The sequence below is a fragment of the Schistocerca cancellata genome, chromosome 1 (assembly GCF_023864275.1).
Source record: "Schistocerca cancellata isolate TAMUIC-IGC-003103 chromosome 1, iqSchCanc2.1, whole genome shotgun sequence".
Taxonomy (NCBI): Eukaryota; Metazoa; Arthropoda; class Insecta; order Orthoptera; family Acrididae; genus Schistocerca; species Schistocerca cancellata.
The window spans coordinates 162421530-162998245 of NC_064626.1; the positions used below are offsets into that span (position 1 = coordinate 162421530).

Consider the following 576716-nt stretch of genomic DNA (forward strand, 5'->3'; position numbering starts at 1 on the left):
TGTCACACTCAAAATAGGGTCAGTTGAATCTAATGCATTTGTACCAATGTTTCATCCACTGATGGGAACATATTTTAAAGTTTTATGAAGCATTGTTGAATACTGTCTCCAGCAATTTTTTTCCACTTCTTCTGTGTCATGAAAAGTCTTGTTTTGTGTCCCTTTTCATTCTACGAAACAGGAGAAACCACAGGCAGGAGTGGGAAGGGGGGTAATACACTCAGCAAGGTGGGTGTGAAACTGTTGTAATTTTTACATGTTGGTCTGTTTTAAGAAATTTCAGGTTATGTCTTCATGCACATAACTTAAAGCAATTTATGTTTTACTATGTGCATTGTGCCTCAGTTTATTGAAGCATCTTCAGTGACAGCTTGTGCTGATGTTAAACAACATGTGCCATTGCTTATACACTCCTGGAAATTGAAATAAGAACACCGTGAATTCATTGTCCCAGGAAGGGGAAACTTTATTGACACATTCCTGGGGTCAGATACATCACATGATCACACTGACAGAACCACAGGCACATAGACACAGGCAACAGAGCATGCACAATGTCGGCACTAGTACAGTGTATATCCACCTTTCGCAGCAATGCAGGCTGCTATTCTCCCATGGAGACGATCGTAGAGATGCTGGATGTAGTCCTGTGGAACGGCTTGCCATGCCATTTCCACCTGGCGCCTCAGTTGGACCAGCGTTCGTGCTGGACGTGCAGACCGCGTGAGACGACGCTTCATCCAGTCCCAAACATGCTCAATGGGGGACAGATCCGGAGATCTTGCTGGCCAGGGTAGTTGACTTACACCTTCTAGAGCACGTTGGGTGGCACGGGATACATGCGGACGTGCATTGTCCTGTTGGAACAGCAAGTTCCCTTGCCGGTCTAGGAATGGTAGAACGATGGGTTCGATGACGGTTTGGATGTACCGTGCACTATTCAGTGTCCCCTCGACGATCACCAGTGGTGTACGGCCAGTGTAGGAGATCGCTCCCCACACCATGATGCCGGGTGTTGGCCCTATGTGCCTCGGTCGTATGCAGTCCTGATTGTGGCGCTCACCTGCACGGCGCCAAACACGCATACGACCATCATTGGCACCAAGGCAGAAGCGACTCTCATCGCTGAAGACAACACGTCTCCATTCGTCCCTCCATTCACGCCTGTCACGACACCACTGGAGGCGGGCTGCACGATGTTGGGGCGTGAGCGGAAGACGGCCTAACGGTGTGCGGGACCGTAGCCCAGCTTCATGGAGACGGTTGCGAATGGTCCTCGCCGATACCCCAGGAGCAACAGTGTCCCTAATTTGCTGGGAAGTGGCGGTGCGGTCCCCTACGGCACTGCGTAGGATCCTACAGTCTTGACGTGCATCCGTGCGTCGCTGCGGTCCGGTCCCAGGTCGACGGGCACGTGCACCTTCCGCCGACCACTGGCGACAACATCGATGTACTGTGGAGACCTCACGCCCCACGTGTTGAGCAATTCGGCGGTACGTCCACCCAGCCTCCTGCATGCCCACTATACGCCCTCGCTCAAAGTCCGTCAACTGCACATACGGTTCACGTCCACGCTGTCGCGGCATGCTACCAGTGTTAAAGACTGCGTTGGAGCTCCGTATGCCACGGCAAACTGGCTGACACTGACGGCGGCGGAGCAAAAATGCTGCGCAGCTAGAGCCATTCGACGGCCAACACCGCGGTTCCTGGTGTGTCCGCTGTGCCGTGCGTGTGATCATTGCTTGTACAGCCCTCTCGCAGTGTCCGGAGCAAGTATGGTGGGTCTGACACACCGGTGTCAATGTGTTCTTTTTTCCATTTCCAGGAGTGTATGCTAGAGAAGCTGTTCTTTTGTCTACAAAATTTTAAATACTTGGCACTGCAGCACATTCACTTTTTTTCCATATTATTATTATTATTATCAATTTATATTGCTTATTTAGCTGCAGAAAGACATAGTGTAAAAATCGTAAGTATAACACTATAATTTTGATTTTGCTTGGAAACATACTCTCAGCCCTGTGAGACTGAAATTATTGTCGTGGTGGTAGAGACAAACATATGAGCATCTCAATGCAGGCAGTTTCCTTTTCTGTGCTGTGATTCACACAATAGTGTTAGCAGTGGAAAGTTATAATGTTGGTTAACTGTGGTACCTGACGGAACAAAATCGTGATAGCCGATCCACTTTATGCCAAAGAATTTCACATTGCTTGTCACCTATTTCAGTTTCCTGCTGAAATAAATTGACTGAAATGGAGTAAAACAAGGTGAAATCTGTGAAGACCCACTGGCATGAACTGATACCAGTGAAAAGTGAAAAATGTCGTGACAAGCTGAACTTTGAATGTATTTAATATGATGTGACAGCTGAAGCTCTGATGACTCAAACCTGCTCAGTACCTCAGCTTTTACTCATTCCATTGCTTTTAATGCACATTTTGTGATTTCTGATTATGCACAAGTATTCTCCCACTTTAACAATTATTTTTCTGTTGTTGGAGTTTAAGGTGCTTGATATTTTGTTCTTCAATGCCCAACAGTGATTCTATTGTCTCTTCAACATTGTCAGAGGTTCCTTGGGAGAGCCTCAATGTGTCACTGTGTTCATCCCACCTACAACCGACACAGTGGAATATTAACTCAAAACATTGAATCACCACTCCCAGGCTGACTAAACTATAGCATCATCCACATTTAACATACATTTCATTAATTTTCTTCAGAAATTCATGATACACATTTTATGTTTAAATTTCAGTTCTTCTGTGATGCCCAGAAAAATTAATACTATGCAGAGTAATACCCTGGTAACCTAACTGTAATGCGCAAATTACTTTTATGATTTACATACCTGTAGGAGGGTGTAAAGCAACTAATGATTGAGAATAACTTTTGAACAGTCTCTTTTCACTTTTAGGCTAGCAGAAAGATCAAACAAATGGATCACAAATATGTAGGTCTTAGCAAATGATAAGAGCAATATAAACATATAATTTATGATATTTTTGTCTGTAGAATGTCTGCATTGTAATAAAGGTCATTACTTATTTACACAATTATTTCCGTATGTTCTCACAATCATTCAATATTTTTCCGCACAGATGTCTCACTTAATTGCAAGCATGAGAGAACAAGCTGTTATTATCACTCTGAAAATGAAGAGGTTGGAATATCTCGAAGGCCTAATAAAATCCATATGGTTGTGAAATATTAATAATGCAACACCCGATAATATAAAAAGTTGGTTTATTGATCAGTTTGTGCTTCTTGAAAATATTCTCATTTCACAAAATAATGCCAGAGATCATTATATGCATTACGTAAAAATCTTGTACTAAAAGTTGTGCCTGACATATAATTCAAAACTGCTCATAAAAATTCATGGCATGAGATATCTGAACAATGTAAATACAGTGTGCATATATCACCAACTGAAAGACCACTAAATTAAGTATTTTTGCCATTTTGTGTTATATATTTGTATAACACAATGAGTGCTTTGTGTACAGCGTCCATCAGTGCATATAATTCACAAATTTTCATGTCTTTCATTTCTCGGTCTCCTTGGTCTCCAAAAGGACATCACCATTAATGTCTTGTTTATCATCAGTTACCCTAGAGGAGAAGAAGAAGAAAAAGATGTATCCATAAATTCATTCACATAAAAAAGAAAGAAATAAAACAGTAAAACAAATAAAAATGTAACATAGCTACAGGAAATGTACCAGTATATAGTGGAACTGTTAAATCCCTGCTGAAGATGTAACAAATGATGAAATGGCTGATATGCAAAGTAATGAAAGGAAGAAGTTGTATTTTGTTAAATATTACAATTTTTTTAGGATATATTACAGCTGCACATAGGTTTTTTCCTAAATTACACTATTCTTCACATTTCACTCATATAAGTGCCTCTCTCTCTAATACTGATACATTACTACATTCTTGTTACTAATTACTTAAGCTGGTTTACAAAATGATGAAAGTGTACTTTTACTAGCTGATACAGACCACGGTAGTGTTTCAAAATGCAGAACTATATATATGAGGAAATTTTTAATGTTTTTTGACCACCGGCAATAAATGACATATTGACAGTAGTATTTTATAGATTAACACAAATATTGCTTGTAACCACTTAATTTTTCCAGAATGAGATTTTCACTCTGCACGGAGTGTGCGCCGATATGAAACTCCCTGGCAGATTAAAACTGTGTGCCGGACTGAGACTCGAACTCGGGACCTTTGCCTTTCGCGAGCAAGTGCTCTACCAACTGAGCTACCCAAGCATGACTCACGCCCCGTCCTCACAGCTTTACTTCTACCAGTACCTCGTCTCCTACCTTTCAAACTTTACAGAAGCTCTCCTGCGAACCTAGCACCCCTGAAAGAAAGGATATTGCGGACACATGGCTTAGCCACAGCCTGGGGAATATGCTTTCTTTCAGGAGTGCTAGTTCTGCAAGGTTCGCAGGAGAGCTTCTGTAAAGTTTGGAAGGTAGGAGACGAGGTACTGACAGAAGTAAAGCTGTGAGGACGGGGCGTGAGTCGTGCCTGGGTAACTCAGTTGGTAGAGCACTTGCCCACTAAAGGCAGAGGTCCCGAGTTCGAGTCTCGGTCCGCCACACAGTTTTAATCTGCCAGGAAGTTTCACTTAATTCTTCATTACAATTTTTGAAATGTACCAGTATTTTACAAATTTGTTATTTAAGGCTGTATAATCTTTTATGTAAAAAGGAACTTTGTCATTATTCTCATATTACTATTGAAGATCCCTGTTTGATAGTAAAAACCTCTCTGTGAAAGCTGCAACAAGGACTAATTCAGAATAAATAGAATATGGTAAAAAGTACAAAACGTATCAATTTTGTGAACACAACAAATAGGAAACATCAAATGAGGAAAAAGGAAATGAATAATTACCGTAAACTAATTTTTATGAATGCAATAAATGATTATCACAAAAATGGTCTTTACAAAATAACATAAAATATCGCTTCTCAAATATAACATAGACCTAAAATAAGAATTTATGCATCAAAAACCATTTAAATGACTGTTGAAAGTTTCTTCCAGAAAACCACACACAATATTAGCCTCCAAAACATTTAAAAAAATCATGTTTCAAGCACATTAAGCTCGTGGTGAAGCATCCAAAGCCTTCTAAATGACTATAATTTGATGCAACATGAAAGTATAAATGATGGCAAATTAAAGTAATGAAAAATCTCAAGTCTTGCATTTTCTCCTTTGCCACAAAAAAAGGAAGAAACAGGACAGAAAATCTAAAAGCTTTACTTTTATTGTTGTTTATGATGTTCTAGTCAGCCACATTACCATGTAATTCTATGTGGAAGTATCTGAAACTAAAATTATGTCCAGCACATGGGAGAGAGCAGGAAATATTTGCACTGACAATATGATTCTAGAGAATGTCAATGAGTGTACCTATCTTTACAAGCTCATAAATATAAAGCATAATGTAAGACATGAAATTTTATGTCATATCAAACAAGGATGGCAAGTTTTTTGGGAACATTCAATGGCCTTCAGATCAAAGAAGTAAATAAATATGTAGATAACAGTTTACATATGCTGACCTAGAGGTCTGAGACTTAGACAATAAATGAATTCACAAAGTAGACCTCTCAACGGTTGAAAAACAAGGCTTTAAAAAATGGGCAAGTGGCATATGACCTGTTACTGACAAGGGACTGGTCAGATTCATCATGTACAAATTTGTTCGACTTTTTTGTAACTCACAGTTAACCTCAGTTAAAATCGGCAAATTTCAGCTGTCAACATGAACTGTAAATTACTTTAAAAATATAATGAAATGTGAATTTTCTTGCTTAGCACTTGCAATTAAGAGAATGACACCCCTGCATGTCATTATCTGTTATTATGGAGAGCATTGTGTGCATGACTGGGGGAGTGCAGCCATCTTGTTACCACAGCAACATCAGTGATGAGGAATACTGCTTCAAGATTTTGTTAAAAAGAAAAAAATATATATATTACTTTCAATTTCTGATAAGTATTTGGAAACACACATTTTTATCCTAGTTCAACGAAGCCATCAAAAGAAAACAAACAAAAAGGTTATGTGATGTCAAAATGGTTCTTGAACTCTTAGAAGAACATCTCAATACTTACAAAGTAGGCCAAGGTCATACAGGCTGGGAAGAACTGTTGAAAGTGTACCTCAGCATGTGACTTGTAGAGTGCCTCAATTTATAACAGAAATGGTTACAGGGATAACATTCAGGCAAAATAAAGGGACTGTAATATGTAAAGAAATTCACAAATTTTGCATATCAATCACTTATAGGCACATTAAAACTGGATCAATTGTTCTTACTTTCCAAAATTTTCTCCTTCTGCTATAGTGTCTGGTAATTTCTGATTCATTGTTTCTGGAAGTAAAAGTGCAGTAACTCCTGCTGCCAAAGATAGAGCACCAAATATCAGCAAAGGTAGTGGCTGCCAGTATTCAGCCTGCAAAAAAAGTGGAATTTATCATGTGTATTTTTGTACAGTACAAAATCAAACAACGGGAAATCTGGAATGGAATAACAATATTATGAAAAAGACAGATTGCTACTGCCACATAGAGGAGGCACTGAATGGCAGAGAGGCACAGTGAGAAAAAAAAACTGCTAGATATTATTAGCTATTGGATGAAGTCCTTTATTAGAAATGGACAAAACAAAACACACTAGAAATGGACAAAACAAAACACACACACACACACACACACACACACAGTCACTATCATCTCCAGGTACTAAGGCCCAATGGCAACTGCATCCAAGGTGAGCAGTGACCTTTGCTGGGGTTGGTACTAGGGATACAGAGGAGGCATGGGGTGGAGAGGATGGGTAGGGGTAGAAGAATCCTAGTGCTGCCTGTGTGAGCATGCAAGGATATGGTGAGGACAAGACAGCAGGTTGCTAGATGCAGCATTGGGAGGTTGTGCTGGTAGTATGGGGGCAAAAGGAAGAGGAGATAAATCGAGAATGGAAAATAATTATGCAGGTGCACTGCCAGGATGGAAGGCATGTGTGTAGGGATATAGGGAAGAGGTTAGGTAGGTGGAGCACAGGGACTAGCAATGGTCAAAGTCAGGGGCTTACAGGAATGAAGCATATGTTGCAGAGAGAGTTACCATATGTGTAGTTCAAAAGAACTGGAGTTGATTGGTAGAATCCACATGGCACATGCTGTGAAACAGTTGTTGAAGTAAAGCGTATTGAGTTGGGTGGCATGTTAAGCAACTGAGTGTTCCAGCTATCTCTTGACCACAGTCTGGCAGTGGCCATTCATATGGACACACAGGTCATGACCACTTAGAACGAGGCACAGTGGTTGCAGCTTGGTTGGTAGCTTGCTTGGCTTCTTTCACAGGTGGCTCTGCCTCTGATGGCGTAGGGGATGGCTGTGACAGGATTGGCACCAGTTATAGTGGAATGATATATATGACAGGACTTTCATCTAGGTCTGTCACAGGGATATGAGCCTTGGGGCAAAGGGTTGGGTGGAATAGGGATGGACAAGGATACTGTGTAGGTTGGGTAGGCAGCGGAATACCACTGCGGGAGGGGTGGTAAAGGTAGAGGAGAGGATATTTCTTATTTTAGAGCATGACAAGAGATAGCTGAAACCCCAGCAGAGAACATCTGAACAATATGTTGGGAATGGCAAGTGACCAGGAAGACAAGTCATGACAGACCTTTTTCTGGACATGGTAGGGAGGTTAACTTCAGTCTGTGAAGGCCTCAGTGAGACCCTTGGCATAATTGGAGAGTGACTGCTCATCACTATATACAATGAGCAAGGGTGGCTAGGCTGTTTGGAAGAGCATTCTTGGTGTGAAATGAGTGGGAGCTGTCAAAAAGGAGGTACTGTTGATGGTTTGTAGCTTTCATGGGGATGGAGATACTGGTGTAGCCATCCTTGAGATAGCGGTCAACATCAAGGAAGTTGGGTTAAGAAAGGCCAGATGAAGCAGCTACTTCTAGATGACTACTCTGCAATTCACACTGAAGTGCTTGGCAGGGAGTTCATAAAATGACTTTGTCACTACTACTCTACTGTTCCTCTCAAACAGCACATGGGAAAAGCTAACACTTAAATCTCCCATGCAAGTTCTGGTTTCTCTTACTTTATTATGATGAACATTTCTCCCTGTGTAGGTGGGTATAAACAGAATATTTTCGCATTCAGAGGAGAAAGTTGATGATTGAAATTTTGTGGAAAAATCTCATCCCAATGAAAAAACACCTTTGTTATAATGATTGCCAACCCAGTGTAGCATATCTGTGAGGTTCCCTCCACTATTTCATTATAGTACCAAATGAGTTTCCTTTCTTTGAACTCTTTTGATGTCCTGTATTAACCCTGTCTGATAAGGATCCTATACTGCTTAGCAATACTCTAGCAGGGGACAGACAAGTGTATTGTAGACAGTCTCTTTAGTGAACTACTTGTATCTTCTTAGTGTTCCATCAATAAACACTGTCTTTGGTTCAACTTCCCCACAACATTATAGACATGACCATTCCAATTTAAGTTGTTGATTATTCTAATCCCTACATATTTAGTTAAATGGACAGCAAATGGGGAAGTAGGTGTTGAGGTTCTGGCAGAATGTGGAAAGCACATCCTCACTCTCTGTCCATATCATGAAGATGTCTTCAGTGAATTTGAACCAGATCAAGAGTTTGGATTCTGAGTGATTAGGAAGGATTCCTCTAGATGGTACATGAATAGATTGATACAGAATTGTGACATGAGAGTGCTGACAGCTAATAGGTAATATTACGACAGCTAATAATACCTAGCATAATTTTTCACCTTGCCTGTCTGCCACTCGGTACTTCCACTCTTTTCACAGCAAAAATTAGTACAAAAACATAGCAAGAAGAATTCTTTTTTTGCTACATAATATCAGTTTCACCTTTGCTAAGCCCTGCATGTCTAAAAAACATAATTTTTACCATGGCATAAATTCCTTGTCAATCAGAAATTTGCACCATATATGGCAAAATACATCTTAATACTTCAAGAAGAAGGCAAGAGCATTTCACCTACAATAAGATGCAGAGAAAGAAAAAGAATATCTGTTAAAAGTAGTCTTTGTGTTGATGACTGCTTTACTTTTTATTAATGGAGTGTGGATACATTTTCTTAGTGACTTGAATATTTTTGTAGTATAGTACTGATGAATATCTTTTAGGATGTGAAAAGAATAAAACTTTTCTCTGCCACTTACTCTTCATCTTTAGCAGAAGCAAGAATTTCTCATGAACTTAAGTACATAAGTTCTCAGTGCATTCCACACTCTCAGAAGATTTACTTGGATGGTACCCTAACAAATAGATTTTATTAAAATCTATATCCATATAAACGGTTTAACACTTTTGGTGTAGTATCCTGCACAATGTCTTCTTGAACAAACAAACAAACAGCTATACTGTGAGTTTTTGTATTCCGACAAAGTAAATGAAAAGGTTGCATTTCTATGAAACATAAAGCAATTGCGTGATTCTATACAGGCCAGCAGGGCTCTGAAATTTGCATAAACCAAGACAGGGGCTACTATACAGTAACTAAATGACTCTGAAATCGATCTCCACTAAAGGTGGATGAAACAGACATGACCATCAAAAATAGTGGTCAGAAATGGACAACAAAAAACCAATGTAAATGCCTAACTATATCAGAAGAGCAACACAGGAAATGTTGCTATGTAACCAGCACATGCAGGTGGCAATAACAGATAAAGATTTTTCAGGATTTATCAAGGTACACAGAGCATTTTCATTATTGGCCCTTTTTACTGACTATGAAATATACGACAAAAAGACATAAGAATCAATCCCAGGGAGGCTGGGGTTATATCTATAGAACTAAAACTATGCCATCATAATTTTACTTACTGTATGCTGGACAAGTGTAAAAATATACAGTCAGTTCCACTAGAAAATGCACACCATAATTTTAAATGTAACGTCCGCAGCAACATCTCTGGTAATGGTCTCGAATTTGTAATCAATGCGCTTTTGCACAGTGTACAGATAAACAGTATGAGAGTTGAATGTTTTGTTTTGTTAGTTGCAGTTTAAAATGAGTGCAAAATACCTGAAGCATCATGAGACCGTGTTCCTTGTGAATCATCCAAAGGGACAAAAGCTTTCATATGGAGCTGCTGCTAAAATTCTTAGACAGTCAAGGACATTCATTGTGAAGTGGGTCAAATGATATTTAGAGGCTGGAAACATGGGTGATTTACTGGACAGAGGACTAAGGTGCTATAATCGATAATGACGGCAATTCGATTAACTATTAGGTAATTGTGCAATTAGTAATAACATGTATTTTCGTGTGAACATGTATTTATAATAGTGTCTTTTATTTCATACAAATAATGGCATAGACTTTCTTGTGGAACTAACTGTACTTAAGTTTGAAAGGTTTAACTTGTTCAGTTGAAAAATAGTGCTGTAAACAAAATTATTGTATCGACATACTGAAAACTGACTTAACAACTATAACAATAGATTTTTTTAGTTCTTTCTTACTGGTTACTAATGAGAAATTTATCAGTTTACTTACCAAAAGGTTAACATATGGTGCAAGTATGCCTCCCACTCTAGCACATGTTGAGCTAGCACCAAGAGCAACATTACGAATAACAGTTGGAAACTGTTCTGCTGAGAATATGTACAATGTACCATATGCTGCTGTTATACCAAGCTTTCCAATCATGGCAAATGTGATTATCAGCCATGTCATATCTAAAAGTGAAAAGATGCAGTTAGTCAGGATACACACACACACACACACACACACACACACACACACACACAAAAAAAAAAAAAAAAAAAATACACATGTGATTCTTCAGTTTCTTGCTAAACATTTGATGATCGAATGAACACGCATGGACTGTTCAATCACAGTAAACATGATTTATTTTGCAGTTCTCCATTTTAATTTCCATGACCAGACATAAAAATTTATATTTAAAGCTTGTGTTATTATATTTATATACACTTAGAAAGAATTAACAACCAAATACATAAAAATGTGTTCATTTTATTTGGATGTGAAAGCTGATATAAGAGAAAGGTCATATAGACGACGGCGAGAAAAAAAGGTACACCATGGTGAAGATTTCATATGAAACTGTTTGTCTCCTCCATTCTAAAACTCACTCCCACATTCCAAATGTTTGAATCTTCTTTCCAAGTGTCTTAACCATGTTATTATTACTGATTCAAGTTTCACAATGAATGCATTCCACCCATCATTTATTACATAATCTCAACCTTTTTTATCAAAACATATTTTTAATTCCATTTTTCTGGATGTATTTACCTTATGACTGTGGTACAACCCCGTTTAACTGAACTAAATGGGGGGAAGTCATTTCAGATAACAATTTTTTTGTTTAAGCCATGAACATCTAATACATACTGCAGTATTTTGTACTGTACATATTTATGAGAGCTTTCAAGATCGAATGAATTGAAAAATCTCTTTGTAGGCAATGCTTATGTTCTTCATTATGATTAAAACTACAGTTACAGGATTACAGTACATTAATATACAGTATATTGTACTTCATAGTTTGCAGCATAGCACAAAATAAAACTTGCAACAGAAGAGAAATAATCACTCAAATGTACTATTGTTGGTAGTGTAGGTTTGTTTAGACCAGTGAGTCAGTGGGTAAGTAACCCAAGGGCAGGTGTTCACCTCTCCCTGCCAACCACAGCCAGCACTCTCTTGTCTCAATTTTTTTCTGTCAGTACAATATTTTTTTTTTCCAATTGGTGATTTTTGGAGTTGTTTCAGATAACCCATGTTTCGGTTGACCTGAGTTCGGTTAACTGGGCCTTATCGTACATCTGTGCACATCAGGTCTGGCAATACAGAAAATGTGTGTGTAACCTTGGTCTTCATGGGAACTATTGTACTCTGATATGTACTCAGCCAGTAAATGTTTGAGTACTAACAATATTCTGGATTTATTTCCATTCATGTGTGCAACACTCTGTGACCACTGCAGCTCAACCCTAAGGCCACGAGACACCAAAGAAATAAGTGTTTTGATGATTAAATTGGCTTTGGTAGTGTATATGCATTGTATTGTTGATTGTGACAATTTAAAGTGACTTTTACAGCAGAAAATAAATGCTTTGCATTCTGTATTTATTTATATGTCCAAGTAGCCATATTTATTTATTAATCCATCATAACAGAAGTAACAAGAAAATCTCTACACACACACACACACACACACACACACACACACACACACACACACATACATACACCAGTGATGAAAACATGATAAATATTATAGGAACAAAATTAAAAAACATACAGAAAAATACGTACTATAAGGCACAAAAAGTGTTAAAAGGAGAGCAGCACCAGCTAGAAGCATTGTTCCACACATCAATGTTTTACGACCCCATCTATTCAGGGTACACAGTAAAATTATATTTGCTGGAAATTCTACTGCTCCTGCTATGAAAAAATTGAGATAATCATTTCCTCCAAGATTTGATGTGTTCCATGACAAACCATAATATGTGCCACTTATGACAAACCTGTAAAAAAAAAGTATGCATGAACATATATACCAGACATCAGTTGAATTTGAACAATAAGATAGTGTAATTATGTTGGTATTCTCTCTTCATTAATCCTACACATTGGTAACATGAACTTCTGGCTGCAAGTAAAAATGTTTGTCAGTGTTGCCAATATTTAACATTCCAAAATACAATTCATTTGTGTAACTCATGCACTTCACATTCAATTTTAGCGAATTTAGTTAAGGCAGCTGAGAATGCAAACACAGATGCAAGCATTGTGTAAATATTGAATCAATGTGGACACAGAGTTATTAACCTCTATCTGACAGTTCACCTCACCAATAATTAAACTACACTGTATTTACAATTTGTACTTTGTTATGATTAAGGCTCTATTAATTTTGGTGGAGATATTGTGTATTCTACTACATCGTGAAAAACCTTTTCTCATCTAGTGACAAACCTAGGCACAAACTTGCCAAACTCCAACTAAAATGAGTGTAATAAAAATGGAAGAATGCATGAAAATGAACTATCTGAATTCCAGCAGCACACTGGGTTCCCAGTGTTCTTTAGACATGTTTGCAAGGAGCCAAACAAACAGTTGGACAAGCATATTCAACATGCAAAAAAATTGTCATTATTTACAGAAAATTGTCATTATTTACAGAAAATAAATATCTGACTTAATGTGACTGCTGACAGAAAATACATATAGCCTAGCAAGTGATACAGCAAAACAAGAGTCTAAATCCCACAGCATCATTTGATAATAGACTTACCAGTGAGACAAGAATGCTCATCAGAACTTCCCTCAGGTAACAGATAAATGACAACAGAGGCTGCTTGTCACTGAAAATGATTTGAATCAGAAAATATCTGTCTGTCCAGTATCAAACATCAAGGGAATAGTCGGTATCATCCAGCCCTCAGCCAGAAAGAGAGCTGGGTGCCACTAATGGAAAACCAAATACTTCAGAAATATATATTGAAAATAATAGCTACTGACATGATTCAATCATGTTCACATTTAATTCTGATGAGAAAGAATGACTACAGTGTGGAGTTCTTTGTGGACTATTTTGCATCAGTTAGATAATTAATCTCTCCTCTCCCACTGACAAGATCTTGTGTTGTTTCAGGGGAGGAGGCAAATATTTCTTATCAGTATCTACTAGTATATTGAAGATACTGCTGATCAGAAATTCTGCCTTTCATGTCTTATGCTGGCAGCCCAATACAGTGCCATTGGGAATGTGTAATGTACCAACCAACTCCAAAAGGATTGTTTTTTCTATTTTTCAGGACTACAAGACTCATTAATTCTAAATGTCTGTCAGTTTAGCTGTTTTTGCTGTCAGTTTCAAGAAAGTAAGTAGATGTTTTATCTGTATTTGTTTGATGTAAGCAGAGGTTTAGACCGTTTTGTTCAACACAATAATTATAACAGCTTTAACTGATCTATTAAAATTACATTTTTTAATAAGTGTGAGAGAAAAACTTATAACTGCCAAAAAAGTATAAAATTCACAGTTTTTAATTCATATATCCAAACTTGAAATTAGAATCTCAATCAGATGAAATTATGGGTAGTTTAATTATTGCCAAACAGCTCTTCTTTACTTCTGTAAATAGGTGCATGGAACAGGTCTTAGCACTTGCACCTTCAAACTCGTAATGTTGTTACACATGACCTATTGGAATGAGAACAGGAGTCAAATAATAATGGGCTGGGAAATATTACTGACTGGTAAGCCTCTTTGAGGAACACAGCAAGAATCCATGGAAGGATATTTGCAACAAAGTGCAGACGTACAGTTTGTGGTACATGTGATCAGATTGTTTATATCTGGGATTTTGTCAAGCCACATGAGTGATGCTTCCTCCAGCTTTTCAGAGTTGTTGTTGTTGAAGGATGGTCCATTGAACAGAAGCCAGCAACTGTTGTGTTATTGTTGCAGTGTTGGCCTAGTAATGTCATGAGAGAGCAGCACATTTCTGATCATGTCACTCCATGTTTTTGACCAGCAGGAATCCTGAAGTTGATAATGAAGATTGCAGGATTAATGGTCAAACATTTCTGGAGGAAATCAACCACTAGACAACCATGTCTTGACTTTCATCTGTACCCTCTACCTGATCCTTCATTATTCTACACTGATCATGTTCTTTCAGTGCTGTTATGCTGGGTCTAAGTTTCATTAAATATGATGATTTTTACCAAAAGTATTTCATTTTATTATTTGTCCTTTATATGAGAGGCAGAAGAAATTTCAATTACAGCATATTTTTGATCTTCACTCAAAATCATAACATAATAACCTGTGTCTCCACACATTGCCAACCCCTTCCAAATGACTGACTGCCACCACTGCAACTTAAGTGTGACAGAGATTATGAGTACAATTAAGTGTTGATTGCCTTCATCAAGTTCATAGATAGTCCTAATGTTCTGTGCTGTAGTGCCAGTGGGTGGTGTAACTGACTTGCTCTTGTTCTTTCTTCATTATACCAGTACCTCGCTGAGGGTTATGGAAAGTTTCTTTCCCCAAAATGAGGGAATAAATAGCAAAATAAATGTCAAAATTAACACTCAAACAAACGATACTCCAAGTTGGAACATCAACAATATAAGGAAAAGGTGGATTGCTTCTTACCAAAAAAAAAAAAAAAAAATTATGACATGCTAAGTTGTAGACAAGAGCAATGAAAAGACAATCACTCACTAGCTTTCAGCCAACGACTTCATCAGAAAACGATATGCACACACAATCATTTTCACATGCAAGCACCCTCACACACATGACTGCCATCTCTGGCAACTCAAATCAGATGTGTGCATGAGATGTGCTTTCTTGTGTGAATGAATGTGTATGTGTTTCCTATTCTCAAGAAGATTTTGGCTGAAAGCTAATGTGTAAGTCACAAAGAAACTACAGACATTGGCTATGAGTAGGCTTTGATTTATGTCAAAGAGAAAACTAGAAAATTTGTACTCGACCGAGATTCTAACCCAGGTCTCCTGCATCATCCAGACACAGTGGTCATTGCAACTGCATAGACCACTCTAGCAACTTATTCACATGTTAATAATGTTCCAGGTGCAGAAGTATGAAACAAGAATTTGGTTGCAATAATTAAACATCTGTTGTTTGAAACTGATAAACAATATTTTATTCAAAATAATCTACATTGCTATTTACACATTTCTCCCACCTCTCCGGCACACTATGAATGCCACACCTAAAACAACAGTTCTTCTTTTGAAGCGAACCAGTCAGCGAGCCATTTTCATACATTTTCATATGGATTGAAGCATTGTTCAGTGAGAGCTTGTCCCAATGATACAAAAAGATGATAATTGGATGGAACCACATCTGGAGAATAAGCTGCATACCCTAGTATTTCCCAACTCAACGCCTCAATTGTTTCCCTGACCTGTTTTGTTGTGTGTGATGGGGCATTATCATGGAGCAATATGACTTTGTGTTGCCTTTTTCCATATTCCAGTCATTTTTCATGTTATACTCAATTTAAATCATCATTTGCTGTTGGTAGTGATCAGTGTTAAAGTTTCACCAGCTTCTTCTGATCCCACCAAACACAGAGCATTGTCTTCTTTCCAAAGTGATTTGGTCTTGAGTGGATGTTGATGGTTTGCCTGGATTCACCCGTGATTTATGATGCTTGGGATTCTCAAAATATATCCATTTTTCATCACCTGTCGCTATTTGATGGAGAAATGACTTTTTTCGTATCTGGCGAGCAGTATTTCACAAGTGGTCTTTTGATTTGCTTGTTGTTTTTCATTCAGTTCATGCGGAACACATTTTTCCACTTTCTGCACATTTCCCATAGCTTTCAATTGAAGAGAAACAGCTTTCTACATCACATTCAATTGTTCCATGAGTTCCTGTTGAATTTGACTGTCATCTTCATCCAATAATGCCTGCAATTCATTGTCTTCAAAGGTGTTCAGTGATTTCCCGCACTCGTCATTTTTCATGTCAAAATCACCACTTTAAAATTTTTTTAATCACTCAAAACACTGTTTCCCAAAGAGAATGTTTGCCAGAAGCATCGACAAGCATTCGATGTGATTCTGCAGCAGTGTTCTTCAAATGATAACAGAAAACCAATGCTGCCCGCAAATCGTACTTCATAGGCACAAAACTCAACATGCTTACAGGTTTGAAACAGATACCAATGTATGGAACTTGGGTTACTGTTTGTTGATGTTTATCGTCAGCCATTATAGGAAGCAAATGACGCTGCAGATGTGGTCTCACAGGTCCTACACAGACGGCTAACACCATCTATAGGGAAATTCCAGTTTAATACTTCTACACTTGGTAGTGTTCCTTGCTCATTACTCGCAGCATTTAGCCAATTTCCATAAGAGTTCAAGCCTGGTGTGCACCTGCACTGAACAGATCATTGGCCATCCTCATCTTAATTATATATATCAGGTGATCAAAAAGTCAGTATAAATTTGAAAACTGAATAAATCACGGAATAATGTAGATAGAGAGGTACAAATTGACACACATGCTTGGAATGACATGAGGTTTTATTAGAACCAAAAAAATACAAAAGTTCAAAAAATGTCAGACAGATGTTGCTTCATCTGATCAGAATAGCAATAGATAGCATAACAAAGTAAGACAAAGCAAAGATGATGTTCTTTACAGGAAATGCTCAATATGTCCACCATCATTCCTCAACAATAGATGTAGTCGAGGAATAATGTTGTGAACAGCACTGTAAAGCACGTCCGGAGTTATGGTGAGGCATTGGCGTTGGATATTGTTTTTCAGCATCCCTAGAGATGTCGGTCAATCACGATACACTTGCGACTTCAGGTAACCCCAAAGCCAATAATCGCACGGACTGAGGTCTGGGGACCTGGGAGTCAGGCATGACGAAAGTGACAGCTAAGCACACGATCATCACCAAACGACACGCGCAAGAGATCTTTCATGCGTCTAGCAATATGGGGTGGAGTGCCATCCTGCATAAACATCGTACGTTCCAGCAGGTGTTTATCAGCCAGGCTGGGGATGATGCGATCCTGTAACATATCGGCGTACCTCTCACCTGTCACGTCTCTCTCATTACAGCTCCTCTTATACACGATTGTCATGCGCCTTCTGTAGGACATTTTGTGAACTTTGTTTTTTTTTTTTCCCCCTAATAAAACCCCATGTCATTCCAAGCATATGTGTCAATTTGTACCTCTCTATCTATATTATTCCATGGTTTATTAAGTTTTCAAATTTATACTGAGTTTTTGATCACCCGGTATGTGATGTCTGTTCTTTCAGACATGTCCAAAAGAAAAGACACCACATATATATAACGTGTAACTGTCTTTTTGTTGTGACTGTCTGCAACTTAAAGTGTCATCTTTATGTTAAGTAACAATCTATCTTTTCCTTATATTGTTACAATTAACATTCACTTTCATGATTAATTTTATTGTGACACATTTTGCAGCTACATGATGCACCTCTTTTTTTGTTTGTTGTGGCATTAACTGAACACGGAGAGAACGAGGCATCTTGGGAGCAGACTTCCAACCAAAAATCCTTCCTCACGTACCTGAAAGGCTTGAAACTCTTAGTGTGTTCAGTGGTCACTCAATTCAAAGATCATTTATATTCGATTCATCCTTATAATATGACTCAAATGTACTTCAGCAAACTTCTCATTCACATTTTTTGACACAACTGAAGGACAAACCAACATCTAATAACTCCATCACACTTGTTATTTAAAAACATCAACTAAAAGTTGTTAATTGTGAGAGTTCAGCATTTGGTGCTTTATTTTGGTACTATACCTGTCTAGATCCATCAAATCAAATTTAACTAAGATATGCATAAATTTTTAATTTTTTCAGTTCTTTTTTTAGAACTTGTAATGAAAAGGATTTGTTAGCCAGTAAATTAACTTAAGGATTTGACACAAATAACAGAAATATTTGTTAATTAAAGTTATTCTCATACACACTGAAGTCCTTATCACAGTTTATACGTACTTATACTCTAAGAAGACTCCCAGAGAGGTGGCTGATGGGAGTGACTGAACTGACACAAAATGAATAATGTGGACCAATACTGACTGCTTTTTGCTGCACCAACTTATGCCAGCAGAAAACATTGTCTTTAATGCATCTAACATGTTAATATGTTCAATGGTTTCAAACACAGTTACATATGAGATTTCAGCAACTGTTAATGACCTGTGCCACTTCAGCTTTCATAAACGCAGATACATTAAAAACACTGTTGCCTGCTAAGTACTGCAATATCAACACCAAAATTAATTAAATTTTTATCTATGTCCAGAGACACATTTTCAGAGATAGAGGACAGTTAGACAGTTTTTATGTAATTACTGATGGAATTCTGTGCTTCACTTTTTTAACTGATGTTCAGCTTTCTCTGTCTGCTTCCTTCTGCATCAGAGTGAACTGCACAATTCTGTCATTGCACTGTATGGCTATTTTATTGTATGTGAATTTTGGACTAAGGCTATACATATCAGGAGCGCAGATACTGACGTAAGTACATTGTATAGTGCACCCTACCAGAGACACTATTAAAAAATAAGGTACATTATATTTTTTGTAAATCATTTATAGGTACTCCATATCTGAATGCCCTCACAATTCCTGTTTTAAATTTTAGGAGAAAATTCTACATATTTATATGTGGCTTCTGCCTATAAATAATGCTATGGGAGTAAGACATCTCAGCATGTAACAATGTCAAATATTCATTTCAACCAAGACACATTTTATTATTGAGAGAGCCATTTTAGCAATCTTTGCAAGACTCAAAATTGTTATATTTATGTAGCTCCAAGAATATTTAAAGAATTCATTTCAGTAACATCTCTTCAAATAATTATTTCAGGAATCATATCTTTCAAGTAATTATTATTAAAATTGTATTTATTGCTTTCATTTTTTATTTACATAGACACCACATTTGGTAACTGTGACAGCACTTGATTATTGTCTACTAATCCACGCATTGTTTTCATTTTCATGCATAAAATCTTGATTCAAACCATACCAAGTGGATGGAAAGATGCCAGGACAGAAGGAAACAAATCCTAACAGGCTACATGACAGATTCTGTACGGCTGTTTTGTGATGATAAGTATTGAGAATGTGTACCCGTTTTCTAACTAGATACTCAAATGTACACTGTAGAGTACACCACTTACTTCATTCTGAGTTACAATGCGTAACATCTACATTTTGTCTGCATGACAAACAATTTTATATGAATACAATAATTCATTGTGAAGTAACTTTTGCTGTTTCAATTCATTAAACAAGAGTTACTAGCATTGTATAGGGAACTCAATGTATTGTGTTTATGTTGAAGTTTTACATGAATAAAAATGTGATTCTTGTAGTCCTTAGAGGCATTGTAATATCAACACACACAAAAAAATTAATTAAACTTGTATATATGTCCAGAGATACATTTTCAGAGATAGAGGACAGAAACAGTTTTTATGCAGTCACTGATGGAATTATATTCTACAATTTTCTTGATCAATTTTCAGCTTTTTCTCTCTGCTTCCTTCTTCTTCTGGCATACACATCAGAACAAACTGCACAATATCCACCACTGCTTTATACAGCTGTTTTATTATGGATAATATTAGATTAAGGCTATAGTGTTAGGCCAGGAGCACAGGTACTGATGCAAACACATTGTATGGCGCACTATACCTGACAAGCTAATAAAAAGAAGTTGAGTTGTATTAAAATTGAAAAATGTGCAGCAATCAGTCACTAATAATCTGTTTACTGCATAAACGTAATAAACAGATTATTGGCAAGTGACTGCTTTGTGCTTCTCAATTTTAATAAACACAGTCACCGTGCGCGCCTGTTCCATATAGAATCAAACCAGGTAAATTTTATTTTCTGATTAATTCATTTATAGTCACTTCATATCTGAGTGCACTCATTATTCCTGTCTTTTAAATGTTTAAGGGCAAAGTCTACATATTTACAATTGTGTGGCTGTCCACACATAAATACCAATGTGGAGACAGTCATCTAAACAGGTAATACTGTATTGTCAATTATTCATCTCCATAAAGTCACATCTTATTGTCGAGAGAGCCATTTTAGCAATCTTTGGTGAGACTGGGAAATGTTATGTTTATTATCTTCAAGGATATTCAAAGAATTTATTCAAATAATGTCTCTTTAAATAATTACATCAACAAGCAAGCCTTTCAATTAATTATTATTGTATTTACCTATTTTTTTACTAACAGAGATGATACAATATGCTGGCAGTGACAAGAAAGCAGTCAATAATTGGTGATAGCGTTTGATTGGTACTGATACAGCTACTCCATCAGTGACCTCTTCTTGCAGTCCTCGTATAGTACAAGACACCACTGATAAGCAGTTACATTCATCATCTTACTTGAAAATGATCTGCCAGAATTATATAGAACTTACCACTGGAAAAATATATTTAATGATTTCTTCCTTAAATTGCTGTTCCTCATTAGATCCAGCAGAGATGGCTTTTGAACAGCGGCTGCAGTCCGTGCCTGAATTCTCTCTTCTTCTAGTAGTTTGTCCAGCACATCATCTGGAACATCTGCTTTATTTTCCTTGGCTACCTTGAGGATCAAGTGCTTGGCTTCATCAGTTTTGCCTTTTGTGAGTAACCATCTTACTGATTCTGGTATGAACCTTAAAAATTAATTTATAAATATAAAGTACCTAATTTCTGAAACATTATAAAAATGGAAATTTTTAATTGCTATCCTTCAAAAATTTATCAATATTTTGACAAAATTTTTAAATATTGAGTAACAGAAGAATGGTAGCAGGATAGTATAACCAGAAAATTATGTTTATTTTTAATAGTCATTTTTTCCCTAGTTATTAAGTTACTAATTGGTATGTATACAAGTCAGTAAATGGTATACAAGCAGAACAAAAGTGGCCTGTCATTAATCACAGTTAAGTTGCCAGTATACATTACAGAAGCAGTTTTATACTGGCTGTGTCCCTGCAGTGTACTTTCACTACTTCAACATCTTCAAGAGTTCCTTCTCATGATGCAGTCTATAGGGATAACATGTTAAGTGAATGAGAAAAATAATGTTTTAAATATGCTCCTCCATTATTTCTGTCTCATTCTGTGGCTTTATTTTAATGTGCAATTCACTCATGAACACACGCTCATGTGCATGTGTACACACACCTATGTCCCTACATTGTGCCGGTTGGACAAACAATGCCAGTGCTGCAGTTTCGCAGGTGGATTAGGTTGTGGTGGGTATTGTGTCGGGTAGGGTGGATAGAGGTGAGAGGCGAGGAGAGGGATTCGGGGTGGGTGGCTGTGGCTCAGAGGGAGACAGCGAGTTTGCTGGCTAAGAATGCAGTTGAGAGGGGTGGCAAGTACCTGGGCTAAGCTTGTGATGCATAGTTGTCAGAGCTGGTAGAGAGTGATACATATTGAAGGTAATGTGGGGGCAGGAATTGGGAGGGAATGTCAGGGTGGACGAAGAGGAGAGGATGAGGGAACAGTGGTTTACCAGAGATTTGAGGCCGGACATTTACAGAAGCGAAAGGATAGTTCCCATCTGCGGAGTACAGGGAAGGATCCACATGGTCCAGGTTGCGAATCAGCCATTGACATGTTGTGCCACCCAGTGGCACAACATACTTCTGAGCACATCACACCTCCCAGTGGCACAACATGCGGCTGAGCCAAAATGCTCAATTTCAACAGCTGCTTCACAACATGGGCCATACGGATCCTTTCCTCCATCACCAGCTTCTCTGAACTACACAGATGTAAGTTATCCTTGAGGCACACACTAGCACACACCAGTGTGCAGCATGTGTGTGTGTGTGTGTGTGTGTGTGTGTGTGTGTGTGTGTTTTCTTTACCTCAAAAAAGAATTACTCTGAAAGTTAACAGGTTTTCTTCTTTTTGGTTGTGCCTGCTGATGACTCAACATTTCTGCTTTTCAGTGAGTGGTCCCCTTTAAATCAAACATATTCACTTTTTTACGAGTGTCATTCTGTAAGTCATGGCAACTATGGTATATTCTGAAGTACAGCAACAACATGAGGATTCCAAGATGTGCACTGAACCAGTACGGCAGTGTGTATCTGAATGCCAACATAAAACAGGGTTCCTGTGCTGTAGGTTGTGGTAAAAGGTTGAAATGATACACATGCTTTGGAACTCTATGTAAATTTATTATGTATGAGTTCAAATGGATCATAAATGAATCAACACCAACTACTGTGCTTCAAAATAGTCCCCTAGTGCATACAAACATTTCCAAAAATGGGGAAAGCACTAAATGCCACTGCCATTGCCATTAATGTGAGCCACCTGTCACCGAGATGCCCTGAGGACATTCCCCTGTTTGCAAAGCCCCTCCCATGCAGTGGTTTCCTCTGTTGTGGAATGTGGTCAGAATCACATGGACAGGAGTCCAGTGAAAAGGGTAGGTGGGGGAGGATCCATCTGGTAGCATTGCCAGCCTCACATTGAATGTTTCTGGCACTGGTACTGAGCCATCCTCACATGTGGTTGCAAACTGTTAACCAACAGGTCTGCCATGGTCTTTTGAATGTATTTACAGCAATTATAGCAACGACATGTTTACCCGATACACCATAATCATCACGATTTGTGGAATGACCCTCATATTTTTACCTTTACTGTGTTTTCGTCTTAACTCCTCTCAAAAAAACACCATGGTCCCCTCTGAAAGATACAGAGCTAATATACTTTTTTTGTATGTCAAACAAACTTTGACATTTGGCACCATTAAGAGGGTTAATATTTAAAATCATTATAGGTATGATTATTATTAATCATCACAGGAGTTTGATGAGCAATATGTGCACAACCTTTATACAGCTTTTGGATATAATCATTTTCACTTACAGGAATATTACTGGCTGCAATTCAAATTTTCACTGATTATCATAATCAAGAATCAAATTCTTAGGAGGCAGTATCATAATCTTTCTTTCATGGAGGGCCACACTCATACAGAATTTTTTGAAAAAAATTTTTGTCATTTGACTGTTAATTGACATGATTTTGGCTTTGTATCCATTCTCAACTCCATGCTGAAATGTTAAAAATGTCTGACCTGTCTGTGACATGTTGTTGTTGTTGTGGTCTTCAGTCCTGAGACTGGTTTGATGCAGCTCTCCATGCTACTCTATCCTGTGCAAGCTTCTTCATCTCCCAGTATCTACTGCAACCTACATCCTTCTGAATCTGCTTAGTGTATTCATCTCTTGGTCTCCCTCTACGATTTTTACCCTCCACACTGCCCTCCAATGCTAAATTTGTGATCCCTTGATGCCTCAAAACATGTCCTACCAACCGATCCCTTCTTCTAGTCAAGTTGTGCCACAAACTTCTCTTCTCCCCAATCCTATTCAATACCTCCTCATTAGTTACGTGATCTACCCACCTTATCTTCAGCATTCTTCTGTAGCACCACATTTCAAAAGCTTCTATTCTCTTCTTGTCCAAACTAGTTATCGTCCATGTTTCACTTCCATACATGGCTACACTCCATACAAATACTTTCAGAAACGACTTCCTGACACTTAAATCTATACTCGATGTTAACAAATTCCTCTTCTTGAGAAACGCTTTCCTTGCCATTGCCAGTCTACATTTTATATCCTCTCTACTTCGACCATCATCGGTTATTTTACTCCCTAAATAGCAAAACTCCTTTACTACTTTAAGTGTCTCATTTCCTAATCTAATTCCCTCAGCATCACCCGACTTAATTTGACTACATTCCATTATCCTCGTTTTGCTTTTGTTGATGTTCATCTTATATCCTCCTTTCAAGACACTGTCCATTCCGTTCAACTGCTCTTCCAAGTCCTTTGCTGTCTCTGACAGAATTACAATGTCATCGGCGAACCTCAAAGTTTTTACTTCTTCTCCATGAATTTTAATACCTACTCCGAATTTTTCTTTTGTTTCCTTTACTGCTTGCTCAATATACAGATTGAATAACATCGGGGAGAGGCTACAACCCTGTCTTACTCCTTTCCCAACCACTGCTTCCCTTTCATGCCCCTCGACTCTTATAACTGCCATCTGGTTTCTGTACAAACTGTAAATAGCCTTTCGCTCCCTGTATTTTACCCCTGCCACCTTCAGAATTTGAAAGAGAGTATTCCAGTTAACATTGTCAAAAGCTTTCTCTAAGTCTACAATTGCTAGAAACGTAGGTTTGCCTTTTCTTAATCTTTCTTCTAAGATAAGTGGTAAGGTCAGTATTGCCTCACGTGTTCGAACATTTCTACGGAATCCAAACTGATCCTCCCCGAGGTCGGCTTCTACCAGTTTTTCCATTCGTCTGTAAAGAATTCGCGTTAGTATTTTGCAGCTGTGACTTATTAAACTGATAGTTCGGTAATTTTCACATCTGTCGACACCTGCTTTCTTTGGGATTGGAATTATTATATTCTTCTTGAAGTCTGAGGGTATTTCGCCTGTCTCATACATCGTGCTCACCAGATGGTAGAGTTTTGTCATGACTGGCTCTCCCGAGGCCATCAGTAGTTCAAATGGAATGTTGTCTACTCCCGGGGCCTTGTTTCGACTCAGGTCTTTCAGTGCTCTGTCAAACTCTTCACGCAGTATCTTATCTCCCATTTCGTCTTCATCTACATCCTCTTCCATTTCCATAATATTGTTAAATTTTCTAACCTACCTGCTCGATTAAGGGATCTGACATTCCACGCTCCGATCCGTAGAACGCCAGTTTTCTTTCTCCTGATAACGACGTCCTCCTGAGTAGTCCCCGCCCGGAGATCCGAGTGGGGGACTATTTTACCTCCGGAATATTTTACCCAAGAGGACGCCATCATCATTTAATCATACAGTAGAGCTGCATGTCCTCGGGAAAAATTACGGCTGTAGTTTCCCCTTGCTTTCAGCCGTTCGCAGTACCAGCACAGCAAGGCCATTTTGGTTAATGTTACAAGGCCAGATCAGTCAATCATCCAGACTGTTGCCCCTGCAACTACTGAAAAGGCTGCTGCCCCTCTTCAGGAACCACATGTTTGTCTGGCCTCTCAACAGATACCCCTCCGTTGTGGTTGCACCTACGGTACGGCCATCTGTATCGCTGAGGCACGCAAGCCTCCCCACCAGAGGCAAGGTTCATGGTTCATGGGGGTTCATGGGGTCTGTGACATATCAACATCAAAGAAACATATTTCTGTTCTTACAGACCAGTTGTATTACAGGATACGAGTACATATCAAAGATACATAATATTGCTGTCATTGTATAAAATGAGAAACATTAACATACAGTATGGCATATTTAATAGCTAATATATTCTTGTGACCAGCATTCATCACTTTTGTTCACGGACAGAAGAGATGAATGCAGGTCACAGGAATATAGTAGCTGTTAAATACATCAAACTCTCTGTTAATGTTTCTCATTATGCACAATGAAACAATGGAAACTCCAGGTAGGAACATCAACAATGTAGGAAAAGACAGATTGTTACTAACCATAAAGAGGACACTCAAGTTGCAGACAGGAACAATTAAAAGACACGTACATAAAGCTTTCGGCCACAGCCTTTATCAGTAAAAGAGAGACACACACACACACACCATTCAAACACACAAGCAAACACACCTCATGCACGCACAACCACCAACTCCAGCACCTCAGTCCGAAAGCCCAAGGGGCTGGAGTTGGCGGTCTTGTGTGTGTGTGTGAGTGTGTGTGTGTGTGTGTGTGTGTGAGGTGTGCTTGCTTGTGTGTTTGAATGGTGTGTGTGTGTGTGTCTCTCTTTTACTGATAAAGGCTGTGGCCGAAAGCTTTATGTACGTGTCTTTTAATTGTTCCTGTCTGCAACTTGAGTGTCCTCTTTATGGTAAGTAACAATCTGTCTTTTCCTACATTGTTGATGTTCCTACCTGGAGTTTCCATTGTTTCATTGTGCATAATGAGAAACATTAACAGAGAGTTTGATGTATTTAACAGCTACTATATTCCTGTGACCTGCATTTTGTAGCAAATCTGTCTTTTCCTACATTGTGATATTCATTGTGCACAATGTCAGCAACATTATGTATCTTTGATATGTACTCATATCCAATGATACAACAATTACTGTATGGCAACTAGTCTACAAGGCCAGAAATTTGTTTTTTTGATTATGACATGTCCCAGGCAGGTCAGACATTTTTACCATTTCAACATGCACTTGGTAATGGCTACAAATCTGAAATCATAGTTGTGTAAAATAAATAGACAATTAACAGTCAAATGGTGGAAATTTCTTTAAAAAGAATACTAGTATCATAAGTTTCAAGAAAAATCTAAATACTGAGTAAGTAGTACTTGCACATGACACACACCACAACATATGCTGGCAATGGTAAAAGTGAACAAAATGGGCCAAATACCAATCAATAGTGCCCAAAGTCAAAATACAGATCACAAGAAAGAGAGAGGAAGAGAGCATGTTTGTTAGAAATGTTTTACATGTAGCACAAGCACAGTTGTTATCACATGAGAAATATCTGATGCTGATGCAGTTGTTAATCAATCATCCAAAACCAAGTTAATAATCACTGATCCTATCTGACCCTGTTGTAATAGTTTCACGCATAATCTGTGATCTCCTCGAGAATTTTTGTTGACATGAGACAGTTGTTGTGCTGGCTCTAATAATTGGGAGCTCCACTTCCTCCTTTAGATATTTTCTCAATTTTTATACAATGCATTACCATGAGGGAACTTCAAAAAGTAAGTTACACATTATTTTGGCAGGCCAAGTAATTTTTATTGAATGCTGCAGTACATTTCAAAGTGACATAGATACATGATACTATTTTTCAACATAGTTATCAAGTGTCTGTAAACAATGGCCACTATGTTTTACCAATCTTTTAATTTCTCAGTGTTAGAAATTTGCTCCTTAGTCACAGAGCCATTTGAGAACTGCAGTGTCAAAAACCTCATTATTGAAAAATTTGTGACTGCTGCAAATCAGTTCCTCAATTGCCTGGACAGCCATCTATGGTCGATGGCCTTCCCTGCTGAGCAGCATCACCCACTTCTATGTAGCTTCAGTTAGAACATTGTCTTATACTTTGGAATACATTTTCCAGTTGTTGTGCCACTGCACTGCACACTATGATGCACTTGTCATCCATACCACAAGAGAACTGTCTGCAGGAGACGTAGAGCACATCTTTTCTTCTGACATTGTACCATTCTTGTTGTGCTGTGGCCTTAGTGTGCGACATGTGTAACTTATTTTTTAAAGTGCCCTTGTAACGTGAAAAAATTTTTGTGTTACATTTCCTCTATCTGTTTTGCACCAGTAGATTCATAACATTAAACTCACAGGAAATTTTCTTCTAGCTGAAACAGTTACTGACCAATTTACGGTATATAACTATGTTACATAGTACAATTTTTCAAATTAAAAGTGACAAACAAATTTAATACATCACAGACAGTGCATAAAAATACTGTAATTACTGACTGTATGTTTTGCTTAAAAATCATTGGTAGTGATATTGCTGTGGCAAGAATAGAATATCGCTTCAAGGCATATAACATTATTCCCCAAAGAAAATGTTTTAAGCAAGACTCTTTTCAGTTTATTGAGACATATTTCAAGTCTGACCTATATAGCAACTAGGGCTTTAAGTTTTTTTTTTATTTTTTTATTTAACAGAAGAACTTTCTGAGCTTCCCTATCTATGACATCAATGATCACAGAAAGCTTCTATGTAGAAGCATTACATCAAATTATGGTTGATAGAATTGGAACTTTCATACTGTAATATTACACAAGATGTTATTATCAAATGAGAATTAAAATGAATAAAAGTCCAAATGACTACATTAGCTGTTTATTGTAGCCCATTCAAAGGCACAAGACAGGTTTTGTGCACTTTAACAAATGTTTTGTAAAGTTTATTTAACACGACAGCATTTGACAACACCTATACAGAATAGCATTTGTGGTGCAGGTTTTTTAAGTTCTTTTTTAAAAGAAACCATTCATGATTTTTATTATACTAAGATTGTAATTCTTTTATACAGAAATGCATCTAAGTATTCACCTATAAGATGCGAAACAGGTCCTACGTCTTTGAATGGACTATAACAAACAGCTGATGTGGTCATATGGACATTCATTCATTTTAGTACTAATCTGAAAATAACACCTTGTGTAGTGTTATGGTACGAAATCTCCGATTTCATCAATCATGTATTATTTTAGCACTGGTTGCATCACCTACAGAGCATTCTGTCAATGGGCTCTATTTGGTCAAAATCACTGAGGAGTATAAAACATAACACTGTATTTATTTCCTTACCACCAGTAGGATAGGAAAAGCACTCCAGGAACAGAAAATGCTATCTGCAAAATTCTCCATTCTTTTATAAAGTATGCAAAGAATGCAGTCAGCAAGTAACCAATTGTACCAAATACTTGGCACAACACACCAGCAACCATTCTTTTGCTTGGACCAACCATTTCCATTGCTGAAAAATGAGGTAACTGCATTGATTTCAGTAACATGAATTTAAAAAAAAAAGTTATTCAAAATCTTCCATAAGTCAAGTAATATAATAGCTCCCATTATTTAGTATAATACAACAATATTAAGACTATATGGTATACTGGAAATAGATAATGTACAGCAAATGGGGGTTTAAATATATCTAAGAAAAATGATATTAAAAGTTAACTTCAGTTAGAGAAAAATAGAAAAGGTCGATACTTCCCAACTGGTAACATACGAAGGTATAATTGTACTCACTCAACCTTTCCACCTATTGTTTCAAATCAAGGATTCTTGGTTCTATTAAACTATCTTTTTGGTCTATATCTGAGTGTGTGGTACCATTTGATATGTGAAATTTGTGTGAAATATTCTTGTAGTTTAGCTGACTAACACTTATGCTTACCTATAACATAGGCTACTAAAAACACTCCAGAAGTAGTAGCACCAATCAACATTCTAGCTGCAACAAACGATGAATAATTTGGCAGAACTGCTGCTCCTATTCCACCAATTACCTGGAGGACGAGGGAGAGGAAGAAAATTGGTCTCCGCCCTAATCTGCAATGTTCATTAAAAAAAATAAATAAAATAAAAATTTTAAAAAATCCTTTTGAAGTGGTCATTTTGTGACACAAGTAATAAAATTATCAAAACTGTAATTTTTTGTGTTGGGCATGTTCTGTGGTTGCTTATATTTCTTAAAATGTGTGTGTGTGTGTGTGTGTGTGTGTGTGTGTGTCTGTGTGTGTGTGTGTGTGTGTGTGTGTTGGAAGAACATGCACAGTTCTGACAACAACGGGGGAAAGGAATATAACATAGCACTTCATTAGGTACTATTCGCATATTTACCTGGAGCTATCTTACACAACAATGAAGAACTCAGATTCCTGAACCAGTCCTGCCAGTTACAAATTTAACATTTAAAATTCATATCATGCTAGTTGTCCAACCTATACATAGCAGAAACATGTTCTTTGACTTGTTCCACATCCCTGAACGTTCTCTATGACGTGAAAATGTACAGGTCATGATCATTGAATAAATGAAAGTGGAATAGGCAGTTTTCTGCAGTCTTTTAAACCAGGCACAAACTATTTTTTTAAGTTAACACTGTTTGCCTGTTGACACAATGTTTATCAGTAATGGTACACTGTCAATTTCAATAAGACAAAATTAAGATAAGAGTCTTCAGTCTTATTAAAGAAAACATCCTGTTTTTCACTTCGATCACTTGATAACCTCTCTCAGCACATTCAAATTGTGTGCATTAAGGGTCACAGATTATAACTGATATTGTTTAAACAAATATAACACAGACTTCAGCTTCCTTCACATTTGTTTTGTTTTACAGTTTTTGCACAGTTATCACTTACATTAACAACAAGAGTAGTTGGTAATATAGTATATCATTTCAGTCATTTTATTAGAATGGAAGAATATCTCCTCTACATCACACCAAGTAATACTAATGTTACAATGAAGATAGTCAATTTTTGACAATATAATATAATTGGATACACAAAAACTCTATTCACCAAGTGGCAGCAGGAGAACATGCATATAAAAAAAGGTTATACTTACACAAGCTTTTGGAGACAGTGGCTCCTTCTTCCAGCAGAAGGGTTGAAGGGGACGGAAGAAAGGTGAAGGGAAAGGAACTGGAGATGTTTAGGAACAGGATCAGAGTTCACAAAAGTCACCGATAACCTCAAATCCAGGGAGACTTACCAGACAGGATGAGAAGAAAAGAGTTCCTTTCTCTTCAACCCTCTTCCTTCCCCTTCAACCCTTCTGCAGAAAGAAGGCACCACTGGCTCGGAAAGCTTGCATAAGTAAAAACTTTTTATACACATGTTCTCCTGGTGCCGCTTGGTGAGTAGGATTTTTACCCATTCAATTAAATTATATTGTCAAATAATAATAACGTTGTGCACTTAATTATTATATTCCCAGAGACCTTTCACAGCTTCATTAATTTACCTGTCTGACAAGTCACCAAATATTATAGAGCCAAGAAGAACTCCAACCATGAACAGCGCATCAGCAGTTGCACTTAACCATGCATGTTCACAGACCAGGTTAAACTGAAAGAAAAGTCAAAGCTTATTAAGTTAATCAATAGCAATCATATACAGATTACAATGAGGGAGAAGGCCATCACTTACCACAGGCAGCTGTGCTGACTGCACCAACATTTTCTGAGTCACTAATGAGTGGACAATGTGCTCATATTATATCACTCTTACACAAATGCCAAAAAAGCTGGTGCAGCACCTCTTCTGCTTCTAAAATCTGTGGACCATGTTGGTTTCCCTCACAGCAGAATGTACAGCCTACAGAATGTACAGTCAAGAAGGCTGTACATTCTCTTACGAAGACATAAGTTACACTGACCAACCTCCATTACTGCACTGCTCTTGTAAGTCGTCGTGTCATATATCCAACTGTCACAATCCACAGTGTTATTTGTTGGTATTCCAGCATCAAAATATTCTTGGGTGAAATTTGCATCTAACCGCTGACAAGATGACCACGTCTTTGCTGCAGTATCCCATGGAATTGTCATATTAATTACTTCAGGTGCCATAACATACGTACTATTATCCATTTCATAAGGAAGGCGGCACCTGCATGGATGTAAAAAATTGTTAACTACTATTTTCTGTGCAGAATATAGCAACCACAATCTGACAACTGACTCATAACATTAAATATGATAAATAAAATAAACATGACAGATATTTCATTTTTTGTGTTGTATACTTGTTTGATGTAAAAAATTACTTTACATACACAGTCAGTCTATGTCCCTTTGCTTGTGGACATACTAAATTGTTCAATTTTTGTACCAATTGTGAAGTACTTTCCCTCACTTTCTTTGATTCTTTTTCGCTTCTGATAACAGCTTTGTGACATTAAAGACACCTTTCACAACTAATATTGTTAACAAGACATTAACAATACAGTAAAAATCACAATTTTAAGTGGAAAATAAATAAGTCAAAAGTAAATGTTTTCACAGTTTTTGAGCAGAGGTTTCCTTTTTGGAAGGTAAACATAAAACAACAGCTCATACAGGGGAATTTACAAGTTATTCTTAATCTTGATATAAAGAGAGAATAGTTTTTATTCAAGTTTGAGTTCTATTGTTTATTATACCTTGGATTTCTTGTATGTTTAATGTGAATCATCTCACACTTAATACAAACTTTTTAAAGAAAGAAGTTGTTGTGCATGAACAAATCTAATGAACTAGGCAGAAAAAATGGATAAGTTCTTAAAAAATAAGACATTTGAAATACTGGCTAAAAATCAAACTCATACCTCTCATACATTAGCAAACTTTGTGGGTCTAAGTGAAATACATTTCATAGTCTTTATGGAACACCCATATCAGATATGGTAATCTTAACACCTTATCAGCAGAAAATGCCTCAACACTCCACCAATACAATAAATGGCACAGTATACCAACAAGACACGAGCAACAAAAACTTTCTTTCATTACATTACATTATAGATCATATTTCAACATAATATATGTATGACTGTATTGCAATGAAATATTTCAGAATATTTGTAGTTTTATTATCACAGTAAGTAATATAAGTAAAAAAATAAGATGTGGAATGCTGATAACAGCATTCATACTGTTCATATTACTTATGCCCTTCCACTCAGTACCAGAAAATGTACATGCTGACCTTTTTTATGATACATATATAGGAATAAAAAGTTGTGTCAGTCCCCTTAGTGTGAATGCAGCTAGTGAAATACTTAGAAACACTGACAGATAGATCAAGGCAAATGGATCATCATAGACTTTCGACAAAACTCAGTAAATACAGTTCAGTAGATCTTATACAATTATACACAACATAAGAATGGACTCCTCAACTAATGAAATACAATAAGTAGACAGTGTTAAGATTTTGGGACCACAGATAGCTCACAACTTTAATGGGAAAATCCACCGCCTCGAATTAAGGAAGAACCTTAGTTTAACTATGTTTGCAGCATGCAAGACTATTGCAGTAGGTGATTCAGAAAGGAAGAAACAAGTTTATTCTGGACACTGCCATTCACCAATGACTTACGAACCAGTTTTAGGGAAAAACAATGTATAGGGAAAGTATTTTCAGAATACAGGAGTGAGAAATGTGTTATATGGATTATATCTGGTGTTAGCCCAAGAACATCCTGCATATATTTCTTCACAAAACTTGGTATTTCACCAGGAGTTTCACAATACTCTCTTTATCATTACCAATATTTCTCTACTTTGAAAAAGTAGTGAAGACAGGAAAAACAATAGAGCCAAAAATAACCTCTACAACGACTTCAAGCAGTTAGGATTTGTACACAATGGTGACATAATCATAGGTAAATAAGTATGAGAGTACTCACCTATGTTTTGTTTTAGCTTGTAAGAAAACATTTGCTAGTTTGTGTGTAACACAAAATATTGCAGGCAAACAGAGGAAGAAATAAATACGCTTTTGGTAACGTCCAAACTCTCCCAAGTACTTCAAAATATCATCATAAGCCATTTTTTCAGTATATTAATCCTGAAATAAAAAAGTATGAATAATTAGAACTCATTTGATTTTAATGATATTCAGTCACATCACTTTCGTCTCCAGGGCACTCCAGACTGTTGCTTTTAATATGAACATTTGGATTCACATACATGAATATTAATACTTCATTATACACAGTCTCTCATTTACTTTGACCATCCCGCATAATTTGTTGTCCTGAAGCAAAATAAGAAAAGTATGAACTAAATGTTTTTTATCTATTAGATGGACATCAACCAGCAAGATTGCCTTCTTATAACTTTGTTCGTTACATCTTTTTTAAATATCACACTATATTTTTTTAGTTAGTAATCCACTTTACCTCCTCAAGCACCTTCAAAAACATATCACAGTGTACTAGTCAAATAAACATGACATTAATGAAAATGTAACACAAAATGTAAATTGCAACAACACACAGTGCAGGTATCCAGGGTTACTGTTGTAACTACCAAACTTATGTGTGCACCATTTCGTAGTTCACATATGAAGGTCGTGCTTGACTTGGTCACTGGAGGCCACCCAGCTTCATAGCATGACAGCAATTGTGTAAGCAGCCTTCCACCTGTGCCCCCTGTTAAAACTAATAGCAATACAGGCCAGAGCACACGGCTCTGCCTGCCACTTGTTTGATGTCTGTACTTCATCTCTCATGCAATAAACTTATAATGTTCTTGGGTTAGAACACTTTAGGGACGAATACGGTATTTGATTCGGCATATTGCACTTCAATCATTGGTCGTTTAAGGTTAATTTCCATGGAGGTGGTGCTTGAATCTCTTCTTGAGCAACAGCAGGTGCTGACAGTTGTTATTTCCAGTTTTGTTGACCTCATCTTGTGTGTCTCAGTTGTTGTGTCAGCTCACCGCCTTAAGGGGGGTAGGATGTCAAACTGGCCAACTTGGAGCAGGAGAGACGCCACAGGACATTTAAATTCCACTGTCTATACTTTTACAAATAAATTCATAAAACTTTGTCAGCATGACCAGGAAGGATTCCGGATTCACACTCATAGCAGTAAAAGCTCAAAAACGTAAGGAAATAAATTTTTTTTACATGTGAAATTTCATAATTTTTTCACTTACTATTGGCTTTATTTGTTGCTATAGGTACACTTTTCTTCATAAGTAAGAGAGATTCTTACATGAATTTTGCACTGCTTGTTAAACACAAACTCCTTAATGCAAAACTCTAGAATTTTCCAACTCTATTAAAATCTGAGGTAAAAGCTGAGATAAATAATTATAAAATTTGAATTTCTTCTAAACATGAAGTTTAAAATTTAACACCTCATTCATTTTTCCATAAATTAAATAAATTCTAGAGTTTCATACACCTGTAAGTATGGTTTGTATGCTGTGCAAAATTCATCGAAGTGTACCTATAGCAACAAATGCAGCCAATAGTAAGTGAAAAAATTATGAAATTTCACTTTTAAAAAAAATTATTTGGTTATGTTTTTGAACTTTCATTGCTATGAATGTGAATCTTGAATCCTTCCTGGTCATGCTGACAAAGTTGTAAGAATTTATCTGTGAAAGTATACACAGCGGAAATTAAAATGCTCCTGCTCCAAGTAGACCCGTTTGACGTCCTGCCCCCCCTTAAAAGAACCTTCAAGTCTTCCTTTTGATGAGATGTGGGAGTTGTTTTCTACCTATCACTGTAAATGTACTCATATTATTGCTGCTGACGTGGAGTTTTACCGTTGCCAAACCAGTTAAGCAGGGGCATGGGCAGCAGAACTACGTGGACATAGTCATCATAATATTGTGACAAATATTCATAAGGAATTGTATGCAGATCAAGTGGTTCAAGAAGCAATCGTACTTATTGCTCCCGATACTGAAGTTTGAGAGTGAGCTCTACAGTTGAAAATCCTATGCTTACAAAAGTATTAAACATAGCTTAGTCATTTGACATTTCATGGACTGCAGGTAGTCAGATAGAAGCCTGATCTTAAGTTTTAGAAATCAGTTCCTCTCACCCCTCCCAGCCCTCATTCAGTTCACAAGGGAACAGAGAAGCTATTGCAGCAGTCCATCAGAAATCTCAATGTCATATAGATAATCATCATTCACGACATCAATAATGTGCATCATAACAGCAACAGCATCATGCTCCACTGCCTTCATGCCCATACTGTTTCATGCAACACGAATGGACTGTGTGTCCCAAGGCTGGGCAACATGTAACAGGTGCCATAGAAAGGGACACATTGATTCTGTGTGTAACTGTCTTCTGAACCTCAGTTAGGATGACACGAACATGGACGTGAACAGTGTGTCAGCAGTGACGGTGTCTCCAAGGAAGCTATAAACTGAAGTGTGTATGCTAACAAACCTCTGAGAATGCAAGTGGGCATAGGTGCAGTAGAAATGTTGGTGAATTCTCAGGCTTATGTGGCTTTAGTGTCACAAAGGCTGATGAGTTATAATAAACAACAGATTCCTGTTACTTACAAGGTGGTGGTTGGTTCAATAACATTCTTAATTGTGTACAAATTCTTACGCTAAAAATGTGTTTGGTTTGGATGCTTTTAAACTTTCTGGATTCTCCATCGATGACGAAGTGCATTTGGTTTCTGATCAAGTTCCGTCAACAGTTAGGTGCTCACTGTGCTGGATTTTCCTCTTTATTTCCTCAAGGACTGGGTTGTGCAATACAATGTCAGGTTCATATTATGATGCAATGGTCTGCCAGAACTTGTTTTTTCTGGGCCCGCCCAGTACTTGTAACTTTACAAGATCAAGTAAAAGCAGAATTAGACAAAATTGCATACTACCACAAATTCCTACTAGATGCTGCTACTGTGGCAGAACCACTCCATGCATTATTATGAAAAGATGTTCCTTTCCAATGGTTCCCGGCTTATGACCAGACATTTAAGTTGTTGAAATCTAGGCTGCTGCCAGCCCCGGTTCGGTCACTTTTCAGCCAGGCTAACACCTTGTATTAGCCACAGACGCATCTCAGATTGGCCTTAGTACCATCCTTGCTCATAAATATGCAGACAGATCAGGATGTCATATCGCATATGCCTCTAAAAACTTAAATTCACTGCAACAGTGTTATTCTCAGACAGAGAAAGAAGCTTTAGCAATCATATATGCTCTACAAAAAATTCATGTTTTTCTATACAGGTCTCAGTTTCACCATAAACCAGACATCACTGGTGTGTCTTTGTAACCCTTCAACATCCTTGCCAGACAAAGCTGCACATCATTTACAAGGCTGGGATCTTTTTCTGTCATAATTCAATTATGAGATACATTTTCGACCTACAGTGCACATGAAAATGCTGATGCCTTATTGTGTTTCCCAATTGGTCCAGATCCAGAGTTTTATAAAGAATTGTTTGCTTTCATTTAGACTGTGGAAGCTCAAGGTGTAATTAATGGTTCTCCTATTACTAGCACTAAAATTGCAGGAACAGTAGCCACTGATCCTGTTTTAAGTAAAGTTGTTTGTTTTGTGCAACACAGCTGTCAGGACAAACCTCGAGGCTGTGCTTCTCATCCTTTAAGAAATTATTTTGCATTACATAATCATCTGCCTGTTTGGGACAGAGTTCTGCTGTCAACTACGGAGGTGAAGGTTGTGTGTTTAATACATGTGGCCCACTGGGATGTGTCACGTACAAGAGCGTTAGCACGCATACACGGTTTTTGGTCAGGAATAGATGGGGAAATAGTGCAAGTTGATGCAGCCTGCCTACTGTGTGCCACCCATTAGGCAGCCTCTCGTGCATCTTTGTTGCAGTGGCCAGCTCCACAGCAGCCTTGGGAACAAATTCATGTAAATTTTGCAGAACCTTTTTTGAAATAATTGTGCACAATTCGCACTTGGCGGTAACATCCGATGGGAGCTCCATTCTCAGCAGCTGCCAAGCCAAGACTGAGTGCCTCAGCGTGCCGTGCACATGTTTACAAACAGCGTGTGAAGGACGCTTCATAACAGTGTGACCAACTGCCACACAAACAGAGTTCTGTACTTATAAAAAAATAGGGGACCTTACTTTTGGGATTAACCTCATAAGACAATGGCACCCTCTTCAAATGTCAGGAATCCGAAGATATTCGTAAAAAATGTGTTTGTCATGTCACAACTCCTCCTTTCCACAAATGGAAAAGCAGAACAAGTAATATGAACATTTAAGACTCAGATGAAAATATGTATTTCAGATGTGTAACCGGAAGTGTCTCTTTACCATTTACTCAGTCCTTATAGGTTTACCCCTGTTGGAGATAAAGAATCTGGCAGAATTGCTGCACAGCCATCAGCCCAGGCGCGACAATGCATCTGGCCTGGCACAGCTGTTTGTGTTTGCCGTTTTGGTTGCTGACTGCAATCGGTGCCAGCACTCATCGAGAGTCACTGTGACCAATGTCTCTACATTGTATGCACTGCTGAGGGGAGGGCATTGTGACACTTTAACCAGCTATGACTCCGCATGAGTGGCTGAGAAGCGGAAGCACCTCCGCTCCCCTCGCATCCTCCATCTGCCCGGCTGTCTCCTACATCGCGGTGTGCCTTCACCTTCTCCACCACCACTGTCAACACCTTCACAACTCTCTCCTCTAGCGTGGGTGCCCCCTTCAGCTGTTGGGGGCCAAGACAGGACCCTGACATCTGCAATATCACAGCTGCCACCTCCACCGCTGCCTCCTCTATCACAGCCTGTGCCACCAGTTCAGCTGCCTTCACCGCAGCCTCCTTCACCAGGGTTGGACTCAGACATGGGAATGGAAGCCACGCCAGCTTCTCCTATTCTAGCATAGGGCGGCAGGCACCACACCTGTCTGTGCACCCTTCCAGCCCTATGCATCAGTGGCAGCATGTGGCATGACTCAACAACCAACATCTACAATGGAAGAAATGGATGGGAGCACAGTACTCACTTCTTTACAAAGGATAAGGAGTACTGTAACAATCAAATTTGTGTGTGCACTGGTTCATAGTTAGTGTGTGAAGTTTGTGCTTGATTCTGCCACTGGAGGCCACAGAGCGTGCCAATATGATAGCAGTTGCACGTGCAACCTGCTGGCTGTGCCTGCTGTTACAACTAAAGACTACAGAGGCCAGAGAGCAAGGCTCCGCTGGTTGCTTGTGCGTTGTCTGTTGTATGTACTTTGTCTCTCAAGTGTTTATGTCTTTCATGTAATAAAGTTACACTGATCTTGGGTTAGAACAGTTACGTAACTTGCCCACTTGCTGCAGTTGACAGTAAACAAAAGAAAACACATGACAAATGCACACTAGAAATTCAGTCAGGCATCTTCAGTTGTAGGCTTGTGTGAGTATTACGTACTCCAATGAAAAGAATGTGGAAATGTTATTCATCTGTGGAGAACATCAATTAACGGAACAAAGAATTAAATAAGAAGCTCAGGATTAGATTTTCAGCTCTTCTCATTACTGTTTTGACACTACAATGTATCCTGATTTCTTTTAATCGAGCAACAGACTCTTTCTGTCGGTCCCAACTGATATTTCAAATTGAAGACTTGCGAAGTTTTTCTAGTATATTTAGAAGTCTTGGTCGTTATGAGATAATTCTTACCTAAGAGTTACTGCAGCTTTGATAAGATCTGAGGTGATCACCAGTGAGCACTTGCTATGAATAATGAAGCTGCCACATCCAGCACTATTTTCCCTCTTCTTCTTTACCTGTAAAAATTCACAATCTTGATAAATAACTAATGAAGAAAAACCTTAAAGAACAAAAGGAAGCCATTTCTTGGCATACAAACAGTCAAAAGCAATTTACAGTTCATGAGGTACTGAGTTATCATGGAAACATGATACCAGTATACAAATAAATTATGAGACCGGATTGTTGGTCAGTCGTTATCTTCAGGAAGCAAATGTGTAGTACTTCCAATAGACACATTTAATAGTAAAAGTGACACATTTTCTAACTTTCTACCTCAGAGTGGGATAGGCTGGGGAAGGTTAAAAAGGAAGGGCAGCAGACCACAGAGACCTCAGTGTGAGAGGGACCCAGCTGTAATGTGGACAAGGACAGACATAGATGATGCCTCCTCCTTCCCCTTTACTATATACTCTCATCAATGCTCAGTTAAATAAATACAATCTCTCCTCTCTAAGATGCTGCTCGAGGAAACAGAAGACAGAAGAAACTTCACAGATGGATAAGCCCCTACCACTGAGATCATTGGCAATGATGTGGTACCTTAGACAAGGACTAGAATCAGAGCATGACTTGTGTTAGGAACAATACTGGTATTCATTTGCAATGATTTAATGCAATCCCATAAAAATAAACTCAGGATGACATGTGCCCTGCTCCTCCCACATGGTTAGTTAGTTAAATAGGTAGTTTCAGGCACCATGGATCATTTTGCAAAATACATTGCAATGATGAAGAATGAATCATTTTACTTTCACATCACAAATTGATTTGTAGATGTGTCTACATGCTATACATTTGTAAGAAATTTTTTTGAAAAGGTAACAACCACACATGAGAGTAAGTAATTCCTACCCACCACCTTTTGCACATTACAACAATGGAAATTATTCCACAGAATAGAACAAGTTGTCAAGGAGAAACTTTAACAATTTGATTTCAAATTTTACTCCGCTGTCTGTCACACATTTTATGTCACTGGGTAAGTTACAAAAAAATTTAGTTGTAGCAGTGTGCACCCCTTTTCTGCTAAAGATAATCTTAATGTAGAGTAATGACTGCCATGTTGTATCTTTTTAAAACTGAGGGTGAGACCATGCACAGAAAACCAGTCGATGATACTTTTAAGGACATTGTTTGCCATTTCTTCTGTTTCTGTATGTATGCTTGGACTGATTACAATACTAGTGTCACATGCAAAAAGAACCAATTCTCTTGTTATGTAATAGATGGGAAATCATTTCATATATGAGGAGCAACAGTGTGGGGAATCCCATACACAATTTCTCCCCATCAGAATTTTGCACCTGGACTGCACTGGTTGCATTACTAGGTACAATTTCCTGCACTCTTTTGGTTAGATATGACATTATCCATTGGTTGGTTAAACCATCAATACCATAAAACTTCATTTTATCTAGGAGAATACTGTGATGCACACAATCAAATGCCTTATATAGATCACAGAAAAAACAAACCAGTGCTATTTTATTCTTTAATGCTTGTAAAATTTTGTGAGTCAATATGTAAATGGCATTCTCAGTAGAGCAATATTTCTGAACTCTAAATTGTGATTTGCAGAAGAAATTATTGTTGCTAAGGTGAGGTACTATTCTAGAATACATCACGTTCTCCAAAATTTTGGAAAATGATGTCAGCACTGAAACAGGTTGGTAATTATTGACACCTCTTTACCACCTTTCTTAAATAGGGGTTTGACAATGTCATATTTCAGCCCCTCCAGAAAAATGCCTTGAATTACTGATTAATTACACATTTTAGTTAAGACCAGGCTTATTATAGGGGAACAAATCATTAGTACTGTATTAGAAACACCATTAAAACCAGATGAGCTTTTATCTTTGAGAGAATGTATAAGTTTCTTAATTTTAGAAGGAGAAGTTAGCGATACATTCATATGACTGTATTTTATGAGATATACTTTTTCAACATACTGCTGTGATTTTTCTCTTGACCTATTTATCCCTATTCTTTCTACTATATGAGTCCAATATCTTTTAGCAACTTCATCACTTTGTTCTGTCACACATTTCATCATCATGTAGGTATAAGCAGTGGAGAGGGAGTGGAGCAGAATGATAAGTGGTTTAAATTTTTTGAGACAAAAATGCGACTTGCAGGAAACAATTATCATTTGAATTGTGGAAACCATGCTTATTCTTAAACTCTGACAGATCATTCCATACAAACATCACAGGCAATTTCAATCCTCATTGGACAATGTTGATTGAAGTTACAGCTATATGAAGTTCAGTCGGATGAAATATTTCATTTTTGGCACACAATATTCTAATATCTTCCCAACTATAGTCACTTTTGTCAAATACTCTCATCCCACATGATGAAGATGAGGAGGGTTCTTGTCAAAACACTGTGTGTATACATTATGAAACATTTAAATCAGCTACGAACTAAAATATCTGACTGTTTCCAGAGAGTACAATGTAAAAAGATATACACTGGATTTTTTTCCCTACATTGGAAACTTAACAGGTTATGTCCAAAAATAACTTTCGCTGTAACAGACAGGAACTCTGGGATCCTTTCACCTAAATTTGTTTTTGATGCACATTGATCTTGAAATGATCATCATTACATGAAAGTATATAGTGATTCAGTAACATGGTGAAATACTATTCACATATTATTTTTACAAAATGTCTGCCCCATGGCTACATTTTTAGATAATGCTGGCTCTCTATCTTTATTTTTCTTCTGAAATATTTTTGTGTTTACATGATTATTTTGCAGTTTCAATCTGTCATCTCATATCTTTTCCCCTCTATTTTCATTTTTCTTTTCACCATTTCTTATAGTTCACAAGCTAATAAGCATTCTCTGCTTAGATAGTATCTTAGCCAAATCCCCTTTCTTCTATGGTATATGGCCATTTTCATCAATCCTGGTTAGCAGGCCTTGTTATTAACTCTTCTGTCTCACATATATTTTCCATCATCCTCCTCGTCCTCATTCCAAAGAACTCTAATCTCATTTCATTTTCCATTATCATCCATGTCTCCGCTCCATATTAAACTTCACCACAGGTTCGGTTGACACATATTTCTGTTAAACACATGATTCCCAGCTGCAAGTCTAGTTTTTCTTTCTTGACTGTGTGTCTTGCTCTCGTTGACTAGGATATGTTGGTATTTGTTTTATTTGCTTAATTTTCTCCTGGACATTATAGTATTTAACTACCTTTGCTTTGTCACAAAGATAATATTCTGGGTTTTCTTATTATTAATTTTCATTCCAGCTATCATGGTGTTCATTATCCTACTTTCAGCTAAAACCACCATAGTGTCATCAAACTTAATGCATTAAAACCTTTTACCAATGACAGATACTCTTGTTTCCGTAAAAACATTTTTACAGCCTCCTTTGCTTATATTAAACAGAGTTTGAAATAAATAACACACATGTCTGATTCCTCACCCCAGCAGGCTTTCATTTGTCCTCATATCTCCTATCTGTACCTTCACTTTTTGCTCCATTTTCTTCATCAATATTCTTTCCTTCCAAATCAGGTCATCTCTCAAAATTAATACGATCTTATCCCACTATATCCTAAAAATTCATTTTTAAGTAAATTGTTGCTTCTTATTCCTTATTATCTATTACGTAACTCGAACATTCTTTCTATGTTCTGTATGTTTGATACTCAGACGTTTATACCATATGCAGTAATCGCGAAAACATATGCATAATAAGTCACTCATCAAAAATCTGCATTAGTTTTACATCTTAACAAGTCAATGTTTAAATATAATACAGTTATTATTTTTGTTTGTATAGAAATTCATACTGTTGGTCTTCGTTATGTTAATAGTCACTCTATTCTCCTCTGACCATGTGTTTACATCTTTTAGTATGTCATCAGTTGCACTCAGCAGTAACTCTGGAGTCTTATCTATGATTATTATATTGTTGTTTTCGGTTAACAGAATTTTATCTCCCAACATGATACTTTCTGGGAGGTCATTAACATACCTGTAGATGAAAAATAGAATTGGTCCAATATAACCCCTTGTGGACTCCTATTTTGACATGTTAAATATCAAAAATGGCTCTGAGCACTATGGGACTTAACAGCTATGGTCATCAGTCCCCTAGAACTTAGAACTACTTAAACCTAACTAACCTAAGGACAGCACACAACACCCAGCCATCACGAGGCAGAGAAAATCCCTGACCCCGCCGGGAATCGAACCCGGGAACCCGGGCGTGGGAAGCGAGAACGCTACCGCACGACCACGAGATGCGGGCTGTTAAATATCATCTGACAGATTGTTTCTTGACACAATTGAGATTTCTATGACTGGTACCATCTCTTTGCTACTCGGCTAATGTCTCCGGTTTATGGTCTACTGTACTGAACACCGTGGACAAATCTTTAAAAAAAAAGTCCTGTTAGACAGTCATCACTACCCAGGACCTCAGCTATACTGCTATTGCTGCTTCTGTATTACTGCCCTGTCTGTGTTCACACTGTGATTTCATTAGCAAGTTATATTTTTAAGGAATTCCATAAGTCCACCTTTCTTTCTACCATCTCTGAAAATGAAGATAACAGAGATATTGGCCCATAGTTTTCTGTTTCAGTATCATTTTCTTTGTGTACTCATAAAACTCTGGTTAGCTTTTAGTATTCAGTACAGGTACCTATGCGGAATGATTCTTTTATAATATCTGGTAAGACTTCTTTTTACTATCTATGCACTCCTTGAGAATACACACGGAATTTTTTGGATCTGCACACTACATTTCTGACTTCCTGCTCTACTGCAGGTAACACAGCACTGAGTCTGCTGTGAAGCTTCTAGAATGCTTCTAGAATGCATGATTCTACAAAGCTTTGTAATACTCTTGTTCCAATGCTGCTGAAGTAATTATTATGATATTGCTCAGTTTCCTCATGTAACAAATTAACATTCCTCTATCTGTTATTTGGAATTTATGTTTAAAGCAAGTTGCCAGTCTTTTCACCACTTTCAAACTGTATCAAGCTCTGATTGAATACTTGTGATTTTATCAAGTAGTAATTCATTATACACAGCTGCATCATATGCAAGAAATCTGAGGTTACTATTATTATTATTTGGCATGTCATTAAGATCCAATGCAAACAGTAAGAGACCCGACAAACTTGCCTGGGGTATGACTGCAATTATTTCTACATCTGTTGATGACTCTCCATCTCAGATCAGTACAGAGGTAATCCCCCCCCCCCCCTTCCTCTCCCACAGGCAGAACTGCCAAAGAGAAGCTGCCCCATTTCTGTAGAACTATAATTTTGAAAGTAGGTTTAATAAATGCGAATCACTACTGAAAAATATTAATTGAATGAAAAACTTTGCACACAACACATTAAATGTGTCAATGTATGAGAGTAATCCAATAAGTAAGTTTCCCTGTTTTTTATAGGGCAAGCTGAACTGATAAGTGTTGACAATGCTCATACCAGTTTATTATGCTTACCACACAATCTTCCCAGTACACTGCCAGTTAGCGTGGAGTGACCACTAAAACGTTTGCCCAGTTGTGGGCTGCCCTCTTATTTTCGCACAGCAAGACAACTGACCACTGTCAATACACATCAGGAGTTAACCTGAGTCTACAGAACAGGCTGTAAGAACATTCAAGTGGGGATGAGGCCTAGTCCATCATTTGACTCCGAGACAAAACGCCAGAGTATACGGAAGAAATGTGGCGAAAGTGCCGAAAAAAAAAAGGGCAAGGTTCATACATTTGGCAGGAATGGTCAGGAGGTATTACCCATTCTTCTATCTGCCTCAAAACACCACAATGAACGCAGAGGGGTACTGTAATGTCCTGCAAGCTGCCATCAAAATAAATTGTCCCAGACTTTTGTCTCGCTCAGTTGCCTCGTTTATGACAATGCTTGGCCTCATGCAGCTCGAATGACCCAGGGGAAAATACAACTGGGAAAGTTCCTGCATCTTCCATACCCACTGAATATTGCTCCAAGTGATTTTCACATCCACTAACACCAACGTTATCTTGGAGGTAAGTACTTCAACACTGATGAAGCCACATCTACAGTGAACAGCTGGTTACGCGCACAGGGCCCGACCTAGTACAATACTGGTTTGGAAAAATATGTGTCGTGTTACCAAACATGCTTGGAAAAACATGGTGGCCATGTAGAAAACTAATGGAAGAACTGTACAATGTCAATAAAATTATTTCAACGTGATAAATTATGTGTAGTGTTTTTATAAGGGAAACTTAATTATTATATGCCCCTTGTAATAAACTGTATAAACTTTCTAAAAATGGAGGCTACTGTACATTAGTACAATGTATAATAAACGACAGATTCTGTTGTTCCCCGTAAATTACAGATTCAGTTGTTCCCCGTAAATTCTTAAATGTGAGTGAATTACAGGTGACAAATAAACGAAAATGAGCTATAATGAAGAGTTGAGGAAATGTCCCTCTTACGTGTGTTTATAAGTGGGTCCAACTTATGTGAACGGAGTATAGCTGTCTACATGAACACCGACAAACAATTCGACTGTGATATTAACAATCAGTCGTCACAGAAGGCTTACTCTTCAATTCTTGGTTATTTACATACCAGATCGCACCAACCAAAACTTGGGAGCCACAGAAGAAGTGACAGGAGTGGCAAATGTATTACACATCGGCTCCACTTTCTTTGCTTACGTCTCCCACTATCGCATCTACCTCCAGTCTTCAGTCAGCAAAAAAATCGGAGGCTTTCGGGCAAATAGCACATCTGCTGCAGCAACTGCTTACCAATCTTAGTGATCCTACAACGTCGTAGCGAAGTAGCAGCAAGAATTCCCCCGTTGAATTACAGGGTGTGCTGCACAGGCGGCAACTGTTTGTACCTGGCGCATTGTTGCCACATAAGCCACGTTAGCGATAGACGTCTATTCGCTAGTAGTCATTCCTTTATGATGTTGTTTGGATGAAATGACACCTTGACAACAGCTTGGGTCACCGTCACGGGCTGATGAACATAATCTTTCTTGTAGGAAGGAGATAGGGGCACGATGATCACGAGAAGTCATGTTAGTTTTTGCGTCCCTGCGTGCTTCGTTGGGGCCTATCTCGCCAACCTCCCGGTATGTCCCAGCTGCATCTATAACATGCCGCATCCTCCATACCCAAATCAGTCAAATTTCGTTCGATGCCCAACATGCCATTAATGTGCGCTGGTACGCTACTGAGTCAAATGCTTTTTGGAAGCACAGTCTTATCCTCCACAAATGAATATCAAAGGTTGCAGATGAGTATGAAAGGAAGTGGGTCTACATCTACATTTACATGTACATTTATACTCCACAAGCCACCCAACGGTGTGTGGCGGAGGGCACTTTACGTGGCACTGTCATTACCTCCCTTTCCTGTTCCAGTCGCGTATGGTTCGCGGGAAGAACGACTGTCTGAAAGCCTCTGTGCGCGCTCTAATCTCTCTAATTTTACATTCGTGATCTCCTCGGGACGTATAAGTAGGGGGAAGCAATACATTCGATACCTCATCCAGAAACGCACCCTCTCGAAACCTGGCGAGCAAGCTACACCGCGATGCAGAGCGCCTCTCTTGCAGAGTCTGCCACTTGAGTTTGTCAAACATCTCCGTAACGCTATCACGGTTACCAAATAACCCTGTGACGAAACGTGCCGCTCTTCTTTGGATCTTCTCTATCTCCTCCGTCAACCCGATCTGGTACGGATCCCACACTGATGAGCAATCTTCAAGTATAGGTCGAACGAGTGTTTTGTAAGCCACCTCCTTTGTTGATGGACTACATTTTCTAAGGACTCTCCCAATGAATCTCAACCTGGTACCCGCCTTACCAACAATTAATTTTATATGATCATTCCACTTCAAATCGTTCCGCACGCATACTCCCAGATATTTTACAGAAGTAACTGCTACCAGTGTTTGTTCCGCTATCATATAATCATACAATAAAGGATCCTTCTATGTATTCGCAATACATTACATTTGTCTATGTTAAGGGTCAGTTGCCACTCCCTGCACCAAGTGCCTATCCGCTGCAGATCTTCCTGCATTTCGCTACAATTTTCTAATGCTGCAACTTCTCTGTATACTACAGCATCATCCGCGAAAAGCCGCATGGAACTTCCGACACTATCTACTAGGTCATTTATATATATTGTGAAAAGCAATGGTCCCATAACACTCCCCTGTGGCACGCCAGAGGTTACTAATGTCGTGAATAATGGCACAGTTTGACGCTCGTATCGGCGGAAACGTACACGATAAACTTGCCGTCTCAGTCACACCGCAAGTGTTGGTCGAATTTAGCGCCCGTACGTAGAATGCGTGCGCTGGCGCTGGACCTGTTAGCAGGGCGTTTGTCACAACACAGCGTGTTGTTCACCAACTTGTTTATATTTTAGCAAGTCGAAGTCAACTCATACAACCAATTAGTCACATGTTAGCATTTGTGGAGTTCTTAATTCCGCCTGCAGTGCTGACGAGATGGCAAGCTACGCTAACACTCGAGGCGCCAACCGCCACATCAGTGTTTACAAACACGCTGATAACCATAACTGAGCTAAGCACGATGCATCAAGAGCAGCGGCGTAGCTACCACCGAATCAATGATATAGGCGCCCCGGGCTACAGGAGCCCAGACATATGTTACCACAAACTCGTAAAATGTTTTCCACAATCTCCTTCAGGGTGAACGCTTAAGTCTTAGGCTGTACCCTAAACCGGGCGCCCAAATGTTGGCAACACTGATCGTCTCAGATTTCATGCGGCGCTCGTCAGCAGACAAAACTGATTACAGTATGCCTCCTTTCCAATTGAATGAGAACATTTTATACGCATTTATTTCAACCCGTGCACGCGGTTCATGAAGTTCAGACGTTGCAAATCTAGTGATTCTTACTTTCGCTTGTGCCTGTTTCCTGCAGTTTGGCGGGGTCAGCATGGTTAATCGGATTTGGCAATGTTAGTGGAAGGGGTGGCCGGATGCCCTTCCTGCCGCCACCCCGTACCCCCCAGGACGGAATTAGTGTACCCCAACTGTCTGCGACTAGTGTAATCCATGTAATCCATAGTGCGAAAGTGTTCAAATGTCTGCGAGCCGTGTAACTGAGGCGGGATGTGAGGACCAGCCCGGTATTCACCTAGGGGGATGTGGAAAACCGCCTAAAAACCACATCCAGGCTGGCCGGCACACCGACCGTCATCGTTAATCCGCCGCGCGGATTCGAACCGGGGTCGGCGCGCCTACCCGAGTCCAAGAAGTAGTGCATTAGCGCTCTCGGCTAATCTAGTGATTATTTGTTCGTTAATAAGTTTAACTGTGAAAGAAAGAGAGATAATCCCAATGGAGTTAATGAAAAGAAGAAAGAAGGAGGAAGTTATAAAGAAATTGCCCAAAAGTCTTCATTTTTTCAACAGTCAGATTCTGTGAGTGATTTACTTTGTAATGACACTAAAAACTTATCTACCTCCACGGAAAAAAGTACTTCTTGTTTATAATTTAAGTCCCGTTATGTAGCGTTCTACGCTGTAAGTATCATTACACGTCGCCGGGGAAATGTACAACATAAATAATTTTATTTGAATTATGGTAACAAACCGTGGGGTTTGATGAAGGGAGCGCATGCGATGCATGTCAAGTGAGAGTAGCAGCGTGTGAAAAGTTGCATCTAGGTGTATCGTCTAGGCGAATAAATTGCACGAGGTAAATACATCCGAGCAGTGCGTTCGCTAGATTTTACACAAGCAGTACGTACCTTTACAAGCAAATACAATCCATAATTTTATATTCACAAGTTTTTCCACATCAGGTGTACGTATATGAATGTTTAAATTTACGCGCTTCAAGAAGAGTATATTAATGAAATTAAGTTTTTTATAGTACAAAAGTAACAAGATAGTGATACAATTAATTTGTTTACAATAATGAGCTTATATCAGGAAGATATCCCTCCCAGCCAACACATTTGGTGTGGAAACGACTATGAAAAATAAAATCAGTCAAAGTTAATTTCATTAAGTACACATTTAATAAAATAAAATTTGAATCAGTAAAGTACGGCATTACTGTTAAACGTCGTTAGCGCGAAATCGCTCAAGACGATCTCATGATTAACGTGCAACAAATTTGGTCCAGACAGTAATACATTACTTCCGATTGCAAATTTTTATGGTTAACACGAATTTCGGTTAAGACGAACTCTTTTTCAGTCCAAAGCGTAATTTAAATTTCATTTTAACACAAACTTTCAACGTTATAGTATTTTTTTCCTAAATGAATCAAGAAATGTAACTACAGAGCTAACTACCCACTGTTGACTCGTTTCTAACGTATTGAAGGTCTGGAGCCGCAATTATCAACGTGTATGGTACATTTAACCAAAGGTTATAAAATTATGTTTTACAGATATTTGCGCTTTGTCACGCGTAATGAAAACAAAATAAGAGCTGATACCTTCAATAGCAAAAAAATAGTTACCTGGGAGAACTGGCCAAATGGAAAATTCGATAATCGAATTTTTCTAGTAAGATTGATGAATTTGTAGATTATAGGTTAGACGAAAACGTCTGAATCCGCGATATAAATTCCAGGATGGTATGTTCGATGAGTTGACTTTGCTGGTTACATATTCCCCAACACCATTAATTTCGTCTTAAAGCTGCTACAAACATTTATTTCTAATTTTGATGCGCCTTGGAAAACATCATAGATCAATATGCTTGCATAGTATTTATTACGACGTTCATTTGCCACGAATGAAGAGAATGAAAAGCGGCGCGGACTGAGGCGCCTTGTCACGGTCCGCGGCCTCCCCGTCGGAGGTTCGAGACCTCCTTCGGGCATGGGTGTGTGTCCTGTCCTTAGCGAAAGTTAGTTTAAGTTATTTTGTTTTCTTAGAGTAAGTATTCATATATTTGAAGGCGTAGTGTAGCCGTGTACGGTAACTGCAATTTATTTAAGTTTCTCTAATGGATAGATACGTTATTTTAATATTATTTGAATATGGAAATATTTTAAATTCTTTTGATCATTTTATCTGCATTTATTGTATTAGCTGTGATGTGGAGAATTGTGTAAATCGTAGACATAAAAGCGCAGAGAGCGATATCGATAAAGTAACAACTGTCAAGCAGCAATACGCAATGAGGAAAAGTCGGTGTGTGTGTGTGTGTATTTATGTGTGAGTGTGTGTGTGTGTGTGTGTGTGAGAGAGAGAGAGAGAGAGAGAGAGAGAGAGAGAGAGGGAGAGAGAGTGGTGGGACGCCGACGATTGAGATTACAGTCGCAGTGTGTAATGAAAGTTGAAGAGATCATTACGAACAGAAAGATCGTATGGTTTGACTCTTACTAAATGGACTGCTATTGACAATGCTTTCGCGAGTAGACATTACAGTTATTTGCTACTGAATGAGAGAAATTGTTTTTACATTTAATTGCATCGCGGGAGCCAAGGTTTCATAAAACTGCGTATTGTATTTGTCTTTTTAATGAACTTCCGAGTGTTTAAAACTGTAACTGTCGTGAGGAACATAATTAAAACTGTGGATCAAGTGCAAGAACGGTTTTACTGACTGATTTCGCGATCACGGTAGCCATACGCAAACGTGACTAGCAGTTATATCGCGGTGGGAAATTATCACGAACAGTGTATAAAGTTCTGAAACGGCAACTACGTGTTTATCGAGTAATAAACGTGTACATGCTAAGCCTTAATTATCACCAACGATTACGTCTTCAGCCAGTTGCCTGTTAAACACCATTGCAGATGACTGTGCAGCATAACCGAGAAGAAACTTCATCAGCATTCTTCACTGTCGAACTAAGACGAATGGTGATGCCATAGTAACTTTACCTGCAACACACAACCCGTCATCTCAACACGCCGCCACGCCTCTCCCTTAACCGTTGGCTACGTAAATAACACAACTATTAATTTTCTATGTAGCTTTGTTAACCCACCGTTAATCATTATATTCCTCGTTTACATAAACTATCTCTCTTTCAAATTAATACTGTTGCAGTTACATGTATTTTGTATGTCTTTACAGGATATGTGTTGCAAATGTGACTGCACTGTTATTTTCAAAATGAGTTTGGTGCGCTCGCGCGCGTAAATCGCGACGTCCGACATTAGTTTCTGGGCGCGGACCAATAGAATTAAAGCTACCTGTTTGCTATTGGTGTAAGCTTCGCAGCGAGGATAAATTGAATGTGACATCTGTCAAACCACGCAGCCTTTGTTTACATCGTACTTAAAGTCATGCTACAACACTTTGACGGACAGTAACTTGGTTGTTGACGATTACATGGATAAGTGAACGGATATATACGGGATTAGTAACAGAACTGTATTTCATTTACATAATTTAGTGACACATTCTCCACATCCACACTGTTCGGAAATAAAACTAGCTCTGGGGCGAAATAATCAGACATCAAATCAGTTACGTTATTTCTAACAAAACCTCGTGCAAATACATGGTCTATAATCTCGCAAAGTACGCCCTGGGAGCCGTTTTCTCCACAACGTGGCAAACAACTGTTTCAAAACTTGTACAATCTGTTAACGGTGAACTTGAGTTGCGACAAAGTCCTTGGCGCGTTAATGTATGGTGCGGCATTATGGGAGGAAGGATAATTGGCCCCCATTTAATCGATGGCAATCTAAATGGTGCAATCTATGCTGACTTCCTACGTATTGTTCTACCGATGTTACAACAAGATGTTTCACTGCATGACAGAATGGCGATGTACTTCCAACATGGTGGATGTCCGGCACATAGCTCGAGTGCGGTTGAAGCGGCATTGAATGGCATATTTCATGACAGGTGGATTGGTCGTCGAAGCACCATACCATGGCCCGCACGTTCACCGGATCTGACGTTCCCGGTTCTTTCTGTGGGGAAAGTTGAAGTATATTTGCTATCGTGATCCACCGACAACGCCTGACAGCATGCATCAGCGCATTGTCAATGCATGTGCGACCATTACGGAAGGCGAACTACTGTTGAGAGGAATGTTGTTCCACGTAATGCCAAATGCATTGAGGTTGACGGACATCATTTTGAGCATTCTTGCATTAATGTGGTATTTACAGGTAATCACGCTGTAACGGCATTCGTTCTGAGAAATGATAAGTTCAGGAAGGTACATGAATCACATTGGAACAACCGAAATAAAATGTTCAAACGTACCTACGTTCAGTATTTTAATTTAAAAAACCTACCTGTTAACAACTGTTCGCCTGAAATTGTGAACCATATGTTTGTGACTATTACAGCGCCATCTGTCACGAAGCGAAAAAAGTGGTCCAACTAAAACATTCATATTTCTTTACGTACTAGACGAATATGTAATAAAAAATGGGCGTTCCTATTTAAAAAAAAACAGTTGATATCCGTCTGACCTATGGCAGCGCCATCTAGCGGGCCAACCATAGCGCCATCTGGTTTCCCCCTTCAAGCTAGACAAGTTTCGTTATTTGAAGTTTTTTCGTTTGACGCTTATTTCGTGAGATATTTGGCCCGGTCACGATCAATGGACCACCCAGTACACCGCGCAATGATCACGATGAAAAAATACAGAAATTCGAGCTAATGCAGAGGCTTGCCGACAATCATTCTTCGCACGCCCCATTCGCGAGTGGAACAAGGAAGAGGGGCACCAGTTAAGTAGCTTTGGCCACACAGCGTCAGGTGGCTTGCGAAGTATTGATGTAGATAGTGTAGCTGTGGAGAAATGTTCACAGTTAATATTTGCTTACAGAGATTGTGGCGTAAGTTTATCGCTCACTTGTATTTTTCCTGGATTCTGCGCGAGACATTTATGTATTTACGCAAGTTTCCACTAGGGGGGGCAAGAGGGGGGTCTTTCTCTTTTCTGGAATCCGGATACAGACTTTTTATTCATTACAGAATTCTCACCCATTGTGAGGTTACAAGGGATACTGTAATAGTATAACTAATTTGCTGGATGTGGTAATCTTTACTGTGGAAGAACAGTTGGGGTGTAGCAAGCACAAGTCAATATATTTATGGAGTCACCTTCTTGATAAAGAGAGGCGGCAGCATATAACAGTTTCACATTGAATTACTTAGCTCCATAATTGCCTATGTCTCAGTGCGTAACTTGGTACATATGTTAATAATGTGAGGTGTGCTTGTCTTGCTAATCATTGGATTTACTAGGTATCTGATCACTGAAGTAGGCGTACTCCATAAACATAAGAGCTCTTCAAAATAGTTCAAAATTCAAATTTAAAGCATAGTAGCAGGGATAATATTTTTGATATTAAAGAACATGTTTTATATAAAAATTAAGTTGTAAGGATGTTTGAGAACCTCTGCATAATAAGTTATTGTCTTTTATTGTGAAGGTACTGGTCAGTTTTCGATCTATGTAGAGCAAAATGAGTATTTCGTATGCCACACCTGTTAGGCAAAGACGTGATTAAACAAAAGAAGATGGGTGAAACTGCCAAAAAGTGGAGTGCCCTTAAATACGTAAATAATCTGATGATTATCTACAAAATAATATAAGGTATTTACTTTTTCGTATTTTAATATTGTAACATTGCAAATGCATGATGGCCATGTTTAGAAATAATGTATTTGACTAATGTAGTGTCACGTGACCGGACACAGGACAGAGGATAGGGGACAAAGGTCGTGGTCTTTTGATCGTGGTGCGTCGGTGCGGTAAGGGCGGTGCGGCTAAGAGCCGCCGACATAGTATCACGTGGTCATCAGTTAGTTTTGTGGATGTGGTTTAGTAAAATAAAAACGTTTTCATTCTAAACTGTTGTCGGTGTAAATCATTTGTGAACGGTCGTGATTTAGACAAATACTTGAATTCATTCACTGCTGTACTTATGCTGGATATTTACTCAACACAGGGCGCGAATGCAACTATGCACAATAGAACTCCTTTTGCAGACGAGTAATGATAAAAGGTTGTATACAAGCCCGAATAATTTCAATTGAAACGATCACATAAATAATGTTATGGGTAAAACAAACCAAAGACTGCCATTTATTGGCAAAACACTTAGAAAATAAAACAGATAGACTAGAGCGACTGTGTACACCACGCTTGTCCGCCCTCTTCTGGAGAATTTCTGTGCAGAGTGGGATCTGCATCAAACGGGACTGACGGCCGACATCGAGAAAGTTCTAAGAAAGGAAGTTCGTTTTGTATTATTGCGAAATAGGGGAGAGAGTGCAACGGACATGATGCGTGAGTTATGGTGGCAGTCACTAAAACAAAAGTGTTCTTCATTGCGGCAGAATCTTCTCGTCACATTTCAGTCACCAACTGAAAGCGAAAGCGAAAATATTCTGTTGGTTCCCATGTACGCACCGAGAAACGATCAGCATGATAAATTAAGAGAAATCAGAGCTCGTACGGAAAGTGCTCGTTTTTCTCGCGCGCTGTAAGAGAGTGAAACCGCAGGGAAATAACGTGAAGGTGGTTCGATGAACCTTCTGCCACGAACTTAATTGTCAATTACAGAGTAATCATGTAGACGTAGATAAGTGGCATACGTTGAATGAGTATTTTTAAAGTTTTGTTGTAGAATAGTATCGCTGTTTCTTGAAGTTCTTCACTGGCGACACCAGAAGTCATGCCGCCTGAGTCAGCGACCGATAAACTGCCAGCTGAGAGGAAGTGCCCAGCAGCCAAGGCGAACACGGAAGCGATTGCGACACCCGGAACTGGCCGAGCACCCCAGTCCACAAGTGAAGCACAGTGACAACATTGCAACGGGCAGACATCGTCATATCTATCTACCTATCTACATCCATACTCCGCAAACCACCTGACGGTGTTTGGCGGAGGGTACCTTCAGTACCTCTATCGGTTCTCCCTTCTATTCCAGTCTCGTATCGTTCGTGGAAAGAAGGATTGTCGGTATGCCTCTGTGTGGGCTCTAATCTCTCTGATTTTATCCTCATGGTCTCTTCGCGAGATATACGTAGGAGGGAGCAATATACTGCTTGACTCTTCGGTGAAGGTATGTTCTCGAAACTTTGACAAAAGCCCGTACCGAGCTACTGAGCGTCTCTCCTGCAGAGTCTTCCACTGGAGTTTATCTATCATCTCCGTAACGCTTTCGCGATTACTAAATGATCCTGTAACGAAGCGCGCTGCTCTCCGTTGGATCTTCTCTATCTCTTCTATCAACCCTATCTGGTACGGATCCCACACTGCTGAGCAGTATTCAAGCAGTGGGCGAACAAGCGTACTGTAACCTACTTCCTTTGTTTTCAGATTGCATTTCCTTAGGATTCTTCCAATGAATCTCAGTCTGGCATCTGCTTTACCGACGATCAACATTATATGATCATTCCATTTTAAATCACTCCTAATGCGTACTCCCAGATAATTTATGGTATTAACTGCTTCCAGTTGCTGACCTGCTATTTTGTAGCTAAATGATAAAGGATCTATCTTTCTGTGTATTCGCAGCACATTACATTTGTCTACATTGAGATTCAATTGCCATTCCCTGCACCATGCGTCAATTCGCTGCAGATCCTCCTGTATTTCAGTACAATTTTCCATTGTTACAACCTCTCGATACACCACAGCATCATCTGCAAAAAGCCTCAGTGAACTTCCGATGTCATCCACCAGGTCATTTATGTATATTGTGAATAGCAACGGTCCCATGACACTCCCCTGCGGCACACCCGAAATCACTCTCACTTCGGAAGACTTCTCTCCATTGAGAATAACATGCTGCGTCGTGTTACCTAGGAACTCCTCAATCCAATCACACAATTGGTCCGACAGTCCATATGCTCTTACTTTATTCATTGAACGACTGTGGGGAACTGTATCGAAAGCCTTGCGGAAGTCAAGAAACACGGCATCTACCTGTGAACCCGTGTCTATGGCCCTCTGAGTCTCGTGGACGAATAGCGCGAGCTGGGTTTCACATGACCGTCTTTTTCGAAACCCATGCTGATTCCTACAGAGTAGATTCCTAGTCTCCAGAAAAGTCATTATACTCGAACACAATACGTGTTCCAAAATTCTACAACTAATCGACGTTAGAGATATAGGTCTATAGTTCTGCACATCTGTTCGACGTCCCTTCTTGAAAACGGGGATGACCTGTGCCCTTTCCCAATCCTTTGGAACGCTACGCTCGTCTAGAGACCTACGGTACACCGCTGCTAGAAGGGGGGCAAGTTCCTTCGCGTACTCTGTGTAAAATTGAACTGGTATCCCATCAGGTCCAGAGGCCTTTCCTCTTTTGAGCGATTTTAATTGTTTCTCTATCCCTCTGTCGTCTATTTCGATATCTACCATTTTGTCATCTGTGCGACAATCTAGAGAAGGAACTACAGTGCAATCTTCGTCTGTGAAATAACTTTGGAAAAAGACATTTAGTATTTCGGCATTTAGTCTGTCAGCCTCTGTTTCCGTACCATTTTGGTCACAGAGTGTCTGGACATTTTGTTTTGATCCACCTACCGCTTTGACATAAGACCAAAATTTCTTAGGATTTTCTGCCAAGTCAGTACATAGAACTTTACTTTCGAATTCATTGAACGCCTCTCGCATAGCCCTCCTCACACTACATTTCGCTTCGCGTAATTTTTGTTCGTCTGCAAGGCTTTGGCTATGTTTATGTTTGCTGTGAAGTTCCCTTTGCTTCCGCAGCAGTTTTCTAACTCGGTTGTTGTACCACGGGGCTCTTTTCCATCTCTTACTATTTTGCTTGGCACATACTCATCTAACGCAAAATGTACGACGGTTTTGAACTTCGTCCACTGATCCTCAACACTATCTGTACTTGAGACAAAACTTTTGTGTTGAGCCAACAGGTACTTGCGACAGAGCAGAGAATCGCAAGCAGCCCAGTTTTAACTCAACAGTAACTATTCAGCCAATGAGCGAGGTGGCGCAGTGATTAGCACACTGGATTCGCACTCGGGAGGAGGACGATTCAAACCTGTGTCCGGCCATGCTGATTTAAGTTTTCTGTGATTTCCCTAAATCGCTTCAGGCAAATGCTGGCAAGGTTCCTTTGAAAGGGCACAGCCGATTTCCTTCCACATCCTCCCCTAATCCGAGCTTGTGCTTCGTCTCTAATGACCTAATTGTCGACTGGATATTACGAGGGTGAGTCAAATGAAAACCTTAAATTTGTATTACAAATCGAAATTTCGCGCCGTTATCCTGTAAGTTGGTAAGCGTGCCACAAACAGCCTGCAGAATGGCATATAGGTGGCAGCATAGTGCAAATGCACAAATACCGTCGCAGTATCAGTATGAAGATGGCCGCCCCACTTGCGACAGAACAGCGTTCTGTTATTCGGTTTTTGCGTAGTGAAGGTGTGAAACCTATTGAAATTCATCGACGAATGAAGGTTCAGCACGGTGATGCATTTTTTTCACAGCAGCCAGTCTACGAATGGAGTAGGAAGTTCGCAAATGGTGTGACTTCAGTGGAAGATGCTCCTCTCCAGGTCAGGCACAACGAGTTGTGACTCCACAGAACATTGCAGCAGTTGAAGCCATAGTGAAGGAAAACCGCCGAGTGACAATGAATGACATTGCAGCATGTTTACAGATTCAAATGGTTCAAATGGCTCTGAGCACTATGCGACTTAACTTCTGAGGTCATCAGTCGCCTAGAACTTAGAACTAATTAAACCTACCTAACCTAAGGACATCACACACATCCATGCCCGAGGCAGGATTCGAACCTGCGACCGCAACGGTCGCTCGGTTCCTGTTTACAGATTAGTCATGGGTCAGCACACCACATTGTGCAAGATGTGCACCAGTTTCACAAAGTGTCTGCGAGATGGGTGCCACGGCAGTTGACTCCTGAAATGAGAGAACGACGTGTTGATGCTTGTGAAGAACTTCTTCGGCGCTTTGAACGAGAAGGTGATGGCTTCCTTGCAAGAATCGTTACTGGGAACGAAACCTGGGTTCACTTCCACCAACTGGAAGCGAAGAGAGCGAGCAAGGAATGGCGCAATTCCTCATCACCAAAACCACAGAAGTTTCGAACAGAACCGTCAGCAGGGAAGGTTATGCTGACTCTCTTTTGGGACGAAAAAGGCGTCATTTTGGAGCATTACATGCCTAGAGGGACCACTATCACCAGTGCATCATACACAGATCTCCTAAAAAATCATCTGTGGCCTGCAAACAAATCAAAGCGACATGGGTTGTTGTCAGCAGGTGTCCTTTTGAACATGACAATGCAAGAGGCCCCACACTGCCCGTACAACAACTGCAACAATCACAGACCTGCATTTTGAGTGTCTTCCCTCATCCACCATACTCAACGAGACTTTGTCCCAAGTGATTTCCATATGTTTGGACCACTCAAAGACGCAATGGGAGGAAAGAAGTTGCGTTCTAATGAAGAGGTACACCACGCGGTGCATGAGTGGTTGCGCGGACTACCAAAAGAATTTTTTTCTAAAGGAATTTATGCACTTCGTAAGCGCTGGAGGACTTGCATTGAGCGTGGGGTAATTATGTTGAAAAGTGATACAGCTTTGTACCACTTCTACACAACAAATAATTTTAAAAAAATTGAGGTTTTCATTTGACTAACCCTAGTACATCTAATCTCCTGCTCCACTAGGCAGCCACTGATTCAGCAGAAAAGAGCTTCTGACAGACGAAGTTACTAAAGTCTGAAGCCACTAGGAGAGCTGACCACAGGATAAAACTATTACACACGATGTCACTGCTGCTTGCACTGCTGGAGAGCGCCAGCATATATACTGCGCCTTTCTTAATATCACTTTAGTTGCGGCAGACTCGTGGTACACGGGAGGCTACGTCAGTCGAAACTCTGGTCGCCTCATCGACCACGGCAAGCTACAATGCCAGATTCGAAGTCATCGTTGATGTTGTGCAGAGACCACCATCAGTCTGCTGGCCTACTGGAGGCTTGATCGGCAGGGTCAGCAAGTTGTACGCCGTCCGCCATCTTGAGGGGGAGCCCCATTTCCTGCAGCCGACACTGATGCTGCCAGCGTCTAAGGCCAGTATTACACTATCAAATTTCTTTGTCAAATATCTTTGTCAAAGATATTTGATGGTGTAATAGAGAACTTTGTCAAATTTCGTCCAATATTTTATCAAATCTAGGGCCTCACTGTAAATTTGATCAAAGAAGTCGCTTGTTTTCTGTTCACTGCAATGTGACATGTTACCACATGGAGCGCTAGCATCGCTGCAGCATTCTGTCGTCTGTAGTGTTTTTATAAACATTGCCGGTAAATACAATTGGTGTGTGCCGACAACTACAAAATTAATAGAGATGTATGAAGCTGATGAGGCGCTTTACAACGTGAGTCACCCTGAATACAAAAACAGATTAAGAAAATTGGAGACCTGACCTCGCCTAACCTAACCTAACATAACCCTCTCCTGTAGCAAGGAATCGGAGTGTTACAGTGAGCTTGACTTCTGAAGATGTAGCAGTTCTTAAGTGAATATTGTGCTTTGTGATATGAGGATACACTTCACTGAGCACATACAGAAATGTATGCTCATCCATTCTGAAGTAATTGATGTACGACTTGACGTCTTCCACCGTAAGCTCACGTAAGAAGTTTTGTTGAATGCTTTTATCGTGTCGTCGTAAAACCCACGGCTTCACCCAGATTAGATTAGTTTTTCGTTCCATAGATCCGTGTTGAGGAGATCCTTGTGGATGTGGAACATGTCAATTTTTTTAAGCTGAAATAACAATATTAATAGTATGAATATATACAATACATCATTTGTTTCTATTAAAAATTTCGGCAATGGAGTAGAAGGAGTTGGCCACTAATAAGTCTTTCAGGCTCCTTTTAGACTGATCTTTATTTGTAACTAAATTTTTTATGTTTGCTGGCAAATTATTGAAGATGAGAGTTCCTGAGTAGTGGACCCCTTTTTGAACTAAAGTAAGTGCTTTTAAGTCCTTGTGCAGATCATTTTTGTTCCTGGTATTGTATGCATGAACTGAGTTGTTTGTTGGAGAAAGAGATATATTACTTAGAACAAATTTCATTAAGAAGTAAATATACTGAGAGGCAGCAGTTAGTATACGCAGTTCTTTGAAGAGGTTTCTGCAGGACGTCCGTGAATTTACTCCACAAATAATACGTATTACACGCTTTGGACACTGAAAACTTTTGTTTGACTTGAAGATTTACCATAAAATATTATACCATATGACATTATGGAATGAAAGTAGGCAAGTTTTTTCATGTTTATGTCGCCTATGTCTGCTAACACTCGAAATGCAAATACAGATTTGTTAAGGCGTTTCTGCAGTTCTGTGGTGTGCTCCTCGCAATTGAATTTATTATCAAGTTGAAATCCAAGGAATTTAAGACTGTCAACCTCGTATGTATGGTTCCTTTTTCACCCCACTTCTCTTCCGCATATGCGCACACAATGCAATTGCGGTACGTGCAACTGCTGCGGTTAATAACAAGTTGTTGTTGTCAGACATCTTGAACTTTGACGAAAAATTTGATGACAGTGTAATACCCCTTCTAGCGCTACGTCAAAGATCTTTGTCAAATATATTTGACGGAATATTTGATCACATCTTTGATCAAATCTTTGACACAGAAATTTGATAGTGTAATACCGGCCTAACTGGTGTCTGCAGGTCGGACTCTACACGACGACGAGTACTTCAGGCTGGGCTGGAGGCCGAGTCTACTGGGCGCACGTCCTCAACGAGAGCGCTTCGGAGATTGGTCCGCAGAGGCTACAGTCCATCGCTGTGTAGCGAGGAGCACGAGTGCTGACGTCTGGGGCCACCGACCGGGCTGTGACGTAACGTTTGCCAAACGAGCCTTCCGTGACGCATCAGAGCTGCCGGCGACACGCACTCGCTTCAGCCGGCTGGATCTGCACTCCCTTCTTATTAATTAATGTTTTGTTGTGAATAAAGTTTTCTTGACGCTCTCAAGCACACTGCACCCTGATCGGTTCAGTCCTAATAACCGTAGAGGTCTGGGTCTGGATCACCATATTTTCTTTCCTGTTTCTTCACTTTGAGGAGTATTAATCAGTGGCGCTGCGGTTGGTTATTTTTGTGGATAATCAGCAGAAATTACTCTAGCTTTCCGATAAGAAAAGAGGCTATTTTAGAATCTTGTCCCCTCTCGCATACATCCCTGCAGTTGCTGATGGTACTGCATGTGCTGTAAAGTGTAAAAAGAAAAGAAAAACGCACTTCGCTGTATGTACACGTTACAATTTTGGAATAACTTCAGGCAAAAAAATACGATGCCTACTTGCAACTTTCCAGTCTGCTGTAGAAATCTCTCAGTTGCTCCAAATGTGTCGTGCAGTATTTAGGTTTGAAACCTTTGTCTATGCAACACTGCAGCAGTTATGCCGCTGCCATCAACTTTGCCTTATGCAAACAGCAAAATTTAAGCATTTTCAATAATTAGTGAAATTAATCATAGAGGAAATAGAAAATTTTAAAAGTGTTAAGTGAAAAGGAGAAACACCCCAAACCCTTAAACCATGATGCTACATTTGTTAATAATCTGCACTACCATCGCACGAGGTAGCTTACAGGCATTCCTTAATCCTACCCACTGGGAAACACCAGGTATATTATTCGGGAATCCCTTGCTGTGGAATTCTATATTCTACCATTACTTCCGTCTGGGTGATTCTCCGACTCCTGGGGAAAGCATGCCAATGGGATCTGATGGATTCACCACAACAAATCCTGCAGCTTGTTTTTGCTGGGCACTCGCATAAATCACCTATAAGATGCCATTCATTCCGCCTGTTCTCCCACAGCTGCCACAATGTTGGTAGCATAGCCACTACTTCTGTATAGATATTAAATATGGCATCATTGAATTCATAGTGATATTCATTCATTCGCTCATAGTATTCACTTCAGCATTATCACTTACATCTAGGTTTCTCTTAGATTAATTATATTCTATATCCTGTCCCAGATATCTTACTTGCCATTTCGTTCACCACATGCTATTTGTCTTTGTTTCTGCCATCTCGTTCACCACATGCTATTTGTCTTTCTTTCTAACTCATTCATTTAGTGTAACGGTGCCAGTCATCTGAGTCTGCAAATCTTCGTAGGTTGAACATTCTACTACAATACTGTCTGGTGTACCAATGTCGTCACATGCACACAGATGTGTCGGCCGTTTCTTTGTCATATATAAAGATTCAGGGTATGGTCAATGGGCCTTTCAAACAATGAATCATGCCTTTAGATGGATTTACATGGCTCGTAAGTATCCTGTCCTTGATATACAGGGTGGTCCATTGATTGTGACCGGGCCAAATAACTCACGAAATAAGCGTCAAACGAAAAAACTACAAAGAACGAAACTTGTCTAACTTGAAGGGGGAAACCAGATGGCGCTATGGTTGGCCCGCTAGATGGCGCTGCCATAGGTCAAACGGAATCAACTGCGTTTTTTAAAATAGGAACCTCCATTTTTTATTACATATTCGTGTAATATGCAAGGAAATATTAATGTTTTAGTTGGACCACTTTTATCGCTTTGTGATAGATGGCGCTGTAATAGTCACAAACATATGGCTCACAATTTTAGACGAACAGTTGGTAACAGGTAGGTTTTTAAATTAAAATACTGAACGTAGGTACGTTTGAAATTTTATTTCGGTTGTTCCAATGTGATTCATGTACCTTCGTGAACTTATCATTTCTGAGAACGCATGCTGTTACAGCGTGATTACCTGTAAATACCACATTAATGCAAGAATGCTCAGAATGATGTCCGTCAACCTCAGTGCATTTGGCAATACGTGTAACGATATTCCTCTCAACAGCGAGTAGTTCGCCTTCCGTAGTGTTCGCACATGCATTGACAATCCCCACAGAGAGAGATCCGGGTACGTCAGATCTGGTGAACGTGTGGGCCATGGTATGGTGCTTCGACGACCAATCCACCTGTCATGAAATATGCTGTTCACTACCGCTTCAACCGCACGCGAGCTATGTGCCGGAAATCCATCATGATGGAAGTACATCGCCATTCTGTCATGCAGTGAAACATCTTGTAGTAACATCGGTAGAACATTACGTAGGAAATCAGCATACATCGCACCATTTAGATTACCATCGATAAAGTGGGGAACAATTATCCTTCCTCCCATAATGCCGCATTAACCCACCAAGGTTGCTGATGTTCCACTTGTCGCAACCATCGTGGATTTTCCGTTGTCCAATAGTGCATATTATGCCGGTTTACGTTACTGCTGTTGGTGAATGACGCTTCGTCGCTCAATAGAACGCGTGTAAAAAATCTGTCATCGTCCCGTAATTTCTCTTGTGCCCAGTGGCAGAACTGTACTCGACGTTCAAAGTCGTCGCCATGCAATTTCTGGTGCATAGAAATATGGTACGGGTGCAATCGATGTTGATGTAGCATTCTCAACACAGACGTTTTTGAGATTCCCGATTCTCACGCAATTTGTCTGCTACTGATGTGCGGATTAGCCGCGACAGCAGCTCAAACACCTACCTGGGCATCATCATTTGTTGCAGGTCGTGGTTGACGTTACACATGTGGCTGAACACTCCCTGTTTCCTTAAATAACGTAACTATCCGCGAACGGTCCGGACACTTGGAGTATGTCTTCCAGGATACCGAGCAGCATACATAGCACACGCCCGTTGTGCATTTTGATCATAATAGCCACACATCAACGCGATCCCGACCTTTTCGGCATTTGGTAAATGGTCGATTTTAACCCGGGTAATGTATCACGAAGCAAATGCCGTTCGCACAGGCGGAATGTTACGTGATACAACGTACTTATACGTTTGTGACTATTACAGCGCCATCTATCACAAATCGAAAAAAGTGGTCCAACTACAACATTTATATTTCTTTACGTACTACACGAATATGTAATAAAAAATGGGGGTTCCTATTTGAAAACGCAGTTAATATCCGTTTGACCTATGGCAGCGCTACCTAGCGGGCCAGCCATAGCGCCATCTGGTTTCCCCCTTCAAGCTAGACGAGTTTCATTCTTTGTAGTTTTTTTCGTTTGATGCTTATTTCGTGAGATATTTGACCCGGTCACTATCAATGGACCACCCTGTATACCTGCGACCTGTTGTGATAGGTCCCAGTGGCGTCGCCACTCACGCGTTTTCCACAATTTTAATTCCTGTTATTTCTTTCACATTGAGAAGATTCCCTATGCAAACCCAGTAGGGAGACCCCAAGTATCCGATTGTAATATCTACTGGGCACACGCCTAATGTTGTGTCTAGGAATCCTGAATACTTAGTTCGCATGACAAACAAACAACTCGTATTAATAAATTTTATTACAACATGAGAAGAACTTTGATCTGAGAGTTCTTGTAGTCCTTTATACATAATCATCCACAAGTGCAATTACGCATTGTGTCGCAAGCAAACGGCGACATAAAAAATAATCAGTCTTCTTCAGAATAGACACAACACCCAATATGTCTGTGACTCCACTAGCTCGTATGAGCCTTAGCAGCACACTCCTCTGTGTGCGCCTTACAATTGACGTGTAACGATGGGATTGCAGTTTGCGTGTCCCGAAGCTGGAAGCAAACCCTATGATGGCTCTGAGGATTGCGTCATAATAGAGTCTAAGCTGCCACAGAGGGATCCACAGTGTCCAGTCTTGCCAACTTGTGCATAACCTTGGTAGCTTTCTGACGTATCTGAGATATATATGTGTGAAAGTTACGCTTCTCGTTCTAAGTGTATGCCAAAGCACCGCAGTGAAGTATCACTGCGTCACACGACGGTTGTCCCCATTCCAGAGCAAAATTACGCTTGAGGTTGAGGCTGAGCAGCGGGTAGGTAGTCTTATTTGCCGAGATTTCAATTTCATCATATGAGCACCACTTTTGGATTTTAGCACGTACATCACACGTTTAACTTTCCAGTCTGGTCCATGAGTTCTCTGTCACCACAACCAATATACGGGGCTATTACAAATGATTGAAGCGATTTCATAAATTCACTGTAGCTCCATTCATTGACATATGGTCACGACACACTACAGATACGTACAAAAACTCATAAAGTTTTGTTCGGCTGAAGTCGCACTTCAGGTTTCTGCCGTAAGAGCGCTCGAGAGCGCAGTGAGACAAAATGGCGACAGGAGCCGAGAAAGCGTATGTCGTGCTTGAAATGCACTCACATCAGTCAGTCATAACAGTGCAACGACACTTCCGGACGAAGTTCAACAAAAATCCACCAACTGCTAACTCCATTCGGCGATGGTACGCGCAGTTTAAAGCTTCTGGATGCCTCTGTAAGGGGAAATCAACGGGTCGGCCTGCAGTGAGCGAAGAAATGATTGAACGCGTGCGGGCAAGTTTCACGCGTAGCCCGCTCAAAATTGGTTCATGCCAGAACTGGAGACCGACAGCGCCGACTTCATCTTTCAACAGGATGGTGCTCCACCGCACCTCTATCATGATGTTCGGCATTTCTTAAACAGGAGATTGGAAAACCGATGGATCGGTCGTGGTGGAGATCATGATCAGCAATTCATGTCATGGCCTCCACGCTCTCCCGACTTAACCCCATGCGATTTCTTTCTGTGGGGTTATGTGAAAGATTCAGTGTTTAAACCTTCTCTACCAAGAAACGTGCCAGAACTGCGAGCTCGCATCAACGATGCTTTCGAACTCATTGATGGGGACATGCTGCGCCGAGTGTGGGAGGAACTTGATTATCGGCTTGATGTCTGCCGAATCACTAAAGGGGCACATATCGAACATTTGTGAATGCCTAAAAAAACTTTTTGAGTTTTTGTATGTGTGTGCAAAGCATTGTCAAAATATCTCAAATAATAAAGTTATTATAGAGCTGTGAAATCGCTTTAATCATTTGTAATAACCCTGTATAACCGGCATAGGATGTTACTCCCGACATTTAAGCGTTTTAATTCAGATTTGTTACCAATGACTCAAGGATAATACCCGAGAAAATTGGCCCACTGAAAGATCCATGGAGCAGCTCTTAGTAATTCGCCTCGCTACTTTAGTGAATGTTGTGCACCATTTCACAGTGTACCCCTCACAGCCTTGTGCTGTATCTGCTAAAATATCGGATAGCTCAGATGACAAACGCACGTTAAAGAGTAAGGGGTTAAAAAACTAGCATTGAGTAAAATCACCGCTTGTCAGTGATTCGTTACAGTGGGAGCGAGGTGGTAGTTACACTACTGGCCACTAAAATTGCTTCACCACAAAGATGACGTGCTACAGACGCGAAATTTAACTCACAGGAAGAAGATGCTGTGATATGCAAATGATTAGCTTTTCAGAGCATTCACACAAGGTTGGCGCCGGTGGCGACACCTACAACGTGCTGACATGAGCAAAGTTTCCAGCCGATTTCTCATACACAAACGGCATTTGACCGGCGTTGCCTGGTGAAACGTTGTTGTGATGCCTCGTGTAAGGAGTAGAAATGCGTACCATCACGTTCACGACTTTGATAAAGGTCGGATTGTAGCCTATCGCGATTGCAGTTTATCGTATCGCGACATTGCTGCTCGCGTTGGTCGAGATCCAGTGACTGTTAACAGAATATGAAACCGGTGGGTTCAGGAGGGTAAAACGGAACGCCGTGCTGGATCCCAGCGGCCTCGTATCACTAGCACTGGAGATGACAGGCATCTTATCGGCATGGCTGTAACGGGCAGCCACGTCTCGATCCCTGAGTCTACAGATGGGGACGTTTGCAAGACAACAACCATCTGCACGAACAGTTCAACACGTTTGCAGCAGCATGGACTATCAGCTCGGAGACCATGGCTGCTGTTACCTTTGACGCTGCATCACAGACAGGAGCGCCTGCGATGGTGTTCTCAATGACGAACCTGGGTGCACGAATGGCAAAATGTCATTTTTTCGGATGAATCCTGGTTCTGTTTACAGCATCATCATGGTCGCATCCGTGTTTGGTGACATCGCGGTGAACGCACATTGGAAGCGTGTATTCGTCATCGCCATACTGGCGTTACCACCCGGCGTGAGGGTATGGGGTGCCATTGGTTACACGTCTCGGTCACCTATTGTTCGCATTGACGGCACTTTGAACGGTGGACGTTACATTTCAGATGTGTTACGACCCGTGGCTCTACCCTTCATCCGATCCCTGCGAAACCCTGGATTTCAGTAGGTAATGCACGACCGCATGCTGCAGGTCCTTACGGGCCTTTCTGGATACAGAAATGTTCGACTGCTGCCCTGGCCAGCACATTCTCTCACCAATTGAAAACGTCTGGTCAATGTTGGCCGAGCAACTGGGTCGTCACAATACGCCAGTCACTACTGTTGATGAACTGTGGTATCGTGTTGAAGCTGCATGGGCAGCTTTACCTGCACACGCCATCCAAGCTCTGTTTGACTCAATGCCCAGGCGTATCAAGACCGTTATTACGACCAGAGGTGGTTGTTCTGGGTACTGATTTCTCAGGATCTATGCACCCAAATTGCGTGAAAATGGCCGGCCGAAGTGGCCGTGCGGTTAAAGGCGCTGCAGTCTGGAACCGCAAGACCGCTACGGTCGCAGGTTCGAATCCTGCCTCGGGCATGGATGTTTGTGATGTCCTTAGGTTAGTTAGGTTTAACTAGTTCTAAGTTCTAGGGGACTAATGACCTCAGCAGTTGAGTCCCATAGTGCTCAGAGCCATTTTGCGTGAAAATGTATAATATATTTGTCCAATGAATACCCGTTTATCATCTGCATTTCTTCTTGGTGTAGTAATTTTAATGGCCCGTAGTGTATATCAGTGCTTATGATAGCGAACTTAACCAACACTATAACTAAACAATATGTTGGTTGACCTGTATACACTGTGATTACATTTAAAGATAATATGATTCTGCTGTACCTGTGTTGTTAAGAAGAACTACGCAGTATTCCTTTGGACATGCGAGAATGCAATTAAAAAGTCCTGCCCTGTACAGGAATTACATAATGTGTGCACGAGTAAAGGTTGTGACGCAGGAACGACGACATATGCAAATTTGGGTCTGGCCTTGAGTCGTACACGCTTAGCCACAGCAGTTAAGGCGACCGCTTGCATAAAGCGGGAAATCCGGGCTCGTCATCCACATGACGAGCCGTGTTAAAAATCAAAGAAACGATTGGTGGACGACAGCGACAAGTAATATCGGACCAGGTCCGATAATATGCTTTACGTTGGCGTAAATGTGTGATGTCTGCTCTTTCGGACATGTCCGGTCCACCTTCTTCCGTGCAGATGCTCAAATATGTCCGACTTCTGTGGGAATCTCAGAATAACGAGCCTGGGGGAAATGGACAGGAACTGCAAACAGATGGCGCTCGATGGGGATGTTGGTAGGTCGTGAGGCGTGCTGAGATGGTCCGCCAGAAGCGATAAGGCTGTGTCCTGGATGGTGCAGTGCGCACCTGCTTAGTAAGCAGCAGATCCCGGGTTCGAATCCCTGTCCGATTTTCACTCGTCGCCGCCGATTTCGCGCAATGTCCCGATGCAGTTGACGGCATTGATACCCACTTTTCTTTGCTTTCTCTTCCTGTCCACCTTCAATTTACGTATGTGTTGCGGATTCTGCATGGCGATACAATCAGTATCCGGACATCCCCAAAAACATACGTTTTTCATATTAGGTGCATCGTGCTGCCACCTACTTGCAGGAAGTTCATACCAGCGACCTCAGTGGCCATTACACATCGTGAGAGAGCGGAATGGGGCGCTCCGCGGAACTCACGATCTGGAACATAGGTGACTGGGTGTCACTTGTCTCATACATCTGTACACGAGATTTCCACACTCCTGAAAATTCCTAGGTCCGCTGTTTCCGGTGTGATAGTGAAGTGAAAACGTGAAGGGACACGTACAGCACAAAAGTGTACAGGCCGACCTCGTCTATTCACTAACAGAGACCACCGACAGTTGAAGAGGGTCGTAATGTGTAATAGGCAGACATCTGGCCAGACCATCACACAGGAATTCAGAACTGCATCAGGATCCACTGAAAGTACTATGACAGTTAGGCGGGATGTGAGAAAAATTGGATTTCATGGTCGAGCGGCTGCTCATAACCCACACATCACGACGGTAAATGCCAAACGATGCCTCGCTTGGTGTAAGAATCGTAAACACTGTACGATTGAACAGTGGAAAAACGCTGTGTGGAATGACGAATCACGGTACACAATGTGGCGATCCGATGGCAGGGTGTGGGTATGGCGAATGCTCGGTGAACGTCATCTGCCAGCGTGTGTAGTGCCAACAGTAAAATTTGGAGGCGGTGGTGTTATGTTGTGGTCGTGTTTTTCCTGGAGGGGGCTTGCACACCTTGTTGTTTTGCGTGGCACTATCACAGCACCTTCTTGCTTCCCACTGTTGAAGTGCAATTCGGGGATGGTGACTGCATCTTTCAACACGATCGAGTACCTGTTCATAATGCACAGCCTGTGACGGAGTGGTTACACGACAATAACATCCCTGTAATGGACTGGCCTGCACAGACTTCTGACCTGAATCCTATTAAACACCTTTGGGATGTTTTGGAACGCCGACTTCGTGCCAGGCCACACCGACCGGCATCGATATCTCTCCTCAGTGCAGCACTCCGTGAAGAATGGGCTGCCATTCCCCAAGAAACCTTCAAGCACCCGAGTGAACGTATGCCTGCGAGAGTGGAAGCTGTCATCAAGGCTAATTTTCGGTCAACAGCATATTGAATTCCAGCATTACCGATGGAGGGCGCCAGGAACTTGTAAGCCATTTTCAGCCAGGTATTCGGATACTTTTGATCACATGGTGTATATCCGAGAGAAGAGACACCACGCATTCTATATAGAGCAAATATCGCCACAGAAACTGCAAAACTAAGAGAGAGAGAGAGAGAGAGAGAGAGAGAGAGAGAGAGAGAGAAACGGAAAGCTAGGTCTGTAACTCATCAAAAATTGCGGCAGTGGACGACAAAAACAACTAAGATAGTGTAGCTGCAGGGAAACATCAGGATCATTTGATAACTGCTTTCCTACCACTGGCCGCAGCTCATGCCATCAGCGGAAGTCCCAACCTCCGAGCCAACAATTTTCCCGCTTCTGCCCGCGACCAGTAAGCCTTTATATCGTTCGGGAAACACGTTGTCTCCGGACTTCAAGGCGTTACTGCTGAGCACGCCTACTTGCCCTCATTCACCTTCTCAATCAACCGGCAATCAAATCTGATTCATACCAGGCAGCAAGCTAACACTGCGTTGGCCAACCGTTACTACACGGCACAGTGGTTACCAACTGTAACTGCACCATTGTTCACAACTCGCATCTAATCCTTCCACAGATCCAGCAAATCGTTCAGCCGAGCAACACCAAAGAGTATCTGGTAAACAGAACGTCAGGTATTATAACTTCAGTTCTGAGAAGTATTTGAAGAACATTATATTAACGACGGTATACCTAATATAACCTGACGCGGACATTCGTAAAATATGAAGTCAGTTTTAACGGTTGCCGGCCGCTGTGGCCGAGCCGTTCCAGGCGCTTTAGTCTGGAACCGCGCGACTGCTACGGTCGCAGGTTCGAATCCTGCCTCGGGCATGGATGTGTGTGATGTCCTTAGGTTAGTTAGGTTTAAGCAGTTCTAAATCTAGGGGACTGATGACCTTAGATGTTAAGTCTCATAGTGTTTAGAGCCATTTGAACCATTTTTTAAACTGTTACAGGTAAATAAACAGTAAAGTACAGAATTACATTCCAATTCGTAGTCTACCATAATTAAAGGCGAGGACTGTCACAAATGAAAGCAGACCATAACAGAAGCAAAAACGTTCCAGTAAACATTGGCCAACAAACGAGTTGTTTACGAGTTAATTATGAATTTGTAGTTATAACAGCCATTGACTTGTATCGAGGTTGATATAACAATATACAAAACACACACACCCGCAAATATATACACTGACGGAAAAAATGGTAACACAAGGAAGGAGTTGTGCGACATCAACGAAAGTTCGTAGGCGTGTTTCTCCATGCGAAAAATGATTCAAATTTCGCGACTGTTGTATACACATAAAAAAAAGTTTTGGATCACCTCGGTTCTGAGAGTTCCGGAACCTGTACAGGAAATTGGAATAGAGATCAACATAAACATCATTTCCGCCCTTTTTATTGCTCACGAAAACCACATATTGCATGTTATTCCACCATGCAGTGAGATCTTCAGCTGGAATAGAGATCAACATAAACATCATTTCCGCCCTTTATATTGCTCACGAAAACCACATATTGCATGTTATTCCACCATACAGTGAGATCTTCAGAGGTGGTGGTCCAGACTGCTGTACACACCGGTACCTCTAATACCCAGTAGCACGTCCTCTTGCATTGATGCATGCCTGTATTCGTCGTGGCGTACTATCCACAAGTTCATCAAGGCACTGTTGGTCCAGATTGTCCCATTCCTCAAAGGCGATTCGGCGTAGATCCCTCACAGTGGTTCGTGGGTCACAGCCCTTTTCAAGCTACCCCAGGCATGTTCGAAAGGGTTCATGTCCGGAGAACATGCTGGCCACTTTAGTCAAGCGACGTCGTTATCCTGAAGGAAGTCATTCACAAGATGAACACGATGGAGGCGCGAATTGTCGTCCATGAAGACGAATGCCTCGCCAATACACTGCCGACATGGTTGCACTATCGGTCGGAGGATAGCATTCACGCATCGTACAGTCGTTACAGCGCCTTCCATGGCCACCAGCGGCGTACGTCGGCCCCCACATAATGCCACCCCAAAACACCGTGCTGCACTAACTGGACAGTGTGTCTAAGACGTTCAGCCTGACCGGGTTGCTTCCAATCTCCGATGATTGTCTGGTGGAAGGCATATGCGACAGTCATCGGTGAAGAGAACGTGATGCCTGTCCTGAGCGGTCCATTCGGCATGTTGTTGGGCCCATCTGTACTGCGCTGCATCATGGTGTCGTGGTTGCAAAGATGGACCTCGCCATGGACGTAAGGAGTGAATTGCGCATCATGCAGCCTATTGCGCACATTTTGACTCGTAACACAACGTCCTGTGGCTGCACGAAAAGCATTATTCAACATCGTGGCGTTGCTGTCAGGGTTTTTCTGAGCCATAATCAATAGGTAGTGGTCATCCACTGAAGTAGGAGCCCTTGGGCGGCCTGAATGAAGCATGTCATCGACTGTTTCCTCCATGTCCGAACAACATCGCTTTGGTTCACTCCGAGAAGCCTGTATACTTCCCTTGTTGAGAGCCCTTCCTGGCACAAAGTAACAATGCGGACGCGATCGAACCGCGCTATTGACCATCTAGACAACACGAGCGGTGTACCTCCTTCCTGGTGAAATGATTGGAACTGCTCGGTTGTCGTACCCCCTCCGTCTAATAGGCGCTGCCCATGCATGGTTGGCCGGCCGGGGTAGCCGTGCGGTTCTAGGCGCTACAGTCTGGAACCGCGCGACCGCTACGGTCGCAGGTTCGAATCCTGCCTCGGGCATGGGTGTGTGTGATGTCCTTAGGTTAGTTAGGTTTAAGTAGTTCTAATTCTAGGGGACTGATGACCTCAGAAGTTAAGTCCCATAGTGCTCAGAGCCATTTGAACCAATTGAACCATGCATGTGTGGTGTCACAAGGCTTAGGCCTGTCCCACCCCTCATTAAATCGACCAAGACTTATGCGAAAAATTGTAAGAACAGTTGGTATTATTATGTTCTTTAAGTTTGTTTTTTGGGTTTACAGAAATAATGTGGGAAGAAAGTTTATTTGTGTTGCAGATAACGTGGAAGACGTTGCCCAACGATCACCACGAAAGTTCGACGTAGCGGCAAGTGGGCAAGGAATAAAACGAATGCTGCAAACTACCGCGAGCCATGGAAGAGCCTGGGCCGCGAGGGCGTCGAGCTTCCTAGTTCGTTGGACAACGTCAAAGGAAGAGATTGTGGTGTGCGTACTGTAAGACCTTCGGTACACACACCATCAGATTATTTGACTTGTCGCTCTAACGAAGTAGGCGAGTGTCAGCAATATCTCTCGTGGTCTTATCGTGGCGTGTTTATCTTCTGCTGTTAGGTCAGACGATAGAAATGCCACTTGCACGCTTAGAGTAGCAGATTGACGGTGACCAACTTTAAACAGAGCTTGATTAATTTTCACACATATTTATTAAAATAATAACAAGCATAGAAATTACGTAACTTGATTCTGGATGCTGTTTACAATTGACAATCTCAAGTTCCTTTGGTCTTGGTACGTTAATCTTATTCTCACATATCTGATACTTGAACAAGTGTCTATACATTTCTCTTCATACACTCCTGGAAATGGAAAAAAGAACACATTGACACCGGTGTGTCAGACCCACCATACTTGCTCCGGACACTGCGAGAGGGCTGTACAAGCAATGATCACACGCACGGCACAGCGGACACACCAGGAACCGCGGTGTTGGCCGTCGAATGGCGCTAGCTGCGCAGCATTTGTGCACCGCCGCCGTCAGTGTCAGCCAGTTTGCCGTGGCATACGGAGCTCCATCGCAGTCTTTAACACTGGTAGCATGGTGGCAGTGTGGACGTGAACCGTATGTGCAGTTGACGGACTTTGAGCGAGGGCGTATAGTGGGCATGCGGGAGGCCGGGTGGACGTACCGCCGAATTGCTCAACACGTGGGGCGTGAGGTCTCCACAGTACATCGATGTTGTCGCCAGTGGTCGGCGGAAGGTGCACGTGCCCGTCGACCTGGGACCGGACCGCAGCGACGCACGGATGCACGCCAAGACCGTAGGATCCTACGCAGTGCCGTAGGGGCCGCACCGCCACTTCCCAGCAAATTAGGGACACTGTTGCTCCTGGGGTATCGGCGAGGACCATTCGCAACCGTCTCCATGAAGCTGGGCTACGGTCCCGCACACCGTTAGGCCGTCTTCCGCTCACGCCCCAACATCGTGCAGCCCGCCTCCAGTGGTGTCGCGACAGGCGTGAATGGAGGGACGAATGGAGACGTGTCGTCTTCAGCGATGAGAGTCGCTTCTGCCTTGGTGCCAATGATGGTCGTATGCGTGTTTGGCGCCGTGCAGGTGAGCGCCACAATCAGGACTGCATACGACCGAGGCACACAGGGCCAACACCCGGCATCATGGTGTGGGGAGCGATCTCCTACACTGGCCGTACACCACTGGTGATCGTCGAGGGGACACTGAATAGTGCACGGTACATCCAAACCGTCATCGAACCCATCGTTCTACCATTCCTAGACCGGCAAGGGAACTTGCTGTTCCAACAGGACAATGCACGTCCGCATGTATCCCGTGCCACCCAACGTGCTCTAGAAGGTGTAAGTCAACTACCCTGGCCAGCAAGATCTCCGGATCTGTCCCCCATTGAGCATGTTTGGGACTGGATGAAGCGTCGTCTCACGCGGTCTGCACGTCCAGCACGAACGCTGGTCCAACTGAGGCGCCAGGTGGAAATGGCATGGCAAGCCGTTCCACAGGACTACATCCAGCATCTCTGCGATCGTCTCCATGGGAGAATAGCAGCCTGCATTGCTGCGAAAAGTGGATATACACTGTACTAGTGCCGACATTGTGCATGCTCTCTTGCCTGTGTCTATGTGCCTGTGGTTCTGTCAGTGTGATCATGTGATGTATCTGACCCCAGGAATGTGTCAATAAAGTTTCCCCTTCCTGGGACAATGAATTCACGGTGTTCTTATTTCAATTTCCAGGAGTGTAGCTATGTACAGGAATATGATAATCTTATTAGGGGCAGACTGAAACTTGACTATAGACTGGTACAGACAAATGCAGACAAATGCAGACTGACTAATCGGAGGTCTGTACACTCGTTATAATACCTCGAGCGTTCAGGTATCACTGCGCGAGTGTGATCCGCGAGGAGAAAAGGTTCTACGTTAGCAGCAATCTCATTGGCTGCGTTACATATCGGCGGAAGCAGAATTTGGTCAGTCTCTAAGACAGCGCCATCTCGAGATAAAAAGTAGTAAAGATATAGGAAAGGAAGAGTTGCGGCGTCAGAACGAAAAGTGATACATCGCTCAGCAACGAAGAAGGACGTAAACCGCGGGCGTTACGTGGTAAAAACAAATCAACAGATGAAAACAGTAAGTCTGTAATTAAGCATAAAGCCACATAACACTGCACATGGTTGTTCACATCTTTGGGCGGGTTTAGTGACATCTCTGAACAGTCAAAGGGACTGTGTCTGTGATACAATATCCACAGTCAACGTCCATCTTCAGGAGTTCTGGGAACTGTGGTGATGCAAAACTTTTTTTGATCAGTGTATGTGGCGCTAGTAGCGCTAGTATAAGGATGCAAATCAGGTTTGCTTTAAATACACGCTGTAACGGTCGGGCACGTACTTTTCTTTATTTTTCTTTAAAATCTACCTTTGAGATTCGATGTAGTGAGTTGATGTTAGTCAACAATGGCTTTAAGGCAACAATGACGCTGTTATCAACCGGGCTCAGGACGGCCACATGGGACTATCGACAAGGCGTATAGTTTTGGCGCTTTGTACTCCATGCCTAGCAGCAATATAAGCAGCAGCTGCCACCACAGTGACACAACGAACTGTTAGAAATCGGTTGCTTCAAGGACAGCTCCCAGTTAGAGCCCTTTAGCGTGCATTAGGCTCACCCCAAACCACCGCCATTTGCGACTTCAGTGGTGCCAAGAAAGAGCTCATTGGAGGGTAGGATGGCAGTCTGTTATGTTTTCTGATGAAAGCTGGTTTTGTCTCGGTGCCAGTGATGGCCGTGTGTTGATTAAGAGGCCAGCTAAGGGCCTGCAACCAACCTGTTTGCATGCTAGACACAAGGGACCTACGCCTGGAGTGTGATTTCGTATGACAGCTTGGTTATCCCAAGCACCCTGACTGCAAATTTGTACGTCAATCTGGTGATTCGACCTGTTGAGCTGCCATTCATGAACAACATTCCAGAGGGTGTTTTCCAGCAGGATATCGCTCGCCCAAATGCAGCTCTTGTAACCCAATATGCTCTACAGATTGTCGATATGTTGACACGGCCATTTCGGTTACCCGATTTGTCTCCAATAGAGCATATAAGGGACATCATCAGACGACAACACCAGCATCATCCACAAACAGCATTAACCATTCCTGCATTGACCGACCAAGTGCCAAAGGCGTGGACCACCATCCCAGAAACTGACATCAGACACCTTTACAACACAATGCGTGCACGTTTGCGATTTACGTTTAACATTCTGGCGGTTAACCGGCTATTGGTGTACCAGGATTTCACATTCGCACTTACATTAACCTGTGATCTTCCGATGTTAATCGCTTAAATATGTTACGAAGACAAATGTATTCCCAAAATTTCATTACGCTAGTTACACTACTGGCCATTAAAATTGCTACACTACGAAGATGACGTGCTACAGACGCGAAATTTAACCGACAGGAAGATGATGATGTGATATGGAAATGATTAGATTTTCAGAGCATTCACACAAGGTTGACGCCGGTGGCGACACCTACAATGTGCTGGCATGAGGAAAGTTTCAAACATATTTCTCATACACAAACAGCATTTTACCGGCGTAGCCTGGTGAAACGTTTTTGTGATGCCTCGTGTAAGGAGGAGAAATACGTACCATCACGTTTCTGACTTTGATAAAGGTCGGATTGTAGCCTATCGTGATTGCAGTTTATCGTATCGCGACATTGCTGCTCGCGATGGTCGCGATCCAATGACTGTTAGCAGAATATGGAATCGGTGGGTTCAGGAGGGTAATACGGAACGCCGTGCTGGATCCCAACGGCTTCGTATCACTAGCAGTGGAGATGACAGGCATCTTATCCGCATGGCTGTAACAGATCGTGCAGCCACGTCTCGATCCCTGAGTCAACAGATGGGGACGTTTGCAACACAACAACCATCTGCACGAACAGTACGACGAAGTTTGCAGCAGCATGGACTATCAGCTCGCAGACCATGGCTGCGATTACCCTTGACGCTGCGTCACAGACAGGAGCGCCTGCGATGGTGTTCTCAACGACGAACCTGGATGCACGAATGGCAAAACGTCATTTTTTCGGATGAATCCAGGTTCTGTTTACAGCATCATGATGGTCGCACCCGTTTTTGGCGACGTCGCGATGAACGCACATTGGAAGCGTGTATTCGTCAACGTCATACTGTCGTATCACCCGGCGTGATGCTATGGGATGCCATTGGTTACACGTCTCGGTCACCACTTGTTCGCATTGACGGCTCTTTGAACAATGGACGTTACATTTCAGATGTGTTACGACCCGTGGCTCTACCCTTCATCCGATCCCTGCGAAACCCTACATTTTAGCAGGATAATGCACGACCGCATGCTGCAGGTCCTGTACGGGCCTTTCTGGATACAGAAAATGTTCGACTGCTGCCCTGGCCAGCACATTCTCCAGATCTCTAACCAATTGAAAACGTCTGGTCAATGGTGGCCGAGCAACTGGCTCGTCACAATACGCCAATCACTACTCTTGATGAACTGTGGTACCGTGTTGAAGCTGCATGGGCAGCTGTACCTGTACACGCCATCCAAGCTCTGTTTGACTTAATGCCCAGGGGTATCAAGGTCGTTCTTACGGCCAGAGGTGGTTGTTCTGGGTACTGATTTCTCAGGATCTATGCACCCAAATTGCGTGAGAATGTAATCACATGTCAGTTCTAGTATAATAGATTTGTCCAATGAATACCCGTTTATCATCTGCATTTCTTCTTGGTGTAGCAATTTTAATGGCCAGTAGTGTATTTTTTGGTGTTGCGATATTTGCTGTTAGTGTATAACCAGAGTGATTTTGCTAAGCAGAGTATAACTGTAAGAAACGATTCCTTAAAGGATAAGGAGCGATGAAGGTCACACGGAAAATGGCCAGATATGCATTAAAGCGGAGGTACACTCACTTGATGGCGGAGTAAAAGATTTGTGGCAGTGTGGTTTTCAGTGAGTGAATGTACGTACGAGAGTAGACCAGGCAAATGAGAATGTTCTGCCTGTACTTGTGTTTATATTCCAGAGTGCGTAATGTCTATGCCAGAAGGTTACTGCGGAAACAAGTCCATAGGTAATATTCCGTGCACGTGTTGAACAAGTGATAAGGGAAGTGGTGGCCGTTGTGGCCGTTACTGTCCTCTTACATGTAGAGCTAGAACGCAAGTACAATAGAACATTCCCATTTGCCTGGTGTGTTCTCATGTGTGTATACATCCACTGGAATGAAAGTGCTTTTATTCTCCGCCGACAAATGGGTGTACTTCGCTTGAAACGCATTACCGGTCATATGTCCGTAAGTCCCTTTTCACTCCTGATCCTTTCAGAAGTCGTTTTCAGCAGTTTCTCCCAACCTATACATCACATTATATAGGGTTATTCAGAAAGAAGGAACAGATTTAAAACATTTATTGCTTCCAAACTACAAAAGATAGAAACACAATTACAACGTTCCTAGAAAGAGAAACGTCCAAAATTATATGCATTCAGTGTAAGCGTCATGTGTTACACGATAAACATCAAAATGGTGGCTCATCTCCTGCCACACACGAAGCAGCTGGTCTCTCATTATCGAATTCACAGCTTCAGCAATGCGGTGTCGCAGACTTTCAAGAGTGTCAGGCATAGAGATGATAAAAAAGCGGTCTTTAACATAGCCCTCTGCTCCTCCTCTTCCTGGAATGGAGTCATTCACATGACGTCGGACGTGCTGAGGGAAATGCGACGTTGCATTGTTGAATCTGTGAATGCGGTAACGAGAGACTAGCTGCTTCGGACGAGGCAGGGAATGAGCCACCGTTTTGAAGTATGTTGTGTAACACATGGTGCTCACAATAAATGCGTAAAACTTTGAACTTTTCTCTTTCCAGGAGCCTTGGAACTGTATCTCTATCTTTTGTAGTTTGGAAGCAATAAATGTCTGAAATCTGTTCCTTCTTTTTGAATATCTCTGTATGTACAGGTATAAAGTGAACATTAATAAAACCGAAAAATTGCGGGGATATATTCCTGACTGGAAGTGAAGGAGAAAAGTTCCTACGAATATGTGTCTGGAAATTCATCGTTGCCACGGTAGATGGCGCTGAGGAATAACAGTTCCTCTGACCACGAGCAGTGTGTTCCTTGCGTATTGCAGCCCGTGTAAACGATGCAGCGTACTGAAAGCAGCAGAATGGTCCGGTATTCATGTCAGGAGCAAGCCGAGATGATGTTTGTGTACGGCCAACCAGATGAAACAGTCGAGAGGCAGCACAACCAAACCAAAACAAGTAGCATCGCAGACACCAACCACATCATACAACATTTCAAGCCCTTTTTGGGCGTTTGTATGGTCTTGGGACCTTTGAAACAGATGAACGTGCAGGGAGGCGCGGACTGTGCATACACCAGATCTGGAGGACCAGGTTCTACAGGATATTGAGACAAACCCTAGTTTAGGCTCGAAGCAAGTCGATCGCCAAGCCAAAGTATGAGTATGTGTATCCTGCATGACATTGCATCCCATGGGGGCCACTTAGAACATGTGAGGTGGATGTGAGGCAGCTCAGTACTGAGTTACGAGACTATTTATTGTCGTTGCACGCACACCGTCCACTCCCAGACACATGTACATAGTACTTGAATCTTGTCAGTTCTATTTATGGTCAGTATATACACGAAAGAGCCAAAAAACTGGCACACCTTCCTAATATTGTGTAGGGCCCCTGCGAGCACACAGAAGTGCCGCAGCACGACGTGGCATGACGGACTCCATTAATGTGCTGGAGGGAATTGACACCGTGAATCCTGCAGTGTACTCCGTAAATCCGTAAGAGTACAAGAGGGTGGACAACAGTGCGCTTGCTAGGCATCCCAGATATGCTCAATTATGTTCATGTGTAGGGAGTTTGGTGGCCAGCGGAAAACTCAGAAGTGTGTTTCTGGAGCCACTCTGTAGCAATTCTGGACTTGTGGGATGTGCTGGAACGGCCCAAATCTGTCAGAATGCACAATGGACATGAATGGATGCAGGTGATCACGCAGGGTGCCAACGTATATGTCACCTGTCAAGAGTCGTATGTAGACGTATCAGAGATCTCATATCACTCCAACTGCACATGTCCCACTCCATTACAGAGCCTCCACCAGCTTGAACAGTCCCCTGATGACATGCATGGTCGATGGATTCATGAGGTTGTGTCCATACCTGTACATATCCATCCGCTCGATACAATTTGAAACAAGACTCGTCCGACCAGGCAACATGTTTCCAGTCATCAACACTCCAGTGTCGGTGTTGACGGGCCCAGCCAAGGCTTTGTGTCGTGCAGTCATCAAGGGTACTCGAGTGGGCCTTCGGCTCCTAAAGCCCATATCGACGATGTTTCGTTGAATGGTTCGCACGCTGACACTTGTTGATGGCCCAGCACTGAAATGTGCAGCAATTTGCGGAAGGCTTGCACTTCTGTCACTGAATGATTCTCTTCATTCGACATTGGTCCCGTTCTTGCAAGATCTTCTTCCAACCGCAGCGATGTCGAAGATTTCATGTTTCACTGGATTCCTGATATTCACAGTACACTCGTGAAGTGGTCGTACGGGAAAATCCCCACTTCATCTCTACCTCGGAGATTCTGTATCCCATCGCTCGTGCGCTGGCTATAACACCACGTTCAAACTCACTTAAATCTTGATGACCTGCCATTGTGGCAGCAGTAACCGATCTAACAACTGTGTCAGACACTTGTTGTCTTATATGGAAGTTGCCGACCGCAGCGCCCTAGTCTGCTTGTTTACATATCTCTGTATTTGATACACGCATGCCTATACCAGTTTCTTTGGCGTTTCAGAGTTTCGCAAGACCAAAAAAGACAACATATTTAAGTGACTAACATTACCAGATCACAAGTTAATATAAGCGCAAATGTCTGATGTCAGTTTGTGGGACGGAGTTCCATGCCTGTGACACTTCGGCGATCGATGCAGGAACGGTGAGTGCTGCTTGTGGATAATGCTGGAGTTTCCGTGCGATGATGTCCAATATGTGCCCGACTGGTTACACACCTGGTGGTCGAGCAGGCGCAGGCAACATGTCGACACTCTGTAGAGCAAGCTGGGTTACGACAGCAGTTTGTGGGCGAGCCTTATCTTGTTGGAAAACACTCTCTGGAATGCTGTTCATGAACGGGAGCACAACAGGTCGAATCACCAGACTGACACATAAATTTGCTGTCGGAATGCTTGGGGTAATAGTGAGAGTGCTCCTGTTGTCATACAAAATCGCGCCCCAGACCGTAACTCCAAGTTTAGGCCTTCAGCTGACCTTCCCCTAACCAACACACGGCCATCACTGGCACTGAAGCAACATCAGCAACAGGAAACACAACAGACCTCCACTCTGCCCTCCAATGAGCTCTCGCTTGACACCACTGAAGTCACAAATGGCGGTGGTTGGGGTCAGTGGAATGCGCGCTGCAGGGTGTATGGCTGGGAACTGTCTTTAATCTATTTGTAACAGTTCATTGTGTGACTGTAGTGCCAACTGCTGCTCAAAGTGCTGCTGCAGACGCAGTACGGTGCGTTATATGGAAATTGAAGTTGGAGAGGGGGAAGCTGCTGTCTGCTGCATCGGGACATTAGGCGGAATCAGCGGCGACGAGTGAAAATGTGTATTGGACCAGGATTCGAACCCCGGATCTCCTGCTTACAAGGGAACCTCCCCATCGCACCAACCTCAGATTTAGTTATAAGTTGGCACAGTGGATAGGCCTAGAAAAACTGAACACAGATCAATCGAGAAAACAGGAAGAAGTTGTGCGGAACTATGAAAAAAATAAACAAAATATACAAACTGAGGAGTCCATGCGCAAGATAGGCAACATCAAGGGCAATGTGAGGTCAGGAGCGCCGTGATTAGCGTGAGCAGCTGCGGAACGAGAGGTCCTTTGTTAAAGTCTTCCCTCGAGTGAGAAGATTAATTTTTTATTTTCAGACAATTATTATCTGACCGTCCGTCCGATGCGAGGTATCTGCGCCGTAGTATGGGGACGCTACACCTAAACAGAAAAATTTGAAAACGTTAAAAACATGTTTTGACAGAGCACAGGGAAAACTGTGCGACTGTGGAACTGTTGCATTCATTTGTTGCAGTTCATGATTTCATCATTTTTTTGGGAGTGATTATCACATCCACAAGAAAACCTAAATCGGGCAAGGTAGAAGAATCTGTTTACCCATTCGCCAAGTGTACAAGTTAGATGGGTCGACAACACATTCCTGTCATGTGACGCATATGCTGTCACCAATGTCGTATAGAATATATCAGACGTGTTTTCCTGTGGAGGAATCGGTTGACCTATGACCTTACGATCAAATGTTTTCGGTTCCCATTGGAGAGGCACGTCCTTTCGGCTACTAATCGCACGGTTTTGCGGTGCGGTCGCAAAACAGTCATTAAACTTATTACAGTGAACAGAGACGTCAATGAACGAACGGTCAGATCACAACTTTGCGAAAATAAAAAAAAGTAAACTTTTTATTACAGGGAAGACTTGAACCAAGGACATCTCGTTCCGCAGCTGCTCACGCTAACTACGGAACCACGGCGCTCCTGAGCTCAAATTACCCTTGATGTTGCCTATCTTGCGCATGGACTACTCAGTTTGAGTTTGCTTATTTTTTTCATAGTTCCACACAACTTCTTCCTGTTTTCTCGATTGATCTGTGTTCAGTTTTTCTAGGCCTATCCACTGTGCCAACTTATAACTAAATCTGAGGGGGGTGCGATGGGGAGGTTCCCTTGTTAGTAGGCAAGTGCGTTAACCACTGCGCCATCCGGGACGCAGCGTGATTGTAACTGCGCGGACTATATCGGCACGCCTCACGGCTGTTTCCCTTTCCCATCGAGACCACCCATCCACAGTCTCTGTCCCTTTTCTCCATGTTCGCTCTCTGAGATTTCCACAGGAGGTAGGACGAATTTGTGCATCCGAACTAAATGAAGTGGAACCATTGTCCAGCTAGGCCAGTCGGATTATATGCATGCGTGGTATCTGCCCCTTAGGACTTACAAGATTCCGCATAACATCCCGATGCAGCTGACAGCAACGACCCCTCCTTTCCTTTCCTTTCTTCTCCTCTCCACCTTCCGAAACAACAGCCACCAAACATTCATATAAGCAGTACGATGCGCCAGAGACATACGCCGAACACGATGTCTTCGCTCTCGGTAGTGCCACGTGGCCGCCCGCAGTCCGATCTTCTTGCGACCGTACATTCCCGCAACAACCGCTGCCAGCAATCATGTGTAGTGGCTACATTCCTGCCAAGTCTGCCTGCAATATCGCAGAAGGAACACCCATCTTCTCATAGCCCTATTACACGACCTCGTTCAAACTCAGTGAGCTGTTGCTAATGGAGTCTTTGTTCGCCTTAAAGGTATTCTTGACTGACATCAGGTTACCTCGTCCGGTCTCAAATGTAACTAACGCACAAGACCGTTACAGCGTGTATGTAAAGCAAACTTTCGTTAACAAATATGTCGCACAATTCCTTCTTGGTGGTGTGATTTTTTTCGGGTGTTAGGAATATACACTCCTGGAAATGGAAAAAAGAACACATTGACACCGCTGTGTCAGACCCACCATACTTGCTCCGGACACTGCGAGAGGGCTGTACAAGCAATGATCACACGCACGGCACAGCGGACACACCAGGAACCGCGGTGTTGGCCGTCGAATGGCGCTAGCTGCGCAGCATTTGTGCACCGCCGCCCTCAGTGTCAGCCAGTTTGCCGTGGCATACGGAGCTCCATCGCAGTCTTTAACACTGGTAGCATGCCGCGACAGCGTGGACGTGAACCGTATGTGCAGCTGACGGACTTTAAGCGAGGGCGTATAGTGGGCATGCAGGAGGCCGGGTGGACGTACCGCCGAATTGCTCAACACGTGGGGCGTGAGGTCTCCACAGTACATCGATGTTGTCGCCAGTGGTCGGCGGAAGGTGCACGTGCCCGTCGACCTGGGACCGGACCGCAGCGACGCACGGATGCACGCCAAGACCGTAGGATCCTACGCAGTGCCGTAGGGGACCGCACCGCCACTTCCCAGCAAATTAGGGACACTGTTGCTCCTGGGGTATCGGCGAGGACCATTCGCAACCGTCTCCATGAAGCTGGGCTACGGTCCCGCACACCGTTAGGCCGTCTTCCGCTCACGCCCCAACATCGTGCAGCCCGCCTCCAGTGGCGTCGCGACAGGCGTGAATGGAGGGACGAATGGAGACGTGTCGTCTTCAGCGATGAGAGTCGCTTCTGCCTTGGTGCCAATGATGGTCGTATGCGTGTTTGGCGCCGTGCAGGTGAGCGCCACAATCAGGACTGCATACGACCGAGGCACACAGCGCCAACACCCGGCATCATGGTGTGGGGAGTGATCTCCTACACTGGCCGTACACCACTGGTGATCGTCGAGGGGACACTGAATAGTGCACGGTACATCCAAACCGTCATCGAACCCATCGTTCTATCATTCCTAGACCGGCAAGGGAACTTGCTGTTCCAACAGGACAATGCACGTCCGCTTGTATCCCGTGCCACCCAACGTGCTCTAGAAGGTGTAAGTCAACTACCCTGGCCAGCAAGATCTCCGGATCTGTCCCCCATTGAGCATGTTTGGGACTGGATGAAGCGTCGTCTCACGCGGTCTGCACGTCCAGCACGAACGCTGGTCCAACTGAGGCGCCAGGTGGAAATGGCATGGCAAGCCGTTCCACAGGACTACATCCAGCATCTCTACGATCATCTCCATGGGAGAATAGCAGCCTGCATTGCTGCGAAAAGTGGATATACACTGTACTAGTGCCGACATTGTGCATGCTCTGTTGCCTGTGTCTATGTGCCTGTGGTTCTGTCAGTGTGATCATGTGATGTATCTGACCCCAGGAATGTGTCAATAAAGTTTCCCCTTCCTGGGACAATGAATTCACGTTGTTCTTATTTCAATTTCCAGGAGTGTAAGTGCGGATATTGTATTATTGATACCTTAATGTCTACCCACTTCAGTACGTTAGATGTTTTTTTCTGTACTGCATCTAATAGACTTCCTGCAGACACGTCACGTAATTTACTACCTACGTTTTCTGTACGGTCGTAACTTCACCACTAACAAGGGAAGATTCCCATGTGTAAATAAAGGATGTTGATGAAATCTGGAGGATGTGGATACGGGGAAAATAACGCAGTATCTGTTTTTTGTTTGTGCCCAATTTCACTTTTGGGGGGTAAAACACACCCAGAAATATAATTTGGTATATTAGATTTACAGGGAATATCTCTTGAATGATGATATATAAAATTTGTTTCATATAAAAGTTTCTATTAACTCCACATTAATGTCCTTCAAAATTGTATAATGAACTTTTGTAACAAAAATTTGAAACTTTGTAAAATGCCCATCCATCATTGATTAATTCTGAAAAAAGAAAACATTTTACAGCAAAAATTAAAGAAGCTTTCAAACCGCGTACCTCCACATGTAATTTCTGAAATACCGTTTTTGGAAAATAAGCTGTACACAATGTGCTCTATGAATACTTCCAACAGACCTAATTAAATCATATGAACAGTCACTATTATTACAATTATTTATTTTATTTATATTTGATTTGCGTTTTATATTGTTATTTTAAACTTTACATTCATGTTTTTTTGTTCTGTTAATTTACCATTTCACATATGTGTATTTTGTTAATTGAAATAATAAGTAACTTATTATTATGATACAAAATCATTACAATAAGGATAATCTGTAAGGAAATGATTAAATCATATCATTTTTTACACCTTGCACATAAAATGAACGATATTTCTTCACATAATATACACGACGGAGAACACAGTAATAAAGAAAATTCAGCAAGATTTCAAATTGTCATGGGTGGTCCTCTAAATATCCTGATTTGTATTTGTCACGTTTCAGTACATTTGTAAGCATTGGCGAAGAGGACTGATTAAGTACTAGTGACTGCAGCTTGATTATATTGTTAATCTGACAATATTCTCACAAATATCTTTCAACATCGCAAGCCATATACGTCCCACGGCCGTAACTGTGCCGTCGATCCCTTTGGGATCATCAGATGGACGAGCTCCTTATCCTCACCCAAGATGCTCTAAACACGACTCCTTTACACTGACCACCCCAAGAATCTAACAATAATACAGATTTTTCTCGCGCACTGGAAAAGAAAACATCCTTCAAATATCTGACTTAGTCAGACGTTTGTTTACCAGATTTCAATGCTGTCAAAAAGGCATTTGCGCTTCAAAAAGAGATTCTCGAATTCTCGGTCTAAACTCTGCATTATTTCTTTTAAGACTATGAAAAGGCGGGTGGTCAGTGTGAAAATACCGTTTTGAACATCGTACCCGGGAACAAGAAACGTATTCATCTGGTGATACCAAAGGGGTCGATGCAAAGGTACAGCCCTAGGACCTACGAGTATACGGATTGAAAAGAAGACTGCGACGGGGAATTTGATGCCTAAACACTGGGGAATGACTTCTCGTCCAACTAAAGCGCCAACAAAAAACGACACTCTACCGAAGATCGATGGACTTAACTGGGTCTTCTTCGTGTAACAATCACTAGTGAGTTAACTTTAAAGCGGGAAAGTGGGATTGGTGTCTATGGACTAGTCGATGTCAGTAGACACGTAAAACAATGTCACATTGGACAAGGATGGAGGAGATATTCGTCTATGGACTCGTCTAAGGAAGCAACACTAAAGTCATCTGATGTGATTTAGAGAAAATGTAAGAGACCTCAGTCCGCATGTCAGGCTCATTGTTATCACTTCGTTCAGTTCCACACACGATAACTGACTGTCTGCTATGCTCGTCTGTTTGCTTGAAGTGAAACATTTTCAGTTTTGGATTTTTAACGCTTCCTTAGAGCATCGTAATCAGGTGAGTTGATCATGGATATATGAGGTGCGACAATAAAGTAATGAGACTAATTTTCTTTGCAAGATGTGGCAACCCTGCAGGCTTGCGTAGGCACAATATCTTTGACGTTGGTCTATAAGCTGCTTCTAGTCCAAGCGGCACATCGATGCAACTGATGAGTCGGGAGTTGTGCTGTAATAAGTTAGTTAACATGTGTTTGTATCTCTCGTCACGGAAAGGTTCAAATGGTTCAAATGGCTCTGAGCACTATGGGACTTAACATCTATGGTCATCAGTCCCCTAGAACTTAGAACTACTTAAACCTAACTAACTTAAGGACATCATACAACACCCAGTCATCACGAGGCAGAGAAAATCCCTGACCCCGCCGGGAATCGAACCCGGGAACCCGGGCGCGGGAAGCGAGAACACTACCGCACGACCACGAGATGCGGACCGTCACGGAAAGGGAACCGCATAATATTGCGCAACGGTATGCCATTTCTTTTTTGCGTTAAATTGGGTGAAAACGTGACGAAAACTTACGGTAAGCTTCAGAAGGCTTTTGGAGAGGAGTTTATGTCAAGAGCTCAAGTTTTTCGTTGGCATAAAATGATTAGTGAATGCAGAATGAATGTTGAAGACTGCAGTGTACAACCATGCATGCTTGTGTGCATCTTTGATTCCATAGGAATTGTTCATAAAGAGTGGGTGCCTCCTGGACGAACAGTTAACCAATATTACTACAAAGAAATTTTAGAAAGACTTCGTAAAAGAGTTCTTCGTGTCTGTGCCAACATTGCTGATAATTGGATTCTACATCATGATAATGTGCCATCCCATACTGCTCTGTCAGTACAGCAATTTTTAACCTCAAAACAAATTTCAGTACTACCACAGTCACCTTATTCACCATTTATCGCTCCGTGCGACGTTTTCTATTTCCAAGAGTCAAAACGGCGGTCAAGGAACACCATTTTCAAACAACACAAAATGTCCAAAAAGCTGTGACGAGGGTCTTGGAAGATATTACTGAAGATGAGTTCCAGAAATGTTACCATCAATGGCAGAAGCGCTGGAAAAAATGTGTGCAATCAGAAGGGAACTACTCTGAAGGAGACAACACTAAACTCGACTAAAACGGTAAGCAACATTTTTTTTCACATCAGTCTCATTACTTTATTGTCGCACCTCGTATGTCTACTTTAGCTGCCAACTGCCGGAAATACTGTGTCATGAACAGAAGATACGTGGGAAAAACTGTACCAATGCTGACAGCTCTTATGCTCAATTTCACTTCGTTTAACAGGAACATGGTTGCACCCTCTTCACCATCAAGTACGCAGCAATATTCGTCACAGTAGCAGTGTTAAGCGAGTAATATCTGTAAGTATCAAATAAGAGGGATGAAAAAGCTCGATGTGGAATGATCTTCGTCATACAAGCACTTCACCTCTCGTTTCAAAGAATGTAGCTGTAATGCTTTATTGATTGCAGGGCAAGGAGAGAACTGAATATTTAATAATAATATTATAAATAGGCCTCGATCTTATGTAGTGAGTCTTATTACAATGTTATTCCAGTGACTTGTGCAACGTTCTCTCTATCCCTACTACAATTTAGTTTCTGAAATTCTGATCTCTTAAGTACAGTTAAGAGCAGTTGCCAAAACAACATCACGGTGTCATTAACGCCATGATCCGAACCATTAAACAGGGTAGAAGGAAGGATACAATTCAACGTCTCGTCAACCGAGATAGTTAAGGGTGGAGCACTATCTCAATTCATCAATGATGCCAGTCTGAGCAAAACAGCCCGGCATTTATATATATTAAAAAATATAAGCTCGGGATTGAAAGACTACGATCTGTCCAAATATAATTCGAGGATCTTAACTAGACAGTATCTAGCTTGGTACCCACTGGGTATATGACACCAGGCAGGCTGAAGCGACAAACAGTTAACCTCAAATCTATGCATTTCCAATCGTTTATCTCTGCCCAATTGTCCTCTTTCTGTGTGATTGCCCTTCATATATTAATGCCAGCCATACCCAGTTCCACATCTTCCAACAGCAGCTGTGCCCCAAGAATCCGTCCTAACCCCACTATTAAAGTCTTTTTCAAAGCTGCCTATTCCACAAATTCAGCTACTGCCCTCTTTACATTCCCACTGTCCAGTATATCCAAATATCCCTTCAACTCCATTTTAACAATTTTACGTTCTGGTGTAATCTTGGTCACTAACAATAAATCCTGCCAGAACCCAATAATCATAGGATGGACCACATGCTGATTTCATCTCCTCAGTTTCAACCTGACGATATACTCGTATAACGGTCCTGTTTTACCTAGTAATACAACTAAAACATCTTAATTATTTAGACATGGGAATGTTCACTTGTCAGTTAAGAAGATACAAACACAATGAACCTTGTGAGCTGAGAAGTAGTACATAGGGAGAAATACATTAGTTCTCTCCGGAGTATAACTTGCGCTGATATATTCTGCAGCAGAATATTACACACCAGCTGACATTTATTTAAATGTAGCTATGGAAATCACTTGTGGCCAGCCAGATCTAAACCTACATGCTTGCTACAAATTCTATCGAAAGGCGGCTTTCTACAACCTTTGCCAGCAAGTTTCTAAAAATGAATCAATGGCTCTTCACGAAGATTTACTCTCGCTGTCCAGCAAACGCTTCAAATCCCGAAGACCAATATGTGAAGGAGTCTATCAAACGTTCTTCACTGCGTTCAGTTGGGAGGCTGAATGGTGAGTGGTAAGCCACGAAAACCCAAAATCACGAACTTATTGACAACCCAACAGCTGAAGGCAGGGCTTGTGGGCACAGTTGAACAGATTTCGTGGAGGAGAAGATATGAACAAACACAACATGCACAAGTGGAGTTTCGCAGTACGTGTGGTTGTGGTGGTAGTTAGACAAACCACAGTGTACACGAATGCCCGGACAGGCGTTCCTATCTACAGCATCCGACGAGGCACTTGGTCGAACTCAGTCTTCAGACATTTCTGTTTAGTCAGAGCCCTAGTATGTTTATCAAGGGTAAATAGTTGCACATGTGTAAAAGAATTTTGTTGTTGTAATTGATGCATAAGATAACGTTAATAATAATAATAATAATAATAATAATAATAATAATAATAATAATAACCCATTACAGGAGGTAGCGTTTTTAATAAGATACGCCAATATTTGCGTTGTTTTGTAAGCGACGGAGAGTCATTGATCTCCACGGATGTGCTCTGGTTTAGTTAGCAAAATGAGAGCAGATCTGGCAGAAGGCAAAACCAAAATCATATAACAGACATCCGTGAAAGCAATACGGGCACTGTAGGTGTGTAGGCGAATAAAACTGCGTGGAACTCTAAAGGCGCCGGTCTGTAGGGATGACGTTTCGTGAACGTCCCACGTCGATGGAACATGCTATGATAACACTCGGTCTCACAGGGCTCGCCCTGGAATACACTATTCTTCACACAGAGTAGTCAGATAGAGCTCCCGCACTGAATCCCGTAGAGATAAAAGAAAAAATTAAAAAAAAATGGTATTCGTTTACTGTGGTGCTCACAGATATCATTAAGCGCATTACACATCGCTGTATGTATCACTGTATTGTTGTTTGATTTAACTACACTTCGTATAGCTGATATATCGAATTAATACAGTCATTTTACATATTTATCTGTGGCACGTCTGAAGTCCAAGCATAATTGTTAAGACTGGTGTTGTTGTCCCTTTATATTTCATACTATCTCGTGTGTTGCTTACTTGGCTGCATTTAATTGAAGTACACACATAAATTTATTTATGAAATTATTGCCATTGTTTATGGGAACCTGTGTACGTTACACATATTAAGTTTATTAAAATATGTAGCCTTCATCTGTAACAAAGTTTACATTCTAAATTTTGGTTTCCAATTTTCCTTTACCATTTCTGTTTAATTTTCATGATTTTCCTAATGCTTTATACATTCCTTCATTGTTCACTTTTGTGTCTTACTTTTTAATATTACATTTTCAAAATTTCGGACTTTTCCAGTTACGATGGCAATAATTTTACTTCATCTTTGATTTCCGAAAGCTCATATTGAGGCACTTCTGGCAGACTAATCCTTAATGGCGTATTATTACAGTTTACAGATTACTGTATTTTCCGTACAACTGTTTGTTTCTTGATTGTTTCCAAAGTTTATTTCATATACCACGTATTCTTGATAGATTTATATGTTTTGATCAGCTTGATTTAATGCCGTTACTTGCTTCGTCTTCTGTTATTTCCTTCTGTTGACGCACACTAGTATTAAGAAGTGTTTAAATTAAATATTCCGTGGCACAAAACTGTTAGGAAATCTACACACGTCTGGAAATTTTATACTACTACAGGAACTACATCGGCCAGTTTGCGATAGACAGCGCTAGCGTCACCTAAGTAAAAACAAAACACTATTGGGAAAAGCGCCGCTGAGCGGGCAGCTAGCTACGTTTACGCTGCAAATAGTGCACAACGAGCGGACACACACTACAAGCTATCAGGAGTACTGGATTTCGCAGCAAGTGTAAGAAATCGTTGTCAGAGTTCTGTCCTTACCGTGCGCGGTGGAAGTGGTCTCGTGAAACCGGTGGCGCACGGCTACACGTGTCCGTGGAGCAGCGACGGACACGTGACGTCGTCGCAGCTGGCGTGGAAGGACTGGGGCAGAAATAGCGCACGGAACAGACTGCTCTGTGTGTGTGTGTGTGTGTGTGTGTGTGTGCCCCCTCCTGTCTGCAGCGATTCAGGCGCCTATTTCCCCTCCACCCATTCCACCAGCTGGGAGGGAGAAACTTTGCCGCCTAGCCGCACTCCGGAACTACAACAGTGACCTCCTTCGCGATGTCTGCGTAAATAACATGCACCCATCTTGCAGTTCTTTGTTTGTTACAAATCCTATTGCAGGTAAATTACTGCACGTCCTTCGACCATTCTGCATTGAAACTTGCAGGACATCAACCCGCGAGTTAAAACCGAAGAGTCTTTGGTACCGCTGGAATATTAGCCCACTCCTCTAAACGGAAAAATAAGCCTCACGCCCGTATATTCCTGGAGAGTTTGTGACAAAAGTTTACTGGGACCTGTAACTTCTCGTTTCATCACGCAAAGCAGGACTTCCAACGGTTTAATCATCTTTCGATTTGCAATAAAACAGACGCATCTGATACATCTTGCGGAACCTATATAGGATTACTCGTCCATGGATTACATTTTCAAGAATATTAGACATATCATGGTATTACAGTTTGAGACTGAAAAAAAGAATCATAATTCACATTTACAGGGATTTACACAGTTACGAGTGTGGAGTTCTAGTAGGAAACATCGCGGCAATTTGCCTGGAATAATTGAGGGACACCACGGAAATCATAAATCAGGATGGTCGGATGAATACTGTAGCCTCCATGTTCCAAAATACGTCAGTCTGTTTAAAATGCGCGACATCATTACCGCTCTCGTTCTGCAAAGAACTTAGTTAATAATATAAATAGCTACATTATATTGTTGATTCATTTCTCACTACCGGTCACCGCACACGTTATACACACTATACACATATTATTTCATAATGTAATACTACACAACCCTATCTGCCGAGATCAGCACCATTGGAAGATGTTTGATTTCTATTTTGCGTAATTTCAATTTGTTTATCTGAAAAATTGAGTCCTCATCTCTCCATGATGAGTGAAATATTGAGGTCAGTATGATTATCCATTGCAGAAGTTTGGGAGTAAGGTTTCCCAGAAAACAGAAAAATCATTTGAATGAAACATGTTGTGTGAAATGATAGGTTTTATTATTATTTTTGTTATTATTGTTTACTACTATAACGTTTTTGCCAAATCCCTATACTTTGTTATCTAAGAAATTCCTCACTACATAGAATGTATTTTTCTCGTTTTCGTAATCTCTGTCATCTCCTTCGGTAAGTTATTGAATGATCTTAGTCCTTGCTGAAAAATGCTGTTTTGAGTTTCATGTTCCTACTTCCTTGATAATTGTAAGTTCAGTCTATATTTTGTTCCATTGTTATGGACAGAATTGTGCAGTAATCATCAAGATTATTTTTGAGACGTATATCTGGACAGGAAACCAGAACTTTTTTCTATGGAAAGAGAGAGTACGATACCTTATGGACGTCAATAAACTCTCAAGGAATAGAAAGTAGAGACTTCAAAAAGAGATGTTCAAAAATCTTATCCACGCCAATTAATTCGTGCGGATCGGTTTTACTACACCCACCTACAAGACGAGCATTGTAGAAAGAAGTGCCAATTGATCACAGCTGGAACATATTGTATTTCAACATTTTGGAGATTTTGGATGTCTACAAAACTTTCATATCAGCAAAGGTACGTATCTATCGCTGCGTGCAGATTTAACGAATATTTTGTCACCAGCCAAGGTTGTGTACCAGAGTTTTTGCCTCTGAAAGAGTGATTGGGTATAGTTACTACAAAATAGGCAACTGTTCAAGATACAGAGTGTACATACTCAGATTTCACCATCTACTATGAAATACACAAAGGTTCACGTTAATCTCTGTGCATTCTTTTCGAAGGCGGAGATAATACCAGAGAAGTGGTTCTAGTTCACCGTGAAAGCAATAAGACACTTTTTTATTAGCTGATCCGAAATTTTCAGATATTCGCAGTTACAATAATGCATACGAAACCTTGGGCTTACTTAACGTTGCTGTAAGAGAATAAATATATTTAAAGGCAAGAATACAGTCGCAATATTGCTATGAACCAAGGAAAATAAAAATATTAAGGTAACTGGAAACGTTATTCTGAGTCTTTTGTATTTTAATAGCACAAAAGAATTTTCTGTTCCTAGAACCATAATCACAGAGGACCATCTAAGTCTTATTATCATGCCATTCCAAGTCGTAAGTCAGTGAGACCATTGTACATAAAAATATAATATGTATGAGACAAATAAAATAAAAAATATTTCGAACGTTCATAATAGGCATATGACAGCAAAAGAAAAAGGGAGAAAGGATGGTATACCATGCGAGTTTTTACCAAGGGGTTCCATTTTTCTGATTCAGCAAATATGTCAGGATGTGTGTATCCAGTTATAGCTAATAAAGATAACATACGCTTCTCTTCAGTTAAATAAGGCAAATTAATAAGTTACTGATCAGTCCAGAACCGTCCACATTACTCAACATTTTAGAAAGCAAGCAGGAATATGAAAACCCAAGCACGGCTCAAATACAGTAGGCTACAGCGTTTATATGGAGCGAATATCGATTGTGGGAACTAAAATCACGTTAACATGACTAACCGGCACCGGTACTGGGAAATCGATTAACGGAAACCCAGATTTGTAAACATGTGAACGTAGAAAGCTAAACGTACCACAAGGGAATAAACTTAACGTTAGTCGCCATTTTTGTACGCTGGAGAAGTCAGCGGCAGACACGTGGGGCGATTCCAGTCTAGGAGCAGCCTATAAAAAGCGGTCACTATTTCAGGGTGGCGTGTCTCATATAGACGGAACACTGGCAGAAATACCGACTTCGCGACATTAGCGCAAAAATAACTCGCTGTATGCTGTACAACTTTTTGAAGATGACAGTATAAGAGTGTTATATGACTTTATCTTCGGTTATTCAGCCATTTATGGAATATTATCTGGCATAACGAAATTAAGGTGAATAATATTCTGTAAAAAATCCCATATTTTTCTGTTAAGCTGACATGTGGAAAAAAAATCTTGCATAATACTTCGATTCCCCCTCCCTCCATCCCCCCCCCCCCCCCCCCGTCCGCTGTTTTTCTGCATCCTTCCTTCTGTCCACTCACTTGTCAGTAACTTCTCGAGGACGCTTTCTCGGAAAATTGTGTGATCGTTAATTACAGTCGGAAGTTGTATTCTGTCTTGAAAGATATATTCATGTATGCCATTGCCGATTTATTTTACCTCTTCGTGAATTTCTGTTAGCCATTATTTCGGCTGTTCGTGGATAAAGCAAAGTTCATAATTTTCTTTCTGAGATTGTCGCTGTACCTCCTGCGTAAATTAACATAAAATTGCACTCGCCCTTTCCTAATTGCATTTGTAATTACCTAATACTATTTCTATAAAATGAATTTGACAGATCTACTTTGATTTTCCTGAAATTAGTATTACGTGAAATACACCATATTTGGATGGTTTGGAAACACAGAACTCGGTTATGGATGAGTTTTCCTCTTTCAGTTGTACCTTCATGTACCGCTAGACTGGCGACAATGACATTTAATGTGAACTGCATCATCAGATGAACTTTGAAATACTGTAGATGATCTTTCTATTACGTTTCAGTCGTGTTCACCGTAGCATTTTATTCAGTTCTCGGGTAGCTCTCTTTCCATGTTAACTGCTTCCATATTTCTCCTTTTGCATCATTTACCAGCCCCGGTATAATATAATTGTGTTTAGAAATATAATAATCGCGGTTGGGGCATATACATATGTTTTCAATTTGATTCTAAATTACTAAACCTTCGTAAATTTACGATTGCAGTTCGTACCAGTTCACGGTTCCCGCCAATCGGGTATTGTCAGTATAACGTGTAAAACAGGGCATTTTGTACTTAGTTGTGTGCGATATACCATTTGAAACCTTATAATTGTAATTGACTAGTGCATAAACTGTAAATTATGATTTCCTTTGAATAAAACATGAAGTAGTAAAATTGTAAGATTGTTTAGTAACGTACAACACCTTCCCCCCTTTAATGTTCTGGGGTTAATAACCCCATGTATGCATATAAACATACAGTGTGATACCGTGTCGCTGTTACAAACTTTCCCGATGATGGTAAGAGTAAATGTATCAGTTTGAGGTCAGGGATCGTGGTCTGGAAACGTATTTGTAACCGAAAGTCGTTCTGGTACCTCTGATATGGACTTCTTCTAGTGTAAGTTCTTTACTTTCCATATTTTGAGAAGTGGTAACATTGACCAAAACTAGAAAAAAAACTGTCCAGTAAACATGAACGTAAAGTGCATACCTTAAGGGAACCGCACAAGTACTCATAGCCCTTAAGGTACGAACTTTTAAGTTCATGTCTACTGGACAGCTTTTATTGTTTTGGTCCGCACTACCTTCCAGCCTTGTTCTCACTCACGTCTCAATACGAGCTTGATATCGCGGTGTGAGACACAAAACATAGATCCACATTTAAAATCTCGCTCTGCAGAAAATTTAAGCCATCAATTGTTCGCAAAAAAAGTGTAGCATCGAAGGATGAATGTGTAGAGAGGGACTAATAATTAGAAACTTTCACGGTCGCAGCTCGATTTCTTTCGAAGTGAAAATTGAACTTTGTGGCTAGGCCTCGTATTTGATAACATTGGAATCGATATCTTAGCTCTTAAAATGCAACTATTCAGTTTCTCATGCAGTACACTCACATGGTTCGACAGCTATCTGAGAAACGACTATAAGCGAGTCGTCTGTGGAACGAAGAAGTAATGGGGGCATGTGGTGCGAGGAATCTGTAACACCGAAAATGCGGATAAAATATCTTCTGCACAATCCAAAATTCTTCGTCGTCCGCGCAGCAACAACATCGCAAGACCGTTAAAAGACAGAGTACAACTAATATTGTACAGGCATTATCCAGTGGCATTTATTCCACAAACTTGACTTACTTCCTTGAACAAATAACCTGCAATAGTTAAAACTTGTAGGGCAGCTGTGTTACCATTGCCCTCATACATTATTACCAAGCAGAGTCCCTGTCCTTTCTATGCAATCACCAACTGTCGTAAAAATATGAACATTGATTAACTATTTACTGCCAGTTTTGTTTGTTTGCTAATGACCAGCTTCAATCCAAATTTTGCTGCCTCAGTAACTTCGTTCTTGTGTTGCGTAGCAGAGGCTTAACAGATTTGCAAAAAGTAACGTAATATTTCCCTGGCAAAACGTATAACTAGAGATACATCACAAATTAAGAATGCGCAATTTCATTTGTTCTGTATTTAGCTTTGGAAGTGACTTCTCCTGGGTTGGTATGTATTTTATTGTTGTTATTTTAAAAGTAAAATCAGTTGCTCATTTGCTTAAGGTAAATTCGCTTCAGTCTTTCAATAATGAAAAGTAAATTTCTTGCCTTTTTATAAATTTTGCACTACGTTACATTGAGGTTCCTTAAAGTTATTTTTTTATGTAACAAAGTTTAAACGAAGCCAGTATTTATTTAACCAGTAATTCCCGTTAACTTTACTTTCAAAATTTAGTATTTCAGATTAAGTTAATGCAATAGTGTTTCAGATTAAGTAACTGCAAACTCAGTGCTTTCTAATTCATTTATTTTCCCGCGAACTGTTGTGTTGTAGAAAAGCCTAACAACCTTCTGTTGCCAAGCTAGTGATTATCTGCTTAATTTTCTTTACCATTAACTTTCTTAGGATTTTGGATATTCATTGCCCTAGTGGGCTGGCGACCGTTTAACTTTTTTGCTAATTAGCATTTTTTGTATTAAATATTACGTTGTACCCTTTTCCCCCCTGTGTGATTCGTAAGCGATTGCACTACATTCCACCATTGCAAAATTATCGGTATTTAGATTAGATTTAGAATAGCTTCTTCCTTCACAACGGTCTACTGCACATTTTCCTCCTACTAACTTGGTAAACTCATCTTAATCAAAAAGCCTCAGTTAAAATGAGAGGAAAAAGTACAAACTGGAGCGGACTAGGAAAAGGAGTAAGACAAGGATGCTGTCTATCACCTACCGTTTTCAACCTCTACTTGGAAACTGCTCATTAGGTGGCAAAGGAGTAGATATTGGAGGAAGAAGCGTAGGATGTTTGAGTTTGCTGATGACATGGTCCTCCTAGCCACAGAGGAAAAAGAATTAAAGGATTTGGTGGACACAATTACCGCTAACGGAAAAAATTATGGAATGAAAATTAACACAAATAAAACAAAAGTATTCGCACTAGGAGTAAATAAAGAAATAAAAATTATACTGAATGGAGAAATATTGGAACAGGTTCAAAATTTTAAGTATCTTGGAAGCAGGATAGACACCGACTGGAAGTGCACTACAGAAATTTAAACAAGCCGGCCGCTGTGGCCGAGCGGTTCTAGGCGCTTCAGTCTGGAACCGCGCTGCTGCTACTGTCGCAGGTTCGAATCCTGCCTCGGGCATGGATGTGTGTGATGTCCTTAGGTTAGTTAGCTTTAGGTAGTTCTAAGTCTAGGGGATTGATGACCTCAGATGTTAAGTCCCATAGTGTTTAGAGCCATTTGAACCATTTTGAAATTAAAACAAGGATAGCAATGGCAAAACAGGCATTTTATAAGGAAAGGAGTTTTTTCTGCGGCGGTCTGGACAGAGAACTCAGGAAGAGACTCATAAAATGCCTTGTATGGGGTGTTCAGTTGTGTGGCGCTGAAACATAGAGTTTGAAGAAGAAAGACAGAGAAAGGCTGGAGGATTTTGAGATGTGGACATGGTGGATGATGGAAAGAATAAGTTGGATGGACAGAGTAAAAAATGAAGTACTGAGAAGAGTGGGAGAGAAAAGACAGTTACTAGATGTAATAAAAAGAAGAAAAAGAAATTGGATTGGGCATATTTTAAGAAAGAATGACGGACTGATAAAAACAGTTTTAGAAGGTTATGTAGAAGGGAAAAGGAAGCGAGGAAGGAAGAGATTTCAGAATCTGGATGACATGATGGACGGTACAACATACAGCAGAAAACTGTTGATGATGAACCAGTATTATATTCCTTCGTCAACGATAGCCTTACTCACTAAAATTTCACTAGGCATATGCTATTCCGGTTAATTATACAACAACCCAGAAGACCGATTTGGAAGGGTAAGATTACAAGTCCTCTTTGACTCTGTCCTTGGTCTGCTGCTTTTTTCGCAATATATCAGTGCTCGTTCAGCTGAGTTACATTCTTGCAAATATCGCAAACCAATGATATCCAGGTGTTTTTATGTCAGCCATCTTAGGCATCTTCGTTCGGTATCTCGATGTGCGAATCGTGGATCTCAAACAGAACAGTGAGAAATCACAGGTGATCCTTGTATCAAAGTGAAAGCTTATCAGTGAACATTTCCTCGAAAGAGATCCCCCTCACAGTTCTTGATAACAGTCCGTTATCCCCCAAAAAACAAATAACCGCAGCATAAATTGCAGTAAGTATCTAAACTGGAAGACCAGGTGTCGCAGCATTCAGGGAACCTTTTTCTTTCCTACAGGCTGCTACGTTACTGTCACAAATCGCTATGCGCTGTTGATTCATTTTACGCCTTTACTTCGTGGTTGTTTTAGTGAGAGTATTGGAGCTGTGTGCTTGCAGAGGCAGCCTTGCGTCCCCCGTGCTGGGGCGCTGGAAATGAGACTTTATAGCGGTCGGCACACGTTCCCTGCTGTCGAACGGCAACGTTGAGCGTGCCAAGTTCGTTCAACATGCTGCTGAACGCTCAGAAATGACTCGACTTGAGCACATGGTAGGTGTTCTCAACGTGGTATAGGCGATCGCAGCCCGAGCGAGGTGGCGCAGTGGTTAGCACACTGGACTCGCATTCGGGAGGACGACGGTTCAATCCCGTCTCCGGCCATTCTGATTTAGGTTTTCCGTGATTTCCCTAAGTCGTTTCAGGCAAATGCTGGGATGGTTCCTTTGAAAGGGCACGGCCGATTTCCTTCCCAATCCTTCCCTAGCCCGAGCTTGCGCTCCGTCTCTAATGACCTCGTTGTCGACGGGACGTTAAACACTGACCACCACCACCACCGCGATCGCAGCGGGCTCCACCGGCGCTCTGGCTGTTCAATGATCATACTTTGTATTTTACCGTCTACAAAAAGGTTTAATCGTAGATATGTTATTAACAGAGATTTAATTGTAACAAACTGTATCAGGAACATTGCATTTTTATGAGTCCGCAGTGTGCCTTTGCCTTGAAACAGCATTCTTCTATAACACACAAGTTTCAATAATTCTTTAACCACCAATATGACAGTTTTCGTCATTTCATTACAACAAATCATACAATTAACGACGGGTTTTCGAGAGGCCTTCAATTTTCTGACGCTTAGAAACGGCATCCATACACCTGGGCTTCAACTGGAAGGCAATCTGACGGCTTTCGAATCTGTGCTGAAAAGAGACGGCGTGCATGTGACGTAGGTGGTGTTCTTCCATCTCATTGTTCAATGTTAAAACGCACGTTCAGAATATCTCCAATGTTAAGATATTGCTTTGCACGTTCGCAAAGACTCCTCAACGTACTTTTTCCACGCTGTGAGATGGCCGGAGTGGTCGAGCGGTTCTAGGCGCTACAGTCTGGAACCGCGCGACTGCTACGTCGCAGGTTCGAATCCTGCCTCCAGCATGGATGTGTGTGATGTCCTCACGTTTAAGTAGTTCTAAGTTCTAGGGGACTGATGACCGTAGCAGTTAAGTCCCATAGTGCTCAGAGCCATTTGAACCACGCTGTGACTTCAGAAACGCGGCACGCTCAACGTTCGAATGCACGATCGTTGTGCCGACGGTTTAATATGGCCCGTTTTGTTGGCAGAACGCAGTCTGTGAATCGCGTTAGGTAAAGAGTGCCTCCTTTGGGGACAGGGGCAGTTTCCGCAGAAGTCGGGCAGCGACCTGCTCCGTGGATTTTGAAAGCCGGGCTGTTTCCTGTACTCTCTACAGTTGGTGAATGCTGCAGCTGCCGTACATTACCAGAGAATAATTGAGCACATTTTCGCCCTTCTGTGCGGAAATCGAATAGCTAGACACCACGGCATCATATGGCCAGCGTGGGAGAGCATTCGCTCTAAAAATTTGGTTCAGCCAGTGTCTTTCTAGACAGTGCTCTTAGCGCATAAGGCTGACCAATCGGGAAGACCACTGCTTCAGCATAGTACCAGCTTCGTGTTTAAAAATGTGCGCCTCACATGCAAAATGAGGGAAGTTGCATGTGCTTTCCTCTGCTTTTTCATGAATTTAGCAACAATTCTCGACCGTCACATTGGCAACAGCATAGAGTCATTCTGGACAATTTGAGTGAATTATTTGGCCACCAGATGACCCAACATGAATCCCATAGAACATTCACGGGACATAATCGAGAGGTAGTTTGTGCACAACGTCCTGCACAGGCAACACTTTCGCAATTATGGACGGTCATAGAAACAGCATGGCTCTGTTTCTGCAGTGGATTTACAAGGACCTGTTGAGTCAATGACGCACCAGGTTGTGGCACTGCATCATGCAAAAGCAGGTCCAACACAGTATTAGCAGGTATCCCATGACTTCTGTCATCTCAGTGTAAGGGGAAGAATGAGCCCTTTGTCCCAGAACCCGTCCTGCACTACTACTGAAGGACAATATGTGGTCTTCTGTTATCTTGTTAAAAGATAACTTCATGGAGACCTTGAGCACAGTGCAAAGCCACCGGTCGAAAATGTAATGCCTGCTGTCAAAATTAGTGGCTATTTGAACCAGAGGTGACTATCGTGTACACAGTGGCACCTAGTATCATCACATTATGAGCTAGACCCCTGTGACTTTGACAAATTCTATCAGTTATCCTCAGGATTTCCTTACATGGACACGTCCATCATGATGCTGTGTGCAGAATTGTAACTCTGAAAAGATAATGTGATGCCACTGCTGTGTGCACACCACTGTCAGCACACTTGCCACTGCTGCCGCATCAACGGAAAGTGCTGCTCCAGACATCATACTATTAATGTGAATGCTAGTCTTGCTACAAAAAAATCATTTCCCTGGCTCAAGGTTTGCGACATGGTTGTACGATGCTGCAGTTCCGAACAAACGGTATCTGCTCTCTCAGACGCTAGTCTTTCGGCCCGTGTAACGTTGAGTATGACCGTCCTGAGCTCATCGATTCCATATTCACATGACAGTAGCGAGATCCAGACAATCGCAAGCAGGAATATTAGGGATAGATAAACTGGAGTCTCGATAAGCAATGTTGCTGACCAATCACACCCTAGATACGTTAATTGCCGATGTGTCACATGAATAAACAGGGCTGTAAATTAAGGGTATTCGTCACTCTTACAAGAGCTTGTACAGTTCTCCCCACTTCATATGGGACATTGTCTTCCTAAAATATGTGACATCCTTGAAGGAGAGGCATTGACTCGTTATCTACAAACTTTCTAATGTAGTAATTCCAGTTCAGATTGTCCTCAATACGTAGAGATATGTTGAGATCATGTGTCGCGTCTATTGACGCCTCAATCAAAACTTGCATAGTATAAAATATAGTAGCTGCAATCCTGTACCCCACAGGGGTTGACCGCAGCATTAGAAATAGCGCAAGATCGTAAATCTGCGAATAAAAGGCAACATTCTAAATGTATAAATGTTTATATTAGTAAGAACCTGAAATAGGGGTCACATGTTACAACTCTTCTTAAACGTTCAAGTTCTGCAATTTTTCGCATGTGTTATAGATGATATCCGATTTTCGAGCAAAAAATGTCGGAAAGTTGGCTTCTTATTTTCATTCACCACTGTCGTATGGCAGCCGGCCGCAGTGACCGAGCGGTTCTAGGCGCTTCAGTCTGGAACCGCGCGACCGCTACCGTCGCAGGTTCGAATCCTGCCTTGGGCATGGATGTGTGTGTGATGTCCTTAGGTTAGTTCGATTTAAGTAGTTCTAAGTTCTAGGGGACTGATGACCTCAGATGTCCCATAGTGCTCAGAGCCATTTTTGTCGTATGGCATCATATTATGGGACATCTCTTCATCGACAAAGTGTTTGTTGCACATAAGCATGTAACAATGATAATATGCGGGTCCAATTTAGGAAATCAGATATTTAAATATTTATTTCCATATGAATTTGTTCTGTCGCAGATCACAGACAACAAGAACATTCATAAACATAATATCAGAAGAAATGGGAATGGCTTTCAGTGTCCCCACTCGATCTTAGTGTGGCGCAGTGAGGAGTGAGATGTTGGGTTATAAAAGTATTTAATAGCTACCCCATGTCATCAAGAATTTAATCAATAATACAGGGTGAGTTAAAAAGTTCTTTACAACTTCGGAATGATACGAAAATTGATTGAGATAACTTACAGATCGGTAGATGTGTCATTTTGTAGCAAACAACCGGAAGTTTGATTCATGTAATGCATCAGTATCCCATTCTGCCATCAGGAGCGCCAGAATAGGGCACAGTTAAAATGACTACTGTGACATGATAAACCACCAGGTGCCCGGATGTTGTTGATGATGTCGAACAGGTTAAAAAAATGGTTCAAATGGCTCTGAGCACTATGGGACTTAACAGCTGTGGTCATCAATCCCATAGAACTTAGAACTACTTAAACCTAACTAACCTAAGGACATCACACACATCCATGCCCGAGGCAGGATTCGAACCTGCGACCGCAGCAGTCGCACGGTTCCGGACTGCGCGCCTCGAACAGGTTAAGGAGAGCTTTGCCCGCACTCCACAAAAGTCAACGTGACGTCCGTCTCACGAGACTGGCATTTCATAAGACTGTTTGGCGAATACTACATAGACGTCTATGCGTGAAACCATGCAGATTCACAATGGCACAGCACATTAGTGAGGCAGATAAGATTTCTCGTGGAGAATTATGTGCGGAAATGTTGCATCGGATTGAGGACGACGAGACATTCCTGAACACAATAATCTTCAGCGATAAGTCAATATTTCATATCAGTGTCATGGTGAACACACACAACTGCTGAATACCCGGCAGCTAAAATACACATTCAGCCCTGGAACATGTTCGTGCAGCCTCAAACGTATTGTATTTTGTGCCCTTAGCAAACTGAAAATCTACGACGCGTTCTTCTTCAGGGAGAAAACTTTCACTGGTATTGTGTGTCTGGATATGCTTGAAAACTTTTTAGATCCACAAATCGATGAAGATGACCGAGATGGGATGGTTTACTACCAGTAAGACTGCACCACCTCATTTACTCACGGAAGTTCGAAGTTTCCTCGATAATCGCTTCCCAGGTGATGGATTGTTCGTGGAGGGCCAATCCCATAACCACCTCGCACCCCAGACTTGACACCATTGGATTTCTTTCTCTGGGTTATCATTAAAGACCGTGTGTATGTTCTTCCTTACCAAACAATTTAGTCGACCTGAAAAATCGAATATAGGCTGCCGTTGCACAAGATACGGTCGATTTGCTGCAACGAGTGTGGAAAGAAACTGATTATCGGTGAAATGTTTGCCGCATCACAGATGGTAGCCATATTGAACCAAAATGACACTTGACGCTTTTATGTAGAACATGAGGTTTTTTTTCTACAAAATGAAACATCTACCGATTCTATAAGTTATATCAATACATTTCTATATCATTCCACATTTGTGAAGTCCTTTTTGACGCACCCTGCACAATTACCTTGAAACCTAAACGGAGGTCATACCTATTTGACATTCCCTCTACTGCATAGAAGGATTTTTTACTGTGTTGCCAGTGTTATGTGTGTGTGTACGAGTGGAACAGTGTGTGAATGAACGCAGTTGAAATTAGTGCACACTGAGAAAAATGTAATAGACAGTCATGTAAAGGTCATATTTCAGTATTTTTTCACGGAGAAGGTGTGTTATAACAGGGAACTGTTCGAGTGCTGAAGTATAAAATACAAATACACTCCTGGAAATGGAAAAAAGAACACATTGACACCGGTGTGTCAGACCCACCATACTTGCTCCGGACACTGCGAGAGGGCTGTACAAGCAATGATCACACGCACGGCACAGCGGACACACCAGGAACCGCGGTGTTGGCCGTCGAATGGCGCTAGCTGCGCAGCATTTGTGCACCGCCGCCGTCAGTGTCAGCCAGTTTGCCGTGGCATACGGAGCTCCATCGCAGTCTTTAACACTGGTAGCATGCCGCGACAGCGTGGACGTGAACCGTATGTGCAGTTGACGGACTTTGAGCGAGGGCGTATAGTGGGCATGCGGGAGGCCGGGTGGACGTACCGCCGAATTGCTCAACACGTGGGGCGTGAGGTCTCCACAGTACATCGATGTTGTCGCCAGTGGTCGGCGGAAGGTACACGTGCCCGTCGACCTGGGACCGGACCGCAGCGACGCACGGATGCACGCCAAGACCGTAGGATCCTACGCAGTGCCGTAGGGGACCGCACCGCCACTTCCCAGCAAATTAGGGACACTGTTGCTCCTGGGGTATCGGCGAGGACCATTCGCAACCGTCTCCATGAAGCTGGGCTACGGTCCCGCACACCGTTAGGCCGTCTTCCGCTCACGCCCCAACATCGTGCAGCCCGCCTCCAGTGGTGTCGCGACAGGCGTGAATGGAGGGACGAATGGAGACGTGTCGTCTTCAGCGATGAGAGTCGCTTCTGCCTTGGTGCCAATGATGGTCGTATGCGTGTTTGGCGCCGTGCAGGTGAGCGCCACAATCAGGACTGCATACGACCGAGGCACACAGCGCCAACACCCGGCATCATGGTGTGGGGAGCGATCTCCTACACTGGCCGTACACCACTGGTGATCGTCGAGGGGACACTGAATAGTGCACGGTACATCCAAACCGTCATCGAACCCATCGTTCTACCATTCCTAGACCGGCAAGGGAACTTGCTGTTCCAACAGGACAATGCACGTCCGCATGTATCCCGTGCCACCCAACGTGCTCTAGAAGGTGTAAGTCAACTACCCTGGCCAGCAAGATCTCCGGATCTGTCCCCCATTGAGCATGTTTGGGACTGGATGAAGTGTCGTCTCACGCGGTCTGCACGTCCAGCACGAACGCTGGTCCAATTGAGGCGCCAGGTGGTAATGGCATGGCAAGCCGTTCCACAGGACTACATCCAGCATCTCTACGAACGTCTCCATGGGAGAATAGCAGCCTGCATTGCTGCGAAAGGTGGATATACACTGTACTAGTGCCGACATTGTGCATGCTCTGTTGCCTGTGTCTATGTGCCTGTGGTTCTGTCAGTGTGATCATGTGATGTATCTGACCCCAGGAATGTGTCAATAAAGTTTCCCCTTCCTGGGACAATGAATTCACGGTGTTCTTATTTCAATTTCCAGGAGTGTAGTTCTAGACGGTTCTGGGCCCTACAGTCTGGAACCTCGCGACCGTCACGGTCTCAGGTTCTAGGGGCTGATGAGCTCAGAAGTTAAGTCCCATAGAGCTCAGAGCCATTTGAACCATTTGAACAAATGGTTCAAATGGCTCTAAGCACTATGGGACTTAACATCTGAGGCCATCATTCCTCTAGACTTAGAACTACTTGAACCTAACTAACCTAAGAACATCACACACATCCACGCCCGAGGCAGGATTCGAACCTGCGACCGTAGCAGCAGCGCCGTTCCAGACTGAAGCGCCTAGAACAGATCGGCCATATCGGCCGGCTATAAAATACAAGTCAGTATGATAGTTACTGCGTAGAATAGGAGAGTAGCTAGTAACTTGTGCCCACATGGGCATGAAAGAGTGACATTTGCTGAAGAGTAAGCCACAAATCAGGGGCGAAATGCGGGACTGGACAAATATATGGGAACACCAAAAACACAGCTCATTACCACGCCGAATACAATGTGGGAAGCCCGTTGACACTCAAAACATCTTCCAGTAGTCTCGGAAAGGATAAGTGCAGGTTCTGTACGGTTTTTAAGGGAATCTTATATCATTAACCTGCAAAATAATGGCAAGGTCAGGTAACACACACATCTCTTCAAAGTAGACCACAAATGCTCAATAATTTGAGATCTGGTGCCTGTGGTGACGAGCGGAGAGGCGACAATTCATCCTCGTGCTCACAAAAACAGTTCTAGGCCACGTGACGTTTGAACAAGGGTTGTCGTCTTGGAACACTGCCACCATTGGGGAACAATGGGGACGTAAAATCGGCCACATGTTGGAAACAGTGTGGAATAAGACTCATCCGACCAGATAACTTTCTTCCATTGCTACATATTTCAGGGTTTATGGCTTCAGCACCACGTTTTCTTGTTACGTGTACTTGCATCACTGATGGAAATGGAAATGTCGTGTGGCTAGGGCCTCCCGTCGGGTAGACCGTTTGCCTGGTGCAGGTCTTTCAATTTGACGCCACTTCGGCGACCTGCGCGTCGATGGGGATGAAATGATGATGATTAGGACAACACAACACCCAGTCCCTGAGCGGAGAAAATTTCCGGGAATCGAACCCGGGCCCTTAGGATTGACAGTCTGTCACGCTGACCACTCAGCTACCGGGGCGGAATGAGGAGTTGGAATTGCCATTTGCCTTGCTATTCCCCGCTTGTGGAGCTCCATTCGTGTCGTTTTGATGCCGACAGTATTCGTGAGTGTGACATTCAATTCTGAAGTGACATTTGGAGCTGTCGCCCTCTTGTTTTTCCTCACAATCTTCTTCAATGGCCGTCTGTCACGACCACACTTTCGCCTGCTTTGTGACTTAGTGGATGATATGTTTCTGCTTCCCCTCTACACTGTATCAATCTTCGATACGGTGCCTCTTGAAACACCAATCACATTGGATATCCTGGTTACGTAGGCACCCAACATACGACCAGTAACAATTTGCCCACGGTCGAATATCCTTAGCTGCGACGTCCCCCCCCCCCTCCCCCCCTCCCCCACCCCCTCCGCCCACCGGTAGCTGAGTGGGCCGGTAGCTCAGCGTGTTCGGTCAGAGGGTTAGCTGTCCTCTGTAATAAAAAACTGTGCCAACGCTTCAACACTGAACTTGAGCGGGTGTCATGGGACATCCGCACCGAACAAATGCAACGAAGAAGATCGAACAAAATGATAACAATTAAAAAAAAAAAGAGTGGTCAGCGCGACAGAATGTCAATCCTAAGGGCCCGGGTTCGATTGCCGGCTGGGTCGGAGATTATCTCCGCTCAGAGACTGGGTGTTGTGTTATCCTTATCATCATCATTTCATCTCCATCGACGCGCAAGTCGCCAAAGTGGCGTCAAATTGAAAGACTTGCACCCGGCGAACGGTCTACCCGACGGGAGGCCGTAGTCACACGACTTTTTATTTTAGCTCCGATAGAAAGCACTCACAACTACACAATGTTCTGATCATAATTGACACTTTCAACGTATTGAGGGCATTGCACAGATGCTATTGGTGGTCATATACAACAGCGCAGTCTACAGGCTTGGGTAACATCTGCACTTACGTTCAAATGCACATTTATCACGATGTTTCCTTATCTTTGTCCAGCACCTGCACATCCACACCACGCCGGTGTTTCGTTAGCGACGCGACTGCAAAACCCGATCATATTCCTAACAGATCAAACTGTGTGAAGTTACGTAAAGTAATGACAGCGCCTAAGTTTTTCTGATTCTGTGAATGTGGCACATTGTGGTCAATTCTTCATGGCATATGGCGTTCACGGTGGATAATGCCTTGAGTAGACTATCAGCTGACATGTAGGTTGTTAGCAAACATAGGAGCGCTGTTTTTCTCGGGGAACGCTGGGGGATGTGTACCCCTAAACTTTATCGTCGACAAAGTAATTTTCTTACGATGTTGAGGACTTCATTGTACGATACCATTTGCTTTTATCGTTCAGGGGTTGATGGGAATCGCATGCTTCATTTGAGGTGATGTAAACTGAAGTGTTCAATACCACATTCTCTTGTATGTTTGGGTGTTTCTCGGTATCGCCTGCTTCATTTGAGGTAAGTCAACTGAAGAGTCCGATACTTTTTTTTTTGTTCGACATCTTGATGACGTCATGGCTGAAAGCAGACGGGTGGTATCCCATGCTTCTGTTATAAGTAATTTTCGCTGCTTTACTTCCAATGTTGGAGTATCCGCAAACTTTTTTTTAGAAAAAAAGCACTGGTAATACATACGCTGCTCCTGGTACAAAAGAAATAAATTATATGAAATTATGTGCTGTATGTCATTGAGAATTACACAATGAAATGAAATGATCGTATGGCATTGTTGGCCGGGAGGCCCCATGCGGGGAAGTTCGGCCGCCGTATTGCAAGTCCAAGTTGACGCCACTTCGGTGACTTGCGTGTCAATGATGACGATGAAGAACACACAGCACCCAGTCATCACGAGACAGAGAAAATCGCTGACCCCACCGGAAATCGAACACGGGACCCCGTGCGCTGGAAGCGAGAACGCTAGCGCAAGCCCACGAACTACGGACAGAACTACACAAATAATAGCGTACCAACAAGTGCAAGAGTTTCCTGCCAGGGCGGGCACGTGTAGGACTGCGCAGTCAACGTCACGGCTACGCAAGCAGTGACGTAGTACGTGACCCGACAGGCTCAAGGCTCAGCTCAGCTGCAGCTGACTTCGCAGCTAAAAGTAGTGACAGCGCAGTTAACAGGTAAACAGACGTGGCACAGGATTCAGAACAGCCGGAAGCGAAACAGTCAGCGCACTGACGAGATGTCGCAGAAAATAATAGTAGATATCGAAAAAGCGCAAAGGATGGCACTTCTCGAACGGATGAATCCTAGATACGATTGTATGGAGTAACTGATTTGAAAAAGCTGAGAAGCAAAACTAGACGCGGAGAAATTGTCACCACAAAGCAGTAGGTGCCTAAAGCTGCGAAACAGGATCACAGGTTTACAGGAACACCAAACAGAAATTCAAAGTACTACTGAAGACAGGAAGGAAGAAATATTAGAGTACTTTGCTAGAGAACAACGTTTGGTGGATGGCATTTAAACGGCTGACGGGAAAAATTGTTTTCAATAGTGTTCGCCGCCACGGGAAGAGGAGATGGTACAAGATTTATCAGTTAAGTTTATTTTGTATCATTCAGGATGCGTTCGAGAACATTTTTTAAAAGACTTTGCTCAAGCCTTTGTTAATATTCCCGACAGTTTCTTTCTCTACAGTGAGAAATTCAATGAAGGTACGTTGCTTGTAACGTGCATCACCTACAGACGCCATTTTGAAACTGTCCTTTAGCTGAGCCATCTGTCAGAAGTGACAGAAACTTGGCGCGCTTACTCAGACTTCAAATAATACATACGTGCATAACGTTTCGCATTCCTAGCATTATTTTCGGCTGAGAAAAAAAATGCGGTACAGTACTTTCCGGGCAACCCTCGTAGTTTTAAAAATGTATTAGAATTTTACTTGCCATAAAATTCTGTAATTGATGAATTTACAGGCCTTCCAAATAGCTTCAATTTATTGTACAGCACTTAAACGTGTAGAGCTCAAAATACAAAACACGACCTCATGTTTCACAACAACAAAAACAGTAGATAATCCGAGAAACTGCTTACAGCGATGTCTAGTGCGTAGTCCTTCATATGAATTAAAATCGATCAACACTCTCCACTACCAAGAGTGGGGTGGAGCTGGAGGTGATAAGAACATTGGTAGACCCTAATACTGATGAAGATAGTTCCACCATAAAAATTTTGCTCCAAAATGTTCAGTATGTGTCAAGTAAATTAGATGAAATAGAAATTTAATTGAATGGACACCACATGTTTTTTATATCAAAGCATGGTCTGTGAGAGAATGAAATAATTGTTTCCAGTCTAAAGAACTATAACAGATGAAACATTTCTGTGGTTAAGTGTACATAGGCCAACAAGATGTTGTCAGACCTCACAATCATTGATAGATCATGTAATTACTAACATCCCTTAGAGTACGCTAGCAGTACAATTAATAAATATCGCAATCACAGATCATTATATAAAAGTCGGTTAAATATGAGGAAAGAATGTTTGCTGTGAAAAAATAGCGGTTATCATTTGGCGCCAACCTCCCCCCTTTTACCTCTAACACTTTCGCCTGTGTCAGTTTTTGCTACTAATTGTGATATGCATTGTGTACAAATATTACACTTATGTTCCCCTGACAGCCATCTCAGCTGGGCGCCCCCAGCGACAGCTCAACACCCCGAGCGGTGACTTGTATTGCTTGGGCCGTAAACCGACCCTGTGTATCATTCAGCTATGTTCCAATTAAGTTTTTCTGCAGCAGTTAGGAAGCAAATGTTTCTTTTCTGCATGAAATGTACGAAAGGTGTTCAGTAAGCAATACAACACATTCTTTTCTTGGCCATTTCTTGAAAAAATACTTAATTTATTGTGGGATATCGGCCCCTACAGTCCATCCCCCCAAATTCTATAAGTCCCTCCAGATCCTCGAGTGCCCTCGCCTTCCGTATAAGCCTCCTGTCCCTCATGCAGATCTTCTACGACCTGATTCCTTTCCCCCATCTGCTCCTATTCCTCAGACATATCTGCGTACTCTACACCTCCCGCCGCCTTGATCCCCCTCACCCCCTGGTTGCTCCTCTCCTCTCTCATCCCTGCCCTCTGCCACTGTTGCGTTCCCCCTACCCTCCATCTCTACACCCTTCATCTCCTTTCCCAAGGTGGCTTCCATCAACTCCCCCTCCCGGATGATGCCCTCTCTCCCTCCATTTATCCCTCCTATCAACTCTGATCCTCATCTCCCCCTCCTTTCCTCTATCCGCTCTCCGGGCTCCCTCTTCCCCCCCTTCCACCATGTTTTTTCCCCACCTAACCTCTCTCTGCCTCGCTTCCTCCCCTCCCCCCCAAGTCCATTTGCATTCCCCTCCTCTGCCATTCCCCACTCCCTCTTGCATCTGCCCAGCCGCCCCCCCCCCCCTCTCTTATGGGTCCTCGTCCTCCGTTGGCTCGTTCCCCCCTCCCTCACCCACTTCGATTTTCTTCTCCTTCCCCCCTCTTCTTTCCCATCATCTGTCCAGGTTCCCCCCGTCTGCCCTCTGCTGTGGTACTGTATGTCATATTTGTGACAACCTTTTAGTGCAGTGTTCAAATGAGTGTTCTTTGTTCTGTGTCTTTCCAAAGTGTTGCGAACAGAAATCATGCTGTCGCTGAATGTGATTCTTATATTTCTTGCAAACAGAAACCAGACTGTCGCCGTGTTTTTCAATTGTCTGTCTATTATTTTACCTTTCTGTTTCCTGTGTATTTTATTAGCATCATCAACCCTTTGTTTTATGTTTTAAGATCCACGATTTTCCGCCATTTTACCATTTAAGTCACTGATATTATCGCCTGCTTTTATTATTTATTATCTTCAGTTTTTATCACAAATTCTGTAGGCTGAAGAGTGGCGTAGTAAGCTGCTGTCAGCCCGCCCCCTTCGGGGGGGAATCGAAACTCAATAAAGTACAAAAAAAAAAAAAAAATCCCCTACAGTATCATGAAGCTCCAATAGATGACAGCACTATACGTAGCTTTCAATGTGGCGTCTCTAACGGAGTTTCTTTTAGCGGAAAACCAGAGCATTGTAGGTGTTCATAGGCACTTACAGAATGTCTACGGGGGCCTGGAAGTGAACAAAACCACGGTGAACCGTTGGGCAAGGTGTTTGCAATCATCGCACCAAGTTAGAGCAAACCTGCCTGGTGTCCCGCATGCCACTCAGCCGTACACAGCTGCGATTCATGTAATTTTGGAACGTGCGGACACCCTCATTCGAGCTGATCGATGAATCACAATCAAACATCTCACTGCTGAACTGGACGTCTCTACTGGCAGTGAGACACACTCGTCCACCAGCTGGTGTATTCAAAGGTTCGTGCTTACTGGGTTTCGCGCCGCCTAACAGAAGTCCATAAAGAACTGCCATCTTTTCAGCCCAATGGAGAATGCACTCCGCTGGAAGCAGTACGTGGATGATGGGGAGGCTATTGCAGCAAGACGTTGGCTCCGACGTCAATCAGTAGAGTGGTACCGTGTGGGCATGATGGAATAAGGTCGTCGCATTGATGTTGCCAAAAGAGGTGTGAGTAATGTGGTATATTGGAATCCTGAATAAAACCAACTAGCTTTCAGAAAAAGGTGTGTTGCCTTACTTACTCAACGTCCCTTGTACTTACTTCCCCGTTAGCTGAGTGGTCAGCGCGACAGAATGTCAGTCCTAAGTGCCCGAGTTCGATTCCTGGCTGGGTCTGAGATTTTCTCCGCTCAGGGACCGGGTGTTGTGTTGTCCCAATCATCATCAATTCATCCCCATCGATGCGCAAGTCGCCGAAGTGGCGTCAAATCGAAAGACTTGCACCCAGCGAACAGTCTACCCAATGGGAGGCCCTAGTCACACGACGACTTATGAAATGTTGTGCAAAGGAAAATTCTTTGATGAACTGATGACTTTTTAACTGCGCTCATCTAACACAATGTGCATTTTTCACCCACAGATGTTTGTAACTACATGTATGTTAGCTTATTTGCGTTCACAAACAAGTAGTTTTCACTGAAATATTTATAAGCGTCCCTCAAATGTGCTAAGGCTCTAGATTTTAGTTCTTCTACAGACTTGCTTTTTACTGTAAGTGAAGCGTCATCTGCAAACATTATGACGTTGTACCTACCGCTGATGTCATATCGTTTACATCAGAATGAAAAGGGAAAAGTCCAAGAACTGATCCCTGAGGTACACCAAACTTACTGAAAATTAGAGCGTACATTTACAGCAGCGTTACTGGCTTTTATGCTTTACGTCTACACACTGCTCTGTTTTCAACAAATAATTTTATGATGCTAGCTGCCTTGCCCCTGACACGATCGTAGTTTAGATTGTGTTTTGTCACACATACAATCAAATGCCTTTGGAAGGTCAAGAAAAACACAAACTCTTCTTTGCGCATCCAGATCCCAATAGCATCAGCTACAAAGTTAGCTGTGGCTATGGTGATAGAAACAGATTTTCTAAAACAATACTGTGTCTAATTGCGTATGTTATTCATATCCATAACATTTTATATTCTAAGTTTCCAGACAGTTTCCACAATTTTAGAAAAAATATACGATAGTAATTACCTTATAGTTTGCAGGATTTTTCTTATCACCACCCTTTTAACGGGCACAACTTATTCCTTTTCAGGTATTTAAAAACAGTCAGATATTTCACTAACCAATAAACACAGAGCATTACTAGAGAAGTTGGTATTCCATTAATACCTTCTGTGTTTTTGGGTTTTGGAGTATGTATTAATATGATACCTCTGCTTTATCTGCTGGGAGCTTAAAAATACATTCTGTACTACTGGGGATACCATTCACATTTGTTAATTTTTGAGAGCTATTGGTATCTTTTATGAGTTTTTCGACTGCTGAGACGCAATGTTGATAGAAAATACTGCTCACTGCATTTGTATCTCTACATTCCTTCCTGTCTATCTTTAAAATAATATTACTGGTATTTTACCTATTCGTTTTCCAATTCCTTTTCCTATTCGTTTTCCAATTCCCATTTATGTGGGACCAAAAAGTCCTAGAAATGTTTTTGAAATATGCAATTCCATTTTATCAGAAATTTGGATTTTATTAGCCTGCTGTGGGCTCTCTTTTTGTCCTTACGTCAATGCTGGCCGTATTTTTGTTTGTCATGCAATTTTCATATGTCATTTTTAGTTCATCAGTATTTTCATAGTATCTAACGTTGAGCAAAACTACTTCCATCTCTATTGTTATTTGTTGACCGTATTTCCTTCCATCCCTTACTTTGGTAGTATTTGTAGTCTGCTTAAATTTTCATGCTTCAGTGGTCAAAATTCTAATGCTATTTTTTCATAGCAAACATTGATTCCTCATATTTAGCCGACTTTTATATAATGATCTGTGATTGCAGTATTTGTTAATTGCACCGTTGGCCGGAGTGGCCGTGCGGTTCTAGGCGCTACAGTCTGGAACCGAGCGACCGCTACGGTCGCAGGTTCGAATCCTGCTTCGGGCATGGATGTGTGTGATGTCCTTAGGTTAGTTAGGTTTAATTAGTTCTAAGTTCTAGGCGACTGATGACCTCAGAAGTTAAGTCGAATAGTGCTCAGAGCCAGCCAATTGCACTGTTAGCGTACCCTGGGGGATGTTAGTAATTACATGATTTATCAATGATTGTGAAGTCTGACAACATCTTGGTGGGCTATGTAAACCTAACTACAGAAATAGTTTCATCTGCTATAGTTCTTTAGACTGGAAACAATTATTTCATTCTCTCACACATTGCTATGGAAAAACATGTGGTGTCTCCATCCAATTAAATTTCTGTTTCATGTGATTTACTTGATACATACTGAACATTTTGGTGCATAATTTTTATGGTGGAACTATGTTCTTTTCACCTCTGTGCTTCACCCCACTGTTTGTAGTGGAGAGAGTTAATCGATTTTAGAATCGTATGAAGGACTACACACTAGACATCGCCATAAGCAGTTTCTCGGATTGTCGACTGTTTTTGATGTTGTGAGACATGAGGTTGTGTTTTGTGTAGCATTTGTAAAGATTTTGAGCTCTACACGTTTAAGTGCTGTATAATAATTAAAGCTCTTTGGAAGGCCTGTAAATTCATCAATTACAGAATTTTATGGCAAGTAAAATTCTAATATATTTTTAAAACTACTAGGGTTGCCCAGAAAGAAAGCATCGCATTTTTTTTCTCGGTCGAGAACAATGCTACGAATACGAAACGTTACGTATGTATTATTTGAAGTCTCCTGAGTTAGTGCGTAAAGTTTCCGTCACTTCTGACAGATAGCGTAGCTGCAGGACAGTTTTAGAGTGGCGTCTGTAGGTGATGTACGTTACAAGCAACGTGCCGTCATTAAATTTCTCTCTGTAGAGAAAGAAACTGTGGTGAATGTTAACAAACGCTTCTGCAAAGTCTATGGAGCATCTGCTGTCGACAGAAGTACAGTTCGTCTCCGGGCACGGAGGGTGAGGTCATCAGAAGGCGGTTCAGCGCAGCTCCACGATTTGCAGCTGTCGGGGAGGCCATCCACGCCTGTCACACCTGACATGTTGCAGCGAGCTGACATTGTCATTCGCGAGGACAGTCGCATTACGACTCTGCAGTTGGCGCTGTCAGTCTGCAAAGGAAGTTCACACAGCGAAGCACTGGCTCGGACACCAGGGCAATGATTAGTACCGACAGGGCATACACGCCCTTGTTTCGTGCTATGGAAGACTATGGAACGGGATGGAATTTACGTGGAAAAGTAGGGTGTGTGGATAAAACATCGGACAGGTTTGCCCTAACTTGTTGCGATGATGACAAACACCTTGCCCAACGGTTCACCGTGGTTTTGTTCACTGCCAGGCCCCCGTAGACATTCTGCAAGTGCCTATGAACACCTACAATGCTTTGGTTTTCCGCCAAAAGAAGTGTGTGTAATTCTCATTACGTTCAGTAAAGAAATTTTGAAGAAAAAATTATTTTACCATGAAACATTTGATGTTAGCAAGTGAACCGAGTTTCTTTAATCTCTTAACAGTTTTACCTGCGTTTAAAATCAAAATCTGTGCTCATATCCCATAGCTTCTATTTAAAAATGCATTTAACTTTTAACGTTTTCTTTAATAATATTTCAACATGATTTTGTGTCGCCTACTGATTCTTGGTACGTAGATGAGAATAACGGAGCAGAATGAGATTTTCACTCTGCAGCGGAGTGTGCGCTGATATGAAACTTCCTGGCAGGTTAAAACTGTGTGCCGGACCAAGACTCGAACTTGGGACCCTTACCTTTCGCGGGCAAGTGCTCTACCATCTTTTTTTTAAAAAAAATGAGCGGACAGTTCACAATGTAGTGAGAAAAATATAAATAAATATAATAAGCATGAGAGAGCTTGGAACGCGGTTCCTCCGCTTTATGGTCCAACAACGCGACCACTATCTTTTTTTTTTTTGTGGAACAGGAAGGCAGGGCAAACAAACAATCTTTATTCGTACAATTGTGCTGTCCTAGGGATAAGAAAAGTATCGAGACAGCAAAAACAATTTGGAAACCATAAAATCAACCTAAAGGCCGCGCGGTGTCGCATCATAAATCTGGCATCCAGCCATATAATCTTCACCATTTCTGCCATTGTGGGCGGTATGTATTTCTCCTGCGTCGACCATTCGAAGGACCGTTATCTGAGGCGGTTTCGGTGTTTACCATCGTCTTTTTTTTCACGTTAACATAATCCAGTCATAACTGGCGCCAACATGTGGGGGCCAGTTGTCTTCTCCGTGTGCAATATGCCAATATACGTATTTGAACTGCGCAGTACTGTCTCTAGTCGTTCTGCTGCAGGAGTCTTCTCATTTCTGGGACACCCCATCTGTAGGGTGGGTTGTGAAAAACAGTTCCTAAAAAATTGCGAAAGTAAGTCCTGTATTTCGTATGACTCCGTATGAGCTCGTGTTCTTCTTGTAAATACATCCAGTAATCCACCATGGACTTAATATCGAACGAATACAAATATTTCGTCGCATGTCCAGCGATCCAGTTGACCGCATACGTCTTTTGTTTGGGAGAAAAGGTCTTGTCCGGTAGAAAAAGTACATCCGATGTGATTTCTGTGTAGTTAGTGCGCCGAAGAAAGGCCAGTATTCGACGCCTCAGCATCCAGACGTCCCTCGCTGCGCCACACATTAAACCATGTTCTTCCGTTGCTAACAGTCCACAGTTTGTGAAAAGAGGAGAATCGACCACATGAATTGTATGTAATCGACTCCTGGTCACAACTTTGCGGTTTATAAGAATATACCACATCGATCTCGCCGCTGTCGACAGTAATGCACTGCACACAAATGTGGTTCCAAATTCTCGTTGGGTATTTGAATTCCATTATGTTGCGGCCATAGTGATCCATCAAGCACCTATAGATCTCCCGAGTCGTGGGTATTCTCATCGAAGGTACTTCCAGACGAACATAACTATAATCAACAAGAAATGAGGCAATGTGTGCAAGAGAAGGCGAAATATTGCCCACCGCTATCGGGGGTTCGTACGAAGGCGGAACAAGTACTTCTACAGAGCTGATGTTATGGTATGCTTTCGTTGTTACCAATTTCGTATCATCGGTCGCATGTAAAGCGCCAAAGCTTTGTTTCGCACGTTTTTTGTGGTTGAGGCCACCGTTCCGGAACTGTAGGGTTAACGTGTCATATTTGATCTTAAATAACATACCAGTACTAACATAATAACCAAAGGCAGCCATGAGGCAGTCTGCAGTACCCTTCGGTATTGGTAGGATCTGCGCTAAATGGGGCAGTCGTGACGCTGTGTGAACGTTGGTGTATGCCACACGTTGGATCATGTCAAAGGCTCTCAGTGAGTTGTTGCGTATCGTCAGACGAACATTGTGCAGAAGCCGCCGAGAACTCGCCGCCGCTGACCGCCGTAGTGAACGGGTAAATGTGATCCCCAGACATCTCAGCGATTCCACCGTCTGAAACGGTCCCGGTATGTCTTCCAGACCCCGTCCAATGTGCATAATTTTGGATTTCGGCATGTTAACGACACTGCCTGCCGCCGTCCCGTAAGAGTCTAGATGTTCAACAGCCTGACGCACTTCATGTCCTGATCTAACAAGAAGGATGAGATCGTCCGCATATGCGCGACAAACGAAAGAGTTCTCATTAAGCCCTATCCCAGTAAGTGAGCGCCTCTTAACACACATCAGCGGCTCAAGTGCTATCGCAAACAGCATCTGGAGAGTGGGCACCCTTGTCGGACTGAGCAGTTAATGGGAATTGAGCCCGCTTCCCGACCGTTTACAATCACCTTCGATGTAGCCCCCCCATATTAGCCGCATGACGATGGAGATGAAAACAGGTGGAACCACCATTCGGCTCATGACTGACGCCAAGGTGTAATAATAATCAAGAGTGTCTTCTGCCATCTCGTCTTATCCCGACCATACTGTATTAGAGCTCTTCTTATTGCCGGCTTAGAGCACTCGAGCCACCAATGAAGCACGGAGGCATATGTTGGTCGACGGCGTTGACATGTGGCCCATACCTCCTCGACTCTCTGACGACATTCGAGGTCCGCCAAAAGTGACAAATTCAGCTTCCATGTCCCGTTGCTTCTCCACACACTTTTCCGAGGGAGTGATATATTACAAATGTAAGCCAGATGATCATTAAATGCCGCAGGCCATCTTTCCGTGTCTACCACCTTATCCTGTAAGACAACCGAAACATATATTCGATCAAGTCTGCTCGCCGAGTATAACCCTCACGGTAAAAAAAGTATAACCCTCACGGTTCCTATGAATCCTGTCCCAGGTGTCGCATAACTCCAGGTCCCGGCATAGCACAAGCAATTCACGACAGGTATTGTAATGTGGAATCTGATCTTTTTGGGCTAAAACACAACTGAAGTCACCACCTATAATGAAATAATCGAATCTCCCGGTATACAAGGACACAATCTCTTCCGAATAATATCTCACACGCGCCCGTCTGTTGTCTGTGCCGGAAGGGGCATAAACATTGAATTTACGAATTCCATTAACAGTTATCGCCAGTCACCGTGCCGAAGGCAGATAAGCCAGGTCGCGAACCGGAATCCCGTCGCGGACCAATATCGCCGTTCCACTGTCGTTGTTAGAGTGAGGTGAGGTGTAGCAGATGTATCCATGTACTTCCTGGAACTCGGGACTGTAAATTTCCTGCACCATCAGTATATCCACATCCGATGCGTATATCATGTCCCTAAACAACTGCTGTTTCACGGGCGATCTAATGGTATTTACGTTCACTGCCCCTGTTCCGTATGCCAGGGTTCGAGTAGCTGTCATCTCCGCATGATGTTAAAATGATGAAAGTTCACCGTATCAATAGTCCCTTTGCACATCCGCAGAGGGTCGCCCGACGGACGTGTCCCTGCGGCATTAGCTTTCTTGAGATGCGGACGGATGCGAGTCCTCACCAATAGAAGGGTCCGCATCGGTGATTTCGGCGTCCTGCTCATCCCAGCTGATATTATTGGGGTGCTCCAAATTTCCCTGTGCGGCATTGATGTGTGGTATCTGTGTATCATTCACAGCTTTAGACTCCGTCGCAGAAGGGGTATCGGGCCCCTGAGCGGATGCGTCTGAACGACATGACATCTTTTCACTGTCCGAATTCATATGGTCAGCGACGTCCGAAGCTTGTGGTTCCGGGTCAGACAGGTCCGTAGTGTTAGACTCATCTGGGCTCCCAGGAAGAGAAGGGAGCGAGTTTAGTCGGCGCTTCTTGCGTCGCTTTGGCGAGCGTTGTTTGCGGGCCCTAACCTCCGCCTCTGGTGTTAGCGAATCTTGTATCTCCTGCTGTCTCTCCACCGCCCTGGGGCCGTTCCACTTCAGCTTCCATGCCTAGCGTGATGCTGTCATCCTCTTTCTGCACCACCTGTAGTGTTTAGGATTGGAGGTTGGTCGGAGCCATTCCTTCTTCGGTTGGGCCCGAAGGCGCCTCAACCAACGGTGCTGTTGGTTCGATAGTGCGCTCCGACCTCGGCGTCACCTCCCCGCGAAGCGCCGTCACGTAAGTCAGCGGCAGTGACGTTGGTGTAGTCGGATTCTGGAAGTCTCCGCTGGGGAGTTGCACGAGTCTCCTCTACATACACGCAGATCGAAGATGTCCTTCACCACCACACCCGGAGCATGTCTGGGGCTGTCCATCATAGATGACAATAGCTCTGCTGCCGCCGATGTTTAAGTACGATGGAACATGTTTCGTAAGGGCAATTCGCACCTGTCCGACATCATTGAGCACTGGATACGTGCTAAAACTTGCACAACGTTCGGCCGAATGACTAATAACTCTGCTGCAAGGCTGGAGTGATTCAGTGACCAACGATTCGAGTACCTCGAAAGGCAGCTCGAAGACTCGAATCTTACGCACGCCCAGGCCCGAATGAGCTACTAAAACTTCGCCAATATGACCATCGGAGTGTCGGAACCGGAATCTTCGTTTGGGGTCTTCAGTGATTCTATCGCATGCTGCGTCGTCAATCATCTTTAGGTAAAGAGTGCTGCTCATGATTGATAAGTGAATTCCAATAATCTTCGTGTAATTAAGATGCACTTCGTCCTTCAACAAACGTTTGATTTCGAAAGCCTTCGGTCTTGCATACTCGTTACAGAACGTGAACTGCATCGTGGTTTTTCGGAAATTGTGTGCCACTGCGTTCGATTCAAACAGTAACACACGCGAGTAACGGCGGTGTAAACACCGCTTCTTCCGCGAACGTTCACAGCCGGGACGTAAACAAGTACGAGCTGCTCCGCGGCCAAAGGCGGACTGAGCCCGTAGGAGACGAGGTACTGGCGGAAGTAAAGTTGTGACAGGCCCCCACAACCGCACGAGTGGTCGACTGTGAAGAGCGGACAAATTAAATAGCTGGCCGGCGGCCATTAGAGTGGTAAACTGACGCGCGGATTTCGAATGTTTATACATCGCTTTTGGTTGTAAAATGCCTTCCCTAGAGTTAGGTCACAAACATAATGCCTCATTTAAATACGTTACTACAATATAGTTTTTAATTTATGAACAAACAGCAACTAGTCACTGTTTATGAATTTATGTTACGTAGTACATGGAATCTGCCGTAGCTAAAAGTTATGCACTGGACCCCTAGCATTTTTCGTAGTTCATTTACGACTGATGTACGCAAAAAGCATCAAAATACTCGAAGATTTGCCCACTATGTTAATAGATATTTTCTGACTCTACCTTGCTTTAGATTTTATGATGAAAAGTGCGTTATATATGGCGTAGTGCTTTGGCAACTCACGACCAAATTAGCAAGGTTCAACCTAACCTAGACCATGAAAACACTACCGATCAGCCAGCTACAACAAACAAGACTTCAGGCAGGCATCCAGTATCGCATTAGTCACAATATTTACTTTCGAAGATGTACACTTAAGTTTATATGAGTGGTTTTCTCATATAATAAATAAACCTCAACAACTGTTCCATCGAGAGAAGTTGTGAAATCAGATTACAATTACACACATTCAGTTGCATTTTATAACGATAAAAAGCCTGCTAACTCAAATTTCGTGTTGCTTGCAACTCAACTTTTATAGTTAAAATAAAATGTGGTTCACAAAGAAAAATTTATCTTCTGCTGTATATGGTCTGGAAATCGAAAGATGGATGGAACAGCATCATCTTTCAGCTTTCTGCGATTTACGTAATTTTCAAGGAAACAACTTTCTTCAAAATGATCGGAACATATAAAATGGTATTCTGTCGGTCGGAAATCTTGCCTTCTGACAGCGTGTAACCATTTTTGTAACAGCTGTGGTTTTGAGAAAGGAAACCTGCAAATAGATGCACAGACATTATGCTAATACCGTGTTACAAAAACATTTACTAAGCAAGTGCACTGACATACAAAACAACTTAAATCGCTGCAGAACTCTTCACCATTGTACTTCTTTTGATTGGAACGTACAGACAGTAGAATTACGAGTAACAAATACTGTATGTACGCCCCAACAAATATACAACGTTGAATCAGGGTCTTCATAAACAACAGTACTACGCAACACATCAGACTACCACCACTATAATGGCGTCCAGCCGAAGGTTCAAATTATCCCGCGACTGCAGCGCCATCAGTGAGTCTAGTTATTTTTTACAAGGTCTTTGAGTTGTGAGGACGGGGCTACAAGATGGCTGCTTAGAGCCAATCAGCTGTTTCTATAAAACGGCGCCCCTAAACTGTAGAGTACTGCAGCTGGAGAGTAGGGCAACAAAATTAGGTTTACTAAGCAAAATAAACGAAAAGGATTGCTGTGCATGAAATTTACAAAGGGAGGAATCTCCATCGAGAATTCCATAAATTTCAACTACGAATACCACCAGACAAAATTCTTCGATTACACTTGGATGAGCAGAGCAGCATTCGACTATCTCGTCAATAAATTAAATACGAATTTTTTTTTATATGATTAAGAACTTTTAATAGCCAATGAATACGGAAGAATGACTGACTACGTGACTAACTACCCTAAACACACAAATACATACATAATTGATAACCATACCAATGTGTAGCTGTAGTGTAGTGGTAGCGTTATAGTTCGTAAATGCGTTCCTGAGTTTGATTCCGGTTCTTATTAAATTTTAACTGACTCAGTTACAAATCGGAAAAATCCTGAGTTCGATTCCGGCTTCTTATTATATTTTAACTGACTCAGTTACAATTCTGTAGAGTAATTTTTATGTATACTGTATACACTGCATCGCTAAGTACATTTTTAAGGTTTTGCCAAAGAACTTGATCTATAAGAGTATGCACACCTATCCCAGTTTTATCACGCACATTAAATTCCTAATACATTACAATGAACCATGAAATTTTACAGATATTTCATGTTGCGGACGTAATTCATCAGCAGTCAGTTTTAAGGCCAAGCGTTTCAATTAATCTAAATAGTCTGTAAACGTAAAGCATACAAATGTTTTAAAAAGAAAGTCAGACGTTTTGTGTAATGATTCGTCTAAAAGTATGAAATAAAAAATATTAGGGTAACGTTTGGTGCCCCTCACTTTCTGTCCATGATTTCGAGCATCATTCAAAGGCATGTAGAACGTTTCTCCGATCTACTTATTTCTTTTACACAAATAATTTCATAAAATATTTGACTGATTTCTTTCATTTTTATTTTCAAGTTTTTTCTCCCTGCTCACGCGTTTACAAATACTTATGGACTGTAATCGTACGATAAAATAGTCCTTTCTGCGTGCTGTCATTTCCAGAAATCGTCGTTTACTGACTCCTCGTTTGCCGGCCGGAGTGGCCGAGCGGTTCTTGGCGCTAAAGTCTGGAGCCGCGCGACCGCTACGGTCGCAGGTTCGAATCCTGCCTCGGGCATGGATGTGTGTGATGTCCTTAGGTCAGTTAGGTTTAAGTAGTTCTAAGTTCTAGGGGACTGATGACCTGAGCAGTTAAGTCCCATAGTGCTCAGAGCCATTTGAACCATTTTTGACTCCTCGTTTGCCTTCCTAACGTACGTGATTCGAAGGAAGCCTTTTTGACATTTAAATGCCGCACCTATGTATCTTTTTATGTGCAAAATAGCTAGGCCTTTAACAGATGAAATTTTTGACACTTCATTTACGTAGCTTGGCAGATTTTCGTGAAATATTTCAATTTTTCCTCAACTCATTAATTAAGTTTTCATTAATTACCCTGATTACTTTCAAGCAGTTAAGTATTTTCACCAGACCTCATGCTGGTCATTTTGACACCCCATTTACCTGTTTCTCTCTCTTTCTTTCGCTATGAAAATTCGGACAAAACCTCCTGGTGTAATTTGTAGGGAGTCTTGTTTTCTCCCTGCTCACGCGTGAACAAAACTTATCGAGTATAATCATACGATAATATAGTTCTTTCTGCGTGCTGTCATTTCCAAAAATCGTCGTTTCGATTGCTTGAACCATTTATGAGACACGACTATTTTTACGACCACTTGATTCCCGAAGCGCAGGAAAGGTTCGGACGCGCCGCGAACAACCCGTCCGCGGATGTAACAACAAATATCGCAAGAATGAAAAGAGATATCATTCCGGTCTCAATTTTAAATACAATTTAGATACATTGATTACATTTCATACGCAATAATGTATGGCCTTAAATGAACTGTATGGATAGTCTAAGCAATGTGATTTTACCTCTGCAAATCCTTCAAAATTTCGTAGACCAATGTACTTAGTTTCGTGCAACACAATAACTATGACGAATAACGAAAATAAATTCAGACCTTTATCGAGCAAAGATATCAAGCCATAACATGCGAAGGAATCAAATTTTACACCGAATGCTTGTCATAAAATCGGATAATAAGTATTTCATAGCTCCACCGCTTTCCCGAGAAGACATGTCGCTGTCGCTCTCTGTCGCGCTTGCTGCAACGAAAAGATTCAAACTCATTTGTATTCCAACGTCGCCAGTTGCAGCGGAAGATAGGCAGCGGCACAGATGTCACTCACGTAGGACACGTCCGTGACTATACCTGCGGTTTTGTTTTTTTCGCCTGAAGCTGTCGCACTCTTTCGGTCGCTTACGTAAGATACGGCCTAAGGACAACACACACGCATGCCCGAGGGAGACTCGAACCTCCGTCGGACCGTGACAAGGCGCCTAAGACCGCGCGGCTACCCCGCGCGGCAGCACTCAAGAACAGGTCGCATTAGTGTCCTATATGCGGTCTCCTTTGCAGATGAACCAGTTTCCCAAAATTCTCCCAATAAACCAAAGTCAACCATTTGCCGTCCCTACCATAATCCTTACATGCTCCAACCATTTCATTCCTCTTTGCAGCATTACGCCTAGATATTTAACCGATGTGACTGTACCATGCAGCACAGTACTAACGCTGTATTCGAACATTAGGGATTGTTTTTCCTACTCATCTGCATTAACTCACATTTTTCTACGTTTAAAGCAAGCTGCTGTTAGTCACAGAAACTTGAAATTTTCTATGTCATCTTGTATCCTCCTACAGTCATTCAACTGCTGTACAGCAGCGCATCATCAGGTAACAGCCGCAGATTGCTGCCCACGCTGTTCGTCAGATCATTTCTACATCTACATCTACATCTATACTCCGCGGAGGGTACTTATTGTACCACTATCTGATCCCCCCTTCCCTGTTCCATTCACGAATTGTGCGTGGGAAGAACGACTGCTTGTAAGTCTCCGTATTTGCTCTAATTTCTCGGATCTTTTCGTTGTGATCATTACGCGAGATATATGTGGGCGGTAGTAATATGTTGCCCATCTCTTCCCGGAATGTGCTCTCTCGTAATTTCGATAATAAACCTCTCCGTATTGCGTAACGCCTTTCTTGAAGTGTCCGCCACTGGAGCTTGTTCAGCATCTCCGTAACGCTCTCGCGCTGACTAAATGTCCCCATGACGAATCGCGCTGCTTTTCGCTGGATCATGTCTATCTCTTCTATTAATCCAACCTGGTAAGGGTCCCATACTGATGAGCAATACTCAAGAATCGGACGGACAAGCGTTTTGTAAGCTACTTCTTTCGTCGATGAGTCACATTTTCTTAGAATTCTTCCTATGAATCTCAACCTGGCGCCTGCTTTTCCCACTATTTGTTTTATGTGATCATTCCACTTCAGATCGCTCCGGATAGTAACTCCTAAGTATTTTACGGTCGTTACCGCTTCCAATGATTTACCACCTATGGCATAATCGTACTGGAATGGATTTCTGCCCCTATGTATGCGCATTATATTACATTTATCTACGTTTAGGGAAAGCTGCCAGCTGTCGCACCATGCATTAATCCTCTGCAGGTCTTCCTGGAGTACGTACGAGTCTTCTGATGTTGCTACTTTCTTGTAGACAACCGTGTCATCTGCAAATAGCCTCACGGAGCTACCGATGTTGTCAACTAAGTCATTTATGTATATTGTAAACAATAAAGGTCCTATCACGCTTCCTTGCGGTACTCCCGAAATTACCTCTACATCTGCAGATTTTGAACCGTTAAGAATGACATGTTGTGTTCTTTCTTCTAGGAAATCCTGAATCCAATCACAAACCTGGTCCGATATTCCGTAAGCTCGTATTTTTTTCACTAAACGTAAGTGCGGAACCGTATCAAATGCCTTCCTGAAGTCCAGGAATACGGCATCAATCTGCCTATATAGAGGATAACAGCAGCCGTATCACACTTCCCAGGATCACTCCTGACGATACCTTTGGCTCTGATGAACACACGCCGTCGAGGATAGCGTACTGGATTCTCTTAGTGAAGAAGTCTTCGTGTTACTCACATATCTAGGAACCTATTTTGTAGACAGAAGCTTTCCCGTCTCAAGGAAATTTACTCTATTCGAACTGAAAAAAATGGTTCAAATGGCTCTGAGCACTATGGTACTCAACTTCTGAGGTCATCAGCCCCCTAGAAATTAGAACTACTTAAACCTAACTAACCTAAGGACATCACACACATCCATGCCCGAGGCAGGATTCGAACCTGCGACCGTAGCGGTCTCGCGGTTCCAGACTGTAGCGCCTAGATCCGCACGGCCACTCCGGCCGGCTTATTCGAACTGAGAATACGTTCAAGGATGCTGCATCGAACCGATTTGAGGACACTGATCTGTAATTTTGCGGTCCGGTCAAATAATGGTAATTCGAATCTTATGAGTGAATGATTTTTTAAACGCGAAATTTAAAATCTGGGCTTCCTTTTTATCTTCTACTGCAACTCTAGATCAGACTCGTCAATGAGAGACCAGGTTCTCACACTCAGCAACATCTTTCGCTAAGGTGTGACCGTGGAAATTGTTATAAGCTTCGCGCATCGATCTTTTCGTAGACGCAAAAATTTGTAAGAATTTTTACCCGTCAACATTTCGGCGTTCTTTTTTTGAATCGAGAGTGCAAAGCATTTTCGAAATTTTGTTATTAAACTACGGTTGGTCTTTTCCGCCCCTAATTCATTTCTTCAGCACATACTTCTCCATAGCGTGATTTACAGTTTAAATTTTTCCCCTAATTTCTCTGCGTGCATCGTATTAGAACTGAGAAACGTGCATACGTTGTCTAAATAGGATGCTAACAACTGCTTATGTGTTCTTTCTAGCATAAAAGCTATCCCAGCCTTCTTGTGTTTACTTATTTTTGTAACCATCGTCGCTATAATGATATCGCGACCTGTATTGAAAATGTGGATAAAGTCTGGCCTGTTTATGCTACAAAGCCTAAAATATTTCCACTGCGTGTGGGTTTTCGAGCTAGCTGCTCAAGACAAGTTTTCGAAAAACGTGTTCAGAACTAATTCACAAGACAGTCTGTCCCTAGATAACAGAGTGGGCGCAATTACCTGCCAGATAAGCCTCGCACGAAGAGAAACATGAGCGGGGCTATGTCAAGCGACTTGTGCCGATCCAGAGTTAGGCAGCCCTCGTTCAGGACGTGAACAAATAGTAAAACTGCCACATAAAAGTGTCCCCACCAATCAACGATGTGTTTTGCAAGTACCGTGCTGAGAAGAGCTTATCAGGAAAATCTTTTTTCGGCAAGTGTTGTATAACCGTTACAGTGATGTTGTTCCAGAATGCAAGTTACGTTTTGAATAATTGTCTTGCAATGTTTCATAGCGAAGCTGTTCATTAACGCATGATGCAAGATGGGTGTGTATCTGGGATTTATTTTGTGCAGAAATAAGTCTCTGGTGGTATGTATATTCATAATGTTGGTGCTTGGATGCTTAATTGCTTTGATACCAATCACGCCGGTTAAACTGACAATTTACCGTGTTTGTTGCTCAGTGACTAGTGACGTAAGATGTTTGATGACTGTCTGGATAAAAAATTAAGTGGTTTAAATGAACGTAAAATCAAAGAAAAGGCGTACCAAAAAGAGTACGACGAAGGTAAACATAAACTAGCTGTACTCGTTCCTTTTAGGGACCGGTTTGACGAACTTTTGGAATTTGTCCCCCATATGCACAAGTTTTTGAAAAAGCAGAATGTAAATCATCATATATTTGTTTTAAATCAGGTAAATTTTATTTCTTCAGCTTCATAATAGGGTTGCAAGTTTGTTCCTGTGACAAGATAATTTTGTTTTAAAGATCGACAGTTACCGATTCAACCGTGCAGCGTTAATCAACGTTGGATTCCGAGAAGTGTGCCCGCAGTGTGACTACATCGCAATGCATGATGTTGATCTTCTCCCCCTTAATCCACAACTATCATACGGCTATCCAGAGAAAGGCCCATTTCATGTTGCGTCGCCACAGCTGCATCCTCGCTGTAACTACTCAACATTTGCTGGAGGAATACTGCTAATTAAGAGGTAAGAATATACTCGCTATAACTGCCTTGTTAAACATTCCCATGAAATTTAGCTGTTAGTTGCTGTTAGCATTCTGTTAGGTGATTTTTGTGCTTACATGACTGACTTGCTGACAAAGATGAGTATATATTAAAATTTGTCATAAGAATGGGAGTAAGAAGTATTACTGCTTACCGTGATTTTTCAACCGTTTTCCTAATGGGCTAATTGATTTATAAGGAAGACTTGGTGTTATCCTGAAGGATGGTTTGACTACCACAGCACTGTAGTAGGAATGGTATTTTGGAGATAATAAGCGCGTGAATATTTTATCTTTGAACTGACTTACCCTCCAGTCATAGAGGGACCTACAGTGTAATACGGGCTACACATCCTCATGCAACTTGTCATTTTATAACTCCTCAAATAATATTAACAAAGTTGTAGTATGAGGTGGCTATTTGCCTCAAGAACTGCGGATAGAATACATATTCGTTTGTAAACTCACATTTAAAGGTACTCCCCTCACTTGATGTTCATTTGGAAATTATTTTATTTGTAGTATTTATAGCAGCGGTGCAGTGATAGTTCTGTTATCGAACGAATGATAACGAAAGAGACAACGTAGCCCTTATTAGCAGGGAATGTGATGTGTAGTCATATCTTAGCATTGTATTTAAGGGCATTATCGTCTCCGGTTCACAATAACCCAAATTATTTAAAAATTGGTTTTCAGAGAAGATTTCCAAAAAGTTAATGGAATGAGCAATAAATATTGGGGCTGGGGTTTAGAGGATGATGAATTCTATATTCGCCTAAAAGAAGCAAAGCTGCAAATATCTCGTCCACTAAATGTAACTACGGAAAAAACCAATACATTTAGGTAAGAAAAGAACTGGAGCCTCGTTAATCTGTATTTTTTTTACAAACTTTCAAACTCATAATGTATGAACGATGTGTGTGTGTGTGTGTGTGTGTGTGTGTGACACACATTAACGTAAGTAGCATTTTAATGTTGGTAGTTTAGTTTTAGCACACATGAAAATTTTCAAATTTTAAAAGTTATTTTTTGTGGTTCATCTCTGTGTGTTGCTCTTCTGAAGAGTGTGTCCACAACTTATTAAAGAGATGTATTCCTATGTAAGTATGTTTATTTTGCATCATTTCAGTCCTCATACCAACAATGTCGATCATTTGCCTCTCAAACGTTGTAGTTATGTATAGGCTGTCACCGTGCATTGTTTATTTTGGCATTGACCAAATAAATGAATGTAAACAGGAATGTGACTTACAGTATTTTATTACTTCTTTCTACAAAAATATCCCAGGAGATTCATGGTTTCTTATTTCAAAGACACACTTAACTAACTTATTTCAACTAAAAATTGTTTTTGCGCCAGTGAGGTTGCTTTCATAGCTACTGCATACATTAGGTGGCTGTGGAAAAATGTGTGGTTATAAGATGATTTTTAAAAGACTAAGTAGAGGCAGCATATTTTCCCTGCACTGAAGGGAACATTGACATTTATCTGATGGACTGATTAGTAACAATGGGTACACCACATACTGTAAATTGTAACGTTGTTCACTTTGCTACTTTATTGTATCCAAGATCCTACCACTTAAAATTAATTTAAATTTTTTTTGATAACTAAAGTCACCTCTTTCGGAATCACCAAGGATTCTGCAAACAGCCATCTTGCTAAGTTCGGCTCTCTCACTGTTCAGCCAACAGATACAGAGATCAGTAGTATAAACAGGCTGCCGTCTGTTCCTTTACTTCCAGAGAGAATTGACAACCTTGGGCGAAATTCAAAAACTAGTTCACAAGAAATAGCTGTCTGCTTCAGACATGATGAAGTGCACAAATATGCAGTACTCTAAATCCAAAACAAAGACCATTCAGATTCAATGAAACACCTGCAACCACTGTACATTATTAAAAAGGGAAAGAAGAAGGCTTAAGAAAGCCTTAAAAATATATGTACACAATCGTACCCAAATAGATAAAATAATAAATAAAGCAGTCCGCTTCTGTAACAGAAATAGTAATTTATTTACGAATTTTTAAGACCTTATAACGCAAACATAAATCCACACCAGTTTTAATGCATTCTTCTCACAAATGTTTGTTTTTAAGATACCGTGAAAAAGTGGGAAAAAAAGAGATGTAAGTCACACTGTCAAATATCTCTCCTTTGATAGCTAAGCTCAGAAGTACACGTATCTTTGGAGCAAAAACATTAACAGGGTCATCTGAAAATTGTGGACATGTAAGAGCAGAAATGTTTGCCACATAAGTCTATGAAAACAGTGCAAGTGATTACAAAAAATCAGTTCTTCTACAGTTCGCTGCCACAAGTCCTTACAACACTAGTCGCTGCTTCCTCACTAACTGTGTGGACTGCATTTTTACTTATGTCGTTTGTAGGCATTGCTGTAAAACATTACAATATCATCATTTTAAATTTGTAGCATCTGTTGAAGTTATCCATCCGCAGAAAAACGACAGATAGCATTAGTCTGCTGCAGTTTTGTACTGTATAAACATGTCTTGTATTAGACTTGAGCATAATACGGCACCAGACGATAGATGAACTTCTGCAATGCGTAATGCCATGCTCACATAAGAAATGAAAGCATACAATTAATAATTTTATGTGTCTTCTGGTCGCAGCCATAAACATTAAGCTATAAAATAATTTTAACTTTGGAAAAGTGGCTGAGTGTGAGCTGCTATTATTACGTAATTGAGTCGGAAGTAGCTGATACGATCTAATTGGTAGACATATTTCAGATAATTTTGGTGGTTTTTTTAATCATTTCATGATGCTTCAGCTATCGTTCTCTTTATTTGACGTACGAATGCACAATTTCGGACCTTAGGCCAATTTCAAGTATCTAAAACGGAAGCATTATACAATGACTTAGCAAATGTCATGGGATACTGGGGCATAGATGGCGCAGGTGTGTTGTATGCGCTCCACACGTCCCCTGTGTCAGCCGCGGTTGTATAGAACACCCGAGGAGTGGTTGTGCAAGTGGTTTATGTAACATGGAAAAGTCGTCGTGTGCTGACGCCGCTCGAACGGGGTATGGTGGACGGTATCCGACGGATGGGAATCTCGATTTCGGATTCACACGCCAGCCGTGTCCAGGATGTATCGTGACTGGTTGAATGAGGGTGTCATAATCCACAACAAACGAAATACCGGCCGCCTAGCCACCCTCGATGACAGTGACCGGCGACGTCTGAGACGTACAGTCAACAGTGACAGAAGGGCAACAATGCAACAAATCACGATTCAGTTAAATACAGGACGTGCTAGACACGTCTGCCGGTGGACAATCCATAGGAACATGGATTCCATGGGAGCCGGTGCAGCACACGGGTGCCACTATTAATGCAACGTCATCGGGCACAAGGCTTGCATTTGTCGCCAATCACCAAGGATGAAGACTGGAACTATTGCGTGACGTAGTCGTAGTCGGACGAATCAGCTGCACTATGACGATGGGAGGAACTGTGTGTGTCGCGCAGACCACATGGATCAACCAAGAAGGCCCATGGTGTCTCTGTTACGGTCTGGGGCCCATCTTCCTGGTGATGAATGGGGCCCCTAGTTGTTCTGGAAGGGACGTTGAATGCTCCACGGTATGTTGAGCTGCTCGGGGGACATCGCTCCCACGTCGCCCGAGAATGGTTGCAGGAACATGCAGGGGAGGTCCAAAGACTGAAATGACCACCCCGGAGCACAGATTTGAACCACACTGAGCATACAGGGGGTGTCATGGAACGCTGGCTCCGAGACACGGCTCCTGCACCCACGAACAGACCGGAGTCTGTTGCCGCTCTGCAAACGATTTGATGTCAGCTGCTTCCAGATGAGGATAACTTATTCAGCGCAGGAACAGGTCATATCCCAAGATATACTAGACGGACTATAACCTATTTTATGGATGATTATTTAATGGGTTATTACGCCATGTACGTCCTTGCTCCCATGACTGCCTGTAAATGAAATTTAGAAAAAGGTTTTCGCTATTTTAGAAGCACGATACTTTTGAGCAGTTGTTGCAAAGTCGTGTATATTATGTCAATGTTTTAACGTACTATAATTGTTTTACAAAAATTTGTTAATTAAACTATATAAGTCTTTGTTCTCAATTACATTTAATTTTTCTTCATCACTGGTGTGAATATGACCGTATGTAATTTCTTTAAAACAACTTGTAAACATTTGTTTTGTTATTATGGAAGCACATCTTTTTTGAACAGTTGTTACAAAGCTCTTAACTTAAAGTCCAGTAAAACCTTTCATACCTTCTTTATGGGTGCGAGATCTTTCGCATCACAGTCATATTTCTTAATAAGTACAGCGATAATTATAAGTTGAATGGTTCTCTATTACTTCGTCGTAGCACTGGTAGAAAGTTGTCTAGGCATTTTCCGTTTCGCAGGTCTTTTTGTTCATTTAAAACTGTCTGGATGGTGTTGTCTTTTAGATGAATATCAATTTCATATTCTTCCTTTACATCCATGATTTTTTTAAATTGTAACTCATGTAATATTTGTAGTGATTTATCTGTATTACCAATTTTTTAATTGGTGTCTTTCAAATGTGCAGCCTTCGTGTCCGTCCAATAAATTTTGAGCATTCTTCACAGTTAATTTTGTAGATTCCTGATTGCAAAAAAGGCTCTGATTTCCGTGGTATGTGTTTCAATAACAGTTGTACATTATTTACTCCTGTAGCTAGTGTATAAACTTTTGTTCTTGAAACTTCGAGTAATTTTGGCGGAAACAATAGCTAGATATGACCATACGAAAATTCTATTTTTCTGTTGAGCATTTGGGTCTCTGATTAAAGTTACTTCATCTATGACACTGGCTTGTTTGATTGATCTTCTTTTTGTATAATACGTCCACTAAGTTTTTAGTATAACTTAGAAATAGAACAACTTCAAACAGCTAATATCGCTATTGTACATCATTTATTGTGGACATATTTCGGCAAGCTACGCTGGCATCATCAGATCTGTAAAGCATAGATCAACAGATTCAAGCACAAATGCGCATTATGTTGCGTCATATCACAGACCCATATTTCATAAACATGAGAACAATAATATATCTGAAAGTAGGTATTACATAAGACAACGTACATTTTTCACTGATATACAAACTCATATTCGTACATTAGCAAGAAGACTTGCTGATATACTTTTGTTCTCATGTTCATGAAATATCGTTCTATGATATGTCACGATATAATATGCATTTCATAAAAATTCAGTGAAATGTACTGCAGGAAGTATGTTATATTCCATGGTACAGTCCATGTTTATGTGAAATTGAGTTACACCCCTTTACATCTGATCCCAGTATGCTTGAATGTGTTGATATATACTTCACAGAACTGATGATGGCAAGGTGATTTGTCGAAACCGATCATCACAATAACTGCTGTACAATAGCGATGTTGGCTGTTTGAAGTTGTACTTCTGTTTCTACATTAATCTTGATCGCCTCCTAACTTGATAATATCAAGCATATATTTTTGGATAGCCGTAATTTATAGCCACGTTTTGGAGAAGATTCAGTTGTTTTTAAGATTTTTTTTTCTTTTTCCACTGGTAAGTTGATCAGTCTGTGTATCACAGAATGAAAATATGAGCTTGGGTGCTCTCGGTGGCATGACTGGTTGCATACAACCGTACATCAAATAAAGATGGCAGTTGAAGGCATCTCTAAATTATTCAGGAGTTTCGTCGCAGCTGCGCAGACCTAATCGCATTTTAGTTGTATATGCCAAAATTAGATAACAATCAACAAATGAGAAAATGTCCTGATAACAGTATAGAAATTCACTTTGTCTGAGTATTTCAAGAAGAGACTCTCACCTACGACCCACCAATTTCCTGTAGGTGGTATTTTGTACTGTAGAAACTGAATCTTTCCTGTAAACGAATTCACACACCATTCCTAATTTTTGTATGACATAGGGTATGACAGAGTTTGCAGAGATTACTCACTCTGTTCAATATTCCTTTTGATTTCCCTTTCCTTTTCGTAAAAGGTGCGTAAGTCAGAGGCTCAACAGTTAAATTCTCGATGGGTCACTCAGCTCTGTTCCAGTTATTTTTGCTGCAGCAGTTAGGAAGTAAATGCTTCTTTTCTCTCGGAAATAGTGGACATACGCATCATGTATTTGCTTATGGAATATTGTGCAAAATAAAATTCTTTGATGAATCGATAACGTTATTCACTACGCTCCTTGAAGACAATGTGTGTTTTTCACTCTCAGATTAATGAAATCGATTGAAGATGTCCACTAGCTGATAGACGCTACCTAGACTTCGAACAAAAATTCTGTTCTAAATTGATGGTGAACAGCAACCAGCCATAAATCGCTTTTAGGCTACTTTCCTGTGTAACTCACAGGAAACCAATGTGTAACTTGTTTGGATGACAACATGAAAAAACCATCTGATGATGAATTGTGAAAACTTCCAAACAGGTAAGGGTAGTTTTTAAATAAAGCAACCTAAAAGCAATCTGGGTTGGTTGCTGTACGCCATCAACAATTTATTTCATGTAACAGCCACGGTATCCAACCATGTTTTATTTGACAAAACTGCAGTAATTCTGTTGATTTGAAGCACTAACACATATGAAATATTTTCGTTTGTTTTTGAAATACTTTAGAGAGTAAACTTGGATATGTTATAACCCTTTTTCTATTTTGTAAGTATTTATTTCTACTTGCGCTTCACAGTTAGCCATCATAATTTAACCAACTATTCTGTTGGTTGTTGTTATATACTCATATTGCTTCATTCTTTGCTAACATTCGCCTTCTGTTCCAACAAATACTAGTATTTAACTTAAGCTGTTCTCAATTCGAAGGTTCGTTTAAGTGTCACAGTACTTACTAGGTTTGATTCTGTTGCACAGTGGCACACCCATACCTTTCCACGAGCGCTGAACTGACTTACGCATTTTGTTATTGATTAAATGTGAACTACAAACCACGGGGTGAATTGGCAATTTTCACATATGGAAATCACTCCCAGAGACGAAAAACATCCAAGCACTAACTGAGGAATGAACTCTGACCCTGTGGATTTGTAGTCAGACACTCACCTGTTGAACCACGTAAGTTTTATTTGGTTCGCAGAACTAGAGATGACGAAATTTGGAAGCATTCAAAAGTTACGTCCCAATCAGCGTAAAATGTCAAATCTGTAATCAGAGAATACCCAGCTGTAAGTTACGAGCAACAAGACAGCAAACAACAAGACAGCAACTTAAATAAGCATACAGTCCAAAATTTGTTTCTCTGGGAGCAATGGACAGATGTGAGAGTGAAAAGGAGACCTAGATAAGAGAACAAAATAGTTGAGGAAGCTATAGCATCTATTTTAGAGCTTAGGCTTGCTACATATTTAGTCAGACTGAAATCTGATGAGCTAAAGAATTTTTTTATGAATTTTCCATAATAAGATGGATGTTCACATTTAGAATAAGGTGTTCGTATCCTAACCTGAAATTTCGTCTTGAGAACGTAGTCTTTCGTGGCAGCAGTTGTAAAAAACATTACTGCGTCAGTCCAAAGTAAAAACCCTCTACCTCTCTGCGTTGCTCCTGACGAAGTCGATGGAGACAATGAGACAATCGTCGAAAGCTCGAGTTTCACCCTGAACTGACGCGGCAATTAGTCCTAGAATGTTTTATACAATTTAATTTTCTTGCATATATTTTTGTATTGCTTTGCCCTACTTCTGATTTAAAAATCTCATGTGCTACAAAAGTGAACTTGCTGTAAGTGACATTATTTGAGTTATCTACTGCAGTATTTCACAGTAAAAGAAAACTCTTCTGCTTTTTTAAATTCTGTTTCTGTAGCTGTAGAATAGCCTAATAGTTTACACTGAAAATTCAGATACTGCTTTTTTTTCTTTTCTTTATGACCAGGCACATGCAGCATGATAGTGTAAGACGGAAACGTGATAAGACCAGATGCTTCAACCAAATACAGTTGACAGATGATCGTGTTTTGGAGACTGGTTTGAACACAGTGTCTTATAATCTTACAGAAATTAGAGAGATGAGCATTGATGGTGATCGAGCTACAGTTCTAAACGTGAAGCTCCACTGTGATAAGCTACTGACTCCGTGGTGTGAATGTAACTCTAGCAATCAGTCAGCACATTAAATCTGGGTAGGTAGCAAGCTGAAAAAATTTAGACTGTAAAATAGTAAAGTGCCAATGTGTTGACATTGTTTTCAGTATTTATAACATTTTTTTGATATTGAGTGGATACGAGTTATTAGTGTTAAAGTTGGAAACTGCTTAATGTGAAGGCGTTTTGTATTGTTTGTATTGTTTGTTTTGTAGTGTTTATGGCTTAGAACTTTGCAACTTTATATTATGTACCACATGTTTACTCACTATTAATTTACCAAATACAGCTTTATAAACCTAATGTTGTCTTTGCACACAAAAATAATTTGCATGAGAGGTCTTAAACATAATCTACACTGTATTTGTCGATACTTTGCATCTGCCTTTTTTATTTTGACTGTATCCAATTAAAAACTGTACCGTGCTCACACAGCGATATGTTTTTCAGACATATGCGCAGTAGTCGCTTTTTGATCTGACACCGTTTTCACACCAGCCTAATGAAATATGACATTAAATAATTATTACGAAAAGGTAATAAAAACTGGGGGTTAAATTAATTAAATGTGGTCTTTGGCTGCAGAATATTTTGGAGAGTAGACTGGAAAATGTAGTTTGGTGGATTAAAATACCGTGTGTTGCAATCGGGCCTGAATGTTCTCCAGCAGCAGTGAGCAATTTAATCAGATGTAGCTGCCGTGTTGTAAAGTGTTCTCTTGTTGACGGACTAGTTCAGTTTGCCACGTGAGTGTTTTCAGGCCTTGCACTGGTCGTTTATATGACATTCAAGTGGACGATAGGCGAGATGGACGATATTATTGCATATTAGCAGATCCCTACTACCTACTTCACAACAGATGGCACGACGAGGCCATATGCTGCGAGCAGCAGTCAGTATACGCGCATTGTGCTCTGTTCTCTGTGCGCCAGACTGTCGGCACTCTTGATATACGAGGTGCATTCAAGTTCTAAGGCCTCTGATTTTTTTTCTCCGTACTGGAAAAAGATAGAAACATGCCCATTGTTTTAAAATGGGGCCGCGTTCATTGTCAATACGTCCCAGAGATGGCAGCACCGTACAGCAGATGGAATTTTACCGCCAGCGGCGAGAATGAGAACTGTTTTAAATACTTAAAATGGCGACGTTTTCCTTACTTGAACAGCGTGCAATCATTCGTTTTCTGAATTTGCGTGGTGTGAAACCAATTGAAATTCATCGACAGTTGAAGGAGACATGTGGTGATGGAGTTATGGATGAGTCGAAAGTGCATTCGTGGGTGCGACAGTTTAATGAAGGCAGAACATCGTGTGACAACAAACCGAAACAACCTCGGGCTCGCACAAGCCGGTCTGGCGGCATGATTGAGAAAGTGGAGAGAATTGTTTTGGGGGATCGTCGAATGACTGTTGAACAGATCGCCTCCAGAGTTGGCATTTCTGTGGGTTCTGTGCACACAATCCTGCATGACGAGCTGATAATGCGAAAACTGTCATCCAGGTGGGTGCCACGAATGCTGACGGACGACCACACGGCTGCCCGTGTGGCATGTTGCCAAGCAATGTTGACGCGCAACGACAGCATGAATGGGACTTTCTTTTCGTCGGTTGTGACAATGCATGAGACGTGGATGCCATTTTTCAATCCAGAAACAAAGCGCCAGTCAGCTCAATGGAAGCACACAGATTCACCGCCACCAAAAAAATTTCGGGTAACCGCCAGTGCTGAAAAAATGATGGTGCCCATGTTCTGGGACAGCGAGGGCGTAATCCTTACCCATTGCGTTCCAAAGGGCACTACGGTAACAGGTGCATCCTACGAAAATGTTTTGATGAACAAATTCCTTCCTGCACTGCAACAAAAACGTCCGCACGTGTGCTGTTTCACCAAGACAACGCACCCGCACATCGAGCTAACGTTACGCAACAGTTTCTTCGTGATAACAACTTTGAAGTGATTCCTCATGCTCCCTACTCACCTGACCTGGCTCCTAGTGACTTTTGGCTTTATCCAACACTGAAAGACACTCTCCGTGGCCGCACATTCACCAGCCGTGCTGCTATTGCCTCAGCGATTTTCCAGTGGTCAAAACAGACTCCTAAAGAAGCCTTCGCCGCTGCCATGGAATCATTGCGTTAGCGTTGTGAAAAATGTGTACGTCTACAGGGCGATTACGTCGAGAAGTAACGCCAGTTTCATCGATTTCGGGTGAGTAGTTAATTAGAAAAAAAAATCGGAGGCCTTAGAACTTGAATGCACCTCGTACCTCGGCCCCTTTACTGCGCGAGGACTTTCGAGGAAGTTTTCCCGCCCTTATTTGCGACATTACTGCCAATTCAAATAGTGAGCTGCCGATGTCGCAATTCATGGGATGAAAGTAGGAGTGTGGGATGGGTTAGTCAGGTGACTACCAGGTCTGGCTATCCACACTTATTATGCTTAATTGGCTGGTTAAATACTGGTACTGCGAGGATAAGCCATTTTTAACTAATAATTTCCCATGAACGTATTCGCTATATACCGCCTATTCACTTCTCGAGTTGGCAGTATCCTCTTCATTTTTATATTTACGCTGTCTCTTTTTAAAAGAGAGGGCGGCAGCCGTTGTCTCTCACGCCCGCTTTGCAATTGAGTGCTGCAAAGTGTTACACCATGAATCACGAATATAGTATTTATCTAAGTTTGTGTAGATGTTCACCACGTAACGGGTATTGACGCTCGGGCAGGGTGACAGGTATTGTGCTGCGGTGGCAATTTACAATGCTTATGATTTTTTTTAATGAATTGGTTATAACTACCTATTCGTGCCTCCAACTGGCAATACCCATTTAATTTTTATATTTACGTTACGTCCTATAAAAGAGAAAACCACAGCTGCAGTCCTAAGCACCCGTTTTAGTAATGAAGTGCTACAACTCGAACAGTGGGAAAGAACTGTTCACACTAGCGTTATGTAAGCCATAACCTCTAAAAGTGCGATATATTTTCCCAGAACCCTCGTAATAAACAGTAGTTGGTCGTTTGCCTTCCCTACAACTGGCCTTCAGTGCTCGTTCCACTTCATGCCGTTCCGCAACGTTTCGCCTACATATTTAACAGACGTGACCGAATCAAGCAACACACTAGTAACATTGTTTTCGAACTTCAGAGGAAACTTTCCTTTATGTATTCACATTACCATATTTAAACAAACCATTTCTCGCATCATTTAAAAATTGTCAGTCATCCTCACTCAAAAACGACGCTTCTCCTTACACTTGAGCACAACCAGCAAACAGCAGAGATTGCTGCTCATCATGTAGATAGTTTATGCAGATGGCATCTCATCACAGATCAGCAAACAATTCAGATTGCTACCCATCTTATCGATTGATTGTTTATACAGATAGAGAACAGGAACAGTGTTATCACAGTTCACTGGGTCACTGCTGACGTTACTTTAATCTCTAATTGACACTCGTCGTCCAGGACAGTGTAATGGATTCTACTGGTCAAAAAGTCTTCAAGACATTTCGTATTTGAGAACCTATTCCTATTGCTCGGACCTTTCTTGCCGGTATACATTGTAGTACATTGTTGAGCAATATACGGGAAGACGGGCTGAACCAGAACTCCAACAACAAACTTTCAGAGGTTGTTGAAGGACACCTTCTGAGTATTTTCGTATGAGGTTCAAAAATGGCTCTGAGCACTATGGGACTTAACATCTATGGTCATCAGTCCCCTAGAACTTAGAACTACTTAAACCTAACTAACCTAAGGACAGCACACACCACCCAGCCATCACGAGGCAGAGAAAATCCCTGACCCCGCCGGGAATCGAACCCGGGAACCCGGGTGTGGGAAGCGAGAACGCTACCGCACGACCACGAGATGCGGGCTTTTCGTATGAGGGAGCCACGGTCTCCAGCGGCTGCATGTCATTTGGTTTCTATAAATGTGTTGCATTGAAAATAGTGCACAACAGTGCGACCGTCGATGGTGTATGCTTTGTGTCTTGTTTGGAAATAAATTTGTTCCGTTAACCCACGGTACTTCCCGTTGACGACACAGTGTTATGCTGCGTTCATCAAAGAATAACCTTGATGAAAAAAATTACACTATGTGTTCTCCCACGTTCGCCGGAATCTCACTGGATTTCGTTTCACACACAGCAGAAGCCGAGCTGTGTCGAATACAACCGAGTTCGATAATAAAGATACGTTTTACGCTACTCGTTAAGCGCACATCGACTAGGCGATAACAAGGGACAACAGCTTTACCGGCGCGTTTAACTGGACAGCACTGGCTAGCCATCTGATTCAACTAACCAGTAGTAATGTAAACAGTTGCAGTTGAAACGTAAAAATCGTCGACCAGAGAAAAAAAAAATTATTATAGCTTCGAACGTCATGTAATTTTCAAAGAGAATGGAATAACAACGCATATCAAAACTCTGGCAATAAGATTCCTAGGGGCCAGATAGAAAACATACAGGAGTCCAAAAAGTATTCGTCTAGTAGTAATTGAAAAAAAAAACTTAGTATAAGTCACGTGAAAGGAACATAAAATCATAAAATGTGAACATCCAGTCATATACAACGAATCTTAGTAAGTCATTTTTGTTGATGAACAACGGAATAAATACATCCATAGCGATAACACATTTGACAAAATGGAGAATTTATTCAAGGGCTACTTCAAAAAGTATTTGTCCACTCATTTTTTTTAATTTACAATCTGAAAATATGATTTCAGTTACAAAAACTGATATTTAGTGGGTTTTCCCTTTGTAGCGATTACTGCTTGTAGTCTTCTGGGCATCGACTTGACCAAGTTTGCCGTCAGAGAGGCTGGAATTTTGTCCCATTCGTCTTGAAGTGCTTCTCTTAGGTCTCTCTTGTTAGAAATGTGTCTTCTCCTGATGCTTTCCAATACTTTCCAAAGGTGTTCAATAGGATTAATGTCTGGGCTCTGAGGAGGAGTGTTAAGTTGTTTTGGGGTATTGTACAGGAGCCACAGCCTTGTATTAAGAGTCGTATGCTTTGGGTCGTTATCTTGTTGAAAAATGTAATTTCCTTGCATACCTAATTTTTCGGCGCTAGGATCCAGATTGTCCTTTAAAATGTTGGTATACATATTGTGATCCATTGTACCTTCTATGAAATGTAATTTTCCAACACTTGCAGCACTCATACAGCCCCACACCATTAGGGTGTTGGCACAAGATTGCGTGGCAGCATCTCCGCATTCTTCTTACGCCACACCATTCGCTTGCCATCCGACCCGAATACGTTGTATTTACTCACATCAGAAAATATTACTCTATTTCAGAAGTTTTCCTTTTTGAATCTATGTTCCATCGCAAAATGAAGACGTTTCTTTCGATTCTGCTCACTGATCCAAAATTTCTTGCGCGCTACCCGGCCATGATACCCATACGTTCTGGAGGTATTTCTGGGGGCTCATACCTTCTTTCCGCTAGACTAACTCCCCAGCCAACTTAGGAGCGCTGATTTTAGGTTTCTTCTTCATTTTCCTCATGATAAATCTCACGTCTGCATCAGTCAAAGTGTGAGGGCGTCCGGTACGTGGTTGGTTTCTTAATCATTTTTTTGCGCAAAATTGATCTATCATCGACTGAACTGTCGATGTAGGTCCACAGACTACTTTAGCATCTCGTAAGAAGATTTGCACTCATTATGTAAGCGCAGAATAAGTTTCCTTTCGATCAGCATAGCCTCACTACGCTTACGGTCCGTGGCGCTAATTGCACTGTGCCCGCATCTCGTGGTCGTGCGGTAGCGTTCTCGCTTCCCACGCCCGGGTTCCCGGGTTCGATTCCCGGCGGGGTCAGGGATTTTCTCTGCCTCGTGATGGCTGGGTGTTGTGTGCTGTCCTTAGGTTAGTTAGGTTTAAGTAGTTCTAAGTTCTAGGGGACTGATGACCATAGATGTTGAGTCCCATAGTGCTCAGAGCCATTTGAACCAACTAATTGCACTGTGTCGGCGCCGTCCAGAACCACAGCAGGCGATAGAGTGGGGCCGCGCACGGTTGACTCTGGTGTGTGCCGGCGGTCAGCGTTTTAGTTTAATCACTCCGCGTAGAATATCGGCATGTTCAGATGGTGGAAGAATACTTTATGAACTTGCTCTTGTATTACATTTTCTATTTTGTTGACCTTGTTGTCGATTTGGATGTATTTCTTTCCTTGCTGTCCAACAAAAATGACTTACCGAGGTACTTCTTACATGACTGGCTCTTTATATTTTGTATACATTTCTTTTCATGTTACAGAGATGGACACAGAAGAGGGCGAAGGAGGAAAGAGAGGTGGAAGAAGAAGATGGCCTAACAGAACGAATACAAGTAAATACATAGCTGGGCAATTACGAGTACTTAGCTATAATAAGAATATAAAAGCTGCCTTTCGGCGTGCATTCGTGGTTTGAAGAATATCACATGCGAAAAGGGGCGAACTGTGCAGGTTTTTTTTTTCAAAACATTCACCTGATTTACAGGTGAATATAGAAACTTGGGGTGAATTTTAGCTTACATATCGAAACTGAAAATATAGCTTGGCTCTATGTTGTAAACTGCCGCTTCATATGGCCGGTGGTATCGCTTTCTCTAGCCAGCTAGCTCGCTCGCTTGTTGATAACCCAATGTGCGTAGAGCGATGTCGATAACACGGCACAAAAGACTTTACCCGCTCTCCATTTCAACACGTATAAGTTGGTTACAAATGAGCGGCGCGATTTTCGTCGAGAATAAAGCAGTGCAGTTCATACATCTCAAACCATTCGACGATGGCGTCAGCAGTTTCAACACATTGGCTGTTACAAATGGGAAATCTAGGATTCGTCCCATTGTACATGCTCAACGCGAAGAGCGTGTTCAACACTTCTTTAGACGTAGTCTGCAGAACTCTACTCGTCCTACCTGCCGATAGCTGGCCATACCTCGCGTGTCTGACTAGTGGGTTTTGCCACAACATTTGTGTTTCAAGTCATACAGGATCTTCTCCATGATTGAAGATAATAACTTGGTCTGAACTTTAATTTACGCATAGGATTACAAAGTTTTTAGTTTGAAAAGAACTATCCGATTTTGAGAGTGTATATCGATATTTTTGGTAAATGGCTTCACCGGTCGTAAATATTAAAATCCTTTATCTACAGATATATTTCGGTCACTCTGTGACCATCTTGAGTGAAAAGTATTCGAACCTTGTAGGCCCCTGTCATAATAACACAACATTTTCTATGAGGTGTAATATGTACTGTGATGATTACTTCTTCACTTTTACTGCATGCAATAATTTTTCAATTTACAATTTGCAACCTTAGCAATTTCAGTGAGCTTCAGCGCTGTACGTTGGATCGGCAGCTGCTGAGGTTACGATAGGCTCTTCTGTAAATTAAAAACATTTTATACGTTTGTTTGCGTTTGCAGTCAGCTCAAGACGGATAACCTATAGTAACAGATAAAAAAATGTTGTATGCAGTAAAAGTGAAGATATTTGGTGGAAGTAATCATTGAAGTACATGTTACACCTTGTAGAAAATGTTGTGCTAGTACGATACGGCCCTACAAGGTTCGAATAATTTGCACTGAAGATGGTCACATAGTGATCGAAATCGACTTGTAAATAAGGGATTTCAATGTTTACGACCGATGCTGCCATTTATCCAAAATATATCGTCAAATATTTAACACATTAACTCATTTGTAATCAGACGTTTGAAGCTGTTTTATACATGAATGTTCGATTCTTTAAAGAGTTGGGAGTTTGTTGGCGCAGGATTAACGTGCATTTTTCGTTTTATTTTCGTTTGCTTTTTTTTCAGCCTCTTGGGACTTTGCGCTGTTCGACAAATTCATGTCAGCAGCGAGCTAATAAAAATTTGACTTGTGAAGAGGCACAAAATTTTATATTACATACGTAAAAGGGGATCAGGGTTAAACGCCTTGTCGACGATGAGGCCATCAGAGACAGAGCAAGAGCTCGGATTGTGTGAGAAAGACGGTAATGCTGTTTTCTAGGGCACCATTCCGGCATTCGCAGTACGCGATTTAGATAAATTGCGGAAAACCTGTATCCGTATATCTAAACCACTCTTCCCGAGTATGACTTCCCAGGATCACTATGCCATCTCGCTCGCTACCGAGCGAGGATAATGGCAATTAGGTCAGAACTGTAAGCTGGTGACTTAAATGAGACTCAAAACTGACGGTATGGACATTAAAAAATTGTGAAGATTTTTGTGGTTACTCTGCGGGTAAGGAACAGGAGTCAGGTAATTATTGACATAGATGGCAGAGTGAACATCAAGTTCGTACATTTACGACACGCTTCCCCCGGATTGCAGTGTTCACCATGCGAACACAGGAAGCCGAGTTGTACCCCACACCGCTACTGCTAGCGTTTTGCAGCAGGTGAAAGCTACTATCCGGTAGTGGTAATGTTGGAACCGCAGGCGTGACCTCAAGATAACAGCTGAGCTAACGCACATTTTTATCCAGGGTAGCGAGACCGTGAACCGAAACGAGAGCTTCCCGGATGTGAGTTCAGAGCCTCACTGACACAACGGAGCACTGGATCCCCGAATTTAGAGAACAAATTCTCCCGCTGTTGCTTCCCATCGTTACGTAAACAGACTTTCTGAGACCTGTTACCTGGCATTGTTTACGCAGGAGGGCTTAAACGTACACACAGGGTATTTGCAGAATGGTTGGATAAGGCGGTGGAAACACAGCAGATCTTGCAAAAGCAAAGCTGTAACCTTTGTAAATATGAAGTTACTGAGCAACAGAGCACATTCATTTCGTTTTCTTCTGTCATTCGACTAATATTCCCAGAGTATCAAATGTGTTATTAGCTTGGATCTTATGTTAAAGAGCACCTTCTAAAAATCCAAGAAAGCTAAAAACAGTGTTGCCAAGAATCGAATTAGGGTCCCGTTACAATTTAAAAATTCGTAGCAGCAGCACTTAGCGGAGTACTCATATTTGAGAAATATAGTAAGTTCGAAAATAGGAAATCAGCGTCGGGAATAACACGTTGTATCAACTGAACGAATCGGAAGGCAGTTACCAGCGATAATTTTCGGCGCATCAGCAATGGCCGTCCATTACTCCGTCGCCGTACACGCTGGCCTAGTAAAGCGCATTTCACCTCCTCTCAAATACGTGGACATGCTTTAGAGCTGCAGCAAACATGCTCTATCATTTCGCGAAAAATGAGTCACACGTCGTCCCAAGAAGCTGCGAACAAGAAGTGGGCAATGTTGACGCTGAATCGCCACACGCAGCCAGCTCAGAGTCTGAAGTACAAGGACAGCTTCTTAGTAATCAAAGAAGAAGTGTTTGTTGCACAAGAAGACGAAGTCTCCTAAGCAATAGACAGCACCATTCATGCAGCAGTATTTCTCGGCCATTGCCTGCAGACATTGCGTTGACGGTATGTAACAGTGTGCCAGACCAGAATTAAAATCCTGGTTCCTCCGCCTCCTCCGCATCCCTCCCATTTAGGCGCAGTGCACTATCAATTGTGCAGTTTGTAGCGGTCTGGTGGCAACAGCTGAGAATGTAGTTGGCAACAGCTGAGAATGTAGTTCGAAACCTGATCAGCACAGAATTTTAACTAGTCATATGTAGTCAACATGTTAATCTTTTTATATCAGTGGTGCCTCCCTCTCCCTCCTCCCCCTCCCACGCACATACCCACAAACACGACTTCTCCCGTGACAAGCTCTGTATGTCAGGACAGCATTTGTACTTAACGTCCTCAATTATTTGTTGAATACATTCGAGCCTCTGTTTTCATCTACAATCGTTGCCTCCTTTGATTCTCTCAAGTGCCACGGAAATTATTCCTTGATGTCCTAACACGAACCGTATCATCCCGTTCCTTCTTCTACATAACGTTATCCACATATTCTATGCTCAACGATTCTGCGAAGGACGGTCTCATTTCTTATCTTGGATTGTCTGCTCAATGTTCAGCATCTTTCTGTAAAATCCCAGCCCGCATCTCGTGATCGTGCGGTAGCGTTCTCGCTTCCCACGCCCGGGTTCGATTCCCGGCGGGGTGAGGGATTTTCTCTACCTCGTGATGGCTGGGTGTTGTGTGCTGTCCTTAGGTTAGTTAGGTTTAAGTAGTTCTAGGTTCTAGGGGACTGATGACCATAGATGTTAAGTCCCATAGTGCTCAGAGCCATTTTTTTTTTTTGTAAAATCCCATCTCATAATTTTTTCCGGTTTTCCCACAGTGCATGATTCACTTCTGTATCATAAGGCTTTTGATACCAGCAGACGTCTTTTTGCAAGGAATACCCTCTTTCGCTTTGCTTATCTGGTTGTTAACAGGTGTACAACTTTCCTTCCGCCGTTTGCCGGTAGGTGGCAACAACGGTAAGCAGCGGTCGAAAGAAACAGATCGCAGACGTCAGGCAGTTAGCTTGGACCTCGGTCAACATAACCTCATTCAAATATTAATCGATTTGTGTCTGCATCATAAAGCTGTTCTTGATTGAAAAGTCAGTTTACGAGTCTAATTCTCTTCATTTTCGGGAGGTGTCACTGTTTTGTTTCATTATGAAGAAAACAGCGGCTGAGCCTCATCGTATGCTCTCAAGTACGTATGGTAAGAACGCTGTCAGTGAAACAACGTGTCGTGAGTGGTTTCAACGCTTCAAGAACGGCGATTTTAACGTCGTAGACCGGCATAGTGGTGGAAGAGAGATGCAGAATTGGAGCATTGCTGAGTGAAGGATCGCTTCAAACCCAAGAAGAATTGGCACGATTAGTGGGAGTGACCCAGGAAGCCATTTCAAGACATCTCAAGGCTATGGGCATGATTCAGAAAGAAGGAACTCGGGTCCCGTGTGAGCTGAAACCAAGAGACTTTGAACGGCGTTTGCGTGTTTGTGAACAGTTGCTTCAGAGGCAAAAAGGAAGGGATTTCTGCATTGCATTGCGACCGGGGACGAAAAATGGGTTCATTACTATAACCCTAAACGCAAAAAATCATGGGGATATCCTGGCCATGCTTCCACGTCGACAGCCAAACCGAATATTCACGGCTTCAAGATCATGCTCTGCATCTGGTGGGACCAGCTCGGCGTCGTGTACTATGAGGTGTTAAAACTAAGTGAAACAATCACAGGTGCTCGTTATCGAACGTAATTAATGCGTTTGAGCACGCATTAAAAGACAAACGGCCGCAATACAGCGAGAGGCACGATAAAGTGATTTTGCAGCACAACGCTCGACGCCACGTTGCAAAAGAAGTCAAAACGTACTTGGAAATGTTAAAATGGGAAGTTCTACCCCACCCGCCGTATTCTCCAGACATCAATGTTTAGATCAATGGCGCATGGCCTGGCTGACCAACACTTCCGATCACATTAAGAAGTCACAAATTGGATCGATTCGTGGATCGCTTCAAAGGATGAACATTTTTTTCGACGCGGGATTTGTACACTGCCCGAAAGATGGGAGAAATTAGTGGCCAGCGATGGAAAACACTTTGACTGATACATGTGTAACCAGTTTGTTTCATTAAAGCCTCAAATGTTGGGGAAAAAACGGCGGGAGCACAGTTGTACACCTTGTATCTTTCTTGCTTCAACCGTCATGCATTTTTTCCTTCCAAGGTAGCAGAATTCTTGCACTTCGTCTATTACGAGGTTCCCAGTTATTATGTTAACTCTGTCGCTAATCTCATTGGTTTACTCTTCATTCCTTTCGTCTTCCTTTAGTTTATTCTGGGTCTATACTGCGCACTCAGTAGGACTACACTGCTCATCACATTCAACAGGTCCTGTAGCTCTTCCTCACATTCACTGAGGGTAGCAATGTCATTAGTGAATCTTATCATTAATATATTTTCGCACTGAAAGTCAATCGCACATTTGAAACTTTCTTTCATTCCCGTCATTGTTTCTTCGATGTAGGAGCGAAAGACTACATCTCTGCTTTATGCCCTTTTTAATTCGAGCACTTTTTGTTATGGCTCCCTGTCGGAGGTTCGACTCCTCACTCGGACATGGGTGTGTGTGTTGTCCTTAGCGTACGTTAGTTTAAAGTTAGATTAAGTACAGGGCTATTACAAATGATTGAAGCGATTTCATAAATTCACTGTAGCTCCATTCATTGACATATGGTCACGACACACTACAGATACGTAGAAAAACTCATAAAGTTTTGTTCGGCTGAAGCCGCACTTCGGGTTTCTGCCGCCAGAGCGCTCGAGAGCGCAGTGAGGCAAAATGGCGACAGGAGCCGAGAAAGCGTATGTCGTGCTTGAAATGCACTCACATCAGTCAGTCATAACAGTGCAACGACACTTCAGGACGAAGTTCAACAAAGATCCACCAACTGCTAACTCCATTCGGCGATGGTATGCGCAGTTTGAAGCTTCTGGATGCCTCTGTAAGGGGAAATCAACGGGTCGGCCTGCAGTGAGCGAAGAAACGGTTGAACGCGTGCGGGCAAGTTTCACGCGTAGCCCGCGGAAGTCGACGAATAAAGCAAGCAGGGAGCTAAACGTACCACAGCCGACGGTTTGGAAAATCTTACGGAAAAGGCTAAAGCAGAAGCCTTACCGTTTACAATTGCTACAAGCCCTGACACCCGATGACAAAGTCAAACGCTTTGAATTTTCGGCGCGGTTGCAACGGCTCGTGGAAGAGGATGCGTTCAGTGCGAAACATGTTTTCAGTGATGAAGCAACATTTTTTCTTAATGGTGAAGTGAACAGACACAATGTGCGAATCTGGGCGGTAGAGAATCCCCACGCATTCGTGCAGCAAATTCGCAATTCACCAAAAGTTAACGTGTTTTATGCAATCTCACGGTTTAAAGTTTACGGCCCCTTTTTCTTCTGCCGAAAAAAACGTTACAGGACACGTGTATCTGGACATGCTGGAAAATTGGCTCATGCCACAACTGGAGACCGACAGCGCCGACTTCATCTTTCAACAGGATGGTGCTCCACCGCACTTCCATCATGATGTTCAGCATTTCTTAAACAGGAGATTGAAAAACCGATGGGTCGGTCGTGGTGGAGATCATGATCAGCAATTCATGTCATGGCCTCCACGTTCTCCCGACTTAACCCCAAGCGATTTCTTTCTGTGGGGTTATGTGAAAGATTCAATGTTTAAACCTCCTCTACCAAGAAACGTGCCAGAACTGCGAGCTCGCATCAACGATGCTTTCGAACTCATTGATGGGGACATGCTGCGCCGAGTGTGGGAGGAACTTGATTATCGGCTTGATGTCTGCCGAATCACTAAAGGGGCACATATCGAACATTTGTGAATGCTTAAAAAAACTTTTTGAGTTTTTGTATGTGTGTGCAAAGCATTGTGAAAATATCTCAAATAATAAAGTTATTGTAGAGCTGTGAAATCGCTTCAATCATTTGTAATAACCCTGTAGTGTGTAAGCCTAGGGATCGATGACCTCAGCAGTTTGGTCCCATAGGAACTTACCACATGTTTTTTTTTTCTTGTTATCTCCTCCTTATTGTTCCCGCTTGGTTCTTGCACTCGATATACGAGTACTTCACCCATCTATCCTTATGTCTTATACCAATTTTTCTCAGAATTTCAAATATCCTGCACAATTTCACGTTGTTTGACGTTTTTTCTGGTTCGCTAAATCCTGTGAACATGCCTTGATTATCGTTTATGTCAACCACATGTCAGATCTGCCTCTCTGACACCTTTACCTTTCTTAACAAACTCATCGTTTGATAGTGGTTTTAGATAATTTCACGAGCATGTCTCCAGTATTTGGAAGTTATGAACGCGTAAGCGCCTTTGTACTGTTTGAAATTACAAACTCGCCGTGTCATACGAGATGCTGTGTCGCCTGGAGGCTTGCTTGGACTATCTCTGATTTACAAGATGCGCTGGAGACGTTGCGCACTGTTAATCGTGAGGTGCCGAGACTCAGCTGCCGGTAGCATAGGCCGAGTGGTGCGGTTGCGGTTATATTCTGAGGAAGTGGAACACGTTGATTTACTGATTAATTATTTAAGATGAAGAAAGAGATTGAAGCATTTTGAGAAGAACATTTCATTATTATTATTTTGATGAGTAATAGTAATTTAACTAATTTCAGATTTTGTACTTTTTTTGCGGCAGTTTGTAGTTGCACATTCTTGGTTCAAACATCTAAAGACCTGAGTATACGGAAACATAAACAGCCATGCATAATTTTCGATTTGAATTTGGTAGGAGGTATAATTACTGAATATTTAATGTGATTTCTACGAGTTGCATTTTCGAAAAGTTCTCATTTGATGTTAGACACTACATATTTTTTTTCCACTCGATAACTGTTATTTTTCGTGTGTATTGATGTTTGTGAAGCTAAGAAAGATAATTTTTCAATATAGAACCTTTCTGTTCAGAAACCTAATTACATTTGATGTTATAATTTATCCCAAGTCATTGTCCCCATTCAAAGTCCATGCCAAAATATGAGTTATCATTTTTACTTATTCAGATTCATTATGAACAAAAAAAAAAAAAGAGCGAATTGCACCAGGCGCATCTCAGTGCTCAGCAAATGCGACGCGATTTTAAGACAGGAACTAGACAGGCACTTTCAAGTTACTTGCCTGCAGCCAGATTTTTCAACACATTCTCGCAGTCGAATTCCCATGTTCAAAGTTGATGAATTCCTATACACTGCCAACAAGCAGAGCTGTTAGTAAGTACCGACAAACCGCGACAATAATAGAATACGCTATTTTGTCGAAAGTCGACATGTTGAGAAACGCAGCTGTTGTACCAAGGTTAATAATTTATAAAAAAACAGCTACCAGCCACATGTATGGTTTAAAAAGGTTTATTATCTTCAGACCATGACCGGTTTCGGATTTTTCTTTACAAATCCATCTTCAGATGGCAGTTACAAGCATTCTAAGTTGGACCTAGTTTTGTTTTTGTTATTCGTTTGCTGGAGAACTATGTAGTTCTGCCTGACGAAATATTCGTGCGTTTATGTTTTCGAGCGCAAGCTTAATACACTTTTCAATATGCACTATGTGAGTGCTATTCCAGTCAATGGACGTCACTTTCAACCTCATCATCTTAATAACACACGCAGCACACACGAATAACGTTTACAAAACGTGGCCCAGCTTCATATTACAAACGAGAACAATACTCAACATAACATGACACTCCCCTGTTACTGGCCAGTCATGCACCATTGTCCCACCGACGCCGCAGCCTCAAGATATCGAGGCAGCGGCGGCGGAAGCGGCCCAGAAAACCACTACACAGACCCCTGGCAGGTGGAGGGCCCTAAACGCAAACCCAGAAAAACATCAACACAGACAAGCTGAAAGGGTACAGTACCGCCCGACATTGAAAATAGGTACAACATACTTCATTATTTTTGTCAGAACAACACATTTTTTTTGTAAAATAACTCAATTTCAATTAATACAGCGAAGCCGGATACCAGTGTGGGAAAGAATGACAATTTATTTATTTAATTGATCACATGTGCACTCCCACAAAGTAAATCCCTACATCCAGTTTGGTGAGATCAGTGAAATGAATGAATGTATGGTCGTCTGCTAACCACAGATAGTGAATGTGAATATATGATCATCTTTGAGTCGATCCTTTGGCCACCTTTGGTGGGACCAAAGACATGAAATTTACCAGAGCTTTGAGCGCCTGAAATGTGGCTGACCAATAAGGTAGCAAGGTGCTTCTCCCACTTCGACAGAGGTGCGAGAGAACCTGATTACGGCCATGTGTCAGCACTCTGCCGCTGGATCCTGTGCTGTTAACACCTGTTTTAGTTGCGCTCCGTGATGACGAAAGAGTGGAGTCATGGTATGCATGTGGAATATTTAAGAGTAGTTTGAAATAATAATTTCTCTATTTCAGGAACTTTTGTGGGGAGAATTAAAGGTCAGGCAGGTAATATTAATGGGATTGTAGTAATCTTCGGAAGTGACCAACGGTCACAAAGAAACCACGTGTAGCAATAAGTTGAAATACTTCCGTGTGCTTAAGCTAAGCTGAATTACTAGCGTGTGTACAATAAGTTGAAATATTTAAGAAATAGCGTGTGTACCATAAGTAGAAATATTTAAGAAATGGCGTGTGCAGGACTTGAAATTAGAGACGAGTACTTCCACGTGGTGAGTACTGTGTGAGTCTCAATCTGTGTATGAGACAAAGGATAAAGAGAAGTACTCGTCCATGGTATCAGTTGAGGACTCGCGTGTGTGATGAATACATTAATATTACTTTGCGTGTGACGCTAGATTCAAACTCTGGGAGATAAGCAAGGTGAGTCAGCCGCCTATCCAGCAACGCCACATGGCTTGCATTGCACAGGAAGACGTGCATTTATCTCCAGAGTTCACAGTAGGAAAGTAGAATTACAAAGTGGGGCAGTGTCGTGTGAAACTGGGATCAATATTAATTGAAGTGGGAAAGCTGAAAGTGATAATGTTGTAACCATTCTCTGTGTAGTATTTCATATTGTTGTGTGGTGTATGTCATGTAATTTGGGTATGTGTGGTTTCCATGGGTGTGTAGCGAAGTAGTTTCAAAAGATTAGTGGGTTATGCTTGTTCCTTCTGTACCGCTCGGTCTGGAGGAAAGTTTCGTGATGATGATTGTGAGAGTCGAAGTGTGAGGTATAATAAAAGATCCACCAACCTATCCAGAAAGTGCACTGTAGCGTTAAATAAATTACGAGACCATAATATAGAGATTCACTAATGTAAAGCCATGCCCACTGGACGGAATTTCTCATATGTTATTGTTGTAGGTTACAGAATTTGTGTGTTTAGGTTAGGGAATTTATCGGAATAAATCAGATAGTGAAAAGGAAGAGATTGGTTGACTATTCCTTCAAATTGTATGTTGTCATAATGTCCCGAATTTATAATGTGTGCGCCATTCATATTCAGTGGGATGGCCAAGTGTTAATAAAAGCCGTCAAATAAAAGACAAAAAGAAAATGTGGTACTGCCAGTGCGTAGTGTACAGTCAGAGTTCTGTAAATCACTGATAGTCAGATATGCGTTTCCGTTGCGTAGTAATCATATAGGAGGATAACTTGTAACTTAAGTGAGAGTACTAGAGCTAATATTACTCGATAACTAAGAATAAATCCACTCGCTTGGCAGACCACTCATCTTGCAGGCCTGACTGCTTGATGCCACAGTATGAGCAAGGCATGTGGGTGCCTCTCAAAGCGAGCAACCAAACTCGCAACCTAGGCAACCGAAAGGCGCTGTTGCCTACACCTACTAGCTCATCTCAGGCTAGCAACAATAATAACACGAAACACAACGCAAACACGGCTGTGGTGAACAACAACAAAGGACACAAAGCCGCAGCAGTGCTCACACAACACAAGACTGGTTTACCCCCAGTCGTTATACAAAACTATGGGGAACTTAGTGCCCTTAACACTGCATTCGCGGAAAGGCACATGAACAGTACACTACACGCAAAGTACTCGGGGTCTAGGGCCTCACTGTACGTTGCCACAGACAACGAATATAAAGATCTGACCTACCTCAAAGATCGGAAGATCTAACACGTACAGAACGCTGGACGAGAGAACCCAGCAGTACGTGATCAAGGGAGTGGATCCAAGTACCCCAAACGAGGCAGTACAGGCGGCGCTCTGTTATCTGGGATTCGACTGTAAACGTGCCTCCCGCACACGCACCGCTACCACCCTACATGGTTGAGTTAGCCGACACGGCTGATTCCCGCGCCATCCTGCAGATAAAGAGGTTTCTGCGGATGGACGTACGCGTAGAACATTTCGAACCACCCAACGTCCCCCAACAATGTAACAACTGCCAGCGATTGGGCCACTCGGCCCTCCGCTGTGGCCTGGAAACTTGTTGCCGCGGATGTGCTGGCAATCACAGATCCAACACCTGCACACAAACACAGACAAACCAGAGACGCTGTGCCAACCGCAGTGGGCCCCATGCGGCCAATTTCAGGCAGTGCAGTGCATACAAACAGGCGCTGAAGCGTAAACAAGACAAGAACAGGGTGCAGTAGGACATTCCACGCCCAAGGCCAGCGCCGAACCCAGTAAGGAACGGCGTAACGTTTGCCACGGTTGCACGCCCTGGCGGAACGGCACAGGCCGCGGAACCTCGGCGCCCTTGACACGCACGCGGAACAACCGCAGCAATAGCTACACAACAGCCACAGACAACACCTGAAAACCAACAAGCATCGGTACCAACACCTATGCCCCCAAACAACACGATCCCACTCCCGGAAGTCACGTGCTGCGAAGAAACGCACGCTATACAGGAAAACACACCCACACGAGAACCCCCAGAACCCCAAGCCCAGAGAAGGAATAGAAGCTCACGTAAAAACAATGGGCGGGGAACACCAAATCACCACAACAGGCCACCCAGGAACAACAGACCAATAACACAAAGGAAAACAGTCAACAAGACATCGAGACTGTAACCCACACTCCTATCCCCCTCAGCACAGAAGTAACACAGGCGCCAAAACCTCTGTCACGAAACATAAACACAAACGCCACTCCTAACAACACACCAATACCCGCACAAGCGGCCGCTAACTCTACAACAGCACCTCAGGCTGCCACACCCAACACCAACACATCACCTGGGGGAATACTGGAAACACTATTCCCTCGACACACGACCGTTCAAATCCTTACCAAGGTGCTGACGGCCGTTACTACACTCATCACCCAGCTCATGAGCGCCGAACCCGGACAATACTGGGCTGTCATACACACTGCCATCACAACACTCTTTCACATTCTTATATGAATAACATACCACATCCGGCCCGTAACGCAAACCCGCGCACACTATCACAGATCCTGTTCTGGAATGCAGACTCGAGCCACAACAAAAGGGCACAATTTGCCGCGTTCATGGAGCGCAAGGGAATCCTTGTCGTGCTACTGAGCGAGACTAAGCTTAAACCGCACAAACAATTAAACTTTCCTGGCTACTGCGTCTATCGTACCGAACGACCGGGCGACGCCTTGGCAGGTGGAACTGCAGTCGTCATACACAAAGACATTGAGTACACAAACATAGAGCTCCCTGAACTGGAAAAAATCGAGGCTACGGCCGTCAGAGTCAAGCTCAACGGATCCTACACAACACTGATATCGGTATACAACAGCCCTGTAGGCATTTCAACACGCGATATCAGCACACTACTCAACATCTCACCGCGAGTAATAGCCGCTGGAGATCTGAACGCAAAACACCCAGAATGGAATTCACGCATACGAAATCCCAACGGCAAAAAACTGTATGAACATTCACTAGGCAGAAACTACATTATACTAGCGCTGACTGAACCGACGCACATTCCGTATCAGAGGGGACACAGGCCAGACGTGTTAGACATGGCCCTCATCAAGGGCATTACATCGACACTCAACGTTGTCGTTGAAAACGATCTGCCCTCAAACCACCAACCTGTAATACTATACATTGGGGAAACACTGCAGCACATGAAACAACGCAAGATGTTGGACTACGGGCATGCGAATTGGACATTGTTCAAGGAAACGCTCGATAGCCACATCCCACCCATACACGAAATTAACGAAACAGCACAAATTGACGAGGCAGTAGAAACCCTAACTAACGCCGTCCAGGACGCAATGGCGGGCACCATACCTGATCGCACCTCACAACAACACAGTGCATCCCTGCCCCAGGAAATCCTCGGCCTAATCTCAATGATGAATCGCCTCAGGAGACAATGGCAGCGCACCAGGCGTCAGTACTTCAAAAGGCACATTAACAGGCTACAGGGCATCATACACGATAAAATATAAACACATAGAACACAACAGTGGAACCAAAAACTCGAAGGGCTGGACACCACGCGATCTGGCGACAGGCAACTAGCCCAACACTTCACCAGGAAGAAAATATAAACCCCAACGCTTCCAGGGCCTGGCGAACCTGCATACTCAGCGGAAGAGAAAGCAGAACTAATGGCCCGCACATTCGCAGCGTCCTCACACCGAACCTGGTACCATCAGACCCAGTGTTCACACTTGCTACTGACCAGGAGGTTACACGCATTCTAGCCCAACCATCGCGCGACGACATTCGACATGCTGGCACAGCCGAAGTCTCCTGGGCTATAATGCATTCTGCTGCTAGGAAAGCCGCTGGTCATGATGGCATTCAAAACCGTGTCCTCCAGGAGTTCACAGATAAAGCTACTGAGTACCTAACACACATAACGAATGCCATACTAAAACACCAACACTTCCCCGCCTGATGTTCAGGAAGCCGGGGAAAGACCACAGCCTCCCACAAAATTACCGACCCATCAGCCTTCTGAGCTCGCTCAGTAAGATTGTTGAGAAGGTGATTCTCAAACGCATCACTAGGCACTGCATAACAAATGACATCCTGAGACCGGAGCAATTCGGCTTCAGGAATCACCACTCCACAACACAACAACTCTTGCGGGTCGTTGAACATATAACACATGGCTTCAACATAAACAAAGCTACAATGGCGGTGTTCCTGGACATCGAAAAGGCTTTCGACCGTCTATGGCACAACGGCTTCATCCGCAAACTCAGCGACGCGGGATTCCCCGACGGGCTGCTGCGTCTAATACACTCATACCTCACAGACAGGAGCTTCAACACTGACGTGCAGGGAAAACAATCAATACGACACGGTATACACGCGGGAGTACCCCAGGGAAGCATCCTAGGGCCCCTACTGTTCAACCTCTACATAAACGATCTCTCAGCCACACACAACACAACGATGGCAATCTACGCGGATGACACAGCCATTCTCGCGCAAGATTGGAAACCATCAAACATTACGTCACGCTTACAGACTGCACTCAGAGTGGCTGAGCCTTAGTTGGAGAAATGGCGTGTTAGAGTAAACGTCGACAAGTGCGAAGCCGTTCTGTTCACTAGAAGACCGAAGCAACTGCGCAAACACCGCTACTGCAGACCAATAACTCTACATGCACGCCCAATACGTTTCCGTGAGAAAGTCAAATACCGCAGTGTCTGGCTGGACCGGAAATTACTCTGGGGGGACCACATACAACACATGACCAACCGAACTAGCGCGAGGCTCAAACAGCTTTACCCTATGCTCAACAGGCGTAGCACACTGAACAGAAGTGTGTCGAGGTCCATGTACATGACACTTATTCGACCCCTGATGACGTACGCAGCTCCTGTCAGGGGATACGCTGCGCCTACATGCCTGCGCCGTCTGCAGCTCATACAAAACAAAGTACTCAAAATCATAAGCAATGCTCCATGATACACACTCATCGCGGACCTTCACCGGGAATACCGACTTGAGACTCTCACGGAGGTAATCCACAAACTCACCACAGAAACTCCAGACATTCGCAGAACCCGTTTATTCTGAATCTGGGGAACTATGACCACAACATAAAAGACCAAAAGACATACTTGTAAGGACCTAACATCTATGGCCAAGCACATGCAGACACAACGGTACAGGTGAGCCCCTGTTAATCAGACGCCATTATTGGATATCCAGCTGGAATACACTGCCGAATAACTGGCACCACGCAGGGAAGCCGTACCGTACACTGCATGTAGACAAGCTCCACACATCCCCCACACAGTGAGATGATCTATGGCCGATCTTCCACTACTATATAACGATCTTGATTGTTCCAGGAATATAGCGGCTGCAGCAACTGGAATACATCGCCATCGCTTGCCACGATAATGATGCATGATACACGTACTAACAAATCCAACCTTGCATGAACTATCGCAGCTAGTAAGCCACTACTGCTCTTACTATCCATCCCACTGTCGCAGAGGTTTTTTCCCACGGCACGAGCCTTGGCACTTTCCCTCTGCTCTTCAAATCGCTACCCTCACTCGCGTTTTGTCCACTATCTATCACCTGATGGACCGTGTTAATGCGTCTTACCCAGACACATGGATAACATCACAGCCCAGCATCCTGTGATCCACTTACTAGATAATTAACATGTTGACGGAGTTGACAGTAGAACTCTTGGTTTGGTCACCACGTTGGTGCGGGCGTGGAGAGGCCCCATCTCTATTTTAAAAAAAGGAGCTTTTTTTTTTATAGAAATTCAGCCTGCTCTTCGTCATTACGAAATTGTGATCTGTGCCTGTATCTGCTCGCGGGTAGTCCTACAATGAAGTAACTGATTTGGGGGATGACTTTTCCACTATGATGTAATCTAGCTGCTGTCGTTCCGTGTTTCCATCCTTTTCCAAGTTAACCTCCTTCTTTTTGAAAAGCGCATTTGGCATAAATAGCTAAAATGTATCGCGTAACTCTTTCTCCTCTTTCATTCCTACTACCGAGCTCGTATTCTCCCCTAACTGTGTCTTTTATTCCCCAATACAAACCACTGTGCAGCGCATGTCGGAGTTACATTGTACTATAGCTAGTTATTTCATTTCCTATTTCATCCGCAAATGCAGCAACGGAAAAATGATTGTCTGCATGTCTCTGTACGAGCCATAGTCTCCCTTAATTTGCCATTAAGCGCGATGTTAATAATAAATAATGACGTCGTAATAAATAATAATGTCGTGCGATGTTGGAGATTATATGTCCTGATAAGGGAGGAACGAGAAGGTTCTCCGCAGAATCGGCGATGAAAGGAATATATGGAAAACACTGACAAGAAGGTGGGACAGGTTTGAAGGTCATCTGTTAAGACATCACGGAGTAACTTCCATGGCAATGCAGGGAGCTGTAGAGGAAGACAGAGACTGGAATAAATCCAGCAAGTAACTGAGGACTTAGGTTGCAAGTGCTACTCTGAGATAAAGAGGTCGGCACAGTAGAGGAATTCGTGACGGGCCACTCAAACCAGGCAGAAGACATTACTAAAAAAAAAAAAAAAAAATTCTGGTACTAATCGGATCGAAAGTGTTAAATTCGGCGAGAACTGGTGCATCCTGCGTGGCAAGGCCCTTGACCTTAGGCGAGGTGAATGTTGGAGTAGTGTTTTCATTCTGCAGTCGGTGGCAAATCCTAGTTCTCTAATCATCCTCTGTAGTGTCTGCTATTAAGATAAGTCTTTTGTTGGTAATTCCCAAGAATGATTGCCTATCGAAGTCGTGGGGCCCAAACGATACATATAGCATGTACGATCCTAAATGGATCACACTACTCTGGTGGCGGGCGTTTGTTTACGGTGGTCACTACAGCAATGACAAAAGAAAACCGTTACAAAAATACTTGTAATTACAAAGGGGATGTCTTACCTTACTCGTCGTCGATGTTGTCCTCATGTGAAAGTCCAAGTGATGTGTACGCTACGCGAACAATTCCCTTTTTTCCATTAATTCCCAGAAGTGTGTAACTTATTGCAACTAAGGGAACGACGGAAAACGGATAAAAACGACGATCACAAATAATTGATCATAACGGCTGCCACCAGAGCCGCATGATCGATATGTATCGTATGGACCCCGCGACTTCGATAGGCAATCATTCTTGGAAAATACCCTTTTGTTTTGCAAGGATTCCCTTCTAAGCTCGAGGCTCTTTCCCGTAATACACTCGTACTGATCGAAACGACAGGTAACAAATGTAAAGGTACGTTTGTGAATTTTTTTGATGTCTTCCTTTAATCCGTATTGATGGTGGACGCAGACACTCGAGGAGAACTCAAGACTGAGTTGCACAACTGTTCTGTACGCGAGCTGTAGGTCTTTTTTTTTAAAAATCAATTGTAAATGGGCTCCTTCTTTGCTGGCAGCGCTGTGTAGCGCTTTGCGTTGGATCTCAGACTGGGCTTTCTTTGTAAGAGACTCTGTGGCTGGTTGGACTCGTTGTTGGAAGTTATTCGCCAGTAGTGTTGGGCAGTTGGAAGTTAGTCGCCAGCAGTGATGGAAGTACTGTTGGGCAGTTGGAAGTGAAAAGCCAGCAGTGACGGATGTTAGATGTGAAAAGTTAGCATTGATGGAGGGTAGAGGTCTGAAGTGTTAGCGTAGGCTAACGATCTGTACATGCTCGACTTGGAGATTGAATATTATTCATGACTATATACCTTTGTACTAGATGTCAATGACGATTCATATTCGTGTCTGAACTGGATGTCACATTATTAAGGTAGAAAATACATTATTTGGTTTGCAACAAAATCTTTCCTTTGCTAACCATATTCCTATTAGTAGTTAGTGGCTTTAGTAGTTAGAATCTTTTATTTAGCTGGCAATATTGACGCTCGCTGTATTGCAGCAGTTCGCGTAATGAAGATTTTTGTGAGGTAAGTGCTTAATGAAATGTATAGGTTATTGTTAGGATTTCTTTTTAGTCAAGGCCATTCTTTTGAATTAATTATTTGAAGCCAGGTTGTAATTTTTTTGAGCAGTCAGATGGCGTTGCGCTAGAATACAAGTATTGTGGGATCAGTGTTGACATGATCAGAAAAATTAAAGAGAAAGTAGGCTCTGTACATTCAGTTTTACTCAGCTGTTTCAGAATCAAATAACGTAGAAGTTTCATCTTCTCCGTCATTCGGCAATTTAAGTACAGACACACACATTTAAATAAAGAAGTTTCACAATAAATAAACAAAGACAAAGCACTACCTTAAATTAAAATTTCAGTATGACTGAAATCAGAGTCGTCAATATAAAATCTGTGCCACACGAACAAACTGAAGGCTGAACATGTAACGTGTGATACATCTCGAGTCTCAACTAGCTTCATACTGCCTTCTCCCGCTGAGCCATCTTCTTTTGATCTTTGGTTTGTGTCGTCATTTTTCGAATTTTCGGCGAGCTGTACGTCATAATAATTACATGACTCTAACCGCAATTAGTAGCCAATAAATTGTTAGTGTAGGCTGCAGCCCAATCTGTTGTATGCTTCAGTGGTTCATAATACGAAAGGGAATCATTTACAGAATGCCGTTTCTTTATATATGCAAATTATGTCTAGAAGATATTGATTGAACAGGGTGGACATGAAAGTGGCATTGCTAGGAAGGAAATAAAAGAAAAATTGCTGTAATATCACCATGAAATACTATCGTCATACATATCAAATCATAGCATTTGACCTATGGAATATGAACCTGGAATTATGTTTTATCTTGGCTACGTATTTATATGAAGACTGGTCTGTGTTTTTGAGTATAGGGAACTAGGAGTATGAACCCAAGCGTTACGACCTCACGCTTCGGCGTAGGCAACCCCTTAACTTCAAAGAGATATTTCTAAATAGTGTCTAAAACCAAGTCTTAGCTTTGGTGTGACTAGCTCACGAAATCTATTCTTCTCAAAACCTATTACTTTATTGCACTTTAAAGACAGGGCTATAAATAAATTTTGGCAATGATAGGCATAATTTATAGAAACAAAACACAATCACAACCAACTAACAGGTGAAAATTTTGGTTCGACACGATACTATCCGAAAATATTTTTAGTCAGAAGCAATCGAAAAATATCGATCGCATGTTTGATGCCGGTGTATGACGGTAAACAGCCGTGAGTCAGTGAAGGACTATATCCCACGTCTTCAGGTGATGTGCAAAGTGAATCTGAAGATGCTAATTAGAATGGCTTGTGGACGCCATTTTACCTGAACGTTGGCACTATTTTACACCCGATTAATCAGAAACGGTTCAATTCTTGATGATTATGAAGTACAGCTTTGTATATTGCCAGGAAACATACCGAATACCGCCGTCCTGTTACCTCGATAAAGCAGTATCTCGAATCTACGTGCCATAACGAGGTGGCGCTGAGGTTAACACACTGGAGTGGTCCTGATTTACGTTTTCAGTGATTTCCCTAAATCACATGCAAATTCCAGGCTGAAAGGGCCCGGCTGATTTCCTTCCTCTTCCTGTCCGAATGCGATCTTGTAATCCGTCTCTAGTGACATCGCCGTCGACGGACGTTAAACCATGATCTTCACTTCTCTCGAAATTACATAACATTCAGTGATTCGCAATAAATACCTTCCAGTAACTTAATTTCTAAGAGAAATAATAACAACAACGCAATCCCAGTAAACAGTAAAGAGCTGGTTTCTGTCTTACAAAAGCAGTGTGGCATCTCGTGTGTCGTGTAACTCATGAACGATGGTCAGTGTCTTCAGGATGATCTCTGTTCATGACTAAACCCTTCTTCCACCCAGATTACGGCACAGCTTAGTCCATCTCCATCACATGGAGGTGAAAGACGCAACAAATACGAAAACGGCGAACGCAAGACTGCGTAGATGCTGTAAGGTCAGTGTCGCCTAACCTCGATATATCGTTACGACATTTACTTTTCTATATTTATGTCAGTTATCTTCCAATACGAGATAAAAACTGGGAAGAAAGCGTCATAAAAGTGACGTAGTTGTGATAAGAGCTGCGGTCAATAACTGTCGCTAATTCTTTAAAAGGTCTCGCGCGTTTCGAGTGCTGTGTTTCATCTTCAGGTGGCAAGTCGTGATTGTGATCAGCACTGAGAAACTTTGCCTTCCGTATTTCTATCAGAAGCGTTTCATTTCTTCAAGTCAGACGGCGAGAATTTTCTTAAATTATATAAGTCACAAAATCTTGTAATAACTGCAAGATCGACACCGCCGATTACAAACCAATCTTTCAATCTTTGGGTCTGTTTCAAGGAAAAACTGTAAAAGTATATACAATAATTTTCCTGTATCACTCTCTGAAACGATTAAGTGGACGTTCTAGGAGCTTGCTACTGCATTGACACGAAACCAAACGTCGGCTATTACTGCTATGATCTCCAAAGTTTTCTTTCTTCAGTAGTGTCCGAGTGGTGTGCAAATACAGAGCAACAAGAATTTTATTGCAAATACGTGTTATGTCGCGCCTTATCTGCGAAATTTTGAAATGCAGTTATGCATATGACAGATTTCTCACTCACATGTTAACAACATCGAATCCTCGACTATCGGTTAAGTATAATCACGCCTTCTTTAAGGTTCTCAAAAGTGTTTGTGTAACGACGTTTGGCCATTGCATTCCACTATTACTATCTACATCTGCATCAACTTTCATAGTCTCACATAGTGTACGGCAAGGGACACTATCCACTGTACCATCTAGTAGTGTTTTCTCAAGTTCCATTAGCGCGTGGAAGGAGTGACGAGTCACAATTTAAATGCCTCTGTGACTGCTGTTGTAGTTAGTCTAATCTTGTATTCGTGGTACCTACGGTAGTGATAGGTAGGGTGTTCTATCATACCCCTACATTCTCCACTTAATACTGGTCCTTTGCTCCTTGGAACTTCGTAAGAAGGCTTTCGCGGTATGGTTGACACCTATCTTTCGATACTAATATCATGATGCAGAATCTCAACAACCATAGGTAAAAAAATGGTAAATAAGCGAGTACCTGAGGCATCTGATTTAGCTAACAGCTAATTTATACAGCTTTTCATCGATGTCAATTAAAGAATCATGCACAAACACAAACATGTGAGTATACAATTGTGCTTAAAATAAAGCTTCGCACAAATAGTATATTATTTATAAGTTTTCGACATATGAATCGATCAAGCAAGCATAAAAGAGCTGATAAAACACACACACACACACACACACACACACACACACACCTCTGTTTGATAACATGGTTCACGCCAAGTGCATAGAAGCCCTGCATATTACCTCGTAGCAAAAGCCGCGTGGCCGAAGCTGTCACAGAATGCGGATAAAAATACGCCCTGCCAGTTAAAAAACTGTTACAACATGTATGTCTGCCGCCCTAATTACACATAACACTTTGTTAAAAGCAGTTTGGCAAGCCTACTTACCAATGTTGTACAAAAAGATATTCCGCCGCGTCAACGCCGCCAGTTTCGACTGCAGCCGGATGATGTGGAAAGGCGAACCGCGACAGCGGTGCAGTGCTGCCAACACTGCGCAAAGAAAGCAGCTTCCAGTGGGCGCTGATACTCCACGGAGAAACAATCTTATGTTACCATAGTACATTGTTATAAAATACATGTAAGTGCTTGTTCATTTCAAAATTTTCGTATGCCAGACTTTGAAAAGTTAGAAACGGTTTTCCTAAAACTGAATAAAAATTTAAGATAGAGCTGCGGGTATTTGTAGTATGTCTGCCATGACGAACACAAGAGCATCATGGCTGTGAAGAATGGAGGGAAAAAGGAAAGTAGGAATTTGACATGACATGTGTTGTAGCTGTACGATTAGACATCGTGCAATTTTTCCATACAGCAGGCGACCAACGAAGTACCGAATTCTACGATACTTGGTTCATTATTGGTTTAAAAGTGTTTTAAGCGCGACACGAAGCGATTGTTTGACTGCCAGAACAACTGTTTTCAGACTTGCAAACTGCTATACTTTCAAGGTCGTTGGAGCAAAATAAAAGTTCCTTTACTTATCTACTCCGTTACTGATGTTTACTAGTTTACTAATATCGACGATAAATATGATGAAACCTACTTTTTTTGCGATTGCGATCAGTTGTTATACATTTCACGAAGTGCATCACACGCAGTTGTCTATATTGATTTTAATGCTACGAGGGTTGAATGAAAAGTAATGCCTCCACCTTCGTTAGTTGGGTTTGGATGGCAAAATTTTAATAAAGCAAACGCAGAAATAATCCTTAGAATGTGATCTTTAATTACCAATATTCACTTTTCCACATAATCACCAGCCAATAGGATACATTTCTGCCAACGATGAGCAAGTTTTCTGAATCCGTCACGGAAGAAGTCGACACTCTTGTTTCCGCAACCACAGTCTCACAGTTCTCTCAACGTCTTCATCAGAAGCATAATGATGTCCCCACAGATCGCCTTTCATTATCGGGAACAGATGGGGGCCAGACGGGGCTAAATCTAGACTGTATGGAGGATGCCGTACGGTGATGAGATTCAGTCTCTGAAGTTCTGCTGTGGTGGCACGTGAGGTGTGTGGTTTGGCATTGTCATGCTTCAAGAAAACGTTTCCCTTTTCCTTTCGGACCCTTGTTAGCCGTCGTTTCAGAGTTCGCAGCGTTGTGATGTAGCGCTCTGAATTTATTGTTGTTCCACGATCAAAAAAATCAACATGGATAGCACCATCTGAATCCCAGAACACTGTGGCCATGATTTTTCCAGCTGAGGGGTGCGTCTTGAATTTCTTTTTCTGGGGCCAGTCCTTGTGTCGATATTCCATAGACTGACTTTTCGTCTCCGGGTAGTAATGGTGTACCCACGTTTCGTCTCCTGTCACAATTGAATGGAGAAAGGCGTCACCTTCATCCTCGTAATGCGAGGAGTTCCTGGCAAATTTCAAGTCTGTGCGCTTTCATTTCAGGAGTTAGCATCCGGGGTACCCATCGTGCTCAAATCTTTCGATAGCCAAGCAAAATAATAATCTGACCCACACGGTCTTGTGAAATGTCAATTGTGCTTGCAATTTCTTTCTGAGTGATCTGAACCTGTCTGAATCTGTCAATATTTTGCTTGTGAAACTCGGTTGTTGCTGTCACAGGACGCAGGTCAGAGGTCTGCGTCTCAACATCTTTAAACTTACTCGCCCAACGACGCACAGTACTCACATCAACACAATCACCGTAAACTACTTTCATTCTCTGATGAATCTCCTTTGGGGTGACAAAAAGGGTTCAAATGGCTCTGAGCACTATGGGACTTAACATCTGAGGTCATCAGTCCCCTAGAAATAGAACTACTTAAACCTAACTAACCTAAGGACATCACACACATACATGCCCGAGGCAGGATTCGAACCTGCTACCGTAGCGGTCGCGCGGTTCCAGACTGAAGCGCCTAGAACCGCTCGGCCACACTGACCGGCTTGGGGTGACACCTTGTGCTGTCAAGAATTCAATGCTGCACGTTGCTTAAATCGCATTGACCAACCGTCTGCGCAGGGTTCCATACTTTACAATGTAACAACACAACCGTTCAATGCGAAGGCTTCCCGCCAACTGAAGCTGTAGAGAAGAGGCTACAAGACAAGCCAATATCTGCCGCATACCAATGCTGCCAACTGTGGAAAAGTTACGAAGGAGGAGGCGTTACTTTTCAGTCAACTCTCGTGCAATCGCTTTCGATAGATCTGGAGCGAAGTCCATTTCAGGAATGTTATTGTCCATAAAACACTGACTCAGATATGCTGTTTTATGACAGGCTGCATTATCATGCAGATGCAAACAATCATCGTCTCCGAGCTCTCCCCCTAGTGTACACTGTACACTAGCCTATAAAACACACTACACGACGTCGGCTGGAGTGGCCGAGCGGTTCTAGGCGCTACAGTCTGGAAACGCGCGACCGCTACGGTCGCAGGTTCTAATTCTGTCTCGGGCATGGATGTGTGTGGTGTCTTTAGGTTAGTTGGGTTTAAGTAGTTCTAGGTTCCAGGGGACTGATGACCTCAGAAGTTAAGTCCCATAGTGCTCAGAGCCATTTGAACCACTACACGAATCTGTTGGTAAGTATAGTAAACAGGGGACATGCCGATATCAGGGCACAATGTCCTTGCGAATTTCATTCCGTGTACTCAGCTGAACAGTAACTATGCTTCCCAGACAGGCGTTTGAACAATATACGCAGATGTCATCAGTAGAGAGTGGACGTGTAGCTGAGCTCAGTGAATCCAGTTGGAAAAAACAGTGAATCCCTCGACATTTCGATAGGAGCGATGCCACTCTTTGATGATGTTGGCAGGAATTGTGAACTACGATCGAACGAACACATCTTCAATAAGCAAGCGGTTGACTTAGAGAGACGACAGAATGACAGGACGGAGCAATCGTCGGAGACGGTCTCAGAGCCCCGAATTCGTCGTTATCAACGATCCGACGTGCAACTGGTGCTCCAGTGACCCCAAGGACCACTGATAGGCGGCTCACAGAATGGCGGTTGAGCTCAGGGCGCCCCATGCGCTATCATTCACCGCTGTCCACCAACAAGTCCATCTGCGGTTGTGTCGGGCACTTTCGGCCTGGCATTTCATTGACTGAAGTAGAAGTGTCTTCAGTGATTAGTCCCCCTTCGAACTGAGCCCCGATGACCACCGAAGACGTCCAGATACCAACCTGACTGTTGCCTGCCATACGACCCAATAATCAGGCGTGATGACCTGAGGCGCCATTTCATTTGCCCTTTGGCAACACCCGCGGCAGCCTTACAGCACAGCGGTACTTCGACGATACTCTACGCCCTGTTCTGTTGCCCCTCATGGCAAGCCATCCTGGGCTTACGTTTCAGCAAGATAATGGCCGCCCGCGCCCAGCGAGAGTTCGTACTACTTGTCTCCGTGTTGCCAACGACTACCTTGGCCAGTAAGGCAGCCAGATCTCTCCCCAATTGAGAACGGCTGGAGCATTATAGGTAGGGCCCGCCTACAACTCGGGATTTTGACAATCTAATACGCCAGTTGGACAGAATTTGGCACGATATCCCTCAGAACAACATCCAGCAACTTTGTCAATCAATGCCGAGACGAATAACTACTTACATAATGGTTGGAGGTGAACCAACGCGCTACTGACTGGCTCAATTTGTGAAGTTTTTTCCCCTGAATAAATCGTCCATTTTTTCTGAAATTGTTGTCGTTTATGTGTCTGTACAGCACGTCTACGTAGACCACGTGTACGCAAAGCACGAAAATGTGTACTTATCTATTTATTTACTGTAAATAACATCAAATCTAAATAACTTATGTAAATTAATTTTGTGAAATGTAATTATCATTTCATAAATAATATTTTAAAAGTGTAGCGGCAGTCAAGACTGTGGCTGATTGTGATCGATTGTAATAATTTTTTTAAAGTAAGTAAGTAGTAGATGAGTTTTACTATTTGGGGAGCAAAATAATTGATGATGGTCGAAGTAGAGAGGATATAAAATGTAGACTGGCAATGGCAAGAAAAGCATTTCTGAAGAAGAGAAATTTGTTAACATCGAATATAGTTTTAAATGTCAGGAAGTCGTTTGTGTGGAGTGTAGCCATGAATGGAAGTGAAACATGGACGATAAATAGTTTAGACAAGAAGAGAATAAAAGCTTTCGAAATGTGGTGCTACAGAAGCATGCTGAAGATTAGATGGGTAGACCACTTAACTAGTGAGGAGGTATTGAATAGAATTGGGGAGAAGAGAAACTTGTGGCACAACTTGCCTAGAAGAAGGGATCGGTTAGTAGGACATTTTGTGAGGCATCAAGGGATCACCAGTTTAGTATTGGAAGGCAGCGTGGAGGGTAAAAATCATAGGGGGAGACCAAGAGTGAATACACTAAGCAGATTCAGAGGGATGTAGGTTGCAGTAGGTACTGGGAGATGAAGAAACTTGCACAGGATAGAGTAGCATGGAGAGTTGCGTCAAACCAGTCTCTGGAATGAAGAGCACAACAACAACAACAAGCGAAGAACGTTCCTGGTCGGATCTCTCTCCCTTGCCTGTTAGCCTTTGTACTGATTGGGTGCACTGCAGCTGCGTTTCTTGAGTATCATTAATTAATCTTCCTAATGCGTAGACAAATGTGGTGTAAGTGTCATGTATTATCTTTAGAACCATTTCCAATTAAACTAATGCTGACTAGTCAAGTCTCATTTTAACTGTGCTCTTGATGGGCATATGATAAATGAAATGTTTTAATGCTTTATTGTTACAGTCAACGATCAATTCGAGCTTAACGGATCGTGGCGTGGAGACACAATGGCCGAATATAATTAGTATTCTGCCGTTTATTCATTTGCTGCTTGGTACAACGTCGTTGAGATAAATTCCCGTTCATCACGAACCGTTTTGCAAACTTGAGTGCAAGTGCAGAACCTTAAATGATCTGGCCACAGTCTCCAAGCTGTGATTGCGTTTCCCTCATAAATAATAGATATCTGCCCCGCCAAAGTGGTATAGAAAGGTGTAATTTTTTCCAAATCTTGTAGCATTTTTCTAGAAGTCAATTTGACCACTAACAAAGATGCTCCACCATCAACTATGCTCTACAAGGGGCGTTTGAAAAGTCAGTGCAAAAATAAAAACTACTTACATGTTTGGGGTAAACCTTTTTTATTTTTCTACATAGCCTCCTTTTAGACTTATACACTTCGTCCAATGCTGTTCTAATTTGTTGAGCCCTTGCGAATAATAGGAATTGTCCAAGACTACAAAATAGCTATTAGTTGCTGAATAAAATCTTTATCCCACCAGCCAGTTCTTCAAATTGGGGAACAAATAGTAGTCCGAAGGAGCCAAGTCTGGACAATGGGGGAGATGTGAAACGATTTGGAATCCTATTTCTATTAATTTTGCGACCACAAGTGCTGAGGTGTGTGCTGGTGCATTGTCGTGATGGAAAAGGACTTTTTGCGGTCCAATCGCCTGCGTTTTTCTTGCAGCTCGGTTTTCAAATGGTCCAGTAACGATGAATAATATGCACCTGTAATAGTTTTACCCTTTTCCAGATAGTCGATGAGGATTATCCCTTGCGAATCATAAAAGGCGGTCGCCATAACCTTTCTGGCAGACGGAATGATCTTCGCCTTTTTTGGTGCAGATTCTCCCTTGGTAACCCATTGTTTAGATCGTTCTTTGGTCTCAGAAGTATAGTAATGTATCCATGTTTCATCCACAGTGACGAAACGACGCTTAAAGTCCTGCGGATTCTTCCTGAACAACTGGAAACCATCCTTGCAACACTTCACACGATTCTGTTTTTGGTCAAGCGTGAGCAATCGCGGAATCCATCTTGCGGATAGCTTTCTCAAGTGCAAATGTTTATCCAAAATATAATGTACCCGTGCAGTCGAGATGCCCACAGCACTAGCAATCTCACGCACATTCATTCTCTGTCATCCATCACCATACCATGGATTTTATCAATGATTTCTGAAGTCATAACCCCCACAGGGCGCCCAGAACGTTCAGCATCACTTGTGCCCATATGGCCACTCCGAAAATTTTGAAACTACTTATAAACTGTTCTAATCGAAGGTGCAGAGTCACCGTAATGTTTATCAAGCTTCTCTTTAGTCTCCTGAGGCGTTTTGTCTTTCATAAAGTAATGTTTAATCACAACACGAAATTCTTTTTCCTCGAGTTTTTGACAATCAATCGACTTCCTTGATTCACACGAATGCCAAACACAAATAAATAGACCAATATGGCTGAAACTTTTTATATATGAAGTCTCCACGGGTTGTCAGCCGAGTAGCATCGTCGTCTCGTAGCAACATTTCGATGGAATGCGTCTCCATCATCTTCAGGCAAAGATGATGGAGACACATTCCATCGACACGTTGCTACGAGACGACGATGCTACTCGGCTGACAACCCGTGAAGACTTCATATATGAAATTCGCCGAGAAAGCCTGCACTCTCATATGGCTGAAACGTGGTGTGAGTTCTTTCCAAAGATGCTGCTAACTAAACATGACCTCGATACGCGCCGGTGCTGCCATCTCTCGTACTTTGCACGAACTTTTCAAACGCCCCTCGTAGTTAATTTTAACAGTTTTCTTTCCAGTCATTAGTTTCAGTTTCTATTTAAAGTCAAATTATCAATCGTGTTAGCGTCTTGTGTGAGCATACGCGTCAGCCTTTAGCGCTTTCTTAAGCACAATAAGGAACCCACGCCTCAACCACGAAAAACATCCCTGTACCGTAGCACCAACTTCTTCGTACTTCACTTTGCATTACACGTGATGACAACATTTGCCAAACACAGCCAAACACAGACCCTTCCATTGGATCGCCATAGTATGTAGCACTATTCATCACTACACCACTCGTTGCTCGTCATCCATCGTCCAGTGACGTCGGATTTCGTACCACCTTTTTTTTTTTTTTTTTTTTTTTTTTACATTTGATGCGGCCCGCCACGAATTTCTTTCCTGTGCTAACCTCTTCATCTCAGAGTAGCACTTGCAACCTACGTCCTCAATTATTTGCTTGACGTGTTCCAATCTCTGTCTTCCTCTACAGCTTTTGCCCTCTACAGCTCCCTCTAGTACCATGGAAGTCATTCCCTCATGTCTTAGCAGATGTCCTATCATCCTGTCCCTTCTCCTTATCAGTGTTTTCCACATATTCCTTTCCTCTCCGATTCTGCGTAGAACCTCCTCATTCCTTACCTTATCAGTCCACCTAATTTTCAACATTCGTCTATAGCACCACATCTCAAATGCTTCGATTCCCTTCTGTTCCGGTTTTTCCACAGTCCATGTTTCACTACCATACAATGCTGTACTCCAGACGTACATCCTCAGAAATTTCTTCCTCAAATTAAGGCCGGTATTTGATATTAGTAGACTTCTCTTGGCCAGAAATGCCTTTTTTGCCATAGCGAGTCTGCTTTTGATGTCCTCCTTGCTTCGTCCGTCATTGGTTATTTTACTGCCTAGGTAGCAGAATTCCTTAACTTCATTGACTTTTGTTCTCATTTCTACTACTTCTCATTACCTTCGTCTTTCTCCGATTTACTCTCAAACCATACTGGTACTCATTAGACTGTTCATTCCGTTCAGCAGGTCATTTAATTCTTCTTCACTTTCACTCAGGATAGCAATGTCATCAGCGAATCGTATCATTGATATCCTTTCACCTTGTATTTTAATTCCACTCCTGAACCTTTCTTTTATTTCCATCAGTGCTTCCTCGATGTACAGATTGAAGAGGGGGCGAAAGGCTACAGCCTTGTCTTACACCCTTCTTAATACGAGCATTTCGTTCTTGATCGTCCACTCTTATTATTCCCTCTTGGTTGTTGTACATATTGTATATGACCCGTCTCTCCCTATAGCTTACCCCTACTTTTTTCAGAATCTCGAACAGCTTGCACCATTTTATATTGTCGAACGCTTTTTCCAGGTCGACAAATCCTATGAAAGTGTCTTGATTTTTCTTTAGCCTTGCTTCCATTATTAGCCGTAACGTCAGAATTGCCTCTCTCGTCCCTTTACTTTTCCTAAAGCCAAACTGATCATCACCTAGCGCATTCTCAATTTTCTTTTCCATTCTTCTGTATATTATTCTTGTAAGCAGCATGAGCTGTTAAGCTGATTGTGCGATAATTCTCGCACTTGTCAGCTCTTGCCGTCTTCGGAATTGTGCGGATGATGCTTTTCCGAAAGTCAGATGGTATATCGCCAGACTCATATTCTACACACCAACGTGAATAGTCGTTTTGTTGCCACTTCCCCCAATGATTTTAGAAATTCTGATGGAATGTTATCTATCCCTTCTGCCTTATTTGACCGTAAGTCCTCCAAAGCTCTTTTAAATTCCGATTCTAATACTGGATCCCCTATCTCTTCTAAATCGACTCTTGTTTTTTCTTCTATCACATCAGACAAATCTTCACCCTCATAGAGGCTTTCAATGTATTCTTTCCACCTATCTGCTCTCTCCTCTGCATTTAGCAGTGGAATTCCCGTTGCACTCTTAATGTTACCACTGTTGCTTTTAATGTCACCAAAGGTTGTTTTGACTTTCCTGTATGCTGAGTCTGTCCTTCCGACAATCATATCTTTTTCGATGTCTTCACATTTTTCCTGCAGCCATTTCGTCTTAGCTTCCCTGCACTTCCTATTTATTTCATTCCTCAGCGACTTGTATTTCTGTATTCCTGATTTTCCCGGAACATGTTTGTACTTCCTCCTTTCATCAATCAACTGAAGTATTTCTTCTGTTACCCATGGTTTCTTCGCAGCTACCTTCTTTGTACCTATGTTTTCCTTCCCAACTTCTGTGATGGCCCTTTTTAGAGATCTCCATTCTTCTTCAACTGTACTGCCCACTGCGCTATTCCTTATTGCTGTATCTATAGCGTTAGAGAACTTCAAACGTATCTCATCATTCTTTAGTACTTCCGTATCCCACTTCTTTGCGTATTGGTTCTTCCTGACTAATGTCTTGAACTTCAGCCTACTCTTCATCACTACTATATTGTGATCTGAGTCTATACCTGCTCCTGGGTACGCCTTACAATCCAGTATCTGATTTCGGAATCTCTGTCTGACTATGATGTAATCTAATTGAACTCTTCCCCTATCTCCCCGCCTTTTCCAAGTATACCTCCTCCTCTTGTGATTCTTGAACAGGGTATTCGCTATTACTAGCTGAAACTTGTTACAGAACTCAATTAGTCTTTCTCCTCTTTCATTCCTTGTCCCAAGCCCATATTCTCCTGTAACCCTTTCTTCTACTCCTTCCCCTACAACTGCATTCCAGTCGCCCATGACTATTAGATTTTCGTCCCCCTTTACATACTGCATTACCCTTTCAATATCCTCATACACTTTCTCTATCTGTTCATCTTCAGCTTGCGACGTCAGCATGTATACCTGAACTATCGTTGTCGGTGTTGGTGTGCTGTCGATTCTGATTAGAACAACCCGGTCACTGAACTGTTCACAGTAACACACCCTCTGCCCTACCTTCCTATTCATAACGAATCCTACACCTGTTATACCATTTTCTGCTGCTGTTGATATTACCCGATACTCATCTGACCAGAAATCCTTGTTTTCCTTCCACTGACCCCTACCATATCTAGATTGAGCCTTTGCATTTTCCTTTTCAGATTTTCTAGTTTCCCTACCACGTTCAAGCTTCTGACATTCCACGCCCCGACTCGTAGAACGTTATCCTTTCGTTGATTATTCAGTCTTTTTCTCATGGTAACCTCCCCCTTGACAGTCCCCTCCCGGAGATCCGAATGGGGGACTACTCCGGAATCTTTTACCAATGGAGAGATCATCATGACACTTCTTCAATTACAGGCCACATGTCCTGTGGATAGACGTTACGTGTCTTTAATGCAGTGGTTTCCATTGCCTTCTGCATCTTCATGTCGTTGATCATTGCTGATTCTTCCGCCTTTAGGGGCAGTTTCCCACCCCTAGGACAAGAGAGTGCCCTGAACCTCTATCCGCACCTCCGCCCTCTTTGACAAGGCCGTTGGCAGAATGAGGCTGACTTCTTATGCCGGAAGTCTTCGGCCGTCAATGCTGATTATTTATCAAAATTTAGGCAGTGGCGGGGATCGAACCCGGGACCGAAGACATTTTGATTATGAATCAAAGACGCTACCCGTTGACCACGGGTACCACCTTAAGGGTGGCTTAACATTAACTACAAAACGTGTGGTTTATGAGGAGCTATTGGGCAACTGTGCTCCATTCCTTTTCATGCCCTATGCACTGTCACTGCGCCAACTGAACTGCTGATAGCACCTTGAAACTCACGAGGGATTTCTTCCGCTGATTTCATGCCATTTTTTACAACTTCCCTCCGCATTGTTCGACGCTCCTTGTCCGTCTGTGCATGAGATCTGGCTGGTCTTGGTTTAACAGTAGCTCTTCGTTCGTGTTCCCAACTCACAGTCTCATCACCAAATGTCGGCTTGGAGAGGTTCAGAAGGGCTAAAATGTCCTGATGGATCTGTTAATCCGGCGACATCCAGTGACTGGCCTGTGTTCGAAGTCGCTGACCTCTCCTGACCGATGCATTCTACTGTTACTGCTTCTTTACTAACAACACAATACTCCCCATCTCCTATTACACAGGAGGGTCCGCCTGTCGTGACATCTACTTGTCAGTTTCGTATTACGAGGGCTATTCAGGAAGTAGGGAACGTTTAGGCATTAAAAAAAGATAAGTACAAGAAATACGTTTTATTACACTACTGGCCATTAAAATTGCTACACCACGAAGATGACGTGCTACAGACGCGAAATTTAACCGACAGGAAGAAGATGCTGTGATATGCAAATAATTAGCTTTTCAGAGCATTCACACAAGGTTGGCGACGGTGGCGACTCCTACAACGTGCTGACTCGAGGGTTCCAACCGATTTCTCATACACGAACAGCAGTTGACCGGCGTTGCCTCGTGAAACGTTGTTGTGATGCCTCGTGTAAGGAGGAGAAACGCGTACCATCACGTTTCCGACTTTGATAAAGGTCGGATTGTAGCCTATCGCGATTGCAGTTTATAGTATCGCGGCATTGCTGCTCGCGTTGGTCGTTGTCCAATGACTGTTAGCAGGATATGGAGTCGGTGGGTTCAGGAGGGTAATACGGAACGCCGTGCTGGATCCCAACGACCTCGTATCACTAGCAGTCGAGATGACAGGCATCTTATCCGCATGGCTGTAAGGGATCGTGCAGCCACGTCTCGATCCGTGAGTCATCAGGTGAGGACGTTTGCAAGACAACAACCATCTGCACGAACAGTTCGATGACGTTTGCAGCAGCATGGACTGTCAGCTCGGAGACCATGGCTGCTGTTACCCTCGACGCTGCATCACAGACAGGAGAGCCTGCGATGGTGTACTCAACGACGAACCTGAACGCACGAATGGCAAAACGTATTTTTTTTTCGGATGAATCCAGGTTCTGTTTACAGCATCATGATGGTCGCATCCGTGTTTGGCGACATCGCGGTGAACGCACATTGGAAGCGTGTATTCGTCATCGCCATACCGGCGTATCACCCGGCGTGATGGTAAGGGGTGCCACTGGTTACCCGTCTCGGTCACCTCTTGTTCGCATTGACGGCACTTTGAACAGTGGACGTTACATTTCAGATGTGTTACGACCTGTGGCTCTACCCTTCATTCGATCCCTGCGAAACCCTACATTTCAACAGGATAATGCACGACCGCATGTTGCAGGTGCTCTACAGGCCTTTCTGGATACAGGTAATGTTCGACTGCTGCCCTGGCCATCACATTCTCCAGATCTCTCACCAATTGAAAATGTCTGGTCAATGGTGGCCGAGCAACTGGCTCCTCACAATAAGCCTGTCACTATTTTTGATGAACTGTGGTATTGTGTTGAAGCTGCATGGGCAGCTGTACGTGTACACGCCATCCAAGCTCTGTTTGACTCAATGCCCAGGCGGATCAAGGCCGTTATTACTGCCAGAGGTGGTTGTTCTGGGTACCGATTTCTCAGGATCTATGCACCCAAATTACGTGTAATGTAATTACATGTCAGTTCTAGTATAATATATTTGTCCAATGAATACCCGTTTATCATCTGCATTTCTTCTTGGTGTAGCTGTTTTCGTGGCCAGTCATGTATATACGTCTGAAAGAGCGACTGACATACTGCTTTTCCACATAGTCACCATAGGCATTGAGGCACTTACCACAGCGGTGAACAAGATTTGAAATACCTTCGTCGTAAAGTTCTGCCGCCTGAGACATCAGCCAATGAGTCACGCCCGCCTGAAGTTCCGCGTCGTTATCAAAGCGCTGCATTGCAAGCCAGTTCCTCATCTTGGGAAACAAGTGGAAGTGGCTTGGTGCAAGATCGGGGCTGTAGGGCGGATGAGAAAAGATTTCCCATTTGAATGAATTAAGGAGTTCTTTAGTGCGGTTTGCCGTGTGAGATCGGGCATTGTCGTGCAAAAACAAAATTTTGGACGTCAGCTTTCCTCGGCGTTTGTTTTGAACTGCTCTTCTACGGCTGTGGTCAAAGTTTGAGAGTACTGGGCAGAATTTATGGTTGCTCCACCTTCGAGAAAATCAATAAGAACCACCCCTTGCCTATCCCAATACACTGTCGCCAACAACTTCCTTCCTGACAAGGTTTGCAAACATTTTCTTGTTTTTGGGGGGGTACCTTGTCTGCACCCACTCCATGGACTGTAATTTTGTCTCGGAATTGACGTTTTTCACTCAAGTCTCGTCACCGGTTACGATTCGATCCAGTAATGAATCACCATGTTTGTGCTAGGCCTCCAGAAATGTCAACGTTGCTCCCATTCGCTGTTCTTTATGGTGTTCTGTAAGCATTTTGGGCACCCACCGTGCACAAAATTTGTGGTAGCCTAGCTTTTGAGTGACAATTTCAAACAAGAAAGTCTGTGAAACTTGTGGAAAAGAAAGCGAAAGCTCCATTATTGTGAAGCGACGGTTTTCACAAATGGTTTCATCAACTTTAGCGACAAGATCGTCAGTAACAATGGTGAGGCGTCCACTCTTCTCTTCATCATGAACGTTGGTTCGGCCATTTTGAAACCGAATGCACCATTTCCGGACGGAACATTCACTCATTATGTTGTTTACGTACACTTCGCACAGTTCACGGTAAATTCTATAGGTTTTAGGTTTTTTGCCAACAAAAAACGTATCAGAGACGGCATCTCACAAATGGCGGGATTTTTGATTGCAGTGCACATTTCAAATTCGAATAACGAACAAACCTGACGCTCAGACACGTTCCCGCTGTCACGGATGGATGCCGACTGAGCTGCGGAGCACGTACATACCAAAATATACGCGATCGGCGCGCGCCTAGCGGCGTCAGACGGAAACGTTCCCTACTTTCTGAATAACCCTCGTATATAGGGGTCCCCAGGTCCTTCTAAAAGGATAGTGTGTGATACCTTTCCAGTATAACTTGGAAGTTATATCGTACGTTGCCTTTGAGTTTGACTTACTGTAAGTTATCTTTACACACATTGCAGCCGTTCGGCTTGTTACGCATGTCAGGGAGGTGTGTTGGCCAGAAAAATTCTTTTCGCAGGAAACAGGGAACCTGATATGAAATTGGTTGGAAGTAAGTTTCGGTTTATCGTCCCGGCGACGATGAGTTCATTATACATGAAGGATAGGTTTCCGTTAAGGCGCGTACACTGGGCCAACGAACGATGGACGCTGGATTCGGCTGAACGCGGGTCACCAATGCGTTGGTGTTCAGCTTCTCATGCTCAGTAAACGAATGATTTAATTCCAAGGGTTCAGATGGTTCAAATGGCTCTAAGCACTATCGGACTTAATATCTGAGGTCATCAGTCCCCTAGACTTAGAAACTACTTAAACCTAACTAACCTAAGGACATCACACACATCCACGACCGAGGCAGGATTCGTACCTGCGATCGTAGCAGGCGCGCGGTTCCGGACTGAAGCGCCTAGAAGCGCTCGACCACAGCGGCCAGCAAGGCCGAGGGATTCCGCCACGTGGAATCGCATTTGGCTCTGATAACTACTGTTGTTGCTCTAGTTTTGTTATTGCTGTAAAGTAGCCTATTTCACTGCAATAAGCTGATCAGACAAAGAATAAAGGGCATTGGTGGACAGTCTCTCTTTTAAAAAGTAGAGAGGAGTGTGGTGGGCAAAATTAATGTCTACCTTAAAGCTGAATTTGAATATGGTATATTTTATAATTTTTTCCGAATGAAAGCTACAAACTTCGAATTGTTATTGAATTGTATAGGCCCTAAATTTCCAAAGATGACACTTTTCATGACAGATGTACTTACAGCAGAAGTATTAATGCTCACTTCCAGCTTTGTTTGCTTCTCTTTGTCGTTCAGGCGAAAAGGTGTCAATAAAGCAGTGAACACATGGTGTGTCGTTGGGCGATCACTCTGTTTACAAAATGACTGAAAAGCCGCGATCGCTTCAATGTCGTTTACTAGATGACCGGTTTCAGCACTCTGAAGATGCCATCATCGGATCTGTGAAGGTATAACATAACAGGTTTGAGGGAGGGCTTACATGTGTTAACTACACTCATGGAAATTGAAATAAGAACACCGTGAATTCATTGTCCCAGGAAGGGGAAACTTTATTGACACATTCCTGGGGTCAGATACATCACATGATCACACTGACAGAACCACAGGCACATAGACCATGCACAATGTCGGCACTAGTACAGTGTATATCCACCTTTCGCAGCAATGCAGGCTGCTATTCTCCCATGGAGACGATCGTAGAGATGCTGGATGTAGTCCTGTGGAACGGCTTGCCATGCCATTTCCACCTGGCGCCTCAGTTGGACCAGCGTTCGTGCTGGACGTGCAGACCGCGTGAGACGACGCTTCATCCAGTCCCAAACATGCTCAATGGGGGACAGATCCGGAGATCTTGCTGGCCAGGGTAGTTGACTTACACCTTCTAGAGCACGTTGGGTGGCACGGGATACATGCGGGCGTGCATTGTCCTGTTGGAACAGCAAGTTCCCTTGCCGGTCTAGGAATGGTAGAACGATGGGTTCGATGACGGTTTGGATGTACCGTGCACTATTCAGTGTCCCCTCGACGATCACCAGTGGTGTACGGCCAGTGTAGGAGATCGCTCCCCACACCATGATGCCGGGTGTTGGCCCTGTGTGCCTCGGTCGTATGCAGTCCTGATTGTGGTGCTCACCTGCACGGCGCCAAACACGCATACGACCATCATTGGCACCAAGGCAGAAGCGACTCTCATCGCTGAAGACGACACGTCTCCATTCGTCCCTCCATTCACGCCTGTCGCGACACCACTGGAGGCGGGCTGCACGATGTTGGGGCGTGAGCGGAAGACGGCCTAACGGTGTGCGGGACCGTAGCCCAGCTTCATGGAGACAGTTGCGAATGGTCCTCGCCGATACCCCACGAGCAACAGTGTCCCTAATTTGCTGGGAAGTGGCGGTGCGGTCCCCTACGGCACTGCGTAGGATCCTACGGTCTTGGCGTGCATCCGTGCGTCGCTGCGGTCCGGTCCCAGGTCGACGGGCACGTGCACCTTCCGCCGACCACTGGCGACAACATCGATGTACTGTGGAGACCTCACGCCCCACGTGTTGAGCAATTCGGCGGTACGTCCACCCGGCCTTCCGCATGCCCACTATACGCCCTCGCTCAAAGTCCGTCAACTGCACATACGGTTCACGTCCACGCTGTCGCGGCATGCTACCAGTGTTAAAGACTGCGATGGAGCTCCGTATGCCACGGCAAACTGGCTGACACTGACGGCGGCGGTGCACAAATGCTGCGCAGCTAGCGCCATTCGACGGCCAACACCGCGGTTCCTGGTGTGTCCGCTGTGCCGTGCGTGTGATCATTGCTTGTACAGCCCTCTCGCAGTGTCCGGAGCAAGTATGGTGGGTCTGACACACCGGTGTCAATGTGTTCTTTTTTCCATTTCCAGGAGTGTATATACATTACAATTTTACGGAACCACATACCTGAAACGTGAATTAATAAAACTTTGGTGTCACCGCCAGACACCACACTTGCTAGGTGGTAGCCTTTAAATCGGCCGCGGTCCGTTAGTATACGTCGGACCCGCGTGTCGCCACTATCAGTGATTGCAGACCGAGCGCCGCCACACGGCAGCTCTAGAGAGACTTCCTAGCACTCGCCCCAGTTGTACAACCGACTTTGCTAGCGATGTTTCACTGACAAATTACGCTCTCATTTGCCGAGACGATAGTTAGCATAGCCATTTGCTACGACCTAGCAAGGCGCCATTACCAGTTACTATTGATAGTGTAAAACATGTACCGTCAAGAGCGACGTTCACCATTTATGGATTAAAGTTAAGTATTCCACAGCTACGTCCTTTTTTGCTAAAGTCTAATTCCCTTTTCCTGTTCCAGACCTCACGCCAGCCTGCGTGAGCTAAAACGCGTGCCTTTCGGCTTCCTCTCATACCGTTGTTGGCTCTCCTGCCAACCCACAACAAAAACCATATGGGACATGAGGCAGACAATCTGATAAACATCATTGTCACAACCAATAAAAAATAATACAATACCTAAGACCATAGCGCCTAGACAGGTAAAGCCCAGCATACAGATTTTAATCGCTCGTCACATTGTACCTAAGTCGTGTTGTGAACAGCTTTCTGTGTGCATGTTCCTGACGTCCTTATATGAATAAAGGTAAATTATAATACGTAGTTCTGTAAGGCGCTAATGATGTCTGTGCCTCAGATGCTTTTACTTTGTAATTGACGTACTTTATAGTGATTATAATATGTGCAGGAAATGTATGCGCAAATGTGGGCTTTGCATGGGTATGTGACAAGCAGTTACAGTAAAGTTTTGTTTTAGTAGTAATGAGTGGTTATACTGTGGGACTGTGTGTGCGCTGCTTGGACAGCGCTATCTGGTGGCTGGTTGTGAGCCGCTGGAATCACAGCAGGTAAGCCTGCGCGGAATAGGGCAGTGATGATGCCGACCGGTGTTAGGCGAGCAGTGGTGGTTTCATCTGGTGACTTCAGTTTTATATTTTGTGGAAAGAACGACCATGAGAGCAGTTTTTTATTATTTTTTATTGATTGTGACAATGATGTTTATCAGATGGTGTGCCTCATGTGCCATGATGTCCATATTGTTTTATAAATGTTAATTCACGTTTCAGGTACGTGGTTCTGTAATAATTGTATATATAGTTAACTCATGTAAGCCCTCCCTCAAACCTGTTATGTTATACCTTCACAGATCCAATGATGGCTCCTTGAGAGTGCTGAAATCGGTCATCTAGTAAACGATATTGAAGCGATCGTGGCTTTTCAACTATTTTATATCAATAAAGATTCCAATTTCTTTTTCACATCGTGCGCATTTCTTTTAACGGCTCACTTATTTCCTTTCAAGAGTCTAATGTTTTCAATTTGTTCTTATAATCGCAATCCGCAGGATTTCATAAACGTGTCCCTTCACGAAAAACTATGAGATATAATGCTCTCTCCATATTCCACTTTACACGCCCGGAGCGGGAGTAGGTATTGCCGCCAGAGGAAACGGCGGCTGTTGAAATTACAGTTTTTCAGGGCAGCCACAAGTCTTAATATCTTTTATTGACTCCCTCTCTTTTATTTAACAGCCAACTGCTGTGCTTTAAACTGTGAATTCCAGAGTTGCTTATGATGCTCTTGTTAAATTACAGAGCGAAACCGGTCAATAAAACATACTTAGTGCGATTTATGGCTGTCCTGAAAAGCTTAAACATAAACCGTTCTAGAGACACTAGCAAATACGGAAACAACGAACATTCGTTACAGCGTCCACACCATGAGAGGATTCCTAGGGCCAACAACAGCCAACGCTTTGATGTTACCGCCAGCAGACCGAACCGCAACCTAGTCCAACCGCTTCCTCGGCTCCGGTTTGCCGCCCGTACACACTTCGCAAAAACAGTCGACAAAGCGGTTGACTATCGCTCGTTGGACTTATATTTGTCTTCAGTATGTTAGCGAAACACTACTGCTTCGAAATGCAAGACCGGTGCTTTAACCACTTCTATTCAGTTGGCGCTACAACGACGTCCATGTTTCGCAAACCACTCTATGGCGCGTGGCGGAGATTACTTGTGGTACTACTATCATTTACTCCTTTCCTGTTCCATTTGCGGATTGTGCTTGGGAAGAATGAATATTGATCGTCCCCTGTAGGAGCTAGAATTTCTCTTTTCACGTCGTGACCTTTTCGTAGGACGGATGTGGGAAAGAGTAATATGTTGCCAGAAATCAGCTGGGTACTCAGGTTCTCGGAATTTTAACAACAACCCTCTTCACGACTGTCTTGTACCTTCTACCACTGGAGTCTGGTGAGCATCTTCTTTACGCTCTCGGTCTACATCTACATCTACATCTACATCCATACTCCGCAAGCCACCTGACGGTGTGTGGCGGAGGGTACCTTCAGTACCTCTATCGGTTCTCCCTTCTATTCCAGTCTCGTATTGTTCGTGGAAAGAAGGACTGTCGGTATGCCTCTGTGTGGGCTCTAATCTCTCTGATTTTATCCTCATGGTCTCTTCGCGAGATATACGTAGGAGGGAGCAATATACTGCTTGACTCTTCGGTGAAGGTATGTTCTCGAAACTTTGACAAAAGCCCGTACCGAGCTACTGAGCGTCTCTCCTGCAGAGTCTTCCACTGGAGTTTATCTATCATCTCCGTAACGCTTTCGCGATTACTAAATGATCCTGTAACGAAGCGTGCTGCTCTCCGTTGGATCTTCTCTATGTCTTGTATCAACCCTATTTGGTACGGATCCCACACTGCTGAGCAGTATTCAAGCAGTGAGCGAACAAGCGTACTGTAACCTACTTCCTTTGTTTTCGGATTGCATTTCCTTAGGATTCTTCCAATGAATCTCAGTCTGGCATCTGCTTTACCGACGATCAACTTTATATGATCATTTCATTTGAAATCACTCCTAATGCGTACTCCCAGATAATTTATGGTATTAACTGCTTCCAGCTGCTGACCTGCTATTTTGTAGCTAAATGATAAAGGATCTATCTTTCTGTGTATTCGCAGCACATTACACTTGTCTACATTCAGATTCAATTGCCATTCCCTGCACCATGCGTCAATTCGCTGCAGATTCTCCTGCATTTCAGTACAATTTTCCATTGTTACAACCTCTCGATACACCACAGCATCATCTGCAAAAAGCCTCAGTGAACTTCCGATGTCATCCACCAGGTCATTTATGTATATTGTGAATAGCAATTGGAACTACACTCAGTTAATACTCCCTGTTGAGGGTCCAAGACTGACGAACAGCGCTCCCCTCACAAGTATACAAGGACTGTGCAAAAAGTACTGAAGCTGATTTTATTCCTGGCGTATAAGTGACGTCAGCGCAGTAACTACAGGGGCACCTTGAACTGACAACTGCAAACAAGAGATGCTTGTTCGACTAGTCAGTTGTGAGCAGTCGGTGGGAAGTACCAGACATGTGGCCGTAGCGTGTCAACGTTGGTGTGTCACAAATCGCAGCGGAGCAAAATCTCTAAATCAAGTGTCAAAGACATTCTCTAGTATATTCTGAAGAAGATAAAAGTGTGTGCAAAATTTTGCCCCACACGTCTTGACTCCCGAACGGAAACAACGACGTGCGGACGGCTGCCGCGACTCGAAACGCAAAACGCGGACAATTCTTTTCTGGCAAAAATTGTCACGGATGACGAGACTTAGTGTTGTCAGAACGAACCTTTCACAAAACGGCGTAGCGCAGAAATTCAGCCGGCCGCAGTGACCGAGCGGTTCTAGGCGCTAGTCTGGAACCGCGCGACCGCTACGGTCGCTGTTTCGAATCCTGCCTCGGGCATGGACGTGTGTGATGTCCTTAGGTTAGTTGGGTTTAAGTAGTTCTAAGTTCTAGGGAACTGATGGCCTCAGAAGTCAAGTTCCATTGTTCTCAGAGCCATTGAACCATTTTTTGCAGAAATTCACACAAAGGGTCAACGCTTTGACGGCACAACTGACATTCGAGCCTATTTCACGCGGGCATTGAACAACATCCCGACGAAAAATTTTTCTGACAGTTTCACGTGTCCATGTTAACTTTTCTCTATGTTTTATTAATCCACTTTCGATATTTTTTGACTTACGGGATGCGTAATAATTTCCGTAAATCACAGAATGATCATAAAGAATACCACTAGAGGGAATGGTAGGACTGGTTTGAGCTGTGAGTGGTTCTTGCCCCTGCTAAAATTATTTTTATTCTATTTAAACGAGCTCTCAACATTTGTTTGTTCATATATACAGTACAATTTTAAGCATATTTTAAGACAGTTTCATCTTCCAAAAGAAGAACGAGTACAACATGAAATAACGAGTTAGCTGTGTAGCAGGTGAATAGAAAAAAAAATTACAAAAACAACAAGATGCCTAAGAAATAGTGTAAAGACCACTTGCATTGAAAAAAAAAACCATACGTGAAACACTAGTGCAGCTTTGCAATTAAAATCAGCTGAAATTAAATTCACTGTAAAGAATTAATTCATTTCACCCAATTACTCATTAATTTGCTTATAACCTGTCAGTAATTTTTATCAGACACTAAAGCCGTAATACAAATGGGCAAATTCTACTTCATACCTTAAAAGGAAATACACACTAAATAAGGAGTGGGTTGCTTGCAGAAACATAAATAAAGCTCAGATGACGTCAAAATGAAAGTGGCCAACCAAACAGGCATCCGACAAGTTTAGGAATATATATGTTCTTAATTTATCTTATTGTTAGTAACGTCAGGTCCACGTTAAAGAGGGCGCTAAAACTCGATCAATTTTCATGGCATTTTTGTCATTTATATACCCCTAAGAGAGAGAGAGAGAGAGAGAGAGAGAGAGGGTAGTGGTAATACAGTGTGTGCTGATCAGGTTGAATTACATACACACAGTACATACAGCAATACAGCAGCCCACACTAACTTGTAAACTTTGCAGACATCCAACCAGCAGAGAACAGCCCCGTCTTACAACACACTCACAGAGGAAAACTCGCTGTCTCCAGGTTCTGCTTCGGAAACAACTAGCCACCTAGCTGTAAAGTGCGCCCAGCCTCAACGTACCGCAGTATGTCAAGTGTCCGTCCGGCCAGCGCACTCTTTGTTGTTGCCGCTGCCCCACCACGGCAACCAAGGCATGCAGTCAAGTCAAGCGTGCGTTTCCTCTCTTGGTGTCTGCCCACTGCTTGTTCCCGGCTCGCTTTCCAAACCAAGACTCCACCTGCGTTTCTCCTTCTCCAGAACGCCCTCGCGGTGGCGCCTCTATCGCCAACGACCATCCAAACCGCACGGTGGCGCAGGTTTGATTGGCCGCGGCTGCGTGACGTCTTGCGATGGCACAAAAGTTGTCAAGGCGCCTAGAGTAAGTGACCCCTCTCAGAACTGTTACGAACCTTGGGAGCTCAATTATGAGAAAACAGTTCCATCTACTATGCAGGATATACAAGGGTGAGTCAAATGAAAACCTTAAATTTGTAATAACAAATCGAAATATCCTGTAAGTTGGTAAGCGTCCTACAAACAGCCTGCAGAATGGCCTGTAGGTGGCAGCATAGTGCAGATGCACACTGTAATGGTCGCCTGGTCGTAGATATTGCTAATTGCTATAATCGCACTATTTCACTCCCATTTACGGAGCTTGTTAGCACTTCATGTTAGGTTGGCGCCATTAAAATGCATTGTGTTGTGGTAATCGCTGCTACTTGCTGGATAGCTGTTGTGTCTCGATGCTGATGCTGGCTCTAAATCTGGTTGTCTAGGGTTAAAAACATGAGGTCCCATGTTTTTTATGTGCTTTTGATGATAAAGAACGAGCGAAACCAACAAATATGTAAACTTCAAATATTTATTACTCTGGTGGCCATCTTAATTCCACTGTCCACCACAGACCATGACACAACACAAAGTAGTACTTCCTTTACATGTTCTTTGCTTTGTTTATCCACCTCAAACAATAACACACAAACACACTTTACCAAAGTGACATTCCGACTGCCTCCCGACCCTTCTTGCTGCTTGCATTTATAACATTGTCAAAGAACTACTAAAAAGAGATATAGTTTATAAGTCACATGTACATCTGTTATCATAATTTGTGCAGAAAAGTTATTAATTTGCATCGAGTGACATAATTTAACATGTTATTAAAATGACAGACAGATTTGTTGACTTGACAGAATAATTCTTTGTTACAAAAAGGCCGTTTTTTAGAAGTTTGTCAATTGACTTCTCTAATTTGCATAAATAAGTAAATAACATGAATTATTAAGAATTCCATTGGTTTTCATCTAAAATAGGATTGATTTCGTGAATACTAAGTGAAACCGCTCCTAGTGAACAAATAGGTTTCACTGCGTGATTTTTATTTAAGGAGATCCAAAATTCCTAAGTTGGCCACTATTTTTCGTACTTCATATTAATTATTTAAGATGAACTTAGTGTTTTTACGTGATGACATTTGCTGTATCAGTGATCAAGTGATATAAACTTTCGTGTGGGTCAGTTATTCAGTATAATTTAACGGATTGACTGTTTATGGAGACATGTTATGCAATCATTGTTAACATACACAATAACTTTTCTATAATCATAAATACTCGTTAAACTGGTTGAATTTGGAGGGTATCGCATACTTCGGTAAAGTAAAGCCTTTAATATGTTCCGTTACAACACATACCGTCGCAGTATCAGTACAAATATGGCCGCCCCACTTGCGACTTGCACCAGGGAAGAACAGCGTTCTGTTATTCGGTTTTTTGCGTAGTGAAGGTGTGAAACCTACTGAAATTCATCGGCCAATGAAGGTTCAGTACGGTAATGCATGTTTGCCACAGCAGCAAGTCTACGAATGGAGTAGGAAATTCGCAAATGGTGTGACTTCAGTGGAAGATGCTCCACGTCCAGGTCAGGCACAACGAGTTGTGACTCCACAGAACATTGCAGCAGTTGAAGCCATAGTGAAGGAAAACCGCCGAGTGACACTGAATGACACTACAGCATGTTTACAGATTAGTCATGGGTCAGCACACCACATTGTGCATGATGTGCTCCAGTTTCACAAAGTATCTGCAAGATGCGTGCCACGGCAGCTGACTCCTGAAATGAGAGAACGTCGTGTTGATGCTTGTGAAGAACTTCTTCGGCGCTTTGAACGAGAAGGTGATGGCTTCCTTGCAAGAATCGTTACTGGGAACGAAACCTGGGTTCACTTCCACCAACCGGAAACGAAGAGAGCGAGCAAGGAATGGCGTCACTCCTCATCACCAAAACCAATGGAGTTTCGAACTGAACCATCAGCAGGGAAGGTTATGCTGACTCCATTTTGGGGCGAAAAAGGCTTCATTTTGGAGCATTACATGCCTAGAGGGACGACTGCCACCAGTGCATCATACACAGATCTCCTAAAAAAATCATCTGAGGCCTGCAATCAAATCAAAGCGACGTGGATTGTTGTCAGCAGGTGTCCTTTTGCAACATAACAATCAAAGGCCCCACACTGCCCGTACAACAGTTGCAACAATCACAGACCTACATTTTTTTTTTTTTTTGAGTGTCTTCCTCATCCACCATACTCACCAGACCTTGCCCCAAGTAATTTCCATATGTTTGGACCACTCAGAGACGCAACGAGAGGAAAGCAGTTCCGATCTGATGAAGAGGTAGGCCACGTGGTGCATGAGTGGTTGCGCAGATCACCAAAACAATTTTTTTCTAAAGGAATTTATGCAGTTTGTAATCGCTGCAGGACTTGCTTTGAGCGTGGGGGAGATTATATTGAAAAGTGATACAGCTTTGTACAACTTCTGCACAATAAATAATATTTAAAAAATATTTAAGGTTTTCATTTGACTCACCGTCGTATAAGACAGGTGAAGCACCTTCAGAGTTCAAGAGGAATGTAATAATCCTAATTGCAAAGGAGGGAGGTGCTCACAGGTGCGAGTCTTCGAAACCATATGTTTAACATGTCATGGTTGAAAAATACTAACGCAGGGTATTTATACAAGGACGGAACGAATGATGGATGGTGACATGAAGAAAGATCACTAGCTCCGTAGAAATCTAGCAAAACGCGAAAAAAACACTAAAACTACGATATATCTTACAGAACAGCATGAATAAAGACAAAGCCGAATATATAACATTTGTAGATTTAGAAAACACTTTTAACATTCTTAGCTTCAATAAATTCTTCATAAATTCTGATCTTATTATTAATCCCACCGCCCCCCCCCCCCCCCCCCCCCGCCACGCTGGATTCTTTAAAGAATGGAATTCCATTCTATAAAAGAGCTAGTTTTTCACGCATCTCAATGTTTTTGACATCATAGCTCCTGAACTATGTGTCACGCAATGATAGCACTTCTCAGGTGTTTTCTGTAGTCTTTGTGGATATTGTCTGCAAAATGTGGTGCGAATGAAATTAGTTGTAAAGAAGTCATAAATTAAAGTGTCGTTCCTGGTGCTGACGTTTTACTGCACTAACAGCGAAAACGTAATAACTGATAATGTTTTTCGCTACGTTATCCTGAGGGAACTGTCAGCGAGAAAAAGTTCCGAAAAGGTTTGAAATTATTGCTAAAATTTGCTGCAAGTATTCTCAAATACTCGACGAAAATCGTCCGGATATTTGCGCGCAGTGAGTTCGCTGCCTCAAAACATACACTATGTGATCAAAAGTATACGGACACCTGGCTGAAAATGGCTTACAAGTTCGTGGCGCCCGCCATGGCTAATGCTGGAATCAAATACGGTGTTGGCCCACCCTTGGCATTGATGACAGCTTCCACTCTCGCAGGCATACGTTCAGTCAGGTGCTGGAAGATTTCTTGTGGAATGGCAGCCCATTCTTCACGGTGTGCGGCACTGAGGAGAGGTATCGATGTCGGTCGGTGAGGCCTGGCACATAGTCGACGTTCCAAAACATCCCAAAGGTGTTCTATAGGATTCAGGTCAGGACTCCGTGCAGGCCAGTCCATTACAGGGATGTTATTGTCGTGTAACTACTCCGTCACAGGCCATGCATTATGAACAGGTACTCGATCGTGTTGAAAGATGCAATCGCCCTCCCCGAATTGCTCTTCAACAGTGGGAAGCAGGAAGGTGCTTAAAACATCAATGTAGGCCTGTGGGAAGCAAGGATGCGCTTAAACACCAATGTAGGACTGTGCTGTGATAGTGCCACGCAAAACAACAAGAAGTGCAACCCCCCTCCATGAAAAACACGACCACATCATAATACCACCGCCTCCGAATTTTACTGTTGGCACTACACACGCTGGCAGATGACGTTCACTGGCCATTCGCCATACTCACACCCTGCCATCGGATCGCCACATTGTGTACCGTGATTCCTCACTCCACACAACGTTTTCCACTGTTCAATCGTTCACTGTTTACCCTCCTTACACCAATGCTCGTTTGGCATTTACCGGCGTGTTGTGCGGCCTATGAGCAGCCGCTCGACCATTAACTCCAAGTTTTCTCACCTCCAGCCTAACTATCATAGTACTTGCAGTGGATCCTGATGCAGTTTGGAATTCCTGTGTGATGGTCTGGATAAATGTCAACCTATTACACATTACAACCCTCTTCAACTGTCGGTGGTATCTGAAGTCAACAGACGAGCTCGGCCTGTACGCTTTTGTGCTGTACATGTCCGTCCACGTTTGCACTTTACTATCACATCGGAAGCAGTGGACCTAGGGATGTTTAGGAGTGTGGAAATCTCGCGTACAGACGTATGACACAAGTGGCAGCCAATCATCTGACCACGTTCGAAGTCCGTGACTTCTGCGGAGCGCCCCATTCTGCTCTCTTACGATGACTAATGACTACTGAGTTCGCTGATACGGAGTAGCTGACAGTAGCTGGCAGTACAATGCACCTAATATCAAAAAGTATGTTTTTGGGGGTGTCCGGATACTCTTAATCACATAGCGTTTAAACAGTTTGTAACTGTAAAATCTGTCACACTCTCTTTTCAGATAAAATTACCTCTCTTAATGAGTAGATCATGTCAGCATTTTCGGGCACTATTTATATGAAACGTTGTAAATTAAATCTTTGTTTGCCCTGGAAGCCTATAGATAGGGAGTTTGCAGCTGGTTCTCGTTCCGCTTTCTGGAATAGTCTTTTGGTAATGTATATGTTGCAGACCAGGAGAGGAACGTCTTTGACAGTACATTAGTACACAGCATAGTAAGGGTTGAAGAACATCGGCACAGGCTGAAATTGCTGACAGCAAAAATAGTTCAAATGGCTGTAAGCACTATGGGACTTAACATCTAAAGTCAGCAGTCCCTCCCCCCCGCCCCCTCCTTAGACCTCAGCTCGTGATCTTGCGGTAGCGTTCTCGCTTCTCAAGCACGGGGTCCCGGGTTCGATTCCCGGCGGGGTCAGGGATTTTCTCTGCCACGAGATGACTGGGTGTTGTGCGTCTTTCATCATCATTTCATCGACTCGCAAGTCGCCGAAGTGGCGTCAGCTAAAAAGGACTTGCAATTTCGGCGGCCGAACACCCCGCATGTGGTCTCCCGGCCAACAATGCCGTACGATCATTTCATTTTTCAGTCCCCTAGAACTACTTAAACCTAACTAACCTAAGGACATCACACACATCCATGCCCAAGGCAGGATTCGAACCTGCGACCGTAGCAGCAGCGCGGTTCTGGACTGAAGCGCCTAGAACCGCTCTTCCACAGCGGCCGGCTTGCTGACAGCCAAAATATCAGCTTGCGAATCGCAAGCCTACATGGCAGAGAGAGACAGCCAAGAAGAGGCCATACATCATAACAATGAGATGCACTATGGCATATCCACCTGCAACAAACTCCCAGAAGCAGTCAGGAGATGAGCCTCGGGGAGGACCAGGAACGGTTTCCTGATGGCAGTCTCTTCACCTTGGGTTGCACGGCAGCACAGACCTTATGAATCCTGAGATGTGCCTCAGCCCGCCAGGTAAATGAGGTCCTCTTGTTTCGTTCCGATACCACGTATAGCATTTAGAGTAGCGTGTTCCTGTGTAGTGTAACACTGTACAGTGCAGTGTAGTCTAGAACTATAAATAGCAAAAGTTTTGATACTGCAATGTAGCGTAGCACAGTAGACCAGTGGTATGTCACTTCCATATTCCGGATGCACATACACTGTGTCCAAGGAGGAATGGTCAGTTGCCAGGAATCCGACAGGAACGATCGTCCGAAGCAAAAATGTCTATAAAACACGGGCCATATGAAACACATCTCTCCTGCTCAGAGCTGATAAGGTTTGCAGTTTAAAGCCCATGTTTACTAGAAATTTTTTTCTTGTTCCGGCCCGAACTATTTTCCACCGAAATATGGAAAGCAAAGAGCCTGCAGTAGAACAGATTTATTTCACAGTACAGAGATGAAGAGCCCGATGTTTACTAGACTTTTTACTTCGAATGATCGTTCTTGTCACATCCCCGAATACTGACCGTTCCTCCTGGGGCACCCTGTAGATACATCACACCTAAAATATGGGAAACGAAAGGTTATCTGTAACTTATACAGAAACCAGTCTATACTCCTAAGAGTCGAAGAGGATGGCATGGGGTAGTATATGACATGGAGTGAGACAGGATTGTCGCCCATCTCACACGTTATTCAATCTATACATTGTGCACATGGTAACGGGAAACAATGAAAAATTTGGAAAAGAATTAAAGTTGGAGGGTTATAAGTCGTCTCGCTTGCCTCCTTTTGTTTATACTAAATTTAACTGCTCCTACCGAGCGAGGTGGCGCAGTGGTTAGCACACTGGACTCGCATTCGGGAGGATGACGGTTCAATCCCGCGTCCGGCCATCCTGATTTAGGTTTTCCGTGATTTCCCTAAATCGCTCCAGGCAAATGCCGGGATGGTTCCTTTCAAAGGGCACGGCCGACTTCCTTCTCCGTCCTTCCCTAATCCAATGAGACCGATGACCTCCCTGTCTGGTCTCCTTCCTCAAAACAATCCCAACCCCCAACTGCTCCTTGTTACGGCTAGCGATCGGCAGGACACTTTAGATGCGTCTACGAAAAGTCTCTATACGCAGATTTATTACGGGGGAATGTATTTGATAAAATTTCAGTGGTCATCGGTTGTTGTTGTTGTGGTCTTCAGTCCTCAGACTGGTTTGATGCAGCTCTCCATGCTACTCTATCCTGTGCAAGCTTCTTCATCTCCCAGTACCTACTGCAACCTACATTCTTCTGAATCTGCTTAGTGTATTCATCTCTTGGTCTCCCCATACGATTTTTACCCTCAACGCTGCCCTCCAATACTAAATTGGTGATCCCTTGATGCCTCAGAACATGTCCAACTGATCCTTTCTTCTGGTCAAGTTGTGCCACAAATTTCTCTTCTCCCCAATCCTATTCAATACTTCCTCATTAGTTATGTGATCTACCCATCTAACCTTCAGCATTCTTCTGTAGCACCACATTTCGAAAGCTTCTATTCTCTTCTTGTCCAAACTATTTACCGTCCATGTTTCACTTCCATACATGGCTACACTCCATACAAATACTTTCAGAAATGACTTCCTGACATTTAAATCTATACTCGATGTTAACAAATTTCTCTTCTTCTGAAACGCTTTCCTTGCCATTGCCAGTCTACATTTTATATCCTCTCTACTTCGACCATCATCAGTTATTTTGCTCCCCAAATAGCAAAACTCCTTTACTACTTTAAGTGTCTCATTTCCTAATCTAGTTCCCTCAGCATCACCCGACTTAATTCGACTACATTCCATTACCCTCGTTTTGCTTTTGTTGATGTTCATCTTATATCCTCCCTTCAAGACACCATCTATACCGTTCAACTGCTCTTCCAAGTCCTTTGCTGTCTCTGACAGAATTACAATGTCATCAGCGAACCACGAATTTTTTATTTCTTCTCCATGGATTTTAATACCTACTCCGAATTTTTCTTTTGTTTCCTTTACTGCTTGCTCAATATACAGATTGAATAACATCGGGGAGAGGCTACAACCCTGTCTCACTCCCTTCCCAACCACTGCTTCCCTTTCATGTCCCTCGACTCTTATAACTGCCATCTGGTTTCTGTACAAATTGTACATAGCCTTTCGCTCCCTGTATTTTACCCCTGCCACCTTTAGAATTTGAAAGTATTCCAGTCAACATTGTCAAAAGCTTTCTCTAAGTCTACAAATGCTAGATACGTAGGTTTGCCTTTCCTTAATCTTTCTTCTAAGATAAGTCGTAAGGTCAGTATTGCCTCACGTGTTCCAGTATTTCTACGGAATCCAAACTGATCTTCCCCGAGGTCGGCTTCTACTAGTTTTTCCATTCGTCTGTAAAGAATTCGTGTTAATATTTTGCAGCTGTGGCTTATTAAACTGATTGTTCGGTAATTTTCACATCTGTCAACACCTGCTTTCTTTGGGATTGGAATTATTATATTCTTCTTGAAGTCTGAGGGTATTTCGCCTGTTTCATACATCTTGCTCACCAGTTGGTAGAGTTTTGTCAGGACTGGCTCTCCCAAGGTCGTCAGTAGTTCCAATGGAATGTTGTTTACTCCGGGGGCCTTGTTTCGACTCAGGTCTTTCAGTGCTCTGTCAAACTCTTCACGCAGTATCGTATCTCCCATTTCATCTTCATCTACATCCTCTTCCATTTCCATAATATTGTCCTAAAGTACATCGCCCTTGTATAGACCCTCTATATACTCCTTCCACCTTTCTGCTTTCCCTTCTTTGCTTAGAACTGGGATTCCATCTGAGCTCTTGATGTGGCTAATTGTTCCAGTCTGTGAATACACGAGAAACGCACAGCCCGCACGCTGTTCTGAATGCAGAAGGTGTGTCATGGGGATTTAAAGCTTTGTGCTGGTTTGTGCGTGTCAAGTGGCCATTGGCGGCAGCTCACGGAACCTACCGGTCCTTTTCACTAAGTCGTGGTTAGTGGCCTATGGCATGACTCACCCCTTGGCATGGCCGAAGGCATCAGTTTCAAGTGCTTGCTGGGACACCACATTCTATGGCTGAGAAGTACATGTCTTGAACTGTGGTTTGACCGCAGGAAATTCAGACTGACGTCAGAAGGAATTTCTAGGACAAACTTGCAAGGAAGATGTGCTTCGATTGGCCCTTGACTGAATACATTCAGGGTGAGGATTCGTTAAACGGGACACTGACTTGTCGGAAAACATTTTTCCTGATTGGCATTTGCGGCGGGATTGGCACAAACTGTCGAGCCAGGAGCTGGTGGAAGGATGACACTCATGGTTTGATTGTGGGTGAGGGCGGGTCACTGGTCTGAGACATCGTGGCGCTTGCAGGCGTCCGAGTAATGACGAGCGAGGGTCTGATTCTCCACTAGGACCACGGTCCTGCGACTTACCGCCATGGCAGATTGCTGACAGTATACAGCAGCACGGTTCAGTAGATAGGAGCTAATGTTTAGATATACGACGAAGCAGAACATTGCCACACCTCCGCTAAACCCAAAAAAATGGTTCAAATGGCTCTGAGCACTATGGGACTCAACTTCTAAGGTCAGTAGTCCCCTAGAACTTGGAACTACTTAAACCTAACTAACCTAAGGACATCACACACATCCATGCCCGAGGCAGAATTCGAACCTGCGACCGTAGCGGTCTCGCGGTTCCAGACTGCAGCGCCTAGAACCGCACGGCCATTTCGGCCGGCCGCTAACCCCAGTTCATGCATTACTATCGTTTGATGTGGTATCCAGTCGACCACTGGAGTTTCTGAATTATTCGTTGGGTTGTATTGGATTAATTACTTAATGTGCAGCTAGGATACAATAGCCATCGCTCTGCTTACCTGTCTTCTTAGTTGCCGACAGCAGTTAACTTTCTTTTCGTAGAATGTTGATGCCATTACGTAGTAATTATTTAATATAATAAGTGAACGGCTTATGTTTCATTTGCATTTTTATTTGAAGGAGCTTGTTGTTCCCTTCAATTCACTTATTTGTCCTATTGATTAAATGTATAGTTGTATAGTAGGATTATTGCAATTTCCCATCTTACGACTATGTTAGGGTATTTCAAGATAGCGATTCCGACGCGTAATTTACAATTAACATGAAGTCTTAAGGGGAATGTGACGGAGTCTGGGTAGGTCCATTACTCACAGGTTTCAGAGTCTCACACACCATGAGGTATGCCATAATTTGGTGAACTGTGCTCTGTCTTCGTTACTTGGGAGATTTTGTGGGCGGACTAACTTTTTCTGCTATAAAATATTATGCAGTTAGTAAATATATTAAGTGTACAGTCATTTTCTTGTTTCTATTTGGCGACCAACTGTGGCAAACTTCTTTAGATTCGCGCTAGAATTAGATTAGTCTTAATGTGCTGACGCCTATTTTTCATTTATTTGTGTCTTCTATCTACTTTGGTTCCGTGGGTTCTGCACGCCGTCTCTGTTTCGTTTGGCGGCGTTTTTTCTAGCGTTATGATTTCGAAGGATATCGTGAATTTTCTCTATTCATTTATGGTATCTAGGTACCTTTACGGTTATCAGTTGCCGGCGAAACCTATTGCGTCATTCAGTGAATTTTGTAATAGTGTATATTAGGGTTCAGTGTGTATGATAACGTGTAGTAAGGCCCACCCGGGCAGAAAACTTTAATAGAAGTTGACGCAGCAGCGAATATGGAGTACACTAAGACAGAAACAGGCGGCTTGTTATGGTCCGCGCCGCTCCCCCCGCAGGAGGCTCGAGTCCTCCCTCGGGCATGGATGTGTATGTTGTCCTTAGCGTAAGATAGTTTAAGTTAGAGTAAGCTGTGCGTAAGCTTAAGGACCAACGATCTCAACAGTTTGGTCCTATAAGATCTTACCACAAATTTCCAAATTTCCAAGACAAGAAATGAAGCGCTAAGAGCGCTCGTGCATGCAGTGGCAGCATGGGGGATTTAGTCATGGGTGAAGGCTCAGAAAAGGTAGATGAGAGAAGGCATTGAGCAAGCTCAAGGGGATGTCGAAAGAAGAGGAACAGATGCAAGGCTGTGAACGATAAATGTAATTTTTTGTGTACACATTTCGGTTTGATTACTTAAATTTTTGGGGAGACCTTAGATTTTTTCAGTCTCAGTGACGTAAATAATAATAACAAAATGATGAGGTCCACAGTAATTTTAAATAGATATTGGAGGCAATGAGGACTCCTTTCCTGTATGATGTATTTTGTCTTATTAAATCGCAGAGTGAGCATTAATGTGCAGGACTATGCATTTCTAATTTTTTGATACCTTATTTGTGAGATATAAGTACAGTATGCGCAATTCGATGCCGTCTCCTGAAGGACGTTAACGGCTTTTTTGCAGTTGATACTTACTGTTCGTATGTAAGGGATGCTCAGTGCATGCGAAATGAGGGAGTCGATCACGCAGTTGAGTGCGAGTTCCGGCATGCCTAGCCGACCAATCTCATGATCAGATTCACACACATCCCAACGCAACAACAGGACTGAAACTGTACAGAGCGGGAACGATTTGTTCGCATTCTTAAGGGGCTCCGGAAAGGCTCAAAATCATGAAAAGTTAAATTTTTACTTTTTTGCGTTTTCTGAATCTGCAGACTATTACCTTTTAATAGATATATAATTTATTAAATTCCGAAGACTACAACTATTTTTAAATTTTTTTTTGAAATGTGTTCTACATGGGCGTGACCCACTGTGGCGCTGTTAAACTGCTGTCAAATGGTGTTATTATTAACGTCCGTGTTCATCAGGTACATTTTAGTGATGTGAGATAAAGTACGTGTTGTGGCTAACCTGTGATGGTTCAATATATATCGCTGGTGTGATTGTCGATTGTTTCATGTTTATTTACTCTGTCGTTATCTCGAAAATATTCGTAATTAATTCTGTTTCTTGAGTCTCTGTTTTGTTGAAGTATAATAATGAGTAAAAGTAAAGTTATTAGAAATCCTCTGAAGGCTTTTAAGAAAAGGAGAAATGTTGGAAAGCCAAAGGTATGTGTTATTACTGTAAACAATAAAGACGATAACCAAGTGAGTGAACCTAACCTCTCAAGTACACCTGCCCATAGCAGTCAAAGTGGGAAAGAAAATACTTCACAGAAGAAGCTTGGTTCAATTATCTGCCACCAGTATGTATACAGGGAAAGTTTTAGATGTAGCAGTAATATCAAAGTATTGTAGATGTCCACAAAAATATAAAGGTACACATGAAAATAATTGCAAAGCTAACTATAGTGGCAGTAGTGGAGGAATGGAAGTGGCTGGTGTTGCCAGTATATTCCAGCGTTCTGAGGCGTGTGATAAAGTGCGATATGTTAATTACCTTGGTGACGGTGATTCTAAAAGTTTCAAACATGTTCAAGGACTGAAGCCCTATAGTGATGATGTTGTAGTGCAGAAATTTGAGTGTATTGGACACGTACAGAAGCGAATGGGAACAAGACTTCGGCGACTGAAAGCTTCGTGCAAAAAACAAAAACTCAGTGATGGTAAAGGGTTGGATGGGAAGGGAAGGTTAACTGACAGTGTAATTGACAAAATACAGAACTATTATGGAATGGCTATCAGGCAAAATACACAAAGTGTCGACGAAATGAAGAAGGCTGTTTGGGCTCTTTTTTTTTCATAATTCTTCAACCGATGAAAATCCCCAACATAGCTTGTGTCCCAAAGAAGAAGACAGTTGGTGTAAATATAACAAAGGATTGCTAACTGGTGAAGTGTACACTCATAAGCATAGTCTGCCTCATGCAATAAAGGAGGTGATAAAACCTATTTTCAGAGACTTAGCAGCACCTGAACTGTTGAAAAAGTGTATTCACGGAAAAACTCAAAACCCCAATGAAAGTGTAAATAGTGTTATATGGTCGAGAATCCCCAAGACTGTATTTGTTGGAATAGAAACACTTCACTTTGGTGTGTATGATGCTGTTGCGACTTTCAGTGATGGCAACATTGTAAGGTGCAAGGTATTTAGAAATATGGGAATGAAGATACGTTCTAACATGGTACGAGCGATGCTTGCTTAGACAAGGAACGCCTTCGGGCTGCAGACAGGGCTGTAAAGAGTCTAGAAATACAAGCAAGAGTAAACAGGAGGAGGAACAAGAGGAAGCTGGAGGAGGAGTTTGCAGAGGATGAAGATAATCCATCCTATGGACCTGGAATGCACTAAAAAGTTAATCCAATCTTTGTCGCTCGATTCCCAAAACTTTTATTTTCTCATACTAATTACATGTTTCCTAAGGATCTTCCAAACATATTTGTTTCAAACATTCAGTAAATGTTACACAGTACCTTCTGCATAATTTAACACAGCCTTTTTCCAAAAAAACTGTATATTTTTGAATATATAAATAAAAAATTGCAAAAAAATGTTGTGAATTTTCATTACAATTGAAAAAAAATCATCTTTAATAACTGAACTAAAATTTTGTAAAATCCCTGTGTTAAGTTGTAGCCCATATTCCAATAAATAATCTGTAAAAAGTTCAACTTCCTACCTCAAATACTTTGTGAGGAAAGATGTAATTTATAAGCGTTATTTTAACATTGCAAGTACAGGGCGTTCCGGAGCCCCTTAAAGAAAGTGGAAGCAAGTGCAGTAGAGAGAGAACAAGAATTCCAAAAAATACTAAAAAAACGACGTAAATGACGCATATGAAACTGCAAAACAGAGGGAAAAAGAAGTGGAAGAACAGAGGACACACGTAGTGATCGAGAAGATTAAACTGGTAGTGAAATAGGAAGGCACCGGTGTGTCAGACCCACCATACTTGCTCCGGACACTGCGAGAGGGCTGTGCAAGCAATGATCACACGCACGGCACAGCGGACACACCAGGAACCGCGGTGTTGGCCGTCGAATGGCGCTAGCTGCGCAGCATTTGTGCACCGCCGCCGTCAGTGTCAGCCAGTTTGCCGTGGCATACGGAGCTCCATCGCAGTCTTTAACACTGGTAGCATGCCGCGACAGCGTGGACGTGAACCGTATGTGCAGTTGACGGACTTTGAGCGAGGGCGTATAGTGGGCATGCGGGAGGCCGGGTGGACGTACCGCCGAATTGCTCAACACGTGGGGCGTGAGGTCTCCACAGTACATCGATGTTGTCGCCAGTGGTCGGCGGAAGGTGCACGTGCCCGTCGACCTGGGACCGGACCGCAGCGACGAACGGGTGCACGCTAAGACCGTAGGATCCTACGCAGTGCCGTAGGGGACCGCACCGCCACTTCCCAGCAAATTAGGGACACTGTTGCTCCTGGGGTATCGGCGAGGACCATTCGCAACCGTCTCCATGAAGCTGGGCTACGGTCCCGCACACCGTTAGGCCGTCTTCCGCTCACGCCCCAACATCGTGCAGCCCGCCTCCAGTGGTGTCGCGACAGGCGTGAATGGAGGGACGAATGGAGACGTGTCGTCTTCAGCGATGAGAGTCGCTTCTGCCTTGGTGCCAATGATGGTCGTATGCGTGTTTGGCGCCGTGCAGGTGAGCGCCACAATCAGGACTGCATACGACCGAGGCACACAGGGCCAACACCCGGCATCATGGTGTGGGGAGCGATCTCCTACACTGGCCGTACACCACTGGTGATCGTCGAGGGGACACTGAATAGTGCACGGTACATCCAAACCGTCATCGAACCCATCGTTCTACCATTCCTAGACCGGCAAGGGAACTTGCTGTTCCAACAGGACAATGCACGTCCGCATGTATCCCGTGCCACCCAACGTGCTCTAGAAGGTGTAAGTCAACTACCCTGGCCAGCAAGATCTCCGGATCTGTCCCCCATTGAGCATGTTTGGGACTGGATGAAGCGTCGTCTCACGCGGTCTGCACGTCCAGCACGAACGCTGGTCCAACTGAGGCGCCAGGTGGAAATGGCATGGCAAGCCGTTCCACAGGACTACATCCAGCATCTCTACGATCGTCTCCATGGGAGAATAGCAGCCTGCATTGCTGCGAAAGGTGGATATACACTGTACTAGTGCCGACATTGTGCATGCTCTGTTGCCTGTGTCTATGTGCCTGTGGTTCTGTCAGTGTGATCATGTGATGTATCTGACCCGAGGAATGTGTCAATAAAGTTTCCCCTTCCTGGGACAATGAATTCACGCTGTTCTTATTTCAATTTCCAGGAGTGTATAACATTTGTAGATTTAGAAAACACTTTTAACATTCTTAGCGTCAATAAATTCTTCATAAATTCTGATCTTATTATTAATCTCCCCCCCCCCCCCCCCCGCCACGCTGGATTCTTTAAAGAATGGAATTCCATTCTATAAAAGAGCTAGTTTTTCACGCATCTCAATGTTTTTGACATCATAGCTCCTGAACTATGTGTCATGCAATGATAGCACTTCTCAGGTATTTTCTGCAGTCTTTGTGGATATTATCTGCAAAATGTGGTGCGAATGAAATTAGTTGTAAAGAAGTCATAAATTAAAGTGTCGTTCCTGGTGCTGACGTTTTACTGCACTAACAGCGAAAACGTAATAATTGGTAATGTTTTTCGCTACGTTATCCTGAGGGAACTGTCAGCGAGAAAAAGTTCCCAAAAGGTTTGAAATTATTGGTAAAATTTGCTGCAAGTATTCTCAAATACTCGACGAAAATCGTCCGGATATTTGCGCGCAGTGAGTTCGCTGCCTCAAAACATACACTATGTGATCAAAAGTATACGGACACCTGGCTGAAAATGGCTTACAAGTTCGTGGCGCCCGCCATGGCTAATGCTGCAATCAAATACGATGTTGGCCAACCCGTGGCATTGATGACAGCTTCTACTCTCGCAGACATACGTTCAATCGTGTGCTGAAAGCTTTCTTGCGGAATGGCAGGCCATTCTTCACGGAGTGCGGCACTGAGGAGAGGTATCGATGTCGGTCGGTGAGGCCTGGCACGTAGTCGACGTTCCAAAACATCCCGAAGGTGTTCTATAGGATTCAGGTCAGGACTCTGTGCAGGCCAGTCCATTACAGGGATGTTACTTTAGTGTAACCACTCCGCCACAGGCCGTTCATTATGACCAGGTGCTCGATCTTGTTGAAAGATGCAATCGCTATCCCCGGATTGCTCTTCAACAGTGGGAAGCAGGAAGGTGCTTAAAACATCAATGTAGGCCTGTGGGAAGCAAGGATGCGCTTAAAACACCAATGTAGGATTGTGCTGTGATAGTGCCACGCAAAACAACAACATGTGCAATCCCCCTCCATGAAAAACACGACCACATCATAATACCACCGCCTCCGAATTTTACTGTTGGCACTACACACGCTGGCAGATGACGTTCACTGGCCATTCGCCATACTCACACCCTGCCATCGGATCGACACATTGTGTACCGTGATTCCTCACTCCACACAACGTTTTCCACTGTTCAGATGGTTCAAATGGCTCTGAGCACTATGGGACTCAACTGCTGTGGTCATAAGTCCCCTAGAACTGAGAACTACTTAAACCTAACTAACCTAAGGACAGAACACAACACCCAGCCATCACGAGGCAGAGAAAATCCCTGACCCCGCCGGGAATCGAACCCGGGAACCCGGGCGTGGGAAGCGAGAACGCTACCGCACGACCACGAGATGCGGGCTTTTCCACTGTTCAATCGTTCAATGTTTACACTCCTTACACCAATGCTCGTTTGGCATTTACCGGCGTGTTGTGCGACTTATGAGCAGCCGCTCGACCATTAACTCCAAGTTTTCACACCTCCAGCCTAACTATCATAGTACTTGAAGTGGATCCTGATGCAGTTTGGAATTCCTGTGTGATGGTCTGGATAGATGTCAACCTATTACACATTACAACCCTCTTCAACTGTCGGCGGTCTCTGAAGTCAACAGACGAGCTCGGCCTGTAGGCTTTTGTGCTGTACATGTCCGTCCACGTTTGCACTTCACTATCACATCGGAAGCAGTGGACTAGGGATGTTTAGGAGTGTGGAAATCTCGCGTACAGACGTATGACACAAGTGACAGCCAGTCATCTGACCACGTTCGAAGTCCGTGACTTCTGCGGAGCGCCCCATTCTGCTCTCTTACGATGTCTAATGACTACTGAGTTCGCTGATACGGAGTAGCTGGCAGCACGATGCACCTAAAATGAAAAAGTATGTTTTTGGGGGTGTCCGGATACTTCTGATCACATAGCGTATAAACAGTTTGTAACTGTAAAATCTGTCGCACACTGTTTAGGTTTTCAGATAAAATTACCTCTCTTAATGAGTAGATCATGTCAGCATTTTCGGGCACTATTTATATGAAACGTTGTAAATTAAATCTTTGTTTGCCCTGGAAGCCTATAGATAGGGAGTTTGCAGCTGGTTCTCGTTCCGCTTTCTGGAATAGTCTTTTGGTAATGTATATGTTACAGACCAGGAGAGGAACGTCTTTGACAGTACATTAGTACACAGCATAGTAAGGGTTGAAGAACATCGGCACAGGCTGAAACTGCTGACAGCAAAAATGGTTCAAATCGCTGTAAGCACTATGGGACTTAACATCTGAGGTCAGCAGTCCCCCCCCCCCCCCCCCCCCTTAGACCGCAGCTCATGATCTTGCGGTAGCGTTCTCGCTTCCCAATCACGGGGTCCCGGGTTCGATTCCCGGCGGGGTCAGGGATTTTCTCTGCCACGAGATGACTGGGTGTTGTGTGTCTTTCATCATCATTTCATCGACTCGCAAGTCGCCGAAGTGGCGTCAGCTAAAAAGGACTTGCAATTTCGGCGGCCGAACACCCTGCATGTGGTCTCCCGGCCAACAGTGCCGTACGATCATTTCATTTTTCAGTCCCATAGAACTACTTAAACCTAACTAACCTAAGGACATCACACACATCCATGCCCAAGGCAGGATTGGAACCTGCGACCGTAGCAGCAGCGCGGTTCTGGACTGAAGCGCCTAGAACCGCTCTTCCACAGCGGCCGGCTTGCTGACAGCCAAAATATCAGCTTGCGAATCGCAAGCCTACATGGCAGATAGAGACAGCCAAGAAGAGGCCATACATCATAACAATGAGATGCACTAGGGCATATCCAGCTGTAAAAATGGTTCAAATGGCTCTGAGCACTATGGGACTCAACATCTTAGGTCATAAGTCCCCTAGAACTTAGAACTACTTAAACCTAACTAACCTAAGGACACCACACACAGCCATGCCCGAGGCAGGATTCGAACCTGCGACCGTAGCAGCCTCGCGGTTCCGGACTGCAGCGCCAGAACCGCACGGCCACCGCGGCCGGCTATCCAGCTGTAACAAACTTCCAGAAGCAGTCAGGAGATGAGCCTCGGGGAGGACCAGGAACGGTTTCCTGATGGCAGTCTCTTCACCTTGGGTTGCACGGCAGCACAGACCTTGTGAATCCTGAGATGTGCCTCAGTCCGCCAGGTAAATGAGGAAGTCTTGTTTCGTTCCGATACCACGTATAGTAGTGTAGAGTAGCGTGTTCCTGTGTAGTGTAACACTGTACAGTGCAGTGTAGTCTAGAACTATAAATAGCAAAATTTTTGATACTGCAATGTAGCGCAGCACAGTAGACCAGTGGTATGTCACTTCCATATTCCGGATGCACATACACTGTGTCCTACGACAGGAACGATCGTCCGAAGCAAAAATGTCTATAAAACACGGGCCATATGAAACACATCTCTCCTGCTCAGAGCTGTTAAGGTTTGCAGCTTAAAGCCCATGTTTACTAGAAATTTTTTCCTTGTTCCGGCCCGTACTACCTTCCACCGAAATATGGAAAGCAAAGAGCCTGCAGTAGAAGAGATTTATTTCACAGTTCAGAGATGAAGAGCCCGATGTTTACTAGACTTTTTACTTCGAATGATCGTTCTTGTCACATCCCCGAATACTGACCGTTCCTCCTGGGGCACCCTGTAGATACATCACACTTAAAATATGGGAAACGAAAGGTTATCTGTAACTTATACAGAAACCAGTCTATATTCCTAAGAGTCGAAGACGATGGCATGGGGTAGTATATGAGATGGAGTGAGACAGGATTGTCGCCCATCTCCCACGTTATTCAATCTATACATTGTGCACATGGTAACGGGAAACAATGAAAAATTTGGAAAAGAATTAAAGTTGGAAGGTTATAAGTCGTCTCGCTTGCCTACTTTCATTTATACTAAATTTAACTGCTCCTACCGAGCGAGGTGGCGCAGTGGCTAGCACACTGGACTCGCATCCGGGAGGATGACGGTTCAATCCCACGTCTGGCCATCCTGATTTAGGTTTTCCGTGACTTCCCTAAATCGCTCCAGGCAAATGCCGTGGTGGTTCCTTTGAAAGGGCACGGCCGACTTCCTTCCCCGTCCTTCCCTAATCCGATGAGACCGATGACCTCCCTGTCTGGTCTCCTTCCTCAAAACAATCCCAACCCCGAACTGCTCCTTGTTACGGCTAGCGATCGACAGGACACTTTATATGCGTCTTTGAAAAGTCTCTATACGCAGATTTATTACGGGGGAATGTATTTGATAAAATTTCAGTGGTCATCGGTTGTTGTTGTTGTGGTCTTCAGTCCTGAGACTGGTTTGATGCAGCTCTCCATGCTACTCTATCCTGTGCAAGCTTCTTCATCTCCCAGTACCTACTGCAACCTACATCCTTCTGAATCGGCTTAGTGTATTCATCTCTTGGTCTCCCCCTACGAGTTTTACCCTCCACGCTGCCCTCCAATACTAAATTGGTGATCCATTGATGCCTCAGAACATGTCCTACCAACCGATCCCTTCTTCTGGTCAAGTTGTGCCACAAACTTCTCTTCTCCCCAATCCTATTCAATACTTCCTCATTAGTTATGTGATCTACCCATCTAATCTTCAGCATTTTTCTGTAGCACCACATTTCGAAAGCTTCTATTCTCTTCTTGTCCAAACTATTTACCGTCCATGTTTCACTTCCATACATGGCTACACTCCATACAAATACTTTCAGAAATGACTTCCTGACACTTAAATCTATACTCGATGTTAACAAATTTCTCTTCTTCAGAAATGCTTTCCTTGCCAGTGCCAGTCTACATTTTATATCTTCTTCGACCATCATCAGTTATTTTGTTCCCCAAATAGCAAAACTCCTTTACTACTTTAAGGGTCTCATTTCCTAATCTAATTCCCTCAGCATCACCCGACTTAATTCGACTACATTCCATTATCCTCGTTTTGCTTTTGTTGATGTTCATCTTATATCGTCCCTTCAAGACACCATCCATTCCGTTCAACTGCTCTTCCAAGTCCTTTGCTGTCTCTGACAGAATTACAATGTCATTGGCGAACCTCAAAGTTTTAATTTCTTCTCCATGGATTTTAATACCTACTCCGAATTTTTCTTTTGTTTCCTTTACTGCTTGCTCAATATACAGATTGAATAACATCGGGGAGAGGCTACAACCCTGTCTCACTCCCTTCCCAACCACCGCTTCCCTTTCATGTCCCTTGACTCTTATAACTGCCATCTGGTTTCTGTACAAATTGTACATAGCCTTTCGCTCCCTGTATTTTACCCCTGCCACCTTTAGAATTTGAAAGAGATTATTCCAGTCAACACTGTCAAAAGCTTTCTCTAAGTCTACAAATGCTAGAAACGTAGGTTTGCCTTTCCTTAACCTTTCTTCTAAGATAAGTCGTAAGGTCAATATTGCCTCACGTGTTCCAACATTTCTACGGAATCCAAACTGATCTTCCCCGAGGTCGGCTTGTACTAGTTTTTCCATTCGTCTGTAAAGAATTCGTGTTAGTATTTTGCAGCTGTGGCTTATTAAACTGATTGTTCGGTAATTTTCACATCTGTCAACACCTGCTTTCTTTGGGATTGGAATTATTATATTCTTCTTAAAGTCTGAGGGTATTTCGCCTGTTTCATACATCTTGCTCGGCAGATGGTAGAGTTTTGTCAGGACTGGCTCTCCCAAGGTCGACAGTAGTTCCAATGGAATGTTGTCTACTCCGGGGGCCTTGTTTCGACTCAGGTCTTTCAGTGCTCTGTCAAACTCTTCACGCAGTATCGTATCTCCCATTTCATCTTCATCTACATTCTCTTCCATTTCCATAATATTGTCCTCAAGTACATCGCCCTTGTATAGACCCTCTATATACTCCTTCCACCTTTCTGCTTTCCCTTCTTTGCTTAGAACTGGGATTCCATCTGAGCTCTTGATGTGGCTAATTGTTCCAGTCTGTGAATACACGAGAAACGCACAGCCCGCACGCTGTTCTTAATGCAGAAGGTGTGTCATGGGGATTTAAAGTTTTGTGCTGGTTTGTGCGTGTCGAGTAGCCATTGGCGGCAGCTCACGGAACCTACCGGTCCTTTTCACTAAGTCGTGGTTAGCGGCCTATGGCATGACTCACCCATTGGCATGGCCGAGGGCGTTTCAAGTGCTTGCTGGGACACCACATTCTATGGCTGAGAAGTACATGTCTTGAACTGTGGTTTGACCGCAGGAAATTCAGACTGACGTCAGAAGGAATTTCTAGGACAAACTTGCAAGGAAGATGTGCTCCGATCGGCCCTTGACTGAATACATTCAGGGTGAGGATTCGTTAGACGGGAGACTGACTTGTCGGAAAACATTTTTCCTGATTGGCATTTGCGGCGGGATTGGCACAAACTGTCGAGCCAGGAGCTGGTGGAAGGATGACACTCATGGTTTGATTGTGGGTGAGGACGGGTCACTGGTCTGAGACATCGTGGCGCTTGCAGGCGTCCGAGTAATGACGAGCGAGGGTCTGATTCTCCACTAGGACCACGGTCCTGCGACTTACCGCCATGGCAGATTGCTGACAGTATACAGCAGCACGGCTCAGTAGATAGGGGTTAATGTTTAGATATACGACGAAGCAGAACATTGCCACACCTCCGCTAAACCCAAAAAAAAATGGTTCAAATGGCTCTGAGCACTATGGGACTCAACTTCTGAGGTCATTCGTCCCCTAAAACTTAGAACTACTTAAACTAACCTAAGGACATCACACACATCCATGCCCGAGGCAGGATTCGAACCTGCGACCGTAGCGGTCTCGCGGTTCCAGACTGCAGCGCCTAGAACCGTACGGCCACTTCGGCCGGGCGCTAAACCCAGTTCATGCGTTACTATCGTTTGATGTGGTATCCAGTCGACCACTGGAGTTTCTGAATTATTCGTTGGGTTGTATTGGATTAATTACTTAATGTGCAGCTAGGATACAGTAGCCATCGCTCTGCTTACCTGTCTTCTTAGTTGCCGACAGCAGTTAACTTTCTTTTCGTAGAATGTTGATGCCATTACGTTGTAATTATTTAATATAATAAGTGAACGGCTTATGTTTCATTTGCATTTTTATTTGAAGGAGCTTGTTGTTCCCTTCAATTCACTTATTTGTCCTATTGGTTAAATGTATAGTTGTATAGTAGGATTATTGCAATTTCCTATCTTACGACTATGTTAGGGTATTTCAAGATAGCGATTCCGACGCGTAATTTACAATTAACATGAAGTCTTAAGGGGAATGTGACGGAGTCTGGGTAGGTCCATTACTGACAGGTTTCATAGTCTCACACACCATTAGGTATTCCATAATTTGGTGAACCGTGCTCTGTCTTCGTTACTTGGGAGATTTTGTAGGCGGACTAACTTTTTCTGCTATTAAATATTATGCAGTTAGTAAATATATTAAGTGTACAGTCATTTTCTTGTTTCTATTTGGCGACCAACTGTGGCAAACTTCTTTAGATTCGCGCTAGAATTAGATTAGTCCTAATGTGCTGACGCCTATTTTTCATTTATTTGTGTCTTCTATCTACTTTGGTTCCGTGGGTTCTGCACGCCGTCTCTGTTTCGTTTGGCGGCGTTTCTTCTAGCGTTATGATTTGGAAGGATATCGTGAATTTTCTCTATTCATTTATGGTATCTAGGCACCTTTACGGTTATCAGTTGCCGGCCAAACCTATTGCGTCATTCAGTGAATTTTGTAATCGTGTATATTAGGGTTCAGTGTGTATGATAACGTGTAGTAAGGCCCACCAGGGCAGAAAACTTTAATAGAAGTTGACGCAGCAGCGAATATGGAGTACACTAAGACAGAAACAGCCGTGCGGTGTAGCCGCGCGGTCTCAGGCGGCTTGTTATGGTCCGCGCCGCTCCCCCCGCAGGAGGCTTAAGTCCTCCTTCGGGCATGGATGTGTATGTTGTCCTTAGCGTAAGATAGTTTAAGTTAGAGTAAGCTGTGCGTAAGCTTAAGGACCAATGATCTCAACAGTTTGGTCCTATAAGATCTTACCACAAATTTCCAAATTTCCAAGACAAGAAATGAAGCGCTAAGAGCGCTCGTGCATGCAGTGGCAGCATGGGGGATTTAGTCATGGGTGAAGGCTCAGAAAAGGTAGATGAGAGAAGGCATTGAGCAAGCTCAAGGGGATGTCGAAAGAAGAGGAACAGATGCAAGGCTGTGAACGATAAATGTAATTTTTTGTGTACATATTTCGGTTTGATTACTTAAATTTTTGGGGAGATCTTAGATTTTTTCAGTCTCAGTGACGTAAATAATGATAACAAAATGATGAGGTCCACAGTAATTTTAAATAGATATTGGAGGCAATGAGGACTCCTTTCCTGTATGATGTATTTTGTCTTATTAAATCGCGGAGTGAGCATTAATGTGCAGGACTATGCATTTCTAATTTTTGGATACCTTATTTGTGAGATATAAGTACAGTATGCGCAATTCGATGCCGTCTCCTGAAGGACGTTAACGGCTTTTTTGCAGTTGATACTTCACTGTTCGTATGTAAGGGATGCTCAGTGCATGCGAAATGAGGGAGTCGATCACGCAGTTGGGTGCGAGTTCCGGCATGCCTAGCCGACCAATCTCATGATCAGATTCACACACATCCCAACGCAACAACAGGACTCAAACTGTACAGAGCGGGAACGATTTGTTCGCATTCTTAAAGAAAGTGGAAGCAAGTGCAGTAGAGAGAGAACAAGAATTCCAGAAAATATTAAAAAACGACGTAAATGACGCATATGAAACTGCAAAACAGAGGGAAAAAGAAGTGGAAGAACAGAGGACACACGTAGTGATCGAGAAGATTAAACTGGTAGTGAAATAGGAAGGCAAAAAAGATCCGAACACTAGCTGTGCGTGCCACGAGAAGCTAAACAGTAACAACAGCGGTCAGAGAGGCAGAGAAGCGATCAAGACGTTAAGACAACAAGGTCGCGAGGTAAAGCAAGAAATAAAGAAGGCGAACACGAAATGCAGCGTCCGTTGTGACGAAATTGCGAATGAATGTACCAAATTACCGGAACGCATGGAAGAAGTACGTATCACGAGACGATATAACGATAAGTGGTATAAACAACTGCATACCACACGCAGAACTGACGAGCCATCAGCAATAAGGAGTTCGGAGTCAGTACCAGACAGTGTGTCAGGAGCAGCACTATGCGGACGTACGGACGACACTTTCAATGTTAACCACTTTGTGTTCGACAAAAAATTTCAGAACTGCAGAGACAATGGGGATGTCCTACCCTAGAAAACCTTTATATCTCAGTTTGACCTCTAGCTACCTCCACAGTAGCCACTCGAACGCAAATTAGGTGTTGTATGTGGACACCTCGAGGGAAGTGTCACTGTAAGAGCGCATAATATGGTCGTGGCAACAAGCTCATCGTACAAGGAATTCAGGGATGCTTACGTGGCGAACAATTCATCGACTTAGACGCAGGAACGCATTCAACATGAGATCATGTTTAGCAAGGATCTGGTCTCCTCAGAATCTACGAGCCGTGTGAAATTCTTCGAGGCACTAGTCAAAAGGAATCAGTTCCTCGATGACCCATGTAGCCATGCCGAAATAATTCGTTTCTGCTATATGAAGCTCCCACCACACAACCAACAAATATTGACTAGTAAAAGTGGTAGGGATACTGAATCCTTTAAAAATACCCTGCGAGAATTAGAATTTACGCTGGATGAACAGAGCACGATTGAAAAAAGACGTGGGCGTGATCACCGATACAACACCTGGTAGATGAGAAACAATTCCAAAGAATGACATGCAAAAAGAGGTAGAACCTCAGGTGTCAACAGGCACAACAGCAACTACCCACACCAAACAGAAGGCTGGAATAACCAGTAATACCACCAAAATGGTAACAGGGGACTGTTGAGTCACAAAGAGTTCGTTCCTAAATAAGACGGAGTACAAGGAAGGTCGCTGAACATCGCCCATCAAACCCGAACAACAGTCATCAACAAGGAAATCCGAGGGCGTTCACCACATCAGCAACCTGAAAGCCTTCATTGATTCGAATAGTATTAGATCACAGGAATCAATAGAATAGAGTAGAATGACGTTAATCAGATCATTTTGTTATATTTTTCCTTCCAACCTCTATCATAAATCCTGTGTCAGTTGAATACTGATATACGTTTACAACCCGTGTAAATAGAACTTGTGTGGTAGTGACTAGAAAATGTGGGAGCCCAAGTAATGTGTCTCTTCGTTAGAACGCGCCGGGAAGGAACGCTAGTCTCAGCTATAAAGCATGATGGAGGAGAGAAGACGTGCTGTCTGACCTCTTCGTTATCATTTCTCGGTATTACAGAAATTGTAAAACATCTGTCATTGAACTCGCTGTGATGGAGAGTTTGAAAGGAGACTGTTTTAGTTGTCATGACAATTTTCAGGTAGTTTTGGCCATAAATGTGAATGAAATTGTGAATTTGAGAAATGTACTCAACCTCCGTAGTATCGATATAACCATATTATTTTGAAGTATGTTCCTGAGATCACAGACCTTGGTCAGAGAGGTTAGTTCTCCTTCGTCAGAGTAGCATCAGTGTGTTTTAGACAGTCTGACGATGTACTTGCTTTCAGAAGGATGGAAGTAGTCTTGCCGTGTGGTGGGGGAGCATCATTTGAAAAGAATTTGTAGGAATTTATTCTGAGGAAAAATTTTGTGGAACTGACATGATATGAATGCAAGAATGATAGAAGAGAAGCTTTCTAAGGTAATCTAGATTTTTATATACATTCATAATTGTGCAGTTTCTTGCCGGCCGTTGTGGCCGAGCGGTTCTAGGCGCTTCAGTCGGGAACCGCGCTACTGCTACGGTCGGAGGTTCGAATCCTGCCTCGGGCACGGGTGTGTGTGACGTCCTTAGGTTAGTTTAAGTAGTTCTAAGGTCTAGGGGACTGATGACCTCAGAAGTTAAGTCCCATAGTGCTCAGAGCCATTTGGACCATTTTATTGCAGTTTCTTGTTATCAGAACATAGTGTATGTTAAAGTTTTCTGTTAGAAGTTTTTTACTGCAACTCATGGATTTGTCTTATAATTGAAATAAGTGTCAAGAAAGGCAATTGTACACAGGAAAATAATTCAGAAAGGCCTTTGCTACCTTAAAAGGTTTTTGCTAACTTATCTAGCTGTGATAAATTGATGACAGGGTGTATTTTTGCTAATTAAGCATAGTTAGACTTGGAGCCTTTGTTCTCATTTATCAGTCGTTTAGTCCCTCATTTTCCAGTCTTTACCTGTATGAATGTATTTTGGACACTCGCACTGCACATCTCGAGTTGTATGCTGAAGAAGCATTTTTATGAAAAGTTATAAGATACCGTATTGCATGGCGCATCGCATGATTCTTGACAGTTTCAACATTATCTTAATAGTAACAGTACCTGGAGCGCAGCACGCGGCAGCGGAAGCAGTTCGACATGGTCAAACCGCGACGCAGAGCCCGCCGCGCCGTGCTGCTGACGCCGTTTCCATGGCAACCACGACGCGCGGTTTTGACGCGCGGCAGCCCTAGTGGGAACCGGCCTTAACTCACACCACCCGGCATGCTCCTTGCTGTCATGGGTGGCACTTCTCAATTGCGGGCGTTAAGGGGACTTGGACGTGAAATGACTGAACTTTTCAAAAACATTTTTTTGTCACCATCCGTAGTGCCACTTCCTCAGACGAGAAATAAAAATCAAAAATTAGCTCCCAGTACCCCAAAGATTTCCCCCGAAGTCCCAAATTCCCAGAAAAGTGAATAAGTGAACGAAGTTCCATTTATCACTATTATTAGTACAATAACAAATAATTAAATCAGGAATCTAAGACTTGACAATTTAGCAATCTACGAAAGAAAGATTAAATTTCAGTAAACTTAAAATCAAAATCATAATAAATCGCAAAATTAGCATAAATCAACAATCGCAAAGTAGAACCAACGATCCCAAAGAATACTCCGTGTGAGTACTCTTTGGGAATCGTGAGAAATGACTAAGTATAATTCAGTGCATTGTCACTACGTTACGAGAGTTAGCTGAAGCAGATCATATATTTGAATGGTCGTACATGTAGGCGCGCTTAGATTGTTTTTGAGATTGAATAATTGCTATCTATTATGACGCAGTAATACGATCTTCTGACTTCAAATATCACGGCATTAGAATTCGAACGGAGGACTTTTACCTACTAGAATAAAGTGAACGTTTAACTAGATAATTGAACTAAACATTACTTAGACAGTGATCTAGGCAACGAACACTGACAGACAATTTTCATTCATAATAGCCAGTGGTTTATGGAACTTCAGTGATAGGTCCGAAGCATATAATTTAAATCCCCCCAACACCTGGGAAAGTTTTCTTCTCAAGGCTCGCTTAGGAAGTGACTGATATTGTGCAATAAAACACCCTCTCATGGCAAGTCGTGCATTTGTGATTTAAAATTCTATCAAATTATTGACATGAAACTCCCGAATAATAATTACGCACAGCGATAATGTTTGACTGTTGCGCTCGGTACTTGTGTAGAGTCTTTGGCTCAAATAACAAGCCCGCTGTTACGATTTCTTAGATACTTGAAATTACGACCAGCTTGTAGGGAATTTGTTGTGGATGTGACTGCATTGGTTTTGTCATTAATATTTTATCATTAATCAGTTAAACATCCATTACGAACGATTAATTACGATTCTTGGTGAGGTAAATATCTCACGCACGTCGACATTTCGGGTCAGCACTGTTATTTTGTGTAACGTCGTCTTCGTAACTTGATAACGATCTCAACGCTCTACCGACTGTCGCCGAGTTTTAGCCGAGGCCAAGTACAAATCAAACCAAATCATCAAGAAGAAGAGGCGTTATACGTCTGAAAGCCAATTTTATCCCGTTTCAAAAAATGCATTTTTTATCTACTTTTCAGCCTTAAACGCTCTTTGAACAAATGTCTGCAAACCAGCCAAGCTCATGCGACAGGCAAGGAATATCACCATAAAAATTTCTTGCCTGCCACACTCATGGAAACAATAAAGCCAATATACAGGGACCTTGCAGATACAAAATTACTTAACAAATGTCTACATGCTTGATAGGTTCCCAGGAATTATGCCGGATAATATTGTAGAAACCGCACAATATTTCAGCGAGACAGCTGCCCGCCATCTTCAGGTGCACCTGAAGATGGCGGCCAGCTGTCTCGCTGAAATATTGTGCGGTTTCTAGAATATTATCCGTTATAATTCCCGGAAACCTATGAAGCAGATGCAGCGCCGGGAAAGCCTCAAAGAACACAAATGTCTACATGGCCGTACACAAAACCCTAATGAGAGTATCGACAGCTACGTGTGGCAACGAGTACCAAAAAGAGTGTTTATTGGAAGGACAGTACTCAAAATGGGTGTGATGGATGCTGTCATCTGTTTCAGTGATGGTGTAATCAGCAGGACGAAAGTAATGGACAAATTAGGCATCCAGCCAGGAAATAATATGATAGCTGCTCTGGCTGCCACAGATCGTCAGTGACTAATTGAAGCTGTAGGAGCTGTGGAAGCCACCACTGAAGAGTCCAGAGTAAGGAAAAAGCTCCTGAAGAAGTCTACAGAGGATAAACAAGCTGGCCAGCAAGATTATGTTGGTGGAATGTGAGTCAAAAACACTGTGTACATTCTTTTCTCATTTTCTCGACACTACATTTTCAGAACATTACGGACATATAACTTCACAATGGTTTTATCCATGTTCACCAAATTTCTCTCAATTGAAGAATGGGATAGTATCTTTGTATTATGCCTAATACATCGAAGCATGATCTATGTTTGTCATTCCGTATATAATTTTAGCGGTGTTTTTTAGACAAAATAGTAATGTGGTATAATAGACCCGCCAGGTTAGCCGAGAGCGTTAACGCGCTGCTTCCTGGACTCGAGTAGGGGCGCCCGCCCCAGATCGAATCCGCCCGGCGGATTAACGACGAGGGCCGGTGTGCCGGCCAGCCTGGATGTGGTTTTTAGGCGGTTTTCCACATCCCCCTAGGTGAATACCGGACTGGTCCCCACGTTCCGCCTCAATTACAGGACTCGCAGACATCTGCACACTTTCGCACTATTCCATGGATTACACTCGTCACAGACAGTTGGGGTACACTCATTCCTTAACGGGGGGTACGGGGTGGCGGCAGGAAGGGCATCCGGTCACCCCTTACTAACATTGCCACATCCGATTAACCATGCCGACCCTGCGTCTCTGCGGGAAAAAGACACAAGCAAAAGAAAAGTAATATGGTAATAAGGGTTTTTCTGTTTCCTAATATATAATCCAAACTACAAAACGAGAGGCATAATGTGTTCCTATGAATGTTGACAGCAGCCTGCCACAGTTTGAATACTATTAGACTGATGATGGACCAGAAAATGGTACCAAAATGGGAACGGGCATTATAAAAACATCTATTAGGCAAAATACTGTAATTCTTAAACTATAACAGATATTGAATATATTTCCTTTTACAGCTTGAGTTGATGTCCTTCATTGTTGGTAAAATACCACAACATCCTCTGCGTTGTAGATCAAGAGTAATGTGCACTGAGAGCGAGGTATAAAAATGCAGCCCGTTCATGTCCAGGTCCCCTTCAGGTATCACGCTGTGACTGCGCCGTTGTGTTTCTCCCTTTGGAAAGCATCGTAATGACCAGGTTGAGGTTCTGCAACTTTGGTCTTTGCAGGGAATCCACATATTTGTTTGTACGGGACCCCCCTGTAATGGTTACTTCCAATAACAGTTCTTTAGATACGGTGCATAGATGTGAATCCTACTCTGTTTCATGTCGTATGTTCTTGCTAACGAGCTCTCAGCAGTTCTCTGTCTCACTCAGACGAGTTAACCCAGTAGGTGTTGCCAGCCTGGGCGAGACTCCATGCGCCGGGAGGACAGCGACCAGAGGATAATGTTCATGTCCATGCCGGCTGCCACACGACTGGTGGGCGCAGCTGCGTAATTGGAGCTGCTGCCAGTGATGGCGCTGTCCTAGGATGTGCCCACGGCTGTCCAGCCCTTTGCTTCTAACGCAACAGAAATGGACTGTTGGCCTCACTCCAGCGCCATGTACGGCAGTGCACATCCCTCTGACTCACCACACTCTGTGAAAAGACCCACCTACCTAAGTGTAGTGAGCCACATCCTTTTGTGTGATCGTGTGATAGTGACACACATCTCTAATCTCTTTGATATATTCGACAAAAGTCTAACTGTACATTCTTTCGCTGTTTTCTTTGTAGTAAACTCTGCACAACTGCACAATGTCCCCTTTATCAAGAGCACTAAAATCGTTTTTGGTATACTGTTCATAAATGTACCACATTAGGACATAAAAATGCTCACGTTTGAAACGAGAATTTGGCCAAAATCAACTCTTAATCACTAGCCACTACTTATCCATATCGTAAACCAACAATTTGCTTTAATGTGGTACTGTTATCTGCGTGTTTTGATGTAACCTAAAATGTCTTTACAATATTAGTTTAATAATATCTTTTACGTAAATCAAATCATGTGCACAACATCAGTCAACAGCACAGTCACAGTCATGATGTTTTACTGTTACATGCTACACTGAAGCGCCAAGGGTACTGGTATAAGCATCCGTATTCAAATATAGAGATATGTAAACAGGCAGAATACGGCACTGCGGTCGGCAACGCCTATATAAGACAAGTGCCGGGCGCACCTGTTAGATCGCTTACTGCTGCTACAAAAAAAATGGTTCAAATGGCTCTGAGCACTATGGGACTTAACATCTATGGTCATCAGTCCCCTAGAACTTAGAACTACTCGAACCTAACTAACCTAAGGACAGCACACAACACCCAGTCATCACGAGGCAGAGAAAATCCCTGACCCCGCCGGGACTGCTGCTACAGTGGCTGGTTATCAAGATTTAAGAGAGTTTGAACTATGGGACACAGCATCTCTGAGGCAGAGATGAAGTGGGGATTTTCCCGTGCGACCATTTCACGAGTGTGCCGTGAATATCAGGAATCCGGTAAAACATCAGATCTCCTACATCACTGTGGCCGGAAAAAGTTCCTGCAAGAGCGGGACCAACGACGAATGAAGAGAATCGTTCAACGTGACAGAAGTGCAGCCCTTCCGCAAATTGCTCCAGATTTCAGTGCTGGGCCATCAACAAGTGTCAGCATTCAAAAGGCCGGCCAGTGTGGCCGAGCGATTCTAGGCACTTCAGTCTGGAACCGCGCGACCCCTACAGTCGCAGGTTCGAATCCTGCCTCGGGCATGGATGTGTGTGATGTCCTTAGGTTAGTTAGTTTTAAGTAGTTCTTAGTTCTAGGGGACTGATGACCTCAGATGTTGAGTCCCATAGTGCTCATAGCCATTTGAACCATTCAAAGAAACATAATCGATATGGGCTTTCGGAGCCGAAGGCCCACCCGTGTACCCTTAATGACTGCACGAAACAAAGCTTTACATCTCTTCTGGGTCCGTCAACATCGACATTGGACTGTTGATGACTGGAAACATGTTGCCTGGTCGGGGAAATGGTTCAAATGGCTCCGAGCACTATGGGAGTCAACTTCTGAGGTCATCATTCCCCTAGAACTTAGAACTACTTAAACCAAACTAACCTAAGGACATCAGAAACATCCATGCCCGAGGCAGGATTCGAACCTGCGACCGTAGCGGTCTCGCGGTTCCAGACTGTAGCGCCTAGAACCGCTCGGCCACCTCGGCCGGCTCCTGGTCGGAGAGTCTCGTTTCAAATTGTTTCGAGTGGATGGACATCTACGGCTATGGAGACAATCTCATGAATCCATGGACCCTGCATGTCAGCAGGGGACTGTTGAAGCTACTGGAGGCTATGTCATGGCGTGGGGCGTGTGCGATTGGAGTGGTGTGGTATCCCTAATAGTCTAGAGATCACTGTGAAAGGTGACAAGTGCGTAAGCAATCTGTCTGATCACCTGCATCTATTCATGTCCATTGTGCATTCCTACGGACTTGGGCAATTCCGGCATGACAATGCGACACCCCACACGTCCAGAATTGCTACAGAGTGGCTCCAGGAACACTCTTCTGAGTTTAAACACTTCCGGTGTTGGGAGGAAGCTTCCCGGCTTCCACCTCCGTGGATCGAGTCCACTAAATCGTATTACTGAACTAAAAAAGAAAAGCTGTCATCAACTAGAAGAATGATTTGAACACCATAGTGCTTTACCAGGCTTTGTCCTAATGGAGGTGGTATGCTGTAGAATCGACTTCAGTTTTGCTCAAATTTTTGAAATTTTTATTAAAATTATTATTTCTTTATTAACGAACATGTTTTCGTGAATCCGTGGCCCCGCGTTGTTTCAGGAGTTATTTTATTTTTCGTCATTCCTGTTCTGGACCGGGAGGAACTCGAGAGCGGCATGAATTCTGCTGCTTATGTCATTGCTTTCATTGTAGGAAGAAAAGATTGGAGTTTCGATTCAGGACATGAGCTTTGAATATAATTATACGTATGGAAAATATAACGCCAAGTAATTATAAGTAAAAAATTAAATCAAACGGACTAGCTGAGCAATACTTGGAAATGAGCTTGTGACAATACTGCTTATTATCAGTCATCCTGCAAGACTGAAAATGGAGTTTTTTTTTAAATATTGCTTTAAATTAATATTCTGTTACCTGTTATATTGGTATATTACACGGCGTGTGAGCTGTATAAGTGCATAATATACAGAGTGGTCAGAAAATGTCTGAAACGCTTGTAGGGATGTTGCAGGGCAGGTTGTACTGAGATACGAATGCTACAAAAAAATTCGATACGTTGCGCCGTTTCCGAGTTATGTAGCATCGAAGTTAGCCAATCAGATCGTCGCGCGCGTAAATTCAAGTTTCAGCTAACGAGACAAAGCACTCGTTGGGCAACACCGCCCCTGGCAGGCCGCTTGAATGCGAGCGCGCGACGCCCCGATTGGCTAAATTCTATGCTAAATAACTCGGAAACGGAGCAACGTATCGAATTTCTATCTTAACATTTATGTCTCAGTACAACCTGCCCTGTAACATCCCTACAAGCATTTCACACATTTTCTGACCACCCTGTATATTAACTGATGACTGAAGACAGTGTACTGAACAACATTACATCAGTATTTACTTCATTTGCAGATAATTGTAACTATTAGGAGTAGTATGTTTTTCCGTTGGTTAGTACTTCCAAGTATTGACCATTAATGCATAGTTTCTCCTGGGCAGCAGATCAGGTATTTGAAGTGTGGAAACGCGGACGCAAAACAGTCAGTCTATACTGACCAGAGTCATCCACTTAGTGACGCAGTTACGATCGTGCAGAAAACATCAGGTAGTATATTATGCTATATGTTTGCGGGAAAACTGTAAGATACAGAGAAAAAAACGACTAACATACTGGAGTGAATACCTATTAAGATACTAATGATTAGAACAGCTGCACTTACATCTCTAACGCCCTGTATGTATAATCTAATTCCACGGCACGGAAAGTGATGAAATGAAAAAAAAACATGCCACTTATATTTTAAATTGTGGAGTTCACACAGGCTCTCAACAGAACGGAACGGAACGGGACTGAAACGCCAGTAGAAACGTACAAACGTCAAGGATCCTCGGGAAGTAAGTTTTAACGTTGACATCGGTGAGGAAACTGTGTCGTCGTTTGCTGACATCGGAAGCAAACCAATTCTTGCTGCGATCACGCGTATTGTAGAGGTAAATGTTGTGCTTTTGTGTCTTCTTAATCTTTATCTTGTTGTTTGCTTTGTTTCCATGACACTGTGCGAAAGTTCCAGAAGAATTTGCACAATTTCGTGTGGGTGTTTTTCCACCTTTTCTACAAAAAAAAGGCCAAATGTCTGAAAACGAAGAATTGTGTAAGCTGTAAAATATCAGAACAACGAAAAAGCCAATATGCAAAAATAGCAACACAAATACATGAAACAATTTTCATTCAAATATCTTTCTCTAACAGTAAAAAAAGTCAAATCTTTTGTAGGATAAAAATATAGGTGTTTTTAATGTTAATTGGGACCTTGAAATAAAATAAAACAGATTAGGTAAGGTAATAACTCTCTATATATTGTGTTCTAAACAATGTTTGCTTTCTTTTGAGGTACATATTTCCTCTAGCGCTTTCATGTCGACGATTTTAAATGTTTCGATGTCACTTTTCCCATTCTCCCACTTCTCAGCAGTGTGGAAAATTCACCATATAATCTTTGTGTAGGACATCTGTCATGAAGTTTGTTTTGGCCGTTGACAGGCTCTGTCATTTCTGGTTCCTTGATTTAAATACGCTGTTCCGAATTTCCGTTTCACAGATGGTACCTTACAGTACACCTTCGCCATGCGGCACTGAACTAGATGGTGACTTCGCCTACCGTTCCGTCCTGTAGACATCCAACGTGAATCGACCTTTATGTGGAAACCATTTGTTTAGTGAGCACTTCGAAGTGTAGTACGTCTTGATACTTTTCACATTAAGAAATTGTTGCCACATGTGACCTACTCGACCTAGTAATTCTGTCAAAACACTATTAACCCTCTATTGCATGATTTTTGTTTTTAGGAAACCAGTTTCAAATGAAAAACATATCTGAGGGTACGGTCTGACACACAAAATATTGTGTAATAGGTTAAACATAGAAATTTTGATGTAATTTTGATTTTGTCAATATTTTAGTTTGTAGCCATATGGCAACACCATGTCTATGTCAACACACTTCCCAGAAGACTCACAAAATTTTTATTTACGTACATGTATAAAATGACTTAGGAAAGATACACAATTGAGATTCTACATACATTTACGAATAGTTTTAGGTGAACAACTGGTACTTTTCTGTTTTTTAAAAAAATATTTTGTCATATTATTTAACAATTCGATATCCCATTTCATCATTGAGTGTGAAATTTCAGAAAACAGTTATTATTTGCAGTGGAACATAAATGCACCTTGCATTTCAAACACTTCATTCCCACAATTCCTTTGCATGATGGAACTTTGCACCTTCCTTTGACATCCATAATAGGCAAATGTCCTATGCCATCTAGCCGCATATCTCTACCAGGCAGTGCAGCTGTTGGTCCTTTCTTCTTCTTCGCCGTGTAGGCTCTCTCAATGGAATTACTTTTAGGTTTTTCTTGCTTTCTTGCCTCACTTTTCCCCTGGAATAACAAACATCTACCTATGACCTTCTTGAACTCTGCTAATGCAAGCATGCTTTTCCAATGCATTCCACATGATAGTGCATCTCTCAAGAAACCAAGCATTCACTATAATCAGGTATAGAATATGAAAAAATATTCTGTGATACCATTTTTTGGAACGTATCTGTATCCTATACAATGCTAGAACTGAATCCACAAGATCTACACCTCCTAGGAACTGATTATACTCTACTACTGGCTTGGGACAAGACACCTTGACTGACTTCTTCAACTTCTTGTCAAATATTTCTGCTTCAGTCATTGGATTTGCTCCCACAAAATTGCTGAGGAATGTTACAAATTTGTTGTCACGCCAGTTTACAGCAGAATACTGCATATCTCCCATGGAACACTGTCTTTCATCTGTTGCACCTTTTCCAGATCTCTTTATTTTGTTGTCAGAGTCGAACACACATTCCCTTGGACGATTGGAACGAACAGTACCTAGCTTGTAGATTTCTCTTTCTGCCAGTTTCATTTCCAGATCTAAACTACAAAACCTGTTGTCAAAAAATATTTTATTATTTTTGTACTTGGGTTTTACACTAGCTAGCCTTATCACAACATTTCCACTGGCTCCTATGTCAGGAAGATGTTCATTTTGGTCAATTCTGCCAAATGGTTCAAATGGCTCTGAGCACTATGGGACTCAACTGCTGTGGTCATCAGTCCCCTAGAACTTAGAACTACTTAAACCTAACTAACCTAAGGAGATCACACACACCCATGCCCGAGGCAGGATTCGAACCTGCGACCGTAGCAGCAGCGCGGCTCCGGACTGGAGCGCCTAGAACCGCACGGCCACCGCGGCCGGCTCAATTCTGCCAGTATACAGTTCAAAGTTGTATACTAAACCATTCACATCAGACAGAACAAATATTCTGTAGTCCTCTTTGGTTTTTTTAGATTGTACTGTTTCATTCAATGACGCCCTTTGAATGGTAAAGTCTGTTCGTCAACGCTGAATTTTTCCGACTTCGGTAGCACTTTACTCTTAGAAACATTATGCTCATTAAGGCTTCTAATTTTGTACATAGGATCATATCCTGGCTCTCCTTTGGCTATTGTTTTCAAATTATCAGCAAAATGTGTGTTACCTTTTACAGGGTGTTTCAAAAATGACCGGTATATTTGAAACGGCAATACAAACTAAACGAGCAGCGATAGAAATACACCGTTTGTTGCAATATGCTTGGGACAACAGTACATTTTCAGGCAGACGAACTTTCGAAATTACAGTAGTTACAATTTTCAACAACAGATGGCGCTGCGGTCTGGGAAACTCTATAGTACGATATTTTCCACATATCCACCATGTGTAGCAATAATATGGCGTAGTCTCTGAATCAAATTACCCGAAACCTTTGACAATGTGTCTGGCGGAATGGCTTCACATGCAGATGAGATGTACTGCTTCAGCTGTTCAATTGTTTCTGGATTCTGGCGGTACACCTGGTCTTTCAAGTGTCCCCACAGAAAGAAGTCACAGGGGTTCATGTCTGGCGAATAGGGAGGCCAATCCACGCCGCCTCCTGTATGTTTCGGATAGCCCAAAGCAATCACACGATCATCGAAATATTCATTCAGGACATTAAAGACGTCGGCCGTGCGATGTGGCCGGGCACCATCTTGCATAAACCACGAGGTGTTCGCAGTGTAGTCTAAGGCAGTTTGTACCGCCACAAATTCACGAAGAATGTCCAGATAGCGTGATGCAGTAATCGTTTCGGATCTGAAAAATGGGCCAATGATTCCTTTGGAAGAAATGGCGGCCCAGACCAGTACTTTTTGAGGATGCAGGGACGATGGGACTGCAACATGGGGCTTTTCGGTTCCCCATAAGCGCCAGTTCTGTTTATTGACGAAGCCGTCCAGGTAAAAATAAGCTTTGTCAGTAAACCAAATGCTGCCCACATGCATATCGACGTCATCAATCCTGTGCACTATATCGTTAGCGAATGTCTCTCGTGCAGCAATGGTAGCGGCGCTGAGGGGTTGCCGCGTTTGAATTTTGTATGGATAGAGGTGTAAACTCTGGCGCATGAGACGATAAGTGGACGTTGGCGTCATTTGGACCGCAGCTGCAACACGGCGAACGGAAACCCGAGGCCGCTGTTGGATCACCTGCTGCACTAGCTGCGCGTTGCCCTCTGTGGTTGCCGTACGCGGTCGCCCTACCTTTCCAGCATGTTCATCCGTCACGTTCCCAGTCCGTTGAAATTTTTCAAACAGATCCTTTATTGTATCGCTTTTCGGTCCTTTGATTACATTAAACCTCCGTTGAAAACTTCGTCTTGTTGCAACAACACTGTGTTCTAGGCGGTGGAATTCCAACACCAGAAAAATCCTCTGTTCTAAGGAATAAACCATGTTGTCCACAGCACACTTGCACGTTGTGAACAGCACACGCTTACATCAGAAAGACGACGTACAGAATGGCGCACCCACAGACTGCGTTGTCTTCTATATATTCCACATCAATTGCAGCGCCATCTGTTGGTGATAATTGTAACTACTGTAATTTCGAAAGTTTGTCCGCCTGAAAATGTACTGTCGTCCCAAGCATATTGCAACAAACGGCGTATTTCTTTCGCTGCTCGTTTAGTTTTTATTGCCGTTTCAAATATACCGGTCATTTTTGAAACACCCTGTATTTGCTCAAAGTGATTTATATGCATTCTATCAGCTACAATGGGAACTCTAGTCTCAGGACCCCAGTATTCTCTAGTAGAAGGGAGTCCAATCACAGACATAAAGAACACCATTCCTATTAAAATTTCTAAGTCTTGTCTGTCACGCTTCAGCCCTTTTGCAGGATTTTTTTCTGAATGGATAATCTGTTTGACTCCTCAACAATAATGTCCAACTTTTCGCTTCCAAGAAACATATGAAAATATTCTTGTGGACTGCATACATATGAAGGTCGCATAGGTACACTTCTAGTGGCAATATTAAAATTTAATTGTGCGGTCTTCCTCAGTGGAACTGGCCTTGAAATACATATAGTCGTGTGCAAGTGCAGTTTCTCTCGAGCTGTTGCTGCGCGTGATAGCAGCGTGGTCTAGGACGTCTTGTCACGGTTCATGCGGCTCTCCCCGTTGGAGGTTCGAGTCCTCCTTCGGGCATGGGTGTGTGTGTTGTCCTTAGCATAAGTTAGTTTAAGTTAGAGTAAGTAGTGTGTAAGCCTAGGGACCGATAACCTCACCAGTTTCCTCCCATAAGAACTTACCACAAATTTCCAAATTTTTATAATTGTGGTTTGGATTATGCACTGACTACATCCACAGCTTCATTTTTTTTTGTTCAAAATAGATTCTGAGCCTCTTACCGCCACCTGCAGGTATTATGTCACGGCATTAATTACACACTATGTTCATGCACTGTATGAATAATAAGGTTAGAATCAAAGAGAGAATTAATCTTTAGGTAACTGTAATAGTTGATCAAAGTTTCACACTTATTTACACGAAGTACAAATTTTACATTCTTTATTTATTGTTGGGAACGTTTCCAACTGACGGTTCAGTCGCGAGCACTATAGTAAATACTTTGCAACGGGCGAGAACAGCAAAACATCACCAACAAATTCACAGACAGTTACATGTTTAAGATGCGTAAGAAAGTATGAGCTCATCAGTGGAATTGTCCAGTGAAACTAAACGAGTAATTGCCTATCGCAGCAACTGAATTACATATGATGGTTAGCGTGCTTGCTCGTTGAACATGGTACTTCTAGATAAATTTTTCTGTAAGAAAATTTTTGGACAGAGCAACACCGTTATCACATCCATTATTTTCACCTTGCAAACCGTCAGGGTTAACACTCCGCGCCGGCCAGAGTGGCCGAGAGGTTCTAGGCGCTACAGTCTGGAACCGCGCGACCGCTACGGTCGCAGGTTCGAATCCTGCCTCGGGCATGGATGTGTGTGATGTCCTTAGGTTAGTTAGGTTTAAGTAGTTCTAAGTTCTAGGGGACTGATGACCTCAGAAGTTGAGTCCCATAGTGCTCAGAGCCATTTGAACCATTTAACACTCCGCTTCCGGGATTCAGGGAGACTAGCGAGCCCCGGACGATATCCGCCCGACAAATTACCGACGAGAGCCAATGTTGTGTTGGCCAGCCTGGATGTAGATTCCCGCATCCTACTAGGTCAACTGCGGGCCGGTGCCCACGTCGCCGTCTCAGTAGTTACACGATTCGCAAACATTTCGAAAACTTTCTTACACTTTCACAGACGCAGCCAGATGGGATAGACAAATTCCGTCCCGGTTGCGTGCGGAAGAGAGGGGAGTGGGGGACGGATTGGGGGGGGGGGGGAGGGGCAGGAAGGGCATCCGGACAGCTTCTACCAGTAATAGTGCCAAATGCAGATTAACTTGCCGATCACGTAAAGATACCGATGAAGCCATGAAAAAGAAAAACCTTATTTTCAGCTTACAGTCCAGCGAAGTTGTCGAGTGTCTTAATCACGGTTAACCTGTCGTTAAAGATGTGACTGGCTACTACGGATTTCTCGTAATGGTAGAGTCTAAATGCGGAAGTGTGTTGTCGGAATCTTTACTATTTACGAGGTGTGTTTTTTAAGTAAGGTCCGTTTGAACATAAGTACACAACAAAAGGTTATTTCAAAAAAGTAAATTTTCAGAAAGTACATACTTCACTCTATTTTTCGACATAGTTGCCAAGTTTGTTGAAACACATATCATACCTCTCAATCAATTTTAAAATACCTTCTTCATAAAAACATGCTGCCTGCTCCGATAACCAAGAGTTCACTGCCGTTTTCACGTCGTTGTCATGATTGTAACGGTTGCCACTGAGGTGTTGTTTGAGGTGGAGAAACAGATGGTAATCGCTCGGCACAAGATCAGGACTGTAGGGTGGGTGGTCTAAAACTTCCCAGCCAGAACTGTCCAATAAGTCGCGCGTCTGACCTGCAGAGTGAGGTATTGCATTGTCATGGAGAAGGACAATTCCCTTTGTCAGCATGCCACGTCTTTTGTTTTGAATCGCTCTGCGTAGCTTTCTCAGGGTTTGGCAGTTTGCTTCTGCATTGATAGTGGTTCTTCGTTGCATGATGTCGACCAACAAAACACCAAGCCTATCCCAGAACACCGACGCCATGATTTTGCGCTGGGACAGAGTTTGTTTGGCCTTCACCTTTACAGGCGAGTGTATGTTTCTCCATTTCATGCTCTGTTGCTTCGATTCGCGCGTGATATGTGAAACCCATGTTTCGTCTCCAGTTACGAACTGACTCAAGAAGCCGTCACCTTCTTCGTGATAGCAAGTCAAGAACTTCATCGGACACTCAGATCTTAGGTTTTTGTAGTCCTCTGTTTGGAGTTTCGGGACTCAACAGGAGCAGAGTTTCCTAAGCTTTACGTATTCAGAAACAATGTTGTAAAGCACTGATTTCGACACGTCAAGAAATTCGTTTGAGGGACCTGTTATTGTGAAGCCCCTGTTCTCATGAATCCTCACTTCAACTGAAGCCACCAAATTTTCTGCAACCAAAGAAGGGCGACTGGAGCGGTCCTCATAATGGACGTTGTCACGGCCATCTTTGAATTCTCGTACCTACTTATGCACTTTGCTTTCACTCATAACAGTATCACCATACACTTCGCAAATCTGTCGATGAATTTCTGTAGCAGACAGGTTCGTTGCTGACAAAAACCGTATCATTGAGCGAACCTCACACGCGGCGGGTGAGTTGATAGTCTTAAACATTTTGAAAGCACAGAACAGAACTGTACAGGTTAGCTACAGAGATGTACACTCCTGGAAATTGAAATAAGAACACCGTGAATTCATTGTCCCAGGAAGGGGAAACTTTATTGACACATTCCTGGGGTCAGATACATCACATGATCACACTGACAGAACCACAGGCACATAGACACAGGCAACAGAGCACGCACAATGTCGGCACTAGTACAGTGTATATCCACCTTTCGCAGCAATGCAGGCTGCTATTCTCCCATGGAGACGATCGTAGAGATGCTGGATGTAGTCCTGTGGAACGGCTTGCCATGCCATTTCCACCTGGCGCCTCAGTTGGACCAGCGTTCGTGCTGGACGTGCAGACCGCGTGAGACGACGCTTCATCCAGTCCCAAACATGCTCAAGGGGGGACAGATCCGGAGATCTTGCTGGCCAGGGTAGTTGACTTACACCTTCTAGAGCACGTTGGGTGGCACGGGATACATGCGGACGTGCATTGTCCTGTTGGAACAGCAAGTTCCCTTGCCGGTCTAGGAATGGTAGAACGATGGGTTCGATGACGGTTTGGATGTACCGTGCACTATTCAGTGTCCCCTCGACGATCACCAGTGGTGTACGGCCAGTGTAGGAGATCGCTCCCCACACCATGATGCCGGGTGTTGGCCCTGTGTGCCTCGGTTGTATGCAGTCCTGATTGTGGCGCTCACCTGCACGGCGCCAAACACGCATACGACCATCATTGGCACCAAGGCAGAAGCGACTCTCATCGCTGAAGACGACACATCTCCATTCGTCCCTCCGTTCACGCCTGTCGCGACACCACTGGAGGCGGGCTGCACGATGTTGGGGCGTGAGCGGAAGACGGCCTAACGGTGTGCGGGACCGTAGCCCAGCTTCATGGAGACGGTTGCGAATGGTCCTCGCCGATACCCCAGGAGCAACAGTGTCCCTAATTTGCTGGGAAGTGGCGGTGCGGTCCCCTACGGCACTGCGTAGGATCCTACGGTCTTGGCGTGCATCTGTGCGTCGCTGCGGTCCGGTCCCAGGTCGACGGGCACGTGCACCTTCCGCCGACCACTGGCGACAACATCGATGTACTGTGGAGACCTCACGCCCCACGTGTTGAGCAATTCGGCGGTACGTCCACCCGGCCTCCCGCATGCCCACTATACGCCCTCGCTCAAAGTCCGTCAACTGCACATACAGTTCACGTCCACGCTGTCGCGGCATGCTACCAGTGTTAAAGGCTGCGATGAAGCTCCGTATGCCACGGCAAACTGGCTGACACTGACGGCGGTGGTGCACAAATGCTGCGCAGCTAGCGCCATTCGACGGCCAACAGCGCGGTTCCTGGTGTGTCCGCTGTGCCGTGCGTGTGATCATTGCTTGTACAGCCCTCTCGCAGTGTCCGGAGCAAGTATGGTGGGTCTGACACACCGGTGTCAATGTGTTCTTTTTTCCATTTCCAGGAGTGTAACTGAGCACAGTTGTTCCCGAGGCATGCCGGTACACGATGCACGCGCTCGTTGCGGTATGCGCGCGAACTACTAGTGTCTACAACAAAACGGACCTTACTTAAAGAACACGCCTCGTATTTCGACTAGTTTCGCCATTTCTAACACAAATAAAAATCTCTGTAATGTAACTTGAAAATTTCAGAATTTTCTACACTGTCCAGTCATATTAATGTGACCACCTGTCAAAAGCCTGAATAACCACCTTTTGCATGGCGGACCACTGCGAGACGTGCAGAAAGAGAGTCCCTGCGGTTCTGGAAGGTACGACAGGGATGTCACGACAAGCCAGCAACAGTGCAGTGGCCAGCTGTGCTAGGTTTCACGGTTGAGGATCCATGGTGTGAACAGTCCGATCGAGGCGCCCCACACATTCTCTATTGGGTCTAAAAATGTGGAGTTTAATGGCCAGGGGTTTCGGTAAACTCATCCTGGTGCTCTTCGAACCACGCGCGTCCATCGCGAGCTGTGTGCCATGTTGCATTGTCCTGCTGGCAGATGCCATGGTGCGCAGGTAAAAACGGAATCTGGAGGTCCACATGGTCCCCAAGGATTGATGCATACTTGTGTTGAAGCGTTATGGCTTCCAGAATGACCATATCACCCAGGGAATGCCATGAAACCACTAAAAAAACTAAAACTAAACGTCTGATCAGGCCCAACTGCACCGACCGGCCGCCGTGTCATCCTCAGCCCACAGGCTTTACTGGATGCGGATACAGAGGAGCATGAGGTCAGCACACTGCTCTTCCTGCCTTATGTCAGTTTACGAGATCAAAGCTGCTACTTCTCAGTCAAGTAGCTCTTCAGTTCGCCTTTCAAGGGCTGAGTGCACCCTGCTTGCCAGCACTGCTCAGAAGACTGGATGATCATCCATGCAAGTGCCAACCCAGACCGACAGTGCTTAACTTCGCTGACCTGACTGCAACCGGTGTTACCACTGTGGCAAGGCCGTTGACAAAAAGACCAAACTCCGTCTGAGTGAGCCATGAAGGTCCAACAGTACCAACAGGCCGCTGTGTCATTCTCAGCCCACAGGTGTGACTGGATGCGGATATGGAAGGTCATGTGGTCAGTGCACCGCTCTCCCGGCCATATGTCAGTTTACGAAACCGGCGCAGCTACTTCTCAATTAAGCAGTTCCTCAGTTAGCCACACAGGGCTGAGTGAGTGAGTCCGCCGCTCGTGGTCTCGCGGTAGCGTTCTCGCTTCCCGAGCACGGGTTCCCGGGTTCGATTCCCGGCGGGGTCAGGGATTTTCACCTGCCTCGAGATGACTGGGTGTTTGTGTTGTCCTCATCATTTCATCATCATCCAGGAAAGTGGCGAAATTGGACTGAGCAAAGATTGGGTAATTGTACGGGCGCTGATAACCACGCAGTTGAGCGCCCCACAAAGCAAACATCATCATCATCAGGGCTGAGTGCACCCCCCCTTGCCAACAGCACTCGGCAGACAGAATGGTCTCCCATCCAAGTGCTATCCCAGCGCTTAACTTCGGTGACCTGACGGGAACTGGTCCACGAATTCATTCCGCAGACCATGTTGCTCTCTCCTCCCGTCTGGACCCTTCCGACGATTGTTGCAGTGTGTTAACCATCTGTACAATGGAGTATAAAACGTGACTCATCTGAAAAGGCCACCAGTCGTCACTGCGGTACTGGCGTGCAAATTCCACCCTTCGTCGCCGATGAAAAGCAGTCAGCATGAGTGCACAAGCCAGGCTCCTGCTGCGGAAGACCTTTACAGCAACTTTCGCTGAACGGTCGCTGAGGAAACATTGTTGGCAGTCCCTCGGTTCATCTGAGAGCCCAGTTTCTCAACAGTTGCATATCTTTTCGCCCGTACACATCTCCGCACCTGTCGTACACCAGTCTCATCTATGACCTGTAATGAACCACAGTTGGCTCGGCGCTGCTTTTGGACGGCGCCATTTTGCGATGCGCAGTATACTTGACTACTGCGGCATGAGAATAGTTTACATACTTAGCCGTTTCGGGAATGCTTCCACCTCTGGCCCTGTTGGACGTGAGATAAATTGCTCCGTTTCCGCAATACAACAACGACTGCACTGTTTTCCGCGTTCCGCAGACACATTCCATAATCCTCCACTGCTTGTGCTCCAACCTGCCATCTGTGTGTTGTTATTCCACGTTGACGTCGAACTTAGGCTGTGGGCACATTAAAGTGACTGGACCCTGCCTTATGAGTGTATCGGAACCAACAGAGTGTGTTACGTGAAGCGCAATTTCTTACATATAAACAAGTCAATGTGTGCCGTGACCTGCTGCGACGCTCTTGTTTTCGCAAACGATAAGCTTTGCGGCGCTCTGTGTGGCGAGTGCCCCCTTGTTATGAGGGGCCCGGCGCTCTGCGGGCGCCGGCCGGGGTGGCCGAGCGGGTCTAGGCGCTACTGTCTCGAACCGCGCGACCGCTACGGTCGCAGGTTCGAATCCTGCCTTGGGCATGGATTTGTGTGATGTCCTTAGGTTAGTTAGGTTTAAGTAGTTCTAAGTTCTAGGGGACTGATGACCTCAGAAGTTAAGTCCCATAGTGCTCAGAGCCATTTGAACCATTTTTTAAACCCCCCCCCTTTTCTTTTTTTTTCCTTCCTCCCTCCTTCCCCCTCCTCCAGGTCTCCCCCCCCCCCCCCCCACCTGCCTTTGGCTCGGGAGTGTCATCTTTGTGCCGCCACTTTCGTGCAGTGTTCTACATTGACTGTTCTACAGTGAGTGTTTTACAGTGGGTGTTCCGTGTTGTGTTTTTTGGGAAGTGTTGCGAACGGCCATCATACTGTCGCTGAGTGTGCCTTTTATCTCTTGCGAACAGAAACCAGACTGTCGCCGTATTTTTTTAATTTTGTGTGTGCTATTTTACTTGTCTGATTGCTGTGTCTTTTATTAACGTTGCCAACCCCTTTTGCTTTCTGTTTCAACTTTCCGCATTTTTCCGCCATTTTACACTTGACGTCACCGTTTTATCGCCTGTTTTTCTTGTTTCTTTTCTTCTTCCGTTTTTTAAAATAAAAGTCTGTAGGCTGTAGAGCAGCGTACTAAGCTGCTGCCAGCCCGCCCCCTTCGGGGGGAATTGAAAATCAATAAAGAAAAAAAAAAACTCTGCGGGCGAAGTAGTACGGAGCGAGTCTAAACGGGCCATAGCAGGGAGTTCAGTTGGCGGTGGTGTACTGAAATGAAATGAGCGTATGGCATTGCTGGCCGGGAGGCCCCATGCGGGGAAGTTCGGCCGCCGTATTGCAAGTCCTTTTTCAAGTTGACGCCACTTCGGCGACTTGCAAGTCAATGATGATGATATGATGATGAACACACAACACCCAGTCATCACGAGGCAGAGAAAATCCCTGACCTCGCCGGGAATCGACCCCCCGCGACCCCGTGCGCAGGAAGCGAGAACGCTACCGCAAGACCACGAGCTGCGGATGGTGGTGTAGTGCTGTACAGCAACGGTGTTGCCGTTGCGGCGCCTGACGCTGCTGGCGAGCGGAAATGGAGTGTGGCCGCAGTGGCAAGAAGTAAACATAGGCTCTGTACAAACAATCGTTCTGCTCAAAGAGTCGTTCCGCCTCTGCGCAGTGACGAGTGCCTGGGTTGCACTTCTACGACAGCTCCCTGGATTAATTCTCAAATGGTGAACTAATTGTCTGGTGGGTCGTTTCCAGACCGTGATTACCCCGTGTGATCACTCTGTTTGTTCGAGCGGTGCTCTTTTAAATCACTTGAGTGCTGAGTTTGCATCACAATTAATTGCGAGTCGAGTCAACTGATTTGTTTCTTGGTTTTGATTGCTCTCAGTTGTGGCTGATGTTCGGCGGATTTTTATCTTACCTGAATGAATTGCTACTCTCATAATTTGTCAATGAATTCCTCGCCTGAGTGCTAAAGATTAACTTTCAACTGAAGTTGGATTTTATTATGTCACTTTCTGCTTGCGGGCGGTTGTAACTAGCTGAAAACCTCGTGCTGTCAAAAGGCGGTGTTCTTAGTAATTAAAACTGCGTCCAGGTTTTCGTTATTTACAAGGTCAAAGTTCTAAGTAGCTCTGCAGATTACCTTTTATGAATGTTAACTTGAAGTAAGCTGCCTTAACGGCAGAATTAACATCAACTGTAGCTGCGCTTTATTACGCAAAACCATATTTAAGAAACTTTGAGCCGAATCTTATCACCATTTGTTTCCTACGTGATGATCTTGTATTTTGGCGTTGTGGTGATTTGTTTAAGTGAACTGTATATTAATGTTGGTTTTGTGTATGTTATAAGAGTCCATTGTCAGTGTGGTGGTTGTTTCCGATCGGCCACTGGCGCATGAAATACAAACGCGCGACCGATGTTGAACGTCAACTGTCACTTGTGTGCTACCTTGTATTTACTCATTTTCAAGCTATTATATTATCTAGTGATCTCCCGATATTTGTTGTTATGCTTTTCTCTGTAAGCTGCACTTTCTTTGGTTATTGCTCGGTCTGCTGATTGTGATAGACTCGTTTGCTCTTTAGACAGTTTACAATTACTAATTGCTTAGAGTTTTAGTTTAACACAAAGTTGTCAGCTAGGATTCTGGCTTAATTGTATGTTTACTGTTTTGCAAATATGTGTATACTATACAAATGTGACAGAAGATCTATTCATACAACTTTCGAATCCAAGTTATTCTTAATTAACTAAGTTACAATTTCAGCCTCTCTGAAGTAGAAGAGCGACCGAAAAATTTTCTGATAAGCTGTAAGAGTTATTGCGATACATTTAACCTAATGCCACTGAAATGATAGGCATAAAGAATGAGTTGGCTATTAAATTGGTCGCACGAACATGATGAACGAACAAAATGAAGTTCGAATTCAACAAAATGGGTTTGTGTTAAGTGCATTACTGAGAAAAATGTGATAAAGATCACATCATGAAGATTTTGAGTTGTTGGCATACAAATGTCGTTATGCAGATTACCTACCCTGAAGAGCCAAGAAACTGGTACACCTGCCTAATATCGTGTAGGGCCCCGCGTGCACGCAGAAGTGCCGCAACACGACGTGGCATGAACTTGACTAATGTCTGAAGTAGTGCTGGAGGGAATTGAGCTAGCTCAGCTAGTCCGTTTGATTTAATTTTTTACTTATAATTACTTGGCGTTATGTTTCCCATACGTATAATTATATTCAAAGCTCATGTCCTGAATCGAAACTCCAATCTTTTCTTCCTACTATGAAAGCAATGACATAAGCAGCAGAATTCATGCCTCTCTCGAGTTCCTCCCGGTCCAGAACAGGAATGACGAAAAATAAAATAACTCCTGAAACAACGTGGGGCCACGGATTCACAACAACGACATGTTCCTTAATAAAGAAATAATAATTTTAATAAAAATTTCAAAAATTTGTGCAAAACTGAAGTCGATTGAACAGCATACCACCTCCGTTAGGAGGGGTTTTAGGTCTAGCAATTTAAGAAACTTGTAGTTTGCACATGTTATTATCTTGTGGTTCAGCTGTAAAGTACCTTTCTGTGGGTTGTGTGCGCTGTTTCATAGCTTACACCTATCATGCCTAAGATGTAGTCGCTCAGTGATCTCCTCTCCACAAAAGTCAACAAGTTGATTATTCTGGTCCACAATACACAGCTCCAGATAGTCCAATGTCTGAATTGTCACTGGGAGGTATATTCCGATGTTAGTTTGTGAGGCGCTCAACGTCGTGATCATCAGCGCCCATACAACTTCCAAATCTTTCCATTTTCAGTCTCGCGGAGTGGCCGAGCGGTTCTAGGCGCTACAGTCTGGAACCGCGCGACCGCTACGATCGCAGGTTCGAATCCTGCCTCGGGCATGGATGTGTGTGATGTCCTTAGGTTAGTTAGGTTTAAGTAGTTCTAAGTTCTAGGGGACTGATGACCTCAGAAGTTAAGTCCCATAGTGCTCAGAGCCATTTGAGCCATTTTTGAACCAGTCTCGGCACTCCCAGAATGATGGCGAGATGATGACAACACAAACACACAGTCCCTGGGCAGGGGAAATCCTCAACCCGGCCGGAAATCGAACCGGGGACCCAGTGATCCCGAAGCAGCAACGCTATCCACTAGATCTCGAGATGTGAACGAGATATACAGGGTGAGTCACCTAACATTACCGCTGGATATATTTCGTAAACCACATCAAATACTGACGAATCGATTCCACAGACCGAACGTGAGGAGAGGGGCTAGTGTAATTGGTTAATACAAACCATACAAAAATGCACGGAAGTATGTTTTTTAACACAATCCTACGTTTTTTTTTAAATGGAACCCCGTTAGTTTTGTTAGCACATCTGAACATATAAACAAATACCTAATCATTGCCGTTTGTTGCATTGTAAAATGTTAATTACATCCGGAGATATTGTAACCTAAAGTTGACGCTCGAGTACCACTCCTCCGCTGTTCGATCGTGTGTATCGGAGAGCACCGAATTACGTAGGGATCCAAAGGGAACGGTGATTGACCTTAGGTACAGAAGAGACTGGAACAGCACATTACGTCCACATACTAACACCTTTTTATTGGTCTTTTTCACTGACGCACATGTACATTACCATGAGGGGTGTGGTACACGTACACACGTGGTTTCCGTTTTCAATTACGGAGTGGAATAGAGTGTGTCCCGACATGTCAGGCCAGTAGATGTTCAATGTGGTGGCCATCATTTGCTGCACACAATTGCAATCTCTGGCGTAATGAATGTCGTACACGCCGCAGTACATCTGGTGTAATGTCGCCGCAGGCTGCCACAATACGTTTTTTTCATATCCTCTGGGGTTGTAGGCACATCACGGTACACATTCTCCTTTAACGTACCCCACGGAAAGAAGTCCAGAAGTGTAAGATCAGGAGAACGGGCTGGCCAATTTATGCGTCCTCCACGTCCGATGAAACGCCCGTCGAACATCCTGTCAAGGGTCAGCCTAGTGTTAATTGCGGAATGTGTAGGTGCACCATCATGCTGATATCACATATGTCGACGCGTTTCCAGTGGGACATTTTCGAGCAACGTTGGCAGATCATTCCGTAGAAACGCGATGTATGTTGCAGCTGTTTGGGCCCCTGCAATGACGTGAGGACCAATTAGGTGGTCGCACCATACATTTACAGTCCACGGTCGCTGTCGCTCTACCTGTCTGACCCAGCGAGGATTGTCCACGGACCAGTAATGCATGTTCCGTAGATTCACTGCCCCGTGATTTGCGAGACCCGCTTCATCGGTAAACAGGTAGAACTGCAACACATTCTCTGTTAATGCCCATTGACAGAATTGCACTCGATGATTAAAGTCATCACCATGTAATTGCTGATGCAGCGACACATGAAACGGGTGAAAGCGGTGACGATGCAGTATGCGCATGACACTACTTTGACTCAGTCCACCGGCTCTCGCAATGTCCCGTGTACTCATGTGTGGGTTCATGGCAACAGCAGCTAACACACCAACTGCATCCGCTTCTCCTGTGACGGGCCTGTTACGGACCCGTTTGCGTGCTACGACCATACCTGTTGCATACAGTTGGCGGTAGATGTTTTGCAATGTGCGGCACGTTGGATGCTCTCTGTCCGGGTACCGTTCTGCATACACCCTGCAGGCTACAGCTGCATTTCGTTGACACTCGCCATAGATGAGTATCATCTCCGCCTTTTCAGAGTTCGAATATACCATGGTCACAGTTCCTACAACACTACACTATCACAGACGTCTGGTAACACGGTGTACTACAGTTGGTCTGCGTGCGGAGACGAATGCAGAATAACAATAGCAGCAAGCGCTACATGCGGACACCACGACAGCTAGACCAAACCACAACAATGCACTACAGCCACACTCGTAAACACGGTCGTCATCGTAAACATGTCCCTGCAGATGCTGCTCGCCGACCGTGGCCCGTGTTTGTTACAACACGCAACTGAACGTCGGAGGTTCAAATGGCTCTGAGCACTATGGGACTTAACAGCTGTGGTCATCAGTCCCCTAGAACTTAGAACTACTTAAACCGAACTAACCTAAGGACATCACACACATCCATGCCCGAGGCAGAATTCGAACCTGCGACCGTAGCAGTCGCGCGGTTCCGGACTGCGCGCCTAGAACCGCGAGACCACGAACGTCGGAGGTTTCAAGCGTCAACTTTAGGTTACAATATCTCCGGATGTAATTAACATTTTACAATGCAACAAACGGCACTGATTACGTATTTGTTTATATGTTCAGATGTGCTAACAAAACTAACGTGGTTCCGTTTAAAAAAAACGTAGGTTTGTGTTAAAAAATATACTTCCGTGCATTTTTGTATGGTTTGTATTAAACAATTACACTAGCCCCTCTCCTCACGTTCGGTCTGTGGAATCGGTTCGTCAGTATTTGATGTGGTTTACGAAATATACCCAGCGGTAACGTTAGGTGACTCACCCTGTACTGCGTTCGTGTGCATCTCAGCAATCGTAAATCCCAATCTAATTGATGGACAGAACCCATAAATAGTGTAAATCAATGTGTCATTGAGATACGAGTTTGTTGCAATGTTACAAAAAATGGTTCAAATGGCTCTGAGCACTATGGGACTCAACTGCTGAGGTTATTAGTCCCCTAGAACTTAGAACTAATTAAACCTAACTAACCTAAGGACATCACAAACATCCATGCCCGAGGCAGGATTCGAACCTGCGACCGTAGCAGCAGCGCGGTTCCGCACTGACGCGCCTTGAACCACTCGGCCACAGCGGCCGGCTTTTCACTTCCACCATTACAGCGTGTTTCCCAATTTTGATACGAGGCATGTCACTTTCTCTCCATTTTACTATTCTTAATCACTTTCGTCTTACCCCTGTTTTCAGTTAACACAATCTTATGCGATGTATGCTGTTTATTCTGCCCAATACATCTTTTACGTCTTTTGTAAATGACAGTTCGTCTGCAAACCTTATGATTGTTCCTACTGCGTTTTATTCAAATTCCGAAAATTTCTCTCACTTGGACGAACAAGTAAACCAGCAATGGCAAAAACATTGAATGTTTTTTGCCATTGCTGGTATTCCGGCAACAACATTCAGCACTTACATACAACATATTTATTTGAATTTGACTGCTTTGACCTCTTACTTGCATCATTATAAAGTGGCACCAATTTCATTTTATTTGCTTATAATTATTAGACTAAAATCTACAGGGGGATCAGAAACAGCCTGAAAAGCTTGTAAGGGTATTGCAAGGGAGGTTGTGCTGGTTCAAATGGCTCTGAGCACTATGGGACTTAACAGCTATGGTCATCAGTCCCCTAGAACTTAGAACTACTTAAACCTAACTAACCTAAGGACAGCACACAACACCCAGTCATCACGAGGCAGAGAAAATCCCTGATCCCGCCGGGAATCGAACCCGGGAACCCGGGCGTGGGAAGCGAGAACGCTACCGCACGAGCACGAGCTGCGGACGAGATTGTGCTGAGAAATACTTGTTAAGAAAAAGTTCGATGCCTTGCACCATATCCGAGCTATTGAACATTGAAGTTAGTCAAGCAAGTCGTCGTATGTGCAAATTTAAACTCTTGCACCCGCTAAAATGCGGCAATACAGACGTCTGTGGGTCTGTGAGTTACCATTTACTCAAATGCTCATTACGAGTTAAAATCTGCCTTCTTTCGGAGTGATAAATTTAACGAAGTAGAGTAAAAAAAGACCAAGTTTGGTGGCATCTCTGTGGCAAGCTTTTTGAATTTGCGCGTGTAATATCCTGATTGGCTAACTTCAAGGCAAAAGTCTCGCAAACGGCGTAATATATCGAATTTTTTTTCTTAACCGTTCTTTCTCAGCACAACCTACCCTGCAACACTCCTACAAGTTTTTCAGACTGTAGGAGTCTCATACAGTCAGCCGATTCTCAGCCTGTATGACTATTATACCAATAATTCAGAATATTAAATGGTACGTCCACATTTCATCTTCATTTGTATACTAATGAATCAGTTGCCTGAGTATATTTTGCAACTGATACAGCGATAAATAGTATATTTCCGTACTTAGTCACACACTGTATTTGTGTAATTCTCTTTACACACAGTGTTTGTTCTTAAACCAAATACTATTATCTCTAGCCCATACACTCCGCTTAACAGTTCTTTCAAACAATCTTCACTTTCTGGCAAAAGGACTTCTCTTGTCTCCACACTTCTGCACCCGTTAGGTTTTTGTGGTGGGTAGTGCTTTTAAATTTTTTAAAGATATTTCTTACAATTTTTTATGCAATTTCATTACGGTAACAGGGGCAGCGCATTTTGGACAATTATCGGCCGCAATAAGATCAGTCGTACGCAGTCATTAAAAGGGGATATTTTGATTAAAAAATAGTGGTTTGAATCCAGATCTTGACAACGCCTTTCTCTTTAGGGTCCGCAGCTCAATCGGTAAAAACGGAAGCCTTGCAGCATCACTCTGTCGCCCGTCCGTTTGTTAAGACCCGTTTTCATTAGGAACGGGTAGACGTGTCAAGTTAAAATTTACCTCAAACGGTAAGGTCTACGGATCCTTGTCAGTGTAAAAAACTTAAGCTTCTGAGTCAACGCAAACACAGGATACGGCCGCTTATGTCACATACTCCCAAAATCAGTCATTACAACTTGAACTTCCTGAATACTTCATTACGTTTTACGGAACTCTCAGAGTGCGAGTCCTACCCGCAATTGTCTGTTTTTTTTATTTATTTGATTTAATCAGTCCAAGAAAGAATACTTAACATGGCACAAGAATTATAGTGTTCAAACAAATGAAGGAACATCCAGCTGAAAATGAAGATACAGCAAAACTGGCGGATGTAACGCTTTCAACATACAAAGAAATGATTACAGTTACGCACACGATTTGGGAAGATGGCGGGGGGAGGGGGTGGAGCGTTGATCTTTAAAGTTATAAACAACTAGCTTAGCGCTTGCTGCTTCGCTCGCGAAGACTGTATAGCATGCAGAGATTTTTTTGTTTTTATTTAATCAAAGTCTTAGCTTGTTCACAAACTGGAATACCTTTTCAGCTTTTTGCACTAATAAGGCCATATAAGCATGGTCTTTTCCGAATGCACCTTTGACTAAAAACCGATTCACGTAGCTGCTTTTGTTAATCATGCATTTTGCGTTCTTATAGATATATTTCCCTAGCAACTTTCAGCCCCTAACAAACATTTCTTTATATCTAACCAAGAAGCAAATGACCAATTTTCATAAATTTAGCTTTAAAAAATTTTTGGATGTAACGACTGAAACACATATTTTTTAAATTTCTGACCGAGAAGTCGAACACCAGCTGTCATAGATGTAGCCTTAAAATCTTTTAGTAGTTCTTTAGTAATTATATATTTTCAAAAAATGTTTCACCCACTATTTTACCCCCCCCTCCCCCCCTTGTGGCTGAATTTCCAAAAATGCTGAAGCACGTGTTTTGTGTTTTCTGACTGAGAAACCAAATATCAGTTTTCCTAGTTCTAGCTTCAGAATTCCCTTAATAGCGAAATACATTCAAAAAGCCTTTCATCTCCTATTTCACTCCCTTAGGAGTTGATTTCGGATAATCTATTCTTAAACGATGATCCACAACCTCTCCAAACTTCAAGTTTCTATCCTTTGCGGTTAGGGTTGGGTGGTGATGAGTCAGTCAATCAGTCAGTCTGACCCAGTTTCACCCACTGAATGGTTGAATTTCCAAAAACAGTGAAACACGCATTTTTTCATCTCCAACCGAGAAACGAAAACCAATTTTCAAAGATTTAGCTTTAAAAATGCTTTCACATTGAAATATTTTTCCTAAATCCCTTAGGGGTTGAATTTCTAAAAACAGTGACATGGGTATGTTTTATGTCTAACAGAGAAGTCAAATACAAATTTTCATAGATTTATCTTGAGAAATGCTTTCACTATGAAATATATCCATAGAAACTTCCATCTCACCTTTCACCCCATAGTGGTTGAATTTCCAAAAACAGTGAAACACGTATTTCTTTTGTTTCTAACTGAGGAGCTAAATAAAGATTTTCATAAAAATGCTTTCATAGTAAAATATTTTCGTAAAAAATCTCGTCCCCTAATTCACACCCTTAGTGGTTCGATTTCCAAAAACACTGAAACACATAATTGTTTATTTGTAACTAAGAAGTCAAATACCAATATTCATAAATGTAGCTTTAAAAATACTTTGATGATGATGAAGATGACGAGGTCCCACACTCCGAGGAGCGTAGGTAACGATGCGGGAAACCCGCACCGCCGACTAGGCAAGGTCGTAGCGGAGGTAGTTTGCCATTGCCTTCCTCCGACCATAATGGGGATGAATGATGATGATGAAGACGATAGAACAACACCCAGTCATCTCGAGGCAAGGAAAATCCCTGACCCCGCCGGGAATCGAACCCGGGTCCCCGTGCGCGGGAAGCGAGAACGCTACCGCAAGACCACGAGCTGCTAGTCATTCTTTAATAACGATATATTTTTAAAAAATCTTTTACCCAATATCTCATCCCCATCTGGTTAAATTTTCAAAATAGCTGAAACATGTATTTAATTATACTCACCGAGAAGCCAAATACCAATTTTCGTAGGTCTAGATCCAAAATTGTCTTAATAGCGACATTTTTCAAAAAAAGCACTTCGTCCCATATTTCTCCACCTTAGGGTTGGAATGTCGAAAAGTCCCTTCTTAAACAACGCCTGCACATAAGATCCACACCCTCTCCAAATTTCAAGTTTCTGTCCTAACTGGTTTGGGCTCGCCAATGATGAGTCGGTCAGTTAGACAAGGCAGTGCCTTTTAAACTGTATGTAAATACGGAACTGGGAATGCAGTCTCTCGACCGTTTTGATGATTGTGGGGGATCTACAGCTAGCAAAAAAAAAAAAAAAAAATACACATATCCATTGACTTGCGGGATGTTGAATATTCATCTAATTTCAGTAAAAATTATCGTATCTTTCGAGGAAGCCATAGAGCAACATAAATGCGAGATTTATTCTTAATTTTTAACCTAGTGTCATGAATGACACGCTTGATACGGTTTCATAGTCAACTGACAATACCGCCGTCAAAAAATCGCTCCATAATGCTAAAACTGGCTCGGATGAGAAACTCGTCTGTAGCTCTCTTCATCTAACACATACATCAGATGCCCAGTTCACTCTTCCACTTCTTTTCATCGGGCACTGAAATCTTGACTGCTGATGAAGAACTTCTTGGGGAAGAGACAAAAGATACGTAGTGCCGCAGCTACCGTTGCTTTCTCCCAGTGGTATTTGTAATGTCGCAAGAACGGCAGCGGCATGGAGTACCGTTCAGAACGCAGCCAAGGGTCACTTTACGTCGTCATATCTGCTGTCGTTTGCGGGACCCCACCACATCAGTTACGCTTTGCCGACAGCGGTCTCCGTCCCCGTGCAATCCAGCCCCTGGAGGATTCTGACTTCGACTTCGCTGGAGCGCGTTAAACGCAGGTTAGTCGCGTCCTACAATACTTACCGTCAGTGTCCTTCCGATACCTATGCACTAAAAGACGGAGCGCGTAAACGAGGGATCAGAATATGCGACTATCTGCAGCCAAGTGTGTCCTGTCCTTTCTGGCAGATTAAAACTGTGTGCCGGACCGTGGCTCGAACCCTGAAGCTCGTCTTTCGCGGGTAATGCTCTCAACGAGTGAGCTGTCCAGGTGCGACCCACGGTCCGTCTAACAGCTCACGCTTAAGGCTGTGAATTCAGCTAAATGCTTAGGGATTACAGATACGAGTGACTTAAATTGGAACGAACGTATAGATAACGTTGTGCGGAAAGCGAACTGAAGACTGCGATTTATTGGCAGAACACTTAGAAAAGTCAACAGTACTACTAAAGAGACTGCCTACAGTATTGTCCGTCCTCCTCTGGAGTAGTATTGCTCGGTAATGGGATCTGCGCCAGATACAGTTGACGGAGGACATCGAAAAAGTTCAAACAAGTCTAGCTAGCTCTGTATTATTGCGAAATAGAGGAAAGAGTGTGGATACGATACGTGATTTGACGTGGCAATGAGAACAAATGCGTTTTTCGTTGCGGCAGCATCCTCTAGTGAAATTTTAATCACCAATTACCTCCAGCGAAGGTGAAAATATTTTGTTGGTGGCCACCTACATAAATAAAAGGATCATCATAATAAAATGAGAGAACTCAGAGCTCGTACGGTAAGATTTAAGTGTTTGTTTCTCCACCGCGCTGCTCGAGAATGGAACGAAAAATGTTCAAATGGCTCTGAGCACTCACTATGGGACTTAACTTCTAAGGTCATCAGTCCCCTAGAAGTTAGAACTAATTAAACCTAACTGACCTAAGGACATCACACACATCCATGCCCGGGGCAGGACTCGAACCTGCGACCGTAGCGGTCACGCGGTTCCAGACTGTAGCGCCAAGAACCGCACGGCCACACCGGCCGGCAGAATGGAACGGTAGAGAGGTAGTTTCAAGGTGGTTCGATAAACCCTCTGCCAGGCACTTAATTGTGAATTGGAAAGTAATCATATAGTTAAAGGTGTAGAAAGGTAAAAGTAAAGTTGTGAAGGTGTATGGTGAGTTTTACCTGGATGAACGGCCAGCAAGAGCACTGACTACCAAAGGCTAGGTTCCAGGTTCGATCCCCGTTCTCGCACACAGTTTTAATCTGCCACGAATTTCCAAAGTACGTGATGTATGGGACATGTTTGTCACGTAACTGTAAAAGTATTAAGCGAATTTTGACAGAGGAAGGTACTAACTTTTGTACCACAGTCGACTTATGCTTACGAGGTGAATATACAGCATTGCAAATATCAAATATAGGGCATCCCAAACCTTTGCAGTCAAACGGTAGGTGTAAGGAGTTTGAAAAACTCTCTCGTTCAACTCTCCATTCAGTGGTTCCCAACTTTCTGAAGCTATAACCTGTGAGTGCAATCGGACATTGGCCAGTACCCCCTTCTCCCCACCATGAACAACATTAGCGCTTAACTAGACTTCAGAATGATAAAGAATTATCTTTAAATGCTTTTATTTTTTAAATTGTGGAAGATAAATTATATTTTGTTTTCATAGGTGACTTATTAAACCCCGAAATAATGAGTCAATGAGATACCGCTTAATTATAACATCATTTTATTTGCATTTATAGAAAGATGAAGTAATTCTCAGTGCTTCGCGAGTGTTGCCTACAACTCCTCCGTAGAAAAGGAAGCTTATTATCCATACTGAGGGTAGATACTTATTACAAAACGTGCTTCCTCTACACCCAGCTTTCCCTAGTGATATTTGCTTTACTCACACGCTGCAACCCCGTTTCAAAATCAATCTAGTCAAAGGGTGTACACTACGCCTATTGCTTGTGTATCACTAGATTCCAGGACTCCTTACGCCTGAATGGTAGAAGTTTTCAACGCTTTGCGTCTGATCGCTGTGCAGCAGCCATTACATAATTACTGTTGTGTTGTGGTCTCAATTAGATCGTTTATTGCACCGAAGTGAAAAATGAAGCAGTTCCTGGCCCATTGTGGGAACTACATTCAACTCGAAAAAGGCATTTTCATGAGATATTTAAGCATATATGTGTTAATTTTCCTGTCACAGACGGTTGATACATATTATGGGTGCAGTAAGTGGACTATGTGAGGAACACGGAAAATCATGCTCATACATTCGTTTCACAAGCTTTAACTCTCACCACATTGTCTCACGCGTTAATTCTAGTATTTGAAATAAAAATGTAATTATTGGTAACATGTGTAATCAATATTACAGTTTTACGAAATACTGATGATAATAATAATGACCTTTTTAAAACAGTTAAATTTCGAGACCCAAACATAACTGTACCCTTTCATTTTATCACTCAGGGCGGGTCACAGCTCTATTATCTACGGACTTGTGAAGTAAAAAACTACTAGTCAAAAACAACGGCAATTCGACGTTCACTGTGTGAAGCAATATGTACGCATTTGTGTCTTTTTACGTTCTTTTCTTTCAAGCGTAATGATAAAGAAGGAGTTATTATCTTATTGTTTTGGTTAACTTACATTTGAACTGATAGGATGTGGAAATGTATGGAATAAAACGATGCCATTATTACTATCGTAAAATATTATTAATAACATATATGAATATAATATGAATGAAGGGCAGCACGTTTTGTATTATCGCGAAATATGGGAGAGAGTGTCACTGAAATTATACAGGATTTGGGCTGGACATCATTAAAAGAAAGGCGTTTTTCGTTGCGACGGAATCTTCTCACGAAACTCCAATTACCAACTTTCTCCTCCGAATGTGAAAATATTTTGTTGACACCGACCTACATTGGGAGAAACGTCCACCACGATAAAATAAGGGAAATCAGAGCTCGCGCTATACGAGATTTGAATAATAGAGAATTGTGAAGGTGGTTCGACGACACCCTCTGCCAGGCACTTGACTGTGATTTGTAGAGTATCGATGTAGATGTAGATTCAGAATGTAACTGAATAATACGTAGGTAAAACACTGACGGAAAAAAATCCCAACCTCAACAGTGAGTTGTGCGACGTAAACGAAAGTTGGTAGACGTGTTTCTACATCTGAAAGATGATGTCTGTCCAGATTTCCCTCAGGCAACGCCACTATGAGGATGCAAATCAGCTTTGCTTTAAATAACCGACGTAACTGTCGTGAGCGTTCGCTACCTTTGAGGTTGGACTGGTATGTAGACGTTAGTTAAGAATGCCTTTAAGTCCAACCACACCATTATTATTAATACCTGACTGAGATCAAGTGAGGTCATGTAATAGTGTGTAAGTAGGCTGTTTAGATTTTTATATTGGTAATGCCACGTAGCGCTCTGTATGAAAATCACTGGCTGTGCTGTGTGCAGTCTGTGGCTAGTTTGCATTGTTGTCTGCCATTGTAGTGTTGGGCAGCGGCAGCTGGATGTGAACAGCGCGTAGCGTTGCGCAGTTAGAGGTGAGCCGCCAGCAGTGGTGGATGTGTGGAAGGAAATGGCGGAGTTTTCAAATTACATATATTATGACTTTTGATGATATTAAGGTAAATACATTGTTTGTTCTCTATTAAAATCTTTCATTTGCTAACTATCCCTATCAGTAGTTAGTGCCTTCCGTAGTTTGAATCTTTTATTTAGCTGGCAGTAGTGGCGCTCGCTGTATTGCAGTAGTTAGAGTAATGAAGATTTTTGTGAGGTAAGTGATTTGTGAAAGGTATAGGTTAATGTTAGTCAGGGCCATTCTTTTGTAGGGATTTTTGAAAGTCAGATTGCGTTGCGCTAAATAATATTGTGTGTCAGGTTAAGCACAGTCGTGTACAAATGTTCTAAGGGGACGTTTCAAGTGCTACGAGAAGTCAGACGTTCCTTCAGCGATACTGCTGAAAGACTAGTGCAGAATGTAGCCACAGTACATGATTGCTGATGTACGGTCACAAGAAGACCGGGTTCCGGGCGGCCACGTGACACTACCGAGATGACTCTAGTGCACCTGCAGCAGCAATGTGCACAGTAGTTGGTACCACGGTGACGGAACGAACTGTTACAAATCCGATAGTTCAAGGACAGCTCCGAGCCAGACGCCCTGTGGCATGCATTCCACCGACACCTAACGACCGTTATTTGAGACTTCAGTGAGGTCAAGCGAGAGCTCATTGGAGGGCGGGTTGGAGGGTGTAACATTATGTGATTGCCTTATCATTTTAAATCATTCACTAATCGAGCAGTCGCTCGGCAACAGCTACAGTTAGCAAATAATGTTGCGAGGATGTAAAAGGTGAACGACCTGTGACGTAACTTGTTTATTGTCGAAGCGCCGTCAGAGATGCAGTGAGTTATTGACTTTGAAAACTGCGGCGCGAAAAACGGACAGAAGAAGAACACTTTTACACTTTTTTTTTTTTTGAGGTACGACATATTCTCGATGAACAGTTACTCATTCTTCTCTTGTCTCCTGTAACTTGTGTCGGACGCGCATGTCTTACCGCCGTATTATTATTGTTAAAATTAATATTGTTCTAGTGTAAAGTAAATGTGTAATACTAAAAGTGCCTAGCAGTAGATTTATTGTGCGACGTGTATGTGAAAACGTCAAAGGAATTGTTTTCATTAAGAGAAGTGCCAGTCAAAACGGCATCCATGTTAAATCCTTCATTGCAGTGTAAGTTCGTCTATTAATTGCCATAAATTCAGAGTTAAATGGAACCGGTGTATGGACTATTCATTTACTATAGAATCTATGTCTCACTTCTTCATGAAATTATTTAATTTTCTATATGTTTCTGCCAAATAGAGAGTTCACAGTCACGAATTCTTTCGTCGAGTTCGGACGGAAGTTGCATGCGGCGAAATATTTTCTCCGCGTCATATTCTACTGGTAAATGCATGATAAACTACGGTCCCTTAGGAAATTCATGTTGAGCTATCCAAAAATAATTATATTTTGAATAGGCATTTACTCTCCTCTGCAATGCAACTTCCGACTGATCAGACGATCCAACAAGAAACAGCCGCACACGGTCGGCGTTCGCAAATATGTTTCCACCGCTGATTATAGCTATATGTTGCAGCACAAAAGTAACATGTTGTTATAGTTAGCGACTACGAACGGGGACATTTATAACTGTATGTTTATGTATACACATTACGTAAACATATCGTTATAAGGGCTGTTGTGCTTTCTGATGAAAACTGATGTTGCCTCAGTGCCAGTGATGGCCGTGTGTTGATTATAAGGAGGCCAGCTGAGGGCTTGCAGGCAACCTGTCTCTGTGCTAGACACACTGCACCTACACTTGGAGGTGTGGCCTGCAGTGTGATGTCAGATGACAGCAGGAGAACTTTGGTGGTTTACCCACGCACCCTGATAGCAAATTTGTCCGCCAGTCTGATGACTCGACCTGATGTGCTGCCATTCATGAACAGCATTCCAGGGGTGTTTTCCAACAGGATAACGTTCGTCCGCGTACCCCTGTTGTAACCCTGCATGCTCCACAGAGTGTCGGCATGTTGCCTTGGCCTGCACGTTCGCCTGATCTGCCTGCAATCGGGCACATTTGGGGCATCATCGGGCGACATCTTCAGCATTATACCGTCGTTGGACTGACCGACGAAGAGCAACAGGCATCGAACTTCACTGCAAAAAACGGACATCTAGCATTATACCGTCGTTGGACTGACCGACGAAGAGCAACAGGCATCGAACTTCACTGCAAAAAACGGACATCTGGCACCTGTACAACACAATGCATACATGTTTACATGCCTGCATTCAACATTCTGACGGTTACACCGGTTGTTATCAGCATTTCATATTTGCAATGGTTTAGTTTATACTTTCATTGACCATGATCTTGCAATGTTAATCACTTAAATGTGTTACCTAGACAAATGTATTCCCGAAATTTCGTTACTCTACGTCAATGACTTTCTGGTGTTGTGATTCGTTTTCCGTCAGTGTAAATTGAAGACTCATCTGGAAATTATGGGCGAGGCTGCATCCAAAACTTATCTCTTCTCATTTCATCTAATGCTATGGCAGTATCAGGAATACACGTTACGAAGGTTGAACGAGACTGAGCCGATAGCGGCGAGCCTTCACACGGTCGAGAAAATAGATTCACATATCGTAACAGCTGACTTCGCCTCAAAACCCCGGCACGCATGGTAACTACGTGACCGCTCCAGCCCATTCCAAACCACTTTCCACTTGATCTTCCGCTGTAGCCCGTTCCAAACCACTTTCCACTTGATCTTCCGCTGTAGCCCGTTCCAAACCATTCTCACTTGATCATAATAAAATCAGTACTACGTTCTTAAGATTGGTGAAGCATGTATACAATATCCAGCATATAAATAAAACACATAAACTCAATCAACACTTAACTTTTATGGGAAAGGGAAGGGTTAGTATTACACGCAACACTGAAGTATTTTGAGGTGAGGAGCCAAACGCCAGAAATGAATATTTCAAAGTGCGTGGGCTTGAATGAACAGTACGTGTGAGGTAGCTGTCTTTAAACTACCAGTGTTACATAATACATAGCGGCCTGTCGTATCGACGGTGATATGTCTGTTGCAGGATACCAGATTATGCTCTAAGTTTAAAACTGTGGCGCTTCTGGCGGAAGACATGCTTTTCTCATACAGTCATCTTGCATTCAGGAAAACAACTCGCATAAAACACAGCTTGCTCGTACACGGGAGGTTGCGAACAACAGATGCAGGTGAAAAGGTGGGTTCCGTCTTCGTAGATTTCGGAAAGCCGTGCCACAGCGTCGATACGACAGGCCGTTATGTATTATGTAACACTGGTAGTTTAAAGACAACTATCTCACACGTACCGTTCATTCAAGCCCACGTACTTTGAAATATTCATTTCTGTCCTTTGGCTCCTAATCTCAAAATACTTTAGTGTTGCGTGTAATACTAACCCTTCCCTTTCCTATAAAAGTTAAGTGTTGATTGAGTTTATGTATTTTATTTAGATTTCGGAAAGCCGTGCCACACTGAACTTGATCGTGGACTGCTAATCGAGACTGGATCATGCAATCTCGCAAATATGTCTGTTCAACGAATATTTGACTGGCGAATGTTCTCAATTCATACAAGCTGTTTGTTGGGTGCTATCAGCAGAAGTGTAAGGTTGTTCGCGGGTTGTGTACAGGAAAGTATCGTCGTTGAACGATCGTAAGTAAATGCACGAGGACTCTGACCAAATTTCCCCCTGTAGTGTTTAATGGCAGCTACCAGTAAATGTGGGTAAATGCTATATAATGCTCATAAAAACAGAAAGAAACCGATAGTACATGATTACAAGATTACTGGTGAACGTCTTGAGCACGAGAATCATATTCGCATTTGCGAATATGACAACTTTTGTTGCACTGTGCTCTGGTGACAATCAAAATTTGTGCTGCGTCGAGACTCGAACCCGTATCTCTCGCTTTACGCGAGCTGTGGCCTTGGCCGCCTCGACCACCCGATCAGGCTCCCCGGACCGATCCAAATTTCAACATGTCATCGGTTTCGTCTACATCTCGTACTCGCACTCTGTGAATCCCGTACAGGAAGAGACATGTGACTTAACGAAACCAATTAATAGTCATGAAATACTAAATTGCAGTGTCTGTGTTGTTCTAATTTATTCTGCAATGTCCTGCAGTTTAAAACTTCCTGGCAGATTAAAACTGTGTGCCGGACCGAGACTCGAACTTGGGACCTTTGCCTTTCGCGGCAAGCGCTCTACCATCTGATCTACCCAAGCATGACTCACGCCCCGTCCTCACAGCTTCACTTCCGCCAGTAAGCTGTGAGGACCGGGCGTGAGTCGTGCTTGGGTAGCTCAGTTGGTAGAGCGCTTGCCCGCGAAATGCAAAGGTCCCGAGTTCGAGTCTCGGTCCGGCACACAGTTTTTAATCTGCCAGGAAGTCCCATATGAGCGCACACTCCGCTGCAAAGTGAAAATCTCCTGCTGCAGTTTAGTATTTCATGCTTAATAACTGGGTTTCGACTTAAATCATAGTCTCTTCCTGTGCGGGATTCACAGTGTCAGTACGAGTATGGGATGTAGACGAAAGCGATGACATGTGGAAGTTTGGATCGGCTCGGGGAGCCTGATCGGATGGTCGAGGCAGTCAAGGCGACAGCTCTCGTCAAGCAGAAGATCCGGGTTCGGTTCGCGACCCATCAGACATTTTTGTAACCAATGCATAGTGCAGCCAAAGTCCAGCCATATTCGCAAATGCGAATATGATTCTCTTATTTCATACGGCTGTCGATCGCTGCGACGCATGCCTGAAGTACACTGAAACACGCATTAGAGCAACACAAGCAATGCAATTTAGTACACCTTGAGTATGTTACATCCTAGACCTATTGAACAACAGTAGCAAGAAGTGATACGACATGGGAGCATCGCATAAAATCGCCAATATGGAAGGTGAATTCTAGACTTAAATTCGTAGGGCGGGATCTGGGAAGGTGCTGTGCATCTGTAAAGGATATCGCAGTTGCATACAAGACGGTAGTGGGATCATTTATAGAGTATTGTTTCAGTGTTTAGAGCTCTTATCAAGTAGGCATGACAACAGACATAGAGCTGATTCCGAATAAGGTCGGTATAGCTTACACGGAAGTGTAACGCAAATGCTTCGAGAATTTATACGTGAATCTTTGGAAAAAAGGATACGTAGTTCATGCAAAACCGCGTTGGGTAAACTCAAAGAAACTGTATTCGAAAAATACGAGCGATCATTAAGTTGCCACGATCGTGTATCTCGCCTAGGGATCAAGGCCTACACACAGGAGTCATTAGGGTGCCAACAGAAGCGTAATTAATTTTCCTTCAATCAATACGCGAATGCAGTCGGACAGAATATCATTCATATTAGTACAAAGTACACTTCGTCGTGCACTGTAGAGTGGCTTCCGGAGTATAACGTATTTGGAGACCAGAAGGTGATCCATTTATCAACGCTATCCTTCCAGCCGGCCGGTGTGGCCGTGCGGTTAAAGGCGCACCGCGTGACCGCTACGGTCGCAGGTTCGAATCCTGCCTCGGGCATGGATGTGTGTGATGTCCTTAGGTTAGATAGGTTTAATTAGTTCTGAGTTCTAGGCGACTGATGACCTCAGAAGTTGAGTCGCATAGTGCTCAGAGCCATTTGAACCATTTGAAGCTATCCTTCCAGGCCCATGAGTAATTAAACTGGTCGTAAACGAATATTATGTTCGTGGATTCAGTTCCAAACACTTGTAGCGACATCGCAATGATTCTTAGACATTTTTGACAATTTGCAACAAAATGTGTTGCTTGATTGCTCTGTGATTCTCGTTGTCAAGCGCACTGCATTTCATAGTCGCGCATCCGGCTGCGCACTCTCCACAAAACTTACAGGTCCTGGGCCAGTGGGCCGTTTCAAAAACTGTAGCTGAGCGTTGTTGCATCATGCAAATACTTCGTTGTGCAAATTTATCATCTGAGTCCATACACAAGATATTCAGCCCTCAGGGCGAAACTGACCAGCTCACTGATTTTTTTTTCTTTTTTCAGAAGAAAAATTTCTGTCTGATACAATTAGGACTGACACATTAATATGAACTGAAGCTGTGATGCCTTACAGTAAATCACTTAAGTACACCGATATGACGGTCAAATGTCAATATGTATTTATTGATGTGTGTGGCTACTGTAAATTTGTACGTTTCTGACTCTAAAATAAAATAAATGAGTAAGTACATCGTATGAAACAAGATGTTGAGTCAGTGAGTGTGTGTTATTGAAAAAAGAAATAAAATTGCAACATCTTCTTAACAAAAATCTGTGATTAGATTTTTAAATGAGGTAAAACAATATTGTTACTGACAAAAAAAACTGTTCGTGGAGACAATGTTTTTCAGAAAATATGATTTCCACGAAGGTGTCGACGTTTCAATTCTAGGAAATAAAAAGCCCGTAATGAAATATGAACAGGACGCTGCTCAGTCGTAAGGCTGAAATAGTGCGATGATTTGATGGAACCATAAAGAACGATCAACATGTCACACTTGATGACATCAGGTTAATGCTTTGTTTTGACTCCTTTTTCCTTCATTGTTATTTCCTATTTTCATCCCTCAGCGACGACTATAGCCTGCCAACAGTCCAACATGTTGCTTTTCAAGCAATATGGTATACATGGTGACACATTATTTTAACACAAAAACATTGATGATAAAATATTTGAAATAATGTTATCAGCTGCAGCGGGACATTAAACTAGAATCAGCGGCGACGAGCGAAAATGTGTACCGGACCAGGATTCCAACCCGCGACCCCCCTTCAATTTACATATGGTGTTTCACAGCTACTGGATCTGCGAGGTGCCTGTTCTTTCGAAGGAACAGACACTGTGCAGTCAAATAGTTTCCCATATTAATGTTAGAACTGATTCACTGCGAATATAGGGCATATATCAGTATCACAAAATGAAATGCACGAAACATTACTGAACCAACTCAGTCGTGAGAGTGGAAATGGATTTAGTGATTGTCCTGACGGAACCGACCCTGAAGATGATATGCCTGCAAAGGATATTGACTACCTCGGAAGTAACCAGTCTGCTGAGGTATCTTCAGACTCCCAGACAGAAATAACAGCTGAATGTGTCGACCAAGGAAGAAATGATTATCGCTGGCAGACTTCCTGTTAGCAGATGTCCTTTTGCTGACAACGATGTGGTCCATATTTCTTCAGCAAAAGGAGCGAATAAAGTCAGATCTGAGAAAGGAGTCTAACATTTATTGATAGTTTTCAATATGATATTTACCTCTTATTGTTGTCAACATATTTTTAGTTGTCGAAATTTCACCGGTTTGCCATTTTCAAGCAAACATTAGAAGTAGTGCAAGCGAACAAATTCGGCAGACGCCCACTTCATGTCGTCAAGACACAACTGTTGGCTTCGTTTAATGGTTGTAATCAGGCCGATTTTATTTGGTTGGCCGGCCGCAGTGGCCGAGTGGTTCTAGGCGCTTCAGTTTGGAACCGCGCGACTGCTACGGTCGCACGTTCAAATCCTGCCTCGGGCATGGATGTGTGTGATGTCCTTAGGTTAGTTAAGTTTGACCATCCAACTAATAAATGTACTGACTCCCCCATAAGCGGTAGGGCTCTTGTTCAAAAGTTTTATAGTGGTTGCAGACCCTTGTTTTATCAATCTATTTAATGATTGATTCATCTGTAGTTGATGACATTGTTGCCGACAAGACAGCCTGTGGAATGTTTCAGTATATGTGCAGGTGATTACAGTTACTTCAACACAATGCAAAGAGTCGCCAAAAGTGTGGAAATAATGAATGAACGGTTTTCGAAAAGCTAACAGGTTACTACCTCTTAACAGTCTGCCATCTTTTACTTAAAATAACATTCGTACAAAAAGCCGTGTTCGCTGCACATTGTTGCCAGACCTAACCGAACAACTGCATTGAAGGTACAGTATTTCCCACACTCAGCTATGCAAATGCCCACCTAGTTCCCAGGCAACGGCTATCAGCGTTATTCACGAACCATTGATCGTACACCTCCATAAACTTGTCAATTTGCCTCGCCAACTGTTGGGTGGCGTTTGCATCCACAGTTCTAGGGTAAATACTTTGATTGGCAATTAAATTATTGATAATCGTTCTGTTGGAGAGAGAGAGTATCTGTTGCCACGGCGAATGGATATGTTCGTTCTGACACGCTACAAATTAACCTCCGTAGTAGCTCACAACTCTGCCGTATCACTTTACCCAAATGTTGTACTAACGCCACAGTAGAATAGCACGATCAGAGGGTTGCTGTTCGGATGAATTACATTCCTGTGCTAAACCCTGAGCAGACATCGGTCTGATATCGGCGACATACGAACCGCACAGTTTGTCACTCCTCGTAGCGCTGTTTGGCTGAAAACAACGTTCATTACATGTAATCGACAATGTGACTAATGGTGCAATCATCTTGAGTAATAAAAAGGGATTCCACTAACTGTTTATAAATCCGGCACCAAAATATGCTGTCCTTCTGAATTGAAATACGTATACAAAATGTCATTACTTCACACACAGCTACCATCATCACTCCATATCAGTGGTCTTCAAACTGCGGTCGAATCAAGATTTCGTGCGGCCCGTGATTGTCATCCGTATTTTAAAATAAAATAATATACATCTAGAAACTAATAGCCGAATCCAAAAACGTCAAGTGACTTTAAGAGCTTCTTAGGAATGTTGTTCTTTTGCTCAGTAAAAATAAAATACTTCTAGGGATAGTAGCACGTTAAGATGTGGTTAATTTTAATTGACGTTATTGAATTCAGAGGTGTGCTAAGCAAAGTTGCCCGTGGATACTGCGGGGTTAGAGGATGTGTAGGGGAGAATGTTTTATGGTTTTTCTTCCATTTCTGACAACTCACGGGCGTGCGGGACTCGTACGAGTACTATAAGAAATCCGCTAAATTTTGATTACGCGATAAGTCACACAAATCTGAAGGCTTTAAAGTCAACTAAATACTTAGGGATTACAATTACAAATAAACTAAATTGAAACGATCACATAGATAATGTTGTAGGTATAGCAAACCAAAAACTGCGATTCATTGGAAGAACACTTAGAAGGAGCAACAGGTCTACGAAAGAGACTGCTTACAGCACGCTTGTCCGTTCTATTCTGGAGTATTGCTGTGCGGTGTGGCAGGTGGGACTGACGGATGACATCGAAAAAGTACAAAGAAGGGCAACTCGTTTTGTATTATCGCGAAATAGGGGAGAGAGTGCCACAGGCATGATACGTGAATTGGAGTGGCAATCACAAAAACAAAGGCGTTTTTCGTTGTGACGGGATCTTCTCATCAAATTTCAATCGCCACTTTTCTCCTCCGATTGCGAAAACATTCTGTTAGCACCGATCTACATAGGGAGAAATGATCATCACGATAAAATAAGAGAAATCAGGGCTCGCACAGAACAATTTAAGTGCTCATTTTCCCCGCGCGCAGTTCGAGAGTGGAATGGTAGAGAGACAGCTTGAAGGTGGTTCATTGAACCCTCCCCCAGGCACTTTATCGTGAATTGCAGAGTAATCACGTAGATATAGATGTAGATGCACCGATCAGCTGCTATGGTATATACTTTACTCGGAAGAAACACGAATTCGTGAATGCGCATTAAAGAGATGTTCATCTTCAGATGCGCTACACAAACAAGGAATATATTGTTAAATTAAGTCAGTTTTAATACAGCGCAATATGTAAAAGAAAAATTACGTTCAAAACATTTAGTAACTATTGTGATCGTGTCTCATGTTGCGTAATGCATGTCCGCTCAGAGAGGCAACACAACAACATTACAGGGTCACAACTTTGGGGTCACTGAAGTTGGCAGCAGTCTAAAATAGAGAACAGTCGACACGAAATGTTCCGAACGTTGTTGAGTTTTAACGATTGGTACTAGGGGGCAGGCGGCCAACGATCGCGCCCTTACTGTAGCTGGTGTATTAGGGGCTCATGAAACGCTAATTTATGTAAGTTACCGATTAATAAGAAGATCGATACATGTGCGGCCTCAGGTCGGCCCCACAATGTCAGTATTGCCTCTTGGGCAAACAAGTTTGACAACTGTTCCAGATACGTATATTATCCAAAAATCATACGTGGTGAACAATAAGTCTCTGTGCTTTATCTCAGGTACTGATTCACTCAGCGGCGCATAAAATCTTAATATAATCGCATTTTCTCCGTAAGTGATAGATAATTAGGTTTTGGTAACTTTTAGCTTTTTCCAGCTCGACAACACGCAAGCAGTTGTTTCACAATCATTTACTTTTAAGATCATTCAGCACAGAATTAATAAGGGAATTTACAAAGAGACTGGACTATTGGCGGGCAGCTATACCATCCAGAACCACAACCTCGCTATGAGATGTATTAGACTCCACTACCACATGTAAGCTCATCCGACGAAATATTAGTCACGCACTTAAAAGAGTTCACTGTTTCTTCGCTTTGGAACGATGTGGATAGTTTAGAACTGGCGCCAGGGGATCGTGTGATCGTTCGTCGCTGGCGAATATCGTGGAGTGGAGTAAATCGTATGCGCCAGTTGGTTGTATGTCAGCGCAATCGACATGGAGATGTGGCAGAATAGTAAAAAGGAGCTATCGTGTTCGGGTGTGCCCATGACCGTGCCGTGAATGGAATTGCCCAATATGTTGGTGTATCGACGCAGAGTATCCAATGTGTGCAAGGAATGGTGTATCGCCACAGCCATGTAACACAACATAAGAACAGTAGTCGTAAAGAGATCTTACTGACAATGACGAAATCAGTGCGTGAACCACACACGCTGCCGAGGCCCATATGCAGCAACGTTCTCTCAGCTGTCGTTGAGGAGGCACTGTCCACAGCCCCTTTGTTCATCTGGATGGTCAGTGGGTCAATAGTTGCATGTCTGTTTGTCTGTACACACTCCGCAGCCGTCGTTCACCCTTATCATCTACGACCCATGGTACACCACAATTGCCTCGGCGCCTGTTCTGGATAGCCCCATTTTTGCCACGTACGGTATATTTTAACCACGGCAGCACGCGAACAGCTTACAAATTTAGCTGTTACGTAAATGCTTCCGCCCTTGATCCAAAAGTTAATGGTCATGCTCTTCTACACATCAGATAACTCACTCCGTCTCCACATTACAACAAGAACTGCACTTTTTTCCGTGTCCCCCCACTATACAGGGTGGTCCATTGATAGTGACCGAGACAAATATGTCACGAAATAAGCATCAAACGAAAAAACTACAAAGAACGAAACTCGTCTACCTTGAAGGGGGAAACAAGATGGCTCTATGGTTGGCCAGCTAGATGGCACTGCCTTAGGTCAAACGGATATCAACTGCGTTTTTCTAAATAAGAACCCCCATTTTTAATTACATATTCGTGTAGGGCGTAAAGAAATATGAATGTTTTAGTTGGACCACTTTTTTCGCTTTGTGATAGATGGCGCTGTAATAGTCACAAACGTATGTGGTATCACGTAACGTTCCGCCAGTGCGGACGGTATTTGCTTCGTAATACATTACCCGTGTTAAAATGGACCGTTAACCAATTGTGGAAAAGGTCGATACCGTGTTGATGTATAGATATTGTGGTCAATATGCCGAACGGGCGTGTCCTATGTATGCTGCTCGGTATCCTGGACGACATCATGCAAGTGTCCGGACCGTTCGCCGGATAGTTACGTTAATTAAGGAAACAGGACGTGTTCAGCCATATGTGAAACGTCAACCACGACCTGCAACAAATGATGATGCCCAGGTAGGTGTTTTAAGTGCTGTTGCGGCTAATCCGCACATCAGTAGCAGACAAATTGCGCGAGAATCGGGAATCTCAAAAACGTCGGTGTTGAGAGTGCTACATCAACATCGACTGCACCCGTACCATATCTCTATGCACCAGGAATTGCATGGCGACGACTTTGAACGTCGTGTACAGTTCTGCCACTGGGCACAAGAGAAATTACGGGACGATGACAGATTTTTTGCACGCGTTCTATTTAGGGGCGAAGCGTCATTCACCAACAGCGGTAACATAAACCTGCATAATATGCACTATTGGGCACGATGGCTGCGACAAGTGGAACATCAGCAACCTTGGTGGGTTAATGTATGATGCGGCATTATGGGAGAAAGGATAATTGGCCCCCATTTTATGGATGGCAATCTAAATGGTGCAATGTATACTGATTTCCTACGTAATGTTCTACCGATGTTACCACAAGATCTTTCACTGCACGACAGAATGGCGATGTACTTCCAACATGATGGATGTCCGGCACATACCTCGCGTGCGGTTGAAGCGGTACTGATTAGCGTAGTTCATGATAGGTGGATTGGTCGTCGAAGCACCATACCATGGCCCGCACGTTCACCCGATCTGACGTAGCTGGATTTCTTTCTGTGGGGAAAGTTGAAGTATATTTGCTATCGTGATCCACCCACAACGCCCGACAACATGCATCAGCGCATTGTCAATGCATGTGGGGAAGGCGAACTACTCGCTGTTGAGAGGAATGTCGTTACACGTATTGCCAAATGCATTGAGGTTGGCGGACATCATTTTGAGCATTTATTTCATTAATGTGATATTACCAGGTAATCACGCTTTAACAGCATGCGTTCTCAGAAACGATAAATTCACAAAGGTACATGTATCACATTGGAACAACCGAAATAAAATGTTCAAACGTACCGACGTTCTGTATTTTAATTTTAAAAAACCTACCTGTTACCAACTGTTCGTCTAAAATTGTGAGCCATATGTCTGTGACTATTACAGCGCCATCTATCACAAAGCGAAAAAAGCGGTCCAACTAAAGCATTCATATTTCTTTATGCACTACACGAATATGTAATGAAAAATGGCGGTTCCTATTTATAAAAACGCAGTTGATATCCGTTTGACCTATGGCAGGGCCATCTAGCGGGCCAACCATAGCGACATCTGGTTTCCCCCTTCAAGCTAGACAAGTTTCGTTCTTTGCAGTTTTTTCGTTTGTCGCTTATTTCGTGAGATATTTGGCCCGGTCACGATCAATGGACCACCCTGTATATAGCCTTCACCGCTTGAGTCAGCGTTAAGTTGATCTCTGACCGTTGCAGTGGGCTGGGCGCGGCAGCTTCGTGGAGCTACCTCGACCAATAACGGAACGCGATTTTGTACATGTCGCTGTGGCAACGCCTGAGCGTTGTCGTAGCTATCTAGAAGGCTACTGTTTTCGTCTACAGCCCTTGCGCTTCGCAACTGAAAACTGACAACAGCGCTACGAGCTGTCAGGGATCAGCTTAGCTGTCTCAACTACAGTACTGTCACCTGCCGTCTGTAAGTAGTTACTGCATGTTGACGTCGGATATAGGAGGTGGATACATTAATGTGACTGGACCATTTAAATCAAGATGTTTATTTCGCCCTTCCCGGTCCAAGTGGTGCTCTTTGTTCTACATCATCGTGGTGAGTATGCTACTGTCTTCCAAGGTGACAACATCTGTTCACAGTTCTGAACGCAGATTTTCCTGGTTTGATTCTTGCGCACCCTATCGCACCTTGTCCTTCCCGATAAACCACCAAATCTTAATCTCACAACAACGTCTGGTACTATTAGGACCAGTGTGTGGCGTAGCAGTCATCGTCTCAGCAACTTAGTATCTCTACGAGATCTAATCATCGATGGGTGGCGTTAGTTGATTGTGGGATACCTCAAGTACTTTGAAATCAAACAATGGAAAATTCAGCATGTAATGTAACAATATTATGATAAGGAAAGTTGTCACTTACCATATAGGGATATGCTGAGTCGCAAATAGGCACAACAAAATACTGTTTCAAATAAAGCTTTTGGTCCGCAAAGCCTTCGTCAAAAATAGACAACAGTCACACACACACACGCACACACACACACACACACACAAACGCACACGCAAACGCAACTCATACATATATTGGTTGGTTGGTTAGTTGGTTGAGGTTGAAGGGACCAAACAGCAAGGTCGCCTGTCCCTTGTTTCAAATGTGGTCCATTCCGATAGTGTGACATCACAGAAAAGTCAGAACGATATAAGGGAAAAGACGAAAAATGTAAAAGGGCAGCCATGTTGTCAATGGTAAAAACAAAAAAGTCAGCAAGAGAACATACGTATATTGTGTGTGTGTGTGTGAGTGTGTGTGTGTGTGTGTGTGTGTGTGTGTGTGTGTCTGTCTGGGTCTGTCGTCATTTTTGACGAAGGCCTTAAGAGCCGAAAGCTTTATTTGGAAAGTATTTTTTTATGCCTATCTGCGACTCAGCATCTCCGCTATAGGGCGAGTGGCAACTTCCCTTTTGAAGTAACTTTTGGACACTCTTCCTCGCAGGGCTGAGGTCGATATCAAGGCTATAGGCGGTGTTACAAGGTATCAGCGTAAAGCCTCCTTTGATGTGACAAATATTTTGTCCGCTGTGCTTACGTTTCTGATAACCTAAAGTCACAGGAGGCAGATATCAGCATCGGAACTGCAATGCCGCTGTTGGACGCCAGAAGCGTGGGAAAAGGTCGTCCGTCCATTCACAACCGTGTCCTTGTCTACACATACAGCACCTTGCACGCAACACTAAAACTTCACCAAGGCAACGGACCACGCCATCGATCCCGAAGTTCGTGGGAATGATTTAAACAACATTTCACGAACACGAAAGTGTTAGCGTGGGACGAGTGTCAAAGATTCTGTGTTCGAGTCCTGTTTCGAGACGTAGTTTTAATGTGCCATAGAATTTGAAATCAGCGCACTGTCCACTGTACTATGAAAAATCATTCATGTTACATGTAAACAGTGGCAACAAATATGTTTCGAGGTATGACTGGTTACTAAACACTTGTCACTCACCTGTGCAATTAGACCTTCCTTTCAGCTGAACTGAAGAGATTGACAGTGTCAAGGATTTGGCGAACAAACAAGTTCGGAAAATAGATTTTCTGCAATTACTTTTGTCATTTTTAAAGTTGAATAACTAATAGCAATTTCGTGTGGCAACGTGCGTCACAGAGGCTCACATTCTTGCGCTGATGGCATCAGCATCCTAAACGACCATTCACTTAACGTTCTTCAGTTTCATTCACCTTTTTTATATTTATTTTCAATAGACTTTTAGAATAATCATTGCAATACCGACAGTGCCAACAGTGAGAACTAGTGCGTATGGTCACTTATGTTTGCAACTTATAAGGAAGAACGTTTTAGCCTTATTTCAAACAGATGACTGCCAAAGACGAAGAGGTGGTAATAATAATGTGAAAAGTGTTCCCATTGTTCAGTATTCTTGCAGATCTTTAGTTATTTTGCTAGACATATTTGAACTAGAAATCAGTAAGAAGCAAGTCTGCACCGACGGGAGGTATCCTTTTTTTTTAGTGGTTTGGCCTAGTAAGGTGAAAAAACTTGTCTCCTTTGCTTTCCCCTTCCCTTCTTTCCAGTAGTTTTTCATTCTTTCTCTATGTTTTCTCTTCTTTCTACTGTCCATGATGCGCCTGTATTCTTCTTTGTTTTCTCCTGAAAACCCTTGAAATTTTTTACTTTCCTTCTGAGCTTTCCTCCTTCTCCTATTTCTTCCTCGGTTATTTCCATTTCTCTCAGGTCTGCTTTAATTTCTTTGGTCCATGTGACTGATGTTTGTGGGTTTTTGTCAAAAGCGTTAAAAATTATTTTTGTTATCGTCTTTTCATCTAGTCGTTTTAGGTGTCCATCGAATACAAACTCCTCTCTTTTTCATTATGTCTGATATTCGCTCTGTTTGTTCATAATTTCTTGATTACTCCTTAATGTCCATTTCCCATTCTCATATTTTGGTCCCAAGAATTTATTGATTATTTTGCTTTCCTTCATTTTTATTTCACGTAATTGTTTAATCATATTTAACGAAAGGAATTCAGAAGCATAAAGGCATTCTGCTTTAATAACGGTGTTGTAGTGCAAGAATTTTGCATTTATTGAAATAGAATTCTTGTTATACAGGTTTTTTGTTATTTGAAAAGCCTCCTCCAGTTTCCTCGTCCTTGATAACTTAGCTTCTTAGTCTAAAGAATTTGGTTGAATTACTTCACCTAGATATTTAAATGTAGTCTTTTTAATTCTTCCATAACCAGTTTCCATGTATTTCGATGTCTCCTTCGCATCTGTCATATACTGTTTTTTCAAGAGATACACATAGACCTACTTTTGAAGCTGTGTCTTGTAGGTTTATTTGTATTGTTGAATCTTGATTCAGCTAAGATGGCAAGATCATCTGCAAAAGCCAAACAAAACTCAGCTTATTTCCTTTTCTCCCGATTGTGTTTTTTTAAATTCCTTCTTCTTACTTTCTTTTCCTCCATTCCATAATTACATGGTCTAGTACGCAGTTGGACAGCAATGAGGAAAATTAATTTCATTGTCTTACACCAGTTTTGGTCTTAAAAGCCTTGGAGGTTTCACTTAAGAACTTTATTTTGCAATTTGCATTTCTTGGTGTTTTTTTCATGACTGCCAGTGATTTGCTGTCAGCTTCAAACTCTTTTAAGGTGTTGAATAATGTTTCCCTGTCAATCGAATCATATTCTTTTCTAAATACTACAAATGTTACACAGATGCTTTTGGATCTCATTCTTCTATACCTGATTATAAATTTTAGATTTAAAATTTGTTACACACAGGATAGTTCTTTTGTAAACCCTCCTTGGTACTCTCTTAACTGCTGATACGGATGTGATACAGATGACTTTGAAGCTTGTTTTGTAATGCTTTAGAAAGTTTTGTATGTCATTGGAGGGGGGGGAAATTCGTCTATAGTTGCTGGGGTTAGTTTTATCTCGTTTAATGTGGATTCAGTGAATTAATGCTGTTTTCCGATCTTCTGGATATCTTCTGTGTCTCAGACATTTAGAAAGACTCCGTGTAACTTCTTTACTGTTCCTTTCTAGCACCCGTCATTTTCGAGATTTCAGCAGTCACTGAATCTTTCCCCGGGGCCTTATCATTCTCCAGTCTTAAATGAGATTTTGGATTTCATCCACGCTGGGTAGTACTGTGCCTGCGTTAGAGCATCCTGTATTTTGTTCCAGAAATTTTGCATTGGTTGCTCACTAACAATTTCTTGAAGTATCTTATTAACATTTCGCAGTTTTCTTGGTTGTTTAGAGCTAATTTTCCATCTTCATTTTTGAATTACATATTAGGTGGTATGTAAGTTTCGAGGCTTTGTTTAAATGCTTTATGGAAGTTTCTGGTATTACCTCTTAGGAGAGTTCTTCAATTAGTGGTAGAGGTTTCTTTCAAACTCCCTTTTGACTGTCCTTGATGTTCACACCCTCGTTGTTTGAAGCTGGTAAAGCCTTCTCTTTTTTTGATGGAGTACCATTTATGCCAGATTTGTTTTCTGATCAGTACTGATTTTTCACGCTGTTCACTCGCCGTGCTTTTTGTGTCTTTTGAATGGCGCAATTTCATGGGCCGTTTTGAGTGACTTTGTTTCATCTCCTCCCAGTCTTATGAGCACATATTTATTTTTTTTCTTTCTTGCATCATATTTCCCTGATTTCAACCCCAGTACAGATTTTTCTTGTCATCAAAGAAGATGGACGCACATCCGATGAGGACAACGGCAACAACTGCGGTGCACCAACGCGCGGAGTGCAAGTTAAACTTTAGGTCCCCCTGGGACTGAATGCGGCAGTCAGTTCACATGCCGGAGCACTGTGGTGATCAAACCAATCTTTGGGCTGATTACAGCTTTGCTTTACTTATGTGTGACAATAAATCAGTATTCCTCAACCTATGTTATTGTGTAAATCCTGAAGCAAAATAAATATCCAAATAAATTTTGGCATCCTAGAACGGATCAGCTACACACCCTAACTTCAACACGATGATGATGATGATGATGTTTGGTTTGTGGGGCGCTCAACTGCGTGGTTATCAGCGCCCGTACAATTTCCCAACCTTCGCTCAGTCCAATGTCGCCACTTTCCAGGATGATGATGAAATGATGAGGACAACACAAACACCCAGTCATCTCGAGGCAGGTGAAAATCCCTGACCCCGCCGGGAATCGAACCCGGGACCCCGTGCTCGGGAAGCGAGAACGCTACCGCGAGACCACGAGCGGCGGACACTTCAACACGAGCTGGAGCCGGCAGGGTACTGCGCACACCCAGACGACGAGTAGCCTAGGATCGTTTCAGCTAAGATTTCTAGGTCTGAAACCTTTGCAGGCAACTAGTACTGACGCTCTGGTCCTGATACCTCCACAGGTACATCGAATTGAATTTCAATCCCCCCCCCCCCCGATCGGAACACAATCGTGTAGCCTGCACAGTTTTATGGGTATACACGGACATGTGTACTGTCCCGCACGTTGCCCTTGAGCTGCATGCCGTGGCCCGTGATCGCTGTAAGCAAGGCAAAGGGAAGAATCCTCCAAAAGGCAGCGCGGGTGGAGGCGGCACTTTCCGGCAGCACCTTACGGAAAATAACGGCGCCACGAAACGAGGGGGCCAAACAGTAACTTAGTGTTAGCCTGGTTACCCAACGGTCCGATTAGCAGCGGGGCGGGAGCAACACGGCGGGCAACGTCCAGCCACAAACCAACTAGAAGGGCACCGGCCCCGAGAAGGCATTCGCCTCAGTTCCGCTGCCAGTGCGGCCTAAACAGAATACTTCCATACGCAGTATCCGGGAGACTGTCAACAGCACAGAGGCCGACTTACACTACTGGCCATTAAAATTGCTACACCACGAAGATGACGTGCTACAGACGCGAAATTTAACCGACAGGAAGAAGATGTTGTGATATGCAAATGATTAGCTTTCCAGAGCATTCACACAAGGTTGGCGCCGATGGCGACACCTACAACGTGCTGACATGAGGAAAGTTTCCAACCGATTTCTCATACACAAACATCAGTTGACCGGCGTTGCCTGGTGAAACGTTGTTGTGATGCCTCGTGTAAGGAGGAGAAATGAGTACCATCACGTTTCCGACTTTGATAAAGGTCGGATTGTAGCCAATCGTGATTGCGGTTTATCGTATCGCGACATTGCTGTTCGCGTTGGTCGAGATCCAATGACTGTTAGCAAAATATGGAATCAGTTGGTTCAGTAGGGTAATACGGAACGCCGTGCTGGATCCCAACGGCCTCGTATCACTAGCAGTCGAGATGAAAGGCATCTTATCCGCATGGCTGTAATGGATCGTGCAGCCACGTCTCGATCCCTGAGTCAACAGGTGGGGGCGTTTGCAAGACGACAAGCCTCTGAACGAACAGTTCGACGACGTTTGCAGCAGGATGGACTATCAGCTCGGAGACCATGGCTGCGGTTACCCTTGACGCTGCATCACAGACAGGAGCGCCTGCGATGGTGTACTCAACGACGAAACTGGGCGCAAGAATGGCAAAACGTCATTTTTTCGGATGAATCTAGGTTCTGTTTACAGCATCATGATGGTTGCATCCGTGTTTGGCGACATCGCGGTGAACGCACTTTGGAAGCGTGTATTCGTTATCACCATACTGGCATATCACCCGGCGTGATGGTATGGGGTGCCATTGGTTACACGTCTCGGTCACCTCTTGTTCGCATTGACGGTACTTTGAACAGTGGACGTTACATTTCAGGTGTTTTACGACCCGTGGGTCTACCCTTCATTCGATCCCTGTGCGAAAGCCTACATTTCAGCAGGATAGTGCACGACCGCATGTTGCAGGTCCTGTACGGGCCTTTCTGGATACAGAAAATGTTCTACTGCTGCCCTGGCCAGCACATTCTCCAGAAGTCTCACCAATTGAAAACGTCTGGTCAATGGTGGTCGAGCAACTGGCTCGTCACAATACGCCAGTCACTACTCTTGATGAACTGTGGTATCGCGTTGAAGCTGCATGGACAGCTGTACCTGTACATGCCATCCAAGCTCTGTTTGTCTCAATTCCCAGGCGTATCAAGGCCGTTATTACGGCCAGAGGTGGTTGTTCTGGGTACTGATTTCTCAGGATCTATGCACCCAAATTGCGTGTAAATGTAATCACATGTCAGTTCTAGTATTATATAGTTGTCCAATGAATACCCGTTTATCATCTGTATTTCTTCTTGGTGTAGCAATTTTAATGGCCAGTAGTGTAAGATGCGCTCCACCCTGGACACATACCCTCTCTTCTAAGGAGCGGTTGGGCAACTCTACTGCGGTTTTTAAAATTTTGTGTTGTTAGCGAACAGATTTTAAACTTTTGAGTGTATGGCTCTCCTTCTTCTTAATTAACTAATTAATTTATTTATTTTGTTAAGCCGGCCATGTGTGTCTCGAATAACACGCGGATTAGAGGAGGAGAGGGTTATGGAGTGGGAGAGTCGTTATGCCCGCTCTACCCTCCACCCTCCCCCCTCCCCCCCTTCTCACCTGCTAAAGAACATTTGATTACTAACTATGAGTCTCGAATAAGCTACTGGTTTTAGAAAATTACCCGCTACTTTCAACACACGCAGCTCACTTTTCTGTTTATAGCTCGAGGACCAGTGTAAGCAAATGGGCTTTTAGCCTGACGGGCTATAAAAAACATTCCAAACAGGGAAAGACGTTCATTCGTAGGCTGGCCATAGCTGCTGCAAATGTGAGGCGTCCGCAAGCGGAATCGGCAAACCACAGGACGTTGCAAAAGGCAGTACAGAAGAGGACCCACCGCTTATTAGATAAAAATAGCAAAGAATCACTTTTTCGAACCCCCTTCCCCCGTCCCCGACCCCATTTACATGCCGCATAGTTTGCCGAGCTATCTACACAATCGTCGTGCGAAGTGAAATGCGCATAATGGTGATGCACATTTCGATTCTATAGGCCTATAGCGCAATCTACGGCGCAGTCAAAGTTGTGAGAGTTTGTTGCTGTTGTACCGTACTTCAGCAATCAACCGCATGACAAATGTACTTCTCAAATTATCGGACGAAGGCTTTTCAAAGGGTTCGTTTCTCTGAACTGTGTGTCTTAGTGCTTTGTTAAAGATATGTACTAAGCGCTGATCTAAACAAATTTTTGTTTATTGATTTGGCCTACGGACGATCATATGAAATAATTTATATCTTCTATCTTTTCTTCTTCCTTTCCTTCCAGTAATTTTTCATGCTTTCCCTATGTTTTCTCGTATTTATTCTGCCCATTTTGCGCCTGTCTTAGTTTTTTTTCGTTCCTAGAAGCCGCTGAAACTTTGTACTTTTGCTCTGAATTTCTCCCTTTTCTCAGTTATTTCCATTTCCCTCGGGCCTACTTTAAGTCTTCTGGTCCACGTTATAGATGTCTTTGGGGTTCTGTCAAAAGAGTTAAAAATTGTTTTTTCACCTAGCATATTTAGATGTCCATAGTAAACAACTCTGGACTTCCTCATTGTCTCTAATTTTCGTTCTATTCTTTCATAAACTTCTTTATTACATCATGATTTCCATTCCCCATAACATTTCATCCCAAGATTTTCCTGATTATTTTCGTTTTCTACTCTTCTATTTCAACTAATTGTCTGGCTGTTTTCAACGAAAGACATTCTGAAACATAAAGGCATTCTGATCTACTGAGAGTGTCGCAGCGCTATAGTTGTGAATTCGTGGATATAGATTAATTTTCGTGTTGTCCAAGTTTTTTGTCAATTGAAAAGGCATTTCCATTTTCCTTCCACTTGCTAAGGTACTTCTTTCGCCATAGAATTTGATCGTATTATTTCATCTAGTTATTTAAATTTTGTAGTCCTTTGTCCTTCCACACTTAGTTTCTCTGTGTTTCAGTGCCTCCTTCGCATCTCTCATATACTTCTGTTTCCGGAAATTTATACTTCGGCCTTCTTTTGAAACAGTCTCTTATAACAAATTTATTTCCATCGTTGCATTCTTAGTTGGTGTCAGTAAAAGTCGAACTATCTATTCTCATATCATCTCCTTTTTCCCCAATTATGATTATGGAATTCCTTCTTATTCTGTTCTTTTCCTCCCTTCCCCGATTACCTTTTCTAGCACACAACTGTTATAATAATATTAAAACGTATATATAATTGTTTTCATTATTGAAATCATAGGTATCCGCTGTATGTTGAAAGTGTGGGTGACGGAAATTCATGTTTGGGGAAGATATGAGTCAGTAACGAACTTCTACGTCTGTTCTTTTCTCCACTCTCTCATTATCTTTTCTATACATAATAAAACATTACACACACACACACACACACACACACACACACACACACACACACACACACACACATATAACATCGGAGTCACCTCTGATATGTCAAAGATGAGCGTGATGGCAGTATATACACTCCTGGAAATTGAAATAAGAACAACGTGAATTCATTGTCCCAGGAAGGGGAAACTTTATTGACACATTCCTGGGGTCAGATACATCACATGATCACACTGACAGAACCACAGGCACATAGACACAGGCAACAGAGCATGCAAAATGTCGGCACTAGTACAGTGTATATCCACCTTTCGCAGCAATGCAGGCTGCTATTCTCCCATGGAGACGATCGTAGAGATGCTGGATGTAGTCCTGTGGAACGGCTTGCCATGCCATTTCCACCTGGCGCCTCAGTTGGACCAGCGTTCGTGCTGGACGTGCGGACGTGCAGACCGCGTGAGACGACGCTACATCCAGTCCCAAACATGCTCAATGGGGGACAGATCCGGAGATCTTGCTGGCCAGGGTAGTTGACTTACACCTTCTAGAGAACGTTGGGTGGCACGGGATACATGCGGACGTGCATTGTCCTGTTGGAACAGCAAGTTCCCTTGCCGGTCTAGGAATGGTAGAACGATGGGCTCGATGACGGTTTGGATGTACCGTGCACTTTTCAGTGTCCCCTCGACGATCACCAGTGGTGTACGGCCAGTGTAGGAGATCGCTCCCCACACCATGATGCCGGGTGTTGGCCCTGTGTGCCTCGGTCGTATGCAGTCCTGATTGTGGCGCTCACCTGCACGGCGCCAAACACGCATACGACCATCATTGGCACCAAGGCAGAAGCGACTCTCATCGCTGAAGACGACACGTCTCCATTCGTCCCTCCATTCACGCCTGTCGCGACACCACTGGAGGCGGGCTGCACGATGTTGGGGCGTGAGCGGAAGACGGCCTAACGGTGTGCGGGACCGTAGCCCAGCTTCATGGAGACGGTTGCGAATGGTCCTCGCCGATACCCCAGGAGCAACAGTGTCCCTAATTTGCTGGGAAGTGGCGGTGCGGTCCCCTACGGCACTGCGTAGGATCCTACGGTCTTGGCGTGCATCCGTGCGTCGCTGCGGACCGGTCCCAGGTCGACGGGCACGTGCACCTTCCGCCGACCACTGGCGACAACATCGATGTACTGTGGAGACCTCACGCCCCACGTGTTGAGCAATTCGGCGGTACGTCCACCCGGCCTCCCGCATGCCCACTATACGCCCTCGCTCAAAGTCCGTCAACTGCACATACGGTTCACGTCCACGCTGTCGCGGCATGCTACCAGTGTTAAAGACTGCCATGGAGCTCCGTATGCCACGGCAAACTGGCTGACACTGACGGCGGCGGTGCACAAATGCTGCGCAGCTAGCGCCATTCGACGGCCAACACCGCGGTTCCTGGTGTGTCCGCTGTGCCGTGCGTGTGATCATTGCTTGTACAGCCCTCTCGCAGTGTCCGGAGCAAGTATGGTGGGTCTGACACACCGGTGTCAATGTGTTCTTTTTTCCATTTCCAGGAGTGTATATGGGGAGTGTGTGAGTCAGTAACAGACTGTGCCGTGTAGCCGCAGCTGTCAGCAGAAAAGTTTTTGTGCTTTTATCCAGCTAAGCCTCATTTCACGAAGCAAATTTTAAGTTGACAATATCCCCATTGTATATAACTGCGAGATTTCACATCCTAAACCGCTACTCAGAGTCGGCAGACAACTCATATTTTCTTTTCTTAGGAGCGGATGAATGTTACTCCTTTCTGGATATCGGTAGCAGCTGAAAATCTTGTACAACTCAGGGAACAATTTTTGGTATTTGAATACAAACATCCGTGCCCGCTATATAGCTCAGCAAGATGTCTACATTTCCTTTTTGGAGCCGGGAATATTTAAACTGTTCGTTATCTTTTGTTTTTACGTCCATGCAGATCCACAATTATAACAGAAATAAATCGTTTCTAGTTACTGTAGTTTTCTCTGATCGAAAATATTTTTAAAAATTATCTCTGACACGAGTCGGTGACATAGATAAAACTAAATAGGGCTGCTTAATCGATCAAAACAGCAAAAACAACAGAAAAGCACAGATATGGTGATGGTATGAGTCTGGACTGACAGCATTACAGTGCATCCCGTCCCCCTTCCTCGCAGGGATGATGGTAATGCAGAGGGCAAATGCTGGAGCGACAGCCGTGAAATGCAAGTAAACAATACATATTTTCATCCTTTTTTAAAATATGTGTATTGTTTTGAATTGTATACATAATTTTAATTGTCTATTTAAAAAACAAACTTTTATGCGTGTTTTAGGTTCGCTAGTACAATGTAATGTTTAACCTGCTACAGTATTTATCCGCACTGGGGAGGGTTCAGTTCTAACCTCAGGTCTGGTTCAGAGGGGCCGCCCATTTTTGACACTGCTACACGGTGTCAAACATAGCTGCTAGCATATTTCTATGGCAAGCCATGACAGCAACAATTTTTGTAAGGAAAGAATTTGTTTCTCAGTTCACAAAACGCATGCATGCATTCACGTTCAGCAAAGGTGCTCATAAACATGACGTTGACGCTATGAAATCAGCATGATCAGTATAATTATTATCATCATCGCGCTCCAGGAATATACGCTTGGACCACTGATGTTCACAGTTAGTATAAGTTTCGCATTTGGTCTTCTGCATTATGAGTTTGGGTCTGCAGCAGTACTGTTATTGGATATGAAATTTTTTCCGCATATGCTTCATTTATATATTTTTTCGTGATATGACCAGTTTCTCGATGTGTATGTGGCCATTTGTGAATAGGATTGGATATCCTGAAACTGGTTATAGTACAAAAAAATTTTAATAATAATTTACCAGATTTTCATGTCCGACATTTCACGGATAAAGGAACGTACGACGAAATATATTTGAAACATCCTCTCCTACTATGAAAAACGTACAGTCCGCTGATTGGACAAATGTTAAACTGATTTCTTCACTAAACACCAAAACAAAGGCGTTTTAGACTAAAAGATCAAGCTCATGGGAATATTTTGCAAAAACAGACATAATGTCTGATGGGATAGCAGCAATCAGTGATTTTATAATGTTACTTATAATTCGTCTTGATTGCAATTTTTTTTTACTCATATGACCGGTTTCGGTTCATTCAGAACCATCTTCAGATCTGATATTTCAGTTACATGAGTAACCCGTCCAAATCCTGCAACTTTCACATGCTGCGTCATGTAACTGAAATATCAGATCTGAAGATGGTTCTGAATGAACCGAAACCGGTCACATGAATAAAAAAAAAATTGCAATCAAGACGGTTTATAAGTAACCTCATGGGAATAGATGTGCCTATGAACAATGGTTTATACAACGCTGCCTTCCTCAAAACTTCCAGCTCTTCGCTTTTGTTTTGAAACCGAGACATATTTCGGCTCATGTACTACTCCTTCAGTCTTGCTTTACTTCCACGAAAATGAGGTACAGGTTTGACTGCTTTTCTACGTCACTATTTGACGCCAAGAAATCGTACTTTTGCTGTAACTGCTCACCTTCAAGCGCTTCATTTAAAACTTACAAAGCGACATGTTGATGTACATATTATGGCCTGACAGAAAATCAATGCAGCATAAGAAAAGAGAAGCATGTGGTGTTCTACCGATGGCAGTGTTCACTGAAACCATATTCATTTCGTAAAAAAAGGGTTAAAATCGGAAACCGTAGTTCCAAAAATATCACGTGGTAATTAATTAGTCTACGAAACAGTGTGCTTGCATCGGGCTTACACTACCCTCGGGTATATTGTTCGCGAATGTGGGAACAGTGTCAGATTAGACTAACATGGGGCACGAAAGGCGTCGACTAGATAAGATAACGTTGACTGCAGCTCATTAAGAGGCAAACAAGCAGTTAGTCTTTCCACCCTTCTTTCTTGAATGGAGCGTATACAGGACGCTTCAGTGAGGAGTACCCTCTTGTGAGCACTCCGGAATTATTCGTGGAATATAGATATAGTGGGACATTTAAATGGATTCTGCCGTGTGACCTTAATGACCTTTCGAATACGTCGTGACAAGAAAATTTATGCCCGATCAGGACTGGCACAAAATTTTCAGTAGTCACAATTTGTTTTCGTCTCCATCAATAGTTTTATTTCATTTCGGCGAGTTTAATTCAATTGATATGCATGGCTTACGGCAGAGTAACTCACGATCCTTCACTAAATCCGTCCCACATACCCCCTGGTAAACCCTCTGCTAGTAGTGGTCGGAAATCATAAGTGGAAATATTAATGACCAAAAAAAGTTTGAGCCAGACGAAGAGGGGTGTTTAGGCAGCCCATGGTTAAAGCGAATGCTCGCGAAAACTAGGTGATCCGTGCTTGTGTTCCTCTTTGACAGGGATTCTCATATTTCACCGGTGTTCACTGATATCATTTCAACTCAGTGCATCTTCACTGATTTCATAAACATCAACCTATTCATTTTAGTTAATGTGATTCAATTGACTCAATAATATTGTTTGTTTTCCGAGGGGCTGTTTCCGTCACTAACGATTTCCATGTCGACGGAACACTTAACTTCAACGGCCATGACCGATTCTGTAGTCGTTCGTCAACACGTGTAGAAGCTTTGTTCGGTTATTGATGACCTCCATCTCTGTGTTTGTTCTTCTACCAGGAAGCTTCCATCATTAATGTTCTGCAGAAGGAGTAACAGTGAACTCGAAGGGCTTTGATAACCTTCTTTCTGACCTATGTTGTGCATAATTAGCTAACTGCAGCACTGACACTACATTCACGAAACCCAGCTGTAGTATTAGTGACTAATAGGCCTATCGCTCATGCGATAGTAAAACACGATGAAAATGTGACAATACCCTACGGACAAAAGAAAAATGAAAACACCAGACCACCGTGAGTTAGACCAAATAAAGATAAATACAGATCAAGGAAACGTCCCCCGTCTCCATTTTGAAACTTCTCCATCTTTGACTATAAACTCGAATGGCAAATACACAAGGGTAAACGAGGGATTTTGTAATTTCGCAATTTAATTCGCGCGACTTTTTATTTATTTTTGTGCTGGTGAAGATGTCTGAACAGTAAGTGCGTAGTGTTAGCCACAGCCGGCCGAAGTGGCCGTGCGGTTAAAGGCGCTGCAGTCTGGAACCGCAAGACCGCTACGGTCGCAGGTTCGAATCCTGCCTCGGGCATGGATGTTTGTGATTTCCTTAGGTTAGTTAGGTTTAACTAGTTCTAAGTTCTAGGGGACTAATGACCTCAGCAGTTGAGTCCCATAGTGCTCAGAGCCATTTGAACCATTTTTTGTTAGCCACATCCGATATTTAGTCTCTTGTCACTTGTCTAAAAAGTTATATGTGTTTACGTATTGTCGGCGAATGTTTATTTTGTATAGAATTGGATCAGATAGTTTGCATTAAATTTTACTATAAGAACCGAATAAAGCGCAGCCAAGTGTTAGAAATGTTTGGATATGTTAAATAATGCTCATAGTGAGTGTGCTGTGTATAAAAAGGGTTTCCAAGTAGTATAAGCGTTTCAGAGAAGGCAATGGGAACGTTGAAGAGGATGAAAGCCCTGGACAATCTAGACCACTATCAACCGATAAAATCGTGAAAAAAAACGAAAGAAATCAATGTGCATGATTACCGAATCACGAACGGAGAAGTAGCTGATGACGTTGGTACATCAACTGGCTCATGCCACGAAATTTTTTATTATGTTTTGATCACGAAACAAGTGGCAGAAAAATACACTGAAGCGCCAGAGAAACTACACTCCTGGAAATGGAAAAAAGATCACATTGACACCGGTGTATCAGCCCACCATACTTGCTCCGGACACTGCGAGAGGGCTGTACAAGCAATGATCACACGCACGGCACAGCGGACACACCAGGAACCGCGGTGTTGGCCGTCGAATGGCGCTAGCTGCGCAGCATTTGTGCACCGCCGCCGTCAGTGTCAGCCAGTTTGCCGTGGCATACGGAGCTCCATGGCAGTCTTTAACACTGGTAGCATGCCGCGACAGCGTGGACGTGAACCGTATGTGCAGTTGACGGACTTTGAGCGAGGGCGTATAGTGGGCATGCGGGAGGCCGGGTGGACGTACCGCCGAATTGCTCAACACGTGGGGCGTGAGGTCTCCACAGTACATCGATGTTGTCGCCAGTGGTCGGCGGAAGGTGCACGTGCCCGTCGACCTGGGACCGGACCGCAGCGACGCACGAATGCACGCCAAGCCCGTAGGATCCTACGCAGTGCCGTAGGGGACCGCACCGCCACTTCCCAGCAAATTAGGGACACTGTTGCTCCTGGGGTATCGGCGAGGACCATTCGCAACCGTCTCCATGAAGCTGGGCTACGGTCCCGCACACCGTTAGGCCGTCTTCCGCTCACGCCCCAACATCGTGCAGCCCGCCTCCAGTGGTGTCGCGACAGGCGTGAATGGAGGGACGAATGGAGACGTGTCGTCTTCAGCGATAAGAGTCGCTTCTGCCTTGGTGCCAATGATGGTCGTATGCGTGTTTGGCGCCGTGCAGGTGAGCGCCACAATCAGGACTGCATACGACCGAGGCACACAGGGCCAACACCCGGCATCATGGTGTGGGGAGCGATCTCCTACACTGGCCGTACACCACTGGTGATCGTCGAGGGGACACTGAATAGTGCACGGTACATCCAAACCGTCATCGAACCCATCGTTCTACCATTCCTAGACCGGCAAGGGAACTTGCTGTTCCAACAGGACAATGCACGTCCGCATGTATCCCGTGCCACCCAACGTGCTCTAGAAGGTGTAAGTCAACTACCCTGGCCAGCAAGATCTCCGGATCTGTCCCCCATTGAGCATGTTTGGGACTGGATGAAGCGTCGTCTCACGCGGTCTGCACGTCCAGCACGAACGCTGGTCCAACTGAGGCGCCAGGTGGAAATGGCATGGCAAGCCGTTCCACAGGACTACATCCAGCATCTCTACGATCGTCTCCATGGGAGAATAGCAACCTGCATTGCTGCGAAAGGTGGCTATACACTGTACTAGTGCCGACATTGTGCATGCTCTGTTGCCTGTGTCTATGTGCCTGTGGTTCTGTCAGTGTGATCATGTGATGTATCTGACCCCAGGAATGTGTCAATAAAGTTTCCCCTTCCTGGGACAATGAATTCACGGTGTTCTTATTTCAATTTCCAGGAGTGTAGTATAGGCATGCGTATTCATATATAGAGATATGTAAACAGGCAGAATACGGCGCTGCGTTCGGCAACGCCTTTATAAGACAAGGGTCTGGCGCTGCAGTTAGATCGGTTACTGCTGCTGCAATGGCAGGATATCAAGATTTAAGTAAGTTTGAACGTGATGTTATAGTCGGCGCATGAACGATGGGACACAGTACCTCCGAAGTAGCGATGAAGTGGGGAATTTCCCGTGCGACCATTTCATGAGAGTACAGTGAATATCAGGAATACGGTAAAACGTCAAATCCCCTACATCGTTGCTGCAGGAAAAAGATCTTGCGAGAATGGGACCAGGGACGACTGAAAAGAATCGTTCAGCATGACAGAAACACAACACTTCCGCAAATTGCTGCAGATTTCAGTGCTGAGCCGTCAACAAATGTCAGCGTGCGAATCATTCTAACGAAACATCATCGAATGGGCTTTCGGGGCCGAAGGCTCACTCGTGTACCCTTGATGACTGCACGACACAAAGCTTTACGTTTCCCCTGGGGCCTATAAACACCAACATTGGACTCAAGATGACTGGAAACGTGTTGCCTGGTCGAACGAGTCTCGTTTCAAATTGTATCGAGCGGAAGGAAGTGTACGGTTATGGAGGCAACCTCATGAATCCATGGATCCTGCATGTCACCAGAGGACTGTTCAAAGCTGGTGGAGGCTCTCTAATGGTGTGGGGCTTGTGCAGCTGGAGTGATATGGGGCCCCTGATACGTGTAGATACGACTCTGACAGGTGACACGTACGTAAGCATCCTGTCTGACCACCTGCATCCATTCATATCCATTGTGCATTCCGACGGACTTGGGCAATTCCAGCAGGACAATGCGACACCCTTCACATCCAGAATTACTACAGAGTGGCTCCAGGAACACTTTTCTGCGATTAATCACTTCCGCTGGCCACAAAACTTCTCAGACATGAACATTATTGAGCACATCTGGGATGCCTTGCAACGTGCTGTTCAGAAGAGATTTCCACTCCTTCGTGCTCTTACGGATTTATGGGCAGCCCTGCGGGGCTCATGGTGTCAGTTCCCTCCAGCACTACTTCAGACATTAGTCCAGTCCATGCTACGTCGTGCTGCGGCACTTTTGCGTACTCGTGGTGGTCCTACACGATGTTAGGCAGGTGTACCAGTTTCTTTGGTTCTTCAGTATATATATCAAAGCTGTCGAATTTCGAATAAAAACAGCGGAGAAAGCTGGTTGCTCAGGATCACTAGATGAAGTTAGTAACGATGCAGAACTACTGAAACGTGTCGTAGTGAGTGATAAATCATGGGTTTGCTACGGCTCAGTGGTTCCAGTGAAAGCATCCAATGTCGCCAAGATCTAAAAAATCTCGATGAGCACGATCAAATGTATGAGGGGCCTTCGATAAGTAACGCAACACATTTTTTTCTGAAAGCTGGTTGGTTTTATTCGGGATTCCAATACCATATTATTCCCCGCTCCTTTAGTGACAAAACTCTATTTTTCAACATAATCTCCGTTCAATGCGACGGCGTTGTGCCACCTTACTGGAAGGGCCTGTGTACCTGCATGGTATCACTCTTGGTCGACGTGGAGCTAGCGTCTTGCGGCATCGATAGTCTCCCCATCACACACGTACTGCTTCCCGCGGAATGCATCCTTCATTAGGCCAAACAGATGGGAGTCGCACAAATAGTACTTCGTTACTGTTTGTGGTCTTCTGTTAGGCGGCGAGTAACGCAACGGGCACACACCTTTGAGTGTCCCAACTGGTAGACGAATGAGTCAGCACTACCAACAGAGACGCCTAGTTGAGGAGCGAGGTGTTTGACTGTGATCCGTCAGTCACCTGGAATGAGAGTGTCCGCACGTTCCAGCACTGCAGGAGTCACGGCTGTGTGCGGCCGGACGGCACGCGGCAGATATAGGTTTACGAGACTTTGTTGTGATGATGAGAGACGCCTCGCCCAACGACACACCGTGCTTTTGTTCCCTGCCAGGTCTCCGTACACACTGTGCAAGCTCTCATGAATATCTGCGATGCTCTGGTTTCCCGCCACAGGGAACTCCATGACAGCTGTCTGCTTGAAACGCATCTTCGTTACAGACGCCATTTTGAAAGCTACATATAATGCCACTACCTATCGGGACTTTACGAAACTATCGGAGCTGAAGCAGGACTATTCCGCGATGCGCCACACAAATTCCGCATTTTTTTAAACACAAACTGGACGAGAAAAAAGTATTGCATTATTTATTGAACGCCCCTCGCAGATGTTATGTTCATTGTGTTCTTCGATTTTAACGACATAGTGCATGGCGAGATCTTGCCATAATGTCGAAAGATCGATAAGGAGTTCGCTTGTGTTTCTGACTTTTGCAGTAAGGTAAGTATCTGCTCAAACTTTGTTGTTTGTTTGAATTTAGCCATGTATGGAGTGAAACATGGACGATAAATAGTTTGGACAAGAAAAGAATAGAAGCTTTCGAAATGTGGTGCTACAAAAGAATGCTGAAGATTAGATGGGTAGATCACATAATTGAAGAGGAGGTACTGAATAGAATTGGGGGAAGAGAAATTTGTGGCACAACTTGACTAGAAGAAGGGATCGGTTGGTAGAACATGTTCTGAGGCATCAAGGGGTCACCAATTTAGTATTGGAAGGCAGCGTGGAGGGTAAAAATCGTAGAGGGAGACCAAGAGATGAATACACTAAGCAGATTCAGAAGGATGTAGGTTGCAGTAGGTGCTGGGAGATGAAGAAGCTTTCACAGGATAGAGTAGCATGGAGAGCTGCATCAAACCAGTCTCTGGACTGAAGACAACAACAACAACAATGTCGCCTCAGGCTCTGTATTTACCAGGCACGGCCAATGTGAATTTTTTCTGTTCCTAAAAATAAGAAAAACCTTAAAAAACAGTTGTTTTGCAAGCACAGATGAATTCAAAATGTCAGCCCGATGGAGCTCAAAGTTATTCGAAATATCGAATTCTAGAAGTGTTATGAGGATTGTAAAGCGCTGGCGCAGTTGTCTAATGTCTGATTGGGACTGTTTTGAAGGAGATGACATTGATACAAAAAGTAATAAATAAAATTCTTTCCGGAAAACAGAAATTCCCGTTATTTTCTGAAGACACCTCGTACATGTCATGCTTCATGGTTATCATCACTCATCAAGGGGTCTATGCATGTATAAATCTTCATATCTCTTAGGAATTCTAGTGCAGAGAACTCTCCATTACCTTTTTCTGCTGTTGATGACTACATTGACTCTGCATGAACCGTGTTGCTGTTTTTCAGTTACGATGAATCTGTAGCAAAAGGAAGAAGGTGACATCAGGCGACGGTATACGACTCGATGTCGATGTCAAGGAGCTCAACACACACACTGATGACTACACAGACCAGACACATTAATGTGACCACCGTCTATATTCGGCCTCAACGTAAAACAACCACTCAGATAGCAGGTACGGCACTACAGTATACGGGTATAAAGCGTGTCCGGGGGACGTGGGTAAAAGTGGAGTCGCTGTAATGCGCAAACGGAGCGGTGTAGCTGACGTCCAAAACAAGATGATCGTTGGCTTTCGGTCCAATGTTGTAAGCATATCCGAAACGGCTGAGTTTGTAAATCGTTCGCGTACCGCCCTGGTTAAAGTACACCGTACACAGCAAAATGGCGCTACCCTAAACTGACGCCACGGTAACTGTCGCAAAAAGGGCCATAGATGACAGGGGTGAATGACGGCTGCGGAGATGTGTACTGGCGAATAGACTTGCAGTTCTTGAGCAACTAATCGCACAGATGAATCAAGGGGCTACCAGCAGTGTCTTCTCAACAACTGTTCAGCGAACGTTGCTGCGTATGGGCCTCGGCAGCTGCCGCCTGGCTCATTCACCCATGGTGACTGATGTTCATCAGCAAAGAAGGTTGGAATTTTCTCGCCATTATCGCAACTGGGCGTCCATTGAGTGGTGACAGATGGCCTTTTCGGATGAATCACCTTATATGCTCCACCTCGGCGCGTCACGAATTGCGCGGCCCCTCCCGCCGGAGGTTCGAATCCTCTCTCGGGCATGGGGGTGTGTGTTGTTCTTAGCATGAGTTAGTATCAGTAGTGTGTAAGTCTAGGGACCAATGCCAACAGTAGTTTGGTCCCTTAGGAATTCCCACACATTTGAACATTTTATGCTCCACCGGGCACATGGTCGTTGGCGTGTAGCAATTGTCGGAAGGGTCCAGGACGGATGATGGAGCGTTACGGTCTGGGGAATGTTTTCGTGGCATCATTCCGGATGGATCAACATAAGTATAAATCTGTCTTCTGGGACTATGCCATCCCTACATGTAGTTTGTTTTTTCCTCAGCACGATGGCATCCACCAGCAGGACAATGCAAAGTGTTACTCAGCTTGCAGTGTACGCGCGCGATCCGAAGAACACCAAATAAGTTTACAGTACTCCACTGGCCACCAAACTCGCCGAAATTAATAGAATATCTGTGGTGCCATCTCGATGGGACTGATCGAGCCATCGATCTTCAACCGAGAAACCTAGAGTAGGTGGCCGCGACAATGGAGTCGACATGGCTCCACATCCTTGTTGGTACCTTCCAGAACCTCACTGACTTTCTTCCTGAACGTCTATGCTGCGAAAGGTGGGTATTCAGGCCTCTGACGGGTGGTCACGTTAATGTGACTGGCACGTGTAGTTCAACACGAATGCCGGCTTCAAAAGACACAGACGACAAATATATCGATTTTGCCAGCAGTCATATCGTCAGATTCAGCAGATTCAGAAGAATGTAGGTCGCAGTAGGTACTGGGAGATGAAGAAACTTGCACAGGATAGGGTAGCATGGAGAGCTGCATCAAACCAGTCTCAGGACTGAAGACCACAACAACATATCGTCAGAAAGTTCTTTTCATAGATGTTTCAAATGGCTCTGAGCACTATGGGACTTAACATCTGAGGTCATCAGTCCACTAGAACTTAGAACTATTTAAACATAACTAACCTAAGGACATCACACACATCCATGCCCGAGGTAGGATTAGAACCTGCGACCGTAGCGGTCGCGCAGTTCCAGACTGAAGCGCCTAGAACCGTACGTCCACAGCGGCCGGCTCGTAGATGGTACTCGATCCTCAATACAGTCACTCAGACTGATAGAACAATATTTGAAAGCGTGTGTCTATCTATTTCTTATATCTGTCATACTCGTAACTTGTTTCACAGTAAAGGCGGAATATTCAGTTTCTTGTTGTGATAGCATTAACTGAAGGTGACAGCGCTGAGAAGATGCTCGGGCTGGAAGGATTTGTCATTAGTTTTAAGTAACAGTAAGTGTTTCATGCGGCCCATGGGCTGAGCCAAGTCTTTCGTCTGAACGCAATCTAGACAGTTCGCCAGGTTTGACTGTGGATGACGTACGAGATGCCTAGCTCTGTAGTATGGGTGGCTATTAGAGTGGGTGTCCAGTGTACCGTTATGTTCATCTCAGTATGTTTGCTGACGGAATAAAAGAAAGAAGAAGTGTTGAGCCTGGTTGTGACGTTATTCATCTCCTAAGGAATAGCATCGAGGATCCGTGAATCTTAATGTGTTCTTCCAACGGAGGGACCATCATCATCGGTATGTGAGGCCCTGACGGTGTTATTACGTTTTATTTCTTCTTTTGATAATAATGCCTATCTTGGCTGCAAGTTATTTTCTGTTTTGTTAAGTAGTTCAGAAAAACAGATGTATTTTCCTCTAGCTGCTTGCTATACGTCACGTACTTTAACGGTATTACCAATAATGTTGTACGCTATCGTAATGCTTTTATTGATAATTTTATACGTTCTTTGTTTCTTTTTAGACACATCTGATGATGACTTCGTAGATCGAAACTAGTCAGAAAATAAAGGACTATCTGAGGCATAAAATTTGTTTTCAGTTACACATATTTTGAACACTGGGTCGCTGTATACTCCAATGTGATTTCGTCACACTTTATCAAGATTGTTAAAGAGTTTTGGGAACTTCATCCGTCTTATTTTTAACAGACTTGTGTGAATCACAAAGTGCAAAAGTGGTTCAAATGGCTCGAAGCACTATGGGACTTAACATCTGAGGTCATTTTTAACAGACTTGTGTGAATCACAAAGTGCAAAAGTGGTTCAAATGGCTCTAAGCACTATGGGACTTAACATCTGAGGTCATCAGTTCCCTAGACTTAGAACTACTTAAACCTAACTAACCTAAGGACATCACACAGATCCATGCCCGAGGCAGGATTCGAACCTGCAACCGTAGCAGCAGCGCGGTTCCGGACTGAAGCGCCTAGAACCGCTCGGCCACAGCGGCCGGCGAAAAATCAGAGAACATTTTCGTCTACCGTTATGCGTGTTGCAGTTGTTTACGTTCTGTATTCTTTACATTTTTTCTACTTCACTACCACCTGTTCATACTGTTTTGTGACAAAATAAACGCAACCTTGCAAAATTTCCGTTTGTTGCCGTAATATTAGATACCAATGAGCATGGGTCTTGAAGAGACTGGGAAGAAATCATTGACGACTTAATTCAAGAAATCTCCCACATATTCGCCTGCAGTAATTTGGGCCACCTAATTCAAGATAAAAAAGATTGTACTTTGAGCAGCCTCTTGACTGTCATTGTTTATTCGTGACTGTGTTATAATGAAGGTTATGTAAGCGTTCGGCAGCCAGTCACTACGTTAATATGTCATTATTTACGTTTCTTTATTAGCAACACGTATTTGAGTCACTTGTGTACGTCGGCAGGCATCAACAAGCTGTACGTGCTCCTCGCAATAACCAAGTGCCTATACGGTGGCCTAACGACCATTCAGGGCTTCCAGACGCAACACCATAAACGTGTTAGCAGTTACGAGCACTTAATGTATGTTACATATGACTTTCCACGGTCGGAAGGCAACATTACTGTCTATAAAGACTGGCTTTTCTGTGTGTTAGGAAGAGAGTCTCAAACGAATCTTTTAACTTCTACTTAACTTTCGTGTAATAGTCTAACAGCCTATAGAAAGGATGAATTGGTGCAGTTCTGAACTCGTAGCGAGGGAAGTCGCCGCAAAAATTCTGCTGTAACATCACAAAATGCTCAAAGCCCAACTGAGAAACTGATCTAAAATTTTTCTGCGATTCTAAGGAAACTACAGAAAAATTTCAAAACAATTTGTGCTCGTAATTGTTAACACGTGTATGGTGTTGCGTCTGGAAGCCCTGATTGGTCGTCAGGCCACCGTATAGACACTCGTGTTATTGTGATGTCATAGCTGATAAGATATGACACGAATTGTGATATTGATTGTTTGGAAGATATGAATGTAGTTGTTGCTACTTATTTTAGCCAATATATTGTTAATAAAATTAACCTGAAGTTTTTTCTCTGGATTCGCTAATTTAGTTAACAAAATTTCTGTTAGAAGAAGTGTGTTACCTACCTTTAGATGCTTGATGATTACACTACTGGATCGACATACGTTATGATTTCTTGTGCAATTTATACAAGTACATGTTCAAAGCCCCAACGACAAATTGCTTTAAAATTTTCCTGTAGTTTCCTTAGAATCGCAGGAAAATTTTAAATCCGTATGTCAGTTGGGCTTTGAGCATTTTGTGATGTTACAACAGAATTTGTACGCGACTTCCCTCGCTATGAGTTTAGAAAAAATGGTTCAAATGGCTCTGAGCACTATGGGACTCAACATCTTAGGTCATAAGTCCCCTAGAACTTAGAACTACTTAAACCTAACTAACCTAAGGACAGCACACACACCCATGCCCGAGGCAGGATTCGAACCTGCGACCGCAGCAGTCCCGCGGTTCCGGACTGCAGCGCCAGAACCGCTAGACCACCGCGGCCGGCTGAGTTTAGAACTGCACCAATTCATCCTTTCTATAGGCTGTTAGACTATTACACGAAAGTTAAGTAGAAGTTCCCAAAAGATTCGTTTGGGACTCTCTTCCTAACACATAGGAAATCCAAATGTTTTCAGCAGTCTTTATAGACAGGAATGTTGCCTTCCGAACGTGGAAAGTCGCATGCAACAGACATTAAATGCTCCTAATTGTTAACACGTGTATGGTGTTGCGTCTGGAAGCCCTGAATGGTCGTTAGACCACCGTATAGGCACTCGTGTTATTGTGACGCCATAGCTGATTAGATATCGTACGAATTGCGATATTGATTGTTTGGAAGATATGAATGTAAGTACGGTGTCTTATGTTGATTGTATTGCTGTTCTTAATTGTGATTATTAGCTAAGAGTAAGGTTGTAAGTCTGTGAGAAAGCATTTCGCATGCCCTACTCAAAAAATCTGTGGGAGAGTATTAAGCGAAAACGGCCCCTCTAATGGAATTATAACTGTCAGCAGTGTATATGACCTCACTCGGAAAGACGCTGGGAACTGATCTGGGGTTCATTCCAGGCTACTGAACCGCAATCTGGTTACCGGGACCTTCACGCCACCACCTCCCCTCCAATTTTCGGAAAACATCCCATAATCTGAACCGACTATCTACTGATCGACCGTCGCTGTACCACTATTGTTAATCATCATCGATCATGGGGGCAGTACGTGGAGTGAAGGAAAAATACAGTTTGCAAGGTCTCAGAGCGTCTCTCATTAAGTTTCATATCTTGTTTTAAATGCAGATAAACGTAAGTTAATGTGACTGATTAGGAGAGACATTCGCCATGAAATGCAACGAGCAATTAATGTCAGTTGCAGGGAAAGCGAATGGCCGCCTATGAGCTACGGGGAGAATTCTGGAAAAATATAGAGCCTACACAGTAGACGGTGGACAGAACGCTTGTGCGAACTGAGCTCGAGTATTACTCGAATGCTCAGATTCCGTAACAGTTCACATTAACGAAGACATCGATATATTTCAGTCATTTGCTGCTAGAGTTTATACCGATTGGTACGGAAATGTTACGGAAATGCTCTGTAAATTAGAGGGGAATACTAAGTGGTGGCAAGACAATCTTTTCGCCAGACGCTATTGATGAATCTTAGAGAACGAGAATTGGCGACAGATTGCAGAATGATTCTGATGCCTCCAGTGTTCAGCTCGCGTAAGGGCCATAAGGAAGAAAAAGAGAGATTATGGGTCACACAGAGGCATCTACATCTATATTTACATCCATACTCCGCAAGCCGCCTGTCGGTGTGTGGCGGAGGGTACTTTGAGTACCTCTATCGGTTCTCCCTTCTATTCCAGTCTCGTATTGTTCGTGGAAAGAAAGATCGTCGGTATGCCTCTGTGTGGCCTTTAATCTCTCTGATTTTATCCTCATGGTCTCTTTGCGAGATATATGTAGGAGGAAGCAATATACTGCTTGACTTCTCGGTGAAGATATGTTCTCGATACAACAAAAGCCCGTACCGAGCTATTGAGCGTCTCTCCTGCAGAGTCTTCCACTGGAGTTTATCTATCATCTCCGTAACGCTTTCGCGATTACTAAATGATCCTGTAACGAAGTGCGCTGCTCTCCGTTGGATCTTCTCTATCTCCTCTATCAACCCTATCTGGTACGGATCCCACACCAGTGAGCAATATTCAAGCAGTGGGCGAACAAGTGTACTGTAACCTACTTCCTTTGTTTTCGGATTGCATTTCCTTAGAATTCTTCCAATGAATCTCAGTATGGCTTCTGCCTTACCGACGATCAACTTTATATGATCATTCCATTTTAAATCACTCCTAATGCCTACTCCCAGATAATTTACGGAATTAATTGCTTCCAGTTGCTGACCTGCTATATTGTAGCTATGTTGTGTACATAGTTCCCCGAAGTCAGCGCGTACACAACTTTCCCACTAGAGCGCGACCCGCTAAGCACAACAGCGCAGGCGCAGCGCTCGTCCGTCTCCGCACTACGAGATGGCGCTGCCTTAGAGACGGACCAAATTCTGCTTCCGCCGATCCGCATATTAATGTGTAACGCAGCCAATGAGATTGCTGCTAACGTAGAACATTTTCTCCTCGCGGATCACGCTCACGCAGTGATAGCTGAACGCGCGAGGGATTATAACGAGTGTACAGACCTCCGATTAACCAGTCTGCATTTGTCTGCACCAGTCTGTACCAGTCTGCATTTGTCTGTACCAGTCTATATTCAAGTTTCAGTCTGCGCCTAATAAGATTACCATATTCCCGTACATAGCCATGAAGATAAATGTATAGACACTTTGTCAAGTATCAGAGATATGTGAGAATAAGATTACCGTACCAAGACCAAAGGAACTTCAGATTGTCAATTGTAAACAGCATCCAGAATCAAGTTATGTAATGTCTATGCTTTTTATTATTTTAGTAAATGTATGTGAAAATTAATCAAGTTCTGTTTAAAGTTGGTCACTGGCAATCTGCTACTCTAAGCGTGCAAGTGGCATTTCTATCGTCTGACCTAATGGCAGAAGATAAACACGCCACGATAAGACCACGAGACATATTGCTGACACTCGCCTACTTCGTTGAAGCGACAAGTCAAATAATCTGATGGTGTGTGTACCGAAAGTCTTACAGTACGCACACCACAAGCTAAATGATAAAGGATCTTTCTTTCTATGTATTCGCAGCACATTACACTTATCTACATTGAAATTCAATTGCCATTCCCTGCAACATGCGTCAATTCGTTGCAGATCCTCCTGCATTTCAGTACAATTTTCCATTGTTACAACCTCCCATTGTTACAGCCTCATACCGGCAATCAAGTTCTCCGTGCTCCATTTATAAGTGGAACAGCAAAGGGAAAGAGACTAGCTGTGGTACAAAGTGCTCTCCGCGATGCACGGGACAGTTGCTGGCAGAAAGTGGATATAGAACTTACCAGGCCTCCACGTACTGGGTCGCCTCTCGATTGTGAATATCCCGATATGTCCCAACAGCTAAGATGAGCTGTCTTCAGTGTCCATTCGATATTTAAGAGTACGTGTATGTCCCGGCTTGTGTCTCAACAGTAGGTTGTGACAGACTCGCTGAAACGCACCGATCGTACGTAGCGCGCCCGCCTTTAGACTGTTACACATGACGCAAGAGGAAGATGGATGAGAAGGCTGACGGACCACTAATCGCCTACGCCGCCGCAGAAGGAGGCAACAAGTTTACTCTTACGCCCAAGGCGTTGATGAAAACAGCCCTGGCCTTTCATTTAAGAACTTTTCGGGGTGAAGCTGACGGAAATCTCCATTGAATAACTACAACATCTCGGTCCTTACTCTCGCGTAACACTATCGCGAAGCGCAGTTAGCACTTACCGACGGTAGTCACCAGGACGAAACGTCCCGCGGGAAATTGCCGGACGTTTCCACCTGCAATTCGCGTTTGATGTTTAGTTGGTCAGCACTCGAAGTGTTCCGAAAACAGCAGATAGCATCTCGGCAGTGTTTACCGCCTCAGCTGGCCAATTATGAGGGACTCGGGCAGATAAAAACAACCCGTGCGCGTCGGTCTGTGTCACTCGCTCCGCGACGGCTGCTGTGCAGGAGGTCAGGGTGCGTTTCCTGGTTGTGGCGGTGGGGGCTCGCACGATCGGCCGTTTCATCGACGCCGTAAAGGTATGCAATTTGCACCGCGGACTGTGTTCAAAGAACAGTGATCGCTGTACAGTATTTCACCGACGCTGGCCACTCCGTTAGCATGTGCCAAAACCCGACCCAAACAGAAACGATATTCCTTTGTTTTTCTATAGATTAATTTATATCCACAATACGATTATATTAGAAAATGATCAACGACCGGAAGTACAAGTTAAATATAGTATAAGAATTTTTCACAGGAAAGGAGCTATTACGATGGCTGATCAACAAAGACTAACTTTTTTTTTTTTTTTTTTTTTGAGCTGATGCCTGCATTCCATTTTCTTCTTTCCTCGAGTCCTAGATACATTACCTCCTGGATCCTATTGTGTTGGGAATAAGAGCTGATAATTATTTTAAATTCTTAACTGTATCCCGGCTACCTTGTTAACAAAAAGTGCTGACAAAAATTACTTCCATAATCGCGATTCAGACCAGTAAACCACGAGAAAAATGTGATAGTGATTTCATAACCTTACTCTAGCGAACGCCGTTTCTCTTACTGTTCAAATCTTGCGGACAAAGGGCTTTTAAAGGATTTCACTGTCCCTCCTAACTATTAATTGTATTTTCACGCCGGCCGGGGTGGACGAGCGGTTCTAGGCGCTACGGTCTGGAACCGCGCGACCGCTACGATCGCAGGTTCGAATCGTGCCTCGGGCATGGATGTTTGTGCTGTCCTTAGGTTAGTTAGGTTTAAATAGTTCTAAGTTCTAGGGGACTGATGACCTCAGAAGTTAAGTCCCATAGTGCCCAGAGCTATTTTTTTGTATTTTCACTTGGCAAAAACAGAAAAGGGCGTTTCGTCGCTTACCTCTGCAGGCCCCTCTCCATTAGTATCTGTCGCCACTGTCTCATTATTTTTCATATGTTCCAGCAACTTATCACTGCACTTAGTTGCTCAAGTATGCTAATGCGGTAGCGGTCGACTCGGGAGAAGTCAGGGCAAAGTCTGGTAATGAAAGAAATTAGCATCACTTTTAGTTGTAAAAGGGAGGTGAAATGGTGACGTAAATTCTATGGATGGAGACTACGGATAGATGGTGCTCGATAGGGGTGTGGATAGGCCGTGAGGCGTACCGAAGGTAGTCCGTGCAGTTGCGATATCGGTCCCGGACGGTTACCGAACTTGCCTAGTAAGTAGGAGATCCCGGGTTCGAATCCCGGTCTGATACACATTTTCACTCGTCGCCGCTGATTCCGCCTGATGTCCCGCTACAGATGATAACAGTAATCCCCCTTCAATTTCCATATAAATTCTATGTCTTCTGATACCAGACACTGCGCACTGTTGTCTTGAATTAAATTCCAAACTCATGCATAGTGTTTCATGGGCTGAGACCATGTCACACTGTTATTGGTGATCCGTTTGCCGAATGGGGACGTTCAGCAAGCCGGCCCCTTTGAAACTATTCAAGAGTAGCAGTCACTCGCTAAGTTTACATGATGCTCCCAGATCCGAAGTTGGTAGAACGATTTATCAATACCGTTTGTTGCTTATCATGTAAACATTTGACTGACGATTTTGGTAACCCAGATCTAGCGACTAGATTTCTTCTTCCACAGTCAATATTCACTCCGATGTAAACGTCCAACCGTTTTTGAAACGTACTAGATGTCAGGTGCTTTTAGAAATGCTGACTAAACTGGACGAAATGAAGCTTTGTACAGCGAAAGAGAAGAAAAAATATTAGATTGAGCAGGAACTTGTCGACTTCCTATGTTAATAGAACAAAAACTGTGATTCTGTTATCTAAATTAGTAACTAACAACCAATATCCAGACATCGTTCGTGAAAAACTAATGACAATCTTAAAATTGATATTCGGTCGATTAGCTAAATCGAGTCAGGCCTTAAAATGTAAACTCCCCCAGCGGAAATTTGTTTCCTACGTTCGATTTTCGCCTTCAGGAGCACAACCCCTGCTGCAAATCGTACTTGTTTCGTGCCATTCCAGGTTTGTGACTGGAATGAGAATATACTAGTAAACGGAACTCAGCACGTGACTCTTAAAGGGTCGTACTTCTCGTAAGTGAAGCAACTCACTGTTCGTGATATACGGGGTGTCGCAAACGTTAAGATTCAAAATAATACAGAACATAGAGAACTTATAGAAAAGAGCCAATCATAGGAGATGAATACTGCAGAAAGTACGAGGCACTGTGGCATATGTTCCACGTACCAAGATAGACTTACAGCAACCAGGTTATGTCTTTTAGTATTCTTAGTGCCTTATTTTGCAACATTTTTATCTTGTATGGGTGAGTTTCTGCAGTCACGCCCCAGATTTTACAGCTATATAACACAGCAGAAAGAACCAACATATTCCACAGGAATTGTTTTGCTCTGGTTGTCAGTCCGTTACCACTTATGTCCATAAGTGATATAGACTAGACGAACCTTTAATACACACGTAAGTGTTTGCATTCTGTCTGACGCTGCTATTTATCTATTCCGGATCTTCTCTTTCATCTTCTGGAGTCATAGCAGGCAGGCCAATCAAGAGCGCTCGGAAATGAGAAGCCACAGTGCTAGGTATTTATTTATTTTATTGTATTTATTTGGTCTCTAGTTCCCCAGCTATTTAGCCAATTATATTGATATTTAATATTACACAATTCATTATGTTAACAGCGGATTTTCGATATATCTCACCATTTCTTAATTATATATTGTTAACGCGAACATATAAACTTCCTTATTCTTGTACTGAGGGTGTTAATAATCGGCAACCATTTTCCACTGTAGTAAGTTTTATAAGGTACATCACTGTGATTGAACAACACATTGAGCAAGTGAGTAACACACACAAACAACCAATTATAGAATGACTACACATGATTTCTTGTTCTGGTAGCAGTTACTGGTGTGCACCTGTAAACTGCTGTGGCTAGGTGTCTTCACATCTTGAAATTTAAGAGATGAATGTCCGTCTCTTGAAAGTATCTTGCGATGTGGATATACAGGGTGTCCGAAAAGTCTTTCCCTTATTACATAAATTGATAACTCAGGCTAGAAGTAAGATACAAATATGAAACTGGTGTCTAATTGTTTACAAACTATCAAAGTTTTTTTCACACATCAGTAAACTTCCACATGAGCACCCTTGGTAGCACGTAGCACATCTAGGCGATATTCAGTTTCCGTCCACACATTAGCCAACATCACTGGAGGGATCGATTCAACGACTGTGGTTATCCGTTGCCGCAGGGTTTCAAGATCTGGTACACATATTCGGTAGGCCTCGTCCTTGACATAACCCCATAGAAAGAAGTCTAATGGGGTTATGTCAGGAGAGCTTGGAGGCCAAAAACGTTGGCCCATCACGACCAATCCATCGCCCAGGAAAGGTCATATCGAGATAGGCACGGACGTCCAAACTCCAATGAGGCTGTACACCATCTTGCTGAAACAAGACATCGGGGTGATACTGAAGCAACTTAGGAACAGCATACAGTTGCAACATGTCCAGATACACTGCAGATGTGATGGTAGCCTCAGCGAAGAAGAATGGCCCGATAATTCGATCGTGCAATAGCGCGCACCAAACATTCACCTTTGGACTGCCTCTGGTGCACTCCACGACCTCGCCAGGGAGTTGTGAACCCCAAATGCGCACATTATGGCGATTCACTACTCCAAAGACAAAGAAGGTCGCTTCGTCGGAAAAGGCAATTCATCTGAGATAACCATCATCGTCCTCAATACGTGATAGCATTTCGACTGCAAAGTCATATCGACGTGTGCTGTCATTGGGCAACAATGGAAGTGGAATTTTACTGATGTGTGAAAAAAACTTTGATAGTTTGTAAATAATTAGACACCAGTTTCATATTTGTATCTTACTTCTAGCCTGAGTTATCAATTTATGTAATCAGGGAAAGACTTTTTGGACACCCTGTAGATTTTTGCTGACAAGCAAGGTTCGTGACACTTGTGGGACGGGAATTCCCAGTTTGGCGATTGCATCATGAAGTCTAACCTAATGACTGGTTTAGCAGAAACAGCCAAGAAGAAGCTGATTCAGATCTGCTACTTCTGAGAGGTGGTCTTTGCAGTATGGATAGATTAAACCTTTATTTCTGTAGAGATGCACACACGTGTGTATTTCGCATTTTTATGATCGATGCTGTACGTTGTCATGAAAGTTGTAATTGACTACCGCGTTCTCCTGGGAATGTGTTGTTGAATCAGTGCAAAGTTTTATCCTTTCGTCATCTGAGAGGTTTCCTACACTTGGTACCAAACATCAAATGCTCCTTTAGTTTTAGTAGTTTTGAAATCTGCTAAGGGAGACGTGCAAAGAAACGTATTTCTTCCGTGATACCAGTCTTGGTGGAGGAAGAGATAGTGAGGAAGTGGCCACGCGATATATACCGTGCCCAAAAGTCCATCCTGTACATTGCTGGCGCTCTAATCAGGAAACGCTCCTTCCGAATTTTTGATACTACGTCTAGTCAAGCAGAGCTAAGAAGGAAGCCGTTATTCCTGTTCACTAGATTTTCATGCAGTCTTATTTCCAGCGCTTCCTTGGTTATAGAATCCAAGAAACCCACAACGCGACGTAGCAACTTCGTAGCTGAAAATAAGTCCCTCCGTGATGCTGTGCTCCGTTACCACGTGCTTTTCTGAGCAACCAAGGTGGACGATGATGCTCTCGCGTTCTACACATCCCTTGTGAGATGTGGCATTGCGTTTGACTGATGTACTGGCGGGCACACTCATATATGATGCCATACACAATAGATGTACTAAGTCCTAAAGGATATGTTATGGAGCCCAGCATGTCTTCAGTTTTTCGTGTAGGGCAGATAACCCGCCTAACCATTATGCTTCTCCAAGATCCTGGCTGTCTTGGCGGTGTGCGGTCCAGCAGCATACGTTAAGAATGCTAGGCCTTTGCCGTAATGTCTCTCCTTTCCTCTGGTCGTCTGTCCTGAGAGCGCGTTTTATTCGCACATCCAAGTAGCGGTTCCCGGTAAATCTCTCACGTAGATGATGTAACTGATGGGGCAAGACCACTTTGCCGCAAACGGCTTGGGCTATGTGCACTAGGGAAGTGGCTGCCAAGAAGCGCTGTGCTGGATAATGGCATTTTGTAGTGCTTAGACTGAGGTCTGTGTGCATTTTCTTACGGTACACAGGAAGCTCAAGTGTACCATCCCATTTCTTCTTTATTAAAAGGTCCAACAAAGGAAGACAACTGTCTTTACTTCTGTGGTAAAATTTGTGCTGTTCGAGCGTCACCTAATGTCCATCAGTTTTTTATTCCCATCAAGCCACACTACGAACGTGTCGTCCACCTACTTATAGAGCGACTTTTCCTTGACCAAGAGGTTCCAAGCGTTGTTTCCTCGATGTGTTGATAATTAACGTCTACCTATTCATAGATCTTAAGGCACCATTGAAAAAAGTGGTGCTGAGCATGTGTCGAACCAGTTCTACGCTTCTCTATCATTTGTGGTGGGTATTCTAATCGCACCCGCATAAAGAGTACATGACGTCAAAGCAGAGAAGCAGATCACCTTTGTCCAGGTGCCATGAAGTCGCAATGGAGACACATAGTATCACCCGTCTGCTAGGGTTCGAGTGACGTGACGTCAAATCTGAGACGCGAATCACCTTTGTCCAGGCGCCATGAAATCGCGGTGGAGACAGATAATATCACCTGCCTGCTAGCATTTAAATGATGTGACGCCAGAGTTGACAAACAGATCACGTTTGTCCAGGTGCCATGTGGCTGCAATGAAAACAGATAGTATGACCCTTCTGGTAGGATTTGAATGATGTGACGCCAGAGTTGACAAACAGATCACCTTTGTCCAGGTGCCATGTGGCCGCAATGAAAACAGATAGTATGACCCTTCTGGTAGGATTTGAATGATGTGACGCCAGAGTTGACAAACAGATCACCTTTGTCCAGGTGCCATGTGGCCGCAATGAAAACAGATAGTATGACCCTTCTGGTAGGATTTGAATGATGTGACGCCAGAGTTGACAAACAGATCACCTTTGTCCAGGTGCCATGTGGCCGCAATGAAAACAGATAGTATGACCCTTCTGGTAGGATTTGAATGATGTGACGCCAGAGTTGACAAACAGATCACCTTTGTCCAGGTGCCATGAAATCGCAATGGGGTACACATAGTATCACCCATCTGCTAGGGTTCAGCATTAGGTCCTAGACTCTTTTCATCATATGTCAATGCCGTGTCATCAGTTCTGTCCAACTGTAAGTACCACATGCAGGTTGGTGACCTCCGCTTATATCTAAAAACAAAATCAATAATGCTGAAGAGAGCTCTCGAGAATTGCAGTGGTGACGTGTGTGCCCGCACGACTGCTACGGTCGCAGGTTCGAATCCTGCCTCGGGCATGGATGTGTGTGATGTCCTTAGGTTAGTTAGGTTCAAGTAGTTCTAAATTCTAGGGCACTGATGACCTCAGATGTTAAGTCCCATAGTGCTTAGAGCCATTTGAACCATTTTGAACGTGTGTGCACTATAAGAATAGGCACAGAATGTAGGGTTAAAGCTCAGTCCAAGTGGTTCTGGTTGGTCAGTCTAGGCTCATTAGCCAGAAATATTGGGAATCACTATCAACATTAATCCTAAATGGGATAAAAATCGTTTTCTCTCCTTCAGTAAAAAGTTGTAGTCTATAGATGAAAAGCTAAAGTGTGTTGAGCACTTAGCTGCAATGTGCAAAAATGAATCGGCATCTCACTATGCTCTAGAAAAATATAATACGTTCTTCCCTTTTGATTTGGAAAGAAAGTTGTACAGGCCCATTACTTCCAGTTGTTGACTATAGCGATGTTATCCAGTAACATATTTCTCAGGAATATTCACGGTGCCGGAATTAGTGATGCACGCCTGCGTTCGATATATCTGTAACGTTCGACTCTTTGTCAGTTTTCGTTATCATGCAAATAGCAATGCTGTTTTACCGTGTTACCAATGCCTGCTCACTTATCTCCGCGACCTTAACGCCCTTGTCTGAACAACATGACATAAACACCCGTACCCATCAGTGCAAAATCACTCCTGTCCCACTTCACTTCATCACTCAGCGGCTTTTCCTCATTATATCAAGGAACCGAATAACAGCTCCAGCCACGAAAGACAATTAATGGTATAATGTTTGCCTTCATTCACTGATGCAGTCGTAATCCAGTTACAATTAAGTGTGCTTCTTTCCAACCAGATCTTCCTCATTCCTCATTTCCCATAGCTCTTAGCTGGCCCAGTCTACCTAAATTTCTCCCCGTCAGATCTCGCTATGCCAGAAGATATCATTTTTGTACACCTATAAATACATTTTCTATCTATCATTATTATTACTAACAGCAGCAGAATAACTAGTAATACTACTAACTGTGAATGTTGTTAGTTCTTAGTAATGTTATTCACCTTGTCTTTAAATACAACCAAACAATTTTTAATTCGACAACCACCATTCTATTACCATTTAGTATATTAAAATCATTGTTATTTCTTGAGTAACAGTGACGTAAAAATATAATGTATGTGTGAAACCGAGGTCCGATGTAAGAGAGGTCCTGAAGGCCCTAATCTGATCAAGTTAGAGCCGGCCGGAGTGGCCGAGCGGTTCTAGGCGCTACAGACTGGAACCGCGAGACCGCTACGGTCGGAGGTTCGAATCCTGCCTCGGGCATGGATGTGTGTGATGTCCTTAGGTTAGTTAGGTTTAAGTAGTTTTAAGTTCTAGGGGACTGATGACCTCAGAAGTAGAGTCCCATAGTGCTCAGAGCCATTTTTGATCAAGTTAGATAAATAAATAAATATCTTATATACATATACATATGCTCTTGGCGTGGTGGGGACAATATGTCACCAGTGTCTTCATAAGCTTCGCTATATGTGTCACCAAACTACAGGTTGCAGAATTTATGTCATCCAGTAATAGATGAAGTGGACTCCCTCTCTGTGTATTTTTTGGGAGTTTATCGTCACCACTTGCCGACAAGTGTTGATCGAAGTGATCGCTGTGTCAAAAAACTACAGATACTAGTCACTGAGTTTTTTGACTGGACCAGAGGTGGGATTCTTTATACACATCGGTTAGGAGACCTGAAGATGGCATAATGTAGCGCTGAAACTGGTTGTTGAAGTAAAACAGCAACTGAAAATTTAGCCGGCTGAAGGTGATTTTATTCGATATTTACAACCTGGTTTGTTCCGAACACAGTTAAGCAACAAGATGCAAACATACCATCCATCACGACCATCATCAATAAAAAAACGCAATCCTTCTATGACAAATCTGAAATTTCACCAGATTATTTATTTTCATCGTTAGAATTCGAGCCCTTTCATGTTAACTACGTACATCCGAAAACATCACTACTTGCCATATTAGGGTATAACATAACAACACTAAATAACATAGTTGTAACCAGCTATAAAAACGCGTATAAATAGCTCTTCATTTCTTTCCCCCTTGCCTTAGACCGAAGTTTTTCAAATAATGGCTCTGAGCACTATGGGACAACCTCTGAGATCATCAGTTCCCTAGAGCTTAGAACTACCTAAACCTAACTAAGCTAAGGACATGATACACATCCATGCCCGTGGCAGGATTCGAACCTGCGACTGTACCGGTCGCGCGGTTCCAGACTGAAGCGCCTAGAACCGCTCGGCCACACCGTCCTTCAAACAATACGAGTTTCAAAATCCAGCCATGATGCAGTTCGCCTACGCTGACATCTTGCAAGAGACATGTTGAAGCGTCGCTCCAAAACGAACATATTATTCATCTGATTTTCAAATAAGTATTCATCAATGCAGTTCCGCGAAATAAGACGCATTCGCATGTATTGCAAATTTGTAATTAGTCTCTCTTCGCCGCCTCAAGCTGGAGCGCTCCAGCAGCCGATCTAGATAGTTACACAATTACGATAACACTAACTGTCGCATAAGATAGTAATCGGTTTTATATTCCAAACAGATTAATTCTAAATATTGTAATTGATCTGAAACTTGTTATTGAATATCAAAGAGTGAAATGCGGTTGCATAATCTTGAGATCTTTGAGATCTACGATACTAGGGAGAAAAACTGCTGTAGTACTACTTGAAAAAGTGAAGTCGACACAAAAAAAAGGGATAGGTTCAAATGGCTCTGAGCACTATGGGACTTAACTTCTGAGGTCATCACTCCCCTAGAACTTAGAACTACTTAAACCTAACTAACCTAAGGACATGACACACATCCATGCCCGAGGCAGGATTCGAACCTGCGACCGTAGCGGTCGCGCGGTTCCAGACTGTAGCGCCTAGAACCGCTCGGCAACCCCGGCTGGCGAAGTTGATACCAATATACATGTAATTAATATAGGTACAATCAAAAGTATCCGGACATCTGGTAGTGGACATTAATATGGGATGTGTCTAACCTTTCCCTTTATGGCGGCGTTAACTCTGCTGGGGAAACCTCCAGTGATTTATCTGGAAATCTGTGGAGGAGCAGCAAACCATGCTTCCTCAAGATCCGAAACCAGAGAAGGAAGTGATATTGGAAGATCGGGTCTGGAGTAAAATCGTGATTTTAACTCATCACAAAGGTTTTGCGTTTGGTTCAGAAATGTTATTGTCCACAAACCATGGCCTTATAGGTGTTGCTTTACGACAGGGTACATTGTCGTATTGTAACGTCGTATTGTGACGTCATATTGTGACGTCCTTTCCCTCCTCCTTCACTCGCCGGGAAGAGACGTGACCCGTAACGATGTTGGTCCCCGTCGGTGTGACGTGGAACAGCACCTGTAACTCTCGTAAGAACACAACTCCTCGCGTGGTTTAGAAATTTTCTGTTATCTGTCCGCAACTTCTCCGCTTGTGAGAACTGGTAAACTGCAATCGTTTACTTTTATTTTTATGCCCGGTTAGTTCTGTGATGGAATAAAATCTTGATTCTTGATTTCATCATTACGGTCGTTTTTCACATCGTACATAGATGGGATGAAAATTTGCTGTCTACTACTCCGTTGCTATGCCGTTGCTACGTCCAGTTATTAACAACTGTTCGACGTAACTCCAGAGATAACTTTTGTTGGAGTAATTTTTTTTAATACGCCGTAATACTGGTTTAAACTAATCACTATTCACTGTCCATTATTCATGTATACACTTAGTCACTTAAAATGTTTAAAGATTCAATCAACGTGCGTTAATACACATTGTATTGTCCGTTTAATGAGTTAGGCGACACGTAAGATTTACCTTTTGAATCAGATTTTATTGTTCTTTCTGTAATTAATTGTTTGTCCCTACAACACACGCACACCGATATGTCATTCAAGATTAACTTCCGTTCAATTCAGTAATAGTGACGCTACGACAACTTTTGACTAATCAGCGCACTTGTCTTTCTTCGTGTCTTCCTTTTACTGTGTCCTACTCAAGACAACGAATTGTTTTTCTGTTGTTGATTCTTTGCTCTCAAGGTTTGTAACTGCTCATCAGTACGGAGGCTAAGTCCGATACAGCAATATCACTCAATCGAAGTCTAACACTCCTCTTACTATACCGTCGCGTTGAGAACGGTAAAGATTAACTTTCGTCATCGAATGACTGAGCAATACTTGAGTCTCTAACGAATTATGAAACTTCCAAAACTGAAACAATCTAATAGCGTTCGCGTCCAGACAACTATCGCAAAAGTACTCTAGAGCGACTCAAGAGCATCTGACTAGAACCTTTCCATATCCGAGTTGCATTGTAGTCGCATGGAATTTCCTTTTCGATGCGGCTACAACTCTCTTCCATGGTAAATGTAATCTTTGACTGAATTACTTTCTTGGATTTAATCTTCGTTCATACGATTTTGAATTTATTCTGTAGATGTTTGATAAAGAATCTATGATAATCCTTTCCTTTTATCTCCCCCTTTTTGTATGATATTCTCAGTATTTGAATAATATAGGTGTTAATCAAAATATTACCAGTGTAGATTTTATCGTCAATAGTTGCCATCACTGTCCAGATGACTCACTTCCCTACTTTAAGTTTCCACAGAGTTTGTTAATTGGGGTTTTCTGTCCTTGGGGCGTTACAATATGGATACAATCATCGTCTCCGAGCCGTTCCTCCACTAACAGTTACATAGGATCTAACAGAATATAGTCTGATTCATCACTCCAAATTCCTCGTTTCCAGTCATCCAGTGCAGAGTGGTGTCGCTCTTTGCACCAGCTCAAGCGTTGCTTAACATTGACTGGAGAAATGCGTGGGCCGGCCGAAGTGACCGCGCGGTTCTGGCGCTGCAGTCTGGAACCGCGAGACCGCTGCGGTCGCAGGTTCGAATCCTGCCTCGGGCATGGATGTGTGTGATGTCCTTAGGTTAGTCAGGTTTAACTAGTTCTAAGTTCTAGGGGACTAATGACCTCAGCAGTTGAGTCCCATAGTGCTCAGAGCCATTTGAACCATTTTTAGAAATGTGTGGCTTGTGAGAAGCTGCTCGGCTGTTACACCCCATTCTTTTTAAATCCCTACACCTACGTTTCTAGCATTTGTAGACTTAGAGAAAGCTTTTGACAATGTTGACTGGAATACTCTTTCAAATTCTGAAGATGGCAGGGGTAAAATACAGGGAGCGAAAGGCTATTTACAATTTGTACAGAAACCAGTTATAAGAGTCGAGTTATAAGAGTCGAGGGACATGAAAGGGGAGCAGTGGTTGGGAAGGGAGTGAGACAGGGTTGTAGCCTATCCCCGATGTTATTCAATCTGTATATTGAGCAAGCAGTAAAGGAAACAAGGAAAATTCGGAGTAGGTATTAAAATCCATGGAGAAGAAATAAAAACTTTGAGGTTCACCGATGACATTGTAATTCTGTCAGAGACAGCAAAGGACTTGGAAGAGCAGTTGAACGGAATGGACAGTGTTTTGAAATGAGGATTTAAGATGAACATCAACAAAAGCAAAACGAGGATAATGGAAGGTAGTCGAATTAAATCGGGTGATGCTGAGGGAATTAGATCAGGAAATGAGACACTTAAAGTAGTAAAGGAGTTTTGCTATTTGGGCAGTAAAATAACTGATGGTAGTCGAAGAAGAGAGGATATAAAATGTAGACTCGCAATGGCAAGAAAAGAGTTTCTAAAGAAGAGAAATTTGATAACATCAAGTATAGATTTAAGTGTCAGGAAGTCGTTTCTGAAAGTATTTGTATGGAGTGTAGCTATGTATGGAAGTGAAACGTGGACGATAAATAGTTTGGACAAGAAGAGAATAGGAGCTTTCGATATGTGGTGCTACAGAAGAATGCTGAAGATTAGATAGGTAGATCACATAACTAATGAGGAGGTATTGGATACAATTGGGGATAAGAGGAATTTGTAACATAACTTGACTAGAAGATGGGATCGGTTGGTAGGACATGTTCTGAGGGATCAAGGGATCACCAATTTAGTATTGGAGGGCAGTGTGGAGGGTAAAAATCGTAGAAGGAGACCAAGAGATGAATACACTAAGCAGATTCAGAAGGATGTAAGTTGCGGTAGGTACTGGGAGATGAAGAAGCTTGCACAGGATAGAGTAGCGTGGAGAACTGCATCAAACCAGTCTCCGGACTGAAGACCACAACAACAAAAACAACAACCCATAGTAATTGTACTAAACGGACTGCTGGTAGCTTTTTGGAACTCACAAGTGATTCCTTCCGCTTATTTCATCTACATCTACATCTATACTCCGCAAGCCACCCAACGGTGTGTGGCGGAGGGCACTTTACGTGTCACTGTCATTACCTCCCTTTTCTGTTCCAGTCGCGTATGGTTCGCGGGAAGAACGACTGCCGGAAAGCCTCCGTGCGCGCTCGAATCTCTCTGATTTTACATTCGTGATCTCCTCGGGAGGTATAAGTAGGGGGAAGCAATATATATTCGATACCTCATCCAGAAACGCACCCTCTCGAAACCTGGACAGCAAGCTACACAGCGATGCATAGCGCCTCTCTTGCAGAGTCTGCCACTTGAGTTTGCTAAACATCTCAGTAACGCTATCAGCGATTATATACAACCGCTCACTTGACGAAAGGTCTGTTCCTAAATACTGGAAAGTAGTACAGGTCACACAAATATTCAAGAAACGAAACAGGAGTAACGCATTCAATTACAGACCCATATCACTGACCTCAATTTGCCGTAGGATTTTGGGGCATATACTGTACTCGAACATTATGAATCACCTTGAAGAAAATGAATTATTGATACATAACCAAAACGGATTCAGAAAATACCGTTGTTGTGCAACACGGCTAGCTCTTTATTCCCATGAATAATGAGTCCTGTCGACAAAAGATCTCATATCGATTCCATATTACTAGATTTCCAGAAGACTTTTTGATACCGTTCCTCACAAGCAACAATTAATCAAATTGCGTGCATATGGAGTATCGTGTCAGTTGTGTGACTGGATTCGTGATTTCCTCTCAGAGAGGTCAGAGTTCGTAGTGATAGATGGTAAATCATCGAGTAGAACAGAAGTGATATCTGGCGTTCCGCAAGGTAGTGTCATAGGCCCTCTGCTGTTCCTGATTTACATAAATGATTTAGGTGATAATCTGAGCAGCCCCCTTGCATTGTTTGAGAGACGCTGTAATTTACCGTCTATTAAAATCATCAGACCACCAATTACAAAATGATCTAGAGAGAATTTCTGTATGGTGCGAAAAGTGGCAATTGGCACTAAACAAAGAAAAGTGCGAAGTCATCCACATGGGTACTGAAAGAAATCCGATAAATTTTGGATCTATGATAAATCGCAGAAATCTAAGGGCTGTCAATTCGACTAAATACCTATGAATTACAATTACGAGCAACTTAAATTGGAAAGACCACATAGATAATATTAAGGGGAAGGCGAAACAAAGACTGCGCTTCGTTGGCAGAACACTTAGAAGATGCGACAAACCCACTAAAGAGACAGCCTACATTACACTCCTCCGTCCTCTGCTGGAATAATGCTGCGCGGTGTGGGATCCTTACCAGGTAGAATTGACGAAGGACATCGAAAATGTGCAAAGAATGGCAGCTCGTGCCGTGTTATCGCACAACAGGGGTGAGAGTGTCACTGATATGATACGCGAGTTGGGGTGGCAGTCACTGAAACAAAGGCGGTTTTCTTTCCTGCGAAATCTATTTACGAAATTTCAATCAGCAACTTTCTCTTCCGAATGCGAAAATATTTTGTTGACGCCCACCTGCGTAGGGAGAAATGATCATCATAATAAAATAAGAGAAATCAGAGCTCGAACGGGAAGATTTAGGTGTTCCTTTTTCCCACGCGCCATTCGAGAGTGGATTGGCAGAGAAGTAGTATGAAAATGTTCCATTAGTTTCGGGTGTTCAGCCGCAAGGTTCTCCTTCTTCTTCTAATATTTCTGCCGTATAACGTTGAGCCATCTTCAGGTGAGCCGCAAGACTGCCGCTCCAGTGCTCGCTTCGTCCCTTTATACTCGTGTACCGCGCAAATGGGCATGCGGCCACAGATGCAAATGCGCCAGAGACGTTGGTCGGCGGCAGAGACGTGCACAATGTGCGAGTTACATCTATGACTACGCAGTCGATCTGTGTTGGCATGTCGATATGTCATTGTGAGTTGCACTGTAACGGCGTCTTTGTGAGTTTATTACAGCAAGTGCCGGATTCCATGCTTTATCAAGGTTGAAACCACTGTCTCTATTAATTAAATTCGACGTCAAGCGAATTTAAATTGCCTCCTTGACTATCGAGTCCCAAAAAGATCATGTAGTTGCCAAAATTTCGACGTTATCATACAACATACTGTGACCAGTATCAATACAGTGTTCTGCCACTGCCGACTTGTTAGGTTGCAAAAGTCGTGTGTACCTCCGGTGTTCTGTACATCTTTCTTGGACAGTAAGGGTTGTTTGTTCAATGTAAGAAAGGCCACATTCACATGGAATTTAATGGAACAGTCTTTGCACCGCCAAAACCTGAAGATTCACATCAGTATAAAAATGGTTCGATGAACGCTCTTCCAGGCAGTTAATTGTGAATTGCAGAGTAACCATGTAGATGTAGAAGTAGATGTAGAACAGTCGACGTGGGCAGTTTTAGAAGGATTGAAATGTCTCCGTTGGTTTGTTACTCAGATAGCGTCCAATGACTAACCCACATTTGAAGTAAGCTTTCCTTACCGACACCTTCTACTGTTACTGTTTGTCTATTGACAAAACAATTCTCACCACCCTTTTATACTGGTGGGTCCGCCTCTCGTGACATATAGTGGTCAATTCAGCATTACATAGGGGTGTCCGGATACTTTTGATCGGATAGTGTGTGTCGTTTAGTGAGGATTCTTCTTACAATTCATCTGGGTGGCAACAAAATTACGATATCTTAAACGGTTCCAGAAATATTTGAACTGATCTGTTTAGCTGAATCACCAGTGGCCCATCGCACTGCCTTGAGGTGCGCTAGACATTACCTTCGCTTCTGACTATGGCTCTCCGTCACTCTGTGGCGTAAGTTGGGCGTTACGATATACGTATTATAGATTCATTCCTGGGATGCTATGTTACAGCAGCATATTGTGCTGCGAAATTCCTGGTAAACATTAATACACTCCTGGAAATGGAAAAAAGAACACATTGACACCGGTGTGTCAGACCCACCATACTTGCTCCGGACACTGCGAGAGGGCTGTACAAGCAATGATCACACGCACGGCACAGCGGACACACCAGGAACCGCGGTGTTGGCCGTCGAATGGCGCTAGCTGCGCAGCATTTGTGCACCGCCGCCGTCAGTGTCAGCCAGTTTGCCGTGGCATACGGAGCTCCATCGCAGTCTTTAACACTGGTAGCATGCCGCGACAGCGTGGACGTGAACCGTATGTGCAGTTGACGGACTTTGAGCGAGGGCGTATAGTGGGCATGCGGGAGGCCGGGTGGACGTACCGCCGAATTGCTCAACACGTGGAGCGTGAGGTCTCCACAGTACATCGATGTTGTCGCCAGTGGTCGGCGGAAGGTGCACGTGCCCGTCGACCTGGGACCGGACCGCAGCGACGCACGGATGCACGCCAAGACCGTAGGATCCTACGCAGTGCCGTAGGGGACCGCACCGCCACTTCCCAGCAAATTAGGGACACTGTTGCTCCTGGGGTATCGGAGAGGACCATTCGCAACCGTCTCCATGAAGCTGGGCTACGGTCCCGCACACCGTTAGGCCGTCTTCCGCTCACGCCCCAACATCGTGCAGCCCGCCTCCAGTGGTGTCGCGACAGGCGTGAATGGAGGGACGAATGGAGACGTGTCGTCTTCAGCGATGAGCGTCGCTTCTGCCTTGGTGCCAATGATGGTCGTATGCGTGTTTGGCGCCGTGCAGGTGAGCGCCACAATCAGGACTGCATACGACCGAGGCACACAGGGCCAACACCCGGCATCATGGTGTGGGGAGCGATCTCCTACACTGGCCGTACACACTGGTGATAGTCGGGGGGACACTGAATAGTGCACGGTACATCCAAACCGTCATCGAACCCATCGTTCTACCATTCCTAGACCGGCAAGGGAACTTGCTGTTCCAACAGGACAATGCACGTCCGCATGTATCCCGTGCCACCCAACGTGCTCTAGAAGGTGTAAGTCAACTACCCTGGCCAGCAATATCTCCGGATCTGTCCCCCATTGAGCATGTTTGGGACTGGATGAAGCGTCGTCTCACGCGGTCTGCACGTCCAGCACGAACGCTGGTCCAACTGAGGCGCCAGGTGGAAATGGCATGGCAAGCCGTTCCACAGGACTACATCCAGCATCTCTACGATCGTCTCCATGGGAGAATAGCAGCCTGCATTGCTGCGAAAGGTGGATATACACTGTACTAGTGCCGACATTGTGCATGCTCTGTTGCCTGTGTCTATGTGTCTGTGGCTCTGTCAGTGTGATCATGTGATGTATCTGACCCCAGGAATGTGTCAATAAAGTTTCCCCTTCCTGGGACAATGAATTCACGGTGTTCTTATTTCAATTTCCAGGAGTGTAGATACGTGAAAATCGTTACACTGAATCAAAACCAACAATTCTTGTCTGTGAGGGGCAGTCAAATGAAAACCACAGAAGCACCACAACCGAACCTTGGAATGGTTCCATTCAAAAGTAATCACCGCACGCTTTAAGAAATTTATCCCACTGGTAACCAGACAATCAATTCCTGTTTCCTAGAACGCGGTCGGCCACTATTGGATCCGCAATCGTACCCTCTCTTGCATTTGCTTTTCCGACTGCAACCGAACTCCACGCACGTGTTTCTTCAGGGTGCCAAAGATGTGAAAACTACAGGGTAAGGATCCAGGCTGTAACGAGGAAGTTGCAGTGTTTCCAAAATAAATGACTGAAGCGTAGCCTTCGTCCGATTGGTAGTGTGAGGGCAGGCGTTATCGTGCAACAGGATGATTCTGGACGAGGAAGTGCAACAGTGGCTGCAGTTGTGAATTCGTCAGCGGCCGACGGCGTTCTACGAAATAGAAATTGGTCGTTTCGTCTGTCAGTCTGATGATTGTATTAAAGCGTGAGATGATTACTTTTGAATGGAACGATTCCATGGTGCCGTTGTGGCGTATGCTTGGTTTTCATTTGACTGTGCCTTGTACTTTGTTACAATGAAGAGATATAACAGAGAATTAATGCAAATAATCCCGTCGGAGGAACATTTTTTTTTCTTTATTGTAATTTTATCACCTCATACAGGCGGGCTGTCAGCAGCATAGTACGCCGCTCTTCAGCCTTAAGTGGTACAATCATGTGACAAAGAGGCGACACAGACAATACAATGAAAATGGCGGGCAAAAAAAGTAGAGACAAAAGACAATAGACATGAAGCCGTTCACACTGGACGATAAAAACACTAACACTTGTTGACACGGCGCACAGAACACGGAGGACAGCGACGGCACATGCGAACAGTGGAGTTGTAACTGCGAAAGAACACGAAACACAAAACGAAGCACACACACGAGACACTGATGGCGATGATCTCCGGCGCGCGAATATTCACTATGCGTGTGCGAGTCCGGGGACCTGCCAAGAGAGGAGGAGGAGGAAGGGGAGTGGGAGAGCGAGAGGGGAGAGCAGAGATGCCACGGGCAGGGGAGATAGGGGGGGAGGGAGGAAGGGGGAGGGGAAGCCCGGGGGAAGAGGGGTGGTGGGAGGGGACGGGGAAAAGGAAAGATAAGGGAAGGGAAGAGAAGGGAGGGAGGGTGCCTAAAGGAAAGGACACCGGAAGTGGGGGGTGGGGCACGGTCAAAGTTGATAGGAGGGGTAGATGGAGGGGAGGAGGACATCATCAGGGAGGGGGAGCTGGCGGAAGCCACCTTGGGAGAGGGTAAGGAGGGTGGAGAGATGGAGACCGGGTGGGACATGGGAATACAGGTGCGGCAGCGGGCGGGGGTGGGAGAGGATCGGGGAGATGAGTGGGTGAGGAGGATCGAGTTTACGGGAGGTGTACAGGATCCGTATCCTTTCAAGGAAAAGGAGGAGGTGGGGGAAGGGGAGGAGATCATACAGGATCCGCGTGGGGGAGGGGAGACGGATGCGATAGGCGAGGCGGAGAGCATGGCGTTCAAGGATTTGGAGGGATTTGTAAAAGGTAGGGGGGGCAGAGATCCAAGCCGGATGGGCATAACAAAGGATAGGGTGGATGAGGGACTTATAGATGTCGAGGATGTGGAGGGGTCAAGACCCCACGTACGGCCGGAGAGGAGCTTGAGGAGACTGAGTCGGGCGCGTGCCTTGGCTTGGATTGTCCGGAGGTGGGGAGTCCAGGAGAGGCGACGGTCGAGGGTGACGCCAAGGTACTTAAGGGTGGGAGTGAGGGCGATAGGACGGCCATAGATGGTGAGATAGAAATCAAGGAGGCGGAAGGAAGGGGTGGTTTTGCCTACAATGATCGCCTGGGTTTTGGAGGGATTGACCCTGAGCAACCACTGGTTGCACCAAGCGGTGAACCGGTCAAGATGGGATTGGAGAAGGTGTTGGGAGCGCTGTAGGGTAGGGGCAAGGGCAAGGAAGGCGGTGTCATCGGCAAACTGGAGAAGGTGGACGGGGGCTGACGACGGCGGCATGTCCGCCGTGTACAAAAGGTACAGAAGGGGGGAGAGGACGGAGCCTTGGGGCACACTGGCAGAGGGGAAAAAGGTGTAGGAATCTGTGTTATGGATGGTGACATAGGAAGGACGGCGGGAGAGAAAGGAGCCGATCAGACAGACGTAGGTAATGGGAAGGGCGAAGGTTTGGAGCTTGAAGAGGAGACCGGAATGCCATACGCGGTCATAAGCACGTTCGAGGTCTAGGGAGAGGAAGATTAAGCTGTTCGGAAAGGAGATGAGTGAGGTGAAGGAGAAGATCGTCGGAAGAGAAGGACGGCCGAAAGCCACACTGGGTAACGGGAAGGAGGCGGTGCTGGCGGAGATGCAGGTGGATGCGTCAAGTGAGGATAGATTCCAGGACCTTGCTGAAGTCCGAGGTAAGGCTGATGGGACGGTAGGAGGAGACGGCGGACGGCGGTTTGCCAGGTTTAAGGAACATGAGGATACGGGAGGTTTTCCACAGGTCGGGGTAGTAACCGGTGGACAGGACTACATTGTAGAGCCTGGCCAGGGTGGAGAGGAAAGAGACAGGAGCTTCACGAAGGTGACGGTAGGTGACACGATCGTGACCAGGAGCGGTGTTGCGTTTTGTGCGAAGTGTAGCAATGAGATCCTGTGTAGTGATAGGGGCATTGAGTTCCGTGTGTGCAATGTTGTCCAAGTACTGGAAACCAGGAGCGAGGGGAGGGACAGAGGTGTCAGTTCGATCACGGATATCCGGGAAGAGGGTGTAATCGAACTGGGGATCATCGGGGATGGAAAATACATCGGAGAGGTAGGAGGCAAAGTGATTGGCCTTACTAAGAGTGTCAGGGAAAGAGTGATCATCATGGAAAAGAGGATAATAGGGGGAGGGTTTAGTTCCAGTAAGGCGACAGAAGGCCAACCAGAACTTGGACGAGTTGATTGGTAGGGTAGCATATAAACGGGTGCATGTCTCTGTCGCCAGTCCCGGCGTTTCTTAGCTGCGAGCAAATTACGAACGTGTCGCTGGAGTTGCTGGTGGCGTCGTAGTGTGTCCAGGTCACGCGTGCGGAGGAAGGCACGGTAGAGACGGCGGGATTCATGGAAGAGGAGGACGGCCTGTGGGGGTAAGGTAGGACGGTGGGGGTGGATGGCGACAGTAGGGACGTGGGCCTCCACGGCCTCAGACAAGGTCTGCTGGAGAAAGGAGGCAGCATGGGTGACATCATCAGGGTGGTGGTAGGTGAAAGGGTGGCTATCGACCTGGTTGGAGAGGGTATCCCGGTAGGCATTCCAGTTGGCACGGGAATAGTCATGGACGTACTTAGGGGGAGGGTCATTACAAGGGTTGGGTCGGGGGCGACGTCTGTCTTAAACGGTGAGGAGGACAGGGAGATGGTCACTACCAATAGGCTCCAGGACATCCACCGTGATGCGACCAACGAGGATGGAGGAGGAGAGAATAACATCGGGAGTAGAGTTGGATTCGGGACGGGTGTGCTGGGGGATGGGGATGAGGTCGCCGTGAAGGGTGGAGAGGAACTGATGCCACCGCCGTAACTGGGCAGCGGAACGACTATGGATGTTGAGGTCGGCGGCGATCACGTAGGAGGAGAAGGTACGGTCGATGTGGGAGAGGAAGTCGAAGGGAATAGGAGCGTTGGGGCGGACATAGATGGTGGCGCAGGTAACGGTAAGGCCGGGGAAGAAGAGACTAAGGATCTGGTGTTCGGTGGGGTCGGGAAGGAGAGGTTGGAGCCGAACGGGGATCTGGCGGTGGTGCCCTACGGCAACTCCGCCACGCGCAATCAGGAGGGGAGTATCGGAGCGGTGGAGGAGGTAGGGCGAAGTGTGGACTGTGAGGTGGGGTTGCAGGAAGGTTTCATTGAGGAGGAAGGCATCCACGCGGTGGGTGGCAAGGGTGTGCAGGAAGAGGGTCTTGTTGGCGGGAAGGGAGCGTATGTTGTTGAAAAGGATACGGTGCTGTCGCGCCATGATAGGGATTTAAACGAGGGTGTCAAGACGGGAGAAGGTTCGGAGGAACATCCGCAACTGAGTATTATACCGGAGGTTGAAAATACCGCTACAGTTGTAAGGTTATTTTATTCAGAACACGACCGGTTTCGGGCTCTCATACGCCCATCTTCAGGTGTTGTACTGAAATTAGCAAGAGACGGGAGATAATTTTTACATGCAGCAATACACATAAACAAACAAAAAAATCCATAAAAGAATTTAAAAACCACCGGTAGGGCTAGGTGATTTAAAACCGAAGTCGATGCCAAAGTGACACCAGACAGTACTATGGACACTGCTGCCATCTGTTGACGGGAAGAAGAATGCGGGACCACTAGCCCGGCCGTTCACAATTAGAATTAGTGATTTACATTTAAAATGAAAAATGAAAAAAGAACGTTATATAGAAAATTACACGAAGAACGTTAAAAATTCAGTATTCACGGTAAAGGAACATGTTGAACAGGACAGTACAGAACTGTAGTAAAATTGAGTGGAAGCTAGCGAAATAAAATTTATGTATACACCGTAAACGCAATGAAATTTTTCCCTTTACACGAGTGGTATGCAGTGAAGGTAAAACATGTGGAATCCGTGAAAATTCTATATCAGCCCGGCCAGCAAAAATTTGTACCGCACGCCTCCTAAATGCAATGACTTAAGCGCTACACAGGAATTGAAAGAAAAATAGGTTTTTACTGTTGTTGGGAACACTAACGACTGTAATTACTTCAAAGAGTAATGGAATATTTGCGTCGCTTCATTAATGAGCATAATACGCAATAGACTAGAACTGTGTAGAAATGCGAAAGCAATCCAGCAATGAAGAAACTTTTGCAGAAGTGGGAACATGACGAGATAGCAGCTGATTAGAGCTGAAGTGCGATAATCCCGCTCTAAGTGCACCCGTCTTAACAGCAATCGCACATCGATTTGTGGGACATATAAATGGTATCGGCAATGATAAGATACACTTCAATGTTAAGAGGCTGATAGACAAGTTTTGTGCCGTCAAAGTCTGATGTTGTCTTTTTGGATTAACTGCAACGAAATATCGTTCTGTACTTTGCAGTTCGGTACCACAATTTATTTCTAACATCCCATCGGTGACCGGATCACTAGAGTTGAGGGTTGGGTTGTTTGGGGAAGTAGACCAGACAGCGAGGTCATCGGTCTCATCGGATTAGGGAAGGACGGAGAAGGAAGTCGGCCGTGCCCTTTCAAAGGAACCATCCCGCCATTTGCCTGGAGCGATTTAGGGAAATCACGGAAAACCTAAATCAGGATGGCCGGACGCAGGATTGAACCGTCGTCCGCCCGAATGCGAGTCCAGTATGCTAGCCACTGCGCCTCCTCGCTCGGTCAGATCACTAGAGTCGGAGTACAAGCTCGGTTAGGAGAGGACTTGAAACGAACTCAGCCAGAAGGTCCTTTGCGAAGGAAGATCCCGATAATCGCCTCCAGCGATGTAGGAAACCACGGAAAACTCGAATCAGGGTGGCAGGACAGGGGATTTGAACCGCCATCCTGCGAGAACAGTGTTCACCACTGCGCTCATTGCAGTCTTGCCTACGACGTTTAATTTCCGTTTACATGCTTGTTGTGTAGCGACAATAACTTTCTATATCGATTGATAAATTCTAAATGTTTATTGCGAAAGTATATCCCCGAAAATTATTGCGAGTCGCACATGCCCATTAGTAGTAACAATACTGCTTAAACTACACTCCTGGAAATTGAAATAAGAACACCGTGAATTCATTGTCCCAGGAAGGGGAAACTTTATTGACACATTCCTGGGGTTGCGAATGGTCCTCGCCGATACCCCAGGAGCAACAGTGTCCCTAATTTGCTGGGAAGTGGCGGTGCGGTCCCCTACGGCACTGCGTAGGATCCTACGGTCTTGGCGTGCATCCGTGCGTCGCTGCGGTCCGGTCCCAGGTTGACGGGCACGTGCACCTTCCGCCGACCACTGGCGACAACATCGATGTACTGTGGAGACCTCACGCCCCACGTGTTGAGCAATTCGGCGGTACGTCCACCCGGCCTCCCGCATGCCCACTATACGCCCTCGCTCAAAGTCCGTCAACTGCACATACGGTTCACGTCCACGCTGTCGCGGCATGCTACCAGTGTTAAAGACTGCGATGGAGCTCCGTATGCCACGGCAAACTGGCTGACACTGACGGCGGCGGTGCACAAATGCTGCGCAGCTAGCGCCATTCGACGGCCAACACCGCGGTTCCTGGTGTGTCCGCTGTGCCGTGTGTGTGATCATTGCTTGTACAGCCCTCTCGCAGTGTCCGGAGCAAGTATGGTGGGTCTGACACACCGGTGTCAATGTGTTCTTTTTTCCATTTCCAGGAGTGTATACTGAAGAGCCAAAGAAATTAGTACACCTGCCTAGTATCGTGTAGTGCCCCCGCGACCACGCGGAAGTCCCGCAACACGACGTGGAATTGACTCGAATAATGTCTGAAGTAGAGCTGGAGGGAACTGACACCATGAATCCAGCAGGGTTCTCCATAAATCCATTACAATCCGAGATAGTGGAGATCTCTTCTGAACAGCACGTTGCAAAGCATCCCAGATATTCTCAGTAATGTTCATGTCTGGGGAGTTTGGTGGCCAGGGGAAGTGTTTAAACTCAGAAGAGTGTTCCTGGAGCCACTCTGTAGCAATTCTGGACGCGTGGGATGTCGCATTGTCCTGCTGGAATTGTCCAAGTCCGTCGGAATCCACAATGGACATTAATGAATGCAGGTGATCAGACAGAATGCTTACGTGCGTATTACCTGTCAAAGAGTCGTATCTAGACGTACCAGGGGTCCCATATCATTCCAACTGCGCACCCCCCACACCATTATAGAACCTTCACCTGCTTGAACAGTCCCCTACTGACATGCAGGGTCCATGGATTCACGAGGTCATCCCCACACCCGTACACGTCCATCCGCTCGATACAATTCGAAACGAGACTCGTGCGTCCAGGCAACATGTTTCCAGTCATCGTCTCGATGTTGACGGGTCCAAGCGAGGCGTAAGGCTTTGTGTCGTTCAGTCATCAAGGCAACACGAGCCCATATCGATGATGTTGTGTTGAATGGCTCGCTCGCTGACACTTGATGATGGGGCAGCATTGAAATCTGCAGCAGTTTGCGGGAGCGTTGCACGTCTGTCACGTTGAACGATTCTCTTCGGTCGGGTCGTTGGACCCGTTCTTGCAGGATCCTTTTCCGACTGCGGTGACGTCGCAGATTCGATGTTTTACTGGATTCCTGATATTCACGGTACACTCGCGAAATGGTCGGACGGGAAAATTCCCACTTCATCGCTACCTTGGAGATGCCGTGTCCCATCACTCGTGCGCCGACTATAATACCACATTCAAACTCACTTAAATGTTGATAACCTGCCATTGTAGTAGCAGTAACCAATTTAACAACTGCGCCATACACTTTTTGTTCTATACAGGCGTTACCGACTGCAGCGCCGTTTCTTTTGCGCTTTAGTGTATGTAGACAGTGTGGCTTATTACCACAGCTGAATGATTTTTCCAAAGATGTGCGTACAGATATTGTGGATGATGGCAACGAATGGATATGTTGCTCTGTATCCATGGGTAGTATTATGAATAAAAAAGGTACAGCTTCGATATTGAATAAATTTACTGCAGTGAATTCAACTAAAATTATGGAAGAACTTTGGAACAGGAAGCAACAAGTAGGATGGATAAAGGAAATAAGGGAGCATACGAAAGAATTAGAATTAATCCTAGACGATTTACAAAACAAAACACAAAATTTAAAGAAGCTGGAAAACATAAAAATAAGACTTAGGTCAAAAATAGACAAACGACATACAATGGAAAGGGTATTTAGAGATGAGGCATGACAAAAAAAGATCAGACCGATTGGAAAGGTACTGGGCAATTTGGAAAGAAACTTTTGAAGAAGATGATCAGAAAACGATTGATTGAAGTTGTGCAATGAGGCCGTAAAGCAGAAGAAGAATAAGAATTAAGTTAAAACATCTCTGCTTGAAACTCTTTTATCTGTAGTAGCCTTGAAGGCGATCATTTTACAATACATTTTATTTAAAAATAACTCGACTTCCGTTATTACATTTCTTCAGGGGTACTTGGTTCAAATGGCTCTGAGCACTATGGGATTTAACTTCTAAGGTCATCGGTCCCCTAGAACTTAGAACTACTTAAACCTAACTAACCTAAGGACATCACACACATCCATGCCCGAGGCAGGATTCGAACCTGCGATCGGAGCGGTCGCGCGGTTCCAGACTGTAGTGCCTAGAACCGTTCGGCCACTCCGGCCGGCTTCAGGGGTACTTATGAATTAGATTAGTGACTTGTTTATCGACAGAGATTTTCTACACACTTAATCTACCAAATGAGGTACCGAAATGGTTAAGAGACTAGCATTGCCATACAGTTTTAGGTTTACCGTGAATTTTCTGAATCGGCTAATGCGAATTCTTGGATGGTTCTTTTGTCTTCTATGAGTGTGTGGTACGTCTCGAATCGCCTCTGCAAACTTGTAGATAGATGGAACCGAGTATAAACAGTAAGAGAGAGCTAGGTATTAACGTCCCGTCAACGGAAACTGGCGATGCTATACGCTTTACTGCCCCGTTTCGTATTCGTGTGCAGGTCGCGTAGGTAGCCTAGGGGGGATCGCGAATTTATTTGGTATTTCTATTTTTTTCACTTAAATTGTCTGCAATGTTCGAATACAACTGATGCGCTGACAACCTTGAGGGCCTGAAGTACACCGCTGTCGATTTCAAACTCCTGATATCCGTTGATCTTTTTGGAGAACCAGCTTTATCAGTCCTGTACCTCTACGCTGTATGTATACGATTCGCCCATCTCTTCATAAAAGCTGGAAGCTATTGGACGAATGCTCTACCATAACCTCACATTCCGTTGTTTCAGCATTCCAGTCTGTAAAATGCACGCCGAAGATTTCTTGCTATGAGCTGTTGTTTGAAGTAATATTATAATTCATTGGAGTCGTGGGAGACCGCCGGCCGCGGTGGCCACGTGGTTCTAGGCGCTGCAGTCCGGAACCGCGCGACTGCTACGGCCGCAGGTTCGAATCCTGCCTCGGGCATGGATGTGTGTGATGTCCTTAGGTTAGTTAGGTTTAAGTAGTTCTAAGTTCTAGGGGACTGATGACCTCAGATGTTACGTCCTACAGTGCTCAGAGCCATTTCAACCATTTTTTTTTTTTTTCGTCGGAGACCACCAGTTTCTTCAAGTTACATCGAAGGAGACCACAATTTGCTACTTGAAAAATCTAGTGCACAGATTCGTAGGTGGGAGGCAAATACCAATCTTGGAACACAAAGACTCAACAAAACTACCTGATTAAACTCGAAACAAATAAACTAAGACTACTAGATTTTATTGTAAAGTGAACAGACGTTTTATCTGAAACTCAAGTCTGAGAATGTGCTTAATGAATGAGGACCATGAAGTATTACGATAGGTCCTAATTCCGTGTGTGGTGCATTTAGTATCTGTTCTTATGTTCTGATTCTAGTTTCACATTAACTACAGACTACATAGCAGTCAAATGGTTCAAATGGCTCTAAGCACTATTGGACTTAACATCCGTGGTCATCAGTCCCCTAGACTCAGAACTACTTAAACCTACCTCACCTACTGACATCATACACATCCATGCCCGAGGCAGGATTCGAACCTGCGACCGTAGCAGCAGCGCGGTTCCGGACTGAAGCGCCTAGAACCGCTTGGCCACCTCGGGCGGCCATAGCACTCGAAAAGACGCTATTGTCACTAGCGTATATGTGAAAATTTTGTGGAGTAACACTAATAATAATAATTCAAAATATTAATCAAAATTTCATAACATATTGTGGATTCATGACTTTTATAGGAAATATAGGGTTGTGAGACTCGATTAAAAAGCAAGTCAAACGTATGAGGCTTGTGGTTTGCCTACAGATACGATTTTCACAACTAATTCTTTTTCTCAATACTTTGTATCTGTGCTTCGGGCTCCTGTGTTTCTCAGTGTCTCAATTGATTCTGGCGTGCCGAATAGGATCGTCACCTCAGCAGCGGTGGTTGTTCCCATAAAATGCGCTGACCGAGGAGACCCTACACGTACGCGCTGCCTATGAACAGCCAATGAGGACCGTGGGAGAGAAGTCGCTTGTTGACTGCTGGAACGCCGGACCAAGTTACAACGACGCTCCCTCTGGCTCCAGCCTCCAGCTAGGCATGATGTGCATTGTTGCACTGTCTCCTCTTCCTCCTGATATTTTCGAATTTCGTCCAGAAACAAAAACCACATATGTGAGGTTATAATTACATTACAGTTACTCACGGAGGTCCAGTGTGGGCTTCAAGTATCGTTCGGCAGCGAAACTTTGTACGTATGGTAATACGTTAACGCAGAATCGATTTACGCCGAAAAAAATATTTCCAGTTTTGGCCACCATGTTCAAATCTGGCGGTGTATAGCAAATCATCGACGTTTTCGGTGTTCATATTGAGCAAACTGTGTAAGCATCGGTTAATAATAAAATCATATTATGGCTTTCTCACTTGTTTGACCTTTTCTGCCCATGTACGTTACTAATCCGTTACATGTAAAAACATTTCCATACTTTTTTTGCGTTCACAGTCCAAATTTGCACCTGGTGGCCAAGACTGAAATTAACGTTTACCAGTGTAAGTCGGTTCCGCACTAACGCTTTAGATTTTCTTCGAAGGCTCGCTCGTGGTCTCGCGGTAGCGTTCTCGCTTCCTGAGCTCGGGATGCCGGGTTCGATTCTCGGCGGGGTGAGGAATTTTTCCTGCCTCTAGATGACTGGGTGGTGTTGTGTCGTCCTCATCATCATCATTTATTCCCATTACGGTCGGAGGAAGGCAACGGCAAACTACCTCCACTAGGACCTTGCCTAGTACGGCGGTGCGGGTCTCCTGCATCGTTCCCCTACGCTCTGTCACGGAGTATGGGACTTCATCATCATCATTCGCTGACATACGGTAATTACATCCCACAATGGACCTCTGTGACTAGCTGAACTTTAATTATAACCGCTCGGTACTTCCATGATACTCTTGCCTGGCTAATGGTCTGGCATTCCGACTTGAGCGCGCCCAGTTTTATTCCGTACACCAGAATACATGAAACTGCGCTTAAATAAAGCTTTAATTTCCAAAATAACTTCCTTCAGATGCCCATACCCTCATGAATCCTGCTCAGGATCCACCTTCACCTGTACACTTGTACTTTTCGAAGACTACGAGAGAACCGTTCGGTAATTCCTTATGCATACATCTGCATGAAAGTTATAATGAACTTCCTGTTATTTACTGACTTACCTTCATACTCACTGACCCGCACCTAATGAGTCTATTGCCTGGACAGGTATTCTGTGTTACGGAAGTTGTGTTGTGTTAATATCATCCACAAGCGAGGAAAAACATTTCCACTTGTTCCTTCGATTTAAATTTAATGTTTCTTAGCGTCTCTGTAAAATTTCCGTTAGGGCTACGTTGACCTGTTAGATTGTAGCAACGCATCTCTAAATTCCTTCAATGTCTCCTTTCTGTAGACTTGATCTGGACTCTAAGCACTGGAGTAATATTCTAAGAGAGGCCCAACTAGAGTCATAGATGTACGATGTTTTTCCTTAACAGATGCACCCGAGGCCAGCCGGAGTGGCCGTGCGGTTCTAGGCGCTACAGTCTGGAGCCGAGCGACCGCTACGGTCGCAGGTTCGAATCCTGCCTCGGGCATGGATGTGTGTGATGTCCTTAGGTTAGTTTGGTTTAATTAGTTCTAAGTTCAGGTTCGAATCCTGCCTCGGGCATGGATGTGTGTGATGTCCTTAGGTTAGTTTGGTTTAATTAGTTCTAAGTTCTAGGGGACTGATGACCTCAGAAGTTAAGTCGCATAGTGCTCAGAGTCATTTGATTTTGCGCCCTACTTTCTCAGAATTCTTCCAAAAAATGTTAAGTCTTCCACTTTCTTACTGCTGATTTCAAGCGTTCATTCTGTTTCATGCGACTCCGAAGTGTGATATAGGCCATTACTCTGTGTGACAAGTTGGAGAAATTTTCCATTAATGCTCTGCTCGCGTACTGTTTGTATTGTCATTATCTCGCAGATATTGTGTAAGTAGTTCTGCAGTTACTTGCAATCGCCTAGCGACGATAAATTCCTGTAAACAGCAGCTTTGTCTGCGAATAGTCTGAGACTATGATCCTTTCTAATAAATTCTTTATGTTAAATGAAAATATTATTGATTCTAATATTTTGTTGAACATGCAGTAAACTAATCTAATTCTGCTAAATCGTCCTTATTTCCACACAATTATTGTGATTATACGAGTAACATACTGATCTAAATAATTTGCACTTTTCATGGCCCAAGAAGAACGGTACACACAATGGGCAGCTGAAAACACGCAACTCGAAGATAGTAATTGACTTATAGTGAATCAGATGAACATTCTATACTGGTTAATTACTCACTAATGAATATTTACCTGTAAAATGTCTTTCGTAGTTGACGTGAAGATAACGGATGAACGCGTATGCACTGAATCAGAAACGGATGTCGGTCTGCTTTTGTACAAGCTATAGTTACGTAAGTCAGTATGCTGCGGTGTCATCAACTGCCTATCCCTGTGAACGCCCTTAGCAACTCCGCCACGTCAGCATTCCACGTGTCACGTGTTCCCCCTTCTTCAGGCCTATTACTTCCCACGTATTGGCTCCTCCAGCTGGCTCTTCTATTTTTTTGCCGTCTGAGAATGGCTCAGGTCAACACAAATAGATTACTGGTGACCCGGCGGAACTGGGTTGCGGCTCCCTTCTCCAGAGCGGCCAGACAATTAACTACAATACGGTAGGTCGCGCCACGCCGGCGCTGCTGACGTCACTCCAGCAACAACTGCTGCTGCCAGCGCACGACGCTTTCAGTTAGCCGCAAAGGCGCAAACTAAGCAGTGGAAACATGGGTGATAAAAAAGGGGACAGATCTGATGCTAAACACTACCGCCCAATCTCACTTCTAACAGCTTTATCCAAAATTCTCAAAAAAGTAATGTATTCAAGAGTAGCACCACATATTTGAAAAAATGAAGTACTATCAAAATGTCAATTTGGTTTTCAGAAAGGCTTTTCAACAGAAAATGCTATATATGCTTTCACTAATCAAATATTAAATGCAATGAATAACCGAACATCATCCATTGGGATATTTTGTGAGCTCTCAAAGGCTTTTGATTGTGTGAATGATGAAATTCTTCTAGATAAGCTTAAGTATTGTGGTGTGAGTGGGACAGTGCACAAATGGTTTATTTCATACTTAACTGGAAGAATGCAGAAGGTGGAAATTAACAGTACAGATAGTGTACAAAAACCAGCAGAGTCCTGTAAATGGGAGTATCAAGAATGGTGTCCCACAAGGTTCAGTCTTGGGTCCCTTATTGTTCTTAATATACAGAGTGTTACAGAAAGGTACGGCCAAACTTTCAGGAAACAGTCCTCACACACAAAGAAAGAAAATATGTTATGTGGACATGTCTCCGGAAACGCTTACTTTCCATGTTAGAGCTCATTTTATTACTTCTCTTCAAATCACATTAATCATGGAATGGAAACACACAGCAACAGAACGTACAAGCGTGACTTCAAACACTTTGTTACAGGAAATGTTCAAAATGTCCTCCGTTAGCGAGGATACTCCGTCGCATGGAATCTCTGATGCGCTGATGCAGCCCTGGAGAATGGCGTATTGTATCACAGCCGTCCACAATACGAGCACGAAGAGTGTCTACATTTGGTACCGGGGTTGCGTAGACAAGAGCTTTCAAATGCCCCCATAAATGAAAGTCAAGAGGGTTGAGGTCAGGAGAGCGTGGAGGCCATGGAATTGGTCCGCCTCTACCAATCCATCGGTCACCGAATCTGTTGTTGAGAAGCGTACGAACACTTTGACTGAAATGTGCAGGAGCTCCATCGTGCATGGACCACATGTTGTGTCGTACTTGTGAAGGCACATGTTCTAGCAGCACAGGTAGAGTATAGAGTATCCCGTATGAAATCATGATAACGTGCTCCATTGCGCGTAGGTGGACGAAACTAAAATGAGCTCTTACATGGAAATTAAGCGTTTCCGGGCACATGTCCACGTAACATCTTTTCTTTATTTGTGTGTGAGGAATGTTTCCTGAAAGTTTGGCCGTACCTTTTTGTAACACCCTGTAGATTAATGACTTGCCACTCTATATTCATGAAGATGCAAAATTTGTTCTTTTTGCTGATGATACAAGTATAGTAATCACACCCAAGAAGCAAGAATCAGCTGAGGAAATTGCAAATAATGTCTTTCAGAAAACTATTAAGTGGTTCTCTGCAAATGTACTCTCACAAAATTTTGAAAAAACACAGTATACAATTCTGTACAGTAAATGGCATAACACCATTGATAAATATAGACTATGAACGGAAGTCTGTTGCTAAGGCAGAATACTCAAAATTTCTGGGTGTGTGAGAAATTGAATTGGAAGAAACACATTGATGATCTGCTGAAACGGTTAGGTTCAGCTACTTATGCTATTAGGGTTATTGCAAGTTGTGGTGGTAAACATATCAGTAAATTAGCCTACTGTGCCTATTTTCATTCACCTACTATGCCTATTTTCATTCATTGCTTTCATATGGCATCATAATTTGGGACAATTCGTCATTAAGAGAGAAAGTATTCATTGCAGAAAAGCGTGTAATCAGAATAATAGCTGGTCACCTTGCAGACATTTATTTAAAGAACTCGGGATATTCACATTACCTTCGAAATACATATATTCACTTATGAAATATGTCATTAATAACCCATCCCAATTCAAAAATAACAGCGAAGTGCATAGCTACAACATTAGAAGAAAGGATGATATTCACTACTCTGGATTAAATCTCACTTTGGCACAGAAAGGAGTGAATTATGCTGCCACAAAAATCTTTGGTCATTTGTCAAATAGTAATAAAAGTCTGACAGATAGCCAACCAATATTTAAAAGCAAACTAAAAGAATTTCTGAGTGACAACTCCTTCTACTCAAGAGATGATAGATTCATAGATATGAAGTAGTGAATGTAAAAAAAAAAAAAAAAAAAAAAAAAAAAAAAAATTATTATTATTTTGTGTAAAGAAAACTTATGTTAAAGGGACACGTTCCACATCATTACGAAATGTCGTATTCATGATCTGTGGAACAAAGATTAATGTATGTATGTATGTATTACATATTATGCTCCTAAGGGGCAAACCGTCAGACGGGCATAGTATCGAAATTCCCTGACGAAGTGAACATCTTGTGTGTATTCTGATGTGGCTACTGAATGTTGTCAAGACCAAGCGTTGCGGGAATCTCTCAAGATAGGTGTTTTTGCTGCATGTCAACGTCCCAGGTTGCCTCCTGCACAGAACTTGTTGCTGTTTTGGCCTGTTTAATTTAGCCTCGCCTTCAGTATTCTAACTTGGCACTAAGTGGCTTTATCCTTTTTTTCCGGTGAAGAAACCATTGCACAGTTTCCATTTCTAGAATGATGATGAGGTAATTTTCAAACAGTCGAAATGAAGACTTTTATAAACAAGTCATCGATCGTTGGTAAAAATGTGCGTGAGACACAAGATGGCCAAAAAGAATAAGTTCTAATTACCATCTCGAAAAAAATCGTGTTAGGACCATCAAACTTGACGATGGTACTCTCCTAAGGCACAGTTTCTCTGGCGTTTCAGCAGATATCTGCAATTTCGTGGTTGCAATGTGTGTGTAGCTGGAGTCAGCCAAAACAGACACTAATCACTAAGTGTTTCATACGACACCCATCATCGACGCAAAGTGACGGTTTGTTTCCTGTTACATACAAAATCATTTTTAAAGCGGAATTTTAGATGCTCATTCGATAGAGCGGTCCCAAATTAGTCTAGATCTCTTCTGAACAGCACGTTCAAGGCATCTCAGACATGCTCAATAATGTTCATGTCTGAGGAGTTTGGTGACCAGCGGAAGTGTTTAAACTCAAGAATGGCCTGGAGCCACTCTGTAGCAATTGTGGACGTGTGGGGTGTCGCATTGTCCTGCTGGAATTGCCCAAATCTGTCGGAATAAACAATGGAAATGAATGGACGGAAGTGACCAGACAGGACGCTTACGTACGTGTTACTTTCAGACTCGTATCTAGACGTATCAGAGGTCTCATACCCCTCCAACTGCACACGCCCTAGACCATTCCAGAGCCTTCACCAGCTTGAACAGTCTCCTGCTAACATACAGGGTCCATGGATTCATGAGGTTGTTCCTATACCCATACACGTCCATCCGCTCTATACAATTTGAAACGAGACTCGTCTGACCAGAAGATATCTAACTTAGTAGGGAACACAAGTGCACCACAAACAACACAAAACTACTTTTTCTTCAAAAACCAACAACATGAAGGGACCCGAAATTCAACACAACTGCGTGCATTACATCTACCTCGGAAGATGTTCAAAATGGTCCATGTAGGCGAAGACAGTGACGTGTTCCACCTCTTACCGCTCTCGAAATCTTGCAGGCTCTGTTGGAAAATGCCGTGTGGCTAGGGCCTCCCGTCAGGTAGACCGTTCGCCTGATGCAAGTCTTTCGAGTCGACGCCACTTCGGCGACAATAATGAAGCTGATCCCCGATGGTACACATGTCAGGTCAGAGCACTGTTGCAGAAGGAACGAAAAAAGCACGCCAAATTTAAACGAACGCTAAATCCCTAAGGTTGGTGACCGTTTACAGAAGATCGAAATTCAGCGCGGACTTCAATGCGAGATGCCTATAACAGTTTCCAAAACGAAACTTTGTCTCGAAACCTGGCAGAAATCAAGGAGAGGCAGAAATCAAGGAGATTCTGGTTCAAAATGGTTCAAATGGCTCTAAGCACTATGGGACTTAACATCTGAGGTCATCAGTCCTCTAGAGTTAGAAACTACTTAAACCTAACTAACCTAAGGACAACACACACATCCATGCTCGAGGCAGGATTCGAACCTGCGACCGTAGCAGCAGCGCGGTTCCGGACTGAAGCGCCCTAGAACTGCTTTTTTTTTCATTTTGTTCGATATAGTTCGTTGCGTTTTGTCTGGGCCGTCACAAGACATCCGTTCAAGTTGATCGTTGATTCCTTGACTCTGTTTTTTTATTACAGAGAGTACGCAGCCCTCTGACCGATCGCGCTGAGCTACCGTGCCGGCATTTTTTTTTTTCGTTTTTGATCGTTGCCTTTGGTCGTTGCGGATGTCACATGACATCCGGTCAAGTTCGTATGTTGATCCTTCCACTCAGTTTTTTTATTACATAGGCCAACCAGCCCTCTGACCGATCGCGCTGAGCTACCGTGCCGGCATTTTTTTTTTTTTTTTCGTTTCTGATCGTTGCCTTTGGTCGTTGCGGATGTCACATGACATCCGGTCAAGTTCGTATGTTGATCCTTCCACTCAGTTTTTTTATTACATAGGCCAACCGGCTCTCTGACCGAACACGCTGAGCTACCGTGCCGGCAAACCGCTCGTACACAACGGCTGGCGGAGATTCTGGTCGTGTGAAAAGTATACTAATGGCAAGACACAATTAGTGTCTTCTCTGAGCGATAGCAATGATGATACTATCGAAGACAGTGCTGCCAAAGCAGAGTTACTAAACACAGCCTTGCTAAATTCCTTCACCAAAAAAAGACTAAGTAAATATTCCAGAATTAGAATCAAGAACGGCTGACAACATGATTAACTTAGGAGTAGATATCCTCGAAGTAGTGCAGCAACTTAAATCAATAAAAGCAAGTCTTCCGGCCCAAGCTATGTACCAGTTAGATTCCTTTCAGAGTATGCTGATGCAATAGCTCCATACTTAACAGTCATACACACCCGCTCGCTCGATTAAAGATCTGTACACAAAGACTGGAAAGTTGCTCAGTCCACACCAATATTCAAGAAAGGCACTAGGAGTAATCCACTAAATCTCAGGCTCATATTTTTAACGTCAATATGCAGCAGGTTTTGGAACATATTTTGTGTTCGAACATTATGAATTACCTCGAAGAGAACGGTCTATTGACACTGAGTCAACACGGATTTAGAAAACATCGTTCTTGTGAAACACAACTTCAGTTATGTGACTGGATTCATGATTTCCTATCGGAAATGACGGGAAGTCGCAGAGTAAAACAGAAGTGATTTCTGGCGTCCTTCAGGGTAGTGTTATAGGCCCTTTTTGTTCCTCATCCATATAAGAGATTTGGGAGACAATCTGAGCAGCCGTCTTATGTTGTTTGCAGATGATGCTGCCATCTGTCGTCTAGTAAAATCATCAAAAGATCAAAACAAACTGCAATTCGACTTAGAAAAGATATCTGTGTGCCAGTTGACCCTAAATAATGAAAAGTGTGAGGTCATCCACATGAGTGCTAAAAGGAATCCGATAAACTTCAGTTACACGATAACAGTCAGTCAAATCTAAAGAAAGTACCTAGTAATTAGAGTTATGAACAACTTAAGTTGGAAAGAACACACAGAAAACGTTGTGGGGCTGGCAAACCAAAGACTGTGTTTTATTGTTAGGAACCTTAGAAAATATAACAGACCTACTGAAGAGACTACCTACACTACGTTTGTCCGTCCTCTTTTGGAGTACTGCTGCGCTGTGTGGGATCATTACCAGATGGGATTCACGGAGTACGTCGAGAAAGTTCAAAGAAGACGCCATTTTGAACCTGTCCTGCAGCTACGCTATCTGTCGGAAGTCACGGAAACGTGGCGCACTCAGGAGACTTCAAATAATTCATATGTGGACATCATTAAAAGAAAGGCGTTTCTCGTTACGGCCGGATCTTCTCACGAAATTTCAATCACCAACATTCTCCTCCGAATGCGGAAATGTTTTGTTGACGCCGACCTACATAGGGAGAAATGGGCATCATAATAAAATAATGGAAATCAGAGCTCGCACGGAAAGATATAGATGTTCGTTTTTTCGCGCGCTGTTCGAGAGTGGAATAATAGAGAATTATTGGGAAGGTGGTTCGATGAACCTCTGCCAGGCACTTGAATGTGATTTGCAGAGTATCCATGTAGATGTAGATGTAGTTGTAGATGTGGAATAACGTACAGTCTGAGTAACGGATTGTCCACTATACCACAACAAATGTTACTGCAAAACGATGTTGATAACGTCGTATTGTAACTACGGCGAGGATTCTCATACGCCCACACATGCATGTTATAAGCCTTCACCACATCCGTAGGGGTAAAGAGGCTCTCATCCGTAAACTCGACCCGACGACCGAACAGTGGATCAGCAGCATGGCGCTTCAGTAACCCCTGGTAGAAATACTCATGTCTAGGATAGTCTTCAAGTGTCAGGTCACTTACGTTCTGCAGGTGAAATACGTGGAATTGCTGTCTCCGAAGCAGGTACAATACATCTGGTGTCAGTTGTACGGCGAGTACTCATCCTCGGAACCTCATCTACCATTTCCAAAATGTTCGCAACAGCCATTCCATCCAGTTGAGGCAGGCCTAACCGTGGCACACAATGAATACCATAGCCCCTTAAACGCCTGTCCACAACTGTGAATTCTGATGGTTTGGCGCTGTTTGGAAACATTTCCATATACCGTCATTTTGCTGCTCATGCATTGCCTTCTGCTGCGTCTAAAGGAGGTGCATGTCCGCGTATTCACCGTCTGTGTACGCCATTGTACCGTACACAAGGGCTGCAGTCTATGAACTACCGACAGAATGAATGTAATTAGTACGTCTCGTGCCGCTACACTACAACGCGCCACTGAGTGCAACGGACCACACCGAAGTCAAAAAAGAAATTCATTTCGTGCCGGAACTAACCGATCGGTGTAGAGGGGCGTACTAAGCAACATCAGTCGATATGCAGGCGAACACGACACGCCAAAAGCCTGTACTGGCCCATGATGTAGTGCCTACACACGTAAAGTGCCCTCCGCCACACACCATTGGGTGACTCGCGGAGTATAAATGTAGATGCAGAATGACATGCATCATAGCTTGAAAGAAAAGCAATTTCAAACAAAAATTTATTTAAGGTTTTACTCTTATATTGATGTATATCTTACACCCACGAAGTGTGTACAGTTACCTCTGAATCATCCTGTATAAGGGATGGGTAATTATGTTGAGCTTTCCATAGACAAGAGATTGACTCAGACGTCGCACACTACCGGTGCAGCCTATTTTATCTATTGCATGCGGCCTCAAAGAGTGACACATTATCTGTCAACGTGAAATTGACTCTTTCCGTGCCATGCGGCCATTTTGTGTAGTCCGGAAGAATAGCAATAATATGGAAGATTAAGGTTTAACATCCCGTCGACATGGAGGTCATTAGAGATGGGGTATAAGTTCCGAATGTTTTAAGGAAGGGGACGGATGTCGTCCGTGTCCTTTCAAAGGAATTGACCACATTTAGGAAAATCACGGAAAACATAGAGGTGGATGACCAGATGCTGTTAAGTGTGGTCAATAGCAGCCGACACGCTTCTGGAACGACTGCAGACTGTTCGCAACAAGGTTTCTGGGGATATAAGAACGCTCTCCACTGTATTCTAAACACACACTTTAGGCAACACTTATGGTAACCATTAATCTACCAAATCAGCAAGAAGAAATCCATCAAATTCTATATGAAATCTGCTACAGCGTCCCACGTCCTCATCAATTCATTAGGCCACGAACCCCAAAATTCGCTTCATAAACGTCCAACGATGACCTTACCACGTCGCTGTAGGAATCATAAAGATTTACGGAGTAGGCAAACATTTACACCCTAGACATTTTCTACTCATCAGTAGCTCAGTTAAGCCGAACGGTCATAAAGGTATTTGAAACTTCAACTTTGAGGGTTGCCCAGAAAGTAATGCACCGCAGTTTTTTCTTCAACAATTCTTTATTGAACGTAATGAGAATTATACACACGATAGAGTGGTATTCTATCTACACAACCTATTTTTCCACGTAATCTCCATCCCGTTCTATGGCTTTCCTCGATCATGAAACAAGGGTGCATATGCCCTGTCGGTACCAATCCTTGGCCTGATGGCGAAACCAATGCTTCACACTGTGAATCACCTCCACATCGTCCTCAAAATGTCTTCCACGAATGATATACTTTAATGGTCCAAACAAGTTGAAGTCCGAGGGGGCTTGGTCAAGACTTCAGGTATGACAGCCGTGGATGGTCTCCCCGGCCGCTGCAAATGGTGGAGCTCCACCGAATCGCCTTCTGACGACCTCACCCTCCGTGCCCAGCGACTAACTGTACATCTGTCGATAGCAGATGCTCCGCAGACTTTGAACAAGCGTTTTCGAATTTTCCCCACAGTTTCTTTCTCTGAGTGAGAAATTCAATGACAGCACGTTGTTTGTAACGTACGTCACCGACAGACGCCATTTTGAACCTGTCCTGCAACTACGCTGTCTGAAGTCACGGAAACTTCGCGCACTCACTCAGGAAACTCCAAATAATACATACGTCACGTTTGGCATTCGTAGAGTTGTTTTCGGCTGAGAAAAAAAATGCGGTGCATTACTTTCTGGGCAACCCTCATAGTTACTCGTGGCCATTGCGCTTGGCTTGGCTTTGAAGAATTATTCTAGCTACGATGGAGGCTCTAGTAAATCGGGAAATGCAATGATATAATTACACTCCTGGAAATGGAAAAAAGAACACATTGACACCGGTGTGTCAGACCCACCATACTTGCTCCGGACACTGCGAGAGGGCTGTACAAGCAATGACCACACGCACGGCACAGCGGACACACCAGGAACCGCGGTGTTGGCCGTCGAATGGCGCTAGCTGCGCAGCATTTGTGCACCGCCGCCGTCAGTATCAGCCAGTTTGCCGCGGCATACGGAGCTCCATCGCAGTCTTTAACACTGGTAGCATGCCGCGACAGCGTGGACGTGAACCGTATGTGCAGTTGACGGACTTTGAGCGAGGGCGTATAGTGGGCATGCGGGAGGCCGGGTGGACGTACCGCCGAATTGCTCAACAGGTGGGGCGTGAGGTCTCCACAGTACATCGATGTTGTCGCCAGTGGTCGGCGGAAGGTGCACGTGCCCGTCGACCTGGGACCGGACCGCAGCGACGCACGGATGCACGCCAAGACCGTAGGATCCTACGCAGTGCCGTAGGGGACCGCACCGCCACTTCCCAGGAAATTAGGGACACTGTTGCTCCTGGGGTATCGGCGAGGACCATTCGCAACCGTCTCCATGAAGCTGGGCTACGGTCCCGCACACCGTTAGGCCGTCTTCCGCTCAAGCCCCAACATCGTGCAGCCCGCCTCCAGTGGTGTCGCGACAGGCGTGAATGGAGGGACGAATGGAGACGTGTCGTCTTCAGCGATGTGAGTCGCTTCTGCCTTGGTGCCAATGATGGTCGTATGCGTGTTTGGCGCCGTGCAGGTGAGTGCCACAATCAGGACTGCATACGACCGAGGCACACAGGGCCAACACCCGGCATCATGGTGTGGGGAGCGATCTCCTACACTGGCCGTACACCACTGGTGATCGTCGAGGGGACACTGAATAGTGCACGGTACATCCAAACCGTCATCGAACCCATCGTTCTACCATTCCTAGACCGGCAGGGGAACTTGCTGTTCCAACAGGACAATGCACGTCCGCATGTATCCCGTGCCACCCAACGTGCTCTAGAAGGTGTAAGTCAACTACCCTGGCCAGCAAGATCTCCGGATCTGTCCCCCATTCAGCATGTTTGGGACTGGATGAAGCGTCGTCTCACGCGGTCTGCACGTCCAGCACGAACGCTGGTCCGACTGAGGCGCCAGGTGGAAATGGCATGGCAAGCCGTTCTACAGGACTACATCCAGCATCTCTACGATCGTCTCCATGGGAGAATAGCAGCCTGCATTTTGGAAAGGTGGATATACACTGTACTAGTGCCGACATTGTGCATGCTCTGTTGCCTGTGTCTATGTGCCTGTGGTTCTGTCAGTGTGATCATGTGATGTATCTGACCCCAGGAATGTGTCAATAAAGTTTCCCCTTCCTGGGACAATGAATTCACGGTGTTCTTATTTCAATTTCCAGGAGTGTATTATAAACGACTTTGACAAAAGGATGACTGCCCCTCCCTTCCTCTGTCCTTCCCCAGGCCCCCTCTTGCCCCCCTTCCGTCCTGTGTTTTCCCCATCTACCCTCTCTCTGCCTCCCTTCTCTCCCCAGAGTCATTTTTGCTCTCCCCTCCACTGCCTTTCCCACTCCTTCTCGTGTCCGCCCAGACCCCCCCTTTTCTATGTCACTCCTTCCATCAGCTCCCCCCTTTTTTTTCTTTTTTTTCCGGCCGTCGTGGCCGTGCGGTTCTAGGCGCTTCAGTCTGGAACCGCGTGACCGCTGCGGTCGCAGGTTCGAATCCTGCCTCGGGCTTGGATGTGTGTGATGTCCTTAGGTTAGTTAGGTTTAAATACACTCCTGGAAATTGAAATAAGAACACCGTGAATTCATTGTCCCAGGAAGGGGAAACTTTATTGACACATTCCTGGGGTCAGATACATCACATGATCACACTGACACAACCACAGGCACATAGACACAGGCAACAGAGCATGCACAATGTCGGCACTAGTACAGTGTATATCCACCTTTCGCAGCAATGCAGGCTGCTATTCTCCCATGGAGACGATCGTAGAGATGCTGAATGTAGTCCTGTGGAACGGCTTGCCATGCCATTTCCACCTGGTGCCTCAGTTGGACCAGCGTTCGTGCTGGACGTGCAGACCGCGTGAGACGACGCTTCATCCAGTCCCAAACATGCTCAATGGGGGACAGATCCGGAGATCATGCTGGCCAGGGTAGTTGACTTACACCTTCTAGAGCACGTTGGGTGGCACGGGATACATGCGGACGTGCATTGTCCTGTTGGAACAGCAAGTTCCCCTGCCGGTCTAGGAATGGTAGAACGATGGGTTCGATGACGGTTTGGATGTACCGTGCACTATTCAGTGTCCCCTCGACGATCACCAGTGGTGTACGGCCAGTGTAGGAGATCGCTCCCCACACCATGATGCCGGGTGTTGGCCCTGTGTGCCTCGGTCGTATGCAGTCCTGATTGTGGCGCTCACCTGCACGGCGCCAAACACGCATACGACCATCATTGGCACCAAGGCAGAAGCGACTCTCATCGCTGAAGACGACACGTCTCCATTCGTCCCTCCATTCACGCCTGTCGCGACACCACTGGAGGCGGGCTGCACGATGTTGGGGCGTGAGCGGAAGACGGCCTAACGGTGTGCGGGACCGTAGCCCAGCTTCATGGAGACGGTTGCGAATGGTCCTCGCCGATACCCCAGGAGCAACAGTGTCCCTAATTTGCTGGGAAGTGGCGGTGCGGTCCCCTACGGCACTGCGTAGGATCCTACGGTCTTGGCGTGCATCCGTGCGTCGCTGCGGTCCGGTCCCAGGTCGACGGGCACGTGCACCTTCCGCCGACCACTGGCGACAACATCGATGTACTGTGGAGACCTCACTCCCCACGTGTTGAGCAATTCGGCGGTACGTCCACCCGGCCTCCCGCATGCCCACTATACGCCCTCGCTCAAAGTCCGTCAACTGCACATACGGTTCACGTCCATGCTGTCGCGGCATGCTACCAGTGTTAAAGACTGCGATGGAGCTCCGTATGCCACGGCAAACTGGCTGACACTGACGGCGGCGGTGCACAAATGCTGCGCAGCTAGCGCCATTCGACGGCCAACACTGCGGTTCCTGGTGTGTCCGCTGTGCCGTGCGTGTGATCATTGCTTGTACAGCCCTCTCGCAGTGTCCGGAGCAAGTATGGTGGGTCTGACACACCGGTGTCAATGTGTTCTTTTTTCCATTTCCAGGAGTGTAGTTCTAAGTTCTAGGGGACTAATGAGCACAGATGTTAAGTCCCATAGTGCTCAGAGCCATTTGAACCATTTTTTTTCTTTTCCTCTCCTCCCCTCTTTTTCCCCTCATAGATCTGGGTCCTTCCCCCCCTCCCCCCCCCCCCATCTGCCACCGTATCACCTGTATAATGCAGTTATAAGTGAGTGTTCAGCGTTGTGCATCCCCTGTCAGTGTTGCGAACAGCCACCATACTATCGCTAGTTGTGTTTTTATCTCGTGCGAACAGAAACCAGACTGTCGCCATGTTTTTTAATTGTGCATGCCTCCTTTCTTTGTGTCTTCATCAGCATCGTCAAAGCCGTGATTTGTACTTTAAGTTCCGCAACTTTACGCCATTTTTCCGTTATTAAAAAAGTCACCGTTTTATCGCCTTTTTTATACTGTTTGTTCTGTCACCATTGTTTGTTCAACTTTCTCTCGGCTGTAGAGCAGCGTATTAAGCTGCTGTCAGCCCGCCCCTCGTCAGGTGAGGGGGGGGGGGGGGGGCGAACCGAAAATCAATAAAGAAAAAAAAAAGGATGACTGTTTCTGTCCAGGGCCTGGCAATGAACATCTCGAAAATAACGAAGCCGGTCGGCTGTACGTCTGTTTCTGTCGTGGGCATCTACGGAAAGTGGTTGGACAGTGAAACCACGAGTTAAGCGATGTGATGCGGGACGTCTACGCCTCATCACAGAACATGAAAGACGGATGCTTGCCCGCTCTCTAAAGCGCGATAGGGAGCATAGCTGGTAGATTCGACGACAGAGTGCAGTGTTGACGAATGCACAAGTGTTTCAGAGGACAACACTGAGCGAGCACAATTGAATACTGACACTCGCAGCATGCGTGTTACCGAGCTGATCCTGCGGCGTCATCAATTACAATTGCAGTAGACACAGATTGCTGAGATTGCACCGTGTATCAATAGAAACGTCCTGTGGCACAAATCACCTTTTTTCACAAACCAGATCGATGATCGTGTCCGGACACATCGTCATCCAGGTGAACGGCTGCTGAAAACATCCATCGCTCCACAAATGCAGACCGATGGAGCAGTATTAAACTGCCTGAACCATAGTGTCCAGTCACCCCCGTGTAATGCGGCACTGACCAGCTGATGTCAGAGAGGCGGGCCCGGCAGTATAAAAGGAGGTGAGTAGAGAAGCAGCAACAACAGAAATTGTCGATAAGGAAAAATCAGAAACTTCAGACGTTGACACTAGGTGTCACCTGAGTAACAAAACCATCAGGGACACTTCAGTCCTCCCACAGCCACTCAAGTCAACTGTTAGTTGTGAAGTGGAAACGAGTAGGAACTATCACAGTTAAACCAAGACACGCAGAGCTCTTGTACTCATGGACAGGGACCATCTGATACTGAGAAGGGTGGCTGAGTGAAAATTCTCATGAAATCAGCAGAAGCAATCATCCGTGAGTTCCAAAGTGCTACCAGCAGTCAAACAAGAGAGTTAAAAAGAAAGGGTTACAATGGTAGAGCAAATCTATATATGAGGGATGTTTGAAAAGTCCGTGCAAAAATAAAAACTACTTACGTGATTTTGGGGTAAACATTTTTTTTAATTTTTCGACATAGTCCCCTTTTAGACTTATACACTTCGTCCAACGCTGTTCTAATTTGTTGATCCCTTCCGAATAATAGGAATTGCCCAAGTCTGCAAAATAGCTAGTAGTTGCTGCAATCACCTCCTCGTTTGAATAAAATCTTTGTCCCGCCAGCCATTTCTTCAAATTGGGGAACAAATAGTAGTCTGAGAGAGCCAAGTCTGGAGAACAGTGGGATGTGAAACCAGCTGCAATCCTATTTCCAATAATTTTGCGACCACAACTGCTGAGGTGTGTGCTGCTGCAGTGTTGTGATGGAAAAGCACTTTTTTGGGGTTCAATCGCCGGCGTTTTTCTTGCAGCTCGGTTTTCAAACGGTCCAGTAACGATTAATAATATGAACCTGTAATAGTTTTACCCTTTTCCAGATAGTCGATGAGGATTATCCCTTGCGAATTCCAAAAGACAGTCGCCATAATCTTTCCGGCCAAAGGAATAGTCTTCGCCTGTTTTGGTGCAGATTATCTCTTGGTAACCCATTGTATAGATTGTAGTTTGGTCTCAGGAGTATAGTAAGATATCCATGTTTCATCCACAGTGACGAAACGACGCTTTAAAGTCCTGCAGATTCTTCCTGAACAGCTGCAAACCATTCTTGCTACACTTCACACGATTCCGTTTCTGGTCAAGCGTGAGCAATCGCGGAACCCATCTTGCGGATAGCTTCTCATGTCCAAATGTTTAAGCAAAATATTATGTACCCGTTCATCGAGATGCCCACAGCACTAGCAATCTCGCGCACCTTAACTCTTCTGTCATCCATCACCATATCATGGATTTTATCAATGATTTCTGGAGTCGTAACCTCCACAGGGCGTCCAGAACGTTCAGCATCACTTGTGCCCATATGACCACTCCGAAAGTTTTGAAACCACTAATAAATTGTCGTAATCGAAGGTGCAGAGTCACCGTAATGTTTATCAAGCTTCTCTTTAGTCTCCTGAGGCGTTTTACCTTTCAGTAATGTTTAATCACCACACGAAATTCTTTTTCGTCCATTTTTTGACAATCACTCGACTTCCTTGATTCACACGAATGCCAAACACAAAGAATAGATCTATATGGCTGAAACTTGATGTGCGGTCTTTTCAAAGATGCTACTAACTAAACATGACCTCGATAAGCGCCGGTGGTGCCATCTCTCGGACTTTGCACGGACTTTTCAAAAGCCCCTCGTATGTCACATACACTCCTGGAAATGGAAAAAAGAACACATTGACACCGGTGTGTCAGACCCACCATACTTGCTCCGGACACTGCGAGAGGGCTGTACAAGCAATGATCACACGCACGGCACAGCGGACACACCAGGAACCGCGGTGTTGGCCGTCGAATGGCGCTAGCTGCGCAGCATTTGTGCACCGCCGCCGTCAGTGTCAGCCAGTTTGCCGTGGCATACGGAGCTCCATCGCAGTCTTTAACACTGGTAGCATGCCGCGACAGCGTGGACGTGAACCGTATGTGCAGTTGACGGACTTTGAGCGAGGGCGTATAGTGGGCATGCGGGAGGCCGGGTGGACGTACCGCCGAATTGCTCAACAGGTGGGGCGTGAGGTCTCCACAGTACATCGATGTTGTCGCCAGTGGTCGGCGGAAGGTGCACGTGCCCGTCGACCTGGGACCGGACCGCAGCGACGCACGGATGCACGCCAAGACCGTAGGATCCTACGCAATGCCGTAGGGGACCGCACCGCCACTTCCCAGCAAATTAGGGACACTGTTGCTCCTGGGGTATCGGCGAGGACCATTCGCAACCGTCTCCATGAAGCTGGGCTACGGTCCCGCACACCGTTAGGCCGTCTTCCGCTCACGCCCCAACATCGTGCAGCCCGCCTCCAGTGGTGTCGCGACAGGCGTGAATGGAGGGACGAATGGAGACGTGTCGTCTTCAGCGATGAGAGTCGCTTCTGCCTTGGTGCCAATGATGGTCGTATGCGTGTTTGGCGCCGTGCAGGTGAGCGCCACAATCAGGACTGCATACGACCGAGGCACACAGGGCCAACACCCGGCATCATGGTGTGGGGAGCAATCTCTTACACTGGCCGTACACCACTGGTGATCGTCGAGGGGACACTGAATAGTGCACGGTACATCCAAACCGTCATCGAACCCATCGTTCTACCATTCCTAGACCGGCAAGGGAACTTGCTGTTCCAACAGGACAATGCACGTCCGCATGTATCCCGTGCCACCCAAAGTGCTCTAGAAGGTGTAAGTCAACTACCCTGGCCAGCAAGATCTCCGGATCTGTCCCCCATTCAGCATGTTTGGGACTGGATGAAGCGTCGTCTCACGCAGTCTGCACGTCCAGCACGAACGCTGGTCCAACTGAGGCGCCAGGTGGAAATGGCATGGCAAGCCGTTCCACAGGACTACATCCAGCATCTCTACGATCGTCTCCATGGGAGAATAGCAGCCTGCATTTTGGAAAGGTGGATATACACTGTACTAGTGCCGACATTGTGCATGCTCTGTTGCCTGTGTCTATGTGCCTGTGGTTCTGTCAGTGTGATCATGTGATGTATCTGACCCCAGGAATGTGTCAATAAAGTTTCCCCTTCCTGGGACAATGAATTCACGGTGTTCTTATTTCAATTTCCAGGAGTGTATTTCTGTAGTCAGAGCTAGATGACACTTGAGGTGATGCAAAGAGCGACACCATAGGGCAGTGGATGACTGGAAACAAGTGATTTTCAGTAATGAATCACGCTATACCCTGTGGTAACACGATGCCAAGATCTGGCTTTGGCGAATGCCTGGGCAAAGGTACCTGCTGTCATGTGTGGTGCCAACAGTGAACTACGGATGAGGTGGAGTTAGAGTATGGGGAAGAGTCTCGTGGATAGGGTGTGCTCTTCTTATGGTATTGGAGAAAACGCTAAATACGGAAGGATGTGGACACATTTTCCAGCATTGTGTACTGTGTATAGTAGAGGAACGGTTCGGAGACGATGACTGTTTGTACTAGCATGACAATGCATTCTGTCATAATGTAGTATCTATGAGGCAATGGTTTGTGGACAATAGCATTCCTCAAATGGACTAATCAGCCAAGAGTCCCGACATGAACGCAGCAGAACACCTTTGGGGTAAGTTTGAACGCCGACTTCACTCCAGACTGTGGTGTTGCCACAAGAGCGAGCAGCCACAGCTAGCTTGGTACCTAGCAGCGCAAACACAGGAACAGATAGTCGATGCAAGCCGTATCGACAGACGAGTGATACCGGAGTAGCCACGCCCCTTAGCCCGCTGCAACAACTCTTCTGCTTACGGCCGAGCTCGAGAATGTTCGGCCCCAGACCGCGATCATTGACTAAGACGACAGCATCGTCTCGTAGTACGCCTGCCGTGTGATCAGTGTATTGGACAGAACACTGCTTATTGTTAAATGTACTCTGAGTGAGAGACTTGTATTTTGTCTGTACCAAGTGATACATCAATGTTTAGAGACAATTGTAAATACTTATGATATTCCTATAGAAATGGATTCCACAAATTAGGCAATTCTTCTTGTCTGTGTTGTAATAAAATGAACTAACATTCCATGTGTTAGGAAACCAAAGAAAAATTTGGAGTAGGAATTAATGTTCAGGGAGAAGAAATAAAAGCTTTGCGATTTGCCGATAACGTAGTAATTCTGTCAGAGACAGCTAAGGACTTAGAAGAGCAGTTGAATGGAGTGGACAGCGTCTTGAAAGGAAGATATAAGATGCAAATCAACAGAAGCAAAACAAGGAAAACAGAATGTAGTCGAATTAAATCAGGTGATTCTAAGGGAATGAGATTAGGCGTTAAGACTACACGATTTGGGTAGCAAAGTAACTGATGATGGCCGATGTAGAGAGGATATAAGACGTAGACTGGTAATGGCAAGAAACGCATTTATGAAGAAGTAAAATTTGTTAACATCGAATATAGATTGGGCTGTTGGGATGTCTTTTCTGAAGGTATTTTTTTGGAGTGTACGCATTTATAGAAGTGAAACATGGACGATAAACAGTTTAGACAAAAAGAGAATAGAAGCTTTCGAAATATAATACTAAAGAAGAATGCTGAAGCTTAGGTGGATAGATCAAATAACTAATGAGGAGGTACCAAATAGAATTGTGGAGAAGAGAAATTTGTGGTACAATCTGACTGGAAGCTAAGGGATCGGTTGGTAGGTCACATTCTGAGACATCAAGTTTAGTATTGGAGGGCAATGTGGGGGGAGGGGTAAAAATTGTTGATGGAGACCATGAGATGAATACAGTCAGCATATTTAGAAACATGTAGGTTGCAGTAGTTATGCAGAGAAGGGGCTCGCACAGGTTAGGGGGAGCTGCACCAAACCAGTCTTCAGAAAGAGAACCACAACAATTTTCTATGTGTTATAGTATCCAGCCAGCCGAAGTGGCCGTGCGGTTAAAGGCGCTGCAGTCTGGAACCGCAAGACCGCTACGGTCGCAGGTTCGAATCCTGCCTCGGACATGGATGTTTGTGATGTCCTTAGGTTAGTTAGGTTTAACTAGTTCTAAGTTCTAGGGGACTAATGACCTCAGCAGTTGAGTCCCATAGTGCTCAGAGCCATTTGAACCATATAGTATCCACTCGGTCTCCTCTCGGGGAAAACCCTAGGAACAGCTGTTGTGACTACGTGTGTATTTTCGTCTGGTACAACACAGACTCAAGCGTTGCACATCATTAACTTGTTTGCTTTCGGCTCGTCAGGAAGAATGGCCTTTCATTCCTCCACAGATGTTCAGACACCTCACTGGAAGTCCCATGGATCCTCCCATGAATTTCCCCCGTAACATACACTATCTGATCAAAAGAATCCGAACACCGGTTGTTGTTGTTGTTGTTGTGGTGGTGGTGGTGGTCTTCAGTCCTGAGACTGGTTTGATGCAGCTCTCCATGCTACTCTATCCTGTGCAAGCTTCTTCATCTCCCAGCACCTACCGCAACCCACATCCTTCTGAATCTGCTTAGTGTATTCATCTCTACGATTTTTACCCTCCACGCTGCCCTCCAATACTAAATTGGTGATCCCTTGATGCCGCAGAACATGTCCTACCAACCGATCCCTTCTTCTAGTCAAGTTGTGCCACAAACTTCTCTTTTCCCCAATCCTATTCAATACCTCCTCATTGGTTATGTGATCTACCCATCTAATCTTCAGCATTCTTCTGTAGCACCATATTTCGGAAGCTTCTATTCTCTCCTTGTCCAAACTATTTATCTTCCATGTTTCACTTCCATACATGGTTACATTCCATACAAATACTTTCAGAAACGACTTCCTGACAAATCTTTACTCGATGTTTAGTGGATATTAATATGGGGTGCGTTCACCTTCGGCTTTACGACGACTTGAACAGTGCTGGGACTCCAAACCATATTCATGTGTGGCGTGTTCAACCTTCGTGATGGTTTGAACACTGTTGGGGCCCCAACATATCCCAAAACATCCCTTATTAACATCCGCTAACATATGTCCGGTTACTTTTGGCCACATAGTATACGATATGGAGAAGTATGATATGGGGAACATTCGTGTGGGTTTCCATAGGACGTGTGGTAGTAATTGCATATTCCAGCAGGATAACAACACGTGTCACTAGGCCAGAATCTTGTTACAGTAGTTGAAGGTGTATACTGATGACTTGGCCACCAAATTCGCCTGATCGGAATCTACATCTACATCTACATCCATACTCCGCAAGCCACCTGACGGTGTGTGGCGGAGGGTACCTTGACTACCTCTAATCTCTCTGATTTTATCCTCATGGTCTCTTCGTGAGATATACGTAGAACAATATACTGCTTGACTGTTCGGTGAAGGTATGTTCTCGAAACTTCAACAAAAGACCGTACCGAACTACTGAGCGTCTCTCCTACAGAGTCTTCCACTGGAGTTTATCTATCATCTCCGTAATGCTTTCGCGATTACTAAATGATCCTGTAACGAAGCGCGCTGCTCTCCATTGGATCTTCTCTATCTCTTCTATCAACCCTATCTGGTACAGGTCCCACACTGGTGAGCAGTATTCAAGCAGTGGGCGAACAAGCGTACTGTAACCTACTGTCTTTGTTTTCGGATTGCATTTCCTTAGGATTCTTCCAATGAATCTCAGTCTGGCATCTGCTTCACCGACGATCAACTTTATATGATCATTCCAATGAGAAAGCTATCAGGCGCCAGGTCCGTGCCCAAAATCCATCTGCCCGTAATTTACGGGAACAGCGTGACCTTGCTTATCACATCTGCTGCCACGTCTCTACGGAAACCTAGGAATCACTTATCGAATGCATGACACAGAGAATTGGTGCTGTATTACGTTCCAAAGGTGGACCGACACGCTTTTAAGTAGTTGGTCAAAATGCTTTGGTTCATCAGCGCATCGTACATTAAAAAAGTTAGCCCTTGCCTAAGTACTAGCTGTAGTGCTGCTGCCGGTAGTTCGGCGGCCCTACCTGTGTGCGGGCGAGGCGGCGTGGTGAGACGTGCGGCGGTAGCGAGGGCACTGACCGCTCCACGGCGATATGAGGCGGCGGCGGCGCGGCGCCCGAGCTGCTGACTCACCTGGACAGCCCACCAAACACAACGACGGACGCCGGCACGCCCCTACTGTTCGCAATTCTCACCAACCGCAGGAGGGTCAAGTTCCATAGTCAAGCAACGGAGAGAATACGCAACGTAAAAAGTGCTCACAAGGGAACCTCCCCATCGCACCCACCTCAGATTTAGTTATAACTCGGCACAGTGGATAGGTCTTGAAAAACTGATCAATCGAGAAAACAGGAAGAAGTTGTGTGGAACTATGAAAAAATAAGCAAAAAATACAAACTGAGTAGTCCATATGCAATATGGGTAACATCAATGATGACACGAGCTCAGGAGCGCCGTGGTCCCGTGGTTAGCGTGAGTAGCTGGGAAAGTAGAGGTCCTTGGTTCAAGCATTCCCTCGAGTGAAAAGTTTTAATTTTTTATTTTCAGACAATTATCGAAGTTCAGGCATTCACACATAATCAACTTCGCTCTCCAAAATTCCAACACACGTTCAGATTTGCTTGGACATATGCAGGATTTGACGGTCTACACACGGAAAAATTTGAAAACGTTAAAAACATATGTTTTGACAGAGCACAGGGAAAACTGTGCGACTTGAAACTGTTGCATTCATTTGTTGCAGTTTATGTGACAAACTCTTATGTTTTCATCACTTTTTTGGGAGTGATTATCACATCCACAAGAAAACCTAATCGGTTAAGGTAGAAGAATCTTTTTACTCATTCGCCAAGTGTACAAGTTAGGTGGGTCGACAACATATTCCTGTCATGTGACGCACATGCCGTCACCAGTGTCGTATAGAATATATCAGATGTGTTTTCCTGTAGAGGAATCGGTTGACCTATGACCTTGCGATCAAATGTTTTCGCTTCCCATTGGAGAGGCACGTCCTTTCGTCTACTAATCGCACGGTTTTGCGGTACGGTCGCAAAACACAGACACTAAACTTATTACAGTGAACAGGGACGGCAATGAACGAACGGACATATCATAACTTTGCGAAAATAAAGATAGTAAATTTTTCACGCGAGAGAAGACTTGAACCAAGGACCTCACCTTCTGCAGCTGCTCACGCTAACCACGGGACCACGGCGCTCCTGAGCTAGTATTATCCTTGATGTTGCTGATCTTCCGCATAGACTACTCAGTTCGTATATTTTGCTTATTTTTTTCATAGTTCCACACAACTTCTTCCTGTTTTCTCGATTCATCTGTGTTCAGTTTTTCAAGGCCTATCCACTGTGCCAACTTATAACTAAATCTGAGGGGGGTGCGATGGGGAGGTTCCCTTGTCAGTAACTCGTTACCGAGGTTGGAAAAACGTGGTGTGCGGACATTTGCCACGCCGGACATTTGCACGCCGGATATTTGCCACGATTTTACCTGCTCCAAAGGGTTGGGTCCCTTGTCTCCCCCTCCTCCTCCTCTTATATTATGTTTGCAGCTGTTCTCATTTCGAATTCTGGAACATTTACTTTGTCTACTTTGGTGAAGGAATTTCGAAAAACTGCATGTAGTAACTCCACTTTAGTGGCTCTGTCATCAGTAACATTATCGTCGCTGTCGCGCAGTAAAGGTACTTACTGAGCCTTTCCGCTGGTTTACTTAACATAGGACCAGAATCTCTTTGGATTTTCCGCCACATTGCTTGAGAGTTTCGTTGTGGAAACTATTAAATGCATCTCGCATTGAAATCCGCACCAAATTTCGAGCCTCAGTAAAACTTCACAAGTCTTGGAGATTTTGCGTTCGTCTAAATTATACGTGCCTTTTTCGCTGATCCTGCAGCAGCTTTCTATCGTGTTTTGTGTACCATAGGGGATCAGTTGGTATGAATCTCTCGAGTGCTGTTGATACTATTTCTTTGAACTTAGCCACATATGGTCTGCACTTCCATAGTTTGGAAGGAAAGGAGACTGTCTCTTAGAAAGACGTCAAGAACTTTTAGGTTTCCATAAATAGATATATTTCGCGTTTAGCTTTGGTGAATTTCTTTGTTACTGAAATGAGCCTCGCTAAGACTGTGTGTTCTCTAATCTCTGTATCCGTCGTGATGCTGAGGATTATTTGTGGCTAAGAGGTCAAGTGTGTTTTCGTAACCATTTACAATTTGAATGGCCTCGTGAACTAATTGTTCAAAATAATTAAAAAACATTTAGAACAATTACGGAAGTTGTTTCCTATCTACAATAGGGTCTGAAAATGTATTTTTGTCAACATACAGAAGATAGATTGAAGTCACTGCCAACTATAATTGTTTGAGTAGGGTACCTATTTGTGATGAGACTGAAGTTTTCTTTGAACTGTTCACCAACGTTTCATCTGAGACCGGGGGTCGGTAAAAGAAGCCAGTTATTCAAAAATGGTTCAAATGGCTCTGAGCACTATGGGACTCAACATCTTAGGTCATAAGTCCCCTAGAACTTAGAACTACTTAAACCTAACTAACCTAAGGACATCACACGCACCCATGCCCGAGGCAGGATTCGAACCTGCGACCGTAGCAGTCCCGCGGTTCCGGACTGCAGCGCCAGAACCGCTAGACCACTGCGGCCGGCGGAGCCAGTTATTAATTTATTCTGGTTGCCCATACAAAGTCACAGGAACTATCTCCCTCAATGTCGCTTGTGAGATGGAACACACATTATTTTTCCTTAAGTTTTTGTTTCTTTTATCGTGCAGATCATTGCAATTACGGCTTTTCTCTCCAAAACCTAGGACGCTTTCTCTGTGACCCTGTAAATACCAGAGCTAAACAATGTAGAACAACAATGTACGTTACAAGCAGAGCATTCTGTATACTTCATTTCCTTATTTCTAACATTTTAAAATTATACGTCGACTTTAGATGACATATCAATCATAGATGTTCTGATCTCTATTTGGTGAACGTATTTTCAGTCATGTTTTGAACATTGTCCCGCAACACATGTTTCGCCGCAAGGGATATCGGATTTTAGAGGGTAAATTAATACGGAGTATGTCGTTCTTCTTTCCAAACCTTCACATACCCATTTCTTCGTTCCTTATTATCTTTTGGGCTTGCAGTTGTAGTAATTAAAGTAGGCCCAAATGCAGTGATCAAAAAGAAATGATTAGCGTACATTCGCATTCTCTTTACATCGTTCCTTTCTTATTGCTCCCATGCCGATGGATTGTTTCTAACGCATTCAGTAAGCGTGAAAGGAAGCTACCGTACAGACAGAGCGATCTACATTTATACTTGACAGAACTAATTACATACTGACATAATCGTCGGTATTGCTTTCGTTTTCCAAAAGTTATAATATTTCGATTTCGGAAAAGAAGCTCTGTATTTCGCCAAGATGTCGACGAAGAAGGTCCCTTACGTACTGCTTGTACCAGTAAGATGTGCAGACGGCGGTTTGAAAGCGGACGGAAGAAGTACGAGGAAGGGCGTACCTTACCTGAGGGATCGCTATTCAAGCTACCTGGCGAAGGGGCAAGTGTGACAAATGTCCGGCGTGGCAAAAGTCCGGCTTGGCAAAATGTCCGGCATTCGAAAAACGTTGGGTTTTTTCTTTTTTTTTTCCCACTCAGCATAATCTCCACTGAGCTCTTTGTGATCCCATACGCTTACAATCTCTTGCCTCTCGTGCATTATGGTGTGATGTGCCATGGTGGAATATACACTCATGCTCATAAATTAAGGATAATTACAGAATGTGGTGCCACACAACGTGGCACTACACAAAACTGACGCTAATAGCATAGGCACATAGGGAACACAAAAAAATGGTTCAAATGGCTCTGAGCACTATGGGACTCAACTGCTGTGGTCATAAGTCCCCTAGAACTTAGAACTACTTAAACCTAACTAACCTAAGGACATCACACACATCCATGCCCGAGGCAGGATTCGAACCTGCTACCGTAGCGGTCGTGCGGTTCCAGACTGTAGCGCCTTTAACCGCTCGGCCACTCCGGCCGGCCTAGGGAACACACACGACACAGATCTGCAGTCCACGGTATTGGTGATAAGTTCACAAAACAGTCCCGTAACACATGTACTACAAAACGCCACTGTTTCCTGCGCATGTACGCCGACATCAATGTGGGATATGATCACCATGCACACGTACACAGGCCGCACAACGGGTTGGCATAGTCTGGATCAGGTGTTCGAGCAGCTGCTGGGGTATAGCCTCCCATTCTTGCACCAGTGCCTGTCGGAGCTCCTGAAGTGTCCTAGGGGTGTGAAGACGTGCAGCGATACGTCGACCAAGAGCATCCAAGACATGCTCGATGGGGTTTAGATCTGGAGATCAGGCAGGCCACTCCATTCGTCTGATATCTTCGGTTTCAAGGTGCTCCTCCACGATGGCAGCTCGGTGGGGCTGTGCGTTATCATCCATCAGGAGGAAGGTGGGACCCACTGAACCCCTGAAAAGGCGCACATACTGGTGCAAAACAACGTCCCTATAAACCTGACCTGTTACAGTTCCTCTGTCAAAGACATGCAGGGGTGTAGGTGCACCAATCATAATTCCACTCCACACCATTAAACCACGGCCTCCATACAAGTCCCTTTCAAGGACATTAAGGGGTTGGTATCTGGTTCCTGGCTCGGGCCAGATGAAAATCCGGCGAGAATAACTGTTCGGACTATACCTGGAGTCGTCCGTCAACATAACCTGGGACCACTGTTCCAATGACCATGTACTGTGTTCTTGACACCAGGCTTTACGGGCTCTCCTGTGACTAGGTGTCAGTGGAATGCTTCTTGCAGGTCTGCAGGCGAATAACCCATCTCTGTTCAGTCGTCTGTATACTGTGTGTCTGGAGACAGCTGTTCCAGTGGCCGCAGTAAGGTCCCGAGCAAGGCTACCTGCAGAAATCCGTGGCCGTCTGCGGGCACTGATGGTGAGATACCGGTCTTCTTGAGGTGTTGTTCACTGTGGACATACCGTACTGTAGCGCCTGGACACGTTCCCTGTCTGCTGTAATCGTTGTGGCACACGGAGGGCCCGCGCTACGACCTGCTGTGTTTGACCAGCCTCCAGTCGCCCTAGTATTGTACCCCTCATAACGTCATCAGTATGTGTTCTTTGGGCCATTTTCAACACACAGTCACCATTAGCACGTCTGAAAACGTCTGCACACTTGCTCGCTGCACCGTACTCTGACATGCACCAACAAACCTCTGCGTATGTGGACCGCTGCCAGCGCCACCGTGCGACGACCGTAGGTCAAATACACCGCATGGTCATACGCCGAGGTGATTGAAACACGCAAACCGCCTACCAGACCGTTGTTTCACCATATATCAGCATTATCCTTAATTTATGAGCATGAGTGTAGTTTAATTTTTACCTATAGCAGTCCTTGTTGCGAGACTTATATATGCAAAATTTTCGCTGTCAGTATAAAGTATAAGATACTGAAAAAAAGTGAATTGTTTGTCACATGGCCCACGGGCGTTGGACACAAGCATGAAAACATTGCGAGATATGCGTACCTGAACATAAATGCAGATGCTAGACAAACCTGCAGGGTGTGCGATTGTATTTCACCACGAACTCCACATGTGCTGTCTCCTCAATATATTGGCGAGTGTTACTCGTGATTAGAACAGTATTCTGTGCATTACGTCGATCCAAGTGAATTCGAACATGAGCGAATAGTTGGTGTTCGTATGGCGGATGCTTCCACAACCAAGATAGCCGAAGTTTTTGGTGCTTCAAGAATTGCCGTATCGAAGATTTATGCCGCATACAGGAAAAGAAGGAAGTGAAAAGATGGACGAAAGTGTGTGTTGAGTGATCGTGGCGGACGGTCATTAAAAAGGATTGTGACAAAAAATAAGAGGACGACAGCCACAAAAATCAGTGCAGAACTGAATGTCGCACTCGCGAACCCTGTCAGCACCAAAACAATACGAAGGCAGCTCCATAAGCAGGGAACTGAAGGACGAACTGGAATTTCAAACCCGCTCACAGTAAGCGTAGTGTCGAAGCCATAAAACGTGGAGTAGGAGCGCTGGAAGAAAGTCATTTCGTCGGATGAGTCTCGTTTCACACTGTTGCCAACTTCTGGAAGGGCTTACATCCCAAAAGCGAAATATGGCGGGGGTTCTGTGATGATTTGTGCAGCCATACCGTGGTATCCCATGGGTGCCATTGTTATTCCGCGGGGTAGCATTACTACCTAGATTATGTGACCATTTTGGCTGATTAGGCCTATCCCACGGTACAATGTTCGTTATCCAGTGGCGGCCGCTGTGGCCGAGCGGTTCTAGGCGCTTCACTCTGAAACCGCGAGACTGCTACGGTCGCGGGTTCGAATCCTGCCTCGGGCATGGATGTGTGTGATGTCCTTAGGTTAGTTAGGTTTAAGTAGTTCTAAGTCTAGGGGACTGATGACCTCAGAAGTTAAGTCCCATAGTGCTTAGAGCCATTTGAACCATTCGAAGAGAAGGGTCCGTGATCGCTATCCAGCTCCATTATTGTTACTTCAATTTGTTACTATTTTGTGGGAATAATAATATAAGATTTTCTTGAAAACCATAAAAGATCTGTATTTATCTAGACCAGTAGAAGCTGTTGTCAGTACCAGCGGTTTTCCGTAACCTAGGGTGCCCATTTCATTTTCATTGAAAAAGGGGACATTTAAAATAAATTAGAGGAAAACCTGGGACAGTGAAGAAAAAAAACGGGACATAAATATTGTATTGACTAAATTTAATATACATACAAGTTTACCTTTAGAACGTGCACTCAGATGATCCCAAATCACTTTTTACAATTATTCTGCCACACTATCACCGTACTTTTCACTTTTATGTACTTTATCAAGAAGTGCATTTTCGTTTAAAATTGTGTCATAAAAGTCAGTACACGATACACCATTAAAGTGTGTTTTGACAATGAGTAAGGTCCTCATCGTTTCAACTTTCATTCTGTTTTTCTTCATCTGACCTCAAAGAGTTCACTAACGAAAACACACGTTCCACAACAGCATTTGACCCAGGAATTGCCAGACAAAACTCCACCAAATGAATCATGTTTTTCATGTTAATGTTTTTACTTTTGAAATAAGCAAATATTTTACAGCCAGTTTGTAAGGAATGGTGCAGTTTGTAAGGAATTGTGCACCACATGTGCTGGACAGCCAACACCTACTACATTATTCACTGTGTTCTGTTGCAGTTTATAGAACAAATTGTTTTTTCCTTTCCTCTGCTTACCACCAAAATTGGTGTTAAGTGTTGTCTACAGAAACTGCAATCACCTTTCCCTCAACATCATATTTCTTTAAAACCTCCAGCACGTAATTCTGAAGTAAATCTGAAGTTTCTCCAGCTAAATTAACCAATTAGAGCACTTTCACCGTGATACCATTTTCAGGGTGAAAATACCTGATAAGGAGAGGAACCAGCTTCAAATCCAGATGATTCGATGTATGAATCATTACTGAAATGAATCGAGCACTTTTCAGTTCATTTAAAACCTGCTGAGCTGCATACGGTGCAATAACATTTGAAACGATTGCATTACATTTTGTGTGTCCACATGTGAATTTAGGATTGAAAAGCTTTTTAACAACTGCTGTAGTACAGTCGATTGACTTAAAGCTATGGTTATGCATTGCACGTAGCTTCTTGTGCTGCCAACTGCCTATCCATTTCTGTTTCTGATTTTAAGTTTACCTAGTAGTCAATCACGCATTTATTTGCTCTTTTCGTTTGATCACTCATGCGATGTTTCTTCGTCTTAATGTGATTCACAATGTCAGACCTTCCACCATGACCAATAGCAAATTTTGATCTGCACAACGTACATTCTACAGTTTCTCCACTACCAGTCATAAACGGAAACTCGCTTTTTATATTGCTGGTAAAATTACACTTTCGTTGTGGCATAATGAAACAGTTATTGCACAGTGAAAAATATTAACAGTGTGGTGACGAAAGCCAGAGAGCAAGTATCAGTGGTGTAGAGTATATCTGGACCGAAAGGACGGATTCAGTGGATCGATTTAGAAGAGAAGAATCTCCGTTGTTATTCGTAACCTATAGTGCGTTTAAAATTACTTGCGATTTTTGACAGTTCGGTAATGTTTGGGGTATGCTAAAAGTCATCACACGCTTCCTAGCGTAAATAATTGCGCAGTTAATAGCAAGTCAAACAACCAGTAACGTAAAATACTCTACCCAAGCGGAATCATAAAAAACGGGACATCTGAGCGTCCCCAAAAAAACTTTCGGGACAGCGGGACATTTTGGTAAAAAACGGGACTGTCCCGGGAAAAACGGGACGAATGGACACCCTACCGTAACATTATTAGGCATGGTAATGTGTGTGTTTATTTAGTTTTTCCATATTTTTGTCCACGCCCTATATGTGCGTGAAGTTTTCTGGTGTAGACAGCTGCACGACTCCGCGTCCTCTCGTCGCTATTTCCTTTCGTCTGCAAGGCGGAGAACTATTCCGCAGACTGAAAACGCGCAAAACAGAACCAAAGTTTGTACGAACTCATTTTTTTTCTTTTTTTTCAGCAGCGTTCAGATGGTTCAAATGGCTCTGAGCACTACGGGACTTAACATCTGAGGTCATCAGTCCCCTAGAACTTAGAACTACTTAAACCTAACTAACCTAACGACATCACACACATCCATGCCCGAGGCAGGATTCGAACCTGCGTCCGTAGCAGCTGCGCGGTTCCGGACTGAAGCGCCTAGAACCGTTCGGCCACCGCGGCCGGCTTCAGGAGAGTAGGAATATATATGCAGTAGGTGTCCACATGCTTAGAAGAGACATACATTGTGTCCAAAGGCACGCGGCTATGGTGTAAGGTTCACCTGTAAGCGGTCAGCAGCTTCCGAATGCAGATGCATTGCTAGCTAGTAGAGAAAAATCCTGCTCGAAATTATCGTGGATTTTGTACATGCAAACCAATTTGCATTCGATATCTAGAATAAACTTTCCGTGAAACTTTGATGAAATAAACTCAAAAGGCATTTCGGTTCTCTGCGAGAAAGTTAAATGTAAAGAAAGATCCCTGTTGTTATTTTTATATCTCGTCTTGCACTATATTGAGTTACCGCCGACTCTGTTTTAATATCCTGAGGTCACTTTGTGAAATGGCTTCCCAATACATCAAGGTGAAAGTATCCCGAAAAATTTAGAATTTGGAACTAGGAAATCAGCATTAGCGATTTATCGAACATTCCAATACTTTTCAGAAACGAAACACTCATGCTTTTCTTATTTTCTGGTACTATCTTTTTAATCACTGTCCATCTGAAGAGAAACTGAAATCATTATTGTAAATAATCCTTTTCATTGCCATTAGTAGCACAGTTTCCTATTGAAGCTACTTGCAAATAAGTGTGATGGCTTGGATATCTGTATAATCCGGAGAAAATGACTCAGGATGCCACGTATCAGTCTTATCCCCAGGGGAAAATTGCTCGAAATGCGTACATTTTAACGGACTGATTGGCCACACACTCCCACACTAACGAAATTATCTAGCAGTTGTCTCGCAAATATACGATATCTAATCAAAAATATCCAAACACCTCTTTCTAATACGGAATAGCCCATTAGAAGTCACGAAGAGCTTATTCTGTGCACCTACGCCACTCAACGTCTGACAGCCAGTGAGCATTCGGTAGTGTTCTGAGCGCTCTGATGTGAATATCATAGCCAATGCGAGCATTAAACATGATCTTAGCGAGTTATTTAGTAAATTTTTATTTGATTTGTTGCGAATTATCATCGTTCTTCAAGCGCAAAATTGTGCACGACGCGCAACTGTCACTTGGATTGGAGAAAACGAGAGCATGTAATGGATACTGATTATTGAAGGAAAATAACACAGAAAATCTGGAAATAAAAGCCAACTTGGAAATAAGTAATGTTATATAAAGATTTGCTGAAATAAATCTGCATAACCACATTGCTAAAACACTTCGTTTAAATTTCAGATTAAGAAACTAACACATTGAAGATATCAGCATTTGTATAGATGGGAGCCTAGCAGAAAATTCCAAATTCACAAAATTCCTTGGGATGACAATTGATGAAAATTTAAGCTGGGACAAGAACATAGACTATGTAAGTGGAAATCTCAGCTCAAACCTATATGTTCTCCACAAACTCAGCTTCCTAAAAGACATAAATATTATGAAAATTACATACCACTCACTAATTCATTCCACATTAAGCTATGGCATAATTTTGCGGGGAGACGCCTCCAAAACAAACCTAAATAGAATATTCAAAACGCAAAAATTAGCAAAAAGAATAATAGCCAACCTTAAGTGGAGAGAATCATGTCGGTCAGCATTCAAAGCACTCAAAGTACTAACATTACCAAGCATTTACCTTTGCGAACTCTTGTACTGGACAAAATTCAGATATGTATCCGATACTCAAGATACCAAGCCCTAGCACAACCATGACGCTAGGATGCGGAACTTCTTCCATGAAGCCGTATATAACACCATGAAATCCAAAAGCCCTTGAAAAACTTCCTTCATACTTGAGACAGATAAACAATGCAAATAAATTCAAAAAGTCTCTTAAAACATTTTTGATACTGTTACTGTAGTATAAATGATTTCATGTACATAGCAGAATAATCCATAAATGGCATTGTAATACTATGAACAAAAATTACAAAAATTTACTTAAGGAAGAAGGAGAGGGAACTTTATTTTAATAGGTTATTGCGGTGGAGGGAGAACATGACCTCTGTTGTCCACTGGCTCTTGTGTTATGTGCCATGATTGGTGGCCACCGTCGAATGAGAAGTTTGCTGTGTGTTTACCAGCTGCTGGACGTCGGCCGCGCGGCGGCAGTTACTCGCCGGTAGTGCTCGTGCCTCGTGTTGACAGTGCGGTCTGTTGGGCTCTGATTGCTGGCAGCCAAGATGGGGCAAGCCTGAGTCCATCCTCCCTGTTCATGTTGTTAGGGTGTTTGAGAATTTCGATGGCCTCTCTGATTTTGCGTTTCGTCTTAGTTGGCTGCTTGGCCAACACACAGGCTTCGCTGAATTTTATTTCTTTTCCGCAGTCAAGGTGATGTTCTGCCACTGCGGATTTATTGTGTTGCCCTAGACGAATGTAACGCTCGTGCTCCCGAATGCGCGTTGCTATTGGCCTACCAGTCTCGCCGATGTATGCCTCTCCACATTCGCATTCCACCTTGTAAACACCTGCAGTGTGTAATGCATCCACCTTGTCCTTGGTGGAGCCTAGCACGTCCTGGATCCTACGACCACTATAGAAGACAGGCTGCACTCCAGCGCGGCGAAGGTGTTTGCCTATTCGGTCAGTGACGTTTTTCACATACGGTAAGCGTACTGTTGGCTGCAGTTTGTCTATTTCCTGCTTATATTTCTTGCTTGTGTTGGTCTACAAGGCTGTGTTTATCGACTTATGGCTGTAGCCATTGGCTAAAAACGTTGTGCGTAACCTTTTGAGCTCAGGTGTGATGTTTTGAGCATCACTTAGGCGCTGACCACGGATTGCCAAAGAGCGGATGACAGAGTTCTTCTGCGCTGGGTGGTGGTAGGATTGGGCGTGCAGATACCTGTCAGTATGTGTAGGCTTACGATATACTCTGTGCCCCAGTGTGCCCTCCGTTCTCCTGTACACTTCAACGTCTAGAAACGGGATAGTACCACTCTTTTCTACTTCCAGCGTGAACTGTATCTTCCCGTGCATACTATTCAGATATTCGTGGAACTTGTGTAGCTCCGTTTCACCATGAGGCCATATAGCGAACGTGTCGTCCACGTATCTAAACCAGCAACGTGGTCGTAAAGGAGCTGAACCTAGGGCCGTTGCTTCGAAGGCTTCCATGAATATGTCGGCCGCCAGCGGAGATAGGGGAGACCCCATTGCTACGCCGTCTGTCTGCTCGTAGTATTTTCCTTGCCATTTGAAGTACGTTGAAGTCAGGCACAACTCAACCAGGTCGCATATGTCTGGCGGGACATGCTCCTGAAGGATGTGGATGGTTTCATCTACTGGCACGTTCGTAAACAGTGATTTCACGTCAAAGCTGACCATGATGTCCGTAGGTAAAATTGTTTCTCCTTTTAGGCGTTCTATAAAGTGTGTCGAGTTCTTCACATGAGAGTCCGTCTTGCCAACTAGACGTCTTAGCTTGCGGGCTAGGTACTTTGCCAAGTTGTAAGTGGGCGAATTGATCCCATTCACTATTGGCCTCAAGGGGCAACTTTCCTTATGTATCTTTGGAACACCGTAAATTCTAGGAGAGACTGGTACTCTGGGAATAAGACCCTTGGCTGTGTCAGCGTCAATTCTCGAGTCCTTAATCGCGGCCTGCGTCTTTCGAATTATCTTCGCCGTAGGGTCCGCCCTTAGTTCTTTGTAGATGGGATCATTTAATAATTCTTTCATCTTGTCTTCATACTGCAAAGTGTCTAAGATGACAGTAGCTCGGGAGCACGAGCGTTACATTCGTCTAGGGCAACACAATAAATCCGCAGTGGCAGAACATCACCTTGACTGCGGAAAAGAAATAAAATTCAGCGAAGCCTGTGTGTTGGCCAAGCAGCCAACTAAGACGAAACGCAAAATCAGAGAGGCCATCGAAATTCTCAAACACCCTAACAACATGAACAGGGAGGATGGACTCAGGCTTGCCCCATCTTGGCTGCCAGCAATCAGAGCCCAACAGACCGCACTGTCAACACGAGGCACGAGCACTACCGGCGAGTAACTGCCGCCGCGCGGCCGACGTCCAGCAGCTGGTAAACACACAGCAAACTTCTCATTCGACGGTGGCCACCAATCATGGCACATAACACAAGAGCCAATGGACAACAGAGGTCATGTTCTCCCTCCACCGCAATAACCTATTAAAATAAAGTTCCCTCTCCTTCTTCCTTAAGTGACCAATAAACCAACTACCTTTTTAAAATTATGACGTAATGGCATGCGCAGTGAACACTAACAACAAAATATAAAGGACACTGCATAGCTAGAACGCACCATTAGACCCAGAAGAAGGCCGCTGCAATCGTGGCCGAAATGTTGGCTTTTCTATAGCAGTAGTTTTTACATTATGACGCGGTACCAAACCCAGAAAACTTTTATGTCGACTGACTCTGGCCGCGGAAGCCTACGCAATTATACCCATACAAATACATCGCAAGCCATATATTTTTAAAGTGAACGTTTCCTTCCGAAGACACCTAAAATCGCAAAATCCGTACCAGAATAAGAAAAAAAATATAAATTTGACTGTAAAACGAAAGTGCTGCATATAGCCTTACGCAGAATAAAACAAGGAAAATATTGGTGTATCACATTTTGCGATACGTTTATCGGTTCGCTCGTAATTAAAGCGTAAATTCGAGTGTCCATAATAAAAATCCTATAGTAAGAGGAGTCGTCAGGAACCTAATCTAATCAGTTTAAACAAAGAAAAATAAAATAAAAACAATTGATGTATACATAACATAATAATGTAATATACATAGCGGTATTACTACGAAGAACAATATCCAGTAGAGACGAACTCCGATGCAGAGGCGCTGAGTCGAGCAGGTCGAGCCGCGAGCTGTATTACTGCGTGAGCTGAGACCGCAGAGACCAGAGTGACACCTGAGTCGCTTTTCTCAACGCTCTGGCTAGAGTCGAGACGGTGGGGCGAGCGTTGAGCGGGCGAGTTCCGAGGGTGGGGGGGAGCGGTGAACTCACCCGCTCCAAGACAAATCGTCCGTTCCCTTGCGAGCAGGTTGTTGCAAGTAGTTCCTATGTTATCCGCTAGGTGGCTCTCTGTCCTGTTGCTCGCATCAACTGCCCAGAGGGCAGGACGTGCGACTGAAACGATCGCCGACAGAGTGCGATGCGAAGTTACGCTGCGCCAGACACTGCAGGCGGCAGACGACGCACAGAGACGGCACGGCATATGTGAAACAAAAAATCCAATGGGGCACTGCACAATGCAGGCAGCCAAGGTAGAAGCAGGGCAGAGGCCGGCGCTGGCTGTGTTGTGTGGCGTGCACTGTGCTCTGACCAGCAGAGGCGCTGCTGATATGCTCCGTCTCTCTCTCTCTCTCTCTCTCTCTCTCTCTCTCTCTCTCTGCCGTGGGAAACTTTTGGAGCTACCGTTCTTTTTTTCTGAATCACTGATTGTTCACTCCTTTGAAAGATGCAACTCTATGCATTAGTTCAAGAGCGGATCCCCCATCTCTACTGCGCAGCATTTGTGCACCGCCGCCGTCAGTGTCAGCCAGTTTGCCGTGGCATACGGAGCTCCATCGCAGTCTTTAACACTGGTAGCATGCCGCGACAGCGTGGACGTGAACCGTATGTGCAGTTGACGGACTTTGAGCGAGGGCGTATAGTGGGCATGCGGGAGGCCGGGTGGACGTACCGCCGAATTGCTCAACACGTGGGGCGTGAGGTCTCCACAGTACATCGATGTTGTCGCCAGTGGTCGGCGGAAGGTGCACGTGCCTGTCGACCTGGGACCGGACCGCAGCGACGCACGGATGCACGCCAAGACCGTAGGATCCTACGCAGTGCCGTAGGGGACCACACCGCCACTTCCCAGCAAATTAGGGGCACTGTTACTCCCGGGGTATCGGCGAGGACCATTCGCAACCGTCTCCATGAAGCTGGGCTACGGTCCCGCACACCGTTAGGCCGTCTTCCGCTCACGCCCCAACATCGTGCAGCCCGCCTCCAGTGGTGTCGCGACAGGCGTGAATGGAGGGACAAATGGAGACGTGTCGTCTTCAGCGATGAGAGTCGCTTCTGCCTTGGTGCCAATGATGGTCGTATGCGTGTTTAGCGCCGTGCAGGTGAGCGCCACAATCAGGACTGCATATGACCGAGGCACACAGGGCCAACACCCGGCATCATGGTGTGGGGAGCGATCTCCTACACTGGCCGTACACCACTGGTGATCGTCGAGGGGACACTGAATAGTGCACGGTACATCCAAACCGTCATCGAACCCATCGTTCTACCATTCCTAGACTGGCAAGGGAACTTGCTGTTCCAACAGGACAATGCACGTCCGCATGTATCCCGTGCCACCCAACGTGCTCTAGAAGGTGTAAGTCAACTACCCTGGCCAGCAAGATCTCCGGATCTGTCCCCCATTGAGCATGTTTGGGACTGGATGAAGCGTCGTCTCACGCGGTCTGCACGTCCAGCACGAACGCTGGTCCAACTGAGGCGCCAGGTGGAAATGGCATGGCAAGCCGTTCCACAGGACTACATCCAGCATCTCTACGATCGTCTCCATGGGAGAATAGCAGCCTGCATTGCTGCGAAAGGTGGATATACACTGTACTAGTGCCGACATTGTGCATGCTCTGTTGCCTGTGTCTATGTGCCTGTGGTTCTGTCAGTGTGATCATGTGATGTATCTGACCCCAGGAATGTGTCAATAAAGTTTCCCCTTCCTGGGACAATGAATTCACGGTGTTCTTATTTCAATTTCCAGGAGTGTATATTATTATTTTCGATTATTCCCTTTTGAGAGAGCGATTGAACTTGAGTAGTCATGAGTTCTTCTTCTTTCTTCGTTTTTCCTAAATTCTCTTCATACGTTCACTGTGTTCTCTCTTGCGTTCTTCCGACCTTCTCTATCCCGTTCTGTTCTCCGTGTGTTCTTGTTTAAGTGTGTGTTTCTGTATGATGTTTCTAAACTGTTCTCTATTGTTTACGTTGTCTTGTGTGATCCCCAGTTCTTTAATGTCTTCTTCTGCTTCAGTGATCCACTTTGTCTTGTTTTTGCTCTTGTTCACTATCTCAAAGATTTGTCTTGTGAGCCTGCTTTTATTCATCCTGCTGATGAGTCCATAAAATTTCATCCTTCTCTTTCTAATGGTGTCTGTTATTCTTTCTATGTCTTTGTAAATCTCTCTAGTTGGCCTCTTTATCCAAATTCCTTCCCGAAACACTGGTCCACATATTTACCTCAGAATTTTTCTTTCCTGCTTTTCAACGCTCTGATCTTAGTATGACCATGAATCACTGTAGTTTCTGCAGCATAAAGAGCTTCTGGGAATTATATGCCTGTCATCACAACCGTTTTACAAATCCTAATGTGACGGTCATATATAGTTAAACAATAAATTTCATCAGCCATTTCTCCTGAAGAATTCTCGAGTGGAAGTCCGGGACATTCAAAATAGGCAAATCTCGCACGAACATACACTGAGGTGACAATAGTCATCGTATGGCGATATAAACATATACGAATTGCGATAGTATCGCGTACGAATGGTATAAAAGGGCAGTGTCTTTTGTACTCATGTGATTCATGTGGAAATGGTTCCGATATGATTACGCCCACACGACGGGAATTAACAGACTTACGAGGGCAGTTCAATAAGTAATGCAACACATTTTTTTTCTGAAACAGGGGTTGTTTTATTCAGCATTGAAATACACCAGGTTATTCCCCAATCTTTTAGCTACACAACACTATTTTTCAACGTAATCTCCATTCAATGCTACGGCCTTACGCCACCTTGAAATGAGGGCCTGTATGCCTGCACGGTACCATTCCACTGGTCGAAGTCGGAGCCAACGTCGTACTGCATCAATAACTTCTTCATCATCCGCGTAGTGCCTCCCACGGATTGCGTCCTTCATTGGGCCAAACATATGGAAATCCGACGGTGCGAGATCGGAGCTGTAGGGTGAATGAGGAAGAACAGTCCACTGAAGTTTTGTGAGCTCCTCTCGGGTGCGAAGACTTGTGTGAGGTCTTGCGTTGTCATGAAGAAGGAGAAGTTCGTTCAGATTTTTGTGCCTACGAACACGCTGAAGTCGTTTCTTCAATTTCTGAAGAGTAGCACAATACACTTCAGAGTTGATCGTTTGACCATGGGGAAGGACATTGAACAGAATAACCCCTTCAGCTTCCCAGAAGACTGTAACCATGACTTTACCGGCTGAGGGTATGGCTTTAAACTTTTTCTTGGTAGGGGAGTGGGTGTGGCGCCATTCCATTGATTGCTGTTTTGTTTCAGGTTCGAAGTGATGAACCCATGTTTCATCGCCTGTAACAATCTTTGACAAGAAATTGTCACCCTCAGCCACATGACGAGCAAGCAATTCCGCACAGATGGTTCTCCTTTGCTCTTTATGGTGTTCGGTTAGACAACGAGGGACCCAGCGGGAACAAACCTTTGAATATCCCAACTGGTGAACAATTGTGATAGCACTACCAACAGAGATGTCAAGTTGAGCACTGAGTTGTTTGATGGTGATCCGTCGATCATCTCGAACGAGTGTGTTCGCACGCTCCGCCATTGCAGGAGTCACAGCTGTACACGGCCGGCCCGCACGCGGGAGATCAGACAGTCTCGCTTGACCTTGCGGCGATGATGACACACGCTTTGCCCAACGACTCAGCGTGCTTTTGTCCACTGCCAGATCACCGTAGACATTCTGCAAGCGCCTATGAATATCTGAGATGCCCTGGTTTTCCGCCAAAAGAAACTCGATCACTGCCCGTTGTTTGCAACGCACATCCGTTACAGACGCCATTTTAACAGCTCCGTACAGCGCTGCCACCTGTCGGAAGTCAATGAAACTATACGAGACGAAGCGGGAACGTTTGAAAATATTCCACAAGAAATTTCCGGTTTTTTCAACCAAAATTGGCCGAGAAAAAAAAATGTGTTGCATTACTTATTGAACTGCCCTCGTAGAACACGGAATAGCAGTTAGAGCTAGATGCATGGGACATTCTATTTCGGAAATCGTTAGGAAATTTAATATTCCAAGATCAAGAGTGTGAAGAGTGTGCCGAGAATACCGAATTTCAGGCGTTACCTTTCACCGCAGACAACGTAGACGGCCTTTTCTGAACGATCGAAAGCAGTGACGTTTGCGTAGAATTGTCGGTGACAAGACAAGCAACACTGCGTGCAATAATCGCAGAAATCAACGTGGGACGTACAAATAACGTATTCATTAGGACAGTGGACGGAATTTGGCGTTAGTGGGCTACGGCAGTAGATGGCTGACGCGAGTGTCTTTGATAATAGCACGATATCGCTTACTGGGCTTCTTCTGGGCTCGTGACCATTATCGTTTGGATCCTAGACGCTGTAAAACCATGGCCTGGTCAGATGAGTCCCAATTTCAGTTGGTAAGAGATGATGGTTGGGTTCGAGTGTGGCACAGACTCTACGAAACCATGGAACCAAGTTGTCAACAAGTCAACGTGCAAGTTGGTGGTGGCTCCACAGTGGTATGGGTTGTGTTTTACGTGGATTGGACTGGGTCCTCTGGACCAACTGAACCGGTCATTGACTGGAAATGGTTACGTTAGGTACGGAGACCACTGGCAGCCGTTCATGAACTTCATGTTCCCAAACAACGATGGAATTTTTATGGATGATAATGAATTTCAGTGATGATAGTCGTAATAATGCATTTCTATGTCACCGGGTCACAGTTGTTCGCAGTTGGTTTGAAGAACATTCAGGACGATTCGAGTGAATGATTTGGCCACCCAGATCGACCAACATGAACCCCTTCGAACGTTTTTGAGATATAACCCAGAGGTCAGTTCGTGCACAGAACCATGCACCGGCAACACTTTCTCGATTAGGGACGGCTATAGAGGCAGCATGACTCCGTTTTTCTGCGTGGGATTCCCAACAACTTGTTAAATCCATGCTGCGTCGAGTTGCTGCTTTACGCCAAGCCAAAGGAGGTCCGACACGATATTTGGCGGAATCCCATTACTTTTATCACTTCAGTGTATTTAATTAATTAATTAATTAATTTTTTTCAGTAATCCAGAAATAAATAGTCGGGATTGCTAGAAGTGCGGTCATGAATTTCTCGAAGTTTTTTATTCGACAGGTAAAATCCCACGTTTCTTATATCCAGATACTGTCACTTCATTGATTATAGTCGTATTAATGCATTTCTATAAGCATACACGCTATCTTCAGGTCAATAATCGCTGCTCTGCAAAAATGTTTCGATAAAACGCTCGATCTCATTGTCACATGATGGGTGGTTGGGGTTGCGAGGTGGCCAGACAAGTGAAGCTGGTAACGTAAGTTTTTCTTAGAACCCTCGGTTCAGGTGATTCACGGCCAACCCAGCGTACCGGGTAAACTTCATTTAGATACGCAGCACCGAAATAGCAAAATGGGGTGATGCACTATCTTGCTGAACTAACAGACGACGTCCCGTGAATAGGAACTTCGATAAATGACGTATTCCTCGCTAAAGATCACTTTGCCTCACTGGAATTGTGCCGACGACCTGAACAGATGTTGGTTGATGTGCACATAACTATAAGTCCTCTTTCGTATGCTTGCGCAAAGCTGACTGTGGCACAACCACATTTCCTGATCTTTTCCCTGTCAACTTCATTATTTTGTGAATTTTTCACAAACGCTGCGACGTCACTGCATTGTTCCCCTCTAATTGATGGTCGACCGCTCCTCGGTTTATCTTTTTTTGTTCCCACCGCAGGGGTGTTATCTCTGGAAGTGGCTCAAGCCCGAATCGCATCTGGTAATTCGAATACACGAGGCGTGTTTTTAAGCAAGTACCGTTTTGAAATTAAAAAAAAGACGTGCTAAGATATCTCAATAATTTCAATTTTACATGAAAGCCTGTACCTTAATCTACTTTTCTACATAATTTCCGTCTATATTGAGGCACTTGTCATAACGTTGTACCAGTTTTTGAATACCCTCCTCATAGAAGTCTGCCGCCTGACTTGTTAGCCACTGCATCACCACTGTTTTGACTTGATCTAGAGTTTCCCATTGAAAAGATGTGATGAGATCTTTGGTGTGATTCGCCACATGCGGACGGGCATTGTCTTGCAGCAAAACGATGCCTATGCTCAACTTCCATGGACTGTTGCTTTGATTCTGGTATGACGTAGGCCACCACTGTTTCATCGCCCGTAACAGTTTGGCTTAAGAAATCATCACCGTCGTTGTGGTACTGCTCAAGGAAAGTCAATGCACTGTCTAAACGTTTGGTTTTGTACACATCCGTCAACATTTCGGTACCCAACATGCGCACAATTTTAGGTAATTCAAGTGCTCGGTAACAATGCCATACAAAACACTACGAGAAACATTAGGAAAGTCATCCCGCAAGGAGGAAATCGTAAAGCGTCTGTTTTCTCTGACCTTATTGACCACTTCCTGCACTAAACTTTCATTAACGACCGAAGGACGTCCACTCCGTTGTTCATCATGCACATTTGTGCAGCCATCTTTAAATGCTCTCACCCACTTTCTTACCATAGCATCACTCATAATGTTTTCTCCGTAAACTGAACAGATCTCACGATGAATATCGATCGCTTTTAGGCCTTTAGCACTAAGAAATCTTATAACAGCCCGTACTTTACAGACGCCGGGACTCACGATTATCGGAGACATCTTAAACACTCAGTACACAACGTAAACAAGGAAGAATCAGACTGTAAGGCGCCAGTGCGTAGATTGAGGTACAGGCTTGCACGTGAAAATAAAATTATTGAGATATGTTAGCACGTCTTTTTTTTTAAATTTCCAAACGGTACTTACTTAAAATACACGCCTCATATTTATTCCAACCTTTGTGCCATTCTTGGCCTTTCATGGATCCAAGTGCTTGAAATTATGCAACAGACAACAGCCTGAGGTCAATACATTGTAAGTTTGCTGTCGTATATGCGCCAGTCTTTTGATGTGTGGGGGAAAGAGGGGGGGAGGGTGATGGGGCCCTGCGTCCGCCCTGTTTTACATCAATTCCTTCCTGTTACTGCTTCATAAGCAATGTTGCTTGAAGCTACTGTGAGACAAAATTGAATCTTTCTTCTACACACTTTGATATAGAATCAAAGGAATGACATGTGTTGAGAAACATCATCCGCCAGAAACATAAAGCCGAGCAGGTTCGAGAACATTTTTCCACAAAAGTGACTTTTCATTTGGCGGCCCGTGTCAATTGTCGCTACTATTTCGCCCCTTTCAACTTGAGGCCCCAAGAGGCCGCTGCTAATCGTGGTAAACTTACGGAAATGTTACAAAGTTGTGGCGCTCCTCCCAGCTTGGTGTCCAAAGCGGCGGCTTGTATTGCTTGGGCCTTAAACTGGCCCTGACATCAACAGAAAATTGTTTTTGGCGATTTATAGATACCAGTAGATCGTGTATATGCAGGACATACATCAGTATGACACAGCCTCTTACCGGACAAATGCATACGATGAAGGTGCGGTTCTTGCTTTCCTACAAAGAAGATTTGGCTCTGTAAACATATTGGGCTTAGATGTTCTGCTTTTTGCATGTCCAGTACAAAAATTATTTGGTCACTGATAAGCAATATGGTTATGTTTTATTCAAAAATACCAAAATTTGTAATGTGTTGATAGTATCCTCTTGATTTATCTTTGTAATCAGTTAAGACGTAAAACTTACAGGCAAATTAGAACTATGTGCCAGACCAAGACTCGATCTCGGGAACTTTGCCTTTTGCAGGCAAAAGTCTACTAACTGAGCTAACCAAGCATGCCTCATAACTCATACTCACAGCTTTACAACCGCTACTATCTCGTCTCTTATCCTCTAAACTTCACAGAATCCCTCCTGCAAACCTTATAACATTAGTATTCATGGAAGAAAGGATATTACAGAGTTACGGCTTAGCCACAACGTGAGGGATATTTTCAGAACGAAATTTTCATTCTACAGTGGAGTGTGTGCTGATATGAAACTTCCTGGCAGACTTAAACTTTGTGTTGGACCAAGACTCGAACTCAGGAAGTTTGCCTTTCATGGGCAAGTGCTCTACTGATTGAGCTACCCTTCCGAACCCCCCTCACAGCTTTACTTCCACCAGTACCTCATCTCATTCTGGAAACATCCTCAGGCTGTGGCTAAGCCATTTCTGTGCAATATCCTTTCTTCCAGGAATGCTAGTGTGGCTAGGTTCGCAGGACAGCTTCTGTGAAGTTTGGAAAGTAGGAGACGAGGTACGAGCGAAAGTAAAGCCGTGAGAATGGCTCATCAGTGGTGCTTAGGAAGCTCAGTTAGTAGAGCACTTGCCTGTGAAAGGCAGAGTTCCCAAGTTCAAGTCTCGGTCTGGTACACAATTTCAACCTCTCAGGATGTGTCACATCAGTGCACACTCCTCTGCAGAGTGAAAATTTTATTCTAGTTAAGATTTATTTTACAGAGGAGTGGAATATACAATAGTAGCATCCATTTAAAGAATTTCATTCCAGTTAAGACGTATTTCCCAAAAGACCGATAAATACAATAGTAATATCTATTTTTTTTTTTTAAATGGAAATAAGCGAATGATCTGTAATTAAAAAGCCTTTTCCCATCCTTTTCTTCTTCTCACAGTATGTAAGAAGGTAGCTTATACAGATCACTGTCCCGCTTTTCAGACAAAAACATGTTAATGACTGCCCAGGTTGAGTTCTGTAAAAGGGAATTCAAGCAAGAGAATTCCAGGATAAAATAACAACAATATGCAAAGGACAGACTGCTATTCACCACATTGAGGAGGCTTTGAATCATAGACAGGCCTAATGAAAAGGAGTACTAAAATAATTATCATTTCCTATAAAGTTCTTCTTCCGAAATAGAATACATCCACACAAGCACAATTCAGACACACATGGCCGCTGTCTCCAGGCATTGGAGCCCGAATTCGACTGCATCTGATGTGAGCACCAATCTGCTAGTGCAGTGAGGGGGCTATTGGGGAGACATGGGGTGGGGAGGGAGGGAGACAGCAGGCTAGTATAGTGTTGGAGTGGGTGCCGGGAAGGGATAGGTAGGTGGTAGAATAGTGAAGGCTGAGGCCAGGATATGTTGTAGGGAGAGTTCTCAACAGTGCAGTTTAGAAAAGCTGGTTCAAAATGGCTCTGAGCACTATGGGACTTAACATCTTGGGTCATCAGTCCCCTAGAACTTAGAACTACTTAAGCCTAACTAACCTAAAGACATCACACACATCCATGCCCGAGGCAGGATTCGAACCTGCGACTGTAGCAGTCCCGCGGTTCTGGACTGCAGCGCCTAGAACCGCACGGCCACTGCGGCCGGCAGAAAAGCTGGTATTGGTAGGAAGAATCCAGATGGCACTGGCTGTAAAGCACTCTTTAAAGTGAAGCGCATTCTGTTGGGCAGCCTGTTCAGCAATTGGGTGATCCAAAATATCTCTTGGGCACAGTTTGGCAGTGGACATTCATGCATACAGTCAGCTTATTTGTTGTCATTCCTTTGTAGAAAGCAGCACAGTGATTTATAAACCACATTGTCACTTTCACAGGTGGCCACCCACTAGATGGGTATGAGATGCCAGTCATAGACTGGAATGATAGTAATGGGAGATTTGTGTGACAGGTTTGTACCTAGATCCATTGCAGCGATGTAAGCCATGTGGCAAAGTGCTGTGAGTAGGGATGGAATAGGATTGGACAAGGATATTGCGTAGGTCCAGTGGGCTGCAGAATGCTACTATAGGAGGGTTGGTGAGGATAGTGTGGGGGATATTCTGCATTTCAGGGCGTGGTGAGAGGCAGTCAAAACCTTAGTGGAGAATGAGAATCAGTTGCTCCAGTCCTGGATGGTGCTGAGTCAAGAGAGGAGTGCTCCTTTGGGGCCAGAAAGTGGATATGTGGAAGATGGTTGGTGACTGGAGAAAAAGGCATGGGCGATCTGCTTCTGAACTTGCTTGGGAGGGTAATCTCAATCTGTGAAAGCCTCAGTGAGACTTTTGGCTTATTTGGAGAGGGACTGCTCATCACTACAGATGAGACTACCACAGGTGGCTGGGCTGTATGGAAGGGATTTCTCGGTATGGAGTTGGTCAGAGCTGTCAAAGTGGAGCTGTTGTTGGTAGGTTTATGTGGACAGAGGTACTGATCCAGCCATCCGTGAGGTGGAGGTCAACATTGAAGAAAGTGACTCTTTGGGGGATAAGGCCCAGGTGAAGTGAATGGGGAAGAAGATGTTGAGGTTGGAGAAATATCGACACTTGTCTTCACCCTTTGTCCAGATCACAAAGATGTCATGAATGAATCAGTTGAGTGGTTCAGGATTCTGGGCAGTCAGGAAGAATTCCTCTAAATGGCTGTGATTAGGTTGGCATAGGATGATGGCATGTGGGTTCCTATTGTTGTGTCACAGAGAAGTAAATGTGGATAAGGATGTAGTTGGTCATAATGGCAAGGAAGAAGTTGTAGGTTTGGAGTTAATTGGGTGTTGGGAAATGTAGTGTTCAAGAGTGGCAAAGCCATGGGCATTGGGGATGTTAGTGCAGGGGGAGGCATCATCTGCCATTCATGTGTGAACATGTTTCCTCACTTCCTACAGATTGAGGAATATACTGATTTATAATAGTTAACAACATAGTCCACAAGTGATTCCTCTCATTAGATTAGCACTAGTTTAGATGGTTTTAAAATACTTGACAGTAGGATTGTTGCTAGCTGTTTTGCCACCCTAGGTGAGAACTGAAAAATGACACCCTCTCTTTTTTACTACCATCAGTCTCCCTGATATCCCCTCACCCCCTCTCCCCTCCCCACCACCACCAACATCCAACAACACAACATGAAAATCTCCTATTATACTTTTACTCATTAAACAAGGTGACCAGGCATCCTTATTTTCTGGGGACAGTCCTCAGTTTTCATGCTTTGTCCTCTATTCCTTTAAAAATGATTGAGGTCAGCAAATGTTCTCAACTTCGAATTTTTTGTCCTCATTTTTGAAATTTCCTAAAATAATTGAAATAGGAAGAATGTGCTTAATATTTCAAATTAGAACACAACTGCATATATCAATTCAACCAAATGTGGTATCAATTACCTATTTTATTTATTTGCAAAAAAAGGACCAATACAAGTATGGAACTACTTTCTGGTGCAAATGAATTTTTCCTTCAATTTAGAAATTATGTTATACTGATGGAGACATCCTGAAGCATAAAACTATCCAATCTACATAATGATGGTGTTATTTTGTTTCTGTTTTAATTACAACATTTTGAAAACAAGGAACAAATCTAAACTTTTTCATCATCCATTTTTGTCAAAGTAAGTGCAGACTTTTAATTAGCTGTTCCATGTTTTACTTTTGTTTCTTTTTAATTTTTTTTCTCCTCATTTGTTCAATTTTTTCAGTGTCTGACTCTTAATTAAAATTTTCAGCCCCCTGCTGCCCCTAAAATTTAGCTGCCCTGGGTGGCTGCCTAATACTGCCCAGTGGTAGAAATGATCCTGATTGACAGAAGAAGGAAGGGAGATGTGCTTTAACATGTTAATGTATAACTTGTGGTTGTGAATCTCAAAGTTCATCCTAAATTCACACATTTTATTAACCATAAATGCAATTAGGGAGTAAATGTTTAGGTACGTAAGCTTAACAGTCACAAGAAATTTCTTCTGTGGTATGTTTTGTTATTGACTTTACACAATACTTTTATTGCATGCTTCTACAAACAAATTCTCTTTTGACCACAGCTTCACTGCCATGGGAGATTATCACAGGATTGAGTGAATACATGGAAAGTACACTAACAATACTGTCCATAAATGAATACAGAGAGAAAGTTTTTCAAGTGAAAAGCAGATAAAATTGATCTTTATGGTTAAAATCAAACAATGGAAAATCCCAGATGGAATGTAACAATAACAATATTATGAAAAGGGAAGTTGCTACCCACCATATAGCAGAGATGCTGAGTCGCAGATAGGCACACCAAAAAGACTGTCACAAATAAAGCTTTCGGCCATTAAGGCCTTTGGCAACAATAGATGACACACACACACACACACAAACACAATTCACACACACGACTGCAGCCACAGGCAACTGAAACCACACTGCGAGCTGCAGGACCGATGCACCATGGGAATGACGACTAGGTTAGGGTAAGGAGGGGGCTGGGGCAGGGATGAGAGGGATAGTATGGTGCATGTGGCAGACAGTGAAGTGCTGCAGATTAGACGGAGAGCATGGGAAAGGTGGATTGGGAGAAGTAGCAGAAAAGGAGGGAAGTAAAAAGACTGGGTGTGATGGTGGAATGATAGCTGTTTAGTTCTGGAATGGGAACAGGGAAGGGGTTGGATGGATGAGGGCAGTGACTAACAAAGTTTGAGGCCAGGAGGGTTGCGGGAATGTAGGATGTACTGCAGGGAAAGTTCCCATGCGCACAATTCAGAAAAGCTGGCATTGGTGGGAAAGATCCATATGGCACCGGCTGTGAAGCAGTCATTGAAATGAAGGATGTCATATTTGGTAGTGTGTTCAGCAATAGTGTGCTCCATTTGTTTCTTGGCCACAGTTTGTTGGTGGCCATTCATGTGGGCAGGCACCTTGTTGGTTGTCATGCCCACATAGAATTCAGCACAGTGGTTGCAGCTTAGCTTGTAGATCACATGACTGATTCCACAGGTGGCCCTGCCTTTGAAGGGATAGGTGATATTAGTGACCAGACTGGAGTAGATGGTGGCGGGAAGATGTATGGGACAGGTCTTGCACCTAGGTCTATTACAGGGGTATTTACCATGAGATAAGGGGTGAGGAGCAGGGGTTGTGTAAGGATGGATGAGTATATTGTGTAGGTTCGATAGATGACAGAATACCACTGTTGAGGGGGGGGGGGGGGCGAGTATAGTGGGCAGGACATTTCTCATTCTCATTTCAGGGTACTGCCCATATATGCTGATTGTGATTATGAAAATTTACAGTCTTATCTCATTGAAACTACACGTCATCTGTGAACAACACTTTTGCACTAAAATTAGGGTTGACACTTTGTTGAAAAAAAAAAAAATAAAAAAACATTCGAAAAGAGTACTTGGACAGGAAAATCAGCTGCTAATAGTGTCTGCACACACTGTAAATGGTATTGATACAGCTGGTCCTTTTGTAACGCTCACCAGACAGTCATGTGGTCAACTTTCAGTGTAGCAGCTACATGTCTTGTACTGACACTAGGCTTGTCAACTGCAGGAAGAACTGCCACCTCCCACACCAGTGTCCTCGTCCTTCTATAATTCCCTCGATCCTGAGTATCAGGCTTAAATGCCCCATGCTCCCTAAGTTGACAATCAGTGGCTTCAAATGCTTTCCTGTCAGGATACATTCATCCTTGAAATCTCTCCCGGTACAAACGTGGAGTGCAAGCACCCTTGCCGTCAGCTAATACCTACATCAAATGTGCGTCTCTCATCTCTGCATTTGTGTACACTGACATTCCACCTCTGCATTTGTGTATACTGACATTGCACAAGTCAAGTCTATGATTAATCCTACTCAGTAACCTATTTAAACTGCAATGCCAAGTTACAATTATAAAACAAAAGTTTTGTTTTTTCCTTCAATTAACCATGTCCTCTGTTTTAGAATTTGTGATGTCTACGTATTAAGCAACCACTGCTATTGTGAAACATGTATTATGTATTTTTTTAAGTTAACTAACATGTTCATATGTATAAACATGCAGACATAGATTGCAGATCTGCATGTGTAATAAGGGAGTTGCAGATCTGCATGTGTCGTCAAGGAGATAAAGTCGTTAGAGAAATTCAAATCTAAAGAATAGAACCAAGATATTTATTCATTTTTTATTGCTCATTCAGTACCACTGAAATAATTAACATATATTTATTTTCTTTAATGAAAGATAGCACAAGTGTTATTGACTTTTCTTGGACTTACGACTATCAAATGGATTTGTCTCACTTGGTTGACATCTGAATTTCTTACCTTTAATTTGAATATTTTTTTCCACTAAGGTGACTTAAAGAGTTTTGGACTCTTTGTTTTCTCCAACCAAGGACTAGTTTATTTGCTTGTGTTTAGATTCAGAAATTCATATGAGGCAGCACCACAACAGAAATCCTATCAAATCAGATACAAAATGGTTTGTCTGGCCATGATGGTCAAATGGCAACAAAATAGCATCTCTATCAGTCTAGTATAGCTAGGAAGGGATGCATTCTGTAGTATAAAAATCTCATGTTCTTGTGTTCCGTAAATGTGTTACAGATTGATATTAGTTTGTAGGCCAATAATTATGTGTATAAAAATTGCCTCTTTACAATCACTTGTTGCTTTGGTGACATACAGACGACAACTATTAGAAAGGGAGTAAGTTCTTTCACTTAATATAAAATAGAATGGTGTAGGAATCTCATCATGTCTACTTTCCTTTCCTCTGTTACGTGACTGTAATCAATTTTCTAGTCTTTGGGGAGGTTTTTGTCATTTCAGAAATCATGTGACAATTGATTTTCCATATTGAAATAATGTCACAAAACTGAATCCAGTATTTCAGACTTCTCTCTGTTATCTTCTATTTCAGTGCCAGTATGATTGCTGAGGTGTTGTATAGATAATTTTCAACCATTTACTGACTTCACATAAGATCAAAAATTATTAAGGTCTTTTTTTAAAAAAAAAATCACTAGACAAAACTTTACTTTCAAATTTATTGGAAATTTCTCCTATGTTTCCATTGCACTTATTTTGACATTTTTCAGCTTTTGCTAATCAATACAGCATTGAATTCATTTAAATTTGTGATGAAACTCTCTATATTTTTGCAGCAACTTTCTAAAATGACTATTGAACCATGGTGGGTCTTTCCAATCCCTGACAACCTAGCTCGACACATTTATATGTACATATTATTCCTCGATACTCCACATCTTCATCTCCAAATAGAATGTTTGATATTGATTGCTCAGCTTATATGCCACTCATTTCTGTCACACTTGCTAAGCAAATATACTTCCCTGCCATTTGTTAATATTTCTTGTAACACCTCTAGCCACCAATGCTACAACAACCTTATAGTCACTGGTTACCTCCTATGCAGTAACTGAATCAAAAACCTTGGGTCCAGCCTCTACTAGACCCAAATTTTAGCCCTCATGAGTGGAGTCTTTAACTGCTGAAACTAATTTTCAGAAAAGGCATTCAGAGCAGTTTTATATACCTGTCAGTGACACTTGGATTTTTTTATTCATGTGACTATGCTATTCAGTAGTTGAAAAGTTGAGGTCTTCCACTATTCTCAAAGCATGACCAAGAAATTTATATTGAATATGCTGCAAGATTTTTGGAAACATTCTGCCATTCTAACTCCACAGACAAGTGTCATATAACAACATCTAATTACTATGTTTGACCCACCTCTGCTTACAGTAAAGTCTTTTTTTCCATTCTAATACTTAACTGCACAATTCATTTCTCTTTGCTTTAATCTATCTTTTCTTCTCACTCTGTCCATGTCATCTGTACTGAAGCTTGTACAATACTTACCAATGTATCATATCTGACCTACTTTCTCCAGCACCTCGCCCTTCTTCTTTGTTTACTCTTATCCTCATTCAGGTGGGTCTGAGTAACCTGCCCTTCCATTTTACCCCTCCTCAACGTAGCCCTCTCCTGTCTCCAATGAACGGACACTTACTTCCAAATGCTAGGTAGTGTTTCCCTTTTCCTTTTATACAGCATGTAACAAAAATGTATGGCACAAATTGCAGGAGATGTTTCTCACACAAAGAAATTATGTTACATGAACATAGCATAGAAATGCTTTGTTTCCATGTTACAACTCATTTTCTCCAACTCATTAATCATGGGAAACACACATGAACAGAACACACCAGCATAGCGCATGCAACTCTTTCTCACAGGAGATGTTCGATATGCCTCCTATGGGCATTGATATATGTATCAATCCAACATCATAGTGAACCTCAGATATGCTGATGTATCCCTGGAGTATTGAGTATGCTTTACATCTTTCCATAATAACACAGGCATGGAGACTCTGAACATCTTGCACTGGGGTTCCATACACAAGAGCTTTCAAATACCCACACAAATAAATACAGGCAAGTGGTCTGTCTTTCTCTGTCACCACACGTGTCACTTAGAAGACAACAGACATTAACACATAATTGAGGGGGTGGTCCATTGTGCATGAAGTACATGTTTTGTTATATAGCTAAAGGCACATCTGCTGACAGATAAAGTAAATATTCTCTATGAAATTATGATAACTTTGTCCATTGAACCTCAGTGGAAGAAAATGAGACCCTACCAAGCAGTCACCAACAAAGCCTGCCCAAACATTGGCATAAAGTCTTTGTTGATGACTTGCTTCAACAGTTGTGTGGGGACTGACATCTTCCATATGTGCCAATTGTGAAAATTTACAGTCTTATCTCATTGAAACTATGCCTCATCTGTGAACAGTGCTTTTGCACTAAAATTAGGGTTGACACTTTGTTGAATAAACCACTTGCAGAAGAGTACCCGTGAAGGAAAATCAGCTGTTAATAGTGTCTGCACACACTGTAAATGGTACAGATACAGCTGGTCCTCATGTATCACTCGCCAGATAGTCATTTGGTCAACATTCAGTAATGCAGCTACTTGTCTTGTACTGACACTAGTTTTATTGTCACAAGCATGAACTATTGCCTCCTCCCATTATGTGTCCTCATCCTTCTATTCCTCTGCCAGTCACGAGTATCAGTCTTACATTCCTCATGTTCCCTAAGACAATGATCAATGGCTTCAGACATCCTGGAAATCTCTCCTGGTACAAACGTTGAGTGTGAGCACTGTTGCCATCAACTAAGCCATACTTCAAATGGGCATGTGCCATTTCTGCATTTCTGTAGACTGCCATTGCACAAGCCAAGTCTATAATTAACTCTAGTAGTAATCCGTATGCTTGCAAGGGCCATACTGATTACTGGAACAGTTGATTTTCCCTGTAAACAAGAACTGACATATGTCACACAGTAACATGGACATGTAGAAGGGTCATCGGTGGTGCAAAACACAAACTTATGTCACAATGAGTGCATGTTCCCCATGTTCTTGTGTGTTTCCCATGATTTATGAGCTAGAGAAAAATGAGTTGTAACATGGAAACAAAGCATTTCTAGACCAATATCCATATAACATAATTTCTTCATCTACATGCGAGGAATGTGTCTTTCAATTTTTATTACACACTGAAGATATTTTCATATTTGGAATCTGCAATAACCTGCTAGATTATAAAGGTTTTTGCAGCAATAATTATGGCACCACCTACAGCCTCATCTTCCTTGGCAATATATGTTCCAGCTGTAGTTTAATATATCACTGCTGTTAACTTCTGATCACATTGTGATCCTGGCTGTTAGTAATTTCAACTGGTATTAAGAATAACTGGTTCTTAACAGTAGTTCTAGAGGCCAATTCATGAAAGGTTTCATCACACTGTGCACTGCCACACTGAGTCCACCTCTCCTTCAAAGCATAACACATAATTGTGTATGGATTCAGTCGCCGAGGCAATAGAAAATTCTACACCAGAATCAACCAAAGAATTGAGGGCTTTAATTAAACCAAATTGGGTAGAATGCTCCCAGAACTTCTTTTGTTAAATGCTGCAATGTAAAGGCACCTTGACTAAAACTTACAGGATCGTCTGTTTTGCTTTACATAGTGTATTTTTATTTCATTCTTTCCCATACATATGACAACCTCTATTCACTTCTGGCTTATATAATGCTGAAACAAAATAAACTAGTTGTTCTTAGTGAAGTGATGCTTGCTGTATAGTTTTGTGTGTGATGACCATGTTTCTCATAAAATGTATATCCAATTTATGTAGACTTAATATACTGCAATTACGTTTGTATTGGGTGACTGTCCAGAACAATAAGTTACAGCCAAAGTGACAAAAAATTCACTGTGTCGCAGATAAGTAGACTGCTTCTCTCAAATAATACTGTGGTTGTTTGCAGTTCAATAATGGTTCCAGATAGTATTAAATTTACTCTTTGACATAACAAGATTTTGTCCTTATTGTATATTCTTTGCTACTAAGATATATTTATAGTATTCCTTAATTTCTGAATTACAGATTAAAGTACCCTTTTCTCTTCATAGCACATCATATTGTATTTCAAATGGTATTACCATTCTACATTCAAGTTTGTTTATGATTACTCTTTTGCCTCAGTTAAAATATTAACTAAAGGAGACACAGAAATAAAATTGAAATGTATAAACTTATTGTGGTTTAGTGTCTCCAGATTAAAGGAAGTTTGTCACATATTTCTCTCTGAAAGATTAAGATTAAGATTTGCTTGTTGATGGTATTTCAGTTATTCTTAAAATTCCACATTGCCTATCTTGTGTCATCCATCTGATTCTTTCATAGTAGACTGTCTCACATGAGAAACAGTTATTTTGAAGAAATAATAATATTTTCCAAGAGCATGACCATAATGACACCAGCAAAAAACACATATTATGCGTTCAGGTTTTAGAATTACAGTTTATTTTTTAATAGACAGTGGGGAAAAACAAGTTTTGTAAAGGAAAAGAATTGAAAAAGTTAGAGACAAGAATAGATTATTGAAGTCAGGAGGGAGATACCGTGTGAAGAACTGAACATTCAGCATGCATCTCATGAATCTTAGCCTGAGTCTTTTATTCAGAAGCTAATTATACTTTACATTATTTCAGCTTTAAGTGGGGTTCTGGGTGAGAGAATTTTAACAGGCCAGTTTTTAATTCCAGAGTTTACATTCTGAACAATTAACCTGCACCTGAGTGCAATATTCAGTACTTAACTCCTCACAAAATTTTGTAATTTTCTTCTCTGTTAATTAGTGTTTGCATTTTAATTGTGTTGTAAATATGTTCATTTGATTACAGATTTATCTGCAAGCTACAATAAACAGTTATGGCTTTTGAAAACCTGTTTCCATATCTTGGACACTTTGGTCGCTATCAGAAGAGAATCTATGTGCTTCTATGCTTGACAGCAGTTACAGGAGCTCTACATAAACTTGTAGGAGTTTTTTTGCAAGCTAGTGTGAATTATCGGTATGTACTATTTTGATGTTTAATTGAATTTTCGATTGCTTGACAGAACATGACAACAATATTAAACAGGAAACACTTTCTTGGTGTTCTGCAAAATATTATTTATGTGAGTTTGAAGTGACTTTTGAATTCTTAAGCCTTTGTCTGGTGACAATGGTGTAAGAAGCCAAAAGACAGTTCATGATCTAATAAACAATAGTTTGCAGAGCATTAGGAAATGATTTTTTATATGATATTTTAATACTTGCATAAAACTCACTAGTGCATGCAAATCAGGGTAGGGAAACATTAACTCACAATAAATCATAGAAAGAAATCAGATGAGGAAATAGTAAATGAAATTAGTCAAGTCACTGTGATGTAGATTTCATGAACTACATTCCATAGTAAAACAATTATAATTATATGACAATAGGTAATAAATAGTGGCAATGTAAAGTTCTGGTAGAATGTAAATAACTTAGGAGTAAAGTTAACAACTCACTGAATAGCAGAGGAGTTGAGCCGTCAACAGGCACATAAACTAGACTGAAATCTTCACTAGCTTTTGTATGAATTCTTTTTTGAACTATAGTATGCAGCCGAGTACCCTTACTTTACTTTCCATGAACCCACATCCTTTTCCCACAGGAAATCAGGGAAAATTTTTTGGCTCCCAATCCCTCAAGCAAAAGCCAGCCTAATCCCAACACTGAACCTTGCCTCTCCCAGTTCATACCACTATTCAACAACATGGCACCATCCTCTGTCAACCTTTTTATGGGTCATTTGAAGAAAATCTTCGTAGCCTCCCAAAAGATCTTGACCAAGTGCCAAGACACTCTATCCTCATTCCTCCATAGTCTCAACACCTCTCTCATTTGCTTCCTCAGCCCAACATGCTACCTATGTGGATATTGACCTCCACTTTTCTGGTGGCTCCATCTTTACTTTTGTCTATATAAAGCCCACCTATAATCAACATTACCTGCATTTTGACAGCTGTTACCAATTACACACCAAAAATCACACTCATACAGATGGGTCACCCAATGATGGCAAAGCTGCAATGATGAGAATTCCCTTGACCAGTGTGCAGAAGGCTGCACTAAAGTCTTCGTAGGAAGGCACTATTTTACAAACCTAATCCACAGAAAAAGTTTTTGTACCATATCCTCACAGGCCTCAAATCCCCTCCACCAAGAACCAATTGCAAAGGAGCATCCCCCTCATCCCTCAGTATAATCACAGACTAGAAAAGGGCTTCAACTATTTATCATATGACCCAGAAATACAGAACATCCTAACCATAATCATTTTCATCCTTCCTAATGTGGTATTCAGTTATCAACCCAATCTACACAGTATCCTGGTCCATCCTTGTGCCACACACACTCCCAATCCTTTGCGATATCACTCATTTGTCTGATATACTCACCCACTACATACTATTCCTGTCCCATCACAGCCTCATTCTGTCCAACTGAAGCAGGGTCACCTGTGAAAGCAACCATATCATATAGCAGTTGTGCCTCAATTTCTATGCAGAATTTTATATGGGTGTAGCTGCCAGCCAACTCACCACCCAAATGAATGGTCACTGCCAAATTGTGACTGAGAGCAGAGTTGGCCACCAAATGGTGAAATATGCCCTTGAGCACATCAAGCTAGGTTTCAACAGCTACTTCACAACCTGCCACCCCCTGCAAATCCACCAGTCAATGTCATCTTCTTTGTGTGCCACATGAACTAATTGGTGCCAGTGCCAGTGTCACATTCCAATCACACCTGTTGCCTCCCTCCATGTCATCAGCCATCCTTCCCAAACCCTCCCTCCTGCTCCCTGCCAGACCGAGTAGCTGTTCCCAAATCACCATGCCTGCTTCCTACCTCCTTTTCCCAGGGATTGATCAGACTGATTAGCTGTTGCCAGATCACAAATCTTGCTCCTGACCCCTTTTCCTCATGATTCACCAGACTAAGTACCTGTTCTGAAATCAATAGTAAAGTAATGTCATTTTTATTTGCATATGTATTTTATGATGAAACATATAGTATCATGTGGGGTCATCTAATGATTTTAATAATCAGATTATGGCCACAACTAAGTGAAAACAATGACTTTCAGGTAAGGTCATAAAGGAAGAAAGACATTAAAGAAATAAAGAAATAAATTCTCTTTTTCCACAACAAGAAATATGTTATTATCATACAACAAATGTGGTATCAAGCGAATTTATATCAGTTTATTTCATGTCCCATATAAGTCAATAATTAACATTGCTGCACACAGAAAAGAAATGTTTACTTATCAGCTAAAACAGAAACAAAAATTGTTGACAGATTACAAATAAAAAATTAAAAATACTGATATCGAATCCTGAGATTTTAGAATTTTCAGAGCAGTTCCTCAGTCATTTGAAAGAGGAAATAGTAAATGTGAAGCCCAGGTAGACAGGGGATTGAAGAAAAAATGCACTGTGAATCCTTTTTCAGCGTAAAAAAGCTAAATAAAGAAATATAGAGTAGCAATTAATTAAAAGGCAAGATTCAAACTATAAATTTTAAAATAAGTTTTAGTCTATGTTGCAAAACTTAAAAGGTGTCTGAATTTCCAAAATAAATCCATTTAAGTGTTTCGACACAGTATGCTGTACCTCTTCATCAGAATGGATTTTATTACCATCCAGCACTTATTTAAGTTGTCCAAATATGTGAAAATGACTTCGCGAAAGGTTTGTTAAGTTTTCACAATGTGGAAGACACTCATACTCCAGATCAGTGATTGACTGTTGCAACTCTTGTACAAGTCATATGAGTCTGTGGATACCATGCTGCAACAGAATACTATAGACAGCAATCCATGTGATTTCATTCAGTTTCTTGGTGAAGATTTTTTAGGAATTCTAAGTGTGATGCCCTAATGATAGTGGTTCATTGCAAAATATAATGCTTGCAATATGGTGCAAAAAATTCAGAATAATCTTCCCTGCTGTTGGCTGTATTTGAAACTTCCAGTTTGTGTGGTGAGGAATGACTAGATACTTTACTCACTACCTTCACTCCTAGTTGATGTTGGTGGACCTAAGTTTCATCCCCAGGGATTGTTGTTGAAAGGAAGACATCACTTTCTTGTTTAGTCTGCCACAGACGTAAAAAGCCACCCATTCAGTTCAAGTGTCAGCTCGCTGGCCACCCATCTTACAGACACATTTCTTATGACATTTTTGTGTTCGCAGTATACTTATTGTACAAAAATACATTTGCACATACTAAATCAATAATCTATCAGCTGCCTTCCATGAGCAAGGAGGCTAGAGTCTGCACAGGATATGGTGCTGATGCACAGTGATCAGTTTTCATCCAAAGTGCTGGACAAGATCATTCATTTATTCAGAAGGGGAGGCCAACACTGTCCACCATCTCTTGGCTGGTCAGTGATGACAGAATCAAGGCATACATCCTGCAATCTTTCTAAAATGATTTTACAATCGCTATTATGTTAAAAGAATTTTGCTATACTTGTAGCTTTGTATGTCAGTTTCATGATTATGTGCCCATCATTTCATTAGTAGTCATAGTTATTGTGATATTTACATGGCAGTAAGACACTCCGCAAAATTCAAAAAAGTTTGCAATGAAAAATTGGGGTTGCTATGATTTTGCATTTGGTGCATATTACATAATATGTTACTACTTATGAAATTTAGCTAACATATTGAATCTTTCTTTAGGCTTGTATGGAAGTCTCTGTCTTTTACCAATCTTGACAACGCTGATCTGACGTAGCACACTCATTTGTGATCATGCCATGCCAGTGATAAAGCCAGAATAAAATATCCACAACATACCTTATATTTTATAAAGAGTGTGAGGTACTGAAATGAGATTTTGGCAAATAATAGCCTGTAAAGAGGACAGTATATTTCTGTATGGTTATTATGCAGAACTTCATTATCTGCCATGTTATTCCACTAACTACAGACTTTTCTGATGAAAGAATGTAATTTTTAAGGACCATTGATCACTAGTTAAATGAGAATTGCCATGGGTTTTGGACGACATAAGTGAAGAGATTGCATGTCTTTTGACTGGGGATGTGCTTTTTCATCATTTTCTCACTTAATAAACCACTGTTCCAGCATTCTCTCATAATTATGTACGTACAATGTGTTAGTGAGGTGATATTGTAAAGGTGATACTGTAAAGGTGATGCTATATAAACTCCACTATGTTTTGGCAAAATAAGTGGATTTTGACATGGCAACAAGAAGAATATTAGGTTTTACTCAAAATTCACCACTCGTGATGCTTCTCTTAAAGTTACAAATGGTTACCATGACAGGTGAAAACAAATTGTTGCAGTTGAGCTGAATACTTTTTAGATGCTAACCAAAGCAGAAGTGATGGATCTTCTTGAATGGTCACTATGCAAGTGTGGATGTGGAGGGGCCCCACTTAATATTTACAAAAAATATGAGTGAAAGCTTCAGTTTAGAACTGCACTTCCCCTCCGGTGTTCGGCATTCCCCCTGCAGTGCCTGCCCACAGCACCCACATGTGCCCTGTCATCTACGCCTCTACTGGCCACGGTATTCTGCACGGAATCTACCACCTCTTGTTTGGTGATGGTGCCACAGCATGTAACAGACAGTGGTCCGCACAGGCTGCCTGCTCCCTGTTTGACAAAGCATAGCAAGTAGAGCCCATGTCTTAAAATTTATGAAGTGACACACCAAACCTTTCTGTTCACTAGCTGCTCTTGCTCATACCACAAATAAAATCTCTTTTCATACTATACTCAAAATACTATAAGCCTCTGTATCTGTCTCTGAGACTGAAACAATTTTCTTGCTAACTACACTAAATTTATGTAACACTGAGTGCTGCAAAAACACAAAGAATCACAAGAGCCATATTTTCAGACTGAGGTGCCATATGCCAAATACTTTTCAGCATTCTCCTTCTTCCTAAGTGCCCCCCCCCCCCCCCTTCCAACCCCAACACTACAACCCAACTTCATTTTTGACTTGCAGCATTTATAATTTTCATAAATTATTTTCTGTATTGCCAAAAATGTAATAAATAATGGAAGTACCTAAAAGCATCGTATCATGGACTCAATGCACTTAGCTTCATGCCACTCAGCGTGTTGAGCAGCCTGCATTTAAGAGCTAATGCACACAATGATGACAAATGACAACCAGAGCAATGCCAACTTGTACAATTACTGATTTTTATTTATTTATTTATTTATTTATTTATTTATTTATTATTTGTCCCGTGGATCAAATCAGTACAATGGCTTGTACAACTGATATGGGATAAGTCAATACAAATATACAGTTTACAGGAGTCTAAAATAGTAAACATGAATACAGAGGAAAGATTATTTTACATTACCTACAAAATTATGTTACTTAAAGTTACAGCTTTACAGAGAATTGTTACATGATGTGACAAAACTGACTTAACAACATTCAGCTTTGATACTTTATCATGTACTAAGACAATTTTGATTCCAAATATTCCTGGATGGTATAAAAGCATTCTTTTAATAAAAGAGATTTCACTGTCTGTTTGAATTTATTTATTTCTTGGATTTCTTGTATAAAAGTTGGAAGATGATTATATAATTTTATTCCCATGCACCTGACACCATCACTGTACAGTTTTGTTGAGTGGGGAAGTATTCTTAGAGAGGTTTTTGATCTTGTGTCATAATCGTGGTAGTCCATATTTTTGCTAATTTTGTTGATACTTTTTTTGGTAAAGAATAATAATTCTAGTATGTATTGGCATGGGAGGGGCAAAATATTTAGTTTCTTAAATAATGGTTTACTAGTGTCTCTTTGTTTTTTGAACATAATTATTCTGACTACCTTCTTTTGCAGTTTGAATATCTTAATTGAATCAGAATTTTGGCCCCAGAAGATGATTCCGTAGTTAAGTACGGAGTGAAAGAGTGCATGGTACATTGTGGTTAGGGTACTTGTGTTAGTGACGTTCCTTATTGATCTAATCATGAAGCATACTTTACTAAGTTTTGTGCTGGTAACGTCAATGTGCCTTTTCCATGTGAGCGTATCAGTAATAGTGACCCCCAAAAATTTTATTTCATTTTCAAGTTTAACATTATTTTTTTCCAGTGATATAGTTGGTTGTAATGGATTTCTGTTTTGGGCAGTGTGAAAGGTTATTCCAATTGTCTTTTTTGCATTAATCAGCAGCCTATTACTTTGGAGCCATCGACTTATTTGATCTGTGGTTCTATCTATATTGGATTGGAGAATTTGTTCGGGCGCAGATATGAGTATAGAGGTGTCGTCAGCAAATAAAAGGGTTTTTGTGTTTGGTAGGCTGTGAGGAAGGTCATTTATGTAAAGTAAGAACAGCAAAGGGCCCAGGACGGAGCCTTGGGGAACGCCTTGCTTTATGGTATGTATGGAGGAATGTACTGTGCTAGCTGTACCTGAGAGCTTAGTTTCATTTAATTCGACATACTGCTGTCGATCTTCCAGATAGCTTTTAAACCAGTCATAGGCATTTCCTCTTATTCCATAGGAATGCATCTTTTGCAGAAGTATATTATGGTTAACCATGTCGAATGCCTTTGTTAGATCTAGGAATATACCTATGGCTGGGAGTTTTTTGTCCACAAGCTCCAGTGCATGATCTAGAAATTCTTGTATTGCATCTGTTGTAGCTTTCTTACTTTGGAAGCTGAACTGAGCAGGTGACAGGATATTTTCTTTGTCTAGAAAGGACATGATTCTGGTGGCCATTATATATTCAAATACTTTACTAAAAGTTGAAAGCAGTGCAATGGGTCGATAATTACTGGGATCCTCTTTGCTTCCTTTTTTGTGGACAGGTATAATTTTTGCAATTTTGAGCATGCCAGGAAATGTACCATTCAGGAATGAGAAGTTTATTATGTGAGCGAGGGGTTTACTGATAGAGTTACTGCAATTATGAAGGAGGAAGCATGGGATTTGATCTTGTCCAGCAGATGATTTTTTTTTTTAATTTTGCTATGCAGTGTCTTTTCTATTTCAATTTCAGATGTAGGCCTTAGAAATAGAGTCTCAGAGCATAAGTTTGGTTCTAGTTGTAAGGGACAGCTATTTTTAAGATGGTTAGCCAGGTTTTCTACTGTTTCTGTAAAGTAGCTATTGAATTCCTCTGCTGTTTCTTTCCCACAGGAGACTAATTTTCCATTTATTTTTAGGCTAATATCACTTTGTAACTGTTTTCCTCTATTAGTATTCATATTAATGAGTTGCCACATGCTTTTGCTCTTATTTGATGACAATTTGAGGTAGTTATCATTCTGTAGCTTTTTGGCTGCATTTACTACGTTCTTTAATATCTTTTTATATAGAGTAAAGTATGACTTAAATGCTTCACTACTGCCTAGTTTGGATTTGCTCATGTAAAAAAGTTCTCTTTTTCTTTGTGATGATCTAATGATTCCTGGGGTGATCCAGCTGGAGAGTTTTCTATCTTTGGTGATACATTTTGTTTGTAAGGGAAAGTGGCAATTAAAATAATAACAGAAAATATCCAAGAATGCTTCATATTTGCTGTCTACTGTTTGAGCCTCGTATACATTTTGCCAGTTTTCATTTTGTATATCAAAGAGGAAAGTATGCATGTGGGTTTTATTGAAGTTTCTCCTCTGTACAGTGATTTTATTGTGTTCGTGACTGTTATTTTGCAACCAGACCTGCATAATTAATGCATTGTGGTCTGAAAATCCTAGTTTGACGGAGGATACAGTACAATTTATATTGCTTGCTACTTGATCCAGACAAGTGGTACTGTGATTTGTTATCCTGGTTGGAGTGTTAACCATTAGGTCTAGGTTGTAGCTGTTCATAAAATTTTTAATGCTTAGATGGCTGGGGTTTTCTGAGAGAAAATCTATATTATAGTCACCACATATTAGAACACTATATGATTTTCTTTTACTTAGATTTTCTATTATTGGTGCTAGATTTTTGTAGAAAGTCCCTATGTTACCAGAGGGTGACCTGTAAAGTGCTATTATATAAACATTTAGATCTGTAAGCTCTACACCTGACATTTCTATATCTTTTTCAATACTATACGAATTGCAAATATCAAGAGGTGTAGCAGTAATGTTGTCTTTTACAAATATGCAACTGCCTCCACCTTTGTAAGATGTTCTTGAGAAGTGACCCACGAGTTTAAAATTTGGTATCACAACACTTTCTATTTCAAAAGACCTCAAGAAATGTTCATTAATATGACCTCCAACATTAACAATTGCACCCAACTAAAATTAACAATGAACCAAATTCCACACTATAACAAGTAAGCATAAGTGTTACTTACTTGCTTGCGTGCATTCCATGTTTTCAAATTATAAGCATTTCTTTAGCTAGTTTACCAGATATACATGTGATGATCAAGGTTGATGGGTACTCTGGACCTAAGCAGTATCCTGACCCTGAAATAGCACCAAAAGTGTGAAAACAATTGTATTTACATTATGTTAGAGAGGAGCTTTTTTAAAACCTATGATCCTGAGCACATAACTCCACTTTACATCATAAACAATAAGGTAGGGGGTATTATATTTTATGCCTTGCATTGTGATTATGCAAATCACAGATCAGCTAAAACCTCTTCTTATTGTCAGTAATAAATGAAATTAAGGAGTAAATGAACTGAAAAGTGAATATAAGAATTCCAAGATTTTTTTTAAAAAGGCCTGTGCAAGGAGATATTACATTATCTACTACACAAAATATTTGTACTGCTCATTTCTGCTGATTAAATGCTTTATTTTCTTTAGGTGTATTGGCCAAAATACAATGGGATATAATGTCATTATGCATTATTGGTACTAACAAATACATACTGCTTTTCCAAGAATAATTTGAGACTGGTTTTAATTGAACGGTCCAGTTTCAGCTTTTCATATTCTTTCACCTTTTATGAATCATTAACTTATTTAACTTTTTCTTGTGCCTATCTGCAACTCAGCATCTCTGCTATATGGTGAGTAGCAACTTTTCTTCTCAAATATTGTTACATTCCATCCGGGGTTTTCCATTGTTTTATTAACTTTTTTTAAATTTGTATGTTTTTGATAGTTTTTTCTATTACAATTCTTTGTATTCTAATGATATCTTAGAGACTGTCTACTTTGGTACTGATATCTAAAGATATTTTTTTCAGGTGTCAGCTGCCATTTGAGAATGAAACAGCATCATACACTCTACCTCCAGAAATACTGAATATGTCATACCCATGGGATGAGAGGGAATATGCTTTTTCATCATGTCAGATGTTGGCTGCAAATTACACAGAAGATTATTTTCACAGTGGTAGACCATCTAATGAAAGTGTGACCTGCACTCAGTGGATATATGACAAAAGTATTTATAAGAGCAGTACAATAATGGAGGTAAAAATGAAGGATTAAGTTTCATTCTTTATTATTTAAAACAAAAAAATTAGTACTATAACCCCCATCCAACAATCATCCTTCATACCACGGATACTGAGAAATTTTGACCTAGCTATTAGACATCTCATAACTTCCTCTTTCTTTCTTAATCTGTATATTCCTGTGAAGGAAAGATTTGAAAGATTGAGGTTGCCAGTTGATTATGGTCTTCATGGGACCTGTACTTTGGTGCTCTTTCAGCATGTATAGCTTTTTGTCTACATACATTAATTTGAGGAGCTTCTTCCTATACCTGTTGGGTTCAATGAAGTATAAATAACAACATTCTGTTATTTTATTTTTCCAGCTTTCGGTCACACAAATGGTATCATTGCCACTTTGTTTCCTTAGAAAGTTACCATAAGATGTTCTGTTTAAAACAAAAGGAACAGGCACTAGTATAATACTAAAATTAAATTGCTAACTCAAACTGACATCATTGTGTATCTACATGCAGTTGAATACATTTCATAGTAATTCATCAAAAGGAAGTGTACAGCACTTCAGTAAGTGAACAAGCCAGGGGAGGCAAATGTGATGTACCAGTAAACATATTTCCGCTCTTATGGGTGAAACTGCAGGATACAGTATTTGCAAATTCTCTAAAATTTTCAGCCATTACTCAGCAATTTGTAAACTGTGTTTTTCAGCCCATGCCCAAAAATTAAGGAAAAAAATAGTTTACTATTATAGATATTCGACCATTCATTCATGTTGTGGAATGGTGTCACAATCAGATTAACAGAGCTATTGAGAAGTTACATGTGCTTCACATTAAAATTGAAAAATGTTACAAATAGAGAAAAATAGCAGAATTTATTTCTTAGCTCTTACTATATGCAAACAAGGTAGTAAACAAGATTATGCTGTCCACTGTAGGCTGTAGTGTTCAGATGCTATACCTAATCTGAAGTCGATGCATCCCTTTCAATTTAAGTGGGTGTATTTCTGATCTGTGGTAGAAAGTTTAACCTCTATATTGGGATGATTCGTGGCCTGTTTAAGGCTCAAGTGACACAAGTGACCACTTGGGGCATCAAGATGAGAGCAGTGACAAAGGTGCCTCTAGTACAATATTTGAACATAGATTGTATCATAATTTGTTGGAAAAGTAATCAATTTCCACACTCACTAGACATAGATTTATTTTTGAAGGTCTTACCAAGAGCCATAGGAATGGTAACTAACATATGGTGGAAGGAAGGAAGGATATGGGCGCCAAATGACACATTGCTTGTATGGAAAAATGGGGGAGGGATGGGGGAGGAGGTGGGGTGGGGGAGGGGATGGGCAGCACCAAATGGATACAGTGTATGCATGGAAAAATGTTATTGAACTGGCCCTTAGGTGAAAGCAATCACATAAGTGACACATAAAGCAAAGAATCTCATTACCTTGTGTAAAAAAGAAACATTAAGAAGGGGACTAACAGAGCAGATGATTAATGTGAAACAAAAAAATTGACATCAGAGGAAAGGTGTTTTTAACATGTTTTTCATTCTTTTCCTAAAGATAAAACAAGAGTACTTCTGATAAGCAACTTTCACATAAAATCTAGCACAAGTAGAGAACATTTCATAATAGACAAGAGTTGTGCACATGTAACCACTGGCAACCAATCTGTTATTCACTGATCTTGCCTTTTAGACAGGTACTATCTACACCTCTTCTAATGTATGTCTAACTTACCTGCACCAATAATTGCATAATTTGTACTAGCTTTTACTTTGAGTTTGGCAGCAGTCCTCAAAATGTGCTCCGCAGAGCCCTGGGACTCTTCAATGTCTTTGTGAGGGCTTTGCCAAAATAATATCAACCTAAAGAACAGAGAACATCAAGTTTTCTTACAGTGGCAGTGTACCAGGGAGAGTTTCTCCCATGAAGAATTGTTCTACTAGATACATATCTATCAAGTGCATGGTCAACTATTGTTTCAAACCTAAGCTACAGTTCTTCTATACCTTCCTCACCAGAGCTGAATATTTCAAGTTCCTTATTGAGATGTGGCATCATGTTTGCTGAACATGTAAATTCTTCTACTTTTTTTTTGTTGTCCTTTGTACTTTGGTAATCATTTTCACTGCTACCAGTTTCAACATCCTCAAAGAGGTCAGCTCTATTAGTTGACACTTTCACAAATATATTTCCATCATGTGTAGGTTTCCAAACTCTCTCTTCTTGATAGTTCTCAGAGAACGCATTTTGTAAAATTTTATATGTCTCGTCATGCCTGATACTTATAAAACTGTAGTTTTCCCAATTGATTCTTGGGCGAGTGAAATCTTCTGTAATGATGACAGCTTAGGAACTTAGGAACTAGTGAACTTAGTTTTACAGTACTCTAAAGTTTTCTGTTACGTCTGGAGGTGAGTCTGATTGCTGACAGAGAATCCAACTGTAAGTTTATGCCCACGCTTGGCACTGAGTCTTGCCTAAACAATCTCACATGCTGCTTCAATTTCTGTCTCAGTGGATTTGAGTTTCTTATCTACTGTGACTAACACTCCACCTCCATTTCCAGGTAGCATGTTCTTCCTATATACACTAAAATTTTCTCCAAAAATCAATTTCAGTTTCTGGTTTAAACAAACTTTCTGTACCTAGTATTAGGTGAGCTCAACTGCTGTTTAGGAGCACTTAAAACTATGACATATTGTTGTGAATGCTCTGGCAGGTAAACACAAATATTTTTAAACTCTCACCTCTTTGTGCATTTCTTTGGATCTTATATTAACTGTAGTGGATCTTCTACAACTATTGTTATCTATACTCAATTTGGAGTCACCTAATCTAAAAAAAAAACTGTTGCATGTACCCCACACACAGTCAACTACCTGGACAGCAGGTGTGTAGTGCATACCCGACCCATTTAGGGAGACCTTACACTTCTCAACCCTATAGTTCAGATTTAGCGAGTCCAAGCTAGCTTGTCACAAGGCTTCCACTTGATTCAGAACCATGGAGCCAAAATCAGTTCTGGGGCAAATGCTACAAATTGTAAGCTACATTGAACTCGGTGAATGAGACTAATTTTCTCAACATTCTCAGCCAATCACTAGAATGATCCAAGTATCACCCCATATCCCAGATGACAAGCACCATCTATTCCCACATATGCCAAAATATGCAGTTGGTTGCACCCAGCACCCTTAGTTACTGCCAGAATAGCCTCTTTAATGTGTTGAAAGAGGCCTGCAGGCATACACACTGTGTGCAACTGATGGTATTCTATTCTCTTTCTGCCACTTCTCTAATCAGTACCATTATTTGTCACATGATTGAACTTCTGATAATTAATAAACCTTCTACCCTTTTGCATTTGGCTCCTCTTGACACAGGACACATCAGTTTCCCAACAGGTGAAGCAAGTCTCATCACTAGCTCAGTTTTGGTTTCATTGGAAGACAGCACCTCTGATTTGTTGGTTAGGTGAATGGGTGTAACAATCTGAATTCTCCAAAGTTCCAGTCTCTCCAGTACCTAGCAGTTAGTCCTACCACTGCCACAGCACTGACATATCTCTGATACATGACTCTTGGTAGCTCTCCCAACACACCCATTTGCAGCAGCTTCCAGCCTGACAGTAGCTGCAGTGTTTCACAGCTGCTTATGAACATCACATATCTCATCCTACATTCCGAGAACAGCATTCACAGTGGGACTGTAAACAAATAACTTTAATAAAATAAGGTTTCTGATTCTCTTATAACTCCTGGATCTGTTAAGCTAAAAATATTTTTAATTCCATTTTAAAAACTGAAACTATCAGTACACAAAATAAGATTTCTATTAAAGCAACAGAAAAACCTGAGATGAGTGTTATTCATTTTCTGAAACTTTTTTGAGGTAATAGTTGTTGATAAACTCAAAAATAGAATGAAATTTTTAATCTGCAGCTAAAGGCAAAGGTCTTGAGTTTGAGTCTCAGTCCTGCACACAGTTTTAACCTGCCAGGAAGTTTCAACTCAAAAATAGTTTTAATTTATGATAAATGCAGATAATATACACACTTATCAAAAGGAAAAAGTTAAGTTTTAACATGATATGTTAGTTGTAGTATGTGCTATGGTAAATGTAAATCACATATCTTTATTTACTACCATTATGTTATGTATAACTTCTGAAAACTCCTCATATTAAGTGTAACAAGAAAGATATTCAAGCAGTACCTGTGTAGAAGTGCATTTCCAGCCATTTGACAACCTGTCATCAATTTAGGTCATCTACCAGTTTCGTTTCATTTCTTACGAGTAGCTCTGTGTACAAACAGCATAAAAAATAAGCTATTTGCCATGAATACAGTTCTCTGGGCTGTGTCTGGTATGGATGTCTTTGGGCCTTTTATCAGTATACTTGTGTCATCAGCAAACATCATGGTTTTTCAGGAATTCTCCAGTGTCCTCAGAAAATCATTTATCTTCGTCAAGAACAGGAGCAGATGAACTGCTGTGAACTGTGCGGGACAGTATAATTAAATTTTTGCCTCACTGAAGATAATCTTATTGCTGTGATATCATTATTAATGTGACTTCCTGTTTTCTTTTGTTAAGATATGATTCCATTTATGTAAAGGGAATGTCTTTAATGCCACACCATTTTAGTTTCCTTAATTGAATTTTGTGATGTACACAAGCACAATTTGTTCCATAGCCAAGTAGTTGAGTTTCCACTTAACCAAAGTTTGGTAGTGACTATTTCTGCATGTAGATGAATGGTTAGTTGTGATATCTATATACAACACTTCAAAATAGTTCCAGTAATGGTGGTCAATGATGTGGCCCTACATTTAATTGGATAGAAAATGCCTATGAACTGACTGTTATAGAAGATAATTATCAGGCATATGGGGCAAGTATGCATCTAGGACACCCACAGTGTAATGATTTGAGAGGTGTATGACTGAGAATAGGAGTAGCATAAAGAGGTACTACAAAATTGCGTAGATTGAGTGGATGATGAATTACCACTTTGAAAGATGATGGTGTCATTTTTCATGGGATAATCACCATATCAAGGCATGGTGACACATAATCATATCCCTGGTAAAGAACATTTTCATTGCATATTTGTATTTAGTAATAAATCGCTGGCTGGTATGCTGTGGTGGCAGGTTTGTTTGCATTACGGGAAGAAATTGTACAGAAAATAAGTCTGTGGCTTAGATGGGAATGATATTGCCTGTATATAGCAACTTTCCTTTTCTGTGTGCTAGTCTGCTGATAACTGGCTTCTCTTTTCAGTGACTTTCCTGTCATTGATACTATTTGCTTGACAATGAAAATTGTAAATGTTTATAACTCTATCAAGAAATTATCAGTGCAAATAAATAAACTCTTCATTAAATAAAAGTGAGAAAGATTTGCTATAAAACTATACTATTTTTTTACAGTTTGACTTAGTGTGTACATATGGATGGTTACCAGCCATGTCTGATTCCATGTTTATGCTTGGTGATGTTATTGGATCCTTTACTTTTGGTCTGCTTTCTGACAGGTAAGAAACTAAATGAAATATATTGAACAAAGTCATGACAGTCATTAATGAATAGTTTGACTTATAAATTAATGTGCTGCTTCTGTTATAATATTCAGCATTAGCTTGATACAATAGTACAATACTAATTAGTAAATGTTGTAGAAGCAGTTGAGCAAATGTGATAAATTCTTTCATACTGAGGGTTTCTTTCCTTTCTTAGATTGCCACATTTCAATTTTCCCATTTTACAAGTCAATACTCTGTTGAGTTCTAAAGGAGATCTATCTTTTTCTGACAGCAACATTTTTGATATTGACAACTTGTATTTACTATACCCCATGATTTCAATTTTGGCTTTCAACCATTAAATCACACCACAACTGTCAAATCACATAAGAGAAATAAACTCAATGTGAACTGGTAAAACTGTTGCCAGCATTCTTTATAGGACTATTGGCATACAACATATGGAAATGATTCTTGAGAAACTGGCATCATATTGTGTAAAAATGTCTGTATCATACAAGGGTGGTTTGAAAAGTTCTCGGAATCACCACGAGAGATCAGTGTTACCTGATTCATTGGACTGTTGCCTGTAAACACGTGCCACATCAGCACTCTTGGAAGAGAGCTGCGGCAGTGATGTGGCTCTGTTGTTGTTCTTGCATAGTGTGAAGATGGAAAACATCAAGATTTGAGCAGTGGTTAAGTACTTCGTAAAGAAAGGTATGGAAGCAAAGGACATTCATGCCTATTTCCAGAATACACTGGGGGTCTCTGCTCCTTCATATTCAACTGTTTCCAAGTGGACAAACGAATTTAAATTTGGTCAGGAGAGCTTAAATGATGATCTGTGCAGTGGTCGGCTAAGATGTGTCACTACTCCAGAAAACATTGCAAAACTGCACAAAATGGTCATGGAGACTCACCAATTGAAAGTGTGTGAAATTGCTCATGCTTGCCAGATGTCATCTGAAAGGGTATATTACATTTTAACTGAAGAATTAGAAATGAAAAAATTATCTGCAAGATGGGTGCTGCGACTTGATGCTGGATCAAAAATGCATGAGAATGGACATATCGGAACAATGTTTGGTCCATTTTTAGAAATACAAACAAGATTTTTTGCACCAGTTTGTGACCACAGATGAAACTTGGGTGCACTGCTACACCCCAGAGTCAAAGCAGTGGAATCATGCTGATTCTCCACCACCAAAGAAAGCAAAGACAATTCCTTCAGTGGAAAGGACATGGCGTCAGCGTTCTGGGATGTGAAAGGGATTCTGTTTGTAGATTATCTCCCCACAGGGCAAACAGTTACTGGAGAATGCTATGCTAACCTGCTGGACAAATTGCAGCAAAAGATACGCAAAAAAAGGCCAGGTTTAGCAAGGAAGAAAGCCATCTTCCATCTAGACAATGCGCGCCCGCACGCATATGCCATCACCATGGCAAAATTACACAAAAGTAAGGTAAGAACTGTTGCCACACCTCCCTTATTTACCTGATATGGCTCCATCAGATTTCCATCTCTTCCCAAAGTTGAAAACTTTTTTTGGTGGATGAAGGTTCACTTCAAACAAAGAACTGATCGCCGGAGTTGACAACTATTTTGCAGGCCTGAAAGAAACTCATTTTCGAGATGGGGTCAAGGCACTGGAGCATCGTTGGACTAAGTGCATTAATCTACAAGGAGACTACATTAAAAAATAAAAAAAGTTTCAGTGATATAATTACTTTTCTTCTATTCCATTCCGAAAACTTTTCAAACCACCCTTGTACACTATCTACTAATGTACAACATTCACCTGTTTAGACAGTACAAAGCCTGTTTCTTGAGACTCATTTGCACCTCTTATGTAGTGGTGGTGAGTGTAATGAAAGCTGTAAAGAGCCATACAGGATCAAATCCATTTTATTTCTCTTACTCATGTTGACATTTACTGCGTTTCAGCATCTGAACTGCTTGTTAATGTCCTAAAGCCAAAGTTGCAATTGTGGAAACTGCAATGAACATATGCAACCAATGGGAAAAATATTGTTCAGAAATTTCAATAAGACTACAAACTCAAATCAAATAAAACTGTGGAAATCTGTTTTATTTAATAAGGCCAGTGAGACAGTCAGAGACATTACTTCATTTTTAGGTCCCTGCCATTCATAGAGCCTCCTCAGAAACTAACAGTAGAAAATGTCAAAACTCACATCATTATTCTATTTCTTGGATATTGTATTTCTGATATTCACAACACATTGTGATCTGAAGCACGAATGTCTATCACTTTATTTCTTTTTCACCCATTTTGCTCTTTAGGGCCAATGATGTAACATTGCTCTTGAATGTTTTTGCAGTATCTGAGAAACATGATTTGTCACCTAATGTTTTAACACAATTGCCTAGCTACAAATTAAAAATTTAAATAGGCTCTACAGTTTTCTTCCATGGTGTCCAGATAAATTGACTAAACCTTGTCATTTTCTGTTATTGAAGTACTACTGTAAACAGAGTACAGAAAAGAGTGATAAGAATGAAAGTATTTCAAGCAAGTAGATACTAACACTACGAAGCACATACCTATGTGAACTCCTATGCTGAACAAAACGCATATATGTTCCTTATACTCAAAATATCAAGATACAATACAAGAAAATGGAACTTCCTCCATGAGCCCAGATACAAGACCATGAAATTCAACTCAAAGGCATCCTGTGCAGAACTATAGGACTTAGAAAAATTCTCTTCAAATTTTACAGAGATAAGAAACAAAATTTCTTGCCAAAAAATCTCTCAAAACATTTTTGAACCAAAACTTTTTCTGTAACTTATGAGAATGTGCTGACAAGTAATGCTTGTGAATGTTTTATGTGAAAACTCCCATAGTTTTTTTAATAAAAATAAACATTATTAACATTCTACATCTTTGTTCTTCCATACCACATATTAGCAGCCATATACCACTGTAACATAGCAAGATGTAACAACTGTTTAAGTGTGTGAGAAACAGTATGCTGTAATCAAATATCAAATTTAAAGAGTTTATCCGCACATGGAGCACCCTGGCATTCAGCATGCCAATGACAGACCACACATGAGTGCTGTGACATCAGCAACAGTTTGACACGTCGGATTTACTGTCATCGATCATCCTCGATACAGTCCTGACTTGACGCCACCCAATTTTCATCTGTTCGCAAAACTTATTGAACACCTCTGAGGACTTCACTTTGATAATGATAAAGCGGTGCAAGCAGAGGTGAGATTGTGACTCCATCAACAAAGTCAAATATTCTACTGCAATGATATCAACAGACCGGTCTTTTACTGGGAGAAATATATTTGTCACCAGGATGACTATGTTGAGATATAAATATCAAGACATGAAGAATGCTGGTAACAAATGTTTTATTTAAAAAGTCTTAAGAGTTTTTACACAGAAAAATTTTGAGGCACTATTTTTTAGCAGGCCCTTGTAAATGATTTATGTCTGCTACATTGCAACACAAATTGCAAAGTAGTACTGTGCACAAAATGAGATTAGCTTACATAATCCAATATCTACTTGAAAGAGAGAGAAAGAAATGCTCAGATCATATAGAAATATATATGAGGGTTGCCCAGAAAGTAATGCACCACATTTTTTCCTTCAACAATTCTTTATTGAACATTATAAGAATTACACACAAGAAAGAATGGTGTTTCAGTAACATACTCTATTTCTCCACATAATCTCCATCCCATTTTATGGTCTTCCTCCAGCCCAAAACAAGGGCGTGCATGCCCTGCCCGTCAGTGGCAGATACGTATGGGAGGGCGCACTTGCATTGCTACTCGTGCCACCCCACCAGTCAGCTTGCACACTATTCGTTCATTTCTTTCGTCAGTTAACTCGACTGAATCAAGTTATCAAGTAGTTGTACTTTCCTATGTAACACGCATGTCCATGTCATCATATTTTATATGTTTCTGTGTGGCACATAGATAGCTAACACATACCTAAGAGAAAAGTTACAGCCATTCTAGCAATCTCAATACATTATTCTGTTTGGCATTTGTTCGAGAAAAGTCATGCATATCCTACTGTTTTCTTGTACAGAGAACCTTTGATACATAACATTGTAAATATGGACTATTTGTTGAATAGGAAGGTAGTTTACATTCAGAAGCAGAAATATTAAGACTGAAGAATGAATAAGTAAAAAGCCCTAGTTGTAGCAAGTGCAAGCGTGAAGATTAATAAAGAGTGAGAGTGACCTGTTGATTTGGAAGTATTAATGCATAGTAATTTCTCAGTAAAAATATTTTTATGAGACTCACAACAATATTTTTACTAATAATGTAACAATAGTTTCCCAAACCTAACTTGTAATACGAGTTCAATATGCGAAACTAATGCTGTGTGTATTTCCGGTAATAGTGACTTTTGAGAAGATTCATAAAAACACGTTGTTACTATATAGGCCCTCTATCAAATGCACTAGAAAAGGAATGGTATTGTCAATAAGAATTCCACACTCATAGACTGCTGTATGATTCATTGGAAACTTGCCCTTATATTATAAGTCATAAGGTACATATTGGCTTGTCACTTTCACAGTAGTTATTTGTTCACACTCCATGAAAGTCTGGAAGTGAACATTCTGGCAGTGAATGTTCTCGAAACAACTGAGCCACATATATAAGGGAAGCAGACTCGCTACCAGGTAGTCAGTTTGAAGCTACAATCGTCGTGATAACTCAGAAGTGATAAAAAGTGAACTGTGATTATTGGCTATTACTGCGGACTTCAGTCTGTGTTGTGTTTAGTGATATTAGAAATGCATGGAGTGTAACCGTCTGTGTTTTAGTGTACTAGTGTTGCATTTTTCAGTGCGAACAAAGTGTTTATTTGAGAATAATTGGCATCTAATTTACCGATGCTGTAACAGTATAATAAAATGGACCATTATATAATAAGAAAAAGAAAATTAGAAACATCTGAAGATTATGGTCATCTTTCAGCCACAAGAACACCACCAGAGGCGCAGGTGAAGACCAGTGCTCTGTCGAAACTTCCACGGCTGATTCCTTTAACCCCATCGATATTCGCAATTATTTGGATATATTAGTGTCAGGAAATATTAGTGATGACGTAAAATAAAAGCTTCTCACAGCTCCAAGGAAACCTGAAAAAGGTTATATCTTCCCTACTTCCAAGCACAACAAGAGGGGATGGGCTGAATACAGACAAGCGCACAGTAATCATTTTCAACAGTATCTGTGGCTGGTGTTCTCACAAGTTAAAAAAGGACTTCTTTGAATTAACTGTTCAATTTTTGTGAATAATAAAATGGTTGGAGGAAAGTAATCCATTATTGCTAAGAAACTTGTGACTGAACCACTAACAAAGTTTGCCAAACTTACGGGTAAAGATGGTGACCTTGAGACCCACTCTCTGCTCAAGTACCATTTTGAAGCATCAACAGATGCTAAATTATTTTTGGCGACATGAGACAACTGCAAACTTGAGGTCATCAATCAAATGTCAAGACAGTGAATGGAAATAATTATGGAAAACAACAGAGACAGTATCGTACCTATAATAAAAACAATCATATTTCATGGAAAGCAAAATATTCCTCTGTGGGGGCATAGAGATGATGGGAGTCTATTAGAAAGACAATTGTTAAAGTATAGTGAGTAATGAGGGAAACTTTAGAGCTCTTCTAAGATTTAGAATTGATGCTGGAGACTTGCAACTAAAACATCACTTTGAGACCACTGAAATGAACACCACTTACATCAATAAAACAACATGTAATGAACGTATTTCATGCTGTGAAACAGTTGTGTTATCGAGAAAACTGGAGGAAACTGAAGATTGATTTTATTACGGCATAATCTTCTATGAGACTACAGACATAGTGCACATCACCCACCTGAGTTTAGCAGCAAGATATGTTGATGGTGACAGCAAATTACATGAAAGATTCTTGGGTTTCGTTGGCATCCACAAAACCCATGATTGTGGTAGAAAAATTGACTATGAACCTCAAGAGAATCAAGAAGAAGAGCCTAGCGATATTGGTGAAGTATTAGGTACTACAATTCTAAGGAGAATGGAAACCATTTCTTTGTCACTGGAGAACTGTTTGGGTATAGGCTGTGGTGGTTGCTCAGTTAATATGTCAAAATTGAAAGGAGCTGTGGCTACAATAAAACAGAAAGCTATCAATGTGCAACCCCCCCCCCCCCCCATGAACCATGGACCTTGACGTTGGTGGGGAGGCTTGAGTGCCTCAGCGATACAGATAGCCGTACTGTAGGTGCAACCACAACGGACGGGTATCTGTTGAGAGGCCAGGCAAACGTGTGGTTCCTGAAGAGGGGCAGCAGCCTTTTCAGTAGTTGCAGGGGCAACATTCTGGATGATTGACTGATCTGGCCTTGTAACACTAACCAAAATGGCCTTGCTGTGCTGGTACTGCGAATGGCTGAAAGCAAGGAAAAACTACAGCTGTAATTTTTCCCGAGGGCATGCAGCTTTAATGTATGGTTAAATGATGATGGGGTCCTCTTGGGTAAAATATTCCAGAGGTAAAATAGTCCCCCATTCATATCTCCGGGCAGGGACTGTTCAAGAGGACATCGTTATCAGGAGAAAGAAAACTGGCATTCTACGTATCAGAGCATGGAATGTCAGATCCCTTAATTGGGCAGGTAGGTTAGAAAATTTAAAAAGGGAAATGGATAGGTTAAAATTAGATGTAGTGGCACTTAGTGAAGTTTGGTGTCAGGAGGAACAAGACATTTGATCAGGTGAATAAAGGGTTATAAATACAAAATCAAATAGGGGTAATGCAGGCATAGGTTTAATAATGAATAAAAAAATAGGAGTGCAGGTAAGCTACTATAAGCAGCATAGTGAACGCATTATTATGGTAAAAAGACGAGGGCTAGTAGAAATCCTTGGGTAACAGAAGAAATACTGAATTTAACTGATGAAAGGAGAAAATATAAAAATGCAGTAAATGAGGTAGGCAAAAAGAAATACAAACATCTCAAAAATGAGATCGACAGGAAGTGCAAAATGGCTAAGCAGGGATGGCTGGAGGACAAATGTAAGGATGTACAGGGTTATCTCCCTAGGGGTAAGATAGATACTGCCTACAGGAAAATTAAAGAGACATTTGGAGAAAAGAGAACCACTTGTATGAAATCAAGAGCGCAAATGGAAACACAGTTATAAGCAAAGAAGGGAAAGCATAAAGGTGGAAGGAGTATATAGAGGGTCTATACAAGGGCGATGTACTTGAGGACAATGTTATGGAAATGGAAGAAGATGTAGATGAAGATGAAATGGGAGATATGATGCTGCGTGAAGAGTTTAACAGAGCACTGAAAGACCTGAGTTGAAACAAGGCCCCAGGAGTAGACAACATTCCATTAGAACCACTGACAGCCTTGGGAAAGCCAGTCCTGACAAAACTCTACTATCTGGTGAGCAAGATGTATGAGACAGGCGAAATACCCTCAGACTTCAAGAAGAATATAATAATTCCAATCCCAAAGAAAGCAGGTGTTAAAAAATGTGAAAATTACCGAACTATCAGTTTAATAAGTCACGGCTGCAAAATACTAACGCAAATTCTTTACAGACGAATGGAAAAACTGATAGTAGCCGACCTCGGGGAAGATGAGTTTGGATTCCATAGAAATATTGGAACACGTGAGGCAATACTGACCCTACGACCTATCTTAGAAGAAAGATTAAGGAAAGGCAAACCTATGTTTCTAGCATTTGTACACCTTTCAAATTCTGAAGGTGGCAGGGGTAAAATACAGGAAGCAAAAGGCTATTTACAATTTGTACAGAAACCAGATGGCAGTTATAAGAGTCGAGGGACATGAAAGGGAAGCAATGGTTGGGAAGGAAGTGAGACAGGGTTGTAGCCTCTCCCCGATGTTATTCAATCTGTATATTGAGCAAGCAGTGAAGGCAACAAAAGAAAAATTCGGAGTAGGTATTAAAATCCATGGAGAAGAAATAAAACCTTTGAGGTTCGCCGATGACATTGTAATTCTGTCAGAGACAGCAGAGGACTTGGAAGAGCAGTTGAATGGAATGGACAGTGTCTTGAAAGGAGGACATAAGATGAACATCAACAAAAGCAAAATGAGGATAATGGAATGTAGTTGAATTAATTTGGGTGATGCTGAGGGAATTAGATTAGGAAATGAGACACTTAAAGTAGTAAAGAAGTTTCGTTATTTGGGGAGCAAAATAACTGATGATGGTCAAAGTAGAGAGGATATAAAATGTACGCTGGCAATAGCAAGGAAAGTGTTTGTGAAGAAGAGAAATTTGTTAACATTGTGGTATAGATTTAAGTGTGAGGTCATAGCATCCTTTACAGTTGTCTAGCACATTGAAGAGTCACCTAAGACACCCACTGCAGTCACATTGTCAAACGAAATGGGTTGAGCAACATGATGCTGTTATTCAATTTGTAGGTGATCTCGGAACAGTTTGCAAAATTCTTAAAGAAATACAGAGGTGGAGGGATGGAACAATGGCTGCCAAAGCCAATATTCTCTTTCGAGTTCTCTCTAATTGCAAGTTTATCATCACTCTATTTACACTGAGTGACATTATGAGCATAACATATCCAGTCAGCAAAACCTTACAATAACGTAGCTTGGATGTCACAATGGCAAAAGCAAAATTAGATTCGACTCTCAAGGTGTACAATGGCATTAGAGCTAATGTTGGTAGCCACTTTGCTCATTTTGTTGAAGAGGCAAAGTCAGTTATGAAAGATTTAGACATGGAGATGAGTGTTCCTCGTCTAACAGGCAGACAAAGACACAGGGAAAACTACTATCATAATGATGATGCTATGACATATTGGAAAAGAACTGTTTTATTCCTACATGGGACCATGTTATGACTGACATGAGAGAACATTTTCTTAAGAAAATATTTATCATTTAAAATTCAACATACTTTTGCCCTCACAACTACTGAAACATGACAGTAATGATCTGGCACATAAACTGAATCAGTGCTTAACTAAACTACCATTCTTTGAAGAAGGATCACTCTTTGTGATTAAAAAGAGACTAATGGGAGAGATTCTTCTATACATGCAAACGAGCATAAATGCACATAATGATCACGATTCTGTTATGCAAGTGTTGTCTGTTCATCCTAGATCTGCCTGTCTTACTTTGCACTTGCTGTACAAAATATTTGCATGTCTACCTGCATCTATTGCTACAGTAGCAAGAAGTTTTTCAACATTGCAGCATATAAAGACATGGCTGAGGTCGACAATACATATGTTGTATTTCCTGTATGTGAGTAAAGCATTTATAGCTCAGGTTTTATTTAACTTTTACTTGTACTTTCACATGTATGGTGACTTCTTTCTTTCTTTTTTTTCTTTTTACAATGAAGTGAGTCTCATTCTTCTTTATATGATATTATATGACTGAACAGAGGGCAGCAGTTTTATTTTTATCATTTAAATGGACAAAATTTTCCAAAATTAGTCAGTAGCAGTAATGTTCTTTGTGCCTCATACATCAACATAGTCATCAGAACACCATCTCACTTCTGAGCTCTCAGTGAAATTCATATTGTTGTGGCACTCCAGTGTGTTGACTTTGTTGCAACGTATACTTAGTATTGCATATTATGGATTATGAATTTTAGTTTAATAATGTCAATTTCTGAGTAATTTGATTATTACATGGAAGACACATCAAAAATATCTGAAAAAAGTTCATCAATATTATAGTGCCAACAGTAACTTAATGTTGGTACCATCCTGTAATGATGAAACAGCTACTGAATAAACCTCACACAAAATTTCAAGCTTCCCAAATCATCAATACATCTTGCATGAATTCTTGCACAGAATAGTAGCATTTTTCCAGTAAAATTTCCTGTAGTCTCCTTTTTAGCAAACTTTACAGCATACTGAATATATTTTGCATCTTAATTTATTGTCAATTTTCATTCCCATTTACCATGAAGTCTGAGCATATAACTGTTTCCATTATTATCTATGCTGTTTTTGTGTAGTGTCAACAGCATTGGATAATATATCAATTGTAAATGCAACATGTGCTTTCTAATTTAATTTTTACTCCTAATTTAATCCAGTTAATTTGACCACAGAAATATATTCCACAGAGTTGTTTTGCTCTACCAATTCCTCTAAACTAATGCCCAGTGCACATTTTCCACAAAATAGTTGACTGTATCTGCAGAACATTCTCCTTGTTAAAATCCATTTGGTTACTGAGAATAATATCATACTTTGTAATAAATTTTTGTATCTTGATTGTATTTATGTTCTCTATCTTTGGTCAGATTTTAAGAATTGAAATTGGGCAATAAATCCCCATGGCTTCCATCAATGTTTGTTGATCAGATGTTTCTCTTTTTGCATGCTTCATCTCAACAGGAAGGCAGCATAATTCAAAATAAACCAATGTTAAGGCTAGTTGTGTCGCTGCTATGCTACATATTCCTATAATTGCTTAAGTGAGTGTGCCATCCTGCCATGCAGAATTTCTGTTTATGTGATAATATAGAATTCCAGTGTCAATAATTAAAACTCATTTGTCTTTTTTTTATTATTACTTCTCTTCCGCAGGTAGGTTCTGTGGTAAATTCAAAGCAATTTATTTTGCTCTAATAAATGCTGTCATCTTCCTCTATTGCATGTATGAAGTATTTATTAAAACACTCTGATATATGAGCTGAGTGAACAATAATGTTACATTCAAACTTAATATCTAAGATATCATACCTCCAGACTATTAATAGTCAACTCTTGAGTTAACAACAGAATACACTTTGTTTTTTAATTCATACTTTATAATTAATCTGTTATTTGTCATTGGTTTTCCTACTTTCAGAACCTTGTGTAGTTGACTATTCCTAGTGTTAAGAATTTTTATGCCATCAGTGATCCACTTAAGTCTGCTTGTCACTCTGCTACATTAGCAAACTGTTGATTTACATTACTTTCTATACCATAGTACTGAATAAAGATAAAGATAAAGATAATTTTATTGTCATTAGGCCATAACAGCAATAGACAAATTTTTGCACAATAGACAAATTTTTGTACAGCACAATCGTTACATTAATAAACAGAATAATAAAGCATTATTGACTTACAATTCAATGTCCAAGTCAAAGAATTCTTTTAATTCATAAAAGGGGTTGGCAACAAGCCACTTATTTAATGTTTTCCTAAATTCACACTCTGGAAGATCTTGTACTGTCTGCAGAAGCATATTAAATAGATTATGGCCCACTAGCTCATAGCTATTGACTGTCTTTGCTAGTCTACAGTATGATGTATATATGGACTTGTTTTTCCTTGTGTTATGACCATGAATATTATTTCTACATTTTACTTCATGTAGGTTATTTTTTGTATAGATTAACACTTGGTATATGTACAGATTTATAACAGTCATCATTTTGAGTTTGGCGAACAAGGGCTTACAATGTGCTTTATGCTGTGAACATGTAATGACTCTGATTGCTTTCGTCTGTAGAAGTAATATATTTTGAACATGGCTTGAGTTTCCCCAGAGAATACATCCATATGACACAATACTTTGGGAGACTGCAAAATATGAAGTCTTAACATAGGCTGCTAGTACATATTTTATAAGACATCTTAATAAATAAATTACTCTAGACAGTTTGATACTAATATATTTTATATGTTGTTCCCAGGACTCTTTACTGTCTAAGTATATCCCCAAGAACTTTACATAGCTGGGATCATTAACGGGGCTTTTTCCCTTAGGCTAAATAACATTTTTTGTGTCTTGTTCTCATTCAGGAGAAAACCACTTGACTTAAACCAATATTTTGCTTGGGCAAGTGTATTGTCCACAGAATCTTTTAGCTTATTCAGGTCATAATCGTAGTTTAGGAAGGTTGTGTGCAATATCAGGTACGGCCTTGTATGCTCCACCGTGGCGGTGCTGCACATGCGGGTCACAGATTTTGCAAAGTTGCCAACAACCAGCATCTGTGAGCTGCATGTGCAGTGCCGCCGCGGTGGGGCATGTAGGGCTGTGCCTGATATTGCTTTTGGTGCTATCCTGTAATCATGATTGGTGCAAATCTTTACAGAACCATGCCAACATAGTGTCCTCAAGTTTTCTCTGTACTTCCTCATCCAGTTCTTAACAATGCCAGTTCCCAGCTCAACATAAACTTCACAGCATGCCTATCATTTATGTCATTTCACCTATGTACACACCTTCCCCCTGCTGCACAGTTTTACGTGGCAGAATTTGAACCATCTTAAACTCCATGGGATGTAACACAGTGCCACATGCACTCATAGGGTTAAAATTCTGCAGTCTGGCTGGCATGGCTTCATAATAACGTGATAAACAAGAGGTAGGGACTGCCTTGGTTCAGTCTAGGCTGTTAAAAGGTGATATTGCTGGCCAATTTGAGAGTGGCTTTGGTAGATTTCCCACATTCATCTAGCTGTGTGCTGGCTCTGGGTCACACTTTACAGAAGGTCTGCTTCTGAAAACTAAAAATTTCAGAACCATTTTCTGTTTCTGTCTGTTCTATTGCCACAGTTCTTTTTTATAAATTAGATCTGTTTTAATTTAAAAAATAATCACAAATGATGGTTCAACTTAACATTTACCAGTTTTTCAAATATATATTTGATATACATGCATATAAGAGGAAACTATGTGAATTTTTACAGGTATGGAAGAAAGCCAATCTTCATGGTAGCTGTTGTGATGCAAGTAATTGCAGGGTTACTGGTTTCATTTTCACCACAGTATGTATGGTTTATTATATTCAGACTGTTTGTTGGAAGCACCGTCTCAGGGCTATTTCTTGTAGGATACGTAATTGGTATGTGCACACTTTATATGCATTCTGATAATTACATAATTCTCAGGACTCGATTTCTATTAGTTTAAAGTATGTAACTTGATTGTATCCTTTGTGTAACTCATAATTTGATATGCTGGTCTACTTAATGACATAACTAGAGGTCTCCTTAGGAACATGATTTGCATTTCCCATGGCCTTCCCAAAACATTTGTGTATATGGAATGTTTTGCAATTTCTTTTATAGGCTTCTAGAAGTTGTAGAGGGGACTTAGTATATAACATAAGTTAAGAAATGTATCATTTGGATGCAAACTAAGTTTGAAGACTGGATCATTCTCGAATATCCTACTTCACAGTACACATGCAGAAGAGACAATGAGCTCTGACCTGTGATCACTACAGGAGGGTACTCCACTTGATGACCCTGTTGTTCATTGCACCAGACGTATCTGCAACTTGTGCTTTCATACACACAATCCACAAACCCTGGCACAAGTCAGTGGAGCATCACAGTCAACCCTTCTAGCTGTGGATATATTGGTTTCCCACAACCATGGTTGTAGTCAGATGAAAACAGCCTTTCAAAAGCTGTTTGAAAACTAATTTTGACGAGTGACACACCCACACTAATGAATAGCTTGAACTCAATGCAACAGCCAAACAAGTTCATAACTGGCTCACAGTAATTATTTTTTGAGACAATGCAAAGAAGTAGCTTATAAAATCATTCTATGAAAGTAAGGAATAAGAACAGTGTGTTAAGCTGACAAGTGCATACTGTAACTTTCTTGATCACATGTAAGATGTAAATTTAAATATCATCTCAAACATTGCATTGTTCTCAAAACGTAAAAGAATTATCTGCAAAGATAGGAAATCAGTTTGGACATGAGATGATACACTATTGTTTTGATATTTATCTTGACATATTAAGTGTTCCCATGATTGTTGATCAAGCTATTAAATTATTTTTGTTCGCTGCAAAAGTCATTTAAAGTCAGAGTTGGTCTTTTTGGTTTTAGCTGGATCCATTTATCCATTCTAAGTTTTTACTCTCCAAAATAAAAAGTCCAACACCCCTATCCTGGTAACTTTCTTCATTTATGCATACCAAATAAAATGCAACTTCTTACAACCACCACTCACAAGAACAACTCAACAGCAACAACTCTACAATGATTGCCTGCTTTGGCCTAATATTGACCCTTATATAAAAAAAAATAGCAGCTGATGATGACAAATTCACCATTAGTATTAATACCTTTTGTAAAATTTTGATGAAAAATTACATATTCATATTAGTAAGTTTTATAATAATGAATAAAATATTTAACAGTGTTTGTTGCTACTAACCATATAGCAGAGATACTGAGTCGCGATAGGAACACCCCAAAAAGATTCACACCAATTATAGCTTTCGACCATTAAGGCCTTTGTCAACAATAGTCACACACACACACACACTCGCGCGCGCGCGCACACACACACACACACACACACACACACACACACACACTCGCACAAATGCAACTCACACACATGTCTGCAGTCTCAGGCAACTGGAGTAAGGTTTCAGTTGCCTGAGACTACAGACATGTGTGTGAGTTGCGTTTGTGCATGTGTGTATGTGTGACTATTGTTGACAAAGGCCTTAATTGGCCAAAAGCTATAATTGTGTGAATCTTTTTGTTGTTCCTATCGTAACTCAGCGTCTCCGCTATATCGTGAGTACCAACTTTCCTTCTCTACCCTAGATTTTCCATTGTTAGTGTTTGTTTTCATATACAATGTCTTCTTTATATAAAATTTCATGATGTATTGATTTTGAATAATCCTTGATATGTAAATTTCTGATAAAGTGCTTAATTGTGTTGATTGCTAGCATTTACAAAGGAATCAATGCTCAAGTTACACTATTTGATATAACCAATTACTTTATAAACCATTTCCAAGATTACACTCTACTGACAATATTATGAAAAGGACAGATTGCTACTGACCACAGAGTTGAGATGTTGAGACGCAGACAGGCACAACGATAGAAGACTAAACACATAAGCTTTTTGTTCTCCCTACTTGTGATTCAACATCTCTGCTATATGGTGAGTAACACCCTACCTTTTTCATAAAATTGTCATTGATCCATCCTGGACTCTCAATTATTATCTACTGAACTATTTTTAATTTGAATGATTGGTCATGACATTAGACTGTGTTTTTCAAGAACTTTCTACATAATAATTTTGCATTGTTTTTGTTGTGGTCTTCAGTCCTGAGACTGGTTTGATGCTGTTCTCCATGCTACTCTATCCTGTGCAAGCTTCTTCATCTCCCAGTACCTACTGCAACCTACATCCTTCTGAATCTGCTTGGTGTATTCATCTCTTGGTCTCCCTCTATGATTTTTACCCTCCACGCTGCCCTCCCTTGATGCCTCAGAACATGTCCTACCATCCAATCCCTTCTTCTAGTCAAGTTGTGCCAAAAATTTCTCATCTCCCCCTTCCTATTCAATACCTCCTCATTAGTTATATGATCTACCCATCTAATTTTCAGCATTCTTCTGTAGCACCACATTTCAAAAGCTTCTATTCTCTTCTTGTCTAAACTATTTATCATCCATGTTTCACTTCCATACATGGCTACACTCCATACAAATACTTTCAAAAACGACTTCCTGACACTTAAATCTAAACTCGATGTTAACAAATTTCTCTTCTTCAGAAACACTTTCCTTGCCATTGCCATTCTACATTTTATATCCTCTCTACTTTGACCATCATCAGTTATTTTGCTCCCCAAATAGCAAAACTCCTTTAGTACTTTAAGTGTCTCATTTCCTAATCTAATTCCCTCAGCATCACCCGACTTAATTCGACTACATTCCAGTATTCTCGTTTTTCTTTTGTTGATGTTCATCTTATATCCTCCTTTCAAGACACTATCCATTCTGTTCAACTGCTCTTCCAAGTCCTTTGCTGTCTCTGACAGAATTACAATGTCATCGGGGAACCTCAAAGTTTTTATTTCTTCTCTATGGATTTTAATACTTACTCCGAATTTTTCTTTTGTTTCCTTTACTGCTTGCTCAATATACAGATTGAATAACATCAGGGAGAGGCTACAATCCTGTCTCACTCCCTTCCCAACCACTGCTTTCCTTTCATGTCCTTCGACTCTTATACCTGCCATCTGGTTTCTGTACAAATTGTAAATAGCCTTTCGCTCCCTGTATTTTACCCCTGCCACCTTCAGAATTTGAAAGAGAGTATTCCAGTCAACATTGTCAAAAGCTTTCTCTAAGTCTACAAATGCTAGAAACGTAGGTTTGCCTTTCCTTAATCTAGCTTCTAAGATAAGTTGTAGGGTCAGTATTGCCTCACGTGTTCCAATATTTCTACGGAATCCAAACTGATCTTCCCCAAGGTCAGCTTCTACTAGTTTTTCCATTCATCTGTAAAGAATTTGCATTATTATTTTGCAGCCGTGACTTATTAAACTGATAGTTCGGTAATTTTCACATTTTTTAACACCTGCTTTCTTTGGGATTGGAATTATTATATTCTTCTTGAAGTCTGAGGGTATTTCGCCTGTCTCATACATCTTGCTCACCAGATGGTAGATTTTTGTCAGGACTGGCTCTCCCAAGGCTGTCAGCAATTCTAATGGAATGTTGTCTACTCCCGGGGCCTTGTTTCGACTCAGGTCTTTCAGTGCTCTGTCAAACTCTTCACGCAGTATTGTATCTCCCATTTCATCTTCATCTACATCCTCTTCCATTTCCATAATATTGTCCTCAAGTAGATCGCCCTTGTATAGACCTTCTATATACTCCTTGTGCCTTTCTGCTTTTCCTTCTTTGCTTAGAACTGGGTTTCCATCTGAGCTCTTGATATTCATACAAGTGGTTCTCTTTTCTCCAATTTTGCATATCTGATACAAAAATTATTATTTCACTGAATTATTATCTTCCTGGATTAAAAATTATTGTTTTAACAGAATGGAAATGTGTATACATGAAATATATCTGATGTAATTAAATCTTCCTTCAGATATTTGAGTCCCATCTTTATCTACAATAATGATGGAAGCTGAAGAAATGAATTAAAATTTGTGCCATGACCATGACTTGAACCTGGGTCTCCTTGATTAATAGGGAGGAATGCTATAATGCAGTGGTAGTGTAATGCCTAGCATACCTGCCTGGTAAGCAAAGAGAACTGGGTTCAAGTCCTGGCATAGCACAAATTTTAATTCATTTGTTCAGTTTTCATCATTATCGTGTATGTTATACATGAAATTTCAGATTATTACAATCTTGCAAATGAAATAGTAGAACCAACTTCATTATTTACAGGACATTCAGTTATTCCAAATGTTGTTAGGTAATGAATAGTAAATGCAAAATAAATAAAAAGAATCATAAATATATGATAACATAATAATAACAATGTAGGAAAAGATAGATTGCTACTTATCATAAAGAAGACCCATCAAGTTGCAGACAGGCATGATTAAAATACATTCACATGCAGGTTTCAGCCCCAACCTTCATCAGTAAAGACACCCCCCCCCCCCCCCCCACACACACACACACACACAAGCAAGCATACCTCGTGTGCACACAACCGCCAACTCCAGCATCTCGGGCCGGAATGCAACATCACATGGGATGCAGACAGCAATCTGGAGGGGCTGTGGAAGGGGAAGGGGAAGGGGATGGGGAAGGGCAAGGGGAAGGGATAGCAGTGTATTGGTGACAAGAGAGATGAGCGATGTCTAGTGGAGTGTGCAGGGACTAAACTCCAACAGGCACAGTGTCAACATGTTGTGGGGCAGGGAGGTGGGGTAACAAGGTATAAAAAATGAGAGGAGTGGGGAAAGATGGGTGGATGCATTGCAGAGGGCTGCAAATAAACAGGGTGGGAGACAAGAATTGTGACGAGATGATAGGACATAGGGGGTGGAAACTGTAGAGTGGATGGTGTGGAGACAGTATGTTACCGTAGGTTGAAGCAGCTCAGAAAAGATGATGGTGGAGGATCCTCTATGCAAAATTCTTCAAGGTGGCTCCCATTCATTCATTTCCTGGAGTTCATGTTCTACTAATTTTGCTCTTTTTCCTATTGTCGAATTCCATATCTGCATTACAGTTAAATTTTCATCTCCTGAAGCTATCTGAATAATTTTTTTATCATATCATACATTGTTTCAATCTCTTCATCTTCACACTAGTAGGTGCATGAACTTGGACTACTTTAGTATGCATGGGTTGTCTACCATGGGTACAATAGCGTGTTCATTATGCTGGTCACACTAGTTCACCTGCATTTCAATTTTCTTGTTATAATTAGACTTACTTCTGCATTACCTCTGTATGATTTTTTTGTTGGTAACACTGTTCTCCCCTAACCAGAATAACTAGTCATGCCACCACACTCCACAATATGCCGCAATATCTAACTTCAACTTAACCATTTCTTGTATTAAAGTTTCTAACCTAGCTAGGCAATTTAGGAGCCTAACATTCCATGCTCTGACCCACAGAATGTCAGATTTATATTTTCCTTGTGAAAACATCCATCTGGGTAGTTCCCAACTGGAAATCGGAATGGAAACTATTTCACCTCTGGTATATTTCACCCAAGGCATGCAAGGTACTCCAACACAGCTGAGTCAGTTATTCATGGGGTGATTATTTCTATATGTAATTGTATTGTAGCAATGAGACATTAAATATAAACCATTACTTACAGGAAAATTTATGTTCCTAAATTATGAATGACCATGCAGTAGGATGACTGTTTAAAAGAAACTAATGAACTACTATACCTGTCACAGTAAACAAGTTTGAACAATGTGACATATACTTTTAAGTTATGATTTTGTGCAGCACAATGGTACACATTTTTGTAGCTGCTTACAGTGTTTTGAACTATAAGTTTCCTTATCCCTCATGTGACTAGTGATTTACTCCCAAAACCATTGGAAATTTAAGGGCTAACAAAATATGCAGCATCTCGTGTAGCTGGATCATCTCGGAAACGCTGACCAATTACTTGCATCAGTACAGGTGGAATACCACCATGAAATGCATCAACAGCTGGGTTGCTAGCTTCTTGCATGTAGAAAACTGTCAGCTTGAAAGCTATTTAACCAGCCAAAGATTGAGCAAAGTGTCAATCTTTCTCGATTCACACTGCTGTTTCTCATGTAATTATTCAGGCTTAGATGACAGACATAGTGATGTTGGGTTGGCATAGCAAGCATGCTATTATTGTTATCTGTATTTCATGAAAATTACTTACTGTTTACATATTTCTGCTCTTGATGGACCCAGTGCCTCAGTTTGCTAATAACTAGCACATGGTTTCCTCAGCTGAGATAATGCATTACACAAATCATATTACAGCAGTACAAGTTATATCATAATATGCAAATGAGTCTGCTCATATGTATTTTCATACTTAGATTGTGCAAATTTTTTTCCTTCCATGCCATGACTTCTTAAAAAAAACATGGCATGGACAATCACACTAAACTGCTCTTTCCCATGGCGAAATATTGTGATTCCTTACAAAGAGCTTCATGGGCACTTATGGACAAGTGTGAGAAATGATGAAAGAAGATGAAAAATTAATTAATCAGTGTGTGCAAAGGTATGTTTGCAAAATACATGCCATACCAGTTACAAAACTGTTTCAAAAATTCCATCAAAATGGAAAGAAATATGTGCACATCTGAATTAAATTGGTATTAATTCTGCCTATATGTTTGTAAATAAATGCATAGTTGTATAATGTTTACTACCTCATGAATACTGATATATAATACTTAACACAATTGATACAATCAAATGCTAGCTTGAACTTCAAGCCACAAATTCTATATCATAATTTTTCCTATGTAGAGACTAGGCATATAAAATAGTACTATTACAATATTTTTGCAGAGAATCAGTTAATAAAATTCTCAAATGTCTGATTATTTTTCCTTTCTTTTTGCTGAGTAGACAATTCACAATGCAGAACTAGAGATTTTTGAATCAGTGTAACATTTCAAATTGTTCCATTAAGAAATGGTGTTCAGAAGATTGTAATTCTGTCAAAGGCAGTGAAATTTATCATAGTCTCTTCATTTGCTATAAATATCATGTAACCAGTTTCTTCATGTCCTCAAACAAAGTGCAAATAAAAGCAACAACTGGTTGTCATCAGAAGTTCTACTCATATTTTCTGCACAGTAGCTAACACAATCAGTGCCATTCAACAAGACAATTGGACCTCTGATTCCTGCACTCTGTCTGGTCATGACAAGCTATAGCAAGCAACAGTACATTCTGCCCATTTGAGCAGCTAGGTCTCTGTTTGAATTAGCCTTTAGCCTCCTGGAATTATATTTTGTTTTCAGGTGAATAGCGATTTACTCCCAAAATCATGACAAAGGTGAATGACTTTGCATAGCCAGTATTGTGAACTTTCTCATGGCAGATAACATGGAGGGGGAGGAAGGTCCAACAAACATGGTCATCACAGGCGAAATTTTTGAGGAAATTATTAAGTTTATCAGCAAAGAGCTTTCTGGACCTAAGAAGACAGCCAAGACAAAGTTAATGAACAAAAAGTCACCTTGTGAGATTACAGTAACTTGAAGAGAAAAATGAAAGCCTGAAAGCTGAAGTGAAGAAAACTAGCACACATTATGCCTGTATAACTGATAAGACGGGCTAGTGCTGCAAACAAATGAGAAAATGCAACCAAAAAAATTTACAAAGTAATAAAGAAACAGAGAAATAAAATTTTGTAAAGTCTCACACAACTGGGGATGTAAATCTGATACAACAGAAATTAGCTGCCTTTGACACTGCTTCTCTACAGCACAATTTTCAGATCCACTTGAAAATGGCCTGATGTAGAGGTTAAAACCAGTCATAGGCTTGTCAGCAACTGGAGTGGCCTTCTGTAATTTGAACATACAGCTGCGGAATCAGCACCCCAAACTACCATGAAAGAGGAAACTTCTTGTTATAATGTAAATGTCCCTGTTGATTTGGAGGTGCAGCATCTAAAGGGGATCATGTATGAGTAAAAATTTGAAGGGGTACATGATCATTTACACCCACAGTTTATTCCGAAATTTAACACTGGACCAAACGGAAGGGAAGTAGTTTATCATATAGTGAAGGTAGAAGCTAACATGAGGAAATCCTTTTTCAACAACCAGAAGGAATATGTTACCTTCCAAGTTATAGCTGTGAAGAACTGCCTAGTAGTAACCCACTGCAATAAATATCAGGATTACAATCATGGGATAATGAACTGCACCAGGGCAGAATTAACAGAGTCTAACATGTATACTGTGTTCAAAAAGAGGAAAGTAATGTAATGCAAATAAAGATGACTGCCCAGCACATCAAATGTTCCTAGACAAACTAATCCTATGCATTGATTATGGGCAAAAGACTACTAATACCGAATGACAGAGTGCTATGAAGGTGAGAGAATACCTTACAAAATATGTAGCAAACAGAAATATAGGTAGGAGAAAGCAAGATGCAGAGAAAGCACAGAATTTCTGATAGAAAATAAAAAAGGAATGTTATACTAGAGGTCCTGCTACTCAGATGAAGGTGGATCATTCACAATTAAGCCACTACAATGAGTGGAATCTGTAACATTTACCAAACCTGGGCACATGTGTTGCACTTTGAAAATGTGTATAATAGTGTTCCAACAAAAAAAGTACCAAAATTCACTATAATGAGGTTATGAGTACAACTAGTAAAGATAGAAAATACTGCAAAGCACAATCCCAGTGCAGCCAAGTACTGATAAAGGAAAACAACCACTTGCAAAGAGAAATATCAATAGAAGAGACATACAATAATTAAATTACAAAATTAGGACCAATACTGTTCCTGATAAACATCAATGTGTTACTCATGATGAAAAAATTCTATTTGCTGATGACAACAATATGATAGTCACTGAGAAAACAAGAGAACTCCTTGCTGAGAAAGCAAATGAAACTCTCAAGGAAATTTCTGATTGGTCAATAAGCAGTAATGCAACACTGAACATGAAAACTAATGCCATGAATTTCAGTTTGATGAGGAAAAATGACAATGTTACATTAAATGTAGATGGCTCCTCTAGTTGAAGTGGTGTGAACACACAAAGGTACTTGCAAACAGAATGACATCAGCATATTATGCCCTTAGAATCCTATCATCAGTGTGTAACATGCAGTGTCTTTTAGTTACATGCTATTCAACTTACATTCACCAAGAAAAAATAAGTATAAAACTCATAACAGCATTTTCTACAAAGGAATGAAACTGTACAATAAATTACCAAAAGAGATTAAAGAAATTGCAAAAATACACTTATTTAAAAAGGCACCTAAAAAGTACCTGTTATGCAATACATTTTATACATTGAAGGATTACTTAGATAAAATAGAGTAGGAGCTTGATAAAAAAAATGTTATACAAATAAATAATAATAATAATAATAATAATAATAATGATTATAAAACATCCAACATTCGACATAACACTTTCACTTTATGTTTTCCCCCTTCTTTTTTCCTTTCTAGAAATACTTACCCCCAAGCTATGCATAGCACAATACTAACACCTCTTCCTCTTTCTGAGCTCAACATCTCACTCATTATGGCGGGATGCTGACTCAGTTTTTCAGGATAGCAAATAGGAAGTTGCAGTACAGAAAATGGCTCAGAGATCACCAGTGTGTGTGTGTGTGTGTGTGTGTGTGTGTGTGTATGAGTGAAGTGTTATGAAACAATGTGTGTATAGTGTGTGCAGTGACTGATAGTGAGATGTGAGTGAACAGTGTGGCATTACATTATTTATTAAGTTATTTATAAAAAAAGTATTATATACCAGGAGTAAATCTAATGATTGTCTCTAACTAGGAGTCTGTAAATGTATGTGCATATGAATTAGCTTATTTTAAATTGATCTGAACTTGTAAATACTTTGACATGTCCTATATCCTTGTAAAAAGGGATCTACAGATGAACAAAGCTACTACTACTTCTACTACTACTAGAATTTTGTTGTTTGAAAATCTTCACATTAGATTTGTCTGCTTTAGTTGGCAGTTCTCAAGATACAGTACTTTCATTTTCTTGATATGATGTTCAGAATTGGCTCAAAATATCACTCTGAGATTTATTGTGTAGTGGATTAACACTAGGGACTTTTAAACAGATCATATTTTCATCAGATCACACAATTATACTTTTTTGTTTTAATAATTTATCCACAATTTCATAAATAGTGTTTTAATAGCTCTGAGAATTTTGTCTCAACGTTTTTGTAACTTTATCATTCTGTTTCCTGCGTCATTTTACCAGGAACCTAATTTTCCACTGACAATAGATACTCTTTTCCATTTCTTTCATCAATTTAACTATGAGCTATATTATTCAGTATCTTTCTGTTCAAGTTCTATTCAGAAAAAGACATTTTCTGTTGATTTCTAAATTGACTGATAGTATTATTATTAGTTTTATCTCCATAAATTGTTCAAAAACTTACTCTGCCCATATTTTCTAGCAATGGAAATGGTTGGTACAAGGAAACGCTTATTTGCTGGTGTTGCTTGTCAGTTATTCTTCACCTTTGGTTATGTTATAACTGCACTATTTGCATACCTTATACCAGAGTGGCGATTACTACAAATAGCAATTACAGTGCCATCTCTCATATTCCTAAGCTACTGGTGGTAAGTTGAGTTTATGGTAGTGGTAATCAACATTACCCTTAGATAATGATACATAATAAGGATGGTATCTATTATATGTAAAGAGGAAAGTGCTATAAATCACATTTCTGTTTCTGTAGGATTATTCCAGAATCATTTAGATGGTTAATAGCAAATGGTCAACAGGAAGAAGCCCGGAAATATATTTTGAAAGCTGCAAAAGAAAATGGAGTAACTATTCCAGATGATGTGCTGACCAAAGCCATAATGGGAGAAGGTTCAGTTCAGTCAGAAAACAACTCTCAGAAATATTCTATAATTGATATGATGAAGCATAGTAAACTTAGAAGGAGAACACTAAATATTTTCTTTATTTGGTAAGTAATGTTGCATTCAATACACTGGCATTAAATTTGTATAATGAAATATTTTTTGTATAATTTCAGGAAGACGCTGGTCAGGTAACTTTGGAATATCTTCTTCATTTATTATATGTTCGTAAGTTTAAAATGTCCCCTCTATACCATAAATTGCAGGGAGCAATGGAATGTAAAGATGCGAGAGCAGCAGCATCATATTAAATTATACAGTAATGGTTTCAGATTTTGTATATTAATATTTACATATATTTGAACTTATGAAACTTGACAATATTAATATTTTTGTTTTTCATCCCACTGTTCATAAATTTCATTTGAGTGAATAATAAATTCAAGTCAAGTTAAAGTTTTGTATGATAGATATTCTATCAAACCAGCATGAGTACACGTAATGTGATTTTTATTTCTGCATCTGCATCTAAATTTATACTCTGTAAATCTCTGTGAAATGCATGGCAGAGAGTACTTCTATCATAAAATTTATTAACAACAGTAACAATCAACTTTTGACAAAATAATTTAACCACCAAAATATCAGTTATGATGATTGGGCATAGGTAAAGGGTGTATAATGGCAACACACAGTATACTGTTGCAGAACATGCTCTACAGCATGAAATCATGACCTCGGTGTCTGTTTCACCACACGCGCAATCTGGATTCTTTCCATAGACACCAGTTGCTCAGAACTCCACAGGTGGGAACTAGAGCTACAACATGTCCTTGGTTGTCGCCTCCCACCTGCCCTTAGTTTAGGTTAATTTCTTCCGTCTCAGCATTTCTTCACAGTGACTACTCTTTTCTACACTCTATTTCAGTTTTCTACATCTTTCATTGTCTTACCTGTCTATTTTTGACCGCCCCTCTAGCACCTCTGTTACATAAAATGGACTTTGCTTTTCACTCTTACGAGGGTTGTTTGAAAAGTTCTTGGAATCACCATGAGAGGTCAGTGCTAGCACAACGAGCAGTTCACTTGATATTCATTGGACTGTTGCCTGTAAACAAGTGCACCTCAGTGCTCTTGGAAGAGACCTGTGGTGGTGATGTGACTCTGTTGTTGTTCCTGCGAAGTGATGTGCGAAGGTGGCAAAAATTGAGATTCGAGCAATGATTAAGTACTTCGTAAGGAAAGGTATGAAATCAAACAACATTCATGCCAATTTCCAGAATACATTGGGGGCTCTGCTCCTTCATATTCAACTGTTGCCAAGTGGACAAATGAATTTAAGTTTGGTGAGGAGAGCTTAAATGATGATCTGCACAGTGGTTGGACACTACTCCAGAAATCATTGTAAAACTGCACAAAATGGTCATGAATAATTGCCAATTGAAAGTGTGTGAAATTGCTTATTCTTGCCAGATGTCATCTAAAAGGGTATATCACATTTTAACTGAAGATTTAGAAATGAACAAATTACCTGCAAGATGGGTGTCGTGACTCTTGAGGCTGGATCAAAAATGCATGAGAATGGACATATTGGAACAATGTTTGGCCTGTTTTAGGAGAAACGAACAAACATTTTTGCTCTGGTTTGTGACGACAGATTAACTTGGTTGCACTGCTACACCCCAGAGTCAAATCAGTGGAAACATGCTGATTCTCTGCCACCAATGAAAGCAAAGACAATTCCTTTGGTGGGAAAGGTCATGGCATCATTGTTCTGGGATGTGAAAGGGAGTGATTGTTTATTATCTCCCTGCTGGGCAAATAATTATTGGAGAATACTATGCTAACCTCCTGGACAAATTGAAACAAAAGATACATGAAAAAAGGCCAGGTTTAGCAAAGAAGCAAGTAATCTTCCATCAAGACAATGTGCACCCACACACGAGCTGTCGCCTTGGCAAAATTACACAAACTAGGAAATGAATTGTTGTCACTCCCACTCTATTCACCCAATATGGCTCTGTCAGACTTCCGTCTCTTCCCAAAACTGCAAATTTTTCTTGGTGGATGAAAATTCACTTCAAACAAAGAACTGATAGCCGGAGTTGACAGCTATTTTGCATGCCTGAAAGAAACTCATTTTTGAGATGGGGTCAAGGCACTGGAACATCATTGGACCAAGTGCTTTAATCTACAAGAAGACTACACTGAAAAATAAAAAAAGGTTCAGTGATGTAAGTACTATTTTTCTATTCCGTTCCGAGAATCCTGCTCGTATATACACATGTATGATGTTTAAGCAGTAATCTCTGTCTTGCATATTACCCTGTCTTCCACCTTTAAGCTCTCAGGTATTCAAATCTTGTCTAATTCAGTCCCCAACAATCAGTATTTCCTTCTCATCTCATGTGGTAAGTCTCCCCTGACCTGCAGGTCTGGGTGACTTTCCAAAAATCTATCCCTTTTCCTAGACCTCTCCAGTCCTTTTCCTTCTCTCCTCTTTGTTCCCCTTCAATCCTTCTGCCTGAAGAAGGAGCCAGTGACTCCGAAAGCTTGCCTAATTACAACCCTCTTTTATGTGTGTGTGTTCTGCCACCATCTGGTGAGTAGATTTTTTTATCTATCCAATTAAATTATAACATTAATTAAGGTGTCTTCCCACTTCTTTCATGGATGAAGTATGAAGGATGGAATTCTTCCACACTTCTCAAAAAGCTGGTTTTCTCCTTCTTCTTTAAAAAAAAAAGGAAAATCTCTACATGGTAGATATGAAATGAGTTGAAGAGTATCTGTAGCTTCTGCCCTAAAAGATGGTTCGTTCTCTAAAAAAGTTCTTGCTATGTGTACAGAATTTTTCATTGAATATCCGCCAGTTAAGAGTTTCAACATTTCTGTTACACCCTCTTACCAGTTATGTAAGCCTGTAAACATTTGCACCATGCTTTATATATATATATTTAGTGCTCACTTACAAGGCTATGACAAATTGCACCACACTTCATTGTTTATGTTTTATGTCCACCATTAGATGAGTCTAGTATGAACCCCATACCCTTAAGCTGTACATGTGTTTCATGTGCAGTCTCTTAAATTGCTCTTTCTCATTACCCTATACCTGCAGCTGTTTCTATGCGGTTGTCCTACTTCATGTCTCTATATTGTTGCTTCCAGATATTTTTCTGCATTTATGGCTGTACTCTACAAACCACTAAGGAGTGCATGGGAGAGGATGATTCTTGTTGTACCACATATTAGGGTCTGAAGAATGATTGTTTACTTGCCTATGTGCACAGTGTAAGCTGCCTAACCTTGTCTTTGCAGACTCTATCCAAGTGATACATAGTGTATGGTGGTATCCAAAAGTTTCCAAAATTTGAATTTTGTATGCAAATGGTCATGAGTGCACTAATATACCACTAGGAGCCTCTACATACATCTTTGTTGTATCAGTAGCTATGAGCTGAGTGGTTTGGTTAGTTGTTTTTGAGCATAATTGTGCAGTAAGCTTATGGTTTTGTGATAGATGATATAAAAGAGCACAGTATTTGTATAAAGTTTTGTGTTAAACTAGGGGAACTACTACAGAAATACACCATATGTTGAAGCAACCTGTTGGAGATCACAATACATGTTAGACACAGACTTACAACTGGTATAAACATTTCAGAAGTTGGCAAACATTGGGTGAGCTGTCAGCTGCCATCATGCCAGAAAATGTTCTTCAGAACATGAGGGATCTGATTCTGCAAGATCATAAATAGACCAATGAAGACCTCTGCAACACTTCTTAGATAAGTTATGGTACATGTGAATGTACTGAAAATGAGATAGATTGCAGTGAAGTTTGTGCCATAACTGTTTCTAGTTGATATGAAGTAACACCACTTAGAAGTCTGCAAAGATCTTAAACAATTGGTTCGAGATAATCAAAACATTCTATCAAAGGTTGTTACTGGTGACAAAAGTTGGATTTATTGCTGTGACTCTCAAACTAAACAGCAGTCATTGCAGTGGATATTCCTTCTAACATCTTGTGTGAAGGATGACTTAGGAAAAATATCCCCAGAAGTGGTGTGAACATAACTGGGTATTCCATTGTGACAATGCACAACTGTGTATGGGCTATATTAATCAGGAAATTTTGATAAAAATCAAGGTGACACTTATTCCCCTCCACCCATACTCACAAAATGTGGCTCCTTGTAACTTCTTCCTCTTCCCCAAGATAAAAATCAAGTTGAAGGGGTGAAGATTTGAAGCAGTGGAGGATATTCAAGTGGAGTCACAAGTGTACTAAACATTCTGATAAACAAAGAATTCCAAGATGAATTTAAAAAGTAACATAAATGTTGTTATCAGTGTATTCACTCCCAAGGGAACTATAAGACATAGAAATTTTTGTTAGTGTAGTTTGGGAACTTTTGGTTACCACCTTTTGTGTTTCCAAATTTTTCATGGTTGAAACCTTGTAAGTACACTTTTATGGGACAGTTGACCCCTGTATTTTATCATCTGCCAGTTCATATTTTTCAGAATTTCTGTGCTGTTCTCCCATTGATCAAACATACCTGTGACCATTTTGCTGCCTTCTTTGTACACACTCAGTATCTCCAATTTGTCCTATTTGTGTGTAACCCTCCACACATCTGAGCCATATTCTTTGCTAATTCACATAGGTGTTTTGTAGGTAAACTTCCTGTAGAGTGATTGCATTTTACCAGTATCCTATCAATTAATCTAAATCTGCTACCAGCTTCATCTGCAACTAAGCATATGTGGTCTTCCCATTCCATATATCTACAAATTGTTACATGCATATATTGGTTTTAATTGAGTAATTCCAATTGTGAATCACAGATATTGTAGACACAGGTTACTACAATTTTGTGTTTAGAGAACTGCACAATTTTATGTTTATGAACAGTTAAAGAAGTTGCAAATCTCTGAACCACTTCAAGATCTTACCAAGACATGACTGAAAATTTGTCAGTTTTTTTCAGACAGTATTTTATTGTAGGTAGCCACATCATCTACACAAATTCTGATGTTATTATTGCCTTCAAAACTCTTAAAATACAACACGAACAGCAAACATCTCAACACACTTTCTTTGACATCTGTTTGTGACACATTAATCATGTAGTGAAATGATACGCTCTTCCTACTTTTCATGAAGAGCACAGATTTAAATTTTTCTACATTAAGAACTAATTGCCAGTCTTTGCAGCAGTCTGATATTTCGTCAAGATCTAACTTTGTACTGGATAAATCTCCCTTGTAGATAACTATATCATCTGCAAAAAGTGGAATGCAGTAACTAATACCAGCTACTAAGTTATTAATATATAACTGGGAATAATCCTATTACACTCTTCTGGTGCACATTACATATTAGTTTAACATCTGTAGTTCACTGTATGCTAATGTGCTGTGTTCTAGTTGTCAGAAAATTATAGATCATGTTGCAAACTTGGTTAGATATTCCACTGTGACATATTTTCTTCAGAAGGCACAGATATGGTGCTGAACTGAAAACTATTTGAACATACAGAAACACTGAATCAATTTGGCTTCTTGTACCAATGGCACCAAGGATAAGTATGTAAAGAGTAAAATTCAGTTATGGATAATTGGTGTCAGTCAGTCATTCAGATCTTTTCTTGTCCAACATTTTGAACATGATGGTACAGGACTCACAACTGTAGTAATTACTTGGAAATAAATATTGGCAAGAATTGTGATTTTATTTTCTAACACCATAATTAGTTTCGGCCACCAAGGCCAATTACAAGTGATTATCTGAACAATATTGAAAGACAAGGTACAAATGAAATAAGTCATATGAAAAAAAAGTATCAACAAATGCTATCAAATTAGGCAACATAAATAATGTTGTTTAACAGCGCATCCACAATTTAAGAAAGCAATATATATAAAATAAGCTTATGAGCCTAACATTATGGAGCTACACAGACAGGCCAGAGTGATATATAAAAAAGAGAGTTTAAATAGGTGAGTGGCAGGTCACAGGGAGGCCTGTATGGGGCAGGAAGGTGGACAGCCCTCTCTGCCCTCTACATAATTGTGGAAGTACACAGTGAGACTGGTGAAACACATGAGAAGTGGTGATTCTTAAATAAGATAGGGGCAGGTTACAAGGAGGACATGTAGAGGGCAGAAATGTTAGATAATCTTCCATGTCCTCTACAGACCCTCTCTGTAACATGCCCCTTCCCTATGTAAGCACTGACTTTCATGTTTTACCATTCTGTCTGCATACTTTGATGACATCATGTTACATATGCTGATCTCTTAAACTGCAGAAGAGTTGCTGTACAAAATTATTTATTTTACTATGCTGTCTTGCACATCTACATCTACATGTACATAGACACACTGCAAGCCACTGTACAGTGTGTAGCGAAGGGTGCCCTGTACCACTACTTGTCATTTCCGCTCCTATTCCACTCACAAACAGAGCAAAGGGAAAAACAAATGTCTGTACACCTCCATATGAGCCCTAATTTCTGTAATCTTATCTTTATGATCCTTATGTGCGATATATGTTGTCGACAACAGAATCGTTTGACAGTCAGCTTCAAATGCCGGTTCTCTAAATTTTCTCAATAGCATTTTTGAAAAAGAATGTAGCATTTCCTCCAGGGAATGTTTGAGGGGGCACCTTGGATAAATGTAAGGGTATGGGTTTCAAAAGGCAATAATTATTATAACAGCTGCAGAAGTTTTTGAATGTTCCTCACATATTACATAGATAAACAATAGACAATAGTATAATTAAAAACTCACTAGCTCTTTGACAGTGGTGTATTTTCATCTTATCATAAAAAATTAAATAGGATATTTAAAGTGAATTTGGGAAATAATTTAATGAACCTATCTTTAATGAAATTTATTAATAAAACCTACAGAATTTAATATGTGAGTAAATGAATGCTGATATGAATTCATTTCAGAAAATCAGGCATTTCTTCCATAGGTCAATAACACAGAATACCATAGAATGCAGGATTTGAGTGTAAAATGGATAGCCCTAGAGAAAAATAAGAGATTATTACTCCATGTACTTACTTTTTTTTCTTTTAAGTTAATTTAATGTAGTTTTTACAATGCATAATTATGAAGTTCATGAAACACTTTGAAAGATCAGTATAGGCAAATGGCTTAACACATTTTTTTTAATGTGGTGCCTGCAAAATAGGGAAAACTACTGACTGGGACACAAGCAGCAGTTGCTGTAAATGACAGCATTTTGTGTCCTAGAATTTGCCCATTGCCAGTCAGCAGTGAGTGTGCAAAGGGCTCTCTATGCCAAGTTTCTCAAACATCACCAATTAATGATAGCATACTGAACTGATTCAAGAAATTCAAGTACAGTGGTTAGTTGTGCAATGCAAGACATTTGAGCATGTCAGAACAAACAGTGACCCATGTAAGAGACATGATGTTGTGAAGTCCCACAAAGTCTACTTGTCAAGCTGGTACAGAACTGAACATCCCTCAACCAACTGTGTGGGCAATCCTTCATAAATTATTAAGAGTGAAACTGTACAAATTGCAGCTCCTGCCAAGAGCCTTGATGACAAATCGTACCTCTGCAATTCTTCACTTATATGCAGAAAAGGATAACTTCACAAGCATATTAATCTTCAGTGACAAAACCACTTTTCATCTTTTCATCTTGTGTGAACATGTCCAGGATTCTGAGAAAGTTAATGTGCTCTGTGTCATGTCCACCAAGACAGTCTATGGATCCTTCTTTTTTGCCAAGGGAACTATCAATGGTATCACCTAATGTGACATGCTCCAATTGTGGCTCATGCCAAAAACTTGAAAGTGACAGCAAGTATTTCATCTTTTAGCAAGATGGAACCCTTCCACATTTCTACAGTTTTGAATGAGATTATGTAACTGAGACTTTGCCCCAGTGCTGGATAGGCCATGTTGTGGCAACTGTGCTGTCACTGCTCAAGTGGCCACCCTGGTTGCTGGTCTTGATGCCTTGTGATTTTCTTTCTTTCTTTCTTTGTTAATGTTTCACCTCTACTGCAGAATCTCAAAACCTTGCAGCACCATATTGTAGCAGCTGTTCTTGACATCACTTCTGATATTTTGGGTTGGGTATGAGTAGAACTGGACCCTATGACCTAGGCATATATATAGGATTTCTGAAAGAAATACTGTTAGTTTTAGAATTTAGATCTTAGAGAAGAAGTGTAGGGAATATATGATTTTTTTTTAAATCAGTATATTTTAATAATTTTTCAAATGCATTTTTACATAAATAATAATCCTCTATCCTCTTTCTATTTTAATAATTTTTCAAATACATTTTTACATAAATAATGATCCTCTATCCTCTTTCTGAAAAAGGTTTGCAAATAATGCAACATATTATGGACTTTCTTGGAATACATCAAATCTGGGAGGCAATGACTACATAAATTTTTTAATAGCTGGTTTTGTGGAAGTGCCAGCATATACTTTCCTTTTATTCTCTCTTAACAAATGGGGGCGAAAGAAAATTCTGTGCTCCTCTATGATAATTGCTGGAGTGTCACTATTTGCTGCAACTGCTGTACCACAAGGTCAGTCAATCATATTTCACTATCTATTGATATACTCCCAAAGTCATTTGTGATTACAATATTTTTGAGCTAGTGTGTAAACTGTGGTCTGCTGGATAACTCAAATATATCTACTTAGTTACATTTCCTGATATCCATCCTTTGTAAGAAAATATGCAGCCTTCAGGAATGACTTAAAATATGTTTACTTTACAGCTGCATTCTCAAGGGCCAATGGCACTCTTTTGTGATTTACAAAATGCATGATATTTTTGTTGTGGTTTATCATCATATTAAATAATTTCTGCAGAGGTATTACCAGAAGTAGTTATATTATTAACATTATTACTACTTAAGTGAGCACAAACTGACAAAATTTCATTTGTTGTATATGGAGTTGAAAGTTGAGACAGGGGGTAATGAAAGAGCTGAATTCAAGTGTCTGAGACGAAATTTTTGAAAGACCATTTGGAATAATTTGGTAATCTGTTACAGAAATGCTGATGTTGTCCAAGAATTTAAAGTTAAACCACTTCAGAGTAAAATGAAAATGAACAACAGAAAATATCAGCATTTGCAAATGATGGCTGAGTAGACATCATTAGCTGTAGCTGTAAATTAAGGAGGAAACACTTTTTATAATACTGTCATTCTTGAATGGGAGAAGAAGAAAAGGTTTAATAATTCTAACAAAGTAACTGTTATTGTTATTTTATATCATCTTTGAGCTCAGTACACTAGATGTATAAATATTATGATATATCATGTCACTGAAAATACATGCTAGATCAAATATCTACATCTTCTACACTCTGCAAAAAGCTGTGAAGGACATGGCTGAGGGTGCATCTCATTGTACTAGTTATTAGGGGCTTTTCCTGTTCTGTTAGTGTATGGTATGTGGGAAGAAAGATCATTTACATGCCTCCGTGCGTGCTGTATTTAATCTACTCTTGTCCTCACAATTCCTAAGGGAGAGATATAAACTCAGAACATATATTCCCTTCAGGATGAATTAGATTATGTGAAACCTGAACTAGATAGATTGAAAGAGGAAGAAGACCTTGGGAACTGGGCAAAGGTAACAAGCAATGGGTGAAAGGGGAACAGCTCTTTATATTCTTCAACTGCATTTGAGAGAGAGGGAGAGAGAGAGAGAGAAAGAGAGAGAGAGAGAGATTAGGAAGAAAACAGTCTTGCTGCTAGGTAGTAGCCACAGGAGGCATGTAGGCCAAGTGGTACAATACAAATTAGGAACAGAATACCAGGTCAGAAGTATTGTGAAGCCAAGTGATAACCCCAGACAGGTGACAGAGAACACAGGGAATTTTGTTAAGGATTTTGATAAAGAAGATGAGGTGATCACGGTAAGTGAACCATGTAATCTATCCCTCCCCCCATTATTTGTTGATTGTCACTGTCTTTAGGTTAACTCTTTTAATAAGCTTTGGGAGGAGTAAGATTTACAATAAATGTTTTACTTATCTTCTTTTCTCATAGTTGGCTCCAGTTCTTAATGTCTAGGGGCTGATCCTTGAAACTGAAATTTTTGACATTATAGGTTCTCATGGTTTCAATGGACGTAATAAATTTGAAGTGAGCCTGTGTTGTATTTTTTGTTTTACTCAAAATTTTATTCTCTCACATTTTCCTGTATCACACTGTATTTACAATTACCTCATCAAGAAAGCTGAAAGTAACATTGTTCTTCCCAAAAATAAAAACTTGTCTGATCACATCAGAGGGCTGCCCACTACTACTTCACTCTGTGGTACTAACAATATTCCAAAGGATTTACAAATTTTCTTAACAAATGACTTTCTGTTAAATCATATTATTATTCAATAAATGAATCCTGAAATTAACATAATAAATAGTGCCAACTTGCGTAGTTTATAAAAGAAATTTTAAGTGTGCTAAATATTTTGTAATTTCAAATGTTTCTAAAAGAAAATAATTTCAATTGTACATTCAGAGCTACTACATATTGATTGTAATAACGAAAATAAAGTAATTTCTTTAACACATAATGTACAAAATCATATGAAATTCTTTTAGAAAAATAGCTGCAATATTGTTAACCTATTCAAAATTCGAAAAAATATTTTTAGTATCAATTACTTCTATTGGGAAAAGGTAATGTTAGAGGAGGGTGTCTCTTTGCAATATCCCCTTCACAAAAATTGAAAACAATGTGTTTCCAATATTTTGTGACTTACTATTAGATTTTACAAACATGAACAAAATAATGCCAAAAGACAGAATACAGATGTAGAGAAGTATCCAATACATAATATATTACAGAAAACATAAGAAAAATATCTACTATACAAGTCATAAATTATACATATATCAGGACATGACATCAGATTTTCGGATCTGTGAAACATTCTGTCACATGACAATCAATACAAAGTCAAAACTACAACATTACAACACCAAACTATAGATATAAATGCAGAGACAAGGTAAATTACTAGAATTACAAATTGAAAGTTTACATCCATAAAGTCACACCTTCAAAATCTTAAAAAGAGAAGAGAAAAGAAATTCAGAACCTAAGTGTGTGGCAAGTGGGCTGACTCGAAAAACTCGCAATGATGAGTACAGACCAGAAGAATATACGCAATCATGAGCAGGAATATAGCACAAAATCAATTATCCACATAAACCAGAGTATTTAAGGATATGTTGACTCACAAAGGACAAAATCATCAAAAAATATTAGAGCCTAAGCTTATGACATGGGGACCGATCCATGAACCCAAACCACACCAGATACAGACCAGCAAAAATATTTCGACATAACAAAATGAATAAAGTTCACAACCATATATCAGTAAGTTCAAAATCATGTGTAAAGAGTAATTTATAAGAAGCCTCTGGCCTCAATCAATAGTTACACGCTCTCTTTTGGCACACACACACAGTCGCGAAGACCAAGGGTATCGAAAACAGAGTTAAGCATAAGTTTGCCCACAACTCAAGTTTCAATGAGATACAATATTGCAGTACTAAGGTTAAATGTAAATAAACAGAGTCATAAATAACTTAGAATGACGACACAATCAAGTAACTGAAGGATCAAAATCAGAGTATGAAATCAGAGATGTATACATCTTATTACACTGTCTCTACTAGTAAATGTCTTCCACACTATTTGCTAATTGCTCATACAAATTAACCTGCATACATAAAGGCCTAGAAGATTCATTTCAATTCATAAAAATTCATACTGGTTTAAATTACATAATGTAATGGCAAATTAGTACTCCTACTTGACAAAAATATATTTATGTGAATTAACACTCTCTTTGGCATCTTGGCTAACAATTTACAAATCTCAGTCACAACACTCATGTAGTTAACAGATGCTTGAGAGCACATTACCCAGCACTTATGATCTCTTGTAAGTCACCTGGTCCAGCAGGGTACAGCCATACAGTAGTGTGGAAGTGTAACCACCCACATCTTTCAGTTTCTTCCCTAGATTTCTCCTTGCATGGTCCAATGGATAGGTAACTTCCTGTCTAGCATGCACATAAAATCCTGAAACATTATTCTGTGTACTAAATATGCTGTTGAATTCCTTCCTTACATCACATGGTATATGCTCTTCCTATTTATATTCTAAAAGAAAGTACAAAGGATTTACATCAGATAGGACTTTAACAAACAGGGCTAAATGCAGTGAAAAAAAAGAACTAGTAAGGTGATACAAACAGATATACCAAGATACTATTCCTAATAATTACAGTACAGGATATGAGAACTCACTACTTTAATGGCATTGTCCCATTTCACAATTGTAAAAGCATCTACTCATTTAGTCTCATGGCATATATGTATCAAATTCTAAAACACAAATCTATTACAAAACATAATTACATAGTTGTATGAACCTATAAATATAGTGTATCATAGATTTAAACTCAGTTAATACAAATATATAGTAGTATAAATGTGCAAACATAATGTATTTTTTCTTCCAGACTAGAGATCATTATGCATCTATGTTCAAAGTCAACAGTACTTGACATTTTACATACGTGATTTGCTTACTAGTAGCTCCTCTCGTCTTTACACATGCAATGGACATTTTTACAAAATTCTTACTATACTGGATCTTGTTTCTAAATTGTTCACATATACCACAAATCAGGCTTACTGTATCAGTCAAACAGTTCCCTTCCCACTGATCAATCTTAATCTAAGGACACCCAAAATCTCAATCATCTTCTCTTTAGTCAGACACTTTATGCTACATCCACACTGTCTCTACAGGGCTTCATCAACTTTACTGGTATCATAGCATTACTTTGGTTACTCATGTTGTCAGGTAAAGATTGAACACAATGAATGGATTCCATGGCACCACTAACATCACTTATTACAGAAGGAACATAAAATATATTACTGTTAAAATTACAGTTCCTGCTTAGATCTTCTTTCACATCATTCCACCAATCTGGATACAAATTTTGACTAACCATAGCTAATTTATTCCAGAATGCACATTTATCTATGTTATCATCAATCTCAAACAAACTTAAAAAATTTTTACCTTTATTCTCTAGGCTCACAGATAACTCACCCTTTCTGTTTGGATCATACTCTGCATGAAATTAATGAAAAACTGTTTTTACTGGACTAGTATTCCATGACTCTCGCTTACAATATCACATACCTCACTTATCTTACCTGTTCTGTCAACATCATTCACAAATAACTCTGAAACTTCATTATTCTTAAACTCCACAAATACCTGATACTCACAATCATCCTCATCATCATCGTCATCACATTTTTCCAAAATTACTTCATCAACAACATCACTAACAACACAAGTTTCATCTCCATTAACGTCACTTACCTCACCTACATTCATCTGCAATAAGCTACTAGTCTCAGACTTACCAGCCTCAGTTATTTCAAAGCACTCATTCATATCTATGCCAAAAATACCACATAGTTCAGATCCAATACAGTCATCACCTGATTTACGTACATGGATAATACTGTGTTCCAACCAAGAGAATAAATCATTAGTACATACTACATCAAAATTCTCACTACCCTCACATTTTGGTTTGTGATTAGTACCTACATCACCATAATTAAACATAGTATCCCAAAACTTTTGATCAAAATATAAATGAGAAATCTGATATTCCTTCTGTTCAATTTCAGATACCTGTGCCACATCATTAACACTGTCATTATTGTCTAATTGCAAGTGTAGCCTGGGGGTCCTGTGCTTGTTGTGTTTCCTTGCCCCAAGACTGTGGTCCCTCATTGAGGCAAACTGCTGTTTCCTGATTGGTTAGTTCTATGATTGTTTCTCCTGTTAAATTGCCCATGGTTATCCCCATTATTCCTATCCTGCTGATGTTCAAAATTTCTCTCTCTATTAGCATTTTGGTCCTGATAGAAGTTACCATTACCTTTGTTTCTGTAGTTATTCCCATTGTGGTTTCTATCATTCCGATTGTTATGGTACATACTTCTTTCTACTGCCCTATCCAGTCTGTCAACGTATTGTAAAAATTGTTCAAGACAGTCATCAAGTCCACTTACTAAACCCCACTGCAACCTTTCTGGTAATCTCCTTTTAAGTGCATCAGTCAAGTTCATTTTGTCAAATGGTTTGTCAAGGTATGTTAATTTTTTAAGTTGATTCTTGCCTAACTCTTTCAAAATAACGTCCAAATTCCTGTAATTAGGACCATTCAAGAATTCAGTTTTAATTCTCCCCCGTTTGGCTTCCACCCAAAATATATTTAAAAAACTTTTTTCGAAACTTTGATATGCTTCCCATTGACTTAAATTTGAATTTACCAATCATAGAGCTTCACCTTCAAGACATCTTTTAACAAATTTAATTTTTTGATTGCCACTCATGCCTGTCACAAAACTATCTCTATAGAGGTGCAAAAAATCCATTGGATGTAATTTGTCTGATGGAAAACTTTCGATTGGAGTGTTGGACCACACAATACCCTTGTTTGAAAGCAGATTTTTGTGAATGCAATTTTCCTGAATGGCTGAAATTTTTTTGATCTTTATCATTTAATTAGTTTGCATACTGTTTTCAACATTTAAAATTTTTTGGTCTAAACTGGACATGTTTAGTTCCACTTTTTCCGCTATTGCCTTCTGTCCAACTCTGATGCCATTAACATTCTTCAATTGTCTTGCCAATTCACTTATAGCTCATTTTCCAAAACAATAAATTTATTTTCTAAAACATCAGCTGCTTTATTCATACTTTTTAACCTCTCTGACAGCCCATTTTTTAGCTCTGAAACTTGATTACTAAGTTGGTCCATTTGCTCTTTGAAACTGTCCATTTTACTATTGTTTTCAGCTCTTGTTTCAGTTAATTGATCATTAACTGCACTAAATTTGCTATTGTTATCTGTCTTATTTCCTCTAGTTTTGCCAAAATTAACTGCAAAATATAAGATTTTACTCTTTCTTTACTGACTACAATTTCACTCGGCTCAAACATGCCCTGACTGGGTCCTATAGCTCTCACTTCTACACTGCTCTTATCCTTGTCTCTATTCATGTTGTTAACAAGCACATGACTCCACAAACAAGTTAATTTCACAAATAGTTTGCAATTACCTTTCCTTTTTGATGTACCTGGTTGTAGTAGTAAAGTTCTTTTTCATTCAATCCAGTCCATCACTGTTAGTAGTATATCATCACTGGTGGTGTAATTTAATTTGTTGGGCAGTGCTTGGTCTCCTTTCTTCACGTGATAGAAAATCCATTCATACATAAACTGCAAATGACACAAATCACTCTCCCTTCTTCTGCAACAGACAAAACTGTATTATTAATCAATTGATCCCACACCACTTGTAATCCAATCCTCCTTCACATTATTTGTTAAGTGTCACTCTATTTATGGTCAATTCTTTTAATAAGCTTCAAGAGGAGTAAGATTTACAATAAACTTTTTACTTATATTCTTTTCTGGCAGTTGGCTCCAGTTCTTCATGTCTAGGGGCAGATTCTTGAAGCTGACATTATGGACATTCTAGGTTCTCATGCTTCCAATTGACATAATAAATTTGAAATGAGCCTGTGGATTATTTTTTGTTTTACTCAAAATTTTATTCTTTCACATTTTTCTACATCACACTGTCTTTACAATTTGAAAATTACAGTGTTCTTCCCAAGAATAAAAACATGTCCAATCACTGACAATATTCCAAAAGGCTTACAAGTTTTCTTCACAAATTACTTTCTATTAATTCATATTATTATTTTATAAATGAATCCCAAAATTAACATAATAAATAGGACCAAATTTGTGTAAATAATAATTGAAATTTTAAGTGGGCCAAATATTTCACAATTTCAAATGTTTCTAAAAGAAAATAATTTCTAATGTACATTCAGAGCTAGTACATATTGATAGAAATATTGGAACACGTGAGGCAATACTGACCTTATGACTTATCTTAGAAGAAAGATTAAGGAAAGGCAAACCTACATTTCTAGCATTTGTAGACATAGAGAAAGCTTTTGACAATGTTGACTGGAGTACTCTCTTCCAAGTTCTAAAGGTGGCAGGGGTAAAATACAGGGAACGAAAGGCTATTTCCAATTTGTACAGAAACCAGATGGCAGTTATAAGAGTCGAGGGACATGAAAGGGAAGCAGTGGTTGGGAAGGGAGTGAGACAGGGTTGTAGCCTCTCCCCAATGTTATTCAATCTGTATATTGAGCAAGCAGTAAAGGAAACAAAAGAAAAATTCGGAGTAGGTATTAAAATCCATGGAGAAGAAATAAAAACTTTGAGGTTTGCCGATGACATTGTAATTCTGTCAGAGACAGCAAAGGACTTGGAAGAGTAGTTGAACAAAATGAACATTGTCTTGAAAGGAGGATATAAGATGAACATCAACAAAAGCAAAACGAGGATAATGGAATGTAGTCGAATTAAGTTGGGTGATGCTGAGGGAATTAGATTAGAAAATGAGACACTAAAAGTAGTAAAGGAGTTTTGCTATTTGGGGAGCAAAATAACTGATGATGGTCAAAGTAGAGAGGATATAAAATGTAGACCAAGAGATTAATACACTAAGCAGATTCAGAAGGATTTAGGTTGCAGTAGGTACTGGGAGATGCAGAAACTTGCACAGGATACAGTAGCATGGAGAGCTGCATCAAACCAGTCTCAGGATTGAAGACCACAACAACAACACAACATATTGATTGTAATAACGAAAATAAAGTAATTTATTTACACAGATTGTAGCTTGAATTATAACACATTGTGTACAAAATCATATGATTTTTTTTTAGAAAAACAGTTGCAACATTGTTAACCTATTCAAAATTCAAAAAAATATTTTTGGTATTGATTACTTCTCTTGAGGAAAGGTAATGCTAGAGTGAGCAGGAAACAGCCTGGTCTAAAGACAGAAATTACAGCATTAGTGATGACTTGGATGGAATAGAGTGTTGTGGAGTTCCTGCAGTAGCTTGACCAGCCTTGGCTTAACACTGCTGTAAGCCTTGTGAACACAGCTGAGCAAGCTGCAGCTGACTGAAATGAAATCTCATATGAGTGCAGTATCTGTTGCTACAACAGATGGTATATGGGGATATACTAGACATAGCCTATAAATCAATAAGAGGGGGGAAATAGGTTGGTTGAGCTTCTTGCAGAATATGTATTGGGGGCCACTCTCATACAAAGTGAGATTCCTGTGGTTATGGACACCAGAGTGGTACCTTTTTTAGGTTGATCCAGGAATCAAGTACCCCATTATTTTAAAACAACAGAAGAGCCCCCTTAAGATGCTTAAGAATTGACAAAAAAGTAAGGTTAGATTATTTAATCATAATATTAGACGGTTGAGTAATATGGTAGAAGAGCTTCTTGGCTGTTCTGTAAACTTAGAGAGCTCTGAAAAGAGACATTCTGTGCCTAGCAGACCACCACATAACCACATGGTTAGAGAAATTAAATAAAAAGATTACAGTCTAGCATCTTACTCATGTAGAAGTAATATGGCAAAAAGTGGAATTATTGCATATATTAATACAGAACACACTGAAACAAGTAGATTTTGTAAATAACTTTTAATTTTAAGTGTATACAGATCCTCACTGGGAATCTTTGAACTGTTTATGAGGCATGTGGATTCCTTACTATGTTATCCATCAGACAGTAGCAAGCAGTCTATGGTAATTTCAGTGTCAATTTTTAAAGGATTCTGATAGGAAAAATGATCTATAAACCTTATTTGTATCCTACTATTTGGTCTCAGTAATTAACCTTCCAAGATAGGTGGATAAGGATCCTAATTGATGATGCTTTCTTTGATTAAGCTTAAACCTGAAAAGTAACTGTATACCCAGGAACAGATACTATCTCTGATAATGATGCACAGTTAGTTAGTTGCAGTACAGACACTCCTCAATGGGAATCACTTAGAATAACTAATGATTCCTGGACAAACATAGTAAGAATAGTCTACAAGAGACGACCTGGGATGAAATTCATATGAACCAAATGCTGACATAAAGTTTCATCTATTCCATGATGAATTCATTTCAGTCTTTGAATACAGCATTCTACATGAGATACTCAGAAATTACACTAAACAACCACATAAAAATGGTGGATTACTATAGGGAAATCGGAAATTTATCTGTTGGCAAGAACAAGTGAAGATTCTGCATAGTTGCAACTACACAATCCATTCAAAATTACCGAGAAATGTTATTAAAAAACCAAGGAACAAGCAAATTATGTCAGAAAGCAATTATTCCAATAACAGACTTTAGTCCAAAAGAAATGCAATAAAACAACAGACAGGATGACATGTCACAGAACAGTAAAACATAACCAGTAATTAAAGAAAGGAAGGGCTATAAATCATGTCACAGCAGGTATGTTTAATAATCATTTCTTAAATGTTGTATAACAAACAGGGACAAACAGCTCAGAAGAAAAATCAGAAGAATCTGTTGAACAAGCAAGATACATAAATTTCATTCGTATGAATGTCTCAACCACTTCTCATTCTGAATGAAAAAAATTATATATTCTCTCAAAAATAAAAGCTCATCTGGGTTTGATGGTGTTTCCAGCAGAGCACTAAAGACTTGTTCTCATATAATAAGCAGTTGCTTTTGTGATATTTGTAATGCATCACTATAATTGGACTTACGAACAATGGCAGTTGCCTGAGGGCTTGTTCTGCACGCCTACATCACAGATTCTCTGACAGCCAATGAGCGTTAAGGAATGTTCTGAGAGCTCTGCTGTGGATGTCGTAGCCAGCATTAAATATGATTGTAGCAAGTTATTTAGTGCATTTTTATTCCATCTGTTGCAAGGTGTCACCGCTGCTGGTGGTGGTAAGCAACAAATTGTGCATAAGTAACAAGAGCCATAATTTGCAGGATACCTGCACATGTATGCATGTACAGCAACTGTTGCTTAAAACTAGCAACAATGCAATCCCTGCCTGTACCTCAACCTGCATGAGCTGCCGTTGCTCAGGATTGAAACTATAACTGACTGTATTTTTCCAGGCAGATTGAAATATGCCATTGTTGTTTAAAGAATGGTGATAGGAGAGATATCAATAACTATTGACTAACTTTGCTACAACACTATTTTCCACACTTTTTGAGGTCATATATTCTTGGATCATTTTCCTCCTGCGCAACAATAATATCCTTCGTATGTCATAGTTTGGATTTCAGAAGAGTTGCTCAACTGGGAATGCCATTTACACAATCACTCACGAAATCATACAAGCACTAAATAATAAAATAGCACCAGTTGGTATTTTCTGTGACCTATGTAAGGCATTTGATTGTGTGACTCACAATATTCTTGTTTTGTGAAACTGATGATACATTCAACAACTGGATAATGTCATTTCTAACCAAAAGAATGCAGAGAGTTCTACTTAGTAATTCAAACAACGTAGTCCATGAGTGATTCTTCTGATTGGGGAGGAGTCACTTATAGAGTTCCACAAGGCTCAATCTTAGGTCCACTATCCTTTTTCATATCTGTAAATGATCTTTCATCTAATATACAACAAACAGAATTAGTTCTTTTTGTGGGTGACACTAGTATTGTAATCAATCAAACATACATACAGCAATAGAAGAATTGGTAAATAGTGTTCTTAAAGGTACTGGTATTATCAACTGGTTTTCTGCAAATAGTCTCACTCTCAATTTAAAAAATATACAACATATTCAGTTCAGCACACCTAGAGATACACACACCTTTGATAAATGTAATACATGTAGAGGAAGTAACAAGTAGCGTGAAAACTACAAACATTTAAATGCCTGTACTGATGAGAATTTAAACTTGAAGAAACACATTTTGTAACTCCTAAAACAACTTAGTTCAGCCACATTTTCACTTAGAATCATTGCAAATCTTGGGGAGAGACAAAGTAGTAAGCTGACATACTTTGCATATCTTCAATCAATGTCATATGAAATAAAGTTCTGGAGTAACTCATCTTTATGAAAGAAAGTATTCTTTCCTTGAAGACGTAGTGTAAGAATAATATGTGGTAATCACACACGATCATCTTGTAGCCATCTGTTTAAGTCTTTGGGCATTCTGACCATTGCTTCATAGTATATGAGGTCTGGTCAAAAAATTCCGAAACATTCAGAATTCCATACCAATGGTGGGGCGGAGCAAAATGTGGTTGGCATCTCAGCTCATGCCTTTTTTTACTGTGTAACTGCCAGAAATTTCATTGTTGTATATCTGTTAGTTGTTATATCTGTTAGTAGCAGAAGATTGCATCACACAGTTTGCGAATTCTGAGATGGCAGAGTTAGAGGAGCAATGTGTCTGCTTAAATTGTGCATGAAACTCATCATGAAAACCTTTAAAAAGACACACCAAATGATGCAAGAAGCCTGCATGAGTGCTTAAGCCATACTCGGTCTTACAAATGATTCACATGGTTTAAAAATGGGAAGATGGATGGTAAAGATGACCCTCGTTCAGGAAGCCTTTCGTTGTCTGCCAACGATGCTCTTGTCAGGAATATCAACCACATTGTGCATGCCAACTGCAGACTGACTGTCTGAGAGGTAGCTGAAGAATGTAACATATCAGTTGGATCATGTCATGAAATCCTGACACAGCAACTTTGATTGCATCATGTTGCCGCCAAGTTCATATAACGACTCATGAGTCAAGACCAGAAAGACCTTCACCTCGCAATCTGTGAGGGGCTTTTGGGTAGCACAAATGAGAATGAGATGTTCCTTAAGAGAATCATAACTGGTGAAGAGACACAGGTGTATGATTTGATGTTGAGACCAAGGTTCAGTTTTCACAATGGATCAGGAAAAGTTCTTCAAGAGCAAGAAAAAAGCTCATCAGATCAGGTCAAATGTCAAAGCCATGCAGACTGTTTTCTTTGACTCTGAAGAATGTGCAACAGGGGCTAACTGTTAATCAATGGTACTATTGGGACGTGTTGCAGTGCCTGCAAGAAAATGTGAGAGCAGCCTGAAATGTGGCAAGGCAATTCATGGCTCTTCATCACGATAATGCGCTCGCACATTAATCCCTGATGGAACATGAGTATTGTACCAAAAAAATGACATCACTGTGCTGCCTCATCCTCCATACTCTCCAGACCTGGCCCCTGCAGACTTTTTTTATTTACAAAGATGAAAACCTCACTGATAGGATGAAGATTTGCAACAATAGATGAGATAAAAGAAAATTCGCAGGCAGCACTTCGTGTAAGCCAGCAAGAGGCATATTAAGATTGCTCCCGGAAGTGGAAACGTTGTTGGGAGCAGTGTATCAATTGTAAAGGAGAATATTTTGAAAGCGACCATGCACAATAAGTAAAATGTAAGCACAGAAAAATGTTATGGATGAAGTTCTGGAATTTTTTGAATAGACCTCGTATTTATTCCCTCATGAAGTGTGTTGTAAATATTCATAGCAGTTCAAAAGGAACAATGCTGTACACAATTACAATACCAGAAAATGTTACATTCATTACTCCTCATTACGGCAGTCTTTAGCACAAAAAGGGATGCACAATGCTTTCACCAAATTTTTAATTACTTACCCAGTCACATAAAGTATCTCACAGAGAGAAAAGTTACATCTGAAAACAAACTGGAAAAGTTTTTCCTACCCAACTCTTATTCCATAGAAGAATTTCTATTTTTGTAATGTGCAAGGTGAGTAGGAGATACTAACTCACAACTGTACTTAAAAAAATTAAGCAATCAGCATGTGACCATATTTACCTGCAAATGTGTAATTATTCAGGGTAATGTTGGGCAGAACATGCACAAATAATCAAAAATCACAAATAATCAAGATATTTTCAAACACATATCCTTTGTTCAATAGTTTATCTAAGTGCTTTGGATAGGTGCTATAGTGCTTTTTTATTTCCTAAAATAGTCCATGATGTTGGTCTGTTTCTGAGAGGAGTTGACATTTTTTTCACACAGCATTTCAAATTTTTCCTGCAGTAGTAATGTCATTTACTGAAATCCACTCTGGCCCATATATTAAGCATATCATCACATTGCTATGTGGTACAGTGACTGACAAGGTCACTGGCTTCATCCCTACTTTCACAATCACTGTCTTCTTCTTTGCTTTATCGTGAAGCAGTGGACATAATTTTGGTGTCACACAAGTACTGGAAGCCAGCTTCACACACACATCGATCTTCAGCCATTCATTCAAGTTTTTTCATCGACATCTTCAAAACCAATTAAACATGTTGCCAGATTCATTATTTGTGATGTTGTTATTTCTTCATCACTGAAATCTTGAAAAGTACCTTCTTCTATATCTGAAAGAATTTTCCTCCATTAGTGAAATAGTATATGTGGCTCAACTTTTTGCCAGGCATCATAAATCCCGTGTATGGCATATAGAATTGTCAACTTCTCTGAATACCAGAAAATCATCCTCACCAATAGCATTCTCAGTAGACAAGCTTGATAATGCCCTTCTACTGATGCAATTATGTCTTGGTCACTTGGAAAAATAATAGCAGTCACATTAGGAGGTAAAAACTTAGTTATGATGAGATCATCATCAGATATGAGAATCCTGTCTTCAGGGGGTGAAGAATGAAAAAAACATGGTATCCTATGACTATAATATCAATGCGTCACTATTAGAATTGGCCAACTGTTACAAATACCTGGATGTAACACTTTGTAGGGATATAAAATGGAATGATCACATAGGTTCAGTTGTGGGTAAAACAGATGGTAGACTTCAATTTATTGGTAGAATGCTGTGGAAGTACAATCAATCTACAAAGGAGATTGCTTACAAATCACTCTTGTGATTGGTTCTAGAATATTGCTCAAGTGTGTGGGACTTGTACCACATAGGACTAACAGGGAATATTGAATGTATACAGAGAAGGGACACATGATTGGTTACAGATTTGTTTAATCTGTGGAAGAGGGTCACAGAAATACTGAAGGATCTGAACTGAAAGACTCTTGAAGACAGATGTAAACTATTGTATCCTGGAAATGGCTTTACATGATTACTCTAGGAATATACTATAACCCTCTATGTATTGCTCATATAGGGATCATGAGGATAAGATTAGAATAATTACAGAACACACAGAGGCATTCAAGCAATCATTCTTCCTGTGCTTCATACGTGAATGGAACAGAAAGACACCCTAATAATTGATTAAATGGGATGTACCCTCTGCTGTGCACCTCACAATCATTTTCAGATGTAGATGTAGATGTAGAGATTATCAAGCAATAGAAAAGCATTCTGTGGAAAGCCTTCCGCTTCTAGAAATCACTGAACTTGTGGTAGAAAATGTGTGTGAAATCAATTTTTGAAAACTTCACTATCCATCCATGCTCCTTTTTGGTTGTAATAACACACAGTAAGATGTTTAGCTGTGATATTCTTGCATACTTAGTTTTTCTCAATCACTATTAGTTTCACTGTATTGTTCCAAGAAGCATTATTGGTGCTCAAAATTGTAATGAGTTCATTAGATGACTTATATCCAGGAGCACAAAATTTGCTTTTAAAAATAAGTGTTCTGGTTGGCAGACATTTTCATACCGTCTGCATTATAAATTTGATCTGGTGTGAAATTATCTTCTTCCACAAATTACTGGAACTCTTGCCGGAAGTAATCAGCTGTCACAACATTTCAACTAAGCCACTCTTCTTGCGCAGTAAGTTCATAAATCCCATGACATTGCTTGAATCTGGTTAGCCATCCATATGAGACATTAAATTCTCCCTCTAATCCTAAAGACTCATGAAAAAATTTAACTTTTTTGGCACACATCAAGCCAGAAACAATGACACCTTCTGCTTGTTTTTGGCTAAGTCATTGCAACGAATCAACATCTAATTCATCAGATGTAGATCTCTTCATGTTTCTTTGCAGATGGTCCAACAATCAAAGAAATTAGGATCATCAGTGAACAAAATATCAACACCTTTAGAACAATGTTAAGTAAGGAAACCTGGAATGAAACCCTACAGGCCCAGAGTGTAAATGAAAAATATGATGCATTTATTTCAACAATTAAATACCATTTTAATGTAGCATTTCCCAATGTAAAGAGACAAGAAGGGTTGCAATATCAAACACAGTGGATTACCAGTGAAATACTAGAACAGCGAAGGAAGCTGCAGGATCTGAGATGGATGGGCGAAGCTGAAAACTATAAAATGTTAAAAAAGAAGTATAGAAAAACAATAAGAGAAGCAAAAGCAAGAGCAATTGACACCACCATAACGAGCTCAAAAAACAAGCCAAAGGCAGCTTGGAATACAATTAATGCTGAAAGAAAGGAAAAAGATGGGTCAAACAAAGAAGAAGGTATTAGGTCAATTAAAAATAGACAACACAGTGGTCACAGATGGTATGGAAATAGCAAACATACTGAATAATAACTATATCAGTGTAGTAGAAAACTTAAAATTGGAAAGAAATAGTCAAAAACAGAAGAGTATTAAGGTATCAAAAGGATCATGCAGTACTATGTTCTTAAGACCAGTCATGGAAGATGAACTATGTAAAACTATACAGAAACTGAAGTCCAAGAAATCAGCTGGTGATGATGAAATATCATCATGTAATAAAGCTGGTAAGTGAGCAGATAATAACACCACTGCTGAACATAGCAAACTGTTCTTTCATAGATGGAATTTTTCCAGAAAAACTGAAGATAACGAAGGTGGTGCCAGTGTACAAGAAAGGGGATACGGACAACCCCAACAACTACAGACAAGTTTCACTTATATCAGGTTTCTTGAAAATCCTAGAAATGCTTATCTATACCAGATTAGTTAATTATTTGCACAAACATAACATTCTCATACCCTCAGAACATGGTTTCAGAAAGGGTAAATCTACAGAATGAAAAATTGCCAGTCTAACAGAATACATTTTACAACACTTAGATGAAAAAAAGGTTGTCTCTGTAATGTGTCTGGATCTTTCAAAATCTTTTGATACCATTGACCATGAAATGCTGATACAAAAATTAGACAACTATGGCATTGAGGGCAACCAGGTGAATGGATAAAATCATACTTGTGCAACCACAAGCAGTATGTATAATTGGGAAACTCATACCAGTCAGAAACCAAACCCATCAAATATGGAGTGCCACAGGGTTCGATAATGGGGCCATTGTTATTTAATGTGTTTGTTAATGATATAGGTGTTGAGGAGGAAGAAAAGAAAATATTGTATGCTGGTGACATGACAATACTAAATAGCGACCAAAATATGGAACAGCTTGAGAGAAGAGCATACATATCAGCAAATGTCACAGCTCAATGGCTGTTGGAAAATGAACTGGTTATAAATCTAAAAAATACTATATATGCAGTGTTTAAAACAAGGAGAAGGCTGTAGACATGGATTTAGAGGTTGATGGAACAAGGCTGGAAGAAGTAGAATCCGCTAGGTTCTTACATATTCTTGTGGATAAGGAACTGAAATGGAAAAAACATATTAATAATGTCTGTAAGAAACTGAGCTCTGTCATATTCTTAATGATCCAGCTATCACAGTATTCAGACAAGAACCTTCTGCGTACAGTGTATCATGGACTTTTCGAACCATACTTACAGTATGGAGTGACTGTGTGGGGAAACTCAAACAAACAAGAGACAAAATGAGTGTTCACATTACAAAAAAAAAGCAATTAGGACCATTTTAAGAAGAAAGACCTCTGAAACGTGCAGAAACTGTTTCAAGAAGTTAGATATCTTAAATTTTTCATCATTGTATGTATACAAAACAATAATGTACATCACAAAAGGTAGGGAGGACTGGATTACAAATGCTAGTGTACACACACACACAATACAAGAAAGGAGAATGAAGTATGGAGCATACCCCATGGACTGGCAATGCTAGAAAAAGGACCCCAGTACTCTGGTATCAGACTACTAAGAAGCCTGCCTAAAAACCTTCAAGATAGTGTACCTGACAATGAATTTCCAAAGAAACTTAAAGACTATCTCATTGAAAAAGAGTTTTACAGTCTTGCAGAATACTTATGCCATTAAATTTGTATATATTGTTATTCATTAACAATTATGTAAAAATGTAGGCTAAAGGGGTAGAAAAATAAGTAATAATGAATTTTACTACTTTGACATGTCCTATAACACACATACATTTACTGTACACAATATAATCTTACAGGATCAAATAAAATTCAGTTCAATTCAGTTCAAAAACTAGAATCACATTTCCTGCCAAAATGCTATATTTTCTGCTTTTTAATGTCCCAAATAGTCTGCTTTCCAATACCATAATCAGCAGTTATGTTTGCAGCAATTTCCCCCTGTTCAAGTCTGACTATTAATTCTAATTTTTGTTTTAATGTCAACACGTTTCTTTCATTTCTCCATCATCTCTTTTACAAATTCTTGTAACTTGCTTCACTGACACACATGGATTAAAATCAGAAAACTGAGTTTATTTTTGATATACACAGAACAGGCTAGTCGATAACAATGGAAATGGTACTCTGTGCATGAATAATCCACACACAAATAATCGGGAGTACACTGTATGTGGATGAGCATTACTATTTAGCACACACATAATATTAGAACTGCGATCTGCCACCTACATCTCATTCTATGTAAAACAGCAGAATATGAGTCCAAGATTACCACTGTTACTACTGTACTGAGATATAAATGTGAAATCACTCAGGAAGAAACATTTCCCACACACATATAAATATTACTGCAGACATACTCAGTGACAATTTACCATTTAAAATGTTAGTATTAAATTAACAAAAAGTATGACACACATCAGTAATGAGATGGGAGTGGACTTGGCAGTGGGACACATGAAAAATATCTTCAATAGCAGCATTTTTTAAAAGGGGGTGGGGGGCATGCACAAATGTAATCTTGACTCACTCAGTCATTCATCTGTTGTGTTCTCATCACAAAGAAGAATCTTCAGTTATGTGAACAATCAAAAAATCTCAACTGTGTCATAGTGTTGAGAACCAAGAGAATGAATGGATGTAGATGTATTCATAGTGGCCACCTTCAGTGGTACTAACATTTACAAACTAATATGATAACAGCTGTTGTGACAGTGAGATCTGAGTTGATTCATCGCAAACCCAAGCACTGCTAAAAGAGTTATAATTATGTATCATGGAATGCATTAATTGTAGCATATTGACAAAAAGAATGTTAAGTGCATATGCATAGTACACTGAGAATTATTCTCTTAAATGACTGTAAACAATTATCTGAATCCACAATTTTGGAAAACTAGCAATTTCTTTGGTGATGTATTGCACATCATTACAAATCTATTATTGCATAAGCACTAATACTGAAGGATGCAGTGATCTAGAAAACTGCTGCTTCAGGTTACCTGCCTAGTGTAGGAAACTTACTTCTAGAGCCCTTCTATTTGGTTTAACAATCATTGCTTTGTACCCTCTCATTAAGCAAATATTTGTCTTCAATATACTGCATTTTGCTCTCATATTTGTTGAGCCATTTACCAAAGCCACAGGATTACTTTGCAAAAACTATGACATTTGCTGACATTGCAAGTATAGTGATAAAGGACCAAAACACATTCATACCAGTCCTATGCATTAACATCCAGGAGCAGGACACACACACACACACACACACACACACACACACACAGAGTGAGAGAGAGAGGGGGAGAGAGAGAGAGAGAGAGAGAGACTGGCACACACAATTTTTGCAAGATGTGTGAATATCACTCCATTGATAATATGAAAAGGATGGATCACTATTCACTATATAGAGAAGATGTTGAGTAGCAGTCATGCATGATGAAAAGATTGCTATACATTTAAGATTTTGGCCAAAATATGTTCTTCTGAAGTGGAAAACACAGAAGCAAAACTCATGCACACAACTACTGTTTGCGGCCGCTGAGTGACAAAATAATTTATGATGCTAAAAACAGAAATCCTTTGAAATGCAGAATAATGAATACTTTCCATTTCACTACATGTTACAGTAGGGTTCCTTCCTGTTTCATTTGTGTATGGAGTGTAGGAAGACTGACTACTTAAGTGCCTCTGTGCATGCAGTTATTAGTCTAATCTTGTCTTTACAGTCCCTAAGGGAGCGAAACATAGGATGTTGTAGGATATTCCTCCATTCCTCACTTAGTACGGCTGTTGAAAATTTGTAAGTAGGCTTTCACAGAGTAGTTGACATTTATTTACAAGCATCCACCAGTTCAGGTTTTCAGAATCCTCACATGGGTCAAAAAAATCTGTCATCATTTGTGTTGCCCTTCTTTATATATGTCCAACATCCCCAGTTAGGCCTATTTGGTCCCACACACTTGAACAATATTGTAGGCTAGGTTAAATGGTTCAAATGGCTCTGAGCACTATGGGACTTAACATCTGTGGTCATCAGTCCCCTAGAACTTAGAACTACTTAAACCTAACTAACCTAAGTACATCACACAAATCCATGCCCGAGGCAGGATTTGAACCTGCGACCGTAGCAGTCACGCGGTTCCAGACTGAAGCGCCTAGAACCGCACGGCCACACTGGCCAGCAGGCTAGGTTACTTGAGCATTCTGTAAGCCATCTCCTAATAGATTAACAGTATTTTCCTTGTATCCAATCGGTCAACAGTAGTCTATCATCTTCTTTATCTGCAACTGAGCATATGTGATCATTTCATTTCACATCCCCGCAAGTTCTTATGCCCAGGTATTTGCATAGATTAGCTGATTCTGAGTGTGACTCACTGATATGGTGGCCATTGGATACTCCATTTCTGTGTTTTGTTAAGTGCACATTTTATCTTACAAAGCATTTAAAGCAAATTACCAATCTTTACATTGCTTTGAAATATATCTAGATCTTACTGAATATTTGTGCAGCTATTTCAGATTACACTTTATAATGAAGTGCTGTCTGGAAAAATTTAATTGTAGCATCCAAAAAAAATCTGAGTCCACCATTAGTATTATATGTTAGGTCATTAATATATAATATAATTAGCAAGAGTCCCAACAAGGCTGAGAAAAAAAGAGACAATAAGAAATAAACATATTAATAAAAGGCAGAGATTGATCAATGAATCTGTATGAACTAGCAAATTTTATGAATACATTTTGAGTACAGCAGAGAAATTGCAACAAAAATGGCAATATTATATGTAGCTATTATAGAAAAAATATGCAGCAAGTACAGTGATGTTTTTACCACCCAGGGAGTCTGAGGTCAGGAAAAGGGTGCAAAAAATTTAAGAAAAAGAGACAACATGTATAAAGGAAGTACCCCTGTGTACTCAAAGAACATGCAAAAATATACAAGCACCGTTAACTAAGATAGTAAACAAGTCTTTCAGCTCAGAGTATTTAGAAGTCAAGTGTTTTGCCTCTACCAAAGAAAAATAATATAGAAAGTATGGAAATTACAAGCCTGTCTCTCTACTGACATCCTCAAAAATAATGAAATTCATTATGACAGACAGATTAATGAACTGCCTGAACAATTATAGCCTCTTTAATGAAGCACAATTTGGTTTCCAAGATAACAGAAAGATAGAAGCAGCCACATTACAATTTATAAGAGTGGTGGTCAGTGCCATAAACAAAAATACTGTGTCACATGTATATTTTAAATTTGTCCAAAACTTGTGACCCTGTAACTCATAACAGTTAAAACTATAGTGAATTTACCTGTCTGTGAGCTGAATTCGAGTTAACTGATTAATCGGTATTTCATTAGATATGCAGTGACCAAAACGTTCATTAAATAACTAACAGAAGAAAAGAGTCTATAATTCTCTGCCTTATATTCATACTTTCTGTATCAGTTTTATCAGTGCTGTCTTCAAGCAGTTGTGGATCACTACTTCTGCAAATGATGTGTTAACTGGTTGAGTAAGATGTCCTTAGACCTCCTGCAAATAATATTTAATTTCTATAAATATAATTCTAATAATTCCAATGATTTTATTGACTTTAAGTTGTTTATTATCTCCTGTGTTTATTCTTCTGTCACAGAAAGTACAATACCATTTTTTCAACAAATGGTTTCTGTGTCTTTCTGTGTTCATCAGATTTGTTTTTTTCCACTTAGTTTTTTCTCTGCTGTGGCAAAATACTCATTAAGGAAGTTAATTATATCATCTGCCCCAATCATGGTTTTTAGCTGCAGATAAGTTTGATTTTGTTTGGTGTCTGTGAGCTTGTCAGTACACAATTTGAATTTACAGTAAGCCTGAGGCCTTGAGTTTCATTTTTAATATTTTATATGAAGTTTTGTTTCTAGTTGTTTGGCTACTTGAAGTGTTTGCTGCAGTAGGTTTTAAAGTTTTAATCATTACTTGTTTTATGTAAGCTGTACAAACTTTTTTTTAGAGACTAATGGATCTTTTTTTATCTATGTCCCACATTTGCTTTTTCTTTTGCATGTGGTGTTTGTTATTGGACTTGTTTTGTGGAGATTGTAAGAAAAGCTGTTAACAAAAATTGTTAATGAGAATAACAGGAGATTGGCCACTACTATTTTTGTATTTGAATTATTGTAACATTGAATTTTGAGACAGAATTGCTGCCCTTTTGGGAACGAAAGTGCTTAGTACGGCCAAAAGACAATATAAAAATAAAATCAAACTGAATCTTCCGTCGGTTCTTGATAGAACTGGTGCTTTTCATTTATTATAAAATCAAACAATGGAATGTCCAGGTGTGAATAAAACACATAAAAGTATAAGTTATAACACTATCTTCGCTTTTGGAACTATTTTTTTCCTTTGTTGGGGAGAAGAGAGGGGTATTTTGGTTCAGGTGATAAAAGGAAGGGCAGACCACTCAGACACCAGGATTAGAGGAACCAACTTTCCCTCCCTTCTCCCTAAGGAAGGAGTTAATAGATAGGATTGTGTTGTCAATTTTAGTTTTATGTTTGTCTATAAACAGTATTAAACATTTTGAGCCTTAAGGTAAGCACTAGCCAGCACTTCTGTCTCATAATTAATTAGTTTTTTTGGCTGAATTTTTCTTTGATACAGCTATTGTAATGTTGAATAACTGAGGCCCTGAATCATCATTAGGCACTCAGACAAGACCAAGAATGTTGCTAGTTTTCAGACAAATGCTTCTTCACACACACACACACACACACACAAACACACACACACACACACACACACACATATCAATAAGGCTACACTGTCGCAATGACACTGTGCTAGCATTGCAGGTTTGACTCACCCACTTGAGCTGCAGTGCCAGTGCAATGTCCACAGAGGATTTGTCTGGAAGCTAGCAAGTTCTCAGTGTGGCCTACATGCCTATTAACTAGTGAGTACCTCAACTGAGTTTGTTTACTCCTTAAATAATTTATATTTGACCAAACACTTACCATACCATATTGTAATACTGTATTTTTACAGGCACATCTTGGCTTGTGGTCACATTTGCAATGCTGGGAAAATTAGCCATTACTGCATCGTATGGCACAATATATATCTTCACAGCAGAGCAGTTTCCAACTGTGGTTCGCAATGTAGCATTGGGAGCTAGTTCAACATGTGCTCGCATGGGGGGCATGACTGCTCCATACATCAATGTTTTGGTAAGAGCATCACACACATTCATGCATACACTCACACACCACACACACATACACACACACACACACACACACACACACACACAAATGTGTAATATCTAAAACAGTTTAGTGAAGTAAAGTGCTAGCACACATGGAATATATAATCCTTAGGTTTTATGTGGTAAAAGTTCAGAACATTGACAAGTATTCCAATGATAAATGTCACAGTGGCATTTGATATAGAGAAGGTGCAAGGGACACTATGAAACTTGAGAAACATATCTTCTTCTTTTTGTCTTCCTTTCCTTTACCCACTTCTCTGCAGAGTTTGGCATCATAGTGATTGTGGATGGTCAGATACTCCTCGGGTGCCACCACCCCCTCGTGGGATGGAATCTGTGCACCCCATCCATCTGCATCTACAGTAAATCTCATGCTCAAGTGTGAGAACATTTTTCTAAATGTTTGTGTAGCATATATGAGAGGTAAGGTGTGGGTCCAGTCCAGTATTTACCTAGTAGGGTCTGGTGAGTAGCCAAAAATCAATTAAGGCTGGCTCGCTCACCATCCCCCAATGTTAATCCATGAGGATGATTCAAAACAGGGCACACTCACCTCACCAAATCCTGGTAGTTGTGCGTTAAAGCACTCATCCAGGTGAGTTGGACTTGACAAACAAATAACACAGACTACTTATTTTTTATGTAGCTTAGTTTTTATTGTATAAAAAGTAGTTAGTATTTTTGTATACCAGTTCGTTTGTTATATTTCTGTTTTAGATTTCTGAAGATGGAAATAATTCCAACACATGTCATGCATACTTTGTGATTGATAAAGTCATTCTTCACATGTTGTGTGACTTTTATGCAACCTAGCACTTCGCTATGCATATATAACACAAACTTAATAACAATGCATAAAATAAGGGAAACTGAACCACTCATGTATAATGGGCAGATGTGTGGAGTATAAATGCATGTAGCTCCATTGATACTAGCTTTTGAATTCTTGCACTTTTCTAGTAAAGGCACACATTCATACACACAACCACAGACACATATCCACGTACTCCTGTAACCATGGAAGTGTGCATTCAGGTGGCTGTGTGGTGATGTTTGTGTGAGTGTGTGTGTGTGTGTGTGTGTGTGTGTGTGTGTGTGTGTGTGTGTACTTTTACTAGAAAAAGTGTAAAGTGTGATCAGTGTTTCCTGTTATGTGGTTCTATGTTTGACACATCAATCCACTATAAGTGAGTGATTGCCTTTCCCTTAGTTTATGTATTTAACACAGATTTAATCTACAGAAAAATGTTCTAGACATCATTGTGGTTGTCCTTAGAGAGGCTAGACTAGAATGAGAATCAGAATTTTATTGTTTCATTAGACAGAAATGTGAATCACTGATTTAAAGTACAGAGGCTCTTCAGATACAAACAATAAATTATTTTTTGTGATTATTTACAGTATTTTTAAACATAATAAATATAACTGAAATGTGTTGTCCATAATATTTTCTTACTAAAATTAATATTTAATTTACTGTTGTCAGCACAAGTTGTCCACATTAGTCTCTGAAGGGCCTGGTATCATCAATTGGAAATTCTTTTACTGAATAACAAAATTTATTTTCAATGATAGAGTGTAATTTTCTTTGTAGTCAGTGCTAAATCCTTGCTGTGGTAGGTTTACAAGGCTCCACGAAACAAGCCTTCAATCTTTTGAAAGCCAGAATATCTATCTCAGTATAACACATGAAGGTAACAACAGTCACTGTTCAAGAAATTGAAAGAGCTATTAAATCTCAGAAAAGTAAAAACTCTACTGGAACTGACAATATTTCTAACAAATTATTAAAATACTGCTGCAGCCATATAAGTTAAGTCCTTTGTCACCTTTTTGATGCATCACTTAAGCAAGGAATAGTTCCTGAGAAGCTTAAAGTTGTAAAACTGCTATATAAGAAGGGAGATAAGATGGATGCTGCTAATTATCGACCAATATCACTACTGACAAGTTTTTGAAAGGTTTTAGAGAAATTAATGCATGCCAGGATAGTTAAGCATCTTAGGGACGAAAATATCCTCAGCAAATGTCAGTTTGGATTTCAGAAAGTTTGTCACCAGGAGATGTAATATTTGCATTTGTTGCCAGTCTTGGAATCTATCAACAAAAAACTTGAGGTGGTTGGAATTTTTTGTGAGCTAACAAAAGCATTTCACTGTGTCAGTCACCTGATTCTTTTACAAAAAGCTCACATCTCAGTATAAGCGGTCATCAGGGAAATGGTTTAACTCATACCTGTCACACAGGAAACAGAAAATTGTAGTGGATAGTCAAAATAGAGTCCCATTATCTTCAGAATGGGGTACCATCACATGTCGAGTGCCCCAAGGCTCAGTTCTGGGCCTCCTACTTTTTATTATCTTTATAAATGATCTGCCTCTATGTATGGAATATTGTAGATTCGCCAGTTTTGCAGATGACACTACACTACTTATTGCTAATTCAGTAGACAAACTTGAGGGAACAGCAAATAAGGTTTTAAGTGAAACAGTGAAATGGTTTAACATTAATTGCATTTCTTTAAATTACACAAAAACTAATTATGTTCAGTTCCACACGACATTCAAAGATGAAGAAATAGTAGTAAAAATGGGTGAGCAGGTGATAACCAGGGTGGGTGCCTCAAAATACCTAGGCTTGCATACTAACAGCAAACTGAACTGATCAAACAACATCCTGGATCTACGCAAAAGATTGAGTTCAGCAACTTACACATTATGCTTTGTTCTTCTTATAGAAGTATGGAAACCATGAAGTCAGCCTATTATGACCATGAAGTCAACCTATTATGGTTATTTTCACGCCATTTTGGCATATGGAACTATATTTTGGGAAAATCAATCACTGGCTAAAAAAGTACTATGTGCATAAAAAAGAGTCATAAGGATCATGTGTGGAGTCAATTCTAGAGCCACACGCAGGAATCTTTTTAAGAAACTTGGAATCCTTACATCCACTGCACAATATATATTCTCTTTGATGTGCATCATAAGGAAAGAAAAACTCAATTTTTAAACTGAGCAGTGAGTATCACAGTGATGAGACAAGAAGAAAACACTATATCCACTACGAACAGGAAAATCTAAGTGTGGTACAGAAAGGAGTCCATTTCACTGGCTGTAAGGTTTTTAACACCCTCCCTTGAAGAATTAAGTGTTTGGTAGAAGATGAATTCCTGTTTTTAAAAAAATTTTATGGCAGTGCCTATTACAAGGATCATTTTGAACAATAGAAGAATTCCTGAACTACAGTTTTTAGCATTTCTTGTTTTGTTAAATGTAAATATACGCCCAAATCTATGTTTGTAATCCTGACTATTCTCTATTGTAAACACATATTTTGCTATATTTATTTTCTGTAACATTTATTATTTTGTAATAGTTATTTATCTCTCAACATTGATTTTCTTTAGTAGAACCTAAGTTACTATTGCTGGACAGTAGTAGAGGAGACACTGTTGATAGCCCCTTGGTTCATCTGTGCAGCCAGTTCCCAACAGTTGCATATCTGTTTACACATACTCATCTCTGCAGCCATTGTCTATGAAATCATTTTCATTTGTTTTTATGTGCTATCATAGATTTATGACACATTCCATATCCTGCAATATTATCACAACATGGATACCTAGAACAAGAAATAAATAAATAAAAAAATAAAATAAAATACAAGGTACAGGTCATCTGCATCCAGTCCAGTGACTTGGAAACAATTCATGGAGACATGCTGTAGTAATTTGTGTGCAATGTGTTGGACAGCCATCATGTTGATAGAAGAAGTTTGTCCTAGCCTGCAGAGGAATGTCTTCTAGCATCCAGGGAAGACAATCTGTTAGGAGACAGTGACACTTGTGTGCGTTTAGCGTTCTGTCTATGAAAAAATGGGCCTATGAGCTGATGGTTCACTAACCCACACCATTGTCCATGAATGGTAAATGTGGCTTCATCACAAGATGCTTGATACATCTGGAGTATCATGTTTTAATATCCATGCACAGAAGTTAACATAGTTCTCATAATTGTTTCCATGCAGCTGTTGATGGAGAGAGACACGATAGGGATGCAATTTATGTCAATAGAGAGTTTGTAGGATCTGGCCTGACTCACGCCATTTCCTCATATTATTGCACGGTAGCTACTGTGCATATCAGTTGCGTCTGTAACAAGAACATTAATTTCCCTCTCTTCTGTCATCACTTGTTTCCTTCTGTTGCATTGTCTAGGTGTTACACTAACCCTTTCATGTAACTGGTTGAAGACATTGACAAACAACTGCCGAGATGGTTGACATCTATTGCAATATCTTGCCATATACATCATACAAGAATGAAATGCATTCTTGCTACACTCTCCATACACTTTGAGCATGTCAGCTTTTTCTGCATCGGTAAATCCCATCATTCACTCACGAGCCACTGTTTGGACTGTCACATGCTAACTGACTAGCAAGCTGCAACACACCAAGGAGCACACAAGCACACTGTAAGCAAACATAATAACATCATACCTAGCAACTAAGCAGGTTGAAAGGCACAGACAAGTGTCAGCGTGGAAACTTTTCAAAACACAATATCTCATAAATTACTTGCATTAGAATCCTGCGACATACACCACTGATATTCTATTTTAGCCTACTTTTGGTTTGTTAATGTCAATAGGCATCATACCATTTAAAATAGTGTTTGTTGGCACAAAAATACTCTTTCTAAGTATTATTATACACTGTTTATTGCCTAACAATATGAGCTGATGACTACCAATCCATTCTGTGAAAACTGAACATCAATAGCACTTTCCATTTCTGCAATATTTGCAGTGCAAGTTAAAAGTGATTCACCCTGTGTATTTTGGTGTGGGGATTTTCTGTAATATTTATCAGCAAAATTTATTTTTCTGTTGTGAACTTAAGTACAAAAACCGCATTATGAAATGGAATAGCACAGTTTCATAATACCATAGAATGTAAAGACAACAAACTTGGAAAAGTTACACAGTTTATTTTCTGTGGTGTACTCACAACATTGATCAGTGGAATAAGAAACAAATAAAGTACCATATCCCAGGACTTTGACAAAAAATTATTTCTGAAGCTCCTGGTGTTATTAACTTAAAAGTTTTTTTGATATTTGTTGTTTCACATTAAATCACATCAGTTGTGCCTTTACTGCCTTTAAATTTAATCATTTTGATTAAACCAGTGTTCTAACTATCTAGTACTATATTTTTGATGCCTGGGAAAACTTAATCTATTGTTTTTTTTAATACATAATTGTTAGCTGCCAATAATGTGGAATGGACTGGATCCTCTGGTCAAACAGAACCACTGGAAATGGTTATGTTCAGCTACTTGAAGACCATTTGCAGCACAGCCATTCATGGACTTCATATTCCCAAACAACAGTGCACCATGTCACCAGACCACAATTGGTTTGAACAACATTTGGACAATTTGGGTGAATGATTTGGCCACCCGCATCACCCAACATAGATTCCACTTGAAATTAAAGGGACGTAATCGGGAGGTCAGTTCATGCACAAAATCCTGCATTGGCAACACTTTTGCAATTACAGATGGCTATAGGATCAGCAAGGCTCAGTATTTCTGCAGGGGACTTCCAACAACTTGTTGAGTCCATGCCACATGAAGTCACTGCACTACTCTGGGAAAAAAGACTTTTGTCACTTCCACATATATTTACGATAGGTAATACTCCATACTTCATCCAGTCACCAACTCTATATAGCTTTCAAAGAAAGCTTTTTATCTGATGTTACAACAGTGTATTATGGATCACTACTGACAATGGAAAGTGATTCAGTCAAAGCTTTTCTTCATAAATATTTTATGCACTTATTAAATATCAAAATAACTTGGCAGTGACTGAGCTGTTTATTAATTTATATAGCAGTATTTAAATTGTGTTAAAAATTTTAATATGTATTAGAGCTTTCATTAATTTATATATTACTATTTAAATTGCATTCAAAATTTTAACAAGTATTAGAGCCTTTCTTACATTTAAATGCACAACATTAATGCACTTGATTGCCGAATGTTTCAGAATACTATATGGCGACCATTACCGCTTCTAATATTTGGTACAGTGTCTATCACTGCAGCATTTCTGGCGCTGATATTGCCAGAAACTCTAAATCGAAAACTACCAGATACAATTGAAGATATGGAAGAACAAGAAAAGTAAGTGTCAATTTGTCATTTTCTTCATAATACTGACATGTGAGTAGATTACAGACTTAAAAGATGAAATTGTAAAGAAGTGGAATAGGGCTTACTAGAACAGATAGAGCAAGGACTGAGACAGTGACAGTAATAGTGAAAGAGAAGCCAAGACACACAGGAAAGACAAGCTCAAGATAGTATTGGAATATTATACAGTCCAGTCATGTTAATGTGACCGCCACCTGTGTTTGATGTCAACATGCAACAACCATTCACAAGTGGCAGGTGCAGTACTAGCAATGGAGAGTATATAATGCATGTCGGATGGACGTGGAAAACAGTGTAATCATCATCGTAATGTGGAAACAGAGAAATTTATCTGACATCCAAAATTATATGACCACTGGCTTTCAGGCCAAGGGTGGAAGCATTTCCAAAATGGCTAGGTTTGTAAAATGCCCATGTGCTGCAGCGGTTAAAGAATACCATGCGTGGCAAAACGATGCTACCCAAAACGAGTGCTGAGACAACCATGGTGCACGAAAGGCTGTAGATGACAAGGATGAACAATGGCCGCAGAGATTAGTACTACAGATATGCAACTGTTGGGAACTGGCTGCACAGATGAACCAAGGGGCTACCAACAGTGTCTCCTCTATTACTGTCCAGCAAATGTTACTGTGTACAGGTCTCCACAGCGTGCGCTTGGTTTACGCACCCACACTGATGGAATCTGCACAACAATACCGCAACAGTGCATCCACTGAGTGGTGACAGGTGATCTTTATGAATCATGTCCAAAAGCAAGCATCCTGCAACAATTGTTGGGAGGCTCCATGCTGGAGAAGGAAGTGTTACATTCTGGGAAATGTTTTCATGGCATTCCCTGGGTGATCATGTCTTGCTGGTAGACACAGTGGACCAAACAGGGATGCATCTATCTTTGGGGACCATGTCCACCCCTACATGCTGTACCTTTCAGCATATGTGCATTGTTTGAAGAGCACCAAGATGAATTTACCATAAATTCCTTAGACTTAAAATTAATTGAGAATCTGTGGGACAAACTCAATCAGGCTATTCACACCATGGATCCCCATCCAAGACCTAGTGCAGCTGGCCATTGTTAAGGTGGTTAGTCAGGCTTTTGACAGGTGCTTACATAAATGTGACTGGACAGTGTACACGGTGCAGGTGTTACCTTTACATCAAATCACCAGTGGCAGCACACTGCATTCCTTAACAGGTTCACAATAGACAGAGGACTGTACACAGTCTATACTCCCAGCAAAAAGATCTGACGTACTGGCAAGCTTGGTGGCTGACAATTCATAGTGCTTACTGACCACTACATACTAACAATCACACTACACCACAAATTGAACCGAGGACCACTGAATCAAGTACAATGTTTTAGTTTCAACAGCATATTTTACTATGTGCATATGACATTTCTGCAGAAATTAAAGTTTGTTGGCATAGATTCTATCTTGCATTGATGTCATAAAAAACAGTTGGGTTCTGATGTTCAAAATGTAAATTATGAACCAACATCATTGCTCACTGTAACATCCAGCCTTTACCAACGACACATCACAATTCCCTGTGTGAACTCAGAATTATACAGAGCTGTGATGTTTCAAAGTTAAATGCATATCAATTAATCATACCTTAGTTTTGGCAGAAGACCATCCCTTTGCTTCTCAACAGAATTCACAAAATATTCTTTAGGTTGCCTTCAACAAGTGTAAGTAATTCTTACCTGAATCACAACCTAAAATGAATACTTTTCTTACATACTATGAATCATTACCATCATCATCATAATCATGTTATATAATTTCCAGCCCTGTTTAGAATACAAGCATCTCCATCTTTTCCTGTGCTCCCATACCATGTCCCAGTTTTCTCTATCTTCATCACATATTCCTTCACTCCAGTGATCCATCTGTCTCTTGGTCTTCATTTAGATCATATGTCTCCTACCATCATTTCATGTTCAGAATCCTTACAACTCCCATTCATTTACATGGTTCTCACATTAATGTGACCACCACCTATTTTTTACATGAATATTCAATAACAATTTGCAGACAACAGATGGCAGCACTAGCAACAGAGGGTATAGAAGCATGTCAGTGCACACACAAGTATGCACCTATCGTTGGGGACCATATCCAAACCTGCATGCAGTTTGTTTTTCCTTGGCATGACAGCAACTACCATCAGGACAACACAATTTGTTACACAACTCTCTGCATACACATACTAGGATGAATTTAGCACACTCCCCTGACCACTAAACTCCCTGGTTTGAAACCCAAATTGAGAATCTATGGGATCACCTTGATCAGATTGCTCACACCATGGATCCTCAACCGAGAAACCTAGTGCAGTTGGCCATGGCACTGGAATCGGCATGACTCCACATCCCTATTGGTACCTTCAAGAACATCACTGATTCTCTTCCTGTGCATCTCACATTGCTCCATACTGCAAACGGTAGTTATTCATGCTTTTGATGGGTGTGAGTGGTCACATTAATGTGACTGGACAGTGCATGTGCTAAACACATATGTGGGTGAAGCCACTGGGAGAAGGCTAGTTATTAATAAATACAGCTGAATACTCTATAATTGCATTCAGCAAAATGGATCTCACGAAGTTATTAAAAAAGCGATGAACATGCAAATTATGTCAGAAATCAGTAATTCTGACAACAGAACTAAGGTGATATGCAGTGTAGTGAAATGAGAGACAGGACAAAAAGGTACATAATAGGGTAACACCATCATTGACTTAAATGGAAAGATCATTTGCAGGTAGCAGATGTATTTAATAATCATTTCTTGAATGAAACAGAAAATATAGGGACAAAAGTTCAAGGAAAAAAAAACATCATTGTATGTTAAAAGAGTAACTCTCATAAAATTCAGTCATATGAATGTATCCCAGATTTCTTCTTTAGAAATTAAGAAAAATATATATTTATCTCAAAAAAAAAAAAAAAAAAAAAAAAAAACACTCATCTGGATTTTATGGTGATTTCAACACAGTACTAAAGACTTGTTCTCATATAAGAAACCATGTTTTATCTGAAATATTTTTCCAGAGTGATATAAAAAGTCATTATTAAACCCATCTAAAAGAAAGGTGATAGGAGAGATGGGAGAGATGTCAATAACCAGTGACTATTTTCATTATAGTCATCATTTTCCAAAGTTTTTGAGAAGGTGATGTATTTTGGAATAGTATACCATCTGACCAACAATAAAACCTAAGTAAACCACAATTTGGATTTCAGAAGACTTTTTGAACTGAGAATACCATTTACACATTCACTCACCAAATTTCACAAGTATTAAATAAGAGAACAGCCATCTGTGACCTACCTAAGGCATCTGACTGTTTGAATCACAATATTCTCTTAGATAAACTCTTTTGTGGTATTAATGGACAGTCAACCAATGGACAATGTCACATCTAACAAAAAGACTGCAGAAAGTTTACTTAGTAATTCAACCACAGTAGTTAGAGGATATTCTTCTGATTGCGGAGAAATGATGTATGGGGCTCTGTAAGACTCAATCTTTGTTCCACTATTGTTCCTCATCTATGTATGCTGGTGTCCAAAATTAAAGCAACAAACCACAATTTCCGTGTCATGTGCCTAATTTATGATATAATCAAACAAACTGTCAACAGATATCCATGTGATAGTGTTCAGCATGGAAGATGGAATTTCAGTCAACAGAAAACCTCACCAACAACAACATCAGTGCACCTGTCACACAGAGCAGTGTTTGTCGGGTAGTCCCACATCCACAAACGCTGTATACACAGTCACAGATAGTAAGGTATAGTGCATGGAAGATGTCTACAAGACTCTCTGCAGTGGAGGGCCTTAGGAAGAACGGAAGCAGGACAATCACGAACTCATATGGCCTGATGGCTTAATGTGAATCATCATGTTGTTTTTTGGATGTGGCAACAGTTTATAGAGACTGAAACTGTATCCTAAAGACCAGGGCAGGGCCAACCAAGTGTGACATAAGAAAGAGAGGACCATTATTTGGCTGTAAGGGCACGACAGTACCGCCTTATTACTGCACAGCAGCTGGCATTGGACCTCACAGCATCCACTGGACATGGCATATTGAGGCAAACAGTAATGAAAAAGCTTCAACAGAGTGGTGTTTATTGTTGGAGACTTGTGTGCTTCTGATCCATCTTCACAGAATGGAACATCTGGAGTGGGGTCATCAACATGCCACCTGGACAGTCGAAGAGTGGACCAATTTTCTTTTCACAGACAAGTCCCAATTTGGTCTGAAGAGTGTTCCTAGATGGAGTAACATCTGAAGGGAATGTGGAACATGAATTTGAGACCCGAACATTGTGGAAAGAAATCGATATTGAGGAGTATCACTAATGGTGTGGGCAGGGATTATGTTGACCACTCGAACACCTGTTCATGAAATTGTACAGGTCAATCAGAAAGGTTTAATTGTTGTCCAGTATTGTGAGGGAAAAGAGAGTGGACTGGAAAACCAGAAGACTTATAAACTCATTATATCTTAATCAAAAAGTTTCAGTTAAAGTGAGAGGAGAAAGTACAAACTGGATCAGACTAGGAAAAGGAGTAAGACAAGGACGCTGTCTATCACCTACTCTTTTCAACCTCTACTTGGAAAATATGATTGACCAATGCTCATTAGATGACAAAGGAATAGAAATTGGAGGCAGAAGAGTAGGGTGTTTGAGGTTTGCTGATGACATGGTCCTTCTAGCCACAGGGGAAAAAGAATTACAGGATTTGGTGGACACCATTGCAACTAACGGAAAAAAATATGGAATGAAAATTAACACAAATAAAACAAAAGTACTGGCACTAGGAGGAAATAAGAAAATAAATTATGCTGAATGGAAAAATACTAGAACAGGAGCAAAATTTTAAGTATCTTGGAAGCAAGATACACACCGACTGGAAGTGCACCACAGAAATTAAAACAAGGATAGCAATGGCAAAAGAGGCATTTTATAAGAAAAGGAGAATTTTCTGCAGCGGTCTGGACAGAGAAAGAGACTCATAAAATGTCTTGTATGGAGCGTTCTTCTATATGGCGCTGAAACATGGACTATGAGGAAAAAAGACAGAGAAAGACTGGAGGCTTTTGAGATTTGGACATGGCGGAGGATGGAAAGAATAAGTTGGATAGACAGAGTAAAAAATGAAGAGGTATTGAGAAGAGTGGGAGAGAAAAGACAGTTACTAGAGGTAATAAAGAGAAGAAAAAGAAATTGGATTAGGCATATATTAAGAAAGAATGACGGACTGATAAAAACAGTTTTAGAAGGTTATGTAGAAAGGAAAAGGAAGCGAGGAAGGAAGAGATTCCAGATACTGGATGACATGATGGACAGTACAACATACAGCAGCCTTAAGAAGGAAGCAATGGATCGCAGAAAATGGAGAGGCAAAGGACCTGCTAATATAGCAGATAACTGATGATGATGATTGTGACACAGTCTTGGGATCACATGTATGGTTGTTGCAAGGTGCTGTGCACCCAGACATTGCATTGATGGATGATAGTGCTTGACCTCATAGAGAACGAGTGGTTGATGATTTAATGGAAATGGAAGATACTGCATGCAGGGCATGTCCTGCTCACTCTCCCAATTTGAATCCCATAGAGCTTGTCTGAGATGCACTAGGAAGATGGGTTGCATGACGTCAACATCCACCAACAGCTCTCCAAGACTTCTGAGCAGCTCTGCAGAAAGAATGGGCGTTATTGCCTCAACATAACATTGATGACAATATTCACAGCATCCTCCATCACTGTCAGGCCTGCACTGCTGTCAGAGGTGGTCACAGTCATCACAGTGTGTATGTAAATCTGTTACGTTGGAAAAAATGAAGAACATTTTTGTCTACTGCTATGCACGTTGCAGTTGTTTACATTCTGTATTCTTCACATTGTTTCTACTTTTCTGTCACCTGCTTACACTGTTCAGAGGCAAAATAAAAGAAACCTTGCAAAATTTTGGTTTGTTGCCTTAATTTTGGACACCAGAGTAGCTAACCTTCTGTCTAATATACTACGAACGGAATTAGCTCTTTATGCATATGACTACAATTGTAATCATTCCATGCATACATACCACAATGGAAGAAATGGTAAACAATGTTCTTAAAAGTATTATTGTCTGATTCTCTATCTGCTTATTGCTCCTCATATATGTAAATAATATTCTGTCTAACATACAACAAGCAGAAATAGTTCTTTTTGCAGATGACCTACAGCTGTAATTAATCCAGGCATACATAGAGCAACAGAAGAAATAGTAAACAATGTTCTTAAAAGTATCATTCTTTGATTCTCTGCAAATAGTCTCTGTCTTGATTTCAAAAAGAAACAACATTTTCATTTCTGCATATCAAGAGGTACTATACTGATGATAAGTGTAACACACGGCAAGGAAATAATAAATTTTTACATGTTCATATCGATGAGAATTTAAACTGGACAAAGCAACTTAGTTTGGTCACATTTGCACTTCAAATATTTGCAAATCTTAGGAAAAGACAAATTAGTAAGTTGACATATTTCACACATTTTCATTCAATAATGTCATCTGAAATAATGTTCTGAGGTAACTAATCTTTAAGAAAGAGAGTCTTCATTGGTCAAAAAAATGCTGTAAGAATAATACGTGGTGTTCATCCAAGATCATCTAGAAGACATCTGTTTAAGGGGTTAGACTCATAGTAATTTATTTCCTTGTGAAGTTTGTTGTAAATAACTGAGTGTAGTTCGAAAGAAACATTGATGTACATGAGTAAAATACCTGAAGAAAAAATGACATTCATTACTTCACACTACCATTGTCTTTAACACAAAAACTGGTGCACAATGCTGCAGCAAAAATTTTTGATCACTTATCCAGTGATATAAAATGTCTGGCAAGATAACAAAGTAAAATTTGAAGACAGAATGAAAATGTTTCTCCTTGACAACCCCTTCTATCCTGTAGAACAAGTTCTATTATTGTAATGTGTAAAAGGTGCATAGTAGGAATTACTAACTCACATCTGTGTATTATTTTAAAAAAACAACATGTAATCATATTTACAAATTAATTTGTGATGTGAATGTAAAATGACTCACTCCACATACTTACAGTTTATTGAGCAAATGATCCATGGAGCATTAAACTAACTAACAAGAAGAAGTCATTTGGACTCTTCTGAAAACATTTACCATGAAATATATGGTGCCAGTAACTCAAACCTTTTTTTCTAGGCCTCTTTCTGGTGCAAGCCTTGGTGACCACATAAATGAAGTTCCAAAGGAGATCATCTGAGATGTAGTGTATGGCATACATGCTGTACATCAATGGAACCCTTACTTTAATGGTTTGTGTTGTTAAGAGTGAAGAGCAGAAGGCAGAAGATATCATACCAGTGTTGGTGGAATTAGAGACTATACATGTTTATGTTACATTTCCTTAAAAATGGCCTTACCATTTAGGTCAAAACTATGCACACAGAATCTGATCTTGGTTCAGATATCATGGATAATTTATAACCCCTACTAACAATCTAGATGAGCCACTTAAGAAGGCATAGGAAAGCAAAGAGGTATATAGCTTCAAGTAGGTTCTTGCACTTTGTGAGAACAATTTCCAACAACTAACTGTATTGCCTCATGTTGTTTCAGAACAATCCTTATTCCATATGGCCCTTGGGAATGCATATTTGCAACAGCTTAGCGATTTCAAATTACAAACTGATAAACTGCAGTACATTTTGTCACATAATATCATTTTATTTTTATTTACACATTGCTCAAAATTTCTTGTTTAATAGAAAGTATTCAGCTGGAACATAGAGCTATCAAGTTCTGAAATATTAGTAGCTTTACACATTACTTTTTATGTTTCCTCATTTGTTAACTGCTTGTCAGTATTTTATTTCTTATGACTAAGAAGTAGGTGTGTGTGTGTGTGTGTGTGTGTTTAAAATCACTGAAATTTAGCTATATGAAGGTTTCTTCATAGATTGCAGAGACTCCCCTTCTTAGTTTTGATTATTCTCTCATTTATATCTCACATATTTTCTTCTTTCCTTTGTATACTGGTTTCAGTCTCAGCTCAATGGGCAATGTAGGAACCCTAGCATGTAAAAAACAGACATGGCAGTTTCTGTTCCCCCTGTGTCTCATGGGGATCAATGCTGAAAATCTGCAGTTTAGTCACTGATGAAATTTCACTGGTGGAAAATTGTATAGCAAATGGGGAGGAATTGAAAATTTCAAAGTTGCCTCCACCACTCACACACTGGATGGGCTGATGGATCCAGTGTGATATCATTGGATGTCCCCCTCCAAGACAAACAAACTGGAATTATAACTTTTTTTGATGCTATTTGTAGGTTTTGAGATATTTCAATGTTTTCAGTTCAAATGGATACACTGTAAACACACACACACACACACACACACACACACACACACACACACACAGAGAGAGAGAGAGAGAGAGAGAGAGAGAGAGAGAGATTAATGTTTTAAGGAAATAAGTACCTGAAAAGTCCTACCTAATTCGAAATATGAATGACCGAAAGGTAATAGCATAGGTGTGAATGAGTGAGTAAGCATGTTTGTATGAGGGAAATAGATAATGGATATAAATAACTGTGAAGATGTTTTTCTCTTGTGATGTCATGGCAACAATTTCTTCCATAACTTAGTCAGTTTAAACAGCTAAATGCTGCAGAAATCCTAACAAAACTGGCCAATGTGCATGGAAATAAACTGCACCAAGGTAGGATAAGAGGCTGAAATTTATCTAGTCGTACATAACAGCTTACACATTATTTAATGTAATTCAATAAAATATGAAATTTTGCAATTTCATAATCATAGTTTAACTGAATGAAACACAAATTTGCGGAATAAAGCTAAGAGTAAATAAAATTAAACCAATCCTACTGTTACAGTCAAACCATTTTGGTTTGCAAACTCTTTTTCCACCTACCACAAATGTTCTCCTTTCTCTTTTTCAGTATCCTTACATTTTTCACCTAATTTTTGTCAACTCCTAATTTTTGTTCATAAATTATGGATTATGTAATTACCATAAACTTTCCTGTTATAAAAATTGACGGCTTTCCTTCTCCTTTTTTAGGTACCACACTTATTTTTGTTCATATATCAACAATGTAGTTTAAAAATATTATTTCCTCCCAAAATAAATTCAGTATTAAATGAAGAACAATATCAACCACAACACTCTGAAAAGACTCAAGAACTTTTAGATGTATTAGAAGAAGTTGTAACTGTATGTTGGTTCACAATGTCTAATGCAATTGACATATTTTTGATATTCATTTTACTGTTGTTAAATATTTAAATTATAGAAATATGTTTATTCACTTTATATATTGCATTGTTTCATAATGAAACATAACCATTGAGGTTACATGTATAACTTGTCATCCAGAAATAAACCTTTTTTTTTGTCAGTTTTCTCAGTTTGTGCAAAGTATTTCCTTTAAAAATTCCTGAGTATGTATATTGGTAACACCAAGTATATATTTACAGAGTTACTCAATTTATTGTAACTCTAGTGTCGTATATGTGTTGCGCAATGATGTAAACAAATAATGCTATGTACTTGTATCACTCAGCCTTGACTGAATGTTAAGAAATGTGCAAGGGATTATTCCTTTGTAATGATGAGTAATATTTTACCTGCGTGGGTGATGACAAGTGGTTGCTTGTAAACAAAAATATTGGACCAATGTACAGATGACAAATACATTCCTCTAATCATATAAGCTACAGCAGCATACATTTTGAAACAACAAATGAATAACTGTCTTGCCTAGTGCAAGTGTGTCAATTTTATATTAGTGTGTGTGTCAACCAAGGCTGAGGATATTTCTGCAAAAGTGCTGTAAGTGGCCACAATGGAACAAACAAGATAGACACCATGGGACTGGGTTCGAGGAGCTGTAGGATCAGGTGAAATGTGGGTTTAAATACAAGTACTAGTCTGAAGATGGAGACAGATTTACGTGATAGGTTTTGAGTTGAACTTAGTGATGTGAAGTGCTATTGAAGGTCATGTGCAGAAATTCTGGTCCAGTATAATAGTGGTGTGACATGTAATTAAAAGTGTCAAAAAGCCAGAAGAGATCCCAATCACATAGTCATTGCACTGCATGACAAATTTGGTAAGGGCCTTCTTCAGTAGCTATTCAATCCTCAGCAATGATTTCTGACTCACTAGAAAGGGATTTGGATGACAGAACATGAAGCCAGAGTGTAGATAAGGATATGAGAAATCCCTGGTCAGGAGGTCCTGGCAGGTTAATTGTTTGATTATTTTGTAAGCAAACTCATAGTCACAAACATCTACCCCACCATGAACATGTATATAAACATTTTCTTAGTGAGATCATAACAACAGGATAGATGTCATATATCCATAATTTGTTAATCAAAGACCGTGTTAAATGAAGTAAATGTCACAATATTGCATATATTTACACATGTTGTGCCATTATCTACATTTTAAGCAATAAACAACAATGTGGGAAAACACAGATTGCTACTTAGCATAAAGATTGCACATTAAGTTGCAGACAGGCACCGTTAAAAGACACACATAAGCTTCCAGCCGTAGCCTTCATTGGAGAAAAAGAAACACACACCATTATTCACACAAGCAAGCACGCTTCATGCACACTTGAGCACCAACTCCAGCAGGTCGGGGAAGAATGTTATTGCTGCCGGAGTTAGCTGTCATGTGTGTGTGTGAGGTGTGCTTACTGGTGTGAATGAATGAAGTGTGCTTCTCTTATTCTGACAAATGTGTGACCAAAACCTTATGTGTAAATGTCTTTTAATTGTGCCTGTCTGCAACTTAATGTGTGATCTTTATGGTAAGTAGCAGTCTGTCTTTTCCTGCATTTTTGGTATTTCTAGTTGGAGTTTCCATTGTTTTAAGCTGTAATACATTTTAGGGGAATAGTTGTCATTTATCAAAAACAGCCTAATGGCAGTACTGGTCTACTGCCTACCAAACCAACTATATAGATAACAAAGTGGTTTTTCCATAGTCATAAATGATATGCGTTTATCTTGATATTCTCATAAGGAAATCCTTGTAACATAATCCTCCACTAGGCCCCTCCCCTCATCTGCACATTTCTCATTCCCTTTGAACTCAGTCTTTTCTCTCCTGGAATTTTTCATACCAATTCTCCCCGTCTCAACACACTGTTCCTCTTTCCTTTGCTTTTATTCTCTTTCCTCCTCTCCTTCCTTTCCTCTTTGTGCTCTATTTCTCTCCATGAGTTACATCACTCCTGCCCTTTCCTGCCCCAAACCTGGTCTTGTATTTTTGTCACTGCAACAGAGACTGCCTGTCTACCCACCCCCAACCTCCTAATACCTCCTTACTCTACCTTTCCCCCCAAATTCTGATCCCTCTACCCAGACGCCCATCTCCCCAACATTCTGTGTTCCAGAGCTGTGTGTGTGTGTGTGTGTGTGTGTGTGTGTGTGTGTCATGCATTAGCTAGCAGGGGGAATGGTCTCTAAAAATAATAGCCCAGAGATGAGAAAGAAGGAAGGGTCTAGGAATTCTTTCCCAGAAAGAACACAACAGTCAAAGGATCAAGAAGCAGTGGTTGGTTTTGTAGCTTCCCTTTTCATGACCTCAACCCAGCAACATTCAGGGTATCACTCTGAGGTACACTGGAGGAGCCTAATTTGTGTGTTACTCACAAATTTAGTTTTGAGGTTTGTATACATAGGGTATTGCACGAAGAATGGAAAGTGAATACACTGAAGGACATCATTTTTGCTTATCCTTCACATGGTGGAACTTTCTTAATACTGTTATATATAGTTGCTGCTCATTCATTCAAGCAGCTTCACAGATGTTATCACAAAGTTAATTGGATCCCATTTCTGTTCTTATCACATGAGAACAAATTAGTCACTGCAAATGAAAGCTATGATCTCCAGAACAGTAGCTGATAGCACTTACCACCAGACCACAATAATAGTCTGGTCAAAATAATGAATGAATCATACCGTATCCATGAACCAACAATGAAAAAAAGGGGAATACACTGTCGTAGATAGCATTCTTCAATAGATGTCAGTTCACACATACAACTGTTAAGTGTGTCTAATAGATTTATGGCAGCTGAGTGTTAGCTAGGAGAGCACTAAGGTTTTTGGGCAGTAGATTTTATGATTATTATGTAAGATCCAAATGTTTGCTTTATTAGTTCAAGCAGTTTGTAGTTGTGCCCATGATAGATATCATGACACTTGCAATTAATGATTGTCAGTCGGCTTAGTTTACACTCTCTACACATACAGTCTCAGTTGCAGTGACAAAAATGCAAGACCAGGTTTGGGGCGGGAGAGGGTAATAATAATAATAATAATAATAATAATAGCTTTATTCAACATCGAATGGTACACTACACATGTACAAACAAACAGTAATGATTACAGTTATTTGTACAATACACAAGACACATTCTTCTGAATACGTCATTAATTTACAACAAAATTACAATAAGATGTTTACTGATTTCTATTCACATAATTTCACAAAGCATTTGTTGTTCTTCATATAAGTATGGTACTCTTCTAATGTGTAGAAAGGGTGTTTTACTAAAAATTTCTTAAGCTGATGTTTCAGTTTAATTGTAGGAAGAGCCATGACTGCACTAGGCAGTGCATTAGCTAATTTTATACCTGCATACTGAGGCCCCTTTTCGTAAAGTACTGTTCTGTGGCTGCCAACGTAAAATCTTTCTTTATTTCTAGTATTGTACTGGTGGAAATCTGAATAAGTGTTTGGGTGCAGTCTTTTCACAAGCCATATGGCTTTTAGAATGTATGTGTTTATAACAGTTAACACCTCAATTTTTGGAATGCAAAGAGGTAAGGAAGGAGAGGAGGAAAGAGAATAAATGCAAGGGAAAGAGGAACAAAGTGTTGAGACGGGGAGAATTAGTATGAAAAATTTCAGGAGAGAGAAGACTGTTGAATTTAAGCCAGTAGCATTTAGCATTTTATTGTTATTAATTATTTATTATTAATTTAAAATGCTGTCATAATCTGCTCATTAAGAGGTTTAATCTTGTGCTGAAAGTTTAACACATTAAGACAAGGATTACAGGTAGAAACTGTGCATTTGTCTTGAGGTGCCAGTAGCATAATTGACAAGGTGCAGATGCATGGATATCATTCATCCAGTATTTGGGAATGAGACCATATAAAATTAATTCATTGGAATAATACAAGGAAATGTGGTCCATCCCTACAAGATGCAGCTTTCAAAACATACATTCATCCAATTGTTGAGTATGGTATTGGTCACCAGTCTGGGGCTGATATCATGCAGGATTAATAGAGAAGATCCAAAGCTGAGTGGTGTGTTCTATCACGAATTCTGTCACAGAAATACACGTCAAATTCCAGTGCCAGATGCTGTGAGACAGGTGTTTTTCATTAAAAGGCGGTTTACTGTGCCATACTGGTAAAAATAAAATAAAATCGAAGAGCATACATTCAAAGAACATCTTACTCCATGATAAATATCTGGTAAAGCATCAGATAAATTAAAGTTTTTGGAAACATGTGAACAGAAAAAGAAAAGAAGGTAATGTTGATAATGGTACCAGAAGTATCCCAGCCACATATTGTAAGGTGGCTTGAGCATTACAGTGTAACTGAGGAACTAAACTAACCATCCACAAGAGACTTTCGTGTTTCAGCTACAACAGTGACACAGAAATAAAATGATAATAGTCACTCTAAAAGTTGAAGCTGCATGGGCATCTGTACCTGTACACGCCATCCAAGCTCTGTTTGACTCAATGCCCAGGCGTATCAAGGCCGTTATTACGACCAGAGGTGGTTGTTCTGGGTACTGATTTCTCAGGATCTGTGCACCCAAATTGCGTGAAAATGTAACAGGGTGTATACGGGGACAAGGAAAAAAAATTCCCGGATTATTCCCGGATTTCTCCCGGATATTCCGTTTAAAAAATATGCTTTTTCCCGGGCGAAAATACACTTTTTCTGTGCTAAAGTGACAGTAGGTTTTCCGTAGATTTTCCCTCGGAACTGTAAAACTTATCAATCCTTTGAATGGTTAACGTTTTATACAATCGCGCAGAACTTCCCGGAAAAAAAAGAAAAGACGGGGCAGAGAAGTTTTGGAAATACCTTTGATTTGCAGCAACATATACGCTGCATATTTTCGTATTACGAAAGTATAAATTCGAATTGCACCAAACACAGCGCGTTAGTTTCCGGAGCGTCGAAACCGTGGTTGCGATGTCCGTTTGTAAGCGAGTCATGTCTCAAGCCACGAGATCTCGCCAGACGCCGACAGCAGCTATTCAGAGCACAGGACACGTGTTATAGTCAGACAATAGCAAGATCACTGGTTACAGAGCGCGAACACGCAAGAGGAAAAGTTAACGGTTTACATTAATGTACACAGTACCGTATATCTACAAGAAAAGCTAAGCTTTCACATATAATTTTGGTCTCTAAGATTTACATGCTACAACAGGAGCTAAGTTTTCACATGTAATATTGATTTTTTGCGTGTGTTACACTTTAAGATACATCACACAAATGTGCCAGTAAATTTAAAATTCTGACATAAATGTCTCGGCTCGAAATTCTTGTAAGTGGCTGGTCCTCAAACTGTTCAGTTACGAACGCTCTGTGATTTAGGTATCCATCCCACTTTCTCACACGTGACATAATTCAGAAATGTACTTTGAAAGTAACGCTTTTCTAACCACCTTTCGCAATACTATCCAGAGACTGGTAGAAATAGGTTCGATTTACTAGTTGCCAGAGAGCGCCAGAAAAACAGGCATTATTGTGCGTGTGCAACTCTATTGGTGTAGGAAGCCCGCATGTTCGTGTGTATAAAGCACTAAGAGAGCTTACATTGCACCATAAAAGAAACAGGTCATCAGAGGGTACTCCAAAGAGCATCGGAATTTCGTAAACTATACTAAAATGCATAATTCGGCTAGAGTGCAAATTGGCTTTTTCCAGATTCACAATGAAGTAGATCCCATCTGATATTAAGCTTTTCAGTGTGGTTTTTGGGATGTAAATTTTCTTGGAGTACCAGTACTCTGCCATCTCATTTTTGGTTCTTTATTATGGCATATGCCACACATGGCAGAAGATGGTAACGTGCGCTTGAAATTCAGCGAACAGTTGGAACTAGGCAATACTGTAGAATGAAACACTTCGTTTCAAATAAAATGACTGCCTCAGCGGAAAGATTAATAAAGCCAAATTTCTTTAGCAAGCTTGCAAAATTAACTTCCCTGTTCTGCAAGGCGATTAATGTTTGACTGCTACAAACTTGGAAATAAAATAAAATCAGAAAACTGAAATTAATAATATATTTTTGCCCTCCGTAATTATGTGAATGTATTTTAATTCACCTGATATCTGTTTTGTTCTCATTTGATGTGGAAGCTGTACACGAAGAGAAGCAGCGAAATCACTTAACGTAAACACGGGTCACGTGGAGGTTAACTCCCTCCCCACAACAACTCTGTGCAAGAGTGAATCTGGCAGCTAGGGCGCGGGAGAAAATTTTTTCTCCTTTGCATCTGGCTGCTTGCTGCTACTACCAATACAGTTAACAGCCAAACTTCAAGTAGCGGGAAGCGGGAGAAGGTACTGCTTATACGCGAGTCAAATGCGCATGCACAACAGACCACTGGCAATTGGTCAAACGAACCTAATGTGAACAGTTGTGACGTCATGCTCATAGCAAGCAGTTTATTGTTACGAAGAATTACAGTCTGCGCCATACGGCCTTTGACATATTTTTGCTATTTGCAGACGCTTGTGCGTGCACGGTGTTTTGTTGTTGTAAACTGCACATTTCCTTTGCCACTAAAGTTTTATTTTTTTCCCCTCTCGTTTATATTTTCTTGCTGCAGTATCATTCTCCAGTAGCAGGATACAATAACATTCTTGCTAGAGAATCAATTCTGCAGTCAAAATTACAAAAAATTAACTGAAAGCTAAAACAATGAAAAATTCCCGGAATTCCGAAAAATTCCCGGATTTTTCCCGGTTTTCTCCCGGATGAAAAAATTCCCGGGTTTTTCCCGGATTTCCCGGTTGTCCCGGGTCGTAGACACCCTGTGTAATCACATGTCAGTTCTAATATAATATATTTGTCCAATGAAGACCCATTTATCATCTGCATTTCTTCTTGGTGTAGCAATTTTAATGGCCAGTAGTGTATTATCACCTTCTCCTTTACCCAGGGATGGCACAAACTGCTTCTCAACAAAATCGATGTGCTCATTGCATAGTGCTTAATGACGTGAAATGCCTGCTTCAGCAGTCTGAAGTCACCTTTCTCAGGTATGTCATCAACACAGCCAATTTTCACCCTACACCACAGCAAGCCAACATTATCTGCCAGCTGTTGCCATAACAGCACTTTTATGAGATATGCTATTTCCTTAGGATGATTAATTTCTGTCATCACCACACACGTCATCCAGCCAAAATTTAGGCACCACTCACAGAAGTTGCCATGGACAAGAATGCTGCTGGGAAAAATAAGCTTGAATGGACCCCTCACATGTAGCATGCCTTCTAGCAAATAAATGAGTGTCTCATGCAAGCCACAATTTTGGCACATTCACTTCTGCTTGCTCAAATCACAATTACTACTGATGTGAGCGACAATGCCATTGAAGTGATTTTGCAACAAGAAGCCACTGGCATACAGTGGCCACTCCAGTGTTTTATGCGTAAACTGATTGCTTCGCAGTGCTACTACCGTGAACTACTGGTGATGTATGAAATGGTACATCAATTCAAACATGATGTGGAAGGCAGATCAATCGCTATCTACACCGACCATCGACCTTCAGTGGATTCGATCCACAGCCCTTCAAAGGATCCTTGTCCTTGATGGTTCTGCTGCCTCAATTACACAGTGTGGTTCATGACCAATGTAAGACATCTGCACAGCACAGAAAACATTGTTGCGTTCTATTCAGATTCAGATTCTTTATTAGTCATTCAGCATTATTACATGCAATAGACTTCGTCAGTTCACTTAACCTATTAATTTTATAAAATAAATTTTTACATATTTAAGTTGATATTGGGCATTTCTAAAAATTCTTCTAATGAATAGAATGGATTAGTTAACAAGAAGTTATGAACATTGTCTTTAAATAATTTGTCAGGCTTGATTGACCCATTTTTAGACAATTTTTTATATATTTTAATTGCCATATACTTATGACTATTGTTAGTTTTAGCTAATCTATTTTGTGGCAACAGCAGAGAAGTACACGTTCTTGTATAGTAGCCATGCCTTTCATTTGTTACACTTAAATTAGGTAGTTCAGCAAGTATGTAGTTAACACTGTCAAGAATATATAAATTAATTACTGTTAAAATTCTATATTTAATTAACAATGGTTTACAATGTGTTCTATTATCTACCTTAGCCATTACTCTGATTGCTATCTTTTGGATCACCATAATTTCATTTATTTTTCTGCTGTTTCCCCAGAGTATTAAGTTTCCCCAGAGTATTAAGCCATACCTTAAAACAGATTGAAAAAAGGCAAAGTACGCTGTCCTTACATACTCAAATGTCACACAACACATCAGTCTCTTCAACAAATATATAACTCTTGACAACCTAACCACTATGTGATCAACACGAGAGTTCCATGTTAGACTGTTGTCAAGTATGATACCTAAAAACTTTGTCTTTTGTTTTTCTATTTTTGTAGTCTTTGATAGACTGAACCACATATTCTGGGTCTTTTCCTCATTTAATAGCAGACCATTGGCATTAAACCATGATGTTGCATTTTCTTTTGCCAATTTCATATCACTTACAAGGTTATCAAGTACATGGTTTACAGATAGAAAAGTTGTGTCATCTGCATACATATATGTCTTTACATACATATGTGTCATTCATCAGCACCCTCTTTGCACTGATAGACTATAGTAAATTCACAGAGGCCCTGCTACAAGATCAACAACACACAGATTTACTCCACGATATTGTGACCAACTTATGGCTGGAAAATTGTCCAGATCTGGGCACACATAAATACCTCTTATGTTTTGCAAAACTGAACTTGGGCCCTGCAGAAGTCCATCTTCAAACAGCTTCACAAATTATCCCACTCTCGCATCTGCCCAATGACATGACTCGTCATGGAATGCCTTGTGCGGCCTAATGTAAAAAGTGATAGCAAAGAGTGGACACATATGTGCATAGCCTGTCAACAGAGCAAAGTGGGACATCACACACTCCCAACACTTGATCAATTTGAAATATCAAAAGGATGCTTTCAACATGTACACCTTGACCTGGTAGTGCCACAGCCAACTCTGACACCTACCAATACATATTCTCAGTCTTCAACTGCATCACACAATGGGTAGAGGCCATACCCCTTACAAGAATCAAGCAAAATCAACAGCCAGGACTTTCATCTATACTTGGATGTCCTGTTTTGGTTGCCTGACCTCTATAGTCACTGGTCAAGATCAGCAGTCTGATCCTGCATTGTTCAACAAACTATTCAGCCTCTCCAAACACCACCCACAAAGGAGTGACATCATCATATGCTGGTATTGTACTTCGAAAGCTGTCCTGTCATGGGGATCATTGGACTGAGGGTCTAGCCTGGGTACTGTTTGGCATTCCCTATCAGCACAAAGATGACCCTGGTGCCTCCCTGTCAGATGTCCTGTACAGAGAAACACTCATTCTGCCAGCACACTTCAGGCTCATCAGCTACAGACCAGCTCGCTCTCATCAAACATCACATAGTGCCCCCTCCACAGCCACATAGCATCCTGCAGACCTTCATCCGCAAGGCATTGGTCAACTGTTGATTTTGTCATGTTTTGCAATGATACCATTTGGCTGGCAATCCACCAACTGTACACAGATGCTAACAAGGTTCTTAAATATGGGATCCACATATTGGATATCTTGCTTCATGGCAAGCATACGATTAATCTGCTCAAGCCAGTATTAACCTTATGCTGAACACTTCAGTCGACCATGCACCATCTGCTTTTACCCACACAGTCTTGCCCATGGCTATGCAACAGGACGTTGTGGCTGCCAACCCCTCTGCATCAGACGTATTCAAAGTATGCCTTGACAGCCAACACCTTCAGTTGGATGGTCTACATGTTAAACAATTTGACGACTTCCTAGTAGTGCCAAATGACAAATGAAATACAGATGCAGTGCCTGTTAGTTCTCACACAGTTACAACCTACCTAACAATGTAGACCTGGCTGCCATCATGTTGCACCTATTATCCAATGGTTTACTAACTATGATCCCTCATAGGACACAGTGCCAAGTCGCCTCTACTCTGATGGACCGTTGATGGACCCTGATGCCTCCATTTCACCGCTGGTTCACACCATCCTCGGTACAACTTCAGAAGTCTGTGGTCATTCCTGTTACAGGCTCCCCTATCATCCCCCAGCCCATGTCCAGGACTACCACCCTTCTGTCTTGCCACAGGGAAGGTCTCCTCACAGTGATGGATCATGGCTACCTTGCCCAACCAAATCTCTGCGTGGACCCTGCAAAAGGAGGACCTGTCTGACCACTGACTGCATCCTCACCAAGTGGTCTCAGTTCTCTTTATGGCTGCCAGGCAGTGTGGGGCTTTTTTATTTATGCCTTGCCATTACTAAGAGTATCCCTATCAGCCAAAAATCTATATCCACATTACAAGATTTTTCAAGATGCAGACATCTTTGTTTCCCAAACTGCTAACTAGTTCATGGTTTATGGTACACAGCCCTGATTGCACACTGCCTGTATAATGGCTGCCATGGGCAAAATTTTCATTTTCAATATTTCATGTAATTATTAACTGAATTCAAAAATTTTAAATGCTGTCATAATCCACTCGTTAAGAGATATAGTCTCATGTTATAATCTTATGTTAAATCTTTAACACACTAAAACAGATATTACAGTTAGAAATTATGTATATATATCTTGAGGCAGTGTAATTCATGGCATGCCAACTGCCCAGACTATATTCACTTAGTTTTTGAGAATGAGATAGTGACTTCCAACAAACTCAATACAGGATGTTCCAAAATGATCTTTATTACTTTGATCATGTATGTTTCAGAAATAGGAATAAGTAGAAAGTTGCAGTTTGTGGCACAATATTCACACGCATCTAAAGTTTTAGTAGGCATTTAGGAGAATTCAATGTGTGTGCCAAGATAGTACATAGGATATCTAAACAATATTCCAGTTTCTCCTACATCTGGTCTAACAAGTTCTCATTGATGTGTGCAATTACTGCTCTGATGCAAGATCGCAATTCCTGTAGGTTCCATAGTGGGGACTGGTACTTAGAATCCTTCACCAACTCCCAAAGAAAAAAATGTAAAGGAATGAAGTCTGGAGACCTTGTGGGACAGGAAATGAATCTTCCTCTACCAATCCAGTGACCTGAAAATGTGTCATCCAAAGCCTTCCCAACTATCAAGGCCCACTGAGGAGAGGCACCATCCTGCTGCAGCTTCATGTCACATTGCAGTTCATTGACCTGCAGAAATGCAAACTATTTGAACATGTCCAGATAACAAGTCTGCAAGGAAAAACGGTACCACCACATGGTCAAGAAACAGACCACAACCACACGTTTACATCTGAACTGTTGGGCAAAATTTCCAGATTGTGTCAGTTTACCTTCTTGGTCACTTGAAAACAAGCTTCGTCCATGCACTTAATGTTTTTCGCATAATCTAGGTCATTGTCAATGGGACTCAGAATGTCAATTGCAAATGTTTTGTCCTTTGGCCTGTCATCAGGCTGAATCACATCCAGCATCTGCACCTTATAGGTGTGGCACTTGGCTCTCTTGCGTAGCACCCTGTGCACGTGGTTGTTGGTAGCTGCAGCTGTTCAGCCGCTTGATGGTTTGATTCGATTGGGGTCGAGATGAATGCCTGTCATTCCACATCTGCATCACACTTGCTCAGACACCCAGAACTCATCCCTTCCAGATTTCTTGAACCATGTGTACCACTGTTTCATGCTCAGACATGTCAGTGGTGCACAACTGTAACAGTCTAGGAAGTTCCACTGGACCTGTGAGTCTGATCTGGGCTCTGTACATTAAATGTATTCACGATTGTGAATATGGACAACTATCACTTGTAGAATGGAATGACAATAATGAAATTTTTGTGCCAGGCTGGGTCTCGAGTGGTCGCCTTATTATTTGGCTATCTGAACACGACTCAAGGCCAGACCCAAAATTTCATATGTCATCAACCATGCATCTACAAAATGGCTCTGAGCACTATAGGACTTAACTGCTGAGGTCATCAGTCCCCTAGAACTTAGAACTACTTAAACCTAACTAACCTAAGGACATCACACACATCCATGCCCGAGGCAGGATTCGAACCTGCGACCGTAGCGGTCGCGCGGTTCCAGACTGTAGCGCCTAGAACAGCTCGGCCACCCCGGCCGGCTATGCATCTGCAACCTGTACTCAGACATCCATTATGTATGTTCCCATATAGGCGAGACATTTTACTTGAAAGTTGCTTGTTGGCGGATAAATAACACAGGCGCTGCAATATCGTATTTATTCTCCGACACCGGGAAAGCGACTTTCAAATAAAATGTCTCGCCTGTACAGCAATATACACTCCTGGAAATTGAAATAAGAACACCGTGAATTCATTGTCCCAGGAAGGGGAAACTTTATTGACACATTCCTGGGGTCAGATACATCACATGATCACACTGACAGAATCACAGGCACATAGACACAGGCAACAGAGCATGCACAATGTCGGCAATAGTACAGTGTATATCCACCTTTGGCAGCAATGCAGGCTGCTATTCTCCCATGGAGACGATCGTAGAGATGCTGGATGTAGTCCTGTGGAACGGCTTGCCATGCCATTTCCACCTGGCGCCTCAGTTGGACCAGCGTTCGTGCTGGACGTGCAGACCGCGTGAGACGACGCTTCATCCAGTCCCAAACATGCTCAATGGGGGACAGATCCGGAGATCTTGCTGGCCAGGGTAGTTGACTTACACCTTCTAGAGCACGTTGGGTGGCACGGGATACGTGCGGACGTGCATTGTCCTGTTGGAACAGCAAGTTACCTTGCCGGTCTAGGAATGGTAGAACGATGGGTTCGATGACGGTTTGGATGTACCGTGCACTATTCAGTGTCCCCTCGACGATCACCAGTGGTGTACGGCCAGTGTAGGAGATCGCTCCCCACACCATGATGCCGGGTGTTGGCCCTGTGTGCCTCGGTCGTATGCAGTCCTGATTGTGGCGCTCACCTGCACGGCGCCAAACACGCATACGACCATCATTGGCACCAAGGCAGAAGCGACTCTCATCGCTGAAGACGACACGTCTCCATTCGTCCCTCCATTCACGCCTGTCGCGACACCACTGGAGGCGGGCTGCACGATGTTGGGGCGTGAGCGGAAGACGGCCTAACGGTGTGCGGGACCGTATCCCAGCTTCATGGAGACGGTTGCGAATGGTCCTCGCCGATACCCCAGGAGCAACAGTGTCCCTAATTTGCTGGGAAGTGGCGGTGCGGTCCCCTACGGCACTGCGTAGGATCCTACGGTCTTGGCGTGCATCCGTGCGTCGCTGCGGTCCGGTCACAGGTCGACGGGCACGTGCACCTTCCGCCGACCACTGGCGACAACATCGATGTACTGTGGAGACCTCACGCCCCACGTGTTGAGCAATTCGGCGGTACGTCCACCCGGCCTCCCGCATGCCCACTATACGCCCTCGCTCAAAGTCCGTCAACTGCACATACGGTTCACGTCCACGCTGTCGCGGCATGCTACCAGTGTTAAAGACTGCGATGGAGCTCCGTATGCCACGGCAAACTGGCTGACACTGACGGCGGCAGTGCACAAATGCTGCGCAGCTAGCGCCATTCGACGGCCAACACCGCGGTTCCTGGTGTGTCCGCTGTGCCGTGCATGTGATCATTGCTTGTACTGCCCTCTCGCAGTGTCCGGAGCAAGTATGGTGGGTCTGACACACCGGTGTCAATGTGTTCTTTTTTCCATTTCCAGGAGTGTACATAACGGATGAACGAGTACAGGTTGTAGCGCATGGTTGACGACATATGAAATTTTGGGTGTGGCCGTGACTAGCGCTCGACTAGCCATATGATTAGATGACTGCTTGCAATAAGCAGGAAAGTCTAGATTGAGTCCCAGTCCAGCACGAATTTTCATTGCCATCATACATTTTACAGCTGATGGTTCTCCATATTCACAATTGCGAATAGCACACACTGTTTCATCTGCTGGGGGGGGGGGGTCATTTTCGTCAATGACTAACCTGAAAAAAGTAAGGCGTTATATGTGGGTGGATGCATCTTTTTCCCTATTTTCATGTTTTAAATTTATGTGTACAGAGTTGTAAAGATAATTTTGGGCCATGCTGTATATAATTTCAAACTTTTGCGAAAGGAAAAACAATTATCGCTTACTACCTTATCGCTGTTCAAGCAGTGAAACTTCAGCATCCAGCATGATGTTTTAATTTATTACAATTTTACTATTATCCTTCTTTACTTCTTTATTGGTACTTGCAACATCCTTTGCAGGCAATATCCACGTACACCACTGAATATACCTGCGCATTACATCACTGGGCGATACAGTTAATGAAATGACGTCATAATGATCGAGATGTGTAAAAAAATAGCTTTTGTTTAAAACGGAGTACAAATAAAATTAACGAGACTATACTCATTCTGTGTTTGATAATGAGAGTAGACTTACTCAGCGGCTTCCAACAAACTTTAAGCATAACTTCAAACAGTCGCTAACCCTTTTCTCGCTTAACTGCTTAACGTCTCATGCTTAACAAATTAGCTAATTTGTAAAGTAATCAGACCTTTATAGCTCTTTCATACAGGAGAGTTCGATTATTTTAAGAATCGTGTGGTTATTGGTTAATTTCTAAATTCTACGACTTGAAGTTACCCAGCTCCAGCAACCTAATTAAGGGTTACGTAAGTCAACTAATGTCACAAGAAAAAACCGTCTGCTGTCATTTTTGTAACTCATTATTTGTTCATTGTGTTAATCCCTTGTACATATAGATGTTACCAAGAAACACTGTTCAATTAAGTAAAATCAGAGGGCTTCACTTAGATTAAAAACTTTGAGAATGTCGTATGCAAATTTCGAACATCTCTTGGCTATTGTACAACCAAGTATCCGATAACAGGAAACAAAAATATGTAGCGGTATCTTCGATTTTTGTATGCAGTATTTATTACTTTTATCATAAATGTAACGCATTTATGTTACGGTAACATTAAACAAACAGCTAACATTTAAAGACGTCTGTACTGCCGTTCTTCTTTGCATCTTGCGAAACAAATTGATTGGTAAACCCATTACGCAGTTCCTTGATTGACTCTGGCAATTATGAGTGTTTAGGGGTTGCAACGGATCGTTTGTTTCGGTCCGTCTGTCTTTGTGCCATTTAGCTTTTCGACAATGATACTTTCGCACCGGTACTGAACAATCACAAATTTGTAAGTTTGAGAACAACTTCCAGGAAAAGACAAATTCGACAAGTACTTCCAGCAAGACGCAAGAAGCTTGATCGAATTTTCACTACACAATGAGTGTGCGCTGCTTTCAAACTTCCTTACTGTGTGGCGTGCCGAGAGTCGAGAACCTTGGTACCCGGTCTGGCACACAGTTTTAGTTTGTCAAGTTCAAGTAGTTTCACGCGAATTCTTGAATTTCACGGAACTAGCGGACGTAGATGGGAGGGGGTGTTACAGATATGGCCGTTCGTAATATTCCATCCGGTTCTGTGATTGTACGGACAATGCGACATACCACAATAGAAAGTTCGACAGAATGATTAATAAACATGGTTTCAGGATTACGATGTTCGAGCGGTTGTAAGATGGGCGAATAACCTGCAACGACTCAGCGAAGAGGTCTGAACTGTTGAAATGAAGGAAAACAAATCACCCGTCAAAGTGTACGTTGTGGTCATGAGATAAGAGGCCACCGCCCTACAACTGCAATCTAAATCGGATAGAATTGGCATAGGCCGAAAGAAATAAAACACAGTTTCAGGGAGAAGAATGTCACTGGTGACATGTTCGAAGGAAAGACTCCAGAATCTTGTCACTGCTGCTTTCCTTTCAGTTACTGCTCAGGACTGGAGGCAAGATTACTGCACGAATATGCAGCAGCTGGCGCAAGAGTACTGGAACGAGATGGAATAATGGCAATGGCCAACGGTGAAGTTATCAATACCCAACGTACTACGTACTACGAGTCGAACACAATTATCAGTTACTAACATCCACAACATAAGATTACTATATCAACATAGGATTATTATATCATTGGAAAATGAAAATAATGATAAAGGATTCGAACCTGCGACCGTATCGGTCACGCGGTTCCAGATTGAAGCGCCTAAACCGCACGGCCACACCGGCCGGCAGGCTGTTTCCTGTTATGTAGTGAAACATGTGTGTGGAACTCGGTTAAAAAGTTCCGAGAAATAAGCTGTTTTTAATGTTTTTCATAAATTTACCAAAAAAAGCCGGCTTTGGAGTTTTTCAAAGGATTGCATTTAATGCAGTTGAAATACAAAAACTTGTTGTTGTTGTTGTGGTCTTCAGTCCTGAGACTGGTTTGATGCAGCTCTCCATGCTACTCTATCCTGTGCAAGCTTCTTCATCTCCCAGTACCTACTGCAACCTACATCCTTCTGAATCTGCTTAGTGTATTCATCTCTTGGTCTCCCCATACGATTTTTACCCTCCACGCTGCCCTCCAATATTAAATTGGTGATCCCTTGATGCCTCAGAACATGTCCTACCAACCGATCCCTTCTTCTGGTCAAGTTGTGCCACAAACTTCTCTTCTCCCCAATCCTATTCAATACTTCCTCATTAGTTATGTGATCTACTCATCTAATCTTCAGCATTCTTCTGTAGCACCACATTTCGAAAGCTTCTATTCTCTTCTTGTCCAAACTATTTACCGTCCATGTTTCACTTCCATACATGGCTACACTCCATACAAATACTTTCAGAAATGACTTCCTGACACTTAAATCTATACTCGATGTTAACAAATTTCTCTTCTTCAGAAACGCTTTCCTTGCCATTGCCAGTCTACATTTTATATCCTCTCTACTTCGACCATCATCAGTTATTTTGCTCCCCAAATAGCAAAACTCCTTTACTACTTTAAGTGTCTCATTTCCTAATCTAATTCCCTCAGCATCACCCAACTTAATTCGACTACATTCCATTATCCTCGTTTTGCTTTTGTTGATGTTCATCTTATATCCTCCTTTCAAGACACTGTCCATTCCGTTCAACTGCTCTTCCAGGTCCTTTGCTGTCTCTGGCAGAATTACAATGTCATCGGCAAACCTCAAGGTTTTTATTTCTTCTCCATGGATTTTAATACCTACTCCGAATTTTTCTTTTGTTTCCTTTACTGCTTGCTCAATATACAGATTGAATAACATCGGGGAGAGGCTACAACCCTGTCTCACTCCCTTCCCAACCACTGCTTCCCTTTCATGTCCCTCGACTCTTATAACTGCCATCTGGTTTCTGTACAAATTGTAAATAGCCTTTCGCTCCCTGTATTTTACCCCTGCCACCTTTAGAATTTGAAAGAGAGTATTCCAGTCAACATTGTCAAAAGCTTTCTCTAAGTCTACAAATGCTAGAAACGTAGGTTTGCCTTTCCTTAATCTTTCTTCTAACATAAGTCGTAAGGTCAGTATTGCCTCACGTGTTCCAGTATTTCTACGGAATCCAAACTGATCTTCCCCGAGGTCGGTTTCTACTAGTTTTTCCATTCGTCTGTAAAGAATTCGTGTTAGTATTTTGCAGCTGTGGCTTATTAAACTGATTGTTCGGTAATTTTCACATCTGTCAACACCTGCTTTCTTTGGGATTGGAATGATTATATTCTTCTTGAAGTCTGAGGGTATTTCGCCTGTTTCATACATCTTGCTCACCAGATGGTAGAGTTTTGTCAGGACTGGCTCTCCCAAGGCCGTCAGTAGTTCCAATGGAATGTTGTCTACTCCGGGGGCCTTGTTTCGACTCAGGTCTTTCAGTGCTCTGTCAAACTCTTCACGCAGTATCGTATCTCCCATTTCATCTTCATCTACATCCTCTTCCATTTCCATAATATTGTCCTCAAGTACATCGCCCTTGTATAGACCCTCTATATACTCCTTCCACCTTTCTGCTTTCCCTTCTTTGCTTAGAACTGGGTTTCCATCTGAGCTCTTGATGTTCATACAAGTCGTTCTCTTATCTCCAAAGGTCTCTTTAATTTTCCTGTAGGCAGTATCTATCTTACCCCTAGTGAGATAAGCCTCTACATCCTTACATTTGTCCTCTAGCCATCCCTGCTTAGCCTTATGGGATGTATAACAGAATCGGTAGCGTGGTAGCTTGGAGAACCATGTGCGATTCAATAACTGCTGTTTGAAGTCTCGCCTTAATCATCCTTTTTTTCGTTTAAGTTGAAATACCTACAACTCGTTATTGTAAAGTTCATCATCATTTTTTATGAATACTGCACGTCTACTTGTTTCTAATTATATAGTGCAGGCGAAATTCCTGTTTTCATTTCAAATATAAATTATTAATTATCGATATTTTAAGAAATACTGTAAATAAAGGTTGCTTAAATTAAGAAAACTTAACAATCTAACTTTTTAGGGCGAAAATTAAAAATCAATTACTCTTTATTTGGAATATGTCCGTTGTTTTATACCATAGATGTAGTCTCACACGAATCAAAGTGATAAGTATCGTAGAAACACGAAAAACAATCATTTTCACACCATCGAGTGCACCATACAAATACTGCATTTTTACATTTGCGACTGCACCATTAGAATATGAACCCAACAGAACTGATCTGTATCCAAGTTAAGGGTGTTGGCCCGATAAATGACAAGGTTCAAAAAATGGTTCAAATGGCTCAGAGCACTATGGGACTTAACTTCTGAGGTCATCAGTCCCCTAGAACTACTTAAACCTAACTAACCTAATGACATCACACGCATCCATGCCCGAGGCAGGGTTCGAACCTGCGACCGTAGAGGTCACGCGGTTCCAGACTGTAGCGCCTAGAACCGCTCGGCCACAACGGCAAATAACAGGGCTGTCGAGCTGTCAGACGTTCTGGAACTAACGCACGCAGCTGGAATTAACGCACGCAGCTTTTTTTACGTCACTGCCGAGTGCTGGCGGGATATGGAACGGCACGTCGTAAAAGGAGAAAATGGGAATCCTGGGTAGCTTCTGTTGTTGATCGACTCTTTATCAATGTAGCAGATGACAGTTCCAGAACTGAAATGAATTTCTCGGATTCGGATAAGGAAGGATAAGGAGATTACCTGACGAGTAACTACAGTTGACACCTTCAGTGGCTTCTTCAGTATTCAACAATATGGCGAAATCCCTGCAGTACGCTTTTGCATCGCATATAGATAGCGCCGAAGAATTAACCTGTGTTTAATCTAGGAATTTTCATCACTCTTGTTTGTAATCAGAATACTATGTTAGGTGAGAACGAGACCATTTTATGCTTTCCGTCTGGTCGTCTAAAAAGCATGCGATAGTGCTGGAATTTTGCTGAATGTTGTTTCATTCTCATTTTGTAAATTAAATGAGATTCGAAGTTATATTGTTTCTTTGCTCGTCTCTTTTTACATCTGAACTGCAACTGCTAACATCATTGCAGATTAGTTGGAGCAGCTGGTTGGACAGTGCTGTCCAAGTTTAATGCGCCGGTAAAGCTGTTGTCCCGCATTATCGCTCTGTCTATGTGTGTGTAACGCAGCATAAAACGTATCGTCATGATCTTGCTTGACTGTACTTGGCTTCCGCTCCACGTAAATCGAAATCCAATGATATTCAAATAAACGCAGAAAAATACAGGGCGTAATGTTTGCATCAGGTTTATTCTTACGATGAAGTAGGAACGGAAGACGATGTATCGAACATTTGCTGGAAACATAGAAAATGAAGAAGTATTTTGTAAACATATGACATAAAAATGTAGTTAGCTAAGTAACTGCGCAGCTGGAGGCTGCATAAATACAATAATTTCGAGAAAAAGTGTTTGAAAGTATGCGGAGCGCAACTTTATCGTTACTTAACAGTTTGAGTATCTTCCCTTGCATGTATAGGTCGTAAAGTCACTCCCAGGTGTGTACTTTGTGCGTCTGCAGCCGAATAGTATTTATGTTCCCTAGATAGAATCCCAGATCATGGTTCTTACGTGATCTTTGGGATAGAGCACACAACGCAGTCGCGATGGCGCTACTGCCACCGCGTAAAGTAGTTAACAGGGGCAGCGCGAATGAAGCGTGGGAAGCTGCACGGAGCGGTTAATAGCTGGCAACCCGATACCCCCTTTGACCGGGTGGCCCATACAACTGGGCCTCAGCAACAGCCCACATCCTGCGCAACCCGAACCCTAAACTGCGGGCCTGTCTCTACTAGCTCCACTCACTCCATGAGTCGAGCTTTCAGCGAGGGGCTACGTTACGATATTGCAGTACTTGTGTTATTACGAATTACGATATCGGAAATAACGTTGCATCGTAATTCAGAATAACACAGGCACTGCAATATCGTGTTTTCCCCGCCGACACCGGGCGAGTGACTTGCAAGTATAGCATCTCCCCTCTACGGGAATATGCGTAATGGATGTACGAGTTTAGGTTGCAGACATATACATGACTCATATGGAAGTTTGCGTCTGGCCGTTGAGTCGTGCTGGCCAAAGCGACCGGTCGTAATAAGCGGGAAATCTGGGTTCGAGTCCCGGTCCGGCAATAATTTTCGTTACTGTCGTTCTATTTTACAGCTGATCGTTGTCCATATTGGCAACTTTAAATACATTTAAGGTATTTAGCGAGTGGTTCCGAAGTGCCAGTAAAGTGTCAGTTACGAAGATCGAACGAATGTCTCACCTGTTCCTTTGCACTAATTCCATTCCACCGAAGGGTACTTCGACACGATGTGACGCTCTTTCGTGCCCACTTTATAATTTGCAATTAGTACGAGAGGTAGGGAAGCAAACTGATCAGGGAACAGACTGGAGCGGACGACGTAACTTTGACTGTAATGAAAATGAAATGGAGGTGAGAGGGACACGCCTGCAGACTAATAGAATTAAATGGACCGACGAAATTCTTTGATGGATTGCAAGAGATAAGAAACCGAGTCTGTGACTTAATTGAGAGTGGGTAGATGAATTATAAAACACGCAACTGCAACACTTATGTGTAAGCATCTATAAGTACACTACGTGATCGAAAGTATCCGGTCACCCCCAAAGACATACGTCTTTCATATTAGATGCATTGTGCTGCCACCTACTGCCAAGTACTCTATATCAGCGACCTCAGTAATCATTAACATCGCGAGAGAGCAGAATGGGACGCTCAGCGGAACTCACGGACTTCGAACGTGGTCAGGTGATTGGGTGTCACTTGTGTCATACGTCTGTACGCGACATTTCCACACTCCTAAACATCCCTAGGTCCACTGTTTCCGATGTGATAGTGAAGTGGAAACGTGAAGGGACACGTACAGCACAAAAGCGTACAGGCCGACCTCGTCTGTTGACTGACAGAGACCGCCGACAGTTGAAGAGGTTCTTAATGTGTAATAGGCTGACATCTATCCAGACCATCACACAGGAATTCCAAACTGCATCAGGATCCACTGCAAGTACTATGATAGTTAGGCTGGAGGTGAGAAAACTTGGAGTTAATGGTCGAGCGGCTGCTCATAAGCCGCACAACACGCCGGTAAATGCCAAACGAGCATTGGTGTAAGGAGGGTAAACATTGAACGATTGAACAGTGGAAAACGTTGTGTGGAGTGAGGAATCACGGTACACAATGTGGCGATCCGATGGCAGGGTGTGAGTATGGCGAACGGCCAGTGAACGTCATCTGACAGCGTGTGTAGTGCCAACAGTAAAATTCGGAGGCGGTGGTATTATGATGTGGTCGTGTTTTTCATGGAGGGAGGTTGCACATCTTGTTGTTTTGCGTGGCACTATCACAGCACAGTCCTACATTGGTGTTTTAAGCGCATCCTTGCTTCCCACAGGCCTACATTGATGTTCCATTAGTGTACTGAGTGGGGTAAAATGACCATCTATATTCGTCTGAAGGCGTACTAATCTCCCGTACTGTCGTGATACGTACGCTAGGTATACGGTGGTGGCGGCATTAATGGCCGCATAGCGTGCTACGGATACAGTTTCCCTTATTTCACCTAACTGCGTTTCGCCAGAACAGCGTCTTCCTTCCAACGGGTCCCCTTCAAGTTCCTCGAGCATTTCTGTTACTATTTCACCGGGACTAAACCGACCTACTACGACCCTAGGAGTCCATCTCTGAATTCGCTAGATGTGTTGTCTTGCATATCCGAGATAAATTCCACTGTACGACTCCACACGTCAGCTTTGAACAGTGACATGATATCGGACGCAATGTTGCAACATACATATGAGTTCAAAATGATGACCAATACTCGTAAACATTTCCATGGCGCCAAAATGTAATCACGAATTATAGAACCGCGGGAAATTCTTATTAATAAATACAAAAACAAAAGGAACAACGGCAGGAAAACGCGGTTGTGGGTGAGGAGAAAGTATCGTGTAACGAAAGAACCTCAGAATTACAGTAATAGTGAAACATAAGAAACGCAACAGACTGGAACAAGAAATAGCTAAAAATTACAAAAATTAGGAAATCAGCTACTAGAATAACTCAAATGTACAGAACTATACCAAAATAAAAAAATTCTAACACTGCACGCCTAATGAAAAATCACGTAAAATAACGAAAAGTGGACTCGGCAACATGAATTTAGTTATATATCTGAAGTAGACAGAGTACCACCGAGCGAGGTGGCGCAGTGGTTAGACACTGGACTCGCATTCGGGAGGAGACGGTTCAATCCCGCGTCCGGCCATCCTGATTAAGGTTTTCCGTGATTTCCCTAAATCGCCCCAGGCAAATGCCGGGATGGTTCCTTTGAAAGGGCACGGCCGACTTCCTTCCCCGTCCTTCCCTAATCCGATGAGACCGATGACCACGCTGTCTGGTCTCCTTCTCCAAAAACAACAACAACCCCTAGACAGAGTACCAAAGAGTAAATCCTACATGAAATCGTGCCATATTCGGAGAAAACAGTTAAATATCAGTCCGAACTATATCATAAATATGATGCGTTTCACTCGCTGTATGCTTAGGTTCCTGCCTAAGCACACCCTCGGAAATCGCGACATATTCGGAATAAGCAGCATGGTTTACGCTCGTTACTAAGACACCCACACATAACAATTAATAACAAGTCGCTTACATCTCACTCTTGAAGTCAACCATGACGACGTGACTCAAAGCCAAGAACTGAAATCGCACACTAGAATTGACCCCGTATTCTGTAACGACCCCACACCCCGGAACAATGCTCCAAAACTGGTGTTGTACTCGACCGATGTATTTGGTGTTGTGTCTGATTTCCTTCCCGGATGCATTGCTTTTCTCAAAACGCCTTCCACTCTATTTCCCTAATATTGCTTTTACGTAATTGTCCCATTTCATTTCGTTCATATCGCTTCTTAGTATTGCCCCTAAGGACATACACAATTTGAAGACTAGATGTCCGCCACAAATCTTGTATTATCTTGTATTAGATACAAGTGAAGAAAAGTCTGGAACCGTTTGTCAGACGGAGGTATAAGATGTGGGTTCTCTAGCCAAATACTCCAAGTAAATTTCAATATAGACATTCAGAACAAACGTACACGAATCCCCGGAAAAGAACCACCGTGGTTTAATGGCTGTTTAAAAAAAACTGCTACGTTAACAAGGAGACCTCCGTCACACGTTCAAAAGAAGTCAAAACTTAGCTGACAAAAGCTGCACGAAGCGAAAATGAGCATTACAGGAGCAATGAGAGAAGGCGTTGAAAATAAAATTTTGCCAACCGATCTGACTAAAATCCCTAAGAGGTTTGGGTATTACGTGAAGTTGGTAAGTGGATCGAAATATCCATTCAGTCACTCAGTGACCACGCTGGCACCGAAAAGGAAAATGACAGTGAGAAAGCGGAAATAATGAATTCGGTCTTTCGAAATTGTTTCACCGCGGAAGATTGTAATGTGGCCACTTATTTCACTCATTGTACAAGCATCGGAATGGCAGATATTGAAATAAGTAATCGCGGAATAGAAAAACAACTACAATCGCTTAGCAGTGGGAGGCACGAGGATCAGATAACTGCCGGCCGGTGTGGCCGTGCACTTCTAGGCGCTTCAGTCTGGAACCGCGTGACCGCTACGGTCGCAGGTTCGAATCCTGCCTCGGGCATGGATGTGTGTGATGTCCTTAGGTTAGTTAAGTTTAAGTAGTTCTAAGTTCTAGGGGACTGACGACCACAGAGGTTAAGTCCCATAGTGCTCAGAGCCATTTGAACCATATTTGAGATAACTGTAAGATTCTACAGAGATTATGCGAAAGAACTTTCTCTGCTTCTAGCAGCAGTTTATGGTAAGGTCACTGGAGCATCGAAGGTACCTAGTGACTGGAGAAAAGCGTATGTCATTCCCATTTTCAACAAGGGTCGTAGGACACGTAATTATAGACTCATATCGCTGATGCCAATTTGTTGTAGTATTATAGGGCATGTTTTGTGTTCGCATGTTATTAAGTTTTTGGAGAACGAAAATCTCATCTATAAAAATCAAAATGGATTCCGCAAACAGAAATGTTGTGAAATTCAGCTCTCTTTGTTCCTCCATGACATTCACGACGCTGTAGACATCGGCGCTCAAGTCGTGTTCCTTGACTACACGAAGGCATTTGACACTGCCGTTTAGAAAAAAAAAAAAAAAAAAAAAAAAAAAATAGCCTATCCGATAACGGACCTAATTTCCGAATGGACTGACTTCTTTGCAGACAGAGCTCAACGCGTCGCTCTTAAAGCAGCAAAATCGACGGATATGAAGTTAATTTGATGAGTGGCCCGAGGAAGTGTGATAGTATCGTTACTGTTTACAGTTAATAAATGATATAGTAGAAAGCATCAGATGCTCTTTAAAACTGTTCGCAGATGATGTAGTTGTTTGTAAGAAAGTAGCAACATCAGAAGACGGTATCGACTTGCAGAAGGACCTGCAGAGGATGGATGAATGGGGCATGCTCTGGTAGTTGACCCTGAACGTAAATAAATGTAACATATTGCGCACACGTAGGAGAAGAAATCCACTACTGTACAACTACACCGATGATGACAAACTGCTGGAAACAGTACCTACCATAAAATATCCAGGAGTAACCAACTGGCCGGCCGGTGTGGCAGTGCGGTTCTAGGCGTTTCAGTCTGGAACCGCGTGACCACTACGGTCGCGGGTTCGAATCCCGCCTCGGGCATGGATGTGTGTGATGTCCTTAGGTTAGTTAGGTTTAATTAGTTCTAAGTTCTAGGCGACTGATGACCTCAGAAGTTAAGTCGCATAGTGCTTAGAGCCATTTGAACCAACCATAGTAACCAACTGGTGCAATCTTAAGTGGGATGGCCACACAAAACAAATAATAAGAAATGTAGATGCCAGACTGAGATTCAAAGGGCGAGTATTAAGTAAATGTAAGTCACCCAAGGACCACTTGGTCGACTGATTTTTGGGTACTGTCCATCATTCTGGAACCCTTCCCAGTTAAGACTAATAGAAGATGGATGGATGGATGGATATGGTGTTATGGGCGCTCAACAGTGTAGTCCTTAGCGCCCGAACGGAAACAACAACGGACGAGTGTCACTAAAATGCAGCAAGTGCAAAAATAGGACTAAAATTAAAGGTGACAGTCTACATAGGCAGTGTGCACGTCAACAGTAGCAAAGTGGAAAGCAGCACATAAAGAGAAGAACTGTAAGAGAACGTAGGGGAAGGGGTTAAAATAAAACACATAGCACATGTTTGGAACTGGCCTATTACAAGAATAAAAAGGAGTGGTCAGCCACTCGGCAACACACTAATAAAAATTCCAACCCAAAATTTTAGGCTGAAGCTCTGAAACAGCACAGTACTTTAAAACTTTTTTAACACTCGCCTCGTCATCGGCTAAAATCGAGGGCAGATCCCCACTAATATTAACTTCCGCCCTGACAGAACGATATAAATCACACTCAACTAAAATGTGGCGTACAGTGATTCGTACGCCACAGGCATCACACAGCGGGGGTTCCTCTCGCCGTACTGAGAAGGCATGCGTTAGAGGACAGTGCCCAATGCGAAGACGTGTAAGGGTCACTTCGTCCCGCCTATGTGACCGGCAGGAGGAACACCACGGCTGGATGGTGGGTTTCACCAACCGCAGCTTATTTTCCCTCACCGCCAGCCATTCCTCCTCCCACAATTGCATATACTTCCGCCGCTGCACAGAAACGACACCTTGCAAAGGAATAGAACATTGTGTCACCTCCGGTAATCTGCAGGCGTCCTTGGCAGCTCTATCAGCTTGTTCATTTCCCCGTATGCCCACATGCCCTGGCACCCAGCAAAAGGACACTTGCTTGCCCTGTCGTTGGAGGATGTACAGTTGGTCGTATATCAGCTGTTCCAACTTCTCCACTGGGTACAGGTTCTGCAGTGACTGTAATGCGCTCAGTGAATCAGAGCAAATTTGGAAGTGTTTGCCCTGAGTACACCGTATCTGCTCCAATGCCTTCAGGATCGCGTGAAGTTCTGCGGAGAAAACAGTGTACTCCTGGGGAAGGCGAATCCTGATGACACGTTCGGGGAACACTACTGAGCAGCCAAGAAAATCCCCCTGTTGGGATCCATCAGTGTAGACTACTGTAAAATCATGATGCCTATCTAAAATGGTAAAAAACAAAGATTTGAAAGTAAAATCTGATGTACTGTCTTTCTTAAAATTTGCCAAATCTAAAATCAGCCTGGGCCTCTGGAGGAGCCAAGGTGGATATCTGCTCCAACCTCGACGTGAAACATTAAAACCGGCCACTAATAGAAGAAACAGAGAGAGAAGAGCATGGGATCGTCTAGATGGCGCGAGGGCATTACAGAGAAGCTGAACAAACTGCAGTGACAGACGCTATAATAAAGGCGTTGTGCATCACGAGGAGGTTTGCTATTGAAATTCCTAGAGTGTACATTCCCGGAAGAGTCGGACAGCATGTTACTTCATCCACATACATCTCGCGAGAGGACCATGACGAGAAAAATTCGGGAAATTAGATCTAATACAGAGGTTTACTAACAATCATTGTCTCCCTACCATTCGCGAATGGATCAGGGAAGGGGAGGGGGATGTCAGTTAGTTGTACCAGAAATACTCTCCGCCACATTCCGTCAGGTGGCTAGTGGAGTATTGATGCAGTTGTACACCTTTTGAAGCAGTTGGTCTATAAACACATCCAATTCGCATATTTGACGCGCCTTTGAGACTTACCTTCATTCAGATTACTTCACTGTGATAACAATAGTTTAGTCCGTACAGCGAAAGAAGAGCTTCGACGCCTAAAAATGTGTGCTTGACGCGGCTGCTTTATACGTTCAACGAAACCAGTCATGTAAAAGGACGTCCATTAACTACGTAAGCTCAAAATGGGGGGAGGGGACCGGCAAACTATCACCAAATCTCATTTAAGGGAAAGAGGCAATGAAAATCTCACGTCAATTTTTTTTTAATTCGGGCAATATGCGTTATTATAACTGACGAAATTAAAGTGCCAACCAGCCTTTGTGACCTCTCTGAACCGAACTGAATGCTTTACAGGTGTATATGCTCGTGATTCCCCGATCTAAAGCAAGTACGGTACATGTGTCAGGTTTCATTCTGGAAGTTCTGTGCCACGCCAGTCGAAATCACTGCGTGTCAGCCATTGAGACAGTCGTGGTGCTCTGCAACGTATATAAGGCCGATGTTACTGTGTTCAGCACGAATTTGTATGAACAGTTTTCCTGTCGTACCGGTATGTTAATCAGCATGCCGACAAGTTGAACCACACGTACGAATAACAGTTTAATTCTTTGTGGAAGGAAGCTAAGCTGAAGTTCACGGACAAAAATATGAATAAGGACACTGAAAAGCTTCGTAATCATGCGTTTCAAAGGAATGTACGAACAATGTTGTCTTTCAGCTGCACTGTAAGTAAAGCTTCAGTAACATTTAATGTACAGGGTTATTACAAATGATTGAAGTGATTTCACAGCTCTACAATAACTTTATTATTTGAGATATTTTCACAATGCTTTGCACACACATACAAAAACTCAAAAAGTTTTTTAGGCATTCACAAATGTTCGATATGTGCCCCTTTAGTGATTCGGCAGACATCAAGCCGATAATCAAGTTCCTCCCACACTCGGCGCAACATGTCCCCATCAATGAGTTCGAAAGCATCGTTGATGCGAGCTCGCAGTTCTGGCACGTTTCTTGGTAGAGGAGGTTTAAACACTGAATCTTTCACGTAACCCCACAGAAAGAAATTGCATGGGGTTAAGTCGGGAGAGCGTGGAGGCCATGACATGAATTGCTGATGATGATCTCCACCACGACCGATCCATCGGTTTTCCAATCTCCTGTTTAAGAAATGCCGAACATCATGATGGAAGTGCAGTGGAGCACCATCCTGTTGAAAGATGAAGTCGGCGCTGTCGGTCTCCAGTTGTGGCATGAGCCAATTTTCCAGCATGTCCAGATACACGTGTCCTGTAACGTTTTTTTTTTTGCAGAAGAAAAAGGGGCCTTAAACTTTAAACCGTGAGATTGCACAAAAGACGTTAACTTTTGGTGAATTGCGAATTTGCTGCACGAATGCGTGAGGATTCTCTACCGCCCAGATTCGCACATTGTGTCTGTTGACTTCACCATTAAGAAAAAATGTTGCTTAATCACTGAAAACAAGTTTCGCACTGAACGCATCCTCTTCCATGAGCTGTTGCAACCGCGCCGAAAATTCAAAGCGTTTGACTTTGTCATCGGGTGTCAGGGCTTGTAGCAATTGTAAACGGTAAGGCTTCTGCTTCAGCCTTTTCCGCAAGATTTTCCAAACCGTCGGCTGTGGTACGTTTAGCTCCCTGCTTGCTTTATTCGTCGACTTCCGCGGGCTACGCGTGAAACTTGCCCGCACGCGTTCAACCGTTTCTTCGCTCACTGCAGGCCGACCCATTGATTTCCCCTTACAGAGGCATCCAGAAGCTTTAAACTGCGCATACCATCGCCGAATGGAGTTAGCAGTTGGTGGATCTTTGTTGAACTTCGTCCTGAAGTGTCGTTGCACTGTTATGACTGACTGATGTGAATGCATTTCAAGCACGACATACGCTTTCTCGGCTCCTGTCGCCAATTTGTCTCACTGCGCTCTCGAGCGCTCTGGCGGCAGAAACCTGAAGTGCGGCTTCAGCCGAACAAAACTTTATGAGTTTTTCTACGTATCTGTAATGTGTCGTGACCATATGTCAATGAATGGAGCTACAGTGAATTTATGAAATCGCTTCAATCATTTGTAATAGCCCTGTATATAATATACCAATAAAAAGGCCAATTTTTGTAGGAACCCGTCAAAACAGTTCAGGGTTAGCATGTTTAAAATAGTGTTTCTTATCACGTATTAAAAACATTATTCAATACACTTTCTAAATAAAACGTGGTTTTATTAAAGGGTTTTAATAAATGTTTGAAGCAAATTTAAAAATATTCATTTTTACGTATTTATACCCGACTACGGGGTCAAGCTCACGGGAGGGAGGAAAGGGGATCCTACCATGACTCACCAAATCTCACCCAGAGGGAAGGGGCGGGGTCCAGATTTTAGAAAAAGCTCCACACCCAGTTAATGAGCGTCCCCTAACACCACAGCTTTATAGACGACTATTGTTTTTAGTCACGTAGCTTCAGTGCAGCCAGCAGCCTTTCACGCTTCATCGTTGAAAGGTGGCAACAGTAAACAGCACTTCCAGCTGTTAGAGTCCTTTCGGTGTACGAAGTTCAGATATTGTTGAGTTTTTTGCGGCGATAAACAACCCGCCATGATTGGCGTCCTGCCTATCATTTTAAGGTCCATTACTTGTGAATCCGCTCCAAGCAAACGATTTTTTTTTGTTTTTCATCTTAAAATGATGCTTAGAGGTTTTTGAACAAAATGGTAATTCAAAGAATTGAACTGAACGTCTGGAAGTTATTTAAAAACAAACTTAAAGATCTTTCAGTGTGCGACCACACCCACGTTTTCGTGTGTTTTCACACGTAAAATGTTGCCATTAGACTCCCATTCGAGAAATATACACTATACAGCTGTTTCTCGAGTTGGCAGCCCAGTTGGAAGATATGCTTTGCCATCGTCTTATGTTTTCCTTAGTACATCTTTGGATTTCGAGCAATTCTATATTTTTCTACTCTGTCTTTCTGGAAAGTTATTATGCCTCCAAAAAGATGTTTTCTGACTGATGTGAAGTTCTAGAGTTTCCTGGAATATATTCTGGGTTCAGTGTGGGGCAATCACTGCTTAAGATGATTCCATGAGAGTAGCCAAGGCCGAAAAGTGGATTCTTGGGGCAACTGAACAACGAGAAACAAGGAAAGGAAGAGAGAGGATGAGGAACATTGTAATATTCTTTTATAATGAAAAGTTTAAGATTACGTTGAATGAATGTCTGAACTGTGGAATGGATACTGAACTCGAATTATCATGTAGCGTGTTGTAATTGCAAGTGGTGTGCTTACTCTGTGTTGTTGTTAGCAGAACTTTACACGAATTGATTGGGCAATGCATCTCTCAATACCAATAAAGAAATACAGTCACTGCAAAATATATTCAGACCCTTAGGCACCGAATCATCTGGTCATGTTGAAAACTGATAACTTTGGTCCCTACGCACATAACAAATAAATTAAATTGTCTTACCTCTAGGGTAGCAACAGAGTAATGCGAATTATTTTGGTCTCTCATGAAATAAAATATGAATGCAGAGTGCAGTGCTGGACACAACACTTAAAAAGCACATGAAATTCTTTTGCCTGATAAACGAGAAAACTTAAGAAAACCCAACTCTTTAAAAAATATATGACCTGGACAGGGAGGTGGTACTGATTATGGTGAATTATCAACACTGTTTTTTTGCAAAATTATATTGCAAGTTAAGTTTGTCTTCTCAAAAACACCTGACAGTTGAAGTTAATTTACTCAAAGTTGATTCACAAACAATGAGATTCAAACAGCAAGCACTATCTAACTTCACTAATCCAACATAAGCACGCCAGCCCTGAATCTAATCCACCCAGCGGATTAACGTCAAAGGCCGGTACGCCGGCCAGCCTGCATGCGTTTTTAGGCAGTTTTCCACATCACGCTACATGAATACTGGGCTGGTCCCCACATTCCGTCTCAGTTACACGACTCGCAGACATTTGAAAATGTTCGCACTATTTCATGGCTTACACTAGACTCAGACAGCTAGGGTACACTAATTCCGTCCCGGGGGGGGGGGGGGGGGGGGGGTTCGGGGTGGCGACCGGAAGGGCATCCGACCACCCTCTGCAACTAACACTGCCGAATCCGTAGTAACACGGCCGACCCTGCGTTGAAGCGGGACAAAGGCCCAATGGAAAAGAAAGGACGGACTAATCCAACATAAATGCACATCATCAAATTACATATAGCTCTGTTAACAAATCTTAGAAGCATTACAAAAGTGAAATATCTAACCAGTCTTTTTATCAAAATAGTTTACATACGTTCTGGGCTTACTCAACAGTTACGAATTATCAACCATCTCATCTATACAAATGCGCTGGCAAAAACGGGAATCATAATTATTTATAATATTTACCTTGCTTGCATGAAGACTTCCGCTTCCATGTTCAACAATACTGACATACATATATTAATCTAACTCCTGGTGGCTTCACACAGCACACCCCAAAAACTGCCTACTGCATCGTCTTTCCCTCACAGACAGCTACCTACAACTGTGCACCTATCAGTCTCTTACTGCAACACTATAATGATCTCAGATCAGAAGCAGTATCTCTGGGTCTGCGTGCGGTCTTGTACAAATGTGCCCCAGTATACTCCTCCCACAACCCTCCTGCGGGGTTTAACAAATTTGACACATATTTGGAAGTATCTTGTACAACAAATGTGTGGTAAATTTATCTAACTATATAACATCATTAAACTCAAAAGAATTGATAGTGCTCAGGTGCACTAGTATGAATCATAATCTAGTTATATTATGGGTAAATTGTCTCATGAATAAGGTTGCTCACAAATAAATGATGTAAAGCAAAATCATTATACAATCCTAAACGTCAAGATAATGGCATAGGATTGGGCAAGGGAAAGGAAGAGTCACGGCTGAAGCCTATGAGCTTATTGATGTGACTGCATCATACAGTCCGTTTCTTTTGTTTTATCCAGGTTCAACAACTTAGTAGTGACCAATGTGGATTGCATTCAGTGTCCCATACATCTGAACTCCAGATAATTTTCCTCTGTCATGTGAAGAGATACAATTGGTACTCGGTAACATATTACCAACAACCATAGTTTGAGATTATCAAAATGTCATAATATGATGACCAGCATCATCACTTCTCTTCATAGTGGAGATTCTTCTGAGATGCAAAGACTTTTATAGTCACCTGTGTTGATGTTTGAATACCACTAATAAATTGCTCCTGTAGCATGAACAGAGGTAGAAGAGTGGATAATGAAAAGTACAAAAAAAGTAGCAAAGGTAAGGTAGCGGAACATGACCATTTCTACCTATGTCAATGTCGAGTAATCTATCTTATCCGAAAATTTTCAGTACCCTAATGAAATTACAGACTGGATGAAACAACAATGCTTTACATCAGAGTGAATGGGCAAAAGTGAAAGTGAACTCTGAATAAGACAACATCAATAAGTGTGGCATCAGGCTGCCAATTAGACATAGAATAACCAAACATTACAAAGAACATGACTGGTTCATAACATTGTACTGAGGCTCTCAATAGCCATGTATATGCAATTTTGTGACATAATTACGCAAGAAAAACCTAACAATAAAATCAATAATTGAATGGTTCCAGGTGGCCTTGTACTTGGAATACACGCAAATCTTAATAACTAAAACAACTGTAGAGAAAAAATCAATCAGAGGCTCCAAGCGGCCTCTTTACATACATAAATGCTGACCTTAATGGCTATAAAATGATTGGGGCTTGAAATGGCCTACTTCTACATGAAGTAATTGCTGACCTTCGTAACGAAAGGGTGACAAAAATCTTCTTTGAGGCTCACAGTGGCCTGGTTTTACATGGAGTAATTGCTGACCTCAATAACTAAAAAGTGACAAAAACGGAAATCATAATAATTTAAAATTTTTACCTTGCTTGCATGAAGATTTCTGCTTCCATATTCATCAATATTGACATACCTACATTACTGTAACTCGTGGTGGCTTCACACATCACAAGCCGGCCGAAGTGGCCGTGCGGTTAAAGGCGCTGCAGTCTGGAACCGCAAGACCGCTACGGTCGCAGGTTCGAATCCTGCCTCGGGCATGGATGTTTGTGATGTCCTTAGGTTAGTTAGGTTTAACTAGTTCTAAGTTCTAGGGGACTAATGACCTCAGCAGTTGAGTCCCATAGTGCTCAGAGCCATTTGAACCACACATCACACTCCAAAAACTGCCTGCTCCATCGTCATTCCCTACAGACAGCTATCTACAACTGTGCGCCCAGCGCTCTAGATCTACATCTGCATCTACATACATATTCCGCAATTCACCATACGGTGCGTGGCGGAGGGTACCTCGTACCACAACTAGCATCTTCTCTCCCTGTTCCACTCCCAAAAAGAACGAGGGAAAATGACTGCCTGTGTGCCTCTGTACGAGCCTTAATCTTTCTTATCTTATCTTTGTGGTCTTTCCGCGAAATATAAGTTGGCAGCAGTAAAATTGTACTGCAGTCAGCCTCAAATGCTGGTTCTCTAAATTTCCTCAGTAGCTATTCACGAAAAGAACGCCTCCTTTCCTCTAGAGACTTTCACCCGAGTTCCTGAATCATTTCCGTAACACTCGCGTGATGACCAAACCTACCAGTAACAAATCTAGCAGCCCGCCTCTGAATTGCTTCTATGTCCTCCCTCAATCCGACCTGATAGGGATCCCAAACGCTCGAGCAGTACTCAAGAATAGGTCGTATTAGTGTTTTATAAGCGGTCCCCTTTACAGATGAACCACGTCTTCCCAAAATGCTACCAATGAACCGAAGACTATCCGCCTTCCCCACAACTGCCATTACATGCTTGTCCCACTTGATATCGCTCTGCAATGTTACGCCCAAATATTTAATCGACGTGACTGTGTCAAGCGCTACACTACTAATGGAGTAGTCAAACATTATTGGATTCTTTTTCCTATCCATCTGCATTAATTTACATTTATCAATATTTAGAGTTAGCTGCCATTCTTCACACCAATCACAAATACTGTCCAAGTCATCATGTATCTTCCTACAGTCACTCAACGACGACATCTTCCCGTACACCACAGCATCGTCATCAAACAGTCGCACATTGCTATCCACCCTATCCAAAAGATCATTTATGTAGATAGAAAACAACAGCGGACCTACCACACTTCCCTGGGGCACTCTAGATGATACTCTCACGTCCGATGAACACTCACCATCGAGGACAACGTACTGGGTTCTATTACTTAAGAAGTCTTCAAGCCACTCATATATTTGTGAACCAATACCATATGCTCGTACCTTAGTTAGGAGTCTGCAGTGGGGCACCGAGTCAAACGCTTTCCGGAAGTCAAGGAATATGGCATCCGTCTGATACCCTTCATCCATGGTTCGCAAGATATCATGTGAAAAAAGGGCGAGTTGCGTTTCGCAGGAGCGATGCTTTCTAAAGCCGTGCTGATGCATGGACAGCAACTTCTCTGTCTCAAGGAAATTCATTATATTCGAACTGAGAATATGTTCGAGAATCCTGCAACAAACCGATGTTAAGGATATTGGTCTGTAATTTTGAGGATCCGTCCTTCAACCTTCTTATATACAGGCGTCACCTGCGCTTTTTTCCAGTCGCTCGGGACTTCACGTTGGGCAAGAGATTCGCGATAAATGCAAACTAAGTAAGGAGCCAATGCAGTACAGTACTCTCTGTAAATCCGAATTGGAATCCCATCAGGACCTGGCGATTTATCTATTTTCAACCCATTCAGCTGCTTCACAACCCCAGGGATGTCTATCACTATGTCCTCCATACGGGAATCTGTGCGAGACTCAAACGGAGGTATGTTTGTACGATCCTCTTGCGTGAAAGATTTCTCAAATGCTAAATTTAAAATTTCAGCGTTCGTTTTGCTGTCTTCCGTTGCTAGACCAGACTGATCAGTGAGTGACTGGATGGAAGCCTTCGACCCGCTTACCGATTTTACGGAAGACCAGAATTTCCTTGGGTTTTCAGCAAGATCTTTTGCTAAGGTATGACGGTGGTAGTGGTTGTATGCTTCGCGCATCGCCCTTTTTGCAGCAGCACGAATCTCTACTAACTTTTGCCTGTTCTCATTTTCCCGATCTTTCTTGTATCGCGAGTGCAACTGTCTTTGATTCCTGAGCATTCTCCGAATTGCGCTGTTAAACCACGGTGGGTCTTTTCCGTCCGTAACCCACTTTTTCGGCACATACTTGTCCAATGCGTGATTTACAATGTGTTTAAAATTTGCCCATAATTCTTCCACGTCCATAGTACCGGAAGTAAATGAAGTCGATTCATTTACTAAGTGGGATGCTAACAACTGCTTATCTGCTCTTTCTAGTAAGAATACTCTCCTAGCCTTCTTGGCTTGCTTTTTAACTTTCGTAACCATAGTCGTAATGACATAATGATCACTAATCCCTGTCTCAACACTGACACCGTCGATGAGGTCTGGTCTGTTCGTGGCAACCAGATCTAAAATATTTCCATTACGCGTTGGCTGTCGATTTAGCTGCTCAAGACAGTTTTCGGATAATGTGTTCAAAAGTAATTCACACGACGGCTTGTCTGTACCACCTGTAATGCATCCATAGACATCCCAGTCTACACTAGGTAAGTTGAAGTCGCCTCCGACTAATATAGCAAATGGTTCAAATGGCTCTGAGCACTATGGGACTTGACATCTATGGTCATCAGTCCCCTAGAGCTTAGAACTACTTAAACCTAACTAACCTAAGGACATCACATACACCCATACCCGAGGCAGGATTCGAACCTGTGACCGTAGCGGGCACGCGGTTCCAGACTGAAGCGCCTAGAACCGCACGGCCACACCGGCCGGCGACTAATGTGGCATCATCCGGGTACTTCTGCGATACAGATTGTAGACTCCCTTTCAATGATTCTAGAACTGTCACGGTGGAACCTGGTGGCCGGTAATAACACCCAACAATTAACTTTATTTCTCCTAGCCCTGTTAAACGTGTCCAGATAACTTCACAATCACACTCTACTTTGACCTCAGTAGACACAATATTTTTGTCAACTGTAATGAAGACACCACCTCCTACGGTGTCTAATCTGTCTTTCCGATACACGTTCCAACCCTCACTAAATATTTCAGAACTTCCTATCTCAGGGTTCAGCCAGGTCTCAGTCCCGAGAATAATTTGCGCGGGCAGTAAATTCAGGAACTTTATTCCGAACACTTTGAAAATTTACTGCTAATACACTCCTGGAAATGGAAAAAAGAACACATTGACACCGGTGTGTCAGACCCACCATACTTGCTCCGGACACTGCGAGAGGGCTGTACAAGCAATTATCACACGCACGGCACAGCGGACACACCAGGAACCGCGGTGTTGGCCGTCGAATGGCGCTAGCTGCGCAGCATTTGTGCACCGCCGCCGTCAGTGTCAGCCAGTTTGCCGTGGCATACGGAGCTCCATCGCGGTCTTTAACACTGGTAGCATGCCGCGACAGCGTGGACGTGAACCGTATGTGCAGTTGACGGACTTTGAGCGAGGGCGTATAGTGGGCATGCGGGAGGCCGGGTGGACGTACCGCCGAATTGCTCAACACGTGGGGCGTGAGGTCTCCACAGTACATCGATGTTGTCGCCAGTGGTCGGCGGGAGGTGCACGTGCCCGTCGACCTGGGACCGGACCGCAGCGACGCACGGATGCACGTCAAGACCGTAGGATCCTACGCAGTGCCGTAGGGGACCGCACCGCCACTTCCCAGCAAATTAGGGACACTGTTGCTCCTGGGGTACGGCGAGGACCATTCGCAACCGTCTCCATGAAGCTGGGCTACGGTCCCGCACACCGTTAGGCCGTCTTCTGCTCACGCGCCAACATCGTGCAGCCCGCCTCCAGTGGTGTCGCGACAGGCGTGAATGGAGGGACGAATGGAGACGTGTCGTCTTCAGCGATGAGAGTCGCTTCTGCCTTGGTGCCAATGATGGTCGTATGCGTGTTTGGCGCCGTGCAGGTGAGCGCCACAATCAGGACTGCATACGACCGAGGCACACAGGGCCAACACCCGGCATCATGGTGTGGGGAGCGATCTCCTACACTGGCCGTACACCACTGGTGATCGTCGAGGGGACACTGAATAGTGCACGGTACATCCAAACCGTCATCGAACCCATCGTTCTACCATTCCTAGACCGGCAAGGGAACTTGCTGTTCCAACAGGACAATGCACGTCCGCATGTATCCCGTGCCACCCAACGTGCTCTAGAAGGTGTAAGTCAACTACCCTGGCCAGCAAGATCTCCGGATCTGTCCCCCATTGAGCATGTTTGGGACTGGATGAAGCGTCGTCTCACGCGGTCTGCACGTCCAGCACGAACGCTGGTCCAACTGAGGCGCCAGGTGGAAATGGCATGGCAAGCCGTTCCACAGGACTACATCCAGCATCTCTACGATCGTCTCCATGGGAGAATAGCAGCCTGCATTGCTGCGAAAGGTGGATATACACTGTACTAGTGCCGACATTGTGCATGCTCTGTTGCCTGTGTCTATGTGCCTGTGGTTCTGTCAGTGTGATCATGTGATGTATCTGACCCCAGGAATGTGTCAATAAAGTTTTCCCTTCCTGGGACAACAAATTCACGGTGTTCTTATTTCAATTTCCAGGAGTGTATCTTGATAGCTGAAGTGTCTTTACACTGTGCACGTCTTGATTTCCCTGTGTGCACGTCGACTGGTGAGTGTTCATCAGAACACCTCGCACTCTCTTTCTCTAACACTATAATAATCTCAGACCAGAAACAATATTTCTGGGTCTGCGGACCTACACAAATATGCCCCAGTATACTCCTTGCAACATGTAAACCAAAACTATTATGCAGGTGGTATGGATTAGGTACAACAGACGTGTCCCGTAGATCAAATATGACTTTGAAGTGAAATTATTGAGAATTAAATTTTCTGACAGGTTTATTTCAGCACAAAAAATCTATTTCAGCGAGAGGTTCGAAAATTTTTGAAATGTGTCAGGGTATTGTTCGAAGTGAAGCAGATAACAGACACTAACGTACACCAACAGAAAGAAAATTGCATACTGATGAGTTACAGAAAAGTAGACACAATATGCGCATGTAACGTTTAAAGCATCTAAGTAAGATAGTAAGTGCATAGATTCCAAGCATTCAGCGGCAAATAGAACATGTAATTTACTGATCTTCACAAAAATTGTAATAAAGTCAATATGGGAAGTAATGTGATTAATTGCAAATCAAAATGTTCAGCAAAAAGCGCTACTATCGTCCTACAATCTTCGTACTACTAAGAGCTCACGGATTTTAATCAGAGCCGCGTAAACTTAACGAAAATTGTTAGCATTTTTCCAGGCTTTCACAGGCAATTTACCTTAACATTTATTCTAATCGGAAGTTAATATTTCGTTAATATCCACTTCTGATTGCAGTCAAATTTATTTTCCTAGTACTAAGTGAGTATTGTTTCCGTTAATAAGTGAGACTAATTACGGGATCCATATTAACGTTTTGTCGTGCTAACCAAGGGCGGATGTTCTCCTTTTTCCTTACGTACTTCTGTCTCCGATTATAGCATGTAATTGGTCGCCAGACATATGGAATGGTCCCTTTTACCCAAACGAATAAGAGCACATCTCTGCAATCTGATCAGCCGTTTTCTGTGCGCAGTGTCTGCCTGTCCCATGAGTGGGCTCTAGAATTTTCCCATCCTCAAGAAATCCGTGACGTAGATCGTCGTAGAGCCATCTAAGGCTCTGGTTAAGCTCTCAACTCAATTGCAAGTCAGAGGATCACAATGAACGACGCTCCAATCACCGCGGGTTTCGTATCTGGTGAGGTCTTCACCTTTCGGCATTTACTGCAAATTCTTGGAATGGGAGCAGGGAGTAGACTTCTGGTGCTTTCGTGTGTCTTGTTTGTTGGTGTGAGTTTGGAGGCTGCAATTGGTTCTGTGGCATCGTCCAAAGATCACGATGCCACACCACACTCAGCGACGCACATCGATATCACAAACATTATGGATGTCTCGCTGTAACCCATAATGGCGAATGTGAGAGCCTACAGAAGACATCTCACACAGAAGTCAATATTGAGCCAAGTATGAAAGTGCTCTCCCCCAGTTCGTGACAGCTGAAGCAGTCAACATCAAAGTGTAGGACTGTTTCGTAAATGTTGAATATTGTACTTCGAGAGAAGAGTCGTAATTGTGTGCATCAAATGATGCTTTAAAAGCCAATGACATTCGTGAACTATCACGCACTCGTGGGGCAAAGGATTGTATCAAGTTAAGTAAATCTTTTTATCATCATGTTATAAAGTGAACTAATATTTCACTGTTGCAGTCCAGTGACCCATCTCCCAGAATAATCAAAGAATCCTGTGTTATGACCAGACAATTGTAGTTTCGTCTGGTCATAACAGATTCTATGAACTCTGCTGTAAATCTTGATCCGAGCTTCTTCCCTGCCACTGAGTATTAGTTGTTTTCACCAAATGAGTCAGTTTTCTAAAAAGGAACCGAGGATGACCTGTGAACCCAGGCGGGAGATATAATGTGTGTCGACAGGCGCTACGATGTGCAGCTGCCATCATCCAGTGTATTCGGTAGTTTAGGGTAGATCATCCTCCACAGCTTTGCACTAGTACATTGTCTCAGAGCACGTAGTGAAATTTTCATACTAAGCCTCCTTGTGCAGGTTGCTATGGAACACGTCCTCTTTTGACACGACTACTTCGAGAATTTAAATAAATCCCCATACGTAGCTCTTCTGGCTGTTCCTAAGCTTGTGGACTCACGTTTCACTGCATCTTGGCTGTAAGAAGCCGCGAGAGGTTGCACATCATTAAGAGGCTTGACTCGTCTTTAGATTGACAACTTAAACTCCTCATCCACATTCGGGTTTCGGTTTTTCGTCGTTTCCCAAAAACCACTCCAGGAATGCTGGGACGATTCCTTAAACAAAGCATGGTCGCTTCTTCTCATGCCTAATAGAGTTTTTGATAAATCTATAATGACGTCGACGTCGAAGGAAGGTTGAATTCTAAGTTTTGTCTCTTCCTTCTTTTAACTGTGCGGTGGATATGAGAGTGTTTGTTTCCGAAACTATCCATTGTTCTAACCACTCTCGGTGTAACTACTTGTCGTGAGGCAAGATCTCGCCAATGCCCCCCTTTAGCAGCTTCACTTGAACTCCTCCCAAAAACGTATACAGTAGGGTGACCAAATTATTTTCGGTGAAAACCGGGACACATTCACCGGGGTGCCAACGGACACCTCATTCCACATGTATCCAGGTTTCTTAATTTTAAATATTAATGTTTTGTTGACACATTTTGTTAACCCGATTATTATAACTAATAAGAGGATACAAAAGATTGATATAATCTAGATTATCTGTATAATTAATGACATTTAATAAACGTATACAGTAATAAAGAAATGTATTACGATTTTACAAAATTTTACAGCCATTCAACTGTTAATCAATTAATATTTACATGACCTTTAATATTACTGAGCACTTGTAGATGGAATTGACTATCCTTGGAGAAAAGGTTATTTTTCACTGCCTCCAGCCTTCTTGATCATGTCTTTGTTCTTTGAGACACAGTGATAAAACTCGGCACAATCCATTTTGTAGTTGTCCAGGATCTGCAGGATTGCTTCAAGAGAGTCCACCTCCATTCTGTTTCTTTCATCAGTCCACTGGATATTCACGAACGAAAATATTCTTTCCACATTGGCATTATGGGCTGGGATTGCAAATAAATACCTTGCAATTATTACCAACTCAAGAGTAATGCTGAAGACAGTCACAGATTTTAAAAAAACTCACCCACTTCTCATGACATTCCAATGGTGTTCTTTTGTTTTTTTTTTTCATCATTCCCCTTGTAAAGACTTTCTTCAACCAAATTTGTCAGTATGCCGAATTGATCAAAGAGAATGGAATCATCGATTTCAATCTCTTTACTCTCCAAATAAGAAACTGTCTCTTCAACACTTTCCCATTTTGGCACTCTCTTCAGTAACATCCAATCAAACACCGGCGATGAGGCTAAATATGAGGCGCTCCACTTGCTGAGATATTCTACACAAGTGTCATAAAACTTGTTAACTTCTTCTCAACTCCTTTCCGCTGCTTCTGATACTTCTGCTCTTTTAAGGACAGATTTAATATTAAAAGAAATGAACTCTGTTCTCTCCTCTTGGTAACAGTTTCTAGAGTATGTTTCAAAACATCATTTGCCTCTATTACACTTTTCGTGCTTCCCTCAGTTTCCTTTATCCCATACTGCAAAGTGCTAAACTGACTGTGAATGAACCATAAGTAGGCTCCACTTAAAGGGTTACTGAAAAACTGAACCAATATTTTGGGGGCTTTGTCTTCATTTAGGAAAAAATCTTTTAACGGTTCAAACAGGCGGATTAATCTTTCAATTGCTGGAAACAGTGATAACCAGCGAGTTTTTGAGTGACACATTACAATCATATATTCAGTTCCCACATAATCACAGAACTCCTTAAGCCTCTCTGTTCTACAGTATATATGTAAAAGTGTGAGTATACCTTCATGACGATAGTTTCAACATCACGACTTAAATTGCCAGCAGATGTCTGCACGCTATTGTGTAAAACATGTGCAGGGCACCCTATGCCTTCCATACTTTCATGCAATGTTGCCTTTAATTTGGTAAATACGTTGCATTTGCCTTGTCTTTTTAAACCACCAAAGTTTGTGTTGGTGTTGACTCCACAAAATGACACACATTTATTTTTCTCAAGATCAAACATTTCGATAGTATTCATACAAAATCTTGAAATTTCGTCAGATGTTTCATTAGGTAGGGAACTCACCTTCAAAAGTTTGGTCTGAATTCCCTGATTAATAACGAAAAACTGAACAACAAACGGAAATATTTTAGTGGCCTTATGATTGTTGGCATCAGTGGATATCCCGTAGAAAGAAAGCTTTTTGATGTATTCAAGGCTTTCCTTTACACTCTGGGGAGCAATAACTCCTTTCACTAAGGCTGACACTTTAGTTCTTGCTGAGCTAAACTCTTTTGCAATGGAAGAATCATCAAACATAATGCTGTTAAGCTTATTAGTACAATCACTAGATCCATAAGTTTGGTGATGTTTTACTGTGTGGTAGGCTAGTGTAAGCTCGGCTGCACGAACTTTCGTCTCTTCACTTGACTGATGTTTCACAAAATAATTTTGTAGAGTTTTACTGCAGCTCGGTGCACTGTATCTGTTAATGTGTTTCTTTGACCTGATGTGATCAACTATGTCGGAACGTCCACCATGACTTATACTAATAAAACAGTTACATACGGAACACTCTGCTTCGTAATCAAAACGACCTTCCTTAATGAAATTCCACTCCTTGGAATAACAGTCACTGAACTTGCAGGCACGTTTCGGCACTGCGAAACAAATTTTCGGGACACCGGAACACAGGGATGAAAACCGGGATAATCCCGGTTTTCCGGGACGTTTGGTCACCCTAGTATACAGGAACGGTCTAATATACCAACGGTCTAACATACCAATGTATGACCATCATCCTAGCCTCTGTACTAGCGTGATCGTGACGATATGTCCATTTGCAACAGTGAAAGTACACACCATTCTTATGCCCACATCACTTGCTCTGTGCACTTCGCATCGGATGACGCGCGAACTGCTTCATCTCTGGGTCAAGTTAGCACAGCCACGTATCTTCACCATTTACGATGCTGAAGTGATATCAGGTGTTGCCCAGGGAAGCGTCCTGGGACCTCTGCTGTTCCGGATCTATATAAATGACCTGGGTGACAATATGAGCAGTTCTCTTAGGTTGTGCGCAGATGATGCTGCAATTTACCGTCTAGTAAGGTCATCCGAAGGCCAGTATCAGTTACAAAGCGATTTAGAAAAGATTGCTGTATGGTGTGGCAGGTGGCAGTTGACGCTAAATAACGATAAGTGTGAGGTGATCCACATGAGTTCCAAAAGAAATCCGTTGGAATTCGATTACTCGATAGATAGTACAATTCTCAAGGCTGTCAATTCAACTAAGTACCTGGGTGTAAAAATTACGAACAACGTCAGTTGGAAAGACCACATAGACAATATTGTGGGGAAGGCGAGCCAAAGGTTGCGTTTCATTGGCAGGACACTTAGAAGATGCAACAAGTCCACTAAAGAGACGGCTTACACTACACTCGTTCGTCCTCTGTTAGAATATTGCTGCGCGGTGTGGGATCCTTACCAGGTGGGATTGACCGAGGACATCGAAAGGGTGCAAAAACGGGCAGCTCGTTTTGTATTATCGCGTAATAGGGGAGAGAGTGTGGCAGACATGATACGCGAGTCGGGATGGAAGTCATTAAAGCAAAGACGTTTTTCGTCGCGGCGAGATCTATTTACGAAATTTCAGTCACCAACTTTCTCTTCCGAATGGGAAAATATTTTGTTGAATGATCATCAAAATCAAATAAGAGAAATCAGAGCTCGAACAGAAAGGTTTAGGTGTTCGTTTTTCCCACGCGCTGTTCGGGAGTGGAATGGTAGGGAGATAGTATGATTGTGGTTCGATGAACCCTCTGCCAAGCACTTAAATGTGAATTGCAGTGTAATCATGTAGATGTAGATGTAGATGTAGATGAATGTCGATATTGACCTGCTAGCTTTTGTCGTCGGAGTCCCAAACGCTAAGCCTTCTGTCCCTGGGGTGGATAGCGTGGCATCTACCATTCAAATCCTTCCGACGTAAGCAGGTTCCTGTAATATCTCAGAAAAAAACCACAGATTCAATCCCACAAGTACTCTTAAATGTGCTGGTAAGTGCACAGGGCTTTCTGTCTCAAACTGTGAATGCGTTTTCAACAGTACCAATTGGACGCATGAAAGTAATGTTTGGCGAAGTTAAGAACAATCTTGCTCAAGCTTTGTTATGCATGTAGTCATGTGTTTAGTTAATGATTCCTTTGTTAACTGTGAACGTCCTTGAGTTCATTGATTTTGTACAGACGTACGCGATCAGTTTTAAGTTGGCCAACTGCTGGATTCAGAATCTATGGGGCTCCACTTTTCTTTGGGAAGTGGATATAAATTAAAAGGTTCCAACAGTCTTATGTCATTTTGATTTCTTCTTTTGTATGTGGGATGCTTTCCCTCCATCTTCTGGAATTTTTTTCCTTTTTTGGCATTGGCAACAAGTAATGTACTGACTTTTTTTGAGAATTTTGTTTTTTCCAAAATTTTTGTTCTTTTTCAGGACCTTTTCATTAACTGTGGAATCGCGACTGATTAAACTGTGTGATTTTTTTTGCAAATTTAAGGTAAGAAACTTTCGGTCTTCCACTTACAAGAGTCTCATCTGAAGTAGTTCCAGTATCTGCGATGTTGTCTTCCGTTAATCTGGTTTATTGTAGTATTACGATTATCGCGCTCTCTTTCTTTCAAGATGCAGTTAGTTGCTGTAACTTGCCGTTTTTTGTATGTAACTGAACTTTATTTACTGTAAAAAGGCTTTTATTTTGGACTCGATTCACATGGTTGTGGCTCCTGAATCGTTAGTTATGACCAATTACGCTGCTTACGGTAACGGTGGATTTTCCTTTACGACTACCACCTGGAACTGCATTTCTTTTTAATTTCCAATATCTTATTAACGAAAACTAACAACTTTTTATGTCTTAAGCAAATCAGATCAGTGAAATACAAAACAATGGAGACAACTTTACGAATGTTGGCCGTCAAACAATGTCACAATGAACTGCAACAGTACGGAATAAACGAGGAACTGAGGGGCATCTTCAGAAATTCTAGTGCATAGTCTGTTTTCATTCAAGCGAACCTGATGCCAATGCAATACCATTTTTGATTCTCTCACGGTTACAAACAGTGTTGCCAACTCTAAAAAACCCGAGTCGCTAGGTTCAATATCAAAAGTCGCTAGAAAGTCGCTAAAACTGATTTTACTAGGGGAGTACTGAAAATTTCGTGCTGTGAACGGTGCAATAATCCAGTGGGGAGGGGGTGGGAGGGGGTTATAAAATATTAATAAAAATTCTCTCATACGTAATTGCTATATTGTCTTAATTAAATGACGCATCGCTTGCAACAACATACATATATAAATACGTTAACGTTTAACTAAACATGTTATCATAATTGACGCAACACATAAATTGTTGTTTCAATCACAGTAGTCAAATATACTAGAAATATACAACTATATTTGTAACAAAAGAAAGCAAGAACTCAAATTAGGTTACAAAATATATACATACCGGTATGTGAGCTATTCATCGTCGTGTCAGAAGATCGAATAACTCTTCTTTTTAATGCTCTGACAGAACTGTAGTTGATGTAGAGGGTTGAACGTCGCTCAAAAGATGATGTTGCAATTCGACTGGTTTTGTCGCAAAATAGTAACTTTTGTTCGTTCCAATAATCTCCACTACGTCTGACGGTATGTCAAAAGATGCACAATCTTTGTTTCTTCAGCTGGTCTCTCAATATGATAAAAGCATTAATTGTCTTTAACGATAATCTGTTACGTTGTTTAGTTTTTATAATGTTCAGAGGACTGAATATTCTTTCCACTTTTGCATTGAATGCGGTAGGCATAGAACAGTCATTGCTAGCTGTGAAATCCAAGAAAAAGGACTCTCCCCTGCGGCATTTTTATACCTGAAAACCTCACTCCAAAATCGAACAGTTCTAGTAGTGTTATTCCACCTAATGAAGTTGATATTATGCCATTCTTGCAGCTTACCGTCTAAGAAATCGCCACTAAAACCCAATTCTTTGACTACATTCGCTAAAGCATTATTTTTATTCACTTTCAGTGTTTCTTCGACATTCAGCATTGACATTTTTTTCAGGATCGTAACGTTACTTGGCAGTCTTTTTTTAATTTCTTTTATGAGTTTCAGACTAAACTGAATGCATCTCTTCTTCAAATAAACTTTATTTTCTTCAGACAAACTTGACTCAGACAATTTCTGTTCAAACATAAAGCCAAGGTTCGGATTTGCGTACATACATTCGCATGGAACTGGTGTTGTCAACAAATCAACAGTTGGAAAAACTATGTTTTGTCCGAGTGACTGCATGAGAAATACAAGTGTATCTAATAATTTAGTGGGGTCATTGTCTTCTCCTTCAAAAGCTTTTATTGCTATTTGTACGTCTTTTAAAGCATGTTTAAGGTAAAACATGTAAAGATGATTTGAGTCGTCACAATACATCTTGTACAAAAGATCGGCAGTGTAACAATTGTCTTGAACCATGGCAAGTGAAAAAGTAGCTTTAGTTCTTCCCACTGCTCCAGAATTCTTCGTACTGCTGGTTCAATTGAAAGCCAACGTGTTGCACAGACCTTCAAAATTTTTAGTGGCTATTTTCCACAATTTATTGTCTCATAAACCTTTATATTCCTCTTGTCTTTTGGGTGAAATGGAGAACCAATTGTAGGTTTCCCGTACAAGAAACTTTATGTTTCTAGGTACGGTATTCACTGAGGCGTGCGAAACTGCAAGCTGAAGAGAGTGACAAATGCAACGGATCAGTACCGAATGCTTCAAACCATATTCTCTCTTGAGTTGTTCGAAAAGCCCGTTGTTTATTCCAACCATTTGCAGAAGCATTAACTGTGCAAATTCCTACCATATTAGCGATTGGAAGTTTGAGATCTTTCAAAGAATTCACAAGAACAGCAGCCAGATTTCTTGCACCTACAGTTTCTACTACAGCGAGTTTGAGAAATGCTGATCCAATGGTTTGGTTGTTTACACTATAGTACTGTATAACGATACCTAGCATTTTAGATATTGATACATCTGTGGATTCATCTATTAGTACACTGTATTTTTGGTTACCTATATCTTCAACCAATGATTTTGTAAAATATGGAGCCAAAACTTTCAGTTATAATGTTAGTGTACTTTGTACGATGTAATTGCATGTTTTTAGCGCCCTCATCACCGGAAAACACCTTCTTGCACAGTATTTCTAAATGATGTACAGCTAAAATAGAACAATGTTCAGCAATAAATAAAGAAAGGGCGCCTTCCACTCTGCTTGCTATTCTAACTGTAGTTTTCGGAACAATTTTCACAGGTAAGATGGTTTGTGTTATTTTTTTAAATCAATTTTTTGTTTTTGCTTATTAGTTTGCGAATGCTTTCTAATATCACACAATTTAGCATAAAACTCTGTTGCACATAGTTGACATCTAGCCTTGCATAAGTCTTCAACGACTGGTTTCAGCCACCCATTGAATTCAGGTTCTGCTTCCCACGTATCCCGATATTTTTGAGCGTACTGCTTCTTCCTCTGCTGTAAATCCAATATGTAAGCCACCGCAATATAAGTTTCACCAATTTATAATCACTGAAAATACATTAAAACTCAGGCGAACTAGAGGTCATGAAACAGTCTACTCACTCGGTAACTCGATATCAGTCCTATTGTTCATTGTTTAAAACGTAAAAATGTCTGAGATACCCCCACCGAATTGTTCTTGCGTTACCACTGTGCATGTGATAATAATTTCACTGCGCGTTAACATTTCGAAAAATTAGAGGTTGCTGGACAGAAATGTATTTCATTATACTTAATATTATATATGTTTTCTGTCAATTCGAAAAATAAAGGGAGTTCAAAAGTTGAAGAATTATAGATCGATACGCTATCGACGATAACAGGCTAGTGGGTAATGAATAATGAATTGTTCTTTAGTCAAGGTTTTCTTACTCTGTAGGCAATTCCCACATTTAGGTTTCCTAAATGCTGAACAATGCTACATGATCTGCTAAGAACTTAATTTAACTTAGTAAATGTAGAACAAAGTCAGTGTAGTACCCATTCTACAGTTAAAATCTTAGTCTTGTTAATGAAAATACTGGCCCAAAATAGCTTTGATTTGTACTTCAAAAGTCGTCAGTACTCCAAAAGTCGCCAGATAAATTGCTAAATAATTTTTGTCGCTAAAAAGTTTTTTTTTTTGTAGCTAAGACGAAGGCAAAAGTCGCCATATCTAGCGACAAAGTCGCTAAATTGGCAACTCTGGTTACAAACTGTCGATCCCTGCCGCGAATGTAGCTACAGTCTCTGGCCAAATTATTAGTCGCATTGTACATTTTAATGTTATTTGTAATAATTACGTGTTGAGTACTATATTTAATGCGATTAGTCGGAAAATTTCTGACAGTTATTCAGGGCACTTTTTACAGTGTTGAATTTTGTGTCTATTGTTGCTACGTGACATTAGATTGTTGACTTATTGAAGGTATGAATGTGCAGAGTACAGCGTACAGGAAAGGACCTGTTCAGTGGGTAACTGGTGTAATACTTTGTTCGCTTTGATTATCACTTTCGTAATATCGACATCACAATTGATTATTTAACAGCCAGATAAATTGTGACCTTTAATAATGAGTAATAGATAGGCCATTTCAGAACGTAAAAGAGCTGAGGTGAAAGCATCGTTAATAGGAAAATGTATTCCAATCGGGAAATTTCACGAAGGCTGGAAACGTCAGAAGCTAGCGTGAGGCGCATAAAGAAGACAGTTGATTCAGGTGAAGAATTGAGCCCCAGGAGGAAGAAAAAATGAAGAAAACCAATTTGCACCGCAAGTCAGAAAGATTTCTCGAAAGAATTTGCCTAGAAAACAATTTTGCAACAACGAAACAGATAAAATTTCAACTGGAAGAGGCTAATGTGAATGCATCTGAACGCACTGTTCGCAGAAAGTTGAAGGATATTGGTTTCAAGGCCTGTCGACCCGCTAGAGAACCAAAGTTAACTGCCACAATGAAAGAAAAGCCTAAACAGTGGTGTGATAAGGATGTGGACTTCTGGAGATCGGTAATTTAACTTTAAAACTGTTATTTACGATATGATATAACCTATGTACATTGTATATTAACTATGTTTCTTGATTTTTACAGGTATGCTTCAGCGATGAAAGCGCGTTTGAAATGTTAACTAACAAATCTCAGTATGTGCGCCGTCGATCAGGAGAAAACTTTTATCCCGACTGCATTATTTAGACCTTAAAACACGCAATTAAGGTGATGATTTGGTCTGTCATCTGTGGCGAGGGTCCGTCTTTATGTGGTTAATGAGACAACACCAGTACAAGGAAGCCCTGCAAAAACGGTTACTACCACAGCTCAGAGAATGGTTTCCGAATGGGAAACCATTTCTTTTTATGCAGGATGGAGCTCCCACACCAAGGGTAGTTAAATCCTTTCTGAAGGAACAAAATATCTCTCTGTTAGACTGGCCGGGTAATAGTCCCGACATGAACCTCATAGAAAATGTATGGGAACTAATGAAGAGCGAGATAGCAAAAGATGTCATCACAATAAAAACACAGCTCTTAGACAAGATCATCCATGTGTGGTATCATCATCGACAAATGCAGGACACAGTACAGTCCTGCATCGACAGCATGCCACATCCTATTAAGGCTCTCATAACTGCAAAAGGTGGCTCAACAAGATATTAAAACTAATGTTTTCACTTTCACAATATTTTAATTTTTGTAGTAATTATTGAAATAAAATATTTTCAACAAATACCACTTTTTACTTATTTGTTATATCACCTTATTTATGAAGCAGACTACACATAATCATTTTATCACAATTTTTGTATTTAAAAAAAAAACAAATTTCGTTAGAAATAAATCAAAATTTGCTTAAAAACTGTAGTGCGTCTAATAAATTGGCCATCCATTCGGAGGATGTGTCCGCAGCTCGTGGTCGTGCGGTAGCGTTCTCGCTTCCCACGCCCGGGTTCCCGGGTTCGATTCCCGGCGGGGTAAGGGATTTTCTCTGCCTCGTGATGACTGGGTGTTGTGTGATGTCCTTAGGTTAGTTAGGTTTAAGTAGTTCTAAGTTCTAGGGGACTGATGACCACAGATGTTAAGTCCCATAGTGCTCAGAGCCATTTCGGAGGATGTTTGGTACCTCAACGTGAAACGTCTCTGTACTGCAGTCACGAAGTTACACTTCGCAACCTCGAGAGCACAAAATTTCTGTTGCTGAGTGGCCATTTTGCAACACGTGACGGTTGTTGTTGTTGTTGTTGTGGTCTTCAGTCCTGAGACTGGTTTGATGCAGCTCTCCATGCTTCTCTATCCTGTGCAAACTTCTTCATCTCCCAGTACCTACTGCAGCCTACATCCTTCTGAATCTGCTTAGTGTATTCATCTCTTGGTCTCCCTCTACGATTTTTACCCTCCACGCTGCCCTCCAACACTAAATTGGTGATCCCTCGATGTCTCAGAACATGTCCTACCAAGCGATCCCTTCTTCTAGTCAAGTTGTGCCAAAAGCTCCTCTTCTCCCCAATTCTATTCAATACCTCCTCATTAGTTATGTGATCTACCCATCTAATCTTAAGCATTCTTCTGTAGCACCACATTTCGAAAGCTTCTATTCTCTTCTTGTCTAAGCTATTTATCATCCATGTTTCACTGCCATACAAATGCTTTCAGAAACGACTTCCTGACATTTAAATCTATACCTACTCGATGTTAACAAATTTTTCTTCTTCAGAAACACTTTCCTTGCCATTGTTAGTCTACACGTGACGGTAACCAAGCAAATAGAAGACAACCGCCATCTAGCGGCAACGAATATAAGCTAGACGATGTATTCGTTCCTCCAAAAACCGAGCTTTGGAGCGGCGGTTAATAGTTTTTACAACATAATATTTTATAACATGTGTATTAAAACACACTTTATAACGACGCAGGGAATATAAAAAGAAGTTTCTTACAAAAGATGAGAGAAAAAAATGTGAAGGTCGGAAGAGCCTATCGACTATGTTAGCTTCCTTTGAAGGTCGTAAATCCGACGGCTAAAATATATGTGGTAGGAAACACCACGTTGAAGTCATGGGTCACGAAGACCACGGTTGGAAAGCCCACGACACCGCTCTCCATTCACAAGTGGAGCCGGCAAACCACAGAAAGTCGAGTAAGGCAACACAGAAAGGGACAGACAGAGCAGTAACGGAAACACTGACTTCCCTGAACGTAGGCAGAAATAGGTGGAAGAAACAGCATTTCCCCCTGCACACCCGTGTTCGCAGTCGTACTACGACTGTCGCAGTGCTGAGTGAAATGCTGATAATGGTGAATCGACACTTGTGTTTTATATTGCGTAAATTGTTCTATCAAATACACTCCTGGAAATGGAAAAAAGAACACATTGACACCGGTGTGTCAGACCCACCATACTTGCTCCGGACACTGCGAGAGGGCTGTACAAGCAATGATCACACGCACGGCACAGCGGACACACCAGGAACCGCGGTGTTGGCCGTCGAATGGCGCTAGCTGCGCAGAATTTGTGCACCGCCGCCGTCAGTGTCAGCCAGTTTGCCGTGGCATACGGAGCTCCATCGCAGTCTTTAACACTGGTAGCATGCCGCGACAGCGTGGACGTGAACCGTATGTGCAGTTGACGGACTTTGAGCGAGGGCGTATAGTGGGCATGCGGGAGGCCGGGTGGACGTACCGCCGAATTGCTCAACACGTGGGGCGTGAGGTCTCCACAGTACATCGATGTTGTCGCCAGTGGTCGGCGGAAGGTGCACGTGCCCGTCGACCTGGGACCGGACCGCAGCGACGCACGGATGCACGCCAAGACCGTAGGATCCTACGCAGTGCCGTAGGGGACCGCACCGCCACTTCCCAGCAAATTAGGGACACTGTTGCTCCTGGGGTATCGGCGAGGACCATTCGCAACCGTCTCCATGAAGCTGGGCTACGGTCCCGCACACCGTTAGGCCGTCTTCCGCTCACGCCCCAACATCGTGCAGCCCGCCTCCAGTGGTGTCGCGACAGGCGTGAATGGAGGGACGAATGGAGACGTGTCGTCTTCAGCGATGAGAGTCGCTTCTGCCTTGGTGCCAATGATGGTCGTATGCGTGTTTGGCGCCGTGCAGGTGAGCGCCACAATCAGGACTGCATACGACCGAGGCACACAGGGCCAACACCCGGCATCATGGTGTGGGGAGCGATCTCCTACACTGGCCGTACACCACTGGTGATCGTCGAGGGGACACTGAATAGTGCACGGTACATCCAAACCGTCATCGAACCCTTCGTTCTACCATTCCTAGACCGGCAAGGGAACTTGCTGTTCCAACAGGACAATGCACGTCCGCATGTATCCCGTGCCACCCAACGTGCTCTAGAAGGTGTAAGTCAACTACCCTGGCCAGCAAGATCTCCGGATCTGTCCCCCATTGAGCATGTTTGGGACTGGATGAAGCGTCGTCTCACGCGGTCTGCACGTCCAGCACGAACGCTGGTCCAGCTGAGGCGCCAGGTGGAAATGGCATGGCAAGCCGTTCCACAGGACTACATCCAGCATCTCTACGATCGTCTCCATGGGAGAATAGCAGCCTGCATTGCTGCGAAAGGTGGATATACACTGTACTAGTGCCGACATTGTGCATGCTCTGTTGCCTGTGTCTATGTGCCTGTGGTTCTGTCAGTGTCATCATGTGATTTATCTGACCCCAGGAATGTGTCAATAAAGTTTCCCCTTCCTGGGACAATGAATTCACGGTGTTCTTATTTCAATTTCCAGGAGTGTAGATATTCAAATACATAGATATTCTATCCAAGTCATCATCTTGTATCCTCCTACAAACGCTCAAAGACGACTCTTTCCCGTTCACTACGGCGTCATCAGCGAACGGTCTCGAAAAGCTTCTCATCCTCTCCGTCAAACCTTTTATGTATGTAGAGAACAAGAGTGATCCTGTCACAGTTCCAGAAGATATGTTTATCTCGGACGAACATTCGCCGTCCAAGATAACGTACTGGGTTCTATGGCTTAAAAAGTCTTCGGGACCTTCACATTATCTGGGAATCTATTCCGTATGCTCGGATCTTCGATAACAGTCTGCAATGTGATACTGTGTTCAGGAAATGTAAGAATATGGAAGCTGTCTGTTGCCGATCATCTATGTTTCGCAGGATATCATGCGAGTAAAGGGCAGTTTGTGTTTCGTAAGAGCGTGAATTTCTAAATCCGTGTCGATTTTTGGATAGACGCTTTTGTCTTTCCAGAACATTTAATATTTTCGAATTTTGTATACGCTACAGAATTCTGCAAGAAACCGAAGTTAAGGATATTGGTCTCTAATTTTGCGGACCCGTTCTTTTACTCTTCATATGTACAGGAGTCACATGTGGTTTTCTTTTCAGTTGCTTGAGATTTGGTGCTGGGAGAGTGATTCGCGACAAAAGCAAGTATCGGGTCAGTGCCGAAGGGTACACTCTATAACACCGAATTTGAAGTCCATCATTTATCCAATACATTGCGCACTTCAAGAGATAACCCTGTATCTACATTTACATTTTATTATCTGAACTTAATGGGTTTCTCCGACAAACAGTTCGTTTGTCGTTTTCCCGGCCGCCCGTCGCTCTAGCCTGACTTCAAATCCTGCAACGTCCACCCTACTAGCGTAGATTTCCGAATGAAGTCGTCGTGTCGTTGCTGTTACTTTTGTTCGGTTCGGTTGAGCTTTGATTTAAATAAACCAACTGCTACAATGAAAGCGTGGGATGTGGTATAACATAAAACTATGTAGTTTATTTCTTAAAAAAAATTTTTAAACCATTAGTGCATCACTAAATTCACGTGCAGTATCCACCATTTGGTTTCTTTGTTACTTCAGTTTTACTTTTGACAAATTGTTTTAGTTTTTCTTTTTAACATCATACAACAAATAACTGAGGGTCAGAAGAATACTGTTTGACACTACTGTTTGATTCGTCTGGTAGAACTGTGATAAATGAAGTTTCTCGAACATGCCGGCAAAACGCTGTCCCTTTTCGCCGATTACATGTTTTTTGATGGCATTCATCAAGAGCGTGTCCAGGATCTGAGCCTCGGGGAGTGGGGGCATTTCATATTAGTACATACACTGTGAGTGCCTTGGCAAGCTAATTCAGTAAAAAGCCATTACGGAAAGATTTCCTCTTAGAATTGCGAGAGCAGATGTTCCAGAACCAAACGAGAAATACATGGTGTATCAAAAAGAATTGTCCGATTTGGAACGTCTGTGTTTCTGAAACTAGTAAACATATACATATAAGTAATTTTGTTTTTTGATGAATGGGAAACTCAAAAAGTTTTTTTCATACTTTTTCATAGGTGTTCAATATGCCCCCCTTGAGATGCACGACATATGTCAATGTGGTATTCAAACTGTTCCCACACTGCAGCTAGCATGTCTGACTTAAGCTTCTACAGCTGCCGTTGAGCGATGTCTCAGTTCATTCATTGTTGTTGGTAACGGAGGCACATAAACAGTCTTTTATAAACCTCCACAAGAAATATTCACATACACTCAGGTCTCGTGACCTTGGAGGCTAGTAATGAAAGGCTGAATAGCTTGGTCCAGTGCGGCCGATCCATCGTTAAGCAATTTTTAATTTAAAGTTCACGCACTTCTAGATGCTAGTGCGCTGGTAACCCATCCTGTTGGTAAATGAAGTCGTTCGAATCAGTCTCCATTTGTGGGAAAACAAAGACCTCAAGCATATGACGTACGTACATCCTGTAACAGTGTCCTCGGTAAAGAAAACTGGACCATGCACCTTTTTCCCATAAAACTGCACGAAACACATTAAATTTTCGAGATTCTCTCATGTTGTACAACTTCATGTGGTTGTTCCGTACGCCATATTCCCACGTTATGATGGTTCACCTTTCAATTTAATGGAATGTTGCCTTGTCACTATACACTAAGCATGGAAGATAACTGTCATCTTCCATGTTGCCAAGAACGAAATTACAGAACTCCACATGATGTTTGTCACCTTCCCGAAGAGCTTGCAGCAGCTCAATTTCATATGGTTTCACGCAACACCCGCCAGAGCATTGGTGGCATATTGAGCTGTCGAGCTTAACGGCTAACGGATTTCTGCGGACTCTTGTGAAATTATGGCGGCTGCATTCGACGTCTGTGTCAGACGCTCGGGGACGGCCCGGCGGTTTGCCTTTACACAAACAACCTGTTTCTCGGAATTGTTCATGCCATCGTCTATTACTCCGTCCTGTAGGGCCCTCTACAACTTACACAGTACGAAAGTCTCGCTGAACAGTTGTTACTGACCCGCACTGTGCAAAACGTAGAATGCAAAACGCTTTCTGTTGTCCGACACCATTTTGAGTAGAAATGAAGTGGGGTGCCCACTGCTGCTACCTAGCGGGAACCATGTAAACCTCGAGTTTGCTCTTTCCTATAGCATGTTGTTCATGCATGTATCTCAAGTAACATAACAGTTATGTTTTTTTTTTTAATCGGTTGATTCTTTTTGATACACACTCTATATTACTTCGTCCCTGATGAATCTGAGTCACCATGACGGTAAAACAAGAGATGATTTCGTACTTGCCTGGAGACGTACTGATAGTCTTGTTGTCGGCTATTCGAGAATCGGTAGCAAAAGGGAGGGGTGCCGATCGCCAATAACTGACGATCATTGTTGCCTCTGTCACATCACACCGTCCGATGAATTGCGAAGGACAGACGTGGATGTATGTACCTATGCCATCCCTCCTCTTCCAACCCATCTCCCTCGCAGATCTCAAATTCTAGTGTTCTAAATTTTTCTGTAGGCCTTACAACCTTTCTAGCCGGTTACAACCAGTTTGTAGCGATCCCTGCTAGGATGACTGCCAAGGTCTGCGAACGAACTGTGACATTTCAGATTAAGTGATCCAGGTAACAGTAATAATCAATGTACGTAAGCACTGCTTCTATTCTATCGCCAAACGATGTAATTATGTTATCAAATAATCAATAATCTGTAAGTGCGCCAGAAATCATAGGAAGCTAGTTAACTGCTGTTTCATTCGCCCTTCATCTTCTGGGCGCGATGAGAAATATTCTGTTGGCTATGTCTGTTTAACATTCGACGTCACTCGACTTCCCGCAAGCATCAAGCAAACATAAGGGACTACGATAAGCTGACAAATACGGCCTACAGGAGTCGGGGAGAAAAGTCCAGTGTTATTTGACCCGCGACAACGCAGCAGTTGTCTCAGCAAGTACAATAATCTTTTTCGTCAACATGAAGCAGCATCTTATCCCGTATTCTCACACATCGATGATGATTCTTTAAGCGGCGTTTTTGTTGAGTCATTCTCTTGTCACCGACGCAAAACAGTTTGAAATATTTCAATCATTGAGAATGTCAGCAAGTTTGTTTTATGTTACGTGTCATCTACAGAGAGTAGTAATAACGGAAAATTCCTGTAGTCCCAGGAACGTACCTACAGCTTTTGCAATGGGGGGACCCAACACTATCATTTAGGAAGGTAAACCTGTCTTCGCCCACCACATAAAAAGGTTAGCTGTTAACGCCAATAGAGTCAATCAAGCAGAAATTAAAAGACCCACAAATACGTTAGCATCCATATTACATGCAGGTAAAACTGTAGAGAAACACTAATTGATCCAAGCGTCTTTAAATAAAACATACGTATTGTAGCTGTTGAGGTATTTATTTATGAAAAAGCAACTAATTGTAAGCTAACATTGGAGGTAATTATATATTTTTGAATATCATTATTAATCATTTATATTAAGCAATAATATTATTATATTATCAAATTGTGACACTTTGGCATTTTGCTGTAACTTCAGGTCGTAAGTTAATTTAAAAATAAACATTACTTACTTTAATTTAAAGTATTATATTTAGCCTTTTACGTCTTGCTGCTAACTTACTAATAATTTCTTCACAATCTAGTTGCACCGCCAGATCACGATGAACACTCATTAGAGCAAGACCAGTAAGTCTTTCACCTCCCATTTTATTCCTTATGTAAGTTTTTAGCCTCTTCATAGTCGAGAAGCATCTTTCAGCGGTCGCTGTAGACACTGGGAGTGTGGCTAATATGATAAGAAGCTTTTTTGTCGAAGGGAAAAAAGTTCATCACACTGATTAATAACTTCTATTGGAGTGACAGGTTTTTCCTCTACAGATTTCCAGTGATTGTGCCATATCTCGTATTCACTCAGAATTGTTGCGCCTACATTCTCACCAAGAAATATTTGCGCTATCTTCTTAAGATTTTATTTTGTCCTGGAGTCATTATTGGTTTTCTCAGGCAGAAGCATCTGAATTCCTTCGATTGTTTCTTCATGTGGTTTAAAATGAGCATCAAGTTCTGTGATCACATGTTCAATAAAAGGGTAAAATACATTTAGACAGTAATATATTTCAGCAGTTTCTCCTGGTACATTGCTGCGCTGGGTTTGCCTTCCAGTCGTTCTTGGAGCAGTTATGTCACTTGAGCTCATCTGCTTTGCCTGCTTGAAAAGGACTGAGAACTCACTTAAATTCCGAATATTTTGTAGAGTAGTTTTAATTTTTTTCGCATAACTGCGAAACATTGACCTTCTGCATTGCTTTATTCAGGTTCGCTGTATATGAAAAAACTTTTCGTAATATAACAAGCGACATGATAAATTGGCTATTTTCCACGGCAGTCTGCAGTTGGTATGCTGCAGTGGCGACATCCCTACTAGCAGCGTCTTGAAGGGCCTCAAGTGTTGCGCGTACTACAGTAAAAAAAATGGAAATGAAGTCCCATGCTTCTTTACAGAGCGTAGGGGAACGATGCGGGAGATCCGGTGCGGGTCCTAGTGGAGGTGGTTTGCCATTGCCTTCCTCCGACCGTAATGGGAATGTAAGATGATGATAAAGACGACACAACACTCAGTCATCTAGGGGCAGGAAAAATTCCGGACCTCGCCGGGAATCGAACCCGTGACCCCGTGCTCGGGAAGCGCGAACGCTACCGCTAGACCACGAGCAGTAAGCGTGTCTGGGTATCTCTCTGCAGCCACATGCTTTTCGGTCCACCGCGTCTCACAAAGGGAGATCTGCGTGTTCCATCACAGTTCCGTATCATAGGTATTTCACACGAATGCGCAACAACTAAATTAAGAACATGTGCCACACAGTGTACAAATTGCGCTCTCGGATATTGTTCTGCAATTATTGTTCTCACGCCTCGTAACCGGTCGCTCATTACTGCAGCGCCATCAAAGCCTTGCTCTGTTGCTGTTAATATAGAAATTGTAGTTTGATGCGACAGATAATTTTCCCCTTTATATGGAATCTGAACTGGCTAAGGCGTAAGGAATTAATTTGCAAGGTTTTTTTTCAGCATTGTGTGTGTGAAACGTTTCAATGTTTATTAAAATCACAGTGAAATGTATGAATTTGTTGATGCAGCAATATTTTGAACACCTTCAGTTCTCAGATAATAATTGATAGGTTTTTCAAACTTATGGAAATGTTCCTCCGTAACTGTGTAAGAAATATAATAACGATCAATAAAGGTTCTTGTTTTGGATGTCTAGTCATAGTTTCAACAAGGCACTTAACGTTTCTGCGAGTAGCTTAATAAGTCTTTTAGTTTTAATGTCTGTCATCAGGAGAAAGACTATTCGGTATCTGCATTCCCGTGCATATATTACATGTTTTGTACTTCGCAGTGAAAATTTACGAGGGTTTTACATTTCGCCAAAGAAAGATGAATTCCGCTACATTTTTAACAATTTCAGAATTTCACCGCTACGCCACGAAGGCCAAAAAACTCCAATACGCGTAGCGGAATTCCGCTACGGTTGGCAAGACTGCACTCACTTCCGCTGCACACATAGTGAGGGTGGGGGTAGACACCCCGCCGCAGGGCACAGCTATTTTTTGCAGCCTCATTCCTCCATGGCTTGTCACTACGTCAACCAAGCGCAGTGCGCGACTATTTTATAGCACGGGGTTTCAAAAGCGGGTTATCTTTTAATATTGGCGTTTTTTGTGTAAACTAAGGAAAGGGGGGGGGGGGTCCGGACCCCCTGGACCCCCCCCCCCTTATATACGTCCGTGTGTAGTCACATACTTGGACTCCTGAGACGTAGCTTACAAAACACTTGACCGATTCTCGAGTATTTCTATACAGTAAGAAACTTGGCACGTAATATTAAGAGAGGAACCAGAGAAGACCCGCCGACCGGAGTGGCCGAACGGTTCTAGGCGCTACAGTCTGGAACCGCGCGACCGCTACGATCGCAGGTTCGAACCCTGCCTCGGGCATGGATGTGTGTGATGTCCTTAGGTTAGTTAGGTTTAAGTAGTTCTAAGTTCTAGGGGACAGATGACCTCAGAAGTTAAGTCCCATAGTGCTCAGAGCCATTTGAACTACTTGAAGAGAAGACCCAAAGAAGATTGGAACGTTTCGCTACAGGTTCATTTAGAAAGTGCGAGCACATTACAGAGATTCCCATCAACTCCACTGGCAGACGGTATTAGAGATGTGTTGTGCATTATAGAGAGGATTACCATTAAAATTCCTAGAGAGTGCGTGCCAAGGACAATCATGCAGAGATAGGTTACCGGCAATCGTTCTTCCCAGACGACATTCAAGAGTGGAACAGGAAAGGGAGCAAATGAAACCGATGCCAGAGGTAAGCTCCGCTACACGCCATAATAGCGAATACTGCAGAACCAGAGTTTGCATCAGCAATTCTAATTTAAGATGTGACTGTCCAGTCACATTAATGTGACCACCTGTCATAAGCCTGAATAACCAACTACTGCAGCGCGAACCGCGATGACACATGCAGGAAGAGAGCCAATGAGGTTCTGGAAGGTAACGAAAGGGGTGTGCAGCCATGTCAACTCCAGTGGCTTGACAGTTGCGCTATGTTTCCCGGCTGAGGATCCATGGCGCATACGCTCAATTGAGGTGGCCGCACAGATTGTCGATTGGGTTTAAATCCATGGAAATTGATGGTCAGGCGAGTACAGTAAATTCATCCTGGTGCACATCAAACCACGCACGTTCAACACGAGCTGTTTGATACGTTGCATTGTCCTGCTGATAAATGCCATCGTGCCGAGGAAAAATAAACTGCATGCAGGGGTGGACCTGGTCCCCAAGTATAGATGCATGCTTATTGTGTTGATTCGTTGTGCCTTCCAGAACGGCGAAACCACACACGGAATGCCACGAAAACATTCCCCGAGACAATGACGCCTACTCCTCAGGTCTGGACCCTTCCGACCATTGTCGAAGGCTGTTGCCTTTCAGACGTTTCACGCCTTACCTGTACACACAAAGGTCATCTATCCTGCTGTTGTTGTTGTTGTTGTGGTCTTCAGTCCTGAGACTGGTTTGATGCAGCTCTCCATCTATCCTATGGAGCATAAAATGTGATTCAGATAATTCCATCCTACTTCGGCGCTCCAAGGGAGACAAGATGGTTGCATGAACGAGGTACCTGTTGCGGAGGCCCACACAAAGCAACGTTCGCTGAATGGTAATCGAGAAGACACTGTTGGTAACCCCTTGGTTTATTTGGGCGGTCAGTTGCTCAACAGTTGCACGTCTATTCACCAGTAAACATCTCCGCAGCCATCGTACGCTGCTGTCATCTATGGCTCTTGGAGCATCACAGTTGCCTCGGCGCCGATTTTGGATAACGACATTTTGCCATGCACAGTATTAGGGGCGTTTGAAAAGTCCGTGCGAAGTCCGAGAGATGGCATCACCGACGCGTATCGAGGTCATGATTAGTTAGTAGCATCTTTGGAAAGACTGCACACCGAGTCTATTTCTTTGTGTTTGCCATTCGTGTGAATCAAGGAAGTCGAGTGATTGTCAAAAAATGGACGAAAAAGAATTTCCTGTGGTGATTAAACATTACTTTATGAAGGACAAAACGCCTCAGGAGACTAAAGAGAAGCTTGATAAACATTACAGTGACTACATCTTCGATTAGAACAGTTAATAATTGGTTTCAAAATTTTTGGAGTGGCAATATGGGCACAAGTGATGCTGAACGTTCTGGACGCCCTGTGGAGGTTACAACTCCAGAAATCATTCATAAAATCCATGATATGGTGATGGATGACAGAAGAGTTAAGGTGCGTGAGATTGCTAGTGCTATGGGCATCTCGAATGTACGGGTACATAATATTTTGCTTAAACATATGGACATGAGAAAGCTATCCGCAAGATGGGTTCCGCGATTGCTCACGCTTGATCTAAAATGGAATCGTGTGAAGTGTTGCAAGGATGGTTTGCAGCTGTTCAGGAAGAATCCGCAGAACTTTGTCGTTTCGTCACTGTGGATGAAATATGGATACATTACTATACTCCTGAGACCAAACAACAATCTAAACAATGGGTTACCAAGGGAGAATGTACGCCAAAAAAGGCGAAGACCATTCCTTCGGCTGGAAAGGTATTGGCGACTGTCTTTTGGGATTCGCAAGAGATAATCCTCATCGACAATCTGGAAAAAGGTAAAACTATTAAAGGTGCGTTTTATTCATCGTTATTAGACCGCTTGAAAACTGAGCTGCAAGAAAAACGCCGGCGGTTGGACCACAAAAAAGTCCTTTCACATCACGACAATGCACTTGCACACATCTCAGCAGTTGTCGTCGCAAAATTAGTGGAAATAGGATTCCAACTCGTTTCATATCCCACCTTTTCTCCAGACTTGGCTCCCTCGGACTACTATTTGTTCCCCAATTTGAAGAAATGGCTGGCGAGACAAAGATTGTATTCAAACAAGGAGGCGATTGCAGCAACTAATAGCTATTTTGTACGCTTGGACAATTCCTATTATTCGGAAGGGATCAACAAATTAGAACAGCGTTGGGCGAAGTGTATAAGTCTAACAGGAGACTATGTCGAAAAATATAAAAGGTTTACCCCAAACACGTAAGTAGTTTTTATTTTTGCACGATCTTTTCAAACGCCCCTTGTATACTTTAACCAAGGCGCCATGTGAACAGTTTACAAGCTTAGCCGTTTCGGAATGCTTGCACCCTTGGCCCGAAAGCTAACGATAACGCCCTTTTGTACGTCAGATAAATCGCTCCGTTTCCGATTGCACTATTTCTCGCGTCCCGCTGACACGCTTTATATGCCCTCCACTGCTAGTGTTGCCACCTGCTGTCTGTGAGTGGTTATTGCACGTTGACATCGAACACAGGCCATCGTCACAGTGATGTGACCAGACCATGTAGTATTAGTGTGTGTGCATCACTTCAGGCAAACTCTAAAGGTGCTTATGTTTATTCTTCGTTTTTCCCAGAAAATAAAATGTTTTTTCTTATTAAGCAGTCTTCTTCTTCCACTCCAGAGTTAAGCCTCAGGCCTGCTGCGGTCTCAGTATCTCTTCCTCGGTCTTCCCACAGTTCTCTTGCTCCACAGTCCACTGCTGATTTAGGAAGTCTTCGTGGCGGCATACGAAGTACATGTTCTCTCCATTTTTCTTTGTTCTGAATTGCCTTTTGAATTATTGGTTGCATCCTTAACTCTCACCTCATTACTTCTTTTCTTATTTTGTCTTTCCCGCTGCAGTCTTTTACACATTATAGAAATTTCATTTCTGATGCTTCTAGTTTTAAATCTTCATTTTTCAGTGTGCAACTTTCCACTCCATATAACAAAGTGAGAACTGCAGTAGCTTTATAAAATTTCAGTTATATCTCTTTCCTTGATTTGTCATTAAGTGCTCTGATTGTGCCACACACAAGCTGGTTAGTATCAGTTTTTTCTGTATATCCATATCTTGATCATATGATACGTCACATCCTAAATACACTCCTGGAAATTGAAATAAGAACACCATGAATTCATTGTCCCAGGAAGGGGAAACTTTATTGACACATTCCTGGGGTCAGATACATCACATGATCACACTGACAGAACCACAGGCACATAGACACAGGCAACAGAGTCCGCCGCTCGTGGTCTCGCGGTAGCGTTCTCGCTTCCCGAGCCCGGGGTCCCGGGTTCGATTCCCGGCGGGGTCAGGGATTTTCACCTGCCTCGAGATGACTGGGTGTTTGTGTTGTCCTTATCATTTCATCATCATCCAGGAAAGTGGCGAAATTGGACTGAGCAAAGGTTGGGAAATTGTACGGGCGCTGATAACCACGCAGTTGAGCGCCCCACAAACCAAACATCATCATCATCACAGGCAACAGAGCATGCACAATGTCGGCACTAGTACAGTGTATATCCACCTTTCGCAGCAATGCAGGCTGCTATTCTCCCATGGAGACGATCGTAGAGATGCTGGATGTAGTCCTGTGGAACGGCTTGCCATGTCATTTCCACCTGGCGCCTCAGTTGGACCAGCGTTCGTGCTGGACGTGCAGACCGCGTGACACGACGCTTCATCCAGTCCCAAACATGCTCAATGGGGGACAGATCCGGAGATCTTGCTGGCCAGGGTAGTTGACTTACACCTTCTAGAGCACGTTGGGTGGCACGGGATACATGCGGACGTGCAGTGTCCTGTTGGACCAGCAAGTTCCCTTGCCGGTCTAGGAATGGTAGAACGATGGGTTCGATGACGTTTTGGATGTACCGTGCACTATTCAGTGTCCCCTCGACGATCACCAGTGGTGTACGGCCAGTGTAGGAGATCGCTCCCCACACCATGATGCCGGGTGTTGGCCCTGTGTGCCTCGGTCGTATGCAGTCCTGATTGTGGCGCTCACCTGCACGGCGCCAAACACGCATACGACCATCATTGGCACCAAGGCAGAAGCGACTCTCATCGCTGAAGACGACACGTCTCCATTCGTCCCTCCATTCACGCCTGTCGCGACACCACTGGAGGCGGGCTGCACGATGTTGGGGCGTGAGCGGAAGACGGCCTAACGGTGTGCGGGACCGTAGCCCAGCTTCATGGAGACGGTTGCAAATGGTCCTCGCCAATACCCCAGGAGCAACAGTGTCCCTAATTTGCTGGGAAGTGGCGGTGCGGTCCCCTACGGCACTGCGTAGGATCCTACGGTCTTGGCGTGCATCCGTGCGTCGCTGCGGTCCGGTCCCAGGTCGACGGGCACGTGCACCTTCCGCCGACCACTGGCGACAACATCGATGTACTGTGGAGACCTCACGCCCCACGTGTTGAGCAATTCGGCGGTACGTCCACGCGGCCTCCCGCATGCCCACTATACGCCCTCGCTCAAAGTCCGTCAACTGCACATACGGTTCACGTCCACGCTGTCGCGGCATGCTACCAGTGTTAAAGACTGCGATGGAGCTCCGTATGCCACGGCAAACTGGCTGACACTGACGGCGGCGGTGCACAAATGCTGCGCAGCTAGCGCCATTCGACGGCCAACACCGCGGTTCCTGGTGTGTCCGCTGTGCCGTGCGTGTGATCATTGCTTGTACAGCCCTCTCGCAGTGTCCGGTACAAGTATGGTGGGTCTGACACACCGGTGTCAATGTGTTCTTTTTTCCATTTCCAGGAGTGTATTTGACATGGGCTACGTTTCCTATCGGTATATTATTGATGACTATCTTCGTTCGTACTGGGTGAAGGCCTAAAACGGCCACGGTTTCAGTTATATTTATAGATATACTAAACTCCTCCAGAACAGGCCATGAAGGCCCAACGCTACCGACCGGCCGCCGTGCCATCCTCAGACCATAGGCGCCACTGGATGCGGAGATGGAGGTGCATGTGGTCAGCACACCAGTTTCCGAGACCGGAGACGCTACTCCTCTATCAAGTAGCTCCTCAGTTTGCCTCACAAGGGCTAAATGCACCCCGCTTGCCAACAGCGCTCGGCAGACCGGATAGTCACCCATCCAAGTGCTATCCCAGCCCGACAGCGCTTAACTTCGGTGATCTGACTAGAACTGGTGTTACCACTGAGGCAAGGCCGCTGGCTGTTTAGAGATATAATCTGATTATAGCTTGCGCTTATCTCAGTTAGTTTATATAATGCCATTTGATTTATGCTGTCTTGTATGATAACTTGATCATCCTCAAATAACATGGTGTTATATACATTTCTTTCAATAATTATGCCTGATGGTACTCTATCTCTTTTCCATCCTTTACTGATGTCATCTATAAACGTAGTGAATAATGTTTGTGATAAGCTACACCCTTGTTGTACTCCTTGGTTTGTTTGTATTTCATGTGTTATCCCTTCACTCACATCAATTTTAATTCTAGAGTTCGTTTACAGGCTGCCCCAGGAGGAATAGCCAGTATTCAGCGATATAACAGGAATAATCATTTGAAGCAAAAAGCTTCACATGGACATACAGCTAATTCCAAAGACTTCCTATGTATGAGGGGCATTTGAAAAGTCCGTGCAAAGTCCGAGAGATGGCACCACCGGCGCATATCGAGGTCATGTTTAGTTAGTAGCATCTTTGGAAAGAGTACACACCAAGTTTCAGCCATATTGGTCTACTTCTTTGTGTTTGGCATTCGTGTGAATCAAGGAAGTAGAGTGATTGTCAAAAAACTGGCGAAAAAGAATTTCGTGTGGTAATTAAACATTACTTTATGAAAGGCAAAACGCCGTAGGAGGCTAAAGAGAAGCTTGATAAACATTACAGTGACTTTGCACCTTCGATTAGAACAGTTGATATGTGGTTTCTAAATTTTCGGAGTGGCCATATAGGCACAAGTGATGTTGAACGTTACGACTTCAGAAATCATTGATAAAATCCGTGATACAGTGATGGATGACAGAAGAGTTAAGGTGCGTGAAATTGCTGGTGCTGTGGGCATCTCGAATGAACGGGTAACTAATATTTTGCATGAACATTTGGACATGAGATAGCTATCCGCAAGATGGGTTCCGCGATTGCTCGCGCTTGAGCAAAAACTGAATCGTGTGAAGTGTTGCAAGGATGGTTTGCAGCTGTTCAGGAAGAATCCGTAGGACTTTAAGGTCGTTTCGTCACTGTGGATGTAACATGGATACATTACTATACTCCTAAGACCAAACAACAATCTAAACAATAGGTTACCAAGGGAGAATCTGAACCATAAAAGGCGAAGACCATTCCTTCGGCCAGAAAGGTTCTGGCGACTGTCTTTTGGGATTCGAAAGGAATAATCCTCATTGACTATCTGTAAAAGGGTAAAACTATTACAGGCAACAAATTAGAACAGCGTTGGACGAAGTGTATAAGTCCAAAATGAGTCTATGTCGAAAAAAAAAGGTTTACCCCAAACACGTAAGTAGTTTTTATTTTTGCACGGACTTTTCAAACGCCCCTCGTTGAACACATATAGGACTACGCTGCACCATTTCAATAACGTGTTGCTGTTCCTACACAGGTAATTGAACTACACGTTCAGAAGGAAAATGGGAACTTGGAAGAATACCCGTTCGATGCATGTGCTGAAAATTCTGGTAATCGCTCTACGATCAGAAATTCGACGTGTCGGAAAGCGCCGACTATATTCTTCAACAGCAACAGGAGCATGACCAGCACAAGAGGCGTGAAAACACATCATATCTGCATAATATTATTTATTAATGTATACGTGTGGCATTTTAGCCAGCACAGGTACCAACACAGTTAACTGGTGACTCTGCACTTTCAATCCCTCGCACTACTTCACTCACAACACATGGATAACTGAGCGTTCAACTAACTAGTTTAGTGTCAGAAGGACATTCCGAATGAAAAGGTAGAAAGCAACGAAATACACTATGTTATCAAAAGTATTTGGACATCCCAAAAAACATACGTTTTTTTATATAAGGTGCATCGTGCTGCCACCTACTGCCAGGTACTCCATATCAGCGACCTCAGTAGTCATTAGACATCTTTAGAGAGCAGAATAGCGCGCTCCGCGTAATTCACGGACTTCGAACGCAGTCAGGTGATTGGGTGTAACTTGTGTCATACGTCTGTACGCGATATTTCCACACTCCTAAACATTCCTTGGTCCACTGTTTCCGATGTGATAGTGAATTGGAAACGTGAAGGGACACGTACAGCACAAAAACCTACAGGCTGACCTCGTCTGTTCACTGACAGAGACCACCGACAGTTGAAGAGGGTCGTAATGTGCAATAAGCAGACATCTATCCAGACCATCACACAGGAATTCCAAATTGCATCAAGATCCACTGCAAGTACTATCACACTTAGGTGGGAGGTGAGAAAACTTGGATTTCATGGTCGAGCGGCTGCTCGTAAGCCACACATCACGCCGGTAAATGCCAAACGACGCCTCGCTTACCGTAAGGAGCGTAAACATTGGACGATAGAATAGTGCAAAAACGTTGTGTGGAGTGACGAATCACGTTACACAACGTGGCGATCCGATGGCAAAGTGTGGGTATGGCGAATGCTCGGTGAACGTCATCTACCAGCCAACAGTAAAATTCGGAGGCGGTGGTGTTATGGTGTGGTCGTGTTTTTCATGGAGGGGGCTTGCACACCTTGCTGTTTTGCAAGGGCACAAGCCTACATTGATGTTTTAAGCACCTTCTTGCTTCCCACTGTTGAAGAACAATTCGGGAAAGATGATTGCATCTTTCAACACGATCGAGCACCTGTTGTAAATGCACGTCCTGTGGTAGAGTGGTTACACGACAACAACATCCCTGTAATGGACTGGCCTGCACAGAGTCCTGACCTGAATCCTATAGAACACCTTTGGGATCAAAATATCCACGGGTGTACTGCCGGTCTACAGTGTCCAACGGGCACAATATTTCGGCGATCATACATGTCGCCATCATCAGGTGAACTGACGGACTGAGCTCCTGTGAACGTGCCGATACGGACACTGTAGACCGGCAGTACACCCGTGGATATTTTGATTATCAAATACGCCGGGAAAAACTCAAGAATCACATCTCTGGGATGTTTTGGAACGTCGACTTCGTGCCAGGCCTGACGGACCGACATCGATACCTCTCCTCAGTGCAGCACTCCGTGAAGAATGGGCTGCCATTCCCCTAGAAACCTTCCCAGCACCTGACTGAACGTATGCCTGTGAGAGTGGAAGTTGTCATCAAGGCTAAGGGTGAATTCCAGCGTTACCGATGGAGGGCGCCACGAACTTGTAAGTCATTTTCAGCCAGGTGTTCGGATACTTTTGATCACATAGTGCATGTTGGGGTAGAATAAAACTTCAAACAAGTAGGATGAATAAGATACATTAGTGCGTGCCATTGGCGCGAAAAACAAATGTACTCTGAATGTGTTCTGCCTCGGAAACCACTCGGAATAGGGCATGTATCCGTAAGCATTTTTTGCTTCAAATGAGCGCGCCTGTCATACTGAACATTGCTCATGGGACACCCTGCAGAGTTTTTTTTACGACTTGGCTAAGATGTTTAGGGAGTCCTCTTTTTTTCATTATTGTGCAAAGCTTATATTTATGAATTCTGTCAAATGCTTTTTCATAATCTACCAGTGCTAAGTGATTTATGCAAGTTTATTTTTGATAATACGTGCTCAGTTATGACCAATGATGGTTAAATTATCTAATCGCAAAGTTTAATCTGTGAACAAAACATTATTGGTCTCATAGTAATTGCAACTTATAAGAAACTCTCCAAAGTATTCCATGTTAAATTAGTGGAGCAAATACGTCGTCAGTCTGATAAACATCACTGCCAAATGAAGTAAAGTGCGATCGCTTCTAAAGCAAATCTGTACTTCGAAAAAAGCATTTAAAGTACTTCTCGGAGGAAACAGTAGTGAGAAACTATATGAATATTATTTAGGTGACCGGGAAGTACTGCTTGATATAATTCGAATTAAACTGTGGAAATTGTAAAGTAGGCTAAGTCTTAACGCAAGATCCTCAAAAGTAAAAAATTAATCGGAAACTGTCTAAAGGGACTGAAGTTAAATTGGACTCACACAGTGCGACAGACAAGCATCAGTTCTCTTGAATCACATGTTACAGAGAGAAGATCAGACACAAAGTGGAAAAATAACTTGTCAAAAAAGAGTGCCTCTAAAAAGATGACTTTAAGATTATAAATGAATAATCGACATCGACATCGACTGAAAATGTGAAAAGTCTGTAGAACAGATAATCTCCCTAACAGAAAAAAATTGAAAAGCTGAAGATTTTATTTATATTTAATTTGATAGTACGTGACAAACATCTAAACAACTCTATAGATTCTAAAAGCAAAATACAGTAAGACTCGACAATTCTAGCTGCCTTGGTAAGATGGTATACATGACATTTAATGAAAATAACAACGGTAAGTGAGAAAAGTGGAGCTGGACTACGTAAGAATTGTGTCCTGACCGAAAATGACATAGAACGTTGGACTCGGATTCTCCAGGAAGTTTGGTGCGCGGGATCCGTTGGAAAATAATGAGTATACTCTATGGGGCAAGGAAGAGCTACACCACGGAAATGAATGACGGATTAAATTTCTAATGCCTTAAATAAGCTAAAATAATATGCAGTGCTTATGGTTACATATTGCACGGTAGTTTTACTGACAGATTAAACTGTCATTAGGACTGTCTTATAAGATGGGTGTTCCATAAATGTCACTAAGTATCACCCAGTCTTACATCCTATTCCGTAATTTTCGGGAAGTTAGAGCAGTCAGTCACATTATGGTTCTCAAAAGCATCGTTCTACCGAGAGAACTGTTTATACATCCAGAAAGCGAAAATAAAGCTTTCAAATAATAAAATTTCGTCAGTTGGAACCTTGTGTAATTCCTTGTAATTGTGTAATTGTGTAATTCATAACATTCAATTAGATAAGTTATATTTTACAGAACACAGGGTTCAGTCCGCGCAGGGTTTCATTCGTATCTCACTAAAATATTGTAGAAAGGCTTTTCAAGCAACCAGTTGACACTATTTGGTTCCAAAGACCTTTTCGATAACAGAAACATCTTCTTAAGAGCATGTAATAAACTTCCGACAATTACAGAATTACAGAAGAGGCCATCGCTACAACTGGTACATTTGCTACTCAAAAGGCATTGTTTATCGGGTGTACCTTGATAACAGATACTGATTTTTGAAACGGGAACATGGCGTTTCTAGGCGAATGTCTGGAGAGCGTACAATTAAAATTTGAGCCTTTAGTTATTTAGATAATATCAGCCCAAACGGCTAAAATCGTAATTTTTTTTTAGTTTTGTGCATAAGTACGGAAACTTCGAACTTCTGGATCTCGGAAGTGGGTAACGATATCGAAAAACAGTTGCGAAGTTCCCCGAGAGTATTACCTTAGGAACATGTGATAAAAATTTCGACGATGTGCCGTGAATAGAAATTATAAACGCCGCCATCCCCACAATTAATATTTTAGTACCAAAAAATCGTATAGTTCGTAGTTTTCTCGGGAACCGCCCATGAATTTATGGTACCCACATTAGACGACTCCTATTACGAGAGGGCCAACTGGTTTGCTCAGCTTTCCTGGGCTGGAGGAAGTGTGTAACGTTTAAATATGGACCTTGCACTGTGGGATAGCTGCAGTATGCCCATTCTTCCGATAGCTATACAAATGGTCGCTAGGCCAAAACACTCGACCCCTTTCCTCTGTGATCAATAGAACTCGAGATATCACCTCCATCAAAAATGGCATTTCCGCTGGCGGGTTTTTGGGACATGTTGTTCGAGCCGACCTGGACAAATTGATACTGTTGTCGAGAAGAAGAGCTAAGTTACAATGCGCAACATTTCTCACAATAAACAGTACTAAACGCGTATACATAAAAGATTATTAAATGCGATCACACACACCAAAAACAAAGTAAAGTTCAGTAAAAGAAGTAAAATATAAATAAATGTAGTAGTAGCAACTTAATTGAACGATTTTGGAAACAAAAGGCGAAGGGATCAATTGGCTCAAATGGCTCTAAGCACTATGGGACTTAACATCTGAGGTCATCAGTCCCCTAGAACTTAGAACTACTTAAACCTAACTAATCTAAGGACTTCACACACATCCATGCCCGAGGCAGGATTCGAACCTGCGACCGTAGCAGCAGCGCGGTTCCGGACTGACGCGCCTAGAACCGCTCGGCCACAGCAGCCGGCGAAGGGATCAATTACTGTTCGATTACGCTACTGGTACAAGCCCGCTGGAGACAATATCAACCTTAATATGTTTATGAGGAGCCGTTCGGAGTAACCTGAAGTGATATGAGGACATAAATTAATTTTAGGAAAAGTAGATTCTACGCTGAGAAACATCCGAGGAATCTTAAACATATGTAATCGATCTACGGAAGAAGTGGCTTACAACGCACTTCTTCGGTCGATTTTTGAGTATTGTTCATCGGTCTGGGATCCTTACCAAGTAGGACCCACAGAAGAGATAGAGAAGATCCAACGAGCAGCGGCACGTTTCATCACGGAATCGGTTAGACTGTGCAAGTCCATCGAAGATGCTCAGCACACTCCGAAGACAGTTACTACAAGAGACATGTTGTGTATCACGGAGAGGGTTCCTGGTACATCCAAGGGCGTACATTCGAAGAGAAATCGGACAACGTATTACTTCTTCCACATACGTCTTTCCGAAATGACCACGACCAGGAAATCAGAGAAATTACAGCTCAGGCGGAAGTTTATAGTCATTATTCCTCTGCAACGTTCACAAATGGAACAGAGAAGGGAGAGAATGATAGTGGTACAAGAGGTACCCACCACCACACTCCGTAAGTGAGCTTTAAGATTACACACGAAGACGTACCAATAAAATATCTCCAGTCTCTTTTTTGGTCATTACGTGCTACAGAATATCCCACGCAGTTTGGCATTTCAAAACTGAGGTTGCACAGTAGATTACACGATGAAAATTACAACGTAGAAATTTCAGAAACGCAAGGATGGCTGACATAGTAGTTAGTGTATCTGGGATTGTAAAACAGTTAAGATCCTTAGACGCCAGAAAGGCATCTGGCCCAGACGGTATCCCCGTCAGATTATATGCTGACTATGTTACAAATATAGTACCATTCTTATCCATCATCTGTCAGAGATCATTGGAACAGCGGAAAGTTCCACGGGACTGGAATAACGCCCAGGTCATAGCAATCTATAAAAGGGTTAGAAAATCGGATGCACATAATTACCGGCCAATTTCACTGACGTCGATTTGTTGTAGAATCATGGAACATATTTTGTGTTCAGACATAATGACCTTTCTAGACTCTGAGAAGCTCATCTGCAGAAACCAGCACGGTTTTGGGAAACAGCGGTCATGCGAGGCACAGCTGGCCCTCTTTGTACATGATATACAACAGGCTCTAGATTCCGGCTCCCAGGTTGATGCCATATTTCTCGCCTGTCGAAAGGCGTTCGACTCAGTTCCACACTGTCGCTTGCTCCAAAAAGTGCGTGCTTACGATCTATCCGATGACATACGCAGTTGGATAGAAACTTTTCTAACAGACAGAGAGCAGTATGTCGTCCTGAATGGGGTGACTTCAACAGAAACAAGCGCAACTTCAGGTGTGCCCCAGGCAGCGTAATAGGTTCGCTGCTTTTTACGATTTACATAAACGATCTGGTTGATGGTATTGACAGCGGCATTAGACTGTTTGCGATGATGCTGAACACTACAGGAAAGTAGTATCACACGAAAGTTGTGAACAAATCAATGAGGATTTGCAGAAAATAAATACGTGGTGTAATGACTGACAGTTTTCTCTCAATATTGGTAAGTGTAACAAGGCGTATAACAAGGCGAAAATCCCCATTAATGTACGAGTACAAAATAAATGCCCAGTCTTTGGAAGCGGTAACATCCATTAAGTATTTGGGTGTGACCGAAATGGTCTCAAATGTAATGATCAGATTACACAAGTAACGGGCAAGGCGAACTTTAGATTGCGGTTTATTGGTAGAATCCTGAAGCGATGCAGTCCTTCAACAAAGGAAATAGCTTACAATACGTTAGTTCGTCCAGTCTTGGAGTATTGTTCGTCTGTATGGGACCCTTACCAGTTGGGTCTGATTCAACAGAATGAGAAGGTCCAAAGAAGAGCGGCAAGATTCGTGACTAGTACATTTAGCCATCCCGAAAGCGTTACAAATCTCATTGAAAGTTTGAAGTGGGACACACTTGCAGATAGAGACGCGCTAAACGGAAGGGGCTGCTCACTAAATTACGAAATCCTATCTTCGCCGAGGATATAGAGCATATATTATTAACACCAACTTTCAAATCGCGCAATGATCACCACACCAAGATAAGGAAAATTAGAGCTCGTACTGAGGCGTTCAGACGGTCGTTTTTTCCCTCGCGCGAACCGCAAGTGGAACAGAGGGGGAGGGGGGGGGGGGGAATATAACTATGACGCGAATTGTGCCCTCCGCCACACACCGCTTGGTGGCTAGCGGAGTATATATGTAGATGTAGATATTTACTTGTATCAGAAACATCAACATATTGCATACAACAAAGAAAATAAAAATGATGTATAAACATATCATATTATTTAGTCAACAAATTTTAGACCAAAAGCTGGCCACCTCTAGAGCATCTGGGGTAGCCTTCATGAGCTCCTCGATACTGCAAGTGTTTGGGCACAGTTCACACTTCATGATGTGTCCACAATCGCACAGCACTGGCTCGTCTGATAATCCCCATTTATAATGTTTCTCCGAAATATAGTGTGTTTAAAGATATCTGTATGTTCCAAATTCCTGTATGTCCTTGTGGGAGTTCTTCCCTTGGTATATATCAATCTGGAGTCGGACTTTCTTTTATTGTCACATTACTACTCTGTTTTTATACGGTTTATTAATGAGATTTTCTGTTGTATTGAGGAAAGTCCTCCTTGCTTTAAATCGACGACGGGCTGGCTCGGACTGGCTGGTATCCAAATAGGGAGTGGGGCGTAAATGTCGACGGTTTAGATTTTTTCTTTTCTCGCTACCACTTCGCGTCTACTCCTAGGAAGAGTGATACCAGTTAGGCAGTACAGCGTGTTGGTCTCAAACAGCTTGTGGTTATATGACATAATTCACTGACTGTTATGTCCACTCGTCCGCCCCCGGTAGCTAAGTGGTAGCCGGCACGGTAGCTCAGCGTGTTCGGTCAGAGGGTTAGCTGCCCTATGCAATAAAAACACTGAGTCAACGGTTCAACACTGAACTTGAACGAGTGTCATGGGACATCCGCACTGAACAAATGCAACGAATAAAATGAGAACTATTAGTAAGCGCGGCAGAATGTGAATCCTAAGGGTCCGGGTTCGATTCTCGGCTGGGTCAGAGATTTTCTACGCTCAGGGACTGGGTGTTGTGTTGTCCTAATCATCATCATTTCATCCCCATCGACACGCAAGTCGCCAAAGTGGCGTCTAATCGAAAGACTTGCATCCGGCGGACGGTCTAACCGACGGGAGGCCCTAGTCACACGACATTTATGTTTTATGTCCACTTGTTTGGCATGGCTGCAGTTAAACCACACGGGGTATGTATACTCCGCAGCTGAGTAGCACAATGCTAAATCTGTAGTCCTTACTGTCGTGAGTTGCGCACCCCATGCAGTGTGTGCTAGTTAATGCATAATGTTGTTTTTATCAGCTACATTGCCTCGTGTTCAACCAATATTTCCTGTAGGCGAGAGCTCTGCCTAATGGCACACGCAAGTATTCTGGGGTTGCGTAATGCTCTAGCAGTGTCGGTAGCTCTCTTATTTGAAAAATTAATTTCTAATAATTAATTCCTTACAATCACTGTCTGGATAACTTTATTTACTAATGGAAAAGACTGAAGACCGGAAAGTCGTAGGAATGTTGTAAATTCCAAGCTTTGTCGTCGTAAATTTTGTATGGAGGAGATGGGTAGTGGAAATCGAGCAACGGCGAGATTTGTAATTAAAACTGGATTTATACCATCTGTATTCAAGTGACAATGAATGAACGACACAAGACTAAACGCAGATCGGAAGATAAGCGTCATCCCATGTACTAGAAACGAAGCCTGTGTGACACGATTTCTTCTGAGCGAAGACCGTTCATTTTGCAACACTGGATTCCGCTCTGCGGTCTCGCTGATGAGACTTTTCACTGAACTTAATGGATGACGTGACATTTCGCGAGCCGGCCTTGTCATTGGTGATGTCATCCGGAGCATATAGCGTGTTCCGACAGCCACCAAAAGCAGAGCCGCCCGGTTGCTTTAGCGGATCTGGGTCTTCATACGCGACGAACATTTAGCTCGCGAGGCGTGTGTGAACTTTTATGGACCATATCATGTCTGAGTTCACAGACCAGCATTTGTTCTTCAGATTGTTTCCTACTGGCGCCACTGTATACGATAACACTTCGTGTTATCCACCAGTCCTAGTGAACTGTTGGTCGATGTAAAGCACAAATAATGGTCTTGGATATCGAAACTGTAGTGTGGTACATTTCATTCATCATCCCTGAAAGTCTAATAATTTCATTTCCACAGTGATTTCATCAGAGTTAAAATCACTCTGCACCAACTTCTGGAGCTGAAGATGGAGTAAAATATTTGTGCCTGGTATTACTAATTGAGTACTTACTGAAACATTGTAGCAGCAAATTTGGTTACACTGACTTCCTAGAGGTTTGTTTCCTAGCCAAAGACAGTTTGTAACATAGCGTATTTCAGTTGTTTACAACCCGTGGCCGAGATAGCTAAATCACGCTTGTGCGCTGACACTAGTAGCCAATACGAGCCCTCACGGTGGAAGAAATTTTCTTCATCAGCGTTTAGCCAGCAGGTTTGGGGGAAGACGAGGGGTGGAGTGGATAAGTTTTGTATAAGGTTCCCGATAATCAGACTTTGCGTTCAATCCTAAACTTCTCCACCGTATCTAATGCAGAGGCGAGAGGTGGTATCTAACACTATTGGTGATGCGTGCGTCTAATGAGGACGTGACGTTTGCTGCCCCACAGTGCTGTTCGTGAGGCTATGTTCCGACACCAAGTAGTCTCTCATCAGTACCATAACGAACATCATCGTCATCAATAACAACACAAACTTAGCCCGCCCTCTATAGACACTCAGCACAAAACTCCCCACTATAAATTATAGCCATACTTTGGACACAAAGGCAACCCAAGACGGCGGCCAGGAATGTTTTCCACTAGGTAATGGAACAGAAGAAGAAGAAGAAAGTTGTAAGCTAGAATCTTTCCCCTTAAGTTCTTTAAGCACGAGAAATATGGAAAATAGGGAATTATAATTCGACATATAGCAACGTAAATCGATCGTCATCCAAACGAGTGCAGCCTTGCACTGTCATAAAATAACGCTCTGAATCAAGTTCGGACACCGGCATCATTCACAGGCAATTTCATTGGTGAACAAAAAAGCGAATCTGAACAGCGTTTGGCTACACATAATTGTACTGGAGGTGGTATGTCTTTGCCTTCCCACGACATCATCAACACTACAAGAAACTACTATTAAATGTGGAATCCGATGAACGAAAACCATAGATTTTTGGTGGTCACTACACAGGTCTTTACAACAGATGTAAACTATGTTTCGTCGATACTAGCTATCTGGTACTCTATTTTTGATTTCTCACAATAGAGGTCTCTCCAAGACGTCTAAGCCATAGTCTGTCAGTACTGTCCTATATCGTTCTCTTACGCAACGAGGGATACGTGATTCTCTATAAGTCTCCGTAAGCGCCCTGATTTCTTTATCCTATTCTCTTGATACTTAGGCGAGATGCAAGTGGTGGTTGCAGAACTGTCACAGTCTTCCGCGGACGCCACAGTACGACACAGCTTTTCTTCCGAACATTCGCGTTTCAGTTCCGTGAACATGTCTGCTACAACTTCGTATGTGCTACACTCAAAATTTATCGATCCTAGCAGCGCATCTGTGAATCTTTTCGATGTCTGCTGTCATTATTATTACTTACCCTTCTGTTTCCTGTTTCATCTTATCATTTTTCAGTTGAAAAATAATTCTAAACTATACAGTCACATGACTAGTCTTATAATGTCCATTCATGCTACATTAGGGACAGGGAGAAAGATCAGCGTATCAGAGCTAAAGCGGCGCTGATGTAATACGACGAAATTCATTCTGTAGCAAGTTACACGTAATTGTGGACAAAACCTGACGAAATCTGTTAAACAGAAGATCTTTATAACATAGCCCGGTCACATAACCGGAAAGGTTTTGTTGATCTTCATCCGTGGACCTAATTTTGAGTCGCCTTCCTAAGACGCGTTCCTGAACAATGCTCCCAGAGAAGCATGTAGTGGAGCGTTAACTAGGTAGTTTGTGAAAATTAATCGGTGGGCGAACAATTAGAAGGACAGTTTTGTAGCCCGACGTGGGTCCAACATACTTACTTAGAAGTCTACGCTGAGATCAGAGATGACGCGGCTTCTAATGTCATCCATTTCTCGGTACATCAGCGGCTGTGTACAGAAGTGATACGGCAACAGAGTCAAGCTGAGATTTTTCAGATCTCTGTGGTTGGAGACAGTACAGACCCACTCGGATGTTAAGCTAAGGCAGTAAATATGATGACGATTGGGAAATGGGACTATGGGTTGGCTTACAGGTCTGCTTTTTATTGCTTCTTCACGTGTTTGCAATGATCATGCAGAAGAGCACAGACAGTAGTTCATAACTACAGAAAGTGTAAAACATAAATGAGGTTTACTAGGTTCTTCTATAAAGTACCAGAAAAAAAGGCCACCTCTGCCTATAGCTTCATTGAGATTCGGGCATACACAGTAATGTTTGGTACTACAGAAGTGGAAGTGACAGATTCTATTGTTGTAGTCCAGTGGTCGTCAAACTTTTTTGCTCAGGAGCCAATACTGATACTGTGGAACGGCATCTCGGGCAGCATATGTTCTATCTTATTATTAATTGATGACCTACATAAATTATAGTATGTTACGAGCCCACAATAGAACAGACATGGTAAGGGCGCGATAAATTGTCCGCTAGTCACCGAGCACTGATCGGTAAATGTCGGCATCATTCGGAACACTTCGTGTTGACTTGTTTTCTGTTACTGATTGCTGCTATCTCAGCGACCCTGACGGAGAGTTCTTGTGTTGTGTGAACACATCGACTCCCTTCTCAACCACTGCTTCCCTTTCACGTCCCTTGACTCTTACAAATGAAGTCTGGTTTCTGTAGAAGTTTTAAATAGTCTTTCGCTCCCAGTATTTTACCCCTCCTGCCAACAGAATTTCAAAGAGAGTATTCCAGTCAATACTGTCAAAAGCTATCTCTAAGCTAGAAACATAGACTTGCCTTTCCTTAACCTGTCTTCTAAGATAAGTCGTAGGGTCAGTATTGCCTCATGTGTTGCAACATTTCTACGAAATCCAAACTGATTCACCCCGCCCCCCTCTCCCGTGGTCGGCTTCTACCAGTTTTTCTTTTCCATTCGTCTGTAAAGAACTTATTAAATTGATAGTTCGGGTATTTTATAGATTTGCCTTTCCTTAACCTGTCTTCTAAGATAAGTCGTAGGGTCAGTATTGCCTCATGTGTTGCAACATTTCTACGAAATCCAAACTGATTCACCCCGCCCCCCTCTCCCGTGGTCGGCTTCTACCAGTTTTTCTTTTCCATTCGTCTGTAAAGAACTTATTAAATTGATAGTTCGGGTATTTTCACACCTGTCAACGCCTGCTTTCTTTGGGATTGGAATTATTATATTCTTCTTGAAGTCTGAGGGTGTTTCGCCTGTCTCATACATCTTGCTCACCTAATGGAAGAGTTTTGTCATGACTGGCTCTCCCACGGCTATCAGTAGTTCTAATAGAATGTTGTCTATTCGCGGGGCCATGTTTCGACTTAGCTCTTTCAGTGTTCTGTCAAATTCTACACGCAGTATCATATCTCTCGTTTCATCTTCATCTACGTCCTCTTCTATTTCCATAATATTGCCCTCAAGTACATCGTCCATGTGTAGATCGTCTATATACTCCTTCCACCTTTCTGCTTTCCCCTCTTTGCTTAGAACTGGGTTTTCCATCCGAGCTCTTGATATTCATACAAGTGGTTCCCTTTTCTTTAATTTTCCTGTAGGCAGTATCTATCTTACCCCTAGTGATACATGCGTCTACATCCTTACATTTGTTCTCTAGCCATCCCTGCTTAGCCATTTTGCACTTCCTGTCGTCCTCATTTTTGAGACGTTTGTACTCCTTTTCGAGAGCTTCATTTACTGCATGTTTACATGATCTCCTTTTATCAATTAAATTCAATATCTCTTCTATCACCCAAGGATTTATACTAGCCCTCTTCTTTTTAGCTCTTGATCCTCTGCGCCTTCACTATTTCATCTGTCAAAGCTACCCACTCTTCTTCTACTGTATTTCTTTCCGCTATTCTTGTAATCGTTTCCTAACACTCTCTATAATCCCTGGTTCTTTCAGTTTATCCAGGTCCCATCTGCTTAAATTCCTTTCTTTTCGCAGTTTCTTCTGTCTCCAGGTCTCTTCCATGTATGCAACTTTCTTTTATGATTCTTGAACAAAGTGTTAGCTATGATTAAGTTATGCTCTGTGCAAAATTCTACCAGGCGGCTTCCCCTTTTATTCCTTACCCACAGTCCATATTCACCTACGACTTTTCCTTCTCTTCCTTTTCCTGCAATCGCATTCCAGTCCCCCATGACTACTAAATTTTCGTCTTCCTTAACTATCTCCATAATTACTTCTATCGCATCATACATTTCTTCAATCTCTTCATCATCTGCGGAGCTAGCTGGCATATAAGCTTGTACTACTGTGGTAGGCGCAGGCTTCGTGTCTATCTTGGCTACAATAATGCGTTCACTATGCTCTTCGTAGTAGCTTATCCGCGTTTCTATTTTTTCATTCATTATGAAACCCACTCCTGCATTACCGTTATTTGATTTTGTATTTAAACCCTGACCAGAACTCTTGTTCCTCCTGCCATCGAACTTCACTAATTCCTACTATATCTAACTTTAACCTCTCCATTTCCCTTTTAAATTTTCTAAGCTACCTGCTCGATTAAGGGATCTGACATTCCACTCCCCGATCCGTAAATGCTACTTTTGTTTCTCCTGATGAGGACGTCCTCCTGAGTAGTCCCTACACGGAGATCTGAATGGGGGACTATTTTACCTCCGGAATATTTTACCTATGAGGATACCATCATCATTTAACCATTCAGTAAAGCTGCATGCCCTTGGGAAAATTACGGCTGCAGTTTCCCCTTGCTTTCAGCCGTTCACAGTACCAGCATAGCAAGGCCGTTTTGGTTGATGCTACAAGGCCATATCAGTCAGTCATCCAGACTGTTGCCCCTGAAACTACTGAAAAGGCTGCTGCCCCTCTTCAGGAACCACACATTTATCTGGCCTCTCAACAGATATCCCTCCGTTGTGGTTGCACCTAGGGTACGGATCTCTGTATCCCTGAGGCACGCAAGCCTCCCCACCAACGGCATGGTCCATGGTTCATTGGGGTGGGGGAGGGTGGGGGTGAGGTTACAAGGCTTACAGCCTCATATTCGATAAATAAATGCCTTGTTCACTGTTGTCCTTCAATACGACGTCGTTGTTCTTCGTGATACTGTTGTAATGACTGAGTCATGACGGGTTGCCAAGAAAAAGAAAAATCATCAAGTACGTATATTAGCTGTAAGCCTTGTAACATTTATTTATTTATTTATTTTATTATTTATTTATCAATTTTTTGCTTGTGTTCATTAAACGATTGCGCCAGCAACTTGGAATAAATATAAAGCATGGATTATAAAAAGGTAACCCGTATAAGAACTTCAGATTATGTTACAGAATCCACATAGGAGATTAACTTATAGCTAAAGAGCCTTGATATGATTCCATTTGTGGCCGGAAGGAGAATTCATCAAAGTTTTTTAACGAACGCCAGACGACCGAAGTGCTGCAGCATGCTGTGTTTTTTTTTTTTTATCAGTGACTGGAGAATTAACAGTACCGTGTGATAACACACACTCTAGCGTTAGCACACTATTATGGCAACATCAGCTTTAGGGTAATTAGCGATTACCAAGCCTTTGACACTAGCAAAAATGTTAATCAATTTTGAACATTATTTAATTTGGTGATTTTGTGTGTATTATGAGGGCCAACGCGAGATATCAAACAGACAATACTGAGCTGAAGACGGCCGGTGTGGCCAAGCGGTTCTAGGCGCTTCAGTCTGGAACCGCGCGACCGCTACGGTCGCAGGTTTAAGTAGTTCTAAGTTCTAGGGGACTGATGACCTCAGATGTTAAGTCCCATAGTGCTCGGAGCCATTTCAACTGAGCTGAAGCCTCGGTATACAGAGGCTGTCCATAATTCTTGTTGGTCGTAATTGCAATTAATTCAGAGTTACAGTCTTCGCCAAGATGATATTTTCGGTCGAAAGGGAGCTAAATTTCAACGGTCCTTCGCGCAGGAATACACAAGAGAGGCGCTTAAGGAGCAGTTCTGGCCCTTAGAAGAAGTCAGTGTCTGCCAACCTAACTCGAGTAAGCAACCGACCCAAAACTACGCTAAGGAGCACAGTTAGGTTGGCTATGGTGAGCAGAGTCCTCTGTAAAGTCGCCCGTTTACTTTGAAACCCGAGGTGTCAAATTACTCCGAAGGCAAGAGCTCTGCTCCTCTGGGATCATGTTTCTTCTGCCGTCAAGACGCGTTTCCGAAGCTGGTATAGCCAGTCTCCAGAACACATAGTCCTACCATAAAGGCGCCGTGTTGAGTAAGTGTAAGAGTGCTACAGGCGCCAGAGGGACTGGTAACAGATTGCCGGTTAGTAGGAGAAACATTTAATGAGCTCAAAATCTTAAACATGGCTGCGGAACAGCAACTGTTTACACGTGAAGAGGCTGAAAAATCAGCCAACCAGTTGCAAATAAAGGTTTATTAGTCCTCGTGGTCTTGCGGTAGCGTTCTCGCTTTCCGCGCACGGGGTCCCGGTTTCGATTCCCTCGAGATGACTGGGTGTTGATGTGTCGTCTTCATCATCATCATTTATGCCCATTACGGTCGGAGGAAGACAATGGCAAACCACCTCTGCTAGGCGGTGCGGGTATCCCGCATCGTCCCCTACGCTCCTCAGAGTATGGGACCTCATCGTAATCATCAGTCATTGCTACTGTTTGGCTGATTTTTCAACCTCTTCATTCAATGATCTTGTCGCTCGCTAGTTGCGAGAATCCGATCATCCGGAATATGATGGCAGTTCGTAATTACGATTCCATCCCGACCACCGACGACACATACTGACGCTGACATAATCTGCTACTTTCTCATGTCACGTGCCATCATTAGTGTCTCTAGTGCTTCATTTCTTCATAACTAACAAATCAGACATTTCCCGGGTATTCTTTTTGCCAATTTTCCGTTAGAGACGAAAACAAAAAGTGAAATGTATTTGTAGCGAAGTACTGAAAAGATTCATTTCCGTGTATTCGCGAAAAAACATTTGAAATTATGAAACAGTCCTACAAATAAATATTAGTAACGTACGGATGTGTAAGTACAATATCCAATTAAGAAACATGATGCGGGGCCGTTTCTGTACTCTTGGCGCCGCTGCTTTGCATGTCTGCCACGCTATTTTGTAGACGTATTTGTGGTAACGCCCCTTCGTATCTCTGTAGACGGCTATAGTTTTCATCTACCGCCGTTTGCGCTTCGCGGTTGAAAGCTGTCAAAAGCGCTGCCAGGTGTCAGGGATTTCCTTAATTTCATTCGACTGTAGCAGTGTCTTAGTAGTAAAGCGTACATTACTGGTCATTAAAATTGCTACACCAAGAAGAAATGCAGATGATAAACGGGCATTCATTGGACAAATATATTATACTAGAACTGCCATGTGATTACATTTTCACGCAATTTGGATGCATAGATCCTGAGAAATCAGTACCCAGAACAACCACCTCTGGCCGTAATAACGGCCTTGATACGCCTGGGCATTGAGTCAAACAGCTTGGATGGCGTGTACAGGTACAGCTGCCCATGCAGCTTCAACACGATACCACAGTTCATCAAGAGTAGTGACTGGCGTATTGTGACGAGCCAGTTGCTCGGCCACGATTGACCACACGTATTCAATTGGTGAGAGATCTGGAGAATGTGCTAGCCAGGGCAGCACTGAAACATTTTCTGTATCCAGAAAGGCCCGTACAGGACCTGCAAATTCGGTCGTGCATTATCCCGCTGAAATGTAGGGTTTCGCAGGGATCGTATGAAGGGTAGAGCCATGGGTCGTAACACATCTGAAATGTAACGTCCACTGTTAAAAGTGTCGTCAATCCGAACAAGAGGTGACCGAGACGTGTAACCAATGGCACCCCATACCATCACGGCGGATAATACCCCAGTACGGCGATGACGAATACACGCTTCCAATGTGCGTTCACCGCGATGTCGCCAAACACGGATGCGACCATCATGATGCTGTAAACAGAACCTCGATTCATCAGAAAAAAATGACGTTTTGCCATTCTTGCACCCAGGTTCGTCGTTGAGTACACCATCGCAGGCGCTCCTGTCTGTGATGCAGCGCGCCGGCCGCGAGGCTGTGCGGTTCTAGGCGCTCCAGTCCGGAGCCGCGCTGCTGCTACGGTCGCAGGTTCAAATCCTGCTTCGGGCATGGGTGTGTGTGATGTCCTTAGGTTAGTTAGGTTTAAGTAGTTCTAAGTTCTAGGGGACTGATGACCACAGCAGTTGAGTCCCATAGTGCTCAGAGCCATTTTTTTGTGATGCAGCGTCAAGGGTTACCGCAGCCACGGTCTCCGAGCTGATAGTCCATGCTGCTGCAAACGTCTTCGAACTGTTCGTGTCTTGCAGATGGTTGTCGTCTTGCAAACGTCCCCATCTGCTGACTCAGGGATCGAGACGTGGCTGCACGATCCCTTACAGCCATGCGGATAACAAGCCTGTCATCTCGACTGCTAGTGATACGAGGCCGTTGGGATCCAGCACGGCGTTCCGTATTACCCTCCTGAACCCACCGATTCCATATTCTGCTAACATTGGTTCTCGACCAACGCGAGCAGCAATGTCGCGATACGATAAACCGCAATCGCGATAGGCTATAATCCAACCTTTATCAAAGTCGGAAACGAGATGGTACGCATTTCTCCTCCTTACACGAGGCATCACAACAACGTTTCACCGGACACAAGTCCAGATCATCCGCTCTCAAAACTCCACCATCTCTCTCCCCACATCCACCACTGCTGGCGGCTCACCTCCAACTGCGCAACGCTACGCGCTGTTGACAGCCAACTGCCCAACACTACAATAACCAACAACAATGCAAACCAGCCACAGACTGCAGACAGCACATCCAGTGATTTTCATACAGAGTGCTAGGTGACGTTACCAATATAAAAACCTAAGCAGCCTACTTACAGGTTATGAGAAATCGGTTGGTAACTTTCCTCATATCAGCACGTTGTAGGTGTCACCACCGGCGCCAGCCTTGTGTGAATGCTCTGAAAAGCTAATGATTTGCATATTACAGCATCTTCTTCCTGTCAGTTAAATTTCGCGTCTGTAGCACGTCATCTTCGTGGTGTAGCAATTTTTAATGGCCAGCAGTGTAAATGTTTAAAGATATCATGCATGATGCGCAATTTTTCACACAGCCCAGTGTTTATGACGTCATATTTCTCAATTATGTGTCGCATAATGAACAATGATGTATCTGTGTAGATACTAAAATTAAGAAAATACTTTAAGCGGCTTATGTGGATGATGTCTGCGAAATATGTTGCAAATAGAGTTAATAGCAAAGGAGCAACAAATTTAAACGTCAAGGATGATATGGCAGTTTTTCACGCATCTCAGTGTTTATGACGCCATACCTCCTGATCCGTGTGAGGCACCGTGATATGCTTTCGTAGGTGCATTTAGCGGCGTATGTGTACACTGACTGCGAAATTTATTGCTAATACAATAAGTAGCGCAGAACTAATACATTTAAACTTCATGCATGATGCGGCAGTTTTTCGCGCATGTCATTGTTTATGACGTAACATCCTCTGAACTACTTAGGTAGGTGGTTCTTGTACCCGATCACTGCCTGAAAGTAAAGGACACGTGTACCAGGTTTGGTTGAAATCGGTCCAGTGGTTTAGATAATATGTATGGATATTATCTCTTATAATTACTTGTGTATCTGGTTTTTCTGGCCGATCGAGTGTTACCTACTGGTCCTGTAACACCTCTCTCGTAGCCAGGCATTTTTGCCTTTTTCCAGTGCCTCTTGAGCAGACTTCGTCTATTCCCTATGATTGTGAGGAGTGTGTCGATTCACGCCTGCAGTAGGCGATGTATTCGATGCCCTAAATACGGTCAGGGGGATGAATAGGATAGTGGATTCTCGTTTCCAAGCCACACAAGAAGACTGAACAAAGTGTTTCCTGAAAACCATAAATTGGCTTTACTTTCACGGTGATCCTACCATTCATCATCAACTTAGTTTTAAAGTGGAAAGTGAATTGCTCCAACACTATTTGGATATAGTTCACAAGTTCAGCTATATTGGTTCATGGATGAGGTAAGTGTCACGAGGGAGACTCCTAACGACTATATCCCAAACATGATCAGTGAAAGACTTGTCAGTTAAATGCGGAAAGAAAAATGCACCTTCTACCACCCAGTCACACAATAGTTCTTGAACTTATTTTGAAACATGTTGAAGAGCACTGTTAGATTGGAAAACTTCTTGAATGCATTGAAGGAAGGCATTCCTTGAGACAGCAGTCCCCGTTGGCAGTTTACACCACTCAAGGTTTGCATAGTTAGTTCGCACTCCAGACGTTCATGAGATATGACGCTAGCGAATCATTTCCGGTAGACGATATTTTAATTTATTTCAATACACACAGTCGTGAACGCATTTTAAGTTTTTATTTTTATTTTTAGATGACCGGTTTCGATCTTCTAAGAGATCTTCTACAAGTCTCACATTCCTTGATGCCCTTGGGATCTATTGGCGTGGAGCAGTTTCATCAGTGCAGGTGCGTAAAACAATGCACACAATGTCCTTCAGTTACTACGAGGGGTATTCGGAAAGCAAGGAACGATATGTAGCGAAATGGAAACCACAGTGAAAATAAAAACTGTTTTATCTACAACTTCCAGCTACTTATTGCCATAGTCGCCGACCCGACTTAGGCGTTTGTCGTAGCTTTCTACCAACTTTCCAATGCCCCCGTTATAGAAGGCAGCCGCCAGTGTATTCCGCCAAGTCTCTACGCTGGCCTACAGCTCGTTGTCTGCGCCAAAATTTTGTCTTCATAGCCAGCGGTTCATGTGAACAAGGATGAAACTCAGAGGAACTCAATTACGGACTGTATTGTGGGTAATCAAACATTTCCAATTGAAAACGATGCAGGAGTATTTTCATTGTCCCTGCAAAATGCGGCTGAGAGTTGTCCTGAAGAAGAAAACGCATAGCAGTTATGTAATGTTGGCTGCATAGCTTCAGGCGAAATTTCTCACCAGGCCCTCATACTTGGCGGGAGACACTATTGTTCTAGGTATCTTTATGTGCTCCCTGTGTATTCAGAACTAAAGAGAATGAAGTAACACGATCGACGGGCATACTAGAGTCACTGCCCACGACACCTTTGCAAAACTTCATCAGATTCCACTGTGGTTTCCATTTCGTGACTGATCGTTCCTTACTTTCCGAATAATCCTCGTAGTTTGAAAATTCCTTGATGCCTCAGGACTTGTTCTATCAATAATACCTTCTTTTAACGAAATTGTACCAAAAATTTTCAAGTCATTACCTCCTCATTTTTATTCGATCTACTTGTACACTCCACTCATATAATCTGTGTTACCCAGGGTTTTCCTACAGGCTACGTCTTTTTACCCATTTGATCCTCAGTTGTCTTTCCTATTTCATTCCTCAAAGGGCAGAGAAGTCAGCAACGGTCGTAATATCATCTGCATTTTACTACAGATCTAGATTTCATCTAACAGCACAGCTATCATCAGTGTGTTACAGGCAGTCATGTATACTCAGCATAGTTATGACTAGGGTTGGGATAAATGTGTATTAAATATGACAAAATATGTCCATATAATATGGGTTCAAAAATACAAAACATGGAAAAAAATATGGAGACAAAAAATTACTGTTTTCAAGTAAACCACACTTTGTTATACCAAAAGCAAACGATTTTATGCTTCTTCAGTCTCACTGGCATTATTAGGTTTGTTGTAATACACAGTCACATTTTTTTTTTAATTTTCAAAATTAAAATTACTGCTGTTTGAACAGAACAACGCTTTGTACTGACTGAAAGACTTTTCAACGTCGCAGGACGTGATTGGAGCAAACTTATATTTGCACAGTTCTGGACGTGAGTATGGGACGTCAAGTTTATCATCTATTCTTTCGTACAGCACACTGTTAATTTTTCTCAGTAGATTAAAACCTTTATTTTTCTCAAGTACATAGTTCAATTTTTGCTTTAACAATTCAGCAACGGGTCCTTCTGCTTCGTTATTTTCATTTTTATGCCTTTGATAATCTTTCCATTGTCTTTTAATGATGTTTAAGGATTTTCCAGTGCCTTAACCTGCTACGATAAATAACAATAATTTTTTTTTGTCTACATAAATCACTCTGTAGAGTATCATTTTCAAGAAGTTCTTTTGCATTCAAAATACAAGCAGACTCATCTTCAAACTGAAAAGTGATTGTTTTAATGTCACTGAAATGCTCAACATACTATTCAATTGCTTCTAACCATGTACCCCAACGTGTCAATACTGGTTCTGGTGGCAAAATAATATCGGGATACATCTATTTAAATTTTGAAATTCTACTGGGAACTAAACTACCAACATTTTTGAAATTTATCCTTATGCATTCAGCTAATCCATTTATTCCGTGTACCAAGCACGTTACATGGATCATTTTAGGATATAAAACATTCAGGACATCTGCAGCTTTAACCTAACAAGAAAACTTGGTCATGTTTTACGGCATTATGCCATAAAACACTCATAGCCATCATTAAAAAGCTTTGCTGATGTTTAATAGTTACATTTAGGAAGTTCTTCACACGCCAATAGAAAGTATTTGCTCGATTTATCTTCAAATACTCGTCCAATTACTACATCGCCAATGCACCTCCATTAGGTGTCCGTAGCCTCGCCGATTGCGACCCATATAGGACCATCCTGAATTACGTCTCGAATCTACGCCAAACAATCCTCGTAAAAGCTGCTAACATAGTTTTTCTAAGTGTAGATTTGTCAGGAATGTGTTTGCCTGAATACTTCTCTAGAAAGCTTTTAAACACTGGGCTATTTAATTTCTATAAAGGTATATCTGCACAAATCATGGCACAACATAAATCTTTCGAGAAGATAGAACTTTGGGAGTCACTGGCTGTCATATCAGAAAAAAAATGTTGCTTGAATTTATCCCACTTTTTAATATTTATCTTATGTTTTGTGGTCATATGTGCTGTTATATTAGAAACCGTTGCTCAGTCGACACGGATTTTTCACAAGAATTACAAAACAGTACTTTACCATCTGTACTCAAAGACTGCTTTGGGAAATCTTCAATATATTTTTGCAGTTTGAAACACAACGGTTGCTTATCCTTCGGCATTTTTTGTATATATGAAAAACCACACGCGCACAGACTGAGATACCCAACTTCCGTACTTGAAAAAACGTAGACTCGTAACTTACACAATGACGCTTAGCGGCAAACCTCGTCGTTATCAGCAGTGAATGACACGGATGTTACGTTATACATAAAGCATGTGGAGATGCGCGCCAGACGTTACACGTTGAACGAAACACTCGAGTGTTACAATGAGGAAACTTTTAATGCTGCAGCCTTATCGTTCATATCGCTTGATTGTAAGTAAACTGTTTTGCGTTCCACGTGAAAGACAATCGAATGACGAAACAGAAAACATGGAGGAATAGAAATCATGTAACATATCTACGACGAAGACGGCATTTAAGGTACGTCTGTAAACTTCTTAGTGAGCCCTTGCACCCTAGTTTCGACTGGTGCATTTCACTGATGTAAAAGGTACCGACAACCCTTGCCATCGAAAGAAACTGTGCTTTAGCTGCCTTAATTTAATATCATGTTCACTACTACACACAAGTACCACATTTGATAATATCGTGTTTATAAATGTGCTTTTGCGAAAGCTTATAACTTTGGTGAGACATTTTCACTACAGGGGATGACAGATGGGGTAGGATGTTGGCAGCAGTGGACATGTCAGAAACTGCCCCCGGCCCCCTCGCCAACACTCCGAAAACATCATTTCAATGTTACACTTCGCGGAAGAGATTGTGCTTCTTTCCATCTTCCCATTATCCCTGGGAAGAAACACTAAAAGCCTTGCAGGCTATCTGACAGACTGGGCTGCATCAAATGGTGGGATTTGTGTTTTCGGCTCGTCCATTACGAGGCTAGGCGTCGCGCTTAGAGTTGTCATTTAATGAATTTTTTAATGCTGTTACGCTTTAAAAAGATCAGTTTTGTATAACGTAGAGTTGAAAACACGGATTTGTGCAGTTTTGATACAAAAATACGGACTATACTTCGAAATATGGAAAATATGGATAACTTTGAAATATGGAAAATATGGGAAATGAAAATTACATTTTCATGTCATGATTTATGAAGAAAACTAGAAAAAGAATGAAAATAACTTAAAACGAAACTATGTATTTACATATTAATCCGGGCCCTAGTTACGACACATATTGCAATAAAACTTTGGTCTCTACAAGCATCAGTCAAACTCTCAAAGCTGCTCATTTGTCTTCTGTCGTATTCCTTTCGTCTGTTTCAGTGAAACTTTGCCTAATGCTCCACCTGAAACTGTCATCGACCTCTGATGCTTTCAATTTATCCAGGTCCCACCTCCTTAATTTCCTAACTTTTTGGAATTTCTTCATTTTTAATATATAGTATATAATCAATAAATCATGATCATAGTCCGCATCTACCCCTGAAAATGTCTTACAGTTCAAAATCCGGTTTGGAAATCTCTTTCTTACCATTACATAATCAATCTGAAACCTTCCAGTGTCCCCATGTTTCTTCCACGTATACAACCTTCTTTTATGATTCTTACGCCAAATGTTAGCAATGATTAAATTATGATTTGTCAAAATTCTACAAGACGGATGCCTCTTTATTCCATTCCCCCAGTCCATTTTCTGCTATTGCTCCTCTTACTCTTTTTATTGGTGCTACCGAAATCTAGTCACCTGCCAAAACTAAATTTTTTGTCGTGCTTATCTGTGTGAATAATTTCCTTTATGTCATAATACTTTCTTTTAAGCTCTTCATAATCTGCATTGTTTTCTTTCACGTAAACGTGTATATTATGGTGTGTCAATCTGGGCTACAAAATGCGTTCACTATGCCGTTCAGAATAGCTTACCTGCGTTCGTATTTTCTTATTTCTTATTAGGCTTACTCCTGCATTGCCTTCATTTGATTTTCTGTTCAAAACATTGTACTCACTGGACCAGACGTCCTGTTCTTCCTCACACCGCACTTCACTAATTTCCATTATGTGTAAATTCAACTTATTGATTTCCCTTTTAAAATATCCTGCCTACCTAGCCGATTATGGGCTCTAACATTCCACGCTACGATCTGTAGAATGCCAATTTCGTTATTCTGATGACGATATCCACCGGAGTAGCCCCACTCAGAGATCCGAAAGGGGAACTAGCATACCTCTTGAATATTTTATGCAAGAGGAGCATTTAATCATATAATAGAGCTTTATGCCCTCGATAAAATTAACTTTACCTTGACTTCAGCTGTTCGGAGATCCAGCACAAAAAGGCTATGTTCGCTAATGTCACAAACCCAGATCAGTCAGTCATTCTGATCGCTGGCTTTCCAACTGCTGAAGAAGCGAGCTCGAGCTGCCCCTCTTCAGCAATCATGAGTTGTTCTGACCTCTCCACGGATGGCCTTCCATTGTGGCTGAGTCTACCTTACGGCTGTCTTTATCCTTGAGCCGCGGGGTCACCCCCAAACCGGCAACGTTCATGGTTTAGAGAGGGAAGGGGAGGCACGATGTAATAGTTGCAAATACTTGGTTAAGAAATGTGTAAGAAGTTTCCATGCGTAGTAGAGACCTGGAGATCCCAAGATACTTCAGATAGTTCAAAATGGTTCAAATGGCTCTGAGCACTATGGGACTTAACTGCGGAGGTCATCAGTCCCCTAGAACTTAGAACTACTTAAACCTAACTAACCTAAGGACATCACACGCATCCATGCCCGAGGCAGGATTCGAACCTGCGACCGTAGCTGTCGCGCGGTTCCAGACTGAAGCGCCTAGAACCGCTCGGTCACACCGGCCGGCTATAAAGGTAGTACTGAGTTTTGAACTGTAATACGTATAGCTCAGCAGCTGTGAACTTCGGCCATAATTTATTGGCAATAACTGCAAATAAAAACTGAAGAAACCGCGCAACGGTAGGAAACTAAAGAAATGGATAAGTTGAAGCAACCAGAGACTGTCGAGAGTTACAAAGAGAGCTGTAGGCAACGAGTAAGTCAAGCAGGACAATGGATTACAATAAATGAATAGCAGATGAATAGATAGCTTTGAGAGATTAAGTGGTGAAAAGAGCAGTTAAAAAACTAGGCAAAAAGACAAGGTCCAGCAGAAATCCTTGGATAACACTGGAAAGGAGAAAACATAAAAATATAGCAAAAGAAGAATGCGAAATGGGATAAAAATGCCTTAAAGATGAGATTGACAAGAAGTGTAAGGTGTCAAAGGAAGAAAATCCCCAGGGTTGGATATGTGTACCCCAAATGCTTGCGTGTAGTGTTATCATAGTGTAAATAAGCTAAAGTTTTTTGTGTTATTTATGTGTAAATAAGCGAAAGTTTTTTAAAACGTTCGCGAATCGTGTAACTGAGACGGGACTTGGGTACCAGCCCGGTATTCACCTAGTGCGATTTGGGAAACCACCTAAAATCCACGCCTAAGCTGGCAGTAACAACTGACTCTCATTGTTAGTCCGCCGGGCGGATTCGACCTGGGACCAGAGCACTCCTTACCCTGGAGGCGGCACTTTAACGTGAACGGCTATCCGGGAGTGTGTATGAAGAATAAAAACTTGGTGACAACACTAAAAAAATTGAAGAGGAAATAAATGATTAGTTTTGTGACACGACACTAAAGGAAAATTTCACAAAGCACTGATGATTAAGAACGTCAAAATGTGTAACTGACGACATTCTTCACAGTTTTTATGATTCTTTGGAAAATGGGAACTGTTCAGAATGATATGCAGGATATACATAACAGGCGAAATACCTTCAAATGTCAAAAAGTTACTACCCCCGCCATCTCCTCCTCTGTCTCCCCCCCCCCCCACCATTCCTCTAGGTCAGTGGGGTCATGTATAAATTTCGGGTTGAGATGAATTAGTTTATTAACTATGGTTTATGACCCAAAAAATGACATCATACACTTTGACAGCATAGTGGTTGTGTTAAAAATGACGGGCCGTTACCTTGTCCGTTGAATTACTATATCTAACGACCTCATGACTGTGCAATGCCATTTTCTGCAACATATGACCACCTTCAATTTATAGTTTTTGATCAATCTGTTACAATTTTGGGGCTATTTGTTACAATTTTCTTTCAGTATTCCAAGTAACCACTTTTCAAGATCGTCATCGAAAGACAAACGTAAATAAAAGCCTTTAAATCAATTACTGCAATGAATTATTTCAACAAATTACACCGATATCGAGCATTTAAACTGTTGATATCCTACTGTGGTCTGGGGAATTAATATTTAATATCGATACTCACATTATTACTGTGTTACAACACTTCATGGCTCACTCATTAATGTATAAAAATGTATTCATTGCACAGCTGATAGTGTAAATACGACACATTTAATATTTAATAATCACCACAGCGTATTATTTAAACAAATACAGCTTATAGTGTTTGTCTACCGACTGAAGCGCACGTCATATTTAGATCTACTGCAGAAAAGTACTTACACAGCTCTAAATTTCCCAGAGTTCCTGTAATGTTAGGTACGGGATACATATAGTCATGTTACTATTCTGCTATTGAAGTAGCGATAAGCGCAGCAAAATTTATAATTCTTCATTCCATCTGATGACTTGTTTGGTACAATGATGACAGCAGTTCTCCGTGGACAATTAGCGGTCCCTCTATTACACTACCATTCAATTGCAGGGTGATAAATCCCTCCATAAAAGGTTGTAAGTGATGCGGGACTCTATTCGATATGCACACGTTCCCCTGATAATATGGCAATGACTAAATGAGTCTGTGACAAAATGCGAAGCACTACGTTGGATCGTGTATTCATCCAGCTGACGAGAATATACACTGAAGCGCCAAAGAAACTGGCATAGGCATGGGCATGCGTATTGAAATACAGAGATATGTAACAGGTAGAATACGGCGCTGCGGTCGGCAACGCCCATGTAAGACAAGTGTCTGGCTCAGTAGTTTGATCGATTACTGCTGCTGCAATGGCAGGTTTTCAAGATTTAAGTGAGTTTGAACGTGGTGTTACATTCGGCGCACGAGCGTTGGTCCATAGCATCGCCGAGTTGGCGATGAAGTGGGGATTTTCCCGTACGACCATTTCACGAATGTACCGTGAACAACAGGAATCCAGTAAAACACCATATCTCCGACATCGCTGTGGCTGGAAAAAGATCCTGCAAGAACGGGACCAACAACGACTGAACAGTATCGTTCAACGTGACAGAAGTGCAGTCCTCCTGCAAACTACTGCAGATTTCAGTGCTGGGCCATCAAGTGTCAGCGTGCGAGCCAGTCAACGAAACATCATCGATATGGGCTTTCGGAGCCGAAGGCCCACCTCTGTACCCTTGATGACTGCACGACACAAAGCTTTACGTCTCGCCTGGGCCCGTCAACACCGACATTGGACTGTTGATGACTGAAAACATGTTGCCTGGTCGGAGAGTCTCGTTTCAAATGGCATCGAGTGGATGGTCGTCTACGGGTATAGAGACAATCTCATGAAACCAAGGACCCTGCATGTCAGTAGGGGACTGTTCAAGCTGGTGGAGGCTATGTAATGGTGTGGGGCGGGTGCAGTTGGAGTGTTGTGGGACCCCTAATAGTCTAGATACCACTCTGAAAGGTGACAAGTACGTAAGCATCCTGTCTGATCACCTGCATCCATTCATGTCCATTGTGGATTCCGGCGGACTTGGGCAATTCCAGTACGACAATGCGACACCCCACACGTCCAGAATTGCTATAGAGTGGCTCCAGGAGCACTCTTCTGAGTTTAAACACTTCCGCTGGCCACCAAACTCGTCAAACATGAACATTATTGTGCATATCTGGTATGCCTTGCAACGTGCTGTTCAGAAGAGATCTCCACCCCTTCGTACTCTTACGGATTTATGGACAATGCTGCAGGATTCATGGTGTCAGTTTCCTTCAGCACTACTTCAGACATTGGTCGAGTCCATGCCACGTCGCGTTGCGGCACTTCTGCGTGCTCGTGGGGGCCCTACCCGATATTAGGCAGGTGTACCAGTTTCTTTGGCTCTTCAGTATACTTCACACCGTACCGTCTGTACGCATCACAGTTTAGGAAGTACTTGAACATGAACATTTCGCCTCCAAGCTGATATTCAGCGACGAAGCAACCTTCGATTTATCTGAAAAGGTTAAGCGCCAAAATGTGAGACTGTGGGCACTGAAACTCCTGAAACTGTGGCGCATGGACGAGGTTTGCCGAAGGTTGTTTTCTGTGCAATGACACAGACGAAGCTGTAAGCGACGTTCTTCTTCTGTGATAACACTGTGCCGAGTATGTCTTACCTTCATATGTTGCAACTGTGCTTGCTTCTACAACTTACTGCCGATTATGGGAATTTCATCTTCCAACAAGACGAGTGGTGAAGAACATGTGGTTCAAATGGCTCTAAGCACTATGGGACTTAACATGTGAGGTCATCAGTCCCCTAGACTTAGAACTACTCATCTAGCTTGAAGGGGGAAACCAGATGGCTCTATGGCTGGCCCGCTAGATGGCGCTGCCATAGGTCAAACGGATATCAACTGCGTTTTTTTTTAAATAGGAACCCCCATTTTTATTACACATTCGTGTAGTACGTAGAGAAATATGACTGTTTTAGTTGGACCACTGTTTTCGCTTTGTGATAGATGGCGCTGTAATAGTCACAAACGTACACTCCTGGAAATTGAAATAAGAACACCGTGAATTCATTGTCCCAGGAAGGGGAAACTTTATTGACACATTCCTGGGGTCAGATACATCACATGATCACACTGACAGAACCACAGGCACATAGACACAGGCAACAGAGCATGCACAATGTCGGCACTAGTACAGTGTATATCCACCTTTCGCAGCAATGCAGGCTGCTATTCTCCCATGGACACGATCGTAGAGATGCTGGATGTAGTCCTGTGGAACGGCTTGCCATGCCATTTCCACCTGGCGCCTCAGTTGGACCAGCGTTCGTGCTGGACGTGCAGACCAGTCCCAAACATGCTCAATGGGGGACAGATCCGGAGATCTTACTGGCCAGGGTAGTTGACTTACACCTTCTAGAGCACGTTGGGTGGCACGGGATACATGCGAACGTGCATTGTCCTGTTGGAACAGCAAGTTCCCTTGCCGGTCTAGGAATGGTAGAACGATGGGTTCGATGACGGTTTGGATGTACCGTGCACTATTCAGTGTCCCCTCGACGATCACCAGTGGTGTACGGCCAGTGTAGGAGATCGCTCCCCACACCATGATGCCGGGTGTTGGCCCTGTGTGCCTCGGTCGTATGCAGTCCTGATTGTGGCGCTCACCTGCACGGCGCCAAACACGCGTACGACCATCATTGGCACCAAGGCAGAAGCGACTCTCATCGCTGAAGACGACACGTCTCCACTCGTCCCTCCATTCACGCCTGTCGCGACACCACTGGAGGCGGGCTGCACGATGTTGGGGCGTGAGCGGAAGACGGCCTAACGGTGTGCGGGACCGTAGCCCAGCTTCATGGAGACGGTTGCGAATGGTCCTCGCCGATACCTCAGGAGCAACAGTGTCCCTAATTTGCTGGGAAGTGGCGGTGCGGTCCCCTAGGGCACTGCGTAGGTTCCTACGGTCTTGGCGTGCATCCGTCCGTCGCTGCGGTCCGGTCCCAGGTCGACGGGCACGTGCACCTTCCGCCGACCACTGGCGACAACATCGATGTACTGTGGAGACCTCACGCCCCACGTGTTGAGCAATTCGGCGGTACGTCCACCCGGCCTCCCGCATGCCCACTATACGCCCTCGCTCAAAGTCCGTCAACTGCACATACGGTTCACGTCCACGCTGTCGCGGCATGCTACCAGTGTTAAAGACTGCGATGGAGCTCCGTATGCCACGGCAAACTGGCTGACACTGACGGCGGCGGTGCACAAATGCTGCGCAGCTAGCGCCATTCGACGGCCATCACCGCGGTTCCTGGTGTGTCCGCTGTGCCGTGCGTGTGATCATTGCTTGTACAGCCCTCTCGCAGTGTCCGGAGCAAGTATGGTGGGTCTGACACACCGGAGTCAATGTGTTCTTTTTTCCATTTCCAGGAGTGTATAAGTACGTGGTATCACGTAACATTCCGTCAGTGCGGACGGTATTTGCTTCGTGTTAAAATGGACCGTTTACTAATTGCGGAAAAGGTCGATATCGTGTTGATGTATGGCTAATGTGATCAAAATGCCCAACGGGCGTGTGCTATGTATGCCGCTCGGTATCCTGGACGACATCATCCAAGTGTCCGGACAGTTCGCCGGATAGTTACGTTATTTAAGGAAACAGGAAGTGTTCAGCCACATGTGAAACGTCAACCACGACCTGCAACAAATGATGCTGCCCAAGTAGGTGTTTCAGCTGCTGTCGCGGCTAATCCGCACATCAGTAGCAGACAAATTGCGCGAGAATCGGGAATCTCGAAAATGTCGGTGTTGAGAATGCTACATCAACATCCATTGCCCCCGTACCATATTTCTATGCACCAGGAATTGCATGGCGACGACTTTGAACATCGTGTACAGTTCTGAAACTGGGCACAAGAGAAATTACGGGGCGATGACAGATTTTTTGCACGCGTTCTATTTAGCGACGAAGCGTCATTCACCAACAGCGGTAACGTAAACCGGCATAATATGCACTACTGGGCAATGGAAAATTCACGATGGCTGCGACAAGTGGAACATCAGCGACCTTGGCAGGTTAATGTATGGTGTGGCATTATGGGAGGAAGGATAATTGGCCCCCATTTTATCGATGGCGATCTAAATGGTGCAACGTATGCTGATTTTCTACGTAATGTTCTACCGATGTTACTATAAGATGTTTCACTGCATGACAGAATGGCGATGTACTTCCAGCATGATGGATGTTCGGCACATAGCTCGCGCGCGGTTGAAGCGGTAGTGAACAGCATATTTCATGACAGGTGGATTGGTTGTCGAAGCACCATAACATGGCCCGCACGTTCACCGGATCTGACGTCCCCGGATATCTTTCTGTGAGGAAAGTTGAAGGATATTTGCTATCGTGATCCACCGACAACACGCGTCAGCGCATTGTCAATGCGTGTGCGAACATCACGGAAGGCGAACTACTCGCTGTTGAGAGGAATGTCGTTACACGTATTGCCAAATGCATTGAGGTTGACGGACATCATTTTGAGCATTTATTGCATTAATGTGGTATTTACAGGTAATCACGTTGTAACGGCATGCGTTCTCAGAAATGATGAGTTCACAAAGGTACATGTATCACATTGGAACAACCGAAATAGAATGTTCAAACGTATCTACGTTCTGTATTTTAATTTAAAAACCCTACCTGTTGCCAACTGTTAGTCTAAAATTGTGAGCCATATGTTTGTGACTATTACAGCGCCATCTATCGCAAAGCGAAAAAAGTGGTCCAACTAAAACATTCATATTTCTTTACGTACTACACGAATATGTACTAAAAATGGGGATTCCTATTTTAAAAAAAGGCAGTTGATATCCGTTTGACCTATGGCAGCGCAATCTAGCGGGCCAACCATAGCGCCATCTGATTTCCCCCTTCAAGCTAGACAAGTTTCGTTCTTCGTAGTTTTTTCGTTGGACGCTTTTTTCGTGAGTTATTTGGCCCGGTCACGATCAATGGGACACCCTGCATACACTTGTTTTCCCTCGCTCTATTCGCAAGTGGTACAGGAAAGGAAATGACTAGTAGTGGTGCAAGATACCTTCAGCCACGCACCATTTGATGGCTTGCGGAGTGTCTACACTCCTGGAAATGGAAAAAAGAACACATTCACGTCGTGAAGAAGTTTCGTGATCATACTATTGTAATAGGGGGAGACTTCAATCTACCAGGTATAGAATGGGATGCTCACACAATCAGAACTGGAGCCAGGGACAGAGACTCTTGGGACATTATCCTGACTGCCTTGTCCGAGAATTACTTCGAGCAGATAGTTAGAGAACCAACTCGTGAAGCTAACGTTTTAGACCTCATAGCAACAAATAGACCGGAACTTTTCGACTCCGTGAATGTAGAAGAGGGTATCAGTGATCATAAGTCAGTGGTTGCATCAATGACTACAAGTGTAATAAGAAATGCCAAGAAAGGAAGGAAAATATATTTGCTTAACAAGAGTGATAGGGCACAAATCGCAGAATATCTGAGTGACCACCATCAAACGTTCATTTCTGAGGAAGAGGATGTGGAACAAAAATGGAAAAAATTCAGAAACATCGTCCAGTACGCCTTAGATAAGTTCGTACCGACTAAGGTCCAAAGCGAGGGGAAAGATCCACCGTGGTATAACAATCATGTACGAAAGGTACTACGGAAACAAAGAAAGCTTCATCATAGGTTTAAGAGTAGTCGAATCATAGCTGATAAGGAAAAGCTGAACGAAGCGAAAAAGAGCGTAAAGAGAGCAATGAGAGAAGCATTCGACGAATTCGAACATAAAACATTGGCAAACAATCTAAACAAGAACCCTAAAAAGTTTTGGTCATATGTAAAATCGGTAAGTGGATCTAAATCCCCTATTCAGTCACTCGTTGACCACGATGGCACCGAAACAGAGGACGACCGAAGAAAGGCAGAAATACTGAATTCAGTGTTCCGAAACTGTTTCACTGCGGAAAATCGTAACACGGTCCCTGACTTCAGCCGTCGCACGGACGCCAAAATGGAAAATATTGAAATAAACGATATCGGAGTTGAAAAACAACTGCTATCACTTAGTAGCGGAAAAGCATCCGGACCAGACGAGATACCTTTAAGATTCTACAGTGATTATGCTAAAGAACTTGCCCCCTTTCTATCAGCAATTTATCGTAGATCGCTGGAAGAACGTAAAGTACCTAGCGACTGGAAGAAAGCGCAGGTCGTTCCCATTTTCAAGAAGGGTCATAAATCAGATGCGAATAATTATAGGCCTATTTCGCTTACGTCAATCTGTTGTAGAATAATGGAACATGTTTTGTGTTCTCGTATTATGACGTTCTTAGATAATACAAATCTCCTTCATCATAACCAACATGGATTCCGCAAACAGAGATCATGTGAAACTCAGCTCGCCCTATTTGCCCAAGAAATTCACAGTGCCGTAGACACTGGCGAGCAGATTGATGCCGTATTCCTGGACTTGAGGAAGGCATTTGATACGGTTCCGCACTTACGTTTAGTGAAAAAAATACGAGCTTACGGAATATCGGACCAGGTTTGTGATTGGATTCAGGATTTCCTAGAAGAAAGAACACAACATGTCATTCTTAACGGTTCAAAATCTGCAGATGTAGAGGTAATTTCGGGAGTACCGCAAGGAAGCGTGATAGGACCTTTATTGTTTACAATATACATAAATGACTTAGTTGACAACATCGGTAGCTCCGTGAGGCTATTTGCAGATGACACGGTTGTCTACAAGAAAGTAGCAACATCAGAAGACTCGTACGTACTCCAGGAAGACCTGCAGAGGATTAATGCATGGTGCGACAGCTGGCAGCTTTCCCTAAACGTAGATAAATGTAATATAATGCGCATACATAGGGGCAGAAATCCATTCCAGTACGATTATGCCATAGGTGGTAAATCATTGGAAGCGGTAACGACCGTAAAATACTTAGGAGTTACTATCCGGAGCGATCTGAAGTGGAATGATCACATAAAACAAATAGTGGGAAAAGCAGGCGCCAGGTTGAGATTCATAGGAAGAATTCTAAGAAAATGTGACTCATCGACGAAAGAAGTAGCTTACAAAACGCTTGTTCGTCCGATTCTTGAGTATTGCTCATCAGTATGGGACCCTTACCAGGTTGGATTAATAGAAGAGATAGACATGATCCAGCGAAAAGCAGCGCGATTCGTCATGGGGACATTTAGTCAGCGCGAGAGCGTTACGGAGATGCTGAACAAGCTCCAGTGGCGGACACTTCAAGAAAGGCGTTACGCAATACGGAGAGGTTTATTATCGAAATTACGAGAGAGCACATTCCGGGAAGAGATGGGCAACATATTACTACCGCCCACATATATCTCGCGTAATGATCACAACGAAAAGATCCGAGAAATTAGAGCAAATACGGAGACTTACAAGCAGTCGTTCTTCCCACGCACAATTCGTGAATGGAACAGGGAAGGGGGGATCAGATAGTGGTACAATAAGTACCCTCCGCCACACACCGTAAGGTGGCTCGCGGAGTATAGATGTAGATGTAGATGTAGATTGACACCGGTGTGTCAGACCCACCATACTTGCTCCGGACACTGCGAGAGGGCTGTACAAGCAATGATCACACGCACGGCACAGCGGACACACCAGGAACCGCGGTGTTGGCCGTCGAATGGCGCTAGCTGCGCAGCATTTGTGCACCGCCGCCGTCAGTGTCAGCCAGTTTGCCGTGGCATACGGAGCTCCATCGCAGTCTTTAACACTGGTAGCATGCCGCGACAGCGTGGACGTGAACCGTATGTGCAGTTGACGGACTTTGAGCGAGGGCGTATAGTGGGCATGCGGGAGGCCGGGTGGACGTACCACTGAATTGCTCAACACGTGAGGCGTGAGGTCTCCACAGTACATCGATGTTGTCGCCAGTGGTCGGCGGAAGGTGCACGTGCCCGTCGACCTGGGACCGGACCGCAGCGACGCACGGATGCACGCCAAGACCGTAGGATCCTACGCAGTGCCGTAGGGGACCGCACCGCCACTTCCCAGCAAATTAGGGACACTGTTGCTCCTGGGGTATCGGCGAGGACCATTCGCAACCGTCTCCATGAAGCTGGGCTACGGTCCCGCACACCGTTAGGCCGTCTTCCGCTCACGCCCCAACATCGTGCAGCCCGCCTCCAGTGGTGTCGCGACAGGCGTGAATGGAGGGACGAATGGAGACGTGTCGTCTTCAGCGATGAGAGTCGCTTCTGCCTTGGTGCCAATGATGGTCGTATGCGTGTTTGGCGCCGTGCAGGTGAGCGCCACAATCAGGACTGCATACGACCGAGGCACACAGGGCCAACACCCGGCATCATGGTGTGGGGAGCGATCTCCTACACTGGCCGTACACCACTGGTGATCGTCGAGGGGACACTGAATAGTGCACGGTACATCCAAACCGTCATCGAACCCATCGTTCTACCATTCCTAGACCGGCAAGGGAACTTGCTGTTCCAACAGGACAATGCACGTCCGCATGTATCCCGTGCCACCCAACGTGCTCTAGAAGGTGTAAGTCAACTACCCTGGCCAGCAAGATCTCCGGATCTGTCCCCCATTGAGCATGTTTGGGACTGGATGAAGCGTCGTCTCACGCGGTCTGCACGTCCAGCACGAACGCTGGTCCAACTGAGGCGCCAGGTGGAAATGGCATGGCAAGCCGTTCCACAGGACTACATCCAGCATCTCTACCATCGTCTCCATGGGAGAATAGCAGCCTGTATTGCTGCGAAAGGTGGATATACACTGTACTAGTGCCGACATTGTGCATGCTCTGTTGCCTGTGTCTATGTGCCTGTGGTTCTGTCAGTGTGATCATGTGATGTATCTGACCCCAGGAATGTGTCAATAAAGTTTCCCCTTCCTGGGACAATGAATTCACGGTGTTCTTATTTCAATTTCCAGGGGTGTATGTAGATACAGAAGTTGAATCTCTCTACTTTACCTTCATGGTCTTTTCGTGGGATGTACGTCCACGGACGCAATATACAGGCCGACCATAAATGATTCATTCGTTTTAAAAGCTTCGTTTACAGATGAACCACACTTTCCCAAAATTCTTCCAAGAAACAGAAGTCGAGCATTAGCATTCCCCACCATAATCCCCACATGCTTGTTCCATTTCACATCGTTTTGCAGCGTTATGCCTAATATTTAATCGACGATCGTTGGGACGGTAGCTCAGCGTGTTCGGTCAGTGAGCTGGTTGGCCTCTGTAATAAATAAACTGAGTGAAAGGATCAACAACGAACTTGAACGGAACGGATGTCATGTGACGTCCGCAACGACCAGACAGTGTCAAGCAGAGCACTCCAATGCAGTGTACTACCAATTTCAACGTCATCTGCACGAACTTAACATTCAGAGCAAGCTGCTATTCGTCACATCAAAATACCACTTCATCCATCCTTGCTAGGAGGGATGATGCCCCGACCATTTACCCCCCTCCACACCTACCACCCACCACACCAACCAAGAGCGCATCAATATGATCTTTGGTAATCCTTCTCGCTGTCGTGTTTTTGTTCGTCGTTTTTTGTTTTACCGCGGTTGTTCATACTAGCAGTGTTCTGCTGATAGTACTTCTTAGCAGTTTGTGTAATACTGCCAAATGAAATATAGATATGCACTCTCAATAAAGTTATCATACACAAGGTACCTAATCTTGACTGTTGTGGCCAACTGCTGTCAAAACTGATATCTAGCAGACATTAAAGTACGATAAGATGTGTTGGAATGACATTGACGAAATTATGTACATATGTTTAACAATAGGCAGCTCTAAAGCTCTCAAACACTGAAGAAGAAAAATCTGCTACAAGCAAGCAGTCATAAGAGTTCACAAGTAAAAATTCACCCATTACACAGGCAAATATTAATGAAGAATGTCACTGTATAAATATCTGACTGCTTGCATTACGCATTTCTACATTATCCCACTCTTATATTCTTTAGTCTTAATGAAGTAATCAGAAACAAACCAAGACATCGACTTTGCCTTCTTTATGCACAACATTGACTTTAGACAATCGAGATAATGGACAGCATCCTTGGCGATGCTACCAATTAATATTTCCCAACAGAATTTCTTACACTACGCGAGGTGACGGAAATTTCGCTCACTGCAGTTAACAAATACCAGATTTTTTGATATAGTGTAGATGAAAGCTCATGAAATAAAAAAGACAGTGTGGATACCATTTTTATTTTTCTTTCTTACTGATGATTTTTCAACTCACATATTAATGAACATATTTCTAATTCTTTTCACAATGGTACTGGAAAAACTGTATTTCGAACTAACTACTGATTTTCTCCCTTGTTATGACTGGTATATCTGTGATACGAACAACTTTGATGTTGGAACATGGGCGGAGTTTAGGATGTGGAGTGTCGCTAACGTTACGTCCGGTAAATCACTCGCGACAGGAACAGGAAAAAGGTGAAATGACCGAGGTACACTAAGTACCCTCCGCCAAATACCGACGCGTGGTTTGGGGAGTATCGATATCAATGCAGTTAAAAAGTCAGTCCCGCAAGTCCCAAACAGTTGGCTGCTACTGAGTTACTTGCTTATAGTAATATATCAGTGTTGCCCGTGTTATGAAGTTGTAAGAGGATTTTATATTTTGTCGGTCAAATTTTTTATCATTGCACAATTGACACGTAGCTGTTTTTGAGCTTCGGTCAAACCGTACAGAATTCGTGAGGAACTTACCTTCTTCACACATTAGTTTTCGTGCAAAAGCTATTGTACTGTATTCCTCGATACGTCTAAGGAAGCCTCTATTTCACGTTAAGTAAAATCTGTTTAAATCGTGTTGCACACAGGGGCTAAAAGGCGGCGTGTCACTGAATAAATCATCCGGACTCCAATCAAATGTGGTGGATGGGTCCTAATCATATCCACAGTAAGGCGAAAATATATAAAAAATTACTAAGACTTAATCTGCGGCTATCATGAAAAACCAAGAAGTGATTGCAATAAATGGAGGGTGTTCTACGTGAATCAAACCCGTAAAGTAAATAGCCATTGACAGAAATTAAGAACTTGAAAACCGCACCTATTGCTTCCTCAGTCTATGCGCAGTCGCGAACGGGGATGTGGCCGTTTGCTGTGTCTTACGGACGGCAGAAAGGTAAACAGATTGCCTATAGATATACCGCATTTTAGCGGTCTTTTGTTCTGACGGGTAAGGAATGTTGGACACAAAGTTCCCAGCTTCTTATCTCTACCGTTTTAATTATACCAATACAAATACTTTAATGTTCTCAGCTAAGACTTTTTAATCCTTTTTAAAACATTTCAAAACCTTGAAATAACTTCAGAAAATTGTCGTATCAGTGGATGTTTCGGGGTGATTATTCCTTCTTGATTTATTGTTACGTAGATGTTCACCTGAAGATGTGGCTTTTAGTGCCATGAAACCTGTAGTAATCTAAAAAAAATAAAAGACTACTTACAGCCGAAACGGTTTATCAGTACATAAGATGAAAAATTTTGAAATCACACGTCATATCACAATAGTGACATCTAGCTGTCGTTTGTAAATACTTAAAATGCAATCCCATACCCTCTTTGCGCGATACTTCTCTCTATAGGAAACTATTAATCGTTATTTTAATCGATATGGTTTGCTGCATCAACGTCAGAGAAACAATATCTACATTACTAAAACAACTGCATTGTCCTTATTGCTGGTTGGCTGTGTAATGGATTCCAGGGGCAACAAATTTGGTTCTCAGTATTTCATAAAATTATTGAGCGGATTTCAAATTTTAAAATGCTTTCATAACCTACTCATTAAGGGGTATAATCTTATGGTACAGGTTTAACACAGTAAGTACCACAATTAGAAACTATGTGTGTGTCTTGTAGTAGCATAACTAAAGACGCGCTAATTAGCCAGACTGTATTCATCCAGTATTTGAAAAGGACAGCACTTAGCGTTTCCATCCAACTTTGAGTATAATTTCAAACTTTAACGAATCTTTTTCTCGCTTACATCCACCGCTAACTGATAAAAATAATCACTGACTACATTTTCGCTGTACATACGATGTTTTGTTCAAAAAGTTCCGGAACTTTCTCCATAAATTTTTTCTACTCATAAAGTTTGCTTATTGTGCATGGTCTCCTTCGAAACACACTTCCGTCCTGCCATTTTTAAACCATGTGAACCATTCTTAATATCTCGAGTACGATTTAAGCACTCACCACCGTAGACTGGATGCATCATTTGGTGTGTCTGTAACAGTTTTCTTGAGTTCCGTGCATATTTCAAAGCAGATACGTTGCTCCTCTAATTCTGCCATCTCGAAATTCGCAAGCTGTGCGGCACAACGTTCTACTCAGTACATCACTGAATAATAATTAACAAACAGACAACAATGAAACTCCCGGCTGTTACACATAAACACAGGCGTGTGCAGGGATGCCAAACGTATTTCGCCCCAACACATCATTGACTGGAAATTACGAATTTTCTGCAATTTTTTGAACAGTGAAACTTCAGTATCAGTCAGGACGTTTCAATTTATTACTCTTTTATCACTAACTCTACTCGCAACACATTTTGCCGACGGTAACCACATATACCAATGTACCTGCAAAACAGTACCCGCTGAATGGCGCGTAGTGCAGCAGATTTGACGTCATAGACATTTAGATGTGTGGACTATCTTTTGTTTAAAACGGAGTGCAAATTTCCCAGTGTTTGATAGAGCAGTTAGCAACTTTCAATAAACTTCAAACCTATTCTAAACTTTTTATCGCTAAGATGCTTAGCGTCAAATATTTAAAACAGTAACTCGTTTGTAAAGCACTCAAATGTTCGAAGCTGCTTTATACGTAGGAGTCTGAGTCTGTAAAGGATCGGGGTGGGGATTTACCGGTTGTAGAGGATTGTGAATGACAGACAGTCTCTTGTGGCAGACAACAGCTCATCCGCAATGTATGCACGTTTAGCAATTGTTTGTAGTATCTTCGTTGTTGACCTTAATCCGTGGCAGATGCCAACTAGGAGTTGGCTCTATGCCTTAACGCATAGGAAACATGGAAAGCAGAGTCCAGTGCAGGATAGCGTGCAACTTATTCTTGGCTATTGATTTCATCACGGGCAAATCGCCACCTCGAAAGAGTTGAGCAACGTTCGACAGGCAGGGACGTGAAAGACAGAACATCGCATCTTAGCGTTTGCCTATTACCTTTCGCAGAGCAAGACCGCGCAGAATTTTGATGACTGCTGTCTACTCTTTCCGTACCTCTACTGCTTATTACTTCAAAGTCAACAAAACAATGTTGTGAAAAGACTGCATTCCGAACACGTTATTTTTGCGCACTTTTATTTACGAACTGAAGATTACATGTTATCAGTTTGCTATTTCTCTCTTTTTTGAATAATGATTTTCCGTACGAACGTAACCTTTCTTCTATTTTTCGAATTGGAGACAAGAAATGCATTTGTTATTGTAGCAAAGATGGCGAAGAAGGAACGGTGTGTTATACGGGGTGAAACGCCTAAAAGTTGCACCGCAAATGGACTGGAAGCCAGGGTCTTCTTAGCCAATCAGCAGATTGTAATAATACTTAGAAAGTGTAGTTTTTGAGCAAACTTTTAATAGTTTCCACAACGAAATATTGTCTCAATATATAGTAGAAAACCCAAAGAGATTCTGGTCGTATGTAAAGTACACCAGTGGCAGAAAAAAGTCAATACTGTCACTGCGCGATAGCGATGGAAATGTTACCGATGATGGTGCCACTAAAGCGAAGTTACTAAATACAGTTTTACGTAATTCCTTCACGAAAGAAGACGAAGTAAGTATTCCAGAATTCGAAACCAGAACAGCTGTTAGTATGAGTGACATAAAAGTAGATATCTTAGGTGTTGCGAAACAACTCAAATCACTTAAGAAAGGCAAGTCTTCCGGTCCAGATGATATACCAATCAGGTTCCTTTCAGAGTATGCAGACGCACTAGTGCCTTTCTTAGCAATCATACAACCGCACACTTGAGGAAAGGAAAGGTCTGTTCCTAAATACTGGAAAGTAGCACAGGTCACACCAATATTCAAGAATGGAAATAGGAGTAACGCATTGAATTACAGACCCATATCACTGACCTCAGTTTGCAGTAGGACTTTAGAGCATACACTGTACTCGAACATTATGAATCACCTTGAAGAAAATGACTTATTGATACATAACTAACACGGATTCAGAAAATATCGTTCTTGTGCAACACAGCTAGCTCTTTATTCCCATGAAGTAATGAGTGCTGTCGACAAGGGATCCCAGATAGGTTCTATATTCCTAGATTTCCAGAAGGCTTTTGATACCGTTCCTCACAAGCGACAATTAATCAAATTGCGTGCATATGGAGTATCGTCTCAGTTGCGTGACTGGATTCGTGATTTCGTCTCAGAGAGGTCACAGTTCGTAGTGATAGACGTTAAATCATCGAGTAGAACAGAAGTGGTTCAACAAGGTAGTGTCATGGGCCCTCTGCTGTTCCTGATTTACATAAATGATTTAGGTGATAATCTGAGCAGCCCCCATAGATTGTTTGTAGATGACGCTGTAATTTACCGTCTAGTAAAATCATCAGACGATCAATTCCAATCACAAAATGATCTAGAGAGAATTTCTGTATGGTGCGAAAAGTGGCAATTGGCACTAAACAAAGAAAAGTGCGAGGTCATCCACATGGGTACTAAAAGAAATCCGATAAATTTTGGATATACGATAAATCGCACAAATCTAAGGGCTGTCAATTCGACTAAATACCTAGGAATTACATTTACGAGCAACTTAAATTGGAAAGACCATATAGATAATATTGTGAGGAAGGCGAAAGAAAGACTGCGCTTTGTTGGCAGAACACTTAGAAGATGCGACAAACCCACTAAAGAGACAGCCTACATTTTACTTGCCCGTCCTCTGCTGGAATATTGCTGCGCGGTGTGGGATCCTTACCAGGTAGGATTGACGGAGGACATCGAAAAAGAGCAAAGAAGGGCAGCTCGTTTCGTGTTATCGTGCAACAGGGGTGAGAGTGTCACTGATATGATACGCGAGTTGGGGTGGCAGTCACTGAAACAAAGGCAGTTTTCTTTGCGGCGAGATCTATTTACGAAATTTCAATCACCAACTTCCTCTTCCGAATGCGTAAATATTTTGTTGACACCCACCTATGTAGGGAGAAATGATCATCATAATAAAATAAGAGAAATCAGACCTCGAACGGAAAGATTTAAGTGTTCCTTTTTCCCCACGCGCCATTCGAGAGTGGAATGGTGGAGAAGTAGTATGAAAATGGTTCGATGAACCCTCTGCCAGGCACTTAAGTGTGAATTTCACAGTAACCATGTACGAGGGCAGTTCAATAAGTAATGCAACACATTTTTTTTCTCGGCCAATTTTGGTTGAAAAACCGGAAATTTCTTGTGGAATATTTTCAAACATTCCCCCTTCGTCTCGTATAGTTTCATTGACTTCCGACAGGTGGCAGCGCTGTACGGAGCTGTTAAAATGGCGTCTGTAACAGATGTGCGTTGCAAACAATGGGCAGTGATCGAGTTTCTTTTGGCGGAAAACCAGGGCATCTCAGATATTCATAGAGCTTGCAGAATGTCTACGGTGATCTGGCAGTGGACAAAAGCACGGTGAGTCGTTGGGCAAAGCGTGTGTCATCATCGCCACAAGGTCAAGCAAGACTGTCTGATCTCCCGCGTGCGGGCCGGCCGTGCACAGCTATGACTCCTGCAATGGCGGAGCGTGCGAATACACTCGTTCGAGATGATCGACGGATCACCATCAAACAACTCAGTGCTCAACTTGACATCTCTGTTGGTAGTGCTGTCACAATTGTTCACAAAAATCTGAACGAACTTCTCCTTCTTCATGACAACGCAAGACCTCACAGAAGTCTTCGCACCCGAAAGGAGCTCACAAAACCTCAGTGGACTGTTCTTCCTCATGCACCCTACAGCCCCGATCTCGCACCGTCGGATTTCCATATGTTTGGCCCAATGAAGGACGCAATCCGTGGGAGGCCCTACGCGGATGATGAAGAAGTTATTGATGCAGTACGACGTTGGCTCCGACATCGACCAGTGGAATGGTACCGTGCAGGCATACAGGCCCTCATTTCAAGGTGGCATAAGGCCGTAGCATTGAATGGAGATTACGTTGAAAAATAGTGTTGTGTAGCTAAAAGATTGGGGAATAACCTGGTGTATTTCAATACTGAATAAAACAACCCCTGTTTCAGAAAAAAAATGTGTTGCATTACTTATTGAACTGCCCTCGTAGATATTAGATGTATATGTCTTTAAATGGAACAATGCCTATTGCCATTAACAAACTAAAGTAGGGTAAATTAGAATGTCAGTGGTGTCTGTTGCAGGATTCTAGTGCCCGTCGCTTACGACACACACTGACGCTTGGACAATACCACTGGTAGCACACAGTAAAGAATAACACAGCTGCATATACTATCCACGTCGATTCTGACCAGTAACGAGACAATTGACTGTCACAGGCGGTGCTCAAAACGCGCACCGGCAGCGCCAATACACGCTTCTAGTCTGGTATGGAACGACTGCTGAACACGTACAAGCATTTCAGCGAAGATGACCCAGCAGCCTGCAGCAATATGTCGTTACGTATTATCGGGCGTTGCTGCCCTTGTATACAGTGTCTCTTAGACTTCCTCGCAAAAAAACCGTCTGCAGGTGTCAAAACTGGGGAACGGGTTGATCAAGGTAAAGGTCATGTGCGCCTAGTCTAACGATTTGAAAACAATTCGTGAAACTCTCATTCAAATTCTAAACGTGGCGGGGGTAAAATACAGTGAGCGAAAGGCTATTTACAATTTGTACAGAGACCAGATGGCAGTTATAAGAGTCGAGGGGCATGAAAGGGAAGCAGTGGTAGGGAAGGGAGTGAGACAGGGCTGTAGCCTCTCCCCGGTGTTATTCAATCTGTATACTGAGCAAGCAGTAAAGGAAACAAAAGGAAAATTCGGAGTAGGTATTAAAATCCATGGAGAAGAAATAAAAACTTTGAGGTTCGCCGATGACATTGTAATTCTGTCAGAGACAGCAAAGGACTTGGAAGAGCAGTTGAACGGAATGAACATTGTGTTGAAAGGAGGATATAAGATGAACATCGACAAAAGCAAAACGAGGAGAATGGATTGTAGTCGAATTAAGTCGAGTGATGCTGAGGGAATTAGATTAGGAAATGAGACACTTAAAATGGTAAAGGAGTTTAGCTATTTGGGGAGTAAAATAACTGATGATGGTCGAAGTAGAGAGGATATAAAATGTAGAATGGCAATGACAAGGAAAGTGCTTCTGAAGAAGAGAAATTTGTTAACATCGAGGATAGATTTGTCAGGAAGTCGTTTCTGAAAGTATTCATATGGAGTGTAGCCATGTATGGAAGTGAAACGTGAACGATAAATAGTTTAGGCAAGAAGAGAATAGAAGCTTTCGAAAGGTGGTGCTACAGAAGAATGCTGAGGATTAGATGGGTAGATCACATAACTAATGAGGATGTATTGAATAGAATAGGGGAGAAGAGGAGTTTGTGGCACAACTTGACAAGAAGAAGGGACCGGCTGGTAGGACATGTCCTGAGGCATCAGGGGATCACAAATTTAGCATTGGAGGGCAGCGTGGAAGGCAAAAATTGTGGAGGGAGACCAAGAGATGAATACACTAAGCAGATTCAGAAGGATGTAAGTTGCAGCAAGTACTGGGAGATGAAGAAGCTTGCACAGGATAGAGTAGCATGGAGAGCTGCATCAAACCAGTCTCAGGACTGAAGACCACAACAACAACAACAACAATGCTGTAGTACTTTTTGCACTATGGGGTGGAAAGCCATAATGTTGGTAGCATAGGTTCCTCCTAGACTGCAGAGGAACGTCTTCTAGCGTCCGTGGAAGATGGCCTGTTAGGAGGCTGCGACGCTCGTGCGCGTTCAGTGGTCCGTCTATGAAAAACGGGCCTATGAGCTGGTGGTTCACTATCCCACACCACACATTTGCACTCCACGAACGCTGAGGTACCACCTGACGATGTCAACGGGCATTGTCAACAGATAAATAGTGCATGTTTCGGCGGTTTCCCTAGCCGCGATTCGGCATATGTGACTTCATCATTAAACAAGATAGGTGATACACTTGGAGTATCCTGTCTTAATACCCATGTACGGAAGTTAACACGGACCTCATAATCGCTTCCATGGAGATCTTGATGAAGCGAGACGTGAGATGGATGGAACCTATGCCGATGGAAAATGCGTAGGACACTTGCCTGACTCATGCCATTTCCTCATGCGACTGCGCGGGAGCTAACGTACGGATCAACTGCAACAGCAGGAAGAACATTAATTTCACCCTCTTTTTTCGTCACTTGTTTCATTCGCTTACGTTGTCGACGTGTTACACTACCATTTTCACTTAACTGGTTGACGTGGTTGATAAATAATTGCTGAGGTGGTTGACGTCTATTGGGATATCTTGTCGCATACACCTTACAAGAAATGACTGCATTTCTTCCTACACTCTCCATAAACCAGAAGCATTTCGGCTTTTTCTGCGTTGGTAAATGCCATCATCCACACACAAACCTACTGCTTGACTGTCACACACGAACTAACTAGCAAGTCGCATTGCACTCAAGGGACACATAAACACACTGTAAGCAAACATCACAACATCATATCTGGCAACTACGCAGGTTGAATGGCATGAACAAGTGTCTGTGTGGAAGCTTTTCAAAACAAGATATCTCGTAAACGATTCGCACTACAATCCTTCAATAAATGCCACTGACATTCTAATTTACTCTACTTCAAGTTGGTTAATGCCAAAACGCAAAAAAATGGTTCAAACGGCTCTGAGCACTATGGGACTTAACATCTGAGGTCATCAGTCCCCTAGAACTTAGAACTACTTAAACCTAACTAACCTAAGGACATCACACACATCCATGCCCGAGTCAGGATTCGAATCTACGATTGCAGCGGTCGCGCGGTTCCCGACTAAAGCGCCTAGAACCGCTCGGCCCCACCGGCGTCAAAACGCATTATTGAAATTAAAAAATGTATGTTTTCACAAAAAATAGACCAGGTATCATTAAAATCTGTTGATTGATTAACAGTACGAGTCCTTAAACTATCAATCCATTCTGTGAAAACCACACATCAATAGCACTTTCCATTTCCTCAATATTTGCGGTGCACGTTTTAGGTGATTCACTCTGTACATGAAGGAAAACTTGCATCTGGACCTAAGTTGGTTAACATACAAATTGCTGCAACTATCTACACTAAAGAGGAAAAGAAATTGGTACACCTGCCTAATATCGTGTAGTGTCCCCATGAGCACGCAGAAGTGCCGCAACACAGCGTGGTATTGACTCGACTAATATCTGAAGTAGTGCTGGAGGGAACCGACCCCATGAATCCTGCAAAATCGTAAGAGTACGAGGGGGTGAATATCTCTTCTGAAAATCACGTTGCAAGGGATCCCAGATGTACTCAATAATGTTCATGTCTGGGGAGTTTCGTGGCCAGCGGAAGTGTTTAAACTCAGAAGAGTGTTCCTGGAGCCACTCTGTAGCAATTCTGGACGTGTGGGGTGTCGCATTGTCTTGTGGAATTGCCCAAGTCCATCGGAATCCACAATGGACATGAATGGATGCAGGTGATCAGACAGGATGCTTAGTATGTTACACCTATCAGAGTCATATCTAGATGTATCATTTGTCCCATTTCTTTCCACCTGGGGACACGCCCATTCTGTAATGGGCGTGTCCTCTACCAGCTGGATTATTTCCCTGATGACATGCAGAGTCCATGGATTCATGAGGTTGTCTCCATAGCCGTACACGCCCATCCGCTCGATACAATTTGAAACGAAACTCTTCCGACAAGGCAACATGTTTCCAATCTTCAACAGTCCAAAGACAGGGTTGACGGGCGCAGGCGAGACGTAAAGCTTTGTGGCGTGCAGTCATCAAGGGTACACCAGTGGACCTTTAGCTCCGAAAGTCCATATCGATGATGTTTCGTTGAATGGTTCGCACGCTGGCACTCGTTGACGGTCCAGCATCGAAATCTGCAGAAATTTTCGGAAAGGTTGTACTTCTGTCTTCAGTCGTCGTTGGTCCCGTTCTTGCAGGATCTTTTTTCCGGCCTCAGTGATGTTGGAGATTTGATGTTTTTCTGGCTCCCTGGTGTTCACGATATACTCGTGAAATGGTCGTACGGGAAAATCCCCACTTCACCGCTATCTTGGGGATGCTGATTCCCATCGCTCGTGCGCTGACTATAACACCACGTTCAGACTCACTGAAATCTTGATAACCTGCCATTGTTGAAGCAGTAACCGATCCAACAACTGCGCCAAACACTTGTTGTCTTATATAGGCGTTGCTTACCGCAGCGCCGTATTCTGTCTGTTTACATATCTCTGAATCTGAATACGCATGCCTATGCCAGTTTCTTCGACGCTTCAGTGTAGGAAACAAATTCTATGTCTCTACATTTGCACTTGCCACTGCACTAAAAGATAAATACACAGGGAATACGGTGGTCCACATCTTTTACTGAGACGTCATCGCGTCTGGTTGCTAAGCAGCGGGCCTAGGTTCGATTTCCGGCCAGTTCTGGGATTTTCCCCATTCGGGGAAAGGGTGTGCTGTTGTCCTCATCTTCATTGCATCATCATCGACTAGCAAGTCTCCCAGTGTGGCGTCAACGGGAAAGACTTGCAACTCGGCGGCCGAACTTTCCCTGTTAGAAACTTCCGGTCTTCAGTACCATACGATCATTTCATTTTATTACATGTTGTTGTTGTGGTCTTCAGTCCTGAGACTGGTTTGATGCAGCTCTCCATGCTACTCTATCCTGTGCAAGCTTCTTCGTCTCCCAGTACTTACTGCAACCTACAGCCTTCTGAATCTCCTTAGTGTATTCATCTCTTGGTCTCCCTCTACGATCTTTACCCTCCACACTGCCCTCCAATGCTAAATTTGTAATCCCTTGATGTCTCAGAACATGTCCTACCAACCGGTCCCTCCTTCTTGTCAAGTTGTGCCACAAACTACTCTTCTCCCCAACGGGCGCTGATAACCTCGTTGTTGTGCGCCCTAAAACACTAATAATCCTCATCATCATCTTCTCCCCAATTCTATCCAATACCTCCTCATTAGTTATGTGATCTACCCATCTAACCCTCACATTCTTCTGTAGCACCACATTTCGAAAGCTTCTATTCTCTACTTGTCCAAACTAATCATCGTCCATGTTTCACTTCCATAGACACTTCCATACACTCCATACAAATACTTCCAGAAGCGACTTCCTGACACTTAAATCTATACTCGATGTTAACAAATTTCTCTTCTTCAGAAACGCTTTCCTTGCCATTGCCAGTCTACATTTTATATCCTCTCTACTTCGACCATCATCAGTTATTTTGCTCCCCAAATAGCAAAACTCCTTTACTACTTTAAGTGTCTCATTTCCTAGTCTAATGCCCTCAGCATCACCCGACTTAATTCGACTACATTCCATTATCCTCGTTTTGCTTTTATGATGTTCATCTTATATCCTCGTTTCAACACACTGTCCATTCCGTACAACTGCTCTTCCAAGTCCTTTGCTGTCTCTGACAGAATTACAATGTCATCGACGAACCTCAAAGTTTTTATTTCTTCTCCATGGATTTTAATACCTGCTCCGAATTTGTCTTTTGTTTCCTTTACTGCTTGCTCAAATATACAGATTGAATAACATCGGGGAGAGGCTACAACCCTGTCTCATTCCCTTCCCAACCACTGCTTCCCTTTCATGCCCCTCGACTCTTATAACTGCCATCTGGTTGATGTACAAGTTGTAAATAGCCTTTTGCTCCCTGTATTTTACCCCTGCCACCTTCAGAATTTGAAAGAGAGTATTCCAGTCAACATTGTCAAAAGCTTTCTCTAAAACTACAAATGCTAGAAACGTAGGTTTGCCTTTCCTTAATCTTTCTTCTAAGATAATTCGTAAGGTCAGTATCGCCTCACGTGTTCCAACATTTCTACGGAATCCAAACTGATCTTCCCGGAGGTCGGCTTCTACCAGTTTACATAGGGAACAGTAAGACATGATGTATTGTTTGTGCCTTCTCTGGGGGGCAAACGGGAAAATAGCGAATGAAGTCTTATAGTAGTGGGCACAACAATGGCTTAACTGAAGTTTGCACAACAGTTTATAAGATGGAAATACATCACTACCAAGAGTGTCATTAATTATACACTGCACTATCTGCAGAGCGGTAAAAAGTCAATTGCCTCACTCTATTCATCATCTCACATCATTCTCGCCATCACTATCGTCCGCCTCTACAAAGAGAGTTTTATTTTCGGTATTTGCTGTCAATACACATTTTGTAACCCCCACTAAGCAGAGCTCTTTGGAGATCAGTTTCTGCCCTTCACAAATCGGGATAAAAGGGGAGTGATAGACGATGAACACTTCCTTCCCAAAAAAAAAAGTATTCTTTTTAGTCCAACTTGCCAGGCTGACGGTACCTTGTAAGAGCCTACTGCCGAAGTTATAGTGAATACAGGCACGGTCTGTGAGGCACACGGAGCGGAGGGCAGTCCTTTCTGTTAGAGAGAGGAGCTTCATGCTGAAAGAAGGCAGCAGTTTCTCCAGTATTTGCAATTCGCAGAAATCAAAGAGACTGGTACAGCAACTGTGATGCTATCTGACAGCGTGGTGGGCACGACTTTGACGGCCACGGTTCTGCAGTGTGGAACGCAACCCACAAGTACCAATCTGCTTTATTTAGCACGTTCATTTATCCGCTAAAATGTCGTGATTGGCTCCTCTTGAGGAAATTATCGGAAGGGAGAACAGCCCTTAATTTGTAGCTATATATAATGATTACTAGAAAGTGATATCAGACAAAAGGAAAATACTAGTTAGGGTGGACATGAGAAACCTCAGAATGCTAAGATAGTATGAGAAACTTGAAAATCTGAAGGTTATAATATAAAAGGTGCGATAGTAATCAACTAGATGTCGTGGTCAGGTGAGGAGGAATTTGGGAATGGGGCATATAGGATTAGTTATACCGGGTCTCACAATGATAGAGGAAGCGTAGAAATGACAATAGATAAAGTTTAACAATGGAATAGAGGCTTAGCTGTAACATATAGAAGGAATGTTGATGGTGAAATCGAATGGTTCTCTGATAGATAGCATATATCCCAACCACAATTGCGGATGACAGTGAAACTGAACAAATCTGTGATAGCATTAACGAATTTACAATGGATTGAAAACAACAGCCAACCAATTGCAAAACAAATATTTATTGAACCTTGACCATGGTTTCAACAGTTTTAAAACTGTCTTCTTCAGAAGGTACTGTATGTAGAACCACATTGTCTATATCCAATGTGGGAGTCTAGTATATGTGCGTGTCATCGACTTAATCACGACTTAAAATACATTATTTAAAAATAGGAACTCTCCACTGTAGAGCTTCGTCTTAAAACTTTTTACAATATCGCACATTTGACGAAAGACACAACATCGCCTAGTGTGTCACTTGACGGATTTGGACATACCTCCTGCGGAAGACAGTTTTAAAACTGTCGAAACCAAGTTCAAGGTTTAATAAAACTGCATTTTGTAACTGATTGGCTATTATTTACAGTCTACTGAAGCTCTTGCAAGCACAGTTTGCTGAACCACAGCCATTTTCAAAATATGAGGGTTGGAACTTAATACACAAGGCGCTGCCAGTACCCCGCCGTTCTAGCCCGGAAGTTGATGTGGTCCTTTCCCTCTCCCTGCAAACCTCGCAAAGGTAAATACTATCTGTACAAGACTTAGTGACCCTCGCCGCCCTAGTTCCATTCCGCAGAAGTGGGAAAAGATCGATAGATATCGTGTTGCTTCCCACTGCTGCAAGTGTTTGCGTAATTGCACTGAAAAAGAGTTTATTTTCTCTCCCATTTTCTTTTGTTGCTTGGGGTTTAATTTATACATAAATAGGCAACAACTGAACAAATACGTATTACATTTGTGTTTGTTGTTGTGATTGACATATATGTGCTTCCAAAGAACAGATAGGGTTTTGTATGATTCAGTAAAATTGTGAGTCACACCTTTAAAACATTTAAATATTCGCTAAATTCCTTTGTAGTTTCACGATAATCTTGGCCTCTCTTCACGTTATTATTCTTCCAGCCAGCTAAATAATTAATATAATAAAAATAATTAATATAAACACAAAACATTGTAAATGATAACGTACTGATTTTTAAATCTACATATGCATACATACTCCTCAAGCCATCACATGGTATGTAGTGGAGAGTACTTTGTGTATTATTGTCTACTGTCACTTTTAACTATACTGTTCCAGTCGCGAATGTCGTATCAGAAGAACCATTGTTGGTGAGCCTATGTCTAAAATCACATCCTTCTAGCTTTGCCATCATGGTATCTTCGTAAGATATACCCATGACAAAGCAGTACATCGGTTGACAGATCTAGCAATTTACGCTCTCGGAATTTTAACAGTAAACTAAACTGTGATGCTCAATGTCTCTCTTTTAGCATGTGCCTCTGGAGTTGGATGTTGATCTCTGAGACACTTTCATGCTTACTAAATGAATCTGTGACGAAACACACAGTTGGTTTTTTGATCTTCTATATTTACTCCTTTAATCGTATCTGGTAGGGGTTCCAAATTGATTAACAGTACTGGTACTACAATATCGGTTGAATGAGTGGTTTGTGTGCCACCTTCTTCATGGGTGGACTAGACCTTCTGTGGATTTTTCAAATGAATCTCTGTCTGGCATCTACCCTTCCAGCCATTAGTTTTATGGGGTCCTTCCACATTAAATCATAGTGTACATATTTCTACACTCAGATATTGATCGAATGTGATTCCATCCAGTGATTGTTCAATTGTTCAGCAACTGTGTAATCATACAGTGAAGGGTCTTTTTACCTTTTTTTGCGCAATATGCTACAATAGTCCGTGTTGAAGGTTAACTGCCAGTCCCTGTACCAAATGTTGATGTCCTGCAGCCTTACCATAATTTCCTATAACGTTTTTAACGTTGTGACGTCTCTATATACAACAGCATTATCCAAGAACTGTCTGATGGAGATTCTGGTGTCATCCACTAAAATGTTGTTAACAGTAATGGTACTATACTATTCCCTTGGGGTAAGCCTGAAGTTACTTTAATGCCTGACGATTTCTCTCCACTAAGAATGACATGCTGTGTTCTATTTGCTAGGAACTCAATAACCTAATAAAAATCAGATCTTATGTTCCATATAGTTCTGTTTTGTTGATGGAATCGTTGTGCAATTATATAGGATGTCTTCCGGAAGTCAAGGAATCATCCTGGGGGCTGGTATGAACTGCTTCTGTGTCTTGTTGACGTACAGAGTGAAATGGGTATACTCCATTGTTGCTTGCGAAATCTATGTTGAAACCTACAGAGGATGTTTTCGGTCTCTAGGAGGGTCATAACATGCGAGCATAAAACGTATTCGAAAATTTTGCAACAGGCTGCCTCAGTGATGTAAACCTGCCGTTATGTGAATTTGTTCGAAGAGCCATCTTGAAAATAATAACGACCTACACATTTTTCCAATCACTAGGAATGCTTCAGTGCTGCAGCGACATGCGGTAGACAATTACTAGATGAGGAGTACATTTTCGCACAATCAATGGAAAAATATACAGATATTGTATCAGGTCTCGTCAGCTTCCCTCTGTTAAGCGATTTTAGTTGAATTTCTATCCTGCAGGCTTTTGTTTTGATATCTACGATTTTGTGAGGACTGAAAGCTGCAACTGCAATATGATCTCCTCAGTGAAACAATAACAGAAAAAGGAATTTAGTATTTCAACCATCTATACATCATTTTACACAGTATCAGGTTGATGGATGAAAACTAACCATGTTTGTCATTGTATGTTAACCACAAAGTTCTTACTAGTGCAGATGGAAAGATAACACTGTTATTCAATATTAGTTACGTGAGGAAGAAAATTTAATCACAGTCTAACATAACAGTAGCGGCACTCCATCTCTTTTTTGTTATCCGTTACAATTGCAGCTCGCAAGTGTCCAGGAAGTTATACTGTTGAGGTCAGCACAATCTTGTGAAAGCGCATCGTAATTGTTTATATTGGTCTATAGAATGGTTTTTACAAACGGGAGCATCTATAGGGCAATAAATTGTAGCAACAACAAGAAGACAACACATTTGTCTTTTTTTAAGGTTTCCTAACGAACCTAGGAGATGGGAACACTACATTACAGAAGGAATTATTTACGATTTTCTTGTAAACTGCAGTTATTTACTGGAGACAGTCATGTTCTTTAAGAACAAAAAATTACTAGTAAGCAGAAGCAGACCTGATCTTTTGCAGGAAGGTGTCATGAATCCACCCAAAAACGTGAGGCTTTTTGCACAACAGTTAAAATCAGTGAATGTAGAACACAAGAAACACGTATGGGATGAAATACCTACATTATTTAATCCAGTAGATAGGCTACCACAACTCAGGCTGAAAGAATAACTACACAGACGTGATAACAAGAGAACAAAAG

The 576716-nt window shown here is 42.1% G+C and overlaps 3 protein-coding genes across 8 annotated transcripts; 2 read left to right on the forward strand and 1 right to left on the reverse strand.

Annotated features, from left to right (window-relative positions):
• Positions 1-3232: 3232 nt before the first annotated feature.
• On the reverse strand, positions 3233-316960 carry LOC126167862 (organic cation transporter protein-like). 4 transcript variants are annotated; one of them, XM_049920511.1, is made up of 14 exons: positions 316921-316960; positions 165149-165253; positions 136283-136381; positions 39373-39479; positions 33637-33797; positions 31628-31856; positions 31210-31313; positions 29633-29787; positions 29038-29206; positions 21115-21354; positions 12412-12626; positions 10621-10802; positions 6365-6501; positions 3233-3618 (listed from the first exon to the last, which is right to left on the reverse strand). In XM_049920511.1, exons 5-14 carry the CDS (start codon positions 33777-33779, stop codon positions 3552-3554), a joined length of 1641 nt encoding a protein of 546 aa, XP_049776468.1. In that variant the 5' UTR covers positions 33780-33797; positions 39373-39479; positions 136283-136381; positions 165149-165253; positions 316921-316960; the 3' UTR covers positions 3233-3551. The 4 variants fall into 4 exon arrangements, with proteins under 4 accessions (XP_049776468.1, XP_049776469.1, XP_049776471.1 ...); XM_049920512.1 differs by lacking the exon at positions 316921-316960 and adding an exon at positions 286508-286524; XM_049920514.1 differs by lacking the exon at positions 136283-136381.
• LOC126167944 (beta-1,4-galactosyltransferase 7-like) lies at positions 128365-137367 on the forward strand. The gene is made up of 5 exons (XM_049920518.1): positions 128365-128593; positions 128644-128859; positions 128933-129156; positions 129872-130018; positions 137114-137367. Exons 1-5 carry the CDS (start codon positions 128486-128488, stop codon positions 137352-137354), a joined length of 936 nt encoding a protein of 311 aa, XP_049776475.1. The 5' UTR covers positions 128365-128485; the 3' UTR covers positions 137355-137367.
• Positions 286939-455780, forward strand: LOC126167908 (organic cation transporter protein-like). 3 transcript variants are annotated; one of them, XM_049920516.1, is made up of 12 exons: positions 286939-287234; positions 347507-347636; positions 370258-370428; positions 379618-379846; positions 385278-385381; positions 398111-398265; positions 408830-408998; positions 409118-409354; positions 417639-417853; positions 440809-440990; positions 447093-447229; positions 454522-455780. In XM_049920516.1, the coding sequence occupies exons 3-12, from the start codon at positions 370286-370288 to the stop codon at positions 454580-454582; spliced, it is 1632 nt and encodes a 543-aa protein (XP_049776473.1). In that variant the 5' UTR covers positions 286939-287234; positions 347507-347636; positions 370258-370285; the 3' UTR covers positions 454583-455780. The 3 variants fall into 3 exon arrangements, with proteins under 3 accessions (XP_049776473.1, XP_049776472.1, XP_049776474.1); XM_049920515.1 differs by lacking the exon at positions 347507-347636; XM_049920517.1 differs by lacking the exons at positions 286939-287234; positions 347507-347636 and adding an exon at positions 362883-362924.
• The last annotated feature ends 120936 nt before the right edge of the window (positions 455781-576716 follow it).

Excerpts from the sequence above, each read along its gene's own strand:
- LOC126167862 (XM_049920514.1), bottom strand. The coding sequence starts at position 33,779 with ATGGCTTATGATGATATTTTGAAGTACTTGGGAGAGTTTGGACGTTAC. Across the intron at positions 31,857-33,636 it reads CAAGCTAAAACAAAACATAG|GTGCCGCCTTCCTTATGAAA; the intron begins GTGAGTACTCTC and ends ACATCCATGCAG. Across the intron at positions 12,627-21,114 it reads TTAAATATATTTTTCCAGTG|GTTTGTCATAAGTGGCACAT; the intron begins GTAAGTTCTATA and ends TTTTTTTTACAG.
- LOC126167944 (XM_049920518.1), top strand. The coding sequence starts at position 128,486 with ATGGGTGTGTATCTGGGATTTATTTTGTGCAGAAATAAGTCTCTGGTG. Across the intron at positions 128,594-128,643 it reads CTTTGATACCAATCACGCCG|ATGTTTGATGACTGTCTGGA; the intron begins GTTAAACTGACA and ends TAGTGACGTAAG. Across the intron at positions 128,860-128,932 it reads ATATATTTGTTTTAAATCAG|ATCGACAGTTACCGATTCAA; the intron begins GTAAATTTTATT and ends TTTGTTTTAAAG.
- LOC126167908 (XM_049920516.1), top strand. The coding sequence starts at position 370,286 with ATGGCTTTTGAAAACCTGTTTCCATATCTTGGACACTTTGGTCGCTAT. Across the intron at positions 417,854-440,808 it reads TGCAACTGCTGTACCACAAG|GCACATCTTGGCTTGTGGTC; the intron begins GTCAGTCAATCA and ends GTATTTTTACAG. Across the intron at positions 447,230-454,521 it reads GATATGGAAGAACAAGAAAA|GCCTCTTTCTGGTGCAAGCC; the intron begins GTAAGTGTCAAT and ends CTTTTTTTCTAG.